This window comes from Xiphophorus hellerii, chromosome 5 (assembly GCF_003331165.1).
Source record: "Xiphophorus hellerii strain 12219 chromosome 5, Xiphophorus_hellerii-4.1, whole genome shotgun sequence".
NCBI classification, from domain to species: domain Eukaryota; kingdom Metazoa; phylum Chordata; class Actinopteri; order Cyprinodontiformes; family Poeciliidae; genus Xiphophorus; species Xiphophorus hellerii.
Genome location: NC_045676.1, coordinates 25,924,932 through 26,340,020, shown reverse-complemented (window position 1 = coordinate 26,340,020; position 415,089 = coordinate 25,924,932). Strand labels below are relative to the sequence as shown.

Here is a 415,089-nt window from a genome sequence, read left to right as displayed (position 1 = left end):
TTTTTACTTGTCGAGATTTTCAATTTCCTTTTCCCTGTTAAAAAAAAAAAAAAGGTCCAACAGAGAAAACTCAACGGTTCTCAATGTTTGTAACTATTTAATAACAGTTTATTCTGAAAGATATAGAATAATTTCCAACCCCCTTTTAAATGTCACGTTTCAGTTCACTCTCCGTTCAGTAGATGGCGGTGTTGCTCCAGCTTTTGTTTTGACATTTGTCATTCATAATAATAAGAAGCCTCAAACAAGCGCACAAAAAGAATACTATTTTTGATCACATAGGAGGGAGGAGGTAAGTAAACAGTTGTTTGTAACGTAATGGTTAAAAAATAAAGCTCCACAGATTCGGAAAGTTAAGAAAAACGGTAGAAAAAAAAGAGAAATAACCCTTTACAACATGGAGCCGGAAGTGAGGATCAAGAACCTAGCGTCTGCTGCGTTTCATCTTCCGGTAGCTAATAACTGAGGGGACTCTGTTTCATTGCCGCGTAGGAGCGTTTCAGGTAAATAAAACTTAAAAAAAAAAAAAGTTTTTTGAGGCTGTAGGTTCGCTGGATGCGGAGCAACACAACAGTGGGCGACAGAAACCCCGCCATCTTTGTTGTTATTGTCGACACGTGCGCCAGCTAAAGACGCGGCTTTATGACGTCCATCTTTTTATATCATTTTAAAACACCAACCCCCCTCAGTCAGTGTGCTTAAGGTGTTGAATCATCAGGACCGTCGACCGAAACAACATGTGAGTCCTGTTTTAGAGCAGCAACGCATCTAAAAGTTGCAGATAGTCGCTGAACCTCGGGATTCCGCCATTAGCTGGTCTGAGGCTCATCCTGTTGCTATGGAGACTGCAGAAAGTTGTTGATATTCCTCTATTTTACCCATTAGCTCACAAATGTTTGTAGAGCCCTAGTTTTTTGTTTTTGTTTTTACACACATGTGGTCATGAATGTTACTGGAATACCTAAAATGAATGATTTGGACGGATAAGCAAATACTTTTAGTAACACAAATGTTGATCATTTGTGGAATTAATGAGAATCTGTTCATTTAATAAAGCCACCTCCTCTAGTTGTGACACTTTTGAATTTAAACCTGTTAAGATGGATTCCACTGATGTCTTAAGTCTCTTACCTCATGTGTATCCTCAGGCCAAAGCAGAAATGACTTCTTCAACTTAAGTCTTGGTGGGATAACGGTACTGGTTAGTAATAAATTCACTAATCATGCCAAATTTAAGAAAGCGAGCAGAATTAGACTGACTCATTCTTTTTTTATTGTTTGTTTTCCAGGGAGTTTTGGAGAAGAATCCATGATGAGTTCTTCAAATGAGGCCAAGCAGGACATCAGTGCATCTTCTTCAAAACATGAACAGGTAAATCTGATCATTACTTCTGAAACATTGTTGTCTGAACCCTCCTATACATACAGGGTGATACTGTTCAGTTTATGCATCCCATAATTTAATTATCTGTTCCTTGTATCTGTGATCAGCGAGTTTCTCTCATGTGGACAGATTTTAATATATTATTTCTGATTTACCCTGTATGGTAACACTTTATATGACGGGGTTTGCATAAGACTGACATGACACTCATAAAGTGACATAACACTGTCATGAACATGAAGGGGTTTTTATGAATTTCTATGACTGTTGTGTCATTTGGTAAATAATGACACTTCAATGCGATGAGTTGCTCTAAAAGTTGCATTGAAAGCCATTTAAAAGCGCCAACTTTGCATTAAAAGTGTCATTATTTACCAAATGACACAACAGTCATAGACATTCATAAAAACTCCTTCATGTTCATGACAGTGTTATGTCACTTTATGAGTGTCATGTCAGTCTTATGAACCCCCTTCAAATAAAGAGTTACCAAATGTTTTTTTTTTTAAACAGTTTTTATAATTTTGCAACTTTTAAGTATATTCAGTATAATGGCTGTTTTCTTTCTTTTTTCTTATTACATCGAATCAGTCCAAAAAACCTATTTAGAATTTGCTTTATTTCCAAAATCCGCTCCTTTTTTCTCTTAAACCTTCTGTTATTTCAAGGAGCAGAAAGCAGAGGCTGCATCTTGTCAAGATGAGTCAGAAAATAATGGTGAGTTAACTTTAATCTGTTTTTTTTTCTTTTTTCTTTTTAGTTAAACAATGACATTGATGTATGCTGGGAAGTTGCAATTATTACAAATATGTTCATGTACAGCTGAAGACGACGAGGAAGTTGCCACCTCGCTGAGTGTGGGTGACGGACACTACCTGGTGGATCTGGGAAGGTTTGCTGCTGTAGATGTTGATTCAGACTGAAAGCTTTCAGCGTCCTTCTACTTAGTATTTATTTACTCGCGTCTTTATTTCACCTGTGTGTGTTTTCTGAAACCCCGCAGCTCGTCTGAGTTCGTGGTGGACGAGTGGTCCTTGCTGGAGCTCTTCAGGTGCTGCCGGCGGTGCGGCCGCAACTGTACGGTCATAAAACGCGTTTACGGACTGAAGGTCGTGGTCGACCAGAGATGCAGCAACTGCAAGAACAGATTCGACTGGACCAACCTGCCGGATAACTTCTGTGACGAGGATGACAAAGACTTCACCAATGGAAGGACGCCAGACAGCTGATTGAGGAGGCAGACTGTAGCTCCCTTTATGCCCCTAGTGCCCATTTTGAGTTTTTTCTTTTTTCCAAAAATTCTTTTTTCAATTTTTTATTTTTAATCTGTATGTCAGAAGGACTGCTTTTGCCCCTCAGCAATAATATTTAGCTAAATATAATAATTTAGCAGAATAAACTGGTCTGGCTGCCCTCAGTCTAATAATGACTCTCAGAGCCTCCATGTTGTTCAGACTCCGGGTCCATGGTGAGGAGGAGGCGGATCTGTGTCCTCTAACTATCAAATTATGGGCAAGAATATTTTTTCACACACTGGTTTGTGAATAAAAACGTAGGTCTGATGTTGAAGTTAGGAAAAACTGTTTCTATTTATATTTTCATAATTGTCTTCGCAATAGTGGGACAAAACCCGCCTCACCCCTAAACACAGAAATGCTTCAGAGAAAACTTCTGACTTTAACTCAATCATTCTGCTAAAAGCCCGGTTCGCTACAGGCAGTCTGAGTCGGTTCCACCAACAGATATAAAGAATATCTGTCTTTATTTCAGACATCCTGATATAAGACACGGTACCAACTGTCACCACGAGTCGCGACGCACCTCAAAGCCCTGGTACCACCTGGTACCACCTGCTGACTGTTCGCTCTGCTTCTCTTTTCTACCAGGCGGGTTAAAGCCTCTGCTGACGGGATCTGGGTTGGAGGTTCTGGGCTGTAAATAGAAGTTATTGCAGAACCTCAAGTGTTAAAGGAAGATTCGGCCCATTTAGAGTTCACAAAATAAACATCAGAGAAAATATTGTAGCAATAATTAGAACCGCAGCAAAAAGCCAAACATGCAAAATGAAATGAATCAAAATGTCCCCAAAGCATCGACAGACTGACAGAGGCAACCGGGGGATTCCAGGTAGATTCCAGGTGATTCCAGGTAGATTCCAGAGATGCGCATCGCAGCAGCTGTTCCTCCAGGGCCGGCCCAAGGTAATATGGGGCCTTAGACAGAACCCCCCTCCCTCCGGAACCCGTCCTATTAAGAACCTCAGCATTAATAACATGTTTAAATATCGATAAGGTGAATCTGTGAGAGGGAGATCAGGTTTATTGGCAGAGTTTAAAATCAATCACTGATTATTGGTTATTTGCTGTGATGTATTTGTGAACAAACCCAATTCAAACACAAAGATTACACCATATTGTAGCCATGGTAACACGACAATCAAACTATCAAGATGATTCTTTAAACTTTTACAAAGTAAACTTCTTAATAAAATCCTAAATGTACTATTTATTTTTCTCAGCTGAATGCATTAAATAAAGTGTAATAACATTGTCGTTCTCTATAAATGATGTTACAGGTTTAGATCTACAGTCTGTGTTACAATTAAACAATTTCTAGGGGCCCCTGAATGGCCCCTACCAGCAGCTACTGAGTTTTCTTTGCCTTGATATCTCAGTCTTATAATTCTAGATCTCAGAGGTGCTAAAATCAAACTATTATATAGATTTAACCCCTTTGTGCTGTTCAATGTGCCCATTTTTAACTTTGAGCCCCTAACCCTCCAAAGGTCTTTGCACGGCCCTGCAGGTCAGCATGTCCAGTACAGTTAGAAAGGCTGGGAGCTTATTTTTGACTGCGTCAAGCCTGGTCCATCTTTTCCCCCCTATTGTTGACTCAAAACAAAGACTGTATCTAGCAGTGGTAGCTTTACAAAGTCTGCAAAACAAAATTCTATACGACTGTTTTTATAAAGGCACATTTTGAGCCACCATTTACAGGAACTCCTTATACACACAAAAAAAGCAAGTTAAACATTTGTATGTTTGAGTATTCAAATAAAATATACAACAGTTGTTTTATTTCTGTCAAATGTCATTTTCTGTAATATTTACTTAAATGTTTAGTGAAAAGTTTAATTTACGTACTTTTAGCTAGCAGCTATATTCATAAGTTAGCCACCACGGGCAACTCTATGCGCTAACACGTGATTGGTTTACAGATAAAATGCTCTGCGGTTGGACCAATCAGAAGTCAGGATCTATAAATCATAGCACCGGTTGAAATTACTGACCTGGAGCACCGGAAATGAACAAATAAAATACTTACATTTCTATTGATTTACAAATTTGGGAAAGTTATTCACATTTAATATCACATATTTAATACAGTTTTACAATTTTTAATGATTGGCTGTGGACCAAACTTTGTCCCAATGACGTGGTTAAACGGTGGAGGAAAAGCTACAGAAAGCTGTGACAAATTTTCCCCGTTCACTTTGTCTCTAATGACGGAAACGTCTTTATCCTCCGCAACCATCGGATTTACAGTTCTGTGTATTTTCTCTCCCGCTGTCCCCTCGTCGTCGGCGCTGTGCTGCCCCATGCAGGCGTGGCGGGTTTTTTTTTTTTTTTTTTTTTGCTCTTTGACACTTATTTCCACCTTTTGCAAATAATTTTTGACACATTTTTCCACCAGTGATTCCACACATTTAATGGATGTTAGGGTGGGGGACACATGTTTGCTCCAGGATTACAAAAACACAATCTGTGTGGCACAATCATTGATTCATCACGTTTCAGGATTTGGTTAAAAGTAGAAAAGAGTCACAATCAAGCAGAGGTTAAAGTGAAGTCACAAACAGACCGATTATCCTTGCCCCTGGCGATTAAGACATCAGTCCAGGTTAATTAAAAATCAAACATTAAAGTTAAATAAATAATCCACTTGCATGGTTAAAGTATTAAAAGGAAGACATTTCATGTAGAAGGAGGAAAACCTTAAGACTCATCAGTGTGACAATATTATCAACTTTGTGTCTGTGGTCCTTATTTGGCAACAGGAGGAACAAGTCACTATTTCACAATAAAAGCACACGATGACCGCAGCGGGGAAGGTAAAACGTTCGCATTCAACACCATGTTAAACCCGAGGAGGAGGACTTGGTCCAAAGTGTCTGAAGTTCAGGTGTAGCAGCAGAGGTGAGAGGAACAGTGAGCTACATGAGCTGGAGCTACATTTTGTCAGCGTGTGTAAAATTCCTCAACAAAACTCACATTTCGCTCTCGCAACGGTCACGGTCTGTTCTGTGCAAATCTAGAAAAACAAAAGATGCCTGAGACGGTTTGTGCATTAGATTCTTGTACCGTTAAGTTGCGAACAGCAGGAATCCGACGCAGCTCTTTTCCTTCGACGCAAACGCCAATTTGGACCTGAGCCGGCCTCGTTCTTCCCGCTCAGTGGAGATAGCTGGTGTTGTACTGGAAGGAGGCCATGTGGACCTGGTTGCGCAGCCTCTGGACCTCCAGGTTCTGGAAGTGGTCGTCCTCGTCGTTCTGGATGATGATTTTCTGCAGGTCTCTTATTTCGCGCTCCATCCGGGAGCGCAGCTCTCGCTTCATTTTGAGCAGAGCCTGGAAGGACACAGGGGAAAAGATGAAAGCAGGAAAAGTATCTAAGTTTTCCCTGAAACAAAGAAAGATGGATTCATACGGTTTCCTGGTTTATTCACAAGTTTAAATAAGTTAGAGTGATTGCGAAGTGACAAAAAGGCCCCCTGCTGGACGTCAGGTGAAAGTGCTTACAATTTGGGAGTGTTTCTACACACAAAATGTGAAACTCTTCCAGAATTACATTTTCAGACTTTTGAGTTGTTTTCTGGCAGACTTTTAAATACAAAAATGAAACTTTATTGTAAATTTATTGCAGATATTTCTGTAGCAGTCAGGTTTTAAATATGGAACCTGCAAATTTAGAGGCTGGAAGGAGAGAAGAAGAAGCAGAAGAAAAAAAATCAGTGGATAATAACAAAAAAACCAAAACAGGATAAAATATTTTTTAATGGAAAATTGAATAAAAGCTAAAATATTGGGGGATGTTTAGGGCAGGAAGTCCAACTAACTGGTCAAAAATACAGTGAATACGTAATAAAAGAGCATTAAAAAGTTGCAATACATTTAATTGAAAAAGTTTGTTAAAATTGTCACTATGTTGTGTTGGCATAATATGAGATAGATCGTCTGTGGGGGAGGAAAGAAAATAAAATCAAGCTCCTCTGCCTTTTCCCAGGTGTAGCTGCACAAGCATGATTGACAGCACTAAGTCCCTCCTCCTGGCTCTGATTGGTTGTTTCTGACCAAGCGGTGCATTTCTGCAAATGTCAGTAGCAGCACAGGGAGGAGGAGCTTGATTTTTTTCAGTTTATCTGCCTCACACTGTCACAATGGAGTGACAGTTTTAAAGTATAAATAAAATATTTTGATACAGTTACATACTGCGGCATCAAGGCATGACCGTTTAAATCCAACATATCCTCCCCAATATCCAGCCAGTTGTCTTTTTCCATGTGTGATATTAGATATAAGAGGTATTTCAATTACAATTATGATTCAGTATAATGTGCCTCTCTGAGGACTATGATTTAGACAGTTCTGCAATATATTAATTTCAAAGAAATGTTGATATATATACATATTTTTTACTCCCTAATGAGTTTACCTTTTCTTGAGCTTTTTTCCGAACCTGGATCTCCTCCCGCTCATGTGCGAGTTTCTCAGCGAGTAATGAAAACTGAAAGAGACAAAACGCGTCACACATGTAAGAAAATGACCAGTAACTTTAGCCGCTGACGGGTCACCTGGTGGGTTTGTGTCGTACCTGGTCCTTGTAGTAGTTCTCCAAGGACTCGATCTGGTCCTGCTGTCGTCTCTGGTGCTCCAGTTGCTGCTCCTTGGCGTAAGCTCTCTGCTCCCTCAGTCGGAGCTTCTGTAACTCCAGACCTTCCTCGAATAGCTGCCGAAACATCTACACACACACACACACACACACACACACACACGCTTTGAGTCATTTTCTCCGCCATCATCACAAAACTTTTGGGCTATAAAAAAGAAAAATACACCAAGAATTTGTTTGTAGTGTTATAATTTTCATCTAATGCAACAATATTAAACAAGTCGTTGTTCTTTAATCAGTGGATTTTCATAAGTTAGTTATAACTTAAATAAAAAGAGGGATTTAAAGAAATTTGCATATTTTACTCATAATTGTTATAATGATGGGTTGTAATTTGTCAGTGAATAATAATATTTTCCATTTGCCACACACTAACGGTGGGCGACATGAACATAAAGTTTAGTCACGATATTTTGTGGGATTATTGAAGTAGCGACAAAAGGGACAATAAGAATGATTTATTATAATTTTTTTAGGCAACTACAGGTTTGGCTGTACAAACACAAACGCTGCTCTTAAAGAAAATGTGCATAGAAATAAAGAATTGCATTTTGTGTCACTAGACTGCACAACATTTGATCATATTTTGATATTTATTGACGCTCTCATTAAACAAACTGGAGAATTTATCGTTTTGAAACATTGTTATTTGGATTTTACCGTGACAACAAGAAATCCAAATGGTCATGTCGAAAAATGTATCAGGATGAACGATAAACGCCCACCTTCTCCTCCCTGGTGCGCGCCCTCATCAGGCGGGCGCGGTGCTGGACATGGTAGTCGTTGTGGTACTTCTTGGCCCGGGCGACCTGCTGCCGCTGCTCCCGTAGTTTGCTCTGCACCGACTTCTGCTGCTGGATCCGGTCCTTAAACTCCCTCTGGAAGAAAAGGAGGTTAAAGGATTCCCTGCGTGTCGATGGTGGAGCGGGAAGCCGAAAACGTCTCGGTTGGGCGTTTGGACGCGTTTGCTGCAGTGAAGCTCACCAGCCGCCTGTTGTGGTCCTGGTCTCTATTCACCAGATCCACCAGCAGGTCATGTTTCCTCTGAGCTTCCTCCAGCTGAAAGACAAGGAGGAGTTTATGCCCAACGCAAATCTGAGGGATTATGTTGATGGTTTTGTGCTCTGGAATAGCCCAGATAACAAGGTTTACGCAGCTGACAGAAACCAGCAACAGTTAGAGGGAGACGGTCACTCTGTCTGTTATGTTGGAAACTCTTTAAATTGTACTGGGTTCCTGGAAAAGTATGGAATTTGACTAGGCCTCTCACGATAAAGTTCCCTTAACGAAAAATCGAGCAACTAATTATTGCGACAAATGATAATATTGATGTTTTGAGACCATTTTCAAGGAACATTTTGATAATGCCATAAAAACGTCAGCTCACGGGGGCGTGCCATGGTGGCATAGGGAATAACGCGACCCAGGCCTTGAGTCCTCGACGCGGCCGTCGCGGGTTCGACTCCCGGACCCGATGATATTTGCCGCATGTCTTCCCCCCTCTCCTGTCAGCCTACTCTCATATAAGGGACACTAGAGCCCACAAAAGACCCCCTGGAGGGGTAAAATAAAAAATGTCAGTTCACTCTCTGATAAACACCAATTCACTGTAATTTTGTAAAATAAATAAATAAATAAAAATCACCTAGTACTGGAACTTAAAGATATTTAAAACATCCAAAATAAAAAACGGCAACCAAAAACAATGAATAAAACATAAATAGAAGCACACATCAGAAACCATAAGTTAAATGCCCTTCAAAAATATTAATAATCAGAAGGATAACGATCAATATCATTCTAAATTTATCATTCGATTGTTTGATTGCTTATTATGACAGGCTAGTGTAATGACCATCTGTATTTCCTGATTTTTATTTCCCATTTTACAGTTTCAATGTGCCCATAATTCCTTTTTCTTCCCTTTTTCAAGCAAGACTCCCACGGTATTTGAGGTAAAAAAAAAAAAAAAAAAAATCATACTTGTTGGCCTCGTTCTGACCTGCTTGAAGAGTTTGCGGTGATGTGGATTCCGTGAGGACGACGCGGCGTGCAGCTTGTCCACCTGCTGCATCTGCTGCTCCCACATTCGACCCAAAGCGTGAGGAGAGACGTGGAGGTGAGGCAGCTCCTCCCGCAGCAAAGGGAGCAGCTCGTTCTCCCTTATTCTCACTGGGTGGAGGGAGACGGGAAGAAAAGGTTCTGCTTTGTAATATCTACATTATACTTGTGGAATAAACACCCTTTTATGGGCCTTGAATCACAAAAATCGCATAGAAGCATCACGCTGTCCACACACTAATTAAGTCACTCGTAGAAATAATTGGACCTAGACCAGAGCCTTGTGGGACACCCGCTGATACACACATGTAGAAATAGAAAAACATTTCAGAGCTGGGCATTTTCCAAAACACCACCCTGACGCTAACATGACATCAGTGGTGACGGGGTTGCGACTTACGTGACGGAGTTTTCCTGGGGACCTCGAAGCGTCTCTGTGCTGCCGTTTGTGTTTTCGTTTTGCTAGGAGACGGTCTGGGCGATGGAGAAACATCTCGCAGAATGGCCTCTCTGTACTCTCGCTCCTACACACACACACACACACACACACACACACACACACACACACGACACGTCAAAATGTGATAGCCCTGTTTCTGTCCAGACCAATGTTACTGCTGTTAAGCTGTTTTATCAATCTATATCTGGGTATCCCATGGCAACGGTTTTAGTATAGTTAGTAGTTTTAATAACAAAAAATTATTCTTAGATATTTGAGAACAGGATTATCATCATATGAAAATGAAGAAATCTCACTTCTAAGACGGGGAAAAAATTATTTCTCTACATATTTCTCAAAAGCTCTTTACTTTAAATATTATAGTTGAAAATAAAAATATTATTGAAACCGTATGCGTTTCTATTCTGGACTTACAGCCTTCTGAGCTCCTCGGCGTGCTACTCGGAGTTTCGTCCGTTCCCTCTCTTCGCACTTTCTCAGCTCCTCTTCGTAAACTTCGCTTTCCAGATGCTGAGAAGGTTTGGTTTTATCGACACAGGAAACGATTAAAAAGTCAATAAGGCATTGCTTCACATCAAGCCATTCTCGTTTTAACCGTTTCTTTGCTTGTTATTTTTTGTTGCTGTTTTTATGCTGTACAAAAAAAAAAAGTAGGAAAAGAACAGAAACACACCTTCCTCTGAGACGACCTGTGGTGCGACTCGCCTCGTTTCGAACGATGAGGAACTTGCAGGTTAGCCTGTTTCCCGTCGTCCAGGCTCAGCGCCTCCGCCATGGCTTCCTCCAGCCGGCTGTGTACGGAGCGACATTCCCGAGGAGGAGAGGGGGATGCCTTCCGCTTGTCAGGATCAGGTTTTCCTGGAATAAACGTCCCAGTTCAATGCGTGGCTGTGTACGAGGTCGTTCTACGGGTTGATAAAAAGATTGTCTTGCGGATGAAATTGTAACCTCTGCGCTTTCGACGGGTCCTCTTGACGCCGTCGCTGCTGATGGACTGCCCGTCCTCCTCCCTCATTCCACTGGACCCGTCGCTTTCTCCCAGAACTCGTTTCAGCATCTACATAGTTTATTGTTTGAATTGAAGCACATCACAGGAACATATATTTTTTTAAAAAAAGAAAAACATTCTGTTCCTGAAACCATACATTTGTTTGACTTTTGGTCGTCTTATTTCACATTTCTTAAAGATTCCAGTTTTTCCATTACAGTTAATTCTGGTGTTCCTCAGGGTTTGTCGCTTGGTCCTGCTTTGTTTTCTTGTTATGTGCTGGCAGTATGACAGTGGTGAGCAGTTGAGACTGAATCACCTGTCAAGACCAGTGAAATACTAAGAGTGATGAGGGAAATTGAATTTTGTTCCCACTTACATGTTTTCTGTACGATTTCAACTTTTTTACGGCTAAAATGGTCGCTGAAATGTACAAACACACTTAAGAATGGCGAGGACTGCTCTCCTAGGCAATCATTTCTGTTCAAGGAGCCACACTTTTAGAAATGATGGCAAACAAAGGATGCTTTCTCACAACAGAGTGACGGGTGTATTTGTGGAGGAGGAAAGATGCATAGACTTTATATACAGTACAAATAACAGACGTAATACAGTATTTTCAATTTTAATTTAAAAAAATAAACAAAAAAAAGATTACATTTTAAAAACATCTAATTTGACCTAAAATTAGAAAAGAATTAATTCTTCTCAATTTTAACTAAAATTTTTTTAAAAACTAACAAACAAAAAGATCCTATAATTTCAAACATCTAATTTGACCTAAAATGAAATCTTTTATTGGGGCCTGCCATGCAAAGCAATGGCAGGAACCTATTGCTATTCTCCCAATTCTTTATTTTTCATCCGTAACCGTTAATGCGGCTCATACCGCTGCGTGCACACCTACAAATGAGGTATCAAAACGTGCAGAAAATTCACGCCATTGGAGCTATTACTTTTGGCGGGATTCGGGGTTAACATGGCGACATAATTCGCAAAAAACTATGAAAAAAACCCCATTATAAGTCAATGGGAAAAATCCTAGAAATACTCTATTTTTGAGGATTCTCTGTGTCGTCACGAATTCACGTAGAAATGCCATTCAAATTTCATTTTGTAGATACGTCTGTGATCTCTTCGAAAGTGAAGACGGCTCGTCGATACCAATTACGGTTTGTCCACAATTTGTCTCTAAGCAACCCAAAGTTTCTCATTTTTCCTAAAATTAGAGTGTGAATCTTCCTGAGTGCCCCTCTGCTAGAGTGAGAAATGAAGACAATTTTTCACCCCAAAATAATTTTGAAATCGCCATCACGCCCACAAATATCGCACGATTGGTATCAAAATCGGTCCTGACATTGATACGCATGTCTGCTCCGGTAAAATGTTTTCGAAATTTATCTAGATCGTACGGTTTTCTGTCACGGTGCTTCAGAGCAAAGTCATGCGACAGGATTTTCTAGGCTGTCTGAGGCTCTGTCACTAACAGTTCACACCTTGGTGAGAAACTTATTTAACATAGCAACGGAACTCAAGAGGCTATTGGCTGCTGATTAGGACTACAAATACGCATCACTGTAGTTCTATCTATAGTGGAATACTCAGTTGAAACAGATCAGGACTGAACTGGCTTTTAGAACTACTTTCTGCTATGGGCTGTATATAACTGATTTAACTCAGTAACTGTTACACATGGGATTAGTTTGGAACTTTAAAATTAAGCATACTGAAAATTTCAAAATAAAAGCCTTGAATATTTTTAAATCAGGTAATTGCTCTGTTGAGCATTATAATTGATTTAACCCAATGACTGTTATACATGGGATTAGTTTGGACCTTTGAAATGAAGCATAATAATAATTTCAAAATAAAAGCCTTGACAATTTTTACATGAGATTATTGCTCTTTTCAGCATTATATAACTGATTTTATCCAATGACTGTTATACATGGATTTAGTTTGGCCCTTTGAAATGAAGTTTTACAAAAATTTCAAAATAAAAGCCTTGACAAAAATTTTAAATCATACTGAATGGTGCACGGCCACCTTACTTAACGTTCTTGTGATTCTCCACATGCTACTGATTACATTGCAGCGTTCTTTAGCATTGATGCTAATTTCTAGCATGACAACGCCGGGCCCAAACCGACGGGCACGCTTTGGCAGGCCCCGGTTAAATTTCTTCAGAAATTTTCTAGTCTGTATTTGTTTTTTCTTGAGGCAGAACAAATGTTTCTCTCTGTCGTTATACAGTGTTAATAAAGTTTTTTTTTAAAAAAAACATCCCCCCTTCCCCCCCACACCCAACAGACTTCTTGTGGCTATGATGTTGAACTGTGATGTCACACATCCTGTTTGTGACATCACTGGTGACTGTCTTTGTATTCCCAGATTCCACAGAGAAATTCATTTGCAGTTTAAGGTTCGAACGAGAAAGAAACAATGGCGGAGAAAGATTTCACGTTACAAAAGTTAGAGATTCTCCAGAAGAACCAGATGAAGCTGAACAGTGAAAATGAGCAGCTTCAGAAAACAGTGGAGAGTCTGAAGAGGAAACTAGAGAGACTGAACAGGACCGATGACTCAACAAATTGGCATGTAGAGAATAGCAAACTCATAAGTTCGAATGGGTATTATAAAAAACAAATGATTAAAGTTCATTTGGAATTGGAGGAAGCGAGAACAACAATTGAAAGAATGCAAAATGATTATTGCAACATGCAACAATTAACAATTAAACTAGAACGGAAGCGGGCCATGGCAAAAAATGACGCGGAAAAATCTTTAAAAGAAAAGTCAGAAAAACTGCTGTGCCTTACTAGGGAGAACGAGGAATTAAATAAGGAGATCGTGGCTTTAAAAATCAAGATAGACAGAATGGAATCCAGGGTGGAAAAAAACAAGATTGAGCCACAAATTGATCAAACACAGGAGGAAGAAACACCAAAACCGAATATATTCCGGAGAGTTGGGCGTGTTTTTGTTGACATGTATAATTCGGGAACGCTGAGGTACTGGGTGCCACCCTGGATTTTTTAATAACTGAAAAAAATTTCAGGTAACTGGACGCAAGTATTGGGGGGTCACTGTGTTGTGAAAACTGGTATGAGGAGGTGGGATCATTCCAGACTAATGCAGACAACAGATCATGAAGGCCTGAGCAAGTGAATCTTGCATTTTGATTTTTTGATGATTATGGGACAAGATATTTTGAATTTACTTATGATGATCATACACCATATATAAAACTGTAATTGAAGTAATAATCAAACAATGTGTTAGATACAGAGGCAAGGGAAAAAGGCAAGTCCGAACATGTCTGGACTTGCCCCAGAGCTGTGTCCCAATTAAGGATCTGAAACTAAGATGGTCACGAGGAAAGTAAGGGAGGGAAGCAGGGTATATGTGGGAATGGCTGGGACTTTCCGATGAGGTAGTTGCATGCTCGAGAGGTCACGTACGCCTTATAGAGGCATGGGTTGAAAGGGTATATAAGGCCAAGGGGACCAAGAAGAGAGGTCTGGCACCCTGGAGCCATGGGGAAGTTGAGACTTCGCACCGCCAGAAGGGACAAGACCCCTTGACCCTCAGCCCTGGTTCCTGATTTGGCTGCCTTACTCTGCCTCAACCCTAGGATCTCAAAGTTGCAGCAACAGACTTGGAGAAAAGACAAAGGTGACTGAGTGATGAAGATCTGAAGTGTTCGAAGGACAACAGCCAGGTCTGCTTTGCTTCTATTTCAAAGAGGATTTTGACTAGTCTGTAACAAGCGCACGTTGTACTTAGAGGGGGCGCTACCGTTAATAGGAGTGGTTATTGAGGTTGTGCAGGTGTGAGGGCTACTCAGCTGATTGCTTCTTAACTGGAAAAGGCCATAACTCTTGGACTGTAGGTAGTTAAAGGCTAGTTGAGTCTCCTTCGACACCAGCTTAGATAGATCATCTCTACTAGACTTGCTTCAGGGTAATACTCGAAGGCTTAGAGATTTTTTGGACCCGTTGGACGGAGAGCTGGTCAGTAGTCACTCCTTGGATGTTGTGAGGTTGAGGGCGGGGCTGACTATTGCGTAACGACAGCTGGTACCATAACGCTGTGGGGTTAGCGACAGCAGAGAGGAGAACTTGGGGGGTAGCTGGTACCAGGATGTTTGAGGATAGCGCCAGCAGAGAGGGGAGCTTGGGGGGTTGCTGGTACCAGGATGTTTGGGGATAGCGCCAGCAGAGAGGGGAGCTTGGGGGGTTGCTGGTACCAGGATGTTTGGGGATAGCGACAGCAGAGAGGGGAGCTTGGGGGGTTGCTGGTACCAGGATGTTTGGGGATAGCGACAGCAGAGAGGGGAGCTTGGGGGGTTGCTGGTACCAGGATGTTTGGGGATAGCGACAGCAGAGAGGGGAGCTTGGGGGGTTGCTGGTACCAGAATGTTTGGGGATAGCGACAGCAGAGAGGGGAGCTTGGGGGGTTGCTGGTACCAGGATGTTTGGGGATAGCGCCAGCAGAGAGGGGAGCTTGGGGGGTTGCTGGTACCAGGATGTTTGGGGATAGCGACAGCAGAGAGGGGAACTATCATTGTTTCCTCAAGAAATGCTTTACAAATGTCACAGTTAAGACTTTTAAGACGTGCATATTAAATGTGCAGCTATTAACATGAAGTATTTAAAATAAGTTATGCTTTATGATATTTTCTTTGCAGAAAACACAATAGAACAATAGTTAATTGAGAACTTTCTAAGCTCTTCTGGATGCAGATCAGAGCATGTTTACTTAGGGAATATTAGAGCAGTTTACCATATATTTATTTCTCTGTTTTCTTAATTAACTAAGTGGGAGGAGACATTAGAGAAGGAAAAGTGGAAAAGACAGAATTATTAAAGTAGAAGTTTAAAGTATACCGTTGTCTTTCTCATTCACCCAGATTCCTTAGATCAGGGGTCACCAACCTTTTAGAGACTGGGAGCTACTTCACGGGTCCAGAGTAACACGAAGGGCTACTTGTCTGATACAGACATAAATTGTCTTGGCTATATATATATATATATATATATATATATATGATTACATGCTGCCTGATCATGTTAATGTTAGGGACTACTGACAGTAGTTATCAGTAATAATTTACCATGGCAGCTATGGTTAATTGCTATTATGTGATCAGAAGTTCTTAGTTCAGAGTTTTGAGTTTGATTCCCTTTTGGAGCTTTTCTGTGTGATTCTAAATTGCCCACAAGTGACTGAGAGTTTGGATTGTTGCAGCAGCAGCTGGACGCACTGAGAGATTTTCCTTTAAATTAAAAAAAGAAAAGTTATTGTATTTCTATTATCCAACCCTGTTTACTAATAACAAAATTATGGAGAAGAAAAAGTTCTTTTGTGCCAAAACATCTTGTATGTAGCGCGCATCAGTGTGAGTCTGTGGGGGTCAAAGGGCACCCAAAGCCTAAATCTTATTGGTCAGTTTGCTTTTTCTGTGAGCTAAAAATGATGAGTGGAGTTTGAACCTCCCGTAGTTATAAGATTTCGCCAATCCTCCTCTTTCCGTGGATCTCACTGCTTCGCTTCAATGTCTTTATTATTTAGCATCGTTTGTGTAAAAAAACAGAAAAAAGAAATAAAAGGGTGCGCTGCTTTAGTGGTTTAGTTTTGTGCCGATGTTTGCGCGTTGGAGAGGTGGTTGTGCTCCTGCAGGTCGGGTGCAGTGATAGTTTTGTACCTTCCAATCTGTCAGACATTTTTTTTCAACATCTGCTTGTGTCAGCCCGCAGGTGACCCGTCAGCTGTTCAGTTCACAAAATCACAAAAAAGCTAATAAACCGACAACCCGCCAGAACCGCGCACTGTAAAAAGCTCAGACAGAACCTGAGGTTCAAATGATGAGTGGTTCAAACTCCAGTCATCATTTTTAACTCACAGAAAAAGAAAACTGACCTATAAGATTTAGGCTTCGGCGTTCCCCACCTCACCAACTTAAAACTCTGAACTAAGAACGTCTGACCACAATATAGCAATTAACCATAGCTGTCCTTACTGATAACTATTGTGCATAGTCCCTAACATTAATATGATCAGGCAGCATGTAATCATATTTACTTAAATGAATTTTTGTTGTAAAGAAAATTTATGTCTGTATCAAACAAGTAGCCCTTCGTGTTACTCTGAACCTGTGAAGTAGCTCCCAGTCTCAAAAAGGTTGGTGACCCCTGGTCTAAAAATAGCCAGACTTACCATGATTTTATGTAAAAAGAAATCAACTGTTAAGTACTATTTTTTTTTTTTAAAAATGGTTTCCACTAGTATTTTAACCATTTTCTTTCTTTCCAACAAGAATCCAAACAAGTGTTTGTAGTTGGAAGTTCTCTTTTCCATGACATCATCTTCATTCCAAATTTCTAAAATCTTCGACTTTTCAAGGTTAGAAAATTTGTATCCCTAACCTTCTTGAAAACAAGAAGGTTAAAACAAGAATGTCTTGCATGGCAGGCACCTATTGTTCCACACCTAATAAAACGTCTCTTTATTGGGGCCTAATATTAGCCTGCATTATCTTGTTATTTCAGGTTAAGGCACTGGCTTGCGCAGATAGTGCCTATCTATTAGCTTTAGCCTTTAACCTAATGCTAATAGATAGGACTACAAATACGCCATATCTGTAGTTCTAACTAACACTGAATTAAAACAGAGGACTGAGCTGCCATTTAGAACTACTGGCTGTTTTGCCAGTAAATAACTCATTTAACCTAAACAACAATTCTATATGAAGCTTACTGAAAATTTCAAGATAAAAGCCTCAATATCCCTCTGAGGATAGTCACAGATTGACTTCAATGCATTTCTGAAAAATTTCTGAGCTCAGCACACACCATCTTTCTCTCATCGCTGTTATTACTGTGAGTGAGGTAGAGAATATGAATCGTGGTACTATTGGAGACGACAAATAGCCCTCTCAGATGCTTCAAACGGTTTTCAAGTACGTATCACGGTTCCCGAACGGGAAGGAGTTGTTAGGACTGCTTTTTTCTGTCAAACTGGCTGACTCAAAGAAATAGAATTCTGTCAGCCCTGAGTGTCTGACAGACAAGCTTCATTACCATAGCAACAGAACAAAGAACAGGACAGGGCAGAGCAGCTGATTAGGACTACAAAAACGCATCACTGTAGTTCTAACTATGGCAGAACATGCAGGTTAGAACTACGACATGGCAGAACTGTCAGTTACTACAGAGGAGGACTGAGTCTGCCTTTAGAACTACTTGTGTTTTGGGCATTTTATAGCTGATTTTACCCAACCATTGTTACACATGGGATTAGTGTGGCCATTTTAAATTAATCTTAATAAAAATGTCAAAATAAAAGCCTTGACAGTTTTTACATCAGGTAATTGCTCTTTCGGGCATTATATAACTGATTTCACCCAATCGCTGTTACTCATGGGATTAGTTTGGACATTTAAAATGAAGCTTACTGAACATTTCAAAATAAAAGCCTGAATATTCCTCTCAGATCTTTCAGAAAAACAAACTACTTCAAACTACTGGAATTCTGTCTCTTCCTGTCTGCTTCATCACGCGACAGCTGAGCTGCTCTTTAGAACTACAATGACTCAAGGTTAGGACTACAACATGGCGGAACTGTCAGTTACTACAGAGGAGGACTGAGCTGGCCTTTAGAACTACTTGTGTTTTGGGCATTTTATAATTGATTTTACCCAACCATTGTTACACATGGGATTAGTGTGGCCATTTAAAATGAAGCTTATTAAACATTTCAAAATAAAAGCATTGACAATTTTTACATCAGGTAATTGCTCTTTTGGGCATTATAGAAACGATTTAACCCAATCACTGTTACTCATGGGATTAGTTTGGACATTTAAAATGAAGTATACTTAAAACTTCAAAATAAAAGCCTTAATACTCCCCTCTGGTTAGTGCACGGCCGTAGGCGGTGCAATAATTTTAGCCTGTATTATCTTTCTCTCTTAGGTTAGTGCGCTGCCTTTCATAGCAAGGCAGTACATTAACATTAGCACAAACATTAGCACTTCACTGCCCTCCACTAGTGCACCGCCATAGGTGATGCAATAATATTACCTTGCATTATCTTTTTCTCTCAGGTCAGGTCACTGTCTTGCGCAGTAGCTAATCTTAGCATTGATGCTAATTTTTAGCATCCGAACACTGGGTCCAAACCGACAGGCACACTTTGGCAGGCCCCGGTTAAATTTCTTCAGGAATTTTCTAGTTTGTCTTGCTGTTAGATTGTTGAAGAGTGTGGAATTGATTAAAACATAATTAAAAGCTTTTAAAACAACCAAATGTTTCAATTAAAGTCAAAATTGAAATATGAAACTCAGTTTTATAAGTCAGGTCAGTCGGCCGGTGCCTCACCGCATGTCACTAAAATACGACATCCACTGATGACACTCTGCTGTATTTATCAATGAAACCTGGTGAATGAAATCATCTACAGAAGCCACTACTTAGCATGACGAGACGAACGTCCTGTAGTTTTCTCCAACTGTCATCAAATAAAACTGAAGTCGTTGTTTCAGACTTATAAAAATATGAGCTGCTTTATCTTTGTATCTCAATTTTTCTCTCATAACTTCTAAAAGAAACAAGCTAATTATCAGTACTTTTTAATCTCTTTTGTCGTTTCTCTAATTTCCTTATTTGGCCTTGAATAAAGCTGGAGACACATTTAGATACATTTCGCAAGGTCTATGCTGGTGTGCTTGATGGCTCTCTACGAAAACAAAGAGCGCAGCCCAGAGTTAATAGAGCAAACATAGAATAGTGATATTGCAGCAACTGATGCAAATCAAATTCAAGTTTAGATGACGTGTGCACACACCAGATCCAGCTCCTCCAGGCGATGAGAGAGGTTCTCAGATATGTGATGCAGCTCCTCTTCCGCCTCCTTGTTCCTTTGTCTCCGATAAGCCAGAGACTCTTCTGAACTCTCCGGTACCGTTCTGCTTATTTCAGGAGACGAGACAGACGGTAATGTTGGGTTTATTTACACGGTTTCTGCACGTTTTTCATGTTCAACAGTCCACAGTTTTCCAGACTCTGATTCGCGACAAACTCTTTGAGATATTTTAACTTTAAAAACAGAAACATGCAAACAAATGGCTGGATAGATGGATTTATGGTCGAGTGCATGGATAAATGATCGACAACGTTTGGAGAGTGAATCTATACCCTGCAAAACAACCAAAGTCTTACCGAATTTTTTTAAAACATCTAGATTCTAGTGCAAATATTGCACTTGAATTAAGAGAAAGTAACTTACAAGTAAATTTTCAGCAAGATATAGGAGCTTGTTTTAAAGAAATAATTCCTAATGCTGGTTAAAATAAGAACTGGTTCCACTGGCAGATTATTTCACTTCAAACAAGACATTTTTCCCGTGTCATTAGCTTAACAGCATAATTGTCAAAGTGGCGGCAGTTATGCCGCCACTTTGGGCCAAAATGGGCCAAAAATCCTTGGTAAGATTTTGGATTTTTGCCGTCTGAATCCAACACTACATTGTCCAGGAACCCTGTAATTAATGTGATGGGTCATTTTTCCCCTACAGCAAAATTCTCACCCAATGTCTGTGCTTGTTCTGAGACTTGTTCCTCTGTCCTTAAATCTTTGCGTACAACTCAGAACTTCCTCGTCCTCATCAGTGTCTGGCGGCGAAGGCGTGATGGCCGACACCTCATCCTGCAGGGTGAGGAAAAGCACATCGGGCTGGGTGCGGAATAACACCCTCCTCGGACCCCCGTTGGTCGGCTAGGCAACGACAGAATTTGGTGTGATTTGGTTTAATACAACGATCATTTTTTGGGGGGGGTTGGAAATCTTGAGCAGAGATTTAAACCTTATTTCCTACCTCCAGTGTCTCTCCCTCCATCTCCTCCGCAATCCGCCGCTCACTGGAGGCAGAGTCGTCGCTTCCACCTGGAGATTAAACCAGGAAGTGATCACCGTCCAACTAAACTTGACTTTTTCTTCTCCAAAACAGTCTGGGTGTGTCTGCTCACCAGGAGACAGGCGGTGTGCCGGGGACATGATCCCGTTGGCCAGAGTCTCAGTCGTCCCTTTAGAGTCCTGTGACAGAGAAAGAGAAATTCAGATTAAGATTAAAAACAAAAAACACTGACGGTTTATTGCTGAACACATTTTTAAGTCTTTTTTGCAGGAATTTCAGGAAAAAAACAACAAACAAACAACGAACGCATTAGATTTGACGAGTCGAAGAACGAAAACACTTCAGACTCAGAAGTTTTTGTAGACTTTTTGGATTGGATTTATTTGCCCTGTTGCAGCGTCAGGCTTTACACTTAGCTTTGCAAACAAACATTCACAGACAAAAGGTCAGATGTGTCTCAGGACTCGTCCCTTTTACGGTGGAAGTGCGGCGCTTTCTCTCTCCTATGGCAAAACAACTTAAAAATACTGGTGAAAAAACATAAACTTATTGTATAAGATAAACAAGTAAAAAAAGCTATTTTTAAGAGTAATACCAAAATAGTAACTTCTATAAAGGTTTTAATGAAAGTAAACGTTGGTTTTAAACCAGCTTCTTTCTAAGAATCGCTTAGGTTGCGTCAGCATTTTCACATCCTTCCTCTAATGTGCTGCGCCGCAGAAACAGGAAGTGTGATTGTGGGAAAACGGAATGAGCCCCCGATCATTTTTGAACCTGTAGCCTAAATCTCGCCGTATATTTATTGCGATCACATTCTACCTCAACCCGTGTTATGTCAGGATTGGTCTCCTCAGTGGATCCCTGACTGAGGGAAGCGGCTCTGAGGGGGCGGCCGGGAGCGAGGAGCGTGTCCCGCTGGCTGGGCGGCTGTAGCGGGATGGCGGAGAACATCTGGTCCTGGCGTGGCGCTCCCTCAACGTCGACGGCGCCTGATGTTAGAGGAGGGGCGGCCGATTCTGCCATGCAGACACAAAAACAATGACTTTACATCGACTTGTCTGTTATTTTTTGCATTTGCTTTGGGAAAAACCAGCATATTAGGGAAATACTGTAACAATTCAAACATGGCTAAAAATGCAAAGAAAGAAAACAATTTTTTAAAATCACAATTAGCATGGACTAACCCTGTTGTTTGGCTGCAAGCGCCTGATCCGATCCTTTGAGCTCACTAGACGATCCAGTCTCCTCTGAGTTTCTGCAAATGAGACATTTTGTTGCTATTTTTTTTTTTCCAAGCCAAAACATCTATTATCTCAGCTTCCATGAGCTTAAATGACTCATAACTGTTTAATAAAAAAACATGCAGGCTGCTTCGTAATAGAGAACTGACTCATTAGGTTTTATCAAGAAGTTAAAACCTCGTGCTGGAAAACAGGTTTGGTTGTTTTTCTAGCTAATCGCATCACAAAGAAAACTTTATTTGAGAAAGCTGCACCACGCTTGACCAATTTTAACATAACCAGAGTCAGTCATGAGGTGAGTTTCACAATGCAGTTACAAAACTCGAAAATAACAAAAGAAGTTTAGCATTAGATGCGCTTTAAATTTTAGATCATTTATTCTTCAACGTGAACAAGATGCGAGTGTGAACATTTTCTCATTGCGAGGCTTGAGCCTTCAGTATTGACTCTGCTGCAGGCGGCTTGTTGTGCCAACAGCAGAGCGGCGCTCCGAGTCATGAGCTGCAAACCCCACGGTCAGCCAGAGGCTCAGAGAAAACTAACTAAAAATATCCTTTTCTACAAATTCAACTAAAATCTGTACCGTCAAGTCAACATGTAAAACCTTGATGATGTCATAAGTTTCCTTATAATAGGGGTGTTCAAAGTGTGGCTCGAGGGCCATTTGTGGCCCTTAAAATATTTTGTTTCGGCCCCTGACCACAAGTCAAGAGTGGAAAAATTTGGCCAGCAAAACAGAAAACAATTAATGACTCAAAAAATGTGGAAATCGTCTGTATTTATTTTTGTAACCGTCTGAAGCCCCTTTTATGTTTTGGACCTTTAATGACACAGATTTCATAAAAAAAAATAAAAAAAATGATTTACTGTTGAGCAGGTAAAACAAACAAAATCACAATACATTAATTTTTAATTTAATACATTTTGTGACCTGCCAGAAGTTTAACTTAGCCTCCGGGGCCAAAAGTGGCCTTATAGAAATGAGTCATAATTATCTAAGATGAGAAAAACCAGTTTCCTTTAGGACTGAAACCATTAATCGGATTAATCGATTACTGAAATAATGGTCAACTAATTTAGCAATTATTAATCGTTCACCGGATATACAGACAGCGAGATAGTTTGAGCTTCTCCTGATTGAGATTTAGTAAAGGAATTTAGGCAATAAAATGTCTTTTTATTATTTTAAAAAGGAAATGGATTATTTGATGATTGTTTGCATCTTTTAATGTATTTCTAATACTGTATTTAAAAAGACTTAAGTGCACAGTCTACACAATCTGTAGACTGTGCCATTTTTAAAATCTGATTACTTGATCGTCAGAATAGTCGATAGATAAACTGATTACTAAATTAGTCGTTAGTTGCAGCTCTTGTTTGGTTAGAGCGCTGAGGAGCTCTTACTCTATACTGGGTAAAACAGATCTCCTCTCCTGTTGCGTCTCCAGGTTGGCCGGCGTCTTGCTTTCATCCTCGTTTTGGGGGTCATTAGGTTCATCTGAAGACGAGAACAGGATGGATTACTTGGAGAACAAAAAAAATAAAAAATAAGAAAAGCAAAATGCAAACGAGTCTAAAACCAAACGATAATACCGATTTAAATCTTCAAAATTACACTAGAAGACAGAATCATCAACAAAAATTGTTTTATTAAAAGGGTGAACCTGCAGATCATTAACAAATCTGATGAGAAAAAACATAAACATATGTGTGCCACCGTTCTGCCTCTCCTCGTTTATCTCCTCGTTGAGGTATTCCAGGAGGCCATCGAAGATTTCCAGGAGGTTCTTGATCGACTCTTTATCTCCTCTGACAACATTTTCTCCTGCAGACAGAAACTCAGCGAGTTAGGGCCTTCAGATGTTCCAATAAGTCAGGAGTTCACAACTTTCCAGCCCGTGATCCCCAAACTGACCTCGTCAGAGACGGGCGACCAAGCAAAAATAAATCTATAATTATTTCATTTTAGGTAGTCACAAATAAGCCAAGAGAAATAATTCTTTTATAACATTTGTGATTTAAAAAAATAAAAATTAGATTTAATTTCATCATTTAAAAAGTGTATTAATGAGACATTTAAAGGTTCATTTATTTACTTCACGATGCATCTATTTATGTAATTTTGTCTTTTTTGGCTCTCCGTACATCTAAAGGGTCACATCCCTATTATTCTGAAAATCCTTTGGCAACTCCCGCTGTGTCAACCCCTGCTGTAAGTGATTTAATGCACCGAATAAGCAAATAACCCAACCCTCAGCTGAAGAGACACGATTAAGGAAACAAATCTAGAAATATGGAATGTGTGTCGTTTTGTTTCTGTACCTGTGATGTGTGAGAGGCTGATCTGAAGGTAATCCAGAGACAGAGAGTCGATCACAGACTGAACGTTGTGGACATCGTCCTCTTGGCTGTTCGCTGACGCAATATAATCTAAAATGCAGACATGGAAGAAAAAAAAAAAAAGTAATTCGGCAAAATTCAAAACCAGCGATCCGGAGATCTGTGCATCAGGACAGATAACAGATTTTTAATTGTAAAGCATCACTTTGGACTTTCACTTTATCTCTTTCCTCAGCCGCCGGTTACAGTACAGCTGAAACGATCAATCCGCTGAATCGTGATGAATCGATTACAGACGTATAGTAATCGATTATTCATTAACTGGAGTGTACAGAATCAATAAAAGGAATCAGAATCAATAAAACAGATTGAGAGGAGCAATTAAGCCGAAACTGTAGAAAAAATATATACACTTTGGATTTAAGAAGAAAACACTTTTGTCTGTAAATATGTTCTACCCAGAACTCCTCAAGTGGCATTTTTAGCTTTACCTGGTTAATATTCTGTAAAAAAAGAAAATCTTCTACACACCTTTTGCTATCCAATTAGTAATCAGTCATTCAAAAAAAATAAAAATAAACAGATCAAAACTTCACTATGTAGATGTTAAGCCAAGCAGAAAGGTGTGAGCTTCTTACATTATAGAAAGTTGTTTTTTTTTTAGCTACAAATTCATTCTTTGTAAAAAATGATCAAGTGTTCACTAATTGAATGTTATGTTTGTGCATTTTAGGCACTAAAATGTTTATTTTTTCTATTTAAAAAATGAATTAACTTATTTCTTTATTTGTATTTTTGTACACATTTCTAATATTGTATAAAATATGATTAAATGGTTACATGAAAGAATGAAAAATGTGAACAATGTGCCAATTTTTTCTTAATTAATTTTAATTTTCTTATTTTAATTTCTTTTCTTAATTTTCGATTAATCGTCAAAAAAAAAATCGACTGAATAATCAATAACTAAACTAATCACAAGCTGCAGCCCTTGTTTACTGGAAGAAACAGCTGTGTATGCTGGCATGTTTGAGTCTGTGTTCGGATGACACTTTGCAGCAGGTTGCAACATGTTTAGAACATAAATATGTTGCATAAGGCAAGAGTCAAGGGGCATCCGCTTCAGGAAATATTATTCTCTAACCTTTCTTGCCAATAGCAACCATCTTAACAACGCAAAGTCTCGAGAAAGCGTGGCCACCGACTCGCCGATGAACAGCAAATCATCGGAGCATCTCCAGAAATATTTCATCTACCCAGGAGTTTGATTTTTACCTGGAACCGTCTCCCCGAGGATCGTCTCGTACAACGTGACGAAAACATCTGGACCGCACTCCGACAGTGCGCTCAACGTCAGGTTTACGTTACACCTGCTGAGTAGATTGTTTGCCACATCAACCCAGTCTGCAGAGAAAAAGGAAAAATAATGTGTCAGGAGGGTTTGCTGGTAGAAAAGAAGATCAGAACGTCTGGCCAAACAATAACCAAATCCAGAACAGCAATCCTGTTTAAGCACTTGTTCTATTTTTTTTTTTTTTTTTGTCTGGATTTTAAGGTTTACATAACTCATTTATGTAACTCTCAGACAGAGGATTACTTTTGTTCAATAATACAGGGAAGGCTTAGTTTTAGCATCGGGAACATCACTTCTTTTTGATTCAGTTCCATTTTTTCCAGTCTATGAACCTTTTCCATGGTTTTCCTTCTATCTCTCTTCCACTCAGCTCCACATTCTTCCAACTTTTCCATTATCTCAAACCACCTTAGCTTCCCACTGCTCAAAATTCTCCAAACCTCTGCACCAGATTACCCCTCTAATATGCTTTTTGCTACTTCTGTTTGGGTCATATACATCACCAGGTCTGGCTAACAGTTTCAAACCGTTCAATCTGCTTCCAACCTAAGGTACATCTACTAAATACTGACTTGAAGGGGGTGAATATTTACACAATCACTTATTTTATGCTACATACTTTTATTTAACTGTCATTATTTAGTAGGAATCAGTTTTCACTTTCATAAAGTTGCTTTTGTGTAATTTCTTTTGTCAAAAAAAAAAGCTAAATTATGACTGATTTGTGAAAGCAATAAAAAGGTGAAACATCCAAAGAGGGTGAAATCTTTTCATTCTGTTCTGTATATTTCAGAACATTTGGATCTACCCGCAGGTTCTTTAATCTTGTGACTGGCGCCGAAAACAGAAGCTGCCAGAGATTTCACAACAACAGCCCCAGGAACTCTTTTCCCACCGAGCTTCAGATCTGTGGACTCAGTTGTATTTTCTAAAAACCAACTAGCGGGTCAAATCTTTTACATTTTCTTGATTATTTATTTATGTCTACTGTTTTTAAATACTGATTTTTATTTTTTTACTCAGTAAGATAAACTGGCTGTTCAGTAATATCAGTATAGAATATGAATAAAACTTTGGATTAATTAAAAAAAAAGTGTATTTAAATATTTCTATAATGTATGTAGTGCATAAATAAAGAGTTAAAAGCAGAGGCTGTAAGCATTTATTTTACTCTTTGTGTAAATCGAGCTTTTCTGTGAAAGAACAGAAACCACAGCAGAGAGGGAAGGAGGAAAGTACGTAACTTTTATTTTAAAAAATGTGGGTTTTTTTTTTTTTACATATTTGTTAAAACTATCATTATGTTGTGACAGTACGTCATTAGATAATTTCTGAATAAATAAATAAAAAAATCTAGCCCCTCCACTTCATCACAGAAATGCATCACATGGTCAATCATGCTCATGTATCCTCTGCTCAAAGTGCTAATGGTGGAGAAACAACCGTTACAGGAAAACAACTTACTCGCCGTCACTGGTGGCCATGCTAACTAGCCTGAGCATTCACAGAAACACTAGCATGATTGACAGTGCTAAGACCCTCCTCCTGACTCTCATTGGTTGTTTTTGTCCAGAGCAGTGCATTTGTGCACTTTCTTTTCTCTCTTACACATTCTCTGTTTCATCCCATACTGACACGACAAAGTGATCGTTTTAGCAAATATGTAGAAAGCAAATGTTTTAGAAATGTTACACATTGCAGCTTTAAATCAGTGTTAGAGCATAAAGTCTTTGCAAAACTTTGAACATCTCAGCGTTACGACAAAAGCTGATCCTACTATGTATCATTTTTCCCTCCATTTCCCAAATATATTGAAGTGCGACTTGGTTTATCGTCTAAAATCCTGACTATAATATTACAAAATGTGGGGGAAAACTTCAAGGCTTTCAATGTGTGTGGATACATTTGCAAACTATAATTTTTTGCATACTTCATCAGCACTTCCAGACATTACATTTGTTGTCATCTTACTTTGAATGAAACTAAACAGCAGCTCACTAATCGCCACAAATAAAGTCAAAATAAATAAAGGTATCTTCTAGAACTAGATTCAATAACTATTCCCTCACATCCTGGTGGTATGACTGGATCTTTTCTTAGTTACTCTACAGATCACAACCTCATGAAGATCAGCAGTTCGCTTCTTTATTGTTGCCCTCCCTGAAATTATGTTGCTGAAAAATCTGTAGGACCTACATTCTCTCCGACAGACTTTCCATGTAGCTTCCTGTTCACTTCCTGTTGCCAATCCGCACATTCGCTAAGTTTCTTCCTCATTCATCAGCTCCTTAAACTGCCCTTAACAAATCGGTCTAACACAGTTATTAACTGCACAACCTCACTAGCTTGCTTTTTTACTCTAATTTCTTCACACTAACTACTGTTTCGGGCTAAAAGTTTAATTGACATGTTTTGTTCTAAAAGAAACCAGTATTTGTTGTAAGTGTAACACCAACACACATCTTCCTGCAACATTAGTGCCTCCTCTAACGCTGTTTTCCTCAAACTTTGCCGGTTGAGTAAACTGAAAAGTACAAAGCTAACGTTGCTAAATGGTTGCTAACAGGAACTTTATGGGATAAAGCTATAAACGGCGACCTGTTATCATTGTACTAAATATATATATCTACAGTAAACGTTTGTCCAGCTGTAAGAAGCGACAACATTAGCCATCCAGAAACCAAACTTTAGCCGCAAGCGTTACGTGTCGCTAGCTTTCAGCCAGAAAGAAAATCGTGGTAGCCTTACTTCTCTCTCCCTCCTGGGTTCCCATGAAACAACTGTCGAAAAAAAGATGGCTGGGGCTTGAAAACGGATGATGAGGCAAAAAAAGGGGGCGAAGTCCCAAATTGCAAACCTGACCCGAAAAACTGGTATCGGTGTTGTAGGTTTTTTTTTCGGTATCAGCTCACATTCAAAACTGAGGTCTTGTTTGATTGGACGTTAGCTCATTCTTTGTTTGAGGAAGTAAAACCTGATGTGCTGTCTACCGCCCCCTACTGGTTTCTATGGATATTGACCCTTTGCAACTACGTCACTTCATCGCGCGAGGCGCTAGTGCGCTGCACATTCATTTGGCACGTCAGCGATCTCGCCATATTGCAGAGGGAGATTTAGAGGACGTGTCTATATACATACATAAAAAAAAGGTCATTCCCAGTGGAATCTTGGAGCTGCAAAACGTTTGTATCGTGATACGTCTTTAGAATGTTGTAGACCCGGATATTTTTTTGCTTTTGTTATAATGTATTTTAAACAGTAAAAGAATATGCTTTTTTCATATTTTTTTATTTTGCTTGCTTATAATTGAAAATTATTTTTAAAAAAACACACACACAATCTATTGGCTGTTGTAATCAGCCATTAGATTGGCTGATTACCAATCAGCATTAAAATGCAACTCAATTTTTAGTTTTTTAAAATGCTAACTCACAACAGTAAACAGTAACTCTACACATGTCATCAAAATGACCACCGTGCCATTAAAATAGGTTAGTCAAAAAATAAACTTGGTCAGTTTTATTACAAATGTCTTTGGTTAACTAAAGTTTCACATTAGACATTTATAAGATGCAGAGATTAACTTCCTTAAATGACTTTAACTATTGAGAAAGAACAAGTCAAACTAATAAGATACAAAACTGATGAGCCAGAATGACAAAAAGCACACAATGACTGCTAATTTGAGCTAACTGGGTATCGATGACCAAAGCAATAAAAAGTCAACTGTCAAATTCTTGAATTGTTCTGATTACATCAATTTAGAACTCAAAGAATAACTAAAGCAGGTACTTTGTGGTTCCATTGGAAAGCACAGAATTATATTTTTGTCTTATAAACTATTTTAAAAAATAGGCTACAAACAGAAAACTCTTGTTTATGTTAAATATCAAAGTTCTTTTCACAGATCCAGTAGTTATCGTTTGCACATTGAGCATCATTCCAGTTGCGTTCGGAGTCAAAGTTCTGTATCTCTACACAGTCCTCATTTCTGCCTTTAAAATGGTTAGGCTCTCCAAAGCGCCAGTAGCTGAAATAAAAAAGAGATTAATAAGTTTTAGGCAAAGAACAACTGTGAAGAGTCTGTCTGTTTATGGTTGAATTAGACTGAACATTAATGTGTGAACCTTTGTGTTAGCGCAGTCCCATCCACCCATTTCCAGGACCCCTCTTGTATTCTGTCAGTAAGACCAATCCAGGCTCTCTTTTGAAACTTTCTTGTGAATTGCTGGATCACACAAACAGGAATATAAATAATTAAACATCGCACAGCTGAAGCAGCATCCAGAACATCAGTGTTGCTTTGTTTGAATTGCTTAATCTAGTCCAACAGAATGTCCCACAAGTTTGCAGATCAACTTTATTGATTCTCTAAACAAATTGAGTTATGTCTTGGTGCAAAAACTGAACAGAACTGCTTGGAGAAACCCTCGTTTCAATAAATTCAATAACTATTTTTGCTCTGCAGCAAAAAGCACGCTTAGCAAGAATTCTAATAAATTTGTCTTTGATTGTTTACTGTTACAAAACATCCTGGCAATAAATATTGTACAGTTGGATCTCTCAGCACAATCTCTTTGTAAATGCAGACACATTACGATACCAATGTAAGACAGAGGATCTTAAACATCTTATTGGAGATTCAGCCATGTTGAATGAAAATCTCTCAAGAAAGCTGCTTGACAGAAATGAACTTTTCTTCAGCGCTAAGGTTGTTCACTAAGTTTGGCCGAACAGAAATGATGTAAAGTAGAGATAGACATGGTTAGACGTGACATAGACTCTCCACAAGTTTCACTATGACCAATGGAGCCTTTCCTCTGAGCATAGAACGTCAAATTGTAGAACTTTCTGATTGGGAAACGATGTCATCTTAGAAACTGATACTAATACTGTACTTATATGATCCATAGAAACAAATATTAGCAACAAACCTCTTCTTCTCTGCTGTTTATGATCACCAGGTCGGCTCCTTGATACTGGCAGAAATATTGACTGCTTTGCCAGGACTTCTGGGTTGTAGAAATATAATAGAAGCTACCACTGAAATACACCCATTGTGCCTGCGCAAATTTAGCTATTTAAAAAAAAAAAGAAGAAAATGTCAGTGCATGAAGAAAAAACATGAAGATGTTCATTAAGAGCACACATTGAAATGTTCTATAGCTATGTTGCTTATTATTCACAATATTGGACTGTGTGTACCCGATGTTAATGATGGTCTGCCTCTGGAGGTTCTGTTCTGACCCGGCACCAGTTTGTACCCGCTTTAACAACAGATCATTTGTTGTGACGATTTCCAAAATGTCTTTTCAGTCTCCAGCAAACTTACCTTTACCAAACTAAGAGTCAAACTCACCAAAATCACTCAGCTTCTTGGTCAGCTCATTTTTCTCAGTAGTCAGGTCCAAAGTCTTGAATACTGCCACAACAGGCCAAACATTAACACATGTCCACATGATTTGAAGAATTCAGGGGGGTTAAATTAATCTCTACAACATTGTTTTTCTATAACTTTATAGTCTGTAGGTTTCCTACTTACTGCAGGTAGTAAGCTCAATGCTGAGTTGACTCTTTTCCACCGATAGTCTTTGACACTTGGCTTCAATACCTGAAACAGAATATTCTGTTGGATGGATGATGGTAACACATGCAGCGACTGTTAACTATGTTGACAACACACACACTCTCACACAGATTCACCACAGGATTATGGGGAAATTATAATGCCATAAATCAAGATCATAGATTTTTGGCTTTAAAGCAGGATTTCATGTCTTTGCTCTAAAACGTGTCATACTTGAGCTTACACTTTCAGTTTGTGAGCAGGAATTCAGTACGATTCTCAAACACACGATTCTTCTTTTGATTACAGTAAAGTCATCTGAGACCTGATGGCTATTGGACCAATGCAATCGTCACACTTACCAGAGTTTGTCCTCTTCAGTCCGTCCCTCTCATTAGTAAGTGAAATTTGCTGTGAAGCTAAAAGCAATAAATCGGATTATTTGCAATGGCATTATTATATTCATATCCATAAATAGATTCAAATTAAGATGAATCTTTAAATACTTGAAGTGTTGTGAAGATAAATTAGTATTTTTTCTTTCCAACGTGGCTCAAACATGTCAAATAATCAAAATGATACTAAGTCATGGAATATATATATTTTTGACAGACTTACTGCAGGTTCTCAGCTGCCTCTTTAAATCGTCTCTTTCTATTGTGAGACTTCTGGATGTTGCCTCCATAGCTGAAATATATAAACATAAAAAAGATCAAATGTATTTGGTAAAAGGTAAAAACATTTCTCTACATGACCTGATACTGAAGATAAATCACGAGGGAGCCTGTTGTGTTTAACATTTTTAGGTTTTTCTAACAACTGAAAAAGTAAAATCAAAAATCATTAATTTAGCAATATGTTCCCTTATGATTTTTGTTTCTGCTTAGATTCAGTTCTTTCCTTTGACCATTTTCTATCAATACAAGTCAATAACTACATCTTCCTGTCTTAGTTTCAGACAGAACAAAACATGTTTTGTTAGGACACAGGATGTTCCTGAACAAACAAGTGAGCATTTGTTATCGATCTTGTGACTGCACAGAGAATTCAGCATAATTTCATCGGTTCATCGTATCTTAATATCATTTTCACATGCACATCGCCCTGTGGAAGCAAGAAAATCAAGCAAACATGACGCCTCAGTGCAATCAGCTGACCAATGTGTATTTCTGCTCTTTCAAGAGGAGAGATTGATGCAACATCAGTGACTTGATGCAACTGCTGTAATAAACTCAACTCAACTGGACGATGTTAAAATTACGATCAAATTGGTAGGCAGGTAATTGACTTTGAGTTTCTCCATGTGATTAAAATGAGCTGACTGCATATTGCTGTATATAAACTGGATCTATTTGTTTTTTAAAGTGCATTGGGAGATCCTCTCTTGTGAAATGATTCTATTGATAAAAAAAACTAAATTTCATCTGTAGCTCGTCTCTCTCTTCAGTTAGGTTTCTGTTGCTGGACTCAAGGTCTAGAAACACATTTTTAACTTCTTTAGTTTTTTGTATACAACATAAATGTTTCAGGATACTCTTAAAAACAAAACAAAAACAAAAAAAGTCATCCATGCAGTTTGTACCAAGACATAAAAATGACTCCTCATAGATTGCTGTGCTCAGTTTCTCTCTCCTTACAAACACCAAGTTACCAATAAACTCACCAACATTGATCTTCTTCAACGCGTCTCTCTCTGCAGTCAACGTGTTGCGCTGTAAAACTGACATTTTGGGTGGGCATGTTCATTTAATCGTTTCTTCACAATCAAATACTTTAATCAAATGTCCATTTATGTTGGTCTTCACATGATAAGTCCACATTTTAATTTTTTATTGGCTTCGCTGCCGCTCACCAAAATCAGCCACTTTTTTCTTCAGCTCGTCTTTCTCTGTAGCCAGGGAATCCTTCTCAGATGCTATTAGAAAACATCCAACATTAAACCACATGCACAGCAAATAACACGTGTTTTAATCACCACTTGGCAAAAGCATTTTAAATGAATGAATAATTATTACTTTGTGAACATGATATACAGAGCAAAGTGGTAAGTTAGTCTGCAGAGAGCAAACAATACTGCGAGCACAAAAAGCTAAAGAGCGGTTCTAATATTTAAGATATCCTGAATTTAAACTATTAGTTTCAACTACAGAGAGTTCAGAAATGATCAAATGTCAGACAGCTGTATAAAACATAAAGGTCAACAACAAATGCAGTGAAATTCCACTTTGTTCTCAGACAAAACACATCACTATAAATTAGAATATAGTTGAAATGTCCAATTATTTTTAGTATTTAACTCAAGAAGTGTAATTCAAATCAAAATTGAAAATCATATAAAGTATTGTCACAAGCTGAATGGTTGCAGCTTACAGGAAATGAAAACCCATCCATTTTGTTACTCATAAGGTTTAAATTTTACATAACTACTACAAAAGATGTGTAAAACAGTACTGTTGGCCTCCTAAAACATATGTTGATGCACTCGGCACTTGGTCAGGACTTTGCTTGAATGACCTGGTCGACCTTACTCAAGTCAATCAGCTTGTTCTTCAGCTCGTCTCTCTCTTTGGTCAGGTTCTCTTTGCTGGCTTCATTCTCTGAATTGCACGGTGAGTTAAAGAGATGCATAAAGGATGACCTATTTACTAAATATGAAGTTTTTCCACAATTATGGAAAGAATATAGACATTGTCTAACAATCACTGAAGTTGATTGTTTTTAATTGGTCTCGCTCTTCTGCCAGGGAATTAAACTGTAAAGCTGACATTTTCAGTCGACACTTTATTTAAAGTCTGTTTTTTATGATAATGCATTATGATTCTTACCTCATAAAAAAAGTTTCCATTCAGCTTTTGCGTCTTTTATGTGATGAATAGTTGTGACTCCTACATACCAAAGTCACCTAGCTGCTTAGATCTATAGCTATGTTGCTTATTATTCACAATATTGGACTGTGTGTACCCGATGTTAATGATGGTCTGCCTCTGGAGGTTCTGTTCTGACCCGGCACCAGTTTGTACCCGCTTTAACAACAGATCATTTGTTGTGACGATTTCCAAAATGTCTTTTCAGTCTCCAGCAAACTTACCTTTACCAAATTAAGAGTCAAACTCACCAAAATCACTCAGCTTCTTGGTCAGATTATTTTTCTCAGTAGTCAGGCCTAACTTCTCCGATCCTGCCACAACAGGCCAAACATTAACACATGTCCACATGGAGAAATGTAAGCTTTTTAAATCTGATTTGAAGAATTCAGGGGGGTTAAATGAATCACTACAACATTGTTTTTCTATAACTTTATAGTCTGTAGGTTTCCTACTTACTGCAGGTAGTAAGCTCAATGCTGAGTTGACTCTTTTCCACCGATAGTCTTTGAGACTTGGCTTCAATACCTGAAACAGAATATTCTGTTGGATGGATGATGGTAACACATGCAGCGACTGTTAACTATGTTGACAACACACACACTCTCACACAGTTTCACCACAGGATTATGGAGAAATTTTAAGGCCATAAATCAAGAGCATAGATTTTCGGCTTTAAAGCAGGATTTCATGTCTTTGCTCTAAAACGTGTCATACTTGAGCTTACACTTTCAGTTTGTGAGCAGGAATTCAGTACGATTCTCAAACACACGATTCTTCTTTTGATTACAGTAAAGTCATCTGAGACCTGATGGCTATTGGACCAATGCAATCGTCACACTTACCAGAGTTTGTCCTCTTCAGTCCGTCCCTCTCATTAGTAAGTGAAATTTGCTGTGAAGCTAAAAGCAATAAATCGGATTATTTGCAATGGCATTATTATATTCACATCCATAAATAGATTCAAATTAAGATGAATCTTTAAATACTTGAAGTGTTGTGAAGATAAATTTGTATTTTTTCTTCCCAACGTGGCTCAAACATGTCAAATAATCAAAATGATACTAAGTCATGGAATATATATATTTTTGACAGACTTACTGCAGGTTTTCAGCTGCCTCTTTAAATCGTCTCTTTCTATTGTGAGACTTCTGGATGTTGCCTCCAAAGCTGAAATATATAAACATAAAAAAGATCAAATGTATTTAATTTATCTGTGAAAGGTAAAAACATTTCTCTACATGACCTGATACTGAAGATAAATCACGTGGAAGCCTGTTGTGTTTGACATTTTTAGGTTTTTCTAACAACTGAAAAAGTAAAGTCAAAAATCATTAATTTAGCAATATGTTCCCTTATGATTTTTGTTTCTGCTTAGATTCAGTTCTTTCCTTTGACCATTTTCTATCAATACAAGTCAATAACTACATCTTCATGTCTTAGTTTCAGACAGAACAAAACATGTTTTGTTAGGACACAGGATGTTCCTGAACAAACAAGTGAGCATTTGTTATCGATCTTGTGACTGCACAGAGAATTCAGCATAATTTCATCGGTTTATCGTATCTTAATATCATTTTCACATGCACATCGCCCTGTGGAAGCAAGAAAATCAAGCAAACATGACGCCTCAGTGCAATCAGCTGACCAATGTGTATTTCTGCTCTTTCAAGAGGAGAGATTGATGCAACATCAGTGACTTGATGCAACTGCTGTAATAAACTCAACTCAACTGGACGATGTTAAAATTACGATCAAATTGGTAGGCAGGTAATTGACTTTGAGTTTCTCCATGTGATTAAAATGAGCTGACTGCATATTGCTGTATATAAACTGGATCTATTTGTTTTTTAAAGTGCATTGGGAGATCCTCTATTGTGAAATGATTCTATTGAAGAAAAAACTTAATTTCATCTGTAGCTCGTCTCTCTCTTCAGTCAGGTTTCTGTTGCTGGACTCAAGGTCTAAAAACACATTTTTAACTTTTTTAGTTTTTTGTATACAACATAAATGTTTCAGGATACTCTTGAAAACAAAGAAAAACAAAAAAAGTCATCCATGCAGTTTGTACCAAGACATAAAAATGACTCCTCATAGATTGCTGTGCTCAGTTTCTCTCTCCTTACAAACACCAAGTTACCAATAAACTCACCAACATTGATCTTCTTCAACGCGTCTCTCTCTGCAGTCAACGTGTTGCGCTGTAAAACTGACATTTTGGGTGGGCATGTTCATTTAATCGTTTCTTCACAATCAAATACTTTAATCAAATGTCCATTTATGTTGGTCTTCACATGATAAGTCCACATTTTAATTTTTTATTGGCTTAGCTGCCGCTCACCAAAATCAGCCACTTTTTTCTTCAGCTCGTCTTTCTCTGTAGCCAGGGAATCCTTCTCAGATGCTATTAGAAAACATCCAGCATTAAACCACATGCACAGCAAATAACACGTGTTTTAATCACCACTTGGCAAAAGCATTTTAAATGAATGAATAATTATTACTTTGTGAACATGATATACAGAACAAAGTGGTAAGTTAGTCTGCAGAGAGCAAACAATACTGCGAGCACAAAAAGCTAAAGAGCGGTTCTAATATTTAAGATATCCTGAATTTAAACTATTAGTTTCAACTACAGAGAGTTCAGAAATGATCAAATGTCAGTCAGCTGTATAAAACATAAAGGTCAACAACAAATGCAGTGAAATTCCACTTTGTTCTCAGACAAAACACATCTCTATAAATTAGAATATAGTTGAAATGTCCAATTATTTTTAGTATTTAACTCAAGAAGTGTAATTTAAATCAAAATTGAAAATCATATAAAGTATTGTCACAAGCTGAATGGTTGCAGCTTACAGGAAATGAAAACCCATCCATTTTGTTACTCATAAGGTTTAAATTTTACATAACTACTACAAAAGATGTGTAAAACAGTACTGTTGGCCTCCTAAAACATATGTTGATGCACTCGGCACTTGGTCAGGACTTTGCTTGAATGACCTGGTCGACCTTACTCAAGTCAATCAGCTTGTTCTTCAGCTCGTCTCTCTCTTTGGTCAGGTTCTCTTTGCTGGCTTCATTCTCTGAATTGCACGGTGAGTTAAAGAGATGCATAAAGGATGACCTATTTACTAAATATGAAGTTTTTCCACAATTATGGAAAGAATATAGACATTGTCTAACAATCACTGAAGTTGATTGTTTTTAATTGGTCTCGCTCTTCTGCCAGGGAATTAAGCTGTAAAGCTGACATTTTCAGTCGACACTTTATTTAAAGTCTGTTTTTTATGATAATGCATTATGATTCTTACCTCATAAAAAAAGTTTCCATTCAGCTTTTGCGTCTTTTATGTGATGAATAGTTGTGGCTCCTACATACCAAAGTCACCTAGCTGCTTAGATCTACAGCTATGTTGCTTATTATTCACAATATTGGACTGTGTGTACCCGATGTTAATGATGGTCTGCCACTGGAGGTTCTGTTCTGACCCGGCACCAGTTTGTACCCGCTTTAACAACAGATCATTTGTTGTGACGATTTCCAAAATGTCTTTTCAGTCTCCAGCAAACTTACCTTTACCAAATTAAGAGTCAAACTCACCAAAATCACTCAGCTTCTTGGTCAGATTATGTTTCTCAGTAGTCAGGCCTAACTTCTCCGATCCTGCCACAACAGGCCAAACATTAACACATGTCCACATGGAGAAATGTAAGCTTTTTAAATCTGATTTGAAGAATTCAGGGGGGTTAAATGAATCACTACAACATTGTTTTTCTATAACTTTATAGTCTGTAGGTTTCCTACTTACTGCAGGTAGTAAGCTCAATGCTGAGTTGACTCTTTTCCACCGATAGTCTTTGAGACTTGGCTTCAATACCTGAAACAGAATATTCTGTTGGATGGATGATGGTAACACATGCAGCGACTGTTAACTATGTTGACAACACACACACTCTCACACAGTTTCACCACAGGATTATGGAGAAATTTTAATGCCATAAATCAAGAGCATAGATTTTCGGCTTTAAAGCAGGATTTCATGTCTTTGCTCTAAAACGTGTCATACTTGAGCTTACACTTTCAGTTTGTGAGCAGGAATTCAGTACGATTCTCAAACACACGATTCTTCTTTTGATTACAGTAAAGTCATCTGAGACCTGATGGCTATTGGACCAATGCAATCGTCACACTTACCAGAGTTTGTCCTCTTCAGTCCGTCCCTCTCATTAGTAAGTGAAATTTGCTGTGAAGCTAAAGGCAATAAATTGGATTATTTGCAATGGCATTATTATATTCACATCCATAAATAGATTCAAATTAAGATTAATCTTTAATTACTTGAAGTGTTGTGAAGATAAATTAGTATTTTTTCTTCCAAACGTGGCTCAAACATATCAAATAATCAAAATGATACTAAGTCATGGAATATATATATTTTTGACAGACTTACTGCAGGTTTTCAGCTGCCTCTTTAAATCGTCTCTTTCTGTTGTGAGACTTCTGGATGTTGCCTCCATAGCTGATATATATAAACATAAAAAAGATCAAATGTATTTAATTTTTCTGTGAAAGGTAAAAACATTTCTCTACATGACCTGATACTGACGATAAATCACGAGGAAGCCTGTTGTGTTTGACATTTTTAGGTTTTTCTAACAACTGAAAAAGTAAAATCAAAAATCATTAATTTAGTAATATGTTCCCTTATGATTTTTGTTTCTGCTTAGATTCAGTTCTTTCCTTTGACCATTTTCTATCAATACAAGTCAATAACTACATCTTCCTGTCTTAGTTTCAGACAGAACAAAACATGTTTTGTTAGGACACAGGATGTTCCTGAACAAACAAGTGAGGTAATTGACTTTGAGTTTCTCCATGTGATTAAAATGAACTGACTGCATATTGCTGTATATAAACTGGATCTATTTGTTTTTTAAAGTGCATTGGGAGATCCTCTCTTGTGAAATGATTCTATTGAAGAAAAAGAAACTCACTTAATTTCATCTGTAGCTCGTCTCTCTCTTCAGTCAGGTTTCTGTTGCTGGACTCAAGGTCTAAAACCACATTTTTAACTTTTTTAGTATTTCATATACAACATAAATGTTTCAGGATACTCTTAAAAACAGAACAAAAACAAAAAAAGTCATCCATGCAGTTTGTACCAAGACATAAAAATGACTCCTCATAGATTGCTGTGCTCAGTTTCTCTCTCCTTACAAACACCAAGTTACCAATAAACTCACCAACATTGATCTTCTTCAACGCGTCTCTCTCTGCAGTCAACGTGTTGCGCTGTAAAACTGACATTTTGGGTGGGCATGTTGATTTAATCTTTTCTTCACAATCAAATACTTTAATGCAAATGTCCATTTATGTTGGTCTTCACATGATAAGCGCAGATTTTAATTTAAATGAAGTTTTTCCACAATTATGGAAAGAATATAGACATTGTCTAACAATCACTGAAGTTGATTGTTTTTAATTGGTCTCGCTCTTCTGCCAGGGAATTAAGCTGTAAAGCTGACATATTCAGTCGACGCTTTATTTAAAGTCTGTTTTTTATGATAATGCATTATGATTCTTACCTCATAAAAAAAGTTTCCATTTAGCTTTTGTGTTTTTTATGTGATGAATAGCTGTGACTCCTACATACCAAAGTCACCTAGCTGATTATTTAATGCATCTCTCTCTTCAGTCAGATTTTTACAGCGTGTCTCCACATCTGTAACAGAACCACACAAAGTATGAGGAAAAATAAAAGCATCGTTACCCTTTAGAAGACCAATAATACTTCACACATGTTCAGTTTCTTAATTTTTAAATGGATGCCACTTGTTTTTGTTCTGTGGTGGAACTTGTGCTTGTACATTACAATTTTATTTTGAAAAGATCTTGAATTTGAACCATGAAAATTGTATAAACCATTTACAGATTACAGATTAGAATAAGTAAAGATATTATATGACTTCATTAAAAAACTATTTATGCTTCAAATTTCCATACAGTTTCAGTTCAAGAGCAAAAAGGTTACTTAGAGGCAACAAGACAACATGGCTTACCATAGGTCGCTCTGAGTTCGTCTCCCTCTTCAGTCAGATTTCCCAATCTGGGACCAAAACCTGTTTGGCAGATGATCATGACTTTCAGAACTAACTACATTAAAATGTGAATAGTTAATGTGCATTGATATAGGTTTACATGCCAAAATGCAATTCTTTTGTGCTAAAACAACAAACAGGATTTGTCAAATCGTTTCCCACAGGTTCTCGTCCTGGTTTTCTAATCTTTCAGTTTAACATTCTGGGATTTCAAAGTTAGGTTTCAATACCTCTGTTTGTCAAATTTGCTGAATCTGCAGTCAGTTGGAAGTCAGTTTTGCGCTCTGCTCTCCTCTCATGTGTCACCTTCAGGATCACTTAGAAACTTAACTTTTTTTGTAAATGGTTTCACATTCCCTTCAAAAGTTGCTTCTCACTTTCTTTCTACTGTCAGCTAAATAGTCATTTTACTCTTTTGAGTATTTTTTCTTCTTCTTGAAGCTTGTTTTAGTGTCTTACTTTTACCTTATTTGTCTTGTTTTAACCTATCTGTTGTAAATTCTCACTTCTTTGCTCTTCAATGTAGGCGTGTCCGTTCTATTACAACGTTCAACCGATGTCATTAATCTTTGGCAACCTTCAACTATGTCTGTATCGCTTTAAGTGATTTATTTATTCTTTTAAATATACTTTGTTTATGATATGTTGAGGGTCATTTTAAAAAAACCAACAACTTTTTTTCTTCCACCAATTTTTGACCGTAGTACCATGACCATGACTAACTCAGTGGTGAACTTAATGTCTTTCATTTTGCCATTCTGTAGTTTTTGTGTTTTTGCTTGCAGTGCGTTTGTAAAAATGAGCTTGACACCAGAGACTTGGAAAGGAGGTTACTTACAGAGAGCAAGAGAAAGAGAGACGTTGAGAGCAGCCTGCAGGACACATATGAGTCCAAGGACAGCAGCGACCAGTCTGTACAGACTCACTGCTGCATGGAGAAAAAAAAACAAAACACTTGGAAACATAAACATTTCTCAGCTTGAAGGAAGAAAATTACATGAACTCACACATGTTGAAAGTTTACTAATCAACCAAAATCACTTTTGACCGAACCTAAACTTTATACCCAGGTAACGAAGGGTGATATATGGATTTGTGTGTATTGCGACTGAATGAAATTTAATTTGTTTTTTCGAAAGCCTCTATGTCTTCTACAAAAGTCGTATTTATTGTTTCCACACAAAAGTACAGAAATAGAGAAATAAACATATTTTATGACTGTTAAAAGGCTTTCTAATGAAAGTCATTAAAAAGTCTTTCATTTACCATTTGGTTCCACTGGTAAATGCCAGTGGCTGGTAGAGTGATGAACATTTATTCTCAATGTTGAGGATGGACGCTCTACTTGCTTTAACCAATGGCTTGAGCTTGGCTAAATATCATTTTCAAAATAAGAGTGAGCAAAAGCCTGTTCTTAATGAGGCGGACAGATGAAATTTGTTTCTATTGTATCTTTCTTTCTATATTGAGCCCAAAATAATTTACTAATCAGACACCTTTCTTTTAATAAGCCAAGTGTGCAAAACCCTTTTAAGCTCTGCTGATCTACACGTGCCTTTCCTGAAAGGAAGAAAGAGAGAAAAAATAACGTGTATAATTTATTTTTTAAATTAAAGTATTGCCTGCCTAGTTTGTCGTCGAACTGGTGAAAAAAGCTTCGCAATTTTATTTGCATGCTTTAGTAAAAAAAACACAAGATTTTATGAGAACTTTTGTCCAATTTTGGTCACTCTTGTTATGAAGGAACACATTATTCTAACACATTAGCCTGTGTTAGAATAAAGCTACGTATCAGAATTAAACATCAAGAAAAGAAAAGACTGCAGCAAGATTTTAAACAGATTAGTATAAAATATATGTTATACACCAAATATATATAAATAAATGACCTGGAAAAATGAGAAAAATTATAATCACCATGTGTATGAGTGGCTTTGTCTTCACTGGAGCTGCTCTTGAACGCACCATTCCTGGCTGTAACAGAGCTGCTGCTCTCATGTAGCGAAGACATTTCATGTTCTTCATCGCTTAAAAACGACTCCATGTTTTAGGAGCCGGGCTCTGGTAAAACCACAGCAAGGTGTCGACCTCAAATGGTTCTGGTCTGTGGCAGCGTTGTCCCTTTTATTGTTCACTTTTCACCAACGTTGCTTAAACTCATCAATGCTGATCAAGCTGGAAGATCTTCCTCATTTTTCTCCTCCGTTATCTACACACCCTGTAATATCAAAACTAAAATATTCTCTCTGTTTAACCCCAAAAGAATGAAGCACAGCTTTAAAAAAAAAAAAGATTTCACATCCACTGACATTTAGTAATAAATGAAACGTAGAACTATTTTACTTCACATCGTGTGGTTTATTTGTGTCTGAACTCCTGACGACCTGCTGAGGCAGAAACTTGTTGCTGAACTTATTTAATCTTAATGTAACAGCTGATAAAAGGTCACATGATCAGAATAATGCTTTAATCAGAATTAAAACCTGCTGATGTCCATTGTTCCTATCATGGAACCGTAATTAAGAAAAAAAATAAAATAAACAGAAAAATTAACAATACAAACCATGTCAGTTTTGGGGTTTACAAAAATCATCTGTTAGAATAAATTGATTATCACAATGAACTTTTATTCTTGGAAAACAATGATTTTTACACCTCTGTAGTTGCCTCTACTCGTAATATTAACAATTAAAGACAACTCACTGCAGGGAGTGTGGAAACAAACATTGAATGTTTTTATAAGAGAAATTTAAAATCAGACTCTGCGGGTCAAACTTTGATCAAAAACCAAAGATTTGAAATTGCTCACAAAATGTGGATCGGTACATCTCCAGTATCACCTTCAGAGCATCACATCCAAACAAAGCAGACAAATGTGCAAATATTATCAACATGAGAGAGTTTTAATAAGTGGTTTTTTTTAATGTTTGTCTTTTTTGTTTATGTGATATGAATCACAGTTACTAGATTAGCTTTAATTCACAGATCCAGTTGAGGGAATGGGAGCAGAGTTCATCGTTCCAGCTATTCTCCGTAGTGTAAGTCTTTATGTTCCCACAGTTCTCCAGTGTTTTACCATTTGGCTCGCCAACTGCCCAGTAGCTAAAAAAAAGAAGAAAACTTCACTCAGTACAATTTCTGAAACTGGGTGGACTGGACAAATCACAAAAAAAAAACAACAACTTTGTGACACATAATAAGGTCAAGGAAGTCACCAAAGTAAAAAAAACAAAAAACATTTGCTATCCAGAAATGATTCATTTTGTCCTTTGAAATATGAAATAAAGACAACGCAGTGCATCAGAAAATGTATTTCTTTGTTTACTTGATTTCTTACAATAAGATATAGAATAATATAGATCTTAGCAGAACTGTGAAAAATGGATGTTTATGTAGTAATGAAACAAATTTACCTCGTGGTAACTGGACTCCCGTCTACCCATTTCCATGTTCCGTCTGTTTCTCCATCAGTCAGTCCAATCCACATGTACTTCTGAAACTTGTTTCCATAAACCTTGGAAACAAATTTTATTCACAACATTAAAAAAGCAAGCGGCCTTGCTTGGTAGAGTGAAGAACTAAATTATTCACACTCCTGGCAGATTCTCGTATTTCAATTCTTAGTGAGCAATCAGTGGTGATAAAAGCAAAGCTTTGAGGTAGGAAAGTTTGCTTTCCATCAGCGTAATCTTTTGCTCCGCCTCCAGTTTCCCAGTGGTGACTCCAGAACATTAACAATAATTCAAGTCAGAAGAAACATGCTAATCAATCTGAAATATTACTTTCAACCTAAATCTGCCAGGTGTAAGGATGAAGGTCATAAAGAGGAGTAAACACACACCCAGGGCCGTGCAGAGACCTTTGGAGGGTCTCTACGTTTTTATTCACAAACCAGTGTGTGAAAAAATATATTCCTGCCCATAATTTGATAGTTAGAGGACACAGATCCGCCTCCTCCTCACCATGGACCCGTTAGTCTGAACAACATGGAGGCTCTGAGAGTCATTATTAGACTGAGGGCAGCCAGACTAGTTTATTTTTGCTAAATTATTACATTTAGCTAAATATTATTGCTGAGGGGCAAAAGCAGGTCTTCTGACATACAGATTAAAAAAAAATAAAATAAAATATAGAATTTTTTTTTTGTTGAAAAAGCCAAAAAACAACTCCTTGATGCACTAGGGGCATCAAGGATAAAAGGGGCGGGGGCTCAAGCCCCCTTCGCCCCTCTGCAGGTGCCTGAACACACCTGTTTGCTTCTGCTGTTGATGATCATCAAGTCTGCACCTTTTGACTGACAGTAATTTCTGCTCTCTTGCCAGGTCTTTTTGCCAGAAGAAACGTAGTACGCACTGCCTTCAAAAAGCACCCATCCTGGTTGATCTGGAAGGATAAACAGACAATCTTAAATGACTGAAAATTAAGGGGTCAAAGGTCAAAGGACAAAACCAAGATGTTTAAATAAGCCAAAGATAGGAAGAAATATGAATATGAAGCAGACCACACAGGAAACATCTAAAGACTATGTTCATATTAAAGCATGGGCATCCGGGGCTCATTCACATAGAATAGCACATTCTATGTGAATGAGCTGTAATTAACATGTAATTACAGTTAATTAACAGCAGTTACATGATGACTATGATAAAGTGTGGAAAAAATTAACAGTACCACCGCTCAAAATGTGTTATTTGCACATTGCAACTCGTTATATTTGTGTTGATTAATTCCTGTGCAAATTGTACATGCTGTGATGAAATCTTTATACCCACTTAAAGTGTTGATCTTTGCCTTCAGCTCATCTCTTTCCTGACTGATTGTTCTGGACATGGCCTCAATGTCTGAAACACAATGTGCGTTACTCATTACATTACATTACATTACATTAAACACCTGAAATGAGGAGATTGATTCTGATACTTACACGACTTTGTTTTCCTCAAAGCGTCTCTTTCTTCAGTCAAGGCATTCTGTTTGGATTCTGTAATTTTCAAGAAAAGGTTATCCCATGTTAATGTGAGTTATTGCCATTGTTTGGATGGACATTTCAGAGTTACACGTTATAAGACCTCTGACCTTAAATGTCACAAACAGTGACAATCTGGTGCATTTCAGGTTTTTTCTTGATGTCTTTAAACTTTTCGTTTCTCAGGCTGAGTTGAACTTTAACACAATTTTCAAACAAGAGCTGGGTGAACAAGATTGACTTTATCGTGTTTTATTCGCACAGGGAAAAAAAATGAAAGATATGATACTTTTGGATAAATGTCCTAAGGACAGAACCTGAATCTCTTATTGTTGATTCAAGACATTTTTCCAGGCCATAAATATAAAAATCTGCCAGTGGAATTAATATGTTTGTTTATCATTATTAAGGAGAAATTAACTTAAAAGCCAACTCCTACGTCGTTGTGAAAAGTTGCTTGTAAGTTAGTCTTACTTCAATTATACTGAGATATTTACATTAGAAACGAGACAAAAATACTTGAAACGGTTTTGTGTTTTTGCAGTGTACCAGCGATGGACGTAAAAGAACGACACGCTTTACGTTACTTTACTTTCTGACCATCGTAAGGACTTCTGATAGTTGGAACTTTATTTTTTATACCAACCCAAATCATTCAGCTTCCTGTTGAGTTCATCCTTGTCTTCTCTCAACGTGTTGCTATTGGCTTCAATATCTGAAACACAGTTATTACTCACAAAAGCAGGCAGGTGTCACTAGAACAACATCATTTAAGTTATACAGACATTTTGCTACAAGAAGAAATTCCCTCAGGAACAAAAGAATGAGCAGCATGCATGTATTTTTTGATAGAGAGGGAAAGAAATAATATAATCACACACAAAAAAATATATATATATTTTAATGATTCCACTTACTAGAGTTAATCTTCTTGAGATCATCTCTCTCCTTAGTCATGGAGGCAAGCTGTGAAGCTGTGATTTTAAGGGGAAAGATAATCCACAAAAAAAAAAAAGAAAAGAAATGACATTTCTGAAATGACATTAGATCAGTTTGTTTTGTGATTTTACAGTTCATTGTTTTATTTCTTGACTCAAAATTGAAAAATCCTCCAATACTTACTAAACACATTCAGCTCCCTCACCAGGTCGTCTCTCTCTCCGGTCACGTTTTTGTGATCGGACTCAATATCTGAAAGAGGATACAGATAACTGGAGTTTGACACGTGGAAGAAATTATTCATCGCACAAACTAATGCTTTATTGCAGTAAGTTGTTCTCTGACTGGTGATAAAAGCTTGTATTTTCCTCTCTGAATCGCAGTGAGTGCAGTGAATATCAAACTTACTTTGGATGGTTTGGATCAGTTTTTCACTCTCTTCACTCAGATTTTTCAGACTGGCCTCAATGTCTGCAAGACATATCCACAATATTAAAAACTATTCCCTCTGCCATACTGCCTTTAAGCTAAGTACTTCATTAACATAGTTTAATAAACATGAAAACATGAAATAATTTCTTGTGAATTTATTTTTTTCATCTTGAACTCTGAATTTGAAATAAATAAATAAATGCAGAAAAGCTAAAAGAAAACAGATTCCCACCTGAAATCATATAGTTTGTCATAAATACAGGATTAATGAATTAATGTTTTAGCTCAGACAGTGAAACATTAATTGTTCCTCTAACCGCTGCATATAAAAACATTATCAGATGGACTGATAATTCATATTTTTGCTGTTCCTATCAGACTTTTTACATGTTATTGTATCTTTGCTGAATAAATATTTCATGATACGATAAATGACTCAATTAAGTTCAACAACGTGTCAACGAACTTACCAGAGTTTAACCTCTTCAACTCGTTTCTCTCATTAGTCAGGGAACTAAGATGTGAAGCTGTTATTTGATAGAAACAATTGCATCACATTATTGCCATTGTGTGACACACAAACACACACGGAACGTATAGAAAGATGTCAGATCAGTTGAGTTTCATATGCTGAAGGCATTAAGGAACCATATTACCACTTGTTTGATCGCGTCTCATTTTGTTTTCTTATAATTACCTACCAAGGTTGTTGAGATCTTTCCTCAGCTCGTCTCTCTCTTCAGTCAAATTTTTATTGATGGCGTCGGCGACTGAAAATGGAACCGTTGTAATTATTTTTGAACATTTGGTATGGATAAACCGGACACAGGATTGCCAACGTGACTCCTAGTAAACGTTTTTATTTTTAGTTTTGAGAATTTGTGATTAAAAAAAAAAAAAAGAACTACTTACCATTGATGGTTCTGATCAGCGTTTCTCCCACGTCGGTCAGGTTTTTCAGATTTGCCTCGATACCTGCATTGAAGTTTAACAGGTTTACCGACTTTAGCCAAATTTTATCACGAAACTTATAGAAACATTTAACGATAAACCGTCGTTTTAGGTTAATTGTTTTGAACCCAACTAGTTTTAAGAAAACTAATAAGTAAACACAGTAAGCATGGATGAAAATGGATTATTTTGGGAATTGCTTTGTTGATCACTTTCTGCTAAACGGCAAAGCTTCAGCTACAAAGTTAAAAAGCAGCATCCAACGTGTTTAATTTTTGAAAAGTATTACTGACTGTTTTCCAAATGAAACAAGGTCTAATGAATTTACCCAATCCAGCCACAACCAAACTGCCATGAAGGGACTAGAGGCTGTAATGCAGCCTTGATCCCATGTGTAGGGAGTCTTAATCAATACACAGTCATCAGCACACTTACCAAGATTAATCTCCTTCAACTCGTCTCTCTCCTCAGTCAGGAAACTGAACTCCAAGGCTGTTGTCGTGAGAGGAAAAGTTAGTCACACTACTACACATCTGCAGCTCATAGCAGAAATGTTTAACAATCCTACACATTCAGATAAAAATATTATTTCTTGAGTTGTACAGCGTTTATTTTTTTGTTAAAATTGTAACCTGCAATGTATGCGCTAACAGAGAGGCCCCAGGACGTTTTCTGTGTTTTAATTACTTACTGAGGTTTTTAAGTTCTTTCCTCAGCTCATCCCTCTGTTCAGTCACATATTTGTTATCAGCCTCAGTGCCTGGAAAATAAAAACTCCTCGTAATAGTAATAATAATAGTGACAATGGATATCAAAGTCATCTTAAATGTCTCCTCTTTGTGTAAGTTTAATATGTATGTAAGCAGCACTGACGAGCTTACCTTTGATAGTTCTGAGCAGCATTTCCTTCTCTGCAGTCAGATTTTTTAGATTGGACAAGAAACCTAAATGACAATTTCACAACAATTTCACTCTTTTTTGCACTCTTAAAAGTGAATGCAACCCTGATAAGACGCTTCTTAAAAAAAGAAAATTTGTAGAATAATGTCAGTCTGACTGCTACATGTAATTTGACATATAAACTGTACATTTCAAGTAACACAACTTCAACTGAGGTATTAATTAAAAACTTGTGTGGATGTGCACACCGTTAAGCTTGTGTGTTTTTGAAGTTCCTTTCCTTTTGATTTCAGTCTTCTTGAGTCTTCAGTCTCACTTTTATTTTTACCCGACAAAAAACAGTCATATACAGTGTACCACAAAAGTGAGTACACCCCTCACATTTCTGCAGATATTTAAGTATATCTTCTCATGGGATTTTGACACAATGAAAAGCAGTCTCTTTGCAGCTCTTAAAACGGTGTAAATTTATTCTTCTCTCAAAATAGCTCTATATGCAACCATTAATGTCTAAACTACTGGCAACAAAAGTGAGTACACCCCTTAGTGAAAGTTCCTGAAGTGTCAATATTTTGTATGGCCAGCATTATTTACCAAAACTGCCTTAACTGTCCTGGGCTTGCAGTTTACCACAGCTTCACAGGTTGCCACTGGAATGCTTCTCCACTCCTCCATGATGACATCACGCAGCTGGCGACTGTTCAAGACTTGCCGCTCCTCCACCTTCCGCTTGGATGGTGGAGGAGCGTTCCAAAGATGTTCTGTTGGGTTTAGGTCTGGACATGCTTGGTCAGTCCATCACATGTACCTGCAGCCTTTTCAATAAAGCTGTGGTCGTCTTAGAGGTGTGCTTGGGGTCATTATCGTGCCCTGTGATCCAGTTTCCAGAAGGAGGGGATCAGGCTCTGCTTGTATATAAGATAGTATTTCACAGTACAGATTGGAGTTCAGGGAATGTAACTCCCCAACACCTGCTACACTCATGCAACCCCAGATCATGGTATTCCCACCACCATGCTTGACTGTAGGCATCACACACTTCTCTTTGTACTCCTCACCTGATTGCAGCCACACATGCTGGAGACCATCTGAACCAAACAAATTAATCTTGGTCTCATCAAACCACAGGACCTGGTTCCAGTAATCCATGTCCTTTGTTGACATGTCTTCAGCAAACTGTTTGCGGGGTTTTCATGTGTACGGACTTCAGAAGAGGCTTCCTTCTAGGGTGACAGCCATGCAGACCAATCGGATGTAGTGTGTGGCATGATCTGAGCATTGACAGGCTGACCCCTGACCTCTTCAATCTCTGCAGCAATGCTGACAGAACTCCTGAACCTATCTTGCAAAGACAACATTTGGATGTGATGCTGAGCACGTGCACTGAGCTTCTGGGACAACCAACACGACGTTTACATATTAACAATTATATTAGATATAATATAATTGTTTGCTATCACACAGTCTTGCCCAATAGTCATACTTACCAAGGTTGGTCTTCTTTAGTTCATCTCTCTCCTTAGTCAGAGAATTATGTTGTGAAACTATAAAAACAATGACACACGTTTGGTAAACTGTTTTGTTTTTCTCTAACGTTTGTGAATAACATCTAATATTTTATGTAGAACATTATTAATCGCATGAGATCTTTACTTTTTCACTTTTCAGAAAGTCTACAGCTTCACATCTGGGACTTTCACAAGCCTCACTCTGAGACTATTAGAAAACGTCAACATTTTCTTTTTATATTTTGTTTTCTACATCAAGATTTGTTATTTTTATGCAGCCAGAATGAGTTAATTAAGTGAGTTAATTTCTTCAGCGTTCGCGTTCGCTCTAGATATGAGACATTTTTGTATTTTTACGTCAATTGGAATTCTGTAGTTGACATTTTTGCTAGGACAGCTTTAGCTATATAACTTAATATGGCCCTGTTTTCTCTTTATATGTATGATTAAATCTGCTGTAATTGTGTAATTTATTATTAATGTTTAATGTTGTTGGGTCATTATGGTTTGTGGTTGGTGTAGTTTCATAATCATGCTTACCAAAGTCACTTAGATTCCTCCTCAGCTGCTCTCTTTCTGTTGTCAGGTTTTTATTCCTGGCATTGAGGCCTAAAACAAAAAGAACAACAGCTCCAATTACACAGATTACTCTATTTTTTTGTTTCTCCATACCAATCAGACATTTTTTCCTATTTTAAAAAATTGTTTGCCGATATTTTCTATAAAACTGGCAAACTCAAACAAACTAAAAGTAACCTTTGGACAAAGATTTACTGTACTCCTCCCTAAAACCTAAATTCACTTTAAAAGCAGCAAACAGACAACTTCATATTAGGGATGCACGATATTATCGGCATGGTATGGGTATCGGCCGATATTAACTGTAAAAGTTAATATCGGCCATCGGCCACTTAGTCTAAATAATTCACAAATATAAAAGGCGTTTTTATATGACAAACCAGTGACAATGATACCTGCAGCACAATAAGAAACTGTTAAGAAGCATTAATTCACGACTGATGTGCTTCGCACTTAAAGAGAGCAAATTAATAAATGTTATAAATAATTTTGACATTAAACATAATGCAAGTTGAAAGTTTTGAATCATTTTCATCATTTCAGCCTCCTTTTTAGCATTTGGTAGCAAGCTAAATTGACAAAAATATTGCAGTATTTTAATTGCACAGAAGGAAAAAAACTTATTGGTATTGGTTATCGGCCAAATGAGTTTTATCGGATATTGACCAAAAATCCAACGTGGTGCGTCTCTACTTCATATTGCCTGGATCCCTGCATTCAGGCTGCCGGCATCATTCGTTCATTATGCTCACCAGAGTTGAGTGTCTTCAGTTCATTTTTCTCCCCCTCAATCAGACTCTTATTGCTGGAAGCTGCTGCTAGGCAAAGAAGAGTAGTTTTATGTTTTTCTCACCACCAGAATGCATGCATTTGATATCGTGTAATGTCTGAAAAGTCATCTTCACAGAAAACGTCAGGAGTTTTCAACACTCCTAAAGTGAAAAACCTTTTACATGTTAATACTATTGAGTAACTCTTGTGGTCATTATAGTCTGTTTCGCAAATGTAAATGTCACAGGAGCCACTTCCCTGTAACAGAACTGAGTGAGACATAAGGCTTCATGGGATGAGCGTTTTATTTTCTCCCTCAGGCTGAAATACATCCTCGGTGTTCTTCAGAATTGAATAGGTGTTCTTTAATGAATGAAATACAAACAAATGTTTTGTGCTGACGTCAATTGGGTTTTGCATGAGGCATCCCAAAAGAAAAAAACAAAAACAAACACTTTCTGCACGTCGTGTGCTGCAATTTACCAGCACACGACGTGCAGAAACAGAATTTCCAAATCAGAAAGTGAATCGTCAAGGTTTACTTACAAAGAGCAAGAGAAATGATAAGACTTAGCTGCAGCAGACACAAAAGTCCCAGGGTGGCTGCGGCCAACTTGTACCGCTGAAGTTCTGTGAAAACACGGGTGGATGATTTAAAACGCCAAGAGGACATCAGAGGTAAACATTGCAAATTCATCCACTGTGAAGGATTTCACAAACAAGTCTCAGCTAAAAATGTAAAAAAAAAAAGAACAAAAAGCAAAGCAGGTATTCATTTAGGATAAAAACGCAAAAGTTTTAATAGATGAACTCAAGGCTCTTGATAATTACCACTCAAAAGATTTGACTTAAGATTTTTTACAATTAGGTTTTTTGTGACACAAGTTTTGTGCCCAACAAATGAAAATTGACAGACTTTTTTTTTTTACTTTTATGATTTTAATATTTTTTCTATGTAAAACCGACACAATATACAGTATTTCTTAAAGACATGCTTCATTAGCTTCACATTACTTGCCATTATTGTTCAATTTAAAATAAGAGCAGAGTAAGCACTGCCGTAAATAAGTCATGTTTTAAACCGACCTGGCAAATTATTATTGAAGAAACTTTTTTTTTGTCTCTTACCCGAAGTGGCTTTGCTGTGATTATCTGAGCAGCTCTCCGGTCCATCGTTGCTGGCATAAAGCGTATCGCTGAATTTCTCGTACGCCACAGAACGTCCATAGTGCTCTCTGTGGAAAACCATCTCTGTTCTTTTTTATATCGCAAGGCCTCGATCTATAAGTCTCTGCCGAAGGCCACACTTGGTCCTTGATGAAGAGCAGAGATGCTGAAGCAATCTTTGTGTGAAAATTTCTTCCTCATTCATTGGAAGTACCACTTTCCCATCATCACAGCTTTACAAAAATTGTGAAAGAAAAAACAAAAGCAAAAAAAAAAAAATTTCTTTAAAATTCAGGATCTTGCAAATTTTTTTGCTGGACTTGCAATATGCACAGTCTGTGTGTTAACTGAAAACCACACAGACCAAGTATTCATAGTAGTAGTAAGTCATTTTAAGCTAAGAGAGACTGTATTGGTCTCTCAGACTGCAGCTTTTATTTAATTTAAAGACCCACAACCCAATTTTACCCCAGTTTAATTGTATAATTGGCTCTAAACCCAATAACTGCTCATGCCAGCCTTGGTTTCGATAGATGCAGTCAAGCATTTGCGTTAAGCCGCAATAAAACTTCTGTATTCTTGTTAAGGAATTTCATCCTCCCCAGATTTGCAGTTTTAACTTGGCCACGTTGCTCTAAGGTCAGGTCAAAGCTTCTCGGTTGGATTTATATCCAGACTTTGATTAGACCACTATGGTACCTTGAATTTCTTTCCATCCAGAGGTTGATTTAGTTGCTTGTTTTGACTCATAACTCCTGGTGTGCTTGAGCTCAGAGTCATAAACTGATGATGTTCTCCTTCAGCATGTTCAGCAGGAGAACAGAATTCATGCTTTTTTGGCAAATGTGAGTTAATGTTTTCTGTTCTTGTTTTCCTTTCCTTTTTGTTCAGGCTCTTATCGTTGAAAAGAATTGACTTTGTTTCATACCAATTCCTGAGTTTCACTAGATTAGCACACGGTATGTTTTTGAGATCTTTTAGCCCATGTCATTGTCAGACAGGCTGTATTTAGATCAAACGCAAGAACCACAAGACGCGACTAAACAAAAACTCTGAGACGGCTTTGCAAGACGCAGCAGAATCACTTGCTCTTCCTCTTTTAACTACTGCAAACTCGGTTGAATAATTCAAAACTGTTGACATGCATTCCCTGGAATTGCAGTTACTGTTAATTATGAGGTTTCATTTTAGCACAGAAACAAATACATGGAAAATTTTACTGTATATGCAGAAGCAGGTTGTTTGATTGTAAATAAACTCATCTGACGCTTGTAGCAGAGTAACCTTGTCTCCTTTACAGACTCAGGACTGATAGTGACTAGCTTGTCAGTATTATTGACGTATTTAAAATGTGGAATCATTATGTATTGGATAAGCTTTAATTACTGCACAGTTGAATTGAGCTGCTCTAAGTTTTGATAGTACTCTGACTTAAAGCAACAGTGTGCAATGTTTACAAAATGTATATATATATTTTTGCAAATTTGTTAAAAACTGTCACCTCGTCCCGACAGTGTAATATTTGACAGGTAATCTGTGACAAGACTGAGTTCCTCCACCTCCTCCCTGAGCTACTATCGCTGTCTGCAGAAATGCATTGCTTTCAGTCAAACCCAACCAATCAGAGCCAGGAGGCGGGTCTTTGCGAACAAATATGTATAAAGAGAAAAAACTATTTTAAATAAAACTTACCGACATGCTCTAAAGGCATTTTAGATCCTCATGCCATAAAGTAATTACAATGGCAATTTTAATGGCTGGATGCTCTATTGTTTTGATGGATCATAAACTATAGAGGATTTTCATCTTATCCAGTAGAAAAAAAACCCAAAACAAAAACACAGCAGTCTTCCATTTGATAAAGACAGGTAAGGTGGGTTAATATTTAATCCACCTTACCCGTGCATTAAAATGTTGAAATGTTTTTAAAAGACAATAATATAACTGAGAAATTTCAGCCTGGGTTTAAAGCTGCTCATAGCACTGAAACAGCTTTGCTTTGAGTGTATAATGATCTTCTTTTAACAGTTGATTCAGGCAATGTAGCAGTTTTATTACTTCTAGATCTGAGCCCTGCATTTGACACTGTAGATCATCAGATTCTCTTATATAGATTAAAACATTGTGTTGGCCTGAGACGCCCGGTATCTGAATGGTTTAAATGTTATTTGGAAAACAGAACTTTCTCAGTTCATCTTGACCAATGCTGTTCTGGGGCCAAACCTTTAAAGAATGGCGTCCCCCAAGGCTCAATTTTAGGTCCCATTTTGTTTATTTTGTATTTATTGCCTCTTGGTCAGATTTTCTATAAGTTTAAAATTTCTTTTCATTGCTTTGCAGATGACACCCAAATTTATATGCCCCTTAAACTACAAAATGGTAAAAATGAATCTCTTCAGCTACTGATAAGATTGTTTAGCTGAAGTCAAATCTTGGATGGAACAAAACTTTCTTCACCTCAATCAAAGTAAAATTTAAGTTATATTATTTGGTCAAAGTCTTCACACTACAAATCCAGATCTGACTCTTGGTTCTTTAGCTCGGTTTTGTCAGACCTCTGCTAGTGTAACCGGTGTATACTATTAGTGTTCTTTACTGATCACTTAGTCTTATACAGTCGGTTAACCTTGATGTGTTCTGCATTGTGTTCAGATGAAGAAGGGAGTCAGACCACAGGAGTTGCTGGTTGTTCTTTAATGCAGGTTGCTGGCAGAGGCCTGCACAAATAGAAATAAAAATGACCTTTAACATGCAGCTCTTCCATTTACAGGAGTTGGAATTTCCCTAGCAGACAAGCACATGGAGAAACCCTGTGACTAACTAATAACAATATCTGCTCTAACATTTAAGAAAAATGTTCTTAACTTGTCAAAAAGAATACACCTCTGTGTGTATTAAAACAAATTAACATTCACAGCTGCATGTACTTACAATTATTTTATATATTTCATAAAACGTGAGCGTAACCAAAAGCAAAGAAAATTTCCTACCTCTTCTCAGGCAGCCTAGCGCCAACTGAAGGTAGTACAGTGCTGATGTCATAAGACGCTCTCTTAGTGACAGTCCACGTATTAGTGCTTATCAAATAAGTAAAATAATAAAATTCTTAAATTATAAGAAAGAAATAGGATTCTTCAGTGTTAATCAGGATTTGGTGAAATTTCAAACATTATAATAATAAAAAATAAGAGCAAATTTTCTAAAGTTGTTACACTAGGAATCTTGGTTTTACTTTTGATAGCAGTTTAAAGCTAGATAAACAAGTTAGCTCTGTTGTTAAATCAAGTTTTTATCACCTGCGGATTTTAGCAAAAGTTAAATCTTATTTTTGTTTTAAGGACTTTGAAGGACTTATCCGTGCCTTCATTACATCTCATTTGGATTATTGCAATTCATTACGTAGAGGCCTGGATAAATCACAGATGCAGCGACTTCAAATGATCCAGAACGCAGCAGCACGACTTCTTACAGGAATCAGAAAGCGTGACCATGTAAGGCCCATACTGGCCTCTTTACACTGGCTGCCCGTCTTTTATCGAATAGATTTTAAGATTCTTTTATTAACTTTTATGAACTAAATATTAGAACTTTGACAAGGAGGACATTGATTAAAAACACATAATGTAATGAGAATTAATTTAACAGAATGAGGGAATCTAAAACATGCCACAGCCGCGTAACGGAAAGCTGACCTTTTGTCATAATAAAAGCAACAGCAAGCACTACTGTTATTATTCCTATTAGCACTAGTATTAGGAAAGCTTCATTTCACAAATCCATTTAAGTGAGCGAGAACATGTTCCATCATTCCAGCTTCTCTCTGCGGTGAAAGTCTTTATTTCACCACAGTTTTCTCCTGTGTTACCATTCGGCTCACCGTCTGTCCAGTAGCTAAAAAAAAATCAGAAAGGATCAAGATTAACATTTTTGTGTGAATGTTGTGACAAAATATTTTCACATTGTGATTAAAAAAAGCAGAGGTAAAAAAAAAAGAAAAAAGATTTGATTAAAGTTTAAAGAAATTAACCTTGTGGTTAGTGGACTCCCATCCACCCATTTCCATCTTCCCTCCGTCTCTGAGTCAGTTAGGCCGATCCACATGTACGTCTGGAAACTGTTTGCAAAGTTCTAAGAAACAAAGAGCGAAACTAACACGAGTCAACAACAAGTCGAATCTGATGTTGAACTATCACCTCAATGACGTCTGCTTTTATTTGCTGTTGTACTTTTAATTTTAATTAAGCTTGTCAAATATCTATCAAGCATGCAAATGTACATTTGCCCACATACCTGTTCTTCTTTGCTGTTGATAATCATCAGGTCCGCACCCACGGACTGACAGTAGGTTCTACTTTCCTGCCAAGTCTTTTCTGTAGAAGACGTGTAGTACGCACTGCCTCTGAAAATCCTCCATCCTAGTTGAAATTGTTTGGGGAAAATGAGAAATTTAACTTGCTGCTAAATATTTCAACTTGTGGCAAAAAACACCAAATAGAAAAAAAAAAAAAATAGTCAAACATTCAAGTACTGACTGACTATATACACTGTCAAGCAAATGTAACTATGGAAATATGAAAGTTCAGACTGGGATTAGCAAGTTTGTGAGTTTGCAAAATATCCAAAGCACAGAACTACCAGCTTCATTTAATTTGTAAAAAAGATTTGTCCGACTTTTATTTCTTGGTTCAAGGCCGAGGATCAGACATTTTTTTCATGCCCCCTTGAATTGAAATACTATTGAGAATATGATATTTAATCATTTATCTGCAAAAAACGCTGGGACCAGCATTCTCTGACCTGATTATCAAAAAAGATTAATAAAATATTGCAGCTCATTTTAATATTTTAAGACTCAAGACAATGTCCCAGGTCATTTTATTAACTCAATAATTTAATCGACACTGCTGGGGATATTCGGTTCACATTGATGAAGGGCAACGACTGGTGATCAGAAGATCAGAGAAAAGAGACGGGAACTTTTTCACCATAGATAAAATTTAAAAAGTTTATTTGTTTGCCTGTTTTGAACAATTGAGAATACAGTTGTAATGATTCAAAAGAATAAAGTCTAAATTTTATGGCAACTCTACACCAAACTGCATCAAAATGAGGAGTACTGAGGATCTTGTGAAGTTATAGTTGGCACTGGTTTTACAATTAAGGAAACACTTAAACTTTTAACACAGCATAAAATTATTACTCTCATAATATGACTTTGTTTCTCTAATATTGTGACGTAATTATTGTACTTTAAAAAATAACGATTGCCTTAAAACTACTTCCGTTACTAACCTTTGCTGCCATTTTTGTTTTCATTGTCACAAACATCTCCATCTCTGTAGTTACTTTTCAAAACATCCGCGCTTATATCGGTCTCTCTCAGCTCGGTTACACCAAACGCGTCTCTGTCGGCTACTTCTTCTACTGGCTTGAACAGGCACCCTATTGATTAACTTGAACACTGCTGCCACCTAGCGACCAGAGGCTTGTTTATCAGTCGAGCATAGAGAACAACGTACAGACCTAAAATCTCTACATCCTCCATATTTTGTGTTTGTATTAATTTACATGTATTATGATATTTGTTTATAAAAGTACTGCTCACCAATTTTCACCTTCAACCTGTCTCTCTCTTCAGTCACTGAGCGAAGCTGGGAATCTGTATCCCAGAGAAAAAGGTCTTTATTCAATGTTCAAATGTTGAGTTATTGCTGACATTTTGATTCTGCTGTAGTACAAGCTGATAATGTCAGTGCAGTTCATTTGTTGGGTCTTGAAAAACAAAAATACATTTTTGCTGATAGCAAAAAAAAAAAAAAATACACAAAATAAATACATACAGACAATTTGATGATAATAAAATACCTTACAACACAGATGTAATTTATTTTTAACCCCAAAATGGAAAAATTAAAGTCCGTGAGGTCATTTCCTCCCCCCAGATAATCTGACAGATTTGGAAAAGAATAAACGTTAAAATCACAATATTTTGATGCCTATATATTACAGATGTGGCATGATTGTATAACAAAGCTACAAGAATTTTAGAATTAGTGAATATGTATACACATATTTTCTGCCATGCATTCCCACCTGTAATGTTGAGGCTCTTCTTCAGCTCATCTCTTTCCAGCGAGATTGCTGTTAATCTGGCCTCAGTATCTGAAAAACGATCATCAACGTTCATTTCAATCTGGAGAGACTCAGACGGAGATGAGAAGACAATTAGAAGAGTTTATTGACAAACAGAATTTAAAGTCTTTGGCGCTCGGGCCCCGGCTGGGGATAACGGTTATCGCAGCGTTAGCGATAGGCTTCAGATGAGCATCCCCGATGCTGTTAGGAACGTCATCCCCCGGGGCCCGGCACTGGTGGTGGAGGTTGAAGAAGGGTGCGGGCCTCAGGACCGGGCGAATGGAGGAGAAGGGGTGGTGGTGGGTTCATTAGAAAAAATATATAGTTATATATTTGTCTTTTCTCTATCTTACTGAATTGTCTGGACTTTGAAAAGAGTTTAATTGTGATACTTACCAGAGTTTATCCTCGTCAAATTGTCTCTCTCTTCAGTCAAGGAATTTTGCTTCGAAACTGTGATTTTCAAGAAAATGTTGAGGTAGAATTGTATTGGTAGAATATCTATTCAGATAATAATTTAGGATGACACTTTGCACATCATCTTTACACTTCTTGGTTTATGATCATTCAGGTAGTATTAGTGATAGTTTCACTTTTATACCAACCTAAGTCATTCAGTGTCTTCTTGAGCTCACTTCTCTCTTCTGTTAGGTTTCTATTTCTCACTTCCATATCTGAAAAAGCATTTCGATAATCTTCACTAAAAATATATCAGTTATCAGTTCTGAAGCAGAAACATGAGTTGAATGAAAACAGGCCAAAATAACTCTGAATTATATAACAAGACCAAACATTTTTTATCCCATCTAGAAGTTATTAAGCACCAGCAGGAAAGCTCCATCGGAGCCAAATTTATGTGCAGTAAACTAAACCTTTATTGTCAGAAGCATTCACTCGTCTGCCTTCAGATGCTTGCAGAATTTAGTGACATTCCACTCTTTGGGGAATGCTATCTGCGAAGAATGTGTGATTCTTCTGGCGATACATTTGTGAGGTCAGATACTGAAAGCCTGGCTTCTACAGGCCAACAGAAAACACAGACTTTATTTATTAAGTTGGGGTCAAGCCTTTGTACAGACCAGTGTTGTGTTGGATTTTAAACACCCTTGACCCTGGAAGTGGTTGAGAAACCTGAATTCAACAACATGGAAAGGTGAGTTAACACTATTGGCACTATAGTGTATTCTATGTTGCAAACACTCTCCAGAATTTGTTGTGCGTCAAAATTACTGAGTGACTATCTGCATTAAAAGGCATTGTTCACAGACGTGTGATCTCTGAGCCGAATTGTAATGTACTGGTAAAATGTTTGGGCATGTGTTGTCAAGGTTACTTACGGCAAGCAACGTAAATGATAAGACCGAGCAGAAGAAGAGATAGAAGTCCAAAGGCAACTGTGCCAACTTTGTACAGTTGAACTCCTGTGTAAAAACATGTGGAGTGATATAAACGTCAAATATAATGCATAAAGAAATCCATAGAAAATACATAAAGACAACAAAGCTAAAAATGTTCTTCTAAGGAAATACAAAAGATAAAACGTACAATCTACTCAAAAATTAGAAGAACCTGCTGATTATTTAAAATTGTAGTTACTGAGATACAAAATAGCCAAGTTAAAATGTTGCTTTATTATTAATTTTTCAAGTCTTTATTGCTTTATGGTGTTAATGCTTCACTGAAGGAGAAGAGAATAATTAGATGAAATATGGGTTAAAAACATATTTCAAACAAAGTATTTGATACAAAGATTTTCAGCGGCTCGTTTGACGTGACCAAGAGTTTGCATTACAGCACCAAATCGTTTCAGTCATTTTTTCATTGGAAAAACATATAATATATAATCTGCTTAACAAACACTCCCTCACTTTTCTCTCCTTCTGGATCAACTAAAAGGTTCCTGAAAGGTTCTCCACCTCTTTTGTCCAAAAATGACTCTCCAGTTGGCTTCAGAAGAAACTGTTTGATGTCAGCCATTACAAGGAAAGAGGAGAAAGCATAACTTTAAAGCTTCATGCACTGCTGCGAAGCAAGTGAAAATGTATTTATACATTTGCACCTCAAAAATATAAAAACAGACATAAAAGGCGGCAGTCAAGTTACACCTTGTTATGAATGTATTTTTCAGACGTTCCTAAAGACTATTTGACCATTTCTGAGCTGTAAATGTACCATGTACCAAACTGGCATCAAAATTATTGCTGAAGCCGATTTTTTTCTTACCGGATGCGGCAGAAGAGGCTTTGCTGTCTTCACCTGAGTGGCTCTTTGGAATATTGTTGCAGGAACCAGGATTGTTGATGTTATCATATATAGCAGACATTTCATGTCGATCTTCATGCAAAGCCATCTTGGATTAACTGAACAGCCTCAAATAATTTGTTACAGGAATTTCTTCTTCAACTGGTCGGTGTTTAAATGAAATGTTTAATTTAATATTGCTCAATGCTGAAGACTAAGTACAGCAAGCGGTGATATTGAAGTAATTCTCCTTTTATTGAAATCGTCTTCCTCATTCTCAAAGTTATTGAATATGCAAGAAGAAAAAAAGGAAGAAAGAAACTGAAGAATTCAGCAAATATTTTTGCCTCGTTTGAAAAGTTCATGTCAAGGTTATTGACATGAACGGCCGTGACCTTAGAGAAACAGAGGTCACGGCGAATTTATAGGTTTACTGGAAGAAAGCAGACTTCTTGTTTCAACTTAACTTATTGGCAACTGAGAGAGTTCGACTTCATTTACGGAAAGACTAATTTAATCATTCCTGTTTTCTTATTCTGTTTGTAGAAAATATTTTTAAAATAATGTTGTTTTGAATCATTTTACAGTAACACACTTTGACGTTTTGTAGCTGCATCATGGAAAAATATGAAAAAAAATGTAAGGAGTGCAAATAGTTTTGCAAGAGACTAGTGTTTTTGTTGAGTAAACACTTAAAAAAAAAGACAATTTACATCTAAACATCATTATTTAAAGTCAGTAATATTGTTTACTGCAAAATTTGACTGCCAATTTGCAGGAATTTAAGCTGCTAATTTAAGCGGCTAATTCATCACCTGTCATCAGAAAAATAATACATAATGAAAAAATAGTTCTCTTGCCTCATGGCAGGGGGCGCTCATGATCCCAGACATTGTGACTCCACAACTGCAGAATAAGAGACAGTAACAGCGAGCTAGCCATGGAGCTAGCCATACAGTCAAGTGCAGCTATATATTTATGGTTTTCTCCTTTTACCACAGCAATCACTTATTAATAATCTCAAAATAAACATTAATACACACGACTGCAACAGACTGAATGTTCTGCTCTTTGTGTGGGAAATATGAGGGTTTTTTTTTTGTGGCGTTGTTGTCAGTTGCTTTGGCAACGAGTCTGCGCAAGAAAGAAGTGGTTTTGAGTTGTACTTTAACGGTTTTTCCCTTTGCTGTGGAGAACAGCACGAAATTAATAATATCTACATGTATAAGTTTGATTGAGTTAATGGAATTATTCTACGGCGGCAGCGCAGCTATGCATGACATGTAGAAGAATAGGGCTGCACTTGGTCTGGTTCCTCACCTAGGACCTGTCTGCATTTGGTCACCTTACCAGGGGCATGAAGCCCCAGCCAGCAGTTTGGAAAACTCAAACACCTCCACCACAATAAGGTGGCAGCCCTTGGAAGGGATGTATATGTGTGCATGTTCATATATATGTGTATATTTGTATCCATTTATATGTGTGTAAGTATGTAACATATGAAGTATATATGAAGTAACTTACTAATTATTTAAGAAACAGAGCGAATGAGAGATAAAGGAAGAAAGTGCTGCATTTTTGATTGTTTTTGAACATGAGGAAACGAGCACAATGTGGTGGTAAACATATTCTGACTTTTTTTGGTCAGTTGAGCAGGAAATTAGGAGGAGGCAGAAGAGAATGACATGCAGCAGATTGCCCAGGGTAACTGTGTTGAGGTCTACAGCCTCTGCAGATGTTGAACAAAACATAACATGCAGTCTTATTGTAAAGCTGTTTAACGCCAAAAATAACTGAATCAGGAGTTCCTTACCCCCTTGTTCTTCTCTTTTATACCAGCAGAGAACATATAAGCTCAACAACACATAAGCTTTATATTTATAGCAAGGAATTCATTTAATAGTCGACTTTCTTCCTGTAGTAGTAATGATTTCTGGTTACGTTTTAGTACTTTCATGGATTAAACTTTTTTGCCTTTTCTACTCAGTTTTTCATGTTAAGTTGCACTTTATTTTGTTAAGTTTGTTATACTATCTTGAATCTGTTATTTTAAATAAAGACTAACAGAAAGATCACACAGTTCCTTTCATTCTTGATAAAACCTGCTTCTTTTTCTTATAACAAACAAATCAGATATAACAAGTTTGGGCTTCTTCAGGGAACAAAGTATTAAATTATGATTACAATTATCATCTAATATTATGTACAGATGTAATTCTAATATTAATTTAACACCTGGGACCCTGGAGAAGTCCAAACTTGTTAAATCATCTTTTTTATGTTTGGTATAAACAACAACAAAAAACCCAAACAAACAAAAACAACAACACAGGATTTATCAAAAAAAAAAAAAAAAGATAAATGGACTGAACTTGTGTAGTGCCTTGCTAATCCTTTAGACCACTCAAAGCTCTTCACACTACAGTCACATTCACCCACACACACATTTACACCGACATGCAGATCGATGGGCAACTTGGGGTTGAGTGCCTTGCCCAGGGGCACCTCAACATGTGGCAGGAGGAAGCTGAAATCGAACTTACAACCTTCTGACCACAAGACGATCACTCTACCCTCAGAACCACAGCAAAAAAAAGGAGAAAAAATCCACTTCATGATCCTTTTGTTAATCATTTTTTTAAACAATATAATGAGCCACATTTTGCTACAAAAAAGTGCAATTTAACATTAAAAGTGAGAAATTGTTACTATTATAAAAATTTTAATTCTTAAATTGATATGTTGCTATGAAACACCACACCAGTCTCTTCTAACACTACACTGCCCTCTTGTGTGCTAGTAATCTAACTACCAACTGCAATCGAAAATGAATGAAAACTACAATTATTGTTCTGTGCAACATAAAAATCTGACAAGGTATTTCTAAACATAATGAAAGGATGAAAACAAACACTAGTGGATTACTAACAATATAAAGTCCTGGAGGAATTGCATGAACAAAACTACAGTATTTATGAAAATATATGAAAATATTTATATTCATGTCATGTCAGTCCTTTAAATTTATCTCCAACTAAGCCATTTTGTACTATGCAATAATAGAACATAACAGCATATAAAAATATAAAAGCATTTTTACTTCCATCATTACTGGTTGTATTTGACAGTAAAATATTTGAGCTTCTCTGCCTTTCGCCATTGCTTCTTTTTTTATCTCCATGTGACTTAGTGTTGTTTTTGATCGTGTTATATAGTTAAAAATTTCAAGAACAAGTGGCACAAAGCTGCCATTGTAGTTCCCCAGCCTTTAAATCTTCATAAGACGCCTGTAAATGGCGAAAGTCGGTGTCGGTCTGCGCTAGTTGCGGTCAGTCAGCAGGGAGAGTTGGCCTAAAAATCTGTCAGTGTCGGACAAAAAAAAAAATCTATATATATATTTATAAATCAAGCATACACATTTAAACCCCCTAGCATCATTGCCTGTATTCAAGTATACCCAATAGCAATAACAAAACTAAATGCAATCAAAAACAACCATTAATCATCATGAATGATGTATGTGAGAATGTGGCTGTTCTTATTTATTAGTTTTTGTTTTTTTTTTTTTTTTACCAGTTATTTGTTATTCCTTACATTGTGTGTGAATTGTGAGACAGTTATTTTTTGTTTTTAAGCATATGCACTGACTGATGGCACTTTTTAAATTTCGTTGTTCTTGTGACAATGTCAATAAAGATTTATCTTATCTATCTTATCTTATCTATCTTATCAATGAATACTTTTCTGTATTCATTGCCTTAAATCTCCAGTACATTTCACCAACAAAAGTACATTTTAAGTAGCCCCTGTGGTGAAATGGCAGAAGCAAGGGAAACCAACCCAACCGGCCCTCAGTAGCAGTTAAAACATTTGAACGTTTGGGTCCACATTGGATGCAGTCTGTTAGTGTGAACTCACAATCTGTGAAGACTGTGGGTCTTCAGATTAAAGCTCAAATAAAATGCCTTCGGAAAGCACTCGCTATCACTTTGTCCACATTTTATATTAGCCTTGCTCCAAATTGTATGAAATTGTTAGTTTTCCTCAAAATTCTACACGCTAATACCCGGTTCTGACAATGTGGCGAAAACGTTAGTTATTTGTAGAAATGCGAGAAATTTATGTAAACTTCTGATTTTGAAGACATTAGCAAATAGTCTTATGTATTTTCTCTCTCATAACTGTACCATTTAGGAAAAATAAATAATTTAGGTAATTCTAACTGACATAAATGAATCTCCTCTTCGAAAAAATGTCTCCTTTTCACTTGGTGCACATGTAAGCTAGCTAGTTTCGGCTGTAGTTCTGTTATTCAGCAGCAGAAAACCTTCTACACTAAAAGTATTAAAGATTTTATCCTTAGTCTTGTATGGGCTAGTTGAACTCCAGAATTCACATTTGTGTTTTCATTATTTTTTTTTTTTACTTTCCTGTATTCATTGCCTTAAACCTCAAGTACATTTCACCAACAAAAGTACATTTTACGTAGCCCTTGTGGTGAAATGGCAGAAGAAAACAAAACTCGTTCCCACGAGTTAAGTCGTCGCCACATTTTCTTCCTCCCGTGTCTACAGACTCCGTAACATTTTTGAACAAAAGTATAAAAAATACACTGATTTACTAACCTGTAGCCTGGCCATTGCCTCCCCACGCAATTCCACTCGATTCTAATCTACTTAAATGCTCAATTTCTCCCGTTGACTTGGATTTCTCCTGTTGAATTTCAACAGCTTAGCCAACAGAAAAAACATTGTTACATCGATTTTCTGCGCCGTTTTAAAATAGTGGTTTTAGTAATGGCGGCGGAAGAAATGAACAAAACTGTTCTGTCCATGTTGACCATGCTTTCAAATACTACATTAATATTAACATCTGCCTTGTTTGGCTCTACACTTCTCTCTTGGCAGTGGAGAATGGTCATTTACAATGCAGGCAACTTCCGGTTAGCTTCACAGCGTAGGACCCGTGCTTCACATTAATTTGGAAGAATTTAAAACTTAAGTATGTCTCCAGCTAACTATCGTTTCTCAAAAGTCACGGATCCAGACCCTCTGTGAAGCATAGTGAAGAACAATGGGGCAGGTTTTTACAAGGTTAGCTAACCTGTTATAGTTCCACAAAGGACAAAATGACACAAATAGATACATTTTTTTCATAGACATTTAGAATCAAGGTTTTCTTTTTAATGTGTAAAATACAAAAACAATTAATAGATTTACAAAAAAAATGTTAGCTGTATTATGACACTCGAAGAAAACAAAAATACTGAATTCCGTGGGCATTATTAAAGTTCTACTAATATATATATAAGATAAAAACTTTACCATAATGTTCCATGGAGAGACTTTACCTCCACTTGTCTATAAAAGCATCAGATGTACGACTTTGAATTAAACATGCAAATCCAGAATAGTCACAATCCCACCATTTAAAATAAATGTACTAAAGAATTTTTCAGACACATGCAACTAAAGAAATAACTATGCCAGACGTACATTTTCTTTTCTTTCACAGTAAAACCTAAATGACAGGAAGCAGCTGAGGCAAAAAAAATTAAAAAATTTAAAGACAAAGTAGGTGTTTTATAAAGCCACATCCTCTAGTAGAGCTCAATGACTTCAATAGAGTATTGCCCCACGTCTTTCTTCATCTTCATCTTAGTGAGCTCCTGGAGGCTGCCCTCGATCTTCCCGAGCTCAGAAAACAGTCTTACCTAAAAGACAAAAAAAGAAAATTAATAAAAAAAAAAAAAGCTGCATGTTGTTCCAATAAACTTCCCAGAAACAATCGGCCGGTTATTGTAGCAAAAAACTGATGTTTACCTGAGATCTAACAAAAGACTGAAGGTTCAACAGCAAGCCTTTGGCCACTGGAGACATTACCAACACAGTGAAATGGGCGTCCAACAGCATGCATACCCAATCCATGACCTGCATTCAACAGGAAAGTAAAAAAAAAAAAAACTGTAACATCTGATTTGCTTACACCTTTATTTTGGTTTGCTCAAAAGTATCTTAAATACCTGATTCAAGCTGGGTGATCTGTAGCCGTGCATTTGTGAGAAACCATCTGTGGAATATCGCAGGTAAAGAAACTCCAGGTACCGGAGGAAAAGCTGATTCGAAATAAAATTTAAAAAAAAATAAAAACAGGGAGAAAAAAACAGCTGATTTAGGACACAGATTTAGTCGCAATCTACAGGTAGTTCTTAAAATATTAGAACGTCATTGAAAAAAATGACATTTTTAGTAATTGAAATAAAAAGTGAAACTCAGATTCATTGTACACAGAGATTTTATCCTCCAAAAGAAAAAAAAAAAAGATAACTTGAATGCCAAAATGGGATTTTCTGCCTATTAAAACATGCGAAATACGTTGACTTAAAACCCTCAATAAGAAATCTACAACAGTTCAGGGCTAATGAAACTTCCTGCTTACAGAGTGATATGTTTATAAACATACTATTGGAAAGTTCGGTGAGAGGAAAAAGTGTGTCGCAAAACGGTGCACAAGCAACAATAATAAAAGCTTCAAGGAGACTCTGATACGACTTTTTTTCAAAATTCAATTTCCAATTTTGCTTTTTTTCCTTAAAAACAAAAACACAAATGAAAGACAATATCTTTAAAAAAATGGTTGTTATTTCAATCATTCCTTCTGCAAGTTGACCTGAATTCAAAGTTGAAATAAATAGAAACTGTAAAACGCGCCCGTCAAGGGGAAAAAAATCCCCCAGGTAGTTATGGAAATAACTAACTGAATAAACATGGAAAACCAGGAAGTGCATTGGTGAAAAAAAAATCATATTTTCCAACAATTTAATCTTCAAAAACAGAAAATGTGATTGATAAAATCGATTTGTTGCCCAGCCCTGTGGTATACCAGCAGTATAATACAGCAATAGCAATATACATCAATGGTAACGAATCTATAGAACATGAGTTTCGCTTTTTGAGCTGAATTACTAAAATAAACCCACTATTTTGATGATATTCTAACTTGCTGAGATGGATCTGTATATTGGAGATTGAAAAGTGACAAGATGTTACTCACGACAACTTGATCAGAGGAAAAATCCTTTAGATGTGGGAGGAGCAGAGCTTCACTGTACGCCGTCTGCAGGACCTCGTTTCTGCACCGCTTGAGTTAAGATCCAGTTCTTTATACGACATGTTAGTATAAGCAAAAAATAATCACAAAAGCATAAAACAAAGTGATAAAAGGGGGGAAAAAAACCCCCCAATAAAGTCTTAAAGTGACAATCGGCTGTAAGGATACATCAGAGCAGCTTTGTGTTTTCCCACTGGACACGTCTGTTGTGGCGACGCTTTCTGTTTTTCTTTTGCTTTGGCCATGGGGTCGTCGACGGCGTCTGTGCGGTCCTCCTCGCAGAGAGCGGGGCTGAAACCGTTCTGCAGGCCGGTCTGAGCGCGCTCGTTTGAGATCAGCATTTCCACGAAAGAGACGCTGTCGGGCTCCAGGCTCAACTTCTCCGCGTCGGCGTCTGATAAACTGGAGGAAAACACCTTCGGTTTGTACACGTCTTAACGGTACAAGGTCTGGCTGTGGCTAATTATCCCTAATATTAGGTAAACTGGATGAAACAGGCTCGATTCAACCAAAACGTGGAGACTTTTTGTTCTTTTTGACAGCGTCTCTTCTGATAAAAAATATCGAATTGTGCAAGTTGATTTGCTCACTGAAAAGAGATCCGTTCTACCTGATGAATGTCTTGAGGCAGGCGCAGGTCACGGCTTCTGGGATGTCATGGAAGAACAGTAAGCAGAGCTGGCAGAGAAAATAATCCCTCTTCTCAAGGGCCAGAGGCAGGAGGTCAGGACAGACACTGTGGAGAGAGAAGGCAGCGTCCCGTTAAGAAACGTTTCAGTTTGTTCCTGATGGGAATGTACTTGAAAGAGATTCGAAAGATAAAAGCGCAAATTTCACATACAATTACAGCTGCAGCTAACGATTATTTTAGATATCGATTATTCTGACGATTAATCGGATAAAAAAAATTGGCAAAAATTTGCGGATGTTTCATTGAACCACTTAAGCCTTTTCTATGCAATAGTAGAAATACAATAAAAGATGAAAGCAAATAATTAAATTCCCCTATTAAATGTTAAAACAAACTTTGTATTGCCTAAAATGCAATAACATATCAAGCCTTTAGCGAATTTGAACCAAGTGAAGCTAAAACTAAAACTAGGCTACTTGGGGAGTTTTGGGTAACACATTTAACATCAAAGGTGTTTTCATCTTAAAAGCAAAATGTGTTTATATTTTGTATAGTTTTAGTGTAATTGCTGGTCTGAATTTGTTGATTTTTCAGCAAATGGCCTTTATTTGAGCGCGTACGCCAGCAACGATTAATCAATTTCTAAATTAGTTGACAAGTATTTTTCGATAATCGATTCTTTGCGATTAATCGTTTCAATTTAACTTCATTTTACTTTTGCAATCCCCTCATATTACAATGAGTGATCATGAGCCCTGATCGGTCCAGAATATCTCAACGAGACAGAATTCAGTCACAGAATTTTTTTTTTCCAAACAACAGATTAAAAAACAACAACAAAAAAATACAAATCAATACAAACTCAACAGACAAACAACAGAGTTTTGTACAAAACGTCTGGTGTCAGACCACTCTCACTTCTGATCCCGTCATGCCTTAACTGACCTGTGAGAGAGGCACCGGATGGGCACAAGTTGTGTCAGAGCTCTGGAAGAGTAAAACTTCGGATCAGCCAGGCTCCGGGACACAAGTGCCAACGCCAGCTGTCCCAACGAAGGCTGTGGGTCCTTGGGGTCCTGCCTGGACAGGAGTTCCTGGACCTCTTTTTCCACCTCTTCTACCGGTGCCGTCTGCATTTGGCAATGGATACAATTGGAGAAACTTTGACTAATGTCATATATATATATATATATATATATATATATACTGAGTTAAATGTAAGAATTTCAATTGGAAAAGAGAGAAGTGTTACCTTAATTAGGTCTTGGACTTGATCAATTGTTAAACTGAGGCTTGACTGCGTCTTACGAGTTGTTCTCTGCGTGATGAAAAGGAGAGAAATTGAGTTGAGGTGGCGTTACTGTCACATGCATACAACATCGACAACAAAACTTTAAAAAAAAAAAATTGCAAAACTGAGCGCAAAACATTTAGAATTAGTTCAGACTTATAAACGGCTCAGCTGTAATAAAAAGATCGACTCATCAGTGTGTAAAAAAAGCAACAACTCACTACCTTTACAATAAATTTATTTAAGGGGGAAAAAAAGACTTTATACCTTTAAAGTTTACGCTAGGTAAAACAGTAGGTTATTTGCAGATGTACAACAATAAAAAAAAATCAATAAAATAAACCCACTGAATTCAACTGAATTAGTCTAAACATTTTTCTAGCTAAAAGCTAATATTAAAGATGATGATTAAATATAATTATATTTGTAGTAATAAGAAGTTGAAGAGTTAAAGATGTCTCAAAATCCCTTATTTATGATGGAAATTTTTTTTTTTTTTTATTGTAATGTACAGTGGCCTAGCAGGGTCAAAAAAAGTCCAAAGACAACATCAAAAAAGTCACAACAAAACAGCAAAAAAACCAACAGCAACACAACAACAAAAGTTATGCTAAATTTGGTAGCATAATTTCCACTTTAGCATAACTTTCATTGTAGCTTTTGCATTTTCTTGACCCTTCGGGGCCACTGTAGTAAAGAATTAACTCATGGATGGCTGGTTTGAAGATCTTCTCTTGCTATTAATGTTAAAACAGCTTGCCGTAGAGACACCCATCGACACAGTTCCACAGAGTTGGAGGCATTTGCTAGCATTTAGCTACTAAGGAAACTATATTCTGTAACTTACTGTCTTCCTGGCCTCCGCTGTTTTAGGAGGAGCAGCTTCTTCTCCATGTAAGATGGTATTCCAGGACGGTACCACAGTTGAAGTCTTGGACTCTGTGATAGTTGGAGAAAAACACCGTGGTAAGTGAATTCTGAAACATGAAAATGTTTTATTATTATCATTGTTATTAATGGTGTGTACACACAAAAAGACAACACTTTATTTCTGCGCACAGACAAATCTACAGGAAGTTGTTGGCGTAAGCGGCGCTGATTTCTGTCTCTCACCCTCGGTCTTGACCTGCTTTAGTTTCCCCAGAGCCAAGGCCAGGGAGGATGTGGGACAGGCAAACGGTATGACAGACAGGGCTTTGCCATGGGGAATAAACAGCTTGCTTGAAAAACTCCAAAGCTACATCAGAGAGAAAAAAAAAAAAGAATAATCGACATATTAAATTGATGTCCAAAAACAGGAAGTATGCATAAGCAGCAGGTCTGGGGTTGTAAACTGCTGTGTAGTTGTGAGAAGGGACAGTGAGCCCCCTCACAGTGGAGAGCAGACACAATGATCTACCAAAGACATACAGTCCTCCATCAGCACCCAGCAGCTGGAAGGACAGGGAACCTTGGCAAAAAAAACAAAACAAACAAACAAACAAAAAACAGTCTGTGTTGGTATTTTTGAATACAACACCCAGGCGCCTACCTGTCCGTAGAGTTTACCCGCCATCTCTTTCGCAGCCTGAAGAGTCTGAAAATTTGTGTTCCAGATGCAGAGAAAGTCTGAAAGTTCAGAGACGGCAAATTCAGGAACAGGACACGAGAGAGCAGCTGCGTGGTTCTGAAAACCGGATCCGTTTCAAGGTCAAATAATTTCAGACAAGCATTTCGTCACGTATGGTACATTTCGAGGAGAGCCGCTGAAAAACCAATACTGGAATCATGTGCTATGCAGTTTTTAAGATCACCCACATTCTTTATTTTTTTTTCTTCTTTCGCATTCTATTCTTTATTTCCGTCGTAATGTTTTTTCTGGGAAGTGTAGTTGCAGGTTGTACGTTTTAAAAAGTTCTGCATTTAAAACCGAGATGTTTCCACCACACTGTTTCTGAGTTAAAGTCCTAATGATACACTGGAGAGTACTGGAATGACTGGAGCCTTTTGCAGCTGTAGGGTCAAATGTCAGTCTTAATTCTAGACTAACTTGATGTACAAAGTAATGATAAACCTTATAGACATCACTATTAAAACGGTAATCACAATATTATGTTACCAGCCAAATTAGAATTAATTAGATCATATTATGCCTTCTAGTCTTAAATGTTTGTGTAAATTCCATGATAAGGTAAAATCTTCCTACTTTTACTTAAAGTTATTCCCTGATAATCTTATCTTGACTCATGCTTAACTGTAAATGACAAAATTATCAATGACTATGGAAATTTTACCTGCCAATAGTCCCAAGCCCTTCAGCTAACCTCTTATAGTTTCATCATACACATTTCCTCCCTTTTCTGTTGTTTTTATTTTCTATTACTGCTCTAGTTTTCAGACAAGGAATGAATACGCTCTTCCTTTTGCGATATCTCTAAAAATGGACAAAATTCAACAATCTAAAAAAATGAAATAAACAAATAAAAACATGTTGACAATTTTAAAAGGTAACATCTTCGTAACTTTCCCGGGAATTTTAAAGCTTTCCTTGCCTTTTCCGGGCCCAGCAGAAGGGTGTGGAACCCCGACCACAGCTACGTGGGCGTCGTCCAGGAAGATGGCCGACGCGGCTTCCAGCAGTTCCTCCCCCACAGGGAGACTCAGCAGCTGATCACGAGGCAGCGGAACGGCCTGAGCTCCATCATCAGGCGCTGGGCCCCGAACAGACACCAAACTCTGGTACACACGGCCGTTAGGATCTGAAAGCGAGGAAAATGTGAAAGCAGAACAAGTTGTCTTGATGCTTAGCGTTAGCATCTGCTAATTCTTTTATGTTTTAGGCGGTTCAGCATTAACTTCTACAAAATTTTTTTACATTTTATTGGTTTAGCATTAGCTTCTGCAAAAATTTGCATGTGTTTACCAAATTATTTTATGTGTTTAGTAGTTTAAAGTACGATTCTGCCAAATTCTTTACCTGTTTAGCGGTTTAGTGTTAGCGTAGCTAGGATTCTTGCTCAGCAAACTAGTGGTTAGTGAACTTAACTTTTTGGTTATCTGTGCCCGACACTGGCAATAACTACAGCCAATTTTAATGCAAACATATATTCTCTATTGCAACCGTGGCAGCCATTTTAAAAAATGTCCAACAGAATGATTTCTATGGTTCGAAATATGTTGGCTATGTTTTGACACCAAACATATTAATCTAATTGGCCAATTTTAGTGCAACCATGGTGTCCATCTAGGGAATAAAATATCAAAATATTATCAGTAAACATGATGTCTATGAGTCTAATTATGTATAATCTGACACAAACAGTATTCATCTGTAATGAGTAATTGAGCAAAAATGTAATTCCCGTGAATGACCGCCATTTTGAATTTTTCGGTGGATAAAGTTTTTGTTTTTTTTCCAAAACAAGTAAGCCTTGGGGAACATCAGTTCTATGACAGGTTGTTGTATCCGCAGGTGAAAGATTTTGCTGAAATATTCATTTATCTGCTGCCTTACATTGTTGATATTCTTGTTTAATAAACAATATGCATTTGGCTGCATTTCAATCTCGTTTCCAAAAGTAGATTAAAAAAAAACTAGACAGTGACACCAAAACGTGTCATAATAAAAACAACAGTATAGTTAGTTGGGTCTCCAAACTTTCCAACATGACTGTGCATATAACCAGTAACCAACGTTGAGGGCTATGTATGTCAACAGTTTTATCGAGGAGCTAACAAAGCTAATGTGTCCTGTCATACAAGCGGCTTGTTACAGGAAATGAAGACTTACAGAGATAAAGCAGGCAGATGTTTTTATCCCTGTAGGAGGCCCAGAAGCTGAGCGGGGAGAGGCCAGGCTCCTCTGGCTCCAGCCGGTACTTCTGAACAGAGTTGGGCTTCAGCCTCTGCAGGTAGAGGAAATGATCTCCTTTCTGTGGGCACACATTGAAAATCCTACAATGAAAAATAATAAACATCAAAAAGCACAAAAAGTATTCACATCCCTTGAAAATCCCTATTTTTGTCACATTACAAGCATACCCAAGGCATTTCTATCCGGATTTTGCGTGACTATTTTTGCGAGGCACTGCATAGGAGTGCAATGTGAATGTTTACAGAGAAGTCGGGGGGGAAAAATCACTGTGTAGGACGACAGTCCTTAAACAATCTTTACCAGTTCAGTCGTGAAGATGACCAGCTGTTGTGTTTCTGTCACTATGTTGGTGCTCCACCTACCAACAAAAAGAGAAATTGCTTTTAGAAAGACAAAGTTTCACAGGTAGATGTGCCTGTTTTTTTTTTTGTTTTTGTTCGTTTGTTTGTTTTTTTCTACATCTGATCCAGATAATCTGCATATAAAAAAAACCCAAAATATATAACAATTCAGAAAAGAAAATCTGGCAAAATAATTGGAGATGTAGCAGCAGAACAAATTGTCAGATTGTAACAGCTAGAGTTCACATTGTTAAAAAATTAAATACATAATAAAAAATCATGCTAATTTTGAATTTAAACCCTGAAAATGTAAAAAATAAATAAATAAATAAATAAAAATAAAACACAGGACAGACTGAAAGATTTGCTAAGCAGCTGTTTCATGAATAAAAAGTGTTTTTCAAAGCAATCTCTTCTTTTGCGCATCACGTGTGACGACGGCAGGAGTTCTGGACCTGATGGCTTCGTCCTGAACCAGGACTTCCTCTACGGGCTGCTGGGGAGCAGAAAGCAGGGAGTCCAGAAGCCTCACAGCTCCTCTCTGAAACAAGACGGCAGGCTCGGCTCCGTGTGCACAGTGAACCGACCGGACATCTGCTGACACCTGAGAGAAGTCGGAAAAGAAAAGTGGCAGAGGTTAGGATGTGTTTAGATTTGTCCACACTAAATATACATAAAGACTTTCTGACACGGTAACTCTGTGAACAAAATCGTTTTGTGGTATGGAAAATGGCAAGTAATGTCAAATTTTTGTAGAAGTATTGCGCTTCATTTGGATGCCATATTCTTATAATAGAGAAAATGGTTTCCCTTAGCAACCCTTGCAAACACGCCATTATTGTGGAGTCTACATCTAAACATATTGCGACAAACTGTCATATTTAACCTGCTTTATAAGGCATGTAAAGTTTTAAGTTGATCTTTTTTTGTAGTTTTGCATGGTCTGATTTTGGAGTGCATAATGATAATAAAGTTTTTCTGGTTTTTTTTACTATATAATTACTCCAAACCGACTAGAAATGGCTGTACAGGTCCCGTGAAAGCAGCAATGGCGTACATTAATTTGACGGTAAATGTGAACTTCCTGGGTATAAACAAAATGACACGCTGGTCAAATTGAGTGTTTCCAATGTAGAACACACTAAAAACAAAACCTCCCCTTATAATTCGCATGATTATGACCTCGAAAAGAGTGAAGAACTGAAAGTCACGCTTACTGTTGCTTTGAATGCCTTGTCTAAAATGATGTCGTCTTCTTTCCAGATTCTTATCACCTGAAAACAAAACAAAAAAAAGAAAAATAATTTAATCCTGATTGGCTAAGGTTGTGTGACGCATCACTTATGCAGCAAAAATGGGCAGATAACAAAAATAGTGAACTGTGTGTGCATTGTCGTGGACCAGGTTACCTTGTTGTCTGAGACTGCCACATACTCGTTGGTCAGCCTGTTGAAGACCGCTGCACAGGTCAGAACTTGACCCTGTTTCACTGTCCAGCTGCCCAACGGCTTCTGGTCCGACACCTGCAGCAACATGTGTGACCAATGCAGAAAGAAAACACACACTTCACCAAATGCAGCGCAATCTGAAAGATCATATTCAACTTTTAAACACAACTGCAGCTGTATTATTCACAGGAGGAACCAGCTTTCATGTTGAGAGCAGCTAACATTAGCCAACATCCATCTCCTTGTCATTAGTGAGACTTTCTAAGAACTTGATGTTGAGAGGGGATTAGCTTGTTTTCACGTTAGCATCCCCGTGTAAAAGCAGTAGCGATCGACCCGGCCTGGAGACAATAAAACGGAACGGTTCTGGCTCTGTTATTGAAACCACCACAGGATGCTAACACGAGTCGGCACCGATCAGCTGGCCCCCCAGCTCCTGCAAAGTCCAAACCTCACCTTGTAAAGAGTCACAGATCTGCTGGAGTCGGTGACGATCACATGGTCGCTGTCCCGCTCCTCTTCGATGCCCTTAATCTCAGAGCTTCGCCGATTTACAGCTGCAACAAGTCCGCACAACGTGTATCCCTCACACAGCGCTGCCATGCTGGACCACAAGAAAAGTGGAGCTCGCGGAATCTCGCGAGAGTACGCGAAGGAGCCAGGGGCAAACTGGCCGTGCTGCGTTCCAGTTGCCTGGGAAATGAGAACATGATAATGAAGATAAAAATCCTTATAATTGCCTATGGAAACCCGAGCTAACAGCGTTCTGGTTAAGAAGTTGGAATTTCAACGCGGAGTCGCCCGTAAACGTTGTTTGTAATAGGTTTTATAATAATAATTTTAAGCTTTGCTTTCCATAAGCAAACACCACTTTTAATTTTTCAGTTTAACGTTGATTTTCAGACGCACTTTTACATACGTGTGAAAATGTGAAACGTGTGAAAATGTGAAATGTAAAATGTGAAAGAAACGTGTTTCCACCACATCTTACTTACATCCTCCTTGATACGTAAAATTCAGTGAAAGAGGTGTCCGGAGCCTGGTGCCAGAAGCCCATTAAAATGCTGTCTGCATCGTTTTAAACTGTGACTGTGATTGTGAGTTTGAGTGGGAATAAAAATAGCGATAGGTGTTTTGTTCCATATAACACACTAGGAGTGTAACAGGTAAACCTTCTATGGATGCAAACTCGACTAAAAACCCACCTGTTTAGGATTGTATTTGAAACGTAATCAATTACAAATTTATTGATGGAACCTGACTTAATGTCGTGTTTTGATTGTTGATTCTATCCTGCATTGTGTTTCTGTGTTTGATATGATGTAAAGCACTTTGAAATGCCTTGCTGCTGAAATGTGCTATACAAATAAAATTTGATTGATTGATTGATTGATTGATTGATTGATTGATAGATACGAGGAGCGCCCATACTGAAACGCGAAATCCGCCTTACAAGCCGTAACTGGGGGTAATTGGAGATGTTCCCAGGTTTCCAGTGGGAAATTATCCGACTTTCACTTGATCATTCCGACTAGGAAGTCGGAATTTCCCAGCTCCTTCTACAACTGGAACGCAGCATTTAAACCACAAGAGAGGGGTGGGGGTCGGAGGGGGGTTACCAGCGAAAGTATAGTTCATCTTGATGGACATAACATAAGCAAGTGATGATGTTGTAAGAAAATGAGAGTCTGCTAGATATGGATAAATGAGGTTGACCAAGCAGATTTAATTCAGATAAATGAGACGAGATGTGTATTGAATGATAAAAATATTCCAGTTTTTTAATTAATCTTTTTTTTCTGTACCACCATAAAAATAACACTGTCGCCGTCCCTCGCCCCCCCCCCCCCCAACCCTGGTGCATTTTGTCTCACACTGTGTGTGAGATTGCAGATCATACTTTTATTAAGCAATAAAGTATTTATTAGATATTTTCATGCCCTCAAACCATACCACAAATCTCAAAGGCGTGTGGCCAGAATGTCACCTTGGTGACGCACCATTCAAATGAAATGAAGTTCTGTATATTACATTTGAAGTTATGTGACATAAATTAATAATAATATATATATATTTTAAAAAATCTCAAACAGATTTAAATCATCTTCTTCGCTTTGAAAGGTAGTGGAAATTTATGACAGCCTCAGGATAGAAAATATCGGCCACTTCAGCACTGGTCGATCTCTGATGGAAGTGAATTTGGCTTCAAGGTATACTCCAGCGCACTGGGTTCTGAAACAGCACACATAACAAATACACAGAGGAAGTTTGCCAATATCATGTAATATGCATGCAATATCACATCAAATAGACAGGTAGATTTAGGTTTTCACTTTAGGCACTGCAGAGTGTTGCCATGATAACATGCTATAAATTCAGACTGATTCTTCATATCTCTGCAGAAATAAAATGCTGCGTTTTATTGATTTATACTAACAGCAGCGTTCTATGTAACACCTGCTAAACCTCTGACTGTGTTACTGAGAAAACATTTTGGAGCCAAGTGTTCTTCAGTTTGAGTCAGAACATTATGACTCGACTACAGCTTTTTGTTCAATTCGTTTTTTTAAAAATCTTTCATATTTTTAATTTTGGTAATAAAATGGCTCGTACCTTCAAAGCATTCGGGGATGTTTAGCGTTCCATCGATGCACTGGGTCGGCACGGCATAACCACATTTCATGGCTTGGTTCATGCAGTAGACAGAGACGATGTCTAGGTGTAAGACGAGGTTCGGCTCGAAGTTTTCTATCCAGATTTTCTTCCCGTTGTGCAAAATTCTTGCTCTTTGTACATTAACAGAACACGGAGCTGGAGGGGGGGAAAAAAAGAGTACAGCATTTAAAAAAAAACAACCATTTGGTAAAAATAAGGATTGATCATCTTTGTGTTATTAATTGATCAGCACAGAATATTTATGTTATGTAAAAAAATAAAAAAATAAAGTGCTAAGCCAATGGCTAAAGCAGCTATTTTTATTCTGCACATTTGGATTTTAATGTTTCATATTTTGTGATTCCCTACAGAATTACCTTTGCAAGATGGCTTTTCAGACCACCTTCCATTATTCTGGCAGACCACCTCCATATTTCCTTCCAGCACATATGGACTCTCGCAGCCATGCTTGACTTTTTCCTCGTAGAAAAACTCCCTCTTCTCATTGTTTGACAGGTAGCCTCTTTCAATGCTCTCTGGCGGAGGGCAGGTCACCACTGTGAAGAAACACATTCGTTTACTCTTATTTTTTTTCTTCTTTTATTTGCCAGGAAAATGTAAATAAACTTTCATAAACTTTGAATGTAATTGGGTTGTACTACAACCCAATTAGTACATATTTGGGTACTAATATGTACTATTTTTACCACCATATTTTACCACCTTCTCCTACCTTGACACTCTGGTGTCTTGGTCCAGGTACCTCTGGCGGTGCACTCTGCAACCGGGTTGCCGACAACTGCGTACGGGGCATTGCAGTGGTACGTCGCCGTGAGGCCGTAATTGGCCGTGTTTCCTCTGACCACCTTGTCGTAAATGACCATTCCATACAGTGGGACAGGAGCGAGACCGCAGGTTACAGCTACCAGGACAAAAACAACAACAAAACCCCATCAGTTTCAATTTTTTTCCATCTTTTGAATAAAACATTTCAAATATTTTTATATGGATATACAGTTGAAATCTACGTAAAAAAAAAAAAAAGTGAATCACATTGGGGTGTTGTGGGAGCATTAGTATTAGTGGCTCTTTAGGCTCTAAACTTGTCCTTGTAGCAAATTTGTAGGGTAATTTGCAAAGATAATGACGGCCATTTTGAAAATATCATAGGGGGGCTTTTTTGTTGCGAGATACTTATTCACCTTGCTCTCAGCTGTATTCGTTTGCTGTCATTGAAGGTATTTATTGGGACTGAGTCTGTGTAATATCACAATAATTGTTTTTATGAATGAGATAAAAGCAATTAAATTCCTTTGACATGCTGTACCTTGTCTCTTCCTTTAACTACAGTCCTAAAGCTTACATTGACGTCTGTTGTGTGACTGAAAGATAGGGGAACAATAGTGCATTTGCTTTGGGAAAACATCTTCGGAGAACATTTACAAATGGGTTTCACATATTCCTAAACTTTACTCTGTTCTGGAGAAACGTCTGTTTGAGACACACTGATTATTACACAAAACTCTTGTGTTTTTTTCTTTTAGATGAACCTTTTCGGTATTCAATCAATGTTCTTTCCGGATTCGTTCAAAAATCTTCAGTCATACGCAAAATTCTACTGATTTAATGCTATAAAATATGCATATGTTGCTTTTTGTCATTTAAAAATGCCTCAAAAAAGACCTACAGTAAAATACTGTAGTTTATTTTCTGTATTCAAATCCTCACCACATCCCTAAATGCATTAGATGAAGTGAAATGACTTTAAATAATTACATACGGATGCACTCTGGTGCAGGGGAACTCCACGTCCCGTTGGATTGGCACACTGCTGAACTCTCTCCAGTCATCATATACCTGTTCAACATGGTATGTAATCAACAGGGTAAAAGTATATATATATTTTTAAACCCCCCCAGCTTTTTCATGTGCAGTTTATGATATACAATATAGATTATTTGCACACACACAACATAAAACATGTTTTCTTTTTGTTTACCCTTCATGGCAGGTGTAGTTGATTGTACTCTGGTACACTGTGTCCTCGTAAAACACTTCGCCATTAGTGACTAGTTCAGGATGTGGACATTGTTTTGCTGCAGGAGAAAAGATGAAAGGAAGTTATGTTCTACTTAGCTGTCAGACATTATTGATGCAAACAGTTAAATGTAAGTTTACTCGTGTGAGGCATGAAATGAGGCAATTCATAATAAAGTTACAAGCAGCGACTTACAATCCTGTTTGTATGATGAACCCATTCTAATATTTAAACTGTCCCACCTTTTGTCACTTTACAAGCACAGACTGCTATGATTTTATTGAGATTTTATGTGAGCTAAAATAAAACACATATTTCAGTGGTTCAGATCAAAGCATGCTGATTTCTTAGAGTGGTCTAGTCAAAGTCCAGACCTAAATCTTATTGATAATCTGTGGCAAGACTTGATGAAATGATGACCACATAGACTAATCATTGAATCTGTCTTAAATTGAGTAAAAAAAAAAGAAAAGAAGGGTAAAATTGTCAGATATATCTTGGTCCAAAACACTAAAGTTCTGGGTTTTGACACAACAACATGAGAAAAAGGAGTTTTTAAATGTTTCTTCAAAGTACTACAAGTAAATATTTCATATTTTCCTTGACATTTGCAAACTTGCAGTTCTTAATTTGCATATGTCCAAGTGAAAACTCTTGAGTCTACTAAAACTATGGAATATTTCATCTGTTTACTTCAAAATCTCTGTGAATTTTGTTTCACTGGTAATTACAAGAACTATTACTAGACATTTCTGCCATAATTAATAGAAAGAAAATAAGACACGCACGTATGCACTTTAGCTTGGTGCTTGTCCACACGCCGTTCATGGTGCAAACAATCTTGCGTGGGCCCGACACAGGAGTATATCCCTCTTTACAGGACAGGGCTAACTCCTCACCGGGACTGGAGAACCTCTGGATCCCAGACATCTCAATGTTCCCGCTCAGTTCAGGTCGGGAACAAACTGGAATTAGTCAGTTATTTCAACGAAAGTTGTGTATCGGCCTAAATTAGTAAGCTTAGGTGAAAAACAACCCGATATATTTACATTTTCTAACTATGTAAGTAGAGCTTAACAGATGTCCAAAACTCTTTAAATACAAAGCAATATAAAATGTCACTTTTCTTCCCCCCTCAAATTAGTATTGACAGAACAAAACAACTGTTTGACTACGAAATGTTTTCACTGACTTTAACTCAGAGCAGTGTTGAGAAAAATAGTCATCGATCAACACAAGCGATGAAATGTTTCTCCAAAAGTCCATAACAAACTCGGGTGACTTTTCATTCTAGGATGTGCGAAATGAAAAGAAGTCCTACCATTAGGTTGGGATGTCACTGTCGTCACAAGCAGACCAGAGCACAGCAGAAACAAACGCTCCATCTTCTGAAGAGACGGACGGACAATCTCCTTCTCCCCTGCAGTCTGCCTTCGGCTGCGGCTTCGGACTCTTTGCCCCACTTTCGGCTGTTTGTGTTTCTCTCAGGGTAAACAGACAAGAGCAGCGTGAAGCAACTCCTTCAATAAGAGTTTGGAATCCTTTCAAATGTTTCCAGGAAGTCACAAAAAAAAACAAAAACCCAGATGTTGAAATTCCAACACAAAAACTCAAGTTCCCCCCCCCCCCCTATGTATTTGTGGTCTTTTTTTGGGGGGGTGGGGGGGATTTTTCCCTCCTTTCAACTTTTTCATGTCAGACGGATGTAAAATTGTGAATTGAATTTAAAGAATTAAATTCCAGTCAAATGCTTTTGTTGTCATGCAACACAGACTATCCTGCTGTTTCCAAGAGTTTACCTCCGGCTCACTCGCTCGGCGCCATCTTTAAAGGCCACAGCATAAACATAAATACGTAGATGACTACGGCAGGCAGTTTTACCATAAATCCAATTTTGTCTGTCTATTTGTAGTAACAGGTATCTAAAAATGCATTTTCACTTGACAAAACTACATATTGACTAGTTGATTTTCTTTCTGTAGTAGTAATGATTTCTGGTTACGTTTTAGTACTTTCATGGATTGAACTTTTTTGCCTTTTCTACTCAGTTTTTCATGTTAAGTTGCACTTTATTTTGTTAAGTTTGTTATACTATCTTGAATCTGTTATTTTAAATACAGACTAACAGAAAGATCATACAGTTCCTTTCATTCTTGATAAAACCTGCTTCTTTTTCTTATAACAAACAAACCAGACATAACAAGTTTGGGCTTCTTCAGGGAACAAAGTATTAAATTATGATTACAATTATCATCTAATATTATGTACAGATGTAATTCTAATCTGAATTTTAATTTCTTAAACTCTTTTGGGGGCAATGTACATCGACCAATTGACCTAACCCACATGTTTTAGGAGATGTGAGGGATAACCGGAGCACCCTGAGAAAACCCACACAAGCACTGGGAGAACATGCAAACTCCACACAGCAAAGATCTGACACATCCTCTCTGTGAGCTGCAGTGCTAACCACTGCATCACTGCGCTGCCCACTTTTTTTTTCCATTTTAAATCCATCTTAATGTTTGAATGTTTTATTGAATTGGGTCAGGAAGGGATCTGTTTTCTAGTTGGTTAATGGGGGCTGGAGGGAGATGAGGGGAAACTTGCCTTTTTAAATTTTCTCGATGGTGAAAGCGAGCTTCCCGTACAGAGTCTACTGACCGCTGTGGTTCCTCTGTTGCAGGTCTTCCACCTTCTCTAAACACCTTTTGCTTCGTTTTCCCTTCTTTGTTCTTTTGCCGTCGTTCTTTTTCAGGGAACATTTTTCCAATTGGCCGAATTAGACACATTCTTGACTTTCCTTCACTTTTTGTTTCTATTTTCGGTTTCTTCAAACGCAGAGCCCTTCGTATCTTTTTCCAGCCATTCGAGGCTGCTTGCAGCTTTAATTTAGGTATGTTGTTTTGTTGCATGCTAATGAAAAAAATAAATGAACTGGATTATTTGGAAATAACCCTGTATGTGTGCATTGAACTGAAATGTACTTTGCAAACATTTCGCATTAGATGTCCACAGCTTCCATTTCTTTCAACATTTGATTAACGCACATTTTCTAGGTTTGTTTTAATCAGCTTGCATTTATTTATTTATTTATTGCCAGTCTAAGTGAACAGCAAACAAAAGCAGGGAACATCAAGAAGGCGGTCCATGTCTTCCTCAGTTCGTGGCGCCGTAAGTTGCTCATGCAGGGTTTGGGGGGCTTGTTGGGTTTGCGGCGGGTGGTGCCACGCACGCTCTGATTTCTGACGGAAGGTTTTTAGACCTTAGGTTGTACTCGATTTTGCCCGGTTCTATAAGTCAAAGAGAAGAAAAGCAAGACAAACACAGAAGCATTCTGCTGTTATCTAGGGGATGAAACATCTCTAGGACATTCGAAGAAGCTTTTTCCGCTGGTTCCATTGCCAGTCGACTGGACCAGTTTTAAGTAGAGCTCATCCAGCTGGCATTGACTCACGTTCGTAGCAGTCCGGGATGGGGAGGTTTCCGTCGTTACAGGTGCTGGCCACGGGGTAGCCACACTTTTCAGCTTTGTCCTTACAATAGAAGGCGACATGCTCGCCATGGAGCACTCTGTTTGGCCTCAGGTCCTCAATCCAGATCTTTCTGGCGTTGTAGAAGATGCGCCCTCTTTTGATTCCAACTTCGCAGGGAGCTGGGTTAAAAACAAAAAAAATAAAAAGCTAAATATTTTCACCTGACAGAGAAAACTCTCATTTTTAGGAAATATATATATATAAAAAACAGCATTAGTTTTGCAGGTGAATGTTTTTGCTACGCCCGAAAGAATCAGAGACATTCTAGCGTAGGAATTTCTTTAGAGCAGAGTTCGATAAATATAGAGCAGAGGCCTGAAGTGAGATCTAATTTTCTCATGACTCACCCCTGCAGACTGGCTTTGATGACCAGTTTCCAGTGTTTTGGCACTGGATCTCAGCCTCACCCTCCAGGGTATAATGCTCATTGCAGGAATACTTAACCTTCTCCTTGTATCCGTGTTGCCTCATCACGGCGAACGTGATGACGCCATTTGGTATGCTTGGAGGAATGGGGCAGCTCACATCTGTAACGACAACAGGAAGGATGGTTTCATTAGAAGGGTGGTATTTTGTATTTTCCAGGCCTATTGGGACATTTTATAGCACAATCAAGTGCTATTTTAAGTCAAATTAAAAGAAATTTGAATTTATAATTTAATGCCTTGAAATTGGGCCTCTGTCTACTTAAGAACTCCTGCTCTTTGTGAAGCTCCGCCTTCAGGAAGCCATCACAACATCACTCCTCTTATGAATCCTCAAACAACTCGTTTTTCAAGCATTGCACTGAGAAGTGGCTCGTATAATGAGCCCAGCAGATGCGCAGCTCCACCAGGTGTTTGCTAATTGCGGTTGGCTAGTTTGAAGGAGCTCCGTGAAGCGGAAAATCGGAAACTTGTAAACTGCAGCTCGGAGAAGGAGCTTCATCCTCAAAGGCGGGGCTAGGTCCACCCAGGCGTTTTGCGCATCTGAACGGTTGCCATGGGTGATTTAAAGGATTTCTCAAACACGTATGAAAGAATCAAAGCAACACTCCAGGTATGTTTTGGATGAGGGAATAACATTAGGACATGATGTAAAGCTCAAAAGAAGTTGATGTTACATAATACTGCCGCCTTTAAACAACACAACTCTGACACACAAGTAAAGAAGATGAAGAAGAAAATAAATCTTGCATGCAATACCACACAATTCAGACGATATTCATACATCACAAGTCTGGATTTACCTCGACAGACTGGAGGTTCGGTTGCGGTGCCATCAGCCATGCAGGAGCCTCTCTCGTAACTCGGTGCTTTGGGTGGGTTGCACTCGTACGACCAGCCTTGTCCATAAATTGTTGACGTTCCTGTAGCGGCCTTGTCGTGGACAATCCTTCCCTCTCTTGGTGGCTTGGGCAGAGGACAGTTCACGCCTGCGGGATCACAATCAGAACTTGGTATGGCGATATCCATGTCACGAGTGAAAAACATAAAAATAAGTTCTAAATATTTGAAATCTGCTTGGCCTTTTGTTGCCGTGGTGCTCCTCAGGGCTCAGTCATTGGGGCTGCTCTTTTCTTTCTTGACCAATTTTGAAATATATTCATACTGGCATCAATTTTCAAGCAGGGGATTCTCAAATGTACAGGCCCTTTGCAATGAGTCGGAGAAAATCAGTAGATAAAGAGTGGGCTATCACAAGAAGCCAAATAGTTGTAGTCCATGTCTTCGAAAACGTCTGTGGATGTTCTGGCTTTAGAATCATTGCCAGCATAACTTTCACACCTTTATAAATATCCTTAAAATGGTTAAACGGGAATTTAAAGAAAAAAAAGTATTAGTTGATTAATTTGTCGTTAGTCAAGTCAAGTTTATTTGTGTAACACATTTCAGCTACAGGGCAGTTCAAAGTGCTTTACACCATAAAAACATGATACAGTATCCAATTATGAAACGAGAAATAAACGCTACATTTTGTCAAACGTCGACATCGAAATCATCATCATAAATGTTGCTCAGTTTTCCACTTACTTGGAATCAAGTAAAGCTTAGAGGCTTAGTCACCTCTAAGCAGGTAGGGGTTTTTAGCCTTGATTTAAAGGAACTCAGTTTTTCAGCAGTCATGCAGTTTTCTGGAAGTTGGTTCCAGATTTGTGGTTGATTTAAAAACTGAACCCTGCTTCTCCGTTACACTCGATATCGTTTTATAGGAACGCGTTAAACCGCCGTGTTGAGTCTGGGCCTTTTTAAATGCCGAAACAAAGTCGGCAGGGTCTGGTTAACTTGTGTTACCTTTGCAGAGAGGAGGTGGATGACTCCAGGTGCCATCGTGTAAGCACCTGCTTTCATTAGCCCCTAACATCACGTACCTGAATAACGACAAGTATGCATTTCCGTAATAGTCTGCAATCATAATGTGGGAGAATTTATATATATTTTTTTGTTCTTACCCGTCATCACATGAGAAGTTGAGCACGCTCTTAAAAGGAGCCTCTGTCCTCCCTTTTGCAAATGGCTGCAACGGCCTGGGTATCTGGCACATCTTGGCTGCAGAAAAGAAAACCACCACCTCTATTAGACGTCTTCACGACTTAACAATACGTCATCTTGAAAGATCACCATCAAGTTTCTTTTATTCTATCATGATTGCTTTTGTTGTTTGGTACACAAAACGGCATTCGGACTTCATCAATTCGCTTCCCGCTCGCTGTTTTCAAGCTCTGCAAGACGCCAGCCACAGGATTTAAAAAAACAGAAGCCGCGGCCTCGACTCACGGGAACACGCCAGGTTTGCCGGCGTCCATTCCCCCGTCGCCGTGCAGGTTATCCTGGGAGGCGTCGCCGTTGACGGCGAGTAGCCCTGCTCGCACGAGAGGCTCACGTCTTCTCCGATCTCAAACACGCGCTTCATGGAGGAAACATCAACGCCGTCAGAGACGCGAGGCCGGCCACAAACTGGTGGGAGAAAAAGGGAAGAACGTGACGCCAAGCAGGAGAAATTTAACTTAGGCTGAGTTACAAATTTTGCAAATGTACCTTTTGCAGGTGTTACGGTTGTAAATATGGCTGCCAGGCTGAGAAGCAGCAAAGTGGGATCCATCTTCTTTGGAGGTGAAATCCGCTCTGTGTTCCCCCCCTGCAGCCACTGGATGAGCGCCTTTTGGATTCTGGCTGCAGAGACGGCCTCCTCCAATCAGATGCAACCTCAGACCGCTATTGATTGAGCACAAAGTTCACATGCGGCGTGCATACAGCCGTATTTGACCAAATGTTGATAGATAATCTCGATCTGGAGGGAGAGCAAACGGCAGACATCTTGTCAAGTGCAAAAGAAGAATAACTGCATCGCAGAAATGGCAAACAAAAAAGGAGTTGTTTTTTTTTTTTGCTGTGAAAACTACGAGTTAAACAGGGAAATCATCCAAAGTGTACGCTTCATGAGCTTGTTTGTTATCGGTTACAACCCGTGTAGTTTCAGACCTGCAACTTAGAAAAAAGAAAAAACTAGAATCTGGTGCTATTTTATTTGACTTCTTTCCCTATAAGTTCTTAAAGGTTGTTGGATTGTCCCCCGTGTCGCTCTGTGTGTCATTTCTAAATATTTGTCTTCAGTGAAACAAGGGAGAGGACCCTCCATGTCAGTGAACTTTGTGGGAATCCGAGTCAGTAAATGAAACACAAACACAAACTGAATTTATTGGTGCGGCACGTTGGAAAAAAAAAAAAAATCTATAAAGCTTAGAAAAAAAAGCTGTGCAAAAATGATTTGAATTAAGGTTAAAACTCAGTTAACAGGATGGTACGAAGATCCCTTTTCTGCTGGTATGAAACTCACTCCACGGCTTGTGTATAAAATATTGATCGACTTATCAATCTGTTAGATAATGCACTTCTTCTCTTGCTTCTGCTTTGGTTCATTTGGGAAATGCAAATTTCACCTTGTTAGCAAAAAGGAGAAAGAGAGGGGAAAAAAATCTAAATGTATTTATATTTATTTCAAAATCCCAAGTTATTTAGAGCAGCATTAATAAACTTGGGTTATGTATACCAAGATGCAGATTTAACCAGTGAAGCAAAAAGAAAAGAAAATTGGGTGTGGACGATAAGAAACGCCTATAGGGGCGCTTTGCTAGAGGGGGCGCCAAATCGATAGTGAAAAAATTCTTTCTAGTCTGCATTTTCTGTCCTTAACAGCTACTTGTGTAAATGATGTGATCTATAAGAGAACCACCTTCATTTAACATATTTGTACCATCTTTTGAGAGATTTTCTGATCTAATTTCCAATCAGAAACATTAGTTGAATGTTTGTTTGTTTGTTTGTTTTTGCAAAGGTCCAGATTTAAGGGAAACAAACGTTCAGGCTCGCTCTTTACCATCGAAGCCTGAACCATGAACTCCACTTATGTAAAGCACGTTGGACCTGTTTACTTCACAACAAAGTCAAAGCTCACGGTTCCGTTCCTTTCATTTGGCATCATCTCATATCTTAAATTAGCCTTCGGTATTCAAAGCCGTGCTGTAACTTGACTGACATACAGTTGTGGTAATATTGCATCGTGCTCAGGGGCTTCAGCATATTTCCATAAAACAAAAGAAGCAGTGAGAAATATTCCAAACACTTTTTCACACGGTAATAAAAAAGAAAAAAGAAAAAAGAAGAGGTGGGTTCTATTTCCTGTTGCGGAGTTCTTATCCACAGGACAGATGTAACAAACCTGCGTAATAACTTCGATATTTTCTCACTGATGTCACGTGTATCAGAAAGAGTGTGCAACGCCATGTTTTCCCACACGGTGACGCCTCCAGCCTCGGTTCGTCCAGCGGGACCCGAGGCCTCCTCCCTCCCACGGCGGATCCTGTTGCGTGACATCAGCCGGAGCGAGAAAGGAGGAAGAGCCGCCGTGGGAGAGTCATCTGACGCAAAAGCACACAGGTCCACGAGCGGAAATTGGGTTTTTTTCAAAATAAATCGCAAAGAAAAGAAAAAAAACAAAAAACAAAAACAAAACAGACATTTGTGAAAATTGAGAGAGGGCGAGAAAATAGCTGCAGTTGTTCCGTTCATATGTGAATAGGTGGATTTTCAGAAGGTTTATTTAGATTAGAGTTCAGAGGTTGCTTTGTTGGGCTTTCATGTTTTGTATTTCAGAGGATTTTATTTATTTATTTATTTTTTTAAATCAAAGCAGGGAGATTAAAAGCTGCAGAGATGAAGGCTAACACACAAACATGGACCTCAAAGGTGCTTAAATATGGATTCATTGAAACACATTATGCTGCATTAGATTTTAACACCTGATTAAATTTTCACAGGATCAAATTTAGGGAAGGAAAATTTTAGGGAAGCCAATTTGAACATAAAGAAAACATGTTGTAGTCTATCTATCTATCTATCTATCTATCTATCTATCTATCTATCTATCTATCTATCTATCTATCTATCTATCTATCTATATATATATATATATGGTCTTTTATTAACATTTTCTGTGTTTAACAGTTGTGTGTGTAAATGATGTGAGCCATAACAGACACAGTCCTATAATGTTTCCCCCTGGCGGCAGGAAATGTAAAAGGTTACATTTATTGGAGCTGCCAATAATTTTAGGGAAGCCAATTTGTTTCTTCTAACTTCAAAAAAAGAGAAGTGCTGTACATTTGATTTGAAAGGACTCAGAGGAAGCAGGGAGCCTCACTGCTGCCACCTTGACGGATCCGCGCTGTCAGTGTCAGTGGAGCAGCGACAGGCAGGGAAATCCCTCAGACCCAGTAGGTCCAGTGTCTCCAGTCAGGACCGCCGCTTCGCTTTCTGGCTCGGCACTGACAAGCGCAGACCCGATCACTTCGCACTGAGGAACGAGCCCGAACACAGCAGGAAGCTTTTGCATTGATTTGTGTTTTATATATATATATATATATAGAGAGAGAGAGAGAGAGGAGGAGGAACGCGATGGCAGATGCAAGTTTTAACGAGTCGTCCACCGCGGACGTAGCGAACAGGTTTGCTCGAAAAGGCGCTCTGAGGCAAAAGAACGTCCACGAAGTGAAGGACCACAAATTCATCGCCAGGTTCTTCAAGCAGCCGACTTTCTGCAGCCACTGCACCGACTTCATCTGGTAAGCCCTCCGCTCCATCCCGCCTGTTGCACATATATCGAGTAACTTCAGTCGAGTCCTTCCCTTTGCTCGGTGTGATGTAACTTCTGGGGGGTCGCGACACCTTTCCAAAGCAGCAATCCCCGCACGCCTTAAAAACACTTTCCAACGCGCCAGGGGATTGCTTGTGACTTTAAAAAAATTTTTTTTTGTTTGCACTACTATTGAATGGGAGGAGTTGTTGCTTCTGGCTCGTTGAAAACAATATTAATAGTAAACTGGAGGGAAAATATTCACTGAAAAATAGTTAGAATTCATGTCGGATTAGATCCTGTGTCAGATGGAATCAGCATTTCTCTCTCTCTCTGTCTCTCTCTGTCATGCAACAAAAATGACTTCACGAGAGTCTCCTGTGCATTAGACTCCCCTCCCCTCCTTATCTTCATTCTTGAACAAACAACCGCAACGCAGCTCCTGTGATTTTGGCCTCGGCCAAGCATTTAAGATGACTTGCTTGCAGCCATTCCATGCGTGCATTGCACACAGTGCAACCACTGAAGCCGCTGATATTGAATGGCGATTTATTTATTTATTTTGTTGAACTTGTAGAATCAGGCCCATGTGGAAAGCTCCATGTGTTCATGTTGCACATTCTGGAAGAGGGCAGGACATTTAAAAAATTCCTGCCTTTTTAGTGGAACACTTTGGGTTCTCAGTTAAGCACTTAAAAATAAAAAAAAAATAAATTGTATGTTGCTGAAGGCCCACCCACATTTAAAGTACTATGTTCTTTAAGGTGTGTGTGTGTGTGTGTGTGTGATCTCATGCCTTTAATGCAGTGTGTCGTTGGCAGGCATACATGTGCCACTCCTTTTGAGTTCAGCATGCCGGCGATATGATTCAAAATGTGAAATCAAACAACTTTATTTTGAAAGGGAAAGCTCCCATAGTCACACACACACACGCACAAACGGAGGGAAGTAGGGGCCAGGAAGCCTGTGCAGACATGCACCTACAAGTCTTTATGTGGTTGTAGGACAACTAATTACAAGCCATATGCATTTATTTGTTGTTTTAACAGTGTGATTATTAACTATGGTCATAAAAATAAAAATTGAAAAAATCCCAGGAAGCTTTTGGGTTTGGGGTTATGTTGTAACCTTTAGAGAAGCGATGCCTATCTAGGCTTGACTTTTTCTTCTGCTGTATTGTTGATTATTAACTCAATGAGGGAGACATCTAATGCTTTTAATACAACATAATGGTGCATCGAAGTAAATCAGAAAAGTTAATATGTTGATTTATTTCTGTAATTTAGTTCAAAAAGTCACATTTCTAGAAGTTAATAAACACAGTGGTGATTTTCAGTGTTTTATTTCTCTTAATTTTCACAATTATACCTCATAGACAACGAGAACCCAAAATTGTGAATTAACAGAACATCGTAATTTTACATAAGCGTGAAATAATAAAAATAATTTTTTTTTAAAATGCAGAAATGTTCTGTGATGACCCGCCTCATAATATGGAAGGCTGCTGATGTGACATTTGTCCGGCTGATAGTCTCTAAGTCCCTGCCTACTAGAGCTGCAAAAAGTCATTGCTAATGAAGATGGCTATTTAGAGTGCTTTCATGTATTTTAATAGAAAGTTGAGTGGAAGAAAAAAAGCGTGGTTTAAAAAATAAGTCAGATTCAATGAAAAGATTGTGAAGCAAAGATCACTCCAGTGTTTAGGGGAGATTCATGAGATCAGTAAAAAAAAAAAAAAAGGCCTCTTAATATAGAAATTTCAGCCATGAATTACTGCATTAGTGCGGCGCGGCATGGAGCGAATCAGTCTATGACTCTGCTAAGGTGTTACAGTTGCTTTTGTATCGGCCTCCGACTCACTTGCATTGTTGAGTCTTTGTCTCTGAACGACTTATTCACACGGCCCAAATGTTTTTTTAAATACATTTTAGGTCAGGCCAGTTCACTGGTCAGTCAAAGACAGTGGTACAATAATCATTAAACCAGGCAAACGTACTTTTATCAGTGTGGGCATGTTCCAAATACCGTTGGAAAAAAAAAAGAAGAATGATTTTGGGTCACTGTGCACCAGTCCAGTTCTTTATCGTTGCTTCTCAGTCCTCTGAATGGCGTGCTTTTTTTCTTCCACGTAACTTTCCGTTTGTACGCTTATGTGTGCAGTGTGAACATCCATCTTCTTTAGCAACAACCTTTTTTAAACTTGCCCTCCATGTAAATGGAATCAGCCTCTTTTTGCTAGACAACCGTCAAATCAGCAGTTTCCACACGTTGGTCATGGAATAAAACTTTTGCTTAAAAATGAAAAAGTTTGTTAATTTGAATCCCCATTAGCTTTTGCTGTGACAATGGCTGCCCTTCCTGGGGTTTGCATAATAATAATAATAATAAAAAAACCCCCATTTATTACAAAAAACAAGTACACACTTAGTATAACATTAGCAACATAGCGTATTGATTCATAAATGTACAATTATAACATCAAAATAGTTAACATATAAAATGGCCTTATGTAATATTTTAATTCTCTGAGAAGCTGAATTAGTTATAAGCCACAATCATCAAAATGAACAGAAATATAAATATATGTAAAACATAAATTTCACTGTTCAAATTGAATTACTCAAATCAGATTTTTATTCACTTTTCCAAATTTCTCAAGATGAAACTGTAAAAAAAAAAACGTCAAACTTCTGCAAAGCTCATGATTTAACAGCTGCGTCCTTGGAATGAATGCGGTGTGAATGGGTCCACGTGTGAATGAATACGTTATTCAGTGTGTTTTAAACAGTAAGAGCCATTCAAATCAGTCTCCTCTCTTTTTCACAGGGGATTTGGAAAGCAAGGATTCCAGTGCCAAGGTAAAAACTAACTGTATCTCTGTGTGTGTGTGTGTGTGTGTGAGAGAGAGACATTTAAGCTTTAAACGTGTTGCTGTCTGTTTTGAAATTAGGCTCCTTATATGACTATGTCCATACATTTGGACTTGTTCTTTTTGATGGTTTTCCACTTTATTTCAAGCTATTTTGGCAAAGGGACGTGTGAATATCTGGTGGTAATGGGAGTGTGAGTTTGTTTTTCTTTGTTGTTACCTTGTTAAAAAAAAAAAAGAAGAAGAAGAAGAATAGGGTCAAAGCTGAATTGGGCCTGTTAGTCAGATTTTCCAGCACCGCACTAAGATCCAGATGCTGATTGTTTTCATTCAGATATTAGTCATGTGACCTTTGAGAACTCGTGTATTTGGCTTGTATTTTGTTGAGCTGTGTTCAGTTAATCATAAGAGGAATTGGAATTGAAATAGTTTTTAAATAGTCATGAGTGTCGTATAGAAGGGAACCTTCGTCAAAACATTTATTCATCATTTATTTCTGAAGAAATCTTTATCAAAGGAAAGAAATGGGTGTTTTGGTTTGGCAAAACCAAAAGATGAGACGGTTTCATTAAAACAGTGGGATGGAAAAAAGTGAAATGGAAGAAAGAAATACTGTAAAGCTGGAAAGTTTCCTCACCACCACTCGCGTCTTTAAAGCTGGGTTTTATATCAGCTTAAGTACGCTAAACCTCAGAAGTATTTATCTAATGTGGAAATCCTTAGGCTTGCCAAAATCAGAGTCTGCCTGGAAGTGTCCCCAGCTGAATCACTTACTGTACTTATAAATAAATTTAGTTGAGAGGAATGATTTAATACAATATTAAATCTGCAATTTTTCTCATCCATAAAGATTACTATTCAATATTTTATCCTTAAACAACACTATAGTGAGAGTATAGTTACATTTTCAGTTTTTCTATTCTATTAAAAAGTTCTCATAATTTTTATTTACATTCGTGCTTCCTTTTTTGTTGCCTGGGTGGTGTACCGTATGTTGCTCTCGCATTGTTTTTCATTTCGCCACACACCTTACCATATCTGAAAACACATTTTACATGGGTCAAAATACAAAGATACACAACAAATTTTGCTAAAACTTTGAGCGCTTCCCCATATGCGTAGCAGGACAGCCTTAACCCATTTTGTATAGTTTCTGTTTATTGGGATCAAAGGTGACGTATTTAATGCTGCGCTACTGCGTCAGGACAGAGTATGTTTCTGTTGCAGTATGTTTTCCGTACTTGATGATTGTCATCTGGGGATAAATGTTTGTTGCTGTACACACAGTGGCCAAATAATTGGTCAAATTAGTATTTGCTTAATTAATGATAAATTAGGTCGGGCTGATATTAGTTGAAGTCGCTTTAAGCATTCGGCATGCCGAGTTAAGTTAATTTTCATTGGTGCAGACAGAGCATGTGCATAGCATAGCATGACTTTAGATAATGTTTTTATTGGGATTCTCTGCAGAAATTCAGCAGCATGTGTAATTTGTAAAATAATATCAATATTTTGGTGGACATATCAATTTGTCAAGATGTTCAAATAATCTGTGGAAGCCTAGCTTAGTTTGAGGTTGCATTCTTATTTGGCACAGTATCAGAAGCATAGAAAGTAGAAGCACAATAATGTCAATTATTGACATTAGTATTAATAATAACTGTGAGCAATGGTGTATTTACCTGAAAGTTTATGTGGAATTAAATCTTAAAAGTTGCAACGTATTTCAGGCTTGGGCTGGAGTGAGAATGATGTGATGTTGAGGATTTCGATGTTCAGTGTTAGGATAAACAGAAATTTTTATCCTTTAGTTGCGCTGTTTGCTCACGTAGACCTTGCAGTCGACTTTTTATGGCTTGTGTCTCGCTGAATGTGTTAAAACAGTGTTACTTTTATGACAACAGATCCAATATCTGTCATTCGATGGGCAACAACATGTGCAAAACCATAAATTTAACAAAAAATCTTTAACTAGGAAAAATGCAAATGCAAAAACTGGCAATCAAAATCACATTACATTCTCTATTATTTCGTTCCAAAAAAATACATGGCATGCAGTCATGAATTCAGCTTCCAAAAAGCTGAACTTATGAAAGAAAAGAAGGCCAAAATAGTCTCAAATCATCCAGCTGACCAGCAGTGTGGAGCAACTACCTCTCTATGGAATGATTCGTGGATGCTTTCATTAAAAACATTTTCTCTTGAAGACAAAGCAAAATTGAAAACTTGAGATGTCAACGATTCGCAATCAGCTTTCTTCGGAACGAAAGCGAGCGAGACGTCCAATCATCCACTCATCACCCAGTCAGACGTGGACGGTTCATTGCACCATGCGTGTGTCCTCGGAGGCACGCATCATGGAAATGAAATTGTAAATTATCATGCCTATTAGCCCGTGCGAACATTTAAATGTGACTATTTCCCCCCCCTCCCCCCCGAGGCTTGACTGCTAACAACCCGACGCCCACGCCTTCGTGTGATCCGCTCTCACAGAAACGGAGAAGCAACCTTCCACTTGAAACCAGTCATGAATCAGTCTGAGGTGTTTAGAGTGTTGATAAACCAGCATGTTTTTTTTTTTTTTTCTTCCTCCCTCCCCACAACCTGACATTATCGTCAGCGCGTCCCTGAGCCCACTCCTCTGCCTTCACAGTTAGCTCTCGTCGTCACAGCCACAGCTTTCGCTACCACAAACAGAGATTCTGGAAGGATGGCGTTTTTAAAGAAGCGGACACAGAAGACGATTTTCCTTTTACCTTCGACACTAATGCACCAGCAAAGACCGTCTCTCTCCTTTTTTCTTCTCTCTCCTCTCTCTTACCCCCTCGTATCATAAATCAATGCCCTGACCTGTTGCATAAATAATAATCCTGCCTTATCGAGATGAAGGTGATTAGTTACACTGAAGCTATTCGAAGAGAGAAAGGTCCCTGTTTTATAACGTGTGCTAAGCTATCAAATATTAAACTTACGATCCCATAAAACGAGGGTCAGGTTCTCCAGCAGAGTCGGCCTCTTAGTCACCGCTTGAATGACAAAGTGATACCGGAGAAATGGAGAGTGGCATTTCTATAACTACAGTGACATTTAATTTGTCAGCCTTGCAAATGTCTCTTTTCCGAGAATAGGCCGAGGTGAGCAGTAATACACTATCGAGTGAGTTTTACATTGCAGTTAAATGAATGTCGTACTTCTGAAAGAAATGCTGAAGCGATGAATTCATCCCTCAGTTTAACAGCAGGAAATAAGGACTGAGCGATAAATTGATTTGATCAATTTATCAATATTTCTTTTTTTAGTTTCTGAAGATTTAATTAAAGGAAAATCATGGGTTTTTTTCACCAGTGAACTCTTTGGGTCACCATAGGTTCTGGGCGGCCATCTTGCTTCACGAGCGTGTTTTACAGCCACTTATTTGGACTTTGAATTCAGGTCAGCTCTACGACAAATGTTAGGACCAGGTTTTTTTTTTGTTTTTTTTAAATTATGAGATTAAAGTTGCACTATTACACGAATAAAGTTATAATCAAAGGAGAATAAAGTCGTGTGAACTCACACATGAAAAATTAAAAAAAAATAATAGGAATTCTCAATCTTTTAGCAAATAAGTAACCAAACCACTTTATCAAATTATTATCAGTTTAAACTATTGTGCAAGCAACTGCCTATTTCAAAGAAAGAATCACGTGAATTGATCGAGTCATGTCTGATTTTTTTATTTACAATAAATTAACTTCTTTCTCGTAATTTAAAGACGTTTTTTTTCTTTCCTGCTAATATTATGACTATGTCTTCATAATTAAATAAAAACGGTCAAAATCTGACCCTTACACTCCGCCGTACTTTTCACAGAAAGGAGGATTGAAATAAAAGTCACTTTTTGAAAATATTCTTTAGAAAAGAAAGTGAGCAAATAAAAGAAATCGAAGTCTTGGTATGAAAAAAAATCTAGAGTTATCAATTCTAGTATATACCGAGGTTTGAAATGCAATCCACAGAAGCACTTTAAATATGTTATTTTGGGCATTTTTTAAGTTCATGTGATCATGTTGAACCTAACTGTAACATTTCATGCAAACTGTAACGAATTGATCCGTAAACTAACTGGCAGAACGGACTGATTACGGAAGTAAACAATCTTAATGAGGCGTTAGTAAAGTGGTTATAGATTAAGCTGCTGCTGGCTGTCATGATGCTGTTATAAAGAAAAACAAAAGGGCCTTGGTTCAGCTACAACATCACAAAAAGCGAAGAAACGGCAGCATAATAAACAACAACCTCTAAAATGTGTGAAAAGCCAACCTGGCAAAAATGTGTGAAAAGCCTTAAAATAAACACAAAGTTTTACAATAATCAACACATAATACTTTGCACAAACCACCTTGTCAAGAAATGACCACTTAGTCTTCTCCGTATGACACAGCACAAGGTTTGAGCAAGCAGACAGAGAGGAACGGTAGAAGATTCCTCTTTGAATGATCTCTCTAGATCCCTCAGGGAAATGAGAAATCCATAAACCAAGACGTGTCTAGAGAAGCGTACACGTCCTGATTTTACCATGTATTTTGGTTCATTGTGTTGAAAGTGTTGATTTACAGAGGCCCAAAGATTTTTATCGAAAATGTGCAGATATTTCCAAGAGTCAGTAATGCTGTGTTCCCAGAGGCTTTGGGGGGCCCGCATCACCACACATCCTTTATCGTACTCACCAGTAAAGTGCTTTTCTATAATTGAACCTGCAGGACTACATGGAGTGTTTGTTCTCAATAAGTTCAGGTTTAGGCTCTTTTAATCAAAGCCCAGATTTTGAGCAAGAGTCACAGGCAATACTTAGCGAATTGTCTTTGAGCTTTAGGATATTTTCTCGTCCTCGTGATTTGTGATGGCATGATAAACATCTTCTGTCGAGGCTGGCAGCTGTTTTCCTGTCGTCTTTTCCTGTGTTATAAAATTGCTTGAAAGACATGTTCACTAGTGTTACCCCTTTTTGGAGAACGATTAAGAGAACCAGGCTTTTGTTTCGTGTGATTTGCACCACCAGGAGAAAGAGAAAGTCATGGATTGCTAATTTAGAAGCTCAGGCTAATAAAGAAAATGCTTTAGTTACATTTTCTTTAGAGAAATTAAGGGTGCCTTTAAGTTATGGGATTATGTCTGTGCGATTCGGTTTTAAGGCTTTTTTTTTTTTACCGATCTTTGCCAGAGATGCAAATAAGTGCAGATGACTCCATCACTCTTTGACATGACTCTTAAAATAAAACGTCGCAGTCAATTTATTGTTGTGGAAACAAACAAGCAAGCAGCGGCATTTGGAGATCGTATCTGCGCCCTGAGCGTCCGCCGTAACATTTGCGGCGGAGTCTTGTTTCAAGCGCCCGGCCTGTTGTGCTTGTGCGGCAGGATGTCTCCAATCACCATTTGGACAATGATGTAATACAGCCCGGCAATTTGTCCTCATGTCACTCAGCTGATTTACCATCCAAATCTTGTTAAGCTCACACTATGTCTGTGGAGACCTTGGAAGTTGGGGCTGTTTGGGGACCCAGACAAGGGGGTGGAGGGGATTTCCATTTAGTTTTTATTACTTGGTTTTATCAGAGTTTAATCCACTGGAGTTAATCCTGTTCTGTGACCTGAATCATATTCAGTCAGCTAAATGTATTCATAAGCAAGCTGCAGCGTTCAGCTGGGCCTCAGGCAGCCCAAGTTTTCGCAGGGTCAAGTGCTCTCCTTGTGGGCGTCCGTAGTCTATACTTACTGAGATAATATGTGAGAGCATTCACTTCCTGAGCAAGTTTTTTTTTTCTTCTCCTCATACACTCCTTTGCTGAGTTATGTTTTAAAGGACGGTGTAGATTGCGTTATTTTGTCATCACCGACCAATTTAAGAGATAAATTTATGAACTCGTGTTTCAGTTGCAACGTAAAACAGTTGTGACCGTTGGATTTGATGTGTTTCTGATCAGCCCTTCCTGGTCCGGTACTATTTCAGAACAAGAATTGCGACATAAGAAACATATTTTGATAATATTGTTAAAGTAATAGAATTTTATTAGGAATCTGTGTATTGAATCAGCAGAAAAATAGGGTGTCACTCAAGGATGAAAGATACATCGGCCAGTACTGATGCTTGATATTGGCATTAAGATAGGTATCGACTGATTTTTTTATTTTTATTTTTTTTTCAACTCATTGGTATTGGCCATGTGCTATTTGTTTGGTCATGACATAATGAAAGTGATGCAACGTTTTATTGTTGGGGTGTCCAACTGAAGCAGGGAAGCGAATGTCAGCGGCGTGCTCGTTGTTCCACGGTTTGGAAACAGTAGGGAAATATAATATGTAATATCTATAAAAGGACTTGAAAATGTGTCTGTAGGCACTTGTATTTTGCTATCAGTGAAAATCCTTCTGTTGATAATGCATTGTAATCATTTTTAAAAGGATATCATCTTTATTTGCTGTGATGTATGTAACAGGTGTCTCTTGTAAATGGGACAATGAGTCTCAAGAGACTTTCTTGTACAAATAAAGAAATGATAATAGAAACAACAATAAAGTAAATGTCAATTATTTGCCATAGCAACTATATTAATATGGGTAGTTGTTATCGGCGTTCTTTTTTCTTTTTCTTTTTTTTAGGTATGTTTTATTTCTAAAATAATGTACAAGAAAAAAATGCTTTTGTGCTTTTTTTTTTTTTTTTTTTAGAAAAAAATACCCCAAATTATTTTGTAATTAAAAAAAAACTATATATTTTTTTGGAGGAATTTAAAAAAATACAATATCATATATCAGAAGTGTATTTTCTTTAATTTACTGCCACATTAGGCTTACATCCTAAAGATGGCTTAATTTGCTTAGCACACACTGCAGCCATTTTGTCCAGTGCTCTTCTCAGTAGATGTTTGTTTTTGGTCCCATCTGTAATGTGAGGTGTTTCGTTTTGTCTGCTGATAACAGCCCCCTGGGAATGAACCACAAAAATAAAGAGGTCCAATTCTAATTTCCATGTGGGTCTGGAGATGTCAGGCTAATTGACTGCAGCCACTTAGAGCTTAAAATAAAACGAAAACATTTGTAGAACCCTCCGCCAGTGCATCGATCTTCCCTGCAGTTGTGTTTTGAATTATCTTTTTTTTTCTCTCTCTCTCTATTTAATTCTTGCAACAGTCCGTTCCTGCTGGCTTCAGTCTGAAATGGCAATAATTGCAAAAATCGATGTAGTTGTGGTTCTATAACATGCCTCTTTTGAAAGCAAGCAACTTATGTGGAGAGCAGCAGCGGGCCACTGAGCTGCTTGTGGGGTCAGAAAAATGATTTGTTTCTTCTTTTTGGTCTCTGAAGCCTCCTTTTCACCTCTGCAAACTACTGTTAATACAGATAATTTGCCTTGATGGAGCTGCAGTCATATGATTTCAGGAATATGACCTTTGCTCTCCTCTGTGGTTTGTTGGCAAATTATTCTTGACCAAATTCATTGGAGACGTTCTCACTTTCTCTGATGCTAGTGGAGGCTAATGAGCTTTCCTGTTTTGAAGGAACCCAACCTCCTCTGGGTTTGACTTTGATGACCTTGCTGTAGCACACACCAGCTGAATATCTAATAAGATGAATTTTAAAGGCTCCTAATGAAACAAAACTGGCAAATAACATTACCATAACAACTGGTGTTTTTGATCAGTTCAAGCTCTTTGTTTCTCTGCTGCTTTGATAGTGAGGCAAACTCAACTACAATTGCGGTTTTTCTTTTAACCCGGCATGAACGGTGGTCTGATGAAACTCCCTTTTTTTTTCTCTCATGTACATGCTGAGCAAAGTAGTCATCTTTCTGTAGCTACAGACAATTAGCCACAGGTTTGTCTTTCAATCACATCATATAATGCTTTAAAGCTTTCCTACATCTGTAGAAGCTCCTAGAGCTGAATGCCAGACGTGTCGATAAAAATCAATCAAGCTCACTTTAGATATAGTTTATCATCTGCAGAACAATGTGCCAAGGTCAGGTTTTCTCTTGGTTTTGCTATTTTATTGTAAACTATTCTTTAATAAAGATAAATCTATCATCCCAAAAAGGAGCTTCCGCACCTACTGTTGGTGACATCACACGAGGCAACACATCTGAGTTGCCTATTTGCATTATTCTTGTTTTTTTGGGGCTTTTTTTAAACAAATACCTCTTCCAAAGGTGTTTATTTTAGTGTGGATATATCGTGGATCCTTAGTTCAAATGTTTTACTGCAGCCACAGAGACCCAAACATCGTTATCGGCCGACATTGGGGATTTAAACCCCCCCTCAAAAACATCGTTATCGTTTCAAATAATAAAACCGGTCCGATATCAACAACCAATACTAATTTCTGTTTCGTTCTGGACGGGGAGGAGGTTTTGTCATGCAGTATTTGTTTGGGCATGTGACAGGGATAGTGCACAGGATTGTGGGTAGTTCAACTGAAGCAGCGGTGGAATCAGCGGTGTGGTGGGTTTTTCTCAAGGTATCGAAAATGTTGAAAACTATATAATATTGGTAAATATTTTTTATCGGTCACAACATTTCTATCATAATGTTATCGAACCATATCTCAGAGCACTGCGTAGATTTTTGGAAAACCTGATTTCTATAAAATCATTTTCATTTTTTATGAGTAAGCATTCACACGCTGGGTTTTCTAAATTTATTCAAGCACGAGGACAAAGCTGCATTGCTTTCCTAGGTGTGTTTTTCTCAACACAATGGGTCCGTAATTGCAGAGTAGTAAACTTAAGGCTGAAGGACCTTATTTATTTATCTGGAGATTTTGGGAGCAAATTGGGTTTTTCTTTATATAATTGCTTATATGTTCCGTGGCTAAAAACCAGGAAAAAAAAAGAAAGAAAGTGGTTTATGGTGGAGATAGAAAATCCCTTTCGTTCTGGGATTGTCGTAAGCCCTGGGCTTCGGCCGGGGTTATGAATCCATCCCCGCACCGCAACATCTGTTACTTTATCTCTGCTACCTTCTTGACCCCGCTTTTGTTCATGCTTTCACTCCCGCTCTCTGTTTTTTTTTTTTTTTTTCCATCTGTTTCAAATCTCCGGTATTCTTGCAACAGAGGTAGCGGTTCATTTCAAAGAGCTTCGATCGGACGCAGCTCGTAACGTTTACGTAACTTTCTTTTCCTCTCAACTCAGCGTTTGTGTTTCTTGAGCTCTTTATTGACAGGAAGTCACCCTCTGACCTTTGCCGTGCACTATCAGGATGAAAGATGATGCCTGTGCGTTTTACAACGACACAAACATATGTAGCCGTTCCATCCCCTGATGGTAAACAAAGGAAATGGCTCATCAAGTATTTGTTCTTTTGCAGGAAGCTCTATTATGAAAAAGGCTCATGGTGCCATCTGGACTCTGAAACGTCTCCCTTCTACACTGTTAATACCTTTTAAGCCTACAGTCAGACAGTCCTGCATACAGTAGATGAATATTTGGATGACGAGACCCTTTGTCACTCAAGTGTATGTTTGAGTGGACGTTTATGAGACGGAGAATGACTGGCGCAGAGTTCACCGAGGGGGACGGCTATATTTAGAGGAGATCCTTGGTTCTCTGAAGATAGCTCCTGCTATGCATGGCATACATTCTGTTTATTGGAGGACATTTGCTCGAGCTCCGGAGACGGGCATATTTGGATTACATAAGAGCATTATCTGGGGACGCACATGTCCTGCAGATGCTATCAAATCAGCGACTTCACCGAGGACGCTATGTTGAGTGCAAACCGCAGTGTTTGTTTCTGTGTTTGGATTTCCCGTGAAATGACTTTAATTGTCTATTTTTTTTTTTAAATGCCTTGCTAATTCACCTAAAAAAACCAAAAAACATTCTAATTCTAAACTGTAGAAACCTTGTATTTCTTGATAAATGCCTTTATCTAACAGAGATTTGAAGGGCAAGTAAGTCTGTTAAGAAGTTGAAAATAAAACGAGGCGCTGGGTTTGAGTCCCAGCTTGGAGTTTTCTGAGTTTGAATGTTCACCCCATGCATTCACTCTCAGTGCACTTTTAAAGAAATATGCTTATTAGTAGGCCTAGGCGATAAACCAAAAATGAACTGAAATTTTTGACAATGACCGATGGGATTTTGTCCATGTCGGTATTTTCTGTTTTAAGAAAATGGAAAGTGGTTTTTGTCTCATTTGGCCATGCTCATATCCCCTTATCTGTCCTGCGGTCTTAAGAAACAGGGTTTTTTACTGTGCACAATCCGACAGGGTCGCATTGACCAAGCGTGCGCTTTAAAAAGTTTTTTTGTGGGTGTGGTTTCGGGAACTGACGGTCTGACGGGACAAACCTCCCACTTCTGCTTCCCCACTTCCCTGCTTCCCTGCAGTCCAACCGTGACATTTGCTGCACTCCGCCTGAGCGTTGCGCTATGACTGCGGGAGGGTTAAGATTCTCTGTTATGTGTGGTCTGTAGTCTTGTGACTCCACCCCTTCCACTTTGTAATAAGAAGTGAAAGAGACGGTGATATTGAGAAAATGGAGGATATTTCAACTTCGGTGGAGCTGGTCAGAGCAGGACAGAAAGTTCATGTTAGTTGTGTCTCTTTACCTATGTTTCCATTATGAAATGACATCACTTTACCGTAAAGAAAGGTTATGAATAAAATGAAATCAAATAATCAATCATAAGTATCAGACATTTCTGTTTAAACACATTTTACCAAGGCTCTCAAACTCTAACTCTAACTGGTTTCCAGTTAGCATTTTTTCCCGACCAGTTAAGGCATTGTAGAAGTGAGATCTCTGAGCATTTTGAATTTTTCTGAAAGCCTCTTGCCTCTCTTCCTGTTTCACAACAATCAATCAGAGCAGCTGCATTAAGATTAGACTAATCCATTATGACGGCATGCATTATTTATCACCTTAATTCCCTCTATGCATTTGGGCTAAATGCTGCACTGGGTTCAAAATGGTCCTCATAGTACTTGGTACTGTATGTAAGATGATATTACCGTTGACGAATTGTGATGTTAGTACCAGTTGTTGGCCTCGAAGAAACTAAGAAGTAGTCAAATATTTTTTAACTCAGCATTCATGTTCCGCAAAATATATCCGTGTTGTTATTTATGTCTCTTTGACGCTACACTGCATCTTTCCTGGCTTTCAAACCTAGATTAGATTGGCTTTCTGCTGAGAGCCGGACCACTACCTGGTTAAAATCTGTCCGTCTCCCGCTTTCTGCTCAAGAGGAACTGCATCCTCTGCTACCTGCATTTTGTGATACACCAAAGCCGAGCTCCCTTCCTGATTGCATACCGGCATACCGTGGCACAAATCTGCCTGGTGGATTGATAAGGGGATTTCAGAAGCAGGAAAAGGACCAGCTGAGCAGCCACGGGTGGGATGACGTCTGCGCTCCCGCCGAAGGGCTTATCCCACACCCCGTCTGAGCGATCCCAATTTTCGGATCTGCTTGTCATGATCGAAGAGAAAGATAAACATCGCAGGATGGTCTTTTTTTTCTTTTTGCCACTACATGTCTACTCAGATGCTGGATGATTTCGTAGTCGTTCGCCAAAACTTCCATCGTCGCCGATTCACATTCACAGAAGTAAACTGGGAAACAAAATCTATTTTTAAACAGACGGTGTGCAGGGAGTGTGAAGAAAGAGGAAAGGTTCTAGCGGCAGCTTTATGTTGCAGAGGCTGCTCTGTGTTTATGCTGATTTTGAGCTCCTGCAGGAGGATGTTTCTGGCAGCGGGGTCATTATGGGTTGAAGTTGAGAATCTCCAGATACATCACAGCGAGCCAAAGAGTTAGAGTCTCACTCTGCACTTTGGGCCCTCGAGGATGGTTGTATTTTATTTTTATTGTGGCGGGTTAGCTTTATGAGACTTGACAGGAAAAATAGCTGTTATATTATCGTTACTTGTGACAGCAAACGGAGATGAAATGTGCATCAGGTATTTTTTTTAATTTTTATTATGATTACCTGAATTGATTTTGTCCCAACCTGAGAGAGCTGATTGTTTTGAGTCATTTTTGATGTTTCAGTAAGAACGGGGAGGACTTGCGGTAAGGCAAAAATGGATTTTAGTTCAAATTTATGTTCCTGAGCCTGGTCTGACGTCGGAGCCGAAATTATTTGCTTGATGGTTGGGTCGGTTTAGGGCTTATGTGGTGTGTTTAATAAGCCTACAATACATACACAGAGAAAGCCAAACGAGAATGTGTGACATCAAGTTGTGATAATCTACTTATTATAGTGTAAATAGAGGAGTTACCAGCTTATCCTGTTGAGAAAAGAAGGAAAGTAAGGCGTCAGTCTACATTAAATTGTAACAAGCACCGCGCACTGCACAATAAATCAATCACGTATCCCAGACACACGTTGCTGTTACAACAACCGACAAAATGGAGCTGGAAGACATTCAACAAAAGCTAAAAACCAGAGAAGGCACACTGCTTGCTTAAATGATGGTTTAAAAAAAAAAAAAAAAAAAGCTTTACTTTGGGCATCTTAATGTTAATCAGACACAGCGCCTATTGGTTTGCGTCTGGTTGGAGTTTTTCATTCCCACCTAAACTCTGAATTGCATTCACAGAGTCCTTACTGTGACACACACTGGCTTGCAAAAGAGTTTTTACCAACCTTTTCACATTTCTCCACATCTGACTGTGTTAGAGCACACCTTTTTATTTGTTTTTTTATTGGACTGTATGTGACCGACCAATATGACATTTATTGGAAAAAAAAAAACACTGATTAGTGTAGGGTGCATTCCTTATCAGCAATTTTTAAAGTTTAATTCAAAGTTACAGCTGTAAGTCCTTTAGTTTGTTTCTCCATCAGTTTTGAATAATTTTACTGACATTTTTGTTTCTGTTTAGAAAAAATATCTCAAACTCGATTGCTTTAAATAGCACTTTATAAATCTGTTCATTTAGGTCTGAACTTTGATTGGGCCATTCTGACACATGAATATTCTGATTTGATCACATGTTTAGGGTCCAGTATCATACTCTATTTTTTTCTGTCCGTCTTCCCTTTAACTCTCAGCAGCTTCCCTGTCCTTGCTGAATCACAGCATCCCCACAGCATGATGCTGCCACCGCCTTCTTTTACGAATGAATTGGTGTGTTTCGGGTGATGCGCAGTGTTAGCGTCCTTCTACGTTTAGCATTTTGCGTCATGTGCTCCATAATGTTAACTTTTCATGTCATCTGACCAGAACACCTGCGTGTTTTGCTTTTTCTACGTCGTTTGTGGCAGACAGGATTTGTTACGGACCCGTTCAACATGGCAAATCCTGTTTTCACTTTAGGAGGCGGCTGTGGAAAGAGTAGTCACTGATACTGTGTGTAAATGATGTCAGTGGTGTCAGAATGTGACTAGTTCAGTAACGTTCAAAATATGAAAAAACAGAACAAAAAACAAACTAAAGTCCCTCGGAAGTTCAGGGCACTACACCAATTTTGCATCCATTATTTTTCTCACTTACCGCTGACAGTGCCGCATGCGATTTTAGGTCTTTTTATGCAACGTTCTTTTTTTAAAACAGCACGAGAACAAGTGAAAAGGACAAACTGTATGACATATTGCGATAATCGCTTTGCCATTATCTCCACAAACGCCATCTTGTAATGGACTGCATGTTTTCTTCTGTTGTTAGATTATAATCTTTGCTTTTAGACCGACAGGTTGCGGCTGTTTCTCTGTTGTACCTTTAGGTTATGAAAGCCTTTTGCTTTTGTTTTATGACATCTGTGGTATAGAACTGAGAAAATGGGGTTCATTAAGCTTCTAAAGAGATTTGTCATTTTATGTATTAATAACATAAAGGTTTTGCATAAGCTTAAGGTTGGTCGGTTTTGTGCTGGATGAGGAGGAAAACGGCAGGGGAAGTCTATATTTACATTCTAGGTGTTTTTCTTTCAAACTTTGAACTTTGCTTTTGTTCAAATAAATCTGACTTTTTCAGAAAAAAACAATCTTCAGATTTGACCAGATTAGTAATTGTGCTCTTTGTTTAAAGGTGTTAATAATTAGAGTTACATGTACTTCTTTAAATTATCCTTACTTCTCTATATGTCATTTAAGGGATTTATATAGATTTTTATTTTACTTGCTAAAATTTTATTACTCTTAACATCACATAGTGCAACTTGTCTTACTTCACTGAAGATCTTTGCCTTTTTTGCCTGCTGATTTGAGTGGTGGACATTAACGACAGTCAGCAGTGCATTCTGGGATTAGTAGTTTGTAATACCAGCCTCTTTGTAGTTCGGTCCTTCGTGGCACTTATCATATGCCGTACCGCGTTCCGATGTTATTAAAACATGCAGATTTAATGTGCTGCTTTCAACTAATGGCTACTGGCTCACGGGAATGCCCACAGGTCAACATCTCAGCACCAATTACTCTTATCGTTTATTGATCAGATCTGGTCTTTAATATTATGATGGATCTGCAGCTGCACAAAAGGTTGACGTACTATTAATTAACAACAGCCGTCCCCTCAGCTTTGAAGGGCAGAAGAAGGAACAACCCTACAGTAGTTTGAGATTTTGGGATGTTTTCACTTAATATGTAATATATTGTCCAACCCAGATAGGCGGAGGATTTTGAAGTTGGTTTTTAATTTAGTATGTGAGCAGCGAAAAAGGAATTAAAACCTAAATCCAGGAGAAACACTGAAACAATACCAATATCCCTTCGTGTAAAAATGTAAATTTTATGTAGTTATTATTGCAGATTAAATCAAAATCTAAACTGAAGCGGTAAAATTGTCACATCGCTGCAATTGGCTGCAGCAGCAGTGGATTACTGACGGCTGAATAATCCTACTGATGATGATGATGATAACTTTCCCTGAGCTCCATCATCTCTGGCTTCAACAGTAGTTACAACCGCATGCGAGTCTGTAAGCCTGACATGACAAAATGTGCATTTGACACCATACAAACACGCACACACACACACGCACACGTCCACACACACACCCACACACGCCCGCACACACACTATGTTGTCCATTTTGCTGGTGTAGTTTGTTGCAGTTTAAGGGAACACATATAGAATTGTAAAATGAATCATAACTCCTGTATTGCCTTATGTGATGTTATTGAAGGGAATCTTAACTTTATACTGGAAACTGCTTAAACTGTAATTACCTTTTTTTTTTTTTTTTTTTTTTGATCAGTTTCTAGTTGATTTAGTTTCAGTCTTGGCTTCAAAATCTTTTTCGATGCCTCCCTTATCCTGTGGGTTGGTGGTGGGAGGAAGGAGGAAGGAAGGAGTCAGAAGTCTTCCTCAGTTGCCATGGAAATAACCCCAAAATCATCACATGGCTCACACCAACACTGACATTCACACCTCTGATCAGTCCAAGTAGGATTCTTTTGTGAAATGAGAATTTCCGACGGGTTTTTGTCTTTTGTTTTGACTATTTATAAAGTTCCTGAATGTGACTCTGTAACTCCATCTTGACATAAGGGGAAGGATCGCTCAGCTTTTTCTAAAGCTTCAGGCTTATCGATGTCTAACCATTGTCTGCAAGGACAGGTATCATAAATTAGAGTACAATTGATGCAGGCTTTGGAGGCGTTAGTACTTATGGTTGGAACATGCACCAGGAGTTCAAAAGGTCAAAGTTGGAGAACTGTTTAGAGATTTATGGGAGATTGTTGGGGAATCTCTGGACAAACAATCTTTGACATCTCGTCCCTTGTGCAGCTCTGAGTGTGCCAGATGGGGATTTGTCCCAGTGATGATGTATTTTCTCTTTACAGACAGAGTCACCCAGAATTTAGTTTTCTTTTCTTGTGTCTAGAGCGTTCATATTCATGGTGCTATGTACTTAGGCAACATTCCCAGGACATTTGGAAGAGACCACTCCGCTTCAAATGTTTACATTTGCGATAGTGGGACAGAAACGACTACAGTCGTTGAAAGCGTCATCATTTACATTGATCAATTTCGATTGATGACGATTCTCTTTATTTCTCACAAGCACCTATTTGTTCTAGTAGAGGTCTTATATAGCAGAGGAAAGTAAATGTACAACCTTTGTATCTTTAGGTCCCACTTACTTTATTACACATTCATATCAGGTAAGCTATAATACACTATAACCCAACCAAGGAGCTGCAGAAGCTTTCATTTTATGATAAACCCAACTTGGATCAAGACCAAATGCCAAGTAGTCTTTGGCTTTAGAGAAACACACAATACAACAAAAGGAAAATAATAATTGTCTTTACGTTTGGCAGCAGTAAAGAGTTGATGTCACATCAAGTATTTCAAATATAATTTTCAGGGTCATAAGGCCAAAATGCTTTTAGATTAAATTTAATGCAATGTTGAAATGTTTGAGCATTAGAGACGCTGCTGCTCATTGATCTATAAGATGAGGATACATCTTATAGATCAATATAGACTTTTCCCTTGCAGCATTTTTGCCTTTTTAAATCAAATTTGTAACAAATTTCATGCAATGCCTAAAAAATGAGGTGGCCCTCAACAAGGGCACGTTGCATTCCAGCAGATTTACTAAGAAACAGCCATTTGCTGATTGGTTTCTGTCCTGAATCCCAAACTTCGAAAACCCGATTTTAGTTGCCCTTCCTCCTGAACACAGGACACACTCTGTGACGGTTATGTTCATTATTTCTAAGGATGACCAGATTGGTAAAAAGGACAGACGTCTATCTTTATCTTTCAAATCATGATTGGTGCTGTTGTTTCAATCAGAATGGATCCAATCAAGGATTACAAACGACTATGGAAGAAACAATGAACCCTGGTGGGCCTGACCACTCAACTTCCCATGACAAAAAATGCATTTAGGAATTTTTTTTTTGTTTTTTTTCTAAGCGAAGTGGAATAAAAGATTTACCTTCTAGAGGTGCTCGGATACTTTGGTGCGGGATCAGAATGCTTTTAAAGTGGAGAGGGTTTGGTTAATCCGTGGGGAGGTGCCCCACTGAACATTACTAGAGATTAGAGAAAGATATTACTATCTGAATGCATTAGAGGTATATTAGATGGCTCTGTGATGGAACACGGACTAATGCACAGGCTCTGAATTCTGGCGTAATCGGCGTTTAATTGCCATGAGTTTTGTGGTGATAATGGCATTATCTAATGGAAGAGCCGCGGAAGGTTTTGTATCAAGAAGAAAAGTCGAGACAAATGGGAAAGGCAGAGCAGACAGACTCCCACTTTCTGATGATTATCCAGGCTGGTTGGATGATTTTTTTGTTGTTTTTTTTCCCCCAGTCTGATGACACAAAAAGCCCTTGTTTGATGCTTTCAGCTGTAAAATGCCCTGATTTAATGTAAAACTTTTGTGTTTTTCAGTTGTTGCCTACAGGTTCTTTTTGATGCCTTGCATACTTTGCACATGCAAGTTGTAGCTTGCACGTTCAATGCAAGCATTTCACTTCTTCTGTTCAGCTCTGTTTTCAAATAGGAGGGAACCCAGGCGAACAATGACTTCCATTTACCGCGACATAATCAGACTTTTGTTTGCCGAGAAATGTTTCATTGGATCAAATGAATCTCGTCCAGCATTTGAACACCAGCGTGAAAAACTAATGCATGTACTGTAGATGTGCAGGTCACTTGTTGTGTTCTACTCTCTGCTGCAGTCATAAGTCTGAGAAATCTGGTCGTTCAACTCTTCTCTCTCGCGTCGACATTTCCTGCCGCTCAAATGTCAAATATTTTCTTTCCCCGCTAAATTGTTGCTGTGGTTTTGTGAATGTCAACAGGACAGTGATAAAGACTTCAATGTGGTGAGTGCAACTGAAAAAGGCAGATCATTACCAAAAGTCCTGAGATGGACCTCTTTTATTCTTTTTTTGAACCCAATTGGATCTTTACTGTTCAGATAATCAAGGCAAACGTTTTTAGCACTTAGCGTTTCCAAAAGTTTGCTCCAGTTCCTAGCGAGGGGGAATGGATCACTGTGTCTGGGGACTTGAGTCAAGTTTGTTTGCACAGCACATTTCAGCATAAGTGTGCCGCAGTTCAAAGTGCTTTGCATCATAAAAATGTAATACACTCATCAATTATGAAATGAGCAATAAACGTCACGTTTTGTCAAATGCCATCATCAAAATCTTCAAGCAAATACACATCAAATATATTGATCAATGTTCCACTTCCTACTAATCAGAGGCAACTCCAAACAGGTGGAGGTTTAGCCTTGATTTGAAGGAACTCAGTGTTTCTGCTGTTTTGTACTGTTCTGGAAGAGAAGCTGAATGCTGTTTCTCCTCGCTTGGTTCTGGTTCTGGGGATGCAGAGCGGAACCAGAACCAGAAGACCTGAGAGATCTGGAAGGTTGATAGAACCACAACATTTTTTAAAACATTTTTTAATGTATTTTGGTGCTAAGCCATTGAGTGATTTATAAACCAACAAAAGTATTTTACCGTCTTGGTATTCTCTGAGGTTACACATAGAAATCAAAGCAAATAATAATAAAATAAATGTAAGGGCATATGTAAGCTAGAAATATTTCATAGTTGACAGGTGATTAGCTTTAAATGACACTTTGTTTAATTATTAAAGCAAAAGCCAAAGACCACTGTAGCCCAATAACATTTGATTAATGTGCACCATTGCTTTATACCAGAAGTATTGATTTTTTTGTGTGTGTGTGTGCTTTTTCCTTTGATTATAGATTACTCCCTTTAAGGTTTACTTCAAAGGAACAGCATGCCTTTCTGATAACACCGGGGGCAAACTTCAGCTACCAGAATCCTAATTATCCTTTGATAAATTGCCTTTTGTTTCCAAAAACATCTCGGTTTTGCTGCCAGCAGAATGAGTGCAAACAAAGCGAAGATAACATTACAGGAATTATTGACAGTAAATGATGCCTGGCTGCAGCCTGATTCAGCACAAGTTTGACAAACTCTGTTAAAATATTAAAATAAGACGTAATATTATAATTAATTAATTAGCAAATTAATTAATTATAATTAGACAAGCGTTAAAATGTCATTGAATAATCTTGCTAAATCTGCACTAGAATATTCTGATACTTGAAAATGCTGCTTATAGTTTGTGAAAACAAATAGAAATATGACACCATTTCACAAAAGTGTCTCTAAAAATCTGTGTCCTGTCTCGTTGTGAACCCAGTATGGTGTGTCGTCTCACCTCATGAGCCGGACGAATCGCTACTCCCTTTTTGACGAGCGCATGTTGTTCATTAATATTTCACGACTCTTATAGATTACTATAATTAGTGTAGGTGTTAAGTAAACGCTGGGACCTGCTGCCTGTCAGACTGAGGTAGTAGTAGTTTCAGAAGACGTTGCTACTTCAGACCCATTTACACAAACCTTCCTTCACTGTTCTGCTGGTCATTGGCCCATTTAGCCGGACATGCCCCGTCTTTATGACGCTCAGCAGGATTGCGGAGCCGTATAATTTGCCAGCCTTTCTGTGAATCCATGTCCATGACCCGGTTCAGGGTCTGTTGCCACCTCGTCTGCTGGATCGGAGGTGGGACAACAACTGGTATGAAGGCTTGTGTAACGCATACCGAAGTCTGAACATCTTTAGATCCAGGCTCGAAAGTGTTTTAAGGGGGGCTTTTGACTGAAGTTTAAAGATGTCAAATATTGTCACTAAACAGTCTTTTTTAAGGAGATCCACAACCTGTAAAACACTTTAAAGTTGAGTTCATGCAGGAAAGAAAGAAAATAATACCAAAGATATAAACAGGTAGTCTACAGACAAGGTATAATGAACCTATAAAAGTTTTACGAGGCACTTATCAGTGAATTGAAGTATTTTACAATATCCTGTTGTTTATTAAACTGATCTTTAACAATCACTTTACACAGTCTCTGTGTCTAGTGTACAGTGCACCTACCGTTTCAAATGTTGCTTTAATCTGTTATCTCTTTCAAAGCCGTCCAAACCAAATAAACCAGGGCCGGAACCATTAATCGTATTAAGTATTAATTACGATTAGTCATGATTAATGGCATTAATCATGATTAATTGTGATTTGCTCGATTAGTTGGTGATTATTTCAGCAATTTATCAATCGATTAACCGTTTACAGACTCAAATAAAGGCCATTTGCTGAAAGAACAACACTCCCAGAGAAGTAATTAAGCCAAAACTGTACAAATAATTTACAAAAAGTGTTCACATTTTGCATTTAAGATAAACAAACTTCTTCTTTATCTGTAAATATGTTCTGCTCAGAAGTCATTGCATCGCTAGCAATAAAATGGTTTTTTTTCTTATTTAAAAAATAATTTGCTTTAATCTTTTAATGTATTTCTAATATTTTATAAAATAAGTGTAAGTGGCTAAATAAAAAATCTGCAGAATCTGCCATTTTTATTCGATTAATCGGAATAACCAAAAGAATAATCAATTACTAAAAAAAAAACAAAACATAAAAAATCGTTTACCTGCAGCCCTAAAATAAAATGAAAGGTGTTGAAAACCAACCTCAGCTTCATCACTGCTAAAGGTATTCAGCTTTGAATGAATAGGTGGCTGTTTCCCATCAATTGCCTATCAGACGACTCTCAATCTGCAGGCTGTTTGGTTTTGTTTGCAGGATCAGTGGAAAGGAAACGGGCTCCTAAAGTGCGATGACGGCCCTTGTTGTCCACACTGTGACTCAGCGTTTGGTAGCTAGCCTTTGGGAATGAGTCGTAACGGACATACAGTATGTGGGGGAAAAAAAACAAAAAAAAAAAGGTGTCGGAGCCGGTTGTTCAACTCGGAGACAGCTCCCGTCATAACTGAGGTAGTAATACAGCCGACGTGTGTCGGAGTGTGTTTCACTCCTCGGGTTCCAGCACAGCATGGACGGCCATGTGTGTCTGTTTGCTAAGCACACAGCCTCCCGTCATCTCTTTTGTTTACTGTCTGCTTGGCTGTATAATCCCTGTGTTTAATCCCCCACTTTTGAGGATTAGGCTAATGGAGTACAACGTCGTTTGGGCCTGGGTAAAAATCTTTTGCCAGAGAAAAGCCATTTGCCAAACAGACATTATTCTGCGACTGGTTGAGGGCGCAAGCTGCACAGATACTGTTGATAATGAGCCGTTTCCCAGAACACGTCGGACACGGCTTGATATTTGTCATGAGCTCTTTGGTCCAGAGAGAGGTAGATTACCACTTGGTCCATATTGCTCACCCCTAATTGGTAAGGAGTTCTACTAATTGTGATTTAGTTACACACAATATTGTTTTTGTTGGGTATTTTCTATGTTAAATGCATACACTCATTATAGATATTTATATATTTTCTATATGAGAAATATAAAATAGCAATATTTTTTTTACAATGTGACAATATGCTACTCCAGCAACAGGTGAATTTCTGAAAGCTTTTATACAATTCTACACAAAAGTACCAATAAGTGTGGATGTACGTTTGAAAATATGAAAAGCCTGAGGTGCTTTTACCTCAGATCTGTTATTTTTCACCTGAAGTCACGGGAAATGAATAATAATAAGAATAAACTGAAGTTGTTATTTTTGGACCTACTGTATGTACATTAAAGATCTGCTGTTGTTGTATCAACCTTCCAGACCTCTCAGGTCTTCTGGTTCTGGGGATGCAGAACAGAACCAGAACCAGAACCAAATACAAATAACATTTAAAAAATAAAATTTGATTGATTAATTGATTGATTGATTTGAAGAATATCTCTGACTAACCTATACGAGGGGTTACTGGGTTTGAAGGGACTTTGGATGAGCATTTTTGTCAAGCCAAAGAAAACATTCCAAGTTATATTCACTGGAAGCCGACCATGCTCCAGTGTTTTTATTAAAGGAACAGCACACATCAGATTTCTCAGATTTCTGTGCAGCTTTTTGAACTTTATTGCTGGATTTATGTGTGAATAGGAAGGAATAGACTGTTGTTGTTATGATTGCTGATCCGCCGTTCTTCAGACTCGCTTACGTAATCAGTCACCCTTTTAAATCAAATTACCATCAGTCTTTTCTCCTAGCGATGTGCAGTCAATCAAATGTATCATTCAAATTCATTTCAGGCTCCACGTTATCACAAAAAAATGCACTTGTATAAAATGATTATTACATTTTTACTTTATTGCTTCAGCATATTCTGCTTGGCAGGCAAATTTTGTGATATCTCTTGACTGATACGCGATTCCAGACCTTTTGGATGCAGAATCCACGTTCGTTGTGCAGTCTTGTTTTGAAAATCAGTGCAGGATGACAGATAAAACACAGAGCAGCAGCATGAACTGACTTATTGTTCGTATGGAATAGCCTATGGAAGACGGGGCCATTTCCCAAAACTGCAAAGGTATGAAATGGCACAGGCCTAAAAGACCAACAGCAAAAAGAGATGGCAACCCAACTTTTCTCTTCACATTTTTGGATCAAAAATGTTTAGCATTCTGGGAGCTCAGAATGCTAAACTGCAGTACATTGCACTGCTTGAAATGTACTTTTATGTAACCTGAAGGTTAAATTGACCTGTTTCAGCTTTTCATCATGTCATAATGTTATTTCCTCATAAAAAAACATACCTGGAGTGATGCTTTGATTCTTTCACGAATGTTTGAGCAATCCTCTAATCTCCCGTGGCAACCATTTAAGGTAAGAGTAGGAGCTTCTTAAAGAGACAGAGGTCAATTTCAATTCACCAGATTGCACACCCAAATGTCTTTTGAGTTATATTTGACATATACAAAATTTTTATAACTGAAGGTAACAAAGTTACTTCTCTATGCTATAAAATGACACTATGTGACTGGTAAATACATTACTTTAAGATAAGTACAAAAATTATACAGTGTCCTCTGAAGCACAATCAGCAGTTCGGTTGCCTTTGCTTCTCATTAGATTGGTTGTAAATGTGATTTTTGTAGGTCATTTTAATTTCTAATTGCCAAAGTAAATTCAAAGGACTAGATCTGAACCACTTAGATAAGAAATCAGACGTCTTTCGTGTGATTGTTTCATGATTTTACTGCTTGGTTTAACCCCTTCTTCAGTCCTGTGGTGATGTGTGCTTTCATTGGACATCAGATATAGCAACAGATTGAAAGAATCATTTTTCAAACTTGACATATTGCGTTATATATCACATGACCGTCTCATTACGTGACTTGCTTTCAAAACAATATAAGTAGATTAGCTTGTGGTCCAGATTCTTTTCGCTGTTTATGAATACAAAATCATTTTCTTACTGATTGCTTTTTCCTTTTTAAACCCTGCAGCCGGCTGGGCTTGCACACCATATGTCACCACTTCATCACTGCCCTGTGCAGCAAAGCCCACTCTGCAGGATACATACTGACTGTTTAGGCTCTGTGACAACCTCCTTTAGCTAGTCAAATGAAAATGTGTAGTGTTTGCTTGGGATAAAAAGATTCTTAAGAATGTCTCTTTGAACTTACATACTTAAAGGATACATTGACAAGTTATGATGTTAATCCTGTCCTGTTGTTAGTTTCCATATGTGGCTATTTTAAAATCTCCTCACTCGTCGTATTTGCATGTTCTCCTGCTAACTTGGCCCAGTTTTCTCCCTCGGAATGAAAGCATAAACGTTCGCTTCTTGACTAACTTGGGGATCTATTAAAGAGATGCGGCTGCGGGTTTAGTCTGGCAGTATCCTCACCAAAGACCGACGTCGCTGCTGCTGATAAAAGTTGGCGATAAGAATCCCAAAGACAAAAAGGACGGGAATGCTGTTGGTAATTGCAAAACCCAAAATTAGCAGTGAAAGGTGATGAATCTTGCAATCACTATTAATTCCTAGTCAGCCCCCAGGCTTCATTTAGTGCATCAAATGAATGTGTGCTTAGTGTTCAGGGTCCACCCCTGAGCTCATTTCAAAGGGCCATTGCACAATATTAGTCACAGCATTTTCTCTGTTAGTGAGCTGGAGGCATCGTCTTGAGCTGGAGCGCTAATATTATCGAGTTAAAGCACTCTGAAGCACTGGGGAAAGCTTTGATTATGAGCAGAGCATTTGCAGTGGGATGTGCTGTATGCTTCATTTTTGCATGGTATGACCAGAGTACCTTCCTCCACATATTTACTATGTTCCCTACACATTTAGCTGTGGGATGCAAAGAGTGTTTTTTTTTTATTTTATTTTTTGCATATTTGTTAAAACGGTCTAATCTGTAAAAAAAAAAAAAAAAAAAAAAAAAAGCCTTCTCACTGTGGTCCTACGTCTATCTGCAGAATACATCGCTCTTAGTCAGAAATAACCAATCAGAACCACAGGGAGGGTTCAGTGCTATCAATCATGCACATGAACACGCCGCTCTTACAGTGGAACCTGCTGTGAATGCACAAGCTAGTTAGCATAGCCACCAATGACGACAGATAAGCGCTTTCCTGTAACGTTATGTTGTTTCTCCACCACTAGCATAATGAGCAGCGCGTACATGAGTGTGATTGACGGCGCGTCCTGGCTCTGATTGGTTGTTTCTGACAGGTAGCGCTGTATTTCTGCTCTGCAGATGGCAGTAGCACCACAGCTCAATTTTTCACATTTCATCTGTCTCATATTAAACTTTCACACCATAGTGAAAGTTTTAACAAATTTGTAAAAAAAAAAAAAAAAAATCCATATTTTTTTAAAATAAAAGTTACCTGCTGCTTCAAAGTTTTAGTTGTAGTGTGGAAATGTGTGAGAATGGGTGTGAATATATTTAGCTATGCACTGCATCCACCACCCTAGGTAGGACCTAATGAAAGGTCTTCTCCATTAAGAAGGGCACCTTTCACTCCTATTTACTTTACACACTCCGTCAGCCTCAGTCAGGCCGCCCGCGCCCGCTCCCACACCTTACGTAAACACGGACCACACATGCTTCAACTGTGCTGCCGTTGCCGATAACGAGCTCCGGCGTCACCGTCACACACCGACGGCTCCCTGTCGTTTCCCTTGCAACCGCTCGCGCGGCCGTTCCGACGCCGCCTGTCTGCTTTCTCTGCGTGTCCCTCGGATTTCTACAACCCGGTAATTGAGCTTATTTTGCCTCAAGGGACGCGACTGTGTGGCATTTGATACAGGAAAGGGGTACTGGAACGGCCTAAGAAACTGCCTGCTACATTTGTCACCTCTCTCTCTCTCTCCCCTGTGAAATGAACTTTGTTCAGGGAAGTGTCAGGGAGATAATGATGCGTTGTCCACCAGTGTGTTTATGTGTGCGAGCAGCGCTGGAAAGAGGAAAAAGGTCAGCATGCAGAGTCTTATTCAGGAGGTTTGTTTAGGGATGTGGCTCTTTTCTACGTTGTCAGAAAAGGGAGGGCTTGTGTCATCCTTGGGGGGGAAAAAAAATCGAAAAGCAAAGATAGGCTGTGAGTCTCCAAACAGACTTGGAACTTTAATGAATGTGCAAGCGTTGAGTCGCCTAACCTCAACGCTGTTATTAGCCTCTATTTCTCTGTCTTTTCGTGACAAACGCTTTTTTTTTTCTTTTTTCAGTGGATAGTCCTCGAAGCAAAGCAGTTGTCCACTTTGCAGTCCAGAAGAGGTGGGGAATATATCGGAAAATGTTTTCCATCGCGACTTCTGGAAGCCGCAAAATAAAACTAAATATTTAATGAGGGCAGGAAGAAGGCCAGACGAGCACAGAGAGGGATAGGGGACTTTGCCAGACGACCAGATTTCTGTGTCAAGGCGAGTTGAAAACCAGCATGAGGTCATCTGTCACTTTCTCACAGGGTGCTAATTTTAGCATCATCGCCCTCATCTTTCTCCCCTCTGCCTCCCGCCCTTCCTCCCTCCCTCCATCGCACCATTTAACACTGGCTGCTGCGGCTCGCCTCCCTCTGTGTCGGCTCTCTGGTGGTTAAAGGGTGACACCTTCAAAAAAGAAAGGAAAAAAAAATAGCGATGGGGTGTGTTTTCAGTCGGCGTGCGACATCGCTAGACGACAATGCACAACTAAGTGGGTGTGAACCCGTGCCTGGTGGTTGACGCGGCTCAAACAGCAGTGAAGAGGGTTGTGTTGTTAAATGAATACGGGTGTGTTATTCATAGCATTTCTGAAACAAATTGGCATGAATCAAGTCACTCGTAGATGTTCTGAATAATTTGTGTGTGTCCGTGCAAACTGCATGACTGTAATATTGTCCATGTCACACACATAGTGATGTGTATGATGTGCTGTCTGAAGGAGAGCCTTATGTTATGCAAAATTCACATGTTCAAGCTTTTCTTGCATGCATTTGGTTTCCTACTGCTTCTAAAAGCAGCCCAAGCACTTAAAAAAAAAAAACACCCAGCCGCTTTTTGGCAATAAGTTGACGTCTTTTTGGTGTCTGGAAAACGAGATGTTTCAAAAACCTCCCACTTGTTCAGTCACAGTTGACGGGCACTGTTCTGTTACCTAGCAACCCCAGCAGAGCTCCAGGATGTTGGACAAGCTGGTTTTACCGCTGTATGCGCTGTACAATGGCTGCTGGACAGCAGAAATATTTTGTTGTTTGCGTTCCATCCAGACACTACTTGTTGCGTTCTCGTTGGTTGTGTGGGAGGCTCCACTTCTGCTTTTCAAAGATGTACGGCTGTAAAATTGCACATCTGTTTGCAGCCATTTTCACGTGCGAGTGTAAACGTTGAGTTGGGGGGGCGTGTCACTTGAAATCCTATTTGGATTTCAAGTGACAAGACACCCTAAAACAGCTGATTCTGAAAGGAGCTTAAAATAGATAGAACTGAGCAAACTAAATTCTCATCATCTAAGTGATTTTGTGCAAAAAAAAAGGTTCTGTATACCCCATATACCCATCCGAACCTGTTCAAGGAAACATTGGAGGCCACCTTTAACGTGTTCTGCCTTGTGCCGGTGGCATTTAATAATAGGCAGAATTGCAAAGGCATTTACAGGTCGCAATTTACAAATCCTGCAGCAGGGCGTTGCATGCGACATCAGTGCTGAAGGCATATCAGAACATGCTACATGTATTTTATACATGAGGATTAGCTGACCTTCTGCTTTTTTAATGTGTCCCATTTTATAGCGCTGTGCTGTGACTGCTGCCTTCTGGGATTTCTAGTGAATAGACAAGGGAATTCTCGATGTGTGGTGTTTGGGGGGAAAAAAGGAGATGGAGTCCCACTCGCATGCATTGCATTTGCACTTTAGTCTTTGCTGTAGCAATGATTGCGACACAAATTCATTTTTACGACTTTATTTAGCACATCTTTGCATGCGCATACGTTTCTGCTCCTAAATTGCTGACGGATAGTCTGACTTTAACACGTTTTTAGAGCCTGCAAACAAAAAAGTTCCTATGATTGTGGCAGTGAAATGTTTCTCCTTTCATGTTTCAAGAGGCTTAAAAGGAACAAATATTTTTACTGACTTATCGTTCTGTCTTTCCATCTTTCCATCACATAATCCTTCCTGTAAGTCTATGTTTGGTTCTGGTAGCAATCTGTTTCCAGCACATACAATTAGCAGTTCTATTAATTGGTCTTTCTGGTGTGTTTTTGAAGTGATTTGTAAGGTTGTGTTGCTGTACACCTCAGGGCCGTCTTGATTTTAATCGCTATTGTTTCCACACTCCTTCAAAAGTCTTTTCCCCTCCTGATCTTTAATTTGCATAATCGCTCAATTCTCGTCTCTCTTTCAGAAGCATCGAATTCGCCGTCCGATGAGCAGGCGTAATTCTTTTGATTCGCTTTTGTGTGTGCGTGTGTGTGGCGTCCACCTGAACTCACAACACGGTCAATTACTGTTTTTGTGTCGCACGTGAACGGAGGTCTGATACGTCTCGATTAATCTGCTTTTAATGTCAATCACTTAACGAGGCATTGTGGCGTCTGGCAGCTGGCTGTTACGGAGATGAACTGGAACACGCCCATTTCCTGACATGCAATCAGTCACTGCTTCCTTTGCACAAATACCCTCCTTCCTGCTCTCCCATTACTGGTTATTATTTTCTGCGACAGGAAGTCGGCGGCTGATATGGACGGACACTAACTGTCTTTTAGCGGCCTCAGTTTTGGTGGCAGAGAAATCACTTGATGAGCGCACCAAACATCTTCTCGTCTCTGGTGTCCGAATTATTCAATTTTAGTCTCATATTCCAGACTCATTTTTCAGCGTATAATTCAGCGCATCAATGAAATGTTTTGGGAATTTTGTCTTGGTTGTTTTGGAACCAGTACCAACAGTTTCTTTGTTTTCACTTTTCATGGAAATATTAAGCGATTTTTTTGTGATTTCATTGGGGGCTAATAACGCTGACCTTAGTCAGTCATATACCTTGGACTCAAAAGTAGCAATAGCCCGCTGTAGATGCAGTGATGACATTGCAGGATTTTAAAAGAATCAGTGTGCAAGATTCCTTTAGCATCTTGCACACTGCTCTCAGCGTGAACATGCTCTGACACCCAGAGCGCGGCACGGTAGCTCTTGACCGCCGATTGTACATGGTAATTTCGAGTGAAGTCTTAAAATGTCACAAAGAAAAGAAAAGAAAAGAAAATTCAAATTAGGCGTGTTTCCATCGACTGCGCAAAACGCCTGGGTGGACGAAGCCCCGCCTCCTCTGAGCTGCAGTTTTCAAGTTTCTGCCTCACAGAGCAGCCCTCCTCCACTTCCCCTCTCAGCTCCTTCAGACTAGCCAGCAGCAATTAGCAAACACCTGGAGGAACTGCTCATCTGCTGAGCTCATTATACGAACTAAGTCTCATTTCAACATTTCAAAACCTTGTTAAAGGGTTAATGGAGGAGCGATATAGCGATGACTTCCTGAAGGCGGAGTTTCAGAAAGAGGAGGAGTTTTTAAAGCGACAGAGGCCCGATTTCAAGGCGTTAAACTACATAGTCAAATTTCTTTTAAGTCATATTTGATATATGTAGCATTTTTTAATCAACTTAGGTTAACTTAGCGACTTGATTGTGCTATAAAATGGCACAATATAGCCAGGAAAACACGTAACACTGCCCCTTTTTAAAAGATTGTCTAGTCCGTTTCAATTTTATCGAGGGGAACATCTGTGGGGCGTTATCAGCTACTGTTTACTATTCTTCCTCCTAATAAAAGACAGATTGTGGCGGAGGAAACAATAACTCCAACGTGTCACTCAAAGACATCGATTGTGCAAAGCAAACATTAGTCCTTGGCTGTGTGCACTGTAGGCGCCACAGTCATTTGACCTCCCTATTTGCATCGGTAAGCCTACTTTCTGTTTGCCTTGTTGACAAAGGATGTGGTTGATTTCAGCAGCATGCCTTGCGAGGCAAGCCTCCTCATAGCTCTGCTCCCTTTTGCCTCTCTGGGCTAATGCTATTTCTCAAAACCACAGAGTAACTGTCAGAGCCTTTTTTTTTTTTTCCCTGCTTTGGCATTCGTCGCGCTGCTGCTGCGACAGTTAAGTACGAAGCCTTTGTTTGTTCGGCGTTAACAAGCATGATGGCGTGCTAGAGAAAAATCTGCCGCCGGACCGGCACAAAACGTGGAAGTAAGAAAAGAAAAAAAAAAGAAGGAAGGAAGAGAGTAAGAAAAGGGAAAAAAAATAGAGGAGTTGTTACATAAGTGGCAACAGTCCTGTAGGGACAACTTGGAGCGTCTCCAGCTCCGTGGTGCGCACCTCCCCTCGTATTTTCACACACCCACCCACACAGACCCACTCGCTGCACGGCTGAGGAGTGTAATGTCCTGTCTGACTGAAGGCTGGAAGAACCACAATAAGCAGTTTCTCTGGCCAGTTGACCACAGCCGTGGGAGCTGAAGGAGCAGGGGAAACACTCTGTGAAGTGGAGGGTTGTGAGCTGCAGCACAAGGCGGCGCTTGTGGTATCAGAGCGAGTTTTATCCTTCCCACCCAGGCTCTAGTTCGTACCCAACCTGAGGAAACATCAAACCTTTATACCGATTGCTCTTTCTCACGTCTGGCTAGGAATGATTTAAATTTCTGTCCCAATAGACAGAAATTTCTATTTCTTCTCATACAGTGTAGCTTTCACTTCCTCTAATGATTTTCTTTGTGGGTTAACTTTCCCTTATGCTTCCTTTACGTCTCTCGACGTCCTGAGTGCAAGAGTGCACAAATGTGCTTCTCTGCTTTTTTTTGACTTCTGGCTAGCAGCTGTGCATGCAGCTTTTAGCGTCCCTGCACGCCGGCACGGTTCAGAAAAATACATGGTTTTTTTCTTTTCACATTTGTCGTCATATTTTGACACATTTTTACTCTTGGGTGTTAAGTCTGAATGGAATAACAAAAATTCAAGGTTATCATTGCACTGTATTTCAGCTTCCTACCGGCTTTTAAAAATTGCTTTTCAGCCTTTTTTTCCTCGCAGAGGTTCATTTTGTTTATATAGAATACAAAGGTTTTTCATCGTTGCCTGCTGAAAATATGCTAACTTATTATTATAGTTTTTTGTTTTTTTTAAATATCGGTGCAGTCAATGATTTTAACGACTTTGATCCACTGCAAACCATAAGTTGGTTTGGAGTGCCAGAAGCATAGCTAGCTAATTCTTTGCCCAAGTTCTTTAAGCCACAGTAGTTCTTTACTTTAGACCTTATATGTGAAGTTTTAAAAATCTCCTCTGATGCATTACATGGACCTTTACAAAAGCAGTAGATGAATTGCTTGGCACCGTTTTAAATTAGGGCTGAAATATATTAGCCCCATATGTAATTGCAACATTAATTTAGTCGATCTGCCTTTGTTAGACGTTGCATTGAACTGTGTACTTTCAGTGCCCTCAGGACAAACATTCCCAATCGCACCTGAAGAAGCACCTCCACCTTTCTGGTTTCCCTCCGTTGTTTATCCTGTCAGCTCAGTTTATGAGTAAAGATCCTGTCAGCTTTCCTGTGGATACCCTGGTGAATAACGACTGTTCATGGTATATAAACCTGTTTTTAACAAGTAAGGTAACAATTGCAGCTGTGAAAAAGAGAATACATATAATTACAATGATTATAATTTGATCTAGTTTGCCCCATGACCTACTTCATGTGCTAGCCTTTGCTTAAAGAAATGAATTGTTTTCAGGGCTTTTAAGGTAAGGGGAAGCAGTTAGATTCCAGTCTGCGGCCACTAAAACTATTTCTCACTGAAAGGTTGTCACCCCCGTTTTCCATTCGTCGTCCCGCTCCGTCGTAGTTGTTTAATTTATGTTCCGGAGTAGCGCTGCGAAACGCAGAGATCGACGCCCTTTGGCTGAATCCAGAGTTAATCTGAGGAGGAGTCTCTGCGGACGAAGCGCGGATCTGACGGCAAAAATAGAAAGCAGTTCATTTTTGGCTCCCCTGCTCAAGTTTCCACCATTTATTAATTACCCGCCTTGCAGCGGTCGTGCTTTATTGGTCGGGGCACTGTTGAGGAAAGTAGAATTTATTTTCACATCATCCGCAAGCAAAACTGCATTTCCTGCGTCACTCACAGCTCCGTGAATCGAACAGATATTGTCGGTGCAAAAGCTCACTCAGCTTTTTTTTCCTTTGAACCTCTTCCTGTCACATGTCATCGGGAAGCTGTGAGTGTTTTGTCTGCAGATCCATCATCGCGTGTCCTGCTCAGTTACAGTTTGCAGTTCCGGGTTCAAAGGCACTGAAAGCAGGATTAAATATATTAGAACACCTACATCAACGTTTGTTTGCTGGCACTAAAACTGAAATTGGTTGCAACTGTCTGTTCTGTTTATCAAATTCATTTTTTTTTTAATCTCTTTTGGCCTTCCCCTCTCTCCTGCTGGGCTTGTTGTCGATCCAAAAGGAGGCCGGTAGTTGGCTGAACAGCTCTTGAGCTATAATTGCACAAAAGCAGGCAGAAGCTGACTAATCAGATGGAGACGCACAAAAACGTGCTGTTATTTATACAGCTCCCGCTGCAGCACACGCCAACATAATAGGTGGATATTATACCGTAAACGAGGATAATTCTGTACCGAAAACGGGCAACGGGACACGTGGGAACAAAAGTACGTTTATACGGGTATTGAAAATGAATTTTAGCGTCATTACCCGTGTTTTCCGAACCATCGCCGCACCAGAGAGGGTTTAAAAAAATAAAGACCTGCAGCTTAGTAAAATATTAATACAGGATCACAGTCTAAATATCCAATGAATATTGCATCCAATGAATGAATATCCAATGGGTGTAATTTGATAATATTGCATAAGAGCTGCAGAGACTTACTTTAATATGTTGGATCAGAAATATTACACACATACGCTCCCAAACATAATAAAAGCCTGAATGAAACAACCTCATCAAAACCAGAGGCGGCGCGATTTCTGCCTGCCGAGAAATTTCACATCAATTCTCCTAACACTGTTAATATCTGCCTCACAGTTTTCATACCCAAAGACGGAGATGTCTAAATTACTGATGGGGGATAAAAACTGATCGCTTCATAATCGAGACAAGGGAAAAGAGGAAAACTTTAGTCTTTATTTGACTTCATTTGATTGCTTTCATTGTGAAGTGTTGTTTTAGTCAAATCTTCTATTTGGTATTTCTTCAACAAGCTTAATCTCAGACATGTTGGCGAAATACTGTCAAAGCTTTTTCATAAATTCAGAGGGCTTTAATGCCAGTTGTAGGCATAAATATCTTTGTCACATTCTGTTGCGTACTCCCATATAAATCTGGCTATTTGTCACTGCATGTTTATATGGGAACTACTTATAAATATTTCATGATCGTATGTTTTGCTCATGAGCATTTTGCGCTGAACAGATGCACCGGTTCTTGCCTCTGTGGGGTGTGTTTCCCTCGTCCTGCTGAGAGATTACAGGCTCTGCGGTGGATTAGCCCCGCCTTTCTAAAATCCAATTAAGACTCTCCCTTATCAGTGACTTCAAATCTCAGTCAGGTCAAGGTTGCTGGAGAGTTCACTGAGCCAATACACCCAAAGCACATCCAATTAATCAGTAATTACATTTGTGTGTAACTTAAATGATTTCTGTGTTTTGTCTTTTTTGTAAATAACTTGAGATTGTAAGTACCACACAATTAATGGAGTACTTGTTTTAAATTGTCTTTAGGTTCAATAACAGGTAAATAATAATAATAATAATAATAATTTTAGTGCTAGTTCCAATGGGAGCTAGTGTGAGCTACTTTGTCGCTGTGAAGGGATGTCTTTTTTTATTTTATATTTTTTTAGATTGGCATCAACATCGGTATCGACCGATGTTTGTTGATTGTAAAAATATCAGTTTTGGCCCCATAAGTAGAGCAATTCTGATATTAATAACCACAGTGATTACATGTAATCATATTTCTAAATTTACTAATATTTACATATGCTCTCATTGAACAAAGAGTGGAGAAAATAGTAAAACTATCGATCCCTACAATAGTTTTGGTCAGTTTTTTAAATATCATTCTCATCACGTTAAGAAATTTATCACGATAAATGATAAACGATACGATAAATGCCCACCTCACCTGAGACTTCCTCTAAAAACAATAAGTGTTGACAACGAACATGACAAGTTCACTTAAACATTATTTCCTTTTTTCTTTCTTCAAAATAAGAGACTCGAGTAAAAATCCAATAGGACGAAATGGTTTAAATCTACGGCCTTTCATGAGCGTTATAGCTTAGACTTAGTTCTCCAAATGAGACTGATTGCTCAGAGCGACCGGAAAGTCCTTTGTGAAACGGATACCGCTTTCACAATAAATATAATAATGTGGCATTTTAATGTCCCCGATGTTTACAGTCAACTCTTGGCAATGACTTCACGCGGCTTGTGTTGAGCTGTATTTTCCACCTTTGCTCGTGTTTACAGAGCGTGAACCTCCATCACTGGCATGTTTAGTGGAAGACCTTTTAAAACCAAAGAATGCAATCGCCTCTAACTGTTTTTAAATGCGCCGCAGCTTGAGTGCTAAACCAAAATCTGCATGCTTGGTGTCGTGTTGTCTGGGGAGAAAAAAAAAATCCAAACTAAAGCCAGCCGTGTCTGCTCTCTGGGCTTGGAGCAGGAGGCCGGGCCCGGCCCTGAAAGCCTGCTGAGGGGGAAAAGCTACAGAGTTGTTTTACGGTCCTCCTCTGGTGGGAAAAGAGCAACACGTTCTTTCATCTGCATTGGGGCAGACGAACAAAGAATCGTTTATCTATGGTTGTTCTTTGTTTTAAAAGTTTACAAGGTTTCAAAAAAGGAATTTCTTACAAAAATAAAATTAAAAAAAGTCCTGAAATGGACTTTTGCCTCTCTATTTTCATACAGAGGGGACTGATGGCTGTGGGGGTGGTTGTTTTAATAAACTGCTGTTGCGTTTCTGTGCAGTTGTGTTTGGCTTTGCGACGATATTTCTAAATGACATTTTAATGGGAGCTCATTGAAAAGCAGCAGCATCACTTCGAGATATGTAGTGATTGTGTTTCATTCTTGAATTGGGCGAGTAAGGACGCAACGAAAAGATAAAGTTGCATCTTAAAACAGTGTTAAAATGATGTTGAACATATAACTTTTTTTTTTTTTTGTCTGAGTTTACTGCTAGCAGGAGAAATTACTTATGGTCTTTTACCAAAGACAAGAAAAATTCTACAACCACTAAAATCTGATGCCAATCCATTTTTTTTTCACTTTGAGAAGGAAGTTGCAATCATGTCTTCTCCTGAGGTTCTTTTGTGCCGTTTTCTTCAGCGGTTCTTGGTGCAGCGCCTCTACAGGCGCGTGGGGGAACGGGTTTATCAAATGGTTTGGATTGTTTGACCCAGTGCGGTGCACCAGCTGACAATGTAACGAATGTTGCAAATTTTGGCCCCCCAATCAAACCGAGTCTACCAGGTGTGAAAACAACCTAAGACGTGACCAAGCATTCGATCTAACCTCAGACTATGAGGTGTAAAAACAGCTCATAGTCTGAGCTGTTTTTTTAAAAATGCCACTAATCACTCTGTTTGACTCGTATCTCAATAAAATCCAATGAAATTCGAGGTTGTAAAAAAGATGAGAGTACAACAAAAGCCTAGAGCCTGAATACTTTTTCTTGGCGCTGTGCTGATTGGTTTGTGTGGCTGTACATGCTGGATACTTGTTGAGAATCGGGGTGAGAGAGTTCAGTCATTTCTCCTACATTCTCCCTCTCAGGCCCATACGGGACCGCTTGTTAAATTCTCACTTCACCGAAAGTTCCCAGAGTTCATAGCTTCCAGCTTTTTAACTCACCCAGAGCAACGAAAGACACTAACTTTTTTTTTTTTATGCCGGCTCAATTCTCATCAGAACGAGCTACGCGAACCCACAATTTTGTGTGCACAAAATTGATTCGCCGCCTCTGCTCCGCCAGCGAGGGGAGAATAATTCTGTTTGCACTCTTTCACGTCCCTCCTGCGTGTGTATAAACGACTGGGCTATTTTGGAACCACTGGCTCATCTGTACTCTCGAGTGCGTCCTGAACTTTGTCAAAGTTTACTCTGAGTCGTAGCAGCGTTCAGGAGGAAATGAGAGCCACGGCCACTTCCATTAAACGCTTGCAACTAGACACTCGGTGCTCCGCGGCTGCTGTACTCATTTGCGCCGTTCAGAATCATCTTTATTTTCCGCTGATTTCCCTCTTTCCGCAGCCATTAGCAGCAATTGAATGAACCGCTTTAAATCCCCAAAGCCCCATGGCGCTTCAAAACAAATCGGTCATGTGTGAAAAGACTTTCTTTACCTGAAAGGACTCAGTCAAGCATTTATCAAGGGCCAGTTAGCAGAGAGCAGCAGCATCTGGAGAAGTAAAAAAAAAAAAAAAAAAAATCCTCAGAGTGATTTTCACAAGCAATCTCCCTCCCTCTCACTCACCCCCACACACCAACACACACGCGCCTGCACGCTGTGAGCAGTTTAGCAGGCAAAACCAGTTTTATGAAAAGACTACAAATCCCAGTGTATGAAAGCCCATCTGTGAGCCCCTCAGTAAGAGTCACTTAATTCAATAGCCAACAAAATGGGAGCTGAGTGAAGTAATCGGTGGCATAGTTACCTCCTTTTTCTGCACAAATTAAGCAATTCCATTAGAATCATAGCTCACATTAGCAATGGCGAATTTCATAATATTAGTAATTGAGTAATTTCTGATCCATTATAACACTGGATGTAGATATGAGGTCTAAACATGTGAAGGTTTTCCTGAAGCAAAAACATTTGTTCAGTATCCGTATGTGTAATTTTTTTCATATTTAGACCAAGATTTTAATTGTCTCAAAGGCTTTTTTTTTTAACTTGATCTTTTTTTTACAGTTGGTCTTAATACTCTTCCGGTTCCACAAGGCTTTCAGCAATTATAAAAGTGTGAAAACTTTTTCTTTCACACAAAAATATGAACCAAAATAGCTTCTTTTTTTCCCCCCTTTTCCCTCAGTGTGACGGTCATTGGCTGTCATCCAGGCTGCATTCATAACGCTGCTTCCGTTACTGAAAATCGGAACTAATATCCGGTTGCTTCTGTTTTTTAAAAATAAATAAATGCGTTTTTAAAAAAGCTAAAGTGTAGCAGTTTCATTCGGAGTTAAGCTGATAATAGTGCTGCTGTTATGTTCTGTGTTTTTCTGTGTGTTTATTTCGAGTTTCTGTCTCTGAGTCTCCCTGTTGTCCTGTCTTACCCTTTGATTGCTCCCTGGTGTGTTTCGTTTCCTTGATTGCTCCCTGTGTATTTAACCCCACCTGTGTCCCTTGTTCCTCGTCGGGTCCTTGTCTGAGTTGGCGTCTTGTCTCTGTCGTCTGTGTGCCCAGTCCGTCTCTTCCTCCGTTCAACCGGTTGCTACCGGCGTCGGGCCCTGGTGTCCGCTCGGCCGTGCTGCCCGGCATTTTGGATTGTATTGGACTGTGTTTTTTCTGGAAATTCTTCATTAAATCTTCGTTTCATCCACTTACCTGGGTCTACGGCACAGGTGTCAGACTCCAGTCCTCGAGGGCCGCTGTCCTGCAGTTTTTAGATGTGCCACAGGTACAAAACACTGGAATGAAGTGGCTTAATCACCTCCTCCTTGTGTAGATAAGTTCTCCAGAGCCTTAATGACATAATTATTCTATTCAGGTGTGGTGCAGCAGAGGCACATCTAAAAGTTGCAGGACAGTGGCCCTTGAGGACTGGAGTTTGACACCCCTGGTCTACGGCGTCTGCCTCTCCACCACACCCCACTTTTCATGACAGCTGCTCTTTTCTATTTTGACAAGTAAGCTGGCATTCTGAAAAATTCACTCAAAAACCACCTGAAACCAGCATAAAAACATTTTTGCAAAAGTGAGGACGTTTTTTTTTGTGTTTTTTTTTTAAATCATTTTTGTTTCAATCAACCTTTTTTAGTACACTTCAAATGCGCATAAAAAAACATTGATGAAAACCTGGCTAATAACTCTTTTCACTCTACTTGATAACTTTACCAAATTCATATGCTGAATTTGAACATATGGTATTATAACTGGGATAAAATAAAAATATATGCATCTGAAAATATGGAAGTTTATGCTTTGTATGCGTTTTAAAATATTTTTTGTGAATTAGGGCTACATAAATGCACTGTATAGACTGCATATGCACACATGTTAACTTCAGGATGTGTATATTTCTTTATTTTCTTGCTTCATTGGGAGATACGTCTTATTGTCTGAGATTCCTTTACATACCGCTTGCAATTTCAGGGAAAAACCATAGATGGATTGTATCGCTCTGGTATGGATTATCGAACGGATTTTTTACGGTGTTATAAAAAATACCACAGATGGTGCAGGTCTAAACCAGCCTTTCAAAATGCATGGGTACTGGGTTCTACCTCCACCTAATGGAGATAAAACGGTGAAATTCACGGCGGTGAAAACCCGCCGTGAATTTAAGACAGACTGCTGAGGGACGGGAAGGACCACGCCCTCCTACTTAAACCTCGACCTGCTGAACTGGATCAGCTGCTGGGACGCTGAGCAGCAGGTTCAGTGCATTTACCCAGCATATTGTAAGAGACGGGTTTTAATTGAAAACAAAAAAATCCTACCAAGTATATTTTGTCAAGTTTATAATGAAAATGTCTTATATTTGTCTCATTTCAAGTGTACTAACTTATAAGTACATTTTCAGAAAGATATAAACGCTTACTTTAAGTCAATAATTCCCTAATATTGACAAAAATACTTGTTCTATTGACGGATTTTTTTCACTTGTAACATGGGAAAAAATGTCTTGTTATAAGTTAAATAATCTGCCAATGGTACCAGCACTTTTTCATCAATATCAGGGAATCATTGACTTAAAACAAACTCCTATATCTTGCTGAAAAAGTTACTTGCAAGTTAGTTTCGTCTCATTTCACGCGTTCTAAGATGTTTTCACTATAAACTGGACAAAAAAAAAATACTTGGTAAGGTTTTGTGTTTTTGCAGGGGAGATGAGCAGCTTTTGATGTATTTCGACATCCTGAATCATTCTAGCTGCGTTTGAGCTGCGGAGTTGCAAAATGTTTGCGTCGGAGCCAGTTCACCCCTGGTTTCCTCCCGAGCCGCGACACCAGTGACGTAAATAACTAAGTGGAAGTGAACGGTAGCCGTGACGGTAATCAGTCTCAAGATCTGGAACTGGAACAAATCAGTCGTGTTTTAGATATTTCCGTCTGATTTGTTTCTGTGAATATTTACCGACGATAATCTGCTGGAATCACCTTTCAATAGGTGCAGTTTTAAAACCTGAACCAGTGTGAACTCAGTTTTAAGCCGACTGAGTTCACACTGGTTTAGAATAGAAAGGTGCAGCTACTTTAAATCACATTTCCTTATGTATAAGCAAACAATTTAGATGATTACTTTCTTGTAATTTCCTGTCTGTGTGCTTGAGCAGAAGAAGAAGGAAAAAAAGGAGATTTGAACTCTTGAACTGGAAGAAATTAATTTTCTCAAGTGGATTGTAAAGTGAACTTCCTTTATTTCATCTTATATGAGATAAAATGATTGTAATAGGTAATGATTGGAGCAGCACTAGGATGCCATTTTTGTTAATGTTGCATTTCTGACATCTGATTTCTTACAGATACAAAAAATGTCTAAATTATGACATTTTTCACGGCTCATATGCTCCAGATGTATTGCTGCTACTTTTGTCATACCTTATAATATTAATATTTTTTAAAAATAAAAAAAAAATGCCTCTGAAGATCTCAACATGTCATTTTTTTTAAAGTGTCTCTCATATTAGTCGCACTTTAAAAAGTGAAACTTGGCTATTTGTGTTTACTTATTTTTATTTTTTTCATTTTCCCAATTTAGAAATTAAGTAGCAATCAATTTTCATAATAATCTCAGCATAATTCAGGTAAAATTAGCTACATTACTGTGTTGTTGCTTCCTGATGGAGGCGTTGGTGGCGCTGAGCGGTGCGTGTGTGAAACTCGTGTCGCCCCGCAGAGCGAGGCCACTGGGAAAACCAATCACAAACAGCTGGCCACTAACGAGAACCCCAGAAGACACTGAGTTTCAGCCTCGTTAATCTTTGTTTTTTTCTTTTCTTTTCTCTTTTTCCCTCAGCTGACCTCCTTTCTTTCAAAGCAAGCAGGTCCCGACGTTGTGTGGAGGCAGCAAAGTCTCGCGCTCCTAAAACCAGCTGTGGAATTTGATTAGCGTCAGTATTTAACTTAAGAAGCGCGTCAGGAATTGCAAGAAAATCGTGACCAAGATGAAAAACAGCAAATCATTTGACTGGGATACCAACACAATGAAGGCTAAAGTAATCAAAAGTCCTGACCAAATGGGGACCATTCACAATTTCCTTTAGCTGTCCTAATAGATGTGGTTCATGAAATGAGGCAACTCATGAAAATTTTAGAGAAATTTTTCTCTAGGGCAAGAATTTCGTAAAAAACAAACCCAAAACTTGTGAAACTTGAGAATATACTAATGTCAAGTTTTGTCTCTGAATAGGACCCAAACAGAGGCAGGACAAGATCATATCTAAGTGAATATTTCATGATAAAACACAGTAACAAACTTGCAGAGGTTGAAGGCATCCCCAACAGAAGAAAATAACACAGAGAAAGAAACAAATGGTTAGGGCGAGGATCTGAAAAGGATCTCAGATTTTCAAACTTTAGCATCATTAGCTTCTATGGCTAACCAAATACAACAGGGTGTTGAGCTTGAAGCTCTAGCCTTCATGTCCATAACCTATAATAAATGTTAAGACTTACTTTACTAGATGAAGTATTGTGCTAACAGGAACTGGGCAGCACTTTGCTTGCAACTGCGTTTACATTTTAACCTCCTTTGGAAATAAAAGTTTTGGTATTGAAAAATTTGTGAAGGGAGAAATCCCCTCAAAATTAAAAAAAGACTTTAGTCTTTGCTTTCTCATGTTGAGTCTTCATAGTTTCTAAAATTGATTCTGCTATTGACCTTGCAAATGTTTTCTAATGGATACTAATAAATGTTGGTAGAATTTAAGCACCAAGAGTCGATTTGAATAAACAGAAGATGGGCATCAAATCTTACTCATGTGTCAGACGGAGACTCGTAAGTAAGAAGATTGCTACCTGCAGCTCTGATATTAACAATCTAAGGCCTTTTTTTGTCTTTAAATCAGAGAAGTGGGTCTGCCGCGTCCCATCGGCCTCCAGTTCGGGATGAGTTATGGAAGTTCTCTGCTCCTGAAATGTATTGCCTGTCTCACTTATTGGCTGGCGGTGGTGTGAGTTATGGTTTCCTGGTTTCATGCTGGCTGTGGATTGGACTGACTGATTGCTCCTCTGAGGCAAAGCGAGTCCAACGGGTCGGGGTTGGTGGTGATGCGAAATGTCTGTGTTGGGGGGGTTGTATTGATTTGCCATTATTAAAGTATATGTCAATACAAATAGGTTTCCAGCCTAACTCCTGGCTCTCTAAAGCAGTTCTCGAACTGATTTGGAAATTTCTCTGTTTTATTTTGGTATTTTTTAAAGTTTCGTTCCAGTTGTCCAAGCACTGTTAGTTATCCTGCCTGCCTGCTACCTAAAAACAAATCCAACCCGACCCAACCCAAGCCAGTACGCATTCAAACGACCAATTAGCATCAACTCTAAGCCCGAACCTGACGTAAACCTGACAATATATTATTTTAATTAAGCTTTCACTGATTGGACCATAATTTGAGTTAGCTTGTGTTTAACGTGTTCCAGCTCCATCTTGTTGCTTGTTGTAACCGCAGGGTGAGTCGAGTGCAATTCATCTGGGATGTGTGATTGATAGGAGTGGAGCAGGGCATATTTATTGTGCAGTCTGCTGATATTGTTACAGTCTAAAGAACGTCTGCCCCTTGCTTTCTTTCTTTTCTCAATATGTTATGTTGTCAATTCCTTAAACTGTACGTAGATTAAAGCACCTAATTTCGGTTTGGGTCGGTTTCAGGCCGTAAATCTAGACTCTGCTGTAGTTACTGTGAGCAGTCAGTAATTAGTGGATTATTTCAGTAGTTATATGGTTGTGTTGTTCACTGAATGGCTCACTAAAACACGTTCAGTGATGTTGTCACCTGAGTTGGTCTTGAGGGAGTTCCCATATTTGCCTAGCGATTAGTTTTAATGTTTTATTGTGATAATAGGGCAGTTTATTGTGGTTGACAGGTCTCATGAGGCGGCTTATAACCAGCAGCACCTCCGGATATTCTTAACCGGCTCTAACTACTTTCCAAAAAATCTATTTTTGCCTTATTGAAAACTATGAAACCTTAACTTATTTAAAAATGTTTGTTGGAAAAGCGGAATGTTCTGCTTTTCCCTCATCACTATCACACTTTTATCTTTGTGCTCCAAAGTGAGAATCACACGTGAAGATACCATCTGCTCACCGTCTCTGCCTCCAATGAAGGACTCATTAAGTCTTAATATGGATTTCCACTGGTCTGGGTCCATTTGTGGTGTTTCTGGCCCAAGCAGCATTCTTGTTGCTACTCATTTCAATTCTCCTTTGTTTTATTCCCCCCCCCTTTTAAAAATAATTAGACCATAGTCATTTCTTGTGAAAAGCTAGACAGAAACACTGAAGCCACTTACATTATGAGCCATAGTTTCATTGGAGCTGAAGTGGTTGAAGCGATGAAGTCATCCTCTGCTGCAGGAGTAACCCTTGACCTTCCGCTTTTGTGGCATTCCTCATATGAGGCAATTTATGGTGTGCTTTACGACGATACAGATAAAAAAAGGTGAAACATTTTTCCTGGAATTTTTCACATGGCAAAGGAAAATCAAAGCGGCACATTTTTGCCTTATTTTGCTTCAAAATGAATTAAGGATTGCTGAAAAGGACGTTATTTTTAATTTCCCATCCCTGCCTGCTCAAATCCATTAGTTAATATTTGACCAGACATGCCTGTTAATGTGAAGTGTGGGGTGTAAAGCTTCTTTCCAAGGGAATTGGTGGCTACTGAAATTCAAAGAACAGGGTAAATATTGACAGGATCTTTGCCGCCCACATTTCAAACATCTACAATGACAGCACACCGTGCGATGAGGCGTGACAATGACTATGTAAAACGCTTGGAATGCGTTTCATTTTGTTTTTTTTAACCACGTCACATCCAACAGATAACGTATATTAAAAAACATAGATCAAAGCCGCTGTGTGATATCGGGATGTTGCTGTTAAGTGCCAAACAAAGCATGTTGTTGTGAATTATTCATGAGAAAAATGTAATATGTGGTCCGAACGCAGTGGAGATTATCACACTGAAAAGAAATGGTGATTTCATGAGGTTGGAGTTATGATTAATAATCTGCCAGCAACATCAGATTTATCTGGCATATTTTTAATAATAGTGGATGCAGATTTGTCACAGGACAGACCGCAGATAGATTTAACTTTGATACCAAATTACAGCACATTTGTATGCTTTCTCTTTTTTTTTCTACAATATAGATTTATGCAGCACCCTATGATGGACTGGTGACTATGACACCAGCACCACAGCAGTAATGAAATAGTTTGTCTCATTTGACTGTAAACGTTTCGGACATTTTGCCTGCCCATTTGGGCAGCAGCAGCAAATTTCATTTGAGCTTGAAGTTGTTTCGATTACAGGTCTTTTTATGCAGTTTGCTCCTTACTCAGTGCATGATGATCTATATCTCTAATGAAAACAGTGATGGTTGTGTTTCAGTGTTTTTTATTTTTATTTTTAAGGTTATTGCCTGTATGAGACTTTCTAGGTCAAGAGTTATGCCTACACATGCTATCAATTTTCATTTTGTATGAAGACACAAACCTTGGCAAAGAAGTGACATTTCCGAATAAATAGAGTTTAAATGCAGATCTTAGAAATTAGAGTTGTTTAGAAGTGACCTCAAGAAACGTAGGCAACTTAAGCGACCTTGCTTGTTTTTTTGTTATTTTGGATATTAAAATGTCTTCCAGTTCCAGCGTTAAATGTTCATTAGAATTTAAAGTTTATTCACCTTTGAGGATGTGTTCTTGTATTGTTATGCCATTACAATTATGTTGCTTTAAGAAGGTCTCAAAACAACAACATTATCGTTTATCACAATAACTTCTGGGACAATATAGTGTCCAGCAAAATGTGTTATCGTGACAGGCCTATTTATGACTACTGATAGTTGTGGCTGTTGTCAATTTAAACAATATTGTGAAGTCTTTAGCATCAGTGTTTGTGTGTATTTGAGCTTATTTGCAATTTAATGACCCTTGTGTGCAGTAGAAAACATCAACAATGTTTTTTACGTAATTTATAGACCAATCTCTTGCTTTTATACATCTTGCAAGTTGCATAATCTCTCCACCCTGGAAAAAGAACAGTTCAGATAAATCAGCGAAAGCCCAGAAGTGTTCGATGTTGAAGCCGAGCGGAGTTAAATTTCTGAACTTATCTCTGAACCAATCTTGATATTTTTAGAGGGAATGAAATGAAGCGACCAACCAAGGCCGGTGCATCACGTCGCTGACGTAAATGAAATCACTAAAAGACGTTTGTAGAGACTAGAAACGAAGACCATTGAAAACAGCAGAGCTCGACGCTTTTATCTCATGAGGTGAGCTCTGGCCTTGAGAACATTAGCTTGTCAAAGAAAAAAAAACAAAACAGAGCTCTCTTTCAAAAAGGTCCTTAAGCAGAACTAACAGTTAATTAGACACATTTTCTCTCAGATGGGAAAAATAGTTTTTATTATTCTCTCTCTCTCTGTTTATGATCCCCACTCAGCCCTCTGCTCCCTGTCTCGTCTTGGTGTGAGGCAGTTCGGTAACAGGCGCCTTCCTCCACATTGACTCAGCTGCTTCCATTGGCTGTGTGCTGTGGTGTACTCGGCGACCTAGCACTTAGACATACAGAACCATTCTGTGTGCTCTGACAGCGTGTAGGCACAAGGATTCGAGTGTGAGGCCCCGGATGTGCATTCAGTAGATGCATGATAGCCAACTGTGCCTGTCTGTGTGTACTTAGAAATGTTGGACGGTGGAGAAGGGCGACGATATTAAAGACAAATTCCAGTCAGCTTTCGGGGTACGTTGCAGTAAGTGTGGCGTTTTGGTTTTGTTACGTCCCACTGGATGTTGTTGGGTATTCAGTGATCACTCCACATTTGTTTAGTTGGTCCTTCTCTGTTAAGTAGGAAAACTCTTTTTCCCAAGAACCCCCTGTTGCCATTGGAGTACCACAAGGTTTTGTCTTTGGGTCAGTTTTATTGACATTGTACATGATTCTCTTGGGCCTGCTTCTGTAAATGCATCAGTTCATTTCACCGCTATGCAGACGACACGCAAATCAAGTCAATCATGATGGTTTTGGTGGCAAGAACTGGGCCCCACAACCGTCAAATTACCCACCACCCCAAACGTAAAGTGGTTTGGCAGCAGACACAACTTCTGACTTTGAGTTTAAGGCGCTCCAGCAAAGTATAAAATATTTGGTGCGCCACAGGCAGAGAGAGGACAATATTCAGCTTCAGTCTGTTCCTCTGCTCTGGGTCAGGCAGCCACTCCATTACTTTGATATAAAGAAACGGTATTCCTGGAGTCACCTAAGGACTACTTGTTGAAAATCAGACACCTGATGCGCCGTAAGGTGCAGGTACAATCCAGCAGATGGACCTCTCTCATTTGTGTCCTCGGCTCTAATGGCGCCAACAGACACAGCAGTTCCGGTCAGACATACAGTACAGACCAAAAGTTTGGACACACCTTTTAATTCAATGAGTTTCCTTTATTTTTATGACTATTGACATTGTAGATTCACACTGAAGGCATCAAAACTGTGAATAACATGTGGAAATATGCACTAAACAAAAAAGTGTAAAACAACTGAAAATAGCCCTTATATTCTAGTTTCTTCAAAGTAGCAACCTTTTGCTGTGATTACTGCTTTGCACACACTCTGCATTTTCTTGATGAGCTTCAAGAGGTCGTCACCTGAAATGGTTTTCACTTCATAGCTGTGCCCTGTCAGGTTAATAAGTGGAATTTCTTGCCTTATAAATAGTCATGAAAATAAAGAAAACCCATTGAATTAGAAGGTGTGTCCAAACTTTTGGTCTGTACTGTATGTTGTGTGTCTTTGCCAGTGGAACAGGGCTAACGGGTAACTTTGGGAAGCTTGTAAACTTTAATTGTTCTCTACTGTTTTCCGAGTGAGCATTCCCACCAGACGTCTTCTCACCGCTCCACACGGGATTTGTGGGCGGAGGTGAGCGGCTGCGAATGAAATTAAGACACCGCTGTTGAGCCTCAACTGCTAACAGAATGACACGTGACATTTGGAGCTCAAATTTAAACATCACACAAGCAGAAGACTAAAGTTTTAACAATTTGGACCTCGGCGTGTATGGAAAGCCAGAAGTGTCGCAATTTAATCATTTTTTTAAAAAATCCCCAAATTTATGTTTATACCTGTGAACGTTTCAGTCAAGATGGAGACACATGTCAAATAACTTGGCTTCACCTCAAATAAATAAAAATATACCTATTTTTATTTATTTTTATTTATAAATACAATTATTTTTAGCAAGTTTTCTGGGGAAAACCCTGAAGCTGCAGATTGTAAGTGTCCTGCTTTTGGCATCAGTCGGTCTGCTTTGTCAGCTCTACAGCTGCTCCAGAGTTTTTCCATCACACTCTTTCCTGGTAGCCAGAAAAAACGCTGGTCTCACTCCTCTGTTAGCATCACCTCTCTGGTATCTTTATAAAAAGAAAACTTTTGTTTCTAAAGTTTTCTTGAGATAGCATACATTTCCATACATGTCTTTGTTCTACTTCTAGATCTTTTGGATGTTCCTACTTCTAGATTGGTCAGTATGGAAGATTGTACCTTCGCTGTAGTGACCTTAAAACATTCAGCTCTCAACACTTTTCGTCTGTAGTGTTCATACCTGTTTTTTAAGTGGGGCTAGGACTTTAATATTTGAGCAGATTGGAGGCATTGTCAAAAGCCCACTGGACATTTTGACAAGATGAGCAAATGTGGAGGGATGACTGGTCATTTGAAAAAGATGCAAAGTGACCATTTTTTAGGTCTCTTACTCTGTTTTGCAAAACGCTTTGGTGTATCTTAATGTATCATTCATAAAACACTAGAAGTTAGGGCCTTTTACATCTTTTTGTCATGTCTTTCTCCAATGTTTGCTGCTGTGAATCTCTTTCCTGACTTCATCTTATTTTCTTGCCCTGCAGTTTGCTGTTTTGTGGTCCACAAGAGGTGCCATGAATTGGTCACGTTCTCCTGCCCGGGGGCAGATAAGGGGCCCGACACAGACGTAAGTACCCGAGTACCAGCTGTTCCCTCCTATTTTTTTTTTTGCTGCTGTTTATGTCATTAGACTTCAGCACATATGAAATGGTGCCAGAATGCATTTCTAACATTCAGCCCTCTGTTGCTCTTTACCAGCCACTCTCGTTCATCCTCGTATAAAAATGTCGCAGTCTGTTGAGGTACGAAGGAAAGATGAATCTTACTTAACTAATTGGCATTATTTCCCTCGCAATTAGAGCTGCAAAGTGTCTAGAAGGTTTGAGGATAATTTAATCACAAACAAATTTGTGGAAATGGAAATTGGGGTAGATTGTCATTTTGGGCTCTCTCAGGAGAGAAGCCTTTTTCATTGTTCACGCCTTTCCGAAGAAAGAGTTCTAGGGTAAGACTAACAAAAGTCACGGCGCAATCAGAAGAGCTGCAGGTGGCTAATAAGGTTCATTCAGTGTCAGTGTTCCTGTCCCGTCATGGAAGGCACCACCTGTAACAAGCGGTGCTGAAATATCTCATCGAGCCACTTTACAAAAACCAGAAAAGCCAAACTTAAACCCTATTCTGTTGATGCCTTTTGTGGTCAGTGCCACTATAGACCCTGAAGACATTTTTGATCTGAACATTTTGTGCCTTCTTTCCACTTCTTTGGCATCCTGTATAAAAGTGGAGAGGCTTTGCTATTAATATAAATGTGCTTTTACACTTCCGGTCACTCATGCGCTCCCTTCCTGGTGAGCAGATTGGAGGCATTGTCAAATGCCCACTGGACATTTTGACATTTAGTGAAGGAAGCTGAATTCAGACCTTGACTGCTCTTCATCCCAGTGAAACCAGGTTCATGGTTTTCGGGGGACATTGTTCAATAACTTGTCCGATCCCGAACCGCAGTCCATCTTGTGACTTCATGTGACGTCAACAGATTTTTAGAAAAAAGCTCCTTAGGGAAAAAAGGAGTTATAACCCCAGTGGTCCTGTACTCTAAGTTGTGCATAGATGTGCATCTTGCAAACCAGTTCTCCTTATTACTTAATAAAACACAATTGCATTGGAATGCCTAACTAACAAAATGTACACATTTACTGATCTGAAAACCAGTTTTACTCTATAATTATATCATTTTCACCAAAAGGGATGCTGCCGTCTTTAAGTATTAATGACACTTCTCATAAATTCTGAAAAGTTTCAATGGGTGACTAGTACAAAGAAAATTTTTTACAGCCACGACAATAAGTTAAGATGGGTTAGGATAGATAGCTATATGCTATCAGTCGTTTGCTTGTCAGCTCTTTACGTGTGAAACTCCATTTATATTCCTGGTGCCAGGTTCTGGGCACTCGGAGCCTGGCCTCTGTAACTGGAGATATGTCAGTGTGTCAGTCGGGATCGTCAACCCAGACTCTCTAAATAGAGCGCCCCACAGATTGCATGGAGTCTCCAGAAGCATAAGGTAGCTTGAGCAAGGAGCTCCGTGACCCACTAAGAAACCAGGTTCATTGTTTTCGGGGGACTTTGTTCAATAACTTGTCTGCCCTAATGCCCATTTTCAGACAAACTCAATTCTGTTTTAGTCCATTTTCTTTCACAACTGCTACAAATCAAATCTGTCCCCTTTTAAAAGTACAACCCTTTCACTACTAAACTGTCTGATTGTTGTTTTTATGTTTTGTTTTGTTGTTTTTTGGGGGTTTTTGCCCAGTTGCAGCTGAGTCGCCTTTGCCAAAGGCAGCCACACAAATATTACCAGGCTTAAAGCAGAGCAGAAAACCAATAACTCCTTCAGCCAGATAATATCTTCTGAATCTGCTGTATCTCGGCTATGTGCATCTTATGACTCATTTTTGTGTTTTATAACTCCCTCTAGTATAAGAAACGGAGTGTGTCGAGCGGTCGCAGGTCTCTTCAGCAGAAGCTAACTCTGGCTTGACGAGGCAGAAATGCATTTTTCCTCACAGCCATAGCTGCTGGGACAACAGGCATCCTGTCTTTGAGCTGATGAACCAAACCCATCAGTTTAATTGGGTTCAAACCAACATCGGTTGATCTGCTGATTTGCTTATCTACAATACCACTTCTGCTGTTACGTACCTAGAGGTTGGTGGGTAGTGGTAGCCTTGCTGGTTGGAGATTATCACAGTTTGGCTAAATGTTTTGTTTGGCTGCTAGGTATAACGTTAGCCTGCAGCTCATGTAAGTTTAGTGCTTTACGGAAGAGCGCCATCAATAATTCAAGAGCTCTTGGTTTCACCGCAGGGGCACGGCAGATGAACCTGAGAGGTACGATGTGCCTGCGTTTGTGTGGGTGTGTGGCTATTGCATCATTAATGTCCACTTAACCAGTACAGCACATTTGACCCGAGGAAATCTGCTAGTCTGTTTGCACTGATTTCCTTTCTTCTTGCGCACACACGCGCGCGCACGCACACCCCTACACACGAGTATACACCCGTATGCTCAAACAATCACCTCTTAGCCCCTCGGGCCTGTTCAGTGCACAGATAGTTGTGACAGAGTAATACAGTTAAGCAGCAGCACATTTCCTTGGAAACGGACAGAGCTGACCCGAGGGTGACACATCATCCAAAACAAACCTATAACAAATGGACAGAAAATGGAGGCTGAACAGTAGAGACACCTTCATGGTTTTTCTGTTTGTCAAAATTTATTTAAGTTACATTCTGCATTGTTTTGTTTTATTGTATTCTATTATTCGCGTACCTCAAAAGTTGGTTTGTGTCGTGCAACCCGTTAGCTTTCAATTTGACGCTACAAAACGGCAGCGGTTAAAGCTCTGTAATATTCATTCAAGAAGCTGATATGTCATCAATAGTCAGATGGAACATCAGTGCAACCGCTGATGTAACGTTAACATAGCTTTCAGGAGACTTTAGCATGAATGGGTTATGTTTAGAAAGATTGACCTCAAAACCAAATATAACGCATCAGAATACACCAAATTAGAGATGCCGGCGTTTGTGTGACAGTAACAAAATAATGTCAGAGAAACAGATCTACTTTCACTGCTTTCAGGCCTGCTGTGGGTAGTTATTCATGGTGTTAAGATTCACATCATCCCTTTAGTCCCCATCAAAAAAAAAGGAAAACTACTAAAAGATGGTCAAAATGTGCAGGTGGGGATTGAAAATACTGGAAAGAGTGAGCCACTCTGCTTAGTTATTTTCTCAGTGCACAATTAGGAGAACATGTTTCAGTACGGAAACCAAGGCAAAAGTCTCCAAATAGATGGTTTTACATTCACATCGGTTAGTTAGTCATACTTAACAAATAAACAGCATTTGGGATAAAGTGTTTTTAGAAAAAGCTTTAATTAAGTTGTGGTGATCGGATTATTTCTCTGACCCGGTGTGTCTGCAGTGCGGCATTTAAATAGGGAAAGTTTATTTGGTTGTGCATACAAGCATACAGAAATATATTGGTTACTTGTTAAAGGGACAGTATTATATAAAATGTACTTTCCTAAGCTTTACATCAAGTAATAATGTTATTCCCTCATCAAAACATACCTGGAATGTGACTCCCCCACTCAGCTCCTACAGACTAGCCAGCAGCAATTAGCAAACACCTGGTGGAGCTGCACATCTGTTGAGCTCATTATGTCAGCGTTGCGTTTTTACCAACGCAACGCTGGTAAAAATGTTGTTAAAGGGTTAATAGAGGAGCCATGTTGTGATGACTTCCTGAAGGCGGACGTTCAGAAAGAACAAGAGTTTCTTAAAGAGACAGAGGCCCAAATTTAAAGTGCTAAAATTATAAAAAGGCAATTTTTTATCTACAGCATTTTTATCACGACTGAAGGCAACATAGTTTCTTGATTGTGCTATAAAATGGCTCTATGTGCCTGGAAAACACATGAAATGTAACTTCAGTTCAGAATCAAGCATTAGAATTGACTAAGCTGTAGTATGATCATTAACTTATAACTCTTGTAACATAAAAAAACAACAAAAAATGTCAGACCATTTACATCCTAAATGTCAAATGTCAAACTAGTGTTATTTTTTTAGAAATTACTTAAGTGTGATACTGAAGCATTTATTTAGCCTAAACCTGAGATAAGTAATAAGTGTTGCAATGGCAAGACAAAATATTAAAATCGATGCTTTTTGGGTGAAGTCCAAGAATCAATACTTTGATCGCTTACTGAAAGCATTTTCATATATTTGGAAGTAAATACATTTAAAATACAGCTAAGATTCAATGCATTGACTCTGAAAGAGCTTCAATGTGTTGGACCGTTATTTAAAAGTTCGACTCACAGACACATTGAAAAGGCAAACTGCATGCACTTAACGTGAGGGCGCTCGTGTTTAATGACAAGAACTCGTTTCGCCTCCAGAAAAAGTGAAGCAATATTTAAAAGTGCAAATCACGTGGGAGGCTCTTAACTGACAGCACATCTGCAGGGAGCGGTATTCTGCTCTCAAAGCTTGGGACGCACAAAGTCTCATTACAAGGATTCTGCCCGAGAATTGAAAACAAGATTAAACTGGAGTGGTGCTAAATTGCATCATCTTTGCCAGAGGCATCTTGGATTGTCACAGGCAATGGAGCCTTTCATCTGTATGTTTAGTCAATTTACCTTCCAGCTAGGGTGCTGGCCCTCTGTTTCAGACTGGCCTGTTCTGTTCTTAAAGTCTGCCCTGTTATCATCAAGTCAACATTTGAAGCCAACATTGGAGATTGTGGTTTCATCTAAAAAACTATAGCTTGAATTGCAGTGAACCGTTTTATGAGAATATATTTAAATTATATTTAAGTGGGCAGAGATTTGAGTCTTTTCTTGAAAGTTCTTCAAGTTGACTTTTGTTGAGAATTGGATGCCGATGAATAACTCTATAAATCAGATTGTCTGTCTGTTGGTCCACTATGTTTAGTGATTCAGGTCATTTCATTTATATGGTGGCAGTTTACAACAAATACAACGTTAATGTACTTGACAAAACAAACGGGCAGATTGTAAACACTGAAAACTTTAATGGTAAATTAAAGTTTTGCAAATGCAGAAGATCCCAAGTCATTTCACACTACACTGTTAGTTATTATATGTATTATATAGACACAATGAGGCAAAAGTGATTTCTGTGTGAAATAGAAATGAAGAGAAAGCAGAAATATAATGGTGGGAATATATTATTAAATAGTTTGTACCAGGAGAGACGGCTGAAGCACAGAGCCAAGAATTCCCGCTGCTGTAGAGAAAAACATAAATGATATACAACATTAAAGGTGGAAATTAGAGACACAGCCAAAACTAGAAGCACTGTGCTGAAAGTACTTTACATTGAAAAGAAAAACAAATGGTATACAGAGGTAATGACAGCAATAGCTAATTACCATGACTCTATCCAGGAAAGAGATGTACTTAAACCCAGGGTAATTGAGCCAATGGTCCTCTCAAAAGGAATGGAAAAGCAAAGCTAACAAGCAAACAAGCTCGGCTAAGGGACGATCCATCTATCCATTGTCTATACCCACTTCTCCATGCAGGTTTGCAGAGGATCCGGTGACTATCTCCAGCGCTCATTGCCTGAACCAGGAAGAGAATATGCAAAGGTCTAGCATGAATGGCCTCTTCAAAAACTGTCTCGTCCAGGAAAAGACACAGGCGAACGAGCCAGGAGTCCTATCTATGAGCATAAAAAAATAAAAATAAATAGTCTCATTCAAGGACACAACGACTGAGACAGACAGACGGAGTTCGAACTGGCAACCCACCGGTTACAGGACAAACTCCCTCCTCCTGAGCCAACGTCGCCCAGGAGGTGCAACGAATACACAAAGTTGAAGGTAGCGCTTCTTTTATCAGTGACTTCATCTGCAAAAGAGACATCGCTAAAAACAGAATTACCGGGCAACGAGTACTTCCCATTGGCATGAAGAGTACACAGACTTAAGGGCAACCAGTAGCACCATTAAATAATGGAGCTAAATTATATTATTATAAATAATAATAAACACAGGACGTGTGAGTGAGCCAGGGATACTTTCAAGGTAACTGACTATTGCTGAGCCAGCAGTACCATCCATCCATCCGTCCATCTGTCTGTATTCGCTTATACTCGTAGGATCTCCAGCGATCATAGGACAGCAGGCGGGGTACAGCCTGGGCAGGCATTGCAACAGTACTTTCTAAGGCAAAGGAAGAAAATAAACTAGAAAATTTCGGAAGAAATTTAGCCGGGGCCTGCCAAGGCGCGCCCGTGGGGTTCGGGCCCGGCGTCGTCGCGCCACAAATCGGCGTCGACGCTAAAGAACGCCGCGACGTAATCAGTGGCACGCGGAGAACCCCAAGAACGTTAAGTGAGGCGGACGTGCACCATTCGGTACGATTGAAAATGTTGTCAAGGCTTTTATTTTGGAAGTTTTGTTAAACTTCATTTCAAAGGGACAAACTAATCCCATGCGTAACAGTCCTTGGGTTAAAATAGTTATATAATGCTCAAAACACAAGTAGCTGATGTAAAAATATTCAAGGCTTTTATTTTGAAATTTTCAGTATGCTTCATTTCAAAGGGCCGAACTAATACCACGTGTAACAGTGCTTTGGATGAAAAAGTCAAATAAAGCCAAAAACAGCAATTACCTGATGTAAAAATATTCAAGGCTTTTATTTTGAAATTATTATTATGCTCCATTTTAAAGTTCCGAACTAATCCCATGTGTAACATTGCTTTGGATGAAAAAGTCATATACGGCCAAAAAGAGCAATTACGTCATATAAAATATTCAAGGCTTTTATTTTGGAAGTTTTGTTAAACTTCATTTCAAAGGGCCAAACTAATCCCATGCGTAATAGTCCTTGGGTTAAAATAGTTATATAATGCTCAAAACACAAGTAGCTGATGTAAAAATATTCAAGGCTTTTATTTTGAAATTTTCAGTATGCTTCATTTTAAAGTTCCGAACTAATACCACGTGTAAGAGTGCTTTGGATGAAAAAGTCAAATAAAGCCAAAAAGAGCAATTACGTCATGTAAAAATATTCAAGGCTTTTATTTTGAAATATTTGTTAAGCTTCATTTCAAAGGGCCAAACTAATACCACGTGTAACAGTGCTTTGGATGAAAAAGTCACATAAAGCCAAAAACAGCAATTACCTGATGTAAAAATATTCAAGGCTTTTATTTTGAAATTATTATTATGCTCCATTTTAAAGTTCCGAACTAATCCCATGTGTAACAGTTACTGAGTTAAATCAGTTATATACAGCCCATAGCAGCAGGTAGTTCTAAAGGCCAGTTCTCAGTCCTGATCTGTTTCAACTGAGGATAGATAGAACTACAGCGATGCGAATTTGTAGTCCAAACCAGCAGCCAATAGCCTCTTGAGATCCGTTGCTATGGTAAATAATGGTCTCAGCAGGTGTGAGCTCTGAGCTCTGAGCTCTCAAACACACAATTGTGTGTTTGAGCAAACACGTTTTACTGACAAAAAAGCATTGGAAACAAATCCTTCCTGGTCGGGAACCGTAATACATATTCGAAAAGCGTTTTAAGCGTATGACAGTTCAATGTGTCTTCTGCGATAGTCCCGAGATTCATATCTGTACCTCACTCAGAACATTTACAGCGATGAGAGAAAGAAATGTTGTGCCCAGATATGAACCTAGATCGGCTGTCACTCTAATTTGAGCAAAAATGAGAAACTTTGGGTCGCTTAGAGGCAAATTGTGGACAAACCGTAACTGGTATCGACGAGCCGTCTTCACTTTCGAAGAGATCACAGACGTATCTACAAAATGAAATTTGAATGGCATTTCTAGGTGAATTTGTGACGACACAGCAAATCCTCAAAAATAGGGTATTTCCAGGATTTTTCCCATTGAGTTATAATGGGGTTTTTTTCGTAGTTTTTTGCGAATTATGTCGCCACGTTAAGCCCAAATCCCACCAGAAGTAATAGCTGGAATGGCGTGAATTTTCTGCACGTTTTGATACCTCATTTGTAGGTGTGCACCCAGCGGTATGAGCCGCATTAACGGTTACGGAAGAAAAATAAAGAATAACTAGAAAATTTCGGAAGAAATTTAGCCGGGGCCTGCCAAGGCGCGCCCGTCGGGCATGGGCCCGGCGTCGTCACGCCACAAATCGGCGTCGACGCTAAAGAACGCCGCAACGTAATCAGTGGCACGCGGAGAATCGCAAGAACGTTAAGCGAGGCGGACGTGCACCATTCAGTATTATAAAGTAAGTATATCAGCTAAAATCAGCAGAAACGCTAATGTTAGCGTCATTGCTTTCATCAGTATGTGGGAAATCACTAGGATATTTTCTGTAATTGATTTACTCCATTCAGTATACTAAACATTGCTAAAAAGTAAAATAAATAGCTAATAGCTTATTGAAGCTAAAATGCTAACGCTAATGAACCTTGCATTGAACTGTTTAGTAACAGTTCAATGCTCATAAACTGCAGGAAGGCAGTTCATTAGCATTTACCTAATGATTGTCACAAATATAAATTTTCAATAACGCACACACACACAACATATTACAGTTTAAAAATATATATTGACCTTATGTTAAAGATTTCTACAAACTTTTTACAGGTAAAGTTTACAATGAACCAAAATTACAACATTTAAAGAATACCATAAATTTAAGAATCTAATGTCTCTGCAATAAAAAGAAATTGCTATCTTTTTTATTTTTAAACAACACCTCATATTGTTAAATAACTGATTTTATGTATTCAAGTTTTAAATATTACATTTGAGTTTGCATGGATGTAAAATTACTGCTCAGTTTAAAAATTGCGTTGTGTTCTGTAAATAAACAAAACACAAGCAAAATCAATAAACTATATGCATATTCCAGTATACTGCGTTTTGGTTTTACATTCATTCTATTTAAATGTAGTTTGTTCGTGCTTACCAATGTTTTCTGGCCGGATGTCTGGCACCGTTTTCCCCTGGTCAGTTCGTCGATGTCTGGTTTTAGTTCTATTCTGTGGCAATCCGCAAAACGGCGTGTAGGTTTTCGTCAGTAATGCGCGATCTGTGCTTGGTCTTGTTTAAAGTCATTATTGAAAACATCTGTTCGCACAGATAGGTGCTTCCAAACGTGGACAAAACACAGGAGCTGCATGGAGTCGAAGCTGTGGCATCAAATCAGGGGGCAGTAGACGGTAAAAGTCCTCGATTGAAACATCACGGGACTTCGCTCTTTAGCTTGTTAGCTTGTCGATCTTTCAGTTTTATTCGCTGGGAAAATTAATCATCAGCTTGAGGTGACTCTGCTGCACTCTAGTGGCGAGAAGCCGTAATGTTGGTTGGTAAGAATCGGAAGGCATTATGGGATATGTAGGTTGTAGTCAATTCGTGCTCAAAACCTATTTTAAGTCAATCAATGGGGCTGTAAAACGGTGGTAGGGGGGAGAGGGCGACATAAAATGACGTAGCCGGCCACATGTGGCCCGCGGGCCTTGAGTTTGACACATGTGCAATAGAGGATCTATCTGCTGCTCATGCAAAACAGTCTATTTTAATCCCATGTGTAATAGTCATTGGGTTAAATCAGTTATATAATGCTGAAAAAGCAAGTAGTTGATGTAAAAATATTCAAGGCTTTTATTTTGAAATGTTCAGTATGCTTCATTTCAGAGGGCCAAACTAATACCACGTGTAACAGTGCTTTGGATGAAAAAGTCACATAAAGCCAAAAACAGCAATTACCTGATGTAAAAATATTCAAGGCTTTTATTTTGAAATTTTCATCAAGCTTAATCTTAAATTGCCACACTAATCACATGTGTAACAATTGCTGGGTTAAATCAGTTATATAAAGCTCAAAAGAGCAATTTCCTGATGTAAAAATATTCAAGGCTTTTATTTTGAAATTTTTGTTAAGCTTCATTTCAAAGGGCCAAACTAATACCATGTGTAACAGTGCTTTGGATGAAAAAGTCAAATAAAGCCAAAAAGAGCAATTACATGATGTAAAAATATTCAAGGCTTTTATTTTGAAATTTTCAGTATGCTTCATTTTAAAGTTTAAAACTAATCCCATGTGTAACAGTTACTGAGTTAAATCAGTTATATACAGCCGATAGCAGCAGGTAGTTCTAAAGGCCAGTTCTCAGTCCTGATCTGTTTCAACTGAGGGTAGATAGAACTACAGTGATGCGTATTCGTAGTCCTAACCAGCAGCCAATAGCCTCTTGAGTTCCGTTGCTATGGTAAATAATGGTCTCAGCAGGTGTGAGCTGTGAGCTCTGAGCTCTCAAACACACAAGTGTGTTTGAGCAAACACACTTTACTGAAAAAAAGCATTGGAAACAAATCCTTCTTGTTCGGGAACCGTAATACATATTCGAAAAGCGTTTTAAGCGTATGACAGTTCAATGTGTCTTCTGCGATAGTCCCGAGATTCATATCTGTACCTCACTCAGAGCATTTACAGTGATGAGAGAAAGAAATGTTGTGCCCAGATCTGAACCGAGATCGGCTGTCACTGTAATTTGAGCAAAAATGAGAAAGTTTGGGTCGCTTAGAGGCAAATTGTGGACAAACCGTAACTGGTATCGACGAGCCGTCTTCACTTTCGAAGAGATCACAGACGTATCTACAAAATGAAATTTGAATGGCATTTCTAGGTGAATTTGTGACGACACAGCAAATCCTCAAAAATAGGGTATTTCTAGGATTTTTCCCATTGAGTTATAATGGGTTTTTTTTCGTAGTTTTTTGCGAATTATGTCGCCACGTTAAGCCCAAATCCCACCAGAAGTAATAGCTCCAATGGCGTGAATTTTCTGCACGTTTTGATACCTCATTTGTAGGTGTGCACCCAGCGGTACGAGCCGCATTAACGGTGACGGAAGAAAAATAAAGAAGACTAGAAAATTTCGGAAGAAATTTAGCCGGGGCCTGCCAAGGCGCGCCCGTGGGGTTTGGGCCCGGCGTCGTCACGCTACAAATCGGCGTCGACGCTAAAGAACGCCGCAACGTAATCAGTGGCACGCGGAGAACCGCAAGAACGTTAAGCGAGGCGGACGTGCACCATTCAGTATTATAAAGTAAGTATATCAGCTAAAATCAGCAGAAACGCTAATGTTAGCGTCATTGCTTTCATCAGTATGTGGGAAATCACTAGGATATTTTCTGTAATTGATTTACTCCATTCAGTATACTAAACATTGCTAAAAAGTAAAATAAATACCTAATAGCTTATTGCAGCTAAAATGCTAACGCTAATGAACCTTGCATTGAACTGTTTAGTAACAGTTCAATGCTCATAAACTGCAGGAAGGCAGTTCATTAGCATTTACCTAATGATTGTCACAAATATAAATTTTCAATAACGCACACACACACACAACATATTACAGTTTAAAAATATATATTGACCTTATGTTAAAGATTTCTACAAACTTTTTACAGGTAAAGTTTACAATGAACCAAAATTACAACATTTAAAGAATACCATAAATTTAAGAATCTAATGTCTCTGCAATAAAAAGAAATTGCTATCTTTTTTATTTTTAAACAACACCTCATATTGTTAAATAACTGATTTTATGTATTCAAGTTTTAAATATTACATTTGAGTTTGCATGGATGTAAAATTACTGCTCAGTTTAAAAATTGCGTTGTGTTCTGTAAATAAACAAAACACAAGCAAAATCAATAAACTATATGCATATTCCAGTATACTGCGTTTTGGTTTTACATTCATTCTATTTAAATGTAGTTTGTTTGTGCTTACCAATGTTTTCTGGCCGGATGTCAGGCACCGTTTTCCCCTGGTCAGTTCGTCGATGTCTGGTTTTAGTTCTATTCTGTGGCAATCCGCAAAACGGCGTGTAGGTTTTCGTCAGTAATGCGCGATCTGTGCTTGGTCTTGTTTAAAGTCATTATTGAAAACATCTGTTCGCACAGATAGGTGCTTCCAAACGTGGACAAAACACGAGCTGCATGGAGTCGAAGCTGTGGCATCAAATCAGGGGGCAGTAGACGGTAAAAGTCCTCGATTGAAACATCACGGGACTTCGCTCTTTAGCTTCTTAGCTTGTCGATCTTTCAGTTTTATTCGCTGGGAAAATTAATCATCAGCTTGAGGTGACTCTGCTGCACTCTAGTGGCGAGAAGCCGTAATGTTGGTTGGTAAGAATCGGAAGGCATTATGGGATATGTAGGTTGTAGTCAATTCGTGCTCAAAACCTATTTTAAGTCAATCAATGGGGCTGTAAAACGGTGGTAGGGGGGGAGAGGGCGACATAAAATGACGTAGCCGGCCACATGTGGCCCGCGGGCCTTGAGTTTGACACATGTGCAATAGAGGATCTATCTGCTGCTCATGCAAAACAGTCTATTTTAATCCCATGTGTAATAGTCATTGGGTTAAATCAGTTATATAATGCTGAAAAAGCAAGTAGTTGATGTAAAAATATTCAAGGCTTTTATTTTGAAATTTTCATCAAGCTTAATCTTAAATTGCCACACTAATCACATGTGTAACAATTGCTGGGTTAAATCAGTTATATAAAGCTCAAAAGAGCAATTTCCTGATGTAAAAATATTCAAGGCTTTTATTTTGAAATTTTCATCAAGCTTAATCTTAAATTGCCACACTAATCACATGTGTAACAATTGCTGGGTTAAATCAGTTATATAAAGCTCAAAAGAGCAATTTCCTGATGTAAAAATATTCAAGGCTTTTATTTTGAAATTTTTGTTAAGCTTCATTTCAAAGGGCCAAACTAATACCATGTGTAACAGTGCTTTGGATGAAAAAGTCAAATAAAGCCAAAAAGAGCAATTACATGATGTAAAAATATTCAAGGCTTTTATTGTGAAATTTTTGTTAAGCTTCATTTTAAAGTTCAAAACTAATCCCATGTGTAACAGTTACTGAGTTAAATCAGTTATATACAGCCCATAGCAGCAGGTAGTTCTAAAGGCCAGTTCAGTCCTGATCTGTTTCAACTGAGGATAGATAGAACTACAGCGATGCGTATTCGTAGTCCAAACCAGCAGCCAATAGCCTCTTGAGATCCGTTGCTATGGCAAATAATGGTCTCAGCAGGGTGTGAGCTCTGAGCTCTGAGCTCTCAAACACACAATTGTGTGTTTGAGCAAACACGTTTTACTGACAAAAAAGCATTGGAAACAAATCCTTCTTGTTCGGGAACCGTAATACATATTCGAAAAGCGTTTCGAGCGTATGAGAGGGCTATGTGTCTTCTGCGATAGTCCCGAGATTCATATCTGTACCTCACTCAGAACATTTACAGCGATGAGAGAAAGAAATGTTGTGCCCAGATCTGAAATTCTATTCAAATACATGGGAGAGAGCCTCAGACAGCCTCAGAAAATCCTGTCGCATGACTTTGCTCTGAAGCACCGTGACAGAAAACCGTACGGTCTAGATAAATTTCGAAAACATTTTACCGGAGCAGACAGGCGTATCAATGTCAGGACCGATTTTGATACTAATCGTGCGATATTTGTGGGCGTGATGGCGATTTCAAAAATGATTTGGGCTGAAAAAGTTGTCTTCATCTCTCACTCTAAGCAGCCAGACACGCACTCTAACTTTAGGAAAAATGAGAAACTTTGGGTCGCTTAGAGGCAAATTGTGGACAAACCGTAACTGGTATCGACGAGCCGTCTTCACTTTCGAAGAGATCACAGACGTATCTACAAAATGAAATTTGAATGGCATTTCTAGGTGAATTTGTGACGACACAGAAAATCCTCAAAAATAGGGTATTTCTAGGATTTTTCCCATTGACTTATAATGGGGTTTTTTTCGTAGTTTTTTGCGAATTATGTCGCCACGTTAAGCCCAAATCCCACCAGAAGTAATAGCTGGAATGGCGTGAATTTTCTGCAGGTTTTGATACCTCATTTGTAGGTGTGCACCAAGCGGTATGAGCCGCATTAACGGTTACGGAAGAAAAATAAAGAAGAACTAGAAAATTTCGGAAGAAATTTAGCCGGGGCCTGCCGAGGCGCGCCCGTCGGGCATGGGCCCGGCGTCGTCACGCCACAAATCGGCGTCGACGCTAAAGAACGCCGCAACGTAATCAGTGGCACGCGGAGAATCGCAAGAACGTTAAGCGAGGCGGACGTGCACCGTTCAGTATTATAAAGTAAGTATATCAGCTAAAATCAGCAGAAACGCTAATGTTAGCGTCATTGCTTTCATCAGTATGTGGGAAATCACTAGGATATTTTCTGTAATTGATTTACTCCATTCAGTATACTAAACATTGCTAAAAAGTAAAATAAATAGCTAATAGCTTATTGAAGCTAAAATGCTAACGCTAATGAACCTTGCATTGAACTGTTTAGTAACAGTTCAATGCTCATAAACTGCAGGAAGGCAGTTCATTAGCATTTACCTAATGATTTTCACAAATATAAATTTTCAATAACGCACACACACACAACATATTACAGTTTAAAAATATATATTGACCTTATGTTAAAGATTTCTACAAACTTTTTACAGGTAAAGTTTACAATGAACCAAAATTACAACATTTAAAGAATACCATAAATTTAAGAATCTAATGTCTCTGCAATAAAAAGAAATTGCTATCTTTTTTATTTTTAAACAACACCTCTTAAATACAACACCTTTTAAATAACTGATTTTATGTATTCAAGTTTTAAATATTACATTTGAGTTTGCATGGATGTAAAATTACTGCTCAGTTTAAAAATTGCGTTGTGTTCTGTAAATAAACAAAACACAAGCAAAATCAATAAACTATATGCATATTCCAGTATACTGCGTTTTGGTTTTACATCCATTCTATTTAAATGTAGTTTGTTCGTGCTTACCAATGTTTTCTGGCCGGATGTCTGGCACCGTTTTCCCCTGGTCAGTTCGTCGATGTCTGGTTTTAGTTCTATTCTGTGGCAATCCGCAAAACGGCGTGTAGGTTTTCGTCAGTAATGCGCGATCTGTGCTTGGTCTTGTTTAAAGTCATTATTGAAAACATCTGTTCGCACAGATAGGTGCTTCCAAACGTGGACAAAACACGAGCTGCATGGAGTCGAAGCTGTGGCATCAAATCAGGGGGCAGTAGACGGTAAAAGTCCTCGATTGAAACATCACGGGACTTCGCTCTTTAGCTTGTTAGCTTGTCGATCTTTCAGTTTTATTCGCTGGGAAAATTAATCATCAGCTTGAGGTGACTCTGCTGCACTCTAGTGGAGAAGCCGTAATGTTGGTTGGTAAGAATCGGAAGGCATTATGGGATATGTAGGTTGTAGTCAATTCGTGCTCAAAACCTATTTTAAGTCAATCAATGGGGCTGTAAAACGGTGGTAGGGGGGAGAGGGCGACATAAAATGACGTAGCCGGCCACATGTGGCCCGCGGGCCTTGAGTTTGACACATGTGCAATAGAGGATCTATCTGCTGCTCATGCAAAACAGTCTATTTTAATCCCATGTGTAATAGTCATTGGGTTAAATCAGTTATATAATGCTGAAAAAGCAAGTAGTTGATGTAAAAATATTCAAGGCTTTTATTTTGAAATGTTCAGTATGCTTCATTTCAGAGGGCCAAACTAATACCACGTGTAACAGTGCTTTGGATGAAAAAGTCACATAAAGCCAAAAACAGCAATTACCTGATGTAAAAATATTCAAGGCTTTTATTTTGAAATTTTCATCAAGCTTAATTTTAAATTGCCACACTAATCACATGTGTAACAATTGCTGGGTTAAATCAGTTATATAAAGCTCAAAAGAGCAATTTCCTGATGTAAAAATATTCAAGGCTTTTATTTTGAAATTTTTGTTAAGCTTCATTTCAAAGGGCCAAACTAATACCATGTGTAACAGTGCTTTGGATGAAAAAGTCAAATAAAGCCAAAAAGAGCAATTACATGATGTAAAAATATTCAAGGCTTTTATTGTGAAATTTTTGTTAAGCTTCATTTTAAAGTTCAAAACTAATCCCATGTGTAACAGTTACTGAGTTAAATCAGTTATATACAGCCCATAGCAGCAGGTAGTTCTAAAGGCCAGTTCAGTCCTGATCTGTTTCAACTGAGGATAGATAGAACTACAGCGATGCGTATTCGTAGTCCAAACCAGCAGCCAATAGCCTCTTGAGATCCGTTGCTATGGCAAATAATGGTCTCAGCAGGGTGTGAGCTCTGAGCTCTGAGCTCTCAAACACACAATTGTGTGTTTGAGCAAACACGTTTTACTGACAAAAAAGCATTGGAAACAAATCCTTCTTGTTCGGGAACCGTAATACATATTCGAAAAGCGTTTCGAGCGTATGAGAGGGCAATGTGTCTTCTGCGATAGTCCCGAGATTCATATCTGTACCTCACTCAGAACATTTACAGCGATGAGAGAAAGAAATGTTGTGCCCAGATCTGAAATTCTATTCAAATACATGGGAGAGAGCCTCAGACAGCCTCAGAAAATCCTGTCGCATGACTTTGCTCTGAAGCACCGTGACAGAAAACCGTACGGTCTAGATAAATTTCGAAAACATTTTACCGGAGCAGACAGGCGTATCAATGTCAGGACCGATTTTGATACTAATCGTGCGATATTTGTGGGCGTGATGGCGATTTCAAAAATGATTTGGGCTGAAAAAGTTGTCTTCATCTCTCACTCTAATCAGCGAGAGAAGCACTGTAATTTTCGGAAAAATGAGAAACTTTGGGTCGCTTAGAGGCAAATTGTGGACAAACCGTAACTGGTATCGACGAGCCGTCTTCACTTTCGAAGAGATCACAGACGTATCTACAAAATGAAATTTGAATGGCATTTCTAGGTGAATTTGTGACGACACAGAAAATCCTCAAAAATAGGGTATTTCCAGGATTTTTCCCATTGACTTATAATGGGGTTTTTTTCGTAGTTTTTTGCGAATTATGTCGCCACGTTAAGCCCAAATCCCACCAAAAATAATAGCTCCAATGGCGTGAATTTTCTGCACGTTTTGATACCTCATTTGTAGGTGTGCACCCAGCGGTATGAGCCGCATTAACGGTGACGGAAGAAAAATAAAGAATTATAATAAAGAGACGCTTGTTGGGTGTAGAGTAATAGGTTCCTGCCATTGCTTTGCATGGCAGGCCCCAATAATAATAATAATAAAGAAACTTTTCTTGGGAGAATAGCAATAGGTTCCTGCCATTGCTTTGCATGGCAGGCCCCAATCACTCAACCTAGGAAGGCAGACACAGCTAAGTGCAGAAGCAACGAGGAAGTAGTTTTTTTCTATGGGAAAACAAAGAAGAATGGGAAACGATGCAATTGGAAAGATAATTCCAAATGATACTAGACAGTCATTGCCGCGTCGAACGCTTAGTAGGAATTTTTCACATCTGTAATCTATATCTAGCCATCTATCATCTATATTTGATTTGGCTGTGGGCTGTGTGCCACGGTTTTGTGTAACCCCCCGCCCCAGACACTACTGCACATCCCCGCCTGTTCATGATCCAGACCTGGACTGGTTGGAGCTGCTTTGGCTGTAAAACCGGGTACCTGCTCGATATTGGGCAGGTTGCGATAATGTTGGTGTAACATAGAAGCTTAAGTGAGCCTCCTACTCCATACAGAATTAGATGCCAGTAACACATGCTTTCAGCACTCACCCTTATGCAAGCCTTGGCACCGGCGCTGCTTCCAAGGAAACACCTTTTCAAAGAAACTCGAGCCTGCATTTTGATGGGCACGGCGCTGTGCGTTTAGCCCGTGGAAGTGTTTCTCAGAGCCCTGCCAGGTTTGACTGTTTTTAGTCAAATGAAGTTATTGTATATTCAACATGCTTTTGAATACACACCACCATAAAAAATACACAGTGATACATGCCAGATAGGATGATGTCAGCGAGCAGGGATTGGTGCTAGTGTATGTAAAAGAGCTACTTGTGGCAGAGGAAACGAGAGCATACTGTATGCTCTAAATTTGTGGTGTATCTAATGAAATTTGCCCTCTTTCATGGAGCTGCAGTCGCTGCCATAGATCACCCACTTTAATCTCTGTTGTTGGGCATTTATAAAACACTGCTTGGATGTTACTCTCTTCCTACAGTTTGTTCAGCTGGTCATATTTGACCTGCCTGATCACTAACTGTAAGGAGGCTGTGAAAAACAACACGAAAGCTCGAGCGGAAAGCAATTTCTACCAAGAGTTTTCCCGAAAAGACTGTAAGACCAAATCTTAGGTGCTGCATAAACAAGCAAAGTAAGTTTTATATTGTGTGTGTGGGAGCCAGTGTGCCAGTGTGAAGTAGCAAGTTAGCACCAAGCAAGACACAGTTTACCCAGGAAGGGAAGAGTGAAGAGAGACAAATGGGAAGGTGAGATCATTTTCTGTCAGTAAGGCAAGAAATGAAGCTGCTGATTCATATTCATACCTGCCAGTATGTTATCAAATTTGCAGAATTTTCTAACTTTTTTTTCTCTTTCCCTATACCCAACAGTGACTTCTTATCCAATAGGAAAGAGGCTCATTAAATTCACGTGTCAGACTCTGAGGAGATTAAATTTCCTGATAGAACATGGAAACTGAGATATTTTTTTAATACTCGTTCTGGCCTTTCAAGTCGTCAAAACATGATCTGAAAGGTAGGATGTGGTTATCGATTCAGGCAAGCTCAGATGAGAATGGAGGATGTTTTGAGTTCCCATGCTCAGTATTGGTGGAAAAAGTACAAATGCAGAGAAGACGAGTGGCAATTATTGTCTGAAAAGTGTTTGCAGAACTGAGTTAGATTAGGAAACGATTTTCTTAGCGCAGTATGGGAGATGCTGCGGTAAGGAAATGTTAAACTGGTTTTACGTCTGTCTCACTCTATGCCGGCCTTTTAAATCTTATTATTGGTTTTGATCCATAAGATTTGAATTAAATGTTGTTCCCGTTGATGCGATTACAAGTCAGTTGTAATCGTCAGTGTTTGTTATCCTGCTGTTCAGCACTTTTTCTCTTGTAAAGCAGAGAGCTCTATAAAACCAGGACATTTTGGGGTTGTTTTTGAAGAATAATTGGTTGACAAAAGCTACAATATTAGCAATGTTCCCAAGTAATCCTGTTATTAGGAAGTGTGTGATTAAATTAGATTAAAATTGCAATTAGATGACAAATGAACTGAGCTTAGACATAATTTCTCTAGTAATACCAACCACTAAAAGCACTTTCAGGCTGGGTTCACCTCATTCATCCCACTGCACTCACACATGTGGACGCTCATTCATTCAAAGACCCACAGATTGATTGGCACATTGGAGCTAAGTGCAGATGGAGAAAGGTGGGATTGAACTGCAAAACGTAGCCTCCCACTGAACCACAGATTCCATGATTAGAAAATGTCAACAAAAGATAATCGTATCATCTATAAGTTCTTGGACAGAACTCAGACTCATTAGTTTAATTTTCATTTTTTTCATTTTGTCTCATAAACTAGTTTTCATATAGATGTTTGTCCTTTACCCGAGTTGTTTACCTTTGAACTTAAAATATATTTTTTAGTTTAGGACTGTTTAGCCTTAAACGTCAATATCGCTCTATGAAAATGACATAAACACAAACATTTGTTCCAAGATATTCCTTGGAGTGCTTTTGTATTTACTGTAAAACAATTGTCTGCTGATATTTTTCCATACCCCGCATCTTATGATATTTTTCCATAGCCTGCATACAACAATGTCATCCAAAATATGTTTTATGATTTTTATTAAGAGGTGTGTCGTTTCGGGAAGAAAAACATCTTAAGAAGAAAACTGAAACAAGATTAAGAAAAAACAAAGTGAAATACACAAAGAGCCATATTGATCATGGTAGCTAAACTGACATAGATAAAGATCAGCTTTCTATCTTGCTCTACAATATAGATCATAATAAAGTCATCACCAATCCTGCCTACAGACCAGCATCTACAACATGTTTTTGCTTGTCTTGTATAGGTTTGTTTCCGTTGTGGTTGCTGCTGCAAAGGCAATAAAACCTAAAAGCCCACTATTTCCGGACTAAGGATAAGCAATCCAACAGGAGGAAGTCATTTCCTCAGCCATTATGCAAAACACCAGTTGATATAAGGAGGGGAAATAAAACCCCAGAATGCAGTGGACTCCACAGGCACAGAGAACATCTCGGCCTGCATACGACTGCTCACATTAACATCTGCCATCTGCTGTGGCGTCTATCACACAGCCATTAAAACTACTCAGTGTAATTTGCTACTCTAAGTGCCTTAAATGATTATCTCCACATGTCAAACTGTAACAGGATGATCTACTCATTGACCAGCCAGAGCCGTCTCCTGGCTAAAAACCATGCACTTCTGTGGCCAAGTTTGTCACAGCATAGTTCAATATTTTTATTATTTGCTAAAACCACTAAAATGAGATTGCTTTTAAAGAGGTTTTGTAGCTAACTATGATTAGCGCATTGTTTATTTGGACACATTTGAGCCAATTATCTTACCATAAATAGAGGAGACACAGGTTCGATCACATGTACGCCACTGCTTGCAGTATTAACAGCTTTGAGTGATGGCTGATGTGATGGTTGGGTCCCCTGGGCTTGGTGCTGATGATATTTATACTCTCTCGGGTCTTAACGAGCAGATCCTCAGTCTTTATGCTAATGGTGTGTGACGCTGCTTGCTAAAAAGGGGTTCGGTCCTGGCTTTGCTGGAGGGAGGGCGTGGAGAGGTGTAAGTGTCTATGTGCATCACGGAGTTCTGTTGCTTGTGTTAATAACAGTGGAAGACAGAGGATGGGTGGGATTACTCTGGGATGGGCTGCATTACTCTCCCCTAGGAGCATCGTCAATAACCCTAAGAGGCTTCGCTGTGTTAAGTTACAGCGTGAGCTTCTGAAATGATCATCGCTGGGAAATGTCAGCAATTCGTAGAAATAAACATGTCCTTTGGGCAACTTTTGGCAACTTACAACTTTGTTTTAGTACTGTCATGATCTGATGGGCTTTCAGTTTAGTTTTTGCATGCGTGGCATAGACTTGTGGTGTGTTTTCCCTGCTTTTCCTTTGTGTGACACAATGTAAGCAAAGACCCAATAAAGGTAACGGTTTAGAACGGAGCCACAAAAGAGATGCAAGCAAGTTGGGGAAAACCCCAAAGGGTAACACTTTATTTGACAAGGTGCTGTCATGGACTTGATATAACACCTGTTACGAACATGAAGGAGTCTTTATGTATGTCTTTGACTGTCGTCATAACCTGTCATTAGGTAAATAATGACACTTTTAATGCAAAGTTGACTATTTTAATGGACTTTTAATACAAGTTTTAATACAACTTTGCATTAAAAGTGTCATTATTTACCCAATGACACTTCATGACAACAGTCATAAACATTCATAAAGACTCCTTCATGCTCCTGACGGGTGTTATATAGTGTTTGACAGTGTCATGTCAGGCTTATGCACACTCTGTCAAATAAAGTGTTACCCTACAAAGTTTCTGTGTGCATTACTGTCCAAACAAAGCTGTTACCTCATGCAACCAACACAAATGGAAAATAATGTTATGGGACGCTTTTGTGGGACATTGACCAGGTTACGGACAGAAGCCAGGAGACGGTGACGACTGTGGTGCTAGCCCTTCCTAAAGGGATGTAAAAACTGCTATTGTGATTAAAAAGCGACATAAGTTGGTTTGAATAAAACAATATAGTGACTCTTGTGATGCTGCAATATTTTCAGACACTAGTGATGGTCCTAATAAGTTGAAAAATCCAACTATTGTAAATATGTTGCACGTATTGAGGGTGCATACAGTGAATGAAATTTCGCAACTTCCGTTTATTTCAAACGGGGAAAATTTCTTCCAAATACAGTCTTTCGTGAAACAAGACGCTTGACTACATAAAGTCAGAGGACGGGTTGTCATCCGAAGGGGCATAAAGTCTGAATACCGTTTTTTTGAAAAGCACCAAATAAATTCCATTGCATATTTTTGATTTGCGAAACTCAAGTGAGAAAATCACTAAACTCTCTTGAGTAAACAGTTTGGTACTGAACTCGTCTTGAAACTCAGACAGACAAAACATTCTTTATTAGAATGCATTTCCGCCTTTTTTCCCCCTGCAGCATATAAATACACTCTCTATCGTACCAATAAACCTATTTGTAGTACATTAAAGTCACACACAATTTATGCCCTGAAGCCTACTTGCATGCATTCCATCACTCCCTCTGAGGTCTCATAATAACAAATATCTAGTCCTGTCCAGTCCTGCCAGACCCTTAAGTATTTTTTTAAATAATGCCCTTCACTCTGGGGAGTTTATATTCCTCTGGACTCGGAGTCAACTGTCCGTGTCAATGTGGTTGTGGGAGTTTTTTTCTAATCGAACATTCACCGTTCATCTTTTGTGCTCGATCGCATCGAAGTCACATTCCTCACTAGCTCCGTCTTTTGATTCGAAGTCGCAAACAGCATGTGAAGGCGCTGAAATCTACCATGTAAGGAAGAATTATTTCTCATGCAGAGTTTGCTGAGTCAACTGGTCCATTTTTGAACATATAAACACACAGGTCACGACTGCTTTGCGTTTGTACTATTGGTCTCAAAAATAGTACAAATTTTCTTGTCAGAAGATAAAAAATTTAACCTTGGAGTTTTTGCCTCTCCATGTGTCTCTGTCCTCTGTCTTGTTTCTGTCATTGGTACCGTACTGGAACATTTGAAGCAGAACTACTTTCTTGTGAGGGATTTATGTGACATTAGCTTACCAGCTCCAGAGCTTTGATTGGGACTGAGCCAAAGCTGAAACTGGTGACAAGGTAGCGTTACCACCAGTTTGGCAATTGAACCAGTTTGGAGGAAAAATGCACAGAAAAAATCTTGATACTTTAGGTCGAATAAATAAAGTGCTTCTTTAGTTCCTGTAAGATAAAGCAGATCATAGTTTCACAATAAACATGCATTGATTATACATCAATTTGTTATTTCGTATGATGGGAATGGCTCTGTTCAGATCATGGACCCGGCATCTTTACACTTTGATTTTGGAAACCAAAGGAAGTGGTTTGCAAATGGCAGCTTTAACCTGGGCGGTAGCGGTGAACTTTTATCATGTCGTTTATCATATGTTGTATGATAAACGATACGAGGGATAAATGATAAAGGAGAATTTATCTCCTTTATCACAATGAGATAAATTCTTATCTCATTGTGATAAGAATTTTGACTTATTGTCACCATGTTTAATTCCCCCCATATCTGTCCTTACTATCAAGATTGGAAATTTTACTATTTCATCCACTGTTTGTTTAATAAAAGCATCAATAAACAGCAGAAAATTTGAAAACACAGTTAGTGTGTGCAGCTGAGTGATGCAAAACTCTCTTCTTTATGTGACCGGTGTCAGAAAGAGGCACGTTACACATGGGAATGTTTTTCAAGAGCGGCATTTGTGTTTGTGGGGCTATAATTGCTGTGACACACAGTCTCAGTGATACAGTTATCCAACATAGATATAGATGTAATGCATTCTTATCGTCACTTTTATCGTTATCTATACTACCACAAAGCACTGTGATAAAGCGTTGAGTCCACATCGCCCACTTCACAGTCATAAACGGTCTTAAAAGTGCAAACCTGACTTCATGTGTAGGGAAGTCGAAAGCAGAACAAGCTGGAGCTTTGAAGCTTCTTGCCAGAAATAGAACGATGCAAGTTACAGATGGGTCAAACTGACTCTCTGCTGCTCCTTCTGCAGCTCTAGACCAACATAGAGTCCTCTGTGCTTGTTTGTTTGTAGGATAGGAAAATATCTAGAAGTCTAAAGGGTTACCCGTTCTGCCACGCTGATAGTCTCTAATATTTTAGAATTAAAAATAAATGAATACCACTTATTTGAACTCTGTGGGAGATGAAAATGTCTGTCAATTTAGCATCATACAACCACCATCGCAAACACTGACATCAAACTACTGTAATAATAACTAGATGTGCTTGTCGCTACCTTTTGCCGGATAATTTTATGTCCAATCCTTCCTTGTTTCATCTTTTTCCCAGCATGGCAACATGACTTGATATAACACCAGCTCACTGGGTGTTATCGTTATGAGTTGTCATATAGCCTCATTAAATGAAATCCACAAATGCCAGTGATGAAATGGCAGCAGCAAGAACATGTTAACTCTAATTGCTTGCATCTATGTTGAAGGTTGTGTTACGTAAAACACTGGATATATTTCCTAAGAGAAACATTATCTTTGCGCTGCAGAGAGCCAAGAAGACGGAGACAGATGAAGATTCAGAAAATAAGCGAGCTGAATCCCTTCCCATACAACAAGTCCCTCCACGTCTATATTTCAGATCACTTGTGAAAATTACAATATAGATTTATCAAAAAAAAAAAAAAAGTTTTATTTAAATGATTGAAAATTATATTTATCTTTAAGTAGGGCTCAACTATATAACTGAAAAACATAACGTGATGTAAGCTTTTCCTATCAACCAATATTGATAATTATTGATTATAATATTACCAAGCTGGTGGATAAATCTTTACTGTTTTATCCCCAGTTTTCATTCCACACAGTTGTTGCTAGGTAACCAAAGAGCGAGTGAGTTAGTTGATGCCACCCACCCACCTTACTAAATGTTCTCTGCCTACATCCCCCAGAATCCTGTGCGGTTCTGGATCCGAGTTCAGTGAAATGGTTGAATATTCAATCAAATGCATCAACTATTGATATCAATCTATAATGTTAGTTATTTGTTAGGACAGGATTGATTTCAGACACAAAAACACATTAAACTCTCTACACACCCAACCACAGAGTGGATCACAGAACTGACCCACTAAGCTCTTAACTTATCGCAGGAGGAACAGTGCTGCCAAGGTGTTGACAATTGGATTTGACTTTTGGAACAGGTTGTGAAGGTATTTTCATTATTAAGTATCTGCCAGATGGCCCGTGTCTGATGAGCCAATTAATTCTGGCCTCCGGAGTCGGTAGCCTGACCAAAAGGAGGAAACCTTGGCATCGGTGCTGGTAAACAGTGGCTTCACCCTCCAGCGAGGGTGACAGCTGTGACAGCTCCTCCTGCCCTCCTCTGACCTTGACGATGTCATGCTCAGCATGTGTGCATGTTTCTGTTAATGAGCCAGCGTCTGCAAATTAACAATATGGCCGTCGGATAGGGAAGTGCCTCATCAGCTTGGAGCTCAGCTTTCTCCAGCTGTGAGAAGTGAAGCGGAGAGGAAGTTTGTCCACAGGCTTCTAATCCTCTCAAGATTTCAGGGAGCCTCAGATTGTGCCTCCTTCAGTTCCTTTGCTGTCGAATGGAGCAGACAATTTGGCGCGAATTTTACAATTAACTGAATGATATAAACACAGTCGTGTTCCTCCACAAAACAGTTACATTTTCTAATAGTTGAAATCTTTTCTCTTTTTTGCGTACGACAAAAATACATTGTGTCGAATAGGGACTGAACTAGAAAAAAGGCTTTTTTATTACAGTCATAAGTGGAACGTCAAGGAAAAAATAGTTTTTATGCGTTTACAGTTTGTCTGGTTTAAAATTTGCTTATTTTCATTAAATTCAATCGACATATTCATCTATGGTACTTGCGTTGCTTTTGTGGCCTATGCAACATTACAGCATCCAAAACGCCTCTTCTGCTTTACTCAACTGGAATTTCTTTCATTTTTAAGTATTGCTGTCCTGATCTGATACCGGAAATCGGCTTGATATCAAACAAAAAACAAGTGTCGGATTATATCGACCTGCATCTAAAATCCCTGATATAAGTACGCCGATAGAAGCACTCCGCTCCAGCATTTAGTCCGCTCCAGAATATCTGTGCATCCCACACACTGACCCATTGGTTAATTATAAATGGGTCAGTTGTTTTCATATCTGTTGTTGTTGACTATTGTTCTCTGAGAAATATTACTTTATCAAGCCCTAAAAACTACAAAATGAGTAATAAAAGTTTGTACTATTTGTTCTGATATCGTATTGGGTCAACATCGGTATCAGCATCGGTATCAGCCAGCACTCCTTTCAAGATCACTTTGGCCTTTGAAAGTTCTGTAAAACTTTTACAACTTTCTTTGTTGGCTACACAAGCAAGTGTGTCATCCACATCAGGTTAATTTTGAAGCTGTAGATCAGATGGAGACAACCAATAAATGGCAGAAATTGATGACAGCAGTTCCCACACACCCACAGGATCAATGTGTAGTTGCAATATTATTGATAAATATGTCAGAGAGGGTATCTTTTGCAGACAAGCCACATTTTCGTCACTCCTTTTCATTCTTTCAGTCATCACCGTGTCTCCACCGCTCAAACTGTATCATCTCTGTCACTAAAATCTATACCAGCTGTGGGTGTCAGAGACAAGGAAAGTCATTTCAAAAGGCCAAATATATTCCAGACAGGCAAAGTCCACGTCATGTCGCTCAAAATACAATAGAGTATAATATTGCATCCAAGCTCTTAGTGCCTTTAATTTTACACGTACCGATGTTGTGGTAATTGTGATTCAAAATATCTTGAAGACCCCTAGTCCTAGCAGGTTTTGGGAATTGTTTGGAACAAACAGCAAAAGCTAAACAAGTATTTTGTTTGAACAGATATTGATTTTTGGCAGATTGTTATTATTAGTGTTTGATTTTCTTTTTTCTAAAAGACAATACTTTGACTTTAATCTAATGCAGGGGTGTCAAACTCCAGTCCTCGAGGGCCGCTGTCCTGCAACTTTTAGATGTGTCTCTGCTGCACCACCTGAATAGAATAATTAGGTCATTAAGGCTCTGGAGAACTTACTTACACAAGGAGGGGTAATTAAGCTATTTCATGCCAGTGTTTTGTACCTGTGGCACATCTAAAAACTGCAGGACAGCGGCCCTCGAGGACTGGAGTTTGAGACCTGTGTTCTTATGCATTGCTCACTGTAAGGCAGCGCTACTCAATTCCAGTCCTGAGGCCCCCCTGCTCTGCATGTTTTAGATGTACCTCTATTCCAGAACAGCTGATTCAAACGATTGCATGACCATTAAGTGCTGCAGAAGCCTGTTAATCACCCACATATTCAATCCAGGTGTGTTGCAGAAGGGGGACACCTAAAACATGCAGGGCCGGGGGGCTTGAGGACCGGAACTGAGAAACGCTGCTGTAAGGTGTTTTGAATAATTTTTCCATTTCCTTCTGCCTACTTCACTGAAAACAAATTCAAACTTCCTTACATGGTAGATTTCAGTTCCTTCATTTGAAATGTATCCTCAGTAGCACCAGAGCAGACTTCCCACAATGCTCCGAAAGCTTGCTAATGAGGATCCAGTGAAGTTTAAACTCAAGGCAAAGTCACTTTTAGCTGTTTGTTGAACTTGTTGATATGGATTTGAAGTTTACCCGCATAACATGATGAATCTTGAGGCTTCTCTCTAATAAAACGCAGGAAACCCTTGGAGGGCTTTGGTAAGCTAGCATCACAGTGTTGTAGGCGTTATTCATTTAAAGCTTATCAGAAGGTCAGCTAGGGTGCAGCGCCGGTAGCAGACAGATATGTTAAGAGATCCGCAAGGTAAACCCTCTGTGAATCGCATCGGCAACCTATCCCCACCCTGTCCCACCCCGCAAGCACTCAGCGGCTTAGCGAAAGGCCAACACTGATGATTTATATGCTAAGAATAGTACGCTTGCCAAACCTCACCGCACACATCTGGGTGAATGGTCGCTCCGTATTGTTGTCTTCTAAATCTTTCCCACAATGTTCACCACTCAATGTCAGTTCTAAAATTGTATCCCTGGACTATAATAGGCGCAATGACCTTTAATCTCTATTAGCTCTAATGGTTGTTTAAGGATTTGAAACAGATGGCACAAACTTTAAAATCCATTAAAAAATATCATTAATGCAGATTTGTCCACTTGAAATCAAAGGGTTTACATTTGTTCACATGATCGGTCATGTGGAGAATGGGTCACTCTGTAGTGTACTTGGGATAACAACTGTGTATTAGATGAAGGTTTTTGTGCAAATACTTTATTAAGTAACTTTCGGTTAACAAGGATATCACACATGAGGATTGGGGGAAAATAGAAAGAAAAGAGAAAAAGGTGTCATGTTTTTCTCTAACTATTCTGGCATTCTCCACAGCTGTAGATGTTTGGGTAACTGGTGATCAAAATGAATTATATGTCTCAGTGTGCCTGTGCATTGCCGTTATGTTGTGAGTCGCCATACGAGGTGCTAATTGGCTTTGGATATCTCTTTGTCAAGGAGAAGACTAATCCTTTTTGCTGAGCAAACACGTGAAGGAACGTTACATAACAGATCCAGAGGCATATTTATGTCTTAAGTAGCTGTTTAGTTAGCCACTTAACACATTTGCTGGTCCTTAAATTTAATCCCAGGAGCATGTCTACTTCACAGGAGTAATCTGAAACCAGGATCCACCTAGTAAAGTCTAAAATTGACTTTTTGATGTAATGCACAGTATGTTAGCTTGGTAAAAACCAACCCTGTGTTCTATGTTTTGCTTTCCTGGCAACGTGGAAGATGTTGAGGTTTAAAATTTTACCCAATTGCTAACGTTTGGCCGATGCCGTGTGTAATGCCCCAGTCAATGCTGGGAAGCTTACCGGAAAATTGCCTGTGCTGTAAACAACCGTCCTCCCCTGTGGACAGAGAAGTGCCGTAAATGAGGCGGCTGTTAATGTTAATTCAATATTTGGTCAACGCGGACCGAATGGCTTCATTCACTTCCTGTGCTGCCTTTGCTAAAAATGCAAGCAGGCTACAATTTTGAAAAAGCGCAGAAAATCGACATCATTGTTCATAACGTCCCCTCCTGTTCATTTATTTGGCCCAGTTGAAATTCTACCAGAGGAATCCAAGTGAATTGGAGAAATCCCACACTGAGCTGTGAAGCGAGATGACACTCAGTTGGAATTGCATAGGAAGGCAATGGCCTGGATAACTGTTTGTATATTATTTGGAACAATAGTTTTTTGTATCCTTTGTTTATGTTTATCCTTTGTTGAAAACCCTCGAGCACAAAATTAGACTAATAGATAAGCTAAATGTATGTTCATGATTAATACAGAAGGAAAATCTTCATTTGCCACATTTCTAAGGTACTAAAGTAGCAGCTCCCTGTCAACATTAAGTACATTTGACTTGGCATTGATTGAACTATTAGATACTAAGAGATCCCATCAAAAGCATGACCGTGTAAATCAATAGCTTCATTTGTTTCTTCCTTTGTAAACTGACACCAATATAAGTGTATTTGTGTCCACGAAGATGTTCACAAAACCATACGGCTGTTTCGATTGAGTTTGTTGGTTTCAAATGACCAAGTTTGACTTTTAAATGGAGTAGAATTAAATAAAATGGATGGTTGAATGTTTTGTTTTTTTACATTTATAAAAGTGCTGCTTGAACTCCTAAACCAACACTGCACAAATTCTTTTATGGTATTCATTTATCAATTTCATTGGTGTGCAGAGGGTTTGTGCGAAGAGCTCAGTCAACAAAAAAACACAACAACTTTATTGCATTTTCAGGAGCCAAATTTCTACATTGTGAACATCTTTTCTGGTGTCAGCTTTTAGACGGCTCACATGAAGAGGTGCTTTGTTCTGCAGTTTCTCGTTTAACTCAGGAACAGATGAACCGCAAGACAGGGTGACTCAGAATCTGGTAAAGGGAGGAGCTTCCTGCCACCTCCAATTCAAATGTCAGCCTCCTGGTGAGGGATGACGGGTAAAGGAGAGAGGAAAGCAGTGAGCGAGGTATCGAGCAAGTGTCGCCTAGTGTTAGTCAATAATCATCCGATACCAATTGTTAACATTTCCACCCCGGGTAATCAGCGTAGCAATTTATTTTCCAGTCCCGTATGAAGGAGAAAATATGACTGATCGCCCCCTTCTCTTGTCTGGCTGCACATTTCACACAAGGTTGATCTCTTTTTCTCTTTGAGTGGACTGCCTGAAGTGTTCACGGCTGTCTTACCTATTTTATTTTTTTGTACCTGCAAATAAAAATGAATAATAAGAACAATTTGAATTGTTATGCTTGTTCAGTGCTTGTGTGTAATGAGTGACAATCCCAAGTTCCAGCGTTGCCATTTTACTAATCTGAGACTGTAGCATCTTGTTTTATCTTCAGCTTAAGTCCTGCTTCTTCTTGGGAGGTATTGACAATTTTCCCCAGTGTCACAATAGATAAAGATAACATTTCAAACTTGATACTCGTGCTAGGAAAAATACTCGACACCATCTTTGTTACCTCACCAACATATTTTGACGGCACGTGGTAGTACATGGTGGAGAGAAACTCTGCACTGATTAAAATTGATTCTCCTTCAGATATTTGATGCTTTACTTGGCAATCTGATCTATTTTTTTTGTTGTTGTTGTTGTTAATTCATCTAGTAGTATTTTGGCCACTTGGACAAACCCATAAATCGTGTATAGAGCTTTGAACTTTCAGCCCAAGGTGGTCAGAGAGCCATTAAGTGTGGATATAAAACAAAACAAGACAAGTTGCTTCTGCACAAAGCAACACCTCCACTAGGATTTGATGTTTGGCAAAATCGCATCAAGTTTTCAGCCACAGACCTCAACTAGGTGTTTCGGCACACAAATGTCAGAGGCAGGATGATGTTTGAGAGCAACTTGAATATTGACTCTTTTGTTATTCAGGTGGTGTAAAACTGTGACCTGGCAACTGAAAAGTGGGGGGGAAAAAGTTAATGGATTACAATTGTATTGAGAAACCCCCTGAAGTTTATTTTCTCCTTTCATTTTACGGCAATAACACAAGTAAGCTAAATAAAGGATGACTCACTGTCGTCCGCCTTTGCTTCACTACAGTCTTTAGGGAAACCCTGCACTCCTTCACTCTGCCTAGCTGTTCATTACCAGGAGCTGGATGGTGCACTGCATCTAATTGGGCTGGACTGGAGAGCCTGGCTAATTAACCAGCACCATTGAGCTGACCCCCCCGTGCTTCTGCTTCTGTTTCATCATTATCGTCTGGGTGCTTTGAATCTTTTGATCTGATTTGCTGTGTCATTTATCTTTTATTTTTTGCTTCAGCCTATATTCACATCTTTTCTCGGTTTACTAAATGAAGAATGAAAAGAAATGCTGAGGGTTACACTGACACCGACCAGAGAAATAGACAATGGAAGTTGTTCCTCATATATAATGGTCATTAATTTTGTGAGAAGTCACTGAACCTTATTATGAAGTGATGTTAGTCATATTTCATTTGCTCTCTTCTGTCAGACTGACACCTTACTGACAGATGTTATTTTTGTTGACTAGGCTGGATATTACCACAATCAAATCCTTAAACAAACATTGAAATATTGCCTAGTATCTAATTATGACAAAAAAAATTCTCATGTTCTTCATCCATCTATTTTCATCCTCCCTTCCACGTCATTCACTGAGCATGTACCATCCCTTTGAATCACCACTTGGCATTTTTACATTGACTCATTCTTATTTCTGGTGTTCTTTTTCAATTGTTCATCTGAAAGAATCTTCTTTTCCACTTTGTAGTCCCCAGATGGACTCAGAGGCCAGAGAGGCGAAGCACTTACGTCTGACAGCTCTCAGAAAGGGTGTGTTAATGGAAGAACTAGTGTCTATAATGACTGTCGACAAAAGTCATCTACAGGTGTGATCTTCAGCACATCTAATCTCCAAAGAGAATCTTGCGAATAATTTGAATAGCTGTCAGTGTCATACTGTCAGACTGGATGGTGACAAATAAGATAAGATAAGATAATTTATTAGTCTCCACAGTCTAGGAAGCAGGGGCAAAACTGCAGTGCAACAATAGGAACAGCACATCCAAAAGGACAATAGCCATAAACTAGAAAAACAAAATTTCTGAAGAAATTTAGCCGGGGCCTGCCAAGGCGCGCCCGTGGAGTTTGGGCCCGGCGTCGTCACGCCACAAATTGGCATCGACGCCAAAGAACGCCGCAACGTAACCAGTGGCACGCGGAGAACCGCAAGAACGTTAAGTGAGGTGGACGTGCACCATTCAGTACGATTTAAAATGTTGTCAAGGCTTTTATTTTGGAAGTTTTGTTAAACTTCATTTCAAAGGGCCAAACTAATACCACGTGTAAGAGTGCTTTGGATGAAAAAGTCAAATAAAGCCAAAAAGAGCAATTACGTCATGTAAAAATATTCAAGGCTTTTATTTTGAAATTTTCAGTATGCTTCATTTTAAAGTTCTGAACTAATACCACGTGTAAGAGTGCTATGGATGAAAAAGTCAAATAAAGCCAAAAAGAGCAATTACATGATGTAAAAATATTCAAGGCTTTTATTTTGAAATTTTCAGTATGCTTCATTTTAAAGTTCTGAACTAATACCATGTGTAACAGTGCTTTGGATGAAAAAGTCAAATAAAGCCAAAAAGAGCAATTACGTCATGTAAAAATATTCAGGGCTTTTATTGTGAAATTTTCAATATGCTTAATTTTAAAGTTCAAAACTAATCCCATGTGTAACAGTTACTGAGTTAAATCAGTTATATACAGCCCATAGCAGCAATTAGTTGTAAAGGCCAGTTCAGTCAACCTCTGTTTCAACTGAGTATTCCACTATATATAGAACTACAGTGATGCGTATTTGTAGTCCAAACCAGCAGCCAATAGCCTCTTGAGTTCCGTTGCTATGGTAAATAATGGTCTCAGCAGGTGTGAGCTGTGAGTCATACATGCTCAAACACACAATTGTGTGTTTGAGCAAACACGTTTTACTGAAAAAAAGCATTGGAAACAAATCCTTCCTGTTTGGGAACCGTAATACATATTCGAAAAGCGTTTGCAGCGTATCAGAGGTCAATGTGTCTTCTGCGATAGTCCCGAGATTCATATCTGTACCTCACTCAGAACATTTACAGCGATGAGAGAAAGAAATGTTGTGCCCAGATCTGAAATTCTATTCAAATACATGGGAGAGAGCCTCAGACAGCCTCAGAAAATCCTGTCGCATGACTTTGCTCTGAAGCACCGTGACAGAAAACCGTACGGTCTAGATAAATTTCGAAAACATTTTACCGGAGCAGACAGGCGTATCAATGTCAGGACCGATTTTGATACTAATCGTGCGATATTTGTGGGCGTGATGGCGATTTCAAAAATGATTTAGGCTGAAAAAGTTGTCTTCATCTCTCACTCTAAGCAGCGAGAGACGCACTCTAACTTTAGGAAAAATGAGAAACTTTGGGTCGCTTAGAGGCAAATTGTGGACAAACCGTAACTGGTATCGACGAGCCGTCTTCACTTTCGAAGAGATCACAGAAGTATCTACAAAATGAAATTTGAATGGCATTTCTACGTGAATTCGTGACGACACAGAAAATCCTCAAAAATAGGGTATTTCTAGGATTTTTCCCATTGACTTATAATGGGGTTTTTTTCGTAGTTTTTTGCGAATTATGTCGCCACGTTAAGCCCAAATCCCACCAAAAGTAATAGCTGGAATGGCGTGAATTTTCTGCACGTTTTGATACCTCATTTGTAGGTGTGCACCCAGCGGTATGAGCCGCATTAACGGTTACGGATGAAAAATAAAGAATTATAACTAGAAAATTTCGGAAGAAATTTAGCCGGGGCCTGCCAAGGCGCGCCCGTCGGGCATGGGCCCGGCGTCGTCACGCCACAAATCGGCGTCGACGCTAAAGAACGCCGCAACGTAATCAGTGGCACGCGGAGAATCGCAAGAACGTTAAGCGAGGCGGACGTGCACCATTCAGTATTATAAAGTAAGTATATCAGCTAAAATCAGCAGAAACGCTAATGTTAGCGTCATTGCTTTCATCAGTATGTGGGAAATCACTAGGATATTTTCTGTAATTGATTTACTCCATTCAGTATACTAAACATTGCTAAAAAGTAAAATAAATACCTAATAGCTTATTGCAGCTAAAATGCTAACGCTAATGAACCTTGCATTGAACTGTTTAGTAACAGTTCAATGCTCATAAACTGCAGGAAGGCAGTTCATTAGCATTTACCTAATGATTGTCACAAATATAAATTTTCAATAACGCACACACACACAACATATTACAGTTTAAAAATATATATTGACCTTATGTTAAAGATTTCTACAAACTTTTTACAGGTAAAGTTTACAATGAACCAAAATTACAACATTTAAAGAATACCATTAATTTAAGAATCTAATGTCTCTGCAATAAAAAGAAATTGCTATCTTTTTTATTTTTAAACAACACCTCATATTGTTAAATAACTGATTTTATGTATTCAAGTTTTAAATATTACATTTGAGTTTGCATGGATGTAAAATTACTGCTCAGTTTAAAAATTACAGTATTTTTAAACTGAGCAGTTTAAAAATATGCTCAGTATTTTTAAACTGCTCAGCTAAACTTCGCTCTTTAGCTCGTTAGCTTGTCGATGTTTCAGTTTTATTCGCTGGGAAAATTATTCTTTGTCTGCTTTGAAGATAAGCAGACAAATAATAAAAAACAAGTTTTGATATTAACTCTCAACTTCATTCACAAAACCTTTTCGTTATTTATTACACAACGAACATGCATTTCACATAAGAACAAAACAATGAGGTGACGTTGCCTGTCCTTGAACACAACGCTGATCCCTCTTCACCCTGTCACCAACTCACACACATCCTCATTGTGTTGTGTTCTGTAAATAAACAAAACACAAGCAAAATTAATAAACTATATGCATATTCCAGTATACTGAGTTTTGGTTTTACATTAATTCTATTTAAATGTAGTTTGTTTGTGCTTACCAATGTTTTCTGGCCGGATGTCAGGCACCGTTTTCCCCTGGTCAGTTCGTCGATGTCTGGTTTTAGTTCTATTCTGTGGCAATCCGCGAAACAGCGTGTAGGTTTTCGTCAGTAATGCGCGATCTGTGCTTGGCCTTGTTTAAAGTCATTATTGAAAACATCTCTTCGCACAGATAGGTGCTTCCAAACGTGGACAAAACACGAGCTGCGTGGAGTCGAAGCTGCGGCATCAAATCAGGGGCAGTAGACGGTAAAAGTAAAAGTCCTCGATTGAAACATCACGGAACTTCGCTCTTTAGCTTCTTAGCTTGTCGATGTTTCAGTTTTATTCGCTGGGAAAATTAATAATCAGCTTGAGGTGACTCTGCTGCACTCTAGTGGCGAGAAGCCGTAATGTTGGTTGGTAAGAATCGGAAGGCATTATGGGATATGTAGTTTGTAGTCAATTCGTGCTCAAAACCTATTTTAAGTCAATCAACGGGGCTGTAAAACGGTGGTGGGGGGAGAGGGCCACATAAAATGACGTAGCGGGCCACATGTGGCCCGCGGGCCTTGAGTTTGACACATGTGCAATAGAGGATCTATCTGCTGCTCATGCAAAACAGTCTATTTTAATCCCATGTGTAATAGTCATTGGGTTAAATCAGTTATATAATGCTGAAAACGCAAGTAGTTGATGTAAAAATATTCAAGGCTTTTATTTTGAAATTTTCAGTATGCTTCATTTCAAAGGGCCAAACTAATACCATGTGTAACAGTGCTTTGGATGAAAAAGTCAAATAAAGCCAAAAAGAGCAATTACATGATGTAAAAATATTCAAGGCTTTTATTTTGAAATTTTTGTTAAGCTTCATTTCAAAGGGCCAAACTAATACCATGTGTAACAGTGCTTTGGATGAAAAAGTCAAATAAAGCCAAAAACAGCAATTACCTGATGTAAAAATATTCAAGGCTTTTATTTAGAAATTTTCATCAAGCTTAATTTTAAATTGCCACACTAATCCCATGTGTAACAATTGCTGGGTTAAATCAGTTATATAAAGCTCAAAAGAGCAATTTTCTGATGTAAAAATATTCAAGGCTTTTATTTTGAAATTTTTGTTAAGCTTCATTTCAAAGGGCCAAACTAATACCATGTGTAACAGTGCTTTGGATGAAAAAGTCAAATAAAGCCAAAAAGAGCAATTACATGATGTAAAAATATTCAAGGCTTTTATTTTGAAATTTTCAGTATGCTTCATTTTAAAGTTCTGAACTAATACCACGTGTAAGAGTGCTTTGGATGAAAAAGTCAAATAAAGCCAAAAAGAGCAATTACGTCATGTAAAAATATTCAAGGCTTTTATTTTGAAATTTTCAGTATGCTTCATTTCAAAGGGCCAAACTAATACCATGTGTAACAGTGCTTTGGATGAAAAAGTGAAATAAAGCCAAAAACAGCAATTACCTGATGTAAAAATATTCAAGGCTTTTATTTTGAAATTTTCATCAAGCTTAATTTTAAATTGCCACACTAATCCCATGTGTAACAATTGCTGGGTTAAATCAGTTATATAAAGCTCAAAAGAGCAATTTTCTGATGTAAAAATATTCAAGGCTTTTATTTTGAAATTTTTGTTAAGCTTCATTTCAAAGGGCCAAACTACTACCATGTGTAACAGTGCTTTGGATGAAAAAGTCAAATAAAGCCAAAAAGAGCAATTACATGATGTAAAAATATTCAAGGCTTTTATTGTGAAATTTTTGATAAGCTTCATTTTAAAGTTCAAAACTAATCCCATGTGTAACAGTTACTGAGTTAAATCAGTTATATACAGCCCATAGCAGCAATTAGTTATAAAGGCCAGTTCAGTCCTGATCTGTTTCAACTGAGGATAGATAGAACTACAATGATGCGTATTTGTAGTCCAAATCACCAGCCAATAGCCTCTTGAGTTCCGTTGCTATGTTAAATAAGTTTCACACCAAGGTGTGAAGTGTTAGTGAAACAGCCTGAGAGCCTCAGAAAATCCTGTCGCATGACTTTGCTCTGAAGCACCGTGACAGAAAACCGTACGGTCTAGATAAATTTCGAAAACATTTTACCGGAGCAGACAGGCGTATCAATGTGAGGACCGATTTTGATACTAATCGTGCGATATTTGTGGCCGTGATGGCGATTTCAAAAATGATTTGGGTGGAAAAAGTTGTCTTGATCTCTCACTCTAATCAGCGAGAGAAGCACTCTAACTTTAGGAAAAATGAGAAACTTTGGGTCGCTTAGAGACAAATTGTGGACAAACCGTAACTGGTATCGACGAGCCGTCTTCACTTTCGAAGAGATCACAGACGTATCTACAAAATGAAATTTGAATGGCATTTCTAGGTGAATTTGTGACGACACAGCAAATCCTCAAAAATAGGGTATTTCCAGGATTTTTCCCATTGACTTATAATGGGGTTTTTTTCGTAGTTTTTTGCGAATTATGTCGCCACGTTTACCCCAAATCCCACCACAAGTAATAGCTCCAATGGCGTGAATTTTCTGCACGTTTTGATACCTCATTTGTAGGTGTGCACCCAGCGGTATGAGCCGCATTAACGGTTACGGAAGAAAAATAAAGAAGTATAACTAGAAAATTTCGGAAGAAATTTAGCCGGGGCCTGCCAAGGCGCGCCCGTGGGGTTAGGGCCCGGCGTCGTCACGCCACAAATTGGCATCGACGCTTAAGAACGCCGCAACGTAATCAATGGCACGCGGAGAACCGCAAGAACGTTAAGTGAGGCGGACGTGCACCATTCAGTACGATTTAAAATGTTGTCAAGGCTTTTATTTTGGAAGTTTTGTTAAACTTCATTTCAAAGGGCCAAACTAATAACATGCATAATAGTCCTTGGGTTAAAATAGTTATATAATGCTCAAAACACAAGTAGCTGATGTAAAAATATTCAAGGCTTTTATTTTGAAATTTTCAGTATGCTTCATTTCAAAGTTCCGAACTAATACCATGTGTAACAGGGCTTTGGATGAAAAAGTCATATACGGCCAAAAAGAGCAATTACATGATGTAAAAATATTCAAGGCTTTTATTTTGAAATTATTATTATGCTCCATTTTAAAGTTCCGAACTAATCCCACGTGTAAGAGTGCTTTGGATGAAAAAGTCAAATAAAGCCAAAAAGAGCAATTACGTCATGTAAAAATATTCAAGGCTTTTATTTTGAAATTTTCAGTATGCTTCATTTCAAAGGGCCAAACTAATACCATGTGTAACAGTGCTTTGGATGAAAAAGTCAAATAAAGCCAAAAAGAGCAACTACATGATGTAAAAATATTCAAGGCTTTTATTTTGAAATTTTCAGTATGCTTCATTTTAAAGTTCTGAACTAATACCATGTGTAAGAGTGCTTTGGATGAAAAAGTCAAATAAAGCCAAAAAGAGCAATTACGTCATGTAAAAATATTCAAGGCTTTTATTTTGAAATTTTCAGTATGCTTCATTTCAAAGGGCCAAACTAATACCATGTGTAAGAGTGCTTTGGATGAAAAAGTCAAATAAAGCCAAAAAGAGCAATTACATGATGTAAAAATATTCAAGGCTTTTATTTTGAAATTTTCAGTATGCTTCATTTCAAAGGGCCAAACTAATACCATGTGTAACAGTGCTTTGGATGAAAAAGTCAAATAAAGCCAAAAAGAGCAATTACATGATGTGAAAATATTCAAGGCTTTTATTTTGAAATTTTCAGTATGCTTCATTTCAAAGGGCCAAACTAATACCATGTGTAACAGTGCTTTGGATGAAAAAGTCAAATGAAGCCAAAAAGAGCAATTACATGATGTAAAAATATTCAAGGCTTTTATTTTGGAATTTTCAGTATGCTTCATTTCAAAGGGACAAACTAATCCCATGTGTAACAGTGCTTTGGATGAAAAAGTCATATACGGCCAAAAAGAGCAATTACCTGATGTAAAAATATTCAAGGCTTTTATTTTGAAATTATTATTATGCTCCATGTTAAAGTTCCGAAGTAATCCCATGTGTAACAGTGCTTTGGATGAAAAAGTCATATACGGCCAAAAAGAGCAATTACATGATGTAAAAATATTCAAGGCTTTTATTTTGAAATTTTCAGTATGATTCATTTCAGAGGGCCAAACTATTCCTTTGTGTAACAGTGCTTTGGATAAAAAAGTCACATAAAGCCAAAAAGCGCAATTACCTGATGTAAAAATATTCAAGGCTTTTATTTTGAAATTATTATTATGCTCCATTTTAAAGTTCCGAAGTAATCCCATGTGTAACAGTGCTTTGGATGAAAAAGTCATATAAAGCCAAAAAGAGCAATTACGTCATGTAAAAATATTCAAGGCTTTTATTTTGAAATTTTCAGTATGCTTCATTTCAAAGGGCCAAACTAATACCATGTGTAAGAGTGCTTTGGATGAAAAAGTCAAATAAAGCCAAAAAGAGCAATTACATGATGTAAAAATATTCAAGGCTTTTATTTTGAAATTTTCAGTATGCTTCATTTCAAAGGGCCAAACTAATACCATGTGTAACAGTGCTTTGGATGAAAAAGTCAAATAAAGCCAAAAAGAGCAATTACATGATGTAAAAATATTCAAGGCTATTATTTTGAAATTTTTGTTAAGCTTCATTTCAAAGGGCCAAACTAATACCATGTGTAACAGTGCTTTGGATGAAAAAGTGAAATAAAGCCAAAAACAGCAATTACCTGATGTAAAAATATTCAAGGCTTTTATTTTGAAATTTTCATCAAGCTTAATTTTAAATTGCCACACTAATCCCATGTGTAACAATTGCTGGGTTAAATCAGTTATATAAAGCTCAAAAGAGCAATTTTCTGATGTAAAAATATTCAAGGCTTTTATTTTGAAATTTTTGTTAAGCTTCATTTCAAAGGGCCAAACTAATACCATGTGTAACAGTGCTTTGGATGAAAAAGTCAAATAAAGCCAAAAAGAGCAATTACATGATGTAAAAATATTCAAGGCTTTTATTGTGAAATTTTTGTTAAGCTTCATTTTAAAGTTCAAAACTAATCCCATGTGTAACAGTGCTTTGGATGAAAAAGTCATACAAAGCCAAAAAGAGCAATTACATGATGTAAAAATATTCAAGGCTTTTATTTTGAAATTTTCAGTATGCTTCATTTCGGCTTTTATTTTGAAATTTTCAATATGCTTAATTTTAAAGTTCCAAACTAATCCCATGTGTAACAGTTACTGAGTTAAATCAGTTATATACAGCCCATAGCAGCACGTAGTTCTAAAGGCCAGTTCTCAGTCCTGATCTGTTTCAACTGAGGATAGATAGAACTACAATGATGCGTATTTGTAGTCCAAATCAGCAGCCAATAGCCTCTTGAGATCCGTTGCTATGTTAAATAAGTTTCACACCAAGGTGTGAAGTGTTAGTGAAACAGCCTGAGAGCCTCAGAAAATCCTGTCGCATGACTTTGCTCTGAAGCACCGTGACAGAAAACCGTACGGTCTAGATAAATTTCGAAAACATTTTACCGGAGCAGACAGGCGTATCAATGTGAGGACCGATTTTGATACTAATCGTGCGATATTTGTGGGCGTGATGGCGATTTCAAAAATGATTTGGGTTGAAAAAGTTGTCTTCATCTCTCACTCTAAGCAGCCAGAGACGCACTCTAACTTTAGGAAAAATGAGAAACTTTGGGTCGCTTAGAGAAAAATTGTGGACAAACCGTAACTGGTATCGACGAGCCGTCTTCACTTTCGAAGAGATCACAGACGTATCTACAAAAGGAAATTTGAATGGCATTTCTAGGTGAATTTGTGACGACACAGAAAATCCTCAAAAATAGGGTATTTCTAGGATTTTTCCCATTGAGTTATAATGGGGTTTTTTTCGCAGTTTTTTGCGAATTATGTCGCCACGTTAAGCCCAAATCCCACCAAAAATAATAGCTCCAATGGCGTGAATTTTCTGCACGTTTTGATACCTCATTTGTAGGTGTGCACCCAGCGGTATGAGCCGCATTAACGGTTACGGAAGAAAAATAAAGAATTATAACTAGAAAATTTCGGAAGAAATTTAGCCGGGGCCTGCCAAGGCGCGCCCGTCGGGCATGGGCCCGGCGTCGTCACGCTACAAATCGGCATCGACGCTAAAGAACGCCGCGACGTAATCAGTGGCACGCGGAGAATCGCAAGAACGTTAAGTGAGGCGGACGTGCACCATTCAGTATTATAAAGTAAGTATATCAGCTAAAATCAGCAGAAACGCTAATGTTAGCGTCATTGCTTTCATCAGTATGTGGGAAATCACTAGGATATTTTCTGTAATTGATTTACTCCATTCAGTATACTAAACATTGCTAAAAAGTAAAATAAATAGCTAATAGCTTATTGAAGCTAAAATGCTAACGCTAATGAACCTTGCATTGAACTGTTTAGTAACAGTTCAATGCTCATAAACTGCAGGAAGGCAGTTCATTAGCATTTACCTAATGATTGTCACAAATATAAATTTTCAATAACGCACACACACAACATATCACAGTTTAAAAATATATATTGACCTTATGTTAAAGATTTCTACAAACTTTTTACAGGTAAAGTTTACAATGAACCAAAATTACAACATTTAAAGAATACCATAAATTTAAGAATCTAATGTCTCTGCAATAAAAAGAAATTGCTATCTTTTTTATTTTTAAACAACACCTCATATTGTTAAATAACTGATTTTATGTATTCAAATTTTAAATATTACATTTGAGTTTGCATGGATGTAAAATTACTGCTCAGTTTAAAAATTACAGTATTTTTAAACTGAGCAGTTTAAAAATATGCTCAGTATTTTTAAACTGCTCAGCTAAACTTCGCTCTTTAGCTCGTTAGCTTGTCGATGTTTCAGTTTTATTCGCTGGGAAAATTATTCTTTGTCTGCTTTGAAGATAAGCAGACAAATAATAAAAAACAAGTTTTGATATTAACTCTCAACTTCATTCACAAAACTTTTTCGTTATTTATTACACAACGAACATGCATTTCACATAAGAACAAAACAATGAGGTGACGTTGCCTGTCCTTGAACACAACGCTGATCCCTCTTCACCCTGTCACCAACTCACACATCCTCATTGTGTTGTGTTCTGTATATAAACAAAACACAAGCAAAATCAATAAACTATATGCATATTCCAGTATACTGAGTTTTGGTTTTACATCCATTCTATTTAAATGTAGTTTGTTTGTGCTTACCAATGTTTTCTAGCCGGATGTCTGGCACCGTTTTCCCCTGGTCAGTTCGTCGATGTCTGGTTTTAGTTCTATTCTGTGGCAATCCGCAAAACGGCGTGTAGGTTTTCGTCAGTAATGCGCGATCTGTGCTTGGTCTTGTTTAAAGTCATTATTGAAAACATCTGTTCGCACAGATAGGTGCTTCCAAACGTGGACAAAACACGAGCTGCATGGAGTCGAAGCTGTGGCATCAAATCAGGGGCAGTAGACGGTAAAAGTCCTCGATTGAAACATCACGGGACTTCGCTCTTTAGCTTCTTAGCTTGTCGATGTTTCAGTTTTATTCGCTGGGAAAATTAATAATCAGCTTGAGGTGACTCTGCTGCACTCTAGTGGCGAGAAGCCATAATGTTGGTTGGTAAGAATCGGAAGGCATTATGGGATATGTAGTTTGTAGTCCATTCGTGCTCAAAACAATTAATAATCAGCTTGAGGTGACTCTGCTGCACTCTAGTGGCGAGAAGCCGTAATGTTGGTTGGTAAGAATCGGAAGGCATTATGGGATATGTAGTTTGTAGTCAATTCGTGCTCAAAACCTATTTTAAGTCAATCAATGGGGCTGTAAAACGGTGGTAGGGGGGAGAGGGCCACATAAAATGACGTAGCCGGCCACATGTGGCCCGCGGGCCTTGAGTTTGACACATGTGCAATAGAGGATCTATCTGCTGCTCATGCAAAACAGTCTATTTTAATCCCATGTGTAATAGTCATTGGGTTAAATCAGTTATATAATGCTGAAAACGCAAGTAGTTGATGTAAAAATATTCAAGGCTTTTATTTTGAAATTTTCAGTATGCTTAATTTTAAATTGCCACACTAATCCCATGTGTAACAATTGCTGGGTTGAATCAGTTATATAATGCTGAAAACGCAAGTAGTTGATGTAAAAATATTAAAGGCTTTTATTTTGGAATTTTTGTTAAACTTCATTTCAAAGGGCCAAACTAATACTATGTGTAAGAGTCATTGGGTTAAATCAGTTATATAATGCTGAAAACGCAAGTAGTTGATGTAAAAATATTAAAGGCTTTTATTTTGAAATTTTTGTTAAGCTTCATTTCAAAGGGCCAAACTAATACCATGTGTAACAGTGCTTTGGATGAAAAAGTCATACAAAGCCAAAAACAGCAATTACCTTATGTAAAAATATTCAAGGCTTTTATTTTGAAATTATTATTATGCTCCATTTTAAAGGTCCGAACTAATCCAATGTGTAACAGTGCTTTGGATGAAAAAGTCATATAGAGCCAAAAAGAGCAATTACATGATGTAAAAATATTCAAGGCTTTTATTTTGAAATTTTTGTTAAGCTTCATTTCAAAGGGCCAAACTAATACCATGTGTAACAGTGCTTTGGATGAAAAAGTCAAATAAAGCCAAAAAGAGCAATTACATGATGTAAAAATATTCAAGGCTTTTATTTTGAAATTTTCAGTATGCTTCATTGTAAAGTTCCGAACTAATCCCATGTGTAACAGTGCTTTGGATGAAAAAGTCATACAAAGCCAAAAACAGCAATTACCTGATGTAAAAATATTCAAGGCTTTTATTTTGAAATTATTATTATGCTCCATTTTAAAGGTCCGAACTAATCCAATGTGTAACAGTGCTTTGGATGAAAAAGTCATATAAAGCCAAAAAGAGCAATTACATGATGTAAAAATATTCAAGGCTTTTATTTTGAAATTTTCAGTATGCTTCATTTCAAAGGGCCAGACTAATACCATGTGTAACAGTGCTTTGGATGAAAAAGTCATACAAAGCCAAAAACAGCAATTACCTGATGTAAAAATATTCAAGGCTTTTATTTTGAAATTATTATTATGCTCCATTTTAAAGGTCCGAACTAATCCAATGTGTAACAGTGCTTTGGATGAAAAAGTCATATAAAGCCAAAAAGAGCAATTACATGATGTAAAAATATTCAAGGCTTTTATTTTGAAATTTTCAGTATGCTTCATTTCGAAGGGCCAAACTAATCCCATGTGTAAGAGTCATTGGGTTAAATCAGTTATATAATGCTGAAAACGCAAGTAGTTGATGTAAAAATATTAAAGGCTTTTATTTTGGAATTTTTGTTAAACTTCATTTCAAAGGGCCAAACTAATACTATGTGTAAGAGTCATTGGGTTAAATCAGTTATATAATGCTGAAAATGCAAGTAGTTGATGTAAAAATATTCAAGGCTTTTATTTTGAAATTTTCAGTATGCTTCATTTCAAAGGGCCAAACTAATACCATGTGTAACAGTGCTTTGGATGAAAAAGTCAAATAAAGCCAAAAAGAGCAATTACATGATGTAAAAATATTCAAGGCTTTTATTTTGAAATTTTTGTTAAGCTTCATTTCAAAGGGCCAAACTAATACCATGTGTAACAGTGCTTTGGATGAAAAAGTCAAATAAAGCCAAAAACAGCAATTACCTGATGTAAAAATATTCAAGGCTTTTATTTTGAAATTTTCATCAAGCTTAATTTTAAATTGCCACACTAATCCCATGTGTAACAATTGCTGGGTTAAATCAGTTATATACAGCTCAAAAGAGCAATTTCCTGATGTAAAAATATTCAAGGCTTTTATTGTGAAATTTTTGTTAAGCTTCATTTTAAAGTTCAAAACTAATCCCATGTGTAACAGTTACTGAGTTAAATCAGTTATATACAGCCCATAGCAGCAATTAGTTATAAAGGCCAGTTCAGTCCTGATCTGTTTCAACTGAGGATAGATAGAACTACAATGATGCGTATTTGTAGTCCAAATCATCAGCCAATAGCCTCTTGAGATCCGTTGCTATGTTAAATAAGTTTCACACCAAGGTGTGAAGTGTCAGTGAGACAGCCTGAGAGCCTCAGAAAATCCTGTCGCATGACTTTGCTCTGAAGCACCGTGACAGAAAACCGTACGGTCTAGATAAATTTCGAAAACATTTTACCGGAGCAGACAGGCGTATCAATGTCAGGACCGATTTTGATACTAATCGTGCGATATTTGTGGCCGTGATGGCGATTTCAAAAATGATTTGGGCTGAAAAAGTTGTCTTCATCTCTCACTCTAATCAGCGAGAGAAGCACTCTAACTTTAGGAAAAATGAGAAACTTTGGGTCGCTTAGAGACAAATTGTGGACAAACCGTAACTGGTATCGACGAGCCGTCTTCACTTTCGAAGAGATCACAGACGTATCTACAAAATGAAATTTGAATGGCATTTCTAGGTGAATTTGTGACGACACAGAAAATCCTCAAAAATAGGGTATTTCCAGGATTTTTCCCATTGACTTATAATGGGGTTTTTTTCGTAGTTTTTTGCGAATTATGTCGCCACGGTAAGCCCAAATCCCACCAAAAATAATAGCTCCAATGGCGTGAATTTTCTGCACGTTTTGATACCTCATTTGTAGGTGTGCACCCAGCGGTATGAGCCGCATTAACGGTTACGGAAGAAAAATAAAGAATTATAAAGAGACACTTTGTTGGGTGTAGAGTAATAGGTTCCTGCCATTGCTTTGCATGGCAGGCCCCAATAATAATACTTAAAGAGACGCTTGTTGGGTGTAGAGTAATAGGTTCCTGCCATTGCTTTGCATGGCAGGCCCCAACTAGAAAATTTCGGAAGAAATTTAGCCGGGGCCTGCCAAGGCGTGCCCGTCGGTTTGGGCCCGGCGTTGTCATGCTACAAATTAGCATCGATGCTAAAGAACGCTGCAACGTAATCAATAGCATGTGGAGAATCACAAGAACGTTAAGTAAGGTGGACGTGCACCATTCAGTATGATTTAAAATTTTGTCAAAGCTTTTATTTTGGAAGTTTTGTTAAACTTCATTTCAAAGGGCCAAACTAATCCCATGCGTAATAGTGATGGGGTTAAAATAGTTATATAATGCTGAAAACACAAGTAGTTGATGTAAAAATATTCAAGGCTTTTATTTTGAAATGTTTGTTAAGCTTCATTTCAAAGCGCCAAACTAATCCTATGTTTATCAGTGCTTTGGATAATAAATTCACATAATGCCCAAAAGAGCAAATACCTGATGTAAAATCGTCAAGGCTTTTAATTTGAAATTTTCAGTATGCCTCATTTCAAAGGGCCAAACTAATACCATGTGTAACAGTGCTTTGGATGAAAAAGTCAAATAAAGCCAAAAAGAGCAATTACATGATGTAAAAATATTCAAGGCTTTTATTTTGAAATTTTTGTTAAGCTTCATTTCAAAGGGCCAAACTAATACCATGTGTAACAGTCATTGGATGAGAAAGTCAAATAAAGCCAAAAAGAGCAATTACGTCATGTAAAAATATTCAAGGCTTTTATTTTGAAATTTTCAGTATGCTTCATTTCAAAGGGCCAAACTAATACCATGTGTAACAGTGCTTTGGATGAAAAAGTCAAATAAAGCCAAAAAGAGCAATTATGTCATGTAAAAATATTCAAGGCTTTTATTTTGAAATTTTTGTTAAACTTCATTTCAAAGGGCCAACCTAATCCCATGAATAACAGTCATTGGATAAAATCAGTTATATAATGCTCAAAACACAAATAGTTGATGTAAAAATATTAACGGCTTTTATTTTGGAATTTTTGTTAAACTTCATTTCAAAGGGCCAACCTAATCCCATGTGTAATAGTCATTGGGTTAAATCAGTTATATAATGCTGAAAACGCAAGTAGTTGATGTAAAAATATTAAAGGCTTTTATTTTGAAATTATTATTATGCTTAATTTTAAAGTTCCAAACTAATCCCATGTGTAACAGTTACTGAGTTAAATCAGTTATATACAGCCCATAGCAGCAAATAGTTCTAAAGGCCAGTTCAGTCCTGATCTGTTTCAACTGAGTATTCCACTATAGATAGAACTACAGTGATGCGTATTTGTAGTCCTAACCAGCAGCCAATAGCCTCTTGAGTTCCGTTGCTATGTTAAATAAGTTTCTCACCAAGGTGTGAACTGTTAGTGACAGAGCCTCAGACAGCCTAGAAAATCCTGTCGCATGACTTTGCTCTGAAGCACCGTGACAGAAAACCGTACGATCTAGATAAATTTCGAAAACATTTTACCGGAGCAGACATGCGTATCAATGTCAGGACCGATTTTGATACCAATCGTGCGATATTTATGGGCGTGATGGCGATTTCAAAATTATTTTGGGGTGAAAAAGGTCTCTTGATTTCTCACTCTAATCAGCGAGAGACGCACTCTAATTTTAGGAAAAATGAGAAACTTTGGGTCGCTTAGAGGCAAATTGTGGACAAACCGTAACTGGTATCGACGAGCCGTCTTCACTTTCGAAGAGATCACAGACGTATCTACAAAATGAAATTTGAATGGCATTTCTACGTGAATTCGTGACGACACAGAAAATCCTCAAAAATAGGGTATTTCTAGGATTTTTCCCATTGACTTATAATGGGGTTTTTTTCGTAGTTTTTTGCGAATTATGTCGCCATGTTAACCCCGAATCCCACCAAAAGTAATAGCTCCAATGGCGTGAATTTTCTGCACGTTTTGATACCTCATTTGTAGGTGTGCACGCAGCGGTATGAGCCGCATTAACGGTTACGGAAGAAAAATAAAGATTAAAGAGACGCTTTTCTCCGACAATAGTAATAGGTTCCTGCCATTGCTTTGCATGGCAGGCCCCAATAATAAAGAGACGCTTGTTGGGTGTAGAGTAATAGGTTCCTGCCATTGCTTTGCATGGCAGGCCCCAATAATATTAAAGAAACCTTTCTTGGGAGAATAGCAATAGGTTCCTGCCATTGCTTTGCATGGCAGGCCCCAATAAATACATAAAAGCAAAACATACATAACAACACACACACACAGATGACTTAATTTCTCAGAAATATTTATGTCTATTAAGCTATCTTGTTGCTATATAGATAGAAAGCTTATATCTGACTACCTAGATAGCTTGATAGAGATATAGCTAGCTCCATAGCTAGCTAGACAGCTTGACAGATATATGGCTAGCTACCTTGCTAGCTAGATAGCTAGCTGTCTAAATACAAGATACTTGGTTTCTAAAATGTAATGCTCCAGCTTGTATTTTTTAGCACCCATGTGATCACAATTTGATCTCTATTAACCCTGACTGGTATAGTTTTTTTTTTCGTAAATGGAAATTTTTGTGACACGAGTTCCTCCAACTTACAGAGCCCACATTCTGTATAGTTGACATTGTTACCAAGTTTACCCAAGTGCTACCAAGAATATCACAGCAATTACCTGGCAACAACATTACCTTATATCATGCTAAGCTCTGCAGATGTTCCCTCTACAATTACAAAGATTTTTTCTCCTAAACATGCCGAATGCTCGGACTAGCTGGCATTACTGAGAAGCTAATAGTTACTTGACCGCTTGAGGAAACCGGTAGATAATGCATAAAATGTTTAGCTTTTGTCCACATTAGGCGGTCATCGGGTGATGACATCATTGGAAATATGACTCATTCTGTTCTGATTCAACAGCTCATATTTTGCACCCATCATCCCAGTATTCTCACACTGTGGATAACCACATATTCTTATGAAACATCAGGATGTTTGACAAAATGTGCTTTACTTTTTCACTCTTTGATCCAGGTACAAAAGTGTTTTTTTTTTAAGACTTTCTAACGTCCGCGGTGAGGTGTGACCGCCGCTTCAGTCAAGCAACAACTTTAACCATGTTGTGTAATGTTCGTGTAGGTTAAAGGTGGAACTCCCTACAAAAGTACAAGAACTCTGACCCGAAATGCTTTTAAATGCTACAAAGTTCAGAACCGACATGAATGCCGAAAATGTTTTATTGCCCACATCCTCTCAGAGGGTTAATCATGCTCTGAAGGCACTTAGCTAAGCTCGTCAAACTAGTTTTTAGATATACCAACGTCTCTCAATAAGCAATGTGACTAAAGAAAACCCTTTTGGATTTATTTATCCGACATAAACTCATAGTTCAATCCAATTTAGTACTCAAATGTAAACATATGAAAATTAATTGTATTTTGTAATATTGGTTTATTAGGCTAACAAGTCATAAATATATACATTTTAAATGTTCAAATAATGTTTAGTTTTAAATATTTTTAAGGTGACCATCCGTTGCCTAGGAGCTGTGTCTGATATGTTAAACACATATATTTCAATAGTGGGAAAGAAATGTGTGTATATATGGATAAATAGCATTAATTTTCTTATTATCTCCTTCTAAGCAGAGAATATTACACCGATTAATGCTCATACAACAACATGGCACTTAGCAGATGATCTATTTAGATTAATTGTCTGTTTCCTGATCAAATGCAGTAGTTTTAACTGCTTCTGTAGGGATAAAGAACAACAACATTTAATTTCCTTTTGGGATCAAAAAACTATTTTTGAATTGAATTTGAATAAAGTGTCTCTTTAGGCTCGAGTACAGTTGACCAGCAATCACTCTTGCTTTGTGTTGTCAGAGTTTTCCACCATCCACAAACCCTTAAACCATCTTTCACCCCCTTAAAAGGCTCAAATGGCATTTGTCAGAAATTTATGGTTCATCAGCAGCTCGGCATTGTTCTCAGCTGCCATAACTAATTCATCCCTGATGGGAGGACACAAAGGTTAGGGAGGAGGAGACAGGAGTATAATCCTTCAGGATCAGCTGTCTGTGGCTCCATGCGAGTCTCTCCTGCTGTCTTGTCTTTTTCTGCCTCTCCCATCTGCAGTCCCCCTTTCTGTCTTTGTCCGATCTGATACAGGCCCTGTTGGATTTAGTAATTACACATTTCTTGCCAAAAGAGCAGAACTGTTTCAGACCTTAATAAAAAAGGGCACATAAATATGATTTGAATCAAAGCTTTGAGGAGATGTTATGTCATTTCTTGTTTTTGTACCGGCGCTCGAGTCGTTGAGCTTTTGTGTTTCCGTAGAAGGCAAAAAAAAACAAACAACAGTACAATTTACAACAAATTACAAGGACGACAGGAATTGAAAACCGGGAGATGGAAGTACAAAGCATTTGTATATTTATTATATTTATTATATTTATTTATATATTTGTATATCTATTTGTCCAGTGAAGGAGTAAAGCCTCAGGAGTGACTTGTGCTGAAAACTCACACTGCAAAGATTTGAACATCTCTGTGAGACGCTGACATCCAACATCTCTGCTTTAAACTTTTCCACAATCTCATCACTAGCACGTCTTGTGTGTTTCTTAGTCTTTATAATTTGTTTTGTTTATTAAAGTTGCCTAAAAAGAAATAACAAGAAGAAGCACAAATTTATGACTTCTGAACCCAGTGGTTTGTACTGGATTTTAGAGTAAACGGTGGCCGAATACAAATGCACACCACACTTTTCAGATTTATGGTAGTAAAAAGACAATTTAAAACCATGCATTGTTTCCCTTTCACTTTACAAGTATTCACATCTTTGTGTGCACGACGCAGCCTGAAATCCCAATGAAATATTACAAGTTTGCAGTTTTAATGTGACAAAATTAGGTTAAGTTGAAGACATATATGACAAACTGAAGGCCTGGGGGCCAAATCTGGCTCGCCATAAGTTTTTATGTGGCCCTCTAGAATATAGAAGGTCACATATAAATAGCATTCAAGATAACAGTTGTGTGCTGAAATAGTATTTTATCAATCACAATAAAGCATTGCTTTTTCCTGTAGTGTCAAATTACATCAGGGTGAAAAGATGTTGAAAAGTATCCATTAAATGCAGAAACAAGTATTTATTAATATTTTAACAGTTGGTTTATGGTTTATAAATACATTCTGCCTCAACTGATCCTTTGAGCACATTCATGACGGCCAAAAACGAAAAAGAGTTTGACATGAAACTGATAAATGACTGCCATGTTGGAGAGATGGGTCAAGATCTATCTAAAGCTACAAGGTGAGCCTCTGCTCCACTGCTTTCCTACGCAGCGACTTATTTTATGTTTAAATCTGTTTCGCGTTGGAGAGTGAATACGGACTACAGCGTACGTTGTTTTTTAACAGTGAAAGAACGTATTAGTTCTCTAGATTCTTGAAAAAGAGATTCGCAGGGCACTAAAAATGTGAGTGAGCGAGGCAGCACTTAAAAAGGAGTCAGCTTTCATTATTCTCTTCATTCAAGAGTGCTTCACTAAAATGAATTACTTTATAAATGCCACAACGAGTGTATACTGTGCTAAGTCAGTAAGTGCTGCAGCTACAGCTTCAGTCATTTTCACTCTACCTGGCATTCCTCACTTTTTAGTTTAGTTTAGTTCAGTTTAGCACACACCTTTCTGTGTGTTTTCTGTTTGCTGCGTGACTCTGTGTTTTCCTTTGCAGGCATTAAAAAGGGAGGACACCGCTTGTTTAAGATATCCCATAAAAAAATAACCCACAAGCTCTTTTCAACACCAATATTTACCTAGGGATGGGTTAGCAGCGCTTGTTTAAACTGATACTGTTTTTACAGAAAAATAAAATTTCATCTCACCTCAACAAACCTAAATCGTGAGCAGCGTTGCTCAGTTTAGATGTTTTAAGTTTCTGTGTTGCTTAGTGGCGTTTTTCCACACCGTAGAGTGTCACTTATTATAATACGGATTAATTTCACCTTCCTTATCGTTTCTGTGATCTAAATGCAAATACTTCACCTCCGGCTGCTCTTCAGTATCTTTGTTTATGTCTGCCTGTTTTTACCGGATTTAAATATTTCTCTGTATTTTAAACACATCCTCGTTTGAATAACCAAATCATCCACATTGACAATGGATGCAGGCCCTGCAGGTGGGATTAAGGCCTGCACTTAATTTATTTTCCAAAGTGTGAAACGTTGTATATTTTTGTGTGTGAAATCATTTTATTTTCATTTACTTCACCTGCACTCTGCTACTCACTCAGTCATCTTTTAAGCCCCAACGTGAACAAATTCTCTCGCCGTCATGTCTCCTTTTGTAACCTAAACTTTGACATTATTATTTTGTTTGCTAGTCGATGTAACTTCGTGGCTGACTGACTGTTTGTAGTCAGTCACTCTTTCACACCAGTCAGCTGCGACCGATAATTACCCTCCCTATGCAATGTTGACCCAAATGCCATTGGGTCGGGTTTAGCATTCTTTTTGGAACACATAAATAATGAAAACCAACAAGAAGCTGTATAAATACCTTAACTCACACTAAGAGCTGTACAGTACTGGGGTTGGGCGACATGAAGTTAAAGTGTCATCACGGTATTTTGTGGTACTGTCATGATAACGCTAAAAGCGATGATAGAAACTATGTAGTGATTCGTTTTTAGGCAACTGTATATTTCTGACACAGCAATCACAGCCTCACAAGCACAGATGACGTTTTTTGAAAACCATTCCAATTGGTAATGCTCTTCTTTGGGACACCAGTCACATTAAAATGTGTGACAAAGCTGCACAAAAACAAAAAACTACATTTGACCATATTTTCCATAACCGTTTCGAACAAACCGCTGATAAAAGAGCAATGTTAACCATCCTGACAATCCTGACAGTTTTCTTTTTAAACATCATCCATTTGATTTTATCATTTCAGCACTAAATCAAAATCCTTGTCATAATAAGAAACTTATCACGATTAATGATAAACGATATGATAAACGCACACCCCATGCTGGAAGATCCTACAACTTAAAATAAGCAGTTTATTATATGAATTTGATTTAAAGATTAAGAAATATTGCCTTGCAAAATATTTACACCCACGCCATGAAATATTGTGATGCATTTCACGGCGTGGGCCGTCTTGTTTTTCAAACTCTTATATCCGAGTAAAAGCCTGAAAAGTGTGGTGTGCAGTGCGTGTGGAACAAACCTTCAGATTCCTCCTAATTAGTGAATTCTCGGAGTTATGACTTCGGCATGTACAGCCGTTCAGTGAAGGATTTACTACACTAGTGAACAAATGGCACCACAAAACTGGGCAACAACTATCTCTAAATATTGAATACAAACACATACAAAGTTTAGATTAAATAAAAAATAAAAAAACCCAAACAAACAAACAAAAACAACCTGTATCTGTTTCCGTCCGCCTCAGGATTGTGTTGCTCTGTCCCATGAAATCTCAGCAGTTTGTGGAGCAATGTGTCAGGAACTCATTTGTGTGCCAGCTCTGTTCATTAAATGCTTTTTCACACTTTGATCAAATATTTATACGAAAAGCCTGGAGCAGCTCAATGCAGGCAAATGATGAGTGAAGGGCTTTGATGGCCTTGATGACTTCGCACACAAACGCAGATTATTTACAATTTATCCACGAAAGGCGGTAAATACGCCGCATGAGTCATTCACCTCAGTCTTCTGACATTGTAACAGAACTAAAATAGTCCGTTTCTACTTTCGACTCTGGCAATGTTTTGCTCTTTTCATGGTATTCATTGTGAAAGCCTAGAAAGCCTTTTGCTGGGTATAGTGGCTCTAAAAAGACATAATGTGTCGGCTTTTCCTTTGTAAGGAGAGTTTGTTAATGATTCATGTTGCTGAGAGTGTGAGCCGCATTGAAATTCGCTCATTTTGCTGCTTTTGCTGCTTTTGAATTCAAACCATCAGCCGCAGCCTCCTCACCTGCTGATGCGATCAAGGCAGGAAGGAGAGGAAACTCCTCGGCTGTAATTTGCCACTCGGTTCTTCCAGATTGATTGACTTCCACTTCAAGTCGATTTGAAATCCCCCACAGAGCGACGCGTTCGATGCAGTCCGTCCATTCTGACGTCGCTCTCTCCGAATGTAGAATGCGCGACTCTCAAACTCGGAGGAAGAATACCTGAAATGTTTTAGGTACGCTGTGCAAAACGAGACATGAAACAATTTATCCTTGATTCGACTTGCGTTAATGAATCACGCAGTGGACGTAGAAATAAAGGGAGGCATGTTTGATCCTATTGATCAGTTTGACTGAATATTAACAATATCTTTCTCTCTTCAGGATCCCAGAACGAAGCATAAGTTCAAGATCCACACCTATGGGAGCCCCACCTTCTGTGATCACTGCGGCTCTCTGCTCTACGGTCTCATCCACCAGGGCATGAAGTGTGACTGTGAGTAAAGACTAAATAAACTCTAAAAACTCTGACAGGAAAGGACATCTGGTTATACTGTACAGTTTTAAATGTACAAGGTTTATGATTTTTAAATTCATTCTCGATGTTTTGCAGAAATTAGCTCTACATGTGTCCTCAGATGAGATTTATGTTTGTAGGCAGTCATAGTCCTGCACAGATTCTGGTAGGAAGTTTGATGTTCAACTATAACCTGACATGAAGAACTTGTGGTATAAAAAGCTTTACACTTATTTTTTGCTTAGACTATTTGACTATCCATACTGAAGTCACGAAACGGAGATTCACTTTGCGAAATGGCAAAACTTTTGTAACAGCATTGGCAATCAATCAATTACTGGAAATCGATTGACTGGTGATTCCAATTTAAGGCGTAATGAAACACAACTTCTTAGTCTTCCAGGTTACTTTAGGTTAACACACCTGAAAAAGTAAGTAAAATCTCACTTTGTCAGCAGAATTTCTTTTTTTTTTTTTTAGTTCTAACATGTAATTTAAGTGCTTTTACATTCACAGTCGACTTAAGATATTTTATAAAAAGACACACAACCATTTTGTTTTTCTTCAAGGACAGTCCAGCAAAAATATTGAGAAGCTTGTGGAAGGATATCCAAAAACATCCAACCCTTGCTGTTCAGCTGAAGAGGCAACTCTGCACTAAATACGTGCAACCTTAAAGAAAGTAATATGTATACATGATTGTACTTAGCAAAAGGAAGTAATTTTGATTACCATATATAACCTAAAACGGAAAACACTGAGTCTTATTTGATGTCAGAAAAAAGTTAGGCTTCATCTTTTTATAGACGGTATAAAAGAGTAAACATTTGGTTCCCGCTGTATCTTCATACATTTTTTTACGCCTTGCTAAAGCACATAGTAAGCTTTAAAGAAAAGCTACTAGCGAGGGATTCTACTAAGCAAACTCTGCGACCCAAATCTTTCTAAATGCATATTTTCCCATCGTAAAGGAGCTGGTAGTCACAGGAATGCGTTGATTCGCATTGCATAAACATTTACGCTTATAGACCAGTAAGCAAGTTTTCGGAGCAGCATTCCTCCTAAACATTGTTGCTGAGGCTGAATGGCTGGGCTCATTGCTTCCCAACATGATGAGACTCGCGAAGTCCTCCGTCTGAGCAACAAATTCCACAACAATCTGCTGCTTCTTAGGACAATCAGCACCAATACGATTACAAGCGAGGAGACTTTTAAACCCGAAAAAGGTTTCTTCTCTGAAAATGACAAGGGGCAGGCCGGTCTCACTTAAAATTGGGGGTACTGGGCTTGTAATACCAAACTCGGAAATCAGACATTATGCACTAACACAGATCAACAGAATATCTGCAGAAACAGAGATCGACTTCCAAATAGGGCTAAACAATCAGGTCAAAAGAAGTCAATCCTCTGAGATAAAACGACTGAATCACAACTCTCAGAGTAAGTTGTGAACTCGTGCAGCAGCATTATTAGTTGTGCATATTGTTGCCTAGATACTAAACCTGGCAGTAAAATGAAAGGCTGCAGAAATCCCCTTGTCTTGGCTTGCTTGGAGTGTTTCACACAGAAGTTGTGACTCCTGCCAGTGTGCTTTTCAGCTCCTACTTGAGGTTGGCTAGATGTTTTGAAATTGGCAACAGGAGATCCTGACAGAGACCAAAATCACTAAATATGTTTCCATTCCTTTGCAAAATAAAAAAAATGGCACATTAAAGTATATAACTTTTATAAACATTATATTTCTTAAAACTGTCACAATCTCTAAGAGACATAAAAAAAAACGTTGATCTCCTCTGGCTCCTCCTTGTGGTCAGAAACAACCAATTAGAGCCAGGAGGAGGGTCTTAGTGCTGTCAATCATGCTCATGTTTTTTTTTTTTTACTATTTATTAGGTTTGCATGTGTAATGATACAATATAAATGGTTCTCAAATGTATTTATTTGCCTCAATATGCCTCCCCAGTATATCAGTAGACCATTTGTCTTAAATTGTGCTGCAGTGTTTTCCATCAGCCATTAATCAGTAGGAGGTAAAATATCCTACTGGAGATTGTTGAAGCTGTTTTTCATGGTTTTTATCCCACTGACCGAGTGACACGGCGACGTAATCGCTCTCAATCCCCGACGAGGAGGAAGGAGGGAAGGGAGGGGCGTCGGCTCAGCTGCCCGACCGGCAGGATGTGCGCGCAACCATCACAGCAACGACTTTGGGTCGTAACCTTGTTACCTCACGCTCGAGCTTCCCCAAGAACAATCCTTCTCCGAACTCGAAACGAGATTGAAATACGTCAGCAAAAACAGGCGTAGAAGTGGCTAAAGTAAACCTGGAAGTGTTTTTTTGTTTCCTCCACACAGCGCTGAAACATAAAACAAAATGAAAAGACACACAGGTGAACAGATTGCTTTTTGTAAATTGCTGTTTTGTCCCATTTTTGTTGCGAAGCCAGTTTTATTGCCGTACATTTTCATGAAAACTCCACAGCGGTGTCGGCTCAGCCTGCCGCATAAACCCTGATCCCTCGTCTCCTCTGTGTTGCCCCTCCAGCCTGCGACATGAACGTCCACAAGCAGTGCGTCATGAACGTGCCCAGCCTCTGCGGAATGGATCACACCGAAAGAAGAGGCCGCCTTTACCTGAAATGTGTGGTCAGCGGGGATAAGCTGGAGGTCAAAGGTAAGGCCTGGAACCCTCCCTCTCTTTTAGCACTCGGTGAATTCAATGGGCTTGAATAGCAAATATAAATTGATTAAAAACGTTCTTGTTGCTTGTGCAGCTTGTTGTTGTTGTTTTTTTTTTAGTTGAATTTGTAAGCTCCGATGGATTTAAACCCTTTATTTTTGTCTCAAATTCCTGGTTGTCTAATCTCACATAAACATTAAGAATCAATTTGGTTCCTCCAATAAGCCTGAACTGCACTTTCCTCTGCCTTACCTCTTTTTCAGCAGCAGCCATTTTGTGGCCTGTTTGTCTTTTTAAACTACCACAATTTGCTTCGTGATGCACAGTGATGCTGATGGAACTAAAAGCAAACTGAGTGCTTGAAATATGTATTTCTGTAAAAGACCCTCCAGTCTGAGGTGTATTGCTAACTTGTGACCTTTAACACTTGTAAAGCTTAAACCTTCTGATTTAAGTAACTTTCATAAACGTTATAATGAAACCCTCCTCTCTGAGTAATCTTTACCTACAGTATATATCTTAGGATTGAAGGCAATACTTCACCATGTGGGTTAGAACCAGGTTTGAAACAAAGAAAAAAAAATATTGAGCTGACATTTTAAGCCATCTTCAGCATCATATTGTTATCGACTATCACAATTAACGTGGCTAGCAGTGAATAAATGAACGACTAACATATGTTTTGTTCAAAATACAGATTCCTTTCGGGTACCTTCCTTCCTTGATTTTGTGCTTTCTCTTTCATTTTTAAACACTTGAAATGGAAAATGGCTAAGTTTGGGTCTTAGTCCCCCAATAACTTCCACACAGAAGAGTGTGGCCTAGTGTGTTCACTGATCGGATGGATCACATTTTTAGTTTCCAACCGGACTGGGTCAGTCAGGCCAAAACATTGGTTAATCTTTTTTTTTTTTCATTTTTATATTTTATATTTATAATGATGATTTTAATGATCCACTCTAACAGAAATGTTTATGTAAATATGTCAAATTTATGTTGAGAAGCACATTAGATGTTGCCCATTCTAAAGTTCGTCTTGACTGTCAATATTGCAACATTTTAAATTATAAAGTGCCTTTTTTATTTCTTTAGAGTACTTATCTGATATGTATCTAATATTCCTGACATTAACAAAGTTTTTCTTGAGTGCAGACACAGTAGGACTTAAATACCAAACTAAACCGTCATCAACAGATTTCTTGGTGCGTCCCTTAGCTTCTGCTTTGTAGTAATTACTCTAAAACCAGAATCTGTCGTCTTTCCTCATAAACTGCTTTGCAATCAAAAGGCATTTGACGTCTACTCTGTGTGAGCAAATCTGTGGCTGTCGCCGTCATTTCAGTCACTGATGCCTGTGTTTTTTTAACAAAACACCTACAGAGCTTATTAAAAGATTCAATGAGGCACTATTAATGGCATTTTTATGGAGTCAAATGATTCTATAAGATTCTGGAGTGCGTTTTCAAATGTTGCTGCTGTTGTGTGTTAAGCTACATTCATATCATCTTCATGTTTGATTGCGGTAAAGATTTTAGGAACTATTTTTACGTTATACAATCGTATCTCACATTAATCGGCGCAGGTGAAATACAGAAATCAAAAACAAGAATTGGAGCGGAAGAAATATGGAGCTCTTTTGCGACGTGACTCGCCAACCCGTTCGTTAAGTTGTACATTTTTAGTTCCTATTTTTCTCATACACGAGCAAAACCTCCACAGGAAGTGGAAGGTTTGATGCCCGATTCTCCTGGAAGAAGCCATTTTGCTATTTATTGTAAGGGGCTGTAGATCAGTCAGCTGTAATGATAGAGCATTAGCACATTTGCTTGAACAACAGGGACGGCATGGAGCTGACGGCGAGCACCCGTTATCATTCAATTAACTGGCAGACAGGGGTCAGTGCACTGCAGGGCCCTGGCTCTGAACCTCACCGACTGATCGAATTGTCAGCAGAGGCAGCAAGGAGAACGGAGTATGATCGTGGCTTACGGTACATGTTAGGAAACGACTAATTGAGAGAGGAGGGGGAAAAAATGACATTTGTATGCGTTTGCTGTACAAGTGGTTGGTTTATTCTGCACAGTTCTTCAAGGGCAAGGTGGCCTTGGACACTTACCTTGGCCAACATTTCAATGGATGAACGAGGCAGCGATGTGCAACTGAATGTTTACCGTCATTTCGGAAACTCCAGTCACGGATTACTGAAGAGCCAATCGTGTTTAAGTTAGAGATGCACCGATCCGATATTTATATCTGTATCGGTCCAAATGTATATATAAAAAATAATCTAGAGCTGACAATCTGCCCGATCCACGAGGGCTGGTCTGTTCAGACAAAGTCATGGCTTATTATTTATTTTACGTTATATTTAGAGTTTCTGTGCACTTTCTGAACCATTTGAAAACTGTTTATATGTAAAAAAAAAATAAACTGTTTCAGTTTATTATTTAAATGTTTGAGGTAGTCAACTTATTGTTTCTTTACTATTTATTTCACATTGGCTGACATACTCTACTTTTACTGACAGAACAAATTAATCTCCTTTTTATATCTTTGTCCAAGCTTGTGAAGCTATTGGTGTATTTAAGTGTGCTGTACTGCTGCAGCGTTAGCAAATAAATTTGTAATTCAGTACTTTTATGTCTGTGAACATTTAAAGTCAAATCAGCTGGGTTTTTTTTAATCGGCCGATACTAAACGTCAGATATCTGTATCCGTATTGCAAGTAAAAAAAAAAGAAAAAAAAGTGGATCGGTGCATTCCTATTTTAAGTTCCTAAATTTTGAGAAAATTGAGACTACTGCAAGTTACTCTCTGTCCATTTTTTTAAATGTGACATAAAACCTGCATTATTCAACCAAATAAAAAACCTATCGAAAGAGGAAAATAAAAAGGATATAATTACCTGGGTTGGTTAAGTTCTAGCTCTTTATGTGATACTTTGCTGGAACATCTGGAGTTAATTTCAGCATTCAGTTCTACATAGTCCACATTTGTCTTTTTAAAATACAGACAGATAATAGCGATTAAAAACAATAAGTCTTTACACCTGGCAGTGAAATGCTAAAAATAAACATGATTGTTGACAGCTCTGTAGATGTTTGACGTTGCGTCACACATGCGAACACCGCATCAGATCAAGTTAAACCTGTCGCCTGCCGTTCTTGGACACATATTTGCCTTCCAAAGCCAGATAACGTGCAGATGCCTTTTGCAAAAGTGTCCTGAAACCATTTCGACCCGGAGGGAGCTCGCTTGGTCTTACTTACAAAGCACCAGTTCACTCACACACCCACAGGATCCCCCAGAAACACATTTTCCAGAGGGACTTTTTGCTGTTGGTGTTTGTTCCCCGAAGGGTCAAAGCTGCTTTGACACTCGGCAGGAATCTTCATAACATTGTGCAGGCGCAAAACTAGCTGGAGTTGTAGATCGCCATAAGAATCCAAATAGAGGTTTTAGTGTTTTGTGTTTATGTAGCCGTCCGTGTTCTGCCTGAACTAATATGAGCAAAATGCAGTTTTTGTTGACAAATTCCTTTTCCCTCCTTTAAACAGTCACATTCGTTTGGTTTATAGAGCCAGTCGCTAATATGATCCTTCTGGGTTTCTTGGCTCTTCTCTCCGAACAACATTCTTCTTGTTTTTTTTTTACTCTGTGCTTAGACAGCAATCTGCACAACCACTGATGAAATCAGGTTTTTACACGCACTGCATAAGAAAAACCTTTTGTACGGTGAATGTACAGTACATGTCTGATTTAAGCTGTGTGTCTTTAACCTTATGCGCATCTTGAAGCACAGACCGCTGTGTATAGTCCGTTTCCAAAACTTCCATGCTGATTTCACACCTGCGTGTGTGTGACCATAGAAGTGTGAAAAGCATGTGTGCGTTGGTTAGGCGGCGGGAGGGGAACCACTATTATCACCTGCTCCGTGTTTGCTTTGTGCAAAACCGACTGATTACCGAGGATCTACGGCGAGTCGTATTCCTGATGTGAGCTCATGCATGCTGTCCCGTTCGTGTTCATTGGTCTTGTGTCTGTGGGTAGGTGTTTGTGTGTAGAACTGCTGTCCCAGGCTGCGGCCCACTCAGGCCAGATTGCATTTCAGATTTCATTAGCTGCTGTGGATGTCTTGCAGACAGGCCTGCCAACAGAATTGTGTTACATGAAGATGCAGAGCAGCAAGAAGGTGTAGCGGATGACGGGGAGAGAGGAAACTTTACATCATGGACGGTTTTTACAACACAAGTGTAATCCGTTTGTTGGGGTGTACCCGCCTCAGTACGTATAAACAGGGAGTCCGTACACCCTTAGAAAGTCTCAAATCCATGTATCTGACATTAAAGCCTTAAAGAGCGCTGCCCTCCATAAATGATGATCCGGGTGGAACACGGTGCGCTACATCATAAAACATAATTTAACGAAGCTTCGAGGCAGATACATTTTCCTCGAGGAATTTTAATAATCGAGGTACTCGAATCATTCGAGGAATCGTTTCAGCCCTACACAGGTCTTAAATTTTGTTGTAGCAGAACCATTAAATTTTTTTTCTCAGGACTTTTCTGTCAGGCTAAAGTTTGAGTCACCTGCACACATCTTTATTCATTCTGTGACTCGAGGCGGTCGAGGCTAACGCTAATTACACCTTACACCTAGCTACACCTTTAGTAGCTAGCTACTAAAGGTGTAGCTAGCTACACCTGTATTTGTAGCTAGCCACCTACAAATTTATCTCATTTATTCTTCACACTGGTGGAATATATGAGGACATGCACAGAAACCTCCGGGAGCCGCTTGCTCCTTTTGGGTTTTTTACATCCAACATCACTAAGTTCAGATTTATGGCCAGTTGATCATCTTTTGTACATTTCTGTTTGAGTCTTAAATTGAATCCATAATGGTCTTAGTAAGGTTTTGAACTTGAGTTGGTGAAACCTGAAGAATCCCTGATATAGTTGTCAAAAATCCTGGGGTTGAAAAGGCTCATAATGGACGATAAATAATGGCAGAACGTTTTAGTGGGTGTCTACCAAACAAGACAACTGATTTTACAGAATAAAAGTGACACAGTGTCTTGCAAACAGTCTTCAAACCACTTGAACTTTTCACTTGTTGTCACACTGCAACCACGAACCTCATCGTAACTCGTTGGACTTTTATGATTGCCTTTTATGAGAGCGTAATAAATTTTCTTTAATCCCAAAAATCTGAGAAGTGTCCCATGCATTGCTATTTACTCCTATACTCTAATACCCCTAAAGAAAATAAAATCCCTGGGTTTAACTAGCACAAAACAGGGAAACATTTCACTCAAAATCCCCTCTCATTAAATTAAAAGATTAATAGGTCAGCTGAGCCAAAAAAAAAAACTCTTTCAAAAACCAATGAAAATTTAATTTGCTTCAAATAGCAGTTTGTATCCTGTTTGACTGAACTGAAATTGGTTCAAATGAGAGTTAATAGAAAAATGAATCCTGAAAATAGTTTCTTTTTGATTAAGGTGGTTAGTGGCTAATGTTATTTTATGTACAAAGTCGTATTTCTGAAGTAATTTTATTGAAACAAACTTGCAAGCAAGTGCAAGCAATTACTTCAAAAACAGTTCCTCCTGCTTATTAATTATTTTTGCTCGAGTTTCCCCGGAATCCGTATTTTGTATGAACATTTTCCTGACTTGAAGACGGATATGAAATGTGGGGACTTTTGACACCGTGAAACAAAACGAAGAGGACGTGAAACCAGAAAAACACACATTCAGTGACGGCCTCCAAGTCATCAGCTGGCCAGAGCCAAAATGTCTAGCAGGAAGTGACATGGATGCCAGGGGAAGCAGCTGGTCTTAAAACCCCATACATGAACTCCAGGCCAGACAATCAGACTTTTTGGCTACAGACACTCAAATAGCTAAATTAAATAATGACTCACCCAGAATAAAAAAAAGAGAGAAATTAGTTTACAGAATCCAAAAAGGACATAAGTTGTAAGAGTCTGTTGTTGTTTGGGGTGGAGAGAAATGGAATTGGGGAGAAACTCAGCAAGACAAAATGTTTTTTTGTTTTTTTTGCTAGAGGATAGACATGACTCAGCTTGTTTCCCGCTGTTTATATTGTACTGCTACACAGATCTCTCCTCTGTTTGGTGGAGCTGAGAAAGCCACCCTCGTATTTGTTTCAGCAACACTATTGTTCATTTATTCAGAGCCAATATCCCAGGGAGGGATATTCATTTGGAAGAGGGCATTTTCCCCCCCTTAGTTTCTCATTTATTCTTCACACTGGGGGGGAATATATGAGGACATGCACAGAAACCTCCGGGAGCCGCTTGCTCCTTTTGGGTCTTGTGAGAGAAACTGCTAATAAATACACAAATACATTTTGCTCTCTTGTTGATTTGCACAGTTTTGCAGGGGAAAAAACAATGAATTTATAAACCACCTTATTTTAAATAATTTATCTAGTCCAGTGTATAGAGTTGGATTAAGGACCCAGATGTTACAGTTCAAACCTGTAGAAGTCTGCAGGCAGTTTTTTTTTCCATTTGTGAGGGAGAGCGGTAGGCGTTACACAGCTCCGCATTGCACTGCAAAAACACAAAATCTTATTTTCGGTGTGGTTTTTAGTGCAAATATCTTATTAACTTACAAATAACTTTTCAGCAAGATAAAGGAGCTTGTTTTAAGTAAGTAACTCCTTAATATCGGTGAAAAAGAGCTGCTGGCAGATTATTTCACTTATAACATGGGAAAAATGTCTTGCTATAAGTGAAATAATCTGCTAATGGAACTACCTCCTTTTTATCATTATTAAGGAATTAATGACTTAAAATAAAGTCTTATTTCATGCTGACATGTTAGTTTAGTCTTTTTTCAAGTGTACTAGACCAGAAAATAAATGGTTAGCATGTTAAGTAGTGTATGTAGATCCTTAAGGGATATTTTGATATTTCTTAATCCATTATGGACAGAATTACATTGACTTGAGTAACTTTTTGGGGAAAAGATGCTCTTAGGAGTATTTTTACTGCATTGTAGTTTTTACTTTCACCCGAATAACTTTATTATAAAGTATCGCTACTCTTACTTGAGTAAAATGTTGTTTTTGTTGACTTTTCATAAGATTTCCATTTAAAGAAATTGATTTGGAAAAAGTTTTATTTTTGCCTGATTTTGTTATTTTGTAGTTATGATATTCATGTAAATTATTTTCATTTTGTTCTCTAAACTACTTAAGTTTTATATTTCGATTGATGTTTTGATCAGTTACTCAGTACTTGAGTATCCTAGTTTTCAGTCATACACAAAAAAGATAAACTTATTTCTTTTTGTAAAGAAAACAACTTCTGCCTCAGATTCTAGGAAATACAATATCTAGTGTACATCAGTCCTTACAGTCAAATTGGTAAATCAGCTATAATACGGCAACCCTAATAAAATAAAAACTGAAATTTAGGTGTAGAGCTACCGTCTCTGTCCAAATAATTTTTTTTTCCTGATTGCATCAAAGCTCCTCGCTGGCGTTTGAGCGGAGTCTGCCGGTTTCCAAATGACTATCGCCGTCCAGCGTTCTGCATGCCTGCGCTAACTCGGCAGCCTTGCTTCGCAGTAATTTCCATTTCTTTGTAGTGTCCGATTCAGTTTGCACAGAATCCAGCAGTCTCTTCGGCCAAGAGAAAAATTCACTTAGAAATTCAGTTATTAGATTTTTCTCCAATGAGTCAGAGTTGCAGTGACGCAGCCGATGGCACTTGAGATGGAAGTGGAGCCGGAATCTTTCCAGCTCGTAACTTTTTAGCTTCTGCAGTCGGCGCGTATTTGGCTGCACGACCGGGAGGTTTCAGCGGGTCGGCAACGCCGAGAAGATATTATTAGTAGCGCACAAGCAGTAAAAATGAGCAGTTATTATTTACTGCATGCTTTCTATGCATTGTTACTCATCTACTTGTAGTCAGATGAAGGAAGGACGGTAGCTTCTTTTTCAATCCAAGTGAATGCATCTTATAGATAAATGAGAGCTGATTTTGTTGACAGTTTTTTTTTTTCTCTATGTGTGACAAAAATCTCTACGTGTCTGGTAGAAGAAGTAGAGTTACTAAACAGAACTGTGCCTGGCTAAAATCTCTCAAACCCGTCTGGTCAGATGTGTTGTGGTTGAACTTCGGTCACAATTCCAAAATGTATTTTTGACACAAAAACGACACCAAACACCGAACTCACAGGGAAGCATGGAGATGGCGTCACCCTGATCTGGGGTAAATTTGTTAAGGTAGAAATTGAGGGGTTTTTTGTCAAAGTAAAATTAAAATATGAAGTTCTAAATATTAGTAAATTTTGGTTCTTATACCTCCAAGTTTCTTCTACTTAGCAAAAGGTGAGAACAGAGTAAATTCTTCAGTGTCACTCCGACTCGATGGCTTCATTCAACAAAAACACTAAAGTCCAGAACTAAATCTGAGTGATCGCCTGACGAGCGGTGTGGTTGTTTCTCAAATTCTGACAGGTTTGGAAAATATTTGCCTCCTAACAGACCCGATGTTGAAACTGAATCAAAATGTGTTTTAAGAAGTTAATAGTACAAAGCCGTGCAAGTTTATGTGTCCCAGTTAATTCAGCATCGTTTAAAAGCCTGCCACAATAAACCAGTTCATCAATTAGTAACATGATGGAATAAAAAAGAGCTTGATGATTTCCATTCAGATGATTGATATGTTTTAAATTTTGTTTACAAAGACTTAATAATTCATTTCATTTAAGGTTCTGGTTGTGTGTGGTTTTTATTTACTGTATTTATTGCTGTATTTATTTCTTTTTTTAATCTTCCTCTTGCAGTGTTAAATGTTCTTTAAAAAAATGTAAGTTTATTAGTCTTTGAGAGGGCAAACTTGCATTATTATGTGATTAACATTTTATAACTTGAAAATGGCCTCAAAACAACAACATTGTCCTTTATTACAATAATTTTTCTGACAATTTCAGAATTATGAAATCGTGTATCGTGACAATTAGGCTTGTCACGATACACAATGTATCGTGACAAGCCTAATTGTTTATTTTCCTCAGAGCAGATTGCTTTCTTTTTCCATTTGAACTTTACATGATGAATGTCACTTTGAAGATAGCTTGAAATAATTTATTACGATCTTTAAAAACCTGGTATTTTTCCACGGATGTGTCCACTTTTGAATTCTATTGTTTGCTGACGTTTCGGGGGCAGCGTCGTCCGAGAACGAGACATTATTCTGCCTCTGCACAAGCGTTTCCACTGCGTAAATAAAGCCTTTTGCAAGAATACATCAGACCGCAGGGACGATTTTAGTATCGGAGCTTGCTAGAACTTTCCCAAAAGCTTCAGAGATTAATTTTCACGCGTTTTAGCTTTGAGAAGATGTGTCATTTGAGAAATGATCCGGGGAGCGCAGTGGGACACAGTGGGCCAGACGTAGAATTTTTTTTTTCTCCCTCCCTCTGTCACACTAACAGATAAATACACATACAGGCGACGTTCCTGTCCACAGTGTCCCCACGGAGTTCAGGGCAACAGCTGAACTTTGTTGCTGAGGGACTTCAGCTGCCAGACTCCCAGAAGTCGTGTTGTTGGTATTCCCACTGTGTTTTCCTGCCTCAGCTCCCTCCTCTCAGCTTTTCTCCTCTGCCTTCAACACATGAACCCACCTTTCATCTCTCCAGTGCTTGCCAGTCCTTCTTTTTGTCTGTTTCGCTTCACCTTGTGTCTCAGAACAGCAGCTGACGCGCATTTTCATTTTTGACATCATTTTTCGAGCGTGAACTTGAGCGCCCCGTTCGTTTCAGTGGGAACCACGTCTTCGCAAAGGATAAAATAACAGTGGAAGAAAAATGCGCAAGTGGAATTATAGATCTCATAGAGAGCAGATTGGATTTCTTTTGCAGTGTCAGCAGTTATGACAAATCTAAAAGCTTTTTGGTTTTTTTGTTGTCATTTTTGACTAATTGGTTAAAGAGAGAGGGTCAGCGGCTTGAAAAGGGCACAAACGCTCAGTTTCCCCTGTGAGGCACGATGGGTTGAAAAGAGCGTTTCTTCCACGCTCACATCGACTTTGTTTGATTTATCTCAGAAAGTCAATGCACGGTGCCGTCTGAGCTGAATTAGACAGTCTGGGATTCCCCCTACTGGTGACAAGTGGAAACATAATAACCACCAATTGTGTTTCCTGTGAGCAAGTAAACCCCAAGATGTTGCAAGACAGTTAAAATATGGCAGATAATTTATATATTCAGTCTGTAGAACAGGGGTCTCAAACTCCAGTCCTCAAGGGCCGCTGTCCTGCAACTTTTAGATGTGCCTCTGCTGCACCACCTGAATAGAATAATTAGGTCATTAAGGCTCTGGAGAACTGATCTACACAGGAAGGAAGTAATTAAGCCTTTTCATTCCAGTGGTTTGTACCTGTGGCACATCTAAAAACTGCAGGACAGGAAACTCGAGGCCTGGAGTTTGACACCCCTGCTGTAGAGCCATCAAAAGGTTTTCAGCATCACTTCATTGTCTTTCACACAACTAAAAATGATTTCAATGCAATCATTGAAATCTTTTATATTGATTACTGCGCTTTGTCTCGGCCATGTAGACACTATTTTGGCCCTTAAATCTGAACTGTGTCCATAGCCAAAATATGCTTGGTTTAATTTCTCTGTCTCAGTTCCTCATAACAGCCATCTGAACAATGTCCGTTTTATTTCTAAATATCATACGGGGGCGGGGACTTTTGCATATTTGCAGCTGGAATCTGAAGTATGCAAAAAAAATAACTTGTAATACGTACAGAGTAAGAGCTACTGAAGATATCAACTTACATGTGCCAAAAGAAAAAGAAATCATTCAAACATGTTATGTGTAGAGCAGAGTAAACGCTGTCAGGATTGACAGCGCTAAGACCCTCCTCCTGCCTCTGATTGGCTGTTACTGGGAGCACTTGGAGAAGATGGATGTGTTGAATTTTGTTTGCATATTATCCGTCTCATATCATTTTTTTCACAACCAGTGTTGCCATAGTTACATTGAAAAAGTAACTTTAATCGGATTACTGGTTGCTCCTTGAAAAAGTAACTTAGTTAGGTTACTGATTACTTGATTTGGAAAGTAACTATGTTAGATCACCAGTTACTTTTTCAGTTACCTTCAGCAGCTGCTGACAACCACCCACCTTCACCTGTGAAAATTGCATTGACCTTTGCCAATACTTACTCACTTAATTGCAAGTCATTTTGTAATGGTAACATCAACTATGTATCTCCACTTACAAGATTGAACTGAAGAGGAGATTGCTTAATGGTTACAACAGTCCAAAAAAAAACAACTTAAACACAAAAAGTTTCTTTTGCATTTTTGTCTGGAAAACTCTGATTAGGACTTTAGCTCCTATATCTATTTAAACAGTTGCTTGTAAGTTAGTTTTGTCTTATTTCAAGTGTGCTAAGGTATTTGCACCAGGAACCAGACCAAAAATACTTAGTGTGTAATATAATACCAAGTATTATATGTATGTAATGTCGGTCCCTTTATGTCTCAGTAACGGGACATGAAGTCTCAGGGGCTCACGGTTCAACCACGCAGCCATGCATTCATGTTGCTTCTGCAGGGAATTTCAGTCCAATGTGTGTCGATAAACACAGAGTGTGTGTGTGTGTATACATATACCTGACTGTATGCAGATGTCTGTGTGTGCTGTAGTGTAGTGCATGTCTGGCAGTGCTCCAAATCTCAGCGCTAATGGAGCGCTAATGTCCCCAGTGTGCCCTTGTTTACTTAATAACTACATATGGGAGGACAAGACGAGAGCCTTCGCCTACTTAAGCATGACACAGCTTGCATGTCTGACTCACTGTTCCCACAATGCCTCCCTTCGTTTGGTCCTTTTTATGGCTCAGAAGCAGGAATAATCCTCATAGGCTGCAGCTTGTCGTTTGATCGAGAATCTGTCGATTTAATTTTACAGATGTTCACCTGTTGATTAAAATTCAGTTTTTTCATTTTCCCGACATGACCAGCCTGTGGTCTGTAGCTAAACATTAAACAGGACGTCCGTGTGGATAAGAGAGGAAGTGCAAATATAATGAGCTCTTCTTTTTATCAGCATGCTTACTTATGATCAACTCGCTCAGATTACAGCCTTCGGGTCAGAAGTTTACATACACTTCACTTGAATGCTATTTTCATTCTAGACTTTGAAGGACTATTTTCTAGGATGAAATAATTATGCAACTTCAAAACTGCACAGAATCTTGACTTTTGATATCAGAAGATTGAAATCAAAATGTGTTCATTTATTTTTTCTCTCTTTTTTCCAGTGGATGTCACACAAAAAAATACATCTGACAAAATATTAGTGGTGTTGTAAATTTTGAGATTTGCGTATCTACTGTGTGCTGTCTCGTCTTGGTTTTAGCAGCCAGGTTAAACGTTACTCCTCATTCTTCGTCTCTTTCAGTTGTTGAAGGCAAAAACCTCATTCCCATGGATCCCAACGGCCTCTCCGATCCGTACGTCAAACTCAAGCTCATACCGGATCCTAAAAACGAGACCAAGCAGAAGACCAAAAGAATATACTCCAACCTCAACCCCAAATGGGACGAGACCATAGTTTTGTGAGCACCGTTTATTTACCGTCTTCTCTCTGTTCTGTCCTTCATGGAGCTACAAGACAGTGTCTGAAATTTCACTTGTCATTGCCTAAAGTAATCCTGGAGTTCAGAGGGAATTAGTTATCAGGAAGTTGTAGTTTGTACCCAGGGTTTCCCCTCAGTGTATTATAAGCCTGGCGGGCCACCAGGCTTTACTTGTGCCCCCAACAGGCTTAGCTTTGCTTATTTATTTAAGTTTCTTTTTAAATGTTTGCATTTTTTAAGACTCCATAGTTGGTGTTCAGATATTGATCTTCCAACAACGCATAATTATCAAGTGATATTTTCACATTTCCTGTCAACTTTAAACATTTTTTAACTCAAAAACACGACAGGCTGCTGGATGAATGACCGCCGGGCTCAGCGAGTTTTCTAGGGAAAACCTTGGTACCTTTTCCTTTTCTTTTTCTTTTTTTACTTCACAATGATTATGATGTGCTTTTCAGCAAGCTGAAGCCTTCGGACAAAGATCGCAGGCTGTCTGTAGAAGTGTGGGACTGGGATCGGACCACCAGGAACGACTTCATGGGATCCCTTTCCTTTGGCGTGTCGGAGCTCATGAAGTCTCCTGCCTGCGGCTGGTAATGTTGGCATTCTTGATTATCGCTTCTGTAAACCGTAAACAAAAATAGTTTGAAACCTTAAGCTGTAAAACCTACTCACCAAGTAAATACTCCGATATTTATTAAGTAAAAAACTGTAATTATATTTGAAGAAAGTGACTTTTGCTCTACTTAGCAGTTTAATTGTTCTACACAGACATTCTTCTAATATTTCGTACTTATTCCTGTTATGCAGCCTTAGCTTACTGTTTTGTGTTACAACTCCAAACTTAGTTACATTTTATTGGGGTATTTTATGTCCTATATTGGCACAAAGTAGAATGTAAATATAAGATCAATTTGTCTGTTTTATTATTTGCTTATTTACTCAGTTTAAGATCATTGGAGGAATAGCTGCTTACCTTTTTAAATATTTCAATTCTTTCCTTTGTGTTTCCTTCCTCTTTGTTCTTCCTACGTGTGTCTGGTTCTTTAGGTTCAAGTTGCTGTGTGAGGAGGAGGGGGAGTACTACAACGTCCCCATCTCAGTGGAGGATGATGGGAACGACGAACTGAGGAAGAAATTTGAGGTGAGGATCGCTTTAAAATAGTCGCCCCTCTGTTTTCCTGTTAGTTTTTTATGTCACTTAGCGTGTTGATATTTTTCCAGCTAATGTCTTTGTCCTTTGACATGGGAATTCTTTTGCACATGTACAGTTCTGGAAAAAGCGAAGAGACCACTGCACTGATTTCTGAACTCTTCCTGATTAAAACCTTTAGTATTTTTGTTTCTAAACGAATATGAACTTGTTTTCTTTGCATCTTTGTTGTTATTTTTGATCGTTTTCTGCAAGTAAATGCTACATTTTTGCTTGGAATTTCAGAGACATGTTGTCAGTCGTTCATAGAATAAAGAATAATGTTAATTTTACTCAAACGTAGACCTATATAAAGTAAAATCAGAGAACTGGTCATTTTAAGTGTTCTCTTAATTTTTTTTTACAGAGCTGTATATACATATCTAACATTAAAAATACATTTTTAATAGTAGAGCAGCCAGTGCCAAACAGTTTATTCTGCTTCATCAAAATATTGACAAATTGATTTCTCACTTGAAACTTAAATTGGGTTTGTTTTTTCGAAGCAAAAAGTGTTTGTCACACTAAGTCAAAAGGCTACTTCAGCACTTTTTTACTCAACTAAAAGTAAAATGTAGCCGTCCAAGAAATGACTCCAGTAAGACCAAATAGGAGGATTTGGTAAAGCAGATACTCGAGTACGAAGTGATTGATCAAAACATCAATCACTTCATATTTAAAAGTTACATCATCAGACGGACCACGATATAAAGTTGTGTGGAAATTTTGTCATTTTGATGAAAACAATTCAGATCAATTGCATGATTACAAAATAATAAAGTCAGGGAAAAGAAACACTTTTCCACATCAATTTCTTTCAAAGTAAAACTTATGAAGCTTTAACAAAAAGCTGCAGGGGTGCGTCTGGCGAAATTTTGGTTAAAACACGTTTGTTCTTCATTCAGTGACGTTACTCTCAGTGGCTAGAGAATCCAGAAACTTTGCTCAGGTAAAAGTAGTGATACATAGTAAAATTATTCAAGTAAAAGTAAAAAATTCTCATAAAAGTACAGGGTTTTTTTTTTTCTTCCAAAACGTGACTCAAGTAAATGTAACTGTTACTTTGATGGAAGGGTTAGAACTGGACTGCATAAAAAGGCATTTAAACTTTCTTCTTCTGCCACCTGGATTAACATCCAGAGGGATTTAATGTGGTCGCCCCCTTAACTTTGGGGCGACTCAAGTCGGCTTTAAAGGACAGGGACATCAGCTTACGTGTCTCATGTAACCTCTCCAATGCTGTGTGATGTCTGCAGAGTATTTTTCATGAAATGTGAAACGGTTTGTGTATTTCGTCTCGTCGTGTGTTTTATGCTGCTTTCTCGGCCAGGTCTCTCTTGGAAAAGAGGTTTTAATCTCAATGTGCTGTTCCTGGTTAAATAAAGGATACACACCGCACGCCCACCCCTACACACACACACACACACACACACACACACACACACACACACACACACACACACACACACACACACACACATCCATGATTGGTCCAGCTGCCCTGAGCTCAGAATCACGTCCAGGACGGTTATCAGATTGTCACCGAGCTCCACAGCTGTTGGCTCACTCACCATGTGGCAGCTGTAGCTGTGGATGTTCTTACGCAGCTCATTGTCTCTTTTATACTCTTGTGTCCACAGCCGTCATATTTGTTGCAAAAATTAAATCTCTATTTTATGTCAGCACATCCACCTTTTAGTATGTTTCTTCAGTGAAGACACCCAGCTGCCACATGAATTAGATTGTATTTTACTGCTAGGAAATCACGCTTCAAAGACAGTAGCTGCGTTTCCGCTACTAATGTGCCCAAAACTCTGTCAGTATGTTCTAATGTCGAGAAAAGACACACTTTCGCTATCGTGGTGTTTCCATTAAATTTGAAACGCAATTAAAATCACCTGCGAATAAGTTTGTTCACGCGATAAGTCACTAAAAACCACGGCGCCATCATCTTCCTACCACTTCCTGTCGTCTCCTTTGTCCTTTTTCCTCCAGTAGTAACTTCCTGTTGTTGATCATGTGACTCGTGTGACACGAAAACAAAGTGTTCCCATTGCAGTTTCGCGAAATGCACAAATTTTCGATACAGCCGAAAGACTGCCTCAACCTGGAGCAACGTCTTTCTATCGAAAAACTTGACTAGTTTCCATTAAGCAAATTTATTTTCGTAATTCCAATTTGGGCAATTTTACGGTCAATGGAAACGCAGCTGGTGACTGCGAAGGAGTTTGTGGAAGTTAAATAATGATAAATTTGTCCGTTTGCTCAGTTGGATTTTTTCAGTGTATGAATGCAGCATCTAAAATCCCAATTGAATCCTCGTTCATCCAGTTTGCAGTGCGTCTGGCAGGCTCAGTGAAGTATCGCTGCTGGTGATAATATTTTCTAAAACAATGCAAGCCTAACCTTTTGCAGATTTTTCATTAACTGTTGAAGAACTACTATGTACAGGTTCCTCTGTTACGTTACATGTCTTTACTATAACTCCTCTCTTTTCTGTTTGAAAGGCCCAGATTCTTCTGTTGACATTGTAATATTACCCACCAAAAAGTTTGAGTCTGATTTAATTAGTCAAAATGTCACAGTGCAAATCAACTGGTAAATCTTTGCTTGAGCCCTTCCATAGTTTCATCTCTGCTCTCTTAAATCACATTTTTAAGCAGTTTTCAAAGGAACTTCTGCTACTAAGTTTATATTTTTAATTAAGCTGTGCTTACCTAAAACAATTATTTTATTAGAGTTGGCAGCGAGTTAGCCTTAGAAGTAGCATTTTATGACAAGAATATAATAGTAACAGTGAGGGGGTTTGGACACTACAGATTTTAAAGTGGCATGTTGTTAAATGATATGTTTTTGTTGTGAATTGTTTCATTGTCAGAGTTTAACTGTTCATGTCATTTGTACTACTGATTGTATGCTAGTAGATTTAATAAAGCAGGGGGTAGTTCTACAACGTGTTCACTAACTTTTATCCAATCCATGCTAGAAGCGATCGTGCTACACTCTATTTGCAAAAAGTATATATAAACATTGACTATTTCCACGTATCCTCATGTTGAGACACACTTTGTGTATTTCACTAGGATCATTTGAGATGAACTAACATTTTTGCTCCGCTTTGTTGTACAATTTTCACAGAAAAAAAAAAAGAATATTAAATGTGTTGGTATTCACCTCCCCGACCCCCAAAGTCAATATTCTGCAGAAGCACCTTTCACTGCTTGTGTTGATGACTTGGCTTATTGAACTCTTGGTGTCGTGGGGAACTTCTCTGTCCTCCAGCTTCTCTTTCCTCCTCATAAACCCCTCTGTGGTTTCTCCGTTTTCCCCCCTCTTAGCCTCCTGCTCCCCCCCCGTGTCCACGGTGAGACCTACAGAATACTGTACATCCTGTGTCACGTGTTCATGTTTAATGCAAGAGTTTCTCTCTTCCTTTCTTCACGTCTTGCCCTCCTCTCAGGACTGCCAAAATAACTGTAATCTGAAGGTAGCCCTCTCCCCTCTCCTCTCCTGCCCTCCCTCCACCTTTTATCTGCTCACATGGCCCTTTTTTTTTTGTTTTGTTTTATGGTGACATGTTGCTTCATTTATTCCCCGCCCTTGTGCATTTTGTATGTGGCCCCATGCTGCTGTGAATTCAGTTTTTCCGACATTATGTGCCTTACATGCAAAATTTTGACATTTTATGAATGTTAAAAAAGAAAAAAGAAAAAACTAGTTGAGTATTAAGTCCCTTTTGGTATTTTCATTCTTGTTGGTGAGTCTTTGTGTTGTTTGTGAAACGACTGCCTGTTAGTCCCAACACTTCACTTTTACAAGTTTGTGGTTCTGCATGTTTTCGTTTCCTGTCCGTCTTAAACTTTATGTCCTTCATTCTTACATCTTCTCCTGTCTGAATGTATTTTACTGTTTCTCACCCCCAAAAAAGTCCTTAAAATTTCTTAAGCAATGTCGTCGTTGTACATTTAAGCATTACCTTATCGCCTTAGTTAAACTAGTATTTCAAATGTCAACATGTCTCTCAGTGAATATATGTCTAATATTAGTCTTGACATTAAATTCACAGCTGTCCTCAGTAAAAGCTTAGCTTAGAAAAGCCAAGAAATGAAAACAGATCAGTTAATAAAATGTGTGCAGTGAAGGGAAATGGTGCTAGGAATCAGTATTGTACACATGAAGAAAAAGGTTGTGTAAAAAAAAAAAAAAAAAGTGCGAAACGCCAAGAAACCAGCTGAAATTTGTCGGTACGCACACTCACCGCGCAAAACTCCACTGGTTTTCCTTGTTTCCTTAAACAAGGAAAACCATGTTTAAGCTTCTTTTTAAAGTTTGCTTCAGAAAATTTAGACGAGTCAGCAGCATCAGGGGAGACGAGGTCGGAGCTAAACTCTAGAGATTTCATTGCACACACTATGGAGGAAAATAGGTTCTGAAAAATGGTATTTCGCCCCCGAAATACCATACCAATAGTGAAATTTGGAAGTGGGAACATCATGATGTGGCTGCTCTTCCAACATATGATTCTGGTAGATGTCATAGGGACAGGTGGATGGAGAAATGTACCCAGACTTTCAAAATAAGGCAAGATATTGGACCCAAACAAACAGCCAGGGAAACTCTTAATCGATTTCAGGGAAAGAAAGTAAAGCTGCTAGTCAATCATGTGACATGCATCTAATTGAATATCTGTGGAAAAAAACAGAAGATCAGAGTGCATAGAAAGTTTTAAGGGTTTATGTAAAAGCATTGATCGAAATCACTCTTGAGCAATGCATATCATTAATTTCTCCCTGGAGAAAATGTCTTGAATGTGTCATTATCAAAGAAAAAGTTATTTTCCCTGTCATTGCAATTTATTTGATCCAAGTCAATTTCTTTTACTTGGGTCGTTGACGACATCTGGTGTGAATTTTACATAAGTTCAAATATTAGAAATATATTTACTGAGCATGTTCGGTCCTTATTTTGGCCCCTGTACCTTGTACATGACTGGTTTACTGTAGTACTCTCTACTTCTAAAGCAGTAGAGAGAAATACCGCATTTGATCACAAGATGTCATCAGTGGACTGAAGTGCCTAAAGCAGAATGCATGGCTTTGTTTTTTTCTACATAAAATTTCAGTGTCACACCGACTCTCTTTTCGGTCTTCATTCGGTATTTTAGTTTAATTAGTGACGGTGTTCTCCTTTAAAAATATCAAAAATCAGAAATAGGCTCAGAAATACAGTCAGTGGAATTAGGGCGCAATATAAAGTCCTCAGAAAATAATATAAAATTAAACCATGCATGAAATGTAACCTTTTGTTTTTGTTTATTAACTCTTACAATGTACCAGAAATAACAAGCTCATATACAGTAATGAAATACGTAGGTATAAAATGGCTGTACGAATACATGAAAAATAGTAAACCAGCTTTTAAAAAATTACTCACAGTCATTCTATGGCGTTTGTTTGACTTTACAATAATTACTCCAGATGTGAAATGTGTTAAAGTATATATAAAAGTAAACAAGCATTATAAAAGTAAGAACAACAGGCTCTGAAAGGACTACTATGACATTATCTGTGCAATTTTGTAAACATGGCTTAGATGCTGACGACGCACATCATCAGCATGAAATAGATAGTTTATTATGTATTCCACCACATTTCTCACCGTATGTGCTAAATAATAAAGATTTACCTTCTCAACCTCCTTGTTCTTATCCTCCAAGTCACAACACTGTTTTTCAGTGCTGAACAGAATGACGCTTGTCACTTCATACCTCGATGAACAGGCCAGCACTTACAGCAGGACGGAAAAATCACCTCAACAAACGTTTAACAAGACTATCACCACCCATACAACCAGCCTAACATTTGTTTAGTTTTTTTTAAAAAGATTGTCGTTAGTAGTTTTGCCTTTTTTTTTTTATGTACAAGACATGCTGCTCTTTATCCTTAACTACCTGCCTTACAATTTGGCTTGCCTTTGCTCACTAGTGTGACATGTGAGTCAGTCCCTTGGGCTCCCTTCTCCCTGTGGTTTCAGGACCAAGCGGTTGTGGAAGACTCTGACCAGGTGCGTCTGACTGGAGGAAAGTAAGGCAGCCGAGCCCCTGCCCTGGCCAGGCTTGTTGCTTTTGTCTAAACACTCGCAGGCTTGCCATGGTGTGCTGCGGTTGCTCTGCTTTGTGTTTTTCTGCCGCCACAGGCAGACCACAGCGGCCACTAATAACCAGACTAAAACCTTTATGTGTCGGCACGACATAAATCTGACTTTGGTACAGATATAAAAGAGGTGACATTTGTTTAATAAAGTCTTGTGCTTTGGCCTCGCTGGATGATGTAACGCTCTTTTTTTTTTTCTTCCAAAGCGTTCCCCTGTCTGTGAATATAGAATATAGAGACAAGCACAGCAGAATGAATTTTATGTCAACACTTTTCAAAGATGTCGCTGGAAACCTTGACTGCTTGAAACGCTTCACTTTCCTACAAATGCTAGAGATACAACCTGACTCTTAGATAGACCTGTCATCATGTGATTGGCTAAAGCATGAATTTTCTCTGTGCACTGATTAGCTGAGATTATAAGCTGGATTATGCTGAGTGTTGCTTTTGTGATGAAAGCAGAAAGGAACGTGTCTTCTTTTGTATTTGCTCGTTGTCTGGAGTTCAAATCGCCGAATGAGTTAATTTTCTGGAGCATTTTGTCTCGTTAGGCAAGTGAGCATGACAAGGCATGTAGGAAATGCACAGATGATCCGTTTCTGCAGGTCGAGTTTTGAGGTTGCACTGGGCCTGCGTTGTAATGTGGCAGCCACAGTGTGGCATCCTTTACTTCTTATTCAAACCTGACAGAGATGTTTCTCTTATTGTGGTGGCAAACCACTCTTGCGATTTTAATGTATTGTGTTGGTAAATCTTCATTTCTTTGCACTCTTCATCTTTGTGATTTAACTTTTTTTTAATTGTAGTTTTAGAAACACACCTGTTTTTAATGAATAACACCTAATTTAAGCTTTACTGTGTAAATGCGTATTTTGAAAACAAGAGCTCTTATGTTTGGCTTAGTGGAAGCTGTACATCAAAAGTTTGGATCGGTTTTTTAGGACGTCTTAACTTTCAGGTGTCTAGATGATGGTTAGTTTTGATGAAGCAGTTCTGGGACAGTACTTCGTCTCCATTAGAGCCCCCGTCCTATGTGCAATCTACCAGCGATGGCAAACACAACCACAGCAGATGATGCTCCATTTATCATGATTACTTACTGGCACTGTTTTGTCTGGATTGAATGCATCACTTACTCTCTGTAAGACGTTTCTTTTGGTCATTGTGGCCTAAACACCTTATCTGATCTGGCAAAGTAAAGCTTTCCTGCAGAAGGTCAGGTGAACTTTAGGGGCTTTAGTCAGATTTAAGCTTATTTTAGCACAAGATTTTAAATGAATGGTTGACATGCACAGTGGTGCAGTTGGTAGCACTGTTGCCTTGCAGCAAGAGGGTCCTGGGTTCGATTCCCGGCCCGGGGTCTTTCTGCATGGAGTTTGCATGTTCTCCCTGTGCATGCGTGGGTTCTCTCTGGGTTCTCCGGCTTCCTCCCACAGTCCAAAAAACATGACTGTCGGGTTAATTGGTCTCTCTAAATTCTCCCTAGGTGTGAGTGTATGTGCATGGTTGTGTGTCCTGTCTGTTTCTGTGTTGCCCTGCGACAGACTGGCGACCTGTCCAGGGTGAACCCGCCTCTAGCCCAGAACGTTAGCTGGAGATAGGCACCAGCACCTCCCAACCCCACTAGGGACAAGGGTGTAAGAAAATGGATGGATGGTTAACAATCCTTAATTTGTAGTTGAGTGAAAAGTGAACATTGCATGAGGTTTAAGTTTAAGACTGATCAATTCATTTAGTGACAGCTTAACTCTTTCAGATACCCTATAACATGAAACACCATAATAATCTTGATAATAACCCTAAAGAATATTAATAACTTGCTTCACGTTTCTGGAAGGCAATCCGTCAACCAACCAACCAAATCTTATTTGGATACTTTATAACAGCCACTACTTTGCCAAAAACACAACCTGGGTAGACGCGTAGAAGTGTCACAGTGCTACTATTTGCTAAAAGCAGCTCTAAACAAATGCATTTTAAGGTTAGCTCTACCCAAAATCAGATCATCGATGGTCCACAATGCAGAAAGTAATGATCATTCTAGATGCTTGGACCAGATATGGTCACCTCACTGTTTGGACCCGGGGACTTCTAGAAGATGTTGGTCAGCAGACCAAAGAGCTCTGACTGGGTAATGTGTTTGTAAGAGATCACATAATGTCATCAACAACATTAAACACAAATATTAAAAGACTAAAATCAACTCTAATATGTCCTGGGAACCAGTGAATGGAGTAAAGTGCAGGAGTGATGTGACTGTGTCTCCTGGTGTTAGTCAGCAGTCAGTTTAGTATCTTGCGTCGTTCTTCTACCCATGTTTCCTCTATGTGAAAGGATGTTGAAACAATTATTCTATCCTAGAAGAGGTAGAACTGCTTAAAAGGTTTTGAGAATTTAGCACCATTATGATGTTCACTCCCAGGAAACAAGTAGTGCTATGCATAAAAGATGTTTTGATTTGTCTAAACTACAGGGCTTAGTCAAATAAAGTGGTTCATGAAACTTAAAATTATCACAAAATAGCATAAAACATCTTAAAAGTTGTTTTTTAATTATAGTAATAATAAAAAAACTTTTACTCTACCATGATTCAGTCATGTCTAGTGCTGTGTTTGGTCTTCATGTATCTACTGTATTTATTGCATTATTTTTGATGTGCTGTGTCATTAGCTTTTTGCTTCACAAGCACATGCAGTGTACCGTTTTGGGGGTTTTTTTACACTGACCCAATAAAGGCTAAGCTATGTATTAAGATTGATTATGAATTAATCATGCAGCACATCAGCTCCATAATGCCAGTGGCATCAGTGAGTCATTTCATACCTTTCATTTTGAAATCCGCTGATCATCCAGTAGTTTGTGGTGGTAACTGAGTAGATAGGCACAGTTCTGGTCAAAAGTTTACATACACTCATCAGTGGCATTAATGAAATGTTAACAAGATGCTTCTAATGTACTTTTGTATCCAGGGTGGAATGATTATTCACTATACAACTTCAATTTTATTAGGAATTTATTGTCTCAATTCTTCACAAGGACAAAATTATACATACTGATAATATATACATGAAGTTTTGTCCGTTGGCAAGTTGGACCTCAGTCACACTCTTTTTGTAGCCAAGGGAGCCATGACTGAGTGGAGTCACTCTTCTTGGAACCGAAAGACCTGATTTGAATTGGTTGGTTTTCAGGTATGGACCCAACTTAGTCGATACGTTTTCAAGAACGAAGCGGTCAGGACTATCACAAGGCCGTTCTAGAGACTTGGTGTTAGCCTGCCTATCCATTTCAAATCCAGTTTTATTGATTTGGGATCATCAGTCCCTTTGGAAAACCCTATTGTGTCCAGGTTTCCATCATCCACTTGTTGATTAGAAGTGGAAGATTTATCCCACCCAGCTTTGCACAATGTACCAGCACCCCTGGCAGTGAAATGTTTCCATCACCATGCTTGATACAGATATTATCTTTTTACATTTGAATACCTCATTTTTATCCCTCCAAACGTTTTTGGTTCCACTATTGCCAAAATACCCAATTTTGGTCTCATTGGATAAAAAAAAAAAAAAAATCCTGAAGGAATTTGCCTGTAGGAGCAAATTTCAGTCTAGTTTAAACATGCTGACATAAATCAGGCATTTCTTTCTTGTTAGGCAGTGCAGGTTGATGATGTCAATGTCAACGTTAAACACACAAAATCCTCCACATCAAGACCAATAAAACTGTCTTCTGGAACACCACAGACACCAGCGTTATAGGAGTTTTCTGTTCATGGCAGGGCAAGCTTTTGCCTTTTTGGGTTGTTCCTCAACATCTGGACCAAATCTCTTTTCAACTGAAGGTGCAGGTCTGGCTCAGGTAGTTAAATCTTGGACACAATTGGTGGAAAATGAGCTCAAACACAACTGGTTTTAGAAAGGATAGATCAGTCTAGCATCAACCAGTATGAGATGCATGAAGTTAAGCAGAATCCGTCAACAAATTGCAGTTCTATGTGGTCTAACCATGCTGCCCTGTAAAAATAAATGGTTTGGAAATCATTCAAAGCCTCAAATTATGGAATTATCCATGCCTGTGCTGAGTGCAGTATATTAACTTGTAGACCAGAACTGTGGTGTGAATGAAGGGACAGACACAGAGAAACCAAATATCAGATTTATTTTCATGACAGCAAATGAAAATAAGTGATATTCTTGAAGTTTTGTTGCATTTATGACCGGAAGTGGCGCCTTCAAACCCTGTAGTTGTTACGTTTCGGAAAACGTTCAGTTGTCAGACACTTTGTGTTTTGTGTCCCGGGTGCAGGAAGCCAAGTTAGGCCCGGGAAAGAAGATGATCTCAGAGACAGATGACGGCCGCCCCAGCAGCTACCCTTCCAACAGCCTGGACCAGGTCAAGCTAAGTGACTTTAGCTTTCTGGCGGTGCTGGGAAAAGGCAGCTTTGGAAAGGTGAGAAGTATGCCTCAACTCAAAAATAGTGGAGGGGGGAAAAAAAACAATCTTTGGACTTTCTAGTAACAGAGAGTTTGCCAATCATTCTATCCGCTTTTGCTTCTCCAAAGGTTATGCTAGCAGAGATGAAGGCCACAGAAGAGCTTTACGCCATTAAGATCCTGAAAAAGGACGTGGTGATCCAGGACGACGATGTGGAGTGTACGATGGTGGAGAAGAGAGTCCTGGCCCAGCAGGACAAGCCGCCCTTCCTCACGCAGCTCCACTCGTGCTTCCAGACTGTGGTACGTAAATCGCCCCTGGACACGCATCCGAACAATACGCCTCCACCCAGGTCAGGTCAAATTATTTCAGAACGGGGCTTTTAGCTAAATAAATTAGTCGGGGGGGGATTTAGTGCATATATATGACAGGTTTAATTAAAAGAACCAGACAGTAAAAATAAACAAGCCCCAATTTGTAGGCTAAAGAATCGGAGCATTTGTATGCATGTGCAAACTTCTACAACTGCACCTTTGCATCGAATCTTTGAACCTAACAAGTTTTTTTTCCTTCGTTTCAAAAAATAATAGCAGTGATGTTAATAGAATGTTCAGTTTTTGTGACCCATTACCGAGAGAGGAAAATCGAATTTCCGATGTGCGAGGATTCAGTGAAGATGTGGTATAAATATGACTCGGTCAGTGAAGCCAAGCCAGGCGGAAAGTCCAGTTTGTTGTCGGCATGTCTCTGTTGCTGTGTGGAACGGCTCCGTTTGTTTTGTCTTATTTAGGGACCATCAAAAGTGTGGCGCACTGGGGTTAGGCTGAACTTGTCACAGGCAATAAGACACCAGCGGTTTAAAATAAAGAGAACATTTTCTGGCAGAAGGCTGCGTGGGGTGTTTTCTTCTTTCACAAAGCCGTTTGTTGTGCGCCGTCCGGGTCACCTTGTCGTAGCGGTGTGGAACGTCTCACAGCTTTTTAAAACCGAACTGCATCTTTCTGTCTTGAACTTGACTAGTGCTGCTTTTAACGTGACACTTATTGTGTCGCTTCTAATTAATTTATCTCATCTTTTGCCAACTCTTGTTTTGTCCTGTCTCACTGTAGGACCGGCTGTATTTCGTCATGGAGTATGTGAACGGTGGAGATCTCATGTACCATATCCAGCAAGTGGGCAAGTTCAAGGAACCCCAAGCAGTGTAAGATACATTGGCTTTTTCAGGAAATTCCAGACTATTTTAAACAGTCTGTCCTGCTGGTGGAAGCGTCCTGTTCATGAGTGGCAAATTCTGCAAATGTCTCTTATTTCAGATTCTATGCAGCAGAGATTGCAGTGGGACTATTCTTCCTGCACCTTCAAGGAGTCATTTACAGGTCTGTGAAATATGTAAAATTCAATTAACAGTTTTTTTTTATTATTATTATTTATTCATGACCTCTTGGTCCTCTTTGGCCTCCACGGTAGAAACACTGACAAAGATAGAATAAAAAAAGGTTTGAATCCAACAACAATGTGGTCAGACAAATGCTAAACCCAGCTTCTCATGTAACTCAGGAGAAGCATCACATGAAGTGCAAATTTTCATGTAGCAGTAAAACAAGTACACGATGCTGTACTTTTTCTTCTATCTGATACGGAAGCACATAAAGTTTAACCTCTAGCTAAAAGTGCAGACACAAACAATTTTTGGACAGGTTGACAAAAATTATCTGCTGAATGTTTGTCACAATTCTGAGACAGCATATTTAAGACATGGTGTGTTGTATAAAATACTAGAATTACTACTAAAATGCCACACCAATGACAACATAAGGTATTATTTCCTGCCATGCTATGTCATGCAGTCTCTCTGTCTGCGCTAATGAAGATTCACTCAGCTCAGGATGCTGAATGCTTGAAGGAATTCCAAAAGGAGAGCTATCAGATTTATATTGTTACGATTTTACCTTCTGGGAGAACTTAGATGGTTGATAGAGCATTAAATATTCACCCTCAATCATTCTGTATGGCAAACAAAACGGATTTTCATAATTCACTCTATGTATACTTCATACAGTAGATGTGCCAGGACTTGATGCTTCAATAAATGGACTTCATTTGACCATTTTGAGAAAGATGAGAAACAGTGTGACATTATGTTGTCTTTAATATTGTTTTCTCTTTTCCCAATATGCCTTTACCATAAACTGAATTTGCTTTTTGAAGACTTTATCAGACATTACTGACAAATGTTGCTGCAGTTAGTACAAAACACACAAAAAAAACATAAATCTGTATGTCAGAAAGATGCAACCTTTCTCTTCTGGCAAAAAAAAAAAAAAAGAAAAGAAAAAGCACTCCCTGTACCCCTTTATATGATCCATTAATAATCCCTTCCAACCTCAGGGATCTGAAGTTGGACAACGTAATGCTGGACTCAGAGGGACACATTAAGATCGCCGACTTTGGCATGTGTAAAGAGAACATGGCAGAGGGCGTGTTCACACGAACCTTCTGCGGCACTCCGGACTACATCGCTCCAGAGGTGAGTCGGGCTCCTCCCGCCCGCGCGTGTGTGTGTGCATGTTTTGACACATTAGGTCACGTCTGTCACTCCGTCTGAGTCTTGTCAGCCTCGTGTTCCAGATTAGGGCTACTGCCTTTGGACAGGGAGGCACATACGTAAAATCAGACACACCAGCATTCTGAAGTGACTCAAGCGTTTGAGTCAAACAGACGAGTGAGTCGGCTGTCAAAGCCAAACTCGACTCAAGCCCGAAAGCCGGGGTCTCTTCATCGCTGCTGGGTTTCTTTTATTGGCCTGTAAGCATTTAAGTTTGTTACATTTTTATTTATCACAAGACAAATGTGTTTACCTCAAAACCTGATGTTATTTATGTTGATGTTTCTCTTCTTTTAACCAGAATACTAGCATTTTGATGTCTTGCTTTTGAAGAAGGCCTTTTTCAAAAATGGGCTAATTTGTGCAAAACTTTGGCGATATTCCGCTAATGTGAAAAAAAAAATAAAATCTTGCTAACTTTTCTTAAGCCTGGGTTTATTTTTAGCCTCTCATATATGCGAGGCTGGGTTATTGATTCTCTCTAAAACTTTCTCTATCATATCGGGGGGTTATTTCCAGCTGCGATGCTGCTACCCGGGCTGATGCTAATGCACAGCAGCCGGGACAGCACAGCAGTCTGCCTCTCCAGAGTGCTCATTTTATTTCTAATCCCACAAGGCCCGGAGGTATCCATAATGACGGCAGCGTTTATAGCCACACAAAGTTCCAGATTGCACCGAAGTATCTGTATGCATGCACAGAATACAGAGCGACCTGAAAAATAAGCACATATTTTCACTCAAAACGGAAAACATTCAGTCTGACTTCGGAAAATGAGTTGAACACAATCAGGGGTAAACCGCTGCTAGACGACTGATTCATGCAAAACATGTTCTGATGAACCGGTGGACTGGATTTTTCTCTTATATGTCAATAAGTGAACTGGGCTTTTCAAGTCAAGTTTATTTGTATAGCACATTTTCAGCAACAAGGCAGTTCAAAGTGCTTTACATCACAAAAAAAAACATCATATAGTCACCACATGTGAAAAAAGTAACAAACATCACAATTTGTCAAAATCATCAATAAGCACCTGTCTGCCAGCTGATTGGTTGTGGTAATAGTAAGTGGTGATTGGTGGAACAAGATTTCAAAGAAGGAAAAGATGGATAAAAGCATCCAGTTCAACTTGTGCTCTGAAGTGACTTGTAGTACGGAAAATACGGTAAATACTTCACATGAGATCAATGATTCTTTTATGTTAGGATTTTCATTGTTTCCTGTTTTTTTTTTTTGTTTGGTTTTATTGCTACAACTGTAAAGTGACTTTTGTATTCCAGGATGTATAAATGTCTTGCTGCTTGTTTGTTCCATTTCTTCGCCTGTTCCCGCGACCCCAGCTGCGTTGGCGAGGAAGTACATTTCTGTGTTGCCGTGGCGCTCTCGATGTCGGCGTACGAATGACAGAACGCAGCGGTGCTCCCGCCGCGCACAGACGCACCACGCGCATGTTCAGGCAGCAGATTTTCACCGCACGTACGCTGACCTATATAGCCATTCGCGTGAACTTCCACCTCAGTGACTCTGACACACAGAGGGAAGAGATGGGAAAGGAAGTGAGAGGAGGTAGCAACGCAGAAGAAGAAAACACTGCCGAGAAAAAGAGCTAACGCTGACAGACGTAATCAGACAATGAAAGGAAGACTCAAAAGCAACGAGGGTTGAAATGAGCAATAGTTGCCTCCTGGTGGCTCGGTATGCTTTTCATTTTCTTTTTTTTTTTTCCTGAAGAGTGTTTGAGGATATGTCTCTGTCCTACATGAATCATTTTTCCTCTGCTCTAGTTGTTTCTCTCTGTGGTGTGTGGCATCAGGAGGAATGAGTATCCACTTACTTGCTCACTAAGATGTGGGCTGAAACAACAATCTTGGTGCCAGAATGAGATGGCACAAATCTGGTCACAGTCTATCTGAATCTGGGAATACATAATGTCCTGATATGCAAGCATTAATGATTAAGCTGAAGATTCTAGGTCATTTCAAGCAGCAGTGGAGAAAATGGCTGGCATCGCCTTCTGTAGAGCCAGCAGTCTGCTATCTAACGGACTGAACTCTTTCTGGCTGCTCAGGAAGGATACGGTTCTTGTTTTGGTTTTACTGATGTCAACTCAAGCAGGGCGCCCGCGCATCTTAAATTTAAAGTCTTAAATATATAAAATTAAGGCCCGAAATTCCCTCGGAAAAATATAAGATGGCCTTAAATACTTTCATCACAGGTCTTAGATTTTGTTGTGGCAGGACTATTTAATCTCGTAGGTTCTTTTTTCTCGTGGGACTTTCTGTCGGGCAAAAGTTTGAGTCGCACGCAGATATCTTTATTACCTTCTGTGACTTGAGGCGGTTGAGGCTATGCTAACTAGCTGCTAATAAATTTAGCCAGCTAGCCAGCTTTCCCCTGTTTCTCTATTATTGCCAGTTGACTGAACAAAGTTCGTCTTTGCCACCGGCTCACTCCTGTTGCCAACCCATGCAATACATATTCTGAACAAAAAAAACTTGGCACCACATATAAAATATGCTATTTTCTTTTGTACATTTCTGTCATGAGACAGGTTGTAATGCCATTCAAAATGGTCTTAAAATGTCTTAAATTAGAGAAACCCTTTCAATGTACTCTTTGGCCTCTTAATTAGGCAAATAATTCCTCATTATTTACTAACTCAATGGCAAATGAGTCAGTCACGTGGCAGCAGACATTAAAATGGAATGAAGATGAGGCGTTTCCTTGGCTTTTCTCCATCCGTCCCCTGGACAGGTTGTTGTTCCATTACAGAGACAAACAGGACACACAGCTGTCCACACATTGGACAACAAACGTGACCCATTTCACTACCTTGGATGCTTTTTGGCTTTTTGAAGAAGCTGGGGAACCTGGAGAAAACTCATATATTTAATTTAATTCAATTCAAATACAAAAAAATACTTTTATTTATCCCAAAATGATATCATCCAAGTATCTTGAAAGAGTTGTTGTGGACAGTCATTCAGTCTTTTAACAAATCTGAAGAGATCTCTGACTGAAGACTGTTGCTGGTTGATGGTCTCATGACCTGCTAACAGCTTCGTGTTCAGGCAGTAACAGCAACATGTCCTCCATGACACCATCAGTTTTTGGCAAACATTGCTAATCCTCCTCATTTGCTATTGCCACTCTGCTTTAAATCTCTGTTTGAGCATATGGTTTTAAAACCACCCAGAGAGAAAAATATGGTTTGAACTTCTTCCTTCTCTCTCTCTCTCCTGTTGGGTTTGGGGTCGTAGTTCAGGTATCACTTGAGCTTTTGAAATGCTAATCATCTGCTCCCAGTTATAAGAACAATACCTTGTTGGAGGAATATCGAATGTAAACTCGGCTCTCGTTGAATTAGAAAGCGCCTCGATAAAAGTCGTGTTCTTTTCATGAGCCCCCAGACTGCTCATTAATATAACCAGTGAAGGAAACCAGAAAACAGCTGCAAGTTCAGAGAAATCCTTTTAGAAGAAAGCCACTCAACTGTGACCTGATGCACAGCCATTTGCTTTATAGTACACAGAGTTCCCCAAGGAACCCAACAGCGAAACTGAGTCAGCTACTCACGGAGCGCCCTCTACCACAGCTGGTGTCGTTGCGTTCAAACACAAAATGTTTGTGTTTTATTTTTAGCCTTCAGAAAGAAAAGCAATTCTTCCAGCCCCAGCTCCTCGTAAGCAAGGACTAAAGAAGCGTAGGTTGCTACTCGCGTGCATGCTTGTATGTTTGTGGTGAGGAGAGTGGCCTTGAATAGCTAGCAGTGTGATCCAGAACTGTCATGTAGTATTAAGCCTAATGGATGAGAGATGTCTGCGGCAAACCCACACACACATGAATGGACCTCTCTCCAGCAACACACTGAAACGCACGCTGTCGAAGCCACAAGCATAAACAAGCACAAGCATACATATGTTCACAAAATCTGAACTTAAACATGCAAGAAATCTTAGATATAATCAAATCATTTCATTATTTAGTTTCAACCCATTTTATCTTTGTAAAACGTTCACACACACACACACACACACACCCGCACACACACACACACACACACCCACCCACGCACACCCACACACACACACACACACACACACGCACTGAGTGAATCACCTCTGCTGACCAGGAGCTTCCATGCAGTAAGACAGATAGAACAGATTGCAGGGCGAGAATGACGAATGCAAGTCGTGCACGACCGTTTCCGTCTTATCGGCCGCGGCAGAAGGAAATGCATCGGCCTCTCCTGGAGACCAGGGAGGAGAAACGGTTGCTTATTATCAGAGCCGAAAAATGAATATGCCGATTCGGGAGAACAAAAGCCGGCCGCAGTGGCCTGAAACTGTTTTCGTCCACTGACGGTGTCGTGGCAAGGGCAGCGAGTCACAGTGGAGTCACATTAGCACAAAGCTTTGCAGGGTGGCCTCAAACTCATCTGGTGTCTTGTGCTGAACTCTGATTGTCCTCTATTTTGTTTTTTTGTGGTTTTTTGTTTCTTTTTCACAACCTGCATTATATTGCTACGACAACTCAGCTGCACTCTTTGACTCTTGGAACTTTTTGTAGTTTTCAACACGCTGCTCTCTCCCTTAGAAGTCGGAAACACAAATTGCTTGTGACATTATGATTTGCAGGATAATTGGAGAAAGAAAAACTCCGAAAGGACAGCAGTCCGCCAGCGTGGTAGCACATGTTGTTTGTTCTGTTTAATTGTATTGAACCACGACGGAGGTCGAAGTGAAGGAATATTGAACGGAGTGACAGAGATTGTTTTCTCATGGTTTCTGCTTGTTCAAGTCGAGCTAATTTCCCTGTGGAAGAGGCAAATTAGTTAACTCATAGAAATAGTTAACTTAGAAATCGAGCTACCCTCCTGATGTGTTTGTTGATTTGATCAAGTCTGTTCACACCAGACTTTACTAACTATTTGTTTTATACATGTAGACTACATGATGGTGGAGCATTTTGTCCATGGTTACTAAACACTAGATGTCTACCTTCTTCATAGTGCTATATTTGATTGCATCTCACTAATCGACTCAAAATATCAATAATATTAATACCAAGACTGTATCAATATTGGATTGATACTAGCGTAGTGAGATCGATACTTTAGTTTCAGACTCCCTTTTGATACTTTATTTTATTTTTCCATTCTAGTTTCTCAACTGTACCTCAGACATGATACTGATTTGTTGCACTTTTTATTTGTTGATTAAAAAAAATGCTCACATATTTGTTCTGCTTTTCTACTGTTACTGTTATGTTGATATATTATCCCAGCATTTTGACATCTATGGACCTACTCCAATTTTTTTTCTTGATTTGGAGAAAATAATTCAAATTAAATACCAGAAGGTCAGAAGTTGGATGATACATCAAGCTTAAGTAAAACGTATCGGTATCGGGGGTGCTGGTCCTGTATTTACTTGGTATCGCATCATACTAAAACATCGCAGAATCGCTCACCTCTAATGGACTTTTGGTGTCTTATCTAATTGCAGAGGAGATGCTATTGAACATCCTCTTGCTCTTGTCTATTAAATGAGTTATTTTTATAATATGTGCTAACATAATGCAGCTACTGCCAGCTACGTGTCATTGTCTATTTCGTTTTTCACAAGAAAACCACCCATTGTTGAAATTTGTCTACATTCCTGCGTTTTGACAGGTTTTTTCCCACCTCTGTCACTTTCCTTTAGTTGTTATTTCGTCTTAGCGGTCCTGACATGAGGCGGCAAATATCCGCGCTCCGTGGGCCTGATGTGTCTAAATGCCTATATTCTATGTTGTACAGAATGTAGCCAGAGAGACTCTAAGGTCAAATTCCAGTGACACTATGCACCAAATGTGCCGTGCTGCAGTACAGGACCTTAGTGATATGCTGTCTGGCATTAACCTACTTTGCTCTGGTGTTTTAAAACTTTCCGCTTAGCAGATCAGCAACGTTTAGAGCGGCTTGTCTCTCCGTATTAAACACGTGTCATGAGGTAAACAGGGCTAATTTCTCTGAACGTCTTTTGTTGCATTGGGTCTATTTTTGGACTGAGGTCCAGAGTGAGGCAGATTTCAGTTTGCAGGGCCGAGGGTTCACCCCTCTTCTGTACATGTTGAAACATGTCAGATCTCATGTGAAAGCAAGTCTTCAGAGCATTCGGCTGAATTCGTTGTCAGCTGTCATGTCAGACAGAAGGTCGGTGGATTTCCCGTGGGAAGATAAATTCAAAGAAACAAGCTCAAGGATCTCGGAGGTTTCACGCTCACTGTGTGGTGTTTGACCCTCTGGCTAATTAAAAACACAAAACGAGATAAGGGAGAGGCGCTTTTCCAAATACGTCCCATCTAACGCTCTGAAGACAGCTGAGGATTTAGGCTCAACAAAACATAAATAAGTAAACTGTTTGTTTTGTTTCTCCAAAGAGTTTTTGTGGCGCTAGTGGCTCGTATTTTTTACAACAGTAGGCAGACAGGAAAGAGGGCGGAGGACATGCGGCAAAGGTCGCCGGGACTCGAACCTGCGACGTCCGCGTCGAGGACCAAGGCCTCCAAAGGTGGGGCGTGCTGTGGCGGCGCAGGGGGTAAGCTAAAAACCAGAAAACTGGTTTTTAGCCATTAGCTTCCCACTGGTTTTCACTTTCCGTGTAACAATTCTTTAGTTTAGTTTCATGTAATAATTAAAGATGAAAATCTTTTTCTTAGCTGTAACAAAACCTCCAGTGGTAGTTTGAAAAAATAAATTAATCAAAGATACAATGCAAGGGCGTGCCGTGGTGGTGGAGGGGTTAGCGCAACCCACATTCAGGCAAAACGTAGCCTCAACGCGGCTGTCGCGGGTTCGACTCCCGGACCCGACAACGTTTACCGCATGTCTTCCCCCTCTCCTTCCCCCTTTCCTGGCAGCCTACTTTGAAAAAAGGGACACTAGAGCCCACAAAAAGACCCCTTGCGGGGCGATAAAAAAAAAAAAAAAAAAAGATACAATGCATGAGGGCTGGAGTTAACGATTATTTTATTTAGTAATCTATTATTCTATCATTCATCCTGACAATTAATCGGATAATCATATGCTCAGAGTTGTTATTTCAAATGTTTGAACTGTTTTTCTTCTGATGTTTAATATGGGGACAATTTGATTTTTAGAATATTGATTGTTTGGGAGGCTCTGGATGTGAACATCTCCAAAAAATAAAAAATAAATTTTATTTTTTTTTGTAGCTTTTTAACAATCAAATTACACTCTCAGTCTTTCAGCCAAAATCATTTTGAGCTGCCGCGTAGAAAAACGCGTGTATTCCCACGTATTCCCAAACCAGTTTTGTGAGTAATTTCACTTGGCGCTTGACTGAAGTCCGAGGAAAATGAGGGAATAAATAGTGCACGACTCCAGCCAATCTGTCCGATAGAAATCACAAGAAGAGATGAGCTCAGTGGGAATCCACTTTACCGGTTATTAATTATTTACCTTTCGTATTCCCTCTCCTGTCCCTCTGAAGTTTTTGAACTCAGTCCCGTTGGGCCTTCACAGCGCTGACATTTAGTCTGTTTTCCATCATAAATTTAGAGTATAGGAGTAAAGGAAGTTGAAGCAAAAATCCACAGCAATTTCAATCACTCAGAGGAATAATGTAAATAAAACATAAAGATGTAACGGTATAAAAAATATATACGTTTCCCATATGTGATTTAATTATTAATACCATTTCTTTCAAATCAAACCCTACAAACTCAACCTACTGTTGAACTCCTTTGTATTTCATTTAAATTTAATGTGGTTTTTCAAACCAGCGCACAAAACGCTGGCAGCATTATTAGCTGTTGTCCTGTCGCCGTACACCAGCAGCGACTGGACGAGCCGCCCAGTTGGACGTGAGCAGCGCATCGACCTCCGTCCAGCATCGGGCTGTCAGCTGGGAGGGGGAAGGACAGCCATTCTTCACAGATGGCTGTCCTTCGCAATGAATTTCACGAATCAAATTCCGCCGTTGAGAATGAGCAGAGACGAGGCATTAAATATTAACTTGTTTACCGCGCCGCCCAGGAATAACAGTGACAGAAAGAGGTGCTCGGGACGATTCCGCACGCTTTACTCGCCTTTTGTTCGGTTTCCCTTCCCCCTCTGAAAGATCCACCAGTTGCTCTCTGCTGTGTCACAGCTCATCACGCTCTTCGGCCAGAAGCAGCTATCGCCTGTCTGAGTAAAAGCCAGGCTGCCTGCTTCAGATGGCGGCTCACCTTCAGCGTACCAGTTGCAGCTCCGTTCCAGGACATTTGCTTCAGCCAGACAGGATTAAGCTGCACTCGTCTTTGTGGTTTTTTGAAGTTGTGAAAGGATTTTAAACGGAGGATTGTGGAATTTTGTTGAACATTTGAGAACTTACAAAAGGTAGTTTGTATGTTTGGGTTTTTTGATGAACGTGCAAGTCCTCTAAAACAAAATTCTCATTTCCAGCACAGGCTGGGCTTTCTCCCCTTGACTTGGATTATCTCCAGTCCATTATTTTTTTTTTTTACCGAGTCAATCAGTGAACAGAAGGAGAAGTTGTGAACGATACCGTTGATTTTCTGCACAGTTTTAGAATTGTAGGCTGCCTGAAGTTTTAATAATAAAATCTGATGCGAGTTATTGCTGTCAGAAAGACAAAAACCCTGAACATAAAGCCAGAACTACACCAGACAGTTCTTCTGGTTTTTCTCAATTCCGTGACCTCGGAGATTCACACAAAATCAGCAGATTCTCACATTTTTAGAGCCAATGCAGAATTGTTTGGGGTTTTTCTTTGTGGAGACTTTCCACAAAAATGGTCCAAATATTTGGGGTTTTGTGGTGCTACTTTAGAAACCCAATGTTGCAAGTGGGAGTTTGCATTCATCTGCATTCATTTGCAGAAGTAAGAGGCAGTATCTCTTATTTCTACTCCACTGCTGCTTTAGCCTGAGATGATGTCATGTTGTGATGAGAAACACAAACATTCACAAAATCCTGGAGGGACTCCATAGAAACGGCTTCGATCAAAACCTAATCATAGGAATGATGCTGTCAAAGTCCAGCCCTAATCCTACTGAAAACAATGCATGTTCACAAGTTTCACAATTATACTTTGTGTTGGTCTACCACATAAAATCCCAACAAGGTGCATTAAAGGTTGTTGTAACATGAACATATGTGAAAACGTAAATACCAGGAGATATTCTGACTCATATCCACGATGGGAGGCACCGAGAAAAGATTTAACTTTATAGAAAACCACAAGAGAAAGCAAGCCGTTTGTGATGAAACAGAATCTTTGCTCTCTGATATTTCCACGTGTTCCTGTATTAAAAGTAACATGTTGGTACATGAGCATGTGGATCTGTCTGCTACGCGCCCAGCTGTCTCCCATCAGCCCTCAGGAGGGCATCAATGCCAGAGGAGCGTTTCCCCCCACCTGCGTTTATTTGTGTGCCTGCTTCTTGCTCCCGCGGGAAAAGGCAGCGGTTAGGTGTGACGCAGTGAAGGTTGTGATTCCCAGAGAAGATCTGCTTCCACACAACTCTCTTTCTATCCACATGAATACGTCATGTCTGAGTTTATGTGGGGGGCGGGGGAGGTTTCATCTCTGCTGCAAGTTGTGGCTAAATGTTATGCTATAAACGCTGTAGGAGTTCCTCAGGGCAGGTTTGCGTGCAGCAGAGGTCATCGGTCCTGACTCTGAATAGGGCCTGAGGCAGTGTTGTATAAAGTACTGAAATCTCAGAGTCAAGTAAAAGTACAAGTACCTCTCCAAAATACGACTTTGGTAAAAGTCGAAGTCACTGACTGAAATGTTACTTGAGTAAAAGTCTTAAAGTATCTGAAACTTCTTGTACTTAAGTATGGAAATTACTGTAAAAATGGATGTACTCAAGTAATGTAATGAAAAGTACAAGTAAAAAGTAAAACAAGGCAAGTTTGAATGACATTTCTTATATTTTGGTAAACTTGTCAAATAAACTTAAAATACTGTACACAACCAAGTGCAGGCAAAATGAAACCTGCTAATAAATTGTTCCAGTTTTAAAGAGTAGCACATGTTAATGGTTTGTGGTTTTGAACTTGCATGCCTTTCCTATATTCGTTAAATTTAGTCTAAATTGCTATCGCTATGGCTTCTGTCCCCCATTGAACTAGGGTGACCAGACGTCCTCTTTTTCCCGGACATGTCCTACTTTTCAGACCTAAAAAGATGTCCGGGGGGAATTTAAAAATTGTCCGGGATTTTGGTCAACTGCCTCAAACACATTACATAGCTTACAGTGCATGATAGGGCACGGCGCTGCGTGTCACGTAATCCCTGAGCCGCGTCAGTGCGGGCAGCACTCTTCTGTGTTCGTCCCACCCACGCACCCGCTGTAAGGTGTTCTGATTTCTGATTTCCCCAACAATGGGAGAAGCGAAACAGGTGTATCCTATTGGAGGTGATGAACAAGCCCAGGCTACGGACTTTGTTCGGTAGCCTACTTGCTAATCAGTAGGTGGGGTCAAAACACTTTGTTTCTCTCTCTCGCTTTTTTGTAACGAGTAACTAAACCACACATTGAAAATGTATCGGAGTAAAAGTACGCAATTAAGTTCGGAAATATAGTGAAGTAAAAGTGAAAGTCATCAAACATTTTCATACTCGAGGAAAGTATGAAGTACTCCAAAATATACTTAAGTAAAGTAGTGAAGTATTTTTACTTCGTTACTATACAACACTGGCCTGAGGAGACGTATGGCGCTTGCATAGCAGTGGATTTTGTGTGTGTGTGTGTGTGTGTGTGTGTGGGTGCAACAACATCTCATGTTTTAAAGTGACCAGCAAGTGACCAGTGGGAATAGATTGAAAGAGTGTGAATATTTTTGGACGGCAAAGCTTGGGGTTCTTTGATGCACAAGGTTGCATTCACTGCCCACGTCTTGTGGATGCAGCTGCCTTTTTTTTTTTTTTTAGTTTTTATTTTTATGATGTGTAAACAGTTGGGACGTGCAAATACATTATGTGCGTCCTCAGAGTGTGGCGAATGAAGTTGACCGGATGAGAGCAGTAACCTTAGCGAGTGTCAGAGCGACCCACAGGAGCTCTGCATGTCTGCAGGGAGAGCAGCTTCCTGGGACCCAGGAGTGGTTTGTCCTCTTCAGCACTGGTTATGCCGTCTTCACATCAAGCATCATATAAAAAGACAAAGTCTAGCTGTGAAAAAATTATCAGCTGGATAAAGAATTTAATAATTCCCATGTAGCATGTTAGAGGGAGCACAGTGTTGATCCCTCTAACGTGCTAGCATACGGCGGGAACTTTAATTTAGTTTTAAAATGTGTTGTCTTCAGCTAAAACTGCCGTTTTGGGTTTTTTTCTCTTCTAAAATTATAAGTGGCGACTCTCTCCTGGTGTTTGTTAAAAGCCGTCTTCCCACACACCAACTGTTTCCTTTCTGTCAAAAATGTTCAGCTCTCCATTATCTCCTAAAATAAACACAGTAAATAAGTGGTATAATAGTGATATAAATCATAGGTGGTGAGGAATCATCCATCGTTTATCGCTAGCGACTTTGCTGAAATCACACCTTTACTCTGTATGCCACCAGTTTTCACTGTATTTACTAAGATAAAGGGACAGTGCAGCTATTTGCGCACTTTTCAATCCTCTAAACTGGATTTTAATCCTCCTGTGTTCCTTTTACTGGAGTTTCCATTTAATGTTTCAACTGAAAATTGTGTTAAAAAGTCCGATGTTCCTCCACGGATCAGTATCCTGAAGAAAATCTACGTTTCGCTCATACCAACTTTTTTATTTTCTAACACTTTGACCTCAAATAGGAACAGTTTACCAAAGTTATTTGTGTTTGTGACATACCAGAATAACGAAAGGAAGTCCGAAGTTTTCACAAGCCGAGATTACCCCGCCATTAAACTCTCTAGAAGATGAAGCCGTAGCTGTGGGAAAGAAAGAAAGACACTGATGTCTTTCTTTCTCATCAGTGAGAAAGAAAGACAATCATTTTAAATTGTGTTTTTTAAAAACCGGTTTAATATTTTCATCTGTTTTATAGTTATCATAACTTCTAATGTTTCTCTAGGAATTTGTAAATCTTCTCTAGTAAAGTAAAATGTTAAAAATGTGTCATATTGTGTTGTATTGTTGTATTCATAATTGCCACAGTAAAGCATAACTTTATTAAAGAAGTTTACTGAAAATGCCCTACCGTAAATTGACATGAGAAAATGCTCATAAAGGTTTTTTTGCAGGAGATCATCATAGTTTTCTTATATTACACACTTTTTTTTTGGTATTTTGATGTACTTTCAGATTGCTGTAAAATGAATGGTTTAATTTGTAATTCAACTAAATAATAAAAGTATTTGACAGTTGCAGGTCTGATGTGACACAAGTATCTTGCTTTCTAAAGCAGCACACTGGCAAATGTCTCTGTTGCCTTTGATTATTCGCTTTCTTATGCTCAGAAAGCTGTTTTCCGTCATCATAAAGCGTAAATAAAAACATTTAATAGCACAAAATGTGTATTTTCAGCATTTCTGATATTCTTTCAGTCACTAGCACCGACAGATTAGCTAATCTCTCAAGCCTAACAGGATTAAGATCCCACTCTGAATATTAAGCAGCTCCGCTGCGATCTTGTCCGTTTGAATTAAAATGTTCGCAGGAGATTGTCACCGCCGTGAAAACCTGTTCTCGTCACTCAGAGGGAAAACGTGACGTTGCTCTGCTCGTTTGAGCTGCGCTAAGCTGAAACTTGCCTTTTCTTTTTTCTCTCTCTCCTCGCCAGATCATTTCGTATCAGCCGTACGGACGCTCTGTAGACTGGTGGGCGTATGGAGTTCTGCTTTACGAAATGCTGGCAGGACAGGTGAGTGGTTCCCACCAGTAAACAAACTAAAAATATATATATGTATATATTGCATATAATACGAGGCTCCAGGCTTCTTCTTCATGCATCCAAGACTGAAGCCCTTTTGCTGCAATTGAGTTTTTCCAAATTATTTTGTTCTGCAATAAACAACTGCCATCTTTATCTTTTGTTGTTTTTTTTATCAAGATACAACAATTAAATTTATTCCATTTGAATTATATGTTCTATAACAACAACAAAATTATCACTTAACTGCGATGAAGAAAGAATCACAAATGAAAGCAGGAAAGATTTGGCATGGATTTAGGAATATTTGTGGAAACAACATGTTAGACAGACAGATAGATTTTATTACAGACTCAAAGTCCAAATTACATAAAAAAGAAAACAATTAATACAATAAAAGAATAAAAAGTACATAAAAACCATATGTGCGTTTTCTCCTGCTTCACATTGTTCTCCTTGGAGTTTAAATCACTTAAAAGAGTGAGGTTTGTGTATGTGAATACTTTTACTAATCACTGTAACAAAAGCACACAAGCATATTAAGAAGCATTTTGGGTTTACAACAATAAAATGTTCAGATTTCTGTTCTGCATACTTACTAGATTCAAATGGAACAAACCGTCATTTTTATTTTGTGATATTTGTCTAAATATTTAGTTTTTTGCTCAGTTTAGTGCACACCAGCTTCCTTCCAAACACATTAACCTGCCTCTGTGTCTTTAGACTGTTATTAATCATCAAATGTAGAACTGACCTAAATCTGAAGAACCTTGACAATTTCACAAAATATATATATATATATATATATATATATATACATACAGTACATACATATATATAACTTTGTGTCACTATGACCTTAAATCTTTGTAAGTTTTACAAACTAAACATGTGAAATAACACAACACTACTAATATATCTCCTGTTCTGTCAAAGCAGTGCTAAAGGAATATCAAGTAGACTGATGATATTAAAGGAAAAAAGCAGGAGGACATATATATTCATGCAGACAGGCTACCTCCAGTCGATGAGGGCCGCTGGTGTGGAAATGACGAATAATTCATTTTATGGGCTGTCAGAGCAGCCATATTGTGGTAACTGATGATAACGAGCCAGCAAGCAGGGGGGAAGCTGGGTCATCCACTTCACTGACCTTACAAGGTCTTCCTGGGAAACATGATCAAATGTTTCACATCCACCGTTTCTGCCTGTTTTTCGTCTTTTGTTCAGATGAAAATGTGTCATCTTTTAAATCTCGCTTAATGTGTATTTTTAGCGGAAACGGTCAGTGCAGAGAGAATAAAGTATAAAAGCCTCGCTGCGTCTGCAGCCGTTTCGGTTCGAAGCGGAGGCGATTCGTGATGAGGCTTTGCCGACTGAACGCATTTGTAAACTTTGTGATGACGGATCAAACCCTGACATCCTGAACATGGTGTCCTTCCACCCACAGCCTCCATTTGATGGGGAGGATGAAGACGAGCTGTTCCAGTCCATCATGGAGCACAACGTCTCCTACCCAAAGTCCATGTCCAAAGAAGCCGTCTCCATCTGCAAAGGGGTGAGCCGATAAGGAATTATTTTCCTTATTTTGTTTTATTTTTAATTTTGTAACTATGAAAACTGGACTATGTGAGCTTATGTCTGCTTTCCTCCTCTAAAAATATGCTCTTCAATTTTTTTTATTGTGGCTTTTACAACATTAACTAATGTTATAACATTAGCTCTTAAAACTTGAGGTTCTCTTATAAGGTGATAAACTTAAAAATAAAAACATATGTCCACAGAGCACAGCCAGATCCATTTGGATTTACAGGTGTTGGGATGTTGCACAATTTTTTTTAACCATTTAATTCTTTTACTGGTAGGTTCAAAACGTGAACTAGAATTTGATGGTGTGTTTTGTTTTTTTGTCTTTTGCATAATGATGCTCAAAATCCCAACCTGAAAATGTCGATAAGGTGGTGTGAGAAAGATGCGAAATGTCCTAAACAGATTTCTCACAGTTCGATGTCAAAATCAGCAGAAGGTGAGGATCAGGCTTTGACGGCGCTGCCTTTGGCGTTTCTCCTGCAGAAATGAGACTATTGATAAACCAAACGACGTCAAAAATATTCTCAACCGATACAGAGAAAAAAAGAAACGACTTGTGTGTTAGAGGAATTTAATATAAAAGGCGTAGAGTTGTTTGTATCCTGAGGCCCTGCAAAGTTTGTCTTACTGTCCCTTCCTCTCCACTGAATTATTTTTGTCCTCTTTTTTTTCCTTCGGTTTGTGTTTTGCTGAGAAATGCGTCTGCGTCCTGCAGCCCGACGCTCTGCTGCTTTAACCCTGTTTATCTTCTCATACTGTGGAGATTTACTTCCCTTATAAGAGCAAAAGTTTGTCCTAACATTTGACTGAAAACAATTTCAGTCAAATGTTAATCAATATACTGTATGTGTTTCTTGAATTCCTGAGCAACGCTGTCATGGATTAACACACAATTCTAGCCAGAATCTAAAGAAAAGAAGTTTGAAGATTGTAAGACAGTTAAGAGAAGGAAGGATTAGAGAAGACGAAGAGAGACGGAGTGATGCTGAAGATCTGCTGGAATCTTGGAAACATGTAATACTCCGCTATTATTGGCACCCCTGATGTGTGAATGACAAAATAAATTAGCTTTTCTATTTTGGTGCAATAAAGACACTCTTTAAAATCCCAACCTTTAATTTGAGAACATTTACTAAGCTGTAAAACAAAGTGGAAACATATTGTTTTGTGATTAGTGAGACAATTAGCACTACAGCTAACAACTCCATTAAAGTTAAAATAAATGAAGCATTTTTCTAATTTAAGTGATTATTTGTGCGATGATGAACTTTTGATCAGTAATCCATCACTTCCTGTTTCCCAGGGACATGTTATTACTTCAGGGCTTTTAGATTATTTACATTTAATTGTGTTTTGTTAGTTGTTCTTTTACTTTACCCCATGTTTCCCTGTGGGTTTTTTTTTTTCCAGAAAGCCTTTTTCTGCTTCAGTCACATTGTTGCCTATTTGCCTTTTCTTTTAATATTATAGAAAGACACAATGACGGGGAAAATAACACTTCTACATCACCTTACAGCACAGTCAACAGTGCAGCATACACACTTTCATCATCACATAAACAAGCCTGCCACTGAATCCTTTTAAACTAGTCAGAGAAGAGCTGAATATCTTATGCGAAACACACTTATTGTACCACTGCTGCAGAAAGAACGCAGCCGATACTGAAATACGGCTCCGATAATTCAGTAGCATCCCTTAATGTCACTGTATAGACACTGAACTTAAGATTATCGGCGCTTGACACAACGAACACTGTGAATTTCACACCTTTGATCCCAATAGACGCGCACTATTCAGAACAGGAAGAGCATGAAAAACTACAGTTATGCTTGAAAGACATGAAAATTTCCCACATTATTTCTCATCAGTTTACTCTCAACGTTCATGTTCTGGTCAAACACTGATTACCAAATACAGTTATTTGAAAAGGATAATAATAGTAATGAAACGCATGTTTTAAAAAGCTTTGCTCTTCTTAACCTTCTTACTTCTTCTTCTTCTTACTCTCTAATATTTTTGTATATGTATTCATTCTCGCCTCATTGCCCATCCTGTCTGCTACTGTTAAAGCTCTCAGCAGGAACTGGATGGAGCTGCAAAGTTTCATCAAAGCTGGAGCATGTGTGACTAAATGATCTGCTAATTTGGTCCTGATGTGTTGAAGTCAGGTCGTTAACACCAGTTAAATCTGATTAAAATGCCCACACTTTATTTATTTATTTATTTATTTTAAATCGTCTGTGGTGGTGATTGTACATCACACTTTGATGTGAGGCTTCCAGACCAATCAGTGAGTCTCTCAGCTTCAAGAGTGTCTCAAAGTGTGAGGCGCTCCATCCTGATGGTGTGTTTGGCAGCAGGGTTATGTCTTTCACTAACTGGCAGCCTGTGGGCCGAATTAAACCCGCAAATTACCTTTTGTTTCTCCTGCATATCAACAACAATTCAATGCAGTCTGCAAACTCAGATAAAGTAGCACATTTTAGCAACAATGTCGCTCAAAGCTCTTTGAACGACATCATTCAAAATTAAAAAGTTTTGGGAACAACGTACAGTCACCAATCGAGAAACCGGTAGCAAACTTTACATTTTCTTGAGAGTCATCATCAAATATGTTGGTCAGTATCCCATTTATTATGGCTTTTCAGTTTTCTGGAAGTGTGTTAATGATGATGGTCATCAATAACAGAAGTTAAATGCTTTTGTATAGGGGTGCGCGGATTTATCAGACAGTTGATTTATCGGTGCCAATTTCCTTAATTTTAGAAGATCGGTCATCAGCCGATTTTTACATGCGAAGCCGATCTTATCCAGCGATCATATCTACCTCGGCAAAGGTTTAAAAATCAGCCACTGGCCTCTCCTGCTGTCCCGTGACAGAGGTTTGACTGATAGATCTACCCAGCAGGTCATGACTGCAAAGTTTGCAGTCAACAATAGTGACCCCACAGTTACCAACTCAGCAACTTTCTCGCTATATTTAGTAACATTTCAGACAACAAAAAACAAAACGATATCGGCCAAATTCTGAATAGGAAGGTCAGGCTTTTTAAAAGATCGATAATCGGCCATCAGCCAGAAAACTGCAATTGGTGCACCCCTACATTTGTACATAAGTTATTATGTGTGTTAAGTTTTAAAAACCCTTACTATTGATATAATGCAGAATTGGCCTCCAAAGGTAGAACTCGTTGAGGATTATTCATAGCAAATGGCACAGAAACCACACACATTCCTACCGGGAATGATATTTGATGAGTGTTCTTAGCAGAAATTGTATTGTCTGTTTGAGCTGGTCCATTAATCGTAGTCCATAACCTTTTCCATAGGATTGAGGTGGTATCCATTTCAGAGGCTTGATTCTTGTGGGGGCTGAGTAACCCCAGCTCAGCAGCCTGGTTAAAGGTTAAACTCAACACAGTAAATCATCGCACTAATAACCCTTTGGCAATCCTGAAACCAACGGGCTTTACATCAATATTTCCTCCATTTGTTCCCGTCCCTTATCTATTTCATCTGAACAAAGTGTTGCTGCGGTAAATTAATGTATACTTTAGATTTATTAATCATATACATCTTATTTTAAGCCCAGGTTGCTTCGTCACATTGTGAAACTTTGGATATTTCTTCACGCTAAGTGTGCTTTCTTTTGAAAGTTATCAAAAGAGTAGGACATTGTTTCTAATTTGATTGGGTAAAGCCTTATCAATTATCAATGTTGCACAGCTTTCCATGTTCTGGGTTGGCGTACGAGTCTCGTTTTACTTTCTAGACTGGGTGCAAATTGTCTCGCCATGTCGTTGTCGGAGTGAGCTGAAGAGATGGCGGTTCTCTAAAGGCAGAGCAGGGCAGAGGCAAAGCGAGGGGAAAGCCATTATGTCACACATTGTAGGCCCATCTGTTTAGCTGTCATCCGCTGACCTAGAAACGCAGCGAAATCGAATGTCGAGAGATACGAAAGAACGGAGAGGTGATCACTTTTCACTGAGATACATTCAAATGAAAAGATCCAAAGCTATTAGTTCTCATTTTTGTAGTAAATGTTGCTGCCATTAATCGTCTATTTTGTCTTCACATAAAGTGACGCCAATTTGAGCCTCTAGTTTGAAAACCGGAAATGTTTATTTTTATCTGCTATGAAGGGATGTTTTTAGCCATATTTATGTAAATATATCAATATAAATTGAGCCGCTTTATTGTACGTATTTTGTTGCATCATTGCATAGGAAAGCATTTTGTATCAACCACACACACACACACACACACACACCCCAACCATCTCACTCTGCACTTTTCTAATTTATCTTTTTGTTTTTTCTGATGTAATCTGGTGACTAAGACTTGAACCCTTGAAGTGAAAATGAAAGAGTTACATTTATATGATGGTTAAAGCTCGTTTTTTTTCTGCTAGAAAACTGGCGACAAAGAATTTAGAGTTACTTTTTTCTTTCTCAGAAGAAAACAGTATACTTCTTACAGGGAGTAAAGTGCAGCGTTCGGTTTCTATATGCCAAAAAATCTGGAGGAAACTTCCAGAAAACTGCAAAAATGCCGAAATACTTAGCTAAAAACCCATCTGCGTAGAGTTGCTTTTGATTCCTAGTAACTGGAAAACTGATCAACATATTTGTTGTGTATTTGCTCGATGATTCTGGTTGGTTATTGCTTTCTGGTTCTTTGGTGTGAAATACTTTAAATCGCCTTGTTGCCGAAATGTTTTATACAAATAAACCAGACTTGACATTCAGACAGCATCTCATTTTTAATCAAACATCTGAGCTGAAGTGCTGCAGCTCATGTTACAGAGGACTGTTTTGCCGTCTCTTATTGCCGTCTCCTCACACGAACAGCTGATGAGCAAACAACCAGGGAAGCGTTTGGGCTGCGGCGCCGAAGGAGAGAGGGACATCAGAGAACACGCCTTCTTCAGACGGATCGACTGGGAGCGCCTGGAGAACAGAGAGATACAGCCGCCCTTCAAGCCCAAAGTGGTAAGCCGACGCATCCAGGCTGCAAAACGCCACGCGTTTTCCAACACTTTCCGACAGTAGATTATGATAAGTCCTAACGCTTCTCCTTATGAGGATTATTTCTACGGTTCAGGTTTATGCATGACAGAAGGTGCAGGAGAAAAAGGTGTTTGTTTTCCTCCTGCTTAGACTTTCACTGCTCGTCCGTCCTGTCTGCAAAATAAAGTAGAAAATTTATCATCATCAGAAAAAAAAGTATTGACATAAACCTAAATCAAATAACTTTGACATCCAAAGAAACTCTAAATCTTTTTCTACAAAAGTTTAATTGAACCAGACTGAACACACACATTTGTTGGCAGCTCTGATTAAGAATAGGGCTGAATTATAACGAGTATTTTAGCCATCAGTTATTCTGATGACTAAATGGATATTACAGGGTTTTTTAAAAATCTGAATAAACAGATAAGAAATACTTCCACCCACTACATATTTTTTAGCAACGTTTTTATATATAATATTAGATATACTGTATATATATATATATAAAAAAAAACAGACCATGTTTTTTTTTTTGTTCATCTGAAATGCAAAATGTGTAATTATTTTTGTACAGTTTTGACTTAATTAGTGCTCTGAATATGTTGGGATTTTTTCAGCAAATGGCCTCCTTTTAGTCTGAATTCTCCAGTTAACGATTAATCGATTACTAAATTTGTTGGCCATTTTCTCATTAATCGATTCGTCACAATTAATCCGATTAATCGTTTCAGCCCTAAACAAGATGTGCAGAAAAACTCTTAAAATACAAATTTTATTGCATTATCCACCATATCTTACAATGAGTCCTCTTCACTCCAAACCCAGTTTCATTGTGTGTTGCCATAAATCTCAGAGTCATCTGACAACATGGTTTTAGTAAAAGTTTAGCAAATTCGACATGTTTACATTTGCAATGATAGGGCAGAAATAAGTGTATTTTAGTGATTGGTGGTAATGTAATTATCAGTTTGTTTGTTTTTTTCAATTTGAGCCTATTCTAAAATAATATACATTTATCAGAAGGCTTTTTACACTTCCTATAACAGTGGTGACAACAGTTGTGTGTAGCACAATAAAAGGTGGAATAAATTGTGACATTTCCGAAATATATTCATGTGATCTCTATGGAAAGAAGGTTTTTTTTGCATATGATTGCATCTGGAGCATTTTAACAACCATTTTACATGATCATTTTAAAGCTTAGAAACAATACAGAACCTTCCTGGACTTCTGATACGGCTGGAGTCGAATTAGGGTGCAGAATAACTAAATAAAACATTCAGATTAAAAAAATATTCAGACTCTCCCAACATTTAACAACATATACAGTACAGACCAAAAGTTTGGACACACCTTTTAATTCAATGAGTTTCCTTTATTTTCATGACTATTGACGTTATAGATTCACACTGAAGGCATCAAAACTATGAATAACACATGTGGAAATATGCACTAAACAAAAAAGTGTAAAACAACTGAAAATAGCCCTTATATTCTAGTTTCTTCAAAGTAGCAACCTTTTGCTGTGATTACTGCTTTGCACACACTCTGCATTTTCTTGATGAGCTTCAAGAGGTCGTCACCTGAAATGGTTTTCACTTCATAGGTGTGCCCTGTCAGGTTAATAAGTGGGATTTCTTGCCTTATAAATAGTCATGAAAATAAAGAAAACCCATTGAATTAGAAAGGTGTGTCCAAACCTTTGGTCTGTACTGTATGTAATATTTCTATATTTAGTTTCTTCTTTACCCTTTTGCATTTTGATCAACAAATTCTGTAAATCTGAGCACACAGCATTTTTAGTACAAAGAGTTTGTTCCTTTTATAAACTCATTTTTATGTGACGTCACGTTTCATTCAAGCTTTCTTGCAAAGTTGAATGCTTTTGTACGTCAAGTAAAACTGTTTTTCTTTTTATCATAAGATTTGTGACATTGAGGAAATTCAACCCACACAAACGAATCCTTATCTGTACATCAGTTGTTGTTCTTGTTCTGATTATTAGAGCTTAAAAAGTCTAATCTGAGTTTCCCAGAGCTTTTCCTCAAACAACACTGACTCACAATCACAAACGACAGATGCACCTTATCTTTGTGCGGCACACAGTGGAGGCATTTCCCTTTGGGTATTTGTAAGTCTTTATCCCAAAAAAAGAGTGAAGCTTTTATCTGCCATCACCAAACCACGAACATTTGAAATTCTTGCACATATTACATTTACTACTAAAAACCAAACGTCGGAGATACAGTAAGAATCCCTAAATGGATTTGGTCCCAAAATGCTTTTTGTCCAGCATTTCCTCAACAAACTAACAAACTAAAATATAGTTTGTTTCATTTCTGTAGCCTTCTGGAAAAAAAATAATCCCAACTTGAACGATGAAAAGCTGCTTTGCTAATTCTACTTTATTGAAATGGGCGTCTTTCAATAAAATTTACTTTAAAAAGTTCTTCTTTTACTGATACAAATTGGTTCTATGTGCTTATGGACTATTGACGTGAACACCAACACAAACTGTCTCTCATCACTGATGATTTTGAAAACTGAAAAGAAAATTTAAGAAACAACCAAAATAGTCATTTAAGTGATCATTTTTTTAAAAGAAACCCAAAAAAAGAAATTGTAATACCTGACCCATTGCTGGTAATAAATCCTGAATCCACACTTCATCCTTTAGATCATTTATGACCCAAATTCATGAACATTGATCAAAGTAAAGACTCCCAGCTCTCTAGAGGATACATGTACGCTTCATTTCCTTCAAGAAAAATCTACCACAGGCACCAAATACTTCACTCAGTGTTGTTTATAGATGAGTTTGTGTCGGTGTATGTTGATTTTTAAAACTTCACCTCTCCACTTCTTCAACCCTCAAGGGCCCCACTTCCTCCGATAAGGTGAATCCTGACTGTGTTTTTACCCATCGAGTGGATGCACTGTGAGCTTTGTGTGTGTGTATGTAGAAGAAGATTTTTTGTGTGTGTTTGTGTTTGTGTGTGAGTTGGCTGAAGAAAAATACGTTTTGTAAAAATTTTAAAAAGTTCTGGAGGAGGTTTCTGTTGCTCCTGCATCAGTTTGTTGCTTGGGTGTGCTGTGTTGAGAACCGAATGCTAGTAGAGACTGGAATATTGGAGAGTGAGCGTATATAATGCGGCGCCTTAAAAAGTATCCAAACATGTTGAACTTTTCCAAATTTCCAAATTTGAAACTACACTTATTTTTGTAGTTTAAATTTGCACAATTTTAAGGGGGAAAACCCCCCTGCAGCTGCAGAGTACTTCACACCTCAGCGGGTGGAGTAGCAGACAAAAGTTTCACTCTGAGACGTGTAGGGCTGAAACGATTCTTCGAATGATTGGAGAACCTCAATTATTAAAATTCCTCGAGGAAAATGTATCTGTCTCGAAGCTTCGTTAAATTATGTTTTATTATGTAGCGCGCCGTGTTCTGGCCGGATCGTCATTTATGGAGGGCAGCGCTCTTACTTCCGCCTACGAGTTGTTGTGAAGTGCTGGCAGCATGGTGTTGAGTTGTGCAGCGTTTTGCCAGGGGTTGGGGGATGAAAAAGGGATTTGAACTTTGCGGTGCGATGGTAGGTGTATGACAGCTTTTGTGGCGTCGGAATCGGTTTGTGACGGTTTTGGAGCGAATGGTAGGAATGGCGTAGAGAGAGAGAGAGAGAGATTCTTCAGATAATCGTACAAATATTCTATAGAGTACTCGATTATTAAAATATTCTTTTACAACAGCCCAGGATGTGGTATCAAAAAGTGCCTCTGATCACTGGAGACGCGTAAACAAGCGGCTGGATCGCGACAAAATTGTGATTTCACTGAAGACTTGTTAAGCGCCCCTAAATTTGCACATAAGAGGTCTCTCTCGGCTAATTACCAGACTCCTGGGGGCGACTCACGCCGAACTTTACTATGTGGTTGTTGGGAGTAAATTGGGCAGATTGCACATGTACCTCAAACCTTTTACATTTTTAGTTTTGAAAACCGTGTATCTGTTTGGCTCTCAAGAAAACATCCCCAAATAAACACAATGAAGTTCATGGCTACGACGTGACAAAATGTGGAAAAGTCGAGCGGTATGAAAGGCACTGTACTGGTTGATTTAAGGCAGGGGTGTCAAACTCCAGTCCTCGAGGGCCGCTGTCCTGCAACTTTTAGATGTGCCTCTGCTGCACCACAGCTGAATAGAATAATTAGGTCATTAGCAAGGCTGGGAGAACTGATCTACACAAGGAGGAGGTAATTAAGCCATTTCATTCCAGTGTTTCGTACCTGTGGCACATCTAAAAACTGTAGGAGACTGGCCCTTGAGGACTGGAGTTTGACACCTGTGATTTAAGGCATCCAAACATGCATGTTCACCGCACAAGCGCATGCTGGCATGGCTCTGGATGTACGCAGAAATACTGAAAGGGAGAGAGATTTGGACAGAGAGCCAAAGGGTTGAACCTGCAGAGTGATCCATCTCCTATGCCATGTAACAGCGATAACCATTACCGATAACTGGCTACCATTAAGCATCACCCTCTCACCCTTCACGCAATCCATTCTTGCTTCTCTTATCCAACTCCTCCTCCTCTTTCCTCTGCCTTCTTTCTTTATTTTTCTTTGCCTCTCAATCAATCGCACTTCATTTGGTTGCAACAGCTGGGGAATTGCAGTGAAAAAAAAAAAAGAAACTCTGCCTAAGCAGGAAAGTCAGGCCATCTGTATGTACAAGACAAGGGCCTGATATAACACAGAGGACGGTAGAACGACTGTCACGGCAAACGTAGTTGGCACCGGTCGATATTTATAGAAGTTGATGGCGACCGTCTACCGCTGGCGGGATTGTAAGTTAAAATAATGGGCAACAAAGAGCCGCGTTGGTATTCAAAGTCCGGTTCATTGCCAGGGTAACGACATAATTCACACCCACACGTTGAACGTGGAGTCGTCTTTATGCTTTCAATAAAAGAGAAAATTAAAAAACTAAAAAAAAGTGGGTCAGATCAAGTCTGGTGAATTATAGTCCATGAAAACAAAAAAAAAAAAGAAAGAAAAGAAACATAAGAGTTGGTGCAGTTTCCAAGAAACGTGTGTGTGTGTGATATACTTTGCCACATATCCACTGAGATACACAGCAATTTGTAATAATACAAAGTCCTGACTTGCTGCGGCTGGAAGAAAAATAAGTCAGTGAGACCGACATGCACGCAACTGCTTTTCACCTTAAACTGACAGTATTATGTAAAATAAACTTTTGTCATTAGCTTTACATCATGTTATAATGTTATTACCTCATCAAAAACAACACATATACCTGGAGTGTTGCTTTGATTCTTTCATGCATGTTTGCAAAATCCTTGACTCATCCTTTGAATACATCCATTAAATTAGGCTATTAGGACTAAATATTTGATCATTTTTACTATAGAACAGCTCCACATATCTGCTATTAGATGCAACTACTCTGCTGTTTATGGTGTTAGTTCAATTTTAAAAGAAAAAAAGTCTAAGGAGAGTTTTGCATAATGCCAGCTTCAAAGAGAGGGAAGTAAAGACACAAGAGTCAAACTGTGTGTCTCAACACAACCCTAATGGAGGCACAGACTTATTTATCTTCCTAAGTGGCTGTGTGTGTTCTTTTAATGTAGTTAAATGAAGGGACGTGTGTGTGTGTGTGTGTAAAGAGAGAGAGAGAGAGAGGCGGATTAAAGATGAGAGAAAGTAGGTCATAGAAACTCACGTAGGACGCTGTGTCATTGTAAGTGTAGATGCTGGCCAGAGTTCGCCCACTTATAGGCCTGACTGAATCACTGCCTAATGAGGCGTTTGCTTGCCTTCCTTTTGCTTTTCTTGGGGGGAAAAAAAGAAATGTAACAAGCATTTTCTTTTCTACTAACGCGGCATCCGTGACACGATTTCCACATTTCTGGCGTCTGGCACTCCAAAATCAGGGGGGAAATCCCGTGCGATAATCTTGGATCGAGTTCGGCGAAATTAAAGACAAGAGGTTGGGATAAACGAAGCGCGCTGCTGTCAGTTCTGCAGCTGAAGCTTCATCCCGTGCATATGCTTCGCGTACACTGCGGAGGCGGCCAGATGTCACAGGGGAACCAGCCGCTCGGGGACGTTTCGGTGCCGGAGATTGTGGTAGGAGGTCAAATTTAAAAAAGTGTGCTGCTTCGCTGGAGCGATGACTGCTCCGTGATGGATAGAAGACGACAAGTGGACGGAGCGGCCCGACAGTTGAAGGACGCTGGCGATTAGCCTCCAGGTGGGCGCGCGCGCGGCGAGGGGAGGACGCTGACGTGTGTGTGTTAGTGTGCGCGCGCACGTTGAGCCACATTTGATTGTCATCTGGCGGCAGCAGATGAGATCGACAGCAGCGGTCCTGCTGTCGATCCGCTGCGACAGGGCGGCGCTCGCTCAGGGCGAATGTCACCTGACGGTGGCAGCGGACACTGTCAAAGGAAAACAAAAACTCCCACGCAGACGCAATCCTGTCGGACACATCTGCGCCCTAGGGTTTTTCCTCTTCGGCTCTGTTGAATCGTCTGCCGAGCTCGGTGTTGGCCAGCCAGTTCAGAAATGGAAAAAGGAGTAAATAAAGCAGAGGTAAAAGGTAAAGGTAATTTTATTTATATAGCACATTTTCAGCAACAAGGCAATACAAAGTGCCTTGAAAGTGCTGAGCGGTCCGCACCTTTTCTGACAGACGCCTTAACACGCCGATAATGAGACGCTGCAACTCAAACGACTGAACACACAGGGCAAAAACGGGCCTCTTCGACCCAAATGGAAAAAATAAAACTTTAATCTCAAAGTGAAATCGGATCTCTACGAAATAACCTCACTGAAAAAAATAAAAATTTAACATGAAATTAGTAATTGCACAACTATTCACCCCCTTCATGTCGGTATATTAGATGAACCTTTGGATGCAATCAGGACGTAAAGTCAGTCTGGATAGGCCCATCTGGACGCTGCAACTTTGCCCTATGGCATTGATGTCTGGGCTTTGACTGGGCCACTCCAGAACATCCAAGTTTTTGTCTTCAAACCATTTCCGTCTAGCTTTTAGCTGGACGCTTCTTGTCCGCCAAACACATTGTCTTCTCTGATGGCCGTAAAGCGTCACTTTGGTCTCGGCAGACCAGAGAACTTTCTTCCACTCGACCACAGAGTCTCCCACATGCCTTTGTGTTGAGTCAAGCCTCGGATGTGTAAATCTTATTTCTAAGTAATGAGAAGCACGCTTATGTAGGGCGTCAAAGTTTATGCAGCAGTGAGAGGCGCTTTTGGTCTCCTTCCGCTCTTAATGTATTCTGCGGCGTGTGTGTGTGCGTGTGTGTGTGTGTGTGTGTGTGTTGGAGCTCCGTGAAATGGCTTTACAGATATCAGCAGACAACTGCAGAGGAGTTGCTCCTAAGGGAAACATAAATGCAAGTCGTGTGTGCTAAAATGTTTGCAGCAATGTAGGTTAGCCCCATGACTCTCTGTTCCTGCTTATTCTCTCTTGTACATTCCTCTGGTTTAATTTGCATCACTTTTACCAACAGACAACAGCAAATCTTAACTAACTGGGATTACATAAGCATTTAATAATAATAATAATAATAATAATAAATATTTCAAGCTAGGATTAAGGTTTAGCGTCCAGCAGGAGCATAGCCAAATATATATACAGTCAGACTTACAATGGTTTATATCACAGCACATTGAAAGTGTAAGTGCGACAAGCTCTCACTAGTCTAGCCCCTTAAAGCTCTTTCGTACGCGACACATTTCTTCTAAAAAAAGAATAAGATCTTGAATCCGACAGTCATCTTTAAGTCTTTACTGAACTTAAAAGGAAATAAAAATAACAAACAGATTCAAAACAAATAGAAAGTGACCGTCAAAAGACTGTGTTACTCTCAAGGTGCCAGACTTCTACAATGAGCAAGTGCTTTCATCTTTCATAAACTAATAAGTGAATAACCAATCAAAAGGCACCACGTAATAAGCTTAAGCACAAGACAATTACTGATGCTTATCTATTTCACATAGCAGAGTAAAAAATTAAGCTCATGTAAACACAAAATAACCTTTTGTATTAAGTTCCAAAAATGTGTATATGGCTCCTACAGGAAGGTTTTAATGGCCCAGTCAAAGTCCGGCCTAAATCCAATGGAGATTCTAGTCAGGGAAAAAACAAAAAACAGAAACTGATGTTAAGAGGTCTATTCTGAATAAGTTTGAACTATTTGGGTAAAAATGAGCAAAATGTTCTCTTTAGACAAATCTGGTAGAGACATACTGAGTTTGGATTTGCAGCAAAATGTGGCTCTGCGACATTTTCAGCTTTTCATTTCTCCAAAAACAAAAAATGAAAACCAGGCTTATTCTTCCTTCTACTTACACATAAAGGAGCTATTTTGTCTTGTTTCGTGAGACAAAATATCTTAAAATGTGTGTAGAAAATGTGGAAAGGTTTTGGGAATACAAATCCTGTTTCAAGTTTCTGCAAATGTGTAAAAACAATCCAGCTACAGAGCTTCCCACGAATCGACAGTTTGTGCTATTCTAAGTCTCCCGTCTTTCTGTTTCGTTTACCTCTGACGCCTCCACACACCTGACATGTTCAGGTAGGTTCGGTATGTCGCATCCCTCCTTTGTGTGACTTTTTCTTTTTTTTTTTCTCTTACAGTGTGGCAAAGGGGCGGAGAACTTCGACAAGTTCTTCACGCGTACCCAACCCCAGCTCACGCCGCCCGACGAGCTGGTGATAACCAACATCGACCAGGCCGAGTTCGCAGGCTTCTCCTTCATCAACCCTCAGTTCGTTCACTCGTCGCTCGTCAACATTGAATGAGGAGGAGGAGGAGGAGGATGGTAGAGTCTCTGACGAAGATCCCTGCTCACTGCCGCCTACCTAAACCAACCGTCGACGAAACCCGACTAGAGCCTCGAGTCCCACAGTTGATCCCAATGTGTTGGTGTTCTTCCTAAGCAGGAGTGTAGGGCATGCATATTTACTTTGTACATTTTTTTTTCTTGCCAGTACAGAATATGAATTGAATAGACTAGATTGGTTTCAGTCACCATAAGACATAATTTTTTTTTTTGTTTGTTTGTTTTTTTTATAATCACGAGCAAGCACTGTAGGACGATGTGTCTCTGCAACCTGGGAGGCGTTCAAACAAGGAAGGGTGCCGGGCTTTATTAATCTATGCCAGTATATGATTGAGGAAACAAAATATGTTTACAAGCCTCAGTGGATTCAAATGGTGTCAATAGATCCGTAGTGCCGCGCAAAAGAAAGTCGTACCGCTTGGACCTTTTCAGGTTTCTTTCCGTTGCAACCACAAGCTTCGACGGATTTCGGCGGGATTTTTGTGAGACAGTCCAAAACAACCAGTCGGGATGAAAACATGTGATTTTAAAATGTTTGTTTTTTTTCATTTCAAAATCTGAAAACACGGTTTGAAAAATGTCCAAATTCGCCAACGGCTCTTAATGAGACTTGGGTGCTATATTTTGCTTCATCCATCTTCCTACCGACTCCGACCAGCTTCCATGTTCAGCTGAAGAGACTCACTCCCACAGCATGATGGTGCCACCACCGTATTCTGCTGTGGAGACGGTGTGTTCAGGGTGCCAGTTTTCAGACACACGCAGCATTTTGCCTGAATATAGATCTATAGATCTCGCCACACTCGTGTATCACAAAAAAAAAAAAAAAAAGTCCGGGTGAAATCCAGTGAAGTTTGTGGTTTTAACAGGAAAGATGTGAAAATTTCTTGGGGTTAGTACGTACTTTTGACAAGGCACTGTAGCCGGTGATTTTATTTCATTATTTTTTAGGTAATCAGAGTTCGCATATATCAGGCAGTTTAGATGCTATAGCCAAATATGAAGGACAGGTGGTGCAGGCGGTGAAACAGCACCTGGTCATTAAATGTGTCCCGTGTCATTTTTCTGCTTTTCTGCTTGTTTACTTTAAACGGGGACAGTGTGGGATTCAATTTCAGTTTCTTTCTTATTTAGATTTTTTTTGCCATCCCAATCTCAGCTGACATACATCTGTAGCAAATAAACAGAAAAAAAGAATAAAAACATTATGACATTTAGGCACGAAAAGTGATATTCCCAGCTCGTAAAACTCGACTTTAGGCACCGACGATGAAATAGTTTGCGTAGTTACTCCCCTACTGTTATTAAACTACACGAATCCTCTTGAGGACAAGATCAATTTGATTCAGCTTTAGTTTAGTTTAGTTTAGTTTAGTTTAGTTTAGTTTGCACAAATCTCTCATGAAACCCAAAGTTTAAGTTTGTTCATTTTTCAACACTAGTTGGTGTTTAAATTCTCGTTAGCCATAAATATCTAAGCAGACGCAGTGAGGACATTTTCAAACTTGTTTTCCAAACAGCATCCTCTCAAACTGTTTCAGTCACTTTGCTGTGACGAAAACTGAACCTAGTTATTGAGAACTTGTTGCTTTTATGCTGTAACACACCAGTAGGTTTGCTCACTTTACCCCCATTTTTAGCTCAGACTAGTGGGTTAATCTAAGAAAGAATCGGTGTGTACCTTCTTTGTAAATAGTTTTTAACCCTTTTAAATACGTTTTTTTTTTTTTTATACCAACACATGCATACATTTTTGTTTGTTACCTTAGTCGGTAAAGCCAATATCTGTTTGTACAAGAGTTTGACGCCGATCGGCTGGATGAGTTCAACAGGTTGTGAAGAAAAAAATCTGTTGTACTTGTTTTGTTTTATTACTATTATTTGTCAAACTTTTTCTGTTTTTTTAAGTACTTCTCAGCATTGCTGACTGCAGGTTTGCTTGGACGCATTTCCTAGTTGTTGAATGACCTGCGTGCGGTTTAATGAGCAACATTCATGCATGACACCTCAGTGCTGCATGCTGCAAGAGGAGAATTTCCGACTTTTAATCCGACATTCAGGCGCTCTCGTCCATTTTGTCCCTTTGCCATTTCGTGCTTTTGAACTTTCTGTGTTTCACTGCCACACTTCTCCGGGAGCGAGGGGCCATCCGCCGTCTTATATCCGGAGTTTATCAAAAACACTTGGCTACCAGGAGAAATAAACTGGTGCTCAATGTTTAAACACATAAGTAAGAAAGGTTTGTCTCTCAAAATAAAGTGGGAGTAAATTGGGAAAACATTACGATACGTTTGAAAACGGGGGCACTTATTGGCAAAGGGATAAGTCATTTTAGACGCACTTTTTTGAAATTCTTTAAATAAAAGTTTTATCCAAAGAAGTATTTAAAACAGGTTTATAGTTATATAGTTTTTACTGTTGTTAGACGTGGAAGAAAGGGTGATTTTTTTTTTTCTCTGCAATTGTTCCGAGTTGTTCCTAATTTGTTTCACATCTTCTGCGTCTGTATATTTGATTTGTTTGGAGACCCTCTGTTGAGCGCTTGCAAATCTCTCTTTAAGACACAAATTTAGTCGGTCTGATTTTTCTTGCGCCTCCCTGCGTTCTACAACCCTTCTGCACGTGCCAAGCATGAAAAAACACCAGAACCCGACTATAGACGCAGACAAACAGGTGGCGCTCTTTAGCAGCTTCTGACTTGACCAAAAGAACGTATGGCAGCGTGTCGCCATCGGTGCGGAAATGCGTAGCGTTTCAGTACAAGAAGAGGTGCCAGTCAGTCGGACGGTCAGGTCCTCTTCTATACAGCAGGAGGAGAATCAGATTAAGTGTTTAATTTTCGCCTCTGCACTCGGCTACAGTGAAAGAAGATCAAATATTCATTGTACATACTGTCTCTGCCCTGTATGTGTCCTGGCTTAATAGACTAGCTTCATCCCTTTAACGAAATGTCTGAACGTCTCGTAGTTTAAGTCGCAGACATTCAGGGGCGTAACAATATCTAATCTTTCCTCGTGTGCCTTCCCCTCCGCTTGTAAAGATGCAACATATTTAGCTTCCCCCCCCCACCCCACACACACACATTTTGTCTTTTATTCAATTCTACGCCTGTTTTTTCTTAAATAACCATGATTGTTAATTTGCTTTTTTTTTTTTTTTTTTTACTCCTTTGCTCCATGCTTCTCTCGTTGCTTCTTCGAGTAAATGTGAATGTTTTCTTTTTCCTTACAATTTATTGAATCTAAAAACCTCATTCTCTGTAATTAACCTTTAGATTTTAAGAAAGAAAAACTGGAGTAATCCTCGTACATCCGCTCGCAGCCCCTTTACCGCCCTGCGACCGCCACGGAGTGAATACTACCGCGAGCGGTGAGTCAGTAAACGTCTCAGCGACGTGAAATGACGGCGTATTTGACGGAGGAGTAGGCGTGCGGCGTGTTGCACGATGTTTTCTGATGGTGATGTTTGTATCAGCCCCTGTGCCTTGTCACAATGATCCACTTCTTCTCCCCAATCTAGTCAATCTATCACTTTTATCGTTAGTTTCCTTGACTTTTTTTCCACAAAATTCCAGATCAGGAAACTCTCGATTTCCCTTGAACGGCGTCGATTATCAGCATTCTTCTTGCTTTTTGTTCACATTTTCCATTTAGACTGGAAAATGGAATTGTATAAATTGTCTAAATCAGCGTTTTAGAGCTGATTTAGACTATGTTAGCTTACCAGAAGTAACAGAGGAACATATGTTATTTTATATTTGGGTGTATAACATTTGAATGAGGGTTTTCTTTCTTTTAGTCAGCAACTTCTAATAATCCCTTCCTGGCGAATGATGGGCACCGATTTTCTGAATCGGTAAAGTACAAGGATGCCTTATATCTGAACCCACGGAGCCACATTTCCACCTATTTCTTCCGTATCATTTTATAATCACTGCATCCCTGTCCTTGTATATAAATAATTTACAGCAGGTATCTACAAAAGACTGTAAAGAAGAGCGAACATCTTGTATTTTGCAAATGGTGTACGTTTTATTTTTCTTCCTCTTTTTTTTGTTGTTATAGCCTGAGACCTTTAACATAAGTCTGAGCTACTTAACCTCGTAACAGATTGTGTCATTTGTACCTAATGTATGATAATGCAAATAAACAAAGAGGTAAAATGAGGTCCAGACTGATGCTGCTGCTGTGTGTGTGTGTGTCTTTGTATTAAGATTACGACTCAGATTTCATTGTAATTTAATTTAAGTTTGTGAATGTATATCCATTCCTTCGTTTGGCCGAACGGCGCTAACGCAAACCCGTACGGTGGATTTTATTAGGCTGCAATGTAATAAACCTAAACAAAAATATAATGCACAGTGGTGAGATAAGATTAGGGTTTTATGAAGTTCAACAAATTAAAGTCTGGGAAAGTGAAGTAGGTGTTTGTATCCAACCCGAACTTTCCCAGTTTAGCACATTTATTCTAGAATTAAAATCTTTGCACGTTTTTATTGCGAAAAAGCTCAAATTCGCTCGGATTGGATGGAAACTGTCTGAGCAGGAATTTCCCAGACAAATCACGGTTTTTCTGTTGGATATTTACGTCTAGACTTTGACTGGGCCGTTTTAACCGTGGCACATGCGTCAGCCTAAATCGTTGCATTTTGTATTTCGTAGAAGAATTTCACGTGCATTATTTCATAAAGTTTGACCAACAAGTCTCCCTTTTCACCAAACACGGACTGGCCTGCTCTCAGAGATGAGCGGTCGGGTTTAGTCGAGAGGAAGCGCGTTCTCTCAGGAGGAGTTTTTCCCCCCCATTCATTTATGAGTCTCGCAAATGGTTTCTATTGATCAGTGAAACTTTTTCGCTAATTTCTTCTGACCTTGACGTCTGCACCATTTTAGATGCTCCTTCGTCTTGTCAGTGGAAAAAAAATGATCCTCAGTTCCAGCCTGGTAATTATGGTATGCGACAAATTAAGTAGTAATGAAAAGATTTTAGAAAGTTTTTACACATTTTATGGTTTTGTGCCCTGAACGTCAGCATTGAGCAGACTGATTAAATGTTAAAAGCACAATTAAATACTTTTGCTATATCTATCTAGTTTCTACTTAAACATAAGCCACACTTCCTACAGCTTGTGCTTGTACTCATCTTTCATATTTTAGAATGACGGCAAATTTAGTGCCTCTGGAAAAGTGAATGAACTTTGCTAAACAATTGTAAAAGAAGGAGAAAGGATAACAGATTTTTACCTGCATATGCCTATAAATGTAGAAAACAAAACTTTTCCAATACCGTTATGCTATTCTAACACGTCAACATAAACAGGATATGCATTTTGTGTTGAAGTGTGCTGCATTCATGATCAAATCCTGAAGGTAAATCAGCAAACTGTGTTTTGGTCTTATTTCTACCCTGCTTATTTTTCTTCCCAAAACTCTTTTATGTCTTAAGGTCAAATTCATGTAAGTTAGGATTACAGATAAATAATAATTGTCAGCTGAACATACAGTAAGTGCACATTGTGTGCAATAAAACAAATTTACAATTTTTTTTTTTTTAGAGGACACATCAGTAATTAGCTGTGTTGGATATAAGTCGGAAAAAAATGCCTTTTTTTGGACAAGCCTGCAGGATTTTACTTGGCAGCTAAATGTTTCTAGATGTTGTAAACTTAAGTAAACATTCAGCTGTTAGAAAATGATAAGAAAAGACAATGTGGTCATAGATGATTACATTACTATGCGTCCATATACGTGCATATTGCCTAAAGCGAAACAGATGCAGTGGTGTTACAGTCCAATTCACATTCATGTCTTCGTGAGCAATTACCAAGACTGGGAGTGAAGCAGAACTGAATTAAGACGCATCTGGAAAGTAAATGTGATTTTTGCGTTTTTAAGAAATTTGCAAAACATTCAAATGATTACCCCCCCTCCCCTCCCCCTCCACACACACACCCACACACACACACACCGGTATAATGGGGTATTTGTGTGTAGAAAACTTTTTGTTTGAAGTACTTTTGAGTTTCAACAATGTTTGTTGGTCTAAATTCACTCCATACTCATCCTCCAGGTTGCCGATTTCCATGTTTTGGTTCATTTTCCGAGTGTCTAATAATCATTTAGGGAGGGATGGAAGGAATCATCCTGAACAGTGTTTGCATTGCCGCGGTTAAAACTAATGTTTTTTGATTCACCTCCACCAATTAGACGCTGAAATCCAAATACACACGTGTCTCTGCTCCCCGAGTGTTCCTAATTTCATAAACTATCAGAGCTTACGGCTTGGTTTCCATTTGAAGGTGTCAGCGCTAGAAGGTTTTTTTTTTATTATTTCCAGAGGAGAGGTAAAAATAGCATGTCAGAAATGTGTGAAAGTGAGAGAAATAACACAGTCAAAGCAAAAGAGATGCCGGCTGGAATTAGAATTAGAATCGGGGCCTGGTTGCATTAAAATCGGGTCGGCAGAAAACGTCAAGTCAGAACCGAGCTGATGACAGCTTCCTAATTCACTGATCAGTTGTGTTGATTAGTCAAACTCGCTGAATCAGGGCTCCTGTTTAGAGAGAGTTAGTCTGAGCCGTTCCCTCTCAGTACCAAACCAGATGTTCTGAGGAAGCCATGGTTTTAATTCGATTAACTCGCCACACATCACAACTTTACTGTAAAGGAATGAAAATATACACTGGTATGTTTTTGAATTTTATGTTCAACTTTATTTCCCAAACAACGATTTTTATTCATATTTTAAACTGAAGTTGAATGTTTACCCATAGTAAATGTTTACACATTAAGTGTAGAAGTGAAATAATTAAACTGTAAATCTTACTGAAACGCACAAACACAGAGGAACCCTGCACCAACGAATACTAGTGAACCAATTTAGTGCTTTTAACATCCATCCATCCATCCATCCATCCATCCATCCATCCATCCATCCATCCATCCATCCATCCATCCATCCATCCATCCATCCATCCATCGAACCAATCTTTTTCCTTCCTTCCTTCCTGTCTTCCCTCCTCCCTTCCTTCCTTTCCTCCTCTTTGGTTTTGTTGCATCTAGAAGGTTTTTGCTTTGCTCTTTCCTTTTTACTTTTATATAGTTATCCTGATCCGTAACCGTGGCAACGGGATGCTGCTCTTGCAGCTGGGAGCTGCTGATTAGCACCTCAAAAGCTCAAATAACACCTGAACTACAACTCCAAATCCCAGAGGAGCTGGAAAAGAGGCTTCCTGGATGGAAGACCAAATCCCCGACTCCAGCCTCTCTCTGCTTCCTGACCACACGGCCAGAAAGATGAAGGGGGAAAAAAAGCAGCGATAAAGCCAATGAGGTGAATGGTGTCATATTCCTGTTAAATATTTTCTTGAGCTGTTCGCATGTCATGGTGACAATCACCAGACTGTCACCCTGAAGCAGTCTTCAGTCAGAGGTCTCTTCAGACTAAGACTGACTGCTACCGGAGATCACTCCTCCTCCTAGCATCGCCGTCCACAACGACTCTTTGAAGACACTTAGCGAGACACGTTACAACATTTTTATTCCATTTGGGATAAATATTTAAAAAAATCTTGAATTGAATCGAATAAACTTCTTTTTTAATAATTTTGTGTTTAGTTGTTGGTTACCTAAACCAGCTCAGAGCCCCGCTCATCACCGCCTCTGAACTGTTCATCGTATCCAGCATCATCCGCACGCGGCGTCCCTCTCGCACACCTGAGAGGAGAGGAAGAGCGCGCGGAGTATGCTGCCACGTGCCGCGCGTCTCGCGCTCAGCCAGTTTCTGCCTTGGACAGTAAAAGAAGCGGCGCGCGAGCTCACGCGGCAGCAGGCGAAGTTTCGTTACAACCCGCGATGAAGTGGACGGACTGACCGCAAACACAGCACGACATACAGAAGGAGAAGGGAACGTGTTGCTTGTTTCCCCCCCCCCCCCAACGAATCTGCTTTACGAAGGTAAATTATTTCCGACTACTTTTACTTGAGCGTTTCTTTGGAAATGTAGCTTTTCTTGACTGTTTCTAAGCTGCAACAGGAAACGTTTGGCTTTTCTCTTTACACTTAAAATGAGTTGTTGACAGTCAGCAACAAAAAATAGTCGCTTACGGTAAAGCAGGAATAATAAGTGACTTTTTCTGCATTCCTCTGTGACGAAAGAGGTGTTATTGTGGTAACAGTACCTCACACAGCATTAGCGAGGACATCACTAGACCACTTGCGTTCTTTTTACTAGATTGAAGGAGTCGTTCTTTGCCGTCGAATCTTCTTACCCTTACATATAAAGAAAAGCAAACACGTATTTTTAATAGTTAAAAGTAATGTAGTCGTTTTGTAGCGCCAAACGTTAGTGTAACAGATTTAGTTTCCTGAGGAGAGAGGAAACCGAGAAACAGGAAGAAAAAAAAATAGAATATAGAATAAAATATCACAAAGTTAGCTGTGATATAAACAAATTTTAATCCACGTTTCATCTGAAGCACAAGTATTCCTGCGCCATTGGAGACACTTGTTTGTAAACGGAGTTCAGATATTTTCTTCCACTATAACGCACTATTTTCCACCAAGTCTGTGTGGTTGACTAAATGGTTTAATGTGGGAACACGTTAAAGGTTTCAGCACCATGGATAGTGATTTCGGTTTAAACAAATGAGCCAAGTCAACGGAGCTGATCAGTCATCTTGACTGTTGTTTAATTGAGAGTAAATTATTTATTTGTGAATACATATTCAGCTCGGGAAAGTGACTCAGTACTTTTTCAAATCGCTTGAACAGAAACTACTGATAAGTAAGTGTGTTAATTAGTTGCTGGATCGCTTATCAGCCGTATTTTCATTTCACTAGAGGAATGCTAAATAAATATTACCTATAATGTTATGATCTGGGGGATCCATAGCATAATTTAAACTGAATTTAATTGAAACAAGTATTTTTAGAATCAAGCATTTGCACTCTGCTGGTTGGAAATGAAAACTCAACAAACAGCCTCTATTTAAACTGAACTAGCAGATTAATTCAAGGCTGTTTAATCTTTTTGAATTTATTCCCATCTTTCCCAGGATTTGGGGATTGATTCAATCAATGCAAACTGCAGCGTTTTTGTTCTGCTTTGGCTTATCCTTGAAATACTTTTTTTCTCTAGTTAGTTAGTTATTGCAGAAATGTTGCACGATTTACATCACAAGATGCACACTATCGTCATTCAGCACAGCTCCTACCTGGCTTGCTGTTCTGAAAATACTTTTCGTCCTCCTCACCTCTGCCTTTGTGCCTTGTTAACATCACACCGTTCACAGGTGTCGGCATCGCCAAAAGATTCACGTTGCTATGGGCAACCTTAAGTAAAAAAAAAAAAAAGAGTAAATGCCTGAATCACAAATATCATACTGCGAGAAAAAAAAAATGTCACAAAAGTTGATCGTATGTAATGCTAAATATTTTGAATCTGTAAACTGTTGCTGTGTCTTGTGTTGTGCCTAGTCGGACAGCTTGGTCAGAATTCCAGCTTGTTTTAAAAAGTTATCCGCTTGTAAAGTGAATTCATGTTTACTGCTCAGAAGCAGCCAGTTCTGGTGTCAGTGAGACGTTTAAAAACAAAGTCAGAGGATTCACACAGATTAAGCGAAGCTGTTTAAAAGAAAAGCATATTTTTCTAAGACGAGTCTTTTTAGTCCGTCTTTATGCTAGGGCTGAGTGGTTTCCATAAAGACACGTTGGCAAGGCATCTTAGAGACAAACGCATTGATTGTTATGAGGAAAATAAAATGGTCAGAAAAGCTCCCATGTCTACAACAGAGGAGTAGTAAGTTGCAATTAGTAGTAAAGTGCTTTGCCAATATGACTAATAATAATAATAGTAAAAAAAAAGCATCTCTGTGTTTGGAAGAAATGTTATAAGTGCTACACCTGTCAACATTAATAAAGACAGTTAGCAGGTTTGTAATTTATCCTTACAACTATTGGGTTGCAAATGTCAAATAGAAACTGGTCAGAAACCATGCAGAAAATATGAAATGCAATGCAAAAATGTAACAGTTTTTTTCCCCCTGCGGTATTAAAAATGGCCTGATTATATCTCTTTATATTACGGTTCTAATTGGATGAAGTCAGTTTTGACCAGTCAAAGATTTACAAAATCCAAAGATTGGAAATGAGCCTCAGGAGTCTGATTAGGTAGATCTCTAATGTCTATACAAGATTTCTTTTTTTTTTTTTTGCAAAACTTATTGTCATCTGGCATTAAGTACTTTAAATGGTTGCTGTTTCATTGTTTAAATTCTTCTTTTGTCAGATGAAGGTCTGGTTTCCATAGAGCTCAGGATTTTTTCTTCCTCATTGAGTATGTAAGTGTTTCACGTGTCTCCAGGAACAGCCAGCTGAATATGTGTGCACTTAAACACATTGCTGTAAGTAAACATGCTTGTTTTGTGGTTTTGGCAGTATTCATAACTCTAGATCTCAGGTTTTAATCAATCATCCAGAAGAATTGAGTGCACACAGAATATGGATAAAAAGTGAAATAACTAACTGAACACTCTTAACCAGATGTTCCCATATGATTCTTGTCCTTCTTTAACGCACATGTCCTAACATGTAATCAGTGTCTGTTTGTTTTTTTAATAATTCATCATGAACGACGTATTTATGTAATATTTCTTCGCCCTGTTTTTGCTCCATCCTATCTTCCAGCATTTAAAATGCGCTGCCAAACAGAAAGCCTTGTTTTGGGAATTGCTCATCTATCCATTCATGCTTAACTAATTTGGAGGCTTCTGTGTGTGGCGTTGCCTGGCGACAGGGCCATGTCAAGCTCTTATAAACGGCAGACTTGTTCTCCCAACAAACACAGGGAAGTGGATGTTAGTACCATTGCTTTGGGTCACCGTTTTTTATGCCACTGTCATTTATTGTGTTTTTTTCTTCTAGACGTTGCTTCTGAGGTAATTTTACATGAAAAGACTTAGTTCCAGTTGTGGAGAAAATCATTTCGCATTAAGTAAATACACATGATTGTCACAGTAAGCAACACTTGATCGTGGAAGGCCTTTATTGATAGTAAACAGAAGTTAATGATTGGATTTATTCCTGCCATTAACTAACTAGAAAGGGATGTAAAATAGGTAACAACAACAACATTAATATTCTCGTTAACTAGCCTAATATGAAATACTTGTTTAGAAGAAAACTTCAAAGTTGGTCTTTTTGCCTTTTGGCTCAAGCTAGTCGCTGAACATGACACAGACTGCGCAGTTCTAAAACTCAGAAAATCACGGTACATCTTTATAACCGACTAAAGAGCAGTAGCAACTGAGAAAAGTTCAAATGAAACAGAGCAAAAGAGTGAACCAGTCGTGTTGCAGTGACTGGTCAGAAAAGAAGGAAATACAAAGAGCGTCAAGGCGATTGGTCAAATTTGCGGAAAAGTTGCGATGACTGTTGAAAATTGCAAGTCCACGCGAAATTTTGCGACTGATGAGTGAATTTGCATTAATAGTTGCACTCGCCACACCTGACTATAGTGATAACAGCTTAAAATCTGAATTGTTAATGACCTCAGAGTCCAGAAGTCCATCTAGAAAACTTACAGAGCTTTCTAGCGTAGGCTAGACCCCCCATTCAATTAGCTGTTTACATACATGCAAATATGTGACCCACTCAGGATTTTACATGGATTACAGGGATTTTTTTAATGTTGAGAAGATGCGAAGGTGTGACGCATAAATTTCCACTTCCTTCCCTGCCTTGACAGCTTGAACTTGCACTTCTCCACTGTCTTCCTCTGTTCTTTACCAGATGAGATGTCGTAAGATGCGTTCCCTGCAGCGGAGCTTAAATTTCGATGTGTACTCTCTGATTCTGGGAAGGCATGCCCTCGAGGGTTAGCCAAGGCATCTCCAAAATTAGTCCGCTGAGAAATTATTCTGGCTTGTTAACGCTCTAATGGAAGAAAGCATTAGTGCAGGAGATAAAGAGAAAACTGGAAGCATGTTCCACACATGATGGAACGCAAGTTGAAACATGCGGAGAGGAAATTAGTTTTCTGTGGAGTCATTAAGTGCAATAAATATATTGCTGAGTGTAATAAAACAGCTTAAAGAGATAAGTTGCCTACCTAATAACCTAACAAAACACTGTTTGATTTTAATATTGTTTCATCTGGGTTATTTGAGATATTCCTGCCATTAACTAACTAGAAAGGGATGTAAAATCCCGTTTACATCTCTTTGTTAAAGAACAGCTAGCACAGTTTGAAGAATCAGCACCATTAGACTCTTCCTGAAAGGCTTCAAAATGTTGTACAAACCCAAAAACATTTTCAGTTTTTGTGTCATTATAAACTCCAACTTTAATGTCTTTTTGAACGATTCACATTACATATAAGCACAGATTCACACATATAATGTGAAAGATTAAGACTTTGTAGAAAGGCATTTGGCTGCAGTCGGACCCGCATGTCTCCTCGGATGTCTCTGAACAGCTCTACCACCGCAACAACTAATTTGTAACTTCAAGTTCAGTTAAATTAGAGGGAATAATCTTGTGTGAAAACATTTCACGTCTTGCCACAGATTCTCTCCTGGAGTTGGGTCTAGATTCACTGTGGGGATGGTGTGTTCAGGGTGCTTTACAGAATTTATAGAATTTCAATGGTTTGCATCTTCTTTGACATTTTTCCGATCCCTTCCATGGCTTGTGGCAAACGTCAAAGGGAACTGTTTTAATGACTTTCTTTAAACTGTAGTCATCTTCTTGTCACTTCTTTATAAAAGCCAATAACTGTTTACACACTGGAAGCGGGAACAATTATTAGTTGTTCAGTCAACAGAGCTCTACAGCTCCTCCAGAGTTACCGCAGGCATATTTTCTGATTCAGTTTTTTCCCTAGCCTGTCTGCTGTGTTCCTCATCCATCATGATCCTGTTTGTTCACTGATGTTTTCACTGAACACAGGTTTTTATAACGAGCTAAACAAAACCTCACAAGACTTTTCAGAGTTTTATTTTCTAAAAGAAAAATAAAACTATGTATCCTTCCACTCTCCCTAATTTACATACAATTTATTCATCACAATTCTATACATTCAGCTCTGGAAAAAGGCCACTGCATTGAACCCCATTGAAAGCCTCATGGTTATTCCACCACATATTGATTTCTGAACTCTTCCTGAGTTAAAACATTGTATTGTTGTTTCTAAATAAATATGAACTTGTTTTTTGTTTTTGCATTATTTGAGGTCTGAAAGCACTGCAACATTTTAGTTATTTTGACCATTTCTCATTTTCTGCAAATAAATATAACATTTTTGCTTGAAATGTCAGAGACATGCTGCCAGTTCATAGAATAAATGAACAATGTTCGTTTTACTCAAACATTTACCCATCAAGAGTAAAATCAGAGAAGCTGATCATTTTAAGTGGTCTTAATTTTTTCCAGAGCTGTATGTCTATTTACACACATTCATAAAACCTCCTCTCCATTTTCATTAATTAAAATAATGAAAACTCTGCACACTGAAATGCTAACAGTCTAAGGTATTGCCACATTGATTAACAACCTTCCATCAACAGCATTAGTCTTGATGGGTTTATTCATGGAGTGACCTTTAAATCTCGGTACCTGCCCACAGACGTGTCCAAACAATTTGCTTCGGCCAACTGGTTAAAAGAGGCGGACTTGATAAGAGAATAAGAAGATGGTATTTGAAATATGAAGTTATTTTGTAAATATTTGCTTCCTGACTGTCATACCCAATCTTTCTCTGTACAGGAAGTGATCCAGTGTAGCAAATTCACTTTTCCTTTGTCAGATGGAGCTGGAGCCCCTCTGAACACTGACTGGCATTAACTTCAATAAGCCGTTGGTCCTTTTGGAGACATTTGAGCTGCAAACAGAATGGCAATATCTCAGGAAAGAAATCCTTTTACTAATTTTTAATCAGAATGTTCTGATTTTGAGAGCTAGGATCCTTTGGCAGTTGAGAAGAAAGAAAAGACCTGTCATAAATTATGTATCTATTGACTATATTATTGCAAATTCTAGAAATAAATTTGCTTAATGAAAAAACGGCTATCTCGAAAAAACATTTTTCTTTAAAAAAATTTGGCGTTAGGATGAGGAATCAGTGTATTTCATAAAACATTAATGGAAACAATTTTTTGGATCTGGAGGATGATGGCACGGCATGTCTTTTTAATGACTTATCACGTGAACCAACTCATTCACTTGTGATTTTCTTCTGTAATGGAAACACCGCAGTCTGCTTTCTAAGAGACCTGGTGGATTCAGGGTCAGAGGAATCGTCTGTTCTGTTCTGTCCTGACATGGACCAAATGTGTGGTCCGTCAGTGAGACGAGAAATCACAAAGTCAAGCAAGTGGTAAAACACAATCAGCCTTAAGCTACATCGAACACCGAGTGAACTCCTTCACCTGTGAAGCTAGTCTGTGTTAAATGGAGCCTTTCTGGGTCGTCATGGCAAACGTGATTAAGTCTCTGATCCTGTATGTGAATCAACTCTCATTGCAAATGTGAGACTCAGACTGCAGACAAATGTAAATGCTACAAAGGAGATTAATCGGCCATTCAGAGGTTTTAAAATCACAAAACCGACTCAGGCTGTTTTACAAAACATTACAAACCAGGACTGTACAATATCAAGAAAATATGAAGTTATGATACTATTGCTGAATATTGCAATGATGATATTGACTAATGATTAACACATACATTTCCTTTACTTTCTTTTCCTTCATCCCAGTGTCACTTAATACCTGTGAGCTTTACCATATTGGTCACTAAATAATCATCAAGAATGCAAGGTTTCCCCCTGCTAAGACGGTGCTCTGGGCGCTAGGGCAGTCATTCAGCAGGCCGCCATGTTTTTGTGTTAAAAAATTTTTTTTAAGTTGACAGAAAATTTGAAAATATCACCTGATAATTATGCATTATTGTAAGACTGGAAGATTGATACCTAAACACCAACTTTAAAGTCTTTAAAAAGGCAATAATTAAAAATGCTAAGCCTGGTGGGGGCACAAGTAAAGCCTGGTGGCCCACCAGGCTTATGAATGGGCATCGACAGCAGTGAAAGTCCATCCAGCATATGATTGGTATGCAGCGTTTACATGTGTGGCACTTCAAATGCAAACATCCAGATTTCCCTTTGAACTTTGAACTTGACCACGTAGCTCCAGTGATTTACGAGACACTAAGATCATGGCTGCATAAAGTTTCTGGGTCACTGACATTAGTTCTGTGATTTCAGAAGTTTAATTTCAAGGACATGTTTATGTTGAGATGTTGACATGCGTTTTACTTGACTTGATCATAAATTTACAGGTAGATTCAAACTCTTTTCCATGTGTGACACGCTCTCATTTAACATCTGAGTGATGGGGACTTCCAGTTTCACTCAGCTGAGTCTGGGGCCTGATGACTTATCGTCTCTCTCTCTCTCTCTCTCTTGCGCATTAGGGCCGCCCCTGACCTTCGGCTTGCCCTCCCGTCCCTAGCAACGTCACCTAACAGGAGCCAACTCACACAGTGTGATTGGCCTGTCCACATTGGAGGCAACAGAGGCTCTGCACTCACAGCCATGCTCTTGCAGCCACAGAAACTGGGTCAACAAGCATGCCAGAAGAGATCTGCTCTGTGACACTGACATACCCCTTACACAGAATTATACAAACAAACAAATTCAAATTAGGGAGCCAGATGTCTGCGGTGTGATTTCTCACTTTGGACAATGCAGTACGTATTTCAAAGCTCTGGTTAGACGGTTAAATATTTGAATCAAGGAAGCATGGCTGGGATGACTCAGATGTTAAACCTGATCATGAAAATTTAGATCTCTTTGTTTTCAAAGCGGCCACTGCTGTGTATGTGTGTATTTAACTATGCAGTATACAAAGATAAGCATTGTCCAACAGCAAGCGCAATCCAATCGACATCTAGTCCTGAAACGATTAATTGGATTGATTGTGATTAATCAATTATTAAAATAATCGTCAACTAATTTTGTAATCAATTAATCATTAACTGGAGTCCAAAAATGTAAAAAAAAAAAAAAAGACAAAAAAAGAAGCAATTTTATGAAAGAACAACACACTCAGAGCAGCAACTATGCAAAAACTGTAAAAATATGCATCAGTTATTTAAGATAATAAAAAAACATTTTGTTCTACCAAAAGTGGTTTTATTTTAGCTTCAAACTTTGTAAGTAAATATCTTATTATGGACCTTTTATTATCTAATTATTAATCGAAAACATAATTCACAGCTTAGTGCCGCGCAGTGTTGATGCGAAGTCAAGCAGAAAGGGCTGAGCTGATGTTAGAAGTTTGTTTTTTTCTGCAGATGCGTCCAAACGTGCACTAAAGGAATGCTATGCTATTGCATTTTAGGAAATAAAATGTTTATTTTGTCATTTAAAAAAGGAAATTAAATTATTGCAATGTTGTATTTAAAAAGCTTTTAATTGAAAAAATCTTCAGAAGGTGGCAATTTTTGTATCCGATTAATCAATTGATCATCAGAACAATCGATAGCTGCAGCCCTGTCTGATCTGACTGATCAAAACCTTTTAGTTTTTGAAAAAGAAAAGTGTTATTTTTGCTTGAGGCTGACCGGAGACTGTGTGCACATTAAGAAAGGAGACAGGACAGACATTGGCCTACTTTTTGGTGATGATGTGCCCTTTACTCCAGCAATGGCTTATGTACGTCAGCCTGACTCGATATCAGCACGGCCTCTGGGCCCCAAGGAGAGATGATCTGTGTCAACTTACTTGTGAAAGCATAAAGATCATTGGTGACTTTAAAGTTGTTGTTTTTTATTTTATTCTTTTGCTGCTTCCATTTATGAGACTCCTTGAAAGGTACATTTCACTTCACTGACATCTATATATAATATAAGTACCATATTTGTTATTCTATCATTAAGCGTTGCAAAAATTCTGCTGGTCTTTTTTCCCCCCCCCCAATTGCAGATTAATGTTTATTCAAGAAACAGGGCTTTCTTTCCCCCGTAAGCCTTCGTAATGTTACTGAAAGCTTTCATCCCAGTGGCTTTGAACATTTAATGAGAAACATTTCTTTATAAAGATAATATTCCTTTCTCCCAGCTTAGATCAGTTACCATACACAGACTTTTACAAAAGCAGATCAATGACAGAGATGATTAAAATTCATGAAGGCTTTACTATTGTGATGCTGTGTGGGCTCTGATGGGTATGTGATTAAACCAGGTATACAAATTCTGATTTTATTTAATGTGACCAACTCCTTTGTAATTCCAAAAGTAATTTTAATTTTTGTTCATTTTGTCTCATTTTCAAAATATGAGCGAGTTGAATGAAGCCTGGATTAAAGCCCAACCTGTTATGATTATTTTTACCCCAAAATAAACGTTTAGTTTTTTACACCAAGAGATGCAAGAAATTGGCTTCAAACTTTGAGAAGCTAATCTTAACTCTGCTGCCTAACTCTCTACTGCCAGGTTGTGCACTGAAAAAGTCAGCAGAGTCTCATCATCTGTGAAAAGCAAAAATAAGCTTGAGTCACCTTAGTGACCCAAAAAAACAAACAAAGCAAAAACAGAGATGAGCCTCGTTTTATTTAATGGAGTGTAACTCTTTGAAATACTTGATTAGGTTGAGTGGAAGCCACGACTTCAACACCCATTTAGCGTGAAAACTGTTTTGTTTCTAACAGGTTGGTCAGATACATAATATTAATGTGACTCTCATGGCTTGAGTTGTGTTGAAATTGTCTTGTTAAACATTTTTAGACATATTGTACAGTTTGATTGTGTGGCTCTAACAAACAACAGATACGTCTTGAATTGATCCTGCTAAATCACAGGTGTCAAACTCAAGGCTCGGGGGCCAAATCTGGCCCGCCGTAGCTTTTTATGTGGCCCTCTAGACTCCAAATTACATCAGTGAGTCTTTCCAGTTTTTCGCAAATCTGTAAAATTCACGCAAAAACAAATTTCCACTTTTTTCCCCGATTTTACTGCAAATTTTCTCGAAATTGAATCCGTAACTGATATAGCGAGTGGTAAAGAGTCACATTTAACGTCATGCATCAGCGCCAATATTGTAAAATTCCTTACAAACATTTCTAAATATTCTTCACAAAATGTCAACTAAAAAAGCACTAAAACAATCACAAAGTCCTGTAGGAACAGCTATTTATTGATATTTTAACAGTTTAGTTGGTTTTATTGATATATTCTGGCAAGCCGGCCCTTTAAGAACATTCAGATTTTAAATAAGGCCCAAAATGAAAATGAATTTGACACCTCTGTGCTAAATCATGACTGACCTGCTGGTAGTCCTGCTTTTTCGGCTTTTAGCAAGAAAAATTTTGCTTTAGCAAATTATTTTTCTTATTAGTTTAATCTACTGATTAAAAGCAGCATGAAACGTAAATATTAGCTATAAGACTGTCTTTTTTTATGCTCATTTTGTTCAATATGTGAAACTTGTTTAAATCATTTTGTGTGTTTTTCCTTTTGTTTGGTTGCAACTGAGTTTTACTGCTGCAGTACTTCCTGAAAAACACTTCTAGTTTAAGAAAGGTTTCGCACTTTTACAAAACCCATGCTATAAAAGTTAGGTTTTGAAAATCCTTAGTTACAGATGGGAATGTGTCTTAGCTTATTTTAAAATAGTGTATACCTACTTGCTAATAATCTGCATTGTTTAGATGACTAAAGTCCGTCCTGGTTATTACTGGGCTATTCACTGATTTCCTCACCAATTCTGTCTCCCATTTCAAACACGCATGTTGTTATTTTGTCACTTCTGACTTCAATTTCCTTTATGTAAACAAATCATTTCATGCTTGTGTACGGTACTTAGAGCATTGCACATCAATTTGTAGGTATTGTGGGACATGGAAAATATGATGTGGCTTTCAAATAAAAATGTAAATGTAGTTGAAAAGGTGTAATAGCATCTATTGATGTCTAAATGCTTTCATAAAGTTGTTGGGGTTGATAAAGTAGGCGAATTAAACCCGACCTGCAACGTCTTTGTTAAATATATAAATCTAGTTTACGCTTTAAATCTACATCTACCCTGATGTAATAAATACATTTTTATTTAGAAACAATAAATGCTAATTGGCTGAAAACACTTCTGATGATTTCCATCTTTAAGGGCAGGAACTATGCAAGAAAAGGTTTTTGTGCTGTTGAACTGAAAACTGCCTTTTGGGCGAATGCAGCACACAAGAAAGTTTATTGAGCGGAAAAAATCCATTATGTTGCATCTTGAGTCTAAACAGCTTTAAATAAAGCACTGGCTTGGAGAAAGTGAGTGGTCTGTGATTGCACCACTGACACAAATAGCTGTTGTTTAATAATAACCCTTTGACATTAATGCTGGTGCTTTCACTGGTAGTGAAATCATTGTTTATGCAAACTCCCTACAATATATACAGTAACTCTGCAACTATGTGTTAAACCTACAGTCAGTGATGGCATAGTTACTTTGAAAAAGTTACTTTAATCGAATTACTGATTACTCCTTGAAAAAGTAACTTAGTTAGATTACCGATTACTTGATTTGGAAAGTAACTAAGTTACATTAAAATTAACCTTTTTAGTTACTTTCAGCAGCTGCTAACCATCAACGCTGAGAAAATTACATTGATCTTTGCTGATACTTAATTGCAAGTTATTTTATAATTGTAACATCAACAATATAACAATATATTATATATCCACTTATTATAAGGTTAAACTGAAGGGGAGATTGTTTAATGGTTACAACAGTACAAAAAAAACTTCAGTAATTTGTGAATGTTTTTGTGTGTTCCAGTGTTGTCTGGAAAACTAGAAATAGGATTTTATACCCCTCCCCCTCGTTTGCTGTCAGCACAGCGCTCCTCCTGCCGCTCCACAACTCAGATGTCCCGCTGCACAGATTTGTGACACTTATCTTAATATTAATAATTATAATGGCATTTAGTTGCACAACTTTACGGACTTTTTCATTCGTGGCTGTTTTCACGTTTATCGCGCTGTTCAGATTAGTCTCGATGTTTGCAGTTTGCTTGTAATGAACGGAATTGGCGACCGAATCTCAAAATAGTTCCTTTTCAGGAACAAAATGCGCATCTTCCTCCATTTTTTACATTTCTGTCGCTGCTGACGCTGTCGTGTAGAAACGGGGGTCACTCCCCGAGACGAGTAGAGGAAATAAAATGAAATTACAAAAGAAAATAGTAACGCACAGTAACGCAAAGTGATTTCGATAAGTAACTGTAGTCTGACTACTGGATTTGAAATAGCAACGCGTTAGATTACTCGTTACTGAAAAAAGTGGTCCGACGTCAGTAACACGTTACATAGTAACGGACATCACTGCCTACAATCTCCTGATAAATTATGTATACAACCTAAGCTCTATCTGTGTACTTTATAAGGATGTTCTGCGATGGAACAACACAAGATAGGGCACAGCTGTGAAAATGTTTTTTCAATATTTTTTCAAATAGGTGTCTCCTTTTATTTATTTATTTTTTTGCTGTAATTAGAGCCTCAGCTTTATTAGTGTGTCTCTCACCAACTTTCCAGATCTAAACAGAGAAAAGGTTACCTATTCATCTAGCAAAAGAATCTCAAGCTCTGCCATATTGGTGACTGCACATCCATGAACATCAGTTTTCAAACCTGACCACAAATTCTTAGATTCTGTGGTTCTTTCTGACACAGTACTGTGTTTTGATCTAAACCCTGCTATAATCTACCCTTTTTATCAACACTTCTGATTTGTCCTCTACACACCTAAAGCAAAATGTCTCATGTGGTTCTTCCAGTAATGTCGTTATTCTCTCCACTCTTCCATAAAAGACAGATCTGTGGAGTAATAATTGTCCCACTTACAGATCCTCTCACCTCAGCTGTGGATGGATGTGTGTTTGGCTGCTCCATTATTTACCAGTCTCCATAATGGCCGCCTCTTCTGATTAATGTTGTTCTTTTCCTTCCTGTCATCCTAGAGTGACGGCCACATCCTGGCAGGTTTCCAGCTATAACCGCTCTCATTCAGCTTTCAGATGATGACTAAACAGAGCTCTATGAAACATTAAAGTTTTGCTTTACAACCTAGCCCTGCTTTAAACTTCTCCACAACCTTCTCCCTTGAATTTCTTAATATGTGCTATTTGTGTTGCTCTGTCATATAAAATCATATACATAACATACTTAGGTTTTTGGTTGTATAATGTGAAAAGTTTCTGACATGTTATATTAAACCACTGTTTTAACTTACTTTAGACTTAATTAAACTGATGTCTTCCTTTAAACCAGGTTTTAGTAAGTTGGATATTCATAGAATGGATGATTAAATTATGGGCTGCATGCAGGGCCGGATTTACAAGGATGCGGGTCCCTGGGCTGGAGAAAGCTTTGGTGCCTCATCCACAAAGAAAGAATTAATTAACTAATACAAATTATCGTACATTAATAAGTAGCCATATACATCAGTTCATACTGATCCATGGTAGTTTTAATGGCCTGTGGCTCCATGTTGTTCTAAAAAAATGCATTATAATTTAATTTATTTATTTTTTATATTTATTTTTATAAAAATCCCGAAATATTCATACAACTCACCTGATATGACCCTGTGAGTTTTTTTTATTTACTATTTTATTTACACAATGTTTGCAAAACACATATTCATTAAGAAAAAAGAAACTAAAAAACTGAAACCCCCAAAAAATGCAGCCGTGGGCTACTGACCCTGTAAACAAAGATTTCTTTACCCTCCAATCTTTCTTTCTTTCTTTTCATAATTGCAGAAGTATATATTTCAAATGTGCTCAAAATACCTTTTTCTCCACACCTCATCTCTCCTGCTGATCTTTCCTCTTTGTCGTAGCACCAGCTCACGTCTCAGACGGCACTTATATGAAAACACATCAGCTCTAGTCTGTCGGGGGATTCGTTTTCTGTCGTGATACAAAACGTTGATCCACCGAGAGCCAGATGTGAAATGCCAGATTCAAAACCCTTTCACACGTTCCCCTGCGTCCTCCCAGCCTCGCGGCGTCCTCAGTTGCGGCGGCACACTGAGAACTCATTATGTGAAATCATTTCTTTTCACCCAGCCCGCCAGGCTCCGGCTCCGCTTTCCGGAAAATGCTGACTAAAGCCACCAGCTGATCCACACGCATTCACATGATGGCACATTTTTCAGTCTTTTTTTTTTTTTTTACTTACTTTAGGAAGAGTGCATTATTTCTTAAGAAAATAAAAACAAAAGAGACAAGCTCAGGTTCTTGTTTGAGCGTAATCAGTGTTATGATTTATACTGCAGTCTTTTCATGACAGCAACAAAATGATTTAGTCAGCTAGAAAAACATTAAACGATCTGCTTTCATAAAGAATAGTCACTTAACCCTCTGGTGCTGCACAGTGTTATTCAATTCAATTAAGTTTTACTAATCCCTTCTTGTATGCATTGCCTTTTCTCCATTTGCTACAGATTTCTGTTTGTAATGACAAGTATAACTGTGAATCAAACTAAGAACTAATAAAGTGGAACAGATAAACTTGATAACATGAATACTGATTGAGCTTCTTACTAGTAATTTTTTCTTTTAAGAAATAAGAGTTAATATTGTTTGTGCAGGGCAGGAGGGAGTAATAAATTGCACTTGTAATATATTTTTTAGACTCAGATTTGTGTTACTTTGGTAAATTTACAACATTACAAAAAAAGGAAGCAAAATAAAATGATATTTTATAAACTAATAATTTACCAAAAACAGAACAGGCTGACGCCAAAGCTAATACTTGCCTACTCTATTCAACACAATAACTGTTCATGTACATACATTTATGTTTAAATATGCATGTATATGTAGATATACATGCACATTACATGCATACATGGTCACACAATACATACATACATCTACATACCAGTATAAGCTTTTGTAATTTTACACTTTGAGGATCTTTTAAAGCTCACCAACATAAATGAAGATTATCGTCCAACTTTTCCCACAGTTTCACACCAATACCCTTTGTACAATGCTTTATACATGTCAGGATTGGGTTTTCTCTGTGTGGATTTGAGTTTTTCTGTGTGTTTATTTTGGATTTCTGTGTCTTGAATCTACGTGTTGTCCTGTTTACCCCTTAATTGTTCCCAGGTGTGTCTCATTCCATGATTACCCTCTGTGTATGTAGCCCCACCTGTGTTCCTTGTTCCTTGTTGGGTCCTTGTATGTGTCGCACCAGTCTGTCGTTTTTGTCTAGCTGTCCAGCTGTCCATTCGTTTACCTGTTGCTGCCAGTGTTGAGCTTTAACCTTCCGCTCAGCTGTGCTGCCTGGTTTTTGGACTTTGGATTTGTGCTTTCACCATTAAATCACCATTTATTTTCTACAACCTGAGTCCTCCTCGTTCTGCCTCACCACCTCCACCACACTTCATGACAATACATCATTCTCAGTATTTTATAGATGCATAAATATATATAATGTCTTTACATTTTAAAGTATAACTCTGAATAAATCTTTTTTTGTAACTTAGCTAGTGTTTCAATAGTTTTCTTTGCTTTTCTCGGTATTCCTGAGCAATGTGACAAATAGGGCACAACCAAGGAGGAAACCTTTTTCCAATAGTTATTTCAAAGCCAACTGCAAGTTGAAGTAACAATGGTGTGTCCCTTCCTGGTAAACATTAGCATCAGTGTGTGACTGCTCTGCCTTTCCTCCCTTCTCCCAGCTCCGCTCTCTGCCAGCTCCGCTCTGAGGCTGCGGCATGAGCCTATGCGGCAGGAAGGCGCTGACGCTGCTGAGCAGCGTGTTCGCCGTCTGCGGCCTCGGCCTGCTGGGGATCGCCGTGAGCACCGACTACTGGCTCTACCTGGAGGAGGGCGTCATCCTCCCACTCAACCAGAGCACCGAGATGCGCATGTCGCTTCACTCTGGCCTCTGGAGGGTTTGCTTCCTCGCTGGTGAGTTGGCATGAAGTCGGAATGAGCGACGACATGAAGCAAAGCGCTGAAGTGAATCTCCTAAGTGCAAACTGATGTTGAAGTTGGATGAATCTTTTTTATTTTATTTATTTATTTCATTTCGCCTAGGAAGCAATAATAAAAGACATGCTAAGTGATAACTATTCAACTGGCAGAACATCTAGTGAGGCGGAGAGCAAACACAAAAACAAAAAGAAACATTTCAGACGTTTATAGTCACTGATTCCTGTGAAAACATAAACTTAACTCAGCAGCTGGGGTGGGCGATATGGATTTAAAGTTTTATCCAGATATTTTGCGATACTATTGTGATAATGATAAAAGAGACAATAACAACTATTTATTTCTTCGTTTTCAGTGTAATACGCTTCTTTTAGGACACCAGTCACTTAAAGAAGTGTGATTCGTATCACTGAAATGCTCCCAGTAACTGCATTTAATCATATTTTCAAATTAATTGATATTTATTTCTTCCCTCATTAAAGAAACAGTGGAGAATATGGCAAAATTAACACTCCGGACAGTATGGACAGTTTTGGGGAGGTTTTAAGCATCATTATTTAAATTTATCATGATAACGATAAATCATAGGAAATTTATCACGATAAATTATAAATGATAAGATGAACGCCAACCAGTACACACCAGGGCTGGTTTCATTTTACTTACTTTTCTTTTCTTTTCTTTTTAACGCTCAATTTACAACAGTTTGTAAATTGTTGTGCAGTAACCAGGTTACTCAAAGTGAAATGTGTAACTTTTTCAAATTATTTAACATTTTGAGTTTTAGGGTCTTGTAAAACATTTCCTCTTTTTCTCTATAAGGATGGTATGACACATCAAAATACGTCACACTAGGCATTTAAATTATGACATTATGTTATCCTTATTGCCTTTTATGCAATTGGAAGAATTGATGGTGATATCTAATGGAAATATCCAATATACTACCAAGCGAATAATTGGAGAAAACGTTTTTTGCTTGAGAAATACAGATGTTTTTGTTATTTCATATCATTAAAACGTTGTCGCACAATAAGCATGACATCACAGTCGTTTTTGTGAGTGTTTTTGTAAGAACAGCTCAAACCCCTTCGTTAGTGTGACCTATACGTTTTTTTATAACGCAGTGCCTATTTGCTATTCCATACTCTCACAGCTTAAAAGTTCAAAACTTTCATGTAGGGCTGAGGACAAGGAAGAGGAGGAGAATTGGAAACATATTTTAAATAGTCTAAAATATTTACGTGTGATCACTAAATCAATCTCGTTTGAAGCATCAAATTTCTTCCACATTTTCAGCTGCGTTTCTTTCCTTATTTCCTTTCTTTTCTTTTTCCACTTGAATGTTGCAGGTACAGAAGATCAGTGTCTGTTTGAAGCCGCTGAATACTTGAGCATGTTTCTCTTCTTCTTCACTTTCTGCTCCTCATTTTAACCAGTCGCTCAAACCTTAATGCCTGTGTGTGAGCTTCTGCTCTCGCAACTGTCAGCTATTTTTACTCCGGCTGATCGATGGTTGCTCATGACTTCTCTCCTCACAGCTTAACCCATGACTGACTTACAATCTGTGCCTCTAGAAGTTCCTTGGACTGATACTGAAAAAAAACAACATGTTCTTGTTCCTTTGAACTTTTCCAATAAGATAGATAGTTGTAATTATTTTAGTTATTTAATGTATGGCTTTAGACGGTAAAGATTACTGTTCCTCCCCTCAACTGTATGCAAAAGGCATGCCTGGACATTTTTAAGAGCACTAACTATTAGTTATTAATCTTTTCTTAGAGACAAAATCCTCCAGGCAACTTTTTTCCCAGAATAAACCAGGTATTACATTGTGCTTTTACTTTTCTGCAAGCTATGGAAACTGTACTGCTGTAACACATCTGTGTCTCAATAAATGAGAATTTCAAATGATCAAAATGTTTTTATCCCACTAATTCAATTCATAATGTGACACGCAGTAGTAGGCTTCATGTGCTTCTGTTTGGTCATTTTTCTGATTTTAGTTTCAGCTAATTAAAACTCAAAACTTTGTTGTTGTTTTTTCAAGCAAACAACCTTAATACAACAGGAATGAATTTTCGTTTTTATGTTTTGAAGGGTTTATTACGTCGTTCACCTCGTAAGCTGCACATTGAGTATCAGCTCAATCGAAATAACTTTCGTTGTTCCCAAGGGACAACTTCAATTCAATACAACACATGTATTTAACAGTAAATAAGGCTGTTTACATCTGTCAGAAGGCGTAACCTTCACTCAGCCACAGCACCAGATGTAACTACCGTCACCTTCGATCGTTTTTATACCAACAACCTGAAACAGATCACGTTTATCTCTCATCAGTTCTTCAGTGACGTCGTTTGTTGCTGCATTTCCGACGAAGACGAATCTTTCAGCCAAATCGATGTCAGATTGACTTCACAATTTAACTTTCAAATTTGCTGCTAAATTCACAGTTGCTGGAAAGCGTAACAAGCGAGAATTTCAAACCAGGCCACATTTTCTCACAAACAACGGCAAGTGAGATCAACACGAATGTTGAAACGTGGCCTCTTTTTTAGCTTGCAGCACAAACGTTGCATGTATGTGTTGTAGATTTCAGTCAGTTCAGAATAACAGTGTTTTCTTTCTCTCGTATTTTTTTGTGTGTGTTGTTGTTGACTGTGTGGGTTTTCATCCCAGCGGGGAGTGATCAAAAATAAACTAAGTTCAGCTGCAGTCGATTTCATGCTGGTACATCTTGCCCGTTTTAAATCACACGCTGTGCTTTTCTTTCCCAAACTTTAATGGAACGGGGACGTTTTCCAAGAAAATCCAGCATAAACATGAACACAAATGCAAAGATGTGAAAAAAAGTATATCTACTACTTTCTTTAAAAAACACACACACACACACGCCCAGCATGCAGTGGTTTCAATTACACTTCATTTTATCCAATTAAGTTTGATCTATAATGTCCGAGGAAAGGAATATGGTCCCTTTTTTAACTCTCTACATTTATCATAAAAGTCATCATTTTTCTTTTATCCTGCTCACATTGCTAATATTGTGTGTTTTTTTAGCTATGACCCACACATCTGCAGGTTTACCACCATCATGATTAGTCTGTTTTTTACATGGTATATTGAGTGAAGGTGTCAGGAAAAGAGAAAAAAAATATTGACTGGGTCCACTTTTCCACTGTACAGCTCCATTAACCTCTGACTTGTCCTGTTTTAATCACTTAATCATAGTAAACATGCATCCAAATCCAGCTGTGATTAGATAACAGATGTTATCCTAGGACTATCCAGGTCATGCTCAGCAGCAGGCCACACACATTACCCAGAGGTTCAGTGAATCTTTTAGAGGATATTGAGTGGCCTTATTTGGTATTTAGCTATTGTGTTGGTAAGTATTTGACCCAGAATCACCAATTAAAACCTTTTTGGTCAGATGTTCACGCTAGAGTTTAGATTTATGGCTCAAGCCCGAACCTGAGCCAACCCGGGTCGGGCCAGAATTATTTTTTTGATGGTTGGGTTGGGCTTCTGTGGTGGTTTTAATAAGCCTGCAATACGTACAGCACAGAGAAAAACAAATGAGAATGTACATTATAAAGTTGTCTGAATCTACTCATTATAGTGTAAATAGAGTCGATAGTTTGACCTGTGGACATGAAACTAGGTAGGGAGCAGAGGTTAGTCAGACTGTAACAAACACAGTGTGTGCGTGCGGCTCCGCTCTTATCAATCACACATCCCAGAGGATTTGCACTTGACTCACCCTGCAGTTACAGCCAGCCACAAGAAGGGGCTGGAAGACGTTAAACAAAAGCTAAGAACAGGAAAAGGTACACCGTTTACTTAAATGGTGGCCTGAAATAACATAATAATTAAAATAACATATCTGATTTACTTATGGCCCGGGTCTGTTCAGGCTCAGGCACAATATCTACGGCCTCAAACGGGCCCAGTCGGATTTGTAGGGCCCGCTCTAATTCAGGCCTAGTTCACAGCCGCCATTAAAATCCATCTTACGGATTTATTTTACTCAAGTTAACTGCCTCACATGTAAACAGGCATGTAGCTTCTTGACTGAGTCAGACCACATCCACGGTTGTGATAAAGGTTTCTAAAACTTCACAAATACAGTGAATCACTTTGACTACATTATTATTTATGCAGTGACACAATAGCAATAGGAGCAACTTGCAGAGACCAGTTAACACAACAAGTATGGTTTTGAAGTGTGGGAGAAAGAACTTTATTAGAAATCTTATAAATTATTTTTTCTGCCTTTATAGCCCCCTGACTATACTGATTATACTTTTAACGACCATTTTTTTATAGCATAAAGTGAACAACAAAAAACTAAAGCGTTCTAATATATAGTTGTATATTTTTAATTCATGAACCCATGCTAGTTAGATAAGTGGAATGACCAAACCTCACCTCTTCTGATGCCTCGCTGTGTTTGGGGTTAACAAAGTGCTGAGGAAACACATTTAGTGTCGGGCTTTACAGAGTGCGTATAAAAAAAACAAGGTGTTAAATTCTAATGTTGGGTTTTCTTCAAAAGCACATACTGACAGCCGAAGCTGCGCCTTACATCAGCCAGCCTGTAGAGATGATATTTCTTTTCAACATCACTTCCTGCAGATTCACAGATGGCATAAATAGAAGCTCTCTCACCCAGATTCACAAAATGTTCTCGATCCAGCAAAACGTAGGTGAATGCTAAATGTTTCCCAACGAGGCTGAGTCATGCTTTGTCTCATTCAGGAGGCAAAATTGTGTAGTCAATTATGAAAAGTTTTCCTGATTCACGTTAATCTGAATTGAAAAGGTTTTCTTCTTGTTTTTCCTTGATTTCAGGCGAAGAGAAAGGCCGGTGTTTTACCATTGAGTATGTGATGCCCACTAATGTCCAGATAACGTCTGAGTCCACCGTCAGTGTGCTCAGTAAGTATTCACTCACTTCAAACTACACACAGCATGAATCCAAACTGGATTTCGTTTCAAAAAGAGTTCAGACTGGGGTCAAGTAACCTAAAAAGAGACTCTGGTTTTCCTGGATTTAAAAGCAAAAACCCAATGAGACATACTAGGAAGTCAATCTTCAAGAAGGTCGTGTTGTTTTAATATACGAACGGAGGAACGAACCGCTAAAAATCTTTAAACTTCTTCCTCTCAGATGGACTTTTTTTTTAAATACTTTTTTTTTTCCTGTCGTCTTAGAGATGATCCGCTCTGCTACACCGTTTCCTCTGGTCAGCCTCTTCTTCATGTTCATCGGCTTCGTGCTCAGCAACATCGGCCATATCCGCCCACATCGCACTATCCTGGCTTTTGTTTCCGGAATCTTCTTCATCCTCTCAGGTACCTTGCGTAGAGTCCAACAGTAACGCGTACCGTCATCTGCATCAAATCAGTGATTACGATTCCTGCGAGAAGCGTCACTGACCCGCCTCACGGCGTCCCGCAGGTCTGTCTCTGGTTGTCGGTCTGGTTCTGTACATCTCCAACATCAATGATGAAATGTTGAACAGGACGAAAACTAGCGAGGCTTACTTCAGCTACAAGTACGGCTGGTCTTTTGCGTTCGCCGCCATCTCCTTCCTGCTGACAGAGGTGAACTTCATAACTAGCCGTTTCTGTCTTGGTTGCCACGGTTTCTGTTTAACGGAGACTTACAAATGTTTTCATGGCCCTTGTGGTTTTGCACATCTTGTCGCACATCAAAGAGTTTATTTAACTCTCTGATGTTAAATATCGAGAGTTTATTTAACAGACCAACACAAATTAGTACAAATGGGGAAAAAATGTTTTCATGTCTTATACAAATAAAAAATGAAAAATGCGGCATGCGTTTGTGTTCAGCCCCCCCTTACTCTGATGCCCAACAGTGTAACAAATTGCTTATTGAGAAGTCACGCAATCAGACAGCAAATGTGTGCTACAGAATAAAAAATTTAATTAAATTGACTCTAAACTTACAAAAAGAAGTACAATAGGAGGGTGTACATCAAACATACAGCATTTGCATGTGTTAAAGTGGTCCAGTCAAAGGCTAAACCTGAATCCAATTAAACATCTGTGGCAAGAGTTGAAAATATTTGCACTTCATGTAGACTTAATCAGCTTGAGCTTTCTGTAAGGAAGAACAGACAGAGCTAGTAAAGACATACCCAGAAATCCTGAGAAAGTTGGGAGCTGAATGCAAATATCAACTGTATCAATAGCAATAATAATAATAACAATAAAGTTATTTGAATTTTGACTGCAGTGTCACTTAAACTCTTGGGACTTGACAAGACAATGTCTTGTGAGCGCCCCTTTAACGTTGAAGACAAGGTCGCCCAGGTTGACCTTGACTCTCCTGTGTGTTTCCCGGCTCTTCCAGACGGCGGGCGTCATGTCGGTGTACCTGTTCATGAAGCGATACACGGCGGAGGAAATGTACCGGCCCCATCAGGGCTTCTACCGGCCCCGCCTCAGCAACTGCTCAGACTACTCCGGCCAGTTCCTCCACCCGGACGCCTGGGCGGGGCGTGGCCGCAGCGCCTCCTCCATCTCCTCCGAGGCCTCCCTGCAGATGAACTCCTCCAACTATCCCGCCCTCCTCAAATGTCCAGAGTACGAACAAATGTCCTCCTCACCCTGCTGAGGCGCCAGACCCACATCACCGCTCCACGCCAACACCGATGGGGGGTGTGGGGGTTTATTTTATTTTTTTCTGCCCACGCTTTGGCATTTAGTTGTCAAATAATTTGATATCATCCATTTTGAAATCCTTGCTTTGGATGCTTGTAACATTTCCCTTTGCTCTCTCAACTGCTCCGTTCGTAGCTTTGAGTTTGGGGCTTGAAAGAAGCAAAGCATGAGGCTACTCTATGTGCTTCGGATGAAAGAGGAAGGTTCAACTCCCGCTCTGTTATTTAATGACTCATGCAGACTTTGCATGTTACACATGCACAAAAAAAAAATCCAAACATATGGCTAGGAAGTTTACATAGAAAGCATTAACCAATCGGTCTTGTTGCCGACTTTAAGGAAACTTTCTCAGGAAAGTTTATTTAATTTAAAAAAAAAAAAAAGCTATATCATAAAATTTCTTTACAAGCTGCAGTTTACTGCTGCAAATGTGTCACGCAGATTATTTTTCGAGCATGTTTACATTATGTTCAGAACCACATTGTAGAACAAACGCTTTGAATGGCACAACTCTGCGGAGATCCTCTCACACCACGTAAAATCAGCTTTATTATATAAAACTCCCTTTTTTACAAGCAAGTAGTTTTACGGGCATTACATGATGGGAGTGATTATGAAAAGTGGTGACTGATATTTATGTAATTATTGTCTAATATCCATTCTCAGAGTATTTCACTGTACATTCTCATGTTTGACAAACCTTCGGTCAACTTCCAGAAATAGAAACGTTTTTAACCTCACTGCACTGGCATTGAGAGGAAACTATGGGTTTTGCATTTTAAACGACTCGTGTAAAGGTGTATTAAAGCTGTTATTTGAATTCGTGAATGACTGTTTCAATTTAGGCATACTTATGTGTACTTGCAAAGCTAATATATATATATATATATACTGTATATATGTATATGTATAGCTTTTACCTTGCTTTCTCGACTTATGGTGCAAAAATGCACAGTAGCTTTACTTTGTGAACCAGAAAATGTGTTCTTAGCCCAGCAAATTGGTACAGAAGGTGAAGTGAGGTAACATTTCTAAAGAAAGCAAGTAATCTGTTGATTGTGGTCATCAAGTCAAATGGATTTGTAGATGTAGAGTGTGATAAGACCAGAGGGAATGTGTGGTTATTCATGTTTGAAGTGGAATGTGATTGGGTCAGGTGGAGTTAAGAACTATTTTCATATAAAATTGTCGTGAATGTAAAATGTGCCGAAAGAAAACACTGCTAAAAGAGATTTCCTGCTTCGAATACCTCCCCAGACGGGATAGTATGCAGTATTAACCAAATTACAGAGACATATTTTTATAACGGATCACCTTGTAACATCATGCCTACATGTGTGGATTTAATGCAGCAGCAAGCGTTCACTGGACACATATATTTAGTCTCGTGCAATCATTTTGCGTCAGTTCGGTATTTTTATTGAAATTATTGTTACTATATAATGTTGCATGGTGTGAACGCCACGTGAAATTACTGGTTTGTAGCATTCAGTCGCTGAAACGCGACACATTCAGTGCATCACAAACCGCGCCGAGTTCAACTCTCGCTCTCGAGCACCGTTCTGGTAGGCTGAGCTGTAAACAAAACAAAAAACAAGTTGCTCATTTTAAACTCTGTACATATTAAATCATCGGCGTGTACATAAACTCCTTTTTGTATAAATGGCGGTGTATGTGAAAACTGTTAGGTTGTGTCACCTATGTAGCTCCGTCTGCCGTGTATCCAACAGCTGCTTTGCCTCCTGATTCACATCAAGTGTGAGCGTTTGTGTAATGTTAAGCTGACATGTACAAAAGGACATGGTATCATAGTCAAACATGAAACCTTTATGTGCATATATACTGTATATATATACGGTATATACCGTATATATATATATATATATATATATATATATGAAGCAGTCATATTCACAGTGTTAAATGTGAACTGGATGGTATAGACTCAACAAAATAAAATTAATGTGATTTGCTAAATGCTGGCTGTTTTCTCTCTGACTACTTCAGCTCCTAAAACATTTCAATCTCCCTGAAACAAAAAATGTATACAGTACCACCAAAGCTATAGGACTTGAGCTCCTTGTTGACTTTCACCAAAAAAACAAACAAAAAAAAAAGTTTTATTGTGCGCTACCGCCACCTACTGGAGTGGTGAGTGTGTCTGCAATTTTAACGTTAACATACATCTTGTCTTGTTAAAGCCTCTGGTTCTTACATTATGACAAAGACAATGAAAAGCATGATATGCTGACCACATAAGAAGACCCAGATATACTTTTGGAAAAGTATTCAAACAATAACTAAAGTATTGTGGATATATTGAAAGATGTGTTTTGCTCTTACAGGAAATATGGGAGCGCATGCAAATGTACCATGTTGCCAAAAGTATTGGGACACTTGCATTTATGCACATATTAACTTAAATGACATCTCGGTTCTGACGTAAAGATGAAGATGTAATACAGCTCCATCTCTTCTTCTGTGGTGGTCTGCAAGATGATGGTATGACTTGAACCACAGTCTACTCTATCCCAAAGCTGTTCTGTCAGGCTGGGATAAGAACTCTGTGCAGGGGCGTTCAGCTTCGTCCAACAAGCACATCCACGTCTTTACGGACTTTGTTTGGTGGACTTCTGTGTAGTAAAGTTGGAACAGGAAAGAACTGTCCCCAGAGAGGTATGTCTCATCACCCCAAAGAACGTGACATTTTGCAGTCGTCTGTACAGCAGTGAATGGAGATCTGCTTGTGTCTAAAAATAGAGTCTGAAGGAAGCAGAGTGTAAAGAAAAAAGAAGAGGAACCCCTCAGAAAGGAGGGGTAAGGTGGACAGAACATTTTCAATATTAAAACTAAACAGTTAAAACTGTTACCCAACAGGAATGAAGGCAATCCAGTGTTCTAAGCGACAGATATGAAAACTGTGGTCTACAGCATGAAACGCTGCTTTAACATCTAAAGGGACAGCAATCAGAGAGCTTCCAGAACCATTAGATGAAGGTACCTCATTAAAGACCTGTTAAAGTGCTTAAACTTTGCTGTATATTCGAAACCAGACTGGAAAACCATTAGTTTCCCAAAATACATAGAAACTATTTTCTCCAGTATCTTTGAAAGGAATGAGAGTTTTGAGTTTCGAGGGGAACAACTTCTTTAAAATGCCATGCAGGGATGGACTCTGCAGAACAACCAGAGGGTTTCATTTGTCTAACCACCTCTTTAAAACCTGCAAATGAAACAGCCTCAAAGCAAAGTAAGAACAGAAACGGAAAGGTCGAGTGTAGGAAGTAAAAGTTGACCTGATAGACTCAAACTGGTTTGCAAGGAAACAAAAGAATTGATTACATGTGTAAGCAGAGGTTTCGCAGTGGTAGATTGGAATATTTTAGAGAAATTTCCAAAACTGGACTTATTGTACAGGTACCAAAATCATGCTAAGGCTTAAAAGATGTGCTAATTTCCAGGTCATATTTTTTACATTTTTTTAAAGGCTTTATAGTCGTCTTTTTATTGGTTAAACAAAAACATTTTACTGCATTTTAAAGTAAATAGAGTAAAAATGAATTTTTCCTGAAATTTTCCATGATGTGATCCGGTTCAATACTTCCTGCATGAAGGCACTTTTAAAGTGAATGAAGTGAGTGAACAGGAAATCCTGTCACTGTTTTTATGTGACAGTAAGTGTTTGGGTTTTTAAAATCTAAAGTAAATCTGTTGCTTTATATTTACTATATCGATATGTTTTTGGTTTGTGTTCTTCAGCAAAACATTTTAGCTGTTGCTAAGAAAATGGAAAAATATCACCATCTGCTGATGGTGACTAGAAAAGCATCACTGGTGCAGAATTTATTTTTTTTTTTAAACTAATTTCTGCCTATTTTCTATTTTTAATTTGACACTTTTCTGGGTTTTGTTTCTGGAATTTAGCCACGAATGAAATATGTTTAATTGAGCCCGTAATTCTACTCTCACCAATCACATGTTAGACATCAGTGCAACTGTGGGAGCTGGGATTCATCCGTCTGGGTTAATGGGACGTAATTGGTGCTAATGGTGAAATGGAAAATGCTAATATCTATGAAAGGATGATGTACAAACATAGTGAGAGGTACTGACCCGATGACCTGGGCAGATAGACAGGAACTATTCACTGACTGACTGGGGGGAAAAACAGTGGCTTTTAATGCCACTGTTTAGAAAAGAAAGAGAAAAAATACATAAAAAGTATAAATTATACATAATGTGCTTCTTTTTTCAATTATTGACCAGCGTTGACTTTTCTTGCTCTCTGTGTTTTGTTTGTTTTTTTCTCGATAGCTCCATCTAGTGTCATTGTTGTGACACTAGATGGAGCTATTGAGCCCATTTCTTTTCAAATCGAGTAAGACAACAATTTCCACCAAAGTCTCACTTTGGTGCCACAAAAGAACATAAAATATTAATACACACATCGATGCTATTTCAGCATTCAACAACACATTATAATCTCTTCCTAACAGCAGACAAAGTGTGGCAAATATGCAATTTAAAACGATGAAGAAACTCAACTTGATTCAAGTTAAATCATTTTTTAGGTTGTGACTGAAAGTAAGTTGAGATTTAAGTCAAATTAATTAAACTGCTGTAATGTTTACCAGAATTTTATTTTTTATTCCTTTTTTGCTTGGGGTGTGAAACCCCAAGCAAAACCAAAAAAATCAGTCACAAACGTTTAGATGGTCACACGGTCATAACTTTACCTGAAATCTATTAGTTGCGTGGAAAACTTTTCTGTCTTGTTTTTGTTTTGCTGTTTATATTTATAGAAAATATGAACAGGAAGGTTTCCAGGATGAATCTTCTTTTTTTTTTTTTTTTTTTTACTGCTACAGGCAAAATGTTCAAATACTGCTCCTCACATAGCTAATAACCGGGTTTGGAGCTTTGAAATAATAACAATAATAATAATAAAATACGGCTGAATCTGTAGGCTCCATCAGAAAATGTGCTTCAAATTCGAATCACTTTGATATAATAAAGGTAATGACATTTTTAATCAATTTGGAAATGTTTCATGTATTATATGTTTCATCTCTTGTTATGTTATCATGATGTTATTTAGATTAGATTGGAATATTTGCCATAGACACAAAAAAACATGTTTAATTTCCTGGGATTCACTGATCCACTTTTTTCACCTACAAAAAAACCGATATCTTTAGGTTTAGCGTCGGCCGGTACCGATACAGAAACAGTTCTGAATTGACTTGAACGTTTCTTTTATTAAACACAGATGTAAATGTGCTGAGTTACAAACTGGATCCAGCACGGTGAAACTGGACAGCAGCTTCACAAGCCTGGTCAAACGTGCAGAAACGACACCAATAAAACATAAAGAAACTGAAACCACAGGTTGACGACCTTGGTCAAGCGCGTCAAAACGAATAGAAACAAACCTTCTGTGAAATAGTTCAGAAAGTGCAATTAGGAATTTTAAATAAAACATAAAATAAATAATAAAGCGTGACATCACTCAGAGCACAAAGCATAGAATTGAACTGAATAGATCTGCCCTAGATATTATCAGATCGGTGAATTATTACCAACCAGGATACCTGCAACTTCAAAACTGAAGAAGAAAGTTGCGAGACATTGTCTTTTTATTTTTCAAGGTCAATTTTCATGTCCGCATTCTTTTTTTTTACTATTCATTAAAACCAAATGACAAGTGGCAGGTTTAACAAATCTCATCTATCTATCTATCTATCTATCTATCTATCTATCTATCTATCTATCTATCTATCTATCTATCTATCTATCTATCTATCTATCTATCCATCCATCCATCCATCCATCCATCCATCCATCCATCCATCCATCCATCCATCCATCCATCCATCCATCCATCCATCTCCATCCATCCATCCATCCATCCATCCATCCATCCATCCATCTCTGAGAAAAACGCGTCTTTTAAACTTACAATGAATGGTTAATCATCAGGTCTCCAATATGGCCTCCGCCTCAGTCCCTCCACTTCACTAATTGCTCCCCGCCAACGATCCAACCATGCAGGGATTCTGAATCGTCAGGAAGCAGATGGTTCACACAGCAGGCCTCTGACGCCACCGTGCGGTCACCGAGCAGCATAACAGGGAGACGATCACGTCTGTGTGTGCAGCTTTGTGACATGCAAACCAGCTGTTGGATAAAGCAAGGTAAGTTTTTTATTTTATTTTATTTTTATTTTTTTTATTCCTCGTCTTTATTGTAAGGTGCAAAGGCTACCAGACGCAAGAAGCAACCACTCTGAGAAAAACAAAGAAAGAAAAACTTGCTCTAAGCTAATGAATATAAAGGAGATATTTCTGAACCGTAACAGTTCCAACACACCTGCGTTGGGCTCTTTGAGCTGGGAACTTTATTAGCCAGAAAAACAGAGACGTATAATCCTCTGCTTAATTACCACCTCCAAAATAAGCTACAGGTTTCTGTGTCTTCAATATTCTGTAAGAGAAGAAGACAGTGAGAGAAAAAAAGAAATGCTGCTGTAAACTACAGCTTGCCAGCAAGGCTCTGACAGCCTGGGGGCTGAAGATGTGTTTGCTTTTTTTTATTTTATTTATTTATTTATTTTTTGTTGCTTCATCTCACATGGTTTTATTTCTCTGTTCTGCTCCAGACACTGTCTGCACTTAGAGCGTAGACTAGACTTTGACTAGGACTTTGCGGCCGACTGGGTATTTTCTGCTCATTCTGCTGTAGATTTTTCATCTCGCTTAAGATTTTCATCAAGATCTTTGACGCAAACTTGGACCAAGATTTCTCTGAGACAGAGGAAGAGAGACCGCACGTGAAATCTTTTGGCCTGGTGGCCGACGACTGGAAGCTTCACCCTCGTGCAAAGCAGATCAAAATCTTCACTCTTCCACCGGCTTCATCAAAACAGTCGGATTTCAGTCGGCACTGGAAATCAAAAATCAAGGACAAACATCTTCACTTTAGTCCGAGGTCCCTGAGCATGCGCTAAATTATTTTAGGCATTAAGAGCCACTTAAAATTACTTTTAACTGTGTTTGGACGCAGCTGAATATTTAAGAAAAGTTCCGTTTAACATGCTTTTCCTTTTGTAGCAGCTCTCACACTAACAGATGTTGGGATGTGAGTGTAATCCACTAGCTGAATCATTCTTTGTATGTTTTTTGTTGTTGTTGTTGTTGTTGTTGTTTTGTAGAAGCAGCAGAGCAGTTGCTCGAAATTGTATGAAATTGCGAGATTCTCCTTTCACATGATGGAAAAACGTTACATTTCTCAATTTGTTTTAGTCGGAACTAAAATGATAAACGTGAAATCATTTAAAATTCGACTTGTTTTGTCAACAACTGAAGCAGATTTGAGACGTTCCCGTTTCCAGGTGTCTCGAATAGCATAGAGAATCTCTTGTGGCTCATTTCTAACCTTTAAATGAAACAAGCAGATCTTTTTGTTGTTTTTTTTAAACTTCCATTTAAACCCTAATTTTATTATCCTAAAACAAGGGATCTTTTTTCCCCCTATAAAGCTCAGCGGGTGAGTTCTCTTTTACGTTGTTGCATTTCATTCTCGTCTCATTTCCAACAAACTTTCACTCCAGACCAATTTGCAACTTTCTCGGCTAATTAGCTTGCCTTCTCTCTCTCTCTCTCAGCGCCGTTCTTTCAAAAGAACTCTGAACCCAAAAAGTTTTTGTCTTCATCCTAAAATTCTGTCAGAAATTGGTCTGAATTTGCCCAAATCACTTTAGAGAAAAGAACCCGCAGCGGCTGATGAAGCCTTTAGTTTCTGGCTCAAAAGGGGTTTGATACGTCGGCAACACGAATGAGTGATGCACTAACAGGCAAATTATACTTTCTTTCACTGGATCGGCTAGACTGTGGCAAATCCCTGAGAACTCAAAGAAAAGACATCGCAATTAGAGCTCGCTAATGATGCTATAAGAGCCAAATTTGCAAGTAAATAAAAAAAAGAAGAAGAAGAAGAAGAGGTCACCGAAAACGTTTTGTGTTTGACATAAAGCCAAACGAGGAAAACAGCATCAGAAAGACGGAAGCTGACAAGAGGGAAGACATCAATTAGTCGAATAAAATCGCAAAACGGCACCAAGTGACTTCTCAAGCTAAACATGGCGGCGGGGGGGGGGGGAAGAGAGACGGGAATAAACCAAACAGAATCTCTGAACAAAAATGACAATCATAATTAAATTCATTATCTGTGTTACCCCAGCAGCCCCCTCCTCACTACCACATCCGCTTTGGTAAAGATGGCTTTCAAAAAGCTCACGTCGATTCACAGCGGCTCTTTCATGCATTTCTCAGATGTGCGAGAGCAACCCAAGGACAATATGCTCGGAAACCAACCGCCGACAACGGGCTGAGATGAAGAGGATCAGTCAGGTGGAAGGAGGGCTGCGCCCCCAGCAGGACAGGAAACGCTGAACACAACCCACGGCTCTGGCCTTAGATAACTCAGATTCATGTTGTTTTTAATTGGCAACATGAGCTGCTGTTTGTGGCAGCGAGCTTCTGTGCAGTTTGGTGATTAGCTTCTGGATTTCTTTGATTTGTGATGTTTTTCTGTAAACCTTTATTGGACTTCTCGTCAGGATATCGGCTTGGTCTTTTTGGGGGGTCGGGAGTTCTAGGTTCGTGGATTTGTGCTTTTTAAACAAAGCAGCCAGAGTAATTTTGCTTTTCCTGTCACATGGATGCCTTGTAGGCTCATATTTGATGTCATAAAAAAAATTCAAAACACACACTGATTGCCCCACATTCACCCAGTCCACTGCATTGATTAACCCCATAATCAATAAATAAAGGTGAACAGCTCAGCACGCTCTGCTTGACTGAACCCAAAATGTGACTCTATCTACTGCAGTTATTCAATGTCTACTACAGGTTTTTCTTCCCCTCAACTTTCCATTAATACATATGTATGTAGTTGGTGACCTCATAATCACACACTACATGTCTGATGTACGCAGATGATTTGGTAATCAGAGTCTGGGTAGTAACTATAGTTACATATTCTCCATTACATTTGCCTTTTTGGAAAAAAAATACTTTGAGGAGTATTTTTTTTTTGTAACGCTCCACTTTTTCCTTTTACTTGAGTAATCTTATTCTGAAAGTGTCGCTGCTGATACTTGAGTAAAATTTCTGGATTCTCTACCTGTTGAGTGGAGAATGAAGAACAAAATTCACCTGTGTAAGACACACAACCTGCAGTTTTCGCTAAAGTTTCATGTGTTTTAAATTGAAAGAAACTGATTTGGAAAACAAACCTTTTGCCTGATTTTTTTTTTTTTTGTTGTAATTATTGACATTTTGGTCCTTAAAATTTCAACTTTTATCTTATTTTGCTCTGTCTGATGATGTAATTTGTAAATATTAAATGATTGATGTTTTGATCAGTTATAAGTACTTTAGTAGACTTTCTTTTGTTTGTTTGTTTTTTTTACCAGATACTTTTTTACTCTTACTAGAGTCATTTCTTGGGCGGCTTACTCGAGTGAAAAATATGTTGAAGTGGAGCTAATTTTACTTGAGTATAATTTTGCCCATGTCCATACAGTGCTGGCCTTCAACAGCTATTAAGGATATGCTCCAAATATGATTATGACTTTGACTAATGCCAAGAAGAGCAAAACGTAAAGGTACCGTATGACGTATGCACAAGCTAACGTGCTAATATGAACATTTGGAGCTTCAAACATCCTTTTTAAAGTCTTTGCTGCTCCACTGTATATCTGTGGCGGCGACACAGAAGAAGCAGGATGTAGAAACTTTATGTGGCGTTCAATGGCGGGATGAGGCTACAACTCGACGCTGCGCCCTGCTGTGTTCAGGAATCTTCTGTGTATATTATCTGTGTCATGCAACAGCATAAATGCAACGTTAACAAACCTGCACTGAGTTCAGTCAGACTGTGGAATCACTGGCGTCGTCGTTTATTTGTGGCTCGGTGAAAACGATATTGTGTTTTTTTTTTGTTTTGGAACCTCTTATTCATCTTTTGTATGTCTTTCTTTTATATGATGTTGAGGTGTTTAAAGAGACAGAGCCCCATTTTCAAGGCGTTACATCAGGAAGTAACACTTCTTTGAAGTCATATTTGATATACAGCATTTTGATAAGATAAAAGTTTGATTATGCTATGAAATGGCACCATGTGCTTGGGAAACACGTAACACGGCCCCTTTAACAGAAAGACTCTTGTACAAAACCACTCGGAAATAAAATGAACATCTTCAATGCCGTAAGCATTTTCTCTTATTTTATTATTTATGAGCTATTACGTTGCACACCACCTTCAACTTCAAAGTAATTTTGTTGGATGCTCTTTTCCCGAACAGATGTCTTTCTTTTTCTTTTTTTCTTTTTACTTTAAACTCGCTGCTCTAAAGTCAAACGCAAACCAGATTTTCCTCTCCGCGTGCACTAATGTAGACATTTTGAAGTAGGGATTAGCGTTCAGTTGACTTAAATGTCTTTCCCTGTGCGTTTTTCTTTTCTTTTGTCGTCATAAAATCCCCCTCAAGTCACCACCGTTCGTAGCAACGTCTCTTTTTGCTCTGGTTATGTTTCCTTCTCACTCGTTTCCGCTCTCGGGTTTTTGGCTTAAAGCGCTGGAAGGTGTGGCCTGGATGCGCCATCCATTGTGCGCCTTAATGCCAAACAGTAAACTGTGAAGAGGAGCGTCTCTGCGGCTGGTTAGTGCACATTTGTTTTTTTTCTTCTTCTTGATTTCTTTCTTCCTTTCCTTTTTTTTTTTTTAAACTGTTAATCTATCGACAAAAAAACTTTACAGGCTCGTCAAAAGATTTCTTTCTTCATTATTATTATTTCCACCTGTGGCTTTTCTAATCGTCGCCCTCAGCGGAATAATAATAATCATAATAAAAAAAGAAGCTGTGCAGATCTGAGCTCCGCGCGTCTCTCGTACAGAACTCTGATTGAAGTTTAAGGAGGAGGAGGGAAAAAAAACAACAGGAAAAGGAAGAACTAACCGAGAAAGGATCGACTCCTGGTTTTTGGCAGCAGCCAGCGATTTCTCCACTGGGCATCAACGCGCCTCGCGTTGCGTGCGTAAACCGCTGGTGGTGGAGGATGCTCACAGCATGAGACGCCATGGCATGGTGTGACCGAGGGGTTCAGACTCTGTTGGCCATCGCGGGGGCCTTCGCCGCTTTCAGCCTGATGACCATCGCCATCGGCACCGACTACTGGCTCTACTCCCGGGCGTACATCTGCAACGCCACCAATGTCACCGCTGACGACACCCAGATGCAAACCAAGAAAGTGAAAGGGGACCTGACGCACTCCGGACTGTGGAGGATCTGCTGTATCGAAGGTAAAAAAAAAAAAAAAATATATATATATATATATAAGAGCGCTAAGGTTTGAGACTTTTATATCTTCCTTTTTCCTTTCTTTCTCTTCTGGCGCACATTGTATCTCATTCTTTGAAGTAAATATCAGAATTGAAGTTAAACGTGAAAAGTTGACTGTTCAAAAAAGAAGAAGAAGAAAAACAGAACTAGGAAGATGTTTAAAAGCCTAACTAAATTCCGTCAATAATTATACTCTGGGGTGGAAATCATCATCTTAGTGATCAGTCATCTTTTTTCTTTCTTTTTTTTTCTTAACCATAAAAAAAAGCACAGCCCATTTGTTCAGCAGACGTTTGTAGTTTAGTTCTGCAGCTTGCCTCTGATCCCTGAGGAGTTCTGGGACTGGGCGTCTTGTGTTTGGACAATAGATCGATATTTTTTTATTTATTATTTTATTTTGACGTTTGCACATTCCACTGACCGTCTACTTGGACTGAAGCCAAGTCACTGGAACCATGACTGGTTGATTCTTGTCATTTCTGTTGTCCTTTTGTCTCGGTTCTGGAATTTTCCCTGTGATTTTTGTTTTGTTTTTTCAGCCATATATAAAGCCAAATATTTTAAGGCAAGGCACCAGTTTTTAACAACGTATTAGATAGGGGAAAAAAACCCATAATGAATAAAGTAATAAATTTTTAAAAAAGGAACAACAAAAATCACTTTAAATAAAAATAAAATGCTAATTTAAAGACTCGAAGCAGCCAAGACTTGATAAAAAAAGAACTGGGAAATGATTTTTTCCTGAATATTGTCTCCCGTTGATAATTTCTGGTTCTGAGAATACTGTGCGCTGATTTGAGGGCCGGTATAACGAGATCCATGCTGCTGGTGTTGGTCAGGACCCTGGCAGCAGCTTTTGGGGTGAGCTGAAGCTGCCCCACCGATTTGTTCTTGTCCTCGCTCTTTTTTTATGCGTAGGACCCAGCAGAGACATCATAAGGGCAGAGTTACATCAGAGTTTTTCATAAGGGCAGATCTGTTCCGTCTAATTCTAAGTTAAACGGTCGTCTGAGCTGTTTCAGCAGGCAACACGCCTCTCAGCCTCAGAGTTCTTGGCCACGCATCTGCCTGCAGAATTACACGAAATAAACTAAATAGACCATACAGTAGTTGTCATTTTACAAATTCAATATGAAAAACAAAGCATTAATGCCCTATGATTTTAAATAGAATATGCAATTTAAAAAATAATAATAATCGTAGTAGCTACAGGGTTGAGGCTTTATATTAATTACACCTTCACGTTCATGCCTAAGTAGTTTGTCAGAGAAGGTCAATATTTCTGCCTTGTTAATAAGATATGAGCTAAATCATTTCCTGAAGCTAATTTTTAGCATGGAGTCTGTAATTAGGGCTGACTGACTGTACTGCCTCACTCTGACCATATTGGATTATACCTGGATTGAATTGGACTGCGAGTGTATTTCACTTGGATTGACTACGGTTAATCTGTACAAAAATGGATTATGTAAATGTGTAACTGTACATAAGTTGGATTTGCATTTGTAAACCTCTTATTTTATTGTTGCTCTTGTTGTTCTGTTGACTTTTAAACGACATTGTTCAGACATTTTTTTTTTTAATGGTTTTTTTTTTTGGCACTTGTGGTCATTTTTCAACAGCAGATGAAGAAGGGCAGAGAGAGAAGGGGCAGATACGCAGCAAACGGTTAGAGGCTGGGAATCGAACCGGGGACCACTGCGTTGAGGACGATAGCATCTGCATTTGGTCTACCACTGACCAATGTGTTGCCCCGTTCAGGGATTTTTTTATTTTTATTTTTATACGAAATGCTCAGTGAGGAAGTTAGGTGGAAACATAGATACAAAATTAAAGTGGCGTGAGAATTATGCCCTGAGGAACCCCTTGTGTGAACTTTGATGTGCTTCATAATCACAAAAATAAGTCTTACAAATAAGACTTAACAGCAAAGCAATTACCAGATAACCTCACAAGGACTCAGATTCATAATTGTTAAGGCGAATGTCTTTGGTGTTGTTGAAATGCCCGACCGGAAACCATCGGAGAGAGTTTTGTTTTGAAACCTCCAGATTAGGCTTTTAAAAAGGGTTTGATTACTTCTGCAGCTGCAAACAGTTCAAGAAAACAATTTCTGTAAATATGACGTATTCTTTGTTTTTCAATTTTCACATCAGAGCACAGCTCAGAGGTTTGCATTTCATCCGTTTAGCATCTGTCACTCATTGAGAGTTGACAGTGTTGTGGCTGCTGGAGTCGACGCGAAGAGGCAACACTTTCCAAGACGTTTAATCATTCGCTCATGAATACAGTCATTATAGTCATAGTCATACTCCAGGCTCAATGTCTGTACTATTATGAGTCATTCTGGAATTTCATGTGGAAGGGGGGGAAAAAAAAAAGAATTGCAATGCTATTTATGGATTTCATGTAAAGTTAATCAAAAGACACCATCCCTCCTCTCCTTGCACTTTGTAAGAAGCTGCAAGAGACTTGAAATGAATTGCAGAGTGTTCCTAAACATCTCTTCCCAGCCAGCTCTTAAGGCTGAAGAGGGGCGCTGAAAAAAAATTAAAAAATCTCTTAAGACATTTTTTCTTGTCTTTCACACAAGCACATTTGATACAAAAACACATCTGTGCAGACAAAACTACTCCAATTACTGTTTTGTCTGTGGTTCGGTATGTTAAAGCAGGCAACCGTGTTGCCAACTTAAGGAGATTAAAACACTATTTCACTTTCTCCAGTCGCTTTTCGGTGGTGTTTCTTTGTTTGTGTCTTAGTGGATTTCCCTGCCTTTACTCGATTTAAGGTCTTACCAGCTATGGGTAAAATGAGCAGCATAAATAATTGGTTAAGCTTAAGGGGACGCTGTCTGACTTTTATTGGAGAAATCATACAAACACCACGCCTTGTAGAGCAAGCCGGAGGTTTGATGCAGCTAAGCGCTCGAGTGAAAAGACTAAAGAAAGATCTCTGACTCAAGTAGTGCACCTATCACTAAGTCTGACATCACACGGTCAAATCCAGATGATTAACAGATCTCCATATTCTCCACTGTGGGTGTCAGAGGTTGTGTGTGTTAGTCAGGCTCCTGAACGCATCAGGAAGATGTCAAAGGCGTCCTCTGAGGAGCGGCAATAGAAATGTGATTCTGGCTTGTGTAGAGGTTGGAGGTGGGGGCTGGAGGTTGCTATGGTGAAGCTACGCTGAGTAATAAAAGATGGGCTCCAATCTCTCAGACAAATGGGCCCCGGGGAGACATCTCCCCCAGTGAGCTCACTGTGTGAGCAGCACAGTCCTCGGTTCTGCTGCGATACCCCCGATTATTTCCTCATTGGCCTTCTGCGCACATCTCGAGACCTAACGGCCATTTTTTACTCTACAGAAGATGCAACCTTTGGATAATACAATGTTATTGTATTACTGTGTTATTAAAGTGACAGTTTTTTTCTTCAATAACACCCTGTGTGTCAGTATATCGGGACCGGAACAACTAATCGTGATGAATCGATAACTGAAATAATCGTCTTACTAATTTAGCAATCAATTAATCGTTAACCAGAGCATGCAGACTAAAACAAAGGTTGTCTTCTGTGACCAAGCTAACTACTATTAGAAAAACAGGCAATGTATATCTTTAAATACCTGGAGTGAAACTAGACTTTGATATCAGACGTTGCACATTGCATCGTCTGACATTCATTTAGTTAGACACAAACTAACTGAGGTCCCAATAAACAGCTTATCACTGCAGACATTAACACTTTCTGGAAATAACACTGCGAAATTGAATTTGTGACCAGGACAGAACATTTTTGTTGATATTTTTTTTTTACCAGTTCTAACTTGGAAAAATCCAGTGAAAGTCGCAATTCCACCTGGAGAAATCAACTTCCTTAATCTCAACACTCAATCTAAAAATCCGACAAAATCCTCACACTTAAAAATGTCTGAAGCTGTGGTGATGTGCTGCTTATTTACACTTTTTAATGTCATTGTTTGAGTCACATACATAATGTTGTAGAGCTGTGTTTATACTGTAAGTCACTGGTTTTCAAACTGGAAGGTGGCTGAGATGAACGTGATGGTGATTCTAACTACGGAAGCACAGCAAACCCTGATGATGATTTAAAAATGCCACTTGGGATTTTTTATTTTTTTTCCAACAGAAACTCAGAAACCCCAACTTAGAAGTTTTAAAGGAACGCAATATAAACTCAGAACGTACTCAGCCAGCATGTTAATAAAACATTGATTGAGCTTCGGCGCTAATTCAAGGTGCGTGTTTGAGGCATACATTTTAAAAAGGAAGCTGGAGGAAATTTAGAGAGGAAAGCAATCTGAAACATGTCGGGGAAGTGTGCGTTTGAGCCGCAATGGTGAAGAGAGGGAGAGAGTGCTGTGAAAAAGACAAGATGACTGTTGAAAGAAACTGAAAGACAGAGCTTGAGATAGGGGAGCAAACAGTCTGAGCCTGTTTCATCACTTAATCCCCGAATTTCTTTAATTTCCTTTCCCTGCTGTCTCAGACGTCAGCCACAAAAATGCTAACTTCACCGAGGAGAATCACATGCAAAACATAAGCAGCAGAGGGGCTAAATAACACAACTTAACTCTACATTACTCATCTCGTCAGGTCATTATGTGTCTGTCAGTATTTGGGCGATTGCAATTTTTTTTTATCACGTACCAAAGCGTGTCAACAGTCAAAGCTGCCTGTGAGACGGCAAAACGCGACGCAGTCACAGCATACAGAGAGGTAATCAGGCAGACATTAAACAGTCAAGTGAATGCAGCTAATCAGTCGGTGCTCTCGCTGATTTTGAGTTTTTAACACCAACTGAGCTCATAGCCCTTCCATAACGATAAATTAAATAAGGCAGAGCCACACTGGAGCTTCAGAGTCTGCTGAAAACAAAAGAGAAGTTATTTCCCACAAAAAATAGGGTAATAGTGAAGGACTAACCAACTATTTTGTAAAGATATTTTGTTTGTTACACTCCTAAATGAACCTGATGGGTAGTTTCTTATATTGGGTCATGTTTTTAATGAAGAAGCCCTCATCAGGATTTCTCTCCAATATTGATCTGCCTCATTTAAGATCAGCCATTTGCTGAACCTGAGTCCCATATTGCAGTTAAAGCTAACAAAGAGAATACCTTGTGTGCTTAAGAATCTCTGTACCTTTTGATTTTAAACTAAAGTGGGTCACCTAGTGTTTCTTTCAACCGTGAACCGTGAAGGGAAATCCCAGATTTGTTAGATTCAGAGCCTAACATATATCGCACGCATAAATAAGCTATGAGTTTCAAAATCTACTTGAGCAACTCCAAATACCGAAAGCTGGACACAGTAAGTGTACGCGCAGAATATATTGTCCACGTTTATCATTAGCTGTGTTTCCATCACCAAATGCCTGCAAAACCTTTTTGATATTCCACTAATGTCAAAAAAACACAATTTTGCAATCACTGTGTTTCCATTGGGTAAGAAACGCAGCTAAAATCCCACGTGAATAAGCTTCTTCACTCAACACGCCATTAAAAGCCCAATCATCCTCCTACCAGCTCTTCGTCTTTTCCATGAGTAGCAACATCCAGTTGTTGATCACGTGACTCCTGTGATGAGAAGAAATAAGTGTTTCCATTGAAGTTTTTACTCATTTCGATGCAGTCGAAAAAAATCACCTCATCCTAGCGCAAAAAAACCTTCCAAAATTTGTGTTTCCATTAAGCAAATTTATTTTCGAAATTCCAGTTTGCGCAATTTTATGTTCAATGGAAACACAGGTACAAGTAGTCACTGTAGTAATAGAGATAAATGGTCATAAAACGGCTAAAGTCTGATAACTTTGTATGAAACTCGACTAGGACTTATTTTGGTTTTGAGCCTCATAGGGCCTGAATTACCCTAAGTGACCTCCGGTTGTTAAATGTTATTGATAAGAGGAAGGGCGTAGGAACAAGTTTATCATTGGGGGGGGACACATATCCAAAACCTGACAGGTCAGTAAATAGCTTGAGCAGAAATGTCAAACAATGGTGTCATCAACGCGTTACTCTAATCTGACCCCTTGTAATGCGTAATCTAACGCGTTACTACTTACAATCCAATAATCAGATTAAAGTTACTTATCCAAGTTACTGTGTGTTACTATATTTGTAATTTTTTTTAGTAAACACATATTGTTGCTTTCTTCTTTTTCCTTGGGGAGTTACGTTTCATGTGTAACACCAGCGACACAAACGCAAACGATGGAGGGAAAAGAGAGATGCACACTTTCTAGCTGATGGATGAATTTTTCATTGAGTAATCAAGTTACTTTTTCAAAGTAATTATGCCATCCCTGGTAATAAATTAACTACACTATATATCATATGTGTGTAGGCCTGTCACAATAGCAAATTTTGATGGACAATAAATTCTTCCAAAAGTTATTGCGATAAACAATAATATTGCTGTTTTGGGACCATTTTTAAGTAATACAATGGTAATGGCAAAATAATAATGCAAGAACACAATCTGAAAGATCAGTATCATGTGATTAATTGATTTATTGATTACTGTGACAGGCCTCTATATGTGTGTTTATCATCTCAAGGTGACAAATTTGCCCCAAAAACTTCTTCTTCCATTTCCTTTTGAACAAAATGGCTTCAGTCTTTCATCAAGCAAGATGACTGCCAGGATGAACCCTCACTTTGTCATTTGCCTCACAATTAGCAAGATAAATACTCTGGCAACACACACAAGCTAGCCACCAGATTCTGATATATTTTATTGGTCAAAATACATTTGACTGTTGGTCAAAAATGCATTGGTAAAAGTTGACTGGCAATTGAACTGATTCTGCCTCTTTCTAAAGTAAAAAATAGCCAATAAAATGGGACTCAGCAGTTTTAAACTCAGTACAGTAGTTTGACCAACAAAGATAAAATCTAAAAAATAAGCTTTGTTCTTCTTGAATAACTCTACGTCAGTGCAACAGTTTGCCCCACAAATATAACTAAAAATTATGCTTTTCACATCTAACAGACACCGTAGCTCCTCTCTGATAACTCAGTCTCACTTTCCAGCTCTTCATTCAATAACTTCATTTTTCACTTTCCAGTCAAACATGAGCCATGGCTCTCAGAAGGTTGAGAAACACAAATTTAAACACGCTGAGCCGTTCAGAGGAGGGAGGACAGAGGCGCTGTGGTGCGCCTTCAAAATAAAAGCAGAACATTTCAAAATCAAATATTTTTTGCAACTGCGGTGAAATTATTGGGGGGGACAAATGTGCCTCCCTCCAATATTTGGGGTGGGGGGCACATCCCTCCCGTCCCCCCCCAGTTCCTACGCCTCTGGATAAGAGTCAAACACTTTTACTTACAGCAGATCATTACTCCACTGAAAGGTGTTTTGGTTTATTACCAACAGGAAAATAAACAAATTGTGTTGGTGCATGCTGCAGTTGTCTGACGGTTTTCCTAATTATACATGTTTTTACGTCCGATCAAATCGAGCAACTGGTTTGGAATTTGAAGATTTGCGAAGACTAAAAATCTTTAGCCATTACTTTCTGAACTAAAGCTGAACAGTTAATTTATTGTCCTGAAACTCCTGAACTGAAGGAGCCTCATCATTGTGTTGTTTCGTCACCACAATGATGAGACTTTGAAATGGTATGCAGAGCTATCCGATAGCTAACGTGCTGCTGTTTTCTTCCAGAGTATGATTTGCATTCCAGCCTGTCTGGTCCTCTTCTTGCCATATTTCAGGCTTTGGTACATGTTAATGATCCCCTACATGTGAAACTTGTGCCTCCGGGGCTTCGGTATATTGTTGTAAGAGTGCTGGCAGCTAACCGTAAAATAAAGACTCACGTGTCAGAATGGCAGAAACACTGGAGTCAGAGTCTTAATTCAAAGTCTAACCGTTTAATATTTATAATCTGCCAATGTTTTATTCTCTTAAAAGTATGGAGAAATGTTTCTCAGGGAAGAGACTGGATCTTTTGAGTGGAAGGCGCTTTGGGAGAGCGGAGATTTTAAGTGTTTTCGATCTTGTTCTGGGGTTTCCAACGTGGCTGGAAGAATATCTCAGTGTCCACCGGTTCCTACTTTCCAGTCTTACCTTTGCTTTTGGCTTCTTCGCAGGTATCAACAGGGGAAGCTGCTTTTGGATCAATCACTTTCCGGAGGATAACGACTACGATACAGACAGCTCAGAGTACATCTTACGTAAGTCAGTGCAACCGCTTCATCTTCAAACACTCCAGCTTTTAATCCACCGTCTTTATTTTGCCCCTCTGTGATGATGGAGTTATCACAAGAGTGCTTAATGTGTCATGACATCTCTATCCCCCCCAATAAAAGCTTGATGTCATGACGGGATGCAGCTCTGCTAGAAAATGAAGAGTTGTGTGATGAGCAATGGGGATCGTGTAAAACAAAGCTGACTTACGTGCGTATGAATGCCAAAATCTAATTTCATGAAAAAAGATGGGTTTAGCTTCATACGTTTATGAATAGGGCATCCCATTAAGTTACTTAGTTCTTTATTAGAAAAGGTTCACAAATTGACATGTGATCTTATGGTGCGTTCACACCAAACGCGTTTTGAGCAACAAGCACACTATCAAAGTAAACTTTGGGTTTCTCATTAAAAAAAAATATGATAATAAATTTGATTTGTACCTGAGGGAAATAAAACTAGGATTTGTCCATAGTTGCAAGTTGCAACCACTTTGGAGTAGAGGTGGGCGGATCGATCCAAAATATTGACAATATCGATTCCAAGTCTGTATCGGTATTAAATCGATATTAGTGTGGTAAGAACAATACTTTAATTCCCTCTTGAAATCTCAACTTATTTTTGGAATGTAGTTTTTTGTTTTGATAAGCTCTTAAATTATCATTTTTTTCCACTTTATTTTAGGAAATAATGAACACATTTATTTTTGTTTTTCTATCGTTTCTGTTTATCGTGTTAATATGCTATTCAAGTATTTTGTAGGCAACTTTTAACTTTGTTCAAATTCTGCCCCATGTTTTAAGGAAATAATTGATGTGAAAAACCACAAAAACACCTGAAGGTTAGAATTTTGACGATGTATCAAACCTAAATAATAAAAAAATATTGGTATTGATATTATTAATACTGACCCTGTTTTTATTTGGTATCCCAAAAGAATAATGATCTCGGTTTTAGTTTAGCCCTAAACTTTCGATTTCTTAGTTTTCTTTGGTTTCTTTGCTGGTGTGTTTTGGGTCATTGACACGTTGCAGGGTCTGGTCCCACTCCGGCTTAAACTGGTTTTGTTTTGTTTGGGATTCTTTTCACAGATGGCCTCACATTTTTGTCCACCACCCTCTTATACATGATTGATCCCATGGTGGAAAGCACTTACCCATAATATAAGTCCAATTAGCCATTTTATGGAAGAAAACATACAGGGTGGGCCATAAGTTTCCATACATAGAAAAAATAAGCATTTTATGTTGGACAAGCATTTTAATTTTTGTGGGACTCTGTGTAATCGCTGCACATCTTGCACCACTTCGTGGTTGATCTGCAACATTTCCAGTTTTCTGAAACTTGCAAATAAGTTTTGCCACAGTGTCGTGTGTGACGCTCGTTCCATGTTTTCTGTTAAAGTTTTGTGAAACCACGCGTCTGCTTCCCAATCCAGCCATTAGTATATTTTCAATTCTTTGCTCTTTTGTCAAAACGTATCTTCTTAGGTATCTGAAATATAAAAGAAATATACATTTTACATTCTCCTATGTATGGCAACTTATGGCCCACCCTGTATATCATCTGTTTAGTCTAATTCAATTCAAGACTCGCCTCCATAAAGAACATTATTCCAAAGTCCTGGTATTTCTTGGCAAATTTTATCCTGTTTCTTCTAGAGCAGTGCGTTCCTTTTAACACACTTTCCTTAGAGCTGCATCGTAGCAGAGAGCAAGGTGGAAGGAGTGGCGCACACATTGGAATGATTGACAGCGCTAAGACCCGCCTCCTGGTTCTGATTGGTTGTCTCTAGTTATGTCACTGAAGAAGACATATCAGCTCGTTTTTTGGTTTTTTGCATAGATTATCTGTCTTGTGCCATATTGTCATGACTTCTTGACAGTGTCAAAAAAAAATTATTCATAAAAGTTACATTCTGCATATTTTAAATCCCTTACCCGACTCATAAGCTGCTACAGTCTTCTTTCTTAAAGCCTCGGACGGTTCTCTGGATCTCATCATGATGTTCACAACAATTTAAAGAGAACACCAAATTTAAACGTACGCCGAATAACTTTCTGTGAACTATAAAAACAAGAATTATTTGCACTATGCTGTTACTACATTTTTAGGTGAAGTAAAAGAGACTTAGTGAAAACAATAACATGTGGAAGTTACTGTAGTCTGCAGGGCAGAATGCTTCTCAGAGTGTCAGTCAGCAGCATGTGAATGTGTGCATGAATGGGTGAATGGCTGAATGTAGTGTGAAGCTCTCTGGGGTCCTACGGACTAGAAGAAGTGTTATACAAGCACAGACCATTTACCATTTAGCATTCAGTGCTGCATGAATCAGCCAGTCAGCATGTGGTAGCCTCCCCCACATTTCCCACACCCTGTCTGGCAGCAGTTCACCACCTTCAAGCCACGAAGCCATGGCAAGCAAAGCAAAAATTAATATTGTGTGCTGGGAACAAAGCAGACATGGTCATACAGTTGGATAGGTGTGGTATCTGCTAACATGGAGTGAATCATTGTAAAATGCCAGGCTTTCGTTTTTACACCATTAATATGATGTTTGTCCTGTACAACCCATCAGAAAACAAACTACTATAAAACACTAATGTGTTGAAACACCTGTTGATTTTAATTCAAAGTGTATTTGACACTCAAAGTCCAGTTGTCACAGCAGGATTGGCCTCATTTTCGAGAACAACCCATTGTCTTACAAGAAGACAAAACCGTAAGCTGAAGGTTGCAGGCAGGTTAGTTATGGGTTTAACACTTCTACCATCCACTGTGTGTGCCCTCATTAAGCACACTAACATTGGCCATTAATATTACATATTGCTTTACTGTCTCTGTCATTTTGGTGCAGGTATAGTCCGCGCATCGAGCCTCTTTCCGATTCTCAGCACAGTCCTCCTGATGCTGGGTGGCCTGTGTGTCGGAGTTGGACGTTTATACACCAGGAAGAACAACGTCTTGCTCAGCGCAGGCATCCTGTTTGTGGCTGCAGGTAGGACAAGTCTGACAGCTGGCATCACATACACACACAAGGGTTATGATGTTAAATGTATTCCACCCAAATATACTCTGAACAAAAAAGCGAGTTTTTTTTTTGGTGATTCTTGTAAATATCACAGAGAACACGGAAAGGGCCGGTCTTCTTTATGCCCACATGCTGTTGTCACAACAGAAAGCAAGAGAATTTATACATCGTGTCTGAAGGCAGAGTTTCTCTTTTTAGCTTTTACCAACGACCATCTGCCTTCCTGTGCCTCTCTACAGGCCTCAGCAACATCATCGGCATCATTGTTTACATCTCCAGCAACGCCGGGGACCCCAGTGACAAGAAAGACGAGGACAAGAAGAACCAGTACAACTACGGCTGGTCCTTTTACTTCGGCGCCCTCTCCTTCATCGTGGCGGAGTCGGTGGGCGTACTCGCCGTCAACATCTACATCGAGAAAAACAAGGAGACGCGATTCCGGGGCAAGCGGGACTTCATCAAAGCCACCTCGTCCTCTTCGCCGTACTCCCGCATACCGAGCTACCGCTACAGACGGAGGCGTTCGCGCTCCAGTTCCAGATCGACCGACCCGTCCCGCGAAGCTTCCCCCGTGGGAATGAAGATGGGCGGCGGGTCTGGAGGCGTGGGGCTGGGGATGGGTCTGCCCATGGGGGATATATCCATGTACACTCTGAGCAGGGACCCTCTGAAGGGCGGAAGTGGGCCCGCGGGGCCGTACAGTCCCGAGAGGAATACCGGGTTTTTACAAGTGCACAACTGTTTCCAGAAGGATGTGAAAAACGGGGCAAACCGGAGGACGACCCCCGTATGAGGCCTGGATCTCGTTCCTGGGTTGAGCGGTGCGCTTTATCAAATGTTGCGCCGCTGATGATAAACAACAGTTTGTCATGCGACACATCACAAAGTGTGTGAGAGTATGATTTTATTATATGCCTACGTAAAAGAAGTGGGACAGTTTACATCCCAAGAGCAGAATTAAGTTTACAAAACTACATGAGCTTCTCTAAATCATATTTAAAGGGGCAGTATTATTCATTTTCCAGGCACATAGAGCCTGGAAACATGAAACATGACTTTAAAGAAAGTTTACTTTCTGACTAATTACTAGTTTAACACCTTGAAATTGGGCGTCTGTCTCTTTAAAAACTTCAGCTTTTTCTGAAACTCCACCTTCAGGAAGTCATTACAATGTTGCTCCTCTTTTAACCCTTTTAGAACGTTTTTAACAACCATTTCACAGACAAATGACTCCTGTAATGAGGAAAGCTAATTGCTGCTGGCTAGTCTGAAGGTGCAGGTCTGCTCTGTGAGGCAGAAGCTGAGAAACCGCAGCTCCGAGGAGGAGCTTCTCAAAGGCAGACCTGGATCTATCCAGGGGTTTTGAACAGCTGAACGGTTCCCACGGGAGATTAAAGGATTTCTCAAACGTGCATGAAAAAAAAATAAAATCAAGAAAGCATTCCTGGTATGTTTAGGATGAGGGACTAACATTATAACATGATAAAAAGCTCAAAAAAATGTTGATTTTACTTAATACCGCCCCTTTAAATAGTAGCCGCAGGCAGATGTAGCATTGTTTCATGAAAGTCATGTTAAAATATTTTAACTACTTGGAAAGACGAAGCTCAGAGAATGTTCTCTGAAGGCGATTGATTCATGGGAAAAAAGAGCAACTTTTACAGGCTTAATTCTGATTTTGATTTCAGTTCAGAGCATCAAAATATTTTTTGTGTTTTTCTTGTGAAATACTGTTTTGAAAATTAACCGCTTTCACTGTTTTGATGTAATATTGTTTTTGTCTCCAGTATTTGGTTTGCTCATATTATGTGACCTCTATCAAAGGCGTCTTATGCTGAAATTTAGCATAGTTTCAAATTTAGGTTGTAGTTTCGAAAACACAGACGGTGCTAACTTATTTTCTTAGCTCTACGACTTAAACGCTTTCACCGTATCTCATTAATCTTTTATGGCGCTTGAGCAGAAGTCACGTGATCAGTGTGTGCGTTGTAAGTGTGTGGGAGTATGTGCTTGTATGTTTAGTGGCTCCGAACGCAGCATAACTAAATGAAACTATGAATTTGTGTAAAATAAATGTGAATGAAAATGCTCGCAGTAATGACGTACATTCCAACACGCTGCGCAGGTTTCTGGCGTAAATGTTGTTTGCGGAGGCCTGCCTGTGTAATTTGCTCTCAATGTGCTCAGGGACGATGCGTGGAACAAACGGGTTCCTTACTTAAGCCAGACAGACTGTTACAATTAGTTTGTGTAAAAACAACAAAAGTAAAATAAGGTCATACTTTTAGGGACGTTAACAAATGAGGAGATATTTTTGGCATTTTTTTCCCAGTGTTTAAAGGAAACCAATGTCTTGCCTGCAGTGGCTTGTGGAGATAATAATGGCTATTTAGAGCAGAATCTATTCAAGAGCAAATCTCTCCCCCAAAGACATTTCCTAGCTACTTTAGAGAATGTGATAATTATTGTTTATATTGTAAAGACGGTTTTTCAGCAAGACAAATCCAGTTGTTTCCATGTGTGGCTCTGAAGCTCCACACAACTCGGTACGCTATTGGTGACTTATTCATCAGGTTAGCTGCACTCTTTATTTTGTTACCTAATACAGACAGCTAGGAAACAAAAGCAACATGATATTTTCTAGGTAGATTATGGAAGATTTTTATGAATTTGATAGTACAAAAAATATATATAGCGCAAAGAGAGATGTGCAAGCACATCTGGCTTATCAGTTGCGGGATACATTTGGCAATCGCCATGCACGTGAATAAATCTGTGTTTTGGCTAAGAAGATGGTGCCAAATTATCTAGACATCCTATTTAAATTAAAAATGTACAAATACAGCAAATTCACACAGAAAAAGCTGCATTGTCAGTTTTCTGGTTTAGAAAATTTTGATGCTTATTAATTTTTTAGATTTAAAACTGTTTTGATTGGTTTTTTTTTGTATGGAGCTAGTGCACGGCGCTGCAAACTGAAATGTCAGAGTGAACTTTGATAAACATTGCTTTTTTCCCTAATTCAAAACTTTGAATTGTTAGGCTAATGTTAGGCACTGTCAACATTGGAACGTTTTTTTTTCTAAAATGGGTTGTAGTTTCAAAAACATCCATTTCCAGAAATGTTTTCATCAACACAGAATCACTGAGGACAGCCCAAATTGCTAACCTTACTCCCCCAGACCTGTAGGTGGCGCCAAACATGTAGTCTGGGACATGTTCATAGGTTAGAGCTAAACATAATAAGAAAGCAAGAATAGCAAACACCAAACCACAAGGAGTGTTAATCTTGAAGTTGGTTAATGAACAGATGCAGCACAAATATTTACCCCACCATTGTTGTCGTTATGTACGACATGCATGGCTAGTTTGGTGTTTGAGGTTAAGCTAATAAGGGTTTTCACAAAAGGGGCGTTTCGTTGTCCGCGGGAATGTGGGAGAGCAAACTTTTTCCATTTTTTAGCCCCTTTTCAAAAGGAAAAAAACATATATAGTCCCTTAAAACAGTTTTTAGGATTCTTGTACTGTGCTAATGCTAACTGGTATTAATTAAAAAGCACAGGCACGTGTTAATATATGGAGTTGATTTATTTATTCATGCCTAAGGTTCTGATTACTAAAAAGATTAAACAAAACTGACAAATAAATTAACTACTCCTTTATTTAGTCTTTTTTGTTAAATCTGATATGCAGTGAAAAAGAAAATTCTTATGAATTACCAAGAATTTTAGCACTGAGTTACCACTTACCTCACAATAATTCATTTCAATTTAGTTTGGGTAGTTTTTTTTGTTTGTTTGTTTTTACAAATTTTCTCATTTGTAGACGACAGAATATTAATTTGACATGACTGAATTCAATCGATGAAACAGAATTGGAAAGACATTTACCACCAAAACAAACAAACCAAAAAAAAAACATTCATTTGCTTTGCTGAAACATATTTCTGCAAATTTCCATTACCTTTAGTGGGAGCTGTCTGGAAATTTTCTTCAGGCATTATTTTAAAATCACTGGAGATTAACCATTTTCCACCCTAAGCAACAATATGAAATGTCTCTGAATTCACTCTGGGTGTCACATAACTAGCACCGGGAAAGATGAAAATCACACAAAGTGTTAAATTGGTCCTTTGACCAGTGAGGGTTAGATATAAACTTGTTCAAAATGCTTGGAAATCTTCGAGGTTTCTGATAAAATGTGTTCTTCTTTAGACCCTGTTCCAAATAGCCATTATCTTGAATCCCAAATGAGAATGACATGCCAGGATAACGCTGATACGCCACACAACGACGCCACTTTACCAAAACAATCCGTCCCTTTAGCTGGGTTACTTTCTGCAGCCACTGCCTTTTGTGTAAAGAGAGGTTTTGTACGGTAGCAGTTTTCTATCATGTCACAGTGAGACGACCGACCGACGTTCATGGCGTCGATTTTGAAGAGGCTGAGCAAAAGAACCATCAATAAATTTTGTTGTGTCAGGATGGAGTGATGTGACTTTCTTTTGCATGATAAATAGCAACAGATTTTCAATCGGTAACAAATCACAGAGTAAACTGTAAAAAAAATCTGCAAATATCATAGACAGCATCTCTTCCCGTTTGGCCATTTCCAGCTTTGTTCATTTGCAATAGTTGCTGTTGACTCAAGCATATGAGAGGAAATACTTTTCTGCTTACAACTGGAAATCAGTGGGCTTGAAGCATTTTTCTTGTTAGTCACCTTTAGATTAACAAATAACTACTCTCCTATTTGGAGGTGGAGCTTAATGTACTGTAATAATTGCTTAATTTAAATAATGATCTCTGCCTGTGATTGGCCAGCTGTCAGGTAAACCATGTAAGTAGGCCTTTGCTGAAAAAATAAGAACTAAATGGGACATTAATCACCTATTATTGTACTTTATCAACACGGAGAATCTGATTCAGTGAGTAAATATTTTATTTTCATGTGCCTGTGATGATTTAGTTAATTTAAGTAGCTAATATTCAATATAAGAAGTTAAAGACGAGGTGATTTCAGAATAAGCTTACAAATGACTTCGTGATTAAATAAAGTTGGGTATTATTTGTGACTATATTATGAAGAATAATTGAAAAATCAGCTGCTACTATATATACATTTTTCCCATTTTTTGTTGCTCTTGTCGTTTTCCGATTTCTCTCCACTTCATTTATATTTGGATTGTTTTATCTTTCTTTTGGGGGGATTTTGCTGACTCCATCTAAACACTGACTTGGAACAACAAAGTTTGTTAAAAATCTAAGTATGCCTAGTCCTAAATGGATGCAAACTTCATCCAAAGTGGCACACTAAGAGTATCTTGCAAGCTTTGATTGACCCAGTAGTATCTGGTTAACATTGCGGTGCTGATGTGGTTGTTAGGTTCTGGCAGCCAGCCAGTCAGCACAGGAAATCAAGATCAGCCAACTTAATGCTCGATTGAGCTAACAGGCTCCCAAGAGCTCATCCAGAATTTGAATAGCGCGTCTACAAAAAAGTTGCTGTGTGTCGTACTGCTGGATCAGACTTTCTGGTTTGAAGCGTGGCTCATGCTCGACTGGTTTCCACGTCTGCTTAATGGTTTGTGTGCTGCTTAGAGATATTTGTCAGAAGTTGTAATCGGTTAAATTCGGTGCGTCTGTAGCTCAGTGACTTCCATGTGTGCTTTAAAGGGCGAATACTCAGCTCCGCCAGCCATACTTGTCATTCCGGTCACCGATGTTTACAAGGAGGCGGCTTGAATTAGAACAGACATATTTAAAGTCAGCATGAGACTTGTATATCTATGTTATGCCAAACTGGTTTGATGTCCACGTTTTCCATTCCAGTCATGAATATGAGCAATTCCCCACCTCCCACACCGTTTCTGCCCATCACCAGACCTGTGAGGTCCTGTGGATGCGAATGCTACGAATCCTGACTGATATTTTCATCCACGGGAAAGCTGGCCCACCTCCTGTTGCGTGTCGGTGAAACGTCTCCTCCCGGTAATTGAAGGGGAAATGGCAGAGTCACCTCTCTACGCAGCCACTGGAATAACCAACATGCTTGTTTGCACTCACAACTCACCGCCAGTCCTTATATTTATGCAGCAGAGGCTGTATAAATATATAAATATACTTTTTCCCACTCAAACTGATACATGCAGGATCATAAGGACGGTTTTTTTTATTTTACAGTCGACGACGACTTCTTTTTTTTTTAAGAATTATTTTTGTAATTTGTGTCCTTTATTTGACAGTAGTCAGACAGAGACACGCAGCAAATGAAGCGACAAAGTGAGTCTAGATGCCACGAGATCTGTAGCTTGTGCATATGGGTCGCGCGCTCTAACCACTGCGCCACGCCACGCCCCACATTCAACATTTTTATCAAGCAATTGGTGATAATTAAGGATAACTTCAACTTTCGACCATATTATTTGACCACAACATACCTGTCCAGTCTCTCGTTTTGGCCGGGAAACCACGTATCTTCCTCCTCTTTCCCGCTGTGCTCCCATATTCCCACATTACATAAATTACGTCACCAAACAATGGTGCGTTCACACCAAACGCGTTTAGGTGTGAAAAGACGCGCCTTCACGTAGATTTTGAATATAAATACCTGACGTTGAAAACGCGTTTGGTGTGAACGCACCATTACGGCTTCAGGTGAGGGTCACATGCAGTAATCAAATCTGTTAGTGAATTAAAGTGGAAAAAATCCAGACCTGATATCCGCAGGCGTGTTGCCTCTCTCTTCCCAAATTCTTTTTTGAAAATGTAAAATGGCGGACATTTTTTTTCTCAGGAGGGGTTTGAATTCTCTCTCTCTCTCTCTTTGTTGATACCTTTGCTATGCTGTGAATCCAGGAAGTAACACACATCGTGATGGCATCTGTCCCTGTGCTAATAACTGGATGTATCCAACAGCAGTTCAAGCTTAACCTTTTTTAATGTGGGAAAAGCTCAGCTTGTCATAAATTACTGCAACATCTTCAGTTGTTCAACAGTCTTCAAAATAAAAACATACCATTATGTTGCACTGTACGGTATAGTTTAAGATGTAAGCATGTGCTATTTATTTGCAACAGCTGTAACGTGATAGAATATCTGATTTAATACGAGAAAATACAGTTTGACGTAGTTCCTAAATGCAGAATGTAATTTATTGATATCACATTAAACTATATAATGCAATGCATTTACAACATATATGGTATATATATATATATATATATATATATATATATATACATATATATATATATATTTGAACATTTGAAATGGATCCAGAGTAATCCACATATCAAATCAAAAACAAGAAAAAAAAAATCCAATTTATTTTCCTAACATTACATAACCGATTTGCCTCAGATCATAACTGAAATTTAGAAAACCCGAGAAGAAGAAGAAGGGGGAAAAAAACAACAAATGGACTGGTAAGCTGAGCTAATCAGCCTTATTGAATGCAGCCGTGCATCATGACTCATTTCAACCATTTAGATTTACCGGCTGGGCCCCGGGCCACACATGATTAGTCCGTCGGACGAGGTCGACTCCCTCGGAAGAAATGCGAAGCACCCAGACCTTCCCTGAGGACTCAAACTGCCAACGCTCAGCTGTCAGGCGACAGCGTCAATGTGATGGAGGGTCAAAGGGGCAAACCAGTCGATGTCCTTCGGGTCAGGTGTTGCTGCTCTTTTTAAAAGTCCCTCAGTCACTTCCATCAAACAGAGAGACTTCATCCAGATTGGTTACCATGACGATTAAAACTTCTTCCAGACGTGGTTTCGCTCTCGAATTTCAGTCAGAGATCAGAATCCAAGTTGCTAAACTCTTTACTTCAGGGACAGATAAATGTTTAATGAATTTTCCTTCTTTAATCAGATTTTTAACATCAATTCCTGTGTTTACTGGTAGCGTCTAAAGTAAATCAGATTTTTTGTTTCGTTTGTGTCTTTAGCTCGGTAAATTATGAGCAATCATGTCTTAGTTTGATTATTAATTTAATTCTTATTTTCTTTAATCTTTAGCCCATGTTGATTTTTCCTCATAATTAATTGAACAGAAAGAGGGGCGGGAACATCATGGAGTGAAGACGTGCTTCTCGAGGCTCCGCAAAAGCAGGGACAAAACATTTATTTTAAAGCACACCCCTATTTATAAATCAGCCTCGCATATGTATATAATGGTGCGCTTCTAATCCCTGGTTCATTTGACACCTTTTTTGGTCGATAAGTCGTTTGTTTTAATAACTTTTTGTAACAGGCCGCGGTCGTCGCCTCGAACCTAGCCAGCGTGCACTAGCTACATAGCGCCCGACCCGGGCCCGAAACGGACTGGTTTGTCACTTTTGGGTTGATCCCTTGTCCCCTGCACGGTGGTACTAGGACTGATATTACTGCGGGCACGGGTGAGCATAAAAGAGTGGTTTCCGTCCTTGGATGGTCCATTGTGCTAAAGCTAATTATTGGTTGCGCTCGCTCGTGTCGCTGAACTGTGACGTCATCGTTTACGCCAACTTTCTTCGGCACTGTTTGGGACCATTTTCGGTTTTAAAGTACTGCGACTCTTGTAAAATGGACAAGAGGGAAACTAAGGGACCTCGTCAGAGACGTACTGCCGCTGAGACGGGCTCTGGATCGGGCGCGCTCCGGATGGATGAGACGCCGCTGGGGAGCGACGAGCGTGGATCAGATACACCGCTCAGTGAGGCAACATTCATCAAAGCACTGCAAGGTCTGAAGCAAGACATTTGTGATACTTTTGACAAGAGGATCGACTCTCTTACTCTCACATTAAGGTCAGAAATTAAATCCGTGAAGGCTGAGCTTAATGCTAATATAAACTCCATCCAGTCTCTTGTTGAAACTCAGGGAGCCACAATCAAAGAGCTTGAGGTCTCTGCTACCTCTTGCAGTGATGATTTGTCCTCCCTGCAGACCTCTGTATCTGTTTTAGCAGGGGAAGTTAAACAACTACAGGCTAAATGTGAGGATCTGGAGGGGAGGTCAAGGCGTAATAATATTCGTCTCATCGGGCTGGCTGAAGGACTGGAACTGCCCAGTTCTAGAGAATTCATCTCACAGCTTCTGCGTGACCTTTTGGGATTGGAGGATGTGCCGCTTCTGGACCGAGCTCACAGATCTAGCAGGGAAAAACCTAAAGAAGGAGCTCCACCTCGACCAATTATCATCAGAGTGCATTATTTTCATGTGAAGGAACTGATTCTGCGCCGGGCAGGAGCTGCTGCACCTCTTCTCTATCAGGGCAGGAAAATTTTTATCTTTCCAGACTTTACGTCATCAGTGGCCAAAAAACGCTCACAATTTGGGAATGCCAAACGTCTCCTACACTCGTGCCCTGGCGTTAAGTTTGGTCTGTTCTACCCTGCTGAGTTAAGAATCACACTGCCAAATGGAGTTGTGCGCAAGTTTTCCGACCCCGAAGCTGCCACAGACTTTATTAAGAAACTGGGAGGTGGTGCTCCTTCTGACTAATAACTTTGACTTGGTTTGAGGCTGATGTTCGTTATTTCTGATTTATATTTGTGAAATGGTAACCTAACTGAAGGTTGGTTTTTTTTTTTTGTGATTTCACAAAATGTAGGGGGTGCTTTTAGTACCAGATTTTGTTAATTTTTTTTTTTCTTACATATTTGATTCTAATCATTTACTTATCTTATTTATGATGTTTTATTTATTTTTGTTTAATTTTTAAAATTTATTTTATTTTATAAATATTACTATATTATTATATTATTTATATTTTATTAAATTTCCTTTTTTTTTCTTTCAAATACCTTTTTAGTTTTTCTATCCTTACTACTGATTTATTTCCTATATATACTTTATTTGTTTATTTATATTTCTGTGTGTGTATGGGTATGTAGATGCATATCTATTTATACACTTAATTAGATAATATAATTTGATCCACTTTTTTTTTTGTTCCTGCTTTGCACTGGTGGGAGCTTGAGTTCTACTGGGTCCGTGGATGCTTGGGGAGAGGTATCTAGTAGTTAGCAAAAGGGGGTATGCGCGCATCTTGTTTGGGAAGATGCTTCAGCAATCAGGGGTAAGTTCTAACGTTCTTGTTTTGTCGTACTGTTTTTCACATGTTATTTGGTCTTTAAGTGCTATCAATGGGTCATTCTTTACACAGATTGATGGATGTCACAAGCTAATTGTGATAATTTACTAAAGGGTCAGGTTTTCAAGTTTTGTAGCTGGAATTGTAAGGGTTTAAATCAACCTATTAAAAGGAGTAAAGTGCTCCATCATTTACAGCATTTGGGTGCTCAAATTGTGTTTTTACAAGAAACCCACTTGAAAATTTCAGATCATTCTAGACTCCGGAAGGGCTGGGTTGGCCAAATGTATCATTCAACTTTTCAAGGTAAATCTCGAGGTGCTGCTATTTTAATTCACAAATCAGTACCATTTGTGTCCTCTAACATTATTACTGATCCTAATGGTAGATACATTATTGTTTGTGGGAGCATCTTTAATACAAAATTAGTTTTGGCTAATGTGTACGCACCGAATTGGGACGATTATAATTTTTTTAGTTCCTTTTTTACCAAAATTCCAGATTTATCTTCACATTTTCTTATCTTGGCTGGCGATTTGAACTGTTGGCTGGGCCCTTTGGATCGGTCATCAAATAATGTTAACAGACAATCACATTCTTCCAAAGTTGTTAATAATTTTCTTAAAGAATTCTCAGTTATTGATGCCTGGCGCTTTCTTAACCCTACTCGTAAAGAATATACATTTTTCTCCCCAGTTCACCATACATACACTCGTATTGATTACATTCTTTTGGACAGCCGACTGATACCGCATATCCGATCTTGTTCTCACAATGCCATTGTAATTTCAGATCATGCTCCTGTGACATTGGACCTGGTGATGGGAGGTGGCTCTCCTTCTGTTGTTCCTTGGCGCTTGAACACACGTCTGTTGTCTGATGATAAGTTTGTTGCCTTTGTTACTTCAAAAATAGACTTCTTCATTGCCACAAATGATACTCCAGGTACATCACCCTCTCTCTTGTGGGAGACTTTTAAGGCTTTTATACGAGGACAGATTATATCCTACAGTAGTTTCGAAACTAAACAGAGAAAGGCAAAGTTGTCAGAACTTACAACTCGAATTCTGCAGTTGGATGAACTATACGCAGCTTCCCCCTCACCCGAGGCATACAATGTTAGGTTGTCTTTACAGGCAGAGTTTGACCGATTGGCATCAGTACAAGTGGAGGAGATGCTTTTGAAGTCGCAGCATGCCCAATATGAATATGGTGACAAGGCCAGTAAACTACTTTCTCACCAACTTCGTAACGCGTCAGCAACACATTTTATCCCACGGATCCAAACTCACAATGGCATTTCTTCGGATCCACAAATAATTAATAACCAGTTCCAAGAATTTTATTCGTCATTATACGTGTCTGAATGTCCATTTGATATTTTGTCTCTGGACTCTTTCTGTGATAACCTTGTTTTTCCTGTACTAGACCGAACTTATAGTCTTAAAATGGAAGAGCCCTTGGCTGTAGAAGAAGTTCTGCGTGCTCTTAATAATATGCAAAGTTCAAAATGCCCAGGACAGGATGGATTTCCTGTCGAATTTTATAAAAAGTTCAGTCTTAAATTGGCTCCCCTCCTACTGAACATGTTTGGGCACTCATTTGAAACTGGAACTCTCCCAGCATCCTTGTTACAGGCTTCTATTTCTTTGATCCTGAAGAAGGATAAAGATCCTTTATCTTGTGGCTCCTATCGCCCAATTTCTCTTTTAAATGTAGACTATAAAATTCTCGCCAAACTTTTAGCCCTCCGTTTAGAAACTGTCTTGCCATCTTTGATCAGTCCTGACCAGACTGGATTTATTAAGGGGAGATATGCCTTCTCCAATGTTAGACGGTTATTTAATGTGCTCTATAACCCCACAGATTCTTGTGAAGCTGAATTTGTGATTAGTCTGGATGCGGAGAAGGCGTTTGACAGGGTGGAGTGGGGTTACCTTTTTTATGTACTTCAACGTTTTGGATTTGGTAATAAGTTTGTTTCATGGATAAAGCTCTTATACACTTCCCCACTTGCCTCTGTCAAAACAAATTCCATTTACTCTAAATACTTTCCTCTTTTCAGAGGCACTAGACAGGGGTGCCCCATGTCCCCATTACTTTTTGCAATAGCTATAGAGCCATTGGCCATCTCACTTAGATCCAATACATATTTAAGTGGGGTCACAAGATCAGGCATTGAACAACGACTTTCCTTGTACGCCGACGACTTGCTTCTCTATATTTCTAAACCAGCCTCTTCAGTCCCTATTGTACTTTCAACTCTTGATCAATTTAGCCGCGTCTCTGGCTATAAACTAAACCTTGGTAAAAGTGAAATTTTTCCATTAAATTCGGTGGCTCGAAAATATTCACTTGCTTCTCTCCCATTTAGGGTTGCCCTTGATGGTTTTACATATTTAGGTGTTAAGGTCAAATGTAAACTTTGCGACCTTTTTAAATTTAACTTTGAGCCGTTGGTGGACAAGGTCAAACAAGACCTAGATAGATGGTCTTTGCTTCATTTATCCGTTGCTGGGAGAATTAATACGATTAAAATGAACGTGCTTCCCAAGTTTTCTTTTCTCTTTCAGTGTGTCCCTGTTTTTATCCCCGTTTCTTTTTTTAGTAAACTGGACCAAATCATCACTGGATTTATTTGGGATCATAAACCCTCTAGAATTCGTAAATCATATCTTAGGAGACCAAAAAGTGTGGGTGGAATGGCATGGCCGGACTTTATGTTTTATTATTGGGCATCCAATATTAGAATTCTTAATTATTGGTTAAAGGCAAATGATTTGGACAGTGCCCCGGCTTGGTTGGATTTGGAAGCCTCATCCTGTATACGATCGTCTTTGTCTGCTTTAGTTTATGCTCCCAAATTGCTATCAGGAGCTGAAATTCCGAACAACAAAATGGTGAGAGTGACTCTGAAAATTTGGTTTCAGTTCCGCCGCTATTTTAAATTAAACTTTTTTTCTTTACAATCTCCTATCTTCAAGAACCCTTTATTCCGGCCCTCTATGATCGATAATGCTTTCTCCGTTTGGTTCTCTCATGGTATCAAAAGCTTTAGTGACCTCTATGAGGAGGGTACATTTGTTTCCTTTGATCAGCTTTCTGCAAAATTCGACCTCCCAAAGAGCCACTTTTTTCGTTACCTACAGGTCCGAAGTTATGTTAAGGAAAAAACTTCTCTCTTTCCCTCTAAACCTCCTGTTAATGATTTGGATAATCTTCTGTCACCTTCCCCACCGAAAAAGGGTCCTATTTCATGTTTGTATGAGAGATTGTGCTGTCTTCGTGAGTCCCCAATTCTCTCAATCAAAGCGGCATGGGAAGAGGACTTGGGTTTTCTGTTTCCAGATGACTTGTGGGATAGAATTCTTTACCGTGTTCATGGTTCGTCACTGTGTGCCAGACACGGACTAATTCAGTGTAAGGTCCTGCATCGCACTCACTGGACTAAGGCCAGGCTTTCTAAAATATACCCAAACGTTAGTCCGGAATGCGATCGTTGCCATCAAACACCTGCCTCACTGATCCATATGTTTTGGTCATGCCCATCACTAAAGCAATATTGGACAAACATTTTTGCAGCCTTGTCTGAAGTAGCTCATATGTCCATCCAGCCTGATCCACTAACTGCATTGTTTGGTGTACTTTCTGAGACGGTTTCTTTGTCAAGACTTGAGGCTGATCTGGTTTCATTTCTCACTTTGTTGGCGAGGCGTAGAATATTGCTGTGCTGGAAATCAGCTTTACCTCCCTCATTTGAAATCTGGATTAAAGATGCTTTACACTTTAGTAAACTTGATAAGATTAAATTTACCCTACGAGGTTCCACAACTAAATTTTTAAAGATTTGGCAGCCGTTTTTTGATTTTGTTCAGACATTGCCGTCCCGTATGGTGCCCAACTAAATTTTGCTTTTGCCTGACCTTTTTATTTACATTATCATATTATTTATCAAATTACTTATTTTGTCATTAATACCCATTGATGTACCTTTTTCTTAAATCCTTCCCCCCCCCCCCCTTTTTTTTTTTTTTTTTTTTTTCTTTTTTCTTTCTTTCACTATTAAGACCTATATTTATATCATTGTACTTTGCACACAAGACTAATGTCTTTTTTATTTCTTCTTCTAACATATCTACTTTTTGTTTTTTCTTGTTTTCTTTTCTTATTCCTCTGGATTTTATTTGGGAAGGCTTATCCATGTGTTCTGTACGACTTATGTTCGGTTCTGTTATAGAAAAAAAGTTTACATATCTTGTTCATATATTTCTGTACATTTTGTATTTTGATGTTAAAACCTAATAAAAAAAAAAAAAAAAAAAAAAAAAAAAAAAAAATAATTAATTGAACAGCGTTTTCTTGTGTCGATTATAAACAGCCATCATTTTTGAGAAATGCACAGCTTGCTGCACAGAAAACATTGAAGAGACTGCGAAACAGCAATGGAAATAACTAAGTGATTTTTGAGACCGAATGGTTTATGAGCATCTGCACCATTTATTGTTGTTAAATATTTGACTTTGAGCAAATATTTGACAATATTTGACTGCTGGTGCAAAAGGAAAGTAGCAAACAGCTGCTCCAAAGAGACTCGACGTGAGCCGATTTCCCACAGGGGGGCTATGAAAAGGGCATAAACATTATTTGTAATATCCCTTTACTGCAAGTTGAATTTACTTTACTACTTAAACTTGAGTCGGTTATTTCTTTCTGCCAATGTTGTTTTCAATAAGTGAACACAGTCGCAGGGTAAGCACAATCAGAATTTGCAGTTTACCTCTTTTATTTTGACGTGCTGCAGAAGGAGCAGCAAAAACCCCAGTACAGGTCGAGCGACTGGTCACCAAGGCAACCGAGGGTACAGTAGCCCCCGATGGCATAAGAAAGGTGTAATTTACTCCAGCGGTCAACACCCTCTGTAACAAGGCAGCTGCTGGTGGATCAAGTACCTCAGTGTTGGACTCTCTGACACTTCTTTGAATTACTGCTGCGAGGTTTTCACTGAACAACAGAGTCATATTACTCAATGACTAATGATCCAAGAACTGATAATCACTTAATGGTTAAAAGGTTATTTGATCGGCAACACCTCACTGTGACTTTTTAAAAAAAAAGCGATACAAGCAAAAGCTTTTCAGCATGAGGTTTCCCTTCATATCAGGATCCAGTAAGGACAAAATTCTGTGATACTGAAGGATTTGAAATGACAGGCTGCAATACAATGTGATATACAGTACATATTAGTACAATTTCTGAATCAAAAGAAGCTTGTTTTTACATGTTGGTGTGATTGTTTATTTCTTGAACCTCTTGGCGAGTTTTTGTTTTAAATGAGCTTTTGATTTGCTGCAGAAGTCCAGGAGACAGAGCTGATTTACTGACACAGAGTTCACCTCAACAGTTAACATCCATTTCAAAGCGTACTGCCCTCGCGTGTGTGAAGCGTTTGGGTTTTCAGTCGCAGCTCATTAAAGGCACAAACACTTTCTTCTTATAAATATAGCATAAAGAGACAAATCCATACAAAGACATCACAGAGCTTTGACTCAACAATATCATATGGCAATTAAACAAGCAAGAGAGAAACTATGTGATACCCTATTAAAGGTACTTCTTTAAAATTCAGCTTGCATTATTATGAATAAAAGTGTTATGCTAATGCTCTTATAATGGCACTTTGCTAATCTCAACACAGTGATACTGTAATAGGATAAGCGCAGAGACTGACTCAATGGTCATTTATAGCATACAACACCCTGAGAAACACACCCATTCCCCAGCATGGCAGGCAGTCTGGTCATCAACTTCTCTGATCCACCCCAACAGCTGACTTTGTGAACCGTCCGTCACAGTGTGAGGGGAAAGAGGGACATGAAAGTAGGACAGAGGAGTCTGGCCCCCTTCCCTTCGAACCAGAAGCTCAGATTTGCGGTAGCGAGAGAGAAGACATTTGTCCTGGGTGGAGAGAGGGAAAGGACGACGACGTGTTTTCCCCCCTGAGACTTACCGCGGCCCACCGAGGGGAAGAGGTCTCAGAGTTTCAGATCAGAACATCGAGTCTGACGTACTTTTTGTTGTTGTTGTTGTTAACTGACTAGAAGTCGCACCAACTGGAAAACATGCACAAGCGCACCAAGATAAAGATCGCCATCTTCGTGCTGGTGGTGGGTATGGCGTGCATGTTCACGGCGGTGGTCACGGACCACTGGGCGGTGCTCAGCCCACAGGTGGTGAGGTTCAATGAGACCTGCGAGGCGGTACACTTCGGCCTTTGGAGGCTGTGCAAGAAGCACATCTACATCACCGAGCAGAACTATGACAAAGAGCATGGCTGCGGACCAATCAGCCTGCCTGGAGGTAAGGCAACAAAACTCCAGGTAAAACGCTTTCTAACTCATCAGTAAAGTCAAAACAAATGGTAAAAGTTTAGGTTTTCGAATGTGGCGAACAATTTAGCCTCACGAAGCGCAGCTACAGCTTTTTGCACCACAGCCTCTCCTGTTAAGCTTGAAGCTAACAGAGGAAGTCACGTGACTGTGTGAAATCCCTGGAGAGGTAATCAATCAGGGGTGTCCAAACTTTTGAGATACTTTTTGAGATACTGAACATTGTATCTCTTTTGTTATGAAAATAATAATAATAATTCTATTGTAGAAACAAAGTAAACACACAGTATTTCAGGGTGTTTTCACACCTGATGGTTCGGTAGACTTTGATTGAGGACCAAAATGGCGACATTTGTTACATTTTCAGCCGATGCAGTTCACTTTTATTCCTTTGAAAAACCTGTTCCCCTCCTCGCCTGCGGTGGCGCTGCAACAGGAGCCGCTGAGGGAAACAACACAGAAACCTCAGAAGACATGAGCTCAACTTCCTCCTTTACTAAATGTAAACAACCACGGAGTGGCGTCAGATTTTAACGGTTGTAGGATTTCTCTTTTGTGTTTGGAAAAAAGACCGAGCCATTTCTCCCAGTGGTGAGATGTTATTTCCTCGTTTTTTCACGTTTTCCACACGTCACGTTGTTGGTGAGGGCGCATCTATGGCATTACCCAGAATGCCATGCGCTATAATCTACTTTAGAAACGATCTCTAGTCCGCTAGAATCCACGTGTGCATTAGAACCGCGCCATAGTTCAGAGACAAATGAGACCTTAACACTTGATGTGAAGTTTGAGGACCAGCAATAGGCTTTACTGCAGGATTTTAAAGGAAAAAGAATCGCTCACTGTGCTTTAGATGTGCAAAGCGCTTATATTAGTATTTATATGATAAATATTAATTTAAGAGTATTTAATGTTGAGCTCTCCAGGCGGCAGCGATATTTTGGATTCTGGAGTTTTTATCTACAAAAGTTGCGTGTAATTAGAATAACATTTATTCACAGTAAAACCAAATGAACATGATCATTATAATGCTGTCCAACAATAGTCTGGTTTAGCTATAAATAACTATTAATAATTGCTGAAGGTAATTAGTAACAAAACTAGTCATCTGGATCAAAAACAACTTCTTGGGCACATCATTTATGTTGCTGTTTAATTTGGTAGAAGTGAAAAAATAGTTGGCAAATTGTTGCTAACTCTCTAAAATATGAGTGGATTTTTTTTTTCTACATTGCTGTGAAAAACACTTTTTCTGTTTCTTTCTCCTTGTTACACCGTGATTTTTCAGGTCATCAAACATAATAATATTAGACAAAGTTGCTGATTTTATTCACTGAGAATCGAGAGTCATTCAAACCAAACCAACATGACATTCCATGAAAAAATAATTCCCCCTGTTGGCAACATTACAGTTCATTTATGATTTACCCAATAGGAACCATTACTTCCCCCCCCACACACACACAGGGCCCAATTGGTTTGGTAAAGCTTGTTTCCTTTACTGCAGACATTTTTTGTTTGAAAACGGCTTTTTGTATTTTCTGATGTTGCCATTTTTACCCCATTAGGATGTGGTTGTTGTTCTGCAACAACAAAAAACTGCAATAGGCCAAATACTTTCTCCACAGCCTTGTATTACATTATTATTATATTAACTGGCAGTACCACTCGTAGCTGATATGCTTCTTGCTCCTGTTTTTGTGGTAAAAAAAAAAAAAAGAAAAAAAACCCCAGCATTTACTAATTGTTTCAGTTTTTTTCTTTCTTTTTTGAAGGAGGGTTTAGGTTTTGTGGCTCAGGACTAATTATATTTATCAGAACCGAAAAGAAAATGGCTCTCTGGGTTGAAGAGGGTGCTGACCTCTGAGCTCTGCAAACAACAGGAGTGTGAAGACTTAATCAGACTGCAGCAGCAGGTGCCAGCCAGAGACACTACAATTTATGAGCCACAGAGGGTAAAGAGACCACCAAAAAACACTACATTTCACAACAGCTAAACAGTTTATTCCCACACAAGCTGCTGAGAATAGCTTACAGTGTGCATGTTATAAAACATACATACATCTAAGGGTGAAAAGAAAAGCTCAACTTATCGACTGCGCACAGAAGAATTATGTTCCATTGTACTGATAGTGGTGAAAATGACAACGTGTTTTTTTTTTTTTTTAGTCTGTCATTGTTCCAGGAACATGGAAAAGGAAATGGTTTGTTTTTTAATACTATAATCAATAGTGAAATTCGTAGGTTGCTTTTTAGATCACTACCAAACAGCTAATGAGTCTATGAAATGTTTGAGTTTTGTGTACCTTTAACCTAAATGAAACTATTTAATACCTCATAACCGTCGTGAGGGAAGTTAAGGGATTAAAGATAATAAAAAAGGTGCTGATATAATTAAATGTTCCCAAAAATTGCAGGGTGCAATGCAACGTGCCCTCCCCCCGAATGTCAACCATTATATGAGCAGCACTTATCAGACTGTATGTCACGCAGTTGTTAAACATTTGTGGGTTTTGGTCAGCTTTTCACGACATGACCATAGACACCTGTCTAAATCCCTTCTACTCACAAACTTAAGCTAATTCTTGACTGACGGCGGCGATTGGGATGCCTGCACTCTGCTTGCACCGCAGGTCTCTTTCAGAAACAGCTGAAACGCCCGAGGCGCGGCTCACTGGTGCAGACGTGCCGGATTTTCTCAATAATTTGAGCCGGGCGCATGTTGAGCTCTCCAGGCGGCGGCGATAGGTGGCACATATTTTGGATTCCAGAGTTTTTATCTGCAAAGATTGTGTGTAATTAGGAGAACATTTATTCACAGTAAAAACAAATGAACATGATCATTATAATGCTGTGCAACAATAGTCTGGTTTAGCTATGAATAACTATTAATAAGTGCTGAAGGTAATTAGCAATAAAACTGGTAATCTGGATCAAAATGACCAAACAATGTTTAACAGAAAGAATTCAACCAGCTGTTACCTTAATCAATAAACTTAGTAAGCTAGTAACACTTAAGTAAAATGTGAAATAATGCTGAAATAAACTACTAAAAGTAAAACGGTAAGAATGTACAAGTAAAAAAATAGAGCCAGAAAAACAATGAAACGACAAAAAAACTGGAGATGAGGTTAAATTTGTTTTCAACCGATTCAGATTAGTTTATGCCAGATTATTACCTGGATTCCTCCCACAGACGCACATAAAGTATGTAAGAATGAGCATGAAATAACCTGCAGAAAGATGTATAATAATGTCATTATGCAATGTGAATATGTATTTTGAAAACCAAGGTTTGTAGTGAAGAGTTTTGTTGGCGAGACCAAATTAGCTCCAAACTAATTTAGACTAATTAGCTCAATTTGTTCAAACAAGCAGTTCACAACGCAAACCAGAGATGGAGAAAAACACTTTGAAAAAATAATGTTTCATAAACTAATTTGCTGAATTTGAACTGAAATCAATAACCTTTGAGACAATTGATTTTTAATCTATTGATCAGTCACTCTAATTTTGTATTTTGGTATACCAATATGGCTGACTGAAGTGGCATAAAGGATCTCGTATTATTTTTTCGAACGATCACTTTTAAGTTCAAAGCACCGTAACTAATAATGTTGATTATTTATGAGTGGCAGCGGTTCGCTACGGTTGACCGTGGCATTTAATTAATTTTGTTATAATAATTGTGTAAATAAATAACATCAATTAACAAACCGAACAATCTCGCTCAAATTAAGCTAATTTTTCTCCAAAGGAATTCTCAAATCTTTCCACTCTGAGAAACAGAAGATAAAAGCAGTTTTTTACAAAATAGACATTTCTTTCTTCTTTTTTTTTTTACTAAAAAGAAATAGACCAACACAGCAACAGTTTGGAGTGTCAGAAAAAATATGATAAAATGATGTTTCTCTATGTTGAGACACACAAAGAAACCTAATTTTGTTTTGAAAATGTTGCTTTATTTTGGCCGTAGTGGAAGCTACCTTTGACTAAAACTTGAACTGCCAGGTAAATTTGAGATCAAAGTCCGTGGGGTGGTTTATGCTACGACTGGAATGAGACAGACAGATGACGCTCAACATGCAAATATAACTAAAACAAAACAACAATATTTGTTATTGTCATACTGATGACAATAACAAATCTTTTTTTGAGTATGAAATTGTCCCAGTAGATAGCATGGAGTTCCCCGCTGGCAGGATTTGGTGAGGGAAGGGATTGATTATTTTGGATACATGCCTTCAGACAGTTGTCAACATCTGATAAAAATTAAAAATTAAAAAAACAGGACTTTAGGCGAAGAGATCCACAAGTGGAAAGTGTGGGCTGCCTTGTTCTTAGTAGAATGCTGACAAAGTACAGAGGGTGACTTATTTCTGCTGCTGTTAATGGCTTTCTTCAAATCCAAGCATAGAAAATTTTACTCTGATTATCGTCTTTAGTTTAATCGCTATTCACAGATGCTACTGGTTATAAATAGGATATTCCGTTCAGCTCTCAACCGGCAAACCTTTTCTGCCTGAAAAACTTTCAGGCCAGGACTTTGGCGGTTTCCATGGCCGCGTTGTTGCAAGAGGGCCAATACAATAACTATCTGAGAGGTTCCAGAAATAGGAAGCGTGCGATTTATTTCATATTGCACGCAGCGAAACACTGCTGTTAGCTACAAAAATACGGCATGTAAATACTCAGCTGTGCTGGGGCAGAGCCATGGGGGTCAAGTGTTCATGCACAAGCCTGTGGGTTCCCTGAGTGACAGGACCTCATGGCAGAGTCTGGCATAACTCTAAGACCCACAACACCATTAAACCCTTCCCTCAAGACCTGACTACAGCACCACGTCCCCTTGCAGGACTCAAATTACTTCTCACTGCACCGGGATAGGCGGTTCACTCCAAAAAAGATTAGGAATCAATGCTATTTTGCTCTTAAACACACCCAAGTTTACAACCAACCCATCAAATAGGCGGACAGAATGTCTGCAACGTCTTTACACTTTATCTGGCGTCCAGAGTTTTTGGCTTTGTACAATCGACTAAATTTGGATTATCTTAGGACTTTGGCTGTGGTTATTGGCCCTAACATTTTCTCTTCTGACAAAGTGGATCGATGGCACGCATCAAAAAAGACAGGGAAGCGACATGACGGCGTGCAGAGACGCTAAAACCGGCGTTCTCACCTGATCCTTGGAAACATGACGGACTGCCCTATTTAGAACAAGAAAAGAGTTACACAACATGTCAGCACAGCCAGCAGGACAGGGGCCAATAATACAGAGAACACACTGTCAGAGTGTCACTGAGGGGCCCGAATCATTTTCACAGATAATTACAGATTCAAAGGCTTTGAAATTTGTTTGTCTTCATATTTGCTATAGTTGCATATTCAGATGTTTGTCGAAAAAGTGTAAAATGAGAACAACAGAAAAAAGCTTGGGACAGATAGCGACTTCCTGTTATGGTTATGGTGGCAGGAAGTCGGGGTCTTCCATGTGACTGCCCCACCCATGTGGGCCCCATTGGGATTTTGTGAAGATTGAATATGTACTAAATGGTTCTGGGATCAAGATAGGCGTGTTGTGTAAATACAACTCGCCTTGGTAAAAACAGTTGGGAACCCTATGTAGGTCAAAGCTCAGGCTTTAATGGGTGGTTCAGAAAATCAGTGGAAATTGCCAACACATGTTACCCACCTTTAGCTTTGAATTGTCCCATGAAAAACTCCAAGCAGCTAATTAACAATTCAGGAGCAATTTCATCTGGGATCCATCACTCAACATCCTCTGCTTTTGAATTCACCCCATGTTAAGGTTTGCTGGGTCCTTCTGGCAGCTGTAGGGTAGCAGCTTAACAGAAACACGTTAATATTACATAATCAAATGACCAGTTTTCACCTAAAAGCCACTAGGGGTAAACTCAACACACCGGATGTGACAGTGACAGCAACGACAAAAGTAGAACATTTTTCAACTTTCTCATGTTGTATTGTTAGATGGCTACGTGCCCCAGCTTGAAAATTAGCGGTAAATACCATTGTCTTTGTGTGTCAATTGATTTTTTTAAAATTATCAAATTAATCACGATTAAACACTATGCTTAATTTTGTAAGCTTGACGTGTAAATATGCAAGTTTTCAAAAGATATTTCAGAAAATGTTCTGTTTTCTCAAATCAAATAGTCTGAAGAGTTTCAGTTTTCCAGGTTTTCATTTTCAGAAGAATTTAAAAGTAGTCATTTTGTTTTAAAGGTTAATTTAGAAATGTTAACTACAGAGTGCTTGTATTTCGGTGGAAGGATAATTCATTGTTCTAAACTTGGTTTTATCCAAGCCTCCACTGTTTTTTTGTTGTTGTTTTTTTTAAAGTGAAATTTGCACCTGAGCGCACCGGTTTGAGTCTCCTCACTCATTTTTTCCACTTGCTTTTGCAACTCTGCATTGTTATAGGTCATGTTGAGCCCAGTACAATCGCTTGCCCTCCTTCAGCCAAAGGGTCTGACAAATTCCAAACTAGTACGCACAGAGAGCTAGCGACACAACACAGGAAAGTTGAAAAATGTTCCCACTTTTGTCGCTGCCGTCACTGCCGTGTCCGGTGTGTTGAGTGGCTTTTAGGTCAAAATAGGTCATCTGGTCATGTAATATCAATGTGTTAAACTTTTCAGATAAATCTTGTGCTGTAATGTTGACAGTTTGGTGCTGGAGCATCTGCCCTTTGTCCTCTGAACAAAAAGTGCCCTTCTGAAATCCCTTTCTTTTTTACAATGTAGTCTGTGCCCATAATAAATCAAACATTACTAAGGTCGCCCCTTTTTTTAATACTTTACCACCTTAACCCCCATAATGTTTGTGTACGCCACTGGCTGGGTTTTAACTTTCTTGTCTGTCCACAATCTTAAAATAATAATAATAATAATAATAGTTTGATTGCCTTTTCATGACAGGAAAATAAAAAACAATTTTCCGAGATTCGGGTGATTCGGAGGCCTTTCATTTCTCCGTCAGCTTTGACTCAGAGGTGTAACTCATTGACGAGCCTCTATTTCACCTCTTATGTGCCGTCGACAGTGAAAACAGTGGGGCTTGTTGCTTGGTAACCATCTTTCGATCTTCCTTCTCTTTATGGCCAGTCCCTGTTCTCATTCATAAAAACATCTTTATTTATATGCGGGCCCACACAGTGTGCTACATGACAGTGAAAGCTGGCTTTGGGGAGCCTTAGAAAGCTCTTTTTTTTCCCCCAATAGTTTGTGCCAATTATTTTATGTTGTTTCAGATTTCATCTTATTTTAACACGTGAACATTTTCATAGCATGGAAAATTAAGCACTTGCTATATTGTAATAGTAAACTCTTTTTTTCCCACACAGCAGCATTTATTCCTTACTAACTGAGGGCTGATTTTTATTTTTATTTTTTACACCGACTGAGATTAATCCTTTAACGTGATATATCAAGCAGCTATTTAAAAAAAAATTGATTTAATACTTTCTGTCTAAAGCTCACAGCATGTACAATCCTAGGATGTGTGATAAGTGGCCTTGGCTCTCATCATATACTTGTAAAGTGAGCGATGAAAGTAAGACGTGTTCCAGATTTGACACTAATTCCAGACTACTCCTAAACTGGATTCAATATTTTATCGACCTTGCTCAACATCAAAGAACCTTTCCTCTACCAAATCACTTCATGGGCGCACTGAGCAACTCCACTTTTACTCAAAACAAATCCCAAAGCTTTAGCGCGTCATCTGCCGGAGAAAAAAGTAACCGTGATTTGTGCTGTGACCGCAGCTGCTTTGTTAAGACACGCCGCACGAAGCCGAGCGCGTTTCTGAACGGGAGACAGTTTTTACTGTTGCCGTTATCCGGAGGTTCGTCGGTTTTAAGATGCTTTTAGAGCGTAAATGTGACAGATCTGAGACGGTGTGAAGTGTTCCAAGAGAGGCCAAGACGTTCACGAGGTGCTCAGCAGGAGGGTTTCCCATAATGGCGTGAAAAGATGCAGGGCAAGACTTCAACGGGGGTGTGAAAAGGTTCAGTGGTGCAGCAGGGGAAGAAGGAAAGTGAAGTATCTAAAACAAAGCAACAGTCCAATAGAAACTGCAGTAACATTTTTTTTTAAAGTAGAGATATTAACTCAGTGAGGACTGAGTTAATATCTTTCCCATGGTTTACTTCACCCGCTAATTTCAAAATCTTAAGTCAAACGCAGAACGTTTTATTTTCATTCGGGTGCAGAAAATTTGTCTTCTTAAAACCACTTAGTACAGATTCCGACGTATTTATGCTGTTGGGGTCAACTGGCAAATAGACCTGAACATCATCTCCATACAAACAAAACTGGAGGTTGTGTTTGGCGCTCACCGGTGCGGTGAGAACATCCTGGGTCCGAGGATCGAGCCCTGAGGCACACCCGAGGTCAGAGAAACCGTTCAGGATGAGAAGCCGTTAGTCGTCACATTGAATGTCTGATGTGTGAAACATTTCAACTTTCCCAGCTGCAAGATAAAAAATTACATTGATTTTGATTATTTAGGCGGAAATTTATTATTTACACGTTTGTGTTTCAATTTATGACGCATAGACATTTAGCTTTTTCCTAAAAGGCAAAGCAATTAAGACTTGTATTTTAATTACCTTTTATGTGTAAATCAGACAGCTTCACACTAATACTTCAGATTTAACGGTTCCTTAAGATAGTCCTACGTGTCCTTTAAACATTTTTAAAGCCATTACGACTTGCAGGACTTGACACTGAAATCGTTTTCATTTTTTCCCCCTCTTTTCACAGATGAAAACTGCACTTACTTCAGGCACTTTAATCCAGGACAAGATGCAGAGATATTTGAATACAAAACACAAAAAGGTACGTTGTTCTCCAAGTGTTTTCTGCTTGAAGGTCGTTTCACTCCATCTTGTCAAAACAGTGAAGCACAAAAAACAGATGGTGAACATATTCCATCTTGTGAGACATAGGCCATCAAAATGCAGAACAAAAACAACACGGTTTTTGTTCTGCATTTGAAAATGTGCACCACTTAAACAGTCGTGTGCGTGCGTGCGTGCGTGTGGGCGTGCGCATACATATATACAGCTCAACATATCAGAATATTGTTGAAAGGGTCATTTATGTCTGCAGTTCGGCTCAAAAAGTGAAACTCGTTTATTAATTAGATTCACTGACGTGTAGAAAAAGGATTTTACACGTCAGCCAGTTACACAAAAAAAGTACATCGTTTATCAAATATCACGATACATTCTTTATCTTGATCATAATCCTCGTCGTGATAAATTCCAGTCAATGTTTGTAAAAAAGAAACAAAACTGTATTGTCAAGATTGTAATTTTTACTACATTCTCCGCTGCCTGTTCAAGGAAAGCATCAATAATTGTCAATAAATTTGAAAACATGTTTGCAGTTTAGCGATACAAATCACGCTTCATTATGTGTCTGCTGTCCTAAAGATGTGTGCTACCAAAGGTATTTCTATACTTGCAGTGACTCACAGTCACAGTCATACAGTTACCTTAAAAAGTAGTAATGAATCTCTGTGTATCGTTACCAGAGTAGTACCACAAGATGTCGTAATAGAACTGGAGTCTCTTTCTAAATGCTTAGTGCGTTTCCTACCTGACTTGACATCAGATTTGTAGCGTGCAACAATAGTTAGCCTCCTCCAGTGTTCCCATAAGCCTCTCAAATGATCTGATTCACAGACTTCCTGCATGGCCAGTGACTCTAGGCTGGAGCTTCTCGATCCTCAGGAACCGCTGTCCTGTCCAGCCATTTGAATCAGGTGTTTCTGGAACGGCGAAACATCTGCAATATGCCAGGCGGTGGAAACGCGAAACTTTGCTCTACGTGGACGGCCGTGTCTTCATAAGCATATAGTTGTGCTACAATCTTTCCATTTTACAAAGGATGAATTGAACACTGCTGAGTGAGAATGTCAAATCTTACGATATTACTTCATCACCTACATCTGCTTTAAGCTTTTCCAGAAATGATATTTCTGCTGTCGCTTTGTCTTCGTGAAATGGTTCACCAATTATCTTTAACAGACCTCGGAGGCTTTCACAGAGCCTATCAATTACACACAAGCTGACTTTACAATTTAAGGTAACTTCTGAATGCAGGTGGTTTCACTAGATGTAATTGAGGGATATCAAAGTTTTGGATGCTGATTGCATATGCAGCCTGCAAAAAAAATCTGTATAGGAGAAATATATATATACATATATACAGTACAGACCAAAAGTTTGGACACACTTTCTCATTGAACTCAATGAGAAGGTGTGTCCAAACTTTTGGTCTGTACTGTATATAAGAGGATAAAGCAATAGACTAAGACGTAAAAAATAAAATAAACATCGGATTTTATAGAAACTGTGAATACTGACTTCTTTTTTTTACTGTGTGTTATTTGTTCTGTGTAAGTTTCTTTTCTTCCTCGCATACTCACAGACAAACACTTTCAAAAATTTCAGTCAAGCAGCATGTACGATTATTTTTATTTAACGGATTTGCGCTGAAACATACAGTAGCTAGCTGCTGCAGGAAGTTAGAAAAGAAGTAGTTTAAAGCTACAGTTTGGAACAACATTTTCAGCAGCCATTTTGGGAGAACATTCTTGAAGTCTGGCATTTAAGTAGTTCTCACTAATATTGTTGCTGAAGATATAAAAATAATTTTCATAAGAGCTTCTTTGGTAAGTCACATGCTCCAGTCTTCCTTGGACTAGAAACTAAGTAAACTATGGTGTGCCTATGTCACACTTGTATAAAACACTTTTTTATAAATATAGATTTCACATAAAATACAAATGAAGTTGCACGCCAGAGCTCTGCAGAGATGCACTAACTACCTCAAAGCCCAGAATGCTCAAGGTGTGGCGGCCGTCCTCTCCTGCCAGCACAAGATGAAGGTACTCGGTTCCCAAAGGAGAACCTCCACCCCCCCAATGGGATGGTTAGCAGGCAAACAGGCGGCAGATCAAACGCTCCCGATCACAACCAGCACTGCAAAACACAAACCAGCTGCTGTTTCCATTCCACACATGGAATCTGCGAACATAAAAGTAAAGCAAATTTATATTACAAAAAACATTGTAATTGGGTCACTTCGGGTTGCAGTGTGAACGTAGCCTTAGAGAGAGAAACGTGTGTAAATTTGAGAACATCGAGATCATTGCCTTTGAGACTTTGAGCGAAAGTCTGCATGTTACTCTTTTTACTGTCAATAAAAATCCATGAACAGACAATTGAGATAAAATAAATTATTCTGCCAAAATGTTGCAACTGTTGCCAGTGAGGCATCTTCTGAAATATGATTGAATAAATGACACGATCTGTCATGACAAAGTTTATGTTCATGTGAAATAAAAGACAATCTCCTGCCATAGATAGTTAACAGACAGAGCCTTAAGCTAGCTAACTAGTTAGCTTTCCTTTCTTCCTTGCTAGAAAGAAAAGTAAGCTAGTTAGCTAGCTAACTAGAGTCGGGCTGCGTTCAGACTTAGCCTGAAGTGACTCAATTCCGATTTTTGACGTAATTCGACCCATGTCTGACCTTTTCATGACAGTCTAAACACAGGTGGGATATTTTTCGAATGCGACCACAGCCACTTTTTTCTTTTACCCCTCCAGGGGGTCTTTTTGTGGGCTCTAGAGTCCCTTTTTACAAAGTGGGCTGACAGGAAAGGGGGGAAGACATGCGGTAAACGTCGCCGGGTCCGGGAGTCGAACCCACGACGGCCGCGTCGAGGACTTGAGGCCTCCAAATGTGGGTCGCGCTAACCACTACGCCACCACGGCACGCCCCGACCATGGCCACTTCTATATCTGATACATATTCGATTCAAATTTGACCCAACGTCCAGGTCGCATTCCTCTAAACCAGAACGTCATTGATATGCCCTATTACTCCCAAGTGGGAAGGAAAACAACTTAAAATGCTTCTTAGAGTTTTCTAGACAATAGTGGACTACACAGAAACACTCACAAATTACTAACGTTTTTTTTGTACTGCTGTAACCCTTTAAAAATTCCTCTTCAGTTCAATCTTATAAGTGGAGACAAATTGTTGATGTTACATTATAAAATAACTTGCAGTTAAGTTTTGGCAAAGTTCAATGTAATTTTCACAGGTGGCAGAGCCTTGTTGTTGTTAGAACTGCTGAAAGTAACTAAAAAAGTTACTTTTAATGTAACTTTGTTACTTTCCAAATCAAGTAGTCAGTAATCTAACTTAGTTACTTTTTCAAGGAGTAATTAGTAATCCGATTAAAGTTACTTTTTCAAAGTAACGATGCCATCACTGCATACAAGTCACATATATTTGAACGACCACGGCAAAAAATTTAAAAAAAGTAAAAATCCAATTTCACAAAAACATTGTAATTGGGTCACTTCGGGTTGCAGTGTGAACGTAGCCTTAGAGAGAGAAACATGTGCTAGTTTCAAGCTTTCCTGTTGAGATCTGACCAATACTTTAAAAACATATTCAAACATAGTCCAAACACCTAAAGCAGGGGAGCCCAAAGTGGGTCCTGGAGGGCCGGCATCCTGCATGTTTTAGTTCTGTCCCTGGTTTAACGCACCTGGATCCAATGATGGCTCTTTAGAAGGCCTAAGAAGAACATTGACATGCTGAGAAGGTTGTTTCTACCACCAGGGAGAGAACTAAACCATGCAGGATGCTGGCCCTCCAGGACCCACTTTGGGCACCCCTGACCTAGAGGTTAGATTTACAGGTTGACAATCAGATTTATTCAGGGTTGTTGGACATCAGCATGTTTTCTACATACCAGGGATTCTCTCCATGCCTTTGTCTCTTAAGAGCTTCTGAAGCTGTTTGTTTATATTTTAACTTTTTTCCCACCCCTTTCTTTTTTTTTTATCATTTATTTTTCCTTCCAGAGTACAACATTTCCGCCGCAGCCATCTCCATTTTCAGCCTGGCCTTCATGATCCTCGGATCTCTGTGTCTGCTCGGGTCGTGCACCGGCAAAGGCAAAGGAAGGGACTACCTTCTCAAACCCGCCGGAATGTTCTTCGCGTTCGCAGGTCGGTTCCGTTCACCTTCCAAACTTCAAACCTTCCAACTTCTCCAGCAGCCTTCCCAGTCCACACAACGCCTCAAGTTTTACGCAGACCATGACGCTCACACCCTGCGCCTCTCTGTCTTCAGGCATCTGCGCTTTCATCTCGCTGGAGGTGATGCGTCAGTCGGTGAAAAGCATGATCGAGAGCAAGGACACTATTTGGATCGAGTACTACTACGCCTGGTCCTTCGCCTGTGCCTGCTCTGGCTTCGTCCTCCTCTTCCTGGCCGGCATCGCGCTCCTCGTCCTCTCCATGCCTCAGATGCCCCGGAACCCCTGGGAGACGTGCATGGACGCCGAGCCGGAGCAAGTAGAGTGATGCCGGCCAACCGAACGCAGCCGTGAATCACTTTCTTGTTGTTTTCCAGTAAAAAAAAAAGAGAAACATGTTGTTGGTGTTTGCGCGTCATAGTCGTCTCTTCGAACAGCAGTTGAATGGGGCCTTTAGTGAGGAGGCTAATGTGTTTTCCTGACCCCTACATGCGCGACCAGGGTGAACACAACCGGAAACACAATTCACATGCTGGGTTTTTTTTTTTTTGTGTACAGCTCATCGTTTACTGACATCCTGTTTGTCTTTCTCAATTATACCCATGAATCATTCTTAATGTGACCATGGCCTTACTCCCATGTATGTACCTTTTAGACAAAAACGGCCCTAAGGATTTTCTAGAACAAGTCTGACGTCACAGTAACCTTAATTTGAGCTTCAGTGCCGCATAATATACAGAATATACACCTTTACAGGAAGGTTTATGTGTTTTTAATGGCGTCGGAATTAAATTGCTCACTGACGATGTCAAGTAGGCGTCTCAAGGATTATTCAAAGAAGCTCTACAGATAGAGAATGGAGAAGTTTTTGAGTGTGTGTGTGGGGGGTGGGTGTGTGTGTGTGTGTGTCAGACTGAATGCTAAACACTCCCACAGTCTGCAGCACCAACTATGTTGGAAAAGGTTCAGTTTTAGCAGGTGCACTGTGCATACATACAAGGCCTTTTACTGATCCACCACACGGACAAAATGAAGAAAGTTTTATTTATCCCAAACACGATTAACCTTCTTAGCATTCAAATCTACAGTATTTATATTTATGTAATGTCTGCTGGTTTGGTTTTTGTAAAAACAAACAAACAAACAAAAAAACCCAGCAGATTATTTATAACCCAGAAAATCAGGATATGCAGAAAAAAGAAGTGCTGTAAGTGACACTTCGTCCTTTAAAGGGATACTTTGGATGTTTTGAAGTGTAGGTCAGTGAAAATATTAGTAATGTTCTTCTAAGTGCAGCAGGCAGATTTCATACCACCATCAGTTTCTGTTAAATAGGATAAGTAAACAAATTGTCAGTGTGATAAGCTAGCAGCTCGTCAGCCGTACAAACAGCTTAGCTCAAACTACGTTAGCCTTGTTTTAAAGTGCTAAAATAGTGCAACCTTCACCGCTCAGAGGAGTTCTTTACTTTTCTACAAACTCAGTAAGATCCGCCTCTAACCTTACTTCAGATAACCCAAACTATCCCTTTAATTAGTCATTTTCCAACCAGTTTTCCTAGAAGAAATTGTTCCGACTTTAACGTCAGTGCAGATTATTCTGTGTTGTCGCTTTTCAATGTAGGATTTAGTAAAAGGCGTGGGTGGGGGGGAAAAAAAGAAGAAAAAGAAACTGGTTTATTTTGTTTTACACAAAACTTTCTGACATTCTAGAAATGTAACTAGAAACTTGTACAGACGATGCGACTGAGAGAGCCTCTGCATTCGTTTGGACTTTGCTCGACTTCACGCTGGAAATGCTTGGGGGTCACATGCGTAAAGTGAACAGTGTGAATGTTAACTTAACCTTTTATACAGAACTCCGGTGTAACGTCAGACCGAACTACAGCGTTCTGTCAGAGCTGCAACAACCAGAATCTCAACCTTGCTCAGGGCAAAAAATGTAGTTATTTTCAGTGAGATGTACTGCAGTTTGATTCATCGCTCTCTTAATAATCTTTGCTTAGAAATAAACGGTATGCAGCTGCAGGAATGTGTTTGGATGAAGCTACTCATTTATATTAGTTCTCTAATTTGTTGTTGCTGCTGCGTTATGAAATAAAATGGTTCCATTTCGGGGTAAATGTTACCATAATGTGATACGTTTCTTTTTCTCTATATAGCATGCAGTTGAATAAGCTTTGGAATGGCGTCGACTCTGTATTTCGTACTCGCTACTAATTTCTAAGGAAATAAAAATAAAATAAAAAAATTGACAAATTTTGTATCAGTTTGTTAGGATGAGAGTTCTTTCAGACCTGGATTTGCTGTTGCATGTCTAAGAGGCATTGGATGTTTCAGGATTATTCTTCTAAAAAAAAGAAGAGAAAATCAAGAAAACTGGAATTTTCACGTTTTGCTTCAAATTATCAAAATGAAGGAAAATGAGGAAGCAGCACAAAATTGTGTGTGCAGCCTTCGAGATGCAGCTTCTCCTTGGATCTGCGGTTTCCAACCTTCTGAATCAGAGCAAACGTCCACTCAGCTCCTTCAGACTAGCCAGAAGCAATTAGCAAATACCAGTTGAAGCTGCGCATCAGCTGAGCTCATTGTACAAAGTACCTTTCCCTGCAACGCTGGTAAAAACGTTATTAAAGGGTTAATAACAGAGGAGCGACGTTGTGGGGACTTCCTGAAGACGGAGTTTCAGAAAGAGCAGGAGTTTCTTAAAGAGACAGGGGCCCAATTTCAAGGCATTTAATTACAAAGTCAAATTTCTTTCAAGTCATATTTGATGTATGCAGTACTTTTGCAACAACTGTGAAGGCAACAGTTACTTGATTGTGCTACAAAATAACACTATGTGCCTGGAAAACACTTTAAGAAATGAGTTAGCCAAAAGTTCAATTTAAACTGTAAACAGGAATGTGTTTTTTAAAGATCTTGAACCCTGGTTTAGATTATAAATTCAGTAGAAAAGTAATATGCACTATTTTACTTTTGCTTGAACACTTATGGCAAAGCTAGACTACTACACCTTGTCAGATTTTCAGTCTCCCAAACGGCTTTACGTCTCGCAAGGCTGCGTTACGCAACTGGAGCACAAAGGAGCCTTTATGTTGCCTCGTTCTGCACAGAAAGAGTGAGAAGAAGAAGAAGAAGGAGGGAAAAAAAGCGAGAACACTCGAGCAGTTTCAATAAAAACACTTTAATAGAGAAACAATTAAAAAAAGAAAAGAAAACCTTTAAAACACAGCCTAAATCAGTTCTCGTAACAACCACCAGTTGAAATGAATATTCATTACTTTGAACCCACGAGGGAGAAACCGATGGGGACTGGAAAGCAGGGAGGAACAGGTGTGCCATTGATTCACTGCAGCGGGGGGAGAACAGAGGCGGGTCAACGGATAACAGGAGAAGACGGCGCTTATAGGAGGCTGAACACAGAGCTCTCTGCTGGCCAGGCAAAGGTTGCTCCCTAACCTTTTCTCTCTCTCTTTTTTTCTGTTTTTTTAAATTGTGAGCCACTCACACACACACACACACACACACACTTTACAGCTGGTTCCACATCGAGGACATGCCATGAAATGTGGTGTAATGTTGGGAGCTTTCAAATCCAACTCCATCGTGTTAACGAGGTACACACAGAGCAAAGAATCGAAATATCAGAAACCAGGAAACAAAAAAAAAAATTGCTAACAAAATCCCTTTAAAATGTCTTTGGCTCAATCTCTTCTGTCTTAATAAATAGAACTGTAGCTTTAAAAAAAAAAAAAAAAAAAAAAAAAAGCGGTGAAATATTAGTATTGCACAACTTTAGAGATTAGCCAACGATTTTAAAACAAAAGAGAATAAAAATAAAAAAAACCGGGCTCCCTGGGAGCAACCTCAGCTTTAGCCCTTCAAACTGCAGGAGGAGGAACAAAAAGGAAGGAGGGGAAACATATACAACCATTCAATTTTTTTTTTTTTGATCGACACATTAGTAAAAGTAACAGTTTTATGTATAATGTCACAAGTTATTTGTACACGTCAAATAAAAATACCAAAAATTTAACTCTGCAGGTTGAAAACAAAAGCGTGTTTTTTTTTTTTTTTTTTCCTTTACCGTTTTTCATCCAGAAATCATTACAAACCTATAGAAACGGGGAATCAAAACCCAACAAGGTCATCGCAACATGCAATAAAAGAAGCAAAAAAAAACAAAAACAGACTAAACATTGAAGAATGAATCCAGGTGTTGATTGTTGTACAGCTGTGGTGAGAAAACATGACAGGACGAATCCAGCACTTAAAAAAAAATACATATTGTACAGTAAATTAGGTCGTCTTAAAAAGGCGCAACGGAAATTCTCCTCTCCTAAACAAGCCGGGCAGCTTCTTAAAAAAAAAAAAAAAGAAGAGAAAAACGAAAAGAAAAACCTACAAAGTTACAAGATGATGCAACTACCGTTTCTAGATTTTCTCTTTATTTTTTCTGAATTTGCATAATTAAAAAGGGCGTGCCTCTTCATTGATCAGCTTCTACAAAATCGAGGCGCTTCCCAAAGTTCTCGTTTGTAAATACATACAAAATGTATATTTACAAGTACGTGTTTATCTGCTAAATTAAAAAAATAAAATAAAAAATGATCAGAATCGTGTCATTTAAAATGTCAAAACTTGAAAAGAAAAGGACACGGAGCTCAACATTTAAAACATCTTCGTTTCTGGCTGTAAGGCTTTTTTTTTTTTTAATTTTTTTTTTTAAAAGAAAAGAAATACATCAGAGACTAACTGCAACAGTATAAAGCCACGATTACCAGTGAAGAGATTTCTTAAGTTGATCAGTTTGCAGGAAAAGCAGCGACTCAAAATTCGAAATAAACTCGAAAACTTCCCCTACGGTGTGGTTTCTCTAGAGCGAGCAAGAAGAAAGATCAAAGTAGTTTTCAGAAGAGCGATGGATCAGCTGCTGGAGCAGCGGTTCACAAATCCGATTAAATCAAAGAAGTGGGCCGTCTCTGTTTTATTGATGTTTTTGTAAATCATGACTTCCATAACATCACCATTCCTGCTCAATTATGCAGATCTTAATAAACATACCAACAGTCAAAGGTTTTTGAACAAACTTCTTCAGTCTCGCCACCTCTCTTTTTGTGTGTGTGTGTGTGTGTGTGTGTGTGTGTGTAGGGGATATAAATTTTTGTATTGCAGTGAAATAAAACTCAAACTTGGAAAGCATATTTCTTCCTTAAAACAACACAGAATCTTCTAATGGAACAACAACTTAAAATGACCTTCTGGAAACAAAATTAAAAGAATCTGCTAAACGAAGCTGTTCTCGTTGCTCAGGGTCACATTTGGTATAATTAAAAAATGTTTTGTTTTTTTTCATTTTTAAGCAATGTAAAAGGTAAAAACTGCCCTCATCAATTAGGCAGTTGCCGATATTAAAGTAATTGACATTTTAAAGAAGTTCTGGTTTAAAAATGCTAAGATGTTCCATTATATCGCTCTTAAAGCATAAAGACCTTTTAATAAGTGCTCTACCATGGCAGGTAGTTCAACTCATTAAGCAGGTAATATCAATGTATTCACAGCAGGGGGGGAAAAGTATAAAATGGTGGAAAAAAACATTATGCCTGTAAGAATCAATACAAATAATATGATTTATAAATATTCACTGTAACAGCAGTAGAAACTGCTGCTTTTCTGTTAAAAATATAAATAATTAGATCATATTGTATATTTCTATGTTGAATTTAATGATGCACTAAAACCACTGCATAACGGCCCACGCCTGTTTTAAGAATTGCCTAAATATTTTACAGCAATAATTTTGCTTTTAAAAAAATCAATAGCTGGCATTAATTTTAGAAATGTTTTGTTTATAAAACTTGTAGCCAAAAAAACTCAGCCAGTGGAGCCACTAGCTTAAGTTTAGTTTAGAAAGAAATGAAACTGCTAGCTGAAGTTTAGCCAGTAGTAAAACTGCTAGCTGAAGTTTAGCCAGTAGTAAAACTGCTAGCTGCAACAGTGAACATAGAGCCAGTAGTAAAACTGCTAGCTGAAGTTTTAGCTAGTAGTAAAACTGCTAGCTGAAGTTTTAGCTAGTAGTAAAACTGCTAGCTGCAACAGTGAACATATAGCCAGAAGTGAAACTGCTAGCTGAAGTTTTAGCTAGTAGTAAAACTGCTAGCTGAAGTTTTAGCTAGTAGTAAAACTGCTAGCTGAAGTTTTAGCTAGTAGTAAAACTGCTAGCTGCAACAGTGAACATATAGCCAGAAGTGAAACTGCTAGCTGAAGTTTTAGCTAGTAGTAAAACTTTAGCTAGCAGTGTTGTGTTTATTTAACATTTGTTGTGAAATAAACAAAGATAAAATATGTAACTAGGAGTTTTATGATTTCTGAAGTAGCTGTATTTTTACATTTTATTTTTTAAAAATTGAAGCAATGAATAAAATTGAGACACGTTTGTAAAATGTTATCTACTTTTTCATAAGCAAAAAAATTAAATGCTACCAATTTTCTTCATGCCTTTAAGACCACCCCAAATCCAGACATTAAAAAAATCATGTACAAAATGTCAAACTGCGGTTAATGGCTGTGGCAGTGTCCTCGTTTTTCTTTTTTTGATGCGATATTTTCCGATTTTGTTTGCCATGGGTTTACTCCTCAAGTATTTTTTTTTTTTGGTTGTTGTTCAAAAACATCTGACTGGAAGTAATGATCCTACGATACACATTTTAATAACTCTCAGTTTACTTACACAGACCATCAGATTATTCCAAACCACGCAACACAAAATCCAAAGTGAAAGTTGAGCAAAAGCAGCGAAACGACTTTTACATTTAAAAGATTATTGTAAAGAAAAAAAACAAAACAAAAAAAGTCAAAGTAAATCGAAGCAGAGCAGTTCATGTTGTCGCCTAAAGAAACGTGTTTGCGGTTGAAGCCGACAGAGGAGGAATGAAAGCTGTCCCGACGTCTTCACGCTGTACTTCCCCCGGTGAGATCTCGGCGAAAAGTTTTTTTTTTTGTTTGTTTTTTTTTTTTTCTATAAATAATCACATTAATCACTAAATCACCAGATTATTTAAGTTAATGATGACTAAGAACTGAAAAGAAAAAAAACAAACAAAAACAAAACAAAACAAAAAAAAAACCCATAATGCAAATACTAATATGATTTTTTTTTTTGTGGAATACAGTTCAGTCTTTTATTTTCTTTTTCTGTACAGATTAGAGGAAAAATGTATCTACTTCTATACACTGTTCCTTTCGGTTTCACTCAGTCGACCACTTAGCTTTCATGCAATACAACAAACTGCAGTGGTGTGAACGGTCAGTGTTCACTATAAAACCAAATGGTTGTTAAAAAAAACAAAAACAAAAACAGGAGTTAGAAAAAAGAAGAACTAAAAATGCATTTAAAGAGGCCAACTGAAGCAGGAAAACTAAGCAGATAGCTAAATGGTCAAATAAGTCGGGGTTTTTTTTTTATTGATCTTTCATCTTATTTTATTTTTTTTGTATTTTTGTTTTCTAAGCATTACGTACATGTACAAGTGTAGATAATATAAGTATATATTCATATATACATAATGAGTATGTATATATATATACCAGTAATGCATTTGCTATATATATACTGACTTTCTGCACAGATATGTCAGGAGAGAAAAGAACCAGGAGTTAAAATAAAAGAGAAAAGAAACAAAAAAGAAAAATCTAAAATCTACTATTACAAACAATTCTTTAAAATGCACTTTCCACTATTTCTTTTTTTTTTTTTTTTTAGAAATTTTACAAAACTTTTACAATTTTTTTGTCTTTTCTTTTTTTTTTTTTTTTTTGTTTCGCTTCACTTACTACGCGAGAGAGTCGGCTCTCATTTAAAGTAAGAATAATAACCATTGCTACCGTTTGAGCTTCCGATGCTCAGCTCCTGGAGGAGGGACAGCGGGTCGCTGTTCTTCTTCACCTGCTCGGGTCGAACGGCTCTCGGTTTGGGAGGCGCTCGGAGGGCGCTCGCGTACGACATGGTGGGCGGCTTTACTAAACTGGGAGCCCCCTGGGTGGGCTCCGTCGGAGGCTGTGGTGGCGGCGGGGGCGGCGGTGGCGGCTGCTGCTGCTTCTTATTGGGCATTAGAGGGGGAAACTGGTGCTGAAGGGAGTTGAGGTTGTGTGGATGCGCCTGCTGCTGCTGCGCGCCGGCCGGTTCCGCCTTCACCTGCTCGTCCGTCTGACGGTGGACCTTTGAAGCTGCGGGAGGGAGAAGGTAAACAACAATGAAAACTTACGTTGCTAATGAAATCAATAACTAAAATCTATGACAACGAATCATGGTTATTTGTAGGTACAGAAAGGAGGAGTAAATTTATGGCAAAAGACTGACATATTGAGATGAATTTCAGGTTTTCTAGTCTGAAATTTAGGAAATTTCTGAGTTTCAAAAGTCAAAAATTTGTTGATTTTTTTTTTTTTTTTTGAATAGAAAATTTCAGATTTTAATCTCAATTTTAGACAATGTTTTTTCGTTTTGCAAATTTTTTGACTTTTCAAGCTCAGAAATAAAAACTTACATTGGTAACAAAATCAGGAACTCTTTTTTTAAATAATAAAATAGAGGAGTATGTTTATGCCAAAAAACAAAACTTTTGAGATGAATCTAAAATTTTCTAGATAAAAAAACTTGTGAGATTGAAAAGTAGAGAATTTGCTAGAATAAGTGCAGAAATTTACGAGGGAAAAAATATTTGAGATTTAAAAGAAAAAAAAAATTGCTACGAAAAATATTCTGAAATTTTTAGATTAATCCGAAAAATTTCTAGAAAAATAAATCTACAAAATGTTCAACTTTTGAAACTCAGAAAATTCCATGTTTTCCCCCCCAAATGTTTCAATTTTCAAACTCAGAAATTCCCAAGTTTTAAGTCCAGAAAATGTCAGAGATTAAGCTCAAGGTGAGTTTTGTTGGGGGGAAAATTTCCTGCTTTTTGTCTCTCCATCTACACGCTGCTGTACAAATCACTAAACCTGGACTGTAACGATTCAAGTGCCGCCATTTTTTACATTCTCCCAACAAATTTATGGGTAAATTATCTGCTTTGAGGCTTTGTTAAATTATATTTTACTATTTAGCACCTTCCCCATCTCTCGGGCCTTCTGGTTCTGCAACCCCAAAACCAGAACAAACATTGAGAAGCAGCATTCAGCTTCTATGCTCCTCTAATCTGGAGCAAACTTCCAGAAAACTGCAAATCTGATGGAACACTGAGTTAAATCAGGACTAAGAACCCACCTCCATATTTGTCTATAATTGTTAGCACAGAATCTGGCACGTTATGCATGTACAAAAAAACCCACATTTTGTCTAACAGGGACATGTACATGCTGATCAAGAAGAGCAGCGATGTGGAAAAATAAATAAAAAATATCAATTTTATATATTTTTTTTCAAACTTGAGTCTGAAAGTTAAGAATAATATAAAAGACCGTTTTTACTAATGCCTCAGATTAAATGTACTTTTAATATCCTGTGAAATGTTATATCTAATCTGTTTTTAGGCTTTAATTTTTTTTTTAAACATCAAATGAGAGATTAAGCAATAAAATGTTTTCTAATTTAAAAAATAAAAGGAGCTGAATTGTTCTTTACTAGCATTTTCTCTTTCATGTGTTTCATTTCCTAGCTTAAGTAGCTATAATAGCAACTTTTATTCAACTAAAATAATTGTTTACAGCAGCCCTACACACACGCGCGCACACACACACACGCCCACCTAGAAGCTCACGATGCTGAACTAGTTTGCTAGCTCCATTGCATGGAATGTTCTGGAATGGACCAGGACCCCCGCCGTTGCTGGGCCAGAGGTGGTCGTGGGGGGGGTAGGTGTAGGAGCCGTGCGGTTGCTGTGGGTGATCCTGGGGCTCGGGATGACAGGGGTGGGCTGGAGATGATTCATCCGGGTAGCTGGAGGAGATGCGGCGCTGATAGAGGGGCCGGCCTGGACCTCTCGGTTCATACTGCGAGGGAACAGAAGGATGGAGGAGCAGGAAGGTTACATTTATCTGCCTGGACTCGGCTTCAACACGACACTGACGGGAGATTTCTTCTAGAAACCACAGAGATTCAGCTTATTTATAGAGAGGAAGAAACAGATACATAACGTGTATAGATGCACCGATCCTGTATTAATATCTGTATTGGTCCTGATATTCTAAAAAAAAAAAAAAAAAAAAAAAAATTCTAGATTGGATATCAGTGTCAATGTGCCCGTTCCATTTGGCTGCTTCTATTCAGTCAGATTCTATACTTTGTTGTCTGAATGACGTCATGATTTATTATTTATTTTACATCATATATAGAATTCCTAAAATTACTTTCTGAAAAATTTGAAAGGTTTGTTGTAGTTTACTTTTACATTTGACCAAGGTTGTCAAGCTTTTAGTTTATTTAATTTTAATTTGGCTGTTTTACTCCTAATTGCTCTGACTAAAAAAAAAAAAATTAAGTTGTGTTATTTTTTTGTGTTTCACCATTGTTTTAAGTGTGGTGCACTGATGCAGAATTATCAAATAAAAGAGTAATTCAGTACATTTATGTCTCTGTTTAAAACAAAAAGAAACATTTTAAGTCGATTCAGGACTGTTTGTATCGTATCAGATCGGTCTGAGCTGATACTAAACCTCCGATATCTGGATCTGTATCGGAGGTGAAAAAAGTGAATTGTTGCATTTCTAAGAGAAACAAAACACAGAAAGGAAATTATTACAGCAACAGTAATCAAAAAAGGAATCGTTTTCCTTTTGCGCCTCAAATATGTAGTAATAAAAGAAAGTAAAAAAAACAAAAAACAAAGGATGAGTGTAAATTGAAGACAGAGAAGGACGCTTCCTGTTTTTGGTATAATAGTGAAGCTAAATTCTAAAACTTGGAACGACAATTTATTCAAGGTTTTCAGTAAACTTGAACAAGTCCAAGAACAAAGATTTGCTGGAGCAGAGTTTGCTCTCCTCTTTTTTTAAGCTTTTTAAAAAGGTTCAGGGTTTCTTCGGGTATCACAAACACAAAACCTTTCAAGACCTTAAAAAAAACAATATGAATGAAATTGAAGAACTACATCATGACGGAAATTAGACTTATATTAGGAGAAATAATGATGTAATTTTTCTCTCATATAATAAACAGCAATTATAACATGCTCGGAGATGTGGCTGTTTTGTTTTAATATGTCTGTGTTATAAAAAAAGAAGAAACATTTTAAGTCAATTGAGTCCGGCTTTTCTGAATTGGAATCGACCGTAACTAAACCTCAGACATCGGAAGGGGGAAGAAAAAAGAAGTGGATCGGTGCAAAATGACAAACGAAGCAGGCGTACCTCGTCTACGCTGTGGAGGGCAGCGGCTGCTGATGTTCTAGGGGACAGAGGGTGGTAGGACTCGGAGTCCGGGCCTTGATTTTGTTGCTGTTGCTGTTGATGGTGTTGCTGCTGCTGCTGCTGCTGCTGTTGCTGCTGGTGGTGGAGTTGCATCAGCACCTGCTCCGGCCTGCTGGGGTGAGCCATCAGGGGCAGTCCGTACAGAAGGCTATGGCTCTGGTTCCCTAGGAGGTGGTTCTGCTGGGACACGGACGCCGCTCCGCCGTGGGACCACTGCGCTTCCTGCAGGAGATACTTCACGTTCGATGGTGGGGGGCTGCTGCCGCCGGACTGCGCTGGCGGCTGATTCGGGTAGCTACCGGCATTGTACAGGGTGTTCCCTGGGTGCTGCTGCTGCTGCTGCAGAGCCGGGTTATTGAGAAGGTTTTCGTTGAGGAGGTTCCGGCCGCTTTCGTGGGAGTACAGTCCTGCGGGGAAGGGGCCAGCGTGATTGGACAGGGGGGCTAAGGAGGACGAGGGCTCACCGGAGGCACGGGTCTGGGACTGTCGATACTGGAGCAGGCGGGACTGAGGCGGCGGCTGCAATTCGGTCGCTTCCCGTGGTTCTGGCTGTTCCTGGGGGGGCATTTCTCTCAAAAGGCCCGGGTACCTTAAAGCAACGTGACAGAAATACTTTATTTATTTATTTTTTAAATCGACTTCAGGATGGTGTCCAATCCAACAAAAACACAATATTTCAAATGACTAACACAAAAATAAAAAATAAAGAAAAGAAGAAAAAAAAAAAAAAAACACTTTTTAGACTAAGGCTAACCTGGAGCATGTTGGACCCGCGGTGGCAGAGGAAACGGCTTCGTCGTCCATATTGGCACTAAGCCCCCAGGTAGCAGCCCGGAGCAGCTGAGGGGGAAAGCGAGCCATGCCAGATTGAGCGAGGTGGGCGAGCTGCTGGGGCAGAGGAAAGGCAACACTGCCCTGGAGGAAGGGGCCTGCTGCTTCCCCCCACTGGCCCAGTCTGGCCGCCTGCTGCTGCTGCTGCTGGCTCAGGGCTTCTAAAGTCAGGGGACTCTGGAGGTCTGAAAGGTTAAAGAAATGTGGGATTGGTTAATGTCATTTGAAAAGCACTGACTCAATGAATTTCAATTATTTACTTATTTTGCATTTCAAAATAACAAATGAGTAAAAAGGCCGATCACATTTTACTCAAAACAAGGAATGAAACGATTAATCAAATTTTAAGTGATTGATTGTTGAAATAGTCAACTAATTTAGTAATCAATTAATCGTTAACTGGAGCATACAGGCATAAAAATAAGGCGGTTTGCTGGAAGAACGTCATACTGAGAGCAGTAATGAAGTCAAAACTGTACAAAAATATATACATTTGTATTTAAGATAAATAAAAAAAAACTTTGTCTGTAAATATGTTCTACCCAGAACTTCTCCAATGGCCTAGTTTTAGCTTCAACTTAGCTCCAGCTAACTAGCAAGCCAGCAGGTGTATATTTGCTGCTAGCCTCAAGTCACAGAACACAGTATGGAAGCGCACAGACATCAAATTTTGCATCTTACATTTCTTCAAATTCACGTAAGATATTTAAATGCCTTAATTTTACATGCATAAATTTGAGACTTAATACTTAAATGACTTGAAATCTAAGGTCAAATACCATCTTATTTTTCACTTCGACTGTTGCATCTATTTTGTTTTTGCCTGAGATTTGACCAAATCAGTCACATGGTGGTTTTTTTCAGCATTGGCACAAGCGTTTCACGTTTTCTCACTGAAATTAAAGGATTTTTTTTAACCCACCTAAACCGTCCACCAGACTTCCATCCTGTCCATCCTCCCCAAAGTTGCTGACCCTGTTGTGCTGTGGTAGGCCTGGGTGTTGCGACCCCTGGTGGCCCATGTGAGTCCTAATGGTGCCGCTCATCTCCTCGGCCCCCGAAGACTCCGCCCCGTCCACGGTGGGCGATTGCACGGATCGGTGAGCGGCCATGGAGCCGCTGAAGAAGGAAGCGTGGCTTCCACCAGTGAAGGCAGGACTGAGCTGTTGCTGCTGATTCTGTTGGGGCATCCCTGGATGTTGAGGCTGGCCGACCCGGTAGGGAAGTCTAGGAACGGGGTACTGCTGGGGGAAGGTTCTTCCGCTGGCGGGGTGTGGAGGAAAAGCTGGGCTGGGCGGTGCCAGGTGGTAGTTGAGGGATCTTTGGGTAGCTGAAGGGTCTTTTCGGTGAAGCAGAGCGTTCGGAAAGCCAACCAGACCCTCTGGTTGGGAATCTAAACTTCGACTTTGACCGGTGTCTAAATCTCCCTGCACAAAAACACACAAAAATGGACTTTAACGTAATCATAATAATAAAGGAGCCTTCATGAAACATAAATGCGCATTAATCGACTAACGGGTAAACCTGCCTGTTTTTCCCTTATGTCTGCGTTTTTCCTCTCTGGCGTCTGAAGACGGGTCTGTTCGGCCTTTGTGCAGCCGTCTACTTTACCTAGAAGTCACAACATAACCACCTTCAGTCAGCTCAAGTGTTTCTCGTTTACAGTTTATTTGTAGCTGCAGCTGATTGGCCAAAAGTTTAAGCACAAGAGAAGCAGACCGTTCCTGATGAGGTCGGCCTGCAGGTCCTTCTCTGGGCTGAGCTGGGCCAGTCCTAAAGGAGAGGGGTGGGCGACGCCGCTATAAGGGATGGGAGAGCCTCGGTTCTGCGGCTGAAGCAGGTTTAAGTTGTAGGCCATGGCTGCCGGGTGGCTCATGATGCGAGGGTCCACAGCAAAGCGGTTCTGGTAACCTGGCCAGGGCAACTAAGGACGACAAAACTAAATCACGGATCAAAGAGATTTTTCACAGGTGCACCGCACGCAGTGAGGGAGCAGATGACCAATTCAGGTTATTGGGGGAAACGTACCGACAGAGGCATGGGCATGACCACGTTTCCTCCGTACATAGCTGGTACGTAGAGGATGCTGGCTCCGGTGTGAGGGTCGATGCGCTGCACGGGGCTGGGCGACTTCCCTATGCCGGCCGGCGTGGCACCCAGAGGGGGCGTGAAGGCCCGGATGGGGTTTCCCATCAACACAGCAGGGCTGGATTGCACTAAAATGTGACAAAAGGAATACAAAAAAAAAAAAAAAAAACACACAAAAAAACAAAACACTTAAATGGACTTCCTTCAATGACAATGGCTATTTTTCAAACTACAAACTTTTCTAGAAGTAAATTAGTTAAGGTTTTCTGGTCAATTTAGTGCTTTAATAAAAATCTAAAGACAAAAATAATACAAATGTATGGTAGAGATTTCTGTCAAGATCAAACATTAAATGCAAAATCCACAAAAAACACAGACGGGATAAAATGGATGGATTAGAGAAAGGATCGATAGATGGAAATCAATTTTATCGATTGAACAATTACGATTTAATTTTTGGAAAATTGGGTTATTGTTTTCCACCAATGCACTCCTTTGGTTTCCATAGTTCAGAGTGATGTCAGCAAGCCTTTTGGCCGCCATCTTGTTTGACAAGCATGTTTACAGCTTATTTGGACTTTAAATTTAAATTTCTTAATTCCAAGAATAAAGTCATATGGCAATAAAGTTGAAACCATGCCAAATAAAGTTTTAACATTTCCAGAATAAAGTAATAAAATTAGGAAAATTAAGTAGTCATTCTAGTCATCAACTAGAACACAAAATTAAAAATTTAAATGAGGAATGTTATAAAACATAAAAAAATAAAATCCTATAACCTGGCCCTAATGCTCCATTGTGCAACTCATAGATGGGATAATAAAAGCCACAGTTTTAAAAATATTTTGTACCATTTTTTCTTATATATTTTGTGAGAACAAAGTAGATTAAAATTGGAAATCGGGTCTGGCTTGAAAAAATGGATTTTTAAGCCATATGGCCCAGGTCCAAATAGATGGAAGGACAGATGGAAAGTGGGACAGACGACATTTTCACGACGGAACAAGAAATGAAATTTGCTAATGCAAAGATTTTTGAAAAATTGTTTTCTAACTTCAACTTAATTTTCTTCCCCCACGGTTATGAGCAGTACCACCTTGACCTTCACATTTTATACCTTTTCACTGCAGAGGAAAAATGTAACCAGCATCATAGATGGAGTCAAATTTTAGACTTTCACAGATTGGTTTTTTTAAAAGTGCAGCTTGCTGACACAAACCTATTGTGCTTCCCTAGAAAGATTATTGTGTTGTTGGCTGCGTCGCTCTGATGGTGTCAACAGCCTCAGGCCTGTGTGTATCCATCTGGGCTGCTGCATCAGAGAGCCCATGCTGGGTTCATTTAGAGGGAAATAATCTAATTGCATGTTTGTTGCTTTTGACCATTTTCTTTGCCAATAAAAATGGCATGCGGGCAGGTACAAATCCCAAATAAACCTAAAGGGACTATTTATTACAAATATACACAGTTCAGTAATATTAACAACACACAGGTTTTTGATACTCACCATATCCATCAGGTGGGAGGTGCTCTGTGTGGTTCGACTGTTTCCCCTACAGGAAAGCAAAGCAATTAGTTATGAAACCACAGTTACTTTAGAACAGCAGGAAGGGGAATCAGTGGGATACGTAATATGACAGTAAAACAACACAGAAAAGCAGATTAGTTACCTTACAGTTCTGTGTGTCTAACCTTTGTGTAATAAAGAACGGTCACGATCTTTAAAAAGCCCGATCTGCCAATTCTGATTTTAGTTGATGCAGATTTTTTTTTTTTTTTTTTGTCTGAAAAGTTGCCAAATACAGAAACAAAGTTGCTACATTTTGCAACTGTTCAGTGACCATTGCTTAGAGCTTAGAGTAGCTGATTTTACGGTCTTTGTGGAGGCAGATAAGATCAGTGGATAAGACCGGTTTCACGTTCAAGTATCGGAAAATCACCCAAGACTGACGAAACCGATGCCAAGAAATGGGCCATCGGTGCACTCTTCCTCACAATTTCAACTTTATACAACCTGCCCACCATTTAAACAAAGATGTCAAAAGAAATCAGCTGGTATCACCATGATCGGCACCATCGACCGCTCAGAAACTCCAAAATATGATCTCCTAAAATGCACCACACTAAGCGCTTCCAGGTGGCCATGGTAACAGCGCTCTCCCATATTGACCCTTTGAGGGGTTTTTTTCTTTTTCCCTATTGTCATATTATAATCCTTGTTTTTTTCCACCATTACATCAGAGAAATTTTATAGTCTGTAAACTTGTCTACTGGCAATAAAATTAGCCATTTTTGGTAATGGTAAGGTGTTTAAAATGAAGTGAGAAAAAGAAAAGAAACCAACATGTTGGGACATCTTCAACTTTCATTCATTCAGTACGAGAGGGGAAGATTTTCAGGAGATAACAGGAAGTGAGAGCTGAATAAAAATCTTATTTTTTAGCTTTCTACATCTATCTCTGAGCATGCAGAATGCAGAAATCTTGAGAGGTTAAGGTAAGGACTTACCATGTTCTACAGGTGACATGAAATGCTAATATGAGAAGCTAACCACTAGTTTAATGCTTAAGTTTAATGTCCTATCTGTTTTACAGCAATAATACACAAAACCTGTTTTACAGCGACCATTTTTTATCATTATTATTTACATTTATATTATGATTAGGCCTGTTATGATAAATTCTCTTGGACGATAAATTGTCCCAGAATTTATTGCAATAAACCATAATAGTTATTGCAAGAACACATTGTCAAGGATCAATAAACTTTAAATTCTAACATTTAAACTGGAAGACATTTTGAATATTCAAAATAAATCAAGAAAACAACAGAAACAACAAATAAAATGAATTGTGAAAACTGTGTAAACAAAATTATCTTTCAAACAAAGGGGATATTTGAGACCAAAGCACTGAAGAGTTTTTTTTCCCCATTCAGTTTTCAGTAAAAAGAGAGAAAAGAAAAAAAAACTAAAAATCAAGACAATGAAAATTATTGAGTTTCTTTTTATTTATAATGCGATTAATTGATTTATTGCTCATTGTGGCAGGCCTAAGTGTGATGTGGTTTTTAAAATGAACAACTTACGAGAATTGCATTTTTTTATTTGAGATTTTTTTTTTTCCCCCACGTGAAATCCAAATCATTAAAATAAATATTCATTGGTGATAAAAACGAAAAAAAAAGTTCAGACAGGAAATTGGCCGCAAAATTCTAATACAACCAACACAAACAAAAGTTACAACCTGGTTCTTGAAACACTTTTAATATGAAACATTTTTAATATAATCACAAAAAGATGGACATTTTTAAAACTTTGTAGAATAACTTGTATTAAATTCGACACAATCTGAATGCTCTGGTTGTTAAATGTTCAAGGTGCGATGACAGAAAGCACCCACTCTGTAGTTTTCTCACAAGCAGCTCAGAGAGCTGTGAAGTGTGCAGCTCTAGGGAGGGAAGAGCGGAGCGGAAGTGTGTGTTTATCCCTAAAGCTGGCTGCCGGAGCCGGGGCTCATTAGGCCCAGTGGGTGATGGCAGCAGGTTGGCAGCTCTGCTGATTTCGTTAACCTTTACCTCAGGGCGGGCGGCGAGAGCAGACAGCCACACAAAGACGATTTAAACCCAGCGAAACAATCTAATAAGAGACCCTTGTGTGGAACACAACGCTGATTTCCAGTCTGATTTTTTATTTTATTTTTTCTTTATTCCTGGCTGGCAAATTGGTAATCATAAAATTGTTTCCTGTGGTGAAAATTACATGGACTTTTTAGCAGATTTGTAATTTGTTTCCCCACCTTCAGAAAGTGTAGAGAATTTCTCTTTTTCTATTTACAAGAAGTTGCATTATTATGGTAATTTCTTTGCTGATTTGCTAAAGGATAAAAATATGACCAAATATCTAACTGGTCCTACAATATTTTCCAGATTAAACTAGACATAAAATAAAACGTTTATTTATTTTTTTTTTCAGATTTTGATTTAAAATATCCAAAAACAAAATCAATTTATAAATCTGCCTTTTAGTTTGAGAGTCGGAGAAGAAAACCCAGCAGGGGCTCCTCTGCAGTTTTGCATAAAATTATGCAAAAGTGAAACAATAAAGCTGCACTGGTTAGAATTTCATTGATTCTCAAACTATTTTTTTTTTGGTAAAGGTTTGTTTATGCAAATTACAGTCAGTTCTGATGTGTTTTTAAGAATCACATTGGAAATATGTTTTGCCTTTAGCAGTTCTAAAATATTGATGTTAGAACCAGAGATGATGTTATTCTGCATGTTCAAGAAAACGTTGTGATACTTCTGAAGCTCTAAAATAAAAACACACTTTTATTCTTCACACAGCGGACATTTTAAAATGTCTTTAGCATCCAGTGGTATCAGTGTAATAACTCCATATAGAGAACATAGACGATTGCCTGTAACTCCAATATTTCTATGTTCTATGATAGCTTAAAGCTCAAAAGAATGTGCTGCTCTCAGTCTTCCTGTTATCTGATTAACATCTTGCTCTCTCTCCCAGTCTGGATAAACTGGAGGCAAGTCTCGATATTGATTCTTACATCCGACATCAGCTTAAAAACCTTCCTGATACTTAAATACAGGTTTTCTGTCAGTAACGACATCCACACCGAAGAGAATTGTTCACCTGGTAGGGGTTTGGTACGGTGCATTCAAGACCGGAAAAAGTTTCTGATAATTTGGTGTTTGCTAAAACTGAAAAATGTAGTAGACCACTCAACTTCCCACTAATTCTCTTCTAAATATATTAACGGAAAAACAAAAAAAAAACTGTCCTGTAACATTTACATATTTTAAAGTAAAACTAGACCTACTTTAAGTATAAAAGTACAACCAAAGCCTGATCCCTAGTAAATATCCAGTCCAATGTGTGTTAAAGTGAACTCTCCCTAAAGTTTTTGCTTCTGATGGCTGAGATCCTAAATCGCCGCTATGTTTTCATCAATGACTAATGCTTTAATCTGAAACCAAAGGGATTAAGATGTAATTATTTATAGCTTTTAAGATAAACAATATACATTGTCGCTGGATCTTTTCTTTTTCCTGCCAGCTGTGAGGATTTAGAAGAAAAAAAAACTCAATACCTTTGGAGGGGACTGCTGCTGCTGCTGTTGGTGATGCTGCGCGGCCTGCTTGTTGGAGGCAGGCAGACCGTGCTGAGGATGAGGATGATGGTGGGGATGAAGGCCCTGGGAGGAGGACTGGTGTCCCTGAAGGGGCCTGAGGGCCCGAGGGATGAACTCCGGGGCCAGCGGGTTGAGGACGTACGTCTTCTTGAGCTCCAGGGCCTCCAGCTGAGCCTTGATCTGCTCGAAGGTGATGCCGTGCAGGCTGGAGTTCTCGTGGCAGATTGAGATGAAATGCTCCCAGAATTTTCTGGAAAGAAAACAAGAACAAAAATTAAGCCATTTCTAAATGCACGTTAAATCAAAGCATCTTTCTGTTCGGCGTTTTTAAGAGCAAAGTTTCCGCTGCGCCGCTGACCTCGACCTTTCGTTGCTGGAAATCTGTGTAAACGACGCGCTTTTCTCCTAATCGCATCAATTTTACTGGCTGGATGCTGACAGGCTGACATTTGCCAACAGCCAGACAGTGAAATCCTTGACATGTTGTTTTGACTAGCGTTGGCAAACCGCAGCCATTATGGAGACGGTTGCGGAGGCGGGCCCACATCGATTCAAACAATGAGCCGACAGCATGTTGGATCAATTACAGCCTATATCCAAGTAAAGGAGCAAATTTATCCAACTTGAGATGAGTCCGATTAATCCCAAATGTAATCGCTGTTATATTAAATTAATTAAATTCCAAAATACTTTATCCAACGCCAGAAGAAAACTAAATGCAATTTTCTTCAAAGATTTGTTTTAGATTTCGACGGCTGTGGACAGGAAGGATATCTGCTAGCAGTCAGTGTTACAACGAATCTGAAGGAGCTTCTGAGAGGAGACAATATGTTGTGGGATAACGTCTTCAGGAGAGGGTGCTCAGGCTTGTTCATAATTTTCTTGATTTTATGAAGATTTTTTACATCATATGCTCATCTTGAGGGGAGAAAAAAATGCCTCTCCCAAAAAAAGAGGAACAAATCTTAAAAAGAATAAATCTGAATGTAACATTGCTCCTCCAACAGGCTGCCACCTTGAGCGTCAAAATTATGTGCTGAATCTATACTCCATTATTCCTTCCTTAAATTTGTCTTAATTGGATATGACCATCAAACCTACTGTCTCGGGGTCCAGATTATAGTGTTTATGTGTATTATGCATTTTCCAGGCACACAGAGCATTATCAAGTAACTATGTTAACTTCATCTGTTCAAAAGAAATGCTGCATATATCAAATATGACTTAAAAGAAATGTTACCCTGTAAATTAACACCTTAAAATTGGACCCCCGTCGCTTTAAAAGCTCCTGCTCTTTCTGAAACTCCGCCTTCAGGAAATCATCACATCATCGCTCCTCTATTGAGCCTTTAACAAGTGCAAGTAGCTCGTATAACGAGCTCAGCTGATGCGCCGTTTCACCACGTTTGCTAATTTCTGCTGGCTAATCTGAAGGAGCCGAGTGGGGAGTTACAGGCGGAGGACTGCTCTGTGAGGCGGCAGCTCAGGAGCTGCTAGGTCCACCCAGGCGTTTTTCACAGCTGAATGGTTGCCATGGAAACTGAAGGATTTCTAAAACATGCATGACAGACTCAAAGCAACACTCCAGGTCTGTTTATGATGAGGGAATAACAGTATAACATGATGTAAAGCTCAAAAAAGTCAATTTTACAAAATACTGCTTCTTTAAATGAATCTACTCCCTGTGACTTTGCACCAGCAACACAAATAAGAGTACAGCCACATTTGGCAGATTTTCTAGCAATCATGGTCTATTTTTGTGTGAAGAGCCTCAAAAAACTAACTTTTCATGACTATTATTTTGATAATCAACCCTGTTTTTTTTCCTCTTCAAAGTTCAATTAACAAAGCTGCAGTGGTCCTTTGTGTGACACGACCTTCTCAGATATAAGCACAGCGTTCCAAGTACAGGAGAGTAAGCTGTGCAAAAGACAGCTAAATCCAAAGTTTTTCATTTTGAAAACCTTTAAGGCATAGCAGCAAGTTTCCTAAGCAGGAAGAAAACATTTCCAGAATGCCTCGTCTGATATGTCAAGAGTCAAATAATGAACAAGTGCTATTCAAAAGCAGCACAGTAGGGCTAACATGCTAACAGTGGCTTAGCAACTGAGTGATAAATGAATAATATATATTTATGATATCTGTCACTGTCACGAAAAACAACGGACCACAATTTTTGAAATGTCACAGAGAAGTAGGTTTTGTGTAATACTGAGTAAATATAAATTGATTTCTTTCAGGGCTTATTTGAAGCTACAGTTTTCAAGCATTTTGTTTTATTTCACTTTCCAAAGTGTCATAGTGGGAATGCGTAGTGGCCAATTCCAATACTTTAATCACAATTTTTTATTTTAGCAAATGCTTGATGTAATACAGAAAAACATTAAATGAGCCATTTAAAAAATAATCAAATTAAACAAAAATGCTCTTTAACACTAATGTTACAGTAAGATTTAGTCTGTTATGCAGGAACATCAGTTTTTACCTTCTATTTAATCTAACAGCCATTATGTCAAATCTGTAAATGACAGATTTGAAGGGATTACCTGCAGCGTCCAACAGAGCAGAGCGCTATGGGGTCTCCCACCACGGCGACCAGGGACTGAGCTCTGGTGATGGCCGTGTTGAGCAGCTTGTAGTTTGACAGGAAACCGTAGTCGAGGTCCTCGGTCGAATCCTCCACCAGCTGCTCTTTGCGTTTGATGGCGGTCTGCTTGTGCTTGCAGGTGTGCCGCGTCCGCACCGTGCTGAGGAACAGCACCCGGAACTGTTTACCTGCAAAGAGACATTTTTTTATTTTACTATTACTATTACATTCATTATTTTACGGAAATGCATCAATCCAGCAGGACCCAACAAAACATTTAGGTTTAGCAACAGAGAAAACATTTAATTTTGTGTTATTAATTCAGGTACAAAGCAGGATTAAATGTTAGCAGAGATGCATCAGAAAAAAGGCCATCACTCCCATTATGTAATTCAATAAAGGGTCAAATTTGGTAATATTGTCCTAGTTCTTGTTGCTGTATTAAAAAGAATACAACAAAATAATCACATTTGCAGAAAAACTGTCATGATAATCTAACATTTGTCCAACTCCAGAGCTTGTTGATAAAACAAAGAACTTATATGGGCAAGAAATTTAAAATCCAAGTGCTAAGAAAACTTTCCTTCCTGTTTGCAAACTGCGCTTTGTTTTATGTGTGAATAATGAGACATGAAGAAAGCAGCTGGATGCAACACAAGCCAGAGCAACAGAACTGAAAAAGCAAAAGAAACAAAATTCTCACCAAGTCTCAATATTACAAAGAAAGTTGGAACCACTGACAAACCAGAATGAAATACCTTAAAGAATCAAGTTTTATGACATATTTGTCATTTTCAGCCAAAGCTCGTCTTTATTTTTCTGCTTTGCTTTTAACGGCAAATTCACTGAATAATTCTGATAAATCTAGAGAAAACTACCACACCACTTAAGTAAAGATTAGTACAAGGACTAGTTTAACAAAGCAAATTTTCTGCATCATTTAAAACTTTTCTTCTTTTTTTTTTGCTCACCTTGGACGTTAAGCACTCTTTCGACGCTGACCTCGTGCATTCTCTTCTTTCGGAGTTCGGCACGAATGCGGAAGACCTGGTCGGCGTACGGCGACACCACCCCGATGCTGCCCTCGTCCAGCTTCCCCCAGGCCACCGGCCACTTCTTGCGCAGCTCCTCCACCCGCTCCACAATCTCAAACACCTACGGAGTGATCGGGGTTTCCATGTCAACGCCACAAGAGACTTTAAATATTTCAGCTCACACAATAATTCTGTGCAATTTATTTTAGCTGAATACGAACAGAATAAGACTTTAAAGAGAGGGGGAAAAGGACGGCTAAGCGGATTTATGTTAAAGTTGTTACGTTTAAACACGAACAGTAGAGAGAAAAAAATATCTTCAACCAACCAAAATGTGGATGTTTAAAAGACAAACATAAGTCCTGCTGTAAGTTTTATACTGAAAGATAAAGGCTCGGCTAATTTAAGGCTGTCATGTTGAAAGTCTCTTCACAGATGTTATCACGGTAAGTTTAAGTTGCAAAGTTTCAGTCATAAAGGTAATTAATCCAATAGTTTAGTCGTTTTAATGTACACAGGCTGCAACTAACCGTTAGTTTTGTGATTCTTTCCATTATTCTCATGATTAGCTGCATAAAAAAAAAAAAAAGTAAAACATTCGGCAGATTTTTCACTTAACCGCTTAAGATTATTTTATACAAAATGAGAATTGGATAAAAATACAAAGAAATGATTCCATACTTTTTTTTTTCCTTACAGAAGAGAAAGTTTTTATTGCCTAAATTTCAATCACATATCATTCTTTTAATCTTTTAGTGAACGCTTGATTATTTGTAGCAAAAGATGCATCTGCAGGTAAAAAGTACTTCTAACATCAACATGTGAAAAGTTCAGCTTTCTACTCGACTTATCAATAATTTGTAAGGCTAATCTGTAGATTTTTTTTTTTTTTGATTAATTTGTGATTTGCTTAACAGGAGGTTTTACTTATTTATTTATTCTTTTACAGGATTTGAACCAGGTGAAGCTGAAACTATACCACTTGAGGAGTTCTGGGTAGAACATACACATTGACAAAAAGTTGGTTAAATTTTATGTGCAATATGTATGAATTTTTTGAACATTTTTGGCTTAATGATTGCTCTGAATATGTTGTTCATTCAGCAGTTAACCTTGTCCTGAGTCTGTGCACTCCAGTTAACGATTAAGTTAATAGTTGATTATTTCAAAAAGTGATTCATCACGATAAATCATTTCAGCAGTAGCTCATCTCTCTACCATCATTATAATCGGTGATATTTTAGCAGCAATATGACACATTTTTACATTTGTTTTGCAAAATAAAGGTAGCCAATCACATTACCTTTGGTTTAATTTACTTTGATCAAGATTCTTTTGTTTTAATTTCTTATTGCTTATCAAGTGAAACCATGTTACGATGCTTAGTCCACACAGTGATGGGAGAGACACTGATGGTTTCAACAGACTTTTATTGAATAAAAATAAATCCCCCACTTTTTAAATTACCGTATTTTTCGGACTGTAAGGCGCACATAAAATCCCTATATTTGCAAAACAATCAGCAATACGCCTTATATTCCGGTGCGCCTTATGTATGAACAGTGTACCGTATGTTTTATTACAACTTTGGTAAGCGATGAAGCCACTCCCCTTGATTGTTGCAGCATAATCGCTGCTGGTCAGAAACCTCGTGGAGTCAGCTTTCTATGCTGTCTAGACAGACTTGTTTTGGGGTGGCGAACCACTTTTCCTGATACGTACGGTGCTTCAATCATCAATGAAGACAATGAGACTGAATTGGATGATGACCAGAGGGATCCGGGCTTGCTTGATGCCGCTATCGCCCAACTGTTAAATTCCGACACCGAAGACGAGGAATTTGATGGATTCTTAGAAGATGAATGATTGAAAAGTGTACTTTTTTGTGTAATATTGACAGTTATTGTTTGAATAAGGTCTGACCTATCCGACTACCATATTTTGTTTCGCTTTATGCGTCTTATATATGAAAATAGATCCGTTCACTGATATTCGTCTTATAATCCGGTGCGCCTTATAGTCCGAAAAATACGGTAACTTCACATGCCCTGAAATGAGACTTATGAGAAGAAAAGGAGGCGACACCATGCCGTTTTCACACCATGATCCCTTACATACACCTGACCTGAAATAGCACTGAGCAAGTTTGGGGATATTTTTTCACAGAGCCTAAAAGGCAACATAAAAAAAATTAAATTATTTGAAGAACACAGGGCGCTTTCATGACTTGCGTAGCGGTGAGGGATCAAAGACGGTCCATCAAAACAGGAAGCTGTGGTTTAATGAAAGCAGACTATCTGTAAAACCTGGAATATCAATGCTGACTCGAGCTGAAAAATGTCTGGAATATGAAGTGATGCGTTTTTGGTTCAGAGTCGCTCTGACCTAAAACCTAATCATTTTGAAAGCATAAAGCTTATTCAAAAGTTCATTTATTTCCAAATTCCAAGATAAGAAATCACTTCACATATCACAATCAAATCCGTTAGCTATTTATATTAGTCAGAATTCAGTTGGTGAGTCTTTTTTTTTTATTTCATCTTTATTTGAACTATGATATGCTATACAACTGGAAATGAAACAGAACACATTTAAGTAAAAGTTTCTAAACTCCCCCATTGAATGCTCAGAGCCCAATTCACACTGCAGATTTATAGACAGGATTTCTGCAGGTTTCAACTCAAATTTAAGGCTTTTTAAGACCATAATTAAAGGAATTTATTTTGTCGCAGAAATGTGCAAACGTCGACCAGTCAACTCATAATAACTTATCCAAGATAAGTGCAAATTTGTCATTTATCATTGCTAGCTCGATTGCATTTTGATATTTAGCTAACAAAAATGAGTGTTAGCAGAGAGCTGCAACAGTCTCAAGTTACAGAAGTGTGACTCAAACTTTTGTCTGACAGCGAGTCCAGCGAGAAGAAAAAAAAATGCATGGAATATATGAGATAAATTTTATCTTGACATGACTGTGATTAACATATTTAAGGCCAAGTTACTTTTTAAAATGCATAAGACATTTTAAACTTAAATACATAAATTTAAGATTTTTTTAAGGATGAGCGGACACACTGGTAAGACGAGAATGGATTGTAGGTTTAGAAAAAAAATATTTAAATTACACTTGGTGGACAATGTTAAATCAATGGAAATATTTGTTTCATCACATAACTGCATCAAGTGGAAATGCTCCAACTCGTACCTCTGCATTGTTGTAGTAGGCAGTGCTATTCTTCTCCTGGACATCTTCTCCTCTGGCTGTGAAGAAGGTCAGCGGGTAGAAATCCTTATGGCACGGCTGCTTCCCACTCGCGATTAGCTTCCCGTCGTAAAATAACTCGGATGTGTAGCTTTAGGAAGAAAAAGCAGAGAAATGGCAGGAAATGAATATGAAGTTCATGAATGAATATTTCTCATTAAAACTGAAGTAAATAATTGACACATGGCTGCATATAAAGGCTTAAAGGGATTTGATACAGAACTGCTCCTTGCCAAAAAACTAAAAATGGTTTAATTGTAACAGAATTTGAACAGGTTTCAACAACTCAAATTTAAGACTTTAAAAGTGAAAATTTTAAGACCATAACAGAAATGTACAAAAGAAATAGATTTTTTTTTATTTAACCAAAGCTGTACGAGTTGGCAACAGATGTGAGCCAGTGGTAAAGACGGACGTCGTCCAGCCAACTGTTGGTAAATTTAGATCGATACAAAAAGCTAGCTAGCTAGCAAAGAAGCATTGGCAGCTTTTACTTCACATAAAAAGGTGAGTGAAATGTCAGTGGGCGACTCAAACTTCTGCATCACAGAAAAGTCTTGATAAAATATGCAAGATTACATAGTTCAGCCACAACAAAATTTAAAACATGTCATAACATATTTATGACTTTTAAAGCTCGTCTTAAAACCCATCTATTTTATTTGGCTTTCAACTCTAGCGGGATCTAGTTTTAAATTGTATGTTTTTGTTTTTAAACTGTAAGTTTTTATTTTATGCTTTTTTATTGTTATGTTGTGTTTTGATGTACAGCACTTTGTATCAGCTGTGGTTGGTTTAAAGTGCTTTATAAATAAAGTTGGTATGGTATGGTATTTAATGCCAACTTGCATATTCTTTAATGAATTTAAGACACTTTAATGCCTTAATTTTAGATGCATGAATTAATGTGCTGACAGTTTTACCAGTGCAGCTCCATTAGTAATACTTTAAGGACACGTGGACATCCTGTGTTACACAGGAGAAACTACTCACTGTTAAATTTGAAACCATCAAAAAAAAAAGTGAAACCAAAAAAAAAAAAACAGTAATAAAAAAAAGTCTACACCTGTGAAATCTACTCTTTCAGTCAACATCCTTAATAATAAAATATTTTTAGCTGAAGAGATAAAATAGAAAAATCTTTATTAGTCATGCCTGAAATAGTGACTGATTTTAAAATAAATGACAGTCTACATTTTCTTTCTGCTATTTTCCATGTTCTGTATATCAAAATCACAAACATGTTTAACGAAACAGCTTCCCTCATGTTATTGCAAAAGTAAATTTTTCATTTGTAAGAAAATTCTTCAGATCCTGTTATACTATGTTGGTGAAAATACCTTGGTACACTTGATAAAATGAAATGGTTATATTTATATTTAAATGTACTTCTCTGTGACAATCGACAAGAGAGGAAATAATTTGTGACAAAATATGTTTGTTGTATGAGAAAAATTCTTTCCAAATATAAATTACAACCACACCGGTGTGAGAACTGCTCTCCCACTACGTCTGTACATCTTTATTCCACTGGTAGACTCTGCTACTTAACGAAGGCATTCAGAATAAGCAGAACCTCACACCGCCTTCTTTAATACCGACTTTCCCAGAACCGATTTGCTGCCGGCAGCGCTGAGTGCTCACACCTACTTTATGATAGCTTCGTGGGAGCGGTAGTTCTCGCACAGGAGGATGCGACAGGGAAATTCGGGGGGGTAGTGCTCGTACAGCCGGTCCAGCAGTGACACGTGCAGGTTGCGCTCCCGTGCAAACTCGCTGTACACAAACGGACTGAGCTGCAAGGTAACAGAGAAAAAGGGAAATTTGGTTCATTTCAAAGTGTCACCCAAGGACTTTAATTTCATTAAAGCAAAAATGAAGTCCGTCATGTTTTCCGTTTCACCGAAACGTTGAAGCTAAACTGATTTCTTTTACAAGCTCAGCAGCAGAACTGCTGAATAATACTTGTACACCAGACGATTGGTAGCATTTGATTCCTTTCATCTTAAAAGCAATACTAAAAGGAAAAAGATTTGAAAAACAAAGCAAAAATATCACCTGAACCTCAAATTCTATTTCGATTTGGGGTTAAGTATAAAAAATGTTTGACCTTTTCTACTTTGACCACTTTTTAAACAAATCAGATAGGTATTAGATTTGATCTTTATTTAACATATTGGGTTTGATTAAATCATTAAAGGCCACAGTCTTCTATGAATATTAAATTAGCTCATACACTGCAGAATGCAAATCTACTAAATAGACAAAGTAAAATAAAAGGAAACCACTTTTCTTCCACTAGAAATGCAAAGAACCTGTTTTCCAGGTTAGAAAAGCAAATGGAAGGCAGAGATGTAACAAAGTGAATCCTGCGTTTGCATCCCGTTTCTCTGTGTTGACTGAAACGGAATAAAGACGGAGTTTGTAAAAAGTAATTATTTCACGCCAGACTCTCACGGTGTCTTTATCCCGCGCTCCCAGATAATACTGCACACTCCCTGGAAATCACAGGATGAGGAAAATTAGGTTTTTAATTTCTTTTGCTGGCGCAGGAAGCTTGACTGACAACAGTCTTTGTTTCTGTTATCTGTGGCCCGGAAAACTCAAAGGAGGCAACAAATGTCCCAAATTCATTTTTTATATATATATATCAAATTATTAACTTAAAATAAAAACATACAAGCATTTCATAGTGAGTAATATGTACTGCAAATTGAGTTTGTAAGTAAAACCAAGCATCAAGTCAAACATTTTTTTTATTTTCAGCAATACAAATCCTCCGGTCTCACCTGCATATGGTCCCCAGCCAGCACGATGCGGGTGGTCTTGCTAGCAAGAGGAAAAGGCATGATGGTTTCACACTCCATGGCCTGAGCTGCTTCATCCAACAGGATGTGGGTGAACAACCCTTTTGGGGGAGAGAGAAAAAAAAACACACAAACTATTAGTTTACTCTCTGTTCCTCAAAGTGTTGCATACTAAAAACGGAGACAAATTCTGCAGAGTCAATAGGGTAGAAAGGTTTTTCTCAGCCAAAGTTGACCAAACAGAGACATATAAACAGTCTAGAGTCAAATGAATCCATTGTGGGTTTAAATTTAAAGCCTAACAAGAAAGGACGCAACGCATTCTTTGCAAAGTATTCCTAATTTTTTATTTTTAAAAAGGGGCTGTTTTGCTTATTTAAAAATCAAACCTTACGATTAAACCGCTGAAGTTTTTCTTTTTTTTATCTAAAGAAAAACTATTGAGAAATAATTTCCGTGGATGTACGTCAATAATGTCTCGACCACCATTTTCAACCAGCGATGAGACCGCAGTAGCTGGCGAGAAGGCGATGATTCCATGGTCAAACTTTGATGTCCAAACCATTTTTATCAATTGTGGCATACAGTGTCAACTGGATAGGGCAATCCGCAACAAACAAATATGCTGACAGATTCCAGAGAAATTGGCCGCCCAAAGGTAAAAACTCAAAATGACTGCAGCTCTTGAACACTTACGACCCGCCCATAATCCGACATCCTGCTCACGTTCACACAAACCAGTGAGGCACACACCGCCAATGGACCTTACCACAGGGGCTGCTTTTCATTGGCTGATGCCCATTCTACGTGGTCACATGCGTGGCCGTCTCACAAACACACTTAGCTTCCCGTTAGCTAAGTACAGCATAATGGCAGAACTGATACAACTTCTACACCTTGAAGCCTGTCTGCTACACAGTCTTATTTTAGCTAAACAGATCAATATGCAATGTGTACTGTAACTGACATACACTAAATATTTTATTTTAGCAGAAAAGGCTTTGGACTAAACTGTTACTCTTGTTAGCCACGTTAGCACCAAGTACAGCTAGTCAATCAACCATCGCTGTGTTCAGGGAAGCGCTGATTAATAATCGAGAAATAAATATCAAGCCTGGAAACTTGATATCATAACGGACTGAATGTTATGTTTTTAACGTAATCTTTGCTCGTCTTGCGGGGAGCAGGCGGTTGTCACGGTAACAGGTGTGCTTAAACTACAAAGAGAGAGAGAGAGTAAAAAGGTAGGAGTGGTTTTGAGTTGATCACCTGTTCGGGTTATTTTACCTTTGTTTACCTTTGCTGTGGCGCATTACAGCCGCTGTAGTTTCTAGACATTGGACTAATTACCTCGTTCGTTTGTGAGTTTACTCATTCACAACAAACATCAAATAGAACAAATATATTTCATAAAATTTTAACAAACAAATGGCTTCTACCGTGATAATTATGTGAAATTAAATTAATTATATCCCAACTTCAGAAGATTTGCCTTTACCTTTACAGAGCTCTTTGGTTCCTCCTATCAGTCTGTAGCTTCTCATATTGACGTCATCAAACCAAATTTCAGATCTACCATAACTGACTGACACCTGCTGGCCTCAGGTTTGCAACCAGCTTGTGACTGAGAAACCAGTAACCTCCTCCCAGATGATGACATGAACTTGTTAGTTCCTCTGTCCATTGTAGTAGCTGATAGATTGTGAAAATCCGGTAGAAATGACTAATCGAGTCATGTTTACATAGAAACAACGCACCGCGAGGCTTTGTTTGTGAGACCTGCGGTCACGTGGGTCGGTTGTGGGCGGAGCTTGGTAAGGTCCATGGAAGCACACCCAACTAGGCCAAAACTGAACCAGACAATTACCGGCTAGAAAGAGATTTGACAATAGAGAAGAAGCTTAATTAAGATGTCAATTAGTGCAAACACATAAATTAGCATTTAAATCTTCACATTCTGTTTTCGTTGAGGGCTCTAAAATGGTTCTACACCCTCATTTAACCGGTCCTGCAAACCTGAGGCAGGGGTTTTATAGAGAGAAGGGCTGAACCCCGATTTCAAAAGCTCAACTGGTGCTCGGCAGCATGAGTGGGGGAGATAAAACAGCATGGCAAATGAGTGCTGGAACAGGGAGTGGAGGGGGGGGGGGGAAAACAAAAAACGAGCGGCTGAATAACAACCAGCGAACAGCCTCTAAAGCTGAACCGGTTTCACAGAGAGGTGCATGCAGACATAAAATGTGACAGCTAAAAAAGTAAAATAAAACTTCTGGGTTGTCAGAAACGTAAACAAGTACCACAAACATGTCTAGAATAAAATTTTAAAAAAGAGGGGTGATCTGATATGGAAAGGAGGTTCAGTCTTTAGCAGAACCCTTCGAACAAACGAATGCATGCAAACATGCTTCTGAGCATTTTCAGCTCAACTGTAAAATCTGACAAAACAGTGCCAGTCTGAAGAATCTTTTATCATAGACAAAATAGCAAACATCTGTGTTTTTGCGCACAAATTTATCGAGCAAAACTGCGGCGACATCTGCCGAGTCTGTCACACGTCTTATTAGTGTTACACGTGGGGACCGTCATCTCCAAACAATTCCTGCCAGAGCTCGCTGTGAGCGCAATTGTTCTAGAACTTGTTTAACTTTCCAATCAAACTCACAGTGCGGAAAAGCTATGCTGTGATTACAGAGTCCAACCGATTTCTGTTAACCCCCGGATCCAAACTACATTGAACAGGAAGCCCCAATCCACATCAACACAATGCAGTCCAATAAAAGCTTACAAATGATGTACAGGAGACGTTAGGGATGGGAATGTTTCCCCCCCAGGGAAGGAATGGGAGATCAATCGGAAGACAGGAGGGGAAAAAATATGGTCCTTACGATCAACATGTTGGCAGACAGGCAGCAAAGAAGGAACACGGCGCTTGATGTTTCACCTTAGAAACGGCCACCGGTGTCGGGGGAATGGATCTCACTATTAGAGGTACAAATTACATTTTCTATACATAGAAATAATACAGCTAATAATGAAGTTTGCTTTTGGAGAAAACGATAGCATGACATTGGGGGCGGAGGAGTGAGTTCATAAGCAGATGTGAATAAAATCAGAAAGAAAAGAAAGCTCTCTCAAATTAAATGGCAGTTGCTTCTAATCGCACGCCGCCTTGATGCACCTTAAAACCCTTTAACAGCACAGGGGAGGGTTGGAAAGTCTGGGCAGAGATCTGTGAATGAAGCCACACGAGGTCTTGTAAATCCACGCTTGTAAAAAGTTTGTCAGATTGGTCATAAATTATTCTGTATGTGTAAAATTACAGACCCCATTTGATGTATTGTGGTTTCCGCTGCACGGTCTGACACCCTTTAGGGCCCGACTTAATATCAGATCAGGGAAATACTTTCTATTTTTTGACACAAGCCTACAGCCTCTAACTACAGACCAAGCTGTAAAATCCCAAAGTCTCACATCCTATAAATATATACATGAACTATAGATGTTCTGTACCAGGCTTGTTTACAACCTGAATCATTTATATTATTTATCTTATACTACATGAGTTTGATAAATATGTAGATATACAGTAGACGTAATCTGACAGGAGGAGTTTATACTGTATGTTATACCTGTTTCAGAAATAATAGCCTGATTATGAACTGTTTTAGCTGAACTGAAAGGATTCAGCAAGTTTCAGTCTAAATGTAAGACTTTGACGCCCGTATAAGGCCGTTAAGATTTTAACTTTAAACCTACAAAAAAACAAATAGATTAAAATAACTTTTTTACTCAATAATTTATGCTTAAGTTATGCACACCAGGGTTTCTGTCAGTTTCACCAACTAAAATTTAAGGCTTTTAAAAGCTTTTTGAAAGACCATTGTGAATGAAATTTAAGACCTGTAACATGACATTATTTTAAAGAAAATTGAATATTTTTGCGATGTCTACAGCATAGTGCTGAGTTTTTCTGCACAGAAAGGCACTAGCCTCGGACCGGTCGGCAGCAGAAAATAAGCCAATGGCAAAGAAGAAATGTCGTCCAGGCAACCAGCGACAAATTTACACTTTAGATGATAAGATGCAAAAAAAGCTAGCAAGCTAACTAACGAGGGTATATTAGCATCTAGTCAGCAGTAGCCTCAACCACCTGATGAATTAAGATGTCTGCACCTTTCTTGATGTTTCGTCAGACAGAAACGTAAAAAAAAACCTACATAGATCTACAATATATAGCTCTGCCTTACATTTCATAAAAATCTAAGGCCAACTTACATTTTTATGAATTTAAGACATCTTAAGGCCTTATTTTTAGTCTATTTTGTTAGCATAAGTTACTGGTAGCAGGTTATAGCTAACTATTGAAATCTGTCGTGTTAAGCTGTTCAGGATATGGATTATGTCAGCAAGTTCTTTAAAGAATAAAAATGTTGGTGTTCAACCTGTCAGCTTGTCTTTTTAAGTCTTTTTTTTAATCTTCTATACATATATTTTGGAAGGGGTTTAATGAGGAAGAAATATCACAAAATTCCTTGCGAACATTTCTGAAGTCGCACCACAAAATCAGAGATTTTGACTGCAAAACAATTATAAAATCCTTGCTGTTGCCTAATGAAACAAAAGTTGGCGAGTATGTTCTGCCAGCTGATTGATGCATATTTCACACATATCAATAATCATCTTGAAGGCAGACAGAAACAGGAAATTCTCAGTCCTTGAAACAGAAGTTTCTGTATGGCTTTTCTTTTCTTCGTATGAGGTAATTAAACAAGGCGACTCAATTAGAATTAGGCGATATTCCCTGTGCTGCATCCATCATGTCTAGTTAATGAAGCCTATAAATTACTGATACCAGTTTATGCACACATTAACTTTTTGTTCGATGCAAATGATACTCGGCTGGCCACAGTCTGAAGATAGCTTGCAAATTACGCAACACGTTCAAAAGTCTGCGCTACAGCCAGAACTTAAATAATTTAAAAGAAAATGCAGGGCAGTACTTCAAAAGGGGGAAAAAAGCTGCTACAAAGTGGAATATGAATCTAAAAAAATTTAATTAAATATTTGGCCTGAAATCTTGAACACTTCACTTCCAACAAGACAAATCCTGGTGAAACCATGAGGGACACGATTAAAGTCTGTTGTGAAAATGATGAAATGAGAATTCTGGTAGCAACTTTAGGACTTTTTTTTTTTTTTTTTTTTTTTTGCTTTATTAAATGAAACATGGGGGCAATTGGGATTTAAAAACATGAATTAAACACTAAACTGAACCAAGTTTAAGTTGTCTCTCGTCACAACCAGAGTGGTCGGCTTCCATCAGGAGGCCTGTGACTAATACACGAGTGACTGTTAACGTGTTTAGAGTTAATACAACCACAAGAGAGATTATTTTCAGTTAATTTGAATGAAAAACGGTTGAAAAACAGCGTCTATACTCCAAAAGTACAAGCAGATTTAAATGAAATAGAATAATCAATCTGGACTTCCTGTAAACCAGCAACAGGTGGAGCGTTTCAGTTGAATCGTTACACGGACTAAACAGATTGTGGGCTTTCTGCAAATTAAGAAAAGCCAAAAACAGAATGGTCTATTAAAGCTGCTGCTTGATTCCAGGAACACGGTGCTGCTTTTACTAAATGGTTTTAACTCACTTTACATCTGCAGGAAAGAAACAAAACTGAATTTTTTTTTTTGACTCACTTTAAGATAATGAGCCAAGTGGAACAGTGCAAATTGTTCTATGCATGTCTGACATCCTGCTTAAGAACTGGCATTTAGAAGAACAAGCGTAAATGTCAGCTTATGGCTAAAATATACTAAATTTGGAGTCAAATAGTTTGAAGTAAATTATCCTTCATTTGGTTCTGTTTGAAAAAATCTTGATATTATCAACCAAGTCAAGTTTTAAATGAAGACCAAAGTCTACAAATTTAGGTGAAGTTTTTCCAGCTAACATGATACAAACTATGAAAAAAAGTCCGTTTTGGTCCTCAATATCCATATGATGCATATTTTCAGTAGCTAAGATTCTAACGCTCATAAAAAAAATGTGAAAACATAGTAATGAACGAAAAGAAACACAAACAGTCAAGAAAAAGCGAGTCAATCACAACTGACATTAGCATCACACCATTAAGAGGAATGGCATGCTTTCTGATATCCTGCAGCCGTTCTTGAAACGTATTAACCCCCAATCAAATGCCTTATCAAAGACGGAAATAAAGTTAAGAACTGAGTTTCCATTAGAAGATCCGTTATTGCTACTTAGAAGGCTCGCCGTCCCTCCATTGCCTTGTTTCCTGTCGATTTTCATCACCAAACGCTAGCAGAGCAGGAGAGATGCAACATGGGGTGGGAGGCCTAATGATGTGCAATACATTAGAAACAAGCAGATGGCGTACCCAGGCAAGAGACAAAGCCCCCTCCCCTGACACATTAGTGCCAGTTATTAGCTTGCGCCGACAAATCGGTTTGTTTTCCACGACTTTTGCACAACTTAAATGAATTCCACTCCGATCTCCCAATGCCGACTGTCGAAGTGACAAGAATAACCAATAATGCAGGTCTAATGCACAGAGCAGCTTTTTTGCTGATATCGCCAATTAAGACCTTTTAAGACATTTTTCTGAATAAAAATTAAGACCTATATCATGACAGAGATGTCCAAAAGAAATGAGGTGAACCAAAACTGTGAAAGTTCTGGGATCTTTGTGCTTCTCACATGGAATACGGGTCGATAGCTGGGGAGCCTTATGTTAGCTACTAGCTAGCACGCAAGTATAAGCAGCTTGTTACTGGTAGCATTAACTGGCTTGAGCCACAGAAAGCAATGAGTGATTATGTTTGTGCATGGCTCAAACTTCTGCCTAATAAAAAAAGTCCCATGAGAAAAAACCTACCTATACTATTTGACATTAAATAGTCCAGCCATGACAAAATCAAGATCTGCGATTAACGTATTTAAGGCCAACTTGCATTTACTTTATTGAATTTAAGACACTTTAAGGCCTTCATTTTAGATGCACGAATTAAAGAACACCCTCATAAAGGTGTGTTTGAAAATAGCTGCCGGTTTATTAACAAAATGTATGTCTACTAGCTTATAAATAGAAAAACAAGATACATTGCAATATATGGGGTAGTTTCATGCAGAGTATGGAATAAAAACCCCAACAAGTTTTCTTATTTTTAAGATGAATGACTGAAGGCTGATGGAATGTCACATAAAACCCCCCCAAACATAACCAACTCCTTCAATTCAAGATTATTCTGGACTCACCAGGCTCCAAATCCAGCTGGCAGAGGTACTGGGAGGTGCTGAGGGTGACCACGACAACACGGTGCCTGAGGATGTCCTCCCTTGTCGGCATCTGGAAAGTGACCTGTGTGCTGGAGATGAGACAGTACTGCTGGACCACCGGGTGGACGGTCTTCACCCAGCGGTTCCTGAAATATACCCTGGAAGGACAAAAGAAGGCGGAAAGATGAGGATAAGGAGATGCAAAGTTCTAAGCTATGTTCTCTACAAGAGACTCCAAGATAAAAAAGTGCATATTTTAACCTGTATAAACTTTTATTTCAGTGTTGTGCAGAATTAAAAAATAAAAATGGTGCTTTTATGCAATGAGACAAGAAAAAACCCTACATTTTTCATGGAAAATATGGGCATGTCAAGACAACCAGGGCTTCTCTACCTCTGGAGTTGCAGAAATATTTTGAAGAAGGGTAAGAAATTGTGTTAGTTGCCTTAAGGTGGTTCAAAAAAATAAATCTTGTGTTCACGTCCCCATGGACTGAAAATATCTGCCGTAAGGTGAAAACAACAAAGGTACGCAACAATTTGTGTTAATGCTGATGTATTGGTCTGCCTGCAACATTCAATAACTGTAATTCAGATAAAATGGATTGATGGAGTGCCACACTGATTCACTCCATCCAGGGAAGTCTGACAAAGAGGCCACAGCAGAAATAACTTTACTGGATGTCGACATCAAAATGGCAGACAGCTGAGAAGCAAAAACTACGTCTTCCCAGCAACTGATCTAAAATCTGTTCATTTTACACTTATTGTTTAAAGTTTACAGCAATATAATCAGACTGTAGATTTTAGCTTCTTCGGTATTGCTAACATGGTTTCCCCTGTGCATTAATTCAAGGTATATTTGCTGTTTGAACTATTAAAATAATTATAAGTTTTTCAGAGGAGGTCTCAAATATTAGTTGCTTTTAGCTGAAAAAAAGGTCTTTAGAGTTGTTGATATGTAAAGTATTTCAAGATTTGAGAGGAACCACCTCTTTGGCGAATTTGCTGGAGAATTACAGAGCTGCTTCACGTTGTTATGTTATGTTTGAATCCCACTTTGTACAACCTTGTTTGGACCCAACATTTTTCTTTCCAATAACAAAGTAAAGCTTGGATTGCATTATTTGCTCATTTAATTTTTTATTTATTTAATTTTTTTGTTTTTAACAAAGTCTACTAAGACTTGCCAAGATGGTTTGACAGTCATGCATACCTTGTGATTTTTGTCTGTCCTTGATCCAACTGTGGCTTTTTTTTTTTTGAAGTTGGTACATTTGAATCTTCTGTTAGAAAATAATTTTCCAAATGACAGATTTTTCTGTTTTAACTTGATACACCCTTCCAATTAATATCTCAGAAATGTAGTTTAATGTTCTTGTTAATAGAAAATTCCTCTCATGAAATAGGAATTCCTATTCCATGAATGGAATAGGATGCATTTGGGGCAGAATGAAAAAATTAGCTGGTAGCTCCACTTTCAGACAGTCTTAGCAATGCTAGTTGTATTAGTCACACCAAACAGCCGATAGAAGTTAAAAAATGTCATCTTGGGAAACTGCAGAAAGCCCTTCTTTCACAAGAAGAAATATCTTTGGGTTCTGGAGAATGTTTTGCACAGTGGTTGGACTCTCCCATCATCAATACAGGATCTTGGTGAAAAATTAATGCAACACTAGGTGGAAATAAATCTGTATCTTCCTTAAACTAAAATAAGCTTTATATACCTCAAATTAAACAACACATCTCTGAAATAAATGCAAAATTACAACCGAGGTTGTTCAGATTGCATTAGTTGCGACAGTGCAGGCTGGAGAACAAAGTAGAGGGTGATTGGAGATGCTGCTGCAGTACCTGAGAGGTCTGGCGTGCTCGTTGCCTGCATCGACATATGGATGAAGATAGTCTTTAATGTAAAGGTCAGCTGCGCTGTTGGAATGAGTGCAGATCAGGACCCTGTAGATACAAAAGAGAAACATCAGCAATAATAAACTACAGTGCAGGAGGATATAAGGTATAAAGTGCCATTTGCTTTAATACACTCAAAACTTATTTCTTCAGTTTTAGAAACTTAAAACTAAAGAAAAAAAGACTGTGGAAGACACGTTTCTCATTTAAAGGTGGAAAAAAAGAACATAAGCCAAGCAGTACAAGAGCATTCTTGAGATCTTCAAAGCCAGAATTGGTACAAAAGTAAAGACAACAAAGACTTGGGAAAAGTTCTGTGTCAGAAGTTTATGACTGCATCCACCAATACAGGAAAAACAAACTGCACAGCAAACAGGAAAGAAAATCACGGATAATGAACATAAAAACACAGTTCCTCCAGGTTAAAGTTGATGAAATATTGACTATCAACACCCTGAACCCAAGACAATACACAAGCTTAAAAAATTTGAAGTAACAAATTCCCAAAGAGAATACATAAAAGGTAAGTCTGATTTAATGAGAAAAATTCCCAACCAGTTTCTGCACATCTAAAGAAACAGACTTTACAAGAGAAATGGGACATTATGTCCTTTACAGTTAAGTTATTTTCTGTTTGTCATCATATTAAGTTAGACAGAATTATTTATCGCAGTGATGACACGTTCTACATGTTTACATACCTCATGAAGTAAGAGAGCTGCAACAAAAATTTTTAAAAAAGCTAGCTAGTTACCAAGCTAGCGAGGTATGTTAACAGCTAGTTAGCTGCAACCTTCAACATTTTGAGTAACAGAAAGCAACAATATCTGAATGCGACTCAACTCTTGGCCAACAAAAGTGTCCTGTGATTAAAAAAAAAATACATATAATGCACAGGATTAAATAGCCATGACATGACAAAATTTAAGGCTTGTGATGAAGGTATTGAAGACCAACTTAAACCCCCAATACCCAAGTAATGACTATTGTGTTACTAAACTTTTTAAGGCCATTTTTCTTTTGTACACCCTGTTCTCTTATTAAAAAACAAAACGTAAGTCACTGTTAGGGGGGCGACTGACATATTGCATTCATTTTTCATAAAGACTAGCGAACCATTTACCTGATGGTGCTACATCGGTTTCTTTCCAGCTCAAGAAACTCTAGAATGTCCTGCGGGCAGAGTCACACGGAGAGCCGGCTCCGTAATGAAGAAAAATGCCAGTGAAGAAGCTACATTGTTGTACATCACTGTGGGGCCTGCAGACGTGGCGTAACTTCACTGACTGGCTCACGCTGCACATCAACTTCCATTCAAGGCCAGGGAGCGAACCGTAATAAAAGCCAATCATGTGCATTGAGGACAAATGACACATATTCGGCCAAATGACCAGTGTGCTTTTCTTTAAAGTGACAGAACACGCAACAATGGAAAACAAAGCGAATCACTCAGCACAAACAGGACCTTTGAGACACATATACATACAGCTGAGTGAACAACGCCACATCTCATTTCTTAATTGACCTCACTTAAAATTTGACACATTCATGTGCCAAGTCCCTGATGCTCCAACTGTTGGAAAGCCCAGTAATACAGAAAGACTTTTCAAACCCCTTCTAATAATTTGGTAATATTATAAGGTCTTTGGTATTTTAGCTACCCAGTCAATATGTCATACAACCATATTTTCTTGTAGTACCAGTGGGGTTATCCATTTTGACACGGAGGTTTTGATCTATTCTCTATAAAACACCCCAAGCTCAGTGAGACTGAATACAATGTCTCTAAATATAAACCTTTCAAGCTGCCATAGATTCTTAATTGGATTTAAGGCTTTCCCATGCAAGGGGTCTTAAAATACAACTTTTACACTTCTGATATCGATATTGCAGCTTTGAGCATTGGCCGATGTCTATATCGACCCAATACGATTTCAATGAGAGTTGATTTTGACACTTCAGATGAAGTATGGGAGAGCCTTAACACTAAACCAATTCTATTGTAGTTCTGGCTGAATGTTCTGGCTCCTGATGGAAGGTGAGTCTAGAACCAGTCTCAAGTATTGGATAGTCTCAGGTTTTCTACTGTAAACAGCTCCATCCTAAAGAAAAACAATGTCGCCATTTGAGCACCTTACGTACGGCAAACCCCAAATAGAACTTTTTTCTTATTAGTTCTATAATACATTGCTTTCAGCAGCAGCTTTTGTTCTGCCGCTTTTGCATAAAAGCCAGAATTGTGGAGTGCACAGATTCTCCTATCTTGCTCGGCAACATCTTGATGCTCTTTCCACAGACTGAACAGCGTCTCAGTGGGATTTGCTAATTAATAATGCATGAAAATCTTGATTTTCCTGTGAAATATCAACACTGGTCAAAAGTTTTACATATAAGTGAAGGGATCCCAAAGCATGCCAAAAAGAAAAGAGGCGAGATCTGTACCTGCTGGTGTCCTGGCGAAGAATGTGTTTGACAGCCTGTGCCAGGGTGAAGGTCTTGCCGGTACCATAGGGCCCAATGATGAGGATTGGGGGAAGAGAGATGGAGATGGGTGTGGTAATGGCCAGGATGGCCTCTTTCTGCTTGGCATTCAGACGGGGGTCCAGCTGTTCGTCCCACTGCCTGAAATAAGAGACAAACAGAAACTCATTTTAACATTTTGTCTCAAACTAATTGTCCTACAATATTCAAACAAATTGCAACGAAGAGCAACTTTAAACCCTCGAGGCAGACCTTATTCACCTTTTGACCAAAGGAAAACATATTATTGTTCTGTTTCTACGTTATGCACCAACAGACATTTAATTTAAGTTGAAAATGGAGCTGCATTCGATCCACTGATCAACTTATACCAGAATAAAACCAGTTTCAGATTTATGTGTCAGTAGTCAAACATCCCACACTAATTAGCTGCTAATACTGTATATCTGCAATCATTATTATCTTCACATCAAACAAAAAGGAGGCGGTCGAAAAACACTGAAGAGAAGCACCACACATTAACAGATAAATAGAGGTATGTGTGTCCGAAACAGCTGTGCGTGCGACAGCAGACAAACTTGTGAGTGATGGGAGTCGCTGTGGATGTAGAGTGTGTGTTTGTGTGTGTCTGTCTCTACACATTAGTGTCCTCATTATGAAGGCTGCATCCTCTGAAGCTGTGAATCCACCAACATCAATTGATTGAACTCCAACTGAGACATAAATGAGGGTCTCTGTGTGTGTGTTTATATAAGATCAAGGTATAATGTTTGGAGTGGAAAAAGGCCTAACCTTTATTAACATAAACAACTTACTTATTATGGGTTTGATCAATTCTCTTCTGAAATAAAAATTACTCATTTTACAGTAGAATTGTAATAAGGTTATATAATTAAAATGGCACGGTGTCCATGGGTTAAGCACAACCCACTTAAGGGAGGTCTTAGTCCTCGACGCGGCTGTCACAGGTTCTATTTCCGGCCTGGTGACCTTTGCCGCATGTCTTTCCCCCCTTCTCTCATTACCCAATTTCCTGTCAATTGACTATCAAATAAAGGCCTTTTAAAAATAAAATAAAAAAATGGCATGACAAAAATGTATACCCCATCTACAAAATCAACCAGAACCTTCTTGCAGTTCCTGAATTCCTTTTTACATGTTTTGATGTGGTGATGAGATCCAAGTCTTACAGGTTACAAGCTCCTCTTGGCATCACACTGACCTCTAGCTTCCTCCAAAAGCTTTAAATCTGATTCTCAATCAGAGAATCAGATTCCTTCTGTGTTGTTCCAACCCATTATTACTTCCAGTAATAGCAGAAAATTGTTGCCAAAATTAAAACCTCTTATGCACAAGTGATATTTGTGACTACTTGGCTGTAGTCACAGGTTTCATAAAGACTACAGCCAAGGGGATGCAATGAGTTTGATACATATCCCTCTCACGCTATGGATGCTATTAGAAGTGCTTTAATTCCATCTAGTGGTCAGAGTGTGAACTACATGTGGATTATGAAAATGGAAGTGGGATTGTCTGATAAACTAAACAAATAATCTTAACTTTGTGATAGATTGTGCAATAATATATATAGGCCGACTAAACTCTTCTATAACTGATGCATTGTAATAGACTAGACGTGGCCAAAATTCTAAAGTTTCTAACTTGGGTTTGATGCATTTTAGCGACATTAGGCAACAAAGGAATTATAAAAAGATGAGATTTTCCATTGTGAAGCTACTCTGAATAACTGAATTTTAGTGGCTCTGAATAATTCACAAATTATTATTAAATAATAATTATTTAATAATCCCTTTTTTGTCATTTTAAAGGGCTAACAACCCAGATGTGTGTAAACAATCAAACAAACTGCTTGTATTCAACCGAAGTTCCTTCAAATCAAGTTCACTCCTCCTTGCTTTAATCAGAATTTCATTTCTAACTCTGACATAAATCCTATTCTAGAGTCCTGAGAAGAAAGGCTGCTGCCAAGAAAAACTCACAGGGATTATATTTGACTTTGTCTCTTGTCAATAAAGATTACCGCGTCTTTTCCCCTCACCTGTCCGACATCAGAGGAAGAAAAACCGTAGAAGGGAGCTGAAAGCTTTTCCGTATGGCCAGCGAGTCAGCAAGGTGACGGATATGCTCTTATCTCTCAAATTGAGGTGACGTCCCCTCAGTGGAAGTATTTTCAAAACTTAAATGACGTGACGGTATTACCAGAGTTTCTTTATAATAAGCTCTTTTTATGATTGGGTTCCTTTACCAAGATAAAAACAGACATTTTCTGAGTGCAAATCGTTCTTTCCTGCCGTTTATAACATAAATGGCAGATGTCGCATTTTCAATACAACCGGAATCCTCCTGTCAGCTGAACTTTCAACGTAAAATATTTTTCAGCTTCATCGCTGAACCAATCAGCTATGCAGGTTGACTTTTAGATTCAATATTCTGTTAGCATCAGCAAGAATGCCTTAACACAGAGCAGGAAGCTGTAGTGGTGAAAATTACCACGTCTTTTTTAACGACAAAAATAAAAACTTGACAGATTTTCATATTTTTTGATACAAAAAAAATACTTAATAAGCTTAATTTATAAACTGCAGAGGACCAACTGAATGTACAGCAAACTGAGAAAGGGAGGTAACGACACACAGGGTAATAGCAGTGGCTCTTTGAACAAATGCTGATATTATTTAAAAAAAAAAACATTTTAACTTGTCATTAGGTTGGAAACTATGTGCTTTTTTTAAAAACAATTTTCTACAAATATCAACATCTAATAGAAGAAAATGTATCCCTTTTTTTCAAAAGTTTTATGCTTTTCTTGTTTTAAAGTTTAGAAATAAAAAAATAAAAACTAACAAACGTCTTATAGCAGATACTTCACAGATCTTTTTTTTCCCCAAGGGGTCATGTAACATTAGTGGCTCTAAATAACTTTATTGCTATGATTTTTCTTAGGCTTATAAAGGTTGCAGACTCCTGAAAAAGGAAGCAATGGTTTTGGAAAGGGTGTTAATTAAAAACCCACATGTTTTGGTATCTATGTGCTAACAGCTTTGCATTGACCACCCTCTTTGGTGAGGAAGTGGCAACTGAGGTGAGATCATTTAAAATGAACTCAGTTAATTCAGAGAAAGCACAAAGAGAAAAGAAGATATTTAGAAAGTGTTTAAAGAGATTTGGGATTTCTCCACGCATGTGTGACTGTCCACATGTTGGATACGTACCTGTTTGGGCTCCAGGGGATTGTGGGCACAAGGCCAACATCAGGGAAAAGGATGGTGTTGTCTTTGATGCGATCCAGGGCGTAGTGCATCTCACACAGTGGCTGTCTGTTGAGCTGAAACTGGAGCTCCACCTGACACACACACACACACAGGAGAGTGAGGATGTAACTGGATGCCACAAATAAGTTCAAACAATTAAACCTCTGATAATTCAGTGCGACGCAAAAAAAGTATTTTGTGTGTCAGGTATGTTGGAGAAGCTCTACTAGAGAAGCTTTTTCCTTTCCATTTTTTATGTTGTCATGGAAAACACTTTATTTGATATTTTAATAAAACTATAGCACAAAAACAGAAAAAAAAATTGGAAGTGTTTCACCAAAAAATGCCATCAAGCTAAAACTGGCAAAAATAGTCCAAGCATCAGACCGGTAATAAAGTGAAACTGCTTGGCATTTCTAAACTCTTACCTGTATTTCTCTGTCAGGCTGCAGCATCAGCTCCTCGCAGCAGCTCTTGCAAATCCTCAGGAAGATGTAATCCTTGGTCTTCTCCTCTATCACAGCCTCATAAACGCGCTCTTTGACCCCAGAAGGAGCGTGACAGCCGAACCCTTCCCTCCCCAACGGCAGCAGCAGAACTGAATTCACCTTGGTCATTACTAGTCTCCCAGCCAGAGTGTCCTGACAAAAGGAAAAAAAAAAAAAAAATATATATATATATATATATATATATATATATATATATATACACACATACACACACACACACATACATACAGTTTGGGCAGTTTTGAGCAGACGCTTTTAGGTGATATATATTTTTAAGAAAGCTACATTTGCTATATTTAAGGTGAAAAAACACATTTAATCACTAAAACAAGCTGTGTTTACCTCGGAAAGTGTTTCAGTAAGTTTGAAGCGTGCAAAGAGCTGTCCGTTCTGAGCGTACTTGGCTCCAACAGAAATCCCAGTTAGCATGAAGCTGGTTACCAGCTGGAGGTTGGCCTTGATGTTAAACCTGGTGGACAGCAATGAGCGCCATTAGTTTTATGAGGTTAACCTTTATGTCTATTTCCATGAAAACACATCTGCAAAACAAACATAAAGGAGAGTAAACAGTGGTCGAATCGTTTTCTATAAGGTGTGTGGTCTCGAATTATGGCAGAAAAATTCCCCCATAAATATATATTATTTTCATGTAAAGTTTGAAAAAGTGGCCGACAGAATGCAACATCCAGATCTAAAGAAAGCCTCTTTTTGTGAAAATCCATTAAAAGCAATGAAAATACAGACAATATAAATACAGAACAAAAACACCCTTTTCAGATGCTCATATTTCAGCTCTTATTGTCCTGAATGATTGAACCGGTTACTATGAGAAAAGTTGAAAACATTAACAATGAATAAACCGATAAGAGTTGAAATGAACCAACCTCTGTTAAATCAAACTGCTTTGTAAGAAGCTACTGAGACATTAAAACACTGCAAATTTATGAGGGTCAAGCCTGACACCTGCTGGTGGTTTAGCATTTCATCACTTCAGAGGTTGAATCGCTGTTGCACAGAAACAAACCCAGAGTTCTATAAACCGAACTCACTTGCTGACTTCCTTGTACTGAGCAATCTCCTCTATGTAGAGCAGGTCGTGCAGCCGGGCCTGGTAGTTGTCTTTGGTCAGCGTCTTGTCCAGGACGGACTGGGTGAAGAGCTGGTCGGCCGACAGAGGGATCTGGTAGCGGGCCAGCAGGCTCCTCTCCAGGTCGGCCACCGTCTCGTTGGGCGTGAATTCCACGATGGTTTTACAGGACGAGTCCCAGCGCTTGGCGGTTATCAGCAGCTGCTGCCTGGCTGCCAGCAGGTGCTCCAAGTCTGAAGAAAGACAAACGACAGACAGGCGAAACGAGGCAAATCAAGACCAGCTCTTTTTGGGGTGTCTGTGGGTAACCCTGCCGTTGTGATCGTACCTTCGATCGAGGCGGCGTCCACCATGATCCTCTGCATCAGCACCGGCTCGGAGCCGAAGTCGAACACGATGGTCTGTCTGAAGGTGCCAAAGATCTCGGTGCTGAAGCCCACCGCCACTTTGTAGACGCAGTGGTCGAGGCCGTTGTTGGCCGCTGCTGGCAAAAACACAGGTTTTTCTAAGTGGGCTTCAACTCACAGTCCATTAAAGAAAGAAACGGTCATTAGAGAACACAGGCTGTGAAAATAGAGGTTTACATACAGATTTTTTCCCCTCGTTGCCTGAAATTAAATTGCACCAAACATCTCTTGTTTTATGTCAATTAGGATTACCAAAAGTATTCCTATTTGCTAAATGTCAAAATAATACAAGTACATGTCAGGGATTTATTTATCAATGTGTGATGGAGACCAGGGGTTCCATCGCTAATGAATGATTATTGATATTATTTTGTTTAATTTATTTACAGATCAAATGCTTTTTGTTTCAGTTCTTTATTTCAGTTACATTGTGACATTTAGTTAAACATCCTTTCAGGCAGAGGGACTGGAAATCCTTCCTGGACAGGGGGGATTTGGGGAAATGTAGATGTCAAACTAAATATCAACAGTTCATCACATTTGTATACAAAGGAAAAAAAAGCTGCATGTCATTTAAATGTTAATTAAAAGTACAAAGATGGACAAAGACGAATTTGACATATTAAGATCATAAAATCCAAAATCCTTTATGCGCAAACATATATAATTCTTTAAGAGCTTTTCTATTCTGCAGCTACTAACAAGGATTTGCATCAGAATTTCCTTAAAAGACCCATTTAGGACATTGATCACTGTAACTGTGACTGTGATTTGCGCTGTGCCGGCCGTCGGACACAGTCACTTGAAATATCAGTATATTTTCACGAAACTGTCAATGAATCAGAATGTCTGTAATAACCGGTTAGTATAGCAACATGGCACAGATGGCGGTGATGTGATTTCATCTGTCAGAAGGAGGAGAGGGTCAGTTCTCATTTCCTGAGAAGCAACAAAGAAAAAGTGAAGTTTCTGCTTCTTCATGTGAGGAAGAAGAGGGTAATGGCAAAAAAAAGGAGAGAGATTGTCAAACTACAAGATTGTATGCTCACACTTGCATACCGTGTTAACATATCAGCTAATGCCGTAGCTGACGTGCATATTTTTTAAATGCAAAAAATGACAAAAATCTTTTACTTTGTTGTCATCATTAAGTCACAAACTACATGTTTTTCATAATTTTCCATAAACTTGGGGATTAAGAAAATATTTCTGACTTGTTGGAAAAAGTTTTTTGTTTTTTCTAAAACCTGGTTTACATTTGATTCTTTAATTAACTGTTAAGCAAACGCAGTTTTTAGGTCAGTCTTTGTAAAATCAATTAGCTTGTTATTTTCAAAGGGTGGTTTAAGTTTTGTGGCTCTAAACTACTGATATTTAGCAGGACTGAAATAAAGAAAGGGCCCTTTGGGCTGAAAAGGTCGCTGACCCCTGGTCTAACAACATGAAGGACAAAGGTGGCTATTTGTTTGTGAAGCTGAAAGAATAGACTTTAAAATACTGTTGTTAGTTTATAAATCACTGAACGGCTTAGCACCACAATACATTAAAGATCTGCTGTTGTTGTATCAACCTTCCAGACCTCTCAGGTCTTCTGGTTCTGGTTCTGCTCTGCATCCCCAGAACCAGAACCAAACGAGGAGAAGCAGCTTTCAGCATCTATGCACCACAAATTTGGAACAAACTTCCAGAAAACTGTAAAACAGCTGAAACACTGACTTCTTTTAAAACTCGACTAAAAACCCACCTGTTTAGGATTGTATTTGAAATGTAATCAATTACAAATTTATTGATGGAACTTGACTTAATGTCGTGTTTTGATTGTTGATCCTATGTTGCATTGTGTTTCTGTGTTTGTAATGATGTAAAGCACTTTGAAATGCCTTGCTGCTGAAATGTGCTATACAAATAAAATTTGATTGATTGAAGAAAAAAGTGTAAATAGTTTATGTTATGCCACATAGCTTTCTTTTTAGGTGTAACATAGGCAAGTTCTCAGGCAGGAAACGTAGTTGTTTACATTTCATCATCAGATTAAAACTCTAGAAGCACAATCCTCATTATGGTGAAAGAACAGACGAACCCGCTGAGTCGTCTCCGGGCGTCCACTCTTGGCATCCTTTGGGAACCGACTGCAGGCGATCCCCGGCTGAAACGCCGGTGATGAAGAAGTGTGGTCGATGGGCGTCGTAGAGCAAGGCAATGCGGAACAGCTTTCTGGCCGGCTAGTCCAGAAACAACAATGGGGCATGATAACATTTTTTAAAAAAGGAAATTGACTTTTCGTACAATTTTTAAAAAGCCACGTAAATAAAACCAGTGACTGTGTCATCCTACCTTGCACAACAAGGAAAAGATCCAGGAGTTGGAGGATTTTTTCGAGGTGACCGTAACAGAAAGGCCGGAGCTGGTCTCAACTGTCACGCCTTCTAGACTGTCACTTAACTAGAAAACACAAAGAAACAGGTGATTGGGTTAAAAAAATATATCAGTTTTAATTAAAGATAACCCAAAATTTCAAGAAAATTGAAGAACGCATGTCAACAATTAAAAGTGTCGTCAGCATAGTGTAGACAGTGAAAAATGGAGACTGAAAAGGGTTTTTAAAAAAACAATTAAATAAATAAAAATTCTATTAAAGTTGTACTAAAGTTCCTCTCCATTAATGCTTGACAAAAAAAAGTTGAGGCCATTTATTCAAATCAGTTCACAAACTATGTGAAGACAAGTTTAGAGGTTATTTTTATCCCTTCCAATACTGGATTTAAATCTTGGGAAAAGTTTGAGGTCTTATGAAAACATGATGAGAAAGTGTCTGGTTAAAAAAAAACAAACAACAAAACAGCTGGGTCCACTTTCTATTTGACCGTCACAGACTGCTGACCAGTGTTTTTCCAAATACTGAAAGCAATACACCATTTTTAGCATTAGGAAGTCAAACTGAGAGCTACGCTCTTCAGTGTTGACGGTGTTACTGAGGAGGGAGGGTGCAATGTCAGCAACTTTCAGTATCAGTAAAGTCAGAAAAGAAAAAAAGCTGAATGAGAAAAGATTCAAAAAGAGTAAGCACAGCTTTCAGTAGATAAAAGAGTTGATGAAATATATCAAAGTTTCTCTGTTTTATCAACCTCTGCTCACTATAACACACTGGATTTGGAAATGTTGATAGTCTTTTAGAAAACTCAGAAGAATCTACAGTTCACATACAACATTAATATTCACCCTAAATATTGCACGTATTTCTTTCATGGTGAGAAAAAACAAGGTTTTCGGTTGCTACGCTGGTATTTTCACAAGCAGAAAAACAAATTCAAACGAAGAAGCAACTTCACTTCCGAAACGCCGGAGGCGTTCAGCCACCTTAACTTTTGTCTCACTCACCACTTTCTCCGGGGAAAGGGAGTTCATCCACTTTTCGATTAGAGTTTCCATGTAGTTCTCAGTGAAGTGCTTGCTTTCCTGCTGCTGTTTGAGGCGAATGAGTCGGGAGGCGTAACGTTTCTGCCACTCCATCAGCTCCTCTTGCGAGTGGGCCGACGTGCACTGCGCCCCGTACCGACACAGGCCTTGCTCCAAGTACCTACGGCGACATTAAGCAGCTCCATCAGACGATTCTGGAGAAATCTGGCTGGTCGTTTCAGATCACTCATTTGCAAAGTCGGGACATGCATCAAGATATAGGATGTATCAGATGAAATTCTGGATGTAGATAAATACACCCTTTATATAAAGTGGGGGTGTCTAAATGAACTGACAGAAAAAGTTGCATGAGTTTGTTTTTCAAGTTGCTGATAAAAAGTTTGACAGATTGTCTGGGTGACACATTTTTCTCTGAACAAAAAAAAAACTATTATAAATATTTCAACTAGAATCTGTATCGTAAACCCAGTTGATGAACACTAGGGGAGTGTATGTTATATTTCAAGCATTCAGTCTGCTTTCATTTTTAATCAATATTATTTTTATGTTTTATTTATATAAAAAAAAAAAAACTGTTGAAAACATTCATTTTGTTTTTTTCTATTTGTTTTGTTTTTAAATCCATGACAAAAATAAAACAAATTTGAAAAGCATTCAGTTCGTTTTATTTTATTCCATTTTACTTTACTGTTTAAATATTGTTACAAAAACACCTAATAAATAAAAAATAATTTTTAAAAAAATGCATTAATTGTTCTTTAAGTTTAAAGCACCTTATACCTGATAGACAGTGCCATTATCTTAATAAATAACATTTAAACGAGAAAAAAAACTAACATACAACTGACGTGTGTGTAATGTGGAAATGGCACAATCAATACTGTTTCATTGTAGTAATTTTTTTTAATGACTTCATAAAACCCATTGTACTTATGATTGAAATGTGGCTTATTTTTGCTCATTTCCTGTTCAGAGCATCGTCATATTTCATATTCTTAACATAATAAAGGTCCAGAATGGCCAATAAATACATAAGAGCTAGGCTTTTTATTCCTAAAAAGATATATGGATATTTTTGTTGTTCTATAGCTTGTGTGTTAATTGTTTATTGAAATTTTAAGATTTATATTTAGCATTAGATGCTAAATATAAAAAGAAAACAATAACCCCCTAAAAAATAAAAATAAAAACATTTGATATTTGGAGGAAAATAAATCTGATTATTTTGGGGGAAGGAAACATTTTTCATTCATTGCTCACAACTAAAACATACATTTATTTGAAATTATAAAAGAGAGAAGAAATCTGCTGATTACCTTTTGCAGAGTGTGTACTCCTCGCTGCTAGTGACCCCTCTGGGAGGAGGCCGGAACTGCCAGCCATCTTGGACTTCTGTCGATAAAAAAAGCTACATGAACACTAAAGCTCAGAGCACAATGAGCAGACAATTCACTGGACAATAACCTGGTAGAAAAAGACTCAAAGTGACAACTGACTGCCTGCAGAAAAGACACCAAACGGAAAGAAAATGTACAGAAGCTGTTGATACAACAAAGCAAAACGTTGAAATAAACTCATGATGCGGATGTGCTCACCTTCATCCTGGTCATCTGTGTATTCAGGAGCCATCTCTCTTTTTGTTGCCTAAATGAAACGGAGCAAAACATTTATTTTTAACTCTATTACACTAAACGTCCACGACCAAAAAGCAAATGCAGTTACCTCAATTTCGGAGAAGAGCATTTTTAATCTGGTCAGGTCTTTTGTAACGATGCCATTCTGGACCGAGAAGGAAATTATTATATTCGTTAAAACATTACTGGAAATAGTATTTACATTCATCACAGTTATACTATTGACTCCTTGCATGTAGGTTTGTTTAACACAGTAAATATTAACATTTAAATCATTTTTGATGGCATATTACACAGTTTCTAACCATTTTACATTTCAAAATTTCACTATATTTCAGACCAAATGTCTGGATTTAAACACATTTAAATTCAAAATGTGTCAAAAGTACAATATAAATTTACTGGTCTGTATTTCTGATGAGTTCAGGCCTTAACAATATGAAATAAAATAGCAACCAACTGACTATGAGCAAATAAAATAAGAATGTATTAAATGAATCCAAACCTACTTTGGGTTTATAAACACATCAACCAACAGCAAGTACTTTGATGCCATTTTTCTTATTTATTTACTTTTGTACTTTTAGTCAAATTTAAAGAACGCAATATATTCATTCCATTGATTCATTGGAAATGATTTGTTATCTTATCATTTTTTACTGCAGGAAACCAAACACCGTATTTTGATATAGATGTGGAATGGTGAAACATAATTTTCCTGTATATAAATAGTTTGGCTTTCTCCTGTAGCTGATGGACCAACACTTCAAAGTTTTGGTTTTTTAAGATGCAATATTGCTGCTTTGACAGTTAAACTTCTGTTTTAAAATAATCAACTTATTAAGATGGATATTAAAATGAAAAGAGGCTTAAAAATACCTTCCAAACTGATAAACAAATCAGCATGTACAGAGCATAAACAATTCCACCTTTACAACTAGATCAAATCCATCTTACCACTGGCTCTCCATACAGGGCTTTAGATAGGATGCTGACCACCTCTTGCAGGCTGCCATCCAAAAGCATGGAGCGCAAACTAGCCTGTAGAGAGCCGTCACCCCGGGCAACCTCATCTGCCAATACTGCAACACAGTGAAAGCAAACGGGTTAAAGCGCCGCAAACAAGGCTGTGTTGTAAAGAGAGAGTAACGATGGAGTAGGTCGAGTGGTTTTAAATGTTATTTGACCTGCTAAACGTCCTACTTCAACCATTAATGTAAGTTCACTCATCATTCACAAATTTTGCAGTGAAACATGCTTTGAATTTTCATTTGCAACTTTTACGTAAATGTGACAAGTCACCTTTACGTTTTCTGCAATTCGCTTACAATGTAGGTCTGATCAATCACTGCAACTCGGCTGAATTTTCACCAAACTCCTTCTAATTTAACTTCCCTGTTCCACGTCTTGTCTTTTTTGGGGGTGAAAACCATTTTAAAATATTTTGTAGGATTTGCTTATACTGGTTCTAACAGGAATGGTGCCTTTCTTTATCCCACCCCACAACCAATTAAAATACAGGCAATCTATGGAAATCTCTATTTCCAGCAGAAAACTTTATTTGTCTTATTTTTTAATTCTTGGACGACCCATCCTTTGATGCTGCCCTGAGTAACTGCCCATATCTTCCATGTGGAAAACCACCACTGTAAAAAGTTCATATTAACTTGAATGACTAATATGGAATCCTTGTTTTGCACTTTGACCCCTTCCCAAGACATAATTTTTTATTTGTATTAATGTTGCTAATTCCAGAAGGCCTTTAAAAGTGTTATTTGTAATTTAAATACTGACCATGTTCAAATCCTGTCATTTTTGGGAGAGGACTGTTATGTTTAGGAATTTAAACTTGTTGTAAGACAATGTTATGGCAAAAAATACAACTTTAAATGTTTCACTGCAAATTTTTGAAAAGGGTGCCAAAAAAAAATAAATCTGAAATTTTTGTTTGTTACTAAAAAAAAACAAAAAACATCGCAATATCCTGGAGGAGCTAATTCATGTCCTAATTATTGTCAGTAAAATAATAAATGTTCATTATAGTTTTGCGTTATGTTCTGTCAATGCACTTGTCATTGACTGTGTCTATCAAAATGTGTACTTGGTCATCAAGACTCTTTTCTATTTACCCCTGATGCGCTTTAAACTAGCATATAGCAACTAACAATAATATACATTAATATAATTTGAGCCAATTTCCAAACAGTGGTCTTCAAATACCTCCTCCACCACAGTAAACAAAAGAAAAACAGGCCATTTTACGCCAGAGTTTCAGAGTGTTTACAAAAGCAGCTGCTGAGAAATCCCAGATCAAACTGAGAAACAAAAACCCCAAGAAAGAAAATAAAACTCTAGCAACGTTTTATAGAACAACAAAACAATTTCTGGTTTGTTTGCGGCATTAAAACAAATATCTGAATCCGCAGCTTCAAACGGAACCAAAGAGCAATTTCACAGTTAGAAGTGCGACCCACCATGTTTGCAGTCTTCATCTGCTCCGTCGTAGTTTTTCTGTTGGTGGAAAGAGAAAAATAAGTCCAGAAGTTACAGCTGAAAACGAGTCTTTAAACGACCACAGAGTCGTTTACGCTATAATTAAGGATACGGGAAAGTTTCCATAACTTCAGGGCTCAAGCAAACAACTAGACTCTTAATGCATTGATCAAAGTTATTTCTACATTTTCTGTCCGTTAAAATAATAATAATAATAAAAAAAAATCAATCAACCAACAACCCGTTGCTCACCAGCTGTAGGAAGGCAGCAATTCGGTAGAGCAGGGCGCGGCTGCGGAGGGGTCCGGCGGCGACCGCCGAGGGAGGGCTGGGCAGTACGGGGGCGCCGGGCGACGAGGCTTGGGGCGCGAGGACCACCAGGGCGTCCGTGCTGTGGGTGACCGCCGCCTCGTACTCCCGCCTTGCTAACGATTTGCTGGCTTCTTCACATGACTTCTCCGCTCTCCTGTCTGCCATGACTCAGGGACAGAACATCTGCAGGTGAACAAAGACGAACACAGTTACTATTTCCAAAGTTTATCGGATCTACGAACTGAGATGAAACAGCAGAAATTGGAGCCCAGATGAACCGATTGGCCAATAATCGGGCCCCGATTTCCTCAATTTTTTGGAGATCGGATATCAGTACTACATCTGCATGTGTCCGGTTAACAATAGTCAATTTAGTAAGTTTTTAGAAAAAAAAAAAAAAATTTGGTATCAGCCAAGATATCAAAAATCTAATATTTCTGAAGAGCAGCAATCAGCCAGAAAACTGCCATCAGTGCACTACTTCTAGAAAAGCACTTTCCATTCCGTTTTCTTCCAAGTTTTCACTTTGACCTTGAAAATACATTCATTTAATCTATATTGTTCATACTCCACATCAATACCGATGGTCATTTTACAAATCCTAAAACAGGGTTGTTTCTTTTCCTGATGTTGGAAAAGAGAAAGTTTTTCACAAAAAAGGGGGCTGGGAAATACTGAAAATCATCGCAAAGCACACCCTTTTTATTAGTAGGGTTTTGCTAATCAGAACACAACGAAAATGATATGATCCATATGTTGTTGTTTTTTTTTTAATTAATTCAATCTAACCTCAGGCAAAAACACTCAGACACTACTGAGTGTCGTATCAGCTCCCCACAGCCTGAAGGGGGAGTTAGAGACGCGTCCCTGGAGGGTCACTGAGGTTCATCCTGGAGTTTACAGAGGCAGCCCAAAAGCAGAGCTGCTGTAAGGAGACGAGGCCGAGCCATATGGAGATGCTTTGTTCATTTTTGCAGCAGGACCAGGCACCCGCCCACACCGCTTAAAGAACCCACACCTGGTTTACTGTCAAAAATAAGAACAAGATGCAGCTGAGTAGAGTAACCTCCTCCTTCTCGGTGAGCACAGCAGCAGCTAACATGTTGTCGGTTTGCTTTCAGCAGCTTCCAGTTCAAACACAAACTCCAGCTCCTTAGTGCTGCGAGGTTTCAGATTTCACTGCTGGTTTCATTGCCCGGCAGCGGTTAGGATTTTAACTGGTGACACAGCAAACTTGGAGAATAAAGGGTGTCAAAAAGTAACGAACGCACGGTTTAACACGTTGGCTTCAAACTCAGAACATTACTAAAAACTAGGGATGTGACTCACAATTAATTTAGTAATTGATTATTTTGCTGATTAATCGGATAGATTGGCACATTCTGCAGATTTTTCATTTAACCACATAAGCATTTTTATATACAATATTAGAAATACATAGAAAAACCACAAAATAATTCACTATATTTTTTGAATATGAAAATAAACATTTTATTGCCTAAAATGCAACACTAATTCTTTCGTTTAGTGTACAATTGATCATTTGTAGCAAAGAATGTTACAAATACAGTGTAGGGCTAATCTGTTCATTATTATTTGGATTAGCTGATTAGATATCAAAAGGTGCTTTACAGGAGGTTTTCTTTTTACCCGAATGTAAAACTATATATATAATATATATACACACACATACACACACACTTTGTGCACTTTTGGCTTAATTACTGCTAATTGTTCTTTCAGCAAATGCCTTTTTAAAAAAAAATCTGTACTCCAATGGATCAATCTGTTCAGTAATCAATTAATCCAGTTAGCGATTAATTGATTACTACATTAGCTGACGATTAATTCTATAATCAATTAATCCGATTAATCAATTTCAATAATAATTTATCATTGAAATAATAACAAATTTGAATTACCAAAAAAAATTCTGAAATAGATGACTCTCTATGTAATGAATCTAAATGGTATACAGGGTTTCCCCCAGTGTATTGTAAGCCTGGCGGCCCGCCATGCTTTCCTAGCCCCACCGCCAGGCTAAGCCATTCTTGTTTATGTTTTTAGGAAAATAATAATAATAAAAATATTTTAAAAAACCACTTAACCCTCTATGGCATGGCGTTGCCCTCAGGCAACAAACCACATATCTGTACCTCACATTGCTCCTTTATTTTATTTTTTGGGGGGCATGATTTTTGACATATTTTTGTCCAAAAAAAAGTTTTTTTATGAATATAGTTTTTGTTTGATTTGTATTTCATTTCTCATAATCAGTGTAGAAAATCTTGGTGTTCTAGACCAATGTTACCCTGAGGCAACAAACCCAAATCTGGTTCCAGGAGGTGTCAGAGTCCGATTTTATGATTGACATGTAATTAGGGACCACCAAGCTCCCAAAGAATGCAGGAAAATATTTTTTCCCCCAAAAAATAAAAAGTCATGCCATAGAGGGTTAAAAAAATCTAAAAATAAAAAAAAAGCCAGATTGAAGGCATCTCTGTTGCTTTGAGCATTTCACTGGCGGAGCAAATTTATTCCTAAAAGCTAAAAGATATGTTTATAGAAGATGGGTTTATTGTTTATGCATTTAAAGCCGGACCAATCACACCGCTGGCGCCTCTGTGCAGCACTGACTATCTCAATAAACAAATGTTACATTTATGTATCTGTGTTCTGTGTTAAAATATTAGCATTTAATGGGCCACTGAAGCCCTGGGGGCCTTATGGAGCCGCTGACTTAATTTGGATTAAACAAAAGTGCATATAATTGATATTCATTAATTGTATTTTTTGATTTGTTGTTTTTAAGACCAGTTCAGAGTTTAGATAGCATTTCACTGGCAATGTCTTCCCGTAACATATAATTACCCAGTAATATTTTTACATTTCCTGTCTACTTAACATCTTTTAATACAAAAACACGATGGACCGCCGGTGGTCCGCCTCGTCACCCCGACCACCGGGCTTAGCAGGTTTTCTGGGGGAAACCCTGGTATATGAATTTAACTTTTTAAACTGATCTACAGAAATAAATTTAAATTTCTGTAACGTCCCAATTTGATTAATGAGTTGAGTGGATTAATCATGATTAATCAATTAGTGAAAAAATTGATTGATCCAATTAATCGTTTCAGCCCTACTGAAGAATAAATAAAAAATTATGAAAACTTATGAAAAAAAGACACCACACATGTGGCTCTTGGCTTGACTGATGAGGAGCTACTTCACATCAGGATGTAAATAGACAAAGTTTGGAATTTAATTTAAACTTCTTTTAGAAGTATTTGTTAATGTTTGCCAATACAAATAGCAGAAAAACTGTTATTTAAAAAAAACAAAAAAAAAACAGAATGTTAAACTTTACTTTGTTTTTAATTGTTGCACGGTTGGAGATTGAAAAAAAAAAAAATTTGCCAAATGATAACAGATGCCACTACTTCTGCAAAGCATTTTGGAATTGGTACATCACTTCCAACCTCTGTTTTGTCTCATCAATATCCAAAAGCACAGGCTTGCAGCCCAAACACAAACCAGAAAAAAAGGAGCACTATTTTATTATTTTTTGGCTTCGTTGTTGGAGCAAGTAGCTAGTCACATCAGGGGCTGAGATGATGAGTTGATGGTGACTCATTAGGCCAAACTAGAATGTCGCAACCGCTCTGCTGAATGAAAACAGAACGTTCAAGAAACGAAGTCGAAGCCACAGAGAGGAATTTAGTGTACGAGGCAACCAAACGGTACGGTTCAGTGAAAAATTGAGTCCTGCAGTAAAATCTCAAAAGACTTTAATAGTAAAGCTCGTTCATCCTGGCACCCACAGTAATGGACGTGCTCCTTTTCCACGGATTGCAACAGATTTCCACAAGAGCGGAACAAAAACAATCATCTCTGGGTGCAACTCACGATGAAGACACCGTCTCTCTGGAGACGTGAGGGTCGCTCAGAGAAGACGAACTGCGGCAAATGTCATGACTTGTTTTTTTGTGTTTTTTTTTAATGGGAACGTGGAGACAGTCGGTAATTAGCTGGCATTTTGGACCTGAACTTCCACAGTTAAAAAACTGAAACAAGCTGCGACAAATGATTGAGTCTGACTGAACCAGTTGCAAGTCACAACTTTTTGATAGTTACACAGATGATTTTAAGAAGAAAACCGCAGCCGTTGATTCTATTAGCAACTTTGAAATCTCTCGCCGGTTGAATCCTTGCAAGAAACGGTCAGTCAGACAAACAGGAAAAACTGAGAACAACAAACAGGATTAAGCAAGGGAAGAACTTAGCAAAGCAAACACACGCTAGAGGTTAACATTGTGCTTTTTGATCTGGTTTACTTAAAGCAGGGGTCTCAAACTCCAGTCCTCGAGGGCCGCAGTCCTGCAACTTCTAGATGTGCCTCTGCTGCACCACACCTGAACAGAATAATTAGGTCATTAAGGCTCTGGAAAATTGATCTACACAAGGAGGAGGTAATTAAGCCATTTCATTCCAGTGTTTTGTACCTGTGGCACATCTAAAAACTGCAGGACTGCGGCCCTCGAGGCCTGGAGTTTGAGACCCCTGACTTAAAGCCACAGACAGACATTCAAACAGTTTGAGATTTTATTTAAAAAATAAATAAAAATCTGTAGTTGATGCAAAAATATATTTCACACCATAAATGGCAGATTATAAGCCCCTCTTATGTCTGGTGGTTTCATCATTTGTCAGGTTCTGAGCTGATGTAGAGCACAAAAGCATTCTGAAAGTAAGAATATGTCAAAAACAACAATGAAGGAATAACTGGGAGATTCACTGTATCAGAAAAAAAAAAAAAAAAAGCTGTTAATGGCCAAAAAAAGAAAAAGAAAATAAAGTGCGGGTGGGAACGGGTTACATAAAGCTGCTACGCATCAGAATATGGAGGGTACACTGTGACCTCCTGGGGAACACCTTATCCTTGGCTGGTAGCCTAATATCTGTCGGCCCCAATGCAAACTTACCGCTTTAAACAACTGGCCCTGCGGCTCACGGGGCGTACAAACTGAACAGCTTTTATCCTAAAAGTGCGTATCAAAAACACTGATGCCACATTTCAAATACCTCAAAGTCAGCAGAGTTTATTAATCTATAAAATATGACTTCCTAAAAAGAAAGGGATAAGAAAATTTGGCCATTTTTCAAATATTTTTGGCTCCAAAGCTGAAAAATAGTGAGTCTTTGAAATTGAATGATTAAAGTGTGTATTTGCCAACAAGGCATCCATGGTAAAAAAATTTTTATTACCACAAAACAAAACCACAAATTTGATATTTCAGGCTTTGAATGAGTAATAAAAATATTGCATGCTTTCCATGCAATAACATGACGAAGAGTTGCTGAAAAGCCAGTAATGGGCAACTATTCAGACACGATCAACGATTCGGCTAGTTTTTCTTTTTTCACTTCTAATACAATACTGACACCTGAGGTTTAGTACCGGCAGATACCGATCCGATACACCGCTGAATTGACTTAAAATGTTTCTTTTATTTATCATAAATGTAATGTAATAATTTATTTGATAACTGCACCAGTACGTAACACTTAAATACACCAATAGTTTCACAAACGTGGTCCAACATGTAAAAACAATGCAACTTTAATTTGTTCACTCAGTGCAATTAGGAGTAGAACAGCCAATGTGAAAATATAATAAAGAAATCAAAACTGACAGAAACAACAGGTTGACTACCTTGATCAAATGTGTACAAAATAAACTGCAACAAACCTTCTTTCAGATGAATATTGCTGCTGACCATGTTCACACAACACTGTTGAAAGTATATGGCATATTGGTAAATATTTTTTGAGTCATAAAATAGGGCAACAAAAAAATAGGTTTGTTCCCCACTTGTCAAAATGGAGTAGTTTCTTCACCTACGATTCTTTCCATAAGCACATCACTCTTTAAAGGGACAGTGGTATTTTCCAGGCACATAGTGCCATCCCAGTCAAGTAAGTTGTTACCATCAGTTGTTATAAAAATGCCGTATGCAAATATGACTTAAAATCTCCTGCTGTTTCTGAAACTCTGCCCTCAGGAAGTCATCACAACATGGCTCCTCTATTAACACTTTAACGTTTTTACCGGCGTTTCAGGGAGAAGCTGCTCCTATAATGAGCTCAGCAAACGCACAGCTCAATCAGGTGTTTGCTAATTCCTGCTGGCTAGTCTGGAGGAGGCAAGTGGGGCTTCCAGTTCGGCTTGGAAACTACAATTTAAAAGGAGGAGCTGCGCCTCGAAGGCGGAGCTAGTTTCACCCTGGCGTTTTGCACAGCTAAATGGTTGCCATGGGAAATTAAAAGATTTCTGAAACACGCATGAAAAAAAAAAAATAATCAAGCCAACACTCCAGGTATTTTTTTGATAAGGAAATAACATTATAACATGATGTAAAGCTCAAAAAAGTCACATTCACTTCATACTGCCTCCAAATGGCTTTACCAGTCTGTTACATCCACAGCTTGAAGTTATTTCTTAAGTGGCCAACTTAATGTGACAACAGACTGTTGATGTGTAACACTAATGTCCTTAGAGTCACTGCTAGTAACAACTACAAAGAACTTAGCATGTAATATTTGTCACAGGACACAGATGTAAAAGCAGGCGTATTGTCATGTCTTTTTAAGTTTACATTAAATGCACGAGGCTTTTATTTATATACTACATTGTCTTTAATTGTTACTAGTTCACCCAAAAAAAAAAAAAAAAAAAACAACTTCCGGTTTCACTTCGTCTCAGGCCAGCAGTTTGTCGTTTTTCCAGATGTGAAGGAACAAACTCCTAAAATCCACAAGTTCTTGAAGATTTAATTTTAATTACAGGCACATTTTGGACTTTAAAATGCACATCAAGTTCACAAGAACGCTTGGTTGTGTTCCACAAAATAGCTGCGAAACGGAGAAGCCAAAAATATTGATATGCAAAAGAGACTTCAGCGGACACTTTCAGAAACCGTTTCCTCCTGTTTGATGCTGCGGAAACAGTGGACTTGCTGCAACTATTATGGTAACTAACAAGCAAAGTTGAGGTGAAGGAGGATTCTTTACTCCAAGTGATATTAATCCACGCCTCGCCTTTAATGCCGACTCGTGTCGCGTTCAAAGGAATACCAACACTTCAGCGGATTCGCAGTAACACCGACGGCTGTAGTCGTCCCTCATTTTGCTTCAACCTACAGCTACATGACTGGAATGCAGACGGAAAAGTAGCTTATTTTTCCCCCTTAAAAAAAATAGGCATTAAAAATATGAAACAGAAATCTCTTGAGAGACAACAGGAAGGAAACACATCTGCCAATCACAGCAGAGTCAGCCTATGAATGAAAGGGATCTACCAGATATCAGAGGTGTTAAATCAAAGTTACTCATGGTCTACTTAACTTGTGATTCTGTTTATTTCTATAACTTGTGTTAGAATCAATCATCAGTGACTTCATTTACCGATTTATTTAAATAACAGCGGCAACTGTGCGTCTTCTACATTAATGTAATGCGACCCCTGGCTAGAGTTACAGGTCGTTCTTTAAAACGCATAAGGCCCGCAGCCAGAACTCCATCCTATTCACATCACACTCAGAGTGTGTGTGTGTGTGTGTGTGTGTGTGTGTATCGTTGTTCAGAAGTCTTGATTGAGTAAATGGAAGGAGATATTTTTGTATGCACTTAGTTTACCCAAGTGGTTACTGCATTATAATGTGTCAATGGGAGTAGGCCATTTCACTGCTTCACCGTTTCATTCTTGTGTGGTTGTGATCTTTTTCATACTCGAGGTTTTTTGGAGTGTGAACTGAACTGCAGATGTCGTGCATCTGTTCCAACCGCCCCCGGCGATGTTTCATTCCATTTTAAAAACCTATGTTTAAACATAATTTTCCATAATTTACAGTTTGCTGTAGTGAAATATGATTATGTGATTACAATGAATAATACCTGCTTGGCAGTGGCTGCTGATAACTACTTTGTTTTGATCAGGGGTCGGAATCGCTCGTGTTTCAAAAGAGTCGACTTGTCCGAGTTCGGGATGCACAGATATGAAAATGTCTATTTTCCCTACAATTTGAACACTGTGAAAATTACCACACCACCTACATTTCATCACTTTCACAACAACCAAACTAACTCAACATGGCCAACCCTTTCCCCACCACATCAGGAAACTGTGGCTTCCTGATGTGGATGTATCGGTACAAACTTGGGTATCAGCCGATATTTGTAATTTTTTTACATATTTGTATCGGCCCAATAATTGAAACTGGGGCAATATTAACTACCAATTTTATTTACATCTTATTGCCGTTTGTTTCTGGAGGGGGAGCAGAGGAGAACAGATATGCAATTGTACCAAACGGCAATAAAAAGTTTAGATTAGACAATATTTCAGCTGCTTTAAAATGTACAATGCAAATAAATAACAGAACAAAAAATAAATGGCATAAACCGACTTTTGTTAATGAAGCTCCATGTGACATAGTGTGTCTTAACTACGGTCTCAGGAAAATTTGGTCCAGGAAAAATCCAGAGGCGTATACACAATACCTCAATAGTGTTTGTGACTAAATTGAATTTTTTGGGTAAAGTTGACGTGCCAATAGTGGTTTTAACCAATTCCGAATTGTTTGTAGCTTTCCTGTTGTGACTGATATTGCTTTGACAAGGACCGGACGTGAAGCCTCACAAGACGACAGTCACTATAAAAAAGGGCATTAGACATTTGAGCCAATGACTTCATGGGGTTAGGAGTTTCCAACTCTAGCAAATGTCGCAGTTAGCATCACTAAAAGTAAACATCAATCTGTGTGTATTCTCAAGGGAATACAGAGCCCTATATTCCCTGTATAAAATTGTCAAAAGTCTACCAATCTGGCATTAAAGGTCAAACACTGAGACTTCCTCTTAACTGCTGAAATCGGCTCCAGGTACAATTTGCAGAAATGTTCCCAATGGAGCTACCAATTGATGTCTCCTGGCACACAGCTGTATTTTGTACTCATAACAGACAAAACAACAAAATCAGCAAAATTACATCAGCAGCACCTGAAATAGTCTGGCTATCTGCTGTAGGAGTCTGAATGAACAGCCTACATTGCCTCGGCAGGAAATGCAGTTTTGTTTTAGACGGCTTTTCTGTGCTTCCTTTTATTTTAAAACACCTTAATGATACTAAAAATAACCAACTTCAAGTCTTCTTCAGTGCTGCCATCAGTGTGACGCATTAGCTGCTACAAACTATGCAGGTATTCATCAGAAAAAGATCCAGTTTATGAATATATGAATCCGGCCAACTGGTCACCGATCAAGGACGATAAAATTGAACATTGACCAAATCTGGTCACCAAGAGGAGGCTTTTGTTCTCCATAAATAGACTAATAAGTACAAGGAAATTAAATGATTTGTTAAGGTGTAATGTAGGCAAGTAGATTGGGATGAAATTGTTTTTACACGTACTGTATAACGCAAAATGTGTAAAAGTGAGTTTCCCCCAGAAAACAAGCTAAGCCTGGTGGTAGTGGCGCTAAGGCAGTCCATCAGTTGTCTCACTGTATTTTTGTACTAAAAAATTTTTTTTAAGTTAGCCGGAAATTTTGGGAATAAAACATCAACAACAAAGAAAATACAGCAGTGGTCTAAAACATTAGTCTTTCTGTACGTTGTGCATGTCTAGCAGACAACTTCTTCTTCAAAATAATTGTCTGATAAAGATTTCTGATGTTTTATTGTCCGAAAACAACAGATAGGATTAGCTGAATGTCATACCAAATTTTATTGTTAAACTGGGTGTGATTATCTCTGCAATACTGGTTAAAAAAAAAAAAAAAATTGTACACACAGTAACCGTTTCAGAAAACTTTTCATTCACATGAACCCGTACAAGTATGCCCTCGAGCGTCATCTTAAACATTCCAAACCATTAGGGGGCAGTGTAGCGCAACGCTAAACCCTATATCAGCCAATCAGATTGCTTCAAAACAACCACGACTTCCTGTTAGGGATTAAACATGGTGCTACGGGATTCATTTATGTGGACAGATGGGTTGAACTACTCTTAAGCAGAATATAAAGTTGACAAAACACAGGACAATGTCAATTGGGAATTGTGTCAAAGCAAGTATGTGGATCGATTTGTCGCAGACTGCAATGTGCTGGAAACCCAAATCTCCTATTTTGCCATACACACACGCAAACAAAAGTTTTTTGAAATCTCCACATTAGTCTCGAGTCTTTCGAAATAATAACTTCTGGTAATATTTAACCAAGTTTTTGTGTGGATAAAAGGCCAAAACGCATAAAAATGCGTTCGTTTCCAGCTTCTTGTGGGCTAGTTCTTGGCTTCAGAAAGGTTTCATACCTTCACAGCCTTTCCTTGTAGATGCAGCCAATGCTTTCTATAATGTCCAGCACCTATTGACACATTGTACATGTCAAGGTCATGATGCTGATGAGTGTATTTTCATGTGCTGGAAGCATAAAACTAATTTAAATACACGACTCGCACAGAGAGTCACAAAGAATCATTATGGCAACATCCTGCTGACATTTTAACAGCAATATGTGCAAGGTGGCGTCAATAAGAGCAAAGCATATCAAAGGTGCTTGAATTACAGCAAAGAATGTTGAGGAGATAGAAAATTGTTACAATATATTAAGTTAATATTCGCTCACACTTGAGAGAACTATATAAAAAATCTCGAGAAAAGAAAAAAAAAACTTGCTACCTAAATGTAGCAAAATTTCCCTCACTTCTTAACCACAAGTAGTTTTGTGGGCATCATACTCATTTAATGTAATAAAGTCAAACTAATATATCTGTGTACGGCTCGGTTAGCTTACGAGCTGCCTTATAAAAATCGTGCTTAAGCCCAAACATAGTTATTTAGGCTGACACTACCGTTAGCAACTATGTGCGAGGTTGAAAAAAAAAAAAAAAAAATACATAAAAATAAAACATGCAAATTCATCAGAAACTACACATTTCGGAAACACGCTTTTCCTAAAAACGGACAACAACGATGAATCATTTCGTTTTCCAGAGGAGAGTTGTAGCTGTTGTTTGTCTGGAAAACTTATCTTGACTGCTGCAAATCTGAACGATGACGGCAGCGTCAAAAAAAAAAAAAAGAATCGCTTAAAATATGCTCAACAAATCCGCTGTCTGCTTGCGTCGCTTGTAACAGTTTTGCTCCTAAACTGAGGACGTGCAGCTAACATTTAGCACGGCGGCCAAAAAGCACCGTCTTTTCTTGGCAGCAAACTGATGAGCTCCCAGCAAGAATAGCTGGGCTGGCTTGTTAATGGTAGCAGGCTAGCTGGCTCGGCTAGGTTCGCCGAAACAAAACGGACTCGGGCCTGAATTTTTTTTTTTTTTTTTTTCCCCCCTGCCACCGTGTTTAGGCGCATATAATTCATATGACATCTTGTTCCTACCGGTGCACGGAGTCAAAACATTCGTCACCGTGCTACTGATTTGTGGAGGGGATTCGTGTCGGTGGCTTTGCGACGAAAAAGACAAGTAAAGGAGCTAAAAATGGGAAGTCAACACTTACCTAGCTTTACTTTCTACGCCATCTTGGATCCACTTGTCAGACCATCGCAAAGCATAGTGGGATGTAGTGATCTGAAGGTTGAGGAGGACTTGCCGTGGAAGTGCCAATGTTTTTCCTCTTTTATGGGTCAAAGTTTTGCTTTGAAAAAAAAAAGACAACACTCATAAGTGTTAGCGCCAGCCTCCCCCAAAATTAATTAATTTAAAGCTGCTTCAGTGTCCTCTGTGTCTCTCCTCATTAAGTCATTGATAACCCACCATTAGTATTTTTTTTTATTCACTGCATATTTGCTTTGGCACTGAGACCAAATTAGTTTAGTTATTTGAAGCACACAAAATCACAAAAAAAAAAAAATATCAATAACGTTTGCTCCCGTGCAAATGATTCTGTAAGTATTGGAGTATATTTTCTTTTCTCTTTTTTTAAAATGTAATTTTAAGTGAATTTTTTTCATTTGAAGTATTGTGGGGTTTGGACAATTTATGTAATGAAATAAAAAATACCTTAATCTGTTAGACATTATCGTTTTTTACACATATTGCTTATATTATCCATACCAAAGTTGATATATGTAATTTAACCAATACGTTTTCATGGGGGAAAAAAGTGAGAAAGGCATGTAGCTTATGTTTTCCAACTACTGTCAAATTTTAATAACTCCTCAATAGAGTACATAAAAGAGTTTCAAACAAATTGACCGTTTTGTCTTCATACTTTCTTTATATTTCAAATGACAGAACCACCCGAGTGGCCATTCCAGTAACTTATACTGTGGTTCGAATCAGAAAGTGAAAATTGTACATTTAAAGTGATTTTTTTCTTTGAATTACAACAACGAAGGCTTACAGCTACAAACAATTCAAATGATCAGAAACAAAATATACCGAAACGTGTTACGCTTACTTGAAAGTCGTCCAGCAGTCATTGACCTCATATAGGAGTGTAAATCACAAAACATAATTACAAACTATGCATAGTCGTACTTACTTTTTTCTAAGCATTTCATAGAAAGTTAGGTGGGAGGAAAATGTCAAATATGACCACAATTGGATTTTAAAAACTAGCTTTTCTAGAGGATTTTGACCTCTTTGCCCAGTTGTCGTTAAGCCTGATCTGATGATTCATCGTTGATTCAAAGCTTCGACTTCCTGACTCACATGTTGAGTTGCAGCTTCAATGTGACCACATGTTGCACTTTAATACTGCCTCCATCTTTTTTTTTATGAAGCACACCAGTCCCTCCTACAGCTAAACACCTACTCAACATAATGCTGCCACCCCTGTGCTTTACAACTGAGGTACTATCCTCAGTTTTCCAAGCGTAAGCCTTTTTCTTCCCAATTTCAGATTAGTCAGTGGAGGCAAATAGTTTATTAGTTACACCAGGTTGAAGAACATGTTCCCCAAAATTAAGATTATTGTCCCCAAGTGTAATCTGGCTCTTTATGTTGCTTTTGCTTATATCACTGTGGATACTGACACTATCGTACCAGCTTCAGCCAGCATTTTCATAAGGAGGTTTTGCCTTATTTCTGGGGTTAATGCACACATTTCCCACCAATTCAACTTTTTTTTTCATAATGTTACATTATGAAGTATTTTTGACATTTTGTCGTAAAAAGCATTCATAGGTTTGGCTCCTTTCAACTTGGATGTTGGGAATTAAACATTTCAGAAGACTATAAAAGTCAGGAAATCATCATCTGGGCTTTCCGAAACGGTTTAAATGCAAAGTAATCCTAGTACATGTACTGTAAGCTTCTGAAAAGTTCAAACGAAAAACATCTCCATAAATGTTCCTCTCATTTTTCTGGCATTTAGCTAAAAGAATCAAATTTTGGCTTACCTAACTTAAAAAGGATTAGGGGAGAAAACAACAACAACAACAACAACAAAACAGTGGTTATGAGTCATTTTATCTTGTTTGCAAATATCTGGTTGCATTTGAATTTCGGTCATCTTTTCATAAAAAATAAAATGTGAAACTATAATAAAACTACATTAAACAGAGAGGAGGAAATGCAAAGACTGGAGGTACAATATGTTTATTGTCAACGTTTTACTAGACAATAAAAAAAAAAAAGAAAAAAGGAACAACTCATAGAGGGCGTGTGTGTTTTGCGGTTGCTTTTTTCCAAATCTTACGATACTGCAATCGGGCGCCGCGGCGGTACTCCACTAACGTACTGTACAAACGTTCCCCCTGAACATAAACACAAGTGAACATGAAACAAAAACGTGAAAGTAGAAACTGTTCTTGTGTCACTGCAGGTTGTGGATCATCTCCTCCTTGGCAATAAGGTGCGTGGTCTTGTTGACCAGCGACATGAGGGAGTTGAGTTTCTGCGACCAATCGTTGAGCAGGTCGTTGGGGTCTTTGGGCCGCTGAAAGTTGATGATGCCGGCGAGCCGGTCGACCTTGGCGTAGATGGTCTTGTTTACGACGAGGCTGGAGAGGAACTCCTCCGATTCCTGGCGTAGGATTTCAACAGGTGGATTAGTAACATGGTTTTTTTGGTGGTACTGTGAGCTTCAGATAGAACGAGCTGCTAAAAGGTTTGCTTACGTCAACAGAGAGGTCCAGCAGGCCAGCCATCCTTTTCATTGTGATTCTGGTGTAATATTTGGCCATTATTCTGATGTTCTGAGAGAAAGAAAAAACAAAAATCTTCAATATAATTACAATCAACAATGGAGACTAACATCCAGAGACATAAAGCTTACTAGAGTGAGGATAAGGAGACTATACAATACCTCTTCTCATTATTCTCTCTGTCTCACTTCTAATTTAAGATCAATAGATGCATTTATATTGTTTCAGTAAATTATCACATCGTAATTTGTGACTTCAAACAATAAATAAACAAATTGACCCAACATAAATTATTTTCCAGTGCCTGGCCATGACTTGGCTACCTTAACACAGCAGGTGAATGCGACCCAAATCAGATGTTTTTTTCCGACTTTTATACGGCGGTCTGAACGGTCCGCTTCCGATCTTTTCACCCAAAAACAAAAATCCGATTGGAGCGACTTCCACTAATTTGGAGACGCATCAGATTGTTTTCAAAGAATCCAGTCAAAACAGTCATCATGTCGCATTTCATCCGACTCCTACGGCCTTGATCTGTGACGCGGGTCATAGGAGAAGCCAGACCGGATGTAAACAACATTTTGTTACGATCTGTAGCCTAGAACTGTCCTACACCAAGAAACACCCATCTGTGCAGCTTCTCAATGACTGCTTTGATTTCCATGTAATATAGTACAAAATTACCATCATATAAAATATAATATTGCATAACATTATATAAAACATAACAAAGCCAAGGTTTCTGCAGGTTTCATCAACTCAAAGGTAAGACTTTTTAAGACGGTTATGAATGAAGTTTAAGACCTGAATCGCGTCAATAATTTAAAAGACAAAGATCGTATATTTTGCGATGCTCTTTATAGCCTTAACTCCCGCAGTGCCAAGCTACTATGCAGATTGCACAAGTTTGCCATAGATGTGAGCCGATGGCGAAGACGAACATCATCTATCCAACTGGCAATAAATTTGCTCTGATGATGGATGCAAAATAAATAAAAAGCTAGCTAGCTAGCATGGGCATATTAGCATCTAACTAGCGGTAGCCTCAACCGCCTCGAGTCACAGAACGCAACGAAGAAGTCTGTGAGACTCAAACTCTTGCCTGACAGAAAAAAAAAAAAAACACAGAGAAAATACAAGTTAAATATTCCCGCTACAACATTTAAGACCTTGTACTTATGTGTATTTAAGGCCCAATTAAATTTTTTTTTAATGAATTTATGACATTTTGAGGCCTTAATTTTAGATACATAAATATAAGACTTTTTAAGGATGCACAGAGAACCGGATAACAAAGCTAGTAAAAGTAATGGTTGGTGCTTCAATGCAAAGGGAATACGTACAGATGGACACTCTGCTAAGGGGGAGGGGAGAGACAAAAAAACAAACTCAAACTTGTATAGCAACAATCCAAGACAATCTAATTTACATTTGGTGCGACTCCGATCGTTTTGGCCTGCCCTTCCATGAGTGACTTACATGCTCCACCACCCTGTTCTTAAGGTCCTTCCACCTTTTCTCTGCCTCCTCTGAATATGAGAAGACGTCTGTCGCCGGGCTCTCAGACGAGCCTTCTCTCAGCTCCTTCCCATAATCCTCCACCAGCGAGGCCCAGCGCATTAGCTCCATAGTGGTAAACTGCTTCAGAAGGTCCCTGGGAAAAGAGGAAGAACGTCAACCTCGGCGTGTCGTAATCGATGTATCAACGGCAGAGTCGAAGCAAATTGAGGCACGGGCGGTCTTACTTGTACTTGGGGATTTCTTCCAATTTCTTGTCGGCGCTGATTCTGTGCACGAGGTCTGACTGTTCGTTGTCGTAAGGAGACAGGATCACGTATAGCACCACACTCTTCAGGGCCTGTAGGGCGAAATGGGCAGAAAATGCGTGTTGGCTGATTGCAGCGCTTTGGTCCTTGCGTTGAATTAAACCGACATGCGCAACCAGGTTTCAGTCAGCGAGAACTACATTTGATGTTTGACAAGAACTTTGCAAGCGCCAGTTTCAGGAGACCTCTTCTAAAACCTTACTAGAAAACAGTCACGCTTGATAAAGGAGTGAAACACTAAACCATTTCTCCTACGCAGCAAAAATCTGCCCAAAACATGTTGACTCTCTACCTGCTGCCACTTGCTGCTGTCCTCCAAGATGCTGGGCGTGTCGTAAATCGCCTTGTAGTGCTTGCATATCGACAGGTAGGAGCCCTCGTGCTGGTCCACCTGAATCATCAGGTTGTAATACTTTAACTTCAGCTCCTGAAAGGACAAAATAATAATTAAAAAGTTTAAGTACGCAGTTTGGATGAGCAGTAGAAGATGCAACAGGTTCTGAGAGAAGACATGCCAACGAGGACCGCTACCGTCTCTTACCTCAGCCCCTTCCTCCTGAAAGAACTTGGTGTTTATCTTCTTGCTGATGATCTGGGTGCGAATATAATCTTTGACAGCGATGCAGAGCCTCATCTGTTCCAAGATAAACTCCACCTTCTCCTTCTTTTCCATGGAGCCGTACGTCTCCACCTGAGCAACAAAAAACAACCGGTAAATGAGACGGGTCTTAGCAGCTCGCATATTACTTGCGCATAAAAAGGTTTGGATCTCACCTGTAGCTCCTGCAGGATGGCGGCAGCCTCTTTGACGTCACCACTCTGCTCCTTGATGTTAGCCAGCGTCTTTGTCAGCCTCGCACGCTCGATCTCTACATAGATCTGTCAGAGAGAACCATTTAGTGCATTGTGACACGCGGCTAGCGTACCGGCCAGTAAAGGATTTAAAGGGCAAAATCAGAGTGGACATGGGCCAGCACTTCTCTCACTAGTCAGTTGCGTGACTGAAAAATGCAACAATGCTTTTCCCTTTGTTGCAAAAACAAGAAAATGTGGCAGTTTGGAAACCACTATAACTGATCACACTATTAGGGGATTAGCAGAAGTGCTAAAATTCCAATAACACCCTTTGCTAACTTTGAAAACATTTACCGCACTTAGTTCCCCTAAATTTATGCTTGGGGGAATTAATCCGTTAATGGCAAAGCTAATTTTCCACTTAGCGCTTTAGCCGAGTTTGAAAACGTTTAGTGCACTTAGCTTCCTGTAAATTCCACTGAATAAATTTTTTGTGATAAATTATTCCACTAATAGCAGAGCAATTTTTTTCCATTTAGTGCTTTAGCATTATTGCTAACTTTGAAAACGTTTAGTGTACTTAACTTTACCTAAACACATTTTCCCAGATGAATTCTAAAGCACTAATTTACATGGCTGTTTTGAAAGCTTTCAGTTGAATAAAGTTCAACATCTGCATCGACTTCTCCAAGTAGTCAGTCATTTATATTCATGCTTTTATTTTGAAGCGCATTCTTTTTTTTTCCTTTTTTAAAGAAACTTTATTGAGCAAGGGGCAAATGAGTCATGGATACTGACTACCTGAGCAGTTAGCCTGACTAGCTAACATCAGGTTGTCATACTGCCAGCATTTCGCTACATAAAGGAATACACACAAAAAACAGCAATAAATGCTTAGTCAGGGAGTTTTAGGGTTAAATCTATGCCTCAAAATCAAAAATATCTGTATTAATACATTGAATGGTTTTGGCAGAGTAAGGAACAGTTGTTGCTTTTCTGTCTAAAATAAAAACAATAAAGTCTTTTTTTTTTTGCTTTTCCTTTTAGTATCTATAATGCAGTTATACTGGGTTTACTCAAGGTTACAAATCTGTGAGACTCAAATACAGGCCCTCTCCCCTTTACATCGAAGCCTGTTTCTTAGATTACCGTATTTTCCGCACTATAAGGCGAACCTAAAAACCTTCAATTTTCTCAAAAGCTGAGAGTGCGCCTTATAATCTGGTGCGCCTTATATATGGACCAATATTGAGCCACAACAGGTCTCGCAACTACGGTAAGCAGCCGCCGACTTCATTTTCCCCCGTAGAAGAAGAAGCGCGCGGTGCACGCTGGGTTTTGTGTAAAAACCCCAAAATGGCTCCTATTAAGAGACAAGCTTATGACGCAGAGTTTAAGCTCAAGGCGATCAGTCACGCAGTAAAACACGGGAATAGAGCAGCAGCGAGAGAATTTAACATGAACGAATCAATGGTGCAGAAGTGGATATATATTGTGATTGCACTAACGTTTGATTTACCATAACAGCATCAGACTGTTTTTTATGTGTTTATTGAATCCAGGAAAAGTTCCCCTCCACTATATGTTATACCTTGCTGTTGTTAAAAGATAAACTGTGTCACGAAAATACCATGTCACTTACTTTACCTCGGGGAAAATAATAAAACAGCTGTTTATTCATTTTGGGAATGAATGGAGTTTTCAGAACGCTGGTTTGTAATCTGTTAATAAAGTTTGACTGACCTATCTGACTATTTTGTTGACATTCCCTTTAGCGCAGTTCCATCTAATGGATGCATAACGTAACCCCAGCCTCTACTGTAGCGTCTGTTCTATGCGCCTTATAATGCAGTGCGCCTTATAGTGTGGAAAATAGGGTAATTTGAATGACAACACAATCAACATACAAGAACAGGGTGGAAATTGTTTTTACCTTTTTGTTCATCGTTTGTGCATTTATGCTAATGTCTGTTAATATATCTATTTCCCCTAAATAAAAATACAGTTGTTTCACAGATAACGTTATTATGACTAGCGGTGCACCGATTACAGTTTTCTGGCCGGTCACCGATCTTTAAAAAGCCCAATCTGCCGATTCCAATTTTGGCCCAAAAAAGAAAATAAGAATTTTTTTTTTTAGCATTTTATAATTCCGAACTGTCCAGTGTTATAACGTCACAATGACTACAGTTAACTGCACCGTTTGGTGCATCCCTAACTATGGCATCAAGGGATTTCATACCTTGCCGGCAGTCACAGTGCGAAGTGTGTCTATAAGCCTCAGCTTGATGTTCAGGTCAGTTACTGCATCCACGTATTTGTAGCATTCCTGCACCATTTTGGCAACAGCCTGAGACGAAGAGCAAAACAAATCACATATTTAGGCCACAGTAAATACAAATGTACCCAAGGAAAGTTACATTTTATATGAGCATATTTCAAAACTCATTGAAATATGAGTTTTCATATTTCAACGAGTCTGAAATATGAAAACTTATATTTTTCATACGAGTTTGAAAAAACACTCATATGTTCATGAACATATGAATATATTTGCAGATATTGGAATTTCTGCTAATTTTGCAGAAATTACAACATTTGTAGTATATTAATAATTTGTATTGCAGTAGAGTAACTCAATTTGATGACCGACAATCTCACAAAATTACTTTAAATAATTTCTATTTAACACTTTAATGTATTAAGGACTTCTAATTAAAATATGTTCATTTTTTTGATTCGACATTTTAATTGAGGAGGCCACAGGTAAGAGATTGGCAGAGTTATGAAGAAAGCAGCGATCACAGTAAACAGAGCACTGACCTGTTTGAGTTGACTCCTCCTTTTGGTGAGTAACATGATGTTTTCATTCAGAGCGTCCCAATCCTTTGCTTCATAACACATCTGGACCACAGCCACGAGGATCCTGGAGGTGGACACCATATCTGATGCCTGTGAAAAATTCAAACAGAATCTATTCATTAAATACACGTATGCAGATTAGTAAACTGAAATTTGTAAGTGAAGTGGGGTTTCTTTTTTTGTTTTAAGAAATAATTTTGGTTAAAGCTTTCTGAGCTATATTCAAGATAAATGCACCAAATTCAACTTTTTCCAGTTAATGTGTTAGTTTTTGTTAACTTGTGTAGCTCTGAACACAATTCATGTTCAAGACTTGCTAAGACAACGTTTATTTTTTTTTCCCGATTTTTTTTAAGGCTTTTAGCTTTTCCCTTGCTAAAGCTGAAAATTTGGCTGGCTGGAAATATTTCTGATTAGTCATAATGTGGGGAACAGAAGAGCGTCACTGCTTGCCACAAGCACGAGACATACTAGAGCAGGGGTCTCAAACTCCAGTCCTCAAGGGCCGCTGTCCTGCAACTTTTAGATGTGCCTCTGCTGCACCACACCTGAATAGAATAATTAGGTCATTAAGGCTCTGGAGAACTGATCTACACAAGGAGGAGGTAATTAAGCCATTTCATTCCAGCGTTTTGTACCTGTGGCACATTTAAAAACTGCAGGACAGCGGCCCTTGAGGACTGGAGTTTGAGACCCCTGTACTAGAGCATCATTTTTGTCATCGCACAAGCATGGCGCCGCATTAGGCGTTTGGGTTTAACGTTGCCTGCCCATTGAGGCTCCAGCTGCAGGTGGAAACGCTCTCCCACACCGGAGCTCCAGTGATGCTAAGCTAATGGGACCAGGGGTGGACTTGGAGCCCGTAATAACTGCTTGCAATTCTAGCCAATATTTTGAAACTACAGTTTGCAAGCCACAAACAGAATGTGTTTCAGCGAGCTGACCGCTCCACATCTGAAAGTTGCGTGTTTGAATCCGACCTCCCCATTTATCTTGGGCAAAGCACTGAAGGCCAAGTTACCTTCCACTATGCACATCAGTCATAAGTTTGTGTGAAAGTCACTGCTGAGTGAATGAGACTAATAACTGAAAAGCACTTTGAGTGGTTGGCAAGACTACACAAGTTTCATCATTGATCCTGAATCGATGTTAAATCAAGATGAAAAGAAGTTCTGTCTCCCATTATTTTTTCTGAATTTCATTTCATATACGTTTCAGAAAATAATTAAGTAGAACTTAAACTAAAAGGGAAAAAATTATCAAATGAACTTCATAATCAAACAGTAAATGATTCATATCATCAGGAGCTGTCAAAAACACAACGCTACCCAACACTATACATGTTCAATTGTTATATTAACAAGAATTAAAAGCTCTCACATCATTTCTTGGACACAAGGAAGTATTTTGTAGCTCTTATGAATGTAGTTCTTTCTTATTTGTAATGTAAATGTATAATGTAAACAATTTGTAGTGCTGCATCAGGTGGGAGGTTTTGGCTTACGGTTCTGGTCTGCTTCTCCAGTGACAACAAACTCTCAATAGCCTCTTGTAACTTCCCCTCCTGTAGAAGAAAACACAAAAACATTAACTTTAACACCTTTTTTAAAAATTACAAACGCCAGGCTTTTTTTTCTCTTCTTGCAGAATGCTAACGAGACCGGTTAGCAGGTTGGCTACTTCTCAAGAAGCTAACCTCAGTGCTAAACATAGCTAGCATCTCTTTAACAACAAACTCTGGAGTTTTAGAAAAAAACAAAAAATAAAGTGGTATTAAGCGTAGGTTAAAAAAAACATATTCGAACTTATAAGTAATATGTGCTCATTATATGTGGTGATGTTAAAACTGAAGACACCACAGTTGTATGATAGCTTAAGAGCTAGCGCACCGATCGGGATGCACCATGACTCAGCCAGCGCTGGCCTTCTTGTAAAAGCTCACTTACTTTGGCCATTTTTTCGCACTCCGGAAGCCTCTCATCTACAGTGGAACTGTAATCAACCTCCATCTTCACGATCCTTCCATCGGACCTCTCAGATCGTTCCTCAGACATTGTTGCGATTGGAAAAAAGGGACAAACCACGGCTCCTTTCCTTCTTTGCGACAAGGCTCAGCCTGACGCTGTTGTCAAATGAACGACGCTAGGAAGTGACCAATCAGAACAGAGAACCGAATGGCTGGTTAGGTGCCTGAAAGACCCCAGGGGGACGGCTCTGAAAAATTGTTGGGTTTTTTTTGTAATTTCTGTCAGGCGCAACAAAGGCAGCTTTAGTTTTACAGTTAACTGTACTTTCAGAGTCGTAAAACTTCAAACAGTATGAACAGAGTCCGGCCAATAAATGCACAAATAAGACCAAGAAATATAAACATATACTGTATATAATTGTATAAAATATGCAAAAACAAGAAATGTTTAATTAAAATATAAAATACTGCGTATCAATAAAAATATATAATTTTTAATGCAGAACCCATGAGGAAAGAGTATATACGGCTGGTTAAAATACATGAACATTTTATATAACATGTTAAAATCCACAATTTTAAGATTCTATTCAACGTCAATATCAGTTATAATCTTCTGAAATTTAATGAAACACAATGAACTTGAGTACAAGCAAATGAGAAACACATACTTATTCTTATACATTAAAAAAATGGTTTTGCTGTTACCCAGACTAGAGATCATTTTAAAATTCAGACTTTGAATTTTACACTTGTAAAAGTATAGATTTACTAATGTGTTAAACAGAAATAAAATCAGATCAGTGATTACTTTATTTGCAATGACTGATGGAGTGCCAGAAATTTTAGGCCCCCCTTTTAGGCCCTGTTAGTTTGACAGTGAATGCTTTATTAGTTGAGAATAAAATGAACGCAAAATGTTGAACATTTAGTTTCTTAAAGTACATACAGCATTGAGGAAGAAAGCCTTCTCGTACCCTTCACCACTAACCTAGCATAATCTCCAAAAGAAGCTTAAACATTGGGAAAATGGCAGTAGTTTCATGTTTTTGTTCTTAGCCATAGCTTTAATTAATTATTAACTTGCCCATTTTGACACTGTACCTTAATAGGAACTTGCACTCTTGTTTTGTATGGAGCGTTTATGGTTTTATGTAATTCTGAGACAGGTCTCTCTTGAGAATAGGAATTTATTTTCTAAATGAGATTTAAACTATATAAATAAAGGTCAAACAAAATCGATTTCTGTTCCAGTCGCGTTCCCGTTCCTTCCAAAGCCTCAATTAGTTAAATCACAATGAAAGCAGTCAGGATTAATGGGATTAATTTCCCTCTGGGATTATTAAAGTATTTTTAACTGAACTGAATTGAACTGAAGCAACAACAAAACGCAAGCACAGCTTTGCAATCAACTTGTGAAAGGATGCGAGCACATGAAGTAAAGCACAGTGCCGTGGCAACAGTCCACCAGCAGGTGTCCTTACATTATTTGAATCTTGTCTGTCTTTGCTCAGCTGCACACTGCAGTGAAATGTTTCCTGCTTGTTGGTGAGAAACTGTCCCACACCAGAGCTACAAGCCATTTACTCCCCAAAACACATGCAGGAATCATGCCTGATATGCAGAGTGTGACTCAGTTTCAATGAAAGAATGATGAAATATTTAAGTTGGCTATTATTTCAAATTACTTAAGCAAGCTTTTTAAACAAGAAATGCTAAGGGCGCCAGCCATCCAGGGGCGCCATAAAAGGGGAAAGAAAAAAAAGGAACTTTAACTATTCTTTTTAAAACTTATAGGTAATAATATAATTTCCTAATATGAAAGATTCTACAATGATTTTTCTGCATGGCAAAGATGGCTAAATACTACATGATACTGTGCTTAGCTTCACAGTTCCTGCATACGTTGGACTGATCAAATCTGAGTATTTTCAATATTTTCAGTGTATTTATAACTTATGTTTTGGTGAACACTTTCTTCTAAGCTAAAAAGAATAATAAAAGGCTGCATTTAGTGTAGCCATATATAAATTGGTGAAACAATTGGGGGTGAGGGGCAGATAAAATCTCACCTGGGGTGCCAAAGTGTCTAGGGCCGTCCCTGAACAGAATGATCACAAAATCCAGCACTTTTAAAGCCAGCAATGTGAGAAAACGTATTTTTTAAAAAAAACAACAACAAAAATACCAATTTCAAAGAGTTTGCTTGCAGAATCAGGAAGCCGCAGCAAACCCTAGAGAAGCAGCGAGTAAAGGGGTGGGGACCAGAACGACATCTATGTTTATTTTTCTGATTTAATCTGTAAAATTAGACTAAAGCACCCTCAGGAATTTTGTAATACTCAAACACAGAAACAGTTTTTTTTTTTTTTAACAGCAATTTTGCCTGAGAAGTTAATTAACCTCTCATTTGAGCTGGAGGCACTTATTTATAGCTTAGCATCATTTCATTAAATGCAACTGCAATCCATTGTATCATTACTGTGTAAAGGTAAATGAGTATACAGGTTGACACTGCAGCATAATATAAAGTAATTACAATGTTTTTTTAATTGCGTTGCCTTCATTTACGATTAACTCTCTGAGGATAAGTTGTGTGTAACAGCATTACATTGGGCAGAAATAGCTCGTACATTCGCCTGTTTACCGAAGATGAGAGTTCAAATTGAAAGGCCGGTTCAGAGAGTTTGCCATCCAAGGCAGGAATATATTGTGGAGGGAAAATGCGTGCTGACGAGGCAAAAAGGCAGTTTGTCAGCGTCATTACTGCACAGATTTTGCTGAGCGGATCCAAAAATGTCATTTGTGTCGATAGAATCAGCAGCCCAACCTCTCCTTTAATTAAAACAAACTGTGTCATAACGTGGCAACATCGTTTTCTGTTGTTCTCACGGCAAAGCAGGGCTCTGGGCAAGTAAGCGTGACTTACCGCTGAAATTATAGCGTCGTCCCGAACGCTGGGCCGTTGAGCTCAGCTTTCATGAGTTTTTTCACTGTGAAGCACAGACCAAATTCCTTGTTAACTCCAAGGATAACGAACAATACAATCGGTGTTACTTTAGAGGCCCCAACATGGCAACATTTTCAAAAACAGGTCAGCAGAATTATGTTGGCTTGTACTAAATCTTCTAAAGTGATACGACATCAGATGTTTGTTCAGAAACGAAGGAGTGAAGGAGTAGCTTTAGGAAATCTGGCTACAATATTTCACAAATGCACATTCAGTGAAGATAAAACAAAGATAAATCTTTTTTTGTGTGTGTAAATCTACTGCTGTAGAAGGAATCCTTTGTGAGTGTGTGCTCGCGCGCGCGCGCGTGTGTGTGTGTGTAGTCAATGGTCCTTTGGGACAGGTTTTAGTGATGAATAAGCTACAAACTTAACTAACATCTTCAGTCTTATATGTGATTTTGTTTCCATTTCTGTCAGAGTTTGGGTTTGGTGTTGTTGTGTGTCTGTCTGACTGTTGCTGAGCAGCAGGTTTCCACCAGGGGGCGGAGCTGAGTCTGGAGCAGGAGGTTCATACCCGGGAGGGAAGCTCTCGGCAGGACGCTCCTGCACTTTTACTTGTGTCCCCTGGGTCAGAAGCTTAAACCAAAACATGACAGTTTCTGAGTTGGATCACTGATATAGTTAAATCACAAAATGTATCCGTGTATGTAAACCAGGAGCTTACGTTCACCACAATCGCATACAGAATGATTATTGGAAACTTCGGCTTGGTTAATTCACAGATTTGAGTTCACTGGAGGCACACCTGGAACTAGTTTCTGATATGGGCGATATGGGCAACCGCCCATGGCGGCATCTCGCCGGGGGCGCCCGGTCTGCCGCTGCCATCCTCCTTGGATAAGAGCCATGACATGTTTACATTATAGAAAAAATAAGCAAATGCTTTGTGCATTGGCAGTATAGGCCAATGTTAACGCATTTTGAAAAGCAGCTCTACTCCAATCAACAAACAGAAATCTCATTAAATTGTCATGTGATATGTTTGCCTAAATATTCAAAGCAGAGAAGCATCTGTTCCACAGCGTATGGAACAATAGACTGTTTGTGGCTTATGCGTATTATAAAGCACCAAAGCAGAGCCTCAGGGTCATAACTGTCAGTGGTTTCTCATTTTAGCAAATGATGTTTCTTTTGCAAAAGGGTTGATATAATATTTAGAGAGGAGACGGTTTCTGCTGTTGCTGCAGCTGGAAGTCGACATTAAAAACTCACTTCTGTATTTCATTGACACACCGTTCACACATATTATTATATATAAACATAACAGAAAGCCCAGTTTTAATGTATCAATTAAAGCAGCAAGCTGTAAGATTAAATCCTTTAGACTGAGTAACTTCGGAGACAAAATAAAACAGAAAAATCACATAAGGTAAAGATTACAGAACAAACGGGACGTAAACGGGACGGGTAAGGAACTGTTTCAGGCACATGAAGCAGAAATGACACAGGCAGCCCAAGCCACACAAAAAGAACATTACGAACGTGCGCAAATCATTCTGCTAATGTCGAAAAAACACAATTTTGTGTTTCCTTTGAATAAGAAATAGAAATAAAATCCCATGCTAAGCATGTCTAGACATGAAATCATTCAAAAATAATGGCAGCAAAGGATGTAAACAGTTACTATGGTCATAATTCAGCCATGGCGTTTGCGCTCATCATCTGTCGGCCATCTTATTCAGGCATTGGTGGAACAAACACATTATGCTGGGGAGTTGCTACATATCCTGCGTTTTAGGGAAATTGCAGTGTGAGATTTTACAGAAGAGTTACAGATTCAACACGTTCTAATGACACGACAGTTTATGAATTGTGAGAGGCTGTGAGAGCTCTGGAACCAACTGCTCTTTATTGTCTGAATAAACAACAACAAAACAACAACAAAACTAAAACAAACCATCGTCTTCTTTCTACTTCCTGTCCTCTTTGTCGTTTTTTCACCAGTAACATCCGGCTGTTGATCACGTGACTTGTGTGATGGGGGGAAAAAAAAACTGTTCTGCTGCAGATCTATTTCGATATGTCTGAAAAGCCACCTCAGCACTGTTACCTTGCAGCAAG

General features: G+C 38.7%; 11 protein-coding genes and 3 long non-coding RNA genes across 18 annotated transcripts; 4 read left to right on the top strand and 10 right to left on the bottom strand.

Annotated features, from left to right (window-relative positions):
- Positions 1-4,995: 4,995 nt before the first annotated feature.
- LOC116720464 (centrosomal protein of 95 kDa) lies at positions 4,996-28,645 on the bottom strand. Of its 2 annotated transcripts, none has more exons than XM_032563751.1 (21): positions 28,441-28,645; positions 25,614-25,742; positions 24,321-24,428; positions 23,716-23,823; positions 23,403-23,496; positions 21,942-22,012; positions 21,577-21,773; positions 20,870-20,936; positions 20,719-20,786; positions 20,431-20,618; positions 19,690-19,813; positions 10,803-10,911; positions 10,528-10,712; positions 10,269-10,364; positions 9,795-9,918; positions 9,336-9,505; positions 8,318-8,392; positions 8,059-8,211; positions 7,256-7,402; positions 7,097-7,168; positions 4,996-6,012 (listed from the first exon to the last, which is right to left on the bottom strand). In XM_032563751.1, the coding sequence occupies exons 1-21, from the start codon at positions 28,463-28,465 to the stop codon at positions 5,836-5,838; spliced, it is 2,487 nt and encodes an 828-aa protein (XP_032419642.1). In that variant the 5' UTR covers positions 28,466-28,645; the 3' UTR covers positions 4,996-5,835. The 2 variants fall into 2 exon arrangements, with proteins under 2 accessions (XP_032419642.1, XP_032419643.1); XM_032563752.1 differs by having other exon boundaries at positions 19,690-19,810.
- Positions 28,646-29,038: 393 nt separating this feature from the next.
- On the bottom strand, positions 29,039-31,001 carry LOC116720720 (uncharacterized). Its single transcript, XR_004339448.1, has 3 exons — positions 30,627-31,001; positions 29,820-29,920; positions 29,039-29,722 (listed from the first exon to the last, which is right to left on the bottom strand). It is a non-coding gene; the product is annotated as an uncharacterized LOC116720720 (long non-coding RNA).
- Positions 31,002-42,559: 11,558 nt separating this feature from the next.
- Positions 42,560-52,659, bottom strand: LOC116719438 (CD209 antigen-like). Of its 2 annotated transcripts, none has more exons than XM_032561953.1 (20): positions 52,399-52,659; positions 51,817-51,900; positions 51,252-51,317; positions 50,461-50,529; positions 49,900-49,956; positions 48,394-48,456; positions 48,204-48,272; positions 47,948-48,004; positions 47,474-47,536; positions 47,263-47,331; positions 47,032-47,088; positions 46,538-46,600; positions 46,313-46,381; positions 46,108-46,164; positions 45,837-45,905; positions 45,149-45,205; positions 44,997-45,065; positions 44,474-44,607; positions 43,638-43,738; positions 42,560-43,326 (listed from the first exon to the last, which is right to left on the bottom strand). In XM_032561953.1, the coding sequence occupies exons 1-20, from the start codon at positions 52,517-52,519 to the stop codon at positions 43,188-43,190; spliced, it is 1,533 nt and encodes a 510-aa protein (XP_032417844.1). In that variant the 5' UTR covers positions 52,520-52,659; the 3' UTR covers positions 42,560-43,187. The 2 variants fall into 2 exon arrangements, with proteins under 2 accessions (XP_032417844.1, XP_032417845.1); XM_032561954.1 differs by having other exon boundaries at positions 51,252-51,314.
- Positions 52,660-58,341: 5,682 nt separating this feature from the next.
- Positions 58,342-59,811, bottom strand: LOC116719368 (uncharacterized). Its single transcript, XR_004339172.1, has 3 exons — positions 59,178-59,811; positions 58,969-59,025; positions 58,342-58,599 (listed from the first exon to the last, which is right to left on the bottom strand). It is a non-coding gene; the product is annotated as an uncharacterized LOC116719368 (long non-coding RNA).
- Positions 59,812-65,974: 6,163 nt separating this feature from the next.
- On the bottom strand, positions 65,975-76,117 carry nol11 (nucleolar protein 11). The gene is made up of 18 exons (XM_032564125.1): positions 75,944-76,117; positions 75,449-75,562; positions 75,257-75,313; positions 74,495-74,643; positions 73,999-74,056; positions 73,615-73,756; positions 72,377-72,583; positions 71,377-71,453; positions 70,959-71,082; positions 70,693-70,784; positions 69,807-69,872; positions 69,500-69,684; positions 68,534-68,659; positions 68,092-68,325; positions 67,867-67,945; positions 66,836-66,928; positions 66,636-66,743; positions 65,975-66,526 (listed from the first exon to the last, which is right to left on the bottom strand). The coding sequence occupies exons 1-18, from the start codon at positions 76,088-76,090 to the stop codon at positions 66,413-66,415; spliced, it is 2,172 nt and encodes a 723-aa protein (XP_032420016.1). The 5' UTR covers positions 76,091-76,117; the 3' UTR covers positions 65,975-66,412.
- A 1,275-nt stretch (positions 76,118-77,392) lies between these two features.
- Positions 77,393-81,664, bottom strand: LOC116719378 (beta-2-glycoprotein 1-like). The gene is made up of 8 exons (XM_032561876.1): positions 81,502-81,664; positions 80,969-81,145; positions 80,142-80,238; positions 79,923-79,999; positions 78,876-79,064; positions 78,520-78,699; positions 78,101-78,298; positions 77,393-77,719 (listed from the first exon to the last, which is right to left on the bottom strand). Exons 1-8 carry the CDS (start codon positions 81,563-81,565, stop codon positions 77,655-77,657), a joined length of 1,047 nt encoding a protein of 348 aa, XP_032417767.1. The 5' UTR covers positions 81,566-81,664; the 3' UTR covers positions 77,393-77,654.
- Positions 81,665-83,236: 1,572 nt separating this feature from the next.
- On the bottom strand, positions 83,237-86,866 carry LOC116719449 (beta-2-glycoprotein 1-like). Its single transcript, XM_032561963.1, has 8 exons — positions 86,734-86,866; positions 86,473-86,652; positions 86,148-86,244; positions 85,990-86,066; positions 84,945-85,130; positions 84,064-84,243; positions 83,638-83,835; positions 83,237-83,473 (listed from the first exon to the last, which is right to left on the bottom strand). The coding sequence occupies exons 1-8, from the start codon at positions 86,795-86,797 to the stop codon at positions 83,364-83,366; spliced, it is 1,092 nt and encodes a 363-aa protein (XP_032417854.1). The 5' UTR covers positions 86,798-86,866; the 3' UTR covers positions 83,237-83,363.
- A 2,554-nt stretch (positions 86,867-89,420) lies between these two features.
- Positions 89,421-255,688, top strand: prkcaa (protein kinase C, alpha, a). Of its 2 annotated transcripts, XM_032562073.1 has the most exons (18): positions 89,421-89,816; positions 92,654-92,685; positions 139,274-139,356; positions 193,297-193,408; positions 195,975-196,103; positions 208,575-208,731; positions 209,214-209,348; positions 209,806-209,899; positions 213,408-213,434; positions 220,405-220,548; positions 220,662-220,835; positions 221,643-221,734; positions 221,847-221,909; positions 222,922-223,060; positions 235,925-236,005; positions 237,465-237,572; positions 242,455-242,595; positions 251,305-255,688. In XM_032562073.1, exons 1-18 carry the CDS (start codon positions 89,650-89,652, stop codon positions 251,467-251,469), a joined length of 2,043 nt encoding a protein of 680 aa, XP_032417964.1. In that variant the 5' UTR covers positions 89,421-89,649; the 3' UTR covers positions 251,470-255,688. The 2 variants fall into 2 exon arrangements, with proteins under 2 accessions (XP_032417964.1, XP_032417965.1); XM_032562074.1 differs by lacking the exon at positions 213,408-213,434.
- LOC116719538 (uncharacterized) lies at positions 237,449-274,300 on the bottom strand. Its single transcript, XR_004339212.1, has 4 exons — positions 273,352-274,300; positions 260,764-260,842; positions 238,016-238,081; positions 237,449-237,562 (listed from the first exon to the last, which is right to left on the bottom strand). It is a non-coding gene; the product is annotated as an uncharacterized LOC116719538 (long non-coding RNA).
- Positions 259,006-283,795, top strand: LOC116719537 (voltage-dependent calcium channel gamma-5 subunit). Its single transcript, XM_032562075.1, has 6 exons — positions 259,006-259,465; positions 275,272-275,487; positions 280,369-280,455; positions 280,732-280,872; positions 280,979-281,124; positions 281,897-283,795. Exons 2-6 carry the CDS (start codon positions 275,292-275,294, stop codon positions 282,158-282,160), a joined length of 834 nt encoding a protein of 277 aa, XP_032417966.1. The 5' UTR covers positions 259,006-259,465; positions 275,272-275,291; the 3' UTR covers positions 282,161-283,795.
- An 8,706-nt stretch (positions 283,796-292,501) lies between these two features.
- Positions 292,502-309,350, top strand: LOC116720770 (voltage-dependent calcium channel gamma-4 subunit). The gene is made up of 4 exons (XM_032564188.1): positions 292,502-293,571; positions 301,735-301,818; positions 304,689-304,829; positions 305,102-309,350. Exons 1-4 carry the CDS (start codon positions 293,349-293,351, stop codon positions 305,653-305,655), a joined length of 1,002 nt encoding a protein of 333 aa, XP_032420079.1. The 5' UTR covers positions 292,502-293,348; the 3' UTR covers positions 305,656-309,350.
- An 11,366-nt stretch (positions 309,351-320,716) lies between these two features.
- LOC116720647 (voltage-dependent calcium channel gamma-1 subunit) lies at positions 320,717-336,683 on the top strand. Its single transcript, XM_032564023.1, has 4 exons — positions 320,717-321,298; positions 330,120-330,194; positions 334,247-334,393; positions 334,518-336,683. Exons 1-4 carry the CDS (start codon positions 321,061-321,063, stop codon positions 334,748-334,750), a joined length of 693 nt encoding a protein of 230 aa, XP_032419914.1. The 5' UTR covers positions 320,717-321,060; the 3' UTR covers positions 334,751-336,683.
- Positions 336,684-337,592: 909 nt separating this feature from the next.
- Positions 337,593-400,105, bottom strand: helz (helicase with zinc finger). Of its 2 annotated transcripts, none has more exons than XM_032562545.1 (33): positions 399,975-400,105; positions 388,350-388,592; positions 388,079-388,115; positions 386,562-386,686; positions 385,693-385,749; positions 385,566-385,614; positions 385,287-385,362; positions 383,932-384,130; positions 382,888-382,995; positions 382,634-382,775; positions 380,475-380,630; positions 380,109-380,379; positions 379,402-379,528; positions 378,979-379,191; positions 378,512-378,642; positions 375,240-375,419; positions 372,744-372,845; positions 370,869-371,047; positions 363,569-363,687; positions 362,430-362,575; positions 360,723-360,870; positions 357,455-357,638; positions 356,443-356,671; positions 353,855-354,146; positions 350,257-350,302; positions 348,690-348,877; positions 348,381-348,585; positions 348,190-348,272; positions 347,584-348,088; positions 346,585-346,846; positions 345,771-346,419; positions 344,171-344,414; positions 337,593-342,650 (listed from the first exon to the last, which is right to left on the bottom strand). In XM_032562545.1, the coding sequence occupies exons 2-33, from the start codon at positions 388,572-388,574 to the stop codon at positions 342,277-342,279; spliced, it is 6,051 nt and encodes a 2,016-aa protein (XP_032418436.1). In that variant the 5' UTR covers positions 388,575-388,592; positions 399,975-400,105; the 3' UTR covers positions 337,593-342,276. The 2 variants fall into 2 exon arrangements, with proteins under 2 accessions (XP_032418436.1, XP_032418437.1); XM_032562546.1 differs by having other exon boundaries at positions 380,475-380,627.
- A 1,898-nt stretch (positions 400,106-402,003) lies between these two features.
- On the bottom strand, positions 402,004-410,202 carry psmd12 (proteasome 26S subunit, non-ATPase 12). The gene is made up of 11 exons (XM_032563922.1): positions 409,997-410,202; positions 409,555-409,614; positions 408,012-408,140; positions 407,431-407,538; positions 405,168-405,272; positions 404,935-405,084; positions 404,686-404,820; positions 404,313-404,425; positions 404,047-404,221; positions 402,541-402,618; positions 402,004-402,446 (listed from the first exon to the last, which is right to left on the bottom strand). Exons 1-11 carry the CDS (start codon positions 410,102-410,104, stop codon positions 402,237-402,239), a joined length of 1,371 nt encoding a protein of 456 aa, XP_032419813.1. The 5' UTR covers positions 410,105-410,202; the 3' UTR covers positions 402,004-402,236.
- Between the last annotated feature and the right edge of the window lie 4,887 nt (positions 410,203-415,089).

Bases quoted from the DNA above. Each gene is read 5' to 3' on its own strand.
- prkcaa (XM_032562073.1), top strand. From the start codon at position 89,650: ATGGCAGATGCAAGTTTTAACGAGTCGTCCACCGCGGACGTAGCGAAC. The intron at 213,435-220,404 runs GTAGCCCTCTCC...TCCCGGGTGCAG, and splicing joins AAAATAACTGTAATCTGAAG to GAAGCCAAGTTAGGCCCGGG. The intron at 242,596-251,304 runs GTAAGCCGACGC...TTTCTCTTACAG, and splicing joins CGCCCTTCAAGCCCAAAGTG to TGTGGCAAAGGGGCGGAGAA.
- LOC116720770 (XM_032564188.1), top strand. From the start codon at position 293,349: ATGGCATGGTGTGACCGAGGGGTTCAGACTCTGTTGGCCATCGCGGGG. The intron at 293,572-301,734 runs GTAAAAAAAAAA...GCTTCTTCGCAG, and splicing joins GAGGATCTGCTGTATCGAAG to GTATCAACAGGGGAAGCTGC. The intron at 301,819-304,688 runs GTAAGTCAGTGC...ATTTTGGTGCAG, and splicing joins CAGCTCAGAGTACATCTTAC to GTATAGTCCGCGCATCGAGC.
- helz (XM_032562545.1), bottom strand. From the start codon at position 388,574: ATGGCAGACAGGAGAGCGGAGAAGTCATGTGAAGAAGCCAGCAAATCG. The intron at 385,363-385,565 runs GTGAGCACATCC...TTTTATCGACAG, and splicing joins CACAGATGACCAGGATGAAG to AAGTCCAAGATGGCTGGCAG. The intron at 357,639-360,722 runs GTACGAGTTGGA...ATCACTCCGTAG, and splicing joins CCTACTACAACAATGCAGAG to GTGTTTGAGATTGTGGAGCG.
- LOC116719438 (XM_032561953.1), bottom strand. From the start codon at position 52,519: ATGGTTTTCCACAGAGAGCACTATGGACGTTCTGTGGCGTACGAGAAA. The intron at 50,530-51,251 runs GTGAGCATAATG...TTTTTGTTTTAG, and splicing joins ACTGAAGACACTCAACTCTG to GCCTCAATGCCAGGAATAAA. The intron at 46,601-47,031 runs GTAAGTTCGTTG...TATGTCTTGCAG, and splicing joins GTTGAAGAGGTTAAACTCTG to ACATTGAGGCCAGTCTGAAA.
- LOC116720647 (XM_032564023.1), top strand. From the start codon at position 321,061: ATGCACAAGCGCACCAAGATAAAGATCGCCATCTTCGTGCTGGTGGTG. The intron at 321,299-330,119 runs GTAAGGCAACAA...CTCTTTTCACAG, and splicing joins ACCAATCAGCCTGCCTGGAG to ATGAAAACTGCACTTACTTC. The intron at 334,394-334,517 runs GTCGGTTCCGTT...CTCTGTCTTCAG, and splicing joins AATGTTCTTCGCGTTCGCAG to GCATCTGCGCTTTCATCTCG.
- LOC116719378 (XM_032561876.1), bottom strand. From the start codon at position 81,565: ATGGAGCGTTTGTTTCTGCTGTGCTCTGGTCTGCTTGTGACGACAGTG. The intron at 78,299-78,519 runs GTAATTCTGTAG...CCCCCCCTCCAG, and splicing joins TGAAAAGCCATCTTGCAAAG to CTCCGTGTTCTGTTAATGTA. The intron at 77,720-78,100 runs GTACGAGCCATT...GTGCTGTTTCAG, and splicing joins CATCCCCGAATGCTTTGAAG to AACCCAGTGCGCTGGAGTAT.
- psmd12 (XM_032563922.1), bottom strand. From the start codon at position 410,104: ATGTCTGAGGAACGATCTGAGAGGTCCGATGGAAGGATCGTGAAGATG. The intron at 405,085-405,167 runs GTGAGATCCAAA...TTTGTTGCTCAG, and splicing joins CCATCCTGCAGGAGCTACAG to GTGGAGACGTACGGCTCCAT. The intron at 404,222-404,312 runs GTAAGACCGCCC...CTCTTTTCCCAG, and splicing joins GAAGAAATCCCCAAGTACAA to GGACCTTCTGAAGCAGTTTA.
- LOC116719537 (XM_032562075.1), top strand. From the start codon at position 275,292: ATGAGCCTATGCGGCAGGAAGGCGCTGACGCTGCTGAGCAGCGTGTTC. The intron at 275,488-280,368 runs GTGAGTTGGCAT...CCTTGATTTCAG, and splicing joins GAGGGTTTGCTTCCTCGCTG to GCGAAGAGAAAGGCCGGTGT. The intron at 280,873-280,978 runs GTACCTTGCGTA...GGCGTCCCGCAG, and splicing joins AATCTTCTTCATCCTCTCAG to GTCTGTCTCTGGTTGTCGGT.
- LOC116719449 (XM_032561963.1), bottom strand. From the start codon at position 86,797: ATGGATCCCACTTTGCTGCTTCTCAGCCTGGCAGCCATATTTACAACC. The intron at 85,131-85,989 runs GTAACACAAGTT...GTGATCCCGCAG, and splicing joins TCCACCTCCTCTCTGCAAAG to GCGTGAACTGTCCTCTGCCC. The intron at 83,474-83,637 runs GTGAGTCAATGC...TTTGACTTATAG, and splicing joins CATCCCGGACTGCTACGAAC to AACCGGGCAAAATCGAGTAC.
- nol11 (XM_032564125.1), bottom strand. From the start codon at position 76,090: ATGGCAGCGCTGTGTGAGGGATACACGTTGTGCGGACTTGTTGCAGCT. The intron at 71,454-72,376 runs GCAAGGAAAGCT...CTGAACTTTCAG, and splicing joins TTCTGCTGGGCCCGGAAAAG to ACTTTCTCTGCATCTGGAAC. The intron at 66,744-66,835 runs GTATTTAAGATA...TGTTGAATGCAG, and splicing joins GATCACCCAGCTTGAATCAG to GTCATGGATTGGGTATGCAT.
- LOC116720464 (XM_032563751.1), bottom strand. From the start codon at position 28,465: ATGGGAACCCAGGAGGGAGAGAGAA. The intron at 24,429-25,613 runs GTAAAAATCAAA...TCTGCATTTTAG, and splicing joins CCTCGGGGAGACGGTTCCAG to ATTATATTGCGTCAGCGAAC. The intron at 10,365-10,527 runs GTGTGTTTCTGT...AAACCTTCTCAG, and splicing joins ACAGGTCGTCTCAGAGGAAG to CATCTGGAAAGCGAAGTTTA.